This window comes from Pinus tabuliformis, chromosome 5_1, assembly GCF_031772625.1.
Source record: "Pinus tabuliformis cultivar Carrire ecotype Pingquan chromosome 5_1, CPIR1, whole genome shotgun sequence".
In the NCBI taxonomy this organism is placed as follows: domain Eukaryota; kingdom Viridiplantae; phylum Streptophyta; class Pinopsida; order Pinales; family Pinaceae; genus Pinus; species Pinus tabuliformis.
The window spans coordinates 249,836,331-250,413,046 of NC_142305.1; the positions used below are offsets into that span (position 1 = coordinate 249,836,331).

At 39.5% G+C, this 576,716-nt stretch overlaps 1 protein-coding gene and 1 pseudogene across 4 annotated transcripts; both read left to right on the top strand.

The window, feature by feature from the left end:
- The first annotated feature begins 112,539 nt into the window (after window positions 1-112,539).
- Window positions 112,540-422,080, top strand: LOC149164347 (uncharacterized). 4 transcript variants are annotated; one of them, XM_089432068.1, is made up of 14 exons: window positions 112,540-112,729; window positions 147,036-147,206; window positions 147,406-147,573; window positions 159,447-159,534; window positions 236,493-236,592; window positions 236,748-236,821; window positions 237,057-237,125; window positions 251,688-251,765; window positions 312,328-312,455; window positions 349,354-349,426; window positions 349,602-349,663; window positions 349,744-350,121; window positions 421,386-421,497; window positions 421,591-422,080. In XM_089432068.1, exons 3-14 carry the CDS (start codon window positions 147,494-147,496, stop codon window positions 421,786-421,788), a joined length of 1,440 nt encoding a protein of 479 aa, XP_089288194.1. In that variant the 5' UTR covers window positions 112,540-112,729; window positions 147,036-147,206; window positions 147,406-147,493; the 3' UTR covers window positions 421,789-422,080. The 4 variants fall into 4 exon arrangements, with proteins under 4 accessions (XP_089288194.1, XP_089288193.1, XP_089288192.1 ...); XM_089432067.1 differs by having other exon boundaries at window positions 147,494-147,573; XM_089432066.1 differs by having other exon boundaries at window positions 147,053-147,206; window positions 147,494-147,573.
- Window positions 422,081-468,455: 46,375 nt separating this feature from the next.
- On the top strand, window positions 468,456-472,605 carry LOC149164348 (putative pentatricopeptide repeat-containing protein At3g13770, mitochondrial pseudogene; annotated as a pseudogene).
- Window positions 472,606-576,716: the final 104,111 nt, after the last annotated feature.

A 576,716-nucleotide genomic window follows, 5' to 3' on the forward strand; every position in this document is an offset into this window, starting at 1 on the left:
CACTTCCAGAGGCTGTAAGAGATATAAAAAGAGACTGAAAGAGATTTCCACCCACACACAGGCAAAATTTACAGGGTTGGCGCGACTGTTAGCCTGCAACTTGCGCTACCACAGGATTGGCACGAGTTGCTTTTGAGCAACATGCGCCAACTGGCGCGACTGTCAGAGTAATAACCGCGCAAATTAAGCTTGCCGGCTAGAAAAATAAATGATACGACCTCAGGTCGGGTTGACAGTACTCAGATGGGTCAAACAGTAAAGAATAAACTCAAAACTGACTCAGGAAGCTCATTCACTCAAGCAAGCAGAAGAAAAATGACATGCAAGACAAATTCCAAATAGCTAATCCCCAGCGGAGTCGCCAAATTGTTGGGTAGGTAAATCCCCTCTGCGGACAGAGGCGATCCCACTAGCCTAAAAAAGAACTAGCCACAATCAAACCACGCTGCTACGCAAGTTCCTAGTTATGCATCAAAGGTGAATTAAGAAGACCGACCTGGAGTCCAACGCTATGATTGAAGCAGAGTTGATATTCCCGCTCCCTCGTTCCAGTAGATCATAAACGAACACCTGCACATGCAAAGGAAGAGACAGATACCAACATAACATCTACCAAGGCACAACTATATTTCAGTCAGAAAGGAAATAAATCAACACATCACCATAATAGACAATGAGATTGGAACTATAATAGCAGTCGCTCATTAATTAATAATAAACAGGAAAAGCTACAACCATGGTTCTGATGTTGAACCTCTCCTGGCTGGGCGAGTAACTATATGTGTCTTGCAATGCATCTCCTCTCCGGCAGCATAACCTCTCTAGCATTCACTAGCATTCCTCCAAGAACTCAAGAACTCAACATCTAGCACTCCATGACTAGCGACTATCACTAGCTTGTCAAATGCATAAGGACAAGCTTATATAGATGAAGAAGGGAGGAGGATACGATGAACCGGGACACCTATTGTGGATTAACATTATCCCCAAAAGCCATTAAAGATGGAGATAGGATAGAGCTCGACATAAGACTGATTTTTTATCCTCAAAAAGCTCCATGTAATGAAGGAAACAACAGTCGGGCGTGCGTTAAGGCAAAAAGCATGACCAAACTTGGTTGGCGTGACTGTTGCTCTAAGACAGAGCGCCAATGGTCACGCCCTCTTTTGAGGATCTCCATGATTGGCGCAGGTAAGATACTGTGGACTTGCGCCAATGGAAAAAGAGCACTTTTCAGGGATAATCTGTAGGAGGTGTCTTCAGGGAACATGAAGTACATACTCAGGGGAACATAATGCAAGTGTTTTTAGACTTTGTCACTTCTTATAACTCTCGGGATGAGTCCTCCAAGGTACGACAAGAGGAGTAACAGGGATGGTGACAAATTACTGTGTAACACTTGGGGTAGCACAATACCTAACGAAATTCATACCCTCATTTTTAGTAGTAGCAGCACCACTCCATGTCGTAACATCAAGTGCAAGAGTTTCCAATGGGGAAAGGGTTATCAAAGGTCCTTTGAGAAGTTAAAGAAGAATATTAGTCAAGCAATAATTATGGAATTATCGAACTTGTAGCAGCCCTTTGAAGTGGAGAAATATGCAAGTGGGTATGTTATGGTAGCACTCTTGATGTAGGGAGGAAGACTTATATGGTACCATTTTGAAGTATTTCATGGGGTAGTTCTCAACTACCCTACATACATCAAGGAGTTTTATCCCCTAATGAAATCTGTGAAAAATTGGAAACACTATATAAAGGGAAAAGAGACAGTAATCCACATAGATCACCAACCAATACCATACTTGCAAGCCCAGAGTGAACTACAGTAGACCAAGCATTACAAGTGGATGGGGTTTCTATAGTAGTTTCATTTAGTGATCAAGTACAAGAAGAGAAACTCCAAAAAGTTGGTTGACATGCTTTCAAGGCCACCCACATCAAAGATCGAGACTTTTGGAACTCTTATGCACATAGAGCCTTTCACCCATGATATATAGAGAGAGACATACACAAAGGATGAGGACTTCAAGGAGGTGTTTCAATAGTTTCAAATATAGAGTCATGTGCATGATGGTAAAAACACAATTGAATACTTTCTCCGTAATGGGTTGCTCTATAGGTTAGGTATGTTATGTGTTCCTAAAGGTGAGCAAGTGCGGTTGATTAGAGAGGCTTACACTTCCAAGGTTGCATGGCATTTTGGTGTAGGGAAGATAGTGGCAAACTTGTAGAGTTATGTGTATTGGTCCAAGATGTAAGAACAAGTAGCTAGGTTCATAAGAGGATGTATGATTTGTTCTAATAGCAAGCCTGGTAACATGCATTAGGGTTTATATCATCTCTTGCATATACCCACTTTTCCTCCATGGACTTTGTGGGAGTTTTACCAATAACCAAGAAGGGACATGATTACCTATTCATGGTAGTTTATAGGTTCAACAAGATGTATGTCATAATTCCTTGTAAAAATACCATCAATAGGAAAGAAGAAGCAAACATGTTCTTGTTATAGCATCGTTTGCCTCATTTATCATCATACGCATTTATTGGTCAGGGAAATATCCCTTTCCCTTATGCAGACCTAAGTGTATCTTCAAAATCTTATCCCAAATTATATAAACGTTCTACCCACATGAAAGTCTTATATATTCACCACTAATACTAAAGAAAATCACATATGGATTAAACTATATTGAAAAAATATAATAATAAAAAATGCAACTTTTCAGGAAAGGTTTATGGGACACACTAGAAACTCACCTATACGAGCTTTTGGCATAACCACCCAAACCAATTTATGATGGTATAAATACACACCTTGGGTGGCCCTCATAGGCATCGTTAGCATTCATATCTACACTCTGTCAAAGTTTCCGTGGATTAGGTTTACTTTTCCCATGATTTTAGGCACTCCCCTATATCTAGGAAGCCATTGTTTCCATGTCGTGACGTTGAGTCCCTTCTATATCACATCCATATAACTACTATTGGAGGAGGAGACCTTCAGTGGCTCAGGGAGGGAGGATCCATATGAAGGTTTCATTTGGTGCCAGCATCCAGGATCAGGTGATCATGTAACTACCTCTCCGTTGTTGTTATTAATAAAAGAAGCTCATATTTTTCCCCAATTCTCTTGTTAACATTTCATGATTATGAATATGTGATTGTATTGTTTATGGACTAACTTGTCATATATACTTGTACGTGTTGTAGTTTTCTATTATACTCTATGTTTTCTTGTTTGTGTTGCAGGTCTGCATCTCTTGAGCAAGAACAAGGGTTTGGAACCTATGGATTGACATCAAACATAAGACCCGCTTGTGAGTACTCATTCCTTTATTTGTAAATTTTATGCAAGTTATATGATACCCTAAGCATTCATTGTTGATTGTTTGTTTCCTATCTATTAGGGCTACCAACCCTAGCCTCAAGGATTTTTCCCCACAACGATTCTTTAAATGAGACAGGGTGCACTTTGGGATACCGAGGAGCATCATTTCAACACATGAGATTGTTTAATACATTTTGGACTACATTGTGGGAGAATATGGACATGAAGTTGGAAAGGTATACAACATTTCATCCACAAATTGATCCGGGTCCGGGTGTGACAAAGGACCCTTCCAAGACCTTTTACTTTCGTGATGTGTTAAATTGCATTTTTAAAAGAACATAAATGAATACATCTACATGTTGTAAAGAAGAGGAACATGACAATCATCAGCACATGAAAACATAAGCCATTGATAACGGAGTTCGTCCAGGAGGGACTACATCTCCGGGCCCCGGTGTCAAGATGGTGTAGGTCGCTGCATTAAGTGTTGTCAATAGTGATGATGTACATAAGAGGTGACGTCGCTATCATACAAGGAAAATTCCCTCATGCAGGAGTGGCTCCAAGAGATGTTCCGCTACAGGAACTCTCAGTCAAAAAGGACTCCTATCAGTATGACCTAAACTCATGCATGATGATAATGAACATCCCGCCAACATGGCATAAAAGGGATCTCAATGCAAACATACATGGCGACACATGAGTATCCCATCAACATAACAACAAAGGGATCTCAAACAAAACATGATGAATCATGACAAAAAGTACATCCCACAAATGATTCCGCATCACATTAGGTAGGAATCATGAAACAAGTAAGAAAACAAGATCCCATATCAAACATCAAACAGGGATCTGTGCAGTACAATGCATAGAAAAAAAGAAGTACATGAACACACTGCATATACTTCACATCCAGAGGCCATCTGAAGAAAAGGATGTCACATTGCTGAAGTTGGCCGCACCACCAATCTCGCGGCGTCGAATCTCATGGAATGATTGCTCGCATGCTGAATGCTAACACCTGCACTCCACTTAAAAAAGTGGCCAAAAAATAGAATGAGTGTAGTGATTCTAGCTAGGGTACTAGACTAGACTCTATATTTAATATCGACCGGGGTGCGTAAGCTTAGAGGCGTGGTCTAAAATATATAGACATAAAGAATTACCGCCCAGGTGATTATGAGGTAAATTGCAAGGCTTCTTTACGGAAGACCGTGATATGCAGCCTATCCTTCACACACCTAGATTGCCCTACTGATGTACTTGACTACAATGCTGGTTATGAAATGCATCTATCAAAGCAACCCATGAATCTAAGTCCTGTGTATGACTGTGGCAATGATTCTAACCTCCTTACAGAGGTATCACTCAGAAAACCTTTGCTTGGTAAACACACACAGCATGCAAGATATTTACACTATTAAACTATATAAAAAGAGCATAAATGATCTATAAACTGAAACAGAGTTTATGAGCATGCATCTATAAGTCGCACAAGGACCAAATCCCTTACAAGATTCTCGTTCCAGATCTTAATGTTGACCATTCAACATAACAATAAACCCTTCAAATGCGCACACCATATACATGTAATGAAACTCAAAACATAAAGGAATCGAAAGCTTATATGACTGCAACCCGTATGCTATGTGAATCAACAGTTATATAAATCGAAACTATGATGCAACCTGTGTGATACATAAATCGAATTCAATACAACGTTGTGCAAATATATAAATCGAATCTAATACAACGCTGTGCAAATATATAAGGACTGAAATGTAACAAAACGAAGAGCAGTATACCAAACGAAGAACGCAGGGCCCGTCCGCGCCTAAGGGTATACTGACTACCACCGTTCAGCAATTAACCAATGCAAAAGAGTATAAACACGTTGTGACTGTAAATGGTTTTGTGTATTAACTAAAACTCTGTTCCGAGCAAATGTTTCAACAACTGATTAACCTTCAAAACATTGAACTAACTGTATTTACACATGCGTACATACAGCCATGTCATCGATGCAGTGAATGTACATAGTGCTGTTGCCGCGTTTATTACATAGCTTTTTCAAAATGTTTCCATACCATAAGTTTCAAAAAGAACAAAAATCAAAATGAAAATAGAATGATGCTGTTGTTGCTTTTATGCGCCAGAGTACCCTGCTTTGACTGAAGTTGACCGCATGCATAGGAGGCTCGATTTGGATGGGAGATAGGTGTTTGTCCATCCTTGGACATTCCAATTTTCGCCCATGCTTTTCGTTCTCACTCATCCGCTGCGCCACATGTCAAACAGTAAACTCATTACAGGTTGTGGGTACTTCCTGTAGTCATGTCATCAAAAACCTCTAATTCTGGAACATAAAACCCCTAAATTAATTTCTATGCAATTTAATAACTATAGAACAATTAATAATCAATATTCAAGGATTTTGAGGGAAATATGATGAAAATGTATGGAGAAATGATATGTTTTTGGGAAGGAAAAAGGGTCTCAGGATGATACCAACATCTCTCCCCGACTTAAGGACTTAGCATGTCCTCATGCTACCCCAGAAGTACTCCCCTTGAACTCTGTGCCTGCATGGATCTCTGCTGCCTTGAGCAAGGTATCTACATTCTTCTTCACCTGTTGATCCTTCTGTCCCTTGAGCTCCTGCTTTAACTTTTTATATTTTTCTTTAAGAGCCTTCTTCTGGTTGTACCACTTAGTGGCCCAGTTGGAAATCTCAGATTGCTCAGTCTCTAACTCACTGATCCTTTCCTTTAGCTTTTCATTTGTCTTTTGTGTTTCTTTGCTTTGCGCTCTGAGCATTTCATTTTCTCTTTTAATAACCTTTTCCAACATGTTAGCTTCCATGTGCTCTTCTTTCAATTCCTCAATTTGCTTTTCTAACTTCTTCTGTCTTTTGGTAGGAGGTGGTGAACATTTCTCCTATTGGTTATGGCTTTCCACCTCTATGTCAACTTCTGGTGCTGGTGGTGAATGATCACCACTTTCAACATCCAAATGGGCAGGGGCATGAGATTCAAATTGGTCTTCTTGCAGCTGAGTTTTTGGTGTCCTTCTTGATCTTCGGGAGTAGGTGGTGAAGATTTTGTCTTTCTCAGCCCTCTTGACATCCTCTTTTTGCATGTTTCTGGTCCTTATGCTGCCCTCAGGTTGAGGTGCTCTGCTGGCCTTGGACACTGGAATTTCCTCATCTATGTCCTTCATGAACCCAGAATCTTCTTGCACTTCTTCTTTTTCCTCCTCATCTCTGATCTGGTTGACAGCTAGGAATTCTTTCCATGGCTTCCCTCGCTTCTGCAACTCATGTTCAATGAGGATTTTAATCAGGCCAAAATGGTACAGGCTTTTGTCCTCATTCCCTTTTTGTTTCTGGATAGTTTTGGCCATCTTTGTTAAACTTTGCAGCAGAAAATATGGCACACTGATTACACATTGTTTCTTTAAATGGAGGAGTAGCTTGATGTGATAGAGATAAACAATGTTGTATCTACCTTCACATGTTATAAACTTTTGGATAATGTAAACCATTTCATCCCAAGGATGAACTAACCAGCTTCTTGGAACTCCCTTTTTCCAGTTTACTGAGGAAACTCTAGACCTAGACATGAACTGTGTCCATGATTTCTCCTTGAATTGTTTGGTTTTAAAGTACTTTTCTCCCTCAGGGCTGAGTCCAATTTCCTGAGCTATGGTATCCTCTGAGATTCTGAAGGAGAAGGTGCCTATTAGGGCCTTTTCTCCATTGAAGGTAAAGGCAAATTGTTTTGTGACTTCTTCATTACTCCCATGGAATTTTTCCAGAAAAGGTAACCATTGTGCTTCTTGAAGAATCTCAATGCAATCGTTATGGTATTGTGAGCTATCAAATGTACTGGGTTTGACCCTGTTGGTCATGGTGATGGCAGAGGGTTATGCCTCGAACCCTTCCTTGTCTATGCTCTTTAAAATTTAAACACAGAAGTGTCAAGCTGGTTACCTGGCATATATCGCTTCCTTCAGTCTTCAATTTATGGTGCTTAGCTGGTCGATATGACTGCTGTGGGTGTTAGAAGTAGAATGGTGATGCTTCCCTTTTCGGCGCTCACCGGTTTCACTGTGCAAACCAACCCCGAACAGTGATATTCTCCTCTGCGCTCCTTGTTCAAATTTTCACTTTGTAACCCCACTCAAATGGTAACAATCTCCTCGGCGTTCCTTGCTTCACTCTTTTACTTTGTAACTCTACCCGAATGATGACAATCTCCTCGCGTTCCTTGCTTCAAACTTTCACTTTGTAAGTTATGGGAACCGAGGATGTGAAATACCCTGTACTCGCCTTACAATGTAATCATACAATTTAAAAACAGAGGGCTGTACGCTTGTATGCATGTTAGCATAAGAACGCTGAGAGCGTACCCATAGTGCTGAGCTATAATGCTGGGTGGCAATGCTGGGTGGCGAGGTTATGATTCGGGTGTGCGTGTGATGTAAAACATATAGGCCGCTTGTTATGATTCGACTGTATGGAGTAAAGAATATATATAGGCCGCTTCTATCTCATCCTTTATATTTTTTAAAAAACAAACACACAGCTCACCACGTGCCCTTTTCAATTATATTCAGTCATGTAGAGAATGTTGGTATGCCTGGAGGGTACATAACATGGTGAATGTGTTGGCGATGGGTGTTAGGGATAGGTGGATGTAGGGAAATGATGAAACTTGGTGGGATAAAGGGTGATAAGTGGATGTATGAAGGTGTCCTTGAAATTAATTACAACAGCTTATAGTCACCAAAATTACATTAAAAACTAATCTAGGAAATTAAATGTCCAAGAACAGAAATACATTACTCTCTTGTTGATCATTTGACATGCTGAGTTGCTAATCCTTTTGACTGTTCTTTTTGACAGGTCCTTTGAGAAAAGTTTTGAAGATGTAACAGGTCCCTTTGAAAAGTTTGAATGTACAGGTCCCTTCTTGAAGACTGAAAATGTAATAGGTCCCTTGAGAAAACTGAAGATGCAATAGATCCCTTAAGAAGATTTGAAGATACAGGTCTCTTAAGAAAGCTGTAACAGGTCCCTTAAAAACTGAAGATGTTCATGCAGCTCTTTGTATTGTTACAGGTTCACTGAGCTTGCAATTTGCTGAAGTGTTGGTGCCAAATCCTTGTAAAGCTTGGTGGAAGTCTGTTGAAGTAGCCCTTGGTGTCAAGAAATTTTTTTAACAGGTTCCAACTGAAGGTTTTAAACAAGTCCCTACTGCTGGCTGGAATGTCTCAAACAGGTGTCAATTGCTTTAAACAGGTCTCATTGCACTGATGGTGTTGATAGCATAGGTGTCTGAACAAAACAAGTCCCCCTGCAAACTATTTATAACCAGGTCCCTCTGAAAATCATGACAGAACAACTTATTTGTTAAAGTCTAGAATGTTGGTAACAAGCTGCTGTTGGAAATTTACAGTGAAATATAGAATAAGAAATCTGAAGAATTTACAAGGGAGAGATAAAAGTAACAGAACAGATGTCTCCCTCTCCCCGACTGAAAGTTTGACTTGTCCTCAAGTCATGATGCAACTGAGAAATGAAACAATGAGCAACAGAAATAGAATTCATACCCGCCAATAAATTGGTTTTCAGGTAGGAATTCGGGGTTAGATTGTGCCAGATACTGGTTTTCACATCTAACCCATTATTATTTTTTATTTTTTTTGAGTTTTTGTTTTATTTAAATTTTTTCTTTTACTTTTTATTATTTTTGTTTTTTTTTCTTTTTATTTTTTCTTCTTGATTTTGAAATTGAAAGGAAATGAAACTAAGGCAGTGATACTGCAGCTGAGGGCTGCAGTACCTCAACCTCTTCTTGCTGAGATAGTGTATGGAGAAAATCTTGCTTGCTGATGGGCTTGTTGTACAGCTTCAGGCGATGACCATTGACTGTGAAAGAATGACCTTTGCCATCAATAGTTTGGAGTTTTACTGAACCATTGTCATAAGCCTGAACAATTTCATAAGGGCCCATCCAATGGGTGGTGAACTTAGCTTTATGATCCTTGAATTTTGAATCAAAAAGCAGAGCCCAGTCACCTTCTTTGAAGTGCTTCTTCTTAATGTGTGAATCATGCCATTGCTTCCTGTGCTTTTGCATGAGGGTGGTGGTTTGTTCTGCTTGTTGTCTCATCTCATCCAGCTGGTTCAACTGCTGGATTCTCTCTTTCTGTGCTTGATCCAAATCAATTAGTAAATCTGCAGCTAATTTAAAAGTGTGAATTTGGAACTCAATAGGAAGCATGACATCCTTACCGTACACCAACTGGTATGGTGTAAATCCGGTGGTATCTTTCCAAGTAATCCGGTAAGCCCAGAGTGCCTTTCATTGCAACAGTTTTGGTAATGATCCCCTCCAAAGTCTTGTTGGTTGATTCCACCTGCCCATTGGCCTGTGGATGGTAGGGGGTACTTTTCCTATGCTTTATCTGGTACTTGTCTGTGATGTCCTTCATGAGCTTTGAGGTGAATTGGGTACCATGATCAGTGACAATTTCTCTTGGCACTCCATACCTCACAAAGATCTCCTCAAAAAGGAAATTGACTACTGTGTGTTCGGTTGCTCTTACCAGTGCTTTCGCTTCTTGCCCACTTTGTGACATAATCAGTACACACTAAGATGTACTTCTTACCATTAGAGGCTGGGTTGATCGGTCCTATGAAGTCCAGAGCCCACTTATCAAATGGTTCTAAGTGAACTTGGGGCTGAAGGGGCATCTGATCGGTAGCTGTGGGTCTGCCCATCCGTTGGCAGCTGTCACAACTCTTTACATACTTCTTGGCATCCTTGAAAATGGATGGCCAATAGTATCCAAGAGTTAGAACTTTGAAGGCTGTCCGCTTCGCTGCAAAATGCCCACCACACGGTTCATCATGGCAAGATTTTAAAATGTCAATTACCTCATCATTTCGGACACATCTCCTAATGATAATATCAAAACCAGTGTAAAAGAGATCGCCATTAAGCCAAGAATATCTAACACTTTGTTTGATCAGTCTTTTCCTTTCCTTTGCAGTGAAATGTGGAGGTGTCCTACCTGTAGACAAGTAATTAGCTAAATCAGCAAACCAAGGAGTTACTATGGAAATTGCGAATAAGTGCTCATCCGGAAAAGAGTCCTCAACAGGAACATTCTCACCTGGATTTTGCAGTCTAGAGAGGAAATCTGCCACCTGGTTTTCTTTGCCTGGTCTATCTAACACTGTGATGTTAAATTCCTACAGCAATAGTAACCATCTGGTAACTCTGCCACTAGTTATTGGTTTATTCATGAGATGTCGAATGGCAAAGTGATCAGTATGTACAAAGACTTCATAACCAGTTATGTAATGGCGAAATTTATTCACAGCATAAATGATGGCAAGTGTTTCCTTTTCTGTAACTGTATAGTTTAGCTCGGCAGGTGTGAGATTTTTACTAATGAAATAAATTGCATATGTACAAGATTCTTCTTTTTGGCCTAAGCATGCACCTATGGCAGTGTCAGATGCATCGGTAAAAATATGAAATGGTAAACTCCAATTAGGCCCTCTCAGGACTGGTGCAGTAGATAGTTTCTTCTTAAGTTGTTCAAATGCATGTTGGCAGTTCTCAGTCCAATTAAAAAGTATATCTTTGGCAAGAAGTTTAAACAAAGGTAAGGCTATCTTGCTAAAATGTTCAATGAATCTGCGGTAATAGCTAGCATACCCGAGAAAACTTCTTACCTCTCTCTGGTTCTGTGGAATAGGCAAATCGGCAATAATCTGGATCTTGGCTGGGTCAACCTGGATGCCTTGAAAAGAGATATAATGGCCCAACACTATCCCTTCATTTAGCATCATGAAGCACTTTTCGTTGCTGAGGGACAGGTTAGCTTCAATACACCTTTTCAAAACTCTTTCTAGATTTTCTAATGCATGTTCAAAAGAATTGCCATATACTGAAAAATCATCCATATACACTTCAACACAATCATGAATCAAATCAGCAAAGATAGCTAACACAGCTCGCTGAAATGTAGCTGGAGCGTTACAAAGTCCAAATGGCAAAACATTGTAGGCATAGGTGCCCCATGGACAGGTGAAGGTGGTTTTGTCCTGGTCTTCAGAGGCAATCCGGATCTGGTTGTAGCCACTGAAACCGTCAAGAAAGGAAAATGATGATTTGCCGGCTAGGGTGTCTAACACTTGGTCAATGAATGGCAGTGGGAAGTAGTCTTTGAGCGTGGCTTTGTTTAGCTGTCTGTAGTCAACACAGATACGCCACTTGCCATTCTTCTTAGGCACAATAACCAATGGGGATACCCACTGACTGTCAGAAATAGGATATATAAAGTTGACTCTTAAAAGTTTTTGCAACTCCTCTCTGACAATGTCTTGGAGCATGGGGTTCATTCTTCTTTGTGGTTGCCTCACCGGTTTAATGGTGCTGTCAGTGTAAATGTGGTGAGTGCATGTGTCGGGGTGAATCCCATGCATGTCGGTGTAATCCCATGCAAAGGCTTTTTGGTACTTCGTGAAGAGTCTAATCAATCTTTCTTGTTGAGATGAGTCAAGGTGGTTGCCTATGTTCAAAGTTTTGCCCGGACTGATCTCTATGACTTGACTCTGAGTATTGGTGATGGATTGAACTGGAAAGATGTCATGAAATGTAGATTGCAAGGAGTGGATAGTGCATGTTTCTTGAAAGTTTTGAGCTAGAAGTACATCTGCAGCATTATATTGTTCATTCCTCACATTTTCAGATATATTAGGCTGTGAGAGAAATAATTCTACCAAATCAGTATTGTCTTCATGGAAATCATAGATCTGGTCAATGCTAAAAACAGATTGTACCTCCTCTTTGTCATTAAATTTGTCATCAAGCCACAAGTTATGTGTTACTGCAGGTGATTGTGCCGATGGATAGAGGGTGAGTTGTTTCCTTTCGGTCCCTCTAGAGATAATCATGTTACCTGATCGGCATCCAATAAATGCATCAGCAGTCGCTAACCATGGTCTGCCTAGAATGATAGGATGTCCTCCTAGATTGGATTTGGGTTGAAGGACTAGGAAATCCACCGGATACTCCCAAGAGTCCAGTGAAACAATGATATCTTCCAAAATCCCCTCAGGAATGACTTTGGACCTATCAGCTAGTTCAAGAACAATTGTGGTATGTTGCAAATTCACAAGCTGGAGTGTTCTCATAGTTTCAAGGGTCATGACATTGATTGCAGCTCCAAGATCTATCAAAGTGTTTGGGATCCGTATGTTGTTAATAATGGTGGTTACTTTTGGAATGCCTGGATCAACATACTTCTCCATGGAGATGGTATTGGTCATAAGGCCTGCTAAATTTCCTAAAACATGAATGGTCTGAGGATCAATCCTCTTTCTAGTAGGTTTCTTGAGACACATGTCTTTGATGGCTTTGGTGTAAATAGGAATGTCCTTTATAGCTTGCAGCAAAGGGATTTTTATGTAGACATTTTTAAGTTCATCCAAGACATCAAATTGTGGTGGAGGCAATGGTGGTTTTACGTGAACCAAACGGTCCGGAAAAGGTGGTTGCAGTGATTGCATCTGTTTGTCCTTGGTTTCACTGCTTGGTTTTGTTTGAGTGGTCATTTCATTTTCTTTTTATAAGTTTTCTTCTTGCTGATCTGTTATTAGAGAATTCTTCTGGAGCACCCTACCAGACCTCAGATTAATGTTTTGCAAAGGCAGTGTGGAGTAGGAGGTTCCTTCCTCTACATTATAAACTGGCCTTTCTGCTCTATTGTTCGGATTTGGGACAGTTTGAGCAGGTATTTGTGTGGGTCTGGGAGGTTGCGGGTTAGTTGGAAATTGAAGTTGTGGTACATTTATTTGTGGAGGAGCAGGTAAGGTCTGTTGGGAAGGTTTAGACTGATAAACAACCGGCTGAGGGTGCTGCTGATATGACTGTGATTGTGATGGATATGGCTGTTGGTACTGCTGATATGGCTGTGAGTAAGGTGGGTATGATTGAGGATACTGATGGTAGGATTGGGGATACTGTTGAGATGGTCTCCATTGATTTTGTGATTGGTTTCCATGCTGCCATGGCATAGGTATATTCCATGAGTTTTGTGCATACATCTGATCATTCATAGGAAATTGCATATTTTGATTAGGAAACATACCTTGGGGTGCTTGCCTTGGTTGCCATGGTCGCTTTGCACCCATGTAGTACACGTTCTCCATCTCTGTGCTGGCTGCCATGTTACAGTTCTGCACAATTTTAACTTTAGGACAGTTAAACATATCATGATGCTCAGTACAGAAAGCACATACTTGTATGTTGTCTAGAGGACAGTCTTTTAATGCATGCTTCTTGCGACACTTGGGGCAGAAAATAGCCATTATATTGTCTTCTTCCTCTTGTTTCTTTTTGGCTTTTAAGGTATCAATTTGGTTTCCTAGAGTACTCAACAAATCTGTTTTGAACTCTTCTAAAAGATTACCAATTTCAGCCCGGGTGACACTAGCAGAGGCAGTTTTTATGACCCTAGATGACAAGGTCCTCTTTCCCATTTTGGCTTTACTTCTTGAATATTTTTCACACAGTTCATCTATTTCTTCAAAGGGTAGGGCAGAGATATCACCTTTGCCCATTAAGTTGAGATCATCCATGTATTCTTCCCTGATACCTTTCAAAAAGATTGTGCGGACTAGATCAGGAGGCATGGTTCGGTGTTTAGATTTCTGCAAGTTATAGACAAACCGTTCTAGATATTCCTCTAAGGTTTCATCCTCATGCTGGCTCATTCTAAAGATGTCATCTTTAGAGTCTTTGGACCTGCAATAAGGCTGATATTTCCTCAGAAATATTCTCCTCATGCCATCCCAATCCACTATGGCATGCTCACCTAGCCCCATAAACCATTTCAAGGCTGTTGCCTTTAATGTGGCTGGAAACAATCTCAGTCTGTGAGCATCGTCAGTATATCCATAAGTTCGACACACAATATCGAACTCGAATAAGAATGAGTCCGGATCCTCTGATGCCATTCCATAGAAATTGGGTAGCACGGATGGGGGTATATTTTTCATTTTGATCTCTTCATCCTCCTGTGGTTCTTGTATAGGGAATTTAAAAGTGGATTCCTCCTCCTCTTGATGGGGAACTGATCCAGATCCCTCCTCAGCCATTCTACTTGGTTTCTTAGTGTCTCTTGGTGGAAAAGAGAGGAAGGAAAATTGTTTGGTAATGGTGCTACTTTTCCCTTGTGTAGAAGAGTTAGGAAAGGGTGGATGCTGTGGTTTATGTGCAAACAGAGTTTCCCTATCAGCAAGAGTAATGTGTTGTCCTGAATAAAATTTCTCAGCTATTGTTTGAATATCCTCCTCAGTTGGTGTTGTTTTCCCTGGAGAGTCTGCTCCTGATGATGATGGGTTAGTGTTGAGATGGTGGGGGGTTCTCACAAATCTCCCTTGAGTGTCTCTAAGTCTAGGCATATATGAACATGATTCTAACTGTGTTTTTGGTTGTTTTTGTATATTGAAATTTTTTTCTTTTTGTTTGAATTCTTCACGTACGCCTCCCCGGCAACGGCGCCAAAATGTAGTGATTCTAGCTAGGGTACTAGACTAGACTCTATATTTAATATCGACCGGGGTGCGTAAGCTTAGAGGCGTGGTCTAAAATATATAGACATAAAGAATTACCGCCCAGGTGATTATGAGGTAAATTGCAAGGCTTCTTTACGGAAGACCGTGATATGCAGCCTATCCTTCACACACCTAGATTGCCCTACTGATGTACTTGACTACAATGCTGGTTATGAAATGCATCTATCAAAGCAACCCATGAATCTAAGTCCTGTGTATGACTGTGGCAATGATTCTAACCTCCTTACAGAGGTATCACTCAGAAAACCTTTGCTTGGTAAACACACACAGCATGCAAGATATTTACACTATTAAACTATATAAAAAGAGCATAAATGATCTATAAACTGAAACAGAGTTTATGAGCATGCATCTATAAGTCGCACAAGGACCAAATCCCTTACAAGATTCTCGTTCCAGATCTTAATGCTGACCATTCAACATAACAATAAACCCTTCAAATGCGCACACCATATACATGTAATGAAACTCAAAACATAAAGGAATCGAAAGCTTATATGACTGCAACCCGTATGCTATGTGAATCAACAGTTATATAAATCGAAACTATGATGCAACCTGTGTGATACATAAATCGAATTCAATACAACGTTGTGCAAATATATAAATCGAATCTAATACAACGCTGTGCAAATATATAAGGACTGAAATGTAACAAAACGAAGAGTAGTATACCAAACGAAGAACGCAGGGCCCGTCCGCGCCTAAGGGTATACTGACTACCACCGTTCAGCAATTAACCAATGCAAAAGAGTATAAACACGTTGTGACTGTAAATGGTTCTGTGTATTAACTAAAACTCTGTTCCGAGCAAATGTTTCAACAACTGATTAACCTTCAAAACATTGAACTAACTGTATTTACACATGCGTACATACAGCCATGTCATCGATGCAGTGAATGTACATAGTGCTGTTGCCGCATTTATTACATAGCTTTTTCAAAATGTTTCCATACCATAAGTTTCAAAAAGAACAAAAATCAAAATGAAAATAGAATGATGCTGTTGCTGCTTTTATGCGCCAGAGTACCCTGCTTTGACTGAAGTTGACCGCATGCATAGGAGGCTCGATTTGGATGGGAGATAGGTGTTTGTCCATCCTTGGACATTCCAATTTTCGCCCATGCTTTTCGTTCTCGCTCATCCGCTGCGCCACATGTCAAACAGTAAACTCATTACAGGTTGTGGGTACTTCCTGTAGTCATGTCATCAAAAACCTCTAATTCTGGAACATAAAACCCCTAAATTAATTTCTATGCAATTTAATAACTATAGAACAATTAATAATCAATATTCAAGGATTTTGAGGGAAATATGATGAAAATGTATGGAGAAATGATATGTTTTTGGGAAGGAAAAAGGGTCTCAGGATGATACCAACAATGAGCAAATGGAAAATCTGAATACACCATCAAATTTGTGGCGTTGAATAGTGCAAAATCGACTGTCAAATTACTGAATTATGAGGAAATGAAAATTTGGGGCTCAAGGAATCTTTTAGATTCCCCCTAGATTCTTCAAAGATTCCCTCCTCAGGTCCGTTACAAATTGGCTGCTCAGATGAGGAAACTGATTGCACCATCGGGTTCGTGTTGCTAAGAGGTGTAAGATCGACATAAAAGTTGTCCAATTTGGACACTACAAAAATTTCACAATTTCGCTCAATCATGGTTCAACCTGCAACAAATTAATTAAAAAAAAAATCACGTCTCGATTTCCGTGCCCACTCCTAGTTCCTCCATGCTTGGGCACACTAGGAAAATGCTAGGTTTATATAAACTTTTCGGGCAGAGGTATCAATGAATCTGTTTGGTAGATTGGTAAGGCAAACGAATTATGAGGAGGTCGAGTAGTCAAACCCCGACCCCTCCATATTAATCCCCAAATAGTTTTTAATAAACCGCATGTGTACTTTGTTGGGGGTCGGGTCCGCATTGGGCGGCCCGCCCCATAACTTCCGCAACATTTTCTGTTTGGCATATTGAATGGTTGTATGATGGTTTGATGTATTAATTGGTTAGCGCAAGATTTTTTAGTGTTTGGTGGTTGGTTCGTTCATGAGGCCTCCCGGTGGGGGCCAGCCCACGTGGGTCGAGTGGGTTCAATCCCCTTCGGCCTCACATTAATGTTATGTATGGCGTATGGTGAGGTGTGGGGTGGTGGGGGTGGTGGCCCACCACCTCCTTTATATATATATTATAATAAGGCCATTTCGAAAATTTGAAAATTTGATCGTAGGAGTGAAATTAAACAAGCCACAAGTTCGCCTGGAATCTGGCCCAAGTTGGTTGGAATCCAGTGGCCAGATTTTGTCCAAAATGCTGCCTCCTTAAGCCTACCCAGTCAGCGAAAGTCAACCAAAATTTTGACAGGCTTGTTTTCCCTCATACGAGCTTGGATTGACGAACCGTTCGCACCACGACGATCAGGACGACGAGATCTTGGTTCGAAATCATTCTGATCACTTTGATTTTTGAGCTTCCATTAGCCCTCTTTGTCCTGTGTGTGTCCCTGGAGCCACCTGGATCACAAATAGACTAGAAAACAAAAGTAGTCAACAACACTTTGGTGCAACTTTGGGATGCAATAAAAACTCATTTGAATGTTAGGCATAAAAATTTGGTATATATACAGGAGTCTTATAACAAAGCAATCCACAAATATGTTGGTAAGTCCCCATTTGAAACTTGTTTTGGATATTTTCCACCTTCACCTTTGGATATTGCATATTGAAGCAAGGACTAGTGAGGTAGGGGCTTACAAGGGATGCCTTAAGTGAAGAAAAAACTGTTGAGAAGATTAGGTTGATCCATTTAGAGGTACAAGAAAAATTCTTAGGACAAATAGAAGGTTTCCATGATTAGCACAAAACGTAGAGGTTGTTCAAGGTGGGAGACAGAGTATGGTTACAAGTAAACAAGGAGAGGTTATAGGGTCATGGTAAGAAAACCAAGGCTCTCAAAGATGGTCCTTTTGAGATATTAGAAAAGGTGAGAGATGACACTTCTGGACTCAATCTACCCCCATACAGATACATTTAATCAATTGTGAATGTACAAAATCTGAAACTATATAACCTTCCATGCTAGATCAAGAAATGGAATATATCCTACCATCTGTAGAGGACTTGGTAGTCGATGCTCAAGAAGAAGTGACATAGGATACAATTTTGTAGAAGAGGTCCGTGACTGCAAGGTATGGGTGGGATCACCTTTGGAAAATTGAGCTAAAAGAATAGCTTCTAGGAAAAGCTAAATGGTACAACCGAGAGAAGGTGGAGGAAATTTTTCCTCGCCTCTTTCATTAGAATATTTTAGGGACCAAATGCCTGCCAAAATGGGGAGATGTGATTCATATTGGGTCATTATAATATCTTTCATACATCGTGATGCTTTCAAAATGGAAAAGTTGGAGGAATCAGCTTGTAGGACCATTTTCACAGGTGGGTCCCAGTTTGGAAAATTAGGGACTGCAACCTTACAAAAGTAGTTTGAGGCAAAAATTGTTGTATTTTAGGGGTAAAATTTTTATGCTTAATCATAACACCACCTAATGATATTCTACAGACAAATTTGTTTCCAACAATGCAATGATCACCACAATCTAAGTATGTATCCAAAAGTTATGCCGCCTAAAAGATGACCTTCTTGTTTTAACCACCGAGATTCAAGATGATGTCATGCTAACCCCCATTATTCATGAAAAGGGGGCTATCCAATTGATCATGATGAAAATACTCTAAAATACTCCATATTGTAACTCTATTTAAGAGTTGAATGAGTCAAAAATAACCACTAATAGGATATTGAGTTGTGTTATAACCAGGCCACTAGGAGGAAAATTATTTACATTCTATTCAAGTGCATTTTATTCCATAGATGATCAAAGTATCCAAGAGTGGATAGGGAGTGAGAAAAAAATAGGGTATGTGCATTATATAATCCCATGGACCAGAAACCTCACTTCTTTTTACTTTCATCCATTTTCCGTTCAGAGAAAGAGAGTAAAGCAGCCTCATTTTCCAATTGGGTTTTCTCTAGAAAAGGTTTCCTAGGTTATATCTTGTGTTAGCTTGTGGTTTGTGAGTTTTATTTCATTATTCTCTACTTTTTGCATATTTTTTCTATTACATGCATAAGCATAACACAATAATTAATGAATCCAGAAATATAAGGAGAAATTAACCCTCACAATTTAGATTTCAAAATTTAAGTATAATTTCATCAGATCTATTGTGACGAACTATTTAGTGGAATATCAAAAGTATTTTATGGATCATATTGGTATTAGAGTTGGCTTGTTTGGGTATATTATGGGGAGTATACGGGATCTAGATCAACTAAGTTGAAAGACATCAAACCCCAACCATAGCCGATAAATCTATCAATTACCCTCAAGATCTCGCATAGAAGAGGGTTGCATTGTTGGAAACACAAGTTGTAGGTAAAATATCTAATGTGAGCCTCCTCATGGCATCCCTAAAAAATAGGCTTGGGTTATTCGATGAAGATGGAGGTTCTAACATAAAGGTTGACTCAAAGGGGAAACTGGCATATTCAGAAGAACCAGAGAGGGAATCTAAGAAGGAACCTAAAAAAAATCAACCCATTTAGAGTATCATGATAATTCCACATTACTTATTCAAAAAGGAAGTGAAAGTCAACCTAAAGTTGTATCAAAGTGAGATTGATTCTTTGAAGATAAATCACTAGTTGTACCAATTAGACTTTTATTTTAATGTTCATCATATAGAGGAAGAACAAAATATTTCATTTGCTCACATGAAATTAGAAGGCCTCACCCTGACCTGGCAGGAAAGCCACACAGAGACCTATAGGTTGGAGGGATATTCTATAGTGATTAAGTGGGAGGACTTTAAAATCCTCATAATGTCACAATTTTACCTTACCAATAATCTGATTTAGAATATTAGTTTGCAGTGCTAAGATCTTCCTCACATTATAAACAAAATGTTTTCATTGTGCTTAAGGATTCATGATTTTTTACAAGTGAAATGAAAATGCTTTCATTTCACTTGTAAAAAATCATGAATCCTTAAGCACAATGAAAGCGTTTTGTTTATAATCTAAGGAAGATCTTAGCACTGCAAACTAATATTCTAAATCAGATCAATTTGGTATCAAAGCTCTAGGTTTTGTTTTGTGAAAGAATGATTTAATTGTTTGCAAGTTCATGTTGTTCTTACAAGGTTAAAACTCAAAAGAGGTAAAGGAAAGCTGGTTGGAAGCCCTGAAGTAGGGTCAAGGGGAAGAAGAGCAAGGTTGCCATAATATCCAACACCATTTCAGCCTCAAGTTGCAGTTGAGACTCTAGAGATCATGTCTCATGAAGGATAACCTAAAAACATGATAGAAGATGAGAATACATTTAGAAAGGCTTTCTTTGATATGACAGAGATGGTGAAGGTCCTCTATGAAGAGAGGAATAGCAGGTTGCAAGGAGAAAGTTCCAAACCTCCCAAAGGAGAAGGCTCTTCAGGAGGAGGTAATGGAAAAGGAGGTTATTGGAATGGAGATAGACCTCCACCCTCTCCACCATCTTCGTCATCTTCTTCTTCACAAGCATATTTACCCTCTTCCACTAACACAACCCTTACTCATACTCATCATCATTCTTCAAAAGGAACTGGTAAATCACATTTTTTAAAACTTGACGTTCAATTCGAGTTGCCCATGTATAATGGTGAAGTGAATGCAAAGAAGCTTGATAATTGGATTCATCAGTTGGAGGTATATTGCAGGATTCAAAACCTTCAAGAGGATGACATAAAGATTCAGTTAGCTTCCTTGAGAATGGAGGGTGCAGCACTAGTATGGTGGGAATCAAAGACCCAAGAGGAGATTAAAAAACATGGTAAGATCTCAATTTCTTGGAATGATTTCATTGTTGCAATTAAAATACAATTATACCCTCTAGCTTATATGCATAAAGCCATCATGAATTGGCAGAACTTTAGACAGCTTAAAGGTCAAAATGTGCAAGATTACACCCAAGAATTCAGAAAAAGGTCTCTAATGTTAGGTGTAGATTTGCAATCACAGGACACTTTGCTGAAGCACATAGGGGGTTTACACAGTTACATTAGGCATATTATCTTAATGTTTAATCCCAATAATCTAGATGATGTGTGTGTGCAAGCCACTCATCTTGTGGCAAGAGGGAAAAACACCCCAAAAGAAGGTAGTAAAAAGCCATTTAAGAGTAAGGGAAAAGAAAATGCTTTCAAAAGGGAAGGCAAAGAAAAATGCGTCTATCAAAAAAGAAGGAGAGAAAATTACATGTAAACATTATTCCAAAGAGGGTCACAATGAAGCTCATTGTTGGAAGCTTCATCCCTAAATGAGAAAAAAAACAAACAACAACAAGGGAAAACAGAATACAATTGCAACCACTCAATAGGATTTGGGATCTGATTCGGGTAATGAAACTAAAATCAAACCATGGGGTTAAGAGGAAAAGAATCCATTGCCAGCACTAGTTCTTCAGACTCACAAAATGAAACTCCAAATGAAAAGAGGAGAATAGAATTGTTTCACATAAGGGTTGTTAGAGCCTAGATTTGCCTCAGGCTGATAAGGCAAGGTTCCAGGTCCACATCAAACCACGCTCAGCCTCGTAGCTAGCCCTACGAGGACATGAGAGGGCTCTCTCCGGGTCAATCTCAGCGAAAGATAATCAATGGGGCTGGAGATGACTTATTTAGCAACTGATTTTAGGCTAGGTATTAAGTTCAAAGGATTTGATTTGAGTTTTTGAAGGTTTTGTTGGAAAAAAGGGACAGGCAAATTTGGTCTGGGGATGAGGCGCAGTTTCTGCAGAGTTCTAATTGGGGCAAGGAAGGCAATCATTTTGATGCTTAGAAGTGAGTGAATGGATAGATCAGACTAGTGAGGAGCTAAGGAGAGCAAGAGAGTCTCAAGAATTCTCCTTAAACAGATGGAAACATGGAAATTTAAACAAATTCAAAGGCAGAGCATAGCAGTTAATGGATTCTACCATAATCACTCGTTTGTTCAAATTCAGAAGAAGAGACAGGAAAATGATATACATAACACTAATGAACTTACAATTACATAGAGAAGAACACCATCAAAACATAAAGCCACATGGATCCCAAACAATGCTGCAAAACCCTAGTCTTTCCTTAGCCAAAAATGCAGAGATAGAATGTACAATGATATGCCAAAGCAATCCCAAGTGTCCAACCCTGAAAATGACTTAGAATTTACATAATATAGACAAACCAAACCCATCCCCTTGCCTCTAGGGGTCGAGCTAATCATTCTAGTAGTTGTTTCAACCAAATCTAAACAAAGCACTAAAATCTAGGCAATCAAAACAACTTGCCTCTATAAGGTAGGAAACTGATTCATTCATTAAATTTTCACTTTTTAGTGAATGAATCCTCTAGAACAAGTAAATAAGTGCCAAAATTACATCATGTTTATCCAATTACATCAAGATAGATCAAAAATTACATCACAAACCAAAACTAGTCAAACTGGCCGAATTTTTGAGCTGGAAAGTGAAAAATTGAGCAAAAATCCTCTGTGCGTCGCGCCAAATCCTCTATGTGTCACGCCACTTTGAGGCTGAGTTTGAGGCACTTCCTAAAGTCCAAATTGAGCCCAAGTGTGCTTGTTGGAAATCCCTACCTGTCTACTTTCCAACCCAAGTGGAATTTCTGAATTTGGATGTCATTTGCCCCTCCAAAACTTCAATCTCCCAAGACTGCTTCATGTGTGTCAAAATAGGGGCAGTGAGGTCATTTTTTGAGTGTTTTTGACCTCCTGAGAACTCAAAACTTGCCCAAACTTCTTGGCCATGCACCAACAGTCATGATTTTTCATGCCAAATTCAAAAATATAAACTTTTTGCAATTTGGAGCTCCCTAGAAAAAACGTGCGCCGCGCCACGAGAAAAACCCTGTTTTTTGTGCAAAAAATTTCCAAAATGCAAAAATTGCTCCAAATTTCTTGAAATTTGGACTGAAGGTGCCTCATCAAGCATCATGCTCAGCCAAAGAGACTTCGGCCAAGATTCGGAGTCTATCCTCCCTTTTATGGCGTTTTAGTGTCCTCCTGGTGCATGCAGTTTCAGTTGTAAATTCACTGTCTTGGTCATATAATGTATCGGTGCCCGCCTCCATGGTGTTGAAAGTCTATGCCAAGTGTATGTTTTTTTTGTTGAGAATGAGAAATGAGAACTTGGTGCCTTTTTTCAATGCCAAATGTGTGCCAAAGGGAAATGAGGGACTGTGGTGAAAATGGGACAGTGGGAACAATGAAGTCTTGCCAAGTGGTAGTTTGCCCTTTGAGGATTTGACAAACTTTGGAGGAGGGGACAACCACTGAATGTTGGAGTAACTTGGGATTTTACAAATGAGATAGGGAATGATGTGACTTAGGGATAGGGAAAAAAAGGGGCTTAGGAGTGAATGAGGGAGCTTTAGGGATAACAGCTAGGGTTTGAGATAGTGGGAGTTAGGAATATGGGGATAAAACTTGAAAATGAATGTGGGAAACTGTTGAGGGCCTCGAAATCGGGTCAACAACAAGGGGGATACCCACCCGGTCTGGAACCTGGTTGGCGGCTCCTTGCCCGTTTGGTGTAGCGGGTCCGACTGGGGATAATGGGACCAGCTTCCCAATCTAAAGGATGTGTGTGTGTGTGTAGATTTTGATGAAGCTAATTTAGAGGTATTTTTAAGCTAATTTAATTCTAAACTCTAAACTGACTCTATGCTACTGTAATCTAACAAAAAACAGCACATCTAATCTATACTAACTCGGGGTAGAATTCTTTCATTATGCGATCTAAAAAGATTTCAGACAATAACTGGTAATAAAGATCATTCAGCTATCATAAGAATATAAATCAGTTAAGATAAACCATTCTGCATAAGAAGTTAGGCAAAACAGTTGTGAACAGCATATCGCATAACAGTTTATTCATATGTCAAGCACAAATAAATGACTCCACCGTACAAAAGTGCCAAATGGTAACCCACACATTCATACATTAACATATAAACAACTCAGCTGTATATCACTCTAAGAATATAAGCAGAAATTAATCAAGAGATAAAAGTACCATTTATGACTGATTTCACTCACAAACTTCAAGCAATAACGATTTATCTCTACTTACTTCTAACCTACTAAGAGTACAGAAGTGCAACATCAGTAGCAGACATTAAAATGCAAACATAAATAAATCTCGATCCATCCATTCATCAAAAACCCCCTCCGAGGGTGCAAAAGTGCATGCTTTGAGCACAAGTTTTTTGACAAATTTCTGGACCCTTCTCCAAATGCCATGAGAAGGGTTAAATACTACTAACTAACTAATCTTAATTACACAAATTTAGGAAACGGCTTCAAATGACCGCCCTTTTACTAAAACAAATTTATTTCTAAAAATTGAATCTAATTTCTAACCGTTTTTGTATCTGCTCCTTAGTGTTGTAAGCAATGCAAGGTTCGCCTGGAAAGAGTCAGCTGGTTGTCTTTTTCTTTTGTTCGAGCGATAAAAGTAGAAATAACAAAAGCTGGCACCTCTTTCTGACAAACTAGAAGATATTTTCGAAAATCTTCCTCTGGCTGGGTGTATTTGCTGTGTGTATACTTAGTATAACCCAGATTTCTTTCAAACTGATTGTGCTGTTGCTATTTCGGTTTCCGGCCGTGCGAATGACTCAATGAGTTAGGGATTTCGTTGCCTAAACAATCTTCCGTTCTTTGTTCCAGGCTTTTCTGGAGCGTCCTCCCTCTTTAGCGTTTTTCTTTTTGCTTTACCCAGTCTGAGCTTCAGGATCTTTTGCAAACATGCTGCTTTTGTGCGCCTTTGACTCTGAGTCTTGGATAGTCTATTTTCATCAGTGTCTGTTGAGTGATACTCTGGAATCCGTGGCCCTACTGCATGCGGCATCCATTTGCGAAGGCATCTCCTCTCTGTTCTTCTAGTATTGGCGCTTTCCCCTTTTCCTTAGATGTTTCCTGCATATAGATTTATATTAGTTGCTGGCTTACAGTTTACGCAAAGGAAAAGAGAAATGACGAAAAGATTGACATGAAAGCTTTAAGTTCTAATGAATGCATAATCATGACACTCATAATGACTTGACTCTTCGAAAAACGCAACACGATCATCCTTGGATACTCATGCGTGCAATCATTAATTTCCCTTAAGGTGCGCGCTCAATTTTGGGTTTACAGATCATGCCAAGGAAACTTTGCGATGAGTGGTTTCTGCGATTCGCATCGCAGCATCGAGGATTGCGATGTCGAGAGGTGTCATCGCAGCAATTAATAGTCTCATTCATCGCAGATCGCAAATCGCAAGATCGCATTTTGTAAGATCGCAGATCGCAGATCGCAAGGTCGCATTTTTCATTTGATCATTGTGCGCTGCTTATGCGACGTCGCATATGGGCCGTCGGCGATTCCTTAGGTTTTCTTTTAAGGGCGCTTTCAAAATATGCGATGCGATGAATTTCGCATCGCTTCTTTGCAGCTTATTTATGCGCATAGGAAAACGCTTCACTCTCTCTTTGTGATGCGATATAGCTTTTAGGAAGTTAAATACAAAAATTTTGATAAAAATATTTTTTGGATTTTTTGTTAAGGGTCCCCCTTTGCTTGATGTTATTGCTAATACCAAACAAAGAGGGGGGTTGTTGGTGACCACAACAATGGCGATTCACTGTGAAGAACCAGTTATCTCTGCTTTTCTATTGACATTTCCACTTCCGAAACAGAAAAATTTTCATATGTCTAAATTTTGTTATGGACAGATAGAGTAGATTACCCCTTATCCTGTCAATGATACTTTGTCTCAACCTTTCTTTTATTCCAATTGTTTGCTTCCTTAGGCTTAGTTCTTGCATTCATACCAGACATTACTCGGTCCTTTTTAAAGATAAAATAAAGTCTTCTCTGCGTACTGGCTTTAAAATATGCTCATTTTTCGTAGGTAGAGCCTCTGCTGCCCGCAAGCGTCCATAGCCTCGACAGGGTTACCATGTTATCCAGCAATGATCCTTTTTCCTGCTTGAGGTTATTTACAACATTTCAGAGAAAAATCCTTTTTGACACTTTTTCCTTTTTTATTCTCTAAAGAACAATGTCTTGGTTTGGTGGCCAAATTATGACACAGTCATTCACTTGATTTACACTTTTGCTGAACAAGCTGGCTCGTGATGAGACCCCTTGTCTTTTGATTGCAACAATCTTTGAGTCGTTGCCCTGTTTTGATAGACAGTATTGGCAAAGTCAGCAAGTTATAATATATGTGATCATGATAAGCCGGCTCGTGATGAGACATCTTATTCTTTGAGATATAGTGTTTTCTCGGATTGTTTTTCTGAATGCTGCGGTTTCCTTTAGCAGGGAGGAAGTCATTGTTTTTCCTTAAGAAAGCCCTGGACGACAATAATAGAGTTTGAAAACAACAGCTTTACAGAGAATATTTATTTTATTATTGATGATACCTTTCATTGTGCTGACATAAAACAATTTTTTACCAAAGGTTGTTTTCATCAAAGTTTTTTGAGAGGTTGAAACTAATATCAAATCCAGGTTAAAGTTAACTCTATTTGTCAATAATAAAAGTCAGATTTTTCGAAAAGTTTTGCTATTTGTACAAGTGAAATCAAAATCTGATAGAGAGTTGGCGTGCTCTTTCATGAATCCTTTTCAATGATCATTTACAACCGACTTTATTTATAAGAAAGAGAAAAACAAAATAAAAGAAACTAAAACTATCCTACAAAAATAGAAGAATGATCTTCTATGGAAAATACATTTTAAGAATCTGTCCATTCACAGGCAAAGAATCTCTTCTACCTGCCAAATCCTGCAACACAAACGTCGATGGGCCTATGACTTCTACAATCTGAAAAGGACCAAGCCACAGCTTCTGAAATTTCGTATGTTTGCCCTTTTCTTCATGAGCCTTATCCCATTTCAAAACTAAATCTCCCATCTGAAAGGTTTTTCTGGTCATTATGCTTGAGTCAAAAGAGGATTTTATTAGCGCTTGGTGGTGAGCATGGGTTTTCTTAGCTTGTTCTCGTCGTTCTTCTAGTTTGATTATCTCCATTTGTCTCAATTGTAAAGAGGAAGTAGATACTTCATCGATGTGTTGTACTAAAGACAAAGAGGGAATGACTAAGTGAGTTGGAAGAACCACTTCTTTCCCATAAACTAAATTAAAGGGAGAAGTGCCGATTGAAGCTTTCTTCGTGATTCTATCTGCCCATAAAGCATTTACCAGCGCTTTGTGCCAATTCTTTTGGTTTTGGTCGACTGTTCTTTTGATAATCTTGATTAGGTTTTTGTTTGTTGATTCAGCCAACCCATTACCTTGCGGATAGTAGTTGGCTGAATACTTCAGTTTGAACCCTCTTTTAAGTGCAAACTCAGTCATTGTATTTCCAGAAAAGTATGATGCATTATCAAACATTAAGGCCGTTGGCAATCCAAACCTAGTGATGATAAATTGATCTATGAATTCAATAATGTTTTCAGAATTAACTGTCTTGAGAGGAACTGCTTCTACCCATTTAGTAAAATAATCTGTTGCCGTGAGGATATACCTATGCTGCTTAGAAGAGTGAGGAACGATCTCACCTATTATGTCCAAGCCCCTTTGGCTGAATGGTTGCTCGATGTTAACCGGTTGTAGTGGCATGGACGATTTCTTTTGTTTCCCCGCAGCAGTCTGGCAGATTTGGCATTCCCTTACGTAATTGTATGAGTCTTTGAACAGCGTGGGCCAATAATATCCTGCACGTAAGATCTTATGTGCAGTAGCTTCTCCAGCATAGTGTCCACCTACTGGTCCATCGTGGAGTTCCTGCAAAACCTTTTCGGCTTCAGTTTTCTCAAGACACCTAAGAAGTACAGAATCGTAATTCCTTTTAAACAGAACATCATTTATGAGCTGGTATTGTTTAGCTTTCAATCTCAGAGCTCTTTTCTTGGTGTGGTCCAGGTGTGACGGAGCATACCCGTTCTTAAGATAATAAATGGTGTCCGCATATAATGATTCTGCATCGTTTAGGCTTACCTCATACGTGTGTACCTCTTCAGATGAGTTCTCAGGAATTTGCGATGCTCCAGCTAACATCTTGCAGAAGCCTTGACCTCTTACGATGTTTGCTGGCTTGATCTCAAGATCGTATTCTTGTAAAGCGGTAATCCAATTTGCTCTTTTTTCGCCCACATCCTTCTATACCAGAAGGTTTCTTACCGCTGGAAACGGCACTACGACTTTGGTATGGGCTTTAAGTAAGAAAGGTCTGAAATATTTGATCGCTTTGAAAACAGCATATGCCTATTTCTCCACGTCTGAATTATTGAGTTCAGCACCTTGTAAGTTCGAGCTAAAGAATGCGATTGGAGCTTCCCCCTTCTCCTGATTTACTTGAGTTAAAATCGCGGCATAAGATTTCTCTGAGGCAAAAGTGTATAAGATAAAAGATTCTGAAAAATTTGGGGTAGCTAAAGATGGAGCGTTGATGATAGCTTGTTTGATCAAGTTGAATGCTTCGTGCTCATCTTGACCCCATTTAAAATTTGAATTCTTTTTTATCATATTTTTTAAAGGAGAAATAATACGTGAAAAATCTGGAACAAACCTTTTTACAAAATTGATTTGTCCAAGGAAAGATTGCATGGCTTTTTTGTTATGGGGCATGGATATTTCGGAAATTTCTTTGATTCTGTCAGGTTCAATGTGAATACCAGATTTCGACACTATGAATCCAAGCAATTTCCCTTCACTTAATGTGAAAAAAGATTTCTTTGGGTTAAGTGAAATCCCATACCTTAAGCATCTTTGAAAGATTTGTTTCAAATCTTTGAGATGGTCGCTTCGCTTCTTGGAGTACACTGTTATATCATCCAGGTAAATCACTACCGAATTATTGACTAAACCTTTAAACGCGATGTCCATGGCTCTCTGAAAGGTAGCGCCGGCATTGATCAGACCAAATGGCATCTTCCGATATGCGTATGTGCCCCATTTGGTTCGGAATGTGGTTTTCAACTGATCATCGGGATGTACCAGCACTTGATTGTATCCTGAAAATCCATCCAAAAAAGACATTAATTCTGAGCCCGCTACTGCCTGTAGTATTTGCTCCATAGGTGGGAGGGGAAAATTGTCTTTCTGACAGGCTTTGTTGAGGTTCCGGAAATCAATACAGATCCTGATATCTCCGTTTTTCTTTCTAACGGGCACCATATTGGATACCCATTTGGAATGTCTGACGGGGAAAATTATTCTGGCTCTCAACAACTTATTTAGCTCAGTCTTTATCTGATTTTCTAAGTTGGGGTGGATTTTTCTGAGCTTCTGCTGGACAGGTTTTTCATTGTCAATCATAGGGATAGTGTGTTGAATGATAGAAGTGTTGTATGTCTTCAGCTCATCGTAATTCCATGCAAAAACGTTTTTGTATTGTCTCAGAAGACGGATATATGCTGATTTTTCTTCAGGGGCTAGGCTGTGGCCCAGATTAACGTTTTTCGGCTTCTGATCGGTTCCTAGGTTCACTAATTCATAATTCAGAGTTGAACTGTAGAGTTTAGAATTGGCAGACCTTTTAAAACGACTTTTCAAATCATATAAATCTTCTAACTTAACCACCGATTTAGGTATAGCATTATCAGTGCTATTTTGCTGAATTTGGTGATCATGATGGTCTTCGTCAATTATTTGATTTGAGTAGGATCCTTCAGAAGTGAGGAAATTTACAATGTCAGGATCATCGTTGAATACTCTCCAGTTGGTGATGTTGTTAGGGATGGATGGTCTAAAGATTAATTCTATTGAGAACCTATCGGGACTAAAATCTTCGGAGGGAATAAGTCTAGAGGCTACGTTAGCTAACAGGTCTGCGCTCGCATTTTGGAGTCTTGGGATTGACGAAATATTGAATGCTATGAAATGTGAAGTCAGATCTTGTACTAAAGATTGATAGTGCTTTAAATGAATTGACAGGCAGTGTATGGTGTTACGTACCTGTTTGACGACAATTTCAGAATCTCCAAAGACTTGAAGATACTTAACATTCAACCCGATTGCTTTGTATAGGCCTTGCACCAAGGCTTCGTACTCCGCTGTATTGTTTGTGCAATCGAACTCAAGTCTGCATGTAAGCATGATCTTGTTTCCGTCTGGGCTAATCAGAACGCATCCTGCTCCTGCTCCCTCGTTAGATTTAGAGCCATCAAAATATAATTTCCAAAATAAAGATGTATTTACAGAGTTATCTAAAAAATTAAAACACTTTGAATCATCAGTTTGGGAAAAATTTTCAACTTGGGACAAAACTGAATTTTCTAAGTAAGGTGAGGTGTGAGCATTGAAATTGCCGAGGAAAGAATCTACCGAGTAATTGCCTATGATACTGCTGTTGTATGCTATTGCTTCATTCTCTCCTTCCAATTCAGTCACTATGTACTTTTGGTGCAACTCTCGTTCAACCTTTATTTGATTGAGTTTACCGTTGTAGGGTAACCACATGTGCGACCAGTCGGTTGAGAAATATCCGTGGAGTTTTTCGGACCAATCCCTGCTAAGAATTAAACCATAGAATTCAGGGATATCAGCTACTAGAATGTCGATAACCTGACATACTTTCGAGTTAGACGACAATCTTATGGTCACCTGGTTAAGTTCACCAATCACTTCGACTTGAGATCGATCAAGTTGAACTATGCGCACTGCGGATTTCTGTGGCTGAACATTCAATTTGGCACATAGTGATCTGGGTAAAATATTCGTTGAAGCACCAGAATCAACCAAGCAATTGTGCACGTTTTTATTGAAAATTTCATAAGTGAGAAGAAAAGGAGGAGTATGGGATCTTGACCTTCCTCCAATCAAGGCGATGTCATTCGGATCAATCTTATTGATCATGTTGGTTGGAGGTCTTCCCACGTTGTGGGAAGCTACAGCTGTAGGTAAAGATGTAGTAGGCACGGCATGTAATTCTTTCATCATTATTTTCTGTTGATGTTTCAATTTGCTCAATTCGTAAAGAGTGATATTAGCTCTAGTCTTTTTCATGTCATCGATAATGTTATACTCCATTTCATCCGACACTATCAGTGTTCTTGATGGAGGTGCTTGATCTGATTGGACAGGGCTAAATTGTGTCGCTCTAGCAGTTGTTTTCTTTGTTGCGACCTTATCTTTTGTTGCAGGGCTTGCGCCCTTCTGTTTAGGGGTAGTTTGGGGACGATCAAGTTGATTTTTGCTTCGTGTGCTAACCGGAAATGCTTCTTGATCCTCTTCTTGTGGGAGGATGAAATCCCACATTCCTTGTAGTTCCACAACTTCTTCATCATCGGTCTGCCCTTCAGTGGTATTATCTTCTTCTTCTTCTTCTTCAGATTCGACGTTTGAGACAGCATTGGGTGGTTTCACCTCCATGGGAGGATTTCTTTTAAAAGATCTGTAGGGCTTTTTTGAAGAAGTTTCTGCTACTTGTTTTCTTATGTCAATCATCTCATTGGACATGGCCTTTAACACCTTTTGTAATCCTTCCATATCGAAAGGATCTTTCGTTTGCTTCTTCTTGGTGTCTTCTTTGAAAGAGATTTTCTTAGATTTGCGTTCTTCTATTGCAGATCTCTTTTCTAGGGCAACTACGCGTTTTTCTACTGCTAACGCCTCAGTTAAGTTTTCAACTAAGGTCGTCTTGTTTGCCCTATCTACGAAGATAGCCAAGTTTGATGGTAAGGCCGTGATGTACCATTCACATCTTACTTCCTCGCTGGGTTGAGAAGCAGCGGGAATTTTGTTGAGGATCTTATTGAACCGTAAATTGAAATCTTTAATGGGTTCTCTAGCCTCAGCTTTAAGATTAGATAGGTCATTGATCAATGTCGCTGTTGATCTGTCATCGCCAAACTTGGTGAGGAATTGACTTTGAAAAATGTCCCAACTTGTGATGGACCCGGAAGGTAATGAAAAGTACCATGACCCGGCTGTTCCTTGCATAGTATAGGGAAAAAGTCGGACGACAGCATCTTCGTTAGTAACTCCGTTGAGATTAACAGAAAGCATGAAATTATTGATATGCTCTTCAGCTAGCATGCCTCTTTCTGGATTGAATTTAGGTAGCCATTTCTCAGGATGGGCCGGTATTGGGCTCAGGGGTGGAGGCATTAAAACCGCCCCAGGATTGTTCCATGGGGACTGGGCCATCGTTGAGCTGCTAGTTAATGAAAGTGTAGAAGATAGTCCCTGATGCTGAGAAGATGAAGATATTATGATCTTTGATGATTGAAGAGGAAGGGTTGTGGAAGATGGATGAGTGTTCTGGGATGAGGATGTGGGTGGTTGACTTCGCGGTGAGGGGGTTGAAATGGACGAATTAGATGAAAGAGTCTCACGGTCAGACTCTGGTGGTGTTTTCCTTGCTCTTTTCCTAGTAGGGAGAGGGAGTTCACTTGGTTGAATACCGAATTTTTCACTCTTCAATCTGGTCAGGGGATGAGCAGGATTGTACTGCGAAGTCACGCTGCTGTTAGATTTATCAGACCTATGAGAAAAAATAGAGAATCCCTGGAGTTTACGAATCAAAGTTTGAATTTCAGGGGGTTCAATGATGAGTTGGTCTGATATATTAGAGTAGGTAGCAGCGGTGGATACTCGAGCGACTTCTAACTCCGGGTTTAACCGTACTGAAGAAGTCGGGGGAGTTGATGAGGGTGATTTACTCTCAGAATGGCATTTAGATTTTGACTTAGTTGCCATTCATAGTTCGTGCCCTCTTTCTAGCGCCAAATATGGTGAGAGGGCCCCGAAATCGGGTCAACAACAAGGGGGATACCCACCCGGTCCGGAACCTAGTTGGCGGATCCTTGCCCGTTTGGTGTAGTGGGTCCGACTGGGGATAATGGGACCAGCTTCCCAATCTAAAGGATGTGTGTGTGTGTAGATTTTGATGAAGCTAATTTAGAGGTATTTTTAAGCTAATTTAATTCTAAACTCTAAATTGACTCTATGCTACTGTAATCTAACAAAAAACAGCACATCTAATCTATACTAACCCGGGGTAGAATTCTTTCATTATGCGATCTAAAAAGATTTCAGACAATAACTGGTAATAAAGATCATTCAGCTATCATAAGAATATAAATCAATTAAGATAAACCATTATGCATAAGAAGTTAGGCAAAACAGTTGTGAACAGCATATCGCATAACAGTTTATTCATATGTCAAGCACAAATAAATGACTCCACCGTACAAAAGTGCCAAATGGTAACCCACACATTCATACATTAACATATAAACAACTCAGTTGTATATCACTCTAAGAATATAAGCAGAAATTAATCAAGAGATAAAAGTACCATTTATGACTGATTTCACTCACAAACTTCAAGCAATAACGATTTATCTCTACTTACTTCTAACATCTACTAAGAGTACAGAAGTGCAACATCAGTAGCAGACATTAAAATGCAAACATAAATAAATCTCGATCCATCCATTCATCAAAAACCCCCTCCGAGGGTGCAAAAGTGCATGTTCTGAGGACAAGTTTTTTGACAAATTTCCGGACCCTTCTCCAAATGCCATGAGAAGGGTTAAATACTACTAACTAACTAATCTTAATTACACAAATTTAGGAAACGGCTTCAAATGACCGCCCTTTTACTAAAACAAATTTATTTCTAAAAATTGAATCTAATTTCTAACTGTTTCTGTATCTGCTCCTTAGTGCTGTAAGCAATGCAAGGTTCGCCTGGAAAGAGTCAGCTGGTTGTCTTTTTCTTTTGTTCGAGCGATAAAAGTAGAAATAACAAAAGCTGGCACCTCTTTCTGACAAACTAGAAGATATTTTCGAAAATCTTCCTCTGGTTGGTGTATTTGCTGTGTGTATACTTAGTATAACCCAGATTTCTTTCAAACTGATTGTGTTGTTGCTATTCGGTTTCCAGCCGTGCGAATGACTCAATGAGTTAGGGATTTCGTTGCCTGAACAATCTTCCGTTCTTTGTTCCAGGATTTTCTGGAGCGTCCTCCCTCTTTAGCATTTTTCTTTTTGCTTTACCCAGTCTGAGCTTCAGGATCTTTTGCAAACATGCTGCTTTTGTGCGCCTTTGACTCTGAGTCTTGGATAGTCTATTTTCATCAGTGTCTGTTGAGTGATACTCTGGAATCTGCGGCCCTGCTGCATGCGGCATCCATTTGCGAAGGCATCTCCTCTCTGTTCTTCTAGTATTGGCGCTTTCCCCTTTTCCTTAGATGTTTCCTGCATATAGATTTATATTAGTTGCTGGCTTACAGTTTACGCAAAGGAAAAGAGAAATGACGAAAAGATTGACATGAAAGCTTTAAGTTCTAATGAATGCATAATCATGACACTCATAATGACTTGACTCTTCGAAAAATGCAACACGATCATCCTTGGATACTCATGCGTGCAATCATTAATTTCCCTTAAGGTGCGCGCTCAATTTTGGGTTTACAGATCATGCCGAGGAAACTTTGCGATGAGTGGTTTCTGCGATTCGCATCGCAGCATCAAGGATTGCGATGTCGAGAGGTGTCATCGCAGCAATTAATAGTCTCATACATCGCAGATCGCAAATCGCAAGATCGCATTTTGTAAGATCGCAGATCGCAAGGTCGCATTTTTCATTTGATCACTGTGCGCTGCTTATGCGACGTCGCATATGGGCCGTCGGCGATTCCTTAGGTTTTCTTTTAAGGGCGCTTTCAAAATATGCGATGCGATGAATTTCGCATCGCTTCTTTGCAGCTTATTTATGCGCATAGGAAAACGCTTCACTCTCTCTTTGCGATGCGATATAGCTTTTAGGGAGTTAAATACTAAAATTTTGATAAAAATATTTTTTGGATTTTTTGTTAAGGGTCCCCATTTGCTTGATGTTATTGCTAATACCAAACAAAGAGGGGGGTTGTTGGTGACCACAATAGAAACCAAGAGTGTGGAAGTGAGGGAATGGAATTTGGCAACAAAACATCAACTACAAACCCTAAGCACTTTTTTGTGAGCACAAATTGCAAGGTATTAGGGTTTGAATTTTCTTTTACACAACCACCATAAATTGCATGAAAAACTCCTTCACTAGCAAGGAAGAGGGCTTAAATTACTTGCAAACTAGAAGAGTTGAGTGATTTTGGCAATTTGAGGGACTTTTTCAGAGAAATCAGGCTTTTTAACCTAGTGCGCCGTGCCTCCCTAGTGCGCTGCGCCAGTGTAAATTTACACTGGAAATTTTTGCCCAATGCGCTGCGCCTTCCCAGTGCGCCGCGCCTTTTTCCAGACAACTTTTGGAGGCCTTCCCGCTGTCCACATTGGGTGAAGGATAGCTCGTTGGAAAGGTCTTTGAGTCTACTTTCCAACCCAACTGAAACTTTTCAATTTGGAGTTCATTTTCCCTGTCAAAAATCAAATCTCCCAAGACTGGTCAAAATGTGCCAAATGAGGCTGTCTCAAGGCAGAGTGCTGTTGCAGTCAACTTTTGAATGTCTTCCTCAACTCCAAATTGAGCTCATGATAGCTCATTGGAAATATATTTTTGTCTAGTTATCATTTTACGCATCAAGCAAGTCATTTGGCCAACCAAGCTATGAGAAAACTTGATTTTCCCAAGGTCACTTCAGAGGTGCATCAATTCTCCCGAGGCAACTGTATTTTTGACATTTCTCTAAAACCATGACACTTGTGTAAAAATTGAAGGAGATTTTTATTCCTTAGCCTATTATGGACAAAAACCTCTCTCATTTTTCCCAAATTCATCTTTTATTGCTCAGAAACATAATTTTAGTAAAACCTACCCCGATGTGTGGAATAGGGAATTTGTCGAAATGAAGGGGATAAGGGGCTTCTAAATTCTTGAGAAAATTTTGAGAAGTAGGGAGGGATGTTAGGAAGTAGGGGAAAGTGGAATATCAGAAATTGAGTGAGGGGAAGGGGTCCAAAAGGGCAAAACACAGGCCCAACCTAGAAAATTGCCAAGTTGTAGCAAGAAACTAGGGTTTGTGCAAAAATGAGGAATTCGGGGGATCTCAGTGACGGGAAGTGTTTAATAAGGTACATTAAGGATAGGGGAAGGTGTATGAATATCAGGATACAAGTTTTGCTGATGACTTGACCGTCCAAGAGAAATTGCCTTCAAAACCCTAGGAGAGGGAAGTGACCTTACCTAGGCACAACTGAAGCATGAACAAGGTGTAAAATGACTCATTGGAACCTAACATGATGATGAAAACCTTCTAAATGATTGTACACACAGCTAAATGGTGACATGGGCCGACTTTAGGACAACTTTGACAGGAGTAAAAGCAAACCCTAGACCTAATGCCTAGTGACCAAATTTTGCTTGAAGACTCACTAAAATGACAAAATTTGACCTTGACACCTTAAAATCACTTTGTAAGAGCATATTTGATCACTGGAGGAAGGCTGCAAAGACTGACACCAACATTGGCTCCAACGGGGATGGTAGCTCCTTGGAGGTGCCAAGAACGGCAGATCTTTGGGAGAGCAAACGAATTCCTTATCCATTGGGCAATGGAGTCAAAAATTCAAGATGAAATGCATGACTGAAAACTGATGACTTAATGACACAAATTGACTCTCACTCAACTAAATACTGACTCGATACTTAAACACAACCGACAAACTAGAAATGATGCTCAAAGTTGAGCTTATTCATCAAACCTACTCTAACAGTTTCATTCATCACCTGATCAAGTGAAATGAAACAACCAATGCAACCAAGTAAGTATTTCGGCTGCTGTTTGAACTCTCCGCAAGTGCTCGCTTATGAACAACAAGAGAGAACTACTGAAAGGCAACTCCCATGAAAACTTGCAAACAGATCCATTGAATACTATGGATTCTCTATCCGCCTCCAAAAACACTGCATAAGGATCTCGAAATTCATGCACACTGGGACTTAGCTCATCCAATGGATTACTTCTCTTTTCCTCATACCATAAATGCAAACTTTCATCTGTGCTTTGTGACAAGACTCCTGCTAAAAATGACAAAGAAACCGGCTGCCGGATCAAGTTTATATCAAAACACGTCTCAAGCTCATAGGTAGCTAATGGAGAAGGACTTTGACTGCAGACCTCATCCAACACATCGGCTATTGGATCGTGAAAAACTTGAAAAGACTGCTGCAACCCATTTTCTATTGAAACTGTATGACATCCTACTGGCTGTTCATCTTTTTCTTTAGAGATATTACGAAGATTCTACCTTATAAACTGAAATGCTTCGAAACAAAAGGGTAAAAAATCTTCTTGCATCATTAAATCATGTATTTCGGTTGCCACACATTCATCTGTAATCTGACCTTCATCCTCAACATTAAAACCCAGAGATTGTTGATTTCCTACAAGCTGCTCATTTGAAGGTTTACTATGCAATTTACCCTTCAAAAACTGAAATGATTCAAAACAGAAAGGTAGGGAATCTTCTTGTATCATTTGATCATATATGCCAGCTTCCATGTATTCATGTGCAACTTGACAATCAATGGCATTTGGGGGTTGGAAATCTGAATATGAGAAGTCTTGAACAAGGTTTTCATTGCTCTCAAGGTGGTCCAGATCAACACTTGTTGACAATTGATTTCTGAGTGCATGAATGTTGTCTCTAATGAACTGAAACGAAGTAAAACAAAAAGGCAAAGATCCTTCACTTACTTCAAAATTTGTTGCACTTTCCTCGTCATTGTCATAGCTGATATGCATCGGTTGATCACTGTACTCGAGCTGCTGAAAGTGAACTTCCTCCTCCCACAAACTAGCTGCTGATTTGTCTGCAAGATTAGCTTCTGTTTGGAGAACATAATCATCATCATACTGGTCAAACTGAGGCAACTCATCAGTATAAAACACATATCATCAAGCATACATGTCAAATCAACAGATCTCTCTTCTCCAAGATGATCTTTAAAATGATCATTATCAGATCTATGACAACTGGGATAAGAAAGAAGATGTTTTGGATCAGCAACTTGTTCTTCTTCAATCAACAAACCATGGGCTTGAACATCATAATCATTCCTTGTGATGATCCTTTGCATCATCTCTTCTACTGCACTTACCAAAATGTCAAGCTTTACTTCTAGAGATGTCAATTTCTCTGGATCTATGTTTTTCATCTCTTCTTCTTTCAACCTTGCCCTTCGGATCAGCAAGTGAGCCTCTACATTTACTGCATTGTTCTGCATCTCCTCAAGTGTTGCAACATTCCTTTCTCTCAGCTGAAACTCCATTTCCGGATCAAAGGCACCCGGGTAGTGCAAGAGAGCAGATCTAGGAGGAGGTCTTATGTCAACTGGCATCGAATAATAAACTTGGTTAAATCTGGCAGAAAACTGTTGTATTGTCTCCCTGGCAATCTTTTCAGCTGGTTACACTCTTCTATAATCAAGAAAGGGTTTTGTCCGATCACCCACCTGTCGAGGAAAACTTTGACGAACTGCTGGAAATTTGAGATGCTTGCATCAGGCAGGGTTTTGAACAAACTCTTGACTTTGCCTTGCAACGAAAGACCAAAAAGCCTAATACTAACATCTTCTTCATCAACCTCAAAAAGGTCTAGAAAAGACTCAAAATTCTGCACATGTTGCTCAGCGTTGACATTCTTACTTTCACCATCAAACCTAGGCAAGTATAGATCATAGTTTTTGGGGAAAGCATGAAGAATAGAAGGTAAAACAAGAGGTTTATACCTATCCGGGATTTTACAAGTTGTAGGAGTATGCACAGAAGGTATAGAATCAGTCTTGGTCTCTTGAAGCTCATCATTTTGAAGATGGTCATCGCAAGATTCAGAAAAAGGGTCTTGATCAAGCTCAAAAGCATGCAAATCTTTGGTATTCATAATCTTCAAAGGGAAGGAATCAAATGCAGACCTGAGATCTTTTCTCAAGCATAGTATACTTTGCAAAGCCTTGTTAACATTCTTGGGAAAATAGAAGAAATAATTTATGACAAAGAACAAAATGTCTTCGATGAAATTCCAACTTGAATACCTGATCTGTCCATGTTGTCCTTTCATGTTTTTGCTGGTCGGGTTCATCCTCCAGTGGAGTCTTTGGATCTGATCTCAAAAATAATTTGGAATCGCCGGGTGAATGATTTCATCCTTGCTATGTCTGATCGTTGTTCACCATCAACAATTAGATCTGAACTTGATACATGTACTAGGGTGATCGTTTAGATCAGATGTTCAGTTTATAAACTAGATCGGAGATTGACTGAAGTAGTGTTTATCTACTTTCGCTAATGCAAAGCAAGAGCGTTTCGAAGGCTACCTGGCTAACTCCAGGCTCCGTCTGTAGTCTACAAAGCCAAACAATGAAAATAAACTTTCTTCCCCAGTGGATTTGCCACTATGTTAGAGCCTAGATTTGCCTCAGGCTGATAAGGCAAGGTTCCAGGTCCACATCAAACTACGCTCAACCTCGTAGCTAGCCCTACGAGGACAGGAGAGGGTTCTCTCCAGGTCAATCTCAGCTAAAGATAATCAATGGGGCTGGAGATGACTGATTTAGAAACTGATTTTAGGCTAGGTATTAAGTGCAAAGGATTTGATTTGAGTTTTTGAGGGTTTTGTTGGAAAAAAGGGACAGGCAAATTTGGGTCCGGGGATGAGGCACAGTTTCTGCAGAGTTTTGACTGGGGCAAGCAAGGCAATCGTTTTGATGCTTAGAAGTGAGTGAATGGATAGATCAGACTGGTGAGGAGCTAAGGAGAGAAAGAGAGTCTCAAGAATTCTCCTTAAACAAATGAAAACATGGAAATTTAAACAAATTCAAAGGCAGAGCATAGCAGTTAATGGATTCTACCTTAATCACTCATTTACTCAAATTCAGAAGAAGAGACAAGAAAATTATACACATAACACTAATGAACTTACAATTACTTAGAGAAGAACAACATCAAAACATAAAGCCACATGGATCCCAAACAGTGTTGCAAAACCCTGGTCTTTCCTTGGCAAAAAATGCAGAGATAGAATGTACAATGATATGCCAAAGCAATCCCAAGTGTCCAACCCTAAAAATGACTTAGAAATTACATAATATAGACAAGCCAAACCCATTCCCTTGCCTCTAGGGGTTGAGCTCATCATTCTAGGAGTTGTTTCAACCAATTCTAAACAAAGCACTAAAATCTAGGCAATCAAAACAACTTGCCTCTACAAGCTAGGAAACTGATTCATTCATTAAATTTTCACTTTTTAGTGAATGAATCATCTAGAACAAGTAAATAAGTGCCAAAATTACATCATGTTTATCCAATTACATAAATATAGATTAAAAATTACATCACAAATCAAAACTAGTCAAACTGGCCGAATTTCTGAGCTGGAAAGTGAAAAATTGAGCAAAAATCCTCTGTGCGCCGCGCCAAATCCTCTATGCGTTGCGCCCCTTTGAGGCTGAGTTTGAGGCACTTACTAAAGTCCAAATTGAGCCCAAGTGTGCTTGTTGGAAATCCCTGCCTGTCTACTTTCCAACCCAAGTGGAATTTCTGAATTTGGACATCATTTGCCCCTCCAAAACTTCAATCTCCCAAGACTGCTTCCTATGTGTCAAAATAGGGGCAGAGAGGTCATTTTTTGAGTGTTTTTGACCTCCTGAGAACTCAAAACTTGTCCAAAATTCTTGGCCATGCACTAGAAGTCATGATTTTTCATGACAAATCCAAAAATATAAACTTTTTTCAATTTGGAGCTCCCTAGAAAATGCGCGCGCCACGTGGCGCGGGGCATAGGGAGAAAAACCCAGTTTTTTGTGCAAAAAATTTCCAAAATGCAAAAATTGCTCCAAATTTCTTGAAATTTGGACTGAAGGTGCCTCATCAAGCATAATTCTTAGCCAAAGTGGCTTTGGCCAAGATTCGGATTCTATCCTCCCTTTTATGCCGTTTTAGTGTCCTCCTGGTGCATGCAGTTTCAGTTGTAAAGTCACTGTCTTGGTCATATAACGTATCGGTGCCCGCCTCCATGGTGTTGAAAGTCTATGCCAAGTGTATGTTTTGTTTGTTGAGAATGAGAAATGAGAACTTGGTGTCTTGTTTCAATGCCAAATGTGTGCCAAAGGGAAATGAGGGACTGTGGCAAAAATGGGACAGTGGGAACAATGAAGTCTTGCCAAGTGGTAGTTTGCCCTTTGACGATTTGACAAAATTTGGAGGAGGGGACAGCCACTGAATGTTGGAGTAACTTGGGATTTTACAAATGAGATGGGGAAATAGGAATGATAGGGAATGATGTGACTTAGGGATAGGGAAAAAAAGGGGCTTAGGAGTGAATGAGGGAGCTTTAGGGATAACAACTAGGGTTTGAGATAGTGGGAGTTAGGAATATTGGGCTGAAACTAGAAAATGAATGTGGGAAACCAAGAGTGTGGAAGTGAGGGAATGGAATTTGGCAAAAAAGCACCAACTACAAACCCTAAGCACTTGTTTGTGAGCACAAATTGCAAGGTATTAGGGTTTGAATTTTCTTTTACACAACCACCATAAATTGCATGAAAAACTCCTTCACTAGCAAGGAAGAGGGCTTAAATTACTTGCACATTAGAAGAGTTGAGTGATTTTGGAAATTTGAGGGATTTTTTGAGAGAAATCAGGATTTTTAGCCCAGTGCGTTGCGCCAGTGTAAATTTACACTGGAAATTACTGCCTAATGCGTCGCGCCTTCCCAATGCACCGCACCTTTTTCCAGGCGGCTTTTGGAGGCCTTCCCGGTGTCCAAATTGGGTGTAGGATAGCTCGTTGGAAAGGTATTTGAGTCTACTATCCAACCCAATTGATATTTTTCAATTTGGAGTTCATTTTCCCTGTCAAAAATCAAATCTCCCAAGACTAGTCAAAATGTGCCAAATGAGGCTGCCTCAAGGCAGAGTGTTGTTGTAGTCAACTTTTGAATGTCTTCCTCAACTCCAAATTGAGCTCATGATAGCTCATTCGAAATATATTTGTGTCTAGTTATCATTTTACTCATCAAGCAAGTCATTTGGCCAACCAAGATATGAGAAAACTTGATTTTCCCAAGGTCACTTCAGAGGTGCATCAATTCTCCTGTGGCAACTGTATTTTTGACATTTCTCTAAAACCATGACACCTCTGTAAAAAGTGAAGGATTTTTTTCTTTCTTAGCCTATTTTGGACAAAAACCTCTCTCAGTTTTCCCAAATTCATCTTTTATTACTCAGAAATATCATTTTAGTAAAACCTACCCCGATGTGTGGAACAGGGGATTTGTCGAAATGAAGCGAAATGAAGGGGATAAGGGGCTTCTAAATTCTTGAGAAAATTTTTAGAAGTAGGGAGGGATGTTAGGAAGTATGGGAAAGTGGAATCTCAGAAATTGAGTGAGGGGAAGGGGTCCAAAAGGGCAAAACACAGGCCCAACCTAGAAAATTGCCAAGTTGTAGCAAGAAACTAGGGTTTGTGCAAAAATGAGGAATTCGGGGGATCTCAGTGACGGGAATTGTTTAATAAGGTACATTAAGGATAGGGAAGTTGTATGAACATCAGGATACAAGTTTTGTTGATGACTTGAACGTCCAAGAGAAATTGCCTTCAAAACCCTAGAAGAGGGAAGTGACCTTACCTAGGCACAACTGAAGCATGAACAAGGTGTAAAATGACTCATTGGAACCTGACATGATGATGACAACCTTCTAAATGATTGTACACTCAGCTGAATGGTGACATGGGCCGACTTTTGGACAACTTTGACAGGAGTAAAAGCAAACCCTAGACCTAATGCCTAATGACCAAATTTTGCTTGAAGACTCACTGAAATGACAAAATTTGACCTTGACACCTTAAAATCACTTTGTAAGAGCATATTTGATCACTGGAGGAAGGCTGCAAAGACTGAAACTAACAAGGGTGATCTCAAAACATAACAAGATTGATATGTTGTTTGATAGTGGCTCTCAAGTCAATCTTATCTCAGAAAAATTGTCAATAGTTTACATTTGGAAACTATTCCACATCATAAACCGTATCCACTTGGATGGGTATGTGACAATGCGCAATTGCAGGTTACGAGAAAGTGCAAACTGAAATTCGTTATCACTACAAAATTCATAGATGAAGTGGATCTTGATGATGTGTCGTTAGATATCTGTGGCATCGTTTTGGGCAGCCCATACCTTTATGACAAAAAGTTATCTTCCATCGACATGAAAATAAATATCATTTATTCAAAAATGGAGTAGAATATATTGTGAGAGCTCACAGTAAGAAAACAAATATTTCGCTTGTTAATGCAGGGCAGATGAAAAGACTGGTGAATTTGAGCAAGAATTTTGTGCTCTCATTATGAAACCCAAAAACGATGTTGATAATGAAGCTTTTGAAGGTTGTGATTCGAATTTGAAATATGAATTGGTTGACGTATTTAACCAATATGACAAAATGTTTCAGGAACCAAAGGGATTACCTCCCAAGAGAGGAATCCAACACGAGATACAGTTGCAGCAAGATTGTCCTCTTCCTAACATTGGCATGTACAGGATGTCAGTGATGGAAAGTGCGGAAATTAAGACGCAAATCCAAGAGTTGTTGAATAAAGGGACCATCAGACCATGTTCCTAGCCTTTTGGTTCACCTATTATCTTGGTGCCAAAGAAGGATGGAACATGGCGCATGTGTGTGGACTTCTGTGCATTGAACAAAATTATGGTAAAGAATCGTTACCCATTGCCCAGAATAGATGATTTACTTGATCAATTGGAAGATGCAAAGTATTTTACTAAGTTGGAATTAAGAAGTGGCTACCATCGAGTTTGAATAGCTGAAGGAGACATTTGGAAGACAATGTTCAAAACAAAACATGGTTTGTTTGAATGGCTAGTTATGTTGTTTTGTTTATGTAATGCTCCTGCTACATTCATGTGTGTGATCAATAATGTGTTGAGGCCATTTCTTGATGAATTTGTCATAGTCTAGTTATATGACATCTTAATTTTCAGTAAATCCCTCGATGAACATATCATGCATGTAAGAAAAGTACTTGATGTCTTGAAAAAAGAATAGTTGTATCTTAAGATGTCAAAGTGCGAATTTGGAAAGACTTCTTTAGTTTAATTGGGTCATATTGTTGGAGGAGGTGAGTTGAAAATAGATCCCTCCAAGGTTGATGTCATTGTAAATTGGCCAAGGCCCAAGACAGTTACAGAGGTAAGAAGTTTTATGGGATCGTCCCAATATTGGAGGAAATTCATTATTAATTTTTCTCTTATAGCAGCTCCTTTGCATGCGTTGACAAGCGTGAAAAAGGTTTTTCAGTGGGGAGGCAAACAACAAAAGGCCTTTGATGCGTTGAAGGAAAATATCAGTACAACTCCCATACTCGCACTTCCAGACTTGAGACAGTCATTTGAGATTCAGACAGATGCTAGTGACTACGCTATGGGTGCAGTCCTCATGCAGCATGGTAAGCCTATCTGTTTTCATTCGGAAACTTTTAATGGTGCAATGATTAACTATCCTACATATGACAAGGAATTGTATGCATTGGTGCAAAGTGTGAAAAAATGGAAACACTACCTGATGGGTAAGGAAACAGTCATTCACATTGATCATCAACCATTGCAATACTTGCAATCTCAATCAAAGTTGCAGCAATCAAGGCACTTCCAATGGATGGGTTTCCTTCAACAATTCCACTTGGTAATCAAGTATAAGAAAGGTATCTATAATAAAGTTGTTGATATGCTTTCTAGGCTGATTGTTAGTGCAGCTACTTTACTCAAGCATAATTATGTTTTACATGAAAGTTATATTGAGCAATATGCATTAGATAATGACTTTCAATATGTTTATGAAAGCTTGAGTCAAGGTAACCAAGTAGAGGAATTGGATTATCATTTGCATGATAACTTGTTGTACGATCTTGGAAAGCTTTGTATTCCGCAAGGAGAAAGAGTTAACATCATAAGAAAAGCACATACTTCTCTTATCGCTGGTCATTTCAGTGTAAGTAAGACGTTGGCACATCTACAGAGGTATTTTTATTGGCCCCGTATGCTTGAAAGTGTGTCTCGTTTTATTGGAGGATTTTCATTATGTGCAATCAGTAAGCCTAGTAATAGGAAGTTAGGATTGTACACACCACTTCCGGTTCCTTCACGACTATGGGAGAGTGTTTATATGGATTTTGTAGGAGGTCTTCCATTGTCAAAAAGAGGTCATGATTATTTGTATGTAGTTGTGGATAGGTTCAACAAAATGTTTATTTTGATGCCATGTAAAAATCAAGTTACAGATGAACAAACTGCCAAAATTATTCTTTCAGAATGTTTGGGTGCATTTTGGATTGCCCACATCCATTGTTAGTGATTGAGATTCTCGCTTTTGGGGAATTTTTGGTCAAACTTGTGGGGATTCATGGACACCAAATTGAAAAAGAGTACGACCTTTCATCCACAAACAGATGGTCAAACAGAGTTAGTGAACAGAACAATGATACATCTTCTTCGTGGGTATTGCAACAAGAATCCTAAGTTGTGGGATGAACAGTTGCACTATATTCAACATGCTTACAACTAAGCCAATCATTCTTCCACTCAAAATTCACCATTTGAGGCATGCATGGGATACTTGCCTAAATCTCCTTTGGATTTTATTTTTGGCAAAGAGGTTTCTATTGAAGGTCATAGCGACATAAACAAAGATCATTGAACAAATACAATTAGTGCACCAAAAGGTTCAAGAACAACATGAGAAAAGCCAAGGAAAATACAAAGCAAGGCACAACAAGCATTGTCAAGATCACAAGTTCCAAGTTGGTGATGAAGTTTGGCTTCACATTAACAAAGAGAGGCTCCAAGGAGAAGTTAAAAAACTAAAACCAACTATAGATGGTCCATTCAGAATTTTGGAAAATATTGGTAACAATGCCTTCAAGTTGGATTTGCCTTCATATATGCAAATTTATGTTGTTGTTAATGTTGAGAATTTAAGGTTGTATGAGTCTCCTTTGATTGAAGATCAAGGAGAGAATGTTCAAATTCCATCTATTGAAGACTTTTCTCCAGAATTCCTTGATGTGCTTCAACAAGACGCTATACTTTACAGAAGAACAAGGACATCAAAAAGGGGAAGTATTAATTATCTTCAAGTGGGGCTCAAGGGTACAATTCCTTCAAAATCGAAATGGATAAAAGTTGGAAACGTGAGGGAATTGTACCCTCGCCTGCTAAATAATTGAAAGTGATCCTTTTGGGGTCCAAAAGGCTTATAGTGGGGAGGAGGGATCAAGTGCTCAAAATTGGGCTCAAAAATCAAAGTGTCATAATCTTGATAAACTCAGCTTTAGATCAAAGAGCTCGTCATTCTGATTCCAACAGTGTGAATGACACTCAAATCCGAGCTCGTATGCAGAAGTTATAGAAAGTCAAAGTTCAGGTTTGACTTGCTCACATGGCAGGATTGGATGATGTGGCAAGGTCCTTCAGCGAATGAGGAGGCACCAAGTGGAAAGTTGTCATTGGCCCTCGCATATCGCAAATCTCAATCGCAGGTAAGTCGGCGTTAAAAATCGGCCCATGAGCAAGGAGGGTGCAATGTGATAAGGCAGGCAGGAAGGTTTTCAAGAATCAACTGGAGGTGCGATGCGATGGATCACAATCGCAGATTGGCGAAGGTTCAGCATTACAGAATCGGCCCCTTGTAGGTACCGAGTTGCAATGAAATCGCAGCTTGCTGCAAAGTCCCTCATATCCAAGACCCCGGTATTCCACTGATTGTGAAATGATCTTAGACGTGATACATTTATAAGCTCCCGTTAAAAGTTCCATCGGGTCCGTCAAATCGCAATCGCATATCGTCCGCCTAGTTCGCAGTCTATAAGACCGCAAGACTCCGCCGATTCCAATTTGCGATGGACAGTCAGTGCTGATGGATTATGGCCCGCCGCGAGGCAAAATTCTCTCTCGGTTAGCGGATTTTTGGAGCGAAATTGTGGGTTCCTATCGGATGTGGAGTAATTTGTGGAATGAATAGTGGAAGAAATAGGAGAAGTCATAACTTCTTCAGTTTTCCACCAAATTGGATGCAAAAAGAGGTTAGATAGCCATTTTTTAGTATTCTGGACTGATTGGAGTAGGTTTCAGAAGAATTTGAGCATTGTAAACACGAATTTTTACACTTTGAGCATAATAGAGAGGCCCAAGCCATTGGAAGCTAGACCAAGGAGACGTAGCCCAGGAGGGGTGAACTCCTTTATCATGTGCTTGTTTTAATGTGTTTTTGATGATGTTCAGTACATGTTTATGATGTTGTTCAGTTTCTCATTTATGTTAAATTTCTCATAAAATTAACATAAAAAAATCTTCATTTCACTTGTAAAAATTCATGAATCCTTAAGCACAATGAAAGCATTTTGTTTATAATCTGAGGAAGATCTTAGCGTTGCAAACTAATATTCTAAATCAGATCAATCAGGTATGTAGAAGACTAGGAGTACACCATATAATTTAGGAATATGGCCATAATATTGGGTATCTCCCCAAAGAACCCAAACATACTCCTCAAGTATCTAAGGGGGATACACAACCATCTATAGAAGCAAGTGATGTTGTGAAATCCTAGATTAATAAACGAGGCTTGTGTATAGGCACAGAACCCAAAGAACATGGGCCAAAAGAACATTCAATCAAGTGTAGAAAGTAGAAAGATCACTAGGAAGCTTACAAGGAGGGGAAGAAGAAGTGGAAAGGGGGGAAGGAAAAAAATATAACAAACACGGTGCACCAGTGCAAAGAACCCAATAACCATGCAACCATTGTAAAATTGATGTTCATACAGAGGAGAAGTGCTAGAAGTTTCATCCAAATCTCAACCCGAAGAACAAAAATAAAGATAATTAGAAGAAAAATATCATGGCCACATATTCAAATAATCAATTGAAAAGAAGCTTGAACATGGATGAGAATATTTTTTGTACATCAATGCAAAAGGGGGTGAAATTGAGTAGCCTTCAACAAGAGGAAGAGAATGAAAAGACTAAACTCTTCCATACAAATATACATGTCAAGAAGACAAATATTGATGCTACGTTCGACTCAGGATCACAGGGAAATCTCATTACAATAGATCTGGTCAAAAAATTGGGATTGGAAGTTCATGATAATCCAAGCCCATATCCATTAGCATGGGTCAATAAGGATGTGGTAATAAAGGTAACCAAATAGTGCAAAATCAAATTTGCTATCAGTGATGGTTTTATTGATGAAGTAGAACTAGATGTAGTTCCCATTGATGTATGTGGAGTGATGTTTAGAATTTCCTATATGTACATGCAAGATCCAATCTTCATGCAAAGAACCAAAAAGTACCTCCTCATCAAGGATGGAAAATCCTTCACCATAAATGCGCACAAAGACATGTTGAAAATTTCACTAAAGTGCCAACCAAGCCAAGAAACTAATCAATTCTAGAAAGAAGCATGGTTACTATTTTTAAGAGAAAATAAATCCATAGAAGATTCAATCAAGGAAAAATCACCCCTAAAGGGGTGTACTAAGGAACACAAATAGCAAATCAAAGAGTTTCTATAGGAATATGTGGGTTTTTTCTAGGAGCATAAAGGGATACCACCTAAGAGGGAAATGAAACATGTGATCCAACTATTGTCGAACTTGCCATTTCAAAACATTAGGTTGTAGAAGAAGTTTTTATAGAAATAAGAGAGCTTAAGAAATAGTTACATATACTACTAGAACATGGTGTTAGTTGACCAAGTACCTCACCATGTGTTCGCCCATCATCATTGTGCCAAAGAAGGATAGTACTTGGCATATTTGTATTGATTACATGGTGTTAAACAAAATTGCACTCAAGGACGAGTACCCTCTACCTAGGATAGATGATGATATCTTGGATCAATTGTAGTAAACCAAATACTTCACCAAGATATACTTAAATTTAGGATATCACCAAGTTCAAGTTAGAGAAGAAGATACCTAGAAGATGACCTTCAAAACCAGGAAATGTTTCTGTGAGTGGTTAGTCATGTCATTTGGCCTATGCAATGCACTTGCTACGTTTATGAGGTTAATGAAAAATATATTGTGCCCTTTTATAGGTTTAATTTTTATTATCAATTTCAATCATATATTGGTACACACTGCCCCCTGGGAGGAGCACATATCACATTTGATGCAAGTGCTAGAAACATCTAAGTAGGTTGGAAAATATCAAGAAGTGTGAGATTACACAACAATGTTTGGTGTGTCTAGGTTATGTGATAGCTGGAGGAGAGATGAAGATATATCCTAACAAGATGGAGACCATCATGAAGTTGTTGGTGCCTATTAATGATTATGAGGTCAAGTGTTTCATTAGGGTAGCACAAAACATAAGGAATTTCATAACCATGTTTTTAATAGTAGCAACACCACACCACACTGTAATAGTGAGCGGTAAGTGTTTCCAATGGTGAAAGGGTCATCTTTAATCACAAGTTTTGGCATTATTAAACTTGCAACAACCCTTCGAAGTGGAGAAAAATGTGAGTAGGTATGTTATGAGAGCGGTCTTGATGCAAGGAAGAAAGCATGAATGCTACCATTTTGAAGTATTTAGTGGGGTATCTCTCAACTATGCTACCTACAACAAGGAGCTATCCCTTGGAAAAAGTTGTGAAGAAGTGGAAAAACTATTTGATGGGAAAGGATCTAGTAATCCACACATATTGCTAGCCACTATAGTACTTGTAAGCCCGGAGTAAGCTGCAACATACCAAGAATTACAAGTGGATGAGATTTCTATAGGAGTTTCATTTAGTGATCAAGTGCAATAATGGCGTCACTAACAAGTTGTATTCCATCCTTTCAAGGCCACCCACATCAAATATCACATCCTTCGGAACTTTTATGCACATGGATCCTTTCGCCCATGATGCAAATAAAGAGGCATACATAGAGGATGAGGACTTCAAAGAGGTATTTTAGTAGTTGCAAAGCTAGAGTCATGTGCATGATGGTGATAGCACAGTTGATTGCCATCTCCAGAATGGGTTACTCTATAGGTTAGATACGTTATGTGTTCCTAAAGGTGAGCAACTCCAATTGATTAGATAGGCTCACACCTCCAAGGTTGCAGGGAACTTTGGTGTAAGGAATATAGTGGCCAACTTGCATAGGTATGGGTACTGGCCGAGGATGTAAGAAGATGTAGCTAGGTTCATAAGAGGATGCATGCTTTATTTTACCAGCAAGCCTAGTAATAATAAATAGGATTTATATCATCCCTTGCATGTAGCCACTCATCATTAGGAAAGAATTTCCCTGGACTTTATGGGAGGTTTAACAACAAACAAGAAGGGACATGACTAACTATTCCTGATAGTTGATAGATTCAAAAAGATGTATATACTAATAACCTATAACAATACCATAAGTGGGAAAGAAGCAGTGAACTTGTTCTTTAGACAAGTCTCGATGCACTTTGTGATTCCAAAGAGCATCATTTCAAAAAGTGATATAATATTTCTCAGTGCATTTTAGACTACATTGTGGGAGAATATGGACAAGGAGTTGAAAAGTTCTACAACATTCTATCCACAAAGAAATGGGAAAACATAAGTATTCAACAGGAAATTGATGCAACTTTTCAGGGGATACAATCATAATCATCTGAAGACTTAGGACAAAAACCTAGAATATATATGAGACTATTATAATATAGTAGTCCACACTTCTACTAGAAAGTCCCCATTTGAAACTAGTTTTGGATATTTGCCACCTTCACCTTTGGATATTTCATATGGGTAGTAAGGAGGAGTGATGGAGGATCTTACAAGGGATATATTAAGAGTATATATATTTTTTTAGAAGATCGGGCAGATCCATCTTCAGGAACAAGAGACATTGTATAAGTCACAAGAAAAATATAAGGCTAGGCAAGATCAAAACAAAAGCAGAGGTTATTCAAGGTAGGAGATAGATTATGGTTAAAATTGAACAAGGAGAGGCTATAGGGTCTTGGTGAGAAAATAAAGGCTCTGCAATATGGTCCCTTTGAGATATTGTAAAACATGGGAGTTAATGTGTATAGACTTAATATACCCCCATACATGCGCATTTACCCAATGGTGAATTTACATATTCTAAAATTCTCTGAGCCTTCCATGCTAGATCACAAAGAGGAATGAGTTCTACCTTTTGTAGAGGACTTGATGCTCATGTAGGGTTAACAGAGGATATAGTTTTGCAAAAGAGGTCCAAAACTACAATATAGTGTTATCATGACCTTTTTCATATTAGGTTGAAAGGATAGCTTCTAAGAAAAGCTAAATGGTATGCCCGCTTGAAGGTGGGAGAAAAGTTTCCTCACCTCATTCAGTTGAAGCTTTTGGGGACAAAAATCCTCCCAAAATGGGGAGGTGTGATCCATATTGGATAATTATATTATTTTCCATCCATTTTTATGCTTTTAGATTGGAAAAAGTGGAGGAATCAACTGACGAGACCACTTTAATCGCAAGTTACAATTTGGAAAATTGGGGTCTGAAAACTTTTGGAAGCAGCTTGAGAAAACAACATTTTTTGGGGCTAAATTTCTTTTTATTAAGCATCACACCCACTAGCATTAGTATATAAACAAATATCTTTCCAACATAATAAGAATGATGTTGGAAATACTAAGAGGGGGTGTGAATCAACATTTTGTCAATTAATCAATTTTTAACCATCAACAATTAACAACATTGACCATCCAAGATTGAACACATGAACACAAAATATTTATAATTGAGAGAAAATATTTTCTTAACATATAAAAAGTACAACCAATTTTATCAAATCCAACTAAAACTTTTGTATATGCCAACCTACAGGATACACCAATCCCCCAGTTTTAGAACCAACATAGCATAATTCATGGGCACCAACCCATAGGAGACACCAATCTCCTACCTTGGCACCAACTTAGCCTCAAGTTGTTTCTTAGGTCTATCAGCAGCAACTTCTTAAAGACTTAGTGAATTGTCATCCACCATGAAATCCTTAGGTTTGTTGGTTTAAGCTTGATCAGAGACATTGTTCCACACTTTCCTTAATGTAAGCACTAACTTTCATATACACCCATGATCCAATCAATCCATTGTTCGACCAAGCTCAATGTAATTTTTCACTCCTCCATGAAGCTTTACTTACATGTAGACCTCTTCCTTTCTTCTACAACGTTTTCTCTAGTTGTTTGAACATCTTCATAACTAACAACAACTATTTAAATGATGAAAAACCCATCGCACTTCTTAACTTGACAGAATCACTCAGAAAATTTCGCCAGTGACTTTGCTAGACTAAGTACCAAAACTTTTGCTAGGGGTTAGCATAGGAATCCTCACTAGAATGCCTCATAACCTTTGCTCTAGTGACTCAGAAAATTCTCTATGTTTTGCACCAAAACCCTTAAAAAAACCAAATATTTTCCTTGGAAATTTCATCAAAATACACCAAACCCTTCTCCTTTTCTTCATAACCATTTGCAACTTACTTAGAAGACTTTGAAATGGAAAGTCCAAATTGGTCTTTATACAAGTCCAAGCATATTTTTTTTAGCCAACTTGTACATATTTTACGAATATATTTTGTTAATGAAGTATACAACAATCTCCTTAACTGGCATTATTTGATCATGTTCCCACATGTACTGCTTCATCTAGTTTTCCTCATGCTCAGTTCTTATTTGAACACACTGATCATAATTTCCCGTATATAATTTCAAATTTTTATTTTGCATATGAATGATGTTAGTGAAAATTCCAATGAGAAAATCTTCGGAATGTGATGCTACAACAAAAATGTGATCAAAATTTTTAGCATTTACTTGGCCATACACAAGCTTCAAGATAAAAACTTGTAGGATTGATTAATAACACTCGTGCAAGATCTATTTGCATACACCAATCACCAAATAAAAATTTATCAGCTTGCTTTTCTGTTGTTGCAACATCTAAGGATTCTAAACATTCATATATTCGATCTAGTACAACCAGAGCTTCAACTTCTTTCTCGAGTTTTAGCCTTTTTTTTTCATAGTTTATCACGGGATCAGGTGCAGTCCCTTCGCCATACTCCCCAAAACAATTAATTGACATTTTGGAGAAAGTTATCAATGTCTAGCACATTATTCAAATTTTTCCATAATGTCCTCATTGGCATGATTGAAAAAGGGCATATTGTTTACGTTCTACAACAAGTTACTTTTTCTTATAAATCCTTAGGTATTTTATTGTTGTTGGCTATCAATGACAAACCTCTAAAAAATCTCATCCATGCTTGGTTATTGCTTTAACATCAATAACAACACTTAAATAAGTGACCTCAATTAGAGTCCATATGCAAAAGTTACGCCACCCAGAAGTTGACTTTCCTATTTTGATCGCCATGATTTGAGAGGATGCCATGTCATCCCCCATTATTCATGGAAAAGGGGCTAGCCACATGATCATGGTCAAGTCTCTATAAAATTAAAAATTGTAACTCTAGTTAAGAGTTGAATGAGTCAAACTTAACCACTAGTAGGTTATCGATTTGTTTTTATAACCGAACCTCTAGGAGGAAAAGGGATTCCATTCTATTCAAGTGCATTTTGTTCCATATATAAGTAGAGTAACTGAGAGTGGATAACGAGAGAGAAAACAAGAAGGGTTTTTGCACTGTAGTGGTCCACGAGCCACATACCTCACTTCTTTGTCTTACATCCATTTTCCATTCAGAGAAAGAGAGTGAAGTAGACTTACCTTCCAACTGGGTTTTCTCCTGAAAGGATTTTCCATGTTATATCTTGTGTTACTTTGTGGTTTGTGAGTTCTATTTCATCATTCTCTACTTTCTATATATTTTATCTATTGCATGCATAAGCATAACACGATAATTGTGGAACCTGGAAATCTAAGGAGAAAGTAACCCTCATAGTGTAGATTTTGGATTTTAAGTATAATTTCATCAGATATGTTGTGAAAAACTTTCTAATGGAATATCCACAACAATTTATGAATAAATTTCACACCTAAACATCTAATAATTAATGTTTTTTGGGTTCCCATAGCAATGAACAAATACTACAAAGTCTAAATAACCAAGTTCTATGTTTGAACTATAACCTCTAGAGCTTATTTAATCAAATTTGAAGGAAGGGTTAAGATTAGAGCCATTTCTATTTGATCCAGGTGGTTCTTCACAACTAATAAAAAAAAATTTCTCAAATGTTGATTAAAATATCTCCATGACATAGAGCTCATCAAGAGCTTTCCAACAACGCATGAATGAAGTCAAATAGACATTGTATGAGAAAGTTATGGCCCTTTGAAATTTTGGCATAACATCGAAAAAATGTGTAGGTGGGACACATGGCATCACCAGAAGATGACATGTGGTTGTACATATGATGACATGGATGTTGATGTGGCAGTATGGATGCTGACATGGTAATATAGGTCATGATGATGTGGTTATGTGGATGTTGGTGTGGCACTACTAACTAGATTGTATGGATGTTGATGTGGCAATACTAACTAGACCGTATGGATATTAACATGGCAAGATGACTAAGAAGTGATGTGATAGGATGACTTGGCAAGTTTATTATGTAGAAACATAGGCCAATCAAAAGTTGTCATGTGGTAGCCTCCAATTGAATAGGAATGTTCGCTTAGTTGGTGGCAAGAGGCCAATAAGGTAGATTGAAACCCCGACCACGTCAAGAATGATAGAATGACATACCATTGCACCGATGGGAGGTTATTACAAAGCTATCAAAACAAACTATATTTAAAGTTTCACCATTATTAAATGTGTAAAAGTGGTAGCTAGTGGGATTCAACCCCATAACCTCGCACCAAAAACAATGACTCAACCAACATGCCAATGAGATGCTTTATATGGGAAGGCCATTATCCTACATTTAAGTTTATTTCTATCCATAGCCAGAATATGGAGGGTTTTTGGGCTTGAACCCATGACCTCCATGCCATGAAGCCACCATTTTAACCAATGCACCAACTTCATTCTATGTATAACAATGTGAGTATTATACTATTTGAATTATGATATAGCCCGAAGTCTAGAAAATCATAACAATCTGTGGCTTTGAACCTGAGACATTCCATATTTAATTTTAGTGTTTTTACCATTGCACCAATGCGGTTTGAAGTGTTGAAAAGGTCAAATCCAAGCTCTTTTATGGTGTTTTTTTTACTGTGTAATTAGAAAAAATAGTGGTTTTAAGGCCATATTTTGGAAACCTTTTTGGATTACCATAGCCTTTGTAGGAGATTTGAAGATGAGTTTTGTTGCAGGTTGGAGACTTGGTGCATGTAAACATCATTTTTTCATCGCATAATAAGATTAGTTACTCATTAGAAGTTAGCTCAGAGACATAGCCCAAGCTGGGTGAACTTCATTTTCAACCTGCATTTTTTTTTTTTATTTCTCTTTGTTGTTGTTTATTTCTCCAATCCAACCTTTTCATTTGTTTATTAATCTAATTCACACTTGTAATTAATGAAAATCAGTCAACAAATTTCAAATCATGATCTCATAGTGGCCTTATAGTTGATATCAATCATGGAATTTTTCCCATATTAATCCTATCACCAAGCTTTAAGACCAAACCCTTAAGAATGAGCCCCTCAATGTCAATCAAGATGAAATTATCAACTATGGCCAACATAAACCCTTAACCTCAACATATGGGATCCAAGATCTAGAGGGTTTGTTGAAAAGATCATTAATGGACCAAATGCCATCCTTGAAGAGTTGTAAATCCAAAAACCAAGAGGATTTCGCCAATGGCTTCCCTTAGAAATGAACCAAATGTGACCACCAAAGAAAAGTATCATTCATTGAGAAGACAAATTTAAGAGATGCATCCTTCCTAGAAATAAATCTATTTGTGTCTTTTGAAAGCTTCTAAATGCTTTGAAAATCAAAGGTACCAATGATTTTAATGTGAGAATGAGTGAGAGTAAGGGCCTATAGATATATCCCTTACCATCCCCACTTCCAAAGTGACAAACCATGTTGAATTTGATGCCTTAGAAGAACTTTCTAGGATTTCTTTCATTCCACTACTTGAAACACCCACTTTACACACAATGCTTGTGATTGGATCTTAGTTCAAACAATACCCACATAACTAAAATTTATTGTAGTACACAAAGCTCCCATTTAAATCTATGAAACCCTTTCCCTTTAACAATCTTGGCACAAAAAATCTAGGAACTCATTTTTAAGTATGTTGCTTTAGAGGGGACCCAACAAGAAGAGTAGTGTGCATGATCCAGTACTAAGAAGAGTTATATGCATGAGTTGCATCTAATATTTTTTTGTAGATGTATAACTTTGTTGCTAAAGATGAGGGCTTCATGATCCATTTGCCTATCTTTCCCTCCATATATTATGCAATTACTTCCCAAATGTCCATAGGTGACCCATGGAAAGAAAAAGGTATGCGAGGAAAATTTAAATTCTTAGCCTAACAAAATACACAACCAATTTTTAGAAGCTAACCAAGCTAGAGTAGGACATTACCTGTGTCTGCAATACTAAGTTTTGGCCCATTGAATACCTAATCCCAAGGCTAAATATAAGACGTCCAATTGTCCACAATATGATCTAGGGAAGTCTAGTCCTCTAAATTTGTCAAGAAATAAACATCAACAAAATAAACATTAACTAATTGCACAATGCCTATAGCTAGAAGAAGAATTCCTTGAAATACACATGAATTCACCTTAGATATGAATATATATCCAAGAGCTTTAGTTGTCAATACATAGGGAATTAGAGCTAGTGGGTAAGCCTATCAAAGATATCTAAAATTACCAATCTCCTCCAAAAAAAAAAATATTAATACCAAGATAAGGTGAAGCATATGTAACTAGGGTTTCAACTGTTGGAAATGCAACAAGAAAATCTAGTTTTGACTTTGCCTTGGTCAAACTAGATTAAAATTCGAAATTAAATTTTAGTATAATACTTGGAGGTAGTTAACTGAGGTGACATGGCTCTTGTCACTCAATTAACTCAGTAAATTCAAGTTGGAGAAGCTTGGGTAATTTCTACATGATTGATTGCTAATTTGTAGCAATCTACTTTAGTTAATTTGAGTTATTGTCAATTTAACTATTCTAACTATCAAAAGAACTAGTGGAGGTCAATTTGTGGAAGTGGAACTTCAACCACACTCAGTGATCAACCAGTTAACTAATTAATCAGCCCAAAATAATTGTTGCATGCAGAGAATTCTAGTTACCTAGTTGAGATGGAGATTCCAAAGCAGTGTACTATCAATTGTAGCATATTCCCATGTGTAAAGGTGGTGAATACAGTCAGAGGTTGACCTAAGGCTATTATGAAATTCCTTGGTGTGAAATTCCAAAAAAATAGGGGCAATTTCCCAAGGGAGAAACACAAGGAAATAGGAGCTTGGGAAGGCTCAAATTGGCTAAGTGTTAGGCTAGGTTCAATCAGTCAGGCAAAGGGATAGACTATACACTTGCAAGGTGTGCTCAAGCTTAAGAAAGAATTGTAGTTCTTCTTTATTCTTTTATTAATGCAATATAGATAGTAAGGGTTTTTTATCAATTACTTTCCCCTAGATAAATATTTGTTCATGTGTGATGTTTCCTTTTGCATATCTTTGATTCTTGCTTTTGATGGTGAATTAACTTCTGCAGATTAGTAGAGTAGCTTCAAGTCTTGGGATTTAGTAAATTTCATGAGCACTATTGAATCTACACATTAATTTTTGCATGGTATTAGAGCTGGAATCACTGTAGAGCAGAGATTTCAAAGTTTCTATTACAGGAGATTTGAATTTGAAGATCAATGTTGCAGGTTTTCTTTAGGACCGAGAAGATGGATTTCAACCGACTCAGGCTCGAGTATGCCTTGGAAGGCACCTCAAACTTTGTTGCATGGAAGGGCCACATGGAGGCAATACTGGATGATAATGGGATGCTGGAATACATCAAGACATATGTAGCAAAACCTAAAGCATCTGATGCCTGAAATCTTGCTCAGTGGAAGAAGGATGTGGCAAAAGTGAGGAGAATCATATTGGAGAGAGTTCGAGATCATATTGTCTTGAATCTCCATGAAAAGAGACTTCGTTTGTGATGTGTAAATCACTGACATAATTGTTCGAGAACAATAGTGACCATAGGAAGATGGCACTCAAGGATAAGCTTCGAAGTATCAAGATGCAAAAGAATGACACAATTCTGCAGTACTTGAGCAGGTTTACACAGTGTTGTGATGAGCTTGGCGGGGTCAGTGTTAGTGTCCCTGAAGAAGACTTGGTAGCTCTAGCCCTTTTGGGCCTTCTTAATAGTTGGCATAACTATCAAGATTCGGTAAACGGTAGAGAGAAACTACCGAGTTAGGAACAGTTATGGTCTGATCCAGTGCAGGAAGAAATAAGGAGGAACACCAGAGATGTGACCTCATCCAAGGGTGAGGATGAGGAGAATTGTGCCCTGGTTGGAAAGGAAAAGTAATGGAAGGGGAAGAACTCCCAATCTAAAGAAGATTCAAGTCAAGGAGGAAAGAAGAAAGACTTATCGAAAATCAAGTGCTTTCACTGTCAGGAATTCAGGCACTATGCAATGAAGTGTCCACACAAGAAGGAAAGCAAGAAGACCATAGGAGGAGCACCAGGTGAAGCGTTGGCTTCACAATTCAAACTTGATTTTACCCTCATTTCATGCATAGAAAGCATAGTGATGGGTAGTGTGTGGTATCTATATAGCAGTGCCTCATTCCACATGATGGGGAACAAAGAATTTTTCAGTGACTTGGAGGAGAAGGATCTCCAGATGCACATCGAGATGGGAGATGATGGAAGGTATAACATGACCGATATTGGTACAATTACTTTTTAGAGGGAGTTTGGATCCCCTCTCAGGTTCAAGGATGTGTTGTTTGTACCAAGTCTGAAGAAGAATCTAGTTTCCGCAACTATGTTGGAAGACCGTGGCTAGAATGTGATATTCAGCAAAGGGAAGGCTTTCCCGAGACACATCGCCATGGGACAAGTGAATCAGATCATGGTTCAAGTGAAGAACCTCTACAAATTATATGTGGAAGATTATGTTTCATTGAGCACAAAAGCAAAGAAGGTGCAGAGCCCGAGATGTCAGTTAATTATGGCATAGAAGACTTGTCCATTTGCATCATGGCACTTTGAAGATTATGTAGCAGATTTCTACCGGCCTCCCCAAAGGAGCACTAAAGAAATGGTATACATGCAAAGGGTACACATTAGGGAAGTACATAAAATATACCTTCAATTATCATGACAACAAGGCGCATGGAGTCCTTGAAAGGACCCATTTAGATGTCTATGGACCTTTCTTGACAACCTCGACTTCCAAGCATGGGTATTATGTTATATTTGTAGATGATTTCTCATGGAAGTGTTGGATTTACTTTATGCAAAAGAAAGACCAAAATTTCTCCAAAGTTTTTGATATTAAAGCTCTTTTTGATAAAGAAATTGGAAAGAAGGTGAAGGCTCTCATGAGTGATAACAGAGGTGAGTACATGTCAAAGGAGTTGAAAAAATTTTGTGCAAAGGAAGGCATTCAACGGGCGTTGAAAGCACCCCATAACCCACAAAAGAATGGGGTGGCTGAGAGGAAGAACAAAAGTATTATGGGAGCAACAAGGGCGATGTTACATGACCAAATCCTACCTCTGCACTTGTGGGCTGAAGCATGGAACACAACGGTCTATTTTCAAAACAAGAGTCCTCCTATGATTCTTAGCATGAGTACACTGGAGGAATATTTTTTAGGGAAGAAACCAAATGTGTCACGCTTCAGGATCTTTGGATCATCAATTTGCTACCATGTTTCCAAGGAATCAAGGAAAAAGATAGAGCCAACAACAGAGTTTGGCATACTTGTGGGGTACATAGAAACATCTCACAACTATCATGTGTACCTGCCATCCTTCAGGATGATAGTGGTCATAAGGGATGTTAAATTTGATGAGGAGAAGGCAATGAGGTGTTCTCTTGAGAGGAAGCTTCAGTTGCAGCCTGATCAAGAGATTTTGGCTTCAAAGGAAGAACCTTAGGAAGTTGTGGAGTAGCCACAAGCAGAGGAGCAGAGAGTGGAGACATCCACTCAAGCAGAGACATCCAGAGAAGGAAGGAAGCGAACCAGGTAAGCTGAAAGATTATTGTAGGATTCTACAGAGAACGTGGGAGCACCCACATCACAGCGTAGGTAGAGGGGGTCACCGGATCATTACACTGGCTACATGGCTATGATGAGTGATCTTGTAGAGACTGAGCCATCCTCATTCGAGGAAGCTATAGTGCAACCAATATGGGTTAATGCTATAGTAGATGAATATGATTCCATTGTCAGAAAGAGTGTTTGGGAAGTGGTCCCAAGACCAAAAACCAAATCGGTGGTTGGTTTGAGATGGCTTTACAAGGTAAAGCATGCAGCAAACGGAAGCATAGAGAAACATAAGGCCAAATTTGTGGCCAAGGGGTTCTCTCAGGTTGAGGGAATTGACTATGAGGAGACCTTTGCTCCAGTAGCAAGGTACTCATCCATCAGGTCAATTCTAGCACTGGCAGTGCAGATGGGGTGGAAGATCCACCAAATGGATGTGAAGAAAACATTCCTCAATGGAGTTATTGAAGAGGAGGTGTATATTGAGAAGCCAAAGGGGTTTGATACCTTTGACAGAGAGTCGCATGTGTGCATACTCAAGTGAGCATTGTATGGAATCAAGCAAGCACCTTGTGCTTGGTACACCAGGATCGATAGTTATCTCACCTGTTTGGGATTCACAAAAAGTGAAGCGGGTGAAAACCTTTATCTTATTGTGGTTGAAGGTAAATTATTGATTATTGTGTTATATTTTGATGACTTGATCCTTACTGGTCATGAGCAACTAATCAGATCTTGCACGGAGGACCTTATAAGAGAGTTTGAGATGAAGGACATGGGCCTCATGCACTACTTCCTTGGATAGGAGGTATGGAGAAGTGACGGGGAACTATTTGTCTCTCAAAGAAAGTATGCCAATGAGATACTTCAGAAGTTTTGCATGGACAGGTGCAAACCAATGGAGAATCCTCTTGCAGGAAACTGGAGGAAAGAGGATGCTACTTTAGGTGAAGTAGTGGAGGCTACCATTTACAGGCGCCTTGTGGGTTCATTCATGTGTTTAGTGAACACATGACCATACATGTGTTATGCAATTAACCAACTTAGTCAAGCAATGGTTAAGCCAACCAAACTGTATTGGAAGGAAGCAAAGCATGTGTTGAGATACCTCAAAGGCACTACTTAGTTTGGTCTTTGGTACAGACAGGCAGAGGGAGTGAAGCTGCAAGGCTTCAGAGATGTAGATTAGATAGGTAGTATAAGTCATATAGAAAGAGCACATCAAGAGGAATTTTATGTGTTGGGTCATCAACAGTTTCTTGGTACAACATGAAGTAGATATATGTGGCACTCAACTTAGGAGAAGCAGAGTACATGGTTGCAAGTCAAGCAACATGTGAGGTTATCTAAATGAGAAAGATTCTTGTTGGGTTATTTGGTCAAATGATGGATCCTATTGTGATTTACTATGAGAAACAAAGCTGCATCAAACTCTTTGAGAATCCTGCATTTCATGATCGATCAAAGCATATTGATATCTGGTATCACCATCTACGAGATTGTGAGCAGAGGAAGATTATGTTGTTGCAGTATATTTTGGCAAAGGAACAAGATGCAAATATTTTGACAAAGTATTTTCTAAGAGGCAAATTCGAGTTCCACAGGTGTAGGATAGGGGTGGTTGATAATCCCTTTCTTGTTGAGAGGGAGTGTTGAAAATACATCCAAAAAGTATAGTTTTGACTTTACCTTGGTCAAACTAGATTAAAATTTGAATTTTTATTTCAGCAAAAGACTTGGAGGTAGTTAACTGGGGTGACATGGATCTTGTCACTCAATTAACTCAGTAAATTCGAGTTGGAGAAGCTTGAGTTCAATTCTACATGATTGATTGCTAATTTGTAGCAATATTTTTCAGTTGCTTTTGAGTTATTTTCAGTTTAACTAGTTGATCCAGGTGGATATTGGTGGCCACCCGCCTATTCCACCTAGACCTCTAGCCGGTTTCATCAGTTTCTGTAATGTCCCTTAATAATAAATAATAAATAATAAATCCCTTAATAATAAATAATAAATAATTTTAAAAAAATAATACAAGAAAATAAATAATAAACAATGAAAAAATAATAATAAAAATAAAAATAAAAATAAATAATAAATAACCATACTAAAGCTCTAAATAAATATAAATAGAAAGAAAACAAGAAAATAGTGAAAAATCAGTAAAGCTATCAAAAAGAAATAAAACAAGAAAGCAATAAAGTTGCATGTAGACACATGGAGTGTGTGCATGTGGTTCCCCTTCCAATGTTTGCCCTATTTATTAGATGGTGAGGAAGATGGGAGGCATTCCATCATTCCAAGATTCTATCATTCATTCTCTTGGGAGAATAGTGTTCTAAGACAGAGGAGTCACTGGCAGTGGTACGTTGATTGACGGCTCAGGGTTGGCCAGTTGTAGCAAATCCTTGCACAATTGAGCCTACGGTTGGGTGGAGAGTCGTCCCCAAAACCTTGTTGCAATAAGCAGACTTCAACCATATGTAAGTGCTACTCATAGTTTGAACTTGATGTTAATTAGTTGATTAATTGCTTGTTTATTTGCGCTGTTACATATGGGAAAAAGGACAGAGATTCCTTGGGAATATTTGATATTTATTATCTTTATAAATTTATTTGTTTATTTAATTTATTTTATTTTATAATTTATTACTTCATGTTTGCCCGACACCCTCTACTGAACTAGTATAACCAGTGAGCATCGAAAGTTTCACAACACCTGGGAAATCCCAAGGAATTTTTGTCCTTTTTCCCACTTTATGCATATCATATCCATCATGAGTGAATTTTTTTAAAAAAAGCACATTATGTTAATAATTAACATAATAATTAACAGCCCAAAATAAACATGTAATTAATCAAGTAATTTATATTCAACATGTAATTATCAACTAATTAACATCAAAGTTCAAAACTATGAATAGAAACACTTACCTGTGATTTTAGTTGAAGTCGGCTAATCTGCAACAAGGTTTTGGGGACGACTCTCCACCAAACCGTAGGCTCAATTGTACAAGGTCTTGCTACAACTGGCCACCCCCGAGCCCTCAATCAACGTACCACTGCCAGGGAATCCTTTGTCTTAGAACACTATTCTCCCAAGAGAATGAATGATAGAATCTTGGAATGATGGAATGCATCTCATCTTCCTCATCATCTATTAAATAAAGTAAACATTGGAAGGGGAACCACATGCACACACTCCATGTGTCTACATGCAACTTTATTGCTTTCTTGTTTTATTTCTTTTTGATAGCTTTACTGATTTTTTACTGTTTTCTTGTTTTATTTCTATTTATATTTATTTAGAGCTTTAGTATGGTTATTTATTACTATTTTTATTTTTATTATTTTTTATTCGATGTTTATTATTTATTTTCTTGTATTTTTCTTAATATTATTTATGATTTATTATTATTTTTTATTTTCTATTAGGGGATTTATTATTTATTATTTTATTATTTATTGTTTATTATTAAGGGACATTACATACTCTCCCGCTTTAAAGAACTTCGTCCCGAAGTTAAGTTGAATTATTATTATTATTTATTATTTATTACTTCACGTTCGCCCGACACCCTCTGCTAAACTAATATAACCAGCAGGCATCGAAATTTTTCACAACAACCAAGAAAACTCAAGGAATCTCTGTCCTTTTTCCCACTTTCGGAACAAGGCATAAGCCTCCCCTGGTATGTATCCTAGTCCAAGGCTGGCCCCAAGGCTCGCGCCTGACTCAGACCTCATCTGCCCCAAGGCAGGCATCCGGTACAGTACTCAATGACTTTGGGCATCTCGCAAGGCTGGCCCACTCCCTCCACAACTACTAAGGCGCACAACCCCAGGCATCGAATTCCTTACACCCCCACCAGACTTCGGCATCCCAATCCAATAACAAGCGCCTAGCCTAGAACATCAGGCACTTGGCCTCCTCAAGATGGTCTCGTAGCCCTTCAAGAGTTATCCATCGAGAGCTACACAAGACAAAGGAACCATTGGCATATGTAGTGTTGATTGAGTTTGTCCCCAGCCCATATGGTGTTACTTATTCTCCCTCGTGCTTATGGGATCGCACTAGATCATCAAATAAACCGGCCCTCTCGGCCCATGTGAGGAGTCTTGTCAATCATCACACCTAAACATGCAACCAATGCATTAGCTATACCATCATAGTATCATAGAAAATAATCCACATGCCAAGTCTTGCATGTCATCATGAGAACATTCATCATTGTTAACCACAACATTATGAATAATAACGAACTGCATGCTCATGCATGTCATAAATTTGTACGCAACTATCACATGCTTCACCTCATGAAATATCATCATAAGTTAGAACATCAACATATTTGCATCATAGGCATATCATGACTTCACATAATAAATGAACCACATGTAAATAAACCTCCTATTATAGCATCATAATTCCTATGCCACATTATGCATATCATATCCATCATGAGTAAGAAAAATACCTATCACGTAGTAAATGAATATGTCAATATACCTTGACATAACATCATAATGCCTATGCATATCATCATCATCATAACGATACATTATCACTATTGTAACAACTATATAAACCACATGTGCATGATCACCCTCATACCATCATATCATGAAACATCATCAATATGAGAAACATCTCAATACTTATCAAATATAGAATAATACTCTATCATGATTCATCAGAAAAGTTAATTTCATTTACTTTACAACCATTCAACTATGAACTAAGATTATTCAACATCCCTCTAAGATCTATGTTATCTCATCATTGTTATTAGTGTTATGTTTTCATCAAGATACCAATTACCTTTTCAATAATCATTTCCACTTCTTTCACTAGGAAGTTGACCATTTACACCATAGGTATAATCATCTGAGTACATCGTTAAATTTCACATGAGCCTCATCATCTTGAGTCTTAATCTCTCGTCATATATTCTTCCTTCCCCAAGGAAATTCTGGTGAAATTCATTGTTAAGATATTACTAGTTATACAATCATTATTTAAATCATCTATCTCAAAATTAAAATCCCTTGGTTTTACATCCATTTACCCTTTGGCTTACCGATTCCAATACCGCTATATGCAATTGCATATAAACACTAGGTGATCATGATTTAAATTTATATCATGCTTAATTTACTTGCATGAGGGTTTGTTGATCCATGTTGACTTATACATACATCACTTAACAATTATCATTTTCATCCACAAAAATATTTTCTTATCTCATCAAGTTCCTATCTCAATACCACTTGACTGCCTAATCATAAATTCACCCTTCTTCAAGTTAGACAAGAGATTCTTGCTCATTAAATAGTATCTTAATTTTAGATTTTGAAACAGTTGGAAACACTACTACCATCATTGTCCATGAAAAATTTCAATGTGTAGGGTTCTGTGGAAACAATCTCTTTTAACGTTATGGGAACAAAACTTGATAAGTTTCTCTATGTGAAGTCCTACTCATGAAATAATGAGTGCAAATCAGTCAAGTACAACCTCTATTAATTGACTCTCACTTCTTTTGTTAATTATTATGTTAATTGTTTTGGGCTGTTAATTATTATGTTTATTTAATGAGCTAAAACATCGACTAACAACTGCTCCAATATTAAAAGTACCCGACATGGACAAGGACTTTCGTGTATGCACAGATGCATCAGGAGAAGGATTAGGTGCAGTCTTGATGCAAGATGAAGGGGTTATCGCTTATGCTTCACGTAAACTCAAGACCCATGAAATTAATTACGCTACTCATGATTTGGAGTTAGCGGCAGTTGTAATGGCCTTGAGACTATGGAGACATTATCTGATGGGGCGTCAATTTGAATTAAGAACAAATCATAAAAGTCTTGAGTATATCTTCACACAAAAGGACCTTAATGCTCGACAACGACGCTGGAGTGAGCTATTTAGTGATTATGATTTCAAGATATCCTACATCAAGGGAAAAGAGAATAAAGTTCCAGATGCTTTAAGCAGGAGACCTAGACTTCATTCAATATCGTCATTAAAGATAGACTTGAGAAGCTAGATTCTAAACCACCTAGTAGGAGACCCGCAATACCAACAAATAAAATTTGCCTTACAAGAAGGGGTACCTGTGGCAACTAGGTGGGAAGGATACACCTTAGAAAATGATGGATTGCTATGATATAAGGGTAGGATTTATTTCCCAGATGATGATGAACTTCGGAAATTAATAATGAAGGAAGCCCACCAAGCTCCATATGCTGCACATCTAGGAGTCCAGAAAATGTACGCGGACTTAAAACGACTATTTTTCTGGACAGGAATGAAAAAGGATATAACAAATTTTGTGGTCCGATGTTTAGAATGTCAACAGGTTAAAGCTGACCATCGTCGCCCGGTAGGGCTTTTACAACCCCATGATATACCGGAAACTAAGTGGGAAGTTGTTTCGATGGATTTTGTTGGAGGCTTACCTATTACATTCCAGTTAAAACCACCTTTGAAGCATCAGTTATTGCTCAAATTTTCTTAAAAGAAATAATTTGCCTCATGGAGTACCCCGAAAGATAATATCTGACAGAGACGCACATTTTACTTCCAGATTTTGGAAAAGCCTATTACAATATATGGGAACACAACTAAATTTCAGTAAAGCATATCACCCAGAGACAGATGGGCAAATAGAAAGAGTAAACCGAGTGTTAGAGGACATGCTAAGAATGTATGTCATGGATCAACAAAACCAATGGGAGAAATACCTTCCCTTAGTGGAATTTGCATACAACAATAATTATCACAATTCAATATAGGCATCTCCCTTCGAAATCTTGTATGGAAGACCATGTCGTACTCCATTAAGTTGGGATCAGTTAGAGGATCGAGTCATGTTGGGACGTGAAATGCTCCAAGAAATGGAAGAACAAATGGCCACAATTAAACAGAGACTAAAAGAAGCCAGGGATCGCCAGAAAAGTTATGCTGATGCAAAGAGAGTTGATAGAAACTTTGAGGAAGGAAGCCAAGTTTTTATTAGAATCAAACCTTTTAAAAGTCCCTTTAGGATTGGTAAGGGAACAAAGTTATCCCCTAGATTTGTTGGGCCATTCGCGATCCTAGAGAGGATTGGACTAGTTGCTTATAATCTCGAGCTGCCATTCCATCTAAGAAGGATGCATAATGTGTTTCATGTTTCTATGCTTAGAAAATATGTACCCGAACCATCCCATGTTTTGAAATTTGAAAAATTGCAGGTTTCGGAGGAAGGAGTCCTTCAGGTCGAACCATTCTATATACTGGACTGCCAGGTTCGTCAACTCAGGAACCGTGAGTTTGAGCAAGTCAAGTCCAGTGGGACCAATATAGCCCAAGGTTAGCTACCTGGGAAGATGCAGATGTTATTTTTAAAGACTTTCCTTATTTACTTGATTAAAATGTGTGGAAGTGCTTACTTAGCTAAGATAGATACTTTTTATCCAGCAACTAAATCAAGATACATCTAAATTATGATTTCAGTATAAAGGTAGGAGGATAATGATGCACATGTGGTTATTATAGTGATGATGTATCCTTATGATGGTAGTGATATGCATAGCTATTATGATGTTATTTCAAGGTATATTAACATATTCATTTACTACGTGATGATAGGTATTTAATGTTGAATACTCATGATGGATATGATATGCATAACATGGCATAGGAATTATGATGCTATAATATGAGGTTATTGACATGTGGTTCATTTATTATGAGAAGTCATGATATATCTTTGATGCAATATGTTCATGTTATAACCTATGATGGTATTTCATGAGGTGAAGCATGCAATAGTTGCATACAAATTTATGACATGCATGAGCACGCAATTCACAATGATGAATGTTCTCATAATGACATGCAAGACTTGGCATGTGAATTATTTTCTATGATACTATGATGGTATAGCTAATGCATTGTTGCATGTTGAGGTGTGATGATTGACAGGACTCCACAATGGGCCGTGAGGGCCGGTTTATTTGATGATCTCGTGCGAGCCCATACGCACGAGGGAGAATAAGTAACACCATATGGGCTGGGGACAAACTCAATCAACACTACATATGCCAGTGGTTCCTTTGTCTTGTGTAGCTCTTGATGGATAGCACTATTAGGGCTATGGGACCATCTTGAGGAGGCCAAGTGCCTGATGTTCTAGGCTAGGTGCCTGTTATTGGATTGGGATGCCAAAGTGTGGTGGGGGTGTAAGGACTTTGATGCCTGGGGCTGTGAGACTTAATAGTTGTGGAGGGAGTGGGCCAGCCTTGCAAGATGCCCGAAGTCATTGAGTACCGTACGGTATGGCTACCTTGGGACAAATGAGGTCTAAGTCAGGCGCGAGCCTTGGGGCCAGCCTTGGACTAGGATACAGACTGGGTCGGGCTTATGCCTGGTGCCGAAAGTGGGAAAAAGGAAAGAGATTCCTTGGGATTTCCCGGGTGTTGTGAAACTTTCAATGCCTGCTGGTTATACTAGTTCAACATGTTGAAAATGCAACAAGATGATGGAGCTTAGTGAAAAGAAGTCGCCTTCACTAAGTGGGCCCGCAGGCTTTTTTGGGCGCAAAGTCTATTTTTAGACTATGTCTATTTTTAGACATATGGATCATGGTCTATGAGTTACAGGATGCTATTTATGGATGATTGGTCATGTTGGTAAAAATAGATGGACTTCTATTTTTAGACATATGGGCGAAGTCTATTTTTAGACTGCCAGTCTAAAAATAGAACAGTCGAATATTATTAGCTCTTAATAATATTTGGACTATAAACATTATCTTATCCTCTTGCAGCACTTCAGTTCGAGCTACGGATGTGGCACGTGCAACTGCCAGAAGGAAATATGCTTTTCCTATGGGTTAGTTGAGCTATTGCATGATGGACTTCAGTTAGAACTCAAGTGATTGAGTTTGGTGGAGTTGATTGAGGAGTTGATGGAGTTGTGTTCAGTTTGATTTAGTTGAACTAGTTGTATTTAGTCTAACTGCCAAATACACTAGTGATGAGTGATGTGAATTAATTATTAATTAATTCACTAATTATTAACTCATAAATCAACTAAAGAATACATCAGTTAACTCAGTGCATGGACAGTTCAGTGGAGACAAGTGTTAGAGGTGGGTGAAAGGGTGAGACTACTATCAGTTGTGACTATAGTTGTGCATGAAATTTGCACAATCATTGATTGAGATTACCAATGAGGATTGCGTAGTACAGGCCAAGGGAATTCGTTCTTGGATCAGATCTATTCTCAACTTGGATTGCGTAGTAGAGGCAGGCAAACAGTGGAGGAGATTTGAACCTGTGACTTGTTCAGATCTGAGCTAGTTTGTGTGTAGCAGGTGGAGATAGTACTGAGTACTTGTGAGGAGTATTGTACTATGTATTGTTACACATTCTCTATCATTATAATATACAGATAGTTGGGGGTTTTCAACTGTATGCTTTCCCTAGTACATACTGTGTTGATATGTGTGATTGATGTTTCAATGTGCGCATGCGATTGTTTCTTAATTCTGCAAATTGATGATCAATGGTAGAGGAGGTTATGTATTATGCATGCATTCCGCAAATAGTGTATAATCAGGATAATATCTGTGAATAAGTGTTATATTATTCAAAATTTCTACATGGTATCAGAGCTAGATGATTTGTAGAAAAAATTTCTACATGGTATCAGAGCGAAGTTGATCATCAGATCTATTATTCAGAAAGTGATTACATTTTATTTCTTCAGGCAGAGTCTGTAATCGGGCCAGGTAGCCTCTAGATTCATCCTTCTTTTGGAAGGTGAGATATCCGGTAAATACCCATATAGTCAATCTCTGTACGAGAAATACTTTGTTCTCACGAATTTTAGATCAGAAGCGGTTGAGTTTGGAGCTGGTGGAATTCGAATTTGCAACAGTGTTTTCTTGGTGTCGAAGTTGAAATGTCTTTCAACGGATTGCGATTGGAGTATGCCCTTGAAGGCAACTCGAATTATATTGCATGGAAAGACAGGATGGAGGCGATGTTAGATGACAATGGGTTGAAGGAGTTCATAGAGGCTGAGGTCCCAAAGCCTACTGATGCTGCTCAAGTTTAGGCTTGGCAAAAGAAGACAGCAAAGTGTTGAAGGATTCTGTTGGAGGGCGTGAAGGATCACATTGTGTCCATCCTACATGGAAAGGCTTCTCCATACTTGATGTGGAAAGCGTTGACAGATTTATTCCAAAGCAAGAGCGACCAAAGGAAGTTGGCGCTCAAGGATAAACTCAGAAACATTAAGTGTGAGAAAGGAGACAGTATGCCCAAGTATCTCACGAAGTTCACCCAATGTCGGGATGAGCTGGGAAGTGTGGGGTTGACTGTCGATGATGAGGACTTGGTGAGCTTGGCTCTCCTTGGTCTTCCAAAGAGTTGGCATTCCTATCAGGACTCTGTCAATGGTCAGGAGAAATTGCCAGGATGGGAGAGACTTTGGTCTGATCTTGTGCAAGAGGAGATCAGGCGGAATACCAGGGACGGATCTTCATCAAAGGCATCTGATGAAGAAAATTGCGCTTTGGCTGCCAAAGCAAAGAAGGGGAAGAACAAGAAAGCTTCTCATTCCGGTGCGAAAGGCAAGAAGCGGGACATGTCCAAGGTGAAGTGCTTTCACTGTCACCAGCAAGGACATTATGCCACAAATTGTCCGTAGAAGAAGAAAAATAAGCAAGCTGCTGGATCTGCAGCGGGAGAGGCCTTAGCTTCGCAGTTTGAGCTGGATTTTTCGCTGATCGCATGCTTGGTATCATGTGTGATGGGATCGATATGGTTTTTGGATAGTGGTGCGTCTTTTCACATGACAAGAGATCGATATTTGCTTTCTGATCTGGATGAGAAAGATCTTGGAGTGCACATCGAGATGAGCGATGATGGTAGATACAGTGCGACTGGTATCGTTACTATTTCCTTTGAGAGGGAGTCTGGTAAACCCTTCGTATTGAAGGAAGTGATGCATATTCCAAGATTGAAGAAGAATCTTATCTCTGTGGCGATATTAGAAGACAAGGGATATGATGTTGTCTTCAGCGAGGGAAAGGCTTTCCTGTGCAGTAAGACAACTTGGAGAAACCTGGAAGATAGGGGTTCGAGTCAAAAAGCTTTATCAATTGCATGTAGATGGCTGTGTAGCAATGGCATGCAAGGTAGGCAGATTGGTGAGCCAGGATGATGGCGAGCTATGGCACTAGAGATTGGGCCACCTTCACCATGGAGCCTTAAAGATACTGCAACAGATTTCTACTGGGCTTCCTAAAGACACTCTTTCGCAGTCAGATCAGTGCAAGGGGTGTACTTTGGGAAAATTTGTGAAAGCCACCTTTCATGAGAAGGATAGTCACGCCACGACGATCCTTGAGAGAATTCACACAGACATGTGTGGACCTTTCTCAGTAGCTTCGACAGCAAAGCACAAGTACTATGTGATCTTTGTTGATGATTTCTCTCGAAAGTGTTGGATATTCTTCATGCAGAAGAAGAGCGAGACATACTCAAAGTTCTGTGTGTTCAAAGCACTGGTCAAGAAGGAATCGGGGAAGAAGGTGAGGCTCTTAGGAGCGACAATGGTGGTGAATTCATCTCTGGCGAGTTCAAGGACTTCTGCAGCGCAGAAGGGATTCGAAGAGAGCTCATAGCTCCCCATAACCCACAGCAGAACGGGGTTGCTGAGTGGAAGAACAAAACGATCGTGGGTGTTGCACGGGCGATGTTGCATGATCAGGGCCTACCCCTTCACTTGTGGGCGGAGGCATGCAATACTGCAGTATATGTACAGAACCATTGTCCTCACAAGATATTTGGCATGAGTACACCCGAGGAGGCTTATTCTGGTAAGAGGCATAATATTTCCCATTTGAGGATTTTTGGTTCTCCTGTTTACATGCATGTGACGAAGGATGCCAGGAAGAAGCTGGAGCCGACCGCAGAGGTTGGGATATTTGTGGGGTACACTGATACGCCCCACAACTATCGTGTGTATTTGCCAGACAATCACAAGACTATTGTGCGATGGGATATCAAATTTCGGGAGGAGAAAGCCATGAAGTGTTCGCTTGAGAGGGAGCCACACTTGCATGCAGATGAGGAGCTATTAGTTCCTAAGGATGAGCTTCAAGACGTGGATCGGCCACAAGATGAAGTTCATGGAGTGGAAGAGACCACTCATGCAGCGCCAACCATCAGAGGGCGAAAGTGCACTAAAGAAGCTGAGCGACTGGCTCAAGATGCAGAGAAGGTTATAGGACCACCTATAGCCCAACACAGACAAAGACAGTCACCTGATCGGTACACTGGATACATGGCTCTTGTGAGCAAATGTGTCGTGACTGAGCCATCCTCTTTCGAGGAAGCTGTGGAGGATCCCGCATGGGTAGATGCCATGGTGGAAGAGTATGATTCGATTGTCAGAAACAGTGCATGGGAGATTGTCCCAAGACCTGAGGGGAAATCAGTGGTGGGTTCGAGATGGATCTACAAAGTGAAGCAGGCAGCTGACGAGAGTGTGGAGAAGTACAAGGCAAGATTTTTTGCCCGAGGCTTCTCACAGATAGAGGGGATCGATTATGAGGAGACCTTTGCACCTGTCACGAGGTATTCTTCCATACGGGCGATTCTTACTCTCTCAGCGCAGATGGGGTGGCACATTCATCATATGGATGTGAAGACTGCGTTCCTCAACGGAGTCATTGAGGAGGAGGTGTACATAGAGCAGCCCGAAGGTTTCGAGATCTTCATCAACGAGTCGCATGTGTGCAGGCTCAAGAGAGCATTGTATGGGTTGAAACAAGCACCTCGTGCTTGGTACACACGGATAGACAGTTATTTCACCGGACTTGGATTCTCCAAGAGTGAGGCGGATCCTAACCTATACCAGATTGTGGTGGAGGGTAAGTTGCTGATCATTGTACTTTATGTAAATGATTTGATTTTAACGAGAGATGAGCTGTTGATACTTTCATGCAAGGAGGATCTTGCTAGAGAGTTTGAGATGAAGGACTTGGGCCTCCTTCATTATTTCCTGGGATTGGAAATTTGGCAGCGCAGTGATGGACTATTTGTTTCTCAGGGTAAGTATGCCCGGGAGATACTGGAGAAGTTAAACATGCATGGCTGCAAGCCTGTTGATACTCCTCTTCCTGGAGGTTGGACGAAGGAGGATGCTACTTCAGCGGAGGTAGTGGATGCCACTGTTTATCGACAGTTGGTGGGGTCGCTTATGTATCTGGTCAATACACGACCCGATATATGCTATGCTGTTAACCAACTTTCACAAGCTATGGTTAAGCCAACCAAGATCTTCTGGAAGGCAGGCAAGCATGTATTGCGTTATCTCAGAGGCACATCGGGATATGGATTGTGGTACAGACAGGACGATGAGGTGAAGCTATGTGGCTTCACGGATGCAGATTGGGCAGGGAGCCCAAGGGACAGAAAGATCACATCTGGAGAGATCTTCAGTATCGGGTCGACAGTAATTTCTTGGTACAGCAGGAAGCAGAGATCCATGGTGCTCAGTTCAGCAGAGGCCGAGTATATGGCAGCAATTTTGGCTGCATGCGAGGCTATATGAATGAGGAAGATCCTGGTAGGGTTGTTCGGGTCACACATGGAGCCTACTGTGATTTATTCTGATAACTTGCATTAAACTCTCAGCTAATCCAGTATTTCATGATAGATCCAAGCACATCGACATCAGGTACCATCATATCAGAGATTGTGTACAGCGGAGAATCATGTTACTTTCATACATTCCCACGGAGGATCAGGATGCTAATATCTTGACGAAGGCGCTCACCAGGAGCAAATTCGAATACCACAGAGGCAGGATAGGGGTTGCAGATAATCCATATCTTGTTGAGAGGGAGTGTTGAAAATGCAACAAGATGATGGAGCTTAGTGAAAAGAATTCGCCTTCACTAAGTGGGCCCGCAGGCTATTTTTGGCGCAAAGTCTATTTTAGACTATGTCTATTTTTAGACATATGGATCATGGTCTATGAGTTACAGGATGCTATTTATGGATGATTGGTCATGTTGGTAAAAATACATGGACTTCTATTTTTAGACATATGGGCAGAGTCTATTTTTAGACTGCCAGTCTAAAAATAGAACAGTCGAATATTATTAGCTATTAATAATATTTGGACTATAAACATTATCTTATCCTCTTGCAGCACTTCAGTTCGAGCTACGGATGTGGCACATGCAACTGCCAGAAGGAAATACGCTTTTCCTATGGGTTAGTTGAGCTATTGCATGATGGACTTCAGTTAGAACTCAAGTGATTGAGTTTGGTGGAGTTGATTGAGGAGTTGATGGAGTTGTGTTCAGTTTGACTTAGTTGAACTAGTTGTATTTAGTCTAACTGCCAAATACACTAGTGATGAGTGATGTGCATTAATTATTAATTAATTCACTAATTATTAACTCATAAATCAACTAAAGAATACATCAGTTAGCTCAGTGCATGGACAGTTCAGTGGAGACAAGTGTTAGAGGTGGGTGAAAGGGTGAGACTACTATTAGTTGTGACTATAGTTGTGCATGAGATTTGCACAATCACTGATTGAGATTGCCAATGAGGATTGCGCAGTACAGTCCAAGGGAATTCATTCTTGGATCAAATCTATTCTCAACTTGGATTGCGTAGTAGAGGCAGGCAAACAATGGAGGAGATTTGAACCTGTGACTTGTTCAGATCTGAGCTAGTTTGTGTGTAGCAGGTGGAGATAGTACTGAGTACTTGTGAGGAGTATTGTACTATGTATTGTTACATGTTCTCTATCATTATAATATGCAGATAGTTGGGGGTTTTCAGCTGTATGCTTTCCCCAATACATACTGTGTTGATATGTGTGATTGATGTTTCAATGTGCGCATGCGATTGTTTCTTAATTCTGCAAATCAATGATCAATGGTAGAGGAGGTTATGTATTATGCATGCATTCCGCAAATAGTGTATAATCAGGATAATCTCTGTGAATAAGTGTTATATTATTCAAAATTTATACACAATAGAGGGTGTCGGGGAAACATGAAAAAATAAATAAATAAAAATAAAAAATAAAAAATCAACTTAACTTCGGGACGAAGTTCCTTAACGCAGGAGAGTATGTAATGTCCCTTAATAATAAATAATAAATAATAATAATAATATATAATAATAAATCATATTAAAAATAAATAATACAAGAAAATAAATAATAAACAATGAAAAAATAATAATAAAAATAAAAATAGTAATAAATAATAAATAACCATACTAAAGCTCTAAATAAATATAAATAGAAATAAAACAAGAAAACAGTAAAAAATTAGTAAAGCTATCAAAAATAAATAAAACAAGAAAGCAATAAAGTTGCATGTAGACACATGGAGTGTGTGCATGTGGTTCCCCTTCCAATGTTTGCTCTATTTATGAGATGGTGAGCAATATGGGAGGCATTCCATCATTCCAAGATTCTATCATTCATTCTCTTGGGAGAATAGTGTTCTAAGACAGAGGAGTCACTGGCAGTAGTACGTTGATTGAGGGCTCGGGGGTGGCCAGTTGTAGCAAGCCCTTGCACAATTGAGCCTACGGTTGGGTGGAGAGTCGTCCCCTAAACCTTGTTGCAGTGAGCAGACTTCAACCACAGGTAAGTGCTACTCATAGTTTGAACTTGATCTTAATTAGTTGATTAATTACATGTTTATTTGTGATTTTACAGTTTCCTTGTTTATCGCAGCATTTACTACTTTTAGCAGTTTTTTGGGTCCTGAACTTTCAGAGTAGTTTTAACCCCCTAAACGACATTTGTTTGAGGTCTGCAACAGGCCCATAGCCCTTGGCAAGGGCCTATGAAAAACCTTGTATTACTCAGAGATATCTTTCCAACAAGGTATCATACACACCAAACATAGAAAATATGACCAATTTACGACCCCAGGAATTTGGCTACCCAACTAACCCCAACGAGACCCGCAAAATCTTGGTGTTCCATCTCCTAGGGTTAGGGTTTTGGTTGTTTAGGTTTTTCCGTTGTTATTCAATAATAAAAAGGCCCTTCAGCCTCATTGTAACATAGTTTAGAGGCATGTAGCTTCCACATCTCTTCTCAGAGATAATCTACCATTGCCCAAGCTAGTTTATTTCCATTTCTGTATGTAAGAATATTTTGGTTCTTTGATATTAATGAAATGAAGTTTTATTTTTGTGGCATCTCAGTGTTTATGTGTATATCTGTATTTCATTATGTTCCTGCATAAGTCTAGATCAGTGGTATCAGAGCGGTCTTCTCTTTCTTTGTTTTTCTTTGCATGTCCCCAATGAGATCAGAGTATAAGGATTTAGGGCTCGAACTAGTTGAACCTTTGCAAGACTAACCTCGCAAACCTCGACAACCTCCCATGGAAGAAGAAAAGAAAGACGAGGGGGCAAGAGATCCTTTCAAAATATCGCTCGAACAATCCCTCGAGCAACAAAGGAATGCAGTGATGGATAACTTTGCCCAGATCCTTCGGTGACTACCCACAAGCGACGCATCTTCATCCAGCAACCATTTTGGAGGTGCCACACATTTTAAGGTACAAGTTAACTTTGACATTCCCATATTTGAAGGCCAGATAGATGAAGACGTCGTAGATAGATGGTTAAATCTATTGGAAGGATATTTTTCAGTTCATGGCTTTTCCAATCAGGAAAATTTATTTTTGCACTCCTCAAAGCCACCCCACATGTCAAGGATTGGTGGAAACCTACAGTGAACAAAAGGACGAAAGTGAATCCTCATTATTTTCAGTTGCACCCACTTGGAATTATTTCTGAGACACCATCAAGGACCAATATTACCCTATCGGGAGCTATGAATATAAATACATAAAGTGGAACATGCTGTGGTAAGGAAGGGAACAAGATATGTCGAAGTTCACAAATGTTTTCCATACCCTTCACACGAAGATGGGTATCAAGGATTCTGAGTAGAATTTGGTACTCAAGTACCATAGTTGTCTACACAAGTACATCTAATACGAGATGGAGTTCATGTACATCTCCTCAATTGGCATCACCTATCGATACGTTGTCAAGATCAAGCAGAATTTTAAACAGAAGAAGTGATACATTGGATTTGTGAATCCGAAGCAAGGGAAAGGCACCCTAAACCGCAGAACAAAGGACAAATCCAAGGCAAGGTGACTCAGGAAAACTCGTTGAAGCCAAATAACAACACCACGAAGACAAAGAAGGACACAGAGAAATGGTGTGAGTTCCATAAGAGCCCACTCACAACACAAGTGAGTGTCGAGCCAAGCAGTCACTGGTGGCTAAGTTGAAGGCTTCTGAATTAGATGCATTTTTTTACTCTTGAGTCAGAAATCGACAAGGGGAATGACAAAGGGAAGCATATTATCGATGCAGATTCTAGTGTCACCATTGCCACCACCAAGATACAGAAGGATGAGCCTAAAGATCCAGAGGAGGGGGAGCGACTCTTCCACTCACATATGTGGGTGAAGGGTTCTCCACTGCAGTTCATTGTCGACAGTGGGAGCCAAACAAACCTCATTTCAGCAGAGGTCATAAAGCAGTTGGACCTACCAACCACACCACACCCACAGCCATACACCATTGGGTGGCTTCACCAAGGGCGAGATCTCTGCGTCAACCAACAATGTTGTATTCCCTACAACATCAATCCCTTCACAGATGAGGCATTGTGTGATGTTTCTCTTCTTAAAGTTTGTGACATTTTATTAGGCCAACCATTCTTGTAGATGCGACATGTTGTGTATGAGTCTAGGCCTCACATTATTATTATTACTTTGGGCAATAATTTGTATAGGATACTGCAGGTAGCACCACCTACCGCCATTTCTTTGATCACTATGAACCAATGCAGTAAGATCATTTCCCAAATTGAGAAATTTGTTTTCCTTATGATTTTCCCTTATGGAAAGAAGAATATTGTGGCCATGACCTCCAGACAAGGCTCCTTTGCATGCCAGCAGCAGATGGACAAGGTTGTAGAAGAGTAAAAGGACATCTTCACCTCACCTATAGGGTACCTCTACACTGTTAGGTCAAGCACTCCACCGATCTAACCCCGGGCGTGACGCTACCCAATGGACCGATCTATCAACACTCTAATTTGGAGAACGATGAAATCAAGAGGCAAATTCGGGATTTGTTTCAGAAAGGGTACATCAGGCCATGTTCATCACCCAGTGGGAGCCCCATCATGTTGGTACAAAAGAAGGATGGGACGTGGAGACTCTGTATGACTATTGGGCGCTGAACAAGATCACTATCCAAAATAGGTATCTAATCCCATGGATTGATGACCTTCTGGACTAGCTCAAGGGACCACATATTTTAGCAAGATTGACTTGAATTCCAGTTATCTTCAGGTTTCGATCGAACTCTTCGATGTGTGTGTTAGACTCCGTCTTGCTAGTCTGTTGTCTTGGAAAATAGGAGTGCAACAAAATGTGCTTTAAAAGTTGTCTTGAAGATGATACAGAAAAAGACTCTGGTCAAGTAGTGAAGATTATGGAAGTGTAACACCAGATGTTTTCAACTATACAGCTCGTTCTCAAGAAATGAAGAAAAAGATGCAGGAAATGCTCTCTGAGATTAACAGAACTGGACTAATTGGTCAATCAGTGAATCTCTTAGCTTCAGGATCCCCTCTAACCTTGAGAAATAGCTCAAGGCATGGTTTACCTCAGGACACTGAGGAGAAGTATTCTTGCAGAAAAGTTCTTTTCCCGTGTTCCCCAGGTTCCTCAAGCATTGATGGTCTCAAAACTATCTCTGTAGGCTCTTTAGATAAATCAAGTACATTGGATTTTGGATCTTCAATACAACATGATTATGATAAGCATCTTTCTGGCTCCCCAAAATCCTTGGATGTTTCAGGCACTATTTTTCCTCTGCTAGAGTCTGGCTCAGATGTAATAGAATGTCGAGACATGGTTATTCAAGAAGGAGCTAAAATTTCCCAGGAGGATAATCTTCTCAGTTCGGAACCTGCAAGTGAGAAAAATGGAATGACAAAGTTGAGCATTTCTGAAGAGGTGTTGGAAGATTTATCAGCAGAAAGTACTGATGATGTAGACTGTCTACTCCTGAATAAAAACAACTCACCGCAAGGGAAAGGGAAAAAACTTTGTCTTGTAGATGACACATGAGTGCTCGGATTTTTTCAGCTGTCTGCAGGCATGTGAATTATGAATGAATTGACAACTTCAGATATAAGTTGATTCCTCTAACTTTCCGGGTTTTGCTGAAATAATTGTGTATCCTGTAAATCACTGGGTGAAAGCAAAACATGCTTTCCGAAAACTTCATTGTCTATGCCTGTTTTAGAAGCATGTGTTTGAGTCTGAGCTTCAAACTAGCTTTACTTGCACCATAATTATGGTTGAACATGGAAAAAGTACGAAAATTTGGGTCGGCAAATTTTAACCCAGTTTGTGGACAGACACCAGAGGTGCGCGCTACCCATTGGGCAGGCGCGCTACCCACGCAGAGACAGGGGATTTTCTTGGGAAGCTGCTATAGAACGAGGCACAGCAATGGATTTCATTAATTTGATTAGTATCGAAGGAGTTGCTACTTTGCCATACAAAAGGAAATCAGGATTTTTGCAATGTTTTGGAGACCTTTGATGAATCAAGAATGAGGGCGAGACTAAATCTTCTGTTCTACATTCATCTGCGGATGAGGTGAAAGATCAGAGGATCTTGAAAATCTACAATGCAAGGTTGATTTTGCTTGTAAGACAACACCAACATGTCAAACTCAAAATTCTTCGAGCCAACCCACATGCTTGTCGAATAAAAAATGGATAACGATGCTTTGGGGCACTTTGGTAGACTGAACTGTAGACAAGATATGAAGCCATCATATCAGAAATGTGTAGTTGGTAAATGGCTTGATAAACTGCCATCATTATTAGAAATGGTTCGATCTGCTTTTATTTCAGAGGAAGCCGCTGAAGCTCTGCACTAAAAGAGGCACGCGTGGTTGCAAAGGAGCTCGCTGATATCTATGACTTTGTGGCACTCTGTTTTCATCCAAGATATGAAATATTTCAACTTACGGTGCAGCTTTATACTGAGAGATTCATTCAAATGCTTAGGTTGCGAAGTGACAGAGCAAATGAGTTGTTGAACATTGAGATTTTGAAGGTAACAGGATGGGTTGTTGAGTACCAAGACCTCCTTGTAAGTTCGCTTATTCTCTGTGGCTCGCACTTGTAGCTTACACGCACCCTTCTTTGAGACTCGTTAAATTCTCAACGGCCCAGTGACGAATATCATAACTCTATTGCAAAATCTTGTGGCTCATAAACTTCACAGCAGAGAACAAGGTGCGATTGCCTATGTTTATTTTTAGTAATGGGATTGACACCTGTAATGCCACCGCTTCATCAGTTTTCAACAGATTCGAGTAGAAGAAGGAGCGCTTTTCTATTTTCAGAAGAGCTGATTGTTTGTTTTTAGTTTTATTTATTAATAATGATAAAAACAAATTCCTGGTCTTGGGGTCGATTTGTTTTCCCCCAGCGGAGTTTATTTCATATATTAAAAGAAAAAATCGTTTGACGAGGGAGAAGAGAGAGGGGAGAGTATTCTGAGAGGTGTGCATGTAAGAGAGAACAGAGCTTTCATTGTACAGATTTTGACAGAGATTTTAATTAAAAAATAAAGCTCTGACCCCTGAGATTCCTGTGGTATGAAACTTAACATTTGTGTCCTCTTTTGTTTCGTATGTAGCCTGTTATGTGTTCATGTCATTTCAGGATCGTTTCCATTTGAACAAATGAAGTGTTAAGGTAGAATTCATAATTTATATGCTCTGCCTTTAAGTTTGTTCATATTTAATGTTTTCTTCTGTTTGACAAGGATTCATCCTCTATGCCCTTGTCAGCTCCTCAGCAGTCTTGCCATTCCATTTAATCTCTATTTGATGTTAAACTTTCTTGCCTACCTTGCCTCAGGAGATAATCTGTGTTTTTGATTATATTTCTCTGTTCAAGCTATTTCTTTGCCCCATGCAACCCAAAAAAACCCCATCATTTTATTAAAAACCCCTTTTTATCAGTTTACTAGCCTAAAATCAGTGTCCTTTATTGGTCATCTCAGCCCTTTGAAGACCTTTTGCCGAGATAGACCCGGAGAGAGCCCTCTCCTGTCCCCGTAGGGCTAGCTACGAGGCTAAGTGGTTTGATGTTGCCTTGAATTTTGTCTTTTTCAGCCTGAGGCCAAATTCAAGCGCTAACAGTGTGGAAGATTGCCTTCAAATCCAAGGAGGGCCTTTTTGAATGGCTGGTTATGCCTTTTGGGTTGATGAATGCCCCCACAACCATCATGAGGCTGATGGAAAACATCTTGCGACCCTTCACCAACTCATTCGTGGTGGTGTATTGGAATGACATTATGATCTTTAGCCATAGTTGGGAAGAGAACCTCCACCATATTCAACAGGTCCTCCAAACCCTGTAGCAACACAAGTTGTGTGCCAATTTGGAGAAATGCACTTTTGGTATGACCCAGGTTCAATACTTGTGATACATCATTGATGAGTAGAGTGTGCATGTGGATCTAGCCAAAATACAAGTCATTCAAGATTGGCTAGCCCCAACCACTCTAACAGAGCTCCGCAGCTTTTTGGGTCTTGCCAACTTCTACCGCAAGTTCGTGTTGGGGTTCTCTCATATCACTTGTCCTTTGAGTCAAGTCACCAAGGGAGGAGTGAAAGCAAATTTATTTTGGTTTGAATCCCAACAGAAGGAATTTGGTGAGCTAAAGCATCACCTATGCTCTGCACCAGTGCTCACATTACCGGACCTAAAACAACCATTTTTTATCAAGACAGATTCCTCTTACTATGCTATTGGTGCACTTCTTACTTAGCAAGCGCATCCAGTGGCATATCATAGTGAGACACTTTCAAACATAGTCTGAAAGTGTCCAACCTATGACAAAGAGATGTATTCCATTGTGCAAGCCTGCCAACAATGGAAGCATTACATTATGGGGAAGGAAATGGTCATCCACACATACCACCAACCCCTGCAGTTCATACAAACACAAGATAAGTGCAGAACAATCGCCATTAGAAATGGTCCACATACCTGCAACACTTCCATTTGAACATTAAGTAAAATAAGGGCAACACAAACAATGTTGTAGACTGCCTCAATCGACCATTGGTCATGGCGCTGACCAATGTTCTCAACTCTTGTGGGCATGAGATTGCAGGGTGGTCGCATCTTTGCAAGAGCAATCCAGAATCTGGCAACACATACTAGACGCTCCTGGAAGGAAAGCAAGTTCCAAATTTTCACCCCCATGATGCATTGTTATACCACCTAGGACACCTTTGTGTTCCTTCAAGCAAGTATGCCAAGTTGATGTGGGAAGCACACTATAGTCAAGTCGTTGGACATTTCGAGGTAGATAAAATAGTGGCAATGCTGCAAAATTATTTTTATTGGCCAAACCTTCGACAAGATGTTAGGAAGTACATCAGATCCTACACTACCTGCGTCATTTCCAAACTGACCATCAAGAATCAAGACCTATATAATCCTTTGCCTACTCCTAGTCGAACTTGGGAATCAATCTCCATGGATTACATGTCGGGCCTCCCTTCCACTAAGCATGGCAATGACTTTGTTTTCGTGGTCATAGACAGATTCTTTAAGATGGCTATTCTGGAGGCCTGCAAGAAGAGTATCACAGTAGAAGCCACTGCTAAGCTCTTCTTTGAACGAGTGTGGGTACACTTTACAATCCCACATTTTATTAACTCAGATCGAGACAACGAGATCCTACGTACATTTTGTTCAAGTCTCTTGTCGATGTTGGATACCAATCTCACTAACTCCATGACTTTCCACCCCAAAACTGATGGTCAAACAGAGGTTGTCAATAGGATGATCGTACACATTATGTGCATGTACAACTCAAAGCATCCATTCACATGGGATGAAAACCTCCCCTATGTCCAACACAACTATAACATATCTCTCCATAGCTCAACTGGTCACATGCATTTTCAGGTGGGATTGGGATTCCAACCACTATGTCCCATTGATGTGGCCATACCATTTGCAGATACTCAGGCAGATTTGTATCATGTCTAATCTTAAGATAGGGCTAAAAACTTCATTGAGCGCATTCAACACATCCTCTAGTAGGTCCATGACATATTGGATAAATCCAATGCTAAGTACAAGCAGCGATATGATCAACGTCGGGTGCCACAGAAGATCCAAGTGGGCGACAAAGTTTGGCTACATCTGCGAAAGGAACACCTCGCTAGGCCGCATCGCAAGATTTTCTAGCTCTGATATGGGCCATACACCATCACCGAGGTTGTAGGGGACAATGCCTTCGAACTCAAAATTCCACAATTCCTTGGACTGCACCCAGTATTCAATGTGGACCGCTTTCGGCCATACTTTCCACCATTGTTGGACACATTCGACATTCCAAAACAACTCACACCAACAGAGTTAAATCCATATTGCATGGAATAGGCCACAACTGGTCAAATCATGGACACAGAGATCAAGAACACTGGCCAACAGAGGATCTAACTATATTGAGTTGTTAAAGCAGGCCAACGCCTTCACGAGGGCAAGTGGTTCACCAAGGACCAGGTTCAACAGAAATTCCCTCACCTCATGAAGGCTCTGCATGCAATGGGTACCATTGCTTTCTAAGGAGGGAGGAATGATCCAAGTGGATATTAGTGGCCATCCTCCTATTCCACCTAGACCTCCAGTCGGTTTCATCAGTTTCCTTGTTTATAGCAACATTTACTATTTTTAGTAGTTTTTTGGATCATGAACTTCCATATCAGTTTTGACCCCCTAAACGACATTTTTTTGAGATTTGCAGTAGGCTCATGGTCATAGGTAAGGGATTGTGGCAAATTCTGTAGTACTTGGAGAGATATTTCCAACGAGTATCGTAAATGCCAAACGGAGATAATATGACCAAGTTACGTCCCCGGGAAGTTGGATGCCCAACCAACCCCAATGGAGCCCACAAACTCTTGGCGTTCCATCTCCTGGGGTTAGGGTTTTGGTTGTTTATGGTTTTCCCTTGTTGGTAAATAATAAAAAGGCCCTTGCCCCTCATTGTAACACAGTTCAAAGGCATGTAGCCGCCACATCTCTTCTCAGACATAAGCTACCATCGTCTGATCTAGTTTATTTCCATTTCTTTGTGTAAGCATATTTTGGTTCTTTGATATTAATGAAATGAAGTTTTTTTTCTACAACATCTCTATGTTTATGAGTATATCTGTATTTTGTTGCGTTCCTGCATAAGTCTGGATCACTAGTTCTAACTGTCAGAAGAACTAGTGAAGGTCAAGTTGTGGAAGTAGAACTTCAATCACACTTAGTGATTAACCAGTTAACTGATCAATCAACCCAAAATAATTGTTGCATGCAGAGAATTTGAGTTACCCAGTTGAGATCGATATTCTAAGGCAATGTATTATCAGTTGTAGCATATTCCCATTGTACATGTGGTGCATGAAGTTAGATATTGACCTAAATCTATTGCACAATTCCTTGGTGTGAAATTCCTAAAAAATAGGGGCAATTTCCCAAGGGAACAATGCAAGGAAATAGGAGCTTGGGAAGGCTTGAAATTGGCTAAGTGTTGGGCTAGGTCTAGTCAATCAGGCAAAGGGATAAACTATACAATTGCAGGGTGTGCTCAGGCTTGAGAAAGCATTATATTTCTTCTCTATTCTTTGATTACTGCAATATGGACAGTGAGGGGTTTTGAGAAGTTACTTTCCCCTAGATAAATCTCTATGCATGTGTGATGTTTCCTTTTGCATGTCTATGATTCTTGATTTTGATGGTGAATTAACTTCCGTAGAGCAATAAAGTAGCTTCAAGTCTTGTGATTTAGTAAATTTCATGAGCAATATTGAATCTACACATTAATTTCTACGTCAGTGTTATTATTAAAGGATAGACCAGGCCTTAGAGCTTGAATTTATTGGGTAGGTGTTAAATACTTTGCATGACTACCCCAATGCATTGTGTGTTACATTAGGTGTAAAGGGGGGATCACAGAAGAGCAAAAAACCCCCTTGTTCTAGGGGGTTGTAAGGGGGTGAAAGCCCCGTTGCATGGGGTTTTAGGGAAGTGCCCCCAAAAAAAAAATTGGGTGCGATTTTGCGTCTATTTTTGGCGATTTTTCTAAACATGATTTTCACTTTAAGCATTTTTGTGGTGCATGGTGGTTTAGCCTATGGTTTTGTATTTTTTATTAAGGAACTATTATTGTATTATAATATAAAATAAATGGATTGGTTTTTGGGTGTGGAGCATGATTATCTTGTTGATTTAGAGGTCTTATTCTAGGTGGGTTTATACCCTAGGAATATTGTACACACCTCCACGCAGGGGAGTTGTACCCCCCACAAGGGTCTAGGGCCTAACGGGGCCCCGAAGCTAAAAAAAGATGAAAAGTTCCTTGTAAAATGTTGTAATTTCGTAGTCAATTTGGGTCATTCATTAGGCGGATGATCTGGCGGTAGAAGTTATGTTAATTTAGGGTTTTTTGCCCTAGAAGGAAAGCCTCGGTTTATATGAGGGAATTGTATTACAACTATGTATTATGATTCTGAGTGAGAAAGAGAGAGGAGACTATGTGAGAGCGAAGAGGAAATTACAGTGCATCTGTTGTAGGTTGTATATCTTCATTTTGTTGGATAATATAAAAGGAAGGACTAGTTGTTTCTCTTTGGACGTAGCCCAAATTGGGTGAACCATGTATATCTGTGTCTCTCTTGTTTGATATGTTTCTTTGTTTTTGTTTCCACAATATTTTGTGTGTTGCATTACTCGGTGATTTAATTTTCTAATAACTAGTATGAGAGTCGAAGGTTTATTTGGCTAATAAACTCGCAGGAGAGAAGGGTTCCTAGTTCGAGTGGGAGAATGGTAGAAGATGGTAGGATTAGGGTTGAGAAATTCAACGGCCCAAACTACCAACTGTGGAAGACGTAGATGGAATATTATCTATATCAGAAAGATTTGTACCTACCATTGAGTGGAAAAACAAAGAAGCCAACGAGTATGATGGACGCAAAATGAGAGATTCCCAACAAAAAGGCACTAGGAACAATACAGCTGAGTCTGGAAGCGTTAGTGGCATTCAACATTTCAAAGGAAACGACAACAGAAGGTTTAATGATGCATTCGAAAAACTATATGGAAAACCCTCAACCTCAAATAAGGCATTTCTTATGAAGGGTTTATTTAATATGAAGATGTCAGAAGGTGGATTTGTTACTAATCATTTAAATGAATTTAACACGGTTACTAGTCAGTTAAGTTTTGTAGGGGTAAATTTTGATGATGAAGTTAGGGATCTGTTATTTCTGTGCTCATTTTCATAAAGTTGTAATGGCTTAGTTATAGATATTAGTAACTTTGTCTCTAGATGTGGTACTTTAAAGTTTAATGATGTTGTTGGTGCCATCCTTAGTGAGGAAATGCAACGGAAAAGCTTCAGTGAGACATCAGGTAATGCTTTCACTATAGAGACTAGGCGAAGAAAAATGGAAAGAGGAAGGAGCCCAAGAAATTGCAGTAAGTTGAGGAAAGGTAGATCCAAATCCAGATCAGGGATAGTGTGCTGGAAATGTGGGAAGAAAGGAAACTTGAAGAAAGGATGCAAATCTCAGAAGGTAAACGAAGGAGACGGACATTGAGAGAACAATCATGAAGCGAATATGATAGGTGTTGTGTTGCAAGATGCTTTGATTATTTCATTAGATAATATTATTGATGCTTAGGTGGTAGATTTAGGGGCTTCCTTCCATACCACACCTGACAGGAAACATTTTCATGACTATGTTCAAGGAGATTTTGGATAGTTCATTTGAGTGATGATAAACTTTGTAAAATCATTGGAATGGGTAAGGTTTTTATAAAGAAACAAAATGGAAACCAATGGCTATTAAAGGAGGTAAGGCATGTTCTAGATATAAAGAAAAATCTAATATCAACACAGCAGTTGGGAGGTGAAGGTTATGTAACTACATTTACAGACAAAACCTGGAAGGTCACAAAAGGAGCCTTGGTAATAGCAAAGGGAGAAAAGGTTGGTGCATTGTATTTATGTAATGGTATTTCTAATTCCGTTAATGCTTTGACCTCCACAGGAGAAAACAAGACACTCTGGCATCATAGATTTGGGCATATGAGTGAGAAGGGGATGCGAATTCTTCACTCAAAAAATTTGTTTCCAAGTTTAAAGCTTGTTGATTTGGATTTTTGTGAAAATTTTGTTTATGGAAGACGGAAGAGAGTCAGGTTTATTAGAGTTGGGAAGGAAAAGAAGAGAAAAAAATTAGAGCTTGTGCTTATATATGTATGGGGACTTTCTCAGGTATCATCTCTCACTGGCTCTCGCTATTATGTTACTTTCATTGATGACGTAACTAGAAAAACCTAGATTTATTATATTCAGAATAAATCTAATGTATTTGAAAATTTCAAGAAATGGAAAGCTTTGTTTGACAATGAGACAAGAAAGAAGTTGAAGTGTCTCAGATTATAAAATGGAGGTGACTACTACAACAAAGATTTTGATAACTGACATTTAGATAATGGAATTCGTAAAGAGAAGATAGTTCAAGGAACACCACAAGGAAATGGTGTGTCCGAAAGGATGAACAGGACAATCATGGAGCATGCAAGGTGCATGATTGATCTGAATTTGAAACTACTTGAAATTTGTTTGCAAGGTATTCAATTCAGAATTAAACATGTTTAAAAGATTTCCATGTCTTGCAGAAAGAAAACACATGAAATTTTCAGCTGTTCGTGACCCATTTAAGCATAGCAGAGTTATTTCCTTTTACTGTTTAACACATTAAAACGAATTTGATTTGCAAAATAAATCAACCACAAATGCAAAATAAGTTGATAAAGCAGTTCACCCCCTCCAGGGCTACGTCTGCTGGGTCCAAAGCTCCCAACCGGGCTTGTCCTTGTTTTTATTAAATGCTCAAATTGAAAATACAGCTGAATAGAAGCATCTACAAGTGAAATAGATGGAAAAAATGGATTCATAACACTTAATTCTTCAGGATTGACTATTGGATCACCTCCAATGGATACCTGCAACCCTATACAGTCTTCACAAAACTGGGCCCTAGTGGCTCCTAAAACTTTCACGGCTCCAAAAACCTCTGCAAATGACCTCAGATGGCTGTAATACCTACAGAAATGGCTTCAGAAGGTCGAAAATACCCAAAATCAAAAAAAAAATCGTCCAAAACCGGCTTTCCTAGCCAAAGTTATGGCCATTTAAAGTTTCTCCAGTTTGCCCCTAGAAAAACTCCAGCTAACTTTAGTTAACTCCAGATAGCTCCGCCAATTATGGCGGGTCCGCCAAATTTGGCGCTCCTGCCAAAATTCTGCCAACTTAACTGCAGTTACATTTAATGTTTGGTGGTTGCCTCGGATTTCGTGCCAAGCGGAATATTCCTTTTTTAATTTTTTTTTGAAAAATTAAAATTTCTAATGTTATGGACAAATTCTTCTTTTTGCCATAACTTCCTCATACGGCGACCGTTTTTCGAACCGTTTGCGGTGCCGGAATCAGGAAGACGAGCACTTTCCATTCATTCAACTTTGAAATAGTTCTAAGCACTTTAAATTTTGAGCATTTTATGACACTTAGGACATGAGCACCTGATCACGCCTCCCCATTGGGAAGCTTTTGGACCCCAAAAGCCTTCAACTACCTGTTAAAGAGGTGAGGGTACAGCTCCCTCACTCTATCCACCTCCATCCACTTTGCCTTGTTCGGTTTGCTGCCTTTGAAACCAACCCGAACATAATCTACACTGCCCCTCCTTGAAGTGCGTGTCCTTCTGTCAAGGATTGTATCTTCTTTCAGCTCATCTAAGAATTCTGGCGAGAAATCTTCTATAGATGGCAGCTGAACAACATTTTCATGATCAGCAATCAAAGGAGGTTCATACAAACGTAAGTTCTCCACATTGACAACAGAATACATTTGCATGTAGGAAGGCAAATCTAATTGAAAAGCATTATTTCCAACCTTCTTGAGGATTTTGAATGGACCATAACGAATAGGCTTCAACTTTTTACCTTCTCCTTGCATCCTTTCCTTACTAATGTACAGCCATACCTCATCTCCTTCTTGAAACTTGTGATCGACTCTATGCTTGTCGTGTCTTTCCTTGTACTTGCCTTGACTCTTCTCAAGCTGTTCTTGAATTTGCTGATGTATTTGCTGAATTCTTTCAATGAATGAACGAGCTTTGTCAATGTCACTATGTCCCTCAATGGCAACATCTTTCTCAAGAATGAAATCAAGAGGTGATTTTGGCAAGTAACCAAAACAAGCTTCAAACGGTGAGGTGTTTGTGGAAGAGTGCTTGGCACGATTGTAAGCATGTTGTATGTAGTGCAAATGTTCATCCCAAAGCTTGGGATGCTTGCTGCAATAACCTCTGAAGAGGTGCACAATGGTTCTGTTCACAACTTCGGTTTGTCCATCTGTTTGCGGATGGAAAGCAGTATTTTTCTTCAACTTTGTGTCCATCATCTCCCATAGGTTGGACCAAAAATTCCCCACAAATCTGGAATCCTTGTCACTAATAATGGAAGTAGGCAAACCAAAGTGAATCCATACATGATGAAAAAATAATTCAGCAGTTTGTTCAGCAGTTATAGTTTTCTTACAAGGCATAAGTATACACATTTTGCTGAAACGATCAACTACTACATACAAATAATCATGTTGCTTTCGAGATTTTGGCAAACCTCCTACAAAATCCATAGAGATGCTCTCCCATGGTCTAGAAGGTACCGGCAAAGGAGTATACAAACCAAGCTTCCTGTTGCTAGGCTTGCTTGTAGCACATAATGAACAACCTCTTATGAACCTTGAAACAGAATCTACCATGCGAAGCCAATAGCAATACCTCTGTAGATGTGCAATTGTTTTTCTCACACCAAAATGGCCAGCAATAAGAGAAGAATGAGCTTCTCTTATGACATTTATCCTCTCCCCCTGTGGTATACACAACTTGCCCAAATGAAACAGCAAATTGCTATGCATGTGATAGTCATTTTCCTCTACATGATTTCCTTTACTCAAGTTAGCATACACATCTTTAAAGTCTTCATCAAATGCATATTGTTCTATGCAACTATCATGTACAATGGAATCATTCTTAAGTAAAGTAACAGCACCAATAATAGGCCTTGAAAGCATATCAGCAACCTTATTCAAAGTACCTTTCTTATACCTTATTACCAAATGGAACTGTTGCAAGAAGCCCATCCATCTGAAGTGTCGTGACTGTTGTAACTTGCTTTGTGATTGCAAATACTGTAAGGGCTGATGGTTGGTATGTATAACAGTTTCTTTGCCCATCAAATAGTGTTTCCACTTTTTGACGCTTTGTACCAACGCATACAACTCCTTATCATATGTAGGATAATTTACGACAGCACCATTAAAAGTTTCAGAATGAAAAGCAATAGGCTTACCATGCTGTAGAAGAACTGCACCCATAGCATAATCACTAGCATCAGTTTGTATCTCAAATGGCTGTCTCAAATCCGGTAATGCAAGGACTGGAGCTGAACTAATCTTCTCTTTCAAAGATTCGAAAGCTTTTTGTTGCTTGCCTCCCCATTGGAAAGCATGCTTCACACTTGTCACTGCATGCATAGGAGCTGCTATAGAAGAGAAGTTAGAGATAAACTTTCTCCAATATTGAGCTGCACCCAAAAAACTTCTCACCTCTGTTATGGATTTGGGAGTAGGCCACTTCACAATAGCCTCAATCTTAGCAGGATCAATTCTCAAAGCACCTCCTCCTACTATGTGTCCCAAATAAACCAAAGAAGTATTTCCAAATTCACACTTTGACATTTTAAGAAATAACTGATTCTTCTTCAAAACATCAAGTACTTTTCTAACATGCATGACATGATCTTCTCTAGACTTGCTGAAAATTAAGATGTCATCTAAGTAGACAATAACGAAATCATCAAGAAAAGGACGCAAGACATCATCCATTACCCGCATGAAAGTTGCAGGTGCATTGCACAAACCAAACGGCATCACAAGCCACTCAAAGAGTCCTTGTTTGGTTTTAAAGGCTGTCTTCCAAATGTCACTTTCTTCAATTCTTACTTGATGATATCCACTGCGCAAGTCTAGCTTCGTGAAATATCGAGCATCTTTCAGCTGGTCTAGCAAATCATGTATCCTTGGGAGTGGGTAACGATTCTTTACTGTTATCTTGTTCAAGGCCCTGAAATCAACACACATACGCCAAGTGCCATCTTTCTTTGGAATCAATACAATCGGTGACCCACATGGCGAAGTACTTGGCCTTATGAAACCCTTGTCCAACAAGTCCTTGATTTGCTTCTTTATTTCAACATTCTCCATAATAGACATGCGGTACATGCCTATGTTTGGAAGAGGACAATCTGGATGCAAATGGATTTCATGCTGAATCTCCCTCTTAGGAGGCAAACCTGTAGGCTCCTGAAACATCTCATGATATGCATCAACTACATCATATAGATCTGATTTAAGTTTTGGATTACAATTGTCAAATGACTCATGATTCACATCAACCTTGGGCTTAATCATAAGAAGAACAAAATTCTTACTTGAATTGACCAGCCTTTTTACCTGTCCTGCATTCACCATCGCTATATTTGTCTTCTTGCGATGAGCTCTAACAATGAACTCCTTGCCATCTTTGAACAGATGATATTTGTTTTCATGGCGATGAAAGATAGCTTTCCTGTCAAACAAGTAAGGACTTCCCAAAACAATTCCTGCTATATCAAAAGGTACCACATCAAGTTCAACTGTGTCAATAAAATGTGCAGTAATTGCAAAGCGCAATGTGCACTTTCTTGAAACTTGTAAATTTGCATCCTTGCAAATCCATCCAAGTGGATATGGCTTCGGATGTGGAACGGTCTCAAGTTTAAGCTGCTTGACCAAGTCCTCTGATATAAGGTTTGCTTGTGACCCACTATCAAAAAGTGTGTCAATTTTAGTATGTTTTGAAATCACCCTCACATGAAACAGTACAATTCTTTCTTCCTCATTAGGAGCTTGTACATGGCAGTTTGAGGTACTAGTGCTGGCTTGAGTTTCAATTTCTTTTTCCTTCAAGTTTTTCAAACCCATGGCTGTAATTTTGGTTTCATCACCTGAATCTTCCCCTAAATCTTGTGGTGTAGATGTAGTAGCAGCAGTTTTCTGTTTCCCTTTGGATTTGTTAAATTGAGGTCTTTTTTCAGGATATAATTTCCAACAATTTTTCTCCTCATGACCTAGTTTAGAACAGTGTTTACAGATCACTTTCTCACTCTCCTGTTTGGCAGATGCATTCTTTTTTCCCTTTGCCTTGGAGGTTTTCTCTTTGTTTTTCCCCTTGGGGGCTTGTTTCTACCCTCTTCAAATGTGTTTTTTCCCCTTGCCTCTAAATGGGTAGCTTGGACACAAACCTCGTCCAGGCTAGTAGGGTTAAACATCAAGATGGTGTGGCTAAGGTAGCTATGCAAGCCACCGATGTATTTCAGCAAGGTTTCTTGGGTCTGTAAATCTACCCCTAACAAGAGAGCTCTTATCCTGAATTCTTGGGTGTAGTCTTGGACACTCTGACCCTTAAGTTGTCTGAAATTTTGCCAATTCATAATGGCCTTCTGCATGTGAGCAAGAGGATAAAACTCTTTTTTAATGGCTAACAGAAATTCAGGCCATGTTAAGGTAACCTTACCAAATTTTTTGATCTCCTCTTTAGTCTTGGCCTCCCACCAGACCAGTGCTGCTCCATCCATTCTCAAAGAAGCCAACTGAATCTTTGTGGCATCATCATGCATATTTTGGATCCTCAAGTAAACTTCCAACTGCCTAATCCAGTTGTCAAGCTTTTCTGCATTCACTTCACCATTAAACATAGGTAATTCGAATTTTACATCAAGCTTCAAAAAAGGACTTTTTCCAGAGGATCTATGCTTATGAACAGAAGAAGACGAGGATGAAGAGGAAGAAGGTGAAGATGGGGGTGGTGGATCACCATTTCCTCCATGTCCTTTCTTGGAATGATCATCATCCTTCTTACCTCCTGAAGAGCCCTCTCCTTCATGTGGATGTTTAGACCCTTCTCCAGCCAATTTCTCATTTCTTTCTTGGTACAATATCCTCACCATTTCAGTGAGGTCCAAGAAAGCCTTTCTGAAGACTCTTTCTTCTTCTCTTGGATCTGTCTCTATAGGAATTTCTCCTTCATGGTCAGACATCCTTGAAGCTTCTGCTGAGACTCTTGAGGGTGAAATTGAAGGTGGAGGTGATGGCTCTCTGGCCTTCCTTGATTGAGGATTCTCTCGTACTCTAGTCAACTGTCCTTCCCCTCTTTTAAGTTTCAACCTGGTAAGCATCAATACTTTGCAAGACAGTTAGAAGATATTTGCACAAAACCCTGAGCTCTGATACCAACTTGATCTGAATTTGAAACTACTTGAAATTTGTTTGCAAGGTATTCAATTCAGAATTAAACATGTTTAAAAGATTTCCATGTCTTGCAGAAAGAAAACACATGAAATTTTCAGCTGTTCATGACCCATTTAAGCATAGCAGAGTTATTTCCTTTTACTGTTTAACACATTAAAATGAATTTGATCTGCAAAATAAATCAACCACAAATGCAAAAGAAGTTGATAAAGCAGTTAACCCCCTCCAGGGCTACGTCTGCTGGGTCCAAAGCTCCCAACCGGGCTTGTCCTTGTTTTATTAAATGATCAAATTGAAAATACAGCTGAATAGAAGCATCTACAGGTGAAATAGATGGCAAAAATGGATTTGAAACACTTTAATCCTTCAGGATTGACTATTGGATCACCTCCAATGGATACCTGCAACCTTATACAGTCTTCACAAAACTGGGCACTGGTGGCTCCTAGAACTTTCACGGCTCCAAAAACCTCTGCAAATGACCTCAGATGGCTGTAAGACTTGCACTAATGGCTTCAAAAGGTCGAAAATACCCAAAAAAAAAAAAAAAAAAAATTCGTCCAAAACCGACTTTCCTAGCCAAAGTTATGGCCATTTAAAGTTTCTCCAGTTTGCCCCTAGAAAAACTCCAGCTAACTTTAGTTAACTCCAGATAGCTCCGCCAATTATGGCGGGTCCACCAAATTTGGCGCTCCTGCCAAAATTCCGCCAACTTAACTGCAGTTACATTTAATGTTTGGTGGTTGCCTCGGATTTTGTGCCAGGCGGAATATTCCTTTTTTATTTTTATTTTTTGAAAAATTAAAATTTCTAATGTTATGGACAAATTCTTCTTTTTGCCATAACTTCCTCATACGGCGACCGTTTTTCGAACCGTTTGCGGCACCGGAATCAGGAAGACGAGAACTTTTCATTCATTCAACTTTGAACCAGTTCTAAGCACTTTAAATTTTGAGCATTTTACGACACTTAGGACATGAGCACCTGATCAATGATATTGCATGTAGGATTACCCTTACAATTTTGGGCAGATGTTGTAGATATTGTTGTTTATCTAATAAATAAAGGGCCTTCAAGTTCCTTGGATGGTGGTATTCCATATGAGGCATGGACACGTAAAAATTTAAACTACTTATTTTTAAATGCTTTCAATTGAGAAGCCTTTGTCCACATCAATAATTAAAATAGAACAAAACTTGAGAAAAAATCAAAGAAATGTACATTTATTGGATATGTGTAAATGATTTTGGTTATTGCTTATATGATTATGAAAATCAAAAAATCATTAGGAACAAAGATACCATATTCAAGGAAAAGGCCTTGTATAAGGATCAAATTCTGGAAATAAATAGGAAAAGGAAAACAAAGAATACACAATGCTTGATGAGATCACAGAAAAATGTAAAGGTGCCTGACAATCATAATGATTAATAGCCACAACAACAATAGGCGCCTCAAACACCTGAAATCGGTGTTAGAATATCTATCAGGATAAGTAGACCCCTTAAACGATACTCTCCTTCATTATATTATTTAGTTGATTATTTTAGTCAACCAGAAAGATATGAAGAAGCAATGCAGGTAGAAATTAGGAAGAAGTGAGAGAAAGCCATGGAAGAAGAGATGGACTCCTTGATGCATAACTAGAAATGGGACTTAGTCAAGTTTCCTGCAGGTAAAACAACGTTGTAGAGTAAATGGGTTTATAGGTTGAAGGAAGAATATGGAGGTAAACAAAGGTATAAGGCTAGACTTGTGGTGAAGGGGTTTGCACAAAAGAAAGGTATAGACTTTGATGAAATTTTTTCCCCTGTTGTTAAAATGACTTCAATCAGAACTATTTTAAGTCTAGTAGCAGTTTGCATCTTGAGAAGTTAGATGTAAATACATCTTTTCTCCATGGGATTTGGAGGAATAAATATATATGCAGTATCCACAAGGGTATGAGGTCAAAGGGAAGGAGAAATTAGTGTACAGGTTGAAGAAGATCTTGTATGGCCTAAACAGGCTCCAAGGCAATGATATCTAAAATTTGACAGGTTTATGTCTGAACAAGGTTATACTAGATGTGATTCTTATCACTGTGTTTATCTTCAAAAACAAAATCATGGCAGCTATATTATATTGTTATTGTATGTAGATTGCATGCTTGTTGTAGGGTCTAACATGCAAGAAATAAATGTGCTCAAAGGAAAATTCATTTGCAATGAAGGATTTGGGTGCTGCAAAGCAAATTCTTGGTATGAGTGTTATAGGACATTTTGTCACATCCGATCAGTGAGCCTCCTAATGGGATCAATCAACATCCTATTCCCCCTTGTCACCATCTTGCACAAAGCTCTAAGCATGTTCCCTTCATCCCCCTGAATTTTAGCTCTAAACTGCATCATTTGAGCCAGTTTTAGGACCGACGCTCCCTGTATGCCTACTCAGGCGTGATCACCTACAAGTTTCTCCACTTTGGCCTACGTTGGTCACCAGCATGTTTCTCCCCTTTGTACCTTCATTGGTTCTAGAAATCCAGGAGAATGATTGTGATTCTGGAAGCTTTCCCTTCTAGGAGTTTCCATAAATTGTTTTAACTGCTTACTTTCGATAAAACATTCGAATCCTATCCTTCCCTACTTTGGAGTTTTAACCACTTATCCTTTGATCCTATCCCTCCATCAAAGGTGGATCTCAAACCCTAGATTGGTAATTGGATAAGAACTCCCAACTTACCCTACTTCTCTATATATTCTCAACCTTCTATGTGGTTGGGGGTTTGCTCTTGGAGAGTGATTCTACCCTTATGTTGCTCTAGTGAGTAGTCATCATATCATGCATTTAGGGTGATTGGAGGTGCATATTGTGACAAGGAAAGGACAAGTCAACAACTTGGAGGAGCTCTTCTAGAAGATCAACTGCTACTTATGGTTGTAATCTCCTTTCATTCATATTAATGAAAAGAATTCATTGTTTTCCTATATGTGACCTTGTTATTTCGTATATTTCAATACCATGTTGATCTATTGAATGAAGTATTTAGACGATACTGCATAGATCTCGTATTTTCTTGGCTTGTGTTATCTGATTGTGCAGGTTCTAATTTTGGTATTCAGAGCTAGATTTGGAGCTTCCAAGCTAAAGAAGGAGTGAAGTGTGTGAAGGATTCTAGGTAGGCCTCACTCCATCATCTATTTACTTGAGGAAAAGAATTATGTTCCTTCTCTCTCTATTGTTCTAGGTTAGCCACCAACCAAGGGGAGATACTTTTTGTCTGCAATCGTAAATCACGTATAACAAATTGGAGACTCTGTTGTGGAACATAGTATTCCCTTGGTGGTTTCCTTGTCCATTGTATTTGATTACCTCCTTGACAGACCTTTGTTATATCATCCAACCAAGAACAAACCTAGGAAGTGATTTCCTTGAGCCTATTTTGCAATTTTTTTGTCAGAATTCTCTTTCCCAGGCCCAACGCACCCCCTGTGCCTTTGACAAAGCGTTGCATCTCACCTTAGCCCACTTTGTGCCAGCGTTGCAATGCACTGGTGCCCCTTTTGCACCAGTGTTGGCCCCTATTTTTGCATAAATTTTTCCTTGGTTCTTGAGCCTCTCTTTGGTTAACCTACTTCCAGCTAAACTTCCCTAAGTCTTGAGTTTCTTGTGGTCTCTCTAAAGCCTCCATTTGGTTTGCATTTTTGTTGTTTGCCTTTGGTAAGAATAGGTTTTTATTTTTCTTTTTTCTTATCATTTGGTCTCTTACAAACTAATTTCGTTTTATTGTTGAGATGAATTGTTGTTTTAGTCTCATTCTGAAAAGTGCAATTGAATCAGTAATTGAACATTTGCATCTTAGTTTTCTTCATTTCAAAAATTAAGTGTGGTGAAAAGAAAAAAATTAGATTGGAATTTAGGGTTTTTCATGTACATTAGTGGAGGAACAGTTGCATCGAAAAGGGAAATTGCATCTTGCATCTTGTTTGTTGCATATTTTGTGTTGCATATTGATTGTTTCTTCCCTTCCTTAGCTAGATTTTCATTGAAAGAGAAAATATTTCTATTTTCTCATGCTAGATTTGCATTTTAGGATATTTATGTGACATTCATGGTGAGCCTAAAAAATGAACATAATCAAAGATAAACAGTAAAATTGATTGAATCAACCTAAGGAACATTTGTAAAACTAACACAAACATTTAGAGCTCTAGGCTAGAGACGTGTTCCAACGTCGTTAAACATAGGAGTTGTCATTGTTTCCCAGCGTTGCATCTCGAGGGTGAAGTCTCGTTCCATGTATGTGAGTGTATAGGATTGTACTCGACATATCTTTGGGTATATTGGTGGCACTCCATGCACGTAAAGTATATGGGAACACTCTCATCGAACAGTGATGCATTAGACAACACTGCTACGTACTGCACTCCCATGTACCGTTGCATATATATTTGGAGTCCCCAATAGGTTGCTATCCATCCATAGGTAATCGAGTCTACTGCCTTGTATACTATGATAGACCAAACACAACATTCGCGTAGATTGGATCTCGTACATCAAGTCCTTGGTTCACCAAGGTGTATATTACAGTTCATGATTGCTAAGTAATCCTTTATGCCTATATTACCCTCTTTTTATTTATTTCTTTTTATTTAATAAAATTTATTATCCAACATGGAAGAACAAAATCCCCCTCCCTATCGTTCACATAGAATGCAAAATAAGCCTCCTCTTCCTCTAGAGGCTACTTCTAACCGTCCTCTAAAGAATAAGCAAAAAAAACTATCGAATCAGGAACATCAGGAACTACTTCTGACCCTCCTCCCGCTATTGATCAACCAGAATCATCTGTCCTTTTGAGTTCCAATCCCTCGATTACATCCATTCATGTTGGTGACAATGACACAATTTAAACAGAAGTCCCTGAAAATTTGTTACCTAAGATCATTGAATTTGACCTCCCTGAGTCAGAAACTTTGTTTCTTGAGGTTATTGAACCTGAGGAGCCTTATCCATCTTCACCTGATTCTTTGGTACCTTCATCTTCTCTTCCTTTGTCTCAGACAAAACCAATATATCTTGGGAATGACGGTGAACCTCTTCCATACGGACTTGTGGGTATTGAAGAGATCCCTCAGGAAGAGCGTCATCCTTCTAACCCCATTCATTGGGAAGGACTTTATTTTTATCAAACCAATCCTCTTCCGTCTCTTCAACCTCCGACACAATCTCCTTTACCTAATTATTTGGGCCTACCTGCGGATCTCTTACGACAATCTTCATTGGGATTTTTAACCATGACTAGTACTTATTTAAACTCCCAACCAGTGTCCACCAATATGTTTGAGACATCAAGTGTCGATTCCTCATCTAGGTTTGTTACATCACCAGAAACTCATTTGTATGATGGCCCGTCCGCCCTGCCTAGCTATCAGTCATTATTTAATACCTTTTCTAGTGTGGCTTCTAGTCCTTGTACCTCTGCCATGTCATCCAATTCGATAATAATGTCTGGTACTTCTATTATGAATTCCACACATGTTTTCTCCTCTTCCTCCACCTACACCTACAATAGAGAAGCAAGTTTGCCCTTATGTTAGTGGGCAAAGCTACCCTCAACAACCTAACCCTATGTATGTCGGGTACCCTCCATTTGGATCGCAGTTGCCTCCATCATCCCCTCCTCCTATAGAAGGGGGGCAGCCTGTTGTTGGTATACCTCAATATGGTAATCCGCCTAGTTATATTCCTCCTTGTCCTAGAATGGCTACTAGTTTTTGGAAACCTACTTTACCCATTCAACTTGGTTCATTTTGGGATCGATTGTTGAATCCTCAAGCTATACCATCTTCATCACAAATCCTACCTATCCATCAACGCCTAAATAAGCTCAAATACATGTCAACCAAACTTTACCACCTATTCCAACTATGTCTGGTTCTCCGCAAATCCTTGTTAGTCAACATGTACAAGGTCCCTCACCTTCTCAATCTCTTGCATAAGGTACTCCTCAAGTTTCGGTAGGTCAAATTCTTCAAAGTTTGGCACAGTCTCAATCGAACCCATACCAGGGGCAATGAAAACCCCTATTGGGAAACATTATGGATCACATTAAGTGCCTTTTCAAGGCCAACAAATCAAAACCAAACCATTCCAACAACTTCCAACAACTTTATCGCAATCCTAGGGCTGGGAAACAAACTCACTTGTATGTTGGTTATCAGAATCCTCTATATTCTGGTAACTATGTTCCTTATTATCATAACCCTCCTTACCTAGGAATGCAAGTGTCTAGTTCCCAGGCTATCCCTTCATATCCAGGTCATTCACCTTCGTACTTTAATCAGTAGTTACTTTTTGTGGCTACTCTTGAATTGCCCATATTTAACTCGGCTTACTAATGACCCCATTGCTCATTCACCATGGTGGCTGATTATTCCCACTAAGTTTCCTTATGATATCCCAAAATTCAATGGGAATCCTGGATAAGACCTGTTGACGCATCTTATGATGTATCATTTATGGTGTTCATCCAACTCCCTTAATGATGATTCCATTCGACTTTGTCTTTTCCAACGAATGCTTACAGGTACTGCAACTAAATGGTATATTGAGTTACCTAGAGCGTCGTTTCACGACTTCAACAGTTTAGCCACTACCTTCCTCACACATTTCCAGTTGCCCATTAGATATGAAACTGGAACAGAACTATTGACTAACTTCAAAAAATAAGACTCTACTCACATTTCAGATCACATTCATGAGTGGAGACGTCGTCACTTGTTGGTTAAGAATTATGTTCTCGATCAGTTGTTAGTGGAATGGTTTGTCAAATCTCTATTAGCTCCCATACCAAGAGATGTGGCCAAAGGTGAAGTCATGACAAAAGAGAAAGTTATTGCTCGTGCTCAATATTTAGGTCTAGTTTATACCCGTTTGGGCACTCTCTATGATAAAACACAAAATGCTCTGATACCTTCCAATAATGTTCCTCCTCAACCTGGTAAATAATCTCATGCTACCGATGACATTATAAGTTCTTCTAGTTTGTAGTCGGCGAGTAAACCATCTGGTATTGCTCTCACCTCCCTTGCGCAAAACCCTCAATCCCACCCTCCTGCGGCTTCTGCTTTCGAGATAAATTCCATTTCATCTGATAAAGGAAAGTCTCAACAACAACCTGGAAGCAAGAATAAAGGTAAAGGTAAGAAAAAGAAGGATTCCTCACCACAAGATAAACAAACAAATTCGTTTTCAAATGAGAAACGAAATACTCGATACCCATGCTTGATTTGTAATGAGGATCACTTTACATGTGATTGTCTGCATCACACTTAAGTGAATCAGTTTCTTAAGTCATCCACTTATCCCGCTGTGTTGACTGACCCGTTTCCCAATCAGGAGACTAAAATGGTTTCCCGAGACACTTCTTCCTCTAACACAATTTTGATTCTTTCCTCCTCAAAACTGAAATCTGATGTCATGGTGGGCACTCGAAATAAGGACTATGGTAATGTAAATCCACCGAACGGTCAGGATACTGATCAACCTTCCAGTTCGGCACCACCTTCATCTAATCCTATTCCATCACCGGTTCCTACATAATTGACTATCAAGCCTCCAAATGGTGTTATCCATAAGCCTGCTTTCAACCCTTGTTTGAGAGCCGCCAAAAATTACAACGTAGTTGAATACCTAACTCAATCTCCATCAGTTATGTTGACTCTTGAGGTGTTGCAAAATTGTCCCACCCAAAAGAAGGCCTTGTTGTCAGCTATCGGATGTGTGGATCAGTCGGATTCCAACTTAGTGGTTTTCCCTCATGAAAACTATACCCCTCGACTTCCATCTCGGTTAGGTTTTATGATTCAGGTCGTTGTCTATGGTAAGAACATTCATCATTCTATTGTGGACGAGGGAGCCTCGACCTACATCATGTATTTGTCTTGTTGGAAGGCGGTATGTTCATCCCAACTGAGTCAGTCAGACACCACATTAAAAGCTTTTGATAGAAGGACATATAAACCTTGTGGGATTCTCAATTCCCTCCAAGTGGAACTAGGGGGGAAAAGGGTCTTCATTGAAGTAGAATTTATTGACAGACCTCTTGATTATAACATTCTACTAGGACATACATGGGTTTATGCTATGGTTGTCGTCATTTTGACTTACTTACAAATGATCACCTTTCCTCATAAAGGCGGGATCATGGCTGTAGATCAACTCACCTTTTTTGCCTATGATTCTAATGTTACTGGAAGTGTCCCTCTTGTAGGGGAAGCCCTACATTCCTATCAGCATGTCAACATATTCATCGCTTAAGGGAACCTTTTTGCTCCCTCCTCCTCTCCTTCCCAGCTCCTCCCCTTCGATTGCCTATATCAATATGATATCATCCTCTATAATCCTAGCTGATCCATGGATTGTACCTGATGAAACTGACATCAAAATTTTGGCGATTGAATGTTGCTTAGCCCCATTGAGCAAGATTACAAAGCCATCTATTTAGCTTGTGTGACCCATACTTTCTCTTTGATTGATTGGGTAGATCGATCAAGCTGAATACTTTTTCTTTGAATGATTGGGTAGATCGATCACTGGATTATGGCACGCCCTCTAATCCTTTCTCATGTATATTTTATACCGATGAAAGAATCATGGATATCATGATGTCAAACGATGCGCCATGGGATGAACATCATCGTCATTTTCTCCTTCCCATATACCATTGAAGACAATCTCAATGGTGTGTACCTACCTAATTTTGTCGAGCCTTGTATGCATCTCATTGTCGCTGTTGGTCCCTTTGCGAAATGGGGTATCGAATTTATGACATGTAACCCTCACTCGGGCGCATGGATATATCATTATCATTGTTGACTACTTATTAAGTGGGTTGAAGCAATGCCTACATTTAACAACACTGGAAAAATGACTGCATACTTTTTCTTCAATCACGTTATTGCTAGGTTTGGTGTTCCACAAGAAATAATTATGGATCACGGGAAGCATTTTTGGAATCATATGATGACCAAATTAGCTACCAAATTGGGACTTTCACATGAAAATTCCACTCCTTATTATCCTCAGGATAATGGACAAGTTGAGGCTATCAACAAAGTTCTTAAGACTATGCTTCAACATATGATAGGGGTCCATAAATCAGACTAGCACTTTCTTCTCTTTGCTGCCTTGTGGGCATACCGAACCTCAGTTAGGACTGCTACCATATTCACACATTTCTAGTTGGTTTATGGTCTGGAAGTGATCCTTCCCATTGAATGTGAAATTCCATCGTTGAAACTAGCTATCGAACTTCTTCCTGCTACTTCCGCAGAGGAGGAGCGTATTTTACATCTAACTCATTTGGATGAAACCTGACACAATGTTGCTTTAGCCAATGAAGCTCATAAAAGATGCATCAAAGCACAATATGACAAAAGTGTCAAGCCTAGAGTCTTCTCGAAAGGAGATATGGTTCTCTTATATGACCAGGAGGCTGATAAGTTAGGTCCAGGAAAGTTCTAGCCTATGTGGCTAGTCCCATACATTGTCAAATGTGTCCTTGCAAAAGGGGCCTATGAGTTAGTAGACCTTGATGGAGTTCCACTAACATAGCCTAGAAATGGGCTGTACCTCAAAAAATACTATGCTTGATCCCATGCATAGTACACTATGTATATACTATTTATAGGTGTGTTGAGTGTGTTTTTCAGAGTTTCCCTTGGTTTCTGTTGATTATTTTTACTTTTGTATTACAGATGTCAACCTCTCTCGAACTGTATATTGGTTATGTCGATAGTGCTAGCCGTAGTACTCAAAATCTATCCTCCACAGCTTGGGCTATCTTTGCTCCAAATGGCGAGCTAATGAGCATGCAAGGGATTTGCATTGGTCGCTCTACCAACAACATTTTTGAGTATAACACAATGGTTGAGCTACTATCTGATGTTATTTCACATGGTATCCATTGTAAAGTTATCAGGCTTGACTCACAACTCATATATTACAACTCGCTAATATTTATTTAGTGAGAAATCCCTCCATCCTTCGCATGGTTTTGAGAGTGCGTCTTTTGGAAAGACATTTTTATTTCATACGATATGAACATATTTCTAGAAATCTTAACACGTTAGCAGATTCCCTAGCTAATTTTGTTTTAGATAGACATTTACAACAAATGTAGATAACTTTCAATTCACATCACATCATATTGAAAGGAGAATAGGAACTAGGAAACACACACACACACACTCTCTCTCTCTCTCTCTCTCTCTCTCTCTCTCTCTATATATATATATATATTAAGTTTGGTTTTACAAAATTTGTGCCCCGAGACACATATGGCTACATTGGCCATATAAAAACTACATGTAAAACATCTAAGTAGACAAACCAGTGGTGCCCATGATAAAACAATACTGGATGAGTTATCTTCTGCAATAATTGACCAATACGACTAGGCACTCTAATAGTGCGTTGTTGAAGTCGCAATGGACGTTGATCGACCACGGTCTCATCGATCCCGTGTGTCAGACCTTCCATGTGGTGCTCCACCTCTGATAGGATCTCAACTACCTTAAGATCCCGTAGCGCATCTGGTCCTACCGTAGTGACCTGTACTGGTTCCATGCCCTCCTCGTGTGGTTGTCTCTATGTGCGAAAAAGATATGTAGCACCTATTGGTTGAATGGGTCTAATATCGACATGAAAACATCAAATAGTTTAGTCTCGGAAACATCAGAAAAACACAAAAAATCGTAAAAATTTCAAAAACTTAATGGTCAAAGTATCTTACCTAAAGCATCCCATTTCTCACCCTTAGGAAACTCGAGCTCAGGATCATTACGAAAATCCATCCCTGCGTAAGGATAATCATCAATAATGATGAACTGTCTGCATAACCACCCAAAGAAGGCTGGTGAAAAGTTGATCATTGATGGACCTGCATGTCGGCTCATGTGGTCTATCCACCTCCTCATCCGTGGGATACTCGGATCAATGGGCTCGAGTAAAATCCACTGAGGCTACAATAATGGTAGCTGCTCTAGAGAAAAAGAGATTAAGAACACGCCATAGTCGAAGTTCTTCAACTTCCCCTCCTTTTCTTTAGTAAGTTGTTCCTTCAAATTGACCAAGACACCCTCGCTCCAGTTGAATACTGTTGTCTCTAGACACTCTATCCCATACTGCATGTATGATTTGCTCACTACATGTAGTGTTGAGTTGTTTGCCAATCTTGAAATAATGAACAAGATCGTTCTCAAAGGTAATTGGGTCACATCCTTTATGTTAATCTTTCCATCCCTAATAGGAAGGGCTCGAGGTCTACAATAGGTAGCGATATAGTCTTTCACCGTCTCATCACCACTTCTTCCACCTAGAAGAGACATGGGGACACCTCACTTTGAAAATCCTATCAGAAAGTAAATATCCTCTGCTTGTATCTCGAGTAGATTTTCCCCAAACCTGAACGCTTGTGCCTGAATATCCCATGAATAGACAAGGTATTTCAACAACTCTATCTGTTGCCTCATACCAGGAAGCCAGAAGAATTTTAATAACCCACAATTTTTAAGTGCTTGGATGGTGGAAGGGTCATTTTCCGCATTCAAATCTTGTTTCTCATGTTCTCTTTCTCTCCAAATGAATGTCATTTTGTGTAAATGGGTACCTAAAACATCAACAAGAAATCCATTAGGCTCTTTCCCATGTAAAAAAATCTGACAAAATTTGAGGCAAAACTGAAAGGAAACTTGAAGAAATGCACCCAATGCACCCGAGCAGTGCTTTCCAGAGCGTTGCACCTCTGTCTGTAGTGTTTCTCTACCTAGGTGCAATGCCTTTTTCGACACAGGGGGGTGCGTTAGTCCCAAGGCATTTTTTATGAACCCCAGGGGACTCAAAACCTTGAAAATTTTGCATGAAAACACAAAAATTAACCGTGGAAAGATGGAGAAAGGTTTTAGTTCCTACCTAGAAGTGACGACACTTTAAATGGCTCCCTGGATTGGCCGGAATCAACGATATAAGATTGAGGGAAAACGGGTTCCAAATACTCACTATTGAAGGTAAAATGTGAAATAGTGAAAATGAAAAGTCATTGAGTATTTATGGTCATTTTCTCATTATTTTATTCATTTTTGGTATTTTGACCTAGATATGATTTGTTTTTACTATGAAACAGGTATGTTTAATCCTTCTTGTGGTGTTTTGAGCAGGTCGACAGTTGTTAGCAAGTTTTTTTTTTTTTTGAACATGTTACTTTGACCAAAGAGTATACTTTTATCTCTTTTTCGAACTCTATAAACCTACGAAAAAGGAACCCCCATGGAGTCCTCTTTCAGCTCTTTTCAGACTCCCAAAATATGAAAATATTACCGAGCACTTGTCTTTTCGAACTCGTCAAAGTAAATGAAAATACTAGGGTTTGTAGATTTCTGTGGGGTTGATTTTGAATCTGAGATGTCGGAAATTCCACAGTAGTCATTTTTTAATGTCAAGGTTTCGAGTCTATACCAAGACTCATCGTCGGGACAAAGGTCGATGAGTAACAAAAGAGAAATGGAGTAATAAATAGAGAGCAATCAATAGAATGAGTCGACAGAGAGATGAAAGCTAATAATATGTTACCTTAATTTTTTTATTAATACTATAGTATTGTATTATTAAATTATTTTATTTTGATTTGGTTAAATCAAATTATGATTATAATGTTTTTATATACAAATATTGATTCAAATACCTTAACCTATTAAATATATTAATATCTATAAAAAACCATTATAGTATGCTAATGTATTTGATAATTGATTGAATAGATTTGAATTACTATGTCTTATTCAAATCTATTCCATCAATTATTAAATACATTAGCATACTATAATGGTTATTTATAGATAGTAATATATTTAATAGGTTAAGGTATTTGAATCAATATTTGTATATAAAAACATTATAATCATAATTTGATTTAATCAAATCAAAATAAATAAATTAATAATACAATACTATAGCACCCCAAGGGTTAGCTCAATTGGTCGAGTCCCTGTTGTTAAGTATCTCGCCGATAGGGAGGTCACAGGGTCAATTTTTCTCGATGCCCTTGGGGTTAGGCCCTACTAGTCTGGCTGATGGGCTTTAAAAGATCCTCTTTGGGGTTGATCTGCCCAAATTTTCCAATGGGAAAAAAAATACAATACTATAGCATTAATAAAAAATTTAAGGTAACATATTATTAGCTTTCATCTCTTTGTCGACCCATTCTATTGATTGCTCTCTATTTATTATTCTATTTCTCTTTTGCTACTCCTTGACCTTTGTCCTCACGATGAGTCTTGGTATAGACTCGAAACGGTAAATGAAAAGACGTCTACTTAGTATAAGTTTAACCCTTTTCTAGACTGAGATAGACTAACTACGAAAAATGAATACTTTAGTCGAACATAGCTAAGAGGTTCTCTTGGGCATTGTTTTCTACCTTTTCAGACCTAAGGGACTATCTACGAAAGGGGACATCTAGAGTTGTCTTTTTCGCCTCTTTTTCAAACTCTCTAAACATGAAAAAGATGTCAAGTTTTACCTTCGCTGGACTTGTAAAAACATCAAATAGTGATGGACTCATTGATCATGATGAGGCCGAACCACCCCTTCTTAGGGTTCGTTAAACATACTCATATGGATTGATCTAAAGGATGAACTTACAGATAAAGCATATGTTTTCCTCCTCAAGCTTGTTAAAAAATAAAGAGGTACTGACCAGTATGGTTGGGGAAATCGGGAAAACAAGGGATTCCATTTTGTTAATGGCAGCGAGTCTCTCTTGAACATGACACTCTTCCAATTCATCTTTGTGGTTGTTGGGTTGGGTAATCTACTTGCCTTTTGGTTATCATATCGTTTTCAGAGCCTCCATTTCAGTTTTGGGTCAATGTTGCCAGCTCCATTGAGTGTCACCGTGTGTTCAAGAGAAGTCATTCAGTTGATCTTTACTACAATACTCCTAAGCCTTCATTTCATGTCTGCCTTTCCTGATCTAGTTCCATGTCAGCATAATTCTGATCATTTTGTCTCAATCTTGATACCTGTTTCATGTCGTTGATGGAAGATACATCAAGGCCCTTCTGCAACAGGTCGCTTCCTGCTGACATCAACACATCATCTAGGAAGTTGACTTAGAAACACCCATCGGTACGTTGGTGCTTGTATACATCAATGACAAGTTTCCTCGCTCTTGGTGATAGGTTTACATCAATGGCCTTCGACCGAAAGGTTTTGTGTGGTGTTCGACATCAACTCATTCATTCACACCATATGGATTGTACTATAGTACCTTGAGAGCCATTAACATCATCGATGGTTTCTCTCATGTCTATTAACGACTTACATCATTGGTCGGTAATCAGATGGTGTCTACCATGTTCGACTTCAGCTCATTGATTCACATGGTTAAACTCATACATTGGTTAGTCGTGTGAACGAGATAGAAGACCCCAGATCTAGTTTCATCCATCTAGGCTGCGATTTCAGGAGTTATACAAAGATCACAATGTATGATGGTCGTGATCATATAGATAGTCATCCAGTCATGGGTCCACCAATTGCATCTGTGGACGCGTATTTTGATCATTATACATGTTATGTTAACTTATGAGCTGAGTATGGGTATGCCTCCCTCAACAAACAAAGATGTCATGTTGTAAATGTATTGTAATAGATGAAGCTCGTCGGTTGTCCTTGATCTTGACTTGTCACAAGGTAAAGCACTTCATTCATCAGTCATCATCTCTGATTTTGCGCTTTAGGGGGCATTCTGTTATAGGCCAGTTTTTCACATCCAATCAATGGGCCTCTTAATGGGATTAATCAACATCCTATTCCCCCTTATCACCATCTTGCACAAATCCCTAACCATGTTTCCTTCATCCCCCATAATTTCAGACCTAAACTGCATCATCTAAGCCAGTTTTAGGACCAACGATCCCTGTATGTCTACTGGGGTGCAATCACCTACAGGTTGCTCCATTGTGGCCTGTGTTGGTCACCAACAGGTTGCTCCCCTTTGCACCTGCGTTGGTTCCAGAAATCCGTGAGAATAATTGGGATTCCGGGAGCTTTCCCTTTTAGGAGTTTCTAGAAGTTGTTTCAACTACTCACCTTGGATAAAACATTTGAATCCTATCCTTCCCTAATTTGGAGTTTTCACTGCTTATCCTTTGATCCTATCCCTCCATCAAAGGTGGATCTCAAACCCTAGATTAGTAATTGGAAAAGAACTCCCAACTTACCCTACTTCTCTATATATTCCAAGCCTTCTATGTGGTTGGGGGTTGGATTCTGGAGAGTGATTATGTCCTTATGTTGTTGTAGTGAGTAGTCATCATCTCATGCATTTAGGGTGATTGGAGGTGCATATTGTAACAAGGAAAGGACAAGTCAACAACTTGGAGGAGCTCTTCTACAAGATCAACTGCTACTTATGGTTGTAATATCGTTATATTAATGCAAAAACTTCATTGTTTTCCTATATGTGACATTGTTATTTCATATGTTTCAATACCATGTTGATCTATTGAATGGAGTATTTAGATGATACTCCATAGATCTCATAGTTTCTTGGTTTGTGTTATCTGACTGTGCAGGTTCTAATTTTGGCATTCGGAGCTAGAATTGGAGATTCCAAGCTAAAAAGGATTGAAGTGTGTGAATGATTCCATATATGCCTCACTTTGCCATCTATTTACTTTAAGGAAAAGAATTGTGTTCCTTGTCTCTCTGTTGTTCTAAATTAGCCACTGACCTAGGGGAGATAATTTTGTCCGAAATCGTAAATCCCATATAATAAATTGGCGACTCTGCTAGGGAACATAGTATTCTCTTGGTGGTTTCCTTGTCCATTGTGTTTGATTACCTCCTTGACAGACCTTTGTTGTATCATCCAACCAAGAACAAACCTAGGAAGTGATTTCATTGAGCCTTTTTTCCAATTTTTGTGCCGAAATTCTCTTTCCCAGTCCCAATGCATCTCCTGTGCCTTTAATAGAGTGTTTCACCGCACGTTGGCCCACTATGTAGCAACGTTGCAACGCACTGGTGGCTCTTTTGCACCAACGTTGGCCCCTATTTTTGCATAAAATTTTCCTTAGTTCTTGAGCCTCTCTTTGAGCCACTTGAGTATCTCGTGGTCTCTCTAAAGCCTCTGTTTGGCTTGCATTTGTGTTGTTTGCCTTTGGTAAGAATTGGTTTTGATTTGTCTTTGTTCTTACCATTTGGTCTCTTGCAAACTGGTTTCATTTGATTGTTGATCGCTTAGATGAATTGTTGTTTTAGTCCTCATTCTGAAAAGTGTAATTGAATCAGTAATTGAACATTTGCATCTTAGTTTTCTTCATTTCGAAAATTAAGTGCAGTGAAAAGAAAAAAAATTACATTTCCATTTAGGGTTTTGCATGTATATTAGTGTAGGAACAGTTGCATCGAAAAGGGAAATTTCATCTTGCATCTTGTTTGCTGCATATTGTGTGTTGCATCTCGATTATTTTTTCCCTTCCTTAGCTAGATTTTCATTTAAAGAGAAAATATTTCTATTTTCTCATGCTAGATTTGCATTTTAGGATATTCAGGTGACAATGTTGGTGAGCCCCAAAACTGAAACATAATCAAAGATTAACAGTAAAATTTATTGAATCAACATAAGGAGCATTTGTAACATTAACACAAACATTTAGAGGTTTAGGCTAGAGACGTGTTCCAGCGTCGTTAAACGTAGGAGTTGTCATTGTTTGCTAGCGTTGCATCCCGGGGGTGAAATATCATTCCACGTATGTGAGTGTATAGGATCGTACTCCACGTACCTTTGGGTATATTGGTGCGGCTCCATGCATGTAAAGTATATGGGAATGCTCTCATCAAATGATTATGCATTAGATAACCCTACTACAGACCCACCTTACCAACCATTAGTATTATACTAACGTTGACTCAAAATGCGATATTATTTTATTTTATTTTAAGTTTTTAAGACGTAAAAGTTAATGCAAGGTCATATATATATATATATATATATTCTTTACACTACACACTAATTTCTACTAACTAACAAACCCATGGTAATTTTAAGCTTCTCATCAAAGCCGCAGGGTCATGGTTATAAACCAAATATTTCAATATGCATATTAGCTATATATATAATTCCATTAATAATGTCTTTCAAATTCAAACTATGATAGAGATTTATAATTCTTTCACTATTTAATATGAAATTGGCATGTAATAATACTTTTAAAAATATATTAATAATGAAAATAAATATATATATATATATATATATAGATATTTTAAAAATATTAATAACAAAAATAATTCTATATATTATACAAAAATAAGTGAAATTAAAAATTTCTTATAGTTAAAATATTTGATTAATGTGCATTAAAATCTAACATTGATCCATTTCATCTTAACTTCAGATCTACTTAAAAAGAGCAAGAGGAATCAAATATTTTGAGGTGCAAACTTTTCATGGAGATTTACACTAAAAAAACAGAAATTTGATTCCTTTTTGGTAGACCTTGAGTTAAAAATTAAAATATATCTGTGCTCATGTGTGTGTATACATGTAATTACATGTAATTAAAATTAAAATTCAGCATATACATGTAATTACAATTAAAATTGGGCATATACATGTAATTAAAATTAAAATTCAGCATATACATGTAATTACATGTATTATTTTTATTATTATTTTGTTAGGTAATGTGAGTCCTAAGATGACTAGCATGGTTAACCCGTAGCTTGAGTCACACCTAGGAGCTTGAGTCATTGTAACCTAGGAATATCTAAGCTGCCAAAATCACATATTTGGCCACCTTAGCATGAGTATATTTTTTTCCACGAAATTTAGAACTGATGACCTTTTCACCACAGAGTGTCTTAATAGAACATCCTGTCACCATCTATTTTATGCTCACTGAACAATTATTAAAATAATAATAAAATAAAATATATATATATATATATTTTAATTTTAATTTTTAATTTTTTATATAAAAATGTGAATTTATATAAATATAGTTAATATTAATAAGACTTAGCATACATCCATCTTAATGCTAGATTTATTTTACACTAAAAAGAAAATTTGTATTTTAAAATTTGATTTTTTTAGTGTTTGATAAAACGGAAGTTAAATAAATGTATATTAATTTTAAAATATAAAAATATAAATAATTATAAAGAAAAAATTATATATTGTTGTTACAACATAAACTTTTGTAATCCAATTGTTCTTTAGAATCAATGGACTTACAATTTTGATATTACTCAACTTATATAAAATGATTTGTCCTCTAAGGTTAATTGAACTATGTCACTTTGATATGAAATTCTTTACTCATACCAAATACCCTTGAGGTATTGAACTAATAATAACAATTTTGAAATGTCATCTGAAACCGGCAAAACCAAATAAACTCTAATAAAAAAAACTCGCCCCCGAGTGGCCCCCTTGCAAACCAAAAACACCGCAAAATGTAGGCGATAGGCCTTCCTATTGAAACAGAAATGTCAGGTTGACACCTGGCATGCATATTCGACTGGCTTCACTTCCGGGTTTCCGTCCGTATCTGTAGTGATTTCTTTTTATTTGGCCTAATGCCTTTTTATTATCTATCGTACAAAATTCCGCCGTGTATGCTTGGTGCACAGGCGCAAGTTTTTGCATTAGGCCAAATATATACGTTACGGGGCGGAACTCTTCATCGAAGAAATCCCACGTTCACGGCAACGGCTGGAACATAAATTTGCCACAGATTTAGGAAGCAAAGGGAAGGGCTGATTTTTCCTGTTATCAATTTTGGGCCATGGTAAGAGTCTTCCTATTCCCATATTTATTTCGTTTATTTTCGTTTCATGAAGATATCGGTTGTGGATCGAATACCCAGACCTGCATCCTCAGAGATGGATCTCTGATCTGATTTGATAGAAAACGAGTTCATTTTTGTTTTTGTTCCCTTTTTTCTTCTCTGGCTTCACCCTCTTAAATTGAAATCAACCGCAGGTTTGCAAGATACAGGGGAGTTTGCGTTATTTTATCACAAGCCCCTTTTCTAAATATTGAATTCTGCTAATCATTTGATTGCGCTATTAAGTTTGAAGGAAAATTTAATCCCAAAACTCAACAAATGCTTAGTTAAAAGATTCAGAAGACCAAAGTTTTCAGAATATACAGACAAGGCTCTAAATATGGAGTTCTGTTAATCATCTGATTGCGCTATTAAGCCTCAAGGAAAATTTGATCCCAAAAGAATGTGGATATACGGCTCTAAATTTTGACTACTACTAATCATTTGATTGCGCTATTAAGTTTGGAGGAAAATTTGATCCCAGAACTCAACAAATGCTTAGTTAAAAGCTTCAGAAGACCAAAGTTTTGAGTGAGAATATAGAGATAAGGCTTCAAAAAAGAGTGACGGAAATATTTGATCCCAAAACTCAACAAATGGTTAGCTAAAAGCTTCAGAAAACCAAGATTTTGAGTGAGAATACAGAGACAAGGCTTCAAAAGCTGCAAAGAGTGGCGGGAATACGGGAAATTAATGAAATCCCGTTAACTCATTGACCTATTATGGAAACCGGGAATCAAGCAATAATGATATTTTTACATCATGCAGTGGAAGGAATTTGCATTAGACTCGTTTCACATCAGGTGGGCAGTTGTCGTGTTAATGGGAACCTGTCCAGGAGATCCGTTTCTCGTTCCGTTTTCGTTCACATTGCCATTCCCATATTGAGTCTGCATTAGTACATTACTAATCGATTTTATATTCATAATATACACGGGGAAAGATGGAGTGTTCATGCTTCCTCCCCTGAAACCCTATAACGCTGTTTTAGCCCTGTTTGTCGTTCCTTTTCTATTTCATTGTCTGTTAGCCACGAGAGGTGAGCCGGTCGGTGAAAGCGGAGAGTTGCTATGCCCCCCACCGGCTTTATACTAATGAAGGTGGCATGTTTGCCCTTCAACTAGGTCGTTGTTTCTTGTTTCGTGTAACACAGGTTAATTGATATAACTATTGAAGGGGCTTCCTATTGCAGCATGTTCTAGCCTTTGTTAAGGTATGAAATTAATCAAATTCCCATGATATAGCTTGTCTCAAATTGTATCTGAACAAACTTGTATTGATGTATTTAATAAAAGTATCTTTCTTCTAATAATCTGCTATAACAGACAATGCAAGATTGCATTAGGGCCGTTCAGGTTGCTAAATTTAAGAGTGGAATTCAAGCTTCAAGCTATTTAAAGTGGTCACCACTTACATAAAACCTTAAAGAAAACTCTTGGGGTCGTTTAACACTTCCTGATGCAAGAGTAAATTAGAGTAAAACAAACATTGAAGAATGCGTTATAGTAAAAGCAAGATAAAACTGCTTAAAATAGATCATGAGACATTTCAACAACAAACAAACAAATACTCTGATTAATCCGGCGTAAAATCAAAAGAAAAATCTACGTAAAATTATTTCAGTTATCTTTCTCCATGAAATGACAATTAGAAGTTTTGCTTTGAAAAACCCAATGCGGGAAAACCGGTGCAGCATATAACGGGTTTTATTATTAAGCATATTTTGAATACAAGTAGGGTGCCAGAAATGGCTCACCCTTCAGAAAATTTCCTTGGTAGTAGAACCTCTCTCCGAAGACAGATATTCCGCAAATCAGCAGCTGGATGAACAATTCCACAGTGACTCTGATTGTTCCTTGTGTTGGACAGCGAAAGCTGCTGCAAACACTCCTCTTTGGAACTGCATCACCCTCTCTAGGCTAATTTGCTCTCAGTTTGCCCCACAGACTTCCTTAGTGCAACCTCTTCAGCCCAGCGTCAGCCTCTATAGCCCTTTGCGCTATCCGCGTCAGCCTCTGCGGCTTTTTGCGTCAGCTTCTACGTCCTTTGCGCTGGCCTCCTTAGCCTCTGCGTCAGTCGTCCTAGGCTCTGTGCTGCCTCTTCCGGCTCTTTGCTGCCTCTCTGATATGTATTCTTCGGCCTCTTGACGAACTGCCCCTCATTGCAACTGACCACTTGTTCGATTTCCTCAGCTAACCTCGCCCTAGAAAGTCGAACTGACTAATCTCTCTTTTTTGGTGTGTCTCCAACTGACCCTCAAGCATTCTTTTATACTTTTCCTGTTGACGATTCAACGATCGAGATTAAGTCCCTAATCAACGACTGAGATTAGATCTGCCTTGATCCTCGTTATTTAGAACTTTCTCACCTATATTATATTAATACACATTAATATTTTAATTTTCCTAAGTTTAGACTCAGGGTCTCATTAAAAATATTAATTATTTTAATATCTCTTCATCCTGGTGGAATTTCTCCAAATGATTTCTGGGTCTTGGAGATCTCATGCGCTTTAGCCTCTCCACCAATTTTCATGGCTAGAGCACATCCGATGCTACCAAAAATCAACACTCCCTCTTAGTGAGGAATGTGCTCTAGTAATGCTTCACTATAGAAACATCACACTGATCCTCCGCATCGGTACCTATGCTGATGCTTGGCCTGCTGCCTCACATCCACTGCACTGCTGCCCATGACACTAACACTGCCACTGACACGGCTACATCTTTACTGCAGCTCCCTCTCAACATGCTGCCCATAGCACTGCCACTGCTAACTGTTGCACTGCAACTCAGTTACCGAGAAGTAGGTAACTGACTTCCCCCAAATACCGACATCCCGGTCAGTCTGGAAGCCTCGTGATGCTGAAGCTACCTCAACTGCTATCTTGTGCTCCCTTTGCTGCCACTGTGCTGCTGCAAACACTTCTGTGCCTCTCGCATTGCTGCAACCTCCACTGCACTGCTAAAGACTTCTGGACTCTAGCATTGCCTTGCCGCTCCATCACACCTTGCTCCACTCGACATCTGTCATCATGCTACTGTCGTTAAGGGCTCCGTAGCCGCATGTGATCCAAGAGTTTGGGTACCTCAATGATCCTGCCCCTCTTCTGTAGTCCTCTCGACTACAACTCAATATCTCCCCACCTCTTCTCTAGAGGCGCATGAGCACTCATGGCACAATCGTCATCAGTCTCGACATCCCTCTTCGCCTTTGCTAGAGTTGCCTTTGAGTCGGAAGCTTCTCCCTTTCCTTTCTTCCTGGGGCACTGAGAGGCATAATGTCCCAACTCCCCACAGTTGAAGGACTTGACCTTGGAGATATCTTTTTTCTTCCTCTTCCCTTGCTGTCCTGCAGATGCTAGAGATACATCCTCCTCCTCCTCTTTCTTGACTTGAACTCCCTTACCGCTACTCCCTGCCTTGGTCAACCTCCTGATCTCTTCTCGTCGAAGAGCTACCCACATCTCCTCCCAATTGGGGAGAGTTGCTCTGCCCAAAATGCTTTGGACAAACGTCTCCCAATCCTTGGAGACTACATTCAGAGCAGTGCTGACCATAAACTTTGGATCCGGTGTAGACCCCACGGAAGTAAGTTGGTTGCGAATTCCTTGCAATTTGAGGAGGATGTGATCTATCTCCTCCCCTTTCTGCATCTGATATGACCTCAGTTGATTCTCCAATAACATCTTCCGCTGCATGGAAGAGCCTTGGTATAAGGTGGTCAGCGTCTGCCACATTTCATTTGCTGTGGTCTTCTCAGCAATATGTGGTATGACAGGATCTTTGACCTCGTCTAGGATCATGCATTTCGCCTTCGCCATGGCCTCCTCATACTTCTCATTTGCATTTGGGTCAACTAGGACAGCTACGGTTTTCAAGGCATAGTCCTTGATGCGATGTTTATCCAAGATTGCCAGGATCCTGGCCTTCCAGATGACAAAATCAGAAGCCTTGTCCATTCTGTCTTGATCCCTCAATCCATTCACTGCCATCTCTGCTCCTCTTTTAAACTCCCTCTGAGTCTCGACTTCCCTCTCTCCAATCCTTCGACCAACTATCGAATCACTCCTCTGAGCTCTCTAATCCTCTTTTGCCACTGCAACTCGGATCTAGATTTCTTGGCTACAAATCAATCAAGGTAGTGCTTCCCTTTACCTTGGTTCCGTCTCCTTAGACACTGTTTTGCACAGACAGAAACAGTGTCCCACTAGCTCCTCAAATCACAATCTGCCCAGCTCCCTTAGCCTCTGCAATTGAAGAATTTGAGCTCATCTGGCTCTGTGCAATTACAGTGAGAGCTGGATCAGCTCCTCCTGGCTTCAACGTTGATCCTTCCTGACTGAGAAAGATGACCGGGCACTGCGTAGGCCTGATCTGCCCCCCTTCTGCTGGCCTGGACTGCTGACGCAGCTATTGCGTGGGTCCCTCCCAGCTACTGCGTCTTCCCCTCCTGGCTCAGAATGCTGACGCAGGCTCTGCGTGAGCCTTCGCGTCACCGTCTTTGCACTACGTCACTCCTCTTGCCTCTTTAGCTTTGGAACAACGCTGTCTCTCGGGACAGCTGCTTCTCTGCTGCAAATCCTCAGATTTCTTCTGCTGGTGTCTTCAGTCCTGCTTGATCTGCAATCGCTCTGATACCATTCTAAATCTAACACATCAGAAACCCCTACTGCAATATCTAGTTTACTATCTCCTACTTGTTCTTTACATTAACAAGTTATTTATTAACATAAACATTGAAGTAAACGCAATTGCGACCTTCATAAATATACAGATCAACAACTGAAATAAACTGAGACAACATAAGGGACACTCTTATTTTTGGACAATCGTCCCGGAAAAACCCAACGCTGGAAAACTGGTGCAGCATATAGAGGGTTTTATTAGTAAGTAGATTTTGAATACAACTAGGGTGCCAGAAATGTCTCACCCTTTAGAGAATTTCCTTGGTAGTAGAACCTCTCTCCAGAGACAAATATTGCGGCAAATCAGCAACTAGAAAACAACCCCACAGTGACTCTGGCTGTTCCTTGTGCTAGATAACGATCGCTGCTCCAAGCACTCCTCTGGAACTGCGTCACCCTCTCTAGGCTAATCTGCTCTTAGTCTGCCTCGCAGACTTCCTCAGCGCAGCCTTTTTAGCCCAGCGTCAACCTCTATAGCCCTCTACGCTGTCTGCGCCAGCCTCTGCGGCTTTCTACGTCAGCTTCTGCGTCCTCTGTGTTTGCTTCTGCAACTTCTGCATCCTCTGCGCTGGCCTCCTTAGCCTCTACGTTAGTCCTCCTAGGCTCTGCGCTGCCTCTTCCGGCCCTTTGCTGCCTCTCTGATATGTATTCTTCGGCCTTCTGCCGATCTGCCCCTCACTGCAACTGATCACTTGTTCGATTTCCTCAGCGAACCTCTGCCCATAAAATCAAACTGACTAATCTCTTTTTTCTTGTGTGTCTCCAACTAGCCCTCAAACATCCTCTTATACTTTTTCTGTTGACGATTCAACGGCCGAGATTACATCCCTAATCAACGACTAAAATTAGATCTGGCTTCATCCTCGTTATTTAGAACTTTCTTACCCATATTATATTAATACACATTAATATTTTAATTTTCCTAAGTTTAGACTTAGGGTATCATTAAAAATATCAATTATTTTAATATCTTTTCATCTGGGTGGAATTTCTCCAAACGATTTCTGGGTTTTGGAAATCTCATGTGCCTTAACCTCTCCACCAATTTTCATGGCTAGAGCACATCCAATGCTACCAAAAATCAACAGATACAAGATTCTAGAGTTTAGGAATTTTTTCTCAAGAACCAAGGGACACACACATGCTCTCTCAAGTAGACAACCATGTCCTATGTGTGTGTGTATATATATATTGGGGCAGACAAACACATCCACAAAGAAAAGATAGCAACATATTGCAAAAAAGGGCACCATTATGCTACAAGGACTGCTAGAGTAGGAGCGTTTTTTCGTGATTGACATCTTTATGATCTTTTGAGGGGTAGGTCCAGGAGCAGGAGGTTGAAGGGACACCTCAAGCACCAAAGGGTTAATGGACGCTCACTCCCTCTCACACACGCACTGCACTCAAGGAGACAAACACATTCACACACACACACTCAGGTAGACGAACACATCCCATATATATATGCTCCTGGAAACCCTCGAGGACTTCCTCTCATTTTGAGCATGGTACCCAAGGTAAACCCTAAATTCTTCAGGTTACAAGGCCAATCAACAACATAGCTTGAACCATTACAACAATATACACATTATGAGCTTAACATGTCACTTGTGTGAATTAAACTCAGGTGGCGAGGTTAACATCATTCCTCTCAACCACTTGAGATAAACCCAATTGACAAACACATTCACAAAACCAAGATATCACCATATCACAAAAAATGGCGCCATCACGTTACAAGGAGCATCATAGGAGGAACATTTTCATGATTGACATATTTAATACTTTTTGAGGGGCGGGTCCAGGAGCAAGAGGTTGAAGGAACACCTCAGTAGGCATGGGGTCTTTCTTTCCTCTGTGAGCTAAAGAAAGAGGTTTGAGCTTTTTAACCCTTGGCACTCTCATCTGAGCCTACTTCCAACCCTAGTTTTTCTGCTTCCGCTTTTCCTTATTGTTTATGTCCCATGGGATGCCACTAACAGTGGGCATTGCTTTAGTCGCTAATGAAATTTTGTAAATCCCTTGCCCAATTTTGACTGTTTTGGCCTGATTCTGGATCCGCATAGAACAAGTTGCAATGTTTTTGAGAATCTCAATTAAGTAAAATTGTTTTATTGGGCAATCTTTTCACAGTCTGTTCACTTCTCTAATTGTTTGCTACAATTTTTTTTGTTTATTTGGGGCCCATTTCAAAAGCAGTGGCGTTTGTCTGTTCACTTCTCTAATTGTTTTCTACAACAATTTTTGTTTATTTGGGGCCCATTTCAAAAGCAGTGGCGTTGTCTTTTCACTTTTATGATGGATTGCGACAACAGTCTGTATTTTGGGGCTCATTACAAAACTAATAACGTTATCAATCATGGTTATCGAAAAATAAAATCACTGGTATTTTTATTCTCTAAAAATATATATGCAGCGGAATTTAAATCAAATAGATCAATCACACATTGCAAAAATAATTCATCCACAACAATTCTCTGTCATCTATTAATCTAGAAAATATGGGTTTTCAACCCATAGAGATACAAAGAAAAATATAATAATTGGAACTTGTAAGTCGGACCCCACAGGATGAATTCAACCCAAGGAATTTGACCTCCTAGAAATTGGCCTCATAAGCAATTCATCCTGAAAGAAATTGACCCCATTGATCACTAGAAAATTGGCCTTTGTGCCCAACAACTCGTCCCTAACAATTTGGACTCTCCAGCAACTGTGCTTCACTTCAGCAACTTGGCCCTGCAATCTCCACAGCTCGGCCTCCTAGATTCACCCTCAAATTCTCCCGTACTTCTCCTCCTCTGCACTTCAGTCTACTGAGCCACTCACACTAGAGAAAATCGCTCTCTCTTGTTGTGACTCGCTCTCTTGAGTTCTTGTGTGTCTTCACCTCTTCACTAGGATTCTTTTATAATCTTCATTAAGCCCAAATCCCTAACCCTAATCTCCCTTCTAGAAGATCTTGGAGATCAATGGTTGAGATTATTTCTAAGTCACTTAAATAATTAAATTATTTATCTTTAGAAAATGACTTAATAGTCTACAATAATTGACTTTAGTTATTGTACTTTTCTTATGTTAGACTTAGGAAAGAAGGCATAAATCACTTACTCCACCAAGCAAGCACCTAAAGAGGCAATAAATCATCTTCCACATGCTAAGACACCAAGCCTACGCGGAAGACCTTCCGAACCTACCTCAAGCTTCAACATTTGCAACTGCTTTTAAAGTTTTAACTGATCATCGACAGGTTTTAGAGAGATGTTTAATAGTTGACCTGTCCCGTTTATCCACCTTATCAACAAGCTAGAGTTGCTGAAGACCTGCAACTGTTTTACAATTTTTCAAAGCACATTTGAGGAATCTTAGTGCCATAAATTCTGCACTGCTTAAGCCTGCCTTTATCTTGACAATCAATCCAGTTCCTTAGCCTGCATTTATCTTGACAATGTTTTTTATCAGAAAGATGCAGAATACATCTAGCATTATCTTTGTATGTGGACCCTGTGTGGTGCTATCAAAGAATACTACCCAGACCTGCTCTTTCTTTATCTCCAAAAATTTCCACTTTCCTCTCCTTCTACAAAATGACTGGCATCTTATAAGGTATGGACATAGATATGATTTGATGGGAACACTGGAATGGAGGAATAACATTTTCTTCAACAAGATGGGAGTTCCTTGCCAACTGCAATCTGCATCCTGTCCAACGGGTTTTTCCCTCCTTTCCTTTCAATATTTTTAACACATCCAGTTTTTCAAGCATTCCCTGACAGAAGCTCTAGTTCACTCTTAATTTATTCTTGTGATCTGCTTTATGTATGGCCACATCTCCTTTGCAGATGAATACTTTATGAGCAGATGATTAGTAGTTTCTTCTTCTTTCTGCAGAGAATATAAAATGTCGGCCCGTCTTGCTCCTATTTGTATCCTTTCCCAAGTTAAAACCTTGCTTTATATTTCCATCCACAAAAAAATGTGGGTTTTCTTTGGTGCCTTTCATTTTGCATACGAGTTTCTACCACCAATCTGTGATATCTGTCTTAGGAGAAAAAATTGCTTTGTATTTTAGTTTTGGTGAGTAGTATCCTAGTTGTTTGATTTTCGGACCAGGTCACCATGTGTTCTTTAATTCAAACACGAGTTCTATGGAGGTTATCTATATATGCATTCTGCCTATCTGCGTCCTCACCTTCTATCCCCGGTCTGTCTGCTCTTTTCCATCCCTGCTGCCAGAGGTTCGCAGTCTCCTGATCTGCTATTTCATTTAGAGTGAAAATACCTTTTCTTGTATATTTTCCATCAGTCTTCAGGTAGTTTGTGCTGATTTATGTATCCTGCCTATGGCTATACCTCAACCCTCACCTGTTTTCCTGTTCCCACTTGCCAAACCAACCAGTTGCTGATCAAAGGAAAGGCCTTGCACTAAATCATTTCAATGGGTAGACATATTCTTTGTTATTATCCTCTGACTTCTGATCCAATCTATCAGAGAACCTGGCTTGATACTTCTGTGCCATTATCTGTTTCCGTAAGCTATCATGAGTTATTACCCTCCATAAGCTTTTCGCTGCTACAGATTTCCCAAAAAAGAAAATTTTGGAGTTATTAGCCTCCATAAGCTATTCGCTGTTAAAGATTTCCCCAATTTTTTTTCTTTAGATTCCATCCTCCTCCTTCATTTGGACTAGCTACTATTTCCCTTTGACCAACGGTATCCTTTCTGTCTCTTTTTTACCTGTCCATAGGGATATGAACACCTCTTTCTAACCTTTTTCAAAACCCTGTGTGGATAAATGCTAAAATGTGCCAGAAAACAGGATTGATCTCCAGTACTGGCATGACTAAAGTCAGTCTACCCATTACTGATAGCCATTTGTTACACCAATGGTTTATCCTATTTTTTGTTTTCTCTAAAAGCCATTTCCAGTCATTTTTCCCATATCCATTACACTTGAAGGGAATCCCAAATATTCAAATCCAAATTAGAACTCAAGGTGTTTAAGATGAAGAATTTGAAGCAGCTTTCTTTCAAGTTCCGATGCCAGTGCATTAAATGAAACTGCCGATTTTAAGACATTCATTTCCAAACCTGTTGCTTGACAGTAAAGTTTTGTGCTTTTTGGCTTCCCTTATTGACCTATTGGAGAATAATAAGACATCGACAACAAACAGAAGATGTGTTAGAGATAAGTCCCTCTCCAGTGGAACTCCTCGTATTGCCCCTACTTTCTTGTGTCTAGGATTGTCCTCCTCAATCCTTTTGCTCTTATGAGAAATCACAGTAGGGAGAGAAGACACCCTTGTCTCAATCCCCTCGATGGGGTGAAAATCCTGGAAGATGAACCATTTACAACTACAAGGTTGCAAAGGTGACTGATGTGAAACACCCCATTATCCATTTCACAATAGGTAAACTGAAACCAACATGAATAAGAAGCAATCTGATATGTAGCCAACTTTACCTGTCATACACCTTTGTCAAATCTAGTTTCATTACCATACCTGGGCGTTTTTTTGGATATGATAGTGTGCAAAACTTCCTGAGCTGACCCTATTGCATCTCTTATCTGCCTGCCACCCAAAAAACCAAACTACTCCTGTGAAATTGTCTCCGAGAAGATCTTTTTGATTTGAACTACCAATACTGGCAATACTTCAGCCACAGTTTTATATATACAGTTGCATAAGGATATTGGTCTAAAGTTTAAACTCATCAAAACTCTTTGTAATGTCCTTTTTAGGGATTAGGGCTAGAAATGTGGCACTGAATTCCCCAAACAACTTTCCCTGTTTTCCCTATCTTCTCAATCACCCTTAAGAGATCCTCTCCCAGTAAATCATAAAACCCAAGTTAAAATTTCACTGGCCACCCATCTAGGCTAGGGCTTTTGTCTTTTTTAAATGAGGCTAACACAGTCTTTAACTCCTCCTTTGAAATGTCTTCTAACAACATTTGGTTGGTTTCTTCAGAAGCAAACATAGGAAAGAAAGATGTAATTACTAATTATCATTATCTCAACAAAATTAACTCTATGAGGCTCTGAATAAGTAGATTGAGAATATGACACTCCCAAATCTGCCATATCTTTGAACTTCCAAGCCTGCTATATGAGCCTTACTGCCAACCGATGTCTTCACTTCCCAAACTGTGTTTACTATGATTAGCAAATTTATGGAAAAAGGTTATATTTTCATTTCCTTTTTCCAACTTTACGGTTCTGCAGTTTATCCTCTAGACAACCTCTCCATCCAGTAATTTTTGTTAAAAACTCTCCAAATTCTTCAGCCTTTCCATCTATTTTTCCACAAATCCACCTTCTGTGTTCTGAATATATGTATCTGATAGCTTAATTTTCAATTTCCTTATCTGCTTCTTTGAATTATTTTGATGCCTATGCAGTTACAGCCTTCTTGACTTCTTTAATGCCTCAGTAAATTGAAAACTGGCTGATACCCTTGAACTTGCATCATACCCCACCCATTCCTCATTTACAATATTTACACATTCTTCCTCATTTAATCAATCAGGGTTAAATTTAAAGGGGGCTGTTGGCGTTGAATCTTGTTTATCTAACTGCAAGAGTATGGGAGAGTGATCTAATCCACTTCCCACTTCCACACAAGTTCTAATCCTGTCTACTTCCACCAATAGTGTTTCAGAGAACAGGACGTTGTAACCTCTTAGTTACACCTGCATCTCCCACTTATTATTTATCCAGGTGTGTACAATTTTGATATGTTCTATATCTTAGTAACCCCACCTCCTGCATCCTGTTTCTGAAAAAAATCTGACAAAGTGCCCTGCATTGCAATTTTTTCCTAGATCTACCAAGTGTAAATTTCAAGTCACCCACCCATTATGACCTTTTTCTGCCTTAGGCATCCCTGAGCAAATAATTCTTCGCAGAATAGCTTCCTATCCCTTATAAGGCCCATTATAGCTGATCACTAACATGCTTTTCTTTCCTGTTATTAAATCCCCTGAATTTCCATTTACAGATAGAGCTACGAATTTCCAAGCCTTTAGCAATTGGCGTAATGCTTCAATTGCCTTTTTCTTTCATCCGTAGTTTCAACTTTCTTGCCACAAGATAATTTCTGGCCTATGAATCTCCAAAAGTCTGATCAGTGCCACCCTTTTGGACAGGCTTCCCTTTGACATTTAAGGATAGACAAATCATGCGATAATCCTTGAGGGGCTTCCATTTGACATTTAGGGATAGATAAATCATTGGATAATTCTTGAGGGGTTTTGTCCTGCGCTGAGGATCCCTTTGATGGATTTTTATGCCCTTTGTTTTAACTCTTTTAGTGCCTTATCTTGTGTGTGGTGGAGGAATGATTCTCTGCCTGGGATATTGCAGTGAATTTCTTGAACAGAGTCATACCCTAAACCTTTCTCTATGTTGTCTTCATAATTCCTACTTCTACCTTTCCTAGACCTTAATATGCATCTAGGTGTTGGTTGGATACTTGGTGAATATTTCGAATCAGATTTTCGATAGTTTACCCTGTTTTCTCTTCTTTGTTTGAGAGGCAATTTGTATTTTCTTTATGCAGGGTCTTATGGGAATTAACAGGGTTCTCCTAAATTGTCTTGGCTCCAGTGAATTTACACCCCCCTACAGGGCTTCTACAAGCTTCGGTAGGAGTTCCTGTTGCCGCAAACTCTAGCAAGACTTGGAGAGGGGTACCCTACAAGGCTATTACTAGACCAAGGGACAACAATGGGGTAGTGGCCCATTGTCACCACTGCCAAAACCCCTTGCTCTTTACGGATTTTCACTAATGGGAGGAGTCTCGGTATGTGAGAAGATCACCTAATGGATATTCTAGGGTTAGGGTACAAGTGACTCAATGAGACCTTCTACAAAAAAGACACAATTTAGGCTTAGGGTTCCAATTGGAGGCAATTAGCTTTCTTGATAGAGGCCTATTGGATGAGGCACAAGATCTAGGGCTTGATTAGTAGGTTGAGTGTTGGGATGGCCAAAGGTCAAGGCATGGAGAAAGGGTTTCCAACAATGATCTTCAATAAGGATTGTTGCTACACAAACTAGCAGGCCTAGTTTGCAGGCTAAAACTAGAAGGCACAACAACAATTTCGGACAAAGGCTCATTGTCACCACAACCTATGTCCCCTTCTCTTCTCGGATTTTCACTGATGGGAGGAGTCCCAGTATGGAGGAAATCACTTAGGATGATGGATCAATGATGAGGTCTGTAGTGATTTCCAAGGCCCATTCAAAGGAGAGGCTCAATATAAGGCTTTCTTGCTTCAATGAAGCTTAATGGCTCTCCAAGAAAGACCTAAAGGTAGGAAACAAGATCTAGGGGTTTATGATGCTACAGTAAGGTTAGGTATACCTAGAGTCAAGATCTCCCAAATGATATAGGACCTCTCAAATAAGCTCTTTGAAATAAGGAATTGCTTTGGGAAATGTGTTGCCTAAATTGAGAGACCTAGGTTGGGTCCACACAAGACCTAGGGTTTATGGATAATCACGGGAGGAGGCCCTCCAAGGAGCTCACTAGGTCAAGGTGGGTAGAGAAAGGGTTTAGAATGATTTATTCCTGTTGACACCTAATCATAGGGATTGCGTGAACAACTGTAATTAATGTAAATAAATAATAGAAAAGATGGAGAGTAACCGGGAGATGAACTGAACAGTCACTCCTTCTTGTATATAATAATGAACAACCTAAATGAATAACATGATTTGATTTGAGGAGTTACCTCCTGGTCTGACATGGTATCAGAGCCAACTCCATTTTTGGCTTCCCTCTTTAATTTGTAACTCCTATTCTGGCTATTTTGCCTATTTTTCCTATGTTCTGAATCCTATGCAGATTGACATCTCTCTCACTATTATTCTGCTGATTCTGGCTAGCCTGGCAGCTTTGACGCTTCCACTAGTCTGATAGTTTCATCAGCAGAACCATACCTCCCATCCGAGAATACACAGTCGTGGTATAACGCTTCCTGTGTTTGGCAATCCATGGTATCGTTGCTTGGCATTCCATGGTAACGTTGTTTGGCATTCCGTTGCTTCCATACATCTTCGTGAACCTTAATGCCTGCTTGTAGATCTGTTAGGCTGCCGCATGCATTGATTACAGAAATAAAAGCCAATTTGTCAGGCTCTATCCTTGCGCGTTGCATTTCATAATACATCCTCAGCGCTTCCTTGCAGAATCCATTCCTGACATAACCTCTGATCATGTCATTCGATAACAAAACATTATTTTGTTTGTATTTGTGTAAATTCGTTTGAGTACATTGGATTTGGTTGCCATATGCGTTTGCCGCTGCTGAAACTTGTCTCTTCTTCTTCACTTTAATCACCCACTGCTGTTTAACTGCTGCCACAACAGTGAAGGTGGGAGTGGGACGAGGGCCATAAGAATAGAAAGTATAAGAATGAGTACGCAGACGTAAGGGCAGATGCGGAAGCGTGTATTTATTGAACGAAGTTTCATTCGCAGTTGGAGATGAAGATTGGGAAAATGGCGAACAATTCATTGTGAGGAGGCGGCCTACGATCATACCACCATTATTCACTCATTTATCGGCCTCAAGATCATCATCAGCTTGGCATGGTTGATACATTGTTGGTAGCACGCTGCTCCGTCCATCAAGTCTACGAAGGCTCCAAGCCAGCCAAGGCTGCTAAACCAGCTGCCCCAGCAATAATACCTCTAAGTTGAATGTTGTCCATATACATTGTATTATTTCAACGCGTTTCTCTTTTGGTATTATTTCAACTGCGTTTCCATCATAATAACACTGTCTGACATGATATAACACATAATACCTCTATCATAATCAAATTCTTTTTGCAGCGCATAGATTTTACAATGCATTCAATCATATCTATTGTGGGAGTAGTTCTCACTGGCAAGGAGAACTATCCTGAGTGGTCTCGGAAGATAAAACACACCTTCATTTTCAATGAGTTGTGGAAAGGAGTGTGTGTTGGAGATGGAGACAAAGAGCCAGAACAACTTACCTCAGACAAGGAGTTTGCCATTTGGGAAAATAAGAACAACAAGGCCTATGCATTGATTGCAGCATCAGTAAATGAAGAGGTGAGTCGCCATATTTCGCCATTTTCAAATGCTTTCGAAGCCTTACAAAAACTGAAGGAACTCTATGACTCACACTTTGCACTTGAAGTTGTTCAACTCATGATTAAACTCTTCACCCTTGAATTACAAAATAATGATCCTCTTGCTCTTACATCAGAAGTAAAATATATAATGCATGATATCAAAGTCACTAATGTTGAACTGGATATTCCTCTGATAGCTTTTCTCAAGGCACTTTATCCCACTTACTCAAATTATCTTGAGTCATTGCAAGCAAATGGAAACCTCAAAGATATTACCTTTGACTCCCTTGTGAAAAAATTTGCTGAAAGAGAGAAAGCTTTTGGCAAGAAGATAGCTCCTGAGTCTTCTGAAGAAGCTGTGTGCCTTGCTCATAGAGAAAAGAATCTTGCTCAAGATTCTTCCAGAGGAAGAGGTGGTCGAAGAGGAAGAGGAAGAAATTTCAGAGGCAAGGGGGGCAGACACTCTCAAGGAGAAAAGTCAGATTTACACTGCATACACTGCAAAAGAGATGAATCACATGATGCATCTACATGCAAGTTACCTTGGGACAGAATTGAGCAGGAAAGAAACCAACCCAAAGGTAAAACTAATGACAAAGACAAAGGTAAAGCACCTTAATCCGCTCACTATGTTGTGGCACACTATAATATTGGAGTAAATGAAGACTTATTTAATGCTTCACTTGCTTCTTGGAAAAATGATTGGCTACTTGATTCAGGAGCAACTTGCCACATGACTTTTAGAAAAGATTTTTTTGAAGAATTTACTGACAATGTTGATGGGATAGTATACTTTGCAGGCAAATCAAAACTCAAGCCATCAGGGCTTGGCACAATCAGACTTAAATTGCCTAGTGTTCCAGATTTTCTTTTGCATCATGTTCTATATCTCCCACAGCTGAGGAGAAACTTGCTGTCCTTGGTCCACATCCGCCAGCAAGGACACTCCATTTATATGTTTGATGGCAAGCTTGAGGTGAGAAAAGCTTTAGACAACTCACTTGTCATGACGGGGATAGAAGAAGAAAGGCTTCTCAAGCTGCAGGGTACCTCTGCTCGTGCACAAAATTTCTCATATAATTCTCATTATGAAGAAGGTACATTTCCATCAAGTTTATTATGGCATTCTAGATTTGGACACTTGAACTATGACAACCTCCGCTTGTTGAAGAAAAATGGTGTTACTGGTTTGCCTACAATTCCTAGGAAACTTAAGCAATGTGATGTTTGCATTCTAGGAAAGCATAGCAAACAGTCTTTTCATGATTCACATTCAAGAGCACATAGAAAACTTGAACTCATTCATTCAGATTTATGTGGTCCAATGCCCGTTCCTTCTGCAAATGGAAATAAATATATGATGACATTTATCGATGACTACACCAGAATGTGTTGGGTTTATTTATTGAAGAACAAATCTGATGCTTTTCAAACATTCAAGAACTTTCATACATGGATTGAAAATGATGTACAATCTCATATTGGCTCTATTCACATTGATAATGGAAAAGAATACACTTCAAACGAATATGAAAACTATCTTCGCCAACATGGGATCAAACATCAAACAATTGTGCCTTATAATCCCCAACAGAACGGAGTAGCTGAAAGAATGAATAGGACAATCTTAAATATGGTACGCTCCATGATGTTTTTCAAAAATGTAAAATTGATGTTCTGCGCTGATGCAGTTCTATGTGCTGTATATGTAAAGAATAGATGTCCATCTAATGCTATTAGAAACAAGACTCTTTATGAAATGTGGTATGGGCACATTCCTTCGGTAAAGCATCTTAGGGTCTTTGGTTCCACATGTTATACCTTGATACCAAAGGTACATAGAAACAAACTTGGTGCAAGAAGTCGTAAGTGTATCTTCCTGGGGTATTCAAACACCTCCAAAGCATACCGTCTTTATGATAAAGTCAATAAAAAGTTTGTTGTATCTAGAGATGTAATCTTTCTTGAATCATCCAAAACTGACAATGTTGTTGAGCGGCAACTTGATCGCTTGGATAGATTCGCAAATGCAAAATCATTTCATGAATTCGATAATCAGATTCCACATCTTGAAGGGGGGATTCCTATACTAGATCAACATGTGGAATCTTTTTCTGAAGCACTCTCTCCCCCGCATGAAACTCCAACAACGGATGATACTTTGAGTGATGTGATTGACGGAATCAGGAGACTCAATCTTGATTCAGTCCCAACTCAATCAACGGAGCAGCCTGGACCATCTGAGAAAGGTCCCCCAAAGTCGCTGACAAAGACACTTGAAAGTGTTCATTCTGATGAGGTTGGAAAGACAGGAAATAGAAATTCAAATCGGAAAAATGGAGGCGATGTAGATGACTCTGATTCCCCTATTGATATGGATGTTTCTTATGATTGTGAATTGAATTTGTCTATAGATTTTGAACCAACTTCCTTCAAAGAAGCTGCTTCTCATGATGAATGGAAAGAAGCGATGCAAAAGGAGTATGATGCCCTGATAAAGAATGCAACTTGGAAGCTGGTTGATCCTCCATTGGGAACCAAACCGATTGGCTGCAAGTGGGTCTACAAGAACAAGTATAAAGTTGATGGCTCACTTGACAAGCACAAAGCCAGGCTTGTGGCAAAAGGTTTTGCATAGAAGGAAGGGGTCGATTATGAGGAGACTTTTGCCCCCACAACAAAATGGGCTACCATCCGTACACTCTTTGCCCTAGTAGCTCAGAACGGTTGGAAAGTCCATCAAATGAATGTAAAAACTGCTTTCTTGAATGGAGATCTAAAATAGAATGTTTTTATGTCCCATGCCGAAGGATTTGCTGTGAAAGGACATGAACTTAAAGTATGCAAACTTGTGAAATCCTTGTATGGCCTCAGACAAGCACCGCGAGCCTGGTATGAAAAACTAACTGAGCATCTTCTGAAACTCAATTTCAAACATTATGATCTTGATGCAACTTTGTTTGTCAAGAAGGTTGGCAAAACAGTTGTATATCTTGTGGTATATGTAGATGATCTTTTGATGACAGGGAACAATGAAAGCTATATTGCATCTATAAAGAAGGAATTGAGGAAAGGTTTTGAAATGACTGATTTGGGCTATGTTCATTACTATCTTGGTATTGAAGTAACTCAACATCCGAATTCCATATTCCTTTCTTAAAAGAAGTACATTGGAGATCTGTTGAACAAGTTTGGCATGACTGAATGCAATCCTCTGACTACTCCAATGGAACAAAACTTAAAGCTCACATCCATTGAAGGAAAAGAATTCGAGGATGCAACAAACTATAGACAACTTGTAGGAAGTCTCAACTACCTAACTACTACCAGACCAGACATTTCGTTTGCTGTTGGAATCCTCTCCAGGTTTATGCAAAAGCCTTGTGAGGGACATTGGTCTGCTGCAAAAAGAGTTCTAAAGTACTTGAAGGGAACTCAAGACTTTGGAATCAAATATACACAGGTGGGCGACTTCAGCTTGATTGGATACTCTGATTCAGACTTCGATGGAGACAAAGAAACTGGGGTATCTACTTCAGGTTATGCTATGAGTCTTGGATCAGGAGCTGTCTCTTGGAGATCACGCAAACAATCAGTTCCAACAGATTCCACAACAGAGGCAGAATATGTGGCAACAGCTGAGGCAACAAAAGAAATTGTGTGGCTCAGGAAAATTCTTGAAGATTTGCAGGTAAAACAAGTACAATCGACTCCACTCATGATTGACAATACCTCGGCAATAAAGTTGGCCAAGAAACCAAAGTTCCATGATCGAACGAAGCACATCAATACTAAATATCATCTGATTCGACATCATGTTGAGGCCAAAACAATCCATCTCCGCCATTGTTCCACTAATGAGCAAATTGCAGACATCTTCACCAAAGCGCTTGGAAGAGAAAAGCTTGAAAGATTCAGAACGATGCTTGGACTCACCAACATCCCTTCAGATTAAGGGGGGGAATGTTGACACCTAATCATAGGGATTGGGTGAACAATTGTAATTAATGTAAATAAATAATAGAAAAGATGGAGAGTCACCAGGAGATGAACTGAACAGTCACTCCCTCTTGTATATAATAATGAACAACCTGAATGAATAACATGATTTGATTTGAGGAGTTACCTCCTGGTCTGACAATTCCACCGAATACTAAGTGCAAAAAACCCTCAAGGAGACCACTAACCAAGATGTTCAAGATGATTTTCAAAGATATGGCTAGGGCTTGACTTTTCTCCCAATCTGACCGTGGGAATAGGCTCAAATTTGGAGGATCAATAGGGGAAACAACAATGCAATAGCCTATCCAAACGGTTTCCAAAAGTCACCCTTCCAAAGCAACTCACATCAAACCCTAGATAGCCATCTAGGGTTAGGGCCGAAATTTAGAAAGAGGAGAAAAAGAAAAAGAAAAGGAGGGTGATCACCAAGATTTCTCGGATCAGTGCCTTGTCCTTGGGCTATGGAGTCTATGTGATTTGAAATCTAGCCAAAATCGTCTTCAAGGAGGCTAGAAAATGATGCCCTAGCAAGCACTCTCTAGCATTTACCCACCCAAGATTTATGGACTTTCATGGAAAGAAAACAAGTTCTACTCCACTAGGAACATTCATCTACTTGTTATCAATGAGTAACATGCACAAATTTGCAATCTAACAATTATTTACAATGATATTCAATAATTAGGGCACAAAAGGAAAGAGCTAGTTACAAAATTTCCACACATTAGACATTTTTCATGCAAAAATATTTCATAAGATTACTTACAAGACAACAAGAGATATATCCAAATCCAAGATCAAGAAGATGGCTCCAAGAGAACGAAAATTTCAGCTCCAAAGATATTGAAATGCATCAAGAGATCTCCAATAGACAACCAAGAAAAAGTGCGAAATTCTCTTCAAGAGAGCTAATCCAAGTCAAGTGATGATGATCAATTACAAATGAGGCTCTCCTTTATTTATATGAGCCTTTAGAAGTTCAAATTATCCTAATTAGTCTAATTAAGCCCCTAATAATATTTTAATGTGCAAATAACATCTCCTTTGGTGACAGCCCCAAGGGTTAGCTCAACTGGTCAAGTCCCCGTTGTTAAGTGCCTCGCTGATCGGGAGGTCACAGGGTCAATTCTCCTCGATGCCCTTGGGGTTAGGCCTTGCTAGTCTTGCCGAAGGGCTTTAAAAGATTCCCTTCGTGGTTGATCTGCCCAGATTTTCTCGTGGATGTAATGGCCACCCAGTGTCCGTGAACCACAACATAAAAAAAACATCTCCTTTGGTGACAAGCCCACCTAATAGCTCAATAACTGAAAAATAAGTTGTCCAAAGCTAGCCGAAATGATAGAATAATGGTCAAGAGGGCCGTTGGAAGGCCTAGATGAGTCCTCAAAGTGCCATGATGAAGAGGAGGGCCGCAAAAATGATGTGGCCCCTTGATTTCCAAGCAAAACATCCTGTGGTGCTCCAAAGTGGCTCTGGGGCACAATCAATGGTCTCATGGGTCTCCAGTGGCTCAATAACAAGTCGATGCTCCATTAGTGAGGGCTAGAAGATGATACATGCCCTCTCGTGTACCTCCGAATGAAACAAAACCCCATCTGGGCCTAGGATCAACCACCAATTGTTGGGTGCAAATGTGTAGCCGGCTGGGCAACGTGGTCCAAGTGCATCATCAATTATGTAGGGTTGGGGCATGAACAAGCAATGTGTGGTGCTGGAGAATCCCATGATGTGGCAATTAATGCTCTACTGTGGTGGAGGCCCATGGCTCTCAATGCTCACCCTATAAGTGCCATTATGACCCTCTGGAGGGCTTGGATCCTATATAGGGAGGCCAAGTCCAAGATGGAGACCCACTTGCAATCCTGTATAAGATCCAATGCGTCTCCTCACCTTCCAGTACAACTAATCATTAATGCAATTGAGTAAATAAGCTTGCTAATTAGGGGCAAAAGTGGACACTTCATAGTGGCATGCCCTTCCAAATGGGCTTTAGAATGTACAGGTGTTACCTTGCTCGACAAGAGAGGTTAATGAAGGACCCTATTAGGTGGTTTCAAACTCTAAGGGAGTGAACGGTCAATGGTACATCCATCAAATGGTAGGTGTCACGTGAAGTGATGATGGAATGGAGTGGGGTAATAGGGATGGCTCCAAGCCACATGCCATGGTACAAGGAAAGCTGTAATGAGGGAAGCCCACAGCATGAGTAAATGAATGTCGGAGGGAGCAATTGTGGTACATGAGTTACCTCGACCTTTGTTTTTCCACCCTTTTTCATATGCCTTTTTTCTTTTATTGATTTTTCTTCATTTTATTTCTCGGGACTCCAGGGGATGAGAGCATGATGTGTATGATGTAGAGTGATTACCCCTTTAAGGTTGGGTAGTTCATTGCCCCCCAGGGGTTGGGACAATCATGGGTTCCTTAGTGATGGGAGCAATTGTGGTACATGAGTTATCTCGACCTTTGTTTTTCCACCATTCTTCATATGTCTTTTTCCTTTTATTGATTTTTCTTCATTTTACTACTTAAGACTCCAGGGGATGAGAGCATGATGTGTATGATGTAGCAGTGATTACCCCTTTAAGGTTGGGTAGTTCATTGCCCACCAGGGGTTGGGACAATCATGGGTTCTTTAATGATGTATGGGGCACTCATAGGGGCCCTAGGAATCAAGGTGATGGCCATAGTGATACGTGGTAGAGCTCATGTTTGGATTTTGCTAATGCACTAAATTTTTATGTCCTGACCATCTTTTGCATTTTGTGGTACATTTCCTATTGTATGATTTTATCATTCTTTTTAGTTGCATCAACCTTCGGGGCATCATTTCAGGCCCGACACAAAGTGTGGACAAAGGGGAGGGGGAGGCTAAAACCTTGTGGATCCAATGGACAAATGTGGACTTGAATGGAAAAAGTGTGAAAAGGGGTTATAATAGCGGAAGGGGGAGATATATAGTATCAAAAAGTGGGAACAGGCAACCAAAATCAGGGTTTCCCATGAAGTGCCAGTCCTAAAGCTGGTAGCCCATAAAGGAGACCCCACGTGACTAGGATACAAGATTAACCACCAAGTTGGGACAACGGAACAAGAGTACAATCCAAGCCCATTCTTTCGCTGAATCCTCCCACTAATCCATGTCCAAATGTGCTCAAGAAAAGCAAGCATAAACACCCAATTACATAATAAAAGCCATACCTTCAGGGTTGGAAGGCCCACCTTCAAACATAAAATCATAACAGATGGGCAAGGGCACACAACGATTGGCTGAAGTGGCGGAGAATGGTGGCACATTGAGCTATTTGGTGGCTGCAAGGGGCTGCCGAATGAAGACAAATCTAGGGGAAAATTTCTTCTATAGGGGTCACCCATTGGTGGTGGGTAACAAGGACAAGGCGCATGAAACCCTCAAGAAGCCCCCAAGTTAGGTTAAATCCAAACTAGGGTTAGCTTAGGGCTAGTAATTAGGGCAAGGAAATTTATGGACGAAATTGAGGTGAATGCCTACCAAAAGGAGGGACTTTGTGGCAACCACTATCCTCTTGGCATTTAGACTCTCCAACTCCGGAAATTCCTCTTCCCTAGGAATTCACACCAACCCCTAGCTTAGCCGCTTGGTTTTAAAGGGGCCAAATTAGGACAAGAGAAAAGAGACAAAAATATAGATTTGATCATCAACAAGGAAGGCCAGTGCCTAGATCCTTGGGAGAATGGAGTCTATGATTTGATTGATTGACAAAAAAGTTGCTAAAGAGGCTGAATTCTTGATGCCTTAAACATAAAAAACCCTAACAATTACCTATGTAATGGTTCAAGGAGTTTTATGGGAGAGCTAGTTAAAGTTCACGACCAGGAAGTTCATTTATGTGCTATTCATGAATAGTGCATGCAATAAATACCATTTATTGCACAATAATAAATTTAATAAAATTTCAACAAATTAGGGCACAATAACAAACCCTAAATTCAACATATTCCATACATTAGACATAGAGAATAAATATTCAACAATGAGTTTACTTACAAGATAACATGCAAAAGATTCCCTCCATTGATCCAAGACAATAGCTTCAAAGATAAACGATTTGCTCCAAATGTAAAAATGCATTCATAGAAACCAATTACTCCACAAGACAAGAAGGCTGAGTTAAGCTACAGAGGCCAAAAATCCCAAGTGTGTGATGATGATTTGATACAATGAATCATTCCTCTACTCATATGAGGAATTTGAGTTCCAATTTTAGTCTATTGCTCCTAAAATTATAAAATAATGTGCTACTAACAAGTTAAGTCATAGGTCAACCTAGTGGCCAATGAATAAACACACTTTAGCCCACATGTACAAGCCACAAGACAGAGAAAAGATGATGTCATGCATGTGTGAGCCCTTCTAGGGCTAGCTTTGCGGCTCCTTGGTGCCAAGATGTAAGTAGAGGCCCTTTAAAATCATCTCCTAAGGGTTGGCGACTTGGCCCTTAGGTCTTTGTTAGTGCTCCTCTATGGACCCCAATTTTCATCTTAGGGCACAAAAGTGGTCTCATGGGTCTCCAGGTGGTCAAAGCGATTGTCTTTGCTACAACGTTGGAACTTGGGGGCTTCAAGGTGGTGCTGGCCCTCCCATGTATCAAGGTATGAGACCATCCTCCTCTAGGCCTTGGATCAACTGCGAATCCCTCATGAAGTGCTAAGTCGGTTGGGGGGGCATGCTGGGTCTAGGTGCATCATTAGATCATCTCGTAAAAGTCATCAATGTAGGGCAAAGTGTTGGAACATTGTGGGTGCTGGAGGTGTCTATGGCTATGTGTGATGCTTTGATACAACTTGGAGACCCATGGCTTTCAACGCTCCACCTGTGGGTGTCAATATGCTCCTCTGAAAGACTTGGGCCCCAGTGAAGTTGCAAGCCATGGTTGTTGAACCACCTGATCATTACACACAATATCTAGTGCTAGTACATTTAATCATTTTTGCATCTAAGTGAACCAAGCTTGAAAGTAATGGGCAATTTGACACTTCAAATAAAGCTTCCTTTCCAAAATTAAAGCTTTGAATTCGTAATAATGTTACCTCCCTAGGTAGGAGTGGCTAATAGACCATCCTATTAGGTGTTTCAAGCCCCTAAGGGGAAGTGACATGTGCTTGGTCCACCCTTCAATTGACGGGTATCATGTGAATAGTGATGGAACGGAAGGGAGAAGATTCATGGCCAAGTGCCATGGTCAAAGGGACCAGCTATGATGGCTCCTCATCCTGAGTGTATAGATGTGGGGAGAGAGCACTCGTGGATGCATGAGTTACCAACTCGGTCTTTGTTTTTGCACCCCTCTTGTGCACCTTTTACTTTTTTTTTGATTTTTCTTTGTATTACTGCTCATAGCTTAAGGGTTAGAGCTTGCTTTGTATGATATATAGAAGTTCCTGTGATCCCTTTCCTCTAAATCTAAATTTTAATTATTTGAATGATTTGAACTTTCTAATTTATGAGTTTAATTTACCATAAATGTCCTATAGGATATTTGACTTCAGATCTCTCTTTTGACTTTCTTCTGTATTTCATCTTTGGCTTGTAGATAATTGACTGGGACATCTTCACCTGTCATCTCTTGGCCTTGAAAGGATCCCTTTGATATCTTATCAATCTCCTTTTGTATAGCTTTGTTTGAATTTAACTGTCCCATGGCAGAAATTGCTAGTTTCTTCCTCCTCTCTCCATTTATCTAGTCCTTTTTGATTCACCTCCTCTTTTTGTTGGACTTCTTTTTCCTCTGTACCTTCTTACTAAAACAATGAACACAGTTTTCTACTACGGGACCATATGCATGGCACCTTACACATCAGAATGGATTCTCTACATAATCCACAATCTACTGGTAACTGCTGGACCCTATTACCATTTCACTATAATCTGGAAGCCCTTCTCTTAAACCAACTTCAAGTAGGGTTTTTGTTATGGTTCTATGCACATTGGTTTTATATGAGCTATCCAAATCTAGGGTTAAACAATACTTTTCCAGTTCCACTTAAAAATCTTATCCGACTAATATTCTAGTGGGAGCCCAAGTAATTTCAACCTTACAAGTTGCTTTGACATGGGTTCCGAACACAGATCAAAACATGCATTCCACTCTAACAGCTAATATCATTAAACTCCAATGCCACTGCTTTTGATGATTTTGCCTACATCTTCCTCAAAGTAGAAAATAAACCCTACTTGTTGACCTAGGTTGTCATTGATGTCAATATGGCAATATTCTAGATACTAGATGATGATATGAATCCAAGGGGAAACAGAGTAGATCCATGAAGAGACAGGAACAAGGCCATCAGGATAGCCAAGCCCTAATCAAGAGTTTGTTAACAGAGGAGTTAACAAAAGAGGCATATCAAAGCATATTGCAGAATATCAGAGCAAGAGAGGTATATTGCAGAATATCAGAGCAAGAGAGGCATATCGGAAAGGGCAGAAGCCATAAAGGTATGAAGGTATCAGGGAAGGTCTTTGAAAGACATTGCCAAGCCAGAGGAGCCACATTGGAGCAAGAAGAGCCACAATCGGAGCTACAGGAGGAGCCATATACAGAGGAGCAAACAGAGGAGAAAACAGAGCTATCGGAGAGCATAGCGTAGGAGCAAAGAGCAGATAGAGCCATCGAAGGAAGCAAATAGAGCCATTGGAGGAAGCAATCAGAGCTATCGGAGCCATCGAAGGAAGTAGACAGAGCTATCGGAGCAAGAATGCCAAAGAATACACTATCGGGAGCAATATATGCCACGAAAGGGTTATATGCATGCATTAACACTATCAGAGGCCAAAACTCATATATATATATATATATGCATTAACACTATCGGAGGCCAAAACTCACATATATATGCATTTACACTATCAGAGGCGGAAGACTTGGTTGTATTGCAAATACACTATCGGAGGCGGAAATCATAGTTGTATTGGAATACACTATCGGAGCGGAGAAATATATATCGGCATATATATATATATATATATATATATATATATATATATATATCGGAGACTGTGAAATCGGCGGGTTCTACCATGCCATCACCCCAAAACCCTCGATTATGATATATATATGGATATCATATAACTGTGATATGTGCGGACCCGCTGCACATTATGAAACGTTTTATTGTATATAGCATCCGCCCATCGCAATAATGCCCAAAGGGCTGTCCAACACAAAGCGCCGATTGCGATTGCAAGATTGGACCCGATGCAACATTATAGTTGGGCTTAATACGATATCGCATCCGCCATACGCAAGTGTGTAAGGTATTGTTGCGGATCCGATGGAGTTATCAACTACTGCTTAATATAATATCGCGTCCAGTAGAGAATCGACCATCGGCCATCAGCGATGTCATGAGTGCGACTGCCGATTACGATTGCACATCGGATCCGATGCGGTTATAGACTCAGGTGAATTAAATTTGAAGTCTGCCCTTAAGCGGTTCAGTCGTTCTGTTTCATATATTCTTGTGTATTTAAACATTTGTATTGCGCGGGGTTCTTTAGGCTAAAAAGCCTATAATAACGCTCCCGATAGTTCAGGAGGTTGAACTAAAGCCGATTGCGATTGTGATTGGGACGTGGCATGTCCGTTAAACAATACAGTCTCTGTGTATGCCTATTATCATTAAAAAAATGGGGCTTTGTTACAGTTTTAACATACAACGACTGAAAAGCCAGGAAGCTGAATGGAAATCCAACACAGAGGAAGACACAGCAACCGAAGATCAAGCGAGGCAAAGGAAAATACAGAGACCAAGGAGGAAGCCAAAGAGCCAGCAGAAAAGAGGAAACTGACAGTCAGAGGCATTGCGAATGTATACAACAACAAAAGCAGAGAACGGGGAGTGTTGAAGTAGAAGTTGTGTTGTTGAAAAGGTTGGAGGAAACAGAGGCAGCAGTAGGGTCCAGCAGAATAGAAAAGGGCCGAAGGACCAACAGGACAGAAGGCATTCGAAGGGTGAGCTTCTCAGCTAATCGTGTTACCCTGTGAAAGAATTAATCAGGTATACAATGCAGCCTGAAGAATAATTATGTGATGTAATGAATAGAGTTTTATCTAACATTGTTTGAAGGGAGAAGTAGTCAGCAGAGAAGCAGTTATACTGAAGCATTTACTGTAAGAACAGATGCTTGAACAGGAAGTTGGTTCTTATGCAGAGCTTAGTGCAGCTATGAGTAGACTCACTAAAGCTGTGTGGAGACATTATTAGAGGTCATCTATTGGAGACTCTGTGTGGAGAGTATGAAGAATTGTAAAGACTCCTTCATGAGAAGACTGGCTGTCATTGATGCTGTAGCATGGAGACTACAATGAAGCTGTAAACAGACAGAACTTAGTAATGAAGAGTTCTGAGAGCAGAACATTACTATCAAACGTTCCTTGACAAGATTGGGTAAGAACCCTTGGGGCTGGTGCCTCAGAGGCAAGAAGGATTGGAGTCCTTGGGGCTGGTGCCTTAGAAGTAAGAAGGATTGGAGTCCTTGGGTTTGATGCCTCAAAAGTAGGAAGGATAGATGTCTTTGGGATTGGTGTCTCAGGAACTGGAAAGGATTGAAGTCCTTGGGGGTTGGTGCTACTAAGTCCAAGATTGTTGCCTTGGCGAAACAGAGTTGGAGCTTTGGAGGTTGGAGCCTCACAAAAGTCCAAGTTGGTGCTTGGCAACTGATTGAACCACTTATATACTGTATCTATTTTACTGCAAAGATTGTATTAATAAAAGCATTTATTCTTGTTGTTCATCTTGTGTTCTGAATATAAATGTTTTAACTGGCAAAACAATAGTCGAAAAAAAAAGAAATACGGATTCACCCCCTCTCAGTATTTCCAATAATTGGTATCAAAGCCAGTACCTTCATTCAAAGCCTAGCAGCTTGAAGGTTGATCTTCAGAACACAAATGGCGAAGTCAAGGAAGAAAGTCTCCAATCCTCCCAAGGTTGTGTCTCCCTCTACTACTAAGATAGAAGACAATCAATTTGAGGAGGCTCCATGGTTCAATGGGAACTTTAATATATGGGAAGCAAGAATGAGGAATTTCTTACAGACTCAAGGCATTGAAATCTGGAAATCTAGAACCCATCATAGAAGCTGAACATGAGAATGATGATATCAAGGCTAAAGAAGATCTAGAAGATGAAGAGAATGAAAAAGATTTTGTAGAAGATCTCCTCGCTCAACTTATGGCTGCCATGGAAGAGATTAACAATTTGAAAAAGGAAAATGAGGAACTTAAGAAGAGAGCACTAGTTGGTGACCGAGATCAAACAAGGGAGAAAGTTGACCTTGTCAAGCTTCAAGTACAAGAAAGGGATGAAGAGCTTGCCAAGCTTAAGAAGGAACTTCATCAAAGCAAAAGAAAGCATCATGAAGAAGTCATATCCATGACAAATCAATTGGATAAAGCAAAGAAATGGGAAGATACCTTGTCAAGTCAACTTGAACAAAGGCACAAGAGCTTGAACAAACTTGAAGAAGAGATTGGTCAGTACAAGGTAGAGGTCTCCTCTCTCAAATGTCAACTACAAGAAGCAAGGAAACAAGCACAAGGAGCTGAAAAGACCATGGAAGCATTGGAAGTCATAGAATGATAGGTTGATGAAGCAGGAAAGGAAAGAAATATCATGATCTGTCAACTAAAAGCAAAGGATGAAGAAATCTTCAAATTAAAATCTAACATCAAGCTTCTCAAGGCTGAAACATGTAAAGCTACAAGGATCAAGGAAGAAATGGAGAGTAGTCAAGCAAAGAATGAAGAAGTCTTCAAAATGAAGTCAGATATCATCTCCCTTAAAATAGAAGCAGATGAAGCTACTCGTATCAAGGGAGAAACTGAGAAACAACATGCTAAGAAGAATAATGAGTGTGAAAGATTGGAAGAAGAGATTGTCTTCCTCAGAAAAAAGATTGAAGGGATGAACAAAATCTTAAAGAGCTCTCAGGCCTTGGATGACATGCTCAACTATCACAGATGTCCATTTGATAAATCAGGTCTCGGGTATGCAGGTGAATCCTCAAACAAAAATGATAATGCTTCAAACAAAAGGGATGTGAAGAAACCAGAAAGAAATGGTGATGCTCCCAGTTCCAGCAAAGGCAAGGAGAAACATCAAGGCTACAATGGAAGAAATCATGCTCCAAGAAGAAATCCTGCTCCAAGAAGAAATGCGTATGATGTCAAAGATGCGAGAGGTAATGGTTATCATCAAAGGATCTCAAGGCAGAAAGGTTTCAGAAGTACATCAAGGAAATCTCCATCTCCCAGGTACCAAAGTTCATTTTTTGGTTATTGTTATTCTTGTACAAACTTTGGTCACATGGCAAAAGACTGTAAAGCATATCATAAAGATAGATATTATAGTCCCCAACAATCTCCAAGAAACAATTTTCCAGGAAGAAATCATGAATTCTTATTCATGAACAATGTAGAATGCTTCAAGTGTCATAACATTGGTCATATGGCACGTGATTGTAACTTAACTTGGGCTCTTACACAAGCTAGAACCATGCAAAAGAAGAAAGTTACACAAGTATGGAGAAGAAAGCAAATACAATTCGAAAGTTCCTTGAGCTCTCTAGCCAACAACATATGTCATTGGCTTGAATATTGACAATCTAAGCATTAGATGGGAAGACTCTGCCAAAAGAGATGATGCATACAGTTAGGGGGAGCATGTGATTCTTGATCATTATTGCAGAAGCTATTAGTGAAAAGGGTCTTGATGAAATCCTTGTTGAGCTATATTAACAATCATTCTTTGATGAAGATCATTTCTCAGGAGTACTCCATTGAAGAACATGATCCTGTAACCATTCTTTGGACTGTTGTTAAAGATGCTTTCCACTTAATCTCTAAGTAGTATTTGGAACAACAGAGAATGTCATCTAATACTAAAGAAATAGGGCAAACAACTATGGTGCTGTTATCACAGAAGTTTATGTCTTGACTCAGGGATTTAATGTGAGAACAGATAAATTCTGGACACTAATAGAGGCAATCTTCAAACAAACAGATACATCTGGAATCGAGTTTGAAGTAAGAGCAACTGGGATCATATAACAAAACTGAAGCATTGCAAAAAGATGCAAATCAGCAGAATGATTTTTAAAAGATAGTCACAGATTGGATATGCAAATTTGCTGGGGAAATAACTTGCTGAGATATGTACAAGAACACAAGGAAAAGATGGCTCATAGAAAGGAGAATGTGGTGCAGTCAAATATAACTTATGCTAAGACTGGTCACTGAGAAAATATAGCAACAATAAGGCATAACCTCTCACCATTTCATCCAAATGCGGTGATGTTGAATGCGGATGGCAGTGACTGAAGGAGAAGCACAGAGACACAAAGGAACTCGAATCTGAAGAAAGATAACAAGAAAGAAAATTTCAGTGGCATTTTCTCTTTATTCGGACTATGAAGGCCTCTCAATTCTGACTGTGGAGATAACAATATGGATTGAAGCATAAAAACCTGGACTTGGACACTTGGTGTATGGCTATTTGCAATCTGATTGAAAGCATTCAAGTAGAGCATCTTTAAGCATTGTTGAAGCCATGATAAAGTATTTATGAGACATGAAGAGGGAATAATGTGCTAATTGATGATAAAGCATCAATCCTTCTATCTTGAGTAAAAAGAAGAAGAGCACTATGATAGGGGGAGTCATAGACCCATGAAGATCTACCATTCATGAAGAACAGAAGCAATTTGATAGGGGAGTCCCAGAGCACTCCTTTGCCATTGATGTCAAAGGGGGAGAGAAGAAGAATATTGCCATCAATAACAAAGGGGGAGATTGTTGACCTAGGTTGTCATTGATGCCAATATGGTAATATTCTAGATACTAGATGATGATATGAAGCCAAGGGGAAGCAGAGCAAATCCATGAAGAGATAGGAGCAAAGCCATCAAGATAGCCAAGCCATAAGCAAGAGTCTGTTAACGAATGAGTTAACATAGGAGGCATATCAAAGCATATTGCAGAATATCAGAGCAAGAGAGGCATATCGGAAAAGGCAAAAGCCATCAAGGTATGAAGGTATCAGAGAAGATCTTTGAAAGACATTGCCAAGCCAGAGGAGCCACATTGGAGCAAGAGGAGCCACAATCGGAGCTACACGAGGAGCCATATACAGAGGAGCAAACAGAGCTATCGGAGGAGCAAAGAGCAGACAGAGCCATCAGAGGAAGCAAACAGAGCCATTGGAGGAAGCAATCAGAGCTATCGGAGCCATCAGAGGAAGCAGACAGAGCTATTAGAGCAAGAATGCCAAAGAATACACTATCGGGAGCAATATATGCCACAAAATGGTTATATGCATGCATTAACACTATCAGAGGCCAAAACTCATATATATATATATATATATATATATATATATATATATATATATATATGCATTAACACCATCGGAGCCCAAAACTCATATATATATGCATTTACACTATCGGAGGCCAAAACTCACATATATATGCATTTACACTATCGAAGGCGGAAGACTTGGTTGTACTGCAAATACACTATCGGAGGTGGAAATCATAGTTGTATTGGAATACACTATTGGAGCGGAGATATATATATATATATATATATATATATATATATATGGATATCATATAACCGTGATATATGTGGACCCGCTGCACATTATGAAACGTTTTATTGTATATCGGATACGCCCATTGCAATAATGCCCAAAGGGCTGTCCAGCGCCGATTGCGATTGCAAGACCGGCCTCGATGCAACATTATAGTTGGGCTTAATACGATATCGCATCCGCCATATCGCAAGTGTGTAAGGCCTTGCCGCGGATCCGATGGAGTTATCAACTACTGCTTAATATAATATCGCGTCCAGTGGAGAATCGACCATCGGCCATCAACGATGTCATGAGCGCGACTGTCGATTGTGATTGCACATCGGATCCGATGCGGTTATAGACTCAGGTGATTTAAATTTGAAGTCCGCCCATAAGCGGTTCAGTCGTTTTGTTTCATATATTCCTGTGTATTTAAACATTTGTATTGCGCGGGGTTCTTTAGGTCAAAAACCCTATAATAACGCTCCCAATAGTTCAGGAGGCTGAATTAAAGCCAATTGCGATTGCGATTGAGACATGGCATGTCCGTTAAACAATACAGTCTCTGTGTATGCCTATTATCATTAAAAAAACGGGGTTCTGTTATAGTTTTAACATACAGCAACCGAAAAGCCAGGAAGCCGAATGGAAAGCTAGCGCAGAGGAAGACACAACGACCGAAGATCAAGCGAGGCAGAGGAAACTACAGAGACCGAGGAGGAAGCCAAAGAGCCAACGGAAAAGAGGAAACTGACAGTCAGAGGCATCGGGAATGTATACAACAACAAAAGCAGAGAACGGGGAGTGTTGAAGTAGAAGTTGTGTTGTTGAAAAGGTTGGAGGAAATAGAGGCAGCAGTAGGGTCCAGCAGAATAGAAAAGGGCTGAAGGACCAACATGACAGAAGGCATTCGAAGGGTGAGCTTCTCAGCTAATCGTGTTACCCTATGAAAGAATTAATCAGGTATAAATGCAGCCTGAAGAATAATTTTGTGATGTAATGAATAGAGTTTTATCTAACATTGTTTGAAGGGAGAAGTAGTCAGCAGAGAAGCAGTTATACTGAAGCATTCACTGTAAGAACAGATGCTTGAACAGGAAGTTGGTTCTTATGCAGAGCTTAGTGCAACTATGAGTAGACTCACTAAAGCTGTGTGGAAACATTATCAGAGGTCATCTATTGGAGACTCTGTGTGGATAGTATGAAGAATTGTAAAGACTCCTTCATGAGAAGACTGACTGTCATTGATGCTGTAGCATGGAGACTACAGTGAAGCTGCAAATAGACAGAACTTAGTAATGAAGAGTTCTAAGAGCAGAACATTACTATCAAACGTGCCTTGACAAGATTGGGTCAGAACCCTTGGGGCTGGTGCCTTAGAAGCAAGAAGGATTGGAGTCCTTGGGGCTGGTGCCTTAGAAGTAAGAAGGATTGGAGTCCTTGGGCTTGATGCCTTAGAAGTAGGAAGGATAGATGTCTTTGTGACTGGTGTCTCAGGAATTGGAAAGGATTGAAGTCCTTGGGGGTTGGTGCTACTAAGTCCAAGATTGTTGCCTTGGCGAAACATGGTTGGAGCTCTGGTGGTTGGAGCCTCACAAAAGTCCAAGTTGGTGCTTGGAAACTGATTGCAACCACTTATGTACTGTATCTATTTTACTGCAAAGATTATATTAATAAAAACATTTATTCTTGTTGTTCATCTTGTGTTCTGAATATAAATGTTTTAACTGGCAAAACAATAGTCGAAAAAAAAAGAAACACTGATTCACCCCCCCTCTCAGTATTTCCAGCATAACTAGCCCCTTGTCATCATGTGCAATCTGGGAATGTAGCTCAATGCTGTATTTCAATGGGATTCCATCTACTCTCTTAGTGAATCTTCCCCTATTTGTCTACCATGAAACCTGCCTATGATTTCTGTACGCTGGAATTCTAAAATCTGTGTGATATATATGTCCTCATCCACCACCCTCCTTACCAGATCTTTCTGCCTCTTTACATACTTTTGGATTTATTCCTTATGATTGTGCCCTCAGCCCTTTCACCATTTCTTCCAGTGCCCTTACTTTTCTCAGAGCTTCTAACTCAAGGCTTCTTCATCAAAGCCTAGCCTTTTAAACTCATCATTCATCCACTGCTCTGTTGGATCCGTCTTACACAATTATGAGTATATCTTACCAGTGTATCTTTCTGAGAAGTTCTAGAACTTTGGTCCCCACATTCTGGCTTCTGAATTGATTGAATGGAAATGTTAACTCACCTCCCTTGGGGAAGATCTCCCTTAATGGTTGCATTGTATTCATTGTCCTGAAACCTGAGCTTTTCTGACCCGTATTCATTCCACCTGGCAAAGGTGTGCTGGCTGGTTTTATTCCATTCTTGTTCCTCCTCCTTGGAAGTATTTGGAATCTTTACCTTAGCTTCCAGGCTTCACTAGAGGCTTGTTCCTCCACCAGCATATGATTCCCTAGTTGAAACAAAGACTTCAACCCCCTCGAAGGGATCAGGTGTATGGTCTAGGAGTTCCTTGTCAGACCCCCATCTCCTCTCCTTTTTTATCATTTATTATTTGCTATAAATATTGTTTGTACAAATCAAATTATTGGTCTTAGCTATAGTCTCATACTTTTATATTTCACAGGGAAAATGGAAACTTCATGTGCTTTGCTTTAAGAGCTATTAAGGCACATTATGTTATTTACCATTAGCTTCCTTATGTTAATTGAATAGATACAAACAAGCTTGGAAGAAGAAGAATGAGATGTATTTTGGGATTATTTATAACATAGGTATTGTTTGCGAGTCATGATGTTGCCACTTCAAGTGACTTCTACATACTCAGTTACATGTTTGAAATAGGGACACGGACTATAACTGCACTGACATCTTAAGGCGGCATCCGTGGGACACATTCTATTTTCAGTGACGTGCCTCAAAACAGCCACTATGATTTTCCCCAACTTGCTGGAAGGTGATATTTAGAATGGAAAGGATTCTTCAGTCTCCTATGCAGGTAATTCAATTTTGCTTGGTTAAGTCTGCAACTTAATTCTTTTTCCCTGAAATTCTGGCCAAAACCTTATAGATTATTGCAGTTTGTGGCATATTTAGTAGTAACCTTCTGTTTTGTCCTCTTGATTGATAATCATGCAAGTGAATGACAGGTTAGTTGTTACTTTTTTTTAATATATATCTTGACTTTTGTGTAACAGGGAATTCTAAACATTATTGAAAGAAACCTATCAACAAAATGTTTGATTTTGGGCATGAATATCTGAATTCTGTGCATTTGTTGGGCAGATGGCGAGGAAAAGTCACATTTGTGGTAACTGTGAGAATGTAAATCTCCCTTCAGCATGCCCAGCTTGTGTGAATTACGGGTACTCTTTTAATTTATCACCAAGTTTATTCTAGTTTATCTGAAATGTCAAGCTCAGATTACTGTTTCCTGTTAGTTTCGTTATAATTTCTAAGGATAATTCATGTTGTAGTTAATATGTTGTTACCACATCACAGCTTCTTGTGAGTCAATTGTCATTTATGGACACGAAAGTGTCATTGATGCATGTGGTAAGAATTTCAAGGGTGGAAGATCTATCAATTCCAAAAACTTAATCATACAGAAGGTCATTTGGAATAAGAAGTCATAATGTGGGCTTTGATGTTGTTGCCAGAGACCAACCACTGATTCTTTGTCTGAAGCATTTCTGTGATTTTTGTTTTTTAAGAGAAGCTTCATTATTTAAGTTACAATTTTTTTACAGCAAAAGTGTGGTGTATAATGCTTCATCCTAAGTTATTTTGTCTAATCACGCTCTCTTAGGAGTGTATCAAAACAGTGAAAATTGGTTTATGAACAAAGCTGTAGGGTCAAGCATAGGTTGTTGAACTTGAACTTCTATTTGGATGACATCTATGCCCTGTAGGCCATGTACATTCTATCCATCTTTTTTTGTTGTTATGATCTGTAAGTGCCATGAATATTCCACTGGACAATTCATCACAACAGATCTGATAAAAATTTACTGCCCCGTACGCCATATACATTCTATCCATTTTTGTTGTTGTTGTTCTGATCTGTATATGCCATGGATATTCCACTGGACAGTTCATCACAACAGATCTAATAAAAATTTACCAAAATCTGAAATCTATATTATGAGGGTTAATTTTTCCTTAGATTATATATATATTAGTTACTGTTTTTTCTTATGCATGCTATATATAAAAATACAGAAAATAGAGAACAAATAAAGACGATCATTCACAAACCATACTAACACCAAGATATGATTTAGGAAACCCTTTTGGGAGAAAACCCAGTTGGAAGGTAAGGTTTCTCTGCTCTCTTTTTCTTTGAATGGAAATGGTAATACAAAGGAGTGAGACATGTGGCCTGTGGGTTGTTGTAGAGCACAACTGTTAGTTTTTGTAGCATCAGATGGTGTTATAGTTTCGAGACTTTGTGGAGAGGCTAAAACACAAAAGTTCTCCAAAACCCATATTTCTGGGAATTCCACCTGGAGACGAATCAATTAGAAATTTCCTAAGTATAACTTAGGAAAAATGGTTAATTAATAGGAATTAATTGAGAAAGGTGTGAATCATCTAGAAACTCACACAGATCAACTTGGAGATGATTTCAACCATCGATTAAGTTTTAATCGTGGCCGTTGGAGTCCCAACTGGAGATTATAAGAAGAGGTCGATGGATAGATGGAGAACACGCTAGTGTAGATACTCAGTGATTTAGACAGTTCAATTCTCCAGTGCAAATGTTTCAGCGGGAGATATTGAGTTAGAGATCGAGTAGCAAGTGTCAGAGGGGCAAAGACAGTGATCCGGAGGAAGATTTCCAGTTCCGGAGAGGCAACAACAAGTGACTGAAGTATTCCACAATGAAGCTAGCCCAAAATAGCCGCAAGGGTCACACGGAATTTTTTGACGGGTCGTAGTTAGGGTCGTGTGGGTTTTCCTAGCACAACTGTGTGGATTGTCAGCGTCAGAAATGACATGTGTAGGGGTTGGACGACCAGTTTTTAGAGGGAGACAAAGGTGGAGGTTGTTTAACTAGGCTTCCAAAGATTGTACTCAGATTTTCACTGCTACATAATAAAATAAACCCTTAGCTGCTACAACCGGTTTTCCCACATTGGGTTTTTCCGGGGACTTTTGTCCAAAATAATGGTGTCAAAATTTTGTGTGTGCTAGTATTTCTCAGTTCCTGTTTTTGCTTCTGCAGTCTTTAATATGGTGAAGAAATTGCATTGTGAATATTTCGTTATTTTGCTGTAAACAAAATAAACTGCATAATTAAATTTATAGTCAGAAGAAATATTTTTAGTTACTTCATTTCAAGGAAATTTCACATGGTATTAGAGCCTATTTGATGGACAGGAAGCTCAAACATGAAGGGTAAAATTTGCGGCTTAGAGGGAGCTGCAGTATGAATTTTTCGGAGGGCGGCACGAGTTAGCTTAGAACAACTGTGAGAGCTTAGCGAGATTTCTCTGTATAGCCGCGTAAATAGCGTGAGTACAAATTTCACAGTCGCGAGTGTAGCGGAGGGAGCAACAACACAAATTTTCGTTGCGCAGAGTTCTTGTCTGGGCACAAAAGGGTTTTGCAATAGTTTGCTAGAGCATAATCAACGTCGGGTGGAAGCAATGTTTTAAAACTCCGACTCGGGTTCGGAACTGGCCGAGGGTCGTCTCCCACTCTGACTCCAACTTGATATTGACTCCACTGGTTTGATTTCAGTGACTCGGTCATTGTAAAAAATACATCAAATATTTATTTTTTTAATAAAAAAACTTAATTTTAAATATTTTCATTCATGTTTCCAAACACAAAGCATTAGAATATAAAGAGAAGACAACATATGATCAAAGTAGGCTCATGAATATATCCATTATTTCAAAATGGCACCCAGTGCACTGTCCAATACATAATATATACATGACATAGAGATCAAAACAAAAACACATAACCAAGGAGGCTCTAAATGGCCTCTACAACAAAAGTAAATTGTAAAACATCACTAGTCACCAGTACTATGAAAATGCCACTGCCAACAAATTTGTGAACTGTTGTAGCTTATTCTTATGCATGTATCAGTTCATAATTGCAAAGCAGTTTATGAGATTAATCACCCGAGATGCAAAAGAAAGGTATCAATGCCTAATATCCAAAGCTAGCGCTCAAGAACAATGCAAGACACCATTGTTATTCCAGATCATACCACTACACATTTATATCAGTTAGCTGTGGCAAAAATATCAGTCTTAGTAAAGTAACTAGACCTCATAAGATACCACTGGCTGGTTCGGCCGGTTCGGTAACAAACCAGTCACCAGACTAGTTTTTCTGCCAAGCCAGTTCGACCAAGGGTATGGCTCAGTTAGCTCGGCCGTTTTTTAAAACAGTGGGTGGAAGAGAAAGTGCACACACAAAGGGATGAATTTCCAGATTTTCCTAGGGGGTTTCCAGTTCCAGTTTTCCAGAGGAGATCCATAATTTTCCAATTGTAGAAGGCCGTGCAAATTTTCCAGACTAGCCAGTTTGAGTTGCTGAGGTTATAGTTCGCATGCCAGTTTTCCGGAAAAGGACATTCAGAATGGTTGAGCGAGTAGTTCTAGAGAGCAGTTGAAGGTAGAGTGAGGTAGACAGAGCAGTTCTGCGCATTCCAAGATGGAGTGCGAGTTTCAGAACAGGCATTCGAGCAGGAAAACCAGAGGAGATTCCAATTTTGAGCTTTTGCAGATATGGTCACAGTCGGGCTTAAAGATCAAGACAGATTGGACGGTGCCTCCAACTATGTCATTTGGAAGACTAGGATGTCCTTTCTCTTTGATGAGCATGATCTAAAGACCTATGTAGAGAACATTGTGGCAGAACCTACTGATGCAGATCAACTGAAATAATTCAATAAGATGCCAAGATGAAGCGGATGATCATGGATGGAGTCTGGACCATATAGTCTCACACATATCGGCCAAGAATACGACCAAGGAGATGTGGGGTGCTCTCGCAGGGTTATACTAGAATCCTTACGAGAAACAAAAGATGTTCTTGAAAGAGAAGCTGAGGAACATTAAGATGCATAAGGGTGAAGGAATTGATCCCTTTTTCACCAGAATTCAGGAAATCCAGGATCAACTTGCAGCTGTAGGAGAAGTGCCTCAAGATACTGAGCTTGTGCGTTTGACCGTGAATAGTGTCTCAGAGGATTGGGAAATCTTTGTCCAAGGTATTTTGGGACGAGATACATTACCAAGTTGGGACGAGATGTGGTCAGACCTGTAGCAGGAGGAGATGAGGCGAGCATTAGTGAAGACCTCCATCAACGGCAACAACAACAAGGGATTGAAAGGTGTGAAGGAGGAAGATAATGTGGCCCTTGCATCAAAGGGTCCCAGTCAGGGACAAGGTTCGTAGGGGGAGAAAAAGAAAAAGAAGGATCTATCTAAGGTCAAGTGCTTCAGGTTTGTCGAGGTTGGCCATTACAATATTCAGTGTCCTCAAAGGAAGAAGGACAAGAAGGAGAAGTAGGATCAAGCGGTAGCATCCGTAGAGATAGACAAATTGTCCTCCAGGTTGGAGGAAGACTTCGCCATGTTTGTAGCTATATCTCCAGGAGTGAGGTGGGGCGATATGGAGCTTTAGTCCCAGAGCTGCGCAGAGATTTGGGCAGGGTCTAGTGAGGTGAGCATCAAATGGTATTTACATCAGATGGTGTTTCCTCATGGATCATTATCTTGTGACAGGGGCCCACAATATTCATTAACAAGAGGATCAGTGTCAGCTGATGCAGTCAGATTCCAGAGTGACAATTGCAGACTAGTAGTAGTCAAATGCTGAAGAGCGCCGAACAGGATGCTCAGAAGCAGAATCAACAACAACACAGATTTCTCAGTAGACATTGCAAAAGCTAGTAGCAATTAGATGCTCAAGAGATGGTTGCAGCGCAAAGACACAATTGATTCAGTATTTTGGATGCTTCTCAGTAGTTGCAATAACAACAACAACAATTGAGAGGGAGTTGAGTTGCAGTGAAAATGCAGAGTTGGCAATAGTATAGGATGTATAGTGTAGTGTCAGCAGTAGCAGCACAGATGCAACATCGCTCAACTGCAGTCAGTGGCAGATGAATTAGAGTTAGCGCAGTGGTTGGTGGATAGTGGCAGGCAACTACAGTTGTCAGACATCAACAACGTGGTTGGAGGATGTTGCCGAGATAGGGTGTTGTGTAGTTGTGCAACACTAGTTGGAGAGAACACCTTCCTCGCTAAGAGGGAGTGTTAGTTTTTGTAGCATCGGATGGTGTTCTAGTCTCGAGACTTTGTGGAGAGGCTAAAACATAGGAGTTCTCCAAAACTAGAAATTGTTTCTGGAAATTCCACCTAGAGATGGCTCAATTAAATAAATTGACCGTAATTAAAAATTTTCTTAGGAATAGTGATTAATTAATAGGAATTAATTGAGAAAGATTTGAACCATCTAGAAACTCACACGAATCGACTTGGCGATGATATCAACCATCGATTAAGTTTTAATCGTGGCTGTTGGAGTCCCAATTGGAGATTATAGGAAGAGGTCGATGGGTAGATGGAGAACACGCTAGTGCAGATACTCAATGATCTAGACAGTGCAATTCTCCAGTGCAGGTGTTTCAGCAGGAGAGATTGAGTCAGAGATCGAGTAACAAGTGTCAGAGGAGCAAAGACAATGATCTGGAGGAAGATTTCCAGCTCCAAAGAGGCAACAACAAGCTAAGTCACATGACACGAGGACACGAGACATGGAGGACACGTAAATACGAGTATTCAATACGAAACGCAGCGACCTGGAAACAGGACACGGGGGACACGTTTTATATATATTTAATATATATATATATATATATATCTATATATATATATATATATATATATATATATATATATATATATATATATATATATATACCGAAATATAGTTTTTTATCCATATTAAATTGCAGGTTGCAGCTTATCTAATCAAATTAAAATATAATTGCTTCTCAAAGTTCATAGTTCACTTTAAAAAAATAAATAGAATCAAAATTTACTATTTAGAAATTAGAATGTGATATGCTTGGACTTGATTCTTGAATATTCAATGTTCATTGTTCATGTACAACTTACAAGCACATAAGAAAATAACTAAAGTCTAACCCTATTGATTTCCTCTGCCCCTCTTGCGAGAAAATGCCACAGCTTTCCCTTTCCCTCTAGATGTAGATGCTGGTGCTAGTGGAGTTGGCAGTGGAGTTTGCTATGCTCTAAAAGCTGAAGAACTAGAAGTAGGAGCTATAGGAGGTAGACCACGTCCTCTACTGGTGGCAGAGGTAGCCCGGGCAGGAGGTGTCACCTGGAAACATTACAATCTCCCAATCCTGAAATCCTGAAAAACTGACAAGTCTGCTGCATTTTGAATGATATCTAAAATTCTACTTTCTCCATATGAAATCCAATGAGGCCGGAACCACTCTCAAACATCCTGAGTCATTTCATGGTAATGTTAAAAATTTAAGTAAAAGGATGAAAATGAAGATTAAGGAGAATGTCACTTTTACTTTAAGAATTTAACATTACCATGAATAGCATATCAATACTAGGGCCTAGACTTGATCATTAAGCTCCTCCACTAAAAAATTATTTGTTTCTTTCAAAAAAATTGCAGCTTATGCAGGCAACGTTTTCTATCAACGGAATACGCGTTTTCCAGATGCAGGACACGACGAAAACTGGCGAATATGTTTTACATTTTACAAGACACGATGAAAAACGTTTTCGACACGTTTTAGGGCCGTTTTCGTGTTCGACACGTAAAATACGGGACACGGGACCTTGGAGGACGTGTCCTGTGACTTGGACAACAAGTGACTGAAGTATTCCACAGCGAAGCTAGCCTAGAATAGCCGCAAGGGTCACGCAAAATTTTTTGATAGGTCGCACTTAGGGTCACGCAGGTCTTCCCAGTATAGTCGTGAGTATCACGCGGGTTTTCCAAGCACAACCGCGCGGATCGTCAGAAGTAGAAAAGACTTGCGCAGGGGTTGGGTGACCAATTTTTAGAGGGAGACAAAGGTCGGGATTGCTTGTGGAGTGAGAATTTTCTCGTCAGATTCTTGCTAATTGGATAGCCAGCTGAGCTTCCAAAGATTGTACTCAGATTCTCACTACTGCATAATAAAATAAACCCTCAGTTGCTGCAACCGATTTTCCCACATTGGGGTTTTCCAAGGACTTTTGTCGAAAATAAGAGTGTCAAAATTTAGTGTGTGCTATTATTTCTCAGTTCCTATTTTTGCTTTTGCAATATTTAATTTGGTGAAGAAATTGAAGTGTGAATATTTCGTTATTTTGTCGTAAACAAAATAAACTGCATAATTAAATTTACAGTTAGAAGAAATATTTCTAGTTACTGCATTTCAAGGAATATTCACAAAAACCTCTCTATTTTCCCCCCTCTATCCACTCTTAGCTACTCTGCTCAACTATGGAACAAAATGCACTAGAATAAAATTGAACCCCTTTTCCTCCTAGTGGCTTGGTTATATCACAACCAACAAGGGGTTGAATTTGATCCATTCAACCCTTAATATGAGTTGCAACTTGACCCTTCTAGAGTCTTCTTCATAGGGACCAAGTGGCTAGCCCCTTTTCCATGAGTAATGAGAGTTGACGTGGCATCCTCTTGAATTATGGTAGCTAGTCATGATAGCTCAACTCTTGAGAGGCACAACTTTTGCCAATTGACGCGATTCTTGTATCATTGGAAAGATCTTTGAGTGTAGAATAACGCTATGTTGATTTTTCCATGTCACTTCAAAATTAGGTTTATGTCTTAGACACGATAAAAAACACACTAGCCACAACACAAGCACTTTGCACAATGGAAGATGTACAACAATGAATCAATATAGTACACATGAGAATTTTTCAACCTAAAACTTGTTATATTACAACTTTAATACAACAAACATAAGGCTCCAGTACCAGGGATCATGGCCCTCACAATTAGCCTTGATACAAGAATAAATAGGGCTTGATGTCAACAACTTATGACTCTCAAACTGCCCTTGAACAAAGTACACCTAACTTACTTGCTGAAGGAGATTTGAACTCAACCCTTTGCGTCCACGTACCTTGAACACCTGGCAGGTCTTTTTCCACCTCTTCTGCTGCTCACAAGTATTTTTGCATCTTTAGAATAGATTGCATCTTCAACTGATCAATCTACCTCTATCAACCTTCTAGCTATTCTTAGAATGATTGATCATAGGCTCCCAAACTGCCCTCTAGCAATCCTCTTGCTCCTCCAAGATAGCTTGCTCTCAGGGTCTTCAACTTTTTCCCTTTTATCACTGGTTTTCCAACTCAAATCATTGAACTAGGGCATGATCCAAACTGCCCTCTTGACTGACTTCTTTTCAGTTCCAAGACCAGTCCTTAGGGCACACAATTCTACCCTCCCACAGTCCACAACAATGAATGATCTGAGGGCTTTCTTGCATAACCCACACAACAATGAATGATCACCGCATACATTGTACTTAGGGCTACCACTATCATTGTCTTGAAACCAAACTTCAACCACTACATCAACCTAACATTCATTACATAGAAAACTAGTCACATGCCTTTCAAGGCATCTCGTATAATAACCTTGAAGGTCACGGTTTTGTGCACAAAATACTGAGGTTTTCAACCCTCTTTTAGGGCTCCTACAGTACTTCAGGGTTGCCCTAACTTCAACCTCCAAACTTCTCTCCAAAACCTGCGCAAACCTCACAGTTCAACCCTGTAAACCTCTGCGCATAGACTTAAGGGACTCAACCATTGTTCCATCTGTGCCACAAGCATTACGACCCCCTTGTCTAGCAAATCTAAGGGTCTCAACCCTCCTTGGATGCTCAGAAATTCAAATCGATCTGTCACAGAGATTTGTGCTACTCACATGCTTAGAATCCTCCACAAATTCACATCTAGCAGATCTCCTAGTCTCGACCTAACTAGAACATAAGAAATTAGATCAAATCACGTCCTTCCTCACTCCCTAGCTCGCTCCCTTAGGTTTGCAGCTCCTCAGATTAGTTTTCACTTTGATGAATGCACTTGTGATGTGTGAGAATGAGCTTAAATTCATCTTTATTATAGTGATCTATGGTGGTCTCACCCTCCACCAAGGGTCATGTCACATTGGTCAAGCCGACTTGAACCAAACCACAAAAACCCCACTAACATTAAAACTAAATTCCATTTTATTCTCCTTCACCACATCATGATGCCCTAGGTGCCCCTTAGTCCATCAAGGGTGCCTCTCATGCATAAATGAAAAAACCAATCAATTTTTCCGCTTGGTTTCGCACCCACAACTTTGGGTACAAAACCCATTGCTTGGGTACACTGCCCACAAACCACTTTTGTGGGTCAACGGATCACAAACCCAGTACCCCAGGGGTTGTGGGAGTACTTCCTAAGCTACACAAATCAACATGCTAGGGGTGTAGTGCTTGAAAAGCAAAGTTTTACCCCCCAAAAGCATCATTTAAGGCCTCAAATGGGTCCTAGAAGGTTTTTGACCCCAATTTTCCAAACTTGGTTCCGTTGCTAAAATTGCTCATGTAAGTTGATTTCTCTAATTTTTCCACCCTAAAAGCATTAAGATGGATGACAAACAATATAACAATCCCATTCGGATCATGTTCTTTGATACGAGAATAAAAAGCTTTAGTTTTGGTAATAAAAGCGGCTTTCATTGATTCAGGCCGATGTGGGGTCTTTTGTAGTGGGGCTAGTTTCTTTATAATGATAATTCATGTTGTAGTTAATAAATTGTTGCCACAATACTGTTGGACACATGAAAATGGAGGAGAAAGGTAAACATGTAATATATTTCATTAATAAGATATACATAATAAATACAACAATTTACGACTTGTTACCCACCCATGGGGTAACCCCAAGGAGGAAATTTTTCTCCTATTGTTTCAGCTTGCCAGCCAACACCCCTATGATGATCCACATATAGCTAGCCTTAGATACCTCTCATCCATGTTTTGGTTAGTTCTTTATTTCATCTAGCCTGCTCATTCAATGAAGGTGGGTCATCAAACATGAGGTACATTAACCATTTTTGTATTCAAGTGCTTTCATTTAATGTTTAAGGGCATTCAAGCATGGATCACAGGTTGGATTGGATGATAGACTACTTTTTGGTGTACACTTGTTCCCATGCTTTACCTTGGTGGTTATCAGTTTCCCTTGGTCTGATGTGACCTTCCTAGAGGCCTTTCTTTCATTGCCTAGGAGGGGCACAAATAGGGGGCTCTAATTGATGTTGCATGTCCATGGTAATCCATACTTATTCCACACACCTTCCATTTTTCCCTTGTATCCACCTCCATCTTTGGGTTGATTGCTCTCTGCCACCAATATTGTTTCCTTGTTTTCCTTATTCTTGGGTAGGGGCTTGGAAACTTTTCCCTAGGAGGTTGATGCAATAGAAAGAAAGGAAAGAACATGAGCCAAAATGTTAAAATGAAAAATATTTATAGGGATAAATGAAATTGCATGGACAGAAGCCTAGCTTGAGCTCTACCCACGTCACTAGCCGTCACCTAGTTCTTGGCCAATGCATGGGTTGTCTCAGATCTAAATAAAAGGAACATTGATTATCCCAACCTCAATGAGCAATGGAACGCTTATCTCTAAGGGGTCAATGATGAAAAGGGGGTGCACAAGAGGGGTGGTAAAAATAGGTGGAGGAAAGGGGTAACTCGGGCCCCATGATTGCACCCTTTTTACCCCATAACTCCATTGCGCCTTCTTGATGAACATTGCATTATTTCTGAGATGATTTGAGTGTTGATTTTTCTTTGGCACTTCAGAATCAGGTCTATGTCTAAAACACGATCACAAACACACTGAAATACCACAACTCCAAGCACTTTGCACAACGGAAATGTAATAGCAGTGAATCAACAAAGTACACAAGAATTTATGTCAACCCAAAACTTGTTTATATTACAACTTTAATACAACAAACATAGGGCTCCCGTACCAGGGATCATGGCCCTTACAATTAGCCTTGATACAAGGAAAACTAGGGCTTGAGATCAACAACTTATGACTCTCAATCTGCCCAAGAACAAGAACAATCTTGATTTACTTGCTGAAGAAGTGCTTGACCACAACCCTTTCAGTTCACTTGTCTTAAACACCTGGCAGGTCCTTTGCCACCTATACACATAGAGAATATTGCTGCTCCAATACCTCTACCTCAGCTGCTCCAGATTCACCTGCACACTTCAACTCAACAACTTTGCCTTCACACAGTGGCAATGCTCCTCCAAGGTTACTGTTCATGGGCCCAAATATCAGCTCAACAATTCTTCCTTCACGCAATAACCATGCTGCCCCAAAGTCACTGTTCACTTTCTCCAAACAAGGTCTTCAACACAGTGATTTATCCTCCACAAAATCAGTGTACATTAGGCCTTAACCAATCCAACAACTCATAATGGGTAGGCTGCTTCCTTGTTGTTGAAGATGAATAATAAGGAATATAACCAAATTTCGTTTTACTTCATTAGATCCAAAACCCTCAAGGCAGGGTAACACCATACAATAATGTTTTTATGGAAGGTTAAATTCCTGTTACTTTCCTTTTCTAAGGGGCAACCTCCCAATGGGCCAATGCTTTGATATGATAATAATACTTGACATATCCCTATGGAGGAGTCCTTTCTTATTTATGGCTATCTAGAAAACCTTAATCCTAACTACCATTTGCCTCTACATTAATGAATGGGCTATATTACATTATTTCATGATAATGCCTAGTGAGCCTTTTGAAATGGTAACTAACATTGTAACCACATCCACATTATGTTAAATGGCTACCATATGTATACCATTATTAACTCTAACGGGCTCTTCACCCCACATTACATCACTAGGAGGATCCCACCACTTGGATAGTGAATATTATATAAGGTCATGTCAATTGACATTTGCTTTTTAAGCTTTTGCTCGTAATTAGTGTGGTAGAATATAAATATTTTTCTTTAAAATGGAGAAATTTGATAAAGGGTTCTACTATTACTTTATGTTGATTGTTGGATTCTCATTTTGCATTAAATGCACTTCAGTTTATGTTGTTATTGATGCCATTTGTTTTCACTCTTTTTGACATGATTTTTTTAATTAATTTTGTTGATGGACAGGCTAAATGAGAAGTATAAGTTTCTCAATGTGTTGCAATGTGATCGTGATTCATTACTTAAAAGGTTGGATGCGAAGCTAATAGCTAAGGTTTGCACTTTTCTTTCCTAATCCAAAAGGGGTAGAAGAGAGGAGCTGAAAAAATAATTTGTTTTGCCACTTGTTTTAATTATATTACCTAGGAGGAAATGTGTGATGATGATAACTTCTATCTATTTGATAGTAACTTCACTTTTTGCTTATATATGTTATTTATAGCTAATGATTGATTCAAGGATATGGATACACCTTTTTGTTTCCAATAACTATGGAGATAACTCCTTGCCCATCTCTACATCTACCTTTGGTGCAAAGTAATGGATCCTTTTATCTTCTTGCATAATGATGTACTCATCATTAGTTTTTGTTAGGGTTACCCCTTACTATTCATTGTTTTATTTCAATTTTTATCTGTATTTCTTTTTTCATTGTTACCACAAAATCTAGCACTTGAGTGTAAAGCCTCTAAGCATGTTGGATTAAGGAATGATAGCTATCTACTAGTTTCGAAACTGATATCAGGTGAGCTTGTGCCACAACTAGAACTAGAGGCTGTAGCCAGAGCCTAGAGTCAGAGTCAACGAGAGCCAATGTTAGAGCTATAGTTAGAGAAAGACTAATGTTCCATGAGCACAATTTGGCTTGTGGTCCTCCTTAAACCGCCACTCAGTTAAAGGCTTACTGCTTCTGCTAGACAACAGTTTGTGGTCATATTTAGGCCATCATCAGGGAGCACTTCCATTTAGCAGAAGACATCAATTTCTAGCTAGATTCAAAATTGTTCTAGAAATTGCTTCGGGCCAAGTTCCAAAGTTGGTGGTCAACCTTAAACCACCACCGGTTGAAGACTTCAACTTTTGCTATCCTTTTGAGTTGGTGGTCAGCCTTAAACCACCACCAGTAGAAGACTTGAGATTTTGCTACCCATTTGGTTTGTGGTCTTCCTTAAACCACTAGATTCAAAGTGCACAACCAACCATTCACTGACATTTACCTTCATATTTCAATTCTCTTCTTGAAGTCACATACACCCCTTCAAATTAAAGGGGGAAATGTTGGAAACATAATCCTTAGATGTTATGTAAGATTGGAATATTTACTTGAATGGAAGTCAAAAGCCTCAGGTGAAGTTGAAGAGTCATGAGGAGTCTAAGAGACCTTTCAGAAGATGAAACCAAGGGTGTCGTAGCCTGGCTCCTCTCATGTTGATGATCCTATAATCGCTGTGTCCTCACGACAACTGCCTATGTAGGGCCTGATTGTAACTTGTTGGCTGGCCTGGCGATTCTGCTATGTGGTTGTTGGCTTGATTTTCGACCCAAATTTGGTACCCATTGCCTTTTCCATTGGTAGTGGCTCTCTATATTGCATTGCTGCTCACAATGCATGAACTTGTTGCTTGTCGGTAGCTTTGTGCAACTTGGGGGCGACCTGTTCTTGATCTTGTCTCCTTTCGATGGCCATGTGAAGTCCCGACAGTGCTCACAGCTCGACTTGGGCGGCGTGATCTACAACTCATGTGTCTATCTCTTTCTTGGCGTCCATGTGATTCTCAGTGGTATCTTGTTGCGATTGGTCACCTTTGTCACTCGGTTGTGACCCTGTCTGTGCTTTGGCGACAACTTATGCTCCTTGGCCCATTTACAGCTACCCCCTCTTGCGAGCTCCCCGACACCCCTGCGACCACCTCCATGCAATTGCCTAGGTCTCCATTGCTTCTCAATTGATTTGTGTGGCTCGAGGATGACATGATCAATGGTTTGTGACTAACTTGTCGAGCTGCTTGTTGCTACAACTAATAGTTGGTTGGTTGGCCACCTCCGTGCCTTTGATTCTCTTGGCAGGTGGTTAGCTGATGGTTGTAGTTGTTGGCCACCACAATTGCCGACCCTCCCCTTTTATTTATTTTAATTTTATTTCTTAACTTTTTACCTCAACGTCATATAGTTTCAACCTTTTTTTTCCTTCAACAACTGTACAACCATAATGCATCATATGTACGACCTACGATCACAACCCCACAAAAAGATTAAATGTGTCTTGTTTGGTTGTGGCTAAACCTGGCCCTTTTGCCACAACTATATGAACCTAGTAGCTTATGTGATTCTATGATTGATTTCTCAAAGTTTACACTCTAATACCATGTTAATTTCTGAGCCCACAAACTGGCAATTAATTTCGAGTAGATTTATCATAGATCTACTGATTAAAAGTGCAACTGGGTTCTTGACATAAAATAGAAAATTAATATTTAGCGAAAGCACATTAAATTAACCAATCTCACATATGCACATTAGAGACAACCAAAATTTCTGCCCAATCAACAACTCTTCATTTTATTAATCAGAACTTACTTAGTCTCCCTTATCGGGAAAATGGTCCAAACTGAGGAAAATACATGCAACAATCTAGACCTGATCTAGTTGATCAAGTTCTAGACTTGGCTAATCTGGATATCCTTGCTACCCCCTTTGCACCTTCTTTGAACCTAACACACTTGAGTAGAAATTCTCCCCCCACCATTGAAATGCCCCTTTCAATGCCTTGTGCCCCTGTGTGTTCTATCTTCTTCTCCCTTGGCCTAGGCTTTCTTTTATAAGCTTGAGTTATGACCAAATCTACAACCCTAATCTCCAAAGTGATTGATGGATGAGATTGAATCTCGCCTTATTTGAGATCGATGGTTGAGATTCATCTAATTTACTAATGCAAATAACCTTTGCATTAGATTAGATCAAACTCACTTTTCTCTTATAAAACAATTACTTTAATTATCAAAGTAATTACTAAGGTTCAAGGGTCCATTAGGCGGCTTCTGCAAGCCCAAACTCTTAGGCTTGTGTAGAGGTATCTACATGAGCTACAAATTGTTGATTTTTGGGGTTAGTTGCAATTGGTATTCCCAATTACTCTAGTCGACCCTCAAAAGAAATTAAAATGAAGAAATTTAATATTTAAATTTTGAACTTATTTTGCCTCCAAAAGTCAAGCTGACCTAGCCATAAAGACACAACAATTCCGGAACCCTAAACCACTATATTTTGGTACTCGAACTCATCACTTGGAAACCAATTCGGACCATCATATGATCTTTTGATTTTTTATTCACATATGCAAGTTAAAAAGGAGGATTTATGAGTTTGACCGAGTTTTCTTGGCAATCTAATTGAGAGTTTTTTTGGGTAGTTTTGACCGAGTTTTTCTAGGCACTTTGACCGTAGAACAGAGGCCGAATTGACCACAGTCTGACCACATAATAGAGGTCGAGTTGACGACAGTTTGACTGCAGAGCAAAGGCCAAGTTGATTGCAAAACATGGCGACAATCAACTGCAGTTGACAACAAAGGATGCAGGGCCAAACATTGATTGCAGGAAGGACCTTTGACTTGTGTTGATTTCTCTGATTTGACTTAGTTTGATCAAAATTTTTGGGCAGTTGCAGGAGGCCGAATTTCGACCTGTTTGATCAAGTTTGACTTAAGAATATCAGATTGTACTTTTGTTCCATTGAAGAATTTCTCCTAGAAAAGATTGCTAGGTTTTCTCTCAAGGTTGGGTTTCTAGGTGAAAAATTTGTGTCTTTCTTTTGTTCTTGGCAGTTTCTTTATGATCACACTGTCATTAATAATTATTGCATTACTACTGAGATTTTCTATGTATAACTGCTCAATGATACACGTGATATATGTTGAATGGTGTTGTCATTGATGCCAACATTGGTCTTTGAACGCTCTTAATATTCGTCTCGAGGTTGGGTTTCCAGGGGAAAAATTTGTGTCTTTCTTTTGTTCTTTGCTGTCTCTTTATGATCCTACTGTCATTAATAATTATTGCAATACTATTGAGATTTTCTATGTATAATTGCTTAATGGTACACGTGATATATGTTGAATGGTGTTGTCATTGATGCCAACATTGGTCTTTGAACACTCTTAATATTCGTTTATGGATTGCATTGATTGGAAGCTCCACTGGTCAAGAATCCCTGGTTCTTGCGGTGTGGTCATGATGCCCCATTTTTGATAAAAAATTTGGATGAGAAGCTCAATGCAATTGCAACAGAGTCCATCATTAGTTGATAGAGCTCCTTGTTTTGATTCTAATGGTAGGTGGAAGGCCATGTAATTCCTCATGGTTGAGGATATATGCCAAAGTTGAAGCCCTGAAGTTTTGTTAGGGTGCCCCAAAAAATGATTCAAGGCAACCTTATGATTTGATATCCTTTTGGCATTAATTTTTCAAACAATCATATTTAGATTAAGATGACCAAATGGATTATGCTCAAGTTTTTTATTGAGAAAAATATCTCAAATATTTGGAAGTTAAGTCAACCTTAATGGATTATTAGTTTTGGCTCCAAACATTTTTAATTTGAAAATTCAAATTATAAAATTTGAATGGTCGACTCCATAAAAGTAAGGCCATGTTGATGCCTCTAGAAGCCCCTTCCAACTCTATATATATGAACTCGGATTTCTCCTTGGAGATCATCAAATCAATCACGAAAAAACGATTTCTTTGATCTTCTGAGGCCTTTGTATAGTCACGCAGATCAAAGGAGAAGGTTGAGCAATTTGAAGTGTCTTTTTGGTTGTTACTATTTGTATTGTTCTTGCACAAGTATTTTGTTGTAGTGAGATATCTTCAAAGTTTTTATACAAATGAACCTGCCAATAACATCCAAATGTAGAAACAAAAGCGATCTATATTTTCTCATCCCAATCTACTTGTGCTATTGTAAAGAGTCAACTAGCATGGTGTTGATGGAACTACTCTCAGAAAGTTGTGCCAAGTCGAACCCAATGAAGGATAGAAATTAGGGTTTGCTATTAGACCCAAGTTTCATCAAGAATTAGAGGATTTGCATGGCAACCAAATACTAGCAAGTCTCTGTTTTTGTCCTAGGAGAAGTTGGCTTGTACAATGGATTCAAGATTGGACAATCTTGAAAAACAGAGCCCATGGTGTCATTATTTGCACATATCTGCATGTACAACCTTGATTGATGGCTAGACGGATGATCTTCAGCACGTGACAGGATGATTCCCAGGGAGGAGTCTACTCTACTCATAACGTAGTAGTGTTGTTATTAGTTACCGCCAGTCCATATTCCATTGTGAGACAGATGTTGAATTTATGAAGTAGAGCAAGGTTATTGATGTACTTGTGAAAATGGCACGGGTACCCAATGATCTCGTAATCATCCAAGATCGCATGTGCTTTCAGTGATATCTTTGATTTGATGATCAACTGAGTGTGTGAATTCAAGAGCGATTGGCATCAGTGTGTCTAAGCAATCAAAGTTAATAGCTCGTGTTGGAACATCAAGTGCGCAAAGATCAGAGTGGTGATTGTTGTGCGATGGAAAGTATTATGGTATGTTAAAATTGGAAACGAGGGCCAAATTCCACCTTGGGACAACTCATATGATGGAGATGATTATTGCATTGGATTCCTGTTTTCGAGAGGTCCAAGTTTGATATAAAGATCATCTCATTCGGACAAGCAAAAGTGGAATTTTGAATTTATTCTCTCTCATGCACAAATTGTCAAGGTCGACCTCAGTGAAATGTAGGCTCAAGAAGTCCAATGGATGAGTCTCCTCATCCACAACAAATTGTATATATAAGAGTGACCTCTCTCCTCATTTGGACATCACTCACTCACACATCCTTCTCTCTCTCCACATCAGATTGGTTCGTACAACTTGGTATCTTCTCTCTCTCTCTCACACGTGTGGGAAGGAGGCCGAAAGTTTCAGAGACAAAGTGTAGGCCAAAATTCCAGATTGCAGACCAACATTGATCAAGGCTAGTTTGACCGAATTTGACTGCGTTTTCTTTGGAAGAATTCTGATTTCTTGAGGCTGTACTTGCTGGCACAAAAATCGAGGCATTTCAGGCATTTTGACATGTGTTGACCACATGCCTGTTTTACCATAGCATTGACTGAAGTTTGATCGAGTTTGTCTGAGGTTGGGTGACTATTTTGGGTTGACTTTGACCCTTAGAGGACGAGTTGACTACCTTTGAGCGAACTGCAAAGGAGAAGTTTTGTTGCTGATTTGACCAGTGTTGACTTTCTGGTTAGGGATGAAGTTGTCTGTTGATTTTGACAAGGCTGTTTTGACTGTGTATTGGGCAAGTGAATTTGATCTATGTACTCTCTCTCTGTTGAACTATTGAATAATAATAAGAAGATTTCGATAAAGGGTTTTCCCCACATTTGGGTTTTTCCCCGGCATCTGCCAAATCTGGTGTCCTCTTGTCTTGGATTGTTTTTTGCATATGTTTTTTGTTCTATCTGCATTTACTGTCAATGTGATTAAGTTAATGTGATTGCTATTGGAAATAATTGGAAATTGTCATTGGGGTGTTAAAGGAACATTGAAGTAAATTGTGCTAAGCATAGAACATACCATTGTTATCTAAAATTAACATGGTGTCAGAGCTCAGGTGAAGACAAAGCCCAAGCAAGGGTGAGGAAAAGCAATCACTAAGGGAAGTAGTTGGACAAGAACTTGGAACTAGTCTCAATGACGACTACATCTTACTTCAAATCAGAAGACAAGCTGAAGGACAAATTCGACTATCATGCATGGAAGATGTCTCTAGATTTGACTTTGGAAGCAAATGATGCTATGGACTATGTCAAAGGAAGAGTAGTGGAGCCTCCTTCAAATGCATCCACTGTTGCACAAAGAAAGTACAAGAAAGGTGCGGTTAAAGCTAAGAAAATTATTGTTGATTCTATTCACAAGCCTTTGGTTGCCTATATTTCTAATTTGGAAACATCTAAGGAGATATATGATAAGTTGGTTGGGATGTTCAAAGTAAATAATGCAAATCAAGTTCTCTTTCTCAAGAACAAGTTGAAAGACATCAAGATGGATAGAGGAGAATCCATTCAATCCTACTTCATGAGGATTACCGAAATCCAGAATGATATCCTATCTATTGTAGAAGTTATTGGTGATAGGGAGCTCACTCTTATTTCACTTGGAGGCCTTACAAGAGAATGGGGTGTGTTTAACACTACCATCCTCAACAATGACAAGGTTTCAAGATTTGATGAATTATTGGCTAGATGCACTCAAGAAGAAATAAGGATGATGGAAAGAGACAAGCCTTCAAATGGAAACAATCCTACCGCCTTCTTCGCTCATTCTAAAAGGAAAAATAATGCTGGTCCAAGAAGACGAGGTTAAGGGTTCAAGCCGGGATTCAAAGAAGGAAGAAAAGCAATATGCTTCAATTGCAACAGGTTTGGCCACTTTGCTAGAGAGTATCCTCACAAGAAGGATACTCCAAGAGATGATGACAATAATAACAACAGCTTCAAGGGCAATGGCAATCAAAGGAACAACAGGTTCAACAACAAAGGATAGAGGAGAATCCATTCAATCTTGCTTCATGAGGATTACCGAAATCCAAAATGATCTTCTATCTATTGGAGAAGTTATTGGTGATAGGGAGCTCACTCTTATTTCACTTGGAGGCCTTACAAGAGAATGGGATGTGTTTAACACTACCATCCTCAACAATGACATGATTCCGAGATTTGATGAATTATTGGCTAGATGCACTCAAGAAGAAATAAGGATGATGGAAAGAGACAAGCCTTCAAATGGAAACAATCCCACCGCCTTCTTCGCTCATGCTAAAAGGAAAAATAATGCTGGTCCAAGAAGACGATGTTAAGGGTTCAAGTCGGGATTCAAAGAAGGAAGAAAAGCAAGATGCTTCAATTGCAACAGGTTTGGCCACTTTGCTACAAGTATCCTCACAAGAAGGATACTCCAAAAGATGATGACAATAATAACAACAACTTCAAGGGCAATGGCAATCAAAGGAGCAATAGGTTCAACAACAAAGGAAAGAGGAATGCTCCCGCTGCTCGATGTGGAAATGGTCGTCCTCCCAAGAAGTCGAGAAACTCCAAGTATAAAGAAGTTAATGTTGTAGAAAAGCAAAAAGAATTTTATCTTATTTTTGCCCTCACCACCGCCTCTCCTCCAGATACATTGGATCATTGGTTGATTGATAGTGGTGCCTCTAGGCACTTCACTGGGTACAAAGAGGTCCTCTCAAACATGATTGAAAAGAAGACAAATATGGAGATTATACTTGGGGATAATGCCACTATCCTGTGAAAGGAATTGGTATTATTACTCTTCACTTAAATAAAGGTCAAACCCTTCATTTACGAGAAGTGTTGTATGTACTTGATCTGAAAAAGAACCTAGTGTCTTTTTTTGCGATGGAAGATAAAGGTTTCAAGGTGACATTCGTTGATGGGAAGGTTTGTGTTCGGCAAAGGAACCCGAAAGATGCATTCACTCTTGGATTTAGAGTTGAAGGTCTCTATCAGGTTGGAGGAAGCCTGTTGGGAGCAATGAATTGCGATACTTCTCTTCAATCCGAATTATGGCATTGAAGATTTGCTCACCTTCATTATAAAGCCTTACCGATGTAAGGAAGATGGTCACAGGTATGCCTGAATTCAACTTTGATCATGAAGGAGCGTGTCACGATTGTGTAGCTGGAAAACATACAAGGGGGCCATTCCCCTCAAGTCAAAGTCAAACTACCGTTATCCTTCAATTGGCCCATTTTGATCTATCAGGTATGTTGCCTGTAACATTTTTGGGTGGATATTTGTACTATGCAATTTTTGTGAACGACTTCTCTTGCAAAACATGGATCTATTTCTTGAAGAAGAAGGACGAAGTGTTCAAATGGTTCTGCTCTTTCAAAGCCTTCGTCGAGAATCAAACAAGGAAGAAGATCAAAATATTGAGGACCGATAATGGGACCGAATATGAGTCAAATGAATTCGATGACTATTGTAGAGAAGCTGGCATTAAGAGGGAGACCACTACTATATATACTCCTGAGCAAAATGGAGTTTCCGAAAGGAAGAACTGAACTATCATAGAAGCCACCCGTGCCATTCTTCATGACCAAGGCCTACCAAAGTTTTTATGGGGAGAAGCTGCCAACACCATTGTGTATGTTCAAAATAGATGCCCACATCAAGCTTTCGACTTCAAGACACCCAAAGAAGTTTTCACTGGTAAGAAACCTAATGTTTCTCATTTTAAAATTTTTGGTTGTCTCATATATTTTCATGTGCCCAAAGAGAAAAGAAACAAGCTAGATGCATCTGGGAAGAAAGGAATGTTTGTGGGCTACAATGAAACTTCAAAGGCATATAGAATTTATGTGCCTGATCAAAGAGAAGTGGAAATAAGTCATGATGTCACTTTTGATGAAGATTCTGCCCTTGGGAAAGTCCGAGATCTTCCTATCCCTAGGAAGGACAATCATGATGATGCAGGAAAGTAGGATGAACCTCTGATTGATGACTCGATGCCCGATGTTGAAGGTCCAATGGATCCCATTGATCCACCTCCTAGTGATCCTTCTATTTCAAGAAAAAGACCTTTGTGGCTCAAAGATACTTTTGAAGATGTTGAGAGACATATTGCACCAAGGGGGACATTTCGTGAAAGCAAGAAGCCGAACTGGTAGCAAGGGTACTTAGCTGCTATGAGTACCATTGTACAATCTGAGCCATGTACATTCGAAGAAGCCGTGAAACACCAAGTCTGGAAGCATACGATGAACGAGGAATATGAGTCGATCATGAAAAATGATGTTTGGGATGTGGTTCCTAGACCCAAGGACAAGTCAGTGGTCACTTTAAAATGGTTCTACAAAATCAAACATGGAGCTGATGAGAGTGCTGAAAATTTCGAGGCCAGATTCATTGCTCGAGGCTTCTCTCAAAAGGATGGAGTAGACTATGATGATATATTTGCACCGGTTGCTCGATATACCACACCATCCTTTTGATCATAGCCCTTGATGCCTCACAAGGTTGGAGCCTACACCAAATGGATGTCAAAACTGCTTTCTTGCATGACTCGCTTAAAGAGGAAGTCTATGTAGAACAACCCAAGGGGTTCGAAGCTCAAGATCGTAAGACACATGTATGCAGGTTGAAGAAATCCCACTATGGGTTGAAGCAAGCCGCTAGGGCTTGGTATGAGAGGATAGATAGCTACCTTATGAAGCCGGGATTTACAAGGAGCGATGCTGACCCGAACCTATACTTCAAGGTTGAAAAGGACATGCCTCTCTTTCAGGTCCTTTATGTGGATGATCTCTTTCTGACAGGTGATGATCCTCTCATTCATCAATGCAAGAGGGAGTTGGCTTTCAAATTCAAGATGAGGGACCGAGGACTGATGCACTATTTCCTAGGACTGGAGGTCTGGAAAAAACTAGGTGAGATTTTCCTTTCTCAAGGAAAATACATTGTGAAGCTACTTGAGAGATGTGGGATGGTGGATTGCAAGTCCGTATCTACTCCAATGGAACTCAACTTCAAGAAGCTATGTGGAAGTGTTGCTGGGCCTAGATTAGCGAACCCTTTCGAGTATCATCAACATGTGGGGGCCTTGATGTTCTTTGTAAACTCTTGTCTTGACATATGCTTCGCTGTGAACACGTTGAGTCAATTTATGGTCGAGCCTCATCACATTCATTGGATTGCTGCTAAGAATCTCTTGAGATATATCGGGGCACAATCCACTATGGTCTAAGATACACTGTCGGGAATTTGAGTCTACATGGATATGCAAATACTGATTTGGTTGGTAGTGTGGTGGATCGTAAGAGCACGTCTGGTTGCTACTTCTCATTAGGGTTTGCTTGAATATCTTGGATGAGAAAGAAGCAAAAATCAGTTGCTTTAAGCATTGTCGAGGCCAAATACATTGCTGTGAGTATGGCCTGTTGTGAAGTTGTTTAGTTGAGGAAGCTCTTCAGTGAGATATTTGAGCACATGCTAGATACCACCGTGATCTTTTGCGACAACCAGAGTGGAATTCGCCTTTCAGAGAATCCTGTGTTCCACGACCGCTACAAGCACATTGATATCAGGTACCACTTTATTTGGGATATGGTACAACGGGGAGCAATATGGCTTTATGACATCAGGATGGATGAGCAGGTTGCAAACATTCTCATGAAGCCTTTAGGGAGGTCAAATTCTTAACCTTTCGAGAAAGGCTTGGAGTCGTGGAAAGACCCTCCTATGGGGGTCCCGTATGAGTTGGACACTGAGCTTTGGGACTTCCTGGGGGCTTGGGGTACTTCTTGTAGCTATGAGCGACCATAGGGTGAGTGGTTCACCTTCCCCTAGTGGTGCATTATGTAAAGGGTGAGTGGTTCACCTTCCCCTAGTGGTGCGTTATGTAAAGGGTGAGTGGTCCACCTTCCCCTGTGATACCCCATGATGGTTGACATGTGTTGGGTGAGTGGTTCACCTTCTCCCATGGCATGCGAGCAGGATGAGTGGTTCACCTTCTTCTGCCGATGCCCCAACACACATCCTACCCATGGAGTCTGAGTCTCATGGGAAGTACCTCTCATCTGGCCAATGAGTTGGGAAAAGTGGTTAGGGACCATAGCACTACTGATGGACGCATCATGTACTGCCGTACTCCCTATGACTAGGATGCATGGTGTTCAACAACTTGATCTGGGATCAAGGATTGACTTTTGTCAGTGGAGAGTGGTAAGGTCTTGTGACTCACTCTCGATCACTTCTTCTTCATTATTACTTCATGGTTCAGCATAGCAGTGATGACAGAGATGGTACATGATGACATGATGGCATGATGATGACAGATGGATTGGTAGGTGGAATTCTCCCTAGTTGAGAGGGAGTGTTAAAATTGGAAACTAGGGCCAAATTCCACCTTGGGACAACTCATATGGTGGAGATGATTATTGCATTGGGTTCCTCCTTTCGAGAGGTCCAAGTTTGATATAAAGATCATCTCATTCGGACAAGCAGAAGTGGAATTTGGAATTTATTCTCTCTCATTCACAAATTGTCAAGGTCGGCCTCAGTGAAATGTAAGCTCAAGAAGCGCAATGGATGTGTCTCCTTACGCACAATGAATTGTATAAATAGGAGTGACCTCTCTGCTCATTTGGACATCACTAGTCACATCATTCTCTCTCTCCACATCGGATTGGTTCGTACAACTTGGGATCTTCTCTCTCTCTCTCTCACACACGTGTGGCAAGGAGGCTGAAAATTTCAGAGATAGTGCAGGCCGAAATTCCAGATTGCAGACCAACGTTGACCAAGGCTAGTTTGATTGAATTTGACTATGTTTTCTTGGGCAGAATTCCGATTTCTTGAGGCCGTACTTGCTGGCATAGAAATCGAGGCATTTGAGGCAGTTTGACCTGTGTTGACCGCAGCATTGATTGAAGTTTGACCGAGTTTGTCTGAGGCTAGGTGGACTGTTCTGGGTTGACTTTGACCCTTCTTGGAGGACAAGTTTACTACCTTTGACGGAGCCTCAAAGGAGAAGTTTTGTTGTTGATATGACCAACGTTGACTTTCTTGTTAGGGTTGAAGTTGACTGGGATGTTTTGACTGTGTATTGGGCAAGTGAATTTGATCTATGTTCTCTCTCTCTTTGATGAACTATTGAATAATAATAAGAAGATTTCGATCAAAGGGTTTTCCCCACATTAGGGTTTTTCCTTGGCTTTCGTCAAATCTGGTGTCCTCTTGTCTTGGCTTGTTTTCTACATTGTTTTTATGTTCTATCTGCATTTACTATCAATGTGATTAAGTTAATGTGATTGCTACTAGAAATAATTGGAAATTGTCATTGGGCTGCTAAAGGAACATTGAAGTAAATTATGCTAAGCATAGAACATACCTTTGTTATCTAAAATTAACATGGTAATTATCGAAAGTTTATGGATTGATCATTTTGCCTCAATGAATGCATCTATTTTATATTTGGTGCAGTGTGGGTGTCTTCACTTGTTTTATTTACAGTGACCCGATAAGTTAATAAAATTATTTTCTTTGTAATTGTACGTGGAAACAAAATCGATCTGGTGGCTGTGTGTTGTCTCAGTCTTGGTGCGATATCTTTTTGCTTGTACTTCTGAAGGTCTTTTCACCTCTGTTTTGGCACAACAAAATGGTGATTGCATAGCTCTTATGTGTGGTAAGATCAGTTGCAGATTTTTCATTCTGTTCTGGCATTAAAGGTCACATTGTTCTGGTGATCATTAGATCTGAAGTGATCAAGAGTTTGAATCGAGCATGCTGCCAACTCAAGGGGAGCTCTACCATCTATTATCAACCAGAGTTGGATTTGCATTGTCTTGTTGAATGCATTCAATTCAGTTGTTTTGTGTACGATGGCTTAACCTTTAAGTGTAGGAGGCTTGTAACCCTACAATTGAGGAGGACTAAAGTATTAGATCGAATCTATGGCTCTTGGTAGGAGTTGCCTATGAGTTTACTGCTGTGACAAGGTGAATGTTGATTTGTTGAAATAACAAGATTAGTATTGTTCAGGATTGAGAATGAGATGAGGAAGAGCTATTGGTTGAGTATTTTGTTTTGGGGTTTGGAAATTATTAATGTAATAAAGCTTGCTATCTATGAGAGTTGAGCTCGCTATTTTGTTAATTTTTTTTGAGGAAATATTGGATGAGTATATTGTTGATACCATTGTTATCTAAAATTAATATGGTAATTATCATAAGTTTATGGATTGATCATTTTGCCTCAATGAATCTGTTTATTTTATATTTGGTGTGGCGTGGGTGTCTTCACTTGTTTTATTGACAGTGACCCGATAAGTTAATAAAGTATTTTCTTTATAGTTGTACTTGGAAACAAAATCGATCTGGTGGGTGTGTGCTGTCTCAGTCCTGGTGCTATATCATTTTGCTTGTAGTTCTGAAGGTGTTTTCACCTCTGTTCCGGCACAACAAAATGGTGATTGCATAGATCTTATGTGTGGCAAGATCAATTGCAGATTTTTCATTCTGTTCTGGCATTAAAGGTCACGTTGTTCTGGTGATAATTAGATCTAAAGTGATCAAGAGTTTGAATCGAGCATGCTGCCAACGCAAGGGGAGCTCTACCATCTATTATCAACCAGAGTTGGATCTGCATTGTCTTGTTGAATGCATTCAATTCAGTTGTTGTGTGTACGATGGCTTAACCTTTAAGTGTAGGAGGCTTGTAACCCTACAATTGAGGAATACTAAAATACTGGATTGAATATGCGGCTCTTGGTAGGAGTTGCCTATGAGTTTACTGCTGTGACCAGGTGAATGTTGATTTGTTGAAATAACAAGATTAGTATTGTTCAGGATTGAGAATGAGATGAGGAAGAGCTATTGGTTGAGTATTTTGTTTTGGGGTTTGGAAATTATTAATGTAATAAAGTTTGCTATCTATGAGAGTTGAGCTTGCTATTTTGCTAATTTTTTTTGAGGAAATATTGGATGAGCATATTGTTGATCCTGATATATTAGGGTTTGAGTATTATTGTTGCTGTTGGAAGTATCCGAGGTTTTTGCTTACCAGTGACTATTGGACAAAAGTAGTGGCAGTTCAGTTTCATTGTCAACAGTGATTGAATAGTGATTAGATTATCTTGATAATGCTGCTATTACAATGTTGATGTATCCTGTAGAGCTAGGGTTTGTCATTTGACTGTGCAGTGATTGAATACTGGTGAGAAAAGCGCTGGCTGTTGTGCCAGTGGTTTGCAAAGGACCTTTTGAATGATGCTGAATTTGATATGAGTTGTTACTAGGGTTTGATACCTTTATGCTAGAGTTGTATTTGTAGATGTCATCATTAGGCTGATTGTTAATTTGTCTCTATGTATGGTTGGAGCTATTGCTAGGGTTTGTTGGGTAGAGTTGCTATAGACTTCATATATGTTGATGCCATTAGGGTTTGCATATTGAGCAAAGAGGTTTATGTATTTAGCCGAGCAGAGTATATTGTTGATGCATTGAGCAAGATGTTTGAAAACGATATGTGTATAGGGCTTGATCCTTCTGTGGTGGACTAGTCTGAAAATTGTGAAACGTGGTCCACTGTGGTGAATTGAAGGTCAGAGTCTTCAGGGCAAGTGGTGGCTTGCTGAGCAGGGTGGTAGGGTGGTGCAAGGGGAAGAGTGGAGTCTCTTTTAGGTTGGAGCCTGAGAGCACTTTAGGGCGGCATGGTGGTGCTAGGGTAAGTTGGAGCCTCTGCAGGGTGTTGAATCGTCCTTCCAGTTGGCACTTGTAAACTAGGTTGTTGGAGCATCCTTTTAGTCGAAGCTGATAAAACTAGGGCGTTGGAGTGTCCTTCTAGTTGGAGCTAATAAATCAAGGTGTTGGAGCATCCTTTCAGTTGGAGTTGATAAATCAGGGGGTTAGAGTCTCCTTCTAATTGTTGTTGGAGAACCTTGGAAGTTGGAGCTTCTCGTTGATGTAATATTTAAAGACCTATGACGTTTGGTGGTTTTTCTCCTGGAAGGGTTTCCAGCTAGAAATCTCGTGTACTGTCTTTGGTGTTGTGCATTGTTGAATGGTGTTGTTAACTGTTTTGTGATGCAGATTTATGTTTTGATTGGCTCTGAAGATAAAAGTTAACTAATTGAAGTGAAATACTGGTTCACCCCCTCTTAGTATTTCCAACAATATAAGCAACTTGATTAAGAAATCCCTAGAAGTAATTATCAAATTAGAAGATCAGATTTTTCCTTGAAAAAATCAACACAAACCTCAACAGTTCCACTCATCTTCTATAATTCTTTCCAAAAATCTCATGTGAATTTTAGATCAATTTCACTTATTATTATTTTAGGAAAACTATGAAGTCTATGGATTCCCTTCATGAACACTTCTATCACTTAGCTTGTTGTATATGTACTTTTTCTTGTTAATTAGTTTTCTTCCATTAGATCATAAATCAAACATACCAAACATATTAGGCAACATCGTCACTACTGTGGCCTGCCACATGGCCTACCACATGGGAAACGAGACCAACGACAATAGAGGTATTGGATTGGTCTTATGTCTATCAAAGTTTTCGGGGCAAGATCTTGCGTGCTGAGGCTTGTTGGAGCCTGGAGGGTGTCTCCCACACTGAAGATGCCTCTCTATGTGGGCTAGTCGGGCATCCAGGTTGACTAGAATGAGCGCTAGTGTTTTTGAATCCACTAGATGTTGTTGAGGCAGTTCATGATTTCATAGTGATCCTAATGTTTCTCTTTGATGGTGCAGCCCAATAGAGTTTTCATTTGCCAGTGTAGGGTGATGGAATGAAAATACTAGTTCCTACGACCCCTAGTGTGGCTAGGGTCTAGGACCCAGTTAAAGACCACTTGAATTTCTGAATCTGAATGGGCTTGCCAGTCAGTGGTTGCTTAGGCTTCAAGTTGGTGGATTCAGTGTTGATAATATCTGTATCGGCAAAATATCGGCGAGGGTCCAGAAAACATCTTATCGGTAATATCAGCGACAATATCGGCAATGCATAATATATTCATTTTATTTTATTTTATTTTTTATTTCAGATTTTTAAACATATAAAGCAAAAACAACATGAAATAAACACATCAACACATAAATATGAAGAAAGCACTGATATATATGATGTCAAACAGAAATGATACATCAAAGGTGATACCAAATCCTGCTAATCGTTGATAATTGTCCAATCAATGACTCAAATGTGGAGAACCAATACAAAATGACTCACATATATAAAAGTATCTCATCATCATGAGTTATAAACTTATATGTAGCAAAACAAATAAAACGAGCAACTATCTATCTGAGACCAGTGCCCTCTCCCTAGCAACTATCTTTCTGTCTTGTTCAGCAATTGCTTCAACAGATTTTTGTATAACCTCCGCACTAGAAACCGTACAAGGCATTACATCTGCATCATGTGCAGGCAGTCTAGCCAGATGGTATTTCAATTGCGTAACACCTCCTGACATCTTGGTCCCACACAATTTGCATGACAGATATGCCCAATTTGCCCCACCAACAGGCTTCCCATACTCCCAAAATGGGTCCAAGGCTTTTGGCATATTTGACATTTGTAGTGCACTAATTCAAACCTAGGGCACAAAAAAAACAAAAAATTGGCATTAAAGCCCCCAACACAAAAAAAAGTAATAACCACCTCATTTAAAAAAAATTACTACATTATTTGCAATGTGAATGAAAAATGGCAATAAGACGGTGCAGAAGAAAGTTGAAAAAAAATGAAGCTTGTGCTGTCCAAATATGGAGAAAACCCTTGCATTAGCTCATGGGCATGAAAATCATAGCAAATGGAAAAAAACAAAGAAACAAAATGTTGGTAGGCAAAGAGGCAAGTAAGCATAACCCTAAATCTATGAAAAAATCATTAACATCGGGGTTTTTAAGAACATACCTATTAATGGAAGAAATGAAGTTTGTCTCACTGTTCTTCAATCTTTGATCCACAAAAAAGTCTTGGTGGTGATAATCGCTATTTGATCCTTAATCCCTCCTTGACAACCACCACAAAACTCTTCCCCTTCCTTCTCCAACACTCAGAAACAGAAATGAGGAAAAAAAGGCAAATTTCCCTTTTTCTAGTTGTGGCGTAGCCTGCGCAGCGATATTTTATATTCTCGCGCGATATTTTGCCGAGATATCGGCGAAATCTCGGAAATATCGCGATATTTTCTGGGCGATATTTCCGCTCGTCGAAAATATCGCGATATTTCGATATTCGGCGATATCTCGCCGATATTATCATCACTGGGTGGATTTCCTCTTGGACTTCAGGAGTGGTGATAGCAAGATAATTTGTACCCACAGAGTAAGATTAGGACTGGGATTTAGATATGCTCGAGGAGCCTCGACCCCTAGAACTGCGCCTTGGGCGCATTCTTTGCCTCAACATAATGCTAAGTGAGGGTCGGAACCCAACATTAGGGATCACGAGTTGGATGCGAAACAAGGGATGGGCTAGAGGGAGGTTAAAACAGAGCAGGTTAGAGTGTAAGGAACAAAGACTGTGCAGACTAGAAGAGTGGCAACAATAGAAACAAAACTGTTGAAGGCAGTGAGAAGGAGTATTGGGTGTAGGGAAGAGCCAAAAGGATGAGAATGATGGAAATAACAATAGTTTGCTCAGCCTCAATGATACCCCCCAAAAACCTCGACCATAGAATCAAAAACACATAATTGAACAAACAATACTAGTTAGAAGTGGTGGCCAACAGAGAATTTACCAGCGTGCTGAAGGTGTGCTCTTTCCAACAGTTTTCTGCTAAGTCCTGGTGCCAACCCCATCGCTGGAGTTCACTCAATCTCGTCGTATGCACCCCTATTGTTGTGAGGAGGTAATGAGTTGTCTAACCAACGATGTGATGAGAACTAGCCTAGGTCTTCCTTCACTAGACCGTCAAATAACCAAATGCTAAGGGGAAATCCCACCTGGAGCCTAGTGAAATCATAGAGATAGTAGAAAATGGCAGAGTAGTTTTGAGTTGGGCAAGAAAACGTAAAGGTCGTAGGGGTTGCCATATTAATTCGTTGGGTCCTCATTACTTATAGCATGTGTGACTGCATGGGGGGAGTTGGCCATGCCATCCTCCTCTTTAATTCCATGAGAGGTTGGGGGGCAGGGCGACGAACCTTCACCCCCCCTGTGAGCAATGTTTCCATCACTCCCATCAGGGTTGTAAATGTGATTTGAATTCCACAAAAATGTGTATATTTTGTGAGTCTATCAACAACAGGAAAAATGGCATCCTTACCTTCAGATTTTGGTAACCCTGTAATAAAGTCAACCGACATCTCTTTTCACCTTTGGTTAGGTAGGTGTAATGGTTGAAGTAATGATGGAGATTTTATTATCTTTCCTTCATTTCTTTGGCAAACCTAAGATTCCTTTACAAATTTTTTAATATCCTTCTTCATTTATTCCATAAAGATTTTTTTTTGATTGTTTGATATGTTTTAAGGAACCCTGTATGTCCTGCCATCAAAGAGTTAATGGGACTCCCTTAATACTTCTTACTTAAACTTTGATTGAGGGGATACAAATATTCTACACTTTTTCCAAAATATATCTCCCTTCCATTCCCTTTGTTTAATATAGTTCATCCCTTCATTTACATTGTATTTTTTTGTTTAGTATTTTGTCATTTTGCATTCATAATGAGCTTCTTCTAGCCGCACCAAAATAGAAGATGCAATAGAATATAAAATTGAGGCTTTGTCTATTCTAAAAGAGCATCTGCTACTACATCGTCCTTTCCCATTTTGTATATTGCTTCAAGATCAGACCCTTGCATTTTTGCTACCTATTTTTGTTGCTTTTCCTTATGACAATCTTTGCTCCAAAAATTTCTTTAGGCTATCATTGTTTGTCTTGTGCCTCCCAATGAGATATTGCTGCCATTTTTATAGGGTGTAAAATTGCTTCCATTTTTTTTCATATGTAGATTTCACCAAATTGTTTCCTTTGAATTGTTTGTTTCAAAAGTCAATGGTCTCCCTTGTGTCAATATTGTTCCAATTCCTTGTTTTGATGCATCACACTCTATTATGAATGTTTTATAAAAATCAGGTGTTTCCAATAGTGATATAGAGGACATAGCATCCTTTAAGAGAGAGAATGCCAAAGTAGCCTCATCATTCCGTGCACATGAATTCTTCTTCAAGAGAGATGTGAGCGGCCCTATAATTTGTGCATAATTCTTAACAAATTTATGATAATATCGTGTAAGTCACAAAAATTCTCTAAGTCTGTTGATGTTCTTAGGAATAGGCCATTTTGTAATAGCTTGGATTTTGGAGGGTCCACCTTAACTCCTTCTGTTGAATTGTTTGTTTCAAAAGTCAATGGTCTCCCTTCTTATGTCAATATTGTTCCAATTCCTTGTTTTGATGCATCACACTCTATTATGAATGTTTTACCAATATCAGGTGTTGCCAATATTGATGTAGAGGACATAGCATCCTTTAAGAGAGAGAATGCCAAAGTAGCCTCATCATTCCGTGCACATGAATTCTCCTTCAAGAGAGATGTGAGTGGGCCTATAATATGTGCTTAATTCTTGACAAATTTATGATAATATCTTGTAAGTCCCAAAAATGCTCTGAGATTGTTGATGTTCTTAAGAATAGGCCATTTTGTAATAGCTTGGATTTTGGAGTGTCCACCTTAACTACTTCCGTTGAAACGATGATCTAGATACTCTAATCCTTGTTTCCCAAAAGCACATTTGGATCTTTTTACATACAATTTATTTTCTTAAAAATATGTAGAACTTTATCCACATGTTTAACGTGGCTTTCCCATGATTTGCTATGGATAATTATATCATCAAAGTAAGCCAACATATATTTTCTACGTTGGGGTCTGTTGTCGCCGAGATTGTACAGACACCGCGACAACCACTCAGGGCAGGGGTTGTCAGTCTGATCCCCACCCACTCTGTTCTAGCTGTCTCCGAACAACAGGCTATAGGGGTTAGTCCCTATGGAATGAGGTGAAGGAAAACGAGTTGGGAACCAACTCGCTTGTGAGACAAATGAGTGGCCTAGCTACTTGGTAAAATTTTAGCAAGATTAATGATTAAATTAGATTTTCAAGTATGAGACCAGTGCCTTATGGAGTCACAATTCTTGCTTATTATAAATTGAAACCAAGTAATTGGATGGACACCCTGTAATAAAGTCAACCGACATCTCTTTTCACCTTTGGTTAGGTAGGTGTAATGGTTGAAGTAATGATGGAGATTTTATTATCTTTCCTTCATTTCTTTGGCAAACCTAAGATTCCTTTACAAATTTTTTAATATCCTTCTTCATTTATTCCATAAAGAATTTTTTTTAATTGTTTGATATGTTTTAAGGAACCCTGTATGTCCTGCCATCAAAGAGTTAATGGGACTCCCTTAATACTTCTTACTTAAACTTTGATTGAGGGGATACAAATATTCTACACTTTTTCCAAAATATATCTCCCTTCCATTCCCTTTGTTTAATATAGTTCATCCCTTCATTTACATTGTATTTTTTTGTTTAGTATTTTGTCATTTTGCATTCGTAATGAGCTTCTTCTAGCCGCACCAAAATAGAAGATGCAATAGAATATAAAATTGAGGCTTTGTCTATTCTAAAAGAGCATCTGCTACTACATCGTCCTTTCCCATTTTGTATATTGCTTCAAGATCAGACCCTTGCATTTTTGATACCTATTTTTGTTGCTTTTCCTTATGACAATCTTTGCTCCAAAAATTTCTTTAGGCTATCATTGTTTGTCTTGTGCCTCCCAATGAGATATTGCTGCCATTTTTTATAGGGTGTAAAATTGCTTCCATTTTTTTTCATATGTAGATTTCACCAAATTGTTTCCTTTGAATTGTTTGTTTCAAAAGTCAATGGTCTCCCTTGTGTCAATATTGTTCCAATTCCTTGTTTTGATGCATCACACTCTATTATGAATGTTTTATAAAAATCAGGTGTTGCCAATAGTGATATAGAGGACATAGCATCCTTTAAGAGAGAGAATGCCAAAGTAGCCTCATCATTCCGTGCACATGAATTCTTCTTCAAGAGAGATGTGAGCGACCCTATAATTTGTGCATAATTCTTAACAAATTTATGATAATATCGTGTAAGTCACAAAAATTCTCTAAGTCTGTTGATGTTCTTAGGAATAGGCCATTTTGTAATAGCTTGGATTTTGGAGGGTCCACCTTAACTCCTTCTGTTGAATTGTTTGTTTCAAAAGTCAATGGTCTCCCTTCTTATGTCAATATTGTTCCAATTCCTTGTTTTGATGCATCACACTCTATTATGAATGTTTTACCAATATCAGGTGTTGCCAATATTGATGTAGAGGACATAGCATCCTTTAAGAGAGAGAATGCCAAAGTAGCCTCATCATTCCGTGCACATGAATTCTCCTTCAAGAGAGATGTGAGTGGGCCTATAATATGTGCTTAATTCTTGACAAATTTATGATAATATCTTGTAAGTCGCAAAAATGCTCTGAGATTGTTGATGTTCTTAAGAATAGGCCATTTTGTAATAGCTTGGATTTTGGAGTGTCCACCTTAACTACTTTCGTTGAAACGATGATCTAGATACTCTAATCCTTGTTTCCCAAAAGCACATTTGGATCTTTTTACATACAATTTATTTTTTTAAAAATATGTAGAACTTTATCCACATGTTTAACGTGGCTTTCCCATGATTTGCTATGGATAATTATATCATAAAAGTAAGCCAACATAGATTTTCTACGTTGGGGTCTGTTGTCGCCGAGATTGTACAGACATCGCGACAACCACTCAGGGCAGGGGTTGTCAGTCTGATCCCCACCCACTCTGTTCTAGCTGTCTCCCAACAACAGGCTATAGGGGTTAGTCCCTATGGAATGAGGTGAAGGAAAACGAGTTGGGAACCAACTCGCTTGTGAGACAAATGAGTGGCCTAGCTACTTGGTAAAATTTTAGCAAGATTAATGATTAAATTAGATTTTCAAGTATGAGACCAGTGCCTTATGGAGTCACAATTCTTGCTTATTATAAATTGAAACCAAGTAATTGGATGGACACCCGCTACTTAATATGATAGACTATCCTATATGATATGCAATTCCTAAGAGCTAGATGTGATGCAAGGATGTTGGTTATTTTTAACTTAAATGCCTAATCTAAATAGAACCTATACCTTAACTGTTTCGAGAAACAATCCTCAGAGTAGGTTGTGAAATGGAAGGCAATGGGAAGTCGGCAGTGGCTTGATTAACGATACCTCCCCCTGTGTTCCACCCATCCAGTGCCTCCAGCGCTGCAGAGACTGTGGCTCTAGCGACTGCAAAGTCACTGTGTTAACCACTAAAAAGAGTTGAATCCCTCAAGGTAATTGGAAAATGGTTGCCTTAGGAGCCTATCAGCCAAGCTTATGCTTGGAGGTAAATTACTAATGCAAACTAATTCCTAAGATGCTTATGCAAGATAAGTTGAGCGAACTACTTGAGTTCAGATTGTTTATGTCATTTGAGTACTTAGTGTGAATTATCTTATAGCCAAAGTAATTAACAATGATTAGATAACAATCTTAAGACAAAACAGGTGCTTAAGATCTAAGTGCCGATATTCAACAATATTCCAAATAACCAATGTTGAGATACTTATTTAGAGTGATAATCAATAAGACTTAAGATGCCAAGTGCTTAAGATAAACAACCAAGATATTAAAGCCTCTTCAAATTATGATTTTTAACTTAGAGCAATTATCCAATAATTTCTTAACAATGCCTCAATTAGATGTTAAATACAATGATGCCAATTAGATCTCAAAGCTTAAACAAATTAGATCATCAATGAAATTAGAGAGTCTTGAGTGTGTTAATTGTCAAGTTAACAAATTTTAGATTCCAAAATCAACGAGAACAGTTCAGCAATTATTAGTTCCAGGACAGCAGTAAGAAAATCACTTTAAACCAGTGTTGAAAATATCGGTATCGGCAAAATATCGGCGAGGGTCCAGAAAATATCTTATCGGCAATATCGGCGAAAATATCGGCAAAATATCGGCAAATATCGGCAAGCATAAAAAATAATTTTTTCAGATTTTTAAATATAGTCGATATTTTCAAAATATCGCGATATTTTGCCGATATTTTCCGATATTTGCCGATATTTTGAAAATATCGCGATGTTATCAAAACAGAAAATATCGCGATATTTTCTCGGCGATATATCGTTTTGCCGAAAATATCGCGATATTTTCGAATATCGCCGATATTATCAACAGTGCTTTAAACCATGAAATTTGCTAGGTAGAAAATTTCCTAATGCTTAGCCAATGTAGATTTATATTTTTCAGACCTCTTAAGATGTTATACGCAGTGTTGAAAATATCGGTATCGGCAAATATCAGCAAGCATAAAAAATGCATAATATATTCACTTTTTTTTTTCAGATTTCTAAACATATAAAGCAATAACAACATGAACTAAACACATTGGCACATAAATATGAAGAAAGCACTGATATATATGATGTCAAATAGAAATGACACATCAAACTTCAAAGGCGATACCAAATCCTGCTGATCCCTAATAATTGTCCAATCAAGGACTCAAACAAAATAACATCACATATCCCGTTGATCGTTGATAATTGTCCAATCAAGGACTCAAACAAAATAACATCACATATATAAAACTTTAAAAGTATTTCATCATCATGAGTTATAAACTTATATGTAGCGAAAGTTGCAAAACAAATAAAACTAGCAGCGATCTATCTGAGACCATTGGCCTTTCCCTAGCAACATTCTTTCTGTCTTGTTCAGCAATTGCTTCAAGAGCTTTTTGTATAAGCTCCGCACTAGAAACCATACAAGGCATTACATCTGCATCATGTGTAGGGAGTCTAGCTAGATGGTATTTCAATTGTGTAACCCCTCCTGACATCTTGGTCCCACACAATTTGCATGATATATATGCCCGATTTGCCCCACCAACAACCTCCACATACTCCCAAAATGGGTCCAAGGCTTTTGGCATATTTGACATTTGTAGTGAACTAATTCAAACCCAGGGCACAAAAAAAACAAAAAATTGGCATTAAAACCCCCAACACAAAAAATAATAAGTAATAACCACCTCATTTAAAGAAAATTACTACATTATTTGCATTTTGCAATGTGAATGAAAAATGGCAATAAGAGGGTGCATAAGAAAGTTGAAAAAAAAAATTGAAGCTTGCTGTCCAAATATGGAGAAAACCTTGCATTGGCTCATGGACATGAAAATCATAGCAAATGGAAAAAAAACAAAGAAACAAAATGTTGGTAGGCAAAGAGGCAAGCAAGCATAACCCTAAATCTATGAAAAAATCATTAACATTGGGGTTTATAAGAACATACCTGTTAATGGAAGAAATGAAGTTTGTCTCACTGTTCTTCAATCATTGATCCACAAAAAAATCTTAGTTGGTGGTGATAATCATTGTTTGATCCTCAAACCCTCCTTGACAACCACCACAAAACTCTTCCCCTTCCTTCTCCAACACTCAGAAACAGGAATGAAGAAAAAAAACGATTTTCCCTTTTTCTAGGCACGACATAACACACCCTATGATATTTTCTGTCGTCTCGCGATATTTTGCCAAGATATCAGCGATATCTCGGAAATATCGCAATATTTTTAGGAGCCAAAATATCGCGATATTTTCTTGGCGATATTTCAGCTCACCGAAAATATCGCAATATTTCCGATATTCGGCAATATATCGCCGATGTTATCATCGCTGGTTATATGTGACTGTTAGGACAACAGTGAGAAGGTTGTAATAGCAGCAAGGAAAACACCTTAGATTCAATAGATATCAAACCAATAGTGACTAGCAATGATTAGTAAAATGCCCAATAACCTGCCAAAGCGAAATATGAGTTTTAAACCTCTTTAAGATGCAATATTCAGTGCTATATCAGATCTGAAATAAGTTATTACAACAATAAATAAACTAACAGATAAGCAAGCTAATGATACTACGACCAATACACTAAATGCCCAAAAATTGGAAAAATTTACCAAACTTGAAAAGTCAATTTTTTGAGCCTTCTTTGTAGTTTAGAAATCACAGATCTGATTTAGTAATTTATGCAATAAATTATAGCAAGCAAAATTTTAGATCTAAAATGCCCAAGTGGCCAAAATTCATGAAAATTTAAATTTTGTGATTTTAAGTGATTTTGACTAATTCAAAAGTGATTTTAGGGCTATTATATCACTATTATTACTGCTTTAATAAAATAGAGGCAAAATGAGGGTTTAGAGATCAAACCCTAGACCCAAAGGCCTTGAAGATCAACTTACCCAAGTAGCCCAAAACTTCTCTAATGATCTTACCCCTGAACACACAAGCTTTTGAGCAAATTCCTCTTGCAAAACCACCAAAGAATTAGTCTTGAATTTTTTTAGAGATGGAACAAGGGCAAACTAGGGAAAAATAGGCCAAGGAAGGCCAACGCTAGGCCTACCAAGGCTAGCGTTGAGGGCTAAGGAGGCTAGGATGACAGATCAGGGGCCAAAGAGGAAGGAAAAGTCCAAAAAGAGGCAATGCTGGAGGGAGAGAGGCACCAAATGCTGGACGCTGGGGTTTTTAGGGTAATTTAGGGCCTAAAAGGCCACGACTAGCCCAAAGGGCATCCATTAAGGTCAAGGGAGGGTAGCTATGTGGCCTAGGGCCCACGGCTAGGCCTTCTAAGGCCTTAAAGCCCTAACGCTGGGCCTAGAAGGGGAGGCCGAGGCCTCTAAAGGCTATGACCTGCATTAAAAGGGCAGAAAAGGATGACGCAAGGGCAAAAAAGGATGATGCTGGCCAAGAGAAGGAGGACGCTAGATCTGGGCCTGAGAGACTTGAAAAGTGAAATCATGGCTTCAGATTTTTTTTTCTTCTCTAGATTTGAATTTTGCTGCAAAATCTTCCGTGGGTAGCCTTGCAAAATTTTCTAGAGATTAGATCTTAACATCAAGGGCCTAGATCTAACACTACTTCAGCTTGATCTCATGATTTATCATTTAACCTGCAAAAAGAAAATAAAACAACCAAACCCCAAATATATACAAAAATTCGTAAAACCCCAAAATCCTAGTTAGCAAAAATAATTTACAAATCATATTTACAAAATTATTTACAAAATCTACAAATATACAAGGGTTTTGAAAATTTAAATTTTTGAGAAATAATTTTTTATGGCTTTTTTCTTTGATAAATGGCTAAAAATGCTTCAGAAACCCCATGCACACTATAGCCTTAGCGAAGATTTAATCCACCACATAAATATTTAGGATCCAAGGAAAATGATCTTCGCCCACAGTTTGTGAATTTGGAGACCAAGGATTGAAGTACCTGCAAACACTATGTATTTATCTCAAAATAATCATATATTAGCACAACATAGGAAGCCTGTTGTCAGTACATACCACAAATCAACGAACAAGTACTCCTCGAGTTGCACCCAAAAGTCTTTATTATGGTAGAAAAAATAGTTCTAGCGGGACAATAGTTAACACAAATGCTTCAGCAACAATTTCTTAGCCAAAAATTAGATGGCTAGAGATTCAAATAACTCTAATTTATAGATAAATCCTCCAAGTGAAAAGTGACAGTTAGTTTCCTTGATCCTTGTCAAAATAATCATGGCCATCGAAAAATACTTGATCATCTTTTAATCTTAGCAGTTGAATTTTTATTTTTGAGGAGTTTTCGAATTTATCATTTAATTCCATTTTAATTAGCTCAAAATTAATTATTTTGAGCTAATTTCCTTAAAAAATTGACTTTGACTTAACCACCAAGGTCCCAAGGGTTCAATTTTTATTGAAATATTCAATATTCCCTTGGTGGAGGACCTTCGAAAATCAATTCCTTCAAGACTCACAAATTTTTCAATTGGAGAAGTCAATTTTCCTAAGACATTTTAATTTTGACTTTAATTAATTAATTTTCTGGCTTAGGATTTTAATTTAATTTTGCCAGAAAATTTAATTAATTGACACATGAGGGGATTAATTATTTTTTCCACCCCCATTTACATAAGATGTTTACATTTACAACCCTCAAAGGGGGAATACACATTTGGCTTAGACCCTGAAGGCACATACCCAATCTGCGACACAATATGATTTAGTAGACCAAGTGATTTGTAATAAAATAATTTAGCCAACTAGCTTAAATTATTCCCAGATCACTTTTACATAAGACTCGACTAGAACACTAGGACTCACCTAAGACTTTGACAAGGAATTCCACTCTAGCTTTAGGGTGAGGTTGGAGGGAAAAACTTTGTCGACCATCCGTGTTTGGAAACACAAATGAATCAGTGAGATGAAAAACTTCCTAGGATGAAATTATCGCCAAAATAATAGGCTCTTACCTAGGTTGTTACATACATTCACTGTCCTACTAGCATCATTTACATTACATAACTTGTAGAATGGGTTTATAATGACACATGAATTGCTGATAGATGATCTGATCTATTTTTGAAAAAAATTGTACTTTCGCTTCCTTGGAACTTTGACAAAATGTGTGCAACAGGGTCAAATTTTTTTGTAATAAGGCTTTCAATGCTAGTTTGTGTAGCTCAGACAACTGTTCTAGCCTCAAATTGTGTTTATGAGGTTAGGGAACACATTTTCTCCAATACCCAGAAAAGGTTTTGCGAGAAAAAGCCTTTGATTAGAATTAATTAAGAAGTTGATTAATTTTCCTAAGTCTTAGGGAAATAACTTAATTAAATAGTATTAATTAGGGGAAATTGATTTTCCTCTAGATACTTTCGAAAAGTCATGAGAAGTCAAGATGATCTTAGCCATTGATTGTGATTAGATCACGACCATTGATTAATCAATGAGAGATTATAAGAGGAAATCGAAAGGCATTTGGTTAACACATCAAGACACGAATTTGCAGTGATAGCAAGGGCACAGAGGCAACGTGGGGGCATCAACAGAGAGAGACCAACAGTGGTTGGAGATGAGATTATCAGAGAGATTCTTTAGAGTGGTTTCCATAGTTTATTGGAGATCCTTTTTCTGCAGGGAGGCCGATTTTCCAGTGGCGTGAGTTTCTCTAGGTAGGGGTGCGAATTGCCCTTGCAAGTAGTGCGAATTGCTCATTGAGTTCGAAGTGCCAGAGTAAGGAGAATTCACAGGTGAGATCAATCGACAAAGGAGGATTGAACTGCCAGTGGAGGTCGAACTTCTAGAGGGAGGCTGAGTTGTTCCTCAGTAGTGCGAGTTTCTAGTGTGAGGGCCACACGTGTGAGCCAAGCAGAAGCCAAAGGGAGGCCAAATTGCTTAGAGAAGGCCGAGTTGGTTCCTGGAGGTGATATCGACTTACGAAAGTGATCAAAATATTTTTTCGGAGGTTTGCCAAATTATGACAAACGATACTGTAATTTTCTCTATCACAAATTTGCTAAAGAATAATAAAATAACTCATTTGCAGAACTAGTTTTCCCCACACCGGGGTTTTCCAAAGGAGATTTGTCCAAAAATATTGGTGTCCATTATTTGTGTGTGTGTGTGTGTGTGCATAATTTTCTCAGTTCCTATGGTTATTTATTTTTTAGTGAAGTTGCAGTTGTGTTTTATTCAGTATTTGCCGCAAGTATTTTGCGGAAGACAAATAGTCTAAATTGATAGGAGAATAATAACCAGTAATTGCAACAATATTTCACATGGTATTAGAGCAGATCTGAGGGAAAAATGAGGATCTTCGTAGGCACAAGAAGAGAAAAGCCGAGGGTTTTAACTCAGTTCGAATTCTTCATTTATTTCTTCAGTTTATTTGAGTTCGCTACATTTCCAGATTTTCTAGAGATGGCCGCAACAGGTTTGAGAGATTAGGACAGGTTGGATGGAGCCTCCAACTTTGGCATGTGGAAAACCAAAATGCCATTCTTTTTGGTTGAGTATGGACAAAAGGAGTATGCTGAAGCCACCCACAAAAAGGACAATGCCGAAGCGAAGAGGATAATCCTTGATGGAGTCAAGGACCATATTGTTTCATATATCACAGAGATGGTTACAACAAAGCAAATGTGGGATGCCATAGAAAAGCTTTACCAAAATCCTTCAGAGAACAGGAAGATGATTCTCAAAGAGAAGCTAAGGACCATCAAGCAACATAAAGGAGAAGATGTGACTTCCTAACTCACCAGAGTTCGACCCAATAGAGATGAGTTAGCTGCAGTAGTAATGAGGAGCTAGTGTGCATAGCACTAATGGGTTTTCCAAGGAATGGAGTATGTTTGTCAAAGTGATTTCTGGGCGAGATACACTTCCAGGATGGGATTGCCCATGGAGAGAATTTCACTCAGGAGGAGCTTCGACTCGACTTGGTCAATGGCACTAGTAGTAGCGGCAAGACACTGAAGGTGGTGAAGGAACAAGAAAATGTCACTCTAATAGGAAAGGGAAAGGTGAAGAAGGGGTCCAGCAAGGGATCCAACTCAAAAGGAGAGAAGAAGGAACTTTTGTAGGTCAAGTGCTATGGTTGTCACGAGTTTGGCCATTATATTAGTGATTGCCCATAGAGGAAGAAGAAAGGCAAGAAGCAAGTAGCAGCTTCAATAGACGCAAATGAGCAGGATGGAATAGGAATACACATTTATTACTTGTCTGTCTAGCTCAACTTCAGAGGGTGTTTGGTACATTGACAGTGGAGTATCATTCCATATGACAAGAGTTAGAGAGTACTTCTCTAGTTACAAGGAGGAACAAGTCCAAGTGTAGCCTAGTTACAAGAGGGATTGTTTTTCTTCAGAGGGAGAATGGCAAGCAAATACCTATCCATGATGCGTTGCATGTGCTAGGCTTGGGGTTGAATTTGATCTTTATATCCATCCTTCAGGGACAAAGGGTACGATGCTATCTTTAGAGGGGCGAAGGTGTTGCTGAAGCACAAGGATTGGAGGTCACCTATAACGATTGGGGTGAGGAGCGACCGATTGTACAGACTGCAAATGGACACTCTGAAGGCACTAGTTAGCAACAACAGTTTGAGGGACTAGAGGGAGCTATGGCATAGGAGGATGGACCATATTCATCATGGAGCACTTACACTGCTTCGTGAGATGGTGACGAGTATTTTGGAGGTGAGCACAAAGCGCAATGATGTTTGTAGAGAATGTGTGTTGGTGAAGTTTGCAAAAGAAACTTTTCCAAGGAATGATAATAGGTGATAGGGAAGACTTGACCTTGTGCATTCAGATATATGTGGGCCGAGTCAACGAAGTCTCTCGGGAGATACGAGTACTTCGCTACTTTTATCGACGATTTATCTAGGAATACTTGGATCTTTTTTTTGAAGACCAAGGACGAGGTCGTCAGTCGGTTTCAAGAGTTTAAGGCTCTAGTGGAGAATGTGACAGGCAAAAGTTCTAGACTTTTCTGTCTGACAACTGAGGTGAATACGCCAACAAAGAATTCCAAGATTTCTTACCAGGGCAGGTATTAGGAGAGAGTGGAGGATTCCTTACAACTTGCAGTAGAATGGGGTTGTTGAGAGGAAGAACTTGTCAATTTCAGAGACAACACGAGCGATGCAGTATGACCAGGATCTCCCTTTCTATTTATGGGCGAAGGCATGCAATACGACAGTTTATATTTAGAATAGGGTCCTGTTGTCGCCCGGATTGTATAGGCATCGTGACAACGCTCAAGACAGGGGCTGCCACTTTGATCCCCGCCCACTCCGTTCTAGCTGTTTGCCAACAACAGGCTATGGGGGGTAGTCCCTATGGAATGAAGTGAAGGAAAGCAAGTTGAGAATCAACTTACTTGGGAGACACGGATGAGTGGCTTAGCCACTTGGTTGAAATTAAGCAAGATTATTGATTAAATTATATTTTCTTATGAGACCGGTGCCTTAATGGAGTCACAAATTCTTGCTTTTTATAAATTGGAACCAAATGATTGAATGAACACCCGCTGCTTGAATGATTGACTAACCTATATGATATGCAAATCTTAGGACCTATATGAGATGCAGTGATCTTGGTAGATTTTAGTTAAATACCTAGTCTAAGTGTAACCTTCCTTTAACTATTTTGAAGCTGGCTCCAAGGTAGGTTGTGGGAAGGAGGCTAACAAGAAGCAGGCTAGGGCTTGATTAACGATACCTTTTGTTAGGCTTCTATCACCCGATGCCTCTGGTGCTGCAGAGACTGTGGCTCTGATGACTGCAAGGTCACCGTGTTAACCACTGAAGAGTTGTCGAGGCCCCTCAAGCTAGATAGAAGGTTTGTCCTATGTCTCTATCAACCTAACTTATGCTAGGAGGTAATTTTTTAGTGCAAATCTAGATCTAGTATGCTTATGCAAGAGATTATGAGTGAGATTTATTTTGAGTCAAGATTTTCTTAAGTTGTTTAAGTACTTAATTAGATTTTTTTAAGAGTACTTAACAATAGTTAATTGCAATCTTAAACAAGATAAAATGCTTAGAGATACAAGTGCAAATTTCAACTAATTTTTCACAAGATACCAAGTAACCCAAGATGCGAAATGCTAACAATAGTCAGTGAAGATGTTGGTCACAAATTTATGATAGTTATACCAACAATACTACTTCAGAAAAATCAGGTCTTATCAATGTATAACAATAATGCATAAATCACTTCAGATGATGAAACTTGCCCAACACATGAAACATAAAATTTCCAATTTGACCAACAATGTAAATTAACTTCTTTAGCACACTTTATGACAGTGTATTCAGTGATATTTCAGATCTGATTTTAAAATTACAGTAGTGAACAGTTATAAATTAGCAAGTTAAAGATGCCAAAAATAGATGGTCAATATGCCCAAAAATAGTAAAAATGCACTAGAACTCGAAATTCTCAATTTTTAGGGCTTTTAGGATATGTGATTCAGAAATTTCAGAACTGATAAACTTATTACAACAGTAAATTAGTCACAGATCAACAAGCTAAAAATACTGAATATGCTGCCCAAAATGTCTAAAAATAGTAAGTTTTTGGCAAAAATTGAAAATTTCAGTTTTTGGCCCTTATTAAGTGTTTGATTCAGAAATTTCAGATATGTAGAAAATTTCAGTTATGCAGAAAAATCCAGCAAAGCTTAAATGTTAGAACTGGGCCAAAACTCAAATGCCCAAGAGCCCAAATTTTGTGAAAATGAAGATTTTGCAATTTTAAATGATTTTGACCATTTAGTTTATGATTACAATAATTTGCTTGTTGTAATAAAACTACAGAAAACAAAATAAATTCATTACATAAGCTGGAGAGCTGCTGCGCGCGCTATGCAAAAGATAAACCAACCCTAGGGTTTGAAAACTTGCACAAACCCTGACATTACAGGAGGAGTGGTTGAAACGATAGAAAGCTGAAAATAGGAAAAGACATGCAAGCTGCAGATGGGGGGGGGAGATCCCCTCCTACTGGAATGTAACAATTGGAGAGTCAAGTGGGAAAGCCAACAAACAGCCAAGTTCCCAAGAAGCGGCAGGCCCCAATAATGGCCCTGTCCTTGGAGCGAGATGGAAGGCAAGAAGTAGAGGGCAGTGCCTACCATGTGCAACAAAGAAACCCAGATTCGTAATACCTCTTAACAAATTGGAGAGATACCGCAGCTACATGAAGGACCACGTGATGATATGCAAATTCATGGGTGTTTGGCCAACGAAGAAGGACATGACCAAATGGATCCAGTAGAAATGGCAACCAAAAGGCCATGTAGAACTCAAGCTGGGAGCCAGATGTTTTTTCTTTTTCACGATAATCTTCTCAAACCTGCAAGATAAGGAAAGAGTTTTTGAAAACGGTCCATATTTTCATTATAATGTAGGATTGCTCAAGATGAGATACTGGGAAGAATGCTACAACCTTGATAAAGAGAAATTCCTGGCAGTCCCTGTTTGGGTACGACTCTTTGGTCTTCCAATGGATTTTTGGGATCCGGAAATACTGGAAGGAATCGGAAATTCAATAGGAAGATTTGTCAAAATCGCAGAAACCACAAGAAGGGGCCACTATACCTCATATGCTATGATCTGCGTGTATATGAATATTTTAGAGCCCATCCCTGAATCAATAGAACTGGAATATCATGAAGAAATCTGGCAACAGACCTTGGACTATGAGCATATCCCGTTCTAATGCCGATGGTGCCATGAGTATGGCCACTTATTCAAAGAATTCCTGTTGAACCAAGAAGAACGACTGGATCTAAAAGAGAAACAAATAAAACCCCCACAAGAGGCGAATGAGGGGTTGCAAGATGTCAAGCACAAAAGGAAGACCATGAAAGGACAACAAAACCTAGAAAAACAACCAAAAGCAACATACCAGTAAAAATAGATATGAGGTATTGCAAGAAGAGGAAATAGAAAATGAGACAAATAATGGATTATCAGGGAAAAAAAGAAAGCAACCCAAGCAAATAAAAAACAACCCCAAAGAGAAAAACCCAAACAGATCTGACAGAAAAAGAAGAGCAGGAACGAATTGATCTCACCATAATGGAAGTAGATACAGTCAGGGGGATGAGTTAAGTATGGAAGAGGAAGTTCCGAAAAAACTGTTAAATGAGTGGAGGCATTTGGATGAAAGATTCATCCCAAAGGACCAAAAGAAACTGTACAAGGAAACCTTTCAGCAATATAAGGCTAACCAAGGACAGAGACAAGTAGAGATAGCAGAGCAACTGGGCATGCAACAAGAAAATTCACAGGAACAACAAAATAGAAGTAAAGGAGGGAAGAAAAGAGGGAGGAGAAATCTACAGGAGTCAATCCAAATAATGGGAGAGATGTTGGTAAACACTGGAAGGGTAGTACCGCTATCAGTGGTATTCCAACAACTTAATAAAGTTAACCAATGATAGTACTATCATGGAATATAAGGGGCCTTAACAGCCGAGGAAAACAAAGATACCTACAAGATCGGTTGAGAAAGGAAAAGCCTCAAATAGTTCTCCTCCAGGAAACAAAGATAACAGGAGAAAAATTAGAGGAGATCCTACGGAAAATGAAACCAAGATATGAAGTAGTAGCATTGGATGCAAAAGGAAGTGCAGGGGGCATCGCCATCCTATGGAACCCGACAGAGGTAAAGGTAGACTACTGGATAGGAATGCAGAGAATCCTTACAGGTCGCTTTCGGAATATAGGGACTAAAGAATGGATCATAATATCAGTAGTATATGGGCTGCATACTCCTGCAGAGAAGGAAAAATTTATACAAAGCATAAGGACACTAAGCCAAATGCATGATGAAAAACTTTGGTTAATAGCAGGGGATTTCAATTTGATAACCTCTCTGGAGGAAAAAAAAGAGGGATAAGAAGAGAAGAACCTGAAATGGAACAATTTAGGGATCTGCAAGAAGAGCTCCACCTTGTAGATATCCCTACCATTAATGGAACTTACACTTGGAATAACCGAAGAGGAGGAAACCGCCAAATTGCGTCATGGTTAGATAGATTCTTGGCAATTGAAAACTTAATAAGTAGAGATGTATATTATGAAGCGTCAATCCTGCCATGTATGGGATCTGACCACTGGTCGATTAGACTGGAAGTACACTTGAAACAAGGGTAGAACAAGAGACCATTCCGGTTTGAAGCCTTTTGGCTGCGCCATCCAACCTTTTTAGAAAAAATGAAGGAATGGTGGAGATCAAGCACAATACAAGGGAGAAATAAAATGCATACATTCCAAGTACGCCTTAAAGAAATCAAAGTCAAAATAAAAAAATGGAATAAGGAAGAATTTGGTAATATTCAACAAGACCAGGAATTATTACAGGCGAGGATGAAAAGGGTGCAACAACAGATAATAGCAAATGGCCGTTCGGAATCCTTAGTGGAGGAAGAAGGACAACTGCTGAATAGTCTGGAGGAAAGGAGGCAGCAAGAAGAGATCCCGTGGAAACAAAAATCGAGAGTTTAGTGGCTACGGGAGGGAGAAAGGAATACTAGATTCTTCCACAAAGCGATGATACAACATTGACAATATAATAGGATATTTTCTTTATTAGACCAGGAAGGAAATCACCTAATACAAAATGAAGAGATGGATAACTTATTGGTCCATCACTTCCAAAATATAATGACAGAACCAAATCCAGATAGGATAATATTTCACATCCTGAAGATGAACCATTGTTGCTGGTTTGAAACGTCGATCGGAAGGAAATCTAATGCGATGTATCTGGAAGATAATCTACACAAGGACAAAAGATATAAACAAGATAACTAGGTACATCCCTTAGTTGGTCATCTGGGACCAAAACCTAGTACTAATGAGGGCAATAACCATGGATGAGGTGGAAGAGGTAATCAAAGGATTAGCAAAGAATAAAGCACTGGGACCGGATGGCTTCACCACAGAAATTTTCCAGGCAACATGGTCGATTCTAGGAGAAGATATCCTAGAAGTAGTGGAGGAGTCCAAACGAACTAAAAAGATACACTCGGCCCTGAACTCAACCTTCCTAGCTCTTATTCCAAAATCTGACCACTCTGAAGAGCCCCAGGGGTTTAGACCTATAGCTTTATGCAATGTAATATACAAAATTTTGTCAACAATAATGGTCAATCGCCTCAAACCGATCCTCCCAGGTCTAATCTCCCAAGAGCAGACTGGTTTTGTTAAAGGAAGGCAAATTGTGGATGGGATAGTAACTGCTCAAGAGGCAATCCACTCCCTTAAGAATCTCAAAGCCAAAGGAATGATGATAAAACTAGACCTATCGAAAGCATACGATTGGTTAAGCTAGACCTATCTCCAAGGAATCCTGAAAGCCTTTGGATTTGACCCCCGATGGATAAATTGGATCTATTCTTTGATATCGACCCCTGTGTTCTCAATTCTCCTGAATGGAGCACCGACAGAGGCATTCAACGCAACAAGGGGGCTAAGACAAGGAGACTCGATTTCCCCTTTCTTGTTTATATTAGCAGCTGAAGGGCTAGGAAGATATGTTAAAGCAAAGGTGCAAGCAGGACAATTTAAAGGTCTACGCATGTGGGGAAATGACTTGCCATTAACTCATCAACAGTTTGTTGACGACATCATGATGTTCTGTCAAGCTACACTCAAGGAAGCCAGGGCCCTGTTAGATATCTTGCAAGACTTCATGAATGCCTCAGGAATGCAGATCAACAAAGAGAAGTCATATATCTTCTTCTTCAACACAACAACTCAATCCCAAGCATTCCTGGCAAGAATAATGGGCTTTCGCATAGGAACCTTCCCATCGAAATACTTGGGGATTCCGCTAAGTCTTCACCCGATCAGAGTGGAAAATTGGAAGGTACTCCTGGCAAAGATTCAAGGACGGCTACAGAATTGGACATTCAGGACATTAAACATGGCAAGTAGAGTCATACTGCTAAAGGCAGTGCTACAATCAATACCGATCTACCAGCTCTCAAGCCTAGCAGTCCCTAAAACAATATGTAACGAGATGATCAATATCTTCAAGAAATTCCTGTGGCAAGGGCCACAAACAACAAAAAAATGGGCACTATTATCTTGGAACTGGCTAATTAAACCAAACAAAGTGGGGGGGTTGGGCCTCCGAGATCCATATACTCTAAACCAGGTAATGGGGGCTAAGTTATGGTGGAGATGGATACATGGAGGAACAGATCTATGGAAAGAAATATGGGGTAGAAAATATGGGATGCCTAGATCGACAGAAGGATGATTGAGAATCCAAGAAAATATAAAGGGGTCGGCTATATGGAACCTTGCAACAAAAAACAAGGAACTGATAAGAAACCATAGCTTCTGGGAAATCAAGGGAGGAGACAAAGCTAGGTTCTGGCAAGAGGCTTGGCAGCAAAGAGAAAAATTATTCAGTAGGCCAGATCTAGTGGAAATATTCCTAAATACAAACAACCCAACAAATCAGATGGTGAAAAACTTCTGGGAAATAGAGACAGGAGTACAATGGAGAAAATGGAAGAGAAGACAACATTGGCCAGAAGCACCAGACTCTATACGTGGGCGACCTACGGTAAGGAGATGGATTCTAGAAGAATAGTGATTGCGGAAGGACCATACATTATAAGGTGGGGATACAAAATAAAGGTATGTTCACCATCCAAGAAGGATTCATCTGTAAGTAGAACACCAACAACAACAAGGGTTACCCATATGGGAACACATATGGAAGGACAAACTATGGCTGAAAATAACCTTCTTCCTATGGGTGGTCCACCATGGTCGAGCCCTAACATGGGATCAACTACAGGTAAGGGGGATGCAGGGCCCATCGGTTTGCTGCACATGTGAAGGACAAATAGAAACGATGGAACACCTTCTAAATGCTTGCAGTTACAACAAAGTCCTATGGCAGAATCACGAAAAACTATTCGGCCACACGGACAAGGATCAATCAAGCACAAAAACAACAATGGAAAAATGGCAAAAGAAAATATACTAGAGCCCCATCTTGAACTGAGCCTGGAATATCTCCCTAGGATTCCTACTATGGGCGGTGTGGAAGGAGAGGAATCAGAGAATTTTTAAAGGGGAAAAAAGAACAGCAATGGAGTTATGGGAAACGATAGTACAAAACATTAGGGAGACGATTCTAGCAGAGAAATGGTACCCAGATGAATGGGAAACCATGCCGCAGGAATGTCGAATAATGGAAAGGTTAAATCTGAGTCCACGAATGTTGATGCCTAACTCCTGGAAACAGAAACCTACTCCCCAAGAATCCTCAGTCCACTTTGTGTTTCCCCTGGAGGATTTCATAAAACTAAATTTCGATGGTGCAACCAAAGGAAACCGGGTGCAGCAGGCTTAGGAGTGTTCAGAGACCACCAGGGCAACACCATTAGGCTGTTTGCAATGGATTGTGGAATAGCGGGCAACACCATTAGGCTGTTTGCAATGGATTGTGGAATAGCGGGCAACAATGAAGTGGAACTATATACGCTTAAACAAGGGTTAGAAATAACTCAAAGAGAAAATTTCCAGAAAATAGCGGTGGAAGGAGACTCGACACTGGTTATAGACATAGTGAAAAAACTTCAACAAGGAACCCAATGGGAAAAGATAAGCCAAAGTTGGAGAACAACAAGACTAGTACAAGAAATAGGAAACCTGATACAAGGGATAGACTACATCATCCTGACACATGTCCGAAGATCGGGGAACGTGGCAACAGACTACTTAGTAAACTGGGGATGTGGCAAATGTAGGAATTTACAGGGTAAGTTCCTCAGAAAGAATACCAAAAGGACACCGCTCACAACCAGATCTCAAATCAATACACCAGTATTTTTGACGTGGTTAAAACCCTCAGAGTGCAAGGAGGGAAACAGTCCACGGCCTGTCCCAACGTGGGTACAGACAATTTATTAATCAAAGAATGAAAATTTACATAAGCTTCTCTCATGCACGGATTACCCGAACAATGACCCTCCATGCGCTTTAAATAGAACTCATGGACCAATCGGGTGTCAAGCCACGGATCAAGTGTCGGTAATACCGAGGTGAGAGTGAACCGTCGGATCACTACATATCGTGACCGTCGGATTGTAAGTTACAAAATGTACAACGGTAAAGAAACACACTTTACCTAACTCTAACCTAACTCTATACTAGACCAAGTTGAACTTAACTATATCCTATGTGTCGGAATATCCTAACATCCCCCCTTAAGAACAACTTGGGATAGGATTGAAGGATTTACAAATATGACACAATAGGAGAAGGAAGGAGGCACTAGAGCCTATCCCCCCTTAGTGACAACTTCCTGAACTCCAAGCATATATCGAAGTTTAGTGAACTTCGCCTCTGTGAGAGCCTTTGTGAAGATGTCTGCAACCTGATCATCTGTTGGACAATATTGCACTTCAAGAACATGGTCATGAATGAGCTTTCTGATGAAGTGCATGTGTAGTTCAATGTGTTTGCTGCGCTGATGCTGGACTGGATCTTTGCATAGCTGAATGGCACTTTGATTATCACACCAAAGTGTGGTTGGATGCTGCTGCTCAAAGCCAAACTCTGATAGGATCTGACGAAGCCACAAGGCTTCCTTACTAGCTTCCACGGCACCACGATACTCTGCTTCTGCTGACGAAAGAGAAATGGCAGCCTGTTTCTTACAAGCCCATGTAATAGGTCCTGAACCAAGAGTGAAGACATAACCGGCAGTAGACTTCCGATCATCAGGTCACCAGCCCAATCAGAATCAGTGAAACCAACTAACAGAGGAGCTGCTTTGGCACTGTAATGAATCCCAAACTGTACTGTACCTCGAACATAACGAAGTATTCTTTTAGCTGCTTTCCAATGACTTTCACGGGGGTTTTGCATAAAACGAGCAACAAGGCCAACAGCAAAGGAAAGATCAGGACGAGTATGGGTTAAATACAAGAGTTTTCCGACAAGTTGACGGTATAAGGTAGCATCAACTTCAGGAGAAGTACAAGAGACTGAAAGTTTGACTCCAGACTGAAAGGGAGAAGGGGCTGGCTTACAGTCTTCCATGTGAAAATGACGAAGAATATCACAAGCATACTTGGACTGGGAAAGGAAAATACCCTCTTGGGATTGCAAGACTTGAAGACCGAGAAAATAGTGTAAGTGTCCTAAGTCTGTCATTTCAAATTTCTTTTTAAGGCTGGACTTCACATGGTTTATAAGGTTGGGATCACTACCAGTAAGAATAAGATCATCAACATAAAGAACAAGGATGATAAGAGAGTTGCCCACTTTCTTGGTGTAGACAGTATTGTCAGAATGACACCTAGAAAAGCCAGATTCTAAAAGAAAGCTATCCATTTTGGCATACCAAGCCCGAGGAGCTTGCTTGAGGCCATAAAGGGATTTCTTAAGTCGACAAACAAGGCTGGAGTCTGTTTGTATGAAGCCAATGGGTTGTTCCATATAGATTTCTTCCTGCAAGTCCCCATGCAAGAAGGCAGATTTAACATCCATTTGATGGACTTCCCATTTTAAAGAGGCAGCAAGGGAAAGAACAAGGCGGATAGAGTTCATTTTGGCAACAGGAGAGAAGGTTTCAGTGTAGTCAATGCCTTCAACCTGTGAAAAGCCCTTAGCAACTAGACGAGCTTTATGTTTATCAACTTTCCCATCTGGTCCATACTTGGTTCTGTAAACCCATTTACATCTAACAAGTTTGCGTCCCTTTGGTAGAGGAACAAGATCCCATGTATCATTTGTCATCAATGAATGATATTCTTCATTCATAGCTGCTTCCCAATGTGGATGGCCTGAAGCTTCTGCAAAAGTGTCAGGATCATGATTTACTGGAGCTTGAGCCAGTAAAGAAGAGGCTCTTTCAAACTGAGAACGTGTACGTCGCTGATCTGTAGGATCACCGGCAAGATCACCTGCTGCATCCCGAGTGGCACGGACCCATCTTGGAAGTTGAGGATCCTGAGAAGGTGGGGAGGATTATCATCCTCGCTTTCATCATCTGAAGAAGACATGTTTTCAAAGATAGAAGAGATAGGAAGAGGTGGCACATCCGCCGGACTAGGCTCGCAGGCCGATTTATTTTCATCAAATTTTACATCTCTTCTAATGATAACATTTTTGGACTTAAATGGAATAAGTCTATAACCTTTTACATCTTCAGAATATCCAACAAAAGTACATTTCTCACTCTTAGGTTCTAAAGCTTTATGCTTTTCATCTGGAATATGGGCCCATGCTTCACTTCCAAACACACGAAAGTGACTTACATCTGGTTTAATGGAACTCCAAGCTTCTTCTGGAGTGATATTCTCTAGAACCTTAGTAGGAGTGCGATTGATTATATAATTTGCACAATTAATTGCTTCGGCCCAAAAACTAAGACTGAGTCCTTTAGATTGCAGCATACAATTAGCCATTTCCTTTAAGGTGCGATTTTTCCTTTCAGCTACACCATTTTGTTGTGGAGTGTATGGAACAGTATGTTGCATTTGAATTCCATTTTCGGTGCAAAAGTTGATGAATGTGTTTTTAACATATTCTCCACCATTATCAGTTCTTAGCTTAAGAATTTGATGTCCAGATTGTTTTTCAACAAATGCTTTGAAGGCCAAAAAGTGTTAAATACTTCGCTCTTGAGTTTTAAGAAGTATACCCAAGTGCGTCTGGAGAAATCATCAATGAAAGTTAAGAAGTACTTGCAGCCAGAGAATGAAGCAACAGGAAGAGGACCACATAAATCACTGTGCACAAGCTGTAAAGGGGCTGAGGCGTGCCAAGAGGCACGTTTGTCAAAACTGTCCCGATGATGTTTTCCGAGTACACATCCGGAACAAACACCATCTCTGCAAGATACCATAGGAAGACCTGTCACCATATTTTCTTTACATAGATGCTGAAGGGAGCGATAGTTTAAGTGACCAAATCGCTCATGCCAAAGTTTGCTCACTTCATCATTATGAGCAACAAATACTGAGGGAAGATGGGATGACCCAAAGTTGTGAAACTTATACAACCTTTTGGAATCATCAGCAAGACCAGTAGCTAGAATCTGTTTAGGATCTTTTAGATCCTTGATTACAACATCATGAGGTGAAAATTCAACAATTTTACCTTCACCTGAATGAGTTATCTGATAGACAGATAGAAGGTTGCAGGATAAGTTTGGAACACATAATACATCATTAAACTGACCATTGTCTAGATGAACAGTTCCAGTCCCTACAACATTAAGAGATCTATCATCACCAACATATATATTTTTGGTGTTACAATCATTTAAAGAAGAAAACATGGCTTGGTTTTTGGCCATGTGACAAGAGGCTCCAGAATCAATGAGCCACTCATGAGAATGAGAAGAAGAAGAAGATACATTTAATGCATAACCAGACTGAGATGATTGACGATGACATGCAGAAAGTGCCATTCCGGAAGTTGAAGTTGAAGTAGGCTCCACATGGATGTTATGTTTCTTCATTGCGGCTTCCAAGGCTTCCATCTTCTTAAAGCATTTAGATTCTAAGTGGCCATCTCGATTACAAAAGTTACAATGTCTATCAGTCTTCTTCCATTTGTTTTTATTGGTCTTATCATTTTGCTGAAATGATCTTTCATCTTGAGGCTGAGTTGGTTTAGGACCATTCCTTTGAGGATAAGACTTCTTAGGATTCTTTGAATTTGGTTGCTGCTGGGCGGCTAACGCTTTCGTGGAAGAGTTTCCAAGATTAAGAAGACCAAGGTGTAAGAGTTTTTCTTGTTCTCTTATTAAGGAATCACAAAAGGAGTCAAAGGAAGGGGCTTGTAGTCTTTGCCTTGACAAATGAAAGCTTCCCTTGTAGAATGGAAAGTGGAAACAAATACAGAGTAGGCTGGTCCCAACTTAGTAAGGATGGAATAAATAAGGTTACCATCTTCTTTCTTAACTTTAACACCTTCCAAGAGATATCTAAGGGTCTTGAATTTGGACAAGAAATCTTCAATGCAAGAAAAATTATTAGGATCCAAAGTAAGCAACTCATTTTCAAGTTGATGGGCTCTAATTTCATTTTTAATCCCAAAAACTTTAGCAAGTTTTTCTAATGCTTCATGAGGAGTTTCAATTTCTGCAATGTGGAATCTAAGATCAGGAGAAACAGACATTCCTATCAAACCACGTGCTTGATCTTGTCTATTTTCCCATTTTTCGGCCTTGTCTTCATCTTTGGGTTTCTTCTCTTGGTCTGTGGCTATTCTGAAGAGACCTTTACTTCTAAGTAAATCTCCCATGTAGGCTACCCATTGGAAGTAGTTAGTGCTGTCAAGAATGACTTGGCATGGACTTTCCATTTTTTGAAAAAAAACTGAAGCTGAAGATGCTGAAAGTAAGTGGTCCAATGGATAGATCTCGAAAAAATAGGCGGTTTTAAAAAAAACGGCTCTGAAAAAGGCTTCCGGATGAAGAAGTTATGGCTTTTTGAAAAAAAATTGTTGACGTTGCCGGCAAAGTGCGCGAATGTGCGGGAATGAAAAAATCCGCCCCCACAAAATGGAGACTTGAACCCAAGACCTCTACTCTCTTAAAAAGCTTTGAACCAATTGATCTATACAAAAATTTGAGAGAGAGAGAGAGAGAGAGAGGGGGGGGGGGCCTCGATTTGCGTGCTTGCCTTGGGAAAGCTCTTTTCCCTACAAAACACAAAACACAAAACCCAACACGAATATGCAAAGAAAAACGAACCTTACGGCTCGAAGTTAGCTTTAGCCAAAAAACTAGAATTTTTAAAAAAAAATCTCAAAGTTAGCTTTAGCCGAAAAACTAAATATTTTTCTCAATGTTTCTGATTTTCCGAGATCACACTAAGGTGCAGGGAAAAGAGCATACGCATGAGAAAAATCCTTTCTTTCTGTTTCTGATTTGCCCAGATCGCACAGAGTCGCAGGGCAAAGAGCATACGCAGAAATGAAAGGTATAGATCCGGGAAAAAAAAAGGCTAAATAAACCGAAACCGAAATAAGCAGAGAGAAAATAACAGTAAACTGCAAAAAAAACACTGTATACCTCCCGATCTGAAAAATGACGCAGCTAGGGCTACCGGAAACCTTTTCGCGTGAAACGAAAGGGGTTCCTCACTGAAACAGATGCTCCGAACGCAACAGAGCAGTCCTCTCGGCCCGAAAGCAGTCAGAAACAGCAGATCTAGGAAACGACAGCCGCATGCAGTTCTACCGGCTTCAGATTTGGATCACCAACGGACGCGGCCCTCAAATAGCTCTGATACCATGTAGGAATTTACAGGGTAAGTTCCTCAGAAAGAATACCAAAAGGACACCGCTCACAACCAGATCTCAAATCAATACACCAGTATTTTTGACGTGGTTAAAACCCTCAGAGTGCAAGGAGGGAAACAGTCCACGGCCTGTCCCAACGTGGGTACAGACAATTTATTAATCAAAGAATGAAAATTTACATAAGCTTCTCTCATGCACGGATTACCCGAACAATGACCCTCCATGCGCTTTAAATAGAACTCATGGACCAATCGGGTGTCAAGCCACGGATCAAGTGTCGGTAATACCGAGGTGAGAGTGAACCGTCGGATCACTACATATCGTGACCGTCGGATTGTAAGTTACAAAATGTACAACGGTAAAGAAACACACTTTACCTAACTCTAACCTAACTCTATGCTAGACCAAGTTGAACTTAACTATATCCTATGTGTCGGAATATCCTAACAGCAAACCCGGAAGCAACTTAGATATAGCGGGCAAAGAAATAAATCAAACAGAAGGATTGAATAGTCTCATGGAAATTCTGAGAAAGACAAGGAAAAAGGATATAATCCCTGATCGGGGTGCAGAGGGCAATGGATGCTAGAAGGAAGGATGGTAGGACAGACGACAAAGGGAGACGGAAAACAGAAGACGGTAAGGGCAACTAGAAACGGTAAGGCGATGATGGAGGACAATAAATGGATGGGAAGTGGGCGCCTCGACTGAGGACCACACACGAAGGAAGGGGAGGCAGAAATGGAAGCGCGACAAGTGGAGGGTACCTTGGTAATGAGGATAGGTAGGTGGGAGAGCAATTTAGGAAAAAGGGTGGCAAGGCAGTAGGGTAATTGCATGTAGCAAGTTGAGGAAGAACGAGTGGATGGAGTAGCTAGTGAACGTCGAGAGAAGGGGCGCGATGACGAGCAACTAGAATTCGTCTGCAACACTTGGTATGTAATTACAATTCCCCCCTGTGTCGATAGGGTAACAATGTCATGCAAATTGAGAAGAATTTGGAAAATAAGGAGAGAAGTATTGAATGTACTAGGAAAACGTTGGTTCTGTGCCAAAAAAGGGTTTCTGGTCTTTCAGTCGAGAGAAGGAATGAAAAATCCCAAGTGTTCAAGGATAATTGCCTGTTAACCTGGTATGGGTTTGACTTGATAGCTTTCCTGGAAGGGTGGGAGGGAAAAAACGAACCCTGTAAGGGGTCTGCTTGGTCCTGGGGTAGAGCAAGACTCTCCTGACTCATAGATGCTGAAAGTAGTGGTAAATTTCGTGTTTCCCTCTGTAATTGCCTGTGGATAATGTCATGGTATAAAGGGATGGTTCTCCTATATGGGTTGGGGGGTAAAAGGGTATTGCGAGAGGCCTAGGGGGAAAACCGAACCTAGGGAAAAAACAAGAATGCCTGCTAGTAGGAACCGCTGTAGAATTGAGCAGAAGAAAGGCCTGGAGGCCTCTGCGAGCTTTCGGGGAGTTGCTGCCCCCCTGGACTTGGGAGGGGAGAAAGCTAGGCACTAGAATTGGCAAAAAATCCAAGGGAGGATAGCATGGAGTCGGGTGGGAAACTCTCAGCATGGGGATAGAAATATAGAATAGAGGGATAGGAAAGGGCTAACTCCAAACCAAAAGGGTAGTGCAAGGAAGGAGAAAGAGCAACCTGGGAAGTCAGTGGGTAGTGTTGGCATTCTAGGGAAGCCGCAACACAGAAAAGCGAAGAGGGGGTCCGTCTCAGTGGCAGAATGGCTGAAAAAGCTCAGCTCCCTTGAAGACGGTAAGAAAACCTCTAGCCCGCTAGACCATGAGCGAGGAGGGGGTTACCTGGGGAACGAGAATCGGGGGGGGGGGCATAGAGCCGAGGAGCGAGGCTGTAACAGAGTGGCTGCAAACTGGCAGCGATGGGGAGAATGAGAAGAAAATTGGAAGTGATAAGGCCAAAACACAGACCAAAAAGCAAAGGAAGAACATTATGGATAAAATTATTCTTGATTTTAATGTTTTATTACTGGTTCACATTATAGGTAGTATTAATTCCAGTGTTCACCAGGCCCCGAAGCTCTGACAACTGAAATAGGTAAGGCTGCAGGGACTGTAGGAAAAGGAAGCAGAAAAAGATGGTAAAAGAAGGCAGACAACAGGGATGAAAAGGGAGCAGAAGAGCAGGAAAAAAGACAGAATAGAAAATGAAAGGCTCGGAGGCATCAGCGAGCAAACCACAGAGAAAAAGGGGAAGAAAAATTGGACAAGAAAGTATGCATAATTTAATCAATGCTTACTATGTAGGAACCCCGACAGAAGTAAAAGTAGTAATAGCTGAATGGGAAGGGGAGTTAAATGCCAATATAGAAAATGAAGAAATCCCAATAGCAGATTGGGAGCCAATAATTCAGGATCCAGGCCATACTCGAGGTCGCCAAACATTGTTTAGGCAGACCATCCAACAATATTGGGTAATGAAAAACCTTTTGGCCAAAGAAATGATAACCTACAAGGACAAAGAAGAGCCAGAAGTGGGGCAAGAAGAACCAAGCCTAAAAGATCTCTAGAAGGAAATCCAGTCAGTTCAAATGCAACAATATCATCACAATCTTTTCTTGAAGTGAATGGAAGAGCAAATCCAGACACTGTTGCAGAGTGAAGCACACGGGTCAAGTGCGAAAGACCCGACTCCAGTAGAATCATCAAATGATTGAAGCAAAAATCCAAATAGTTAAATTTTGTTGTTATGTCGAATAGCATTTACTTTTCATGTATGAAGTATATAGTTGATATAGCAGCAAATGTACCCTGGATGATAAGAATTAAACTGTTTAAATTTGGATTGCTTTTGATGTGGATCGGTGGCCAACAGACCTGGTTTCCTACGGGCAGGTTGAGGCCACCAAAAGTATTTTGATAGACACATTTTACCTCCTGTTTATGGAAAATTAATAGAAAAATGAAGTACTACCAAGCTTAGACAAAAAAAACTGCAAAAATCAAGGGTTTAGAGGTCAAACCCTAGGCTCAAGGCCTTGAAGATCCCACTGTTGAAAATCATTGAAACTTTGGGATTACTTTTCCACTTGAAAAATAAGAATTTTGAAATCTTAATCCTGCAAAACTACCAAGTATTTAGCCCTAAAAACTTCAACTTAGGGTTTTGGGTTAATTTTGGGGCAAAAGAGGCTAAGAATTGGATAACAAGGTTAAGGGAGACAAATTTGCAGGGATAAATGGGCTGAAATGATATATCTGTTGGAAATAATACTGAGAGGGGGGGGGGTGAATCAGTATTATCAAATTCTTTTCAATATATCTTCCTTATTTATACTTTGAATTATTCTTCAGATATTGATCGTTACTTTGTATGTCAGTACCATAAAATAATGAGCATGAACAAGAAAAACAGATAGTCACACCAAGGAACACCAGATATAAGGTGGAAACCCAATGTGGGTGAAAACCACCTGCTGCAATATGTCTATCTTCTTTCAATTAGAAACTCCTTTTACAATGATTTTGTACTGGTGCAGTCCTTTACCAGTACGCAGGCTGTAACCTGCAGAGAGCTACAACTCTCTCTCGTTTTCTAGTCTCTCCTGGAAGGGAGCTACAACCCCCTACTTCTTTAACTTCTTTAAGGACCACGTTTCATTAATTTTCAGACTGGATCCAAGAACATCAAATAAACATCAAGTACATGTGAATCAACCAATCTCCTTATACAATCAATCCAATGAGCCACCCAAACTTCTCAGAATGCTGTAAACAGAAAACCAATACCAGCAACCTAAACCCAGAACACAGCAGCAAATAGAAAACAGGCAGCCAACAAATATTTCAAAACAGGTTCGCAACTTCACCAATATAAACCTGCGGATACCTGCACTTCTCCTTCATCTGCGCTTCGTATACCCGCACTTCGCCTTCTTCTGTACTGCGTACCTCGCACTGTGCCTTCAGCTGCGCTGCGTATACCCGCACTGTGCCTTCTTCTGTACTGCGTACCCCGCACTGCGCCTTCAGCAGCGTTGCGTATATCCGCACTGCGCCGTCTTCTGTACTGCGTACCCCCGCACTCACGCTGTAGATCGCCTGCGAACCTCTGATTAGGGCCAAATTAACAGTCCTCCAATGTACCACAGACAGTCAGATCCACAGATCTAATCATGCGCCTGAGAGATCGCGACTTAGCAATAGATTCACTTTCAAATTTTACCTTGATTTAGATCTAGCTTTTAAAACCGATAACCCAAAATTCAGATCTTAAGATATTCAAATTTCAAAAGATGTCTCAGCCAAGTGGTCTCCTTCCCTATTTATAGTCAAGCCCTTATTCACACCATGGGACAAAACAATCAATAACCAATACAAGGGATCCAAACCGGGGTTCAATAAATTAGATCCTATACCACGGGCCAAAACCATAGGATCATGAACGACGGGCTAAATACCACGGGCCAAACATAAGAAAACCCCACGTGAGCGCGCTTCTCTGTCTTGAAGTGAGTGAACTGAGGGACCGCACCTTCTGAATGGATAACCTGCGGGTATGACCGCACTCCATGAACGACGAACCTGCAGGTCCGCACCTTTTGTACCATTCTCTTGCAAACCTTGTAATTTTCATCATTTTGAGAGCCTGAACAGAGCTTTGCCACTTGAGTGAGTTGCCATCAAGTACAACACCTGTATCATAGAGCCATACCAGAATCATAATGCCAACAATCTCCCCCTTTGGACTTGATGGCAACCTCAAGATTCTCAACGTCATTCTCCCCCTTTGACATCAAGGGCAAAGGGTTATGCTCCCCCTAAGAACATGCTCCCCTTAACTATAAACCAGATCTGCAAAGGAAAGAAATTTCTTCAAGAAGAACCATAATCCACCAAACACCATGACCATGAAAGAGATAGAGACATATTGCAGCAATATTCAAATCAGCATCCATGACCTCCTTCTGTACTTCCTCCATAATGCCAACAATGCATTATATGCTCCCCCTGAACCTGTGCCATTCCATCTTCGACCAATCCGCAATCCATATGAACCTTGCGTATAACCAACATTCTCTTGAAACAGAAGAGATTCAACAACAAGATGATGCATCAACAACCCCCAGCTTTTGCCTGAGATATTCAAAGGTCTCCCTGGGCAATGGTTTGGTGAGTATATCAGCAACTTGTTCCTTAGAAGGAACATACTCCAACTTGACCTTTTGTTCAAGCACTTGTTCCCGGAGAAAGTGATACTTGATTGGTATGTGCTTGGTCTTTGAATGCATGACTGGGTTCTTTGAAATGCTGATTGCACTTGTATTATCACATAAGATGGAGATAGGTGGTGTACAAGTGATTTGAAAATCCTGCAAGGTCTGCATCATCTAGAGGAGTTGAGTGCAGCAAGATGCAGCAGCCACATATTCCGCTTCAGCTGTAGACAAAGCAATCGAACTCTGTTTCTTGCTGAACCAAGATACTAATCTGGAACCCATAAAGAATGCACCGCCACTTGTGCTCTTCATGTCATCCATGCTTCCGGCCCAATCTGCATCTGTATAATTATGAAGTGTGAGATCTGTATCTCTAGGATACCATAAGACATAGTTTTGAGTCCCTTGAAGGTATTTGAAAATTCTCTTCACTGCGTGAAGATGAGTTTTCTTTGGATTTGCCTGGAATCTTCCAACTATTCCCACTGCATGCATGATGTCTGGTCGGGTATCTGTCAAATAAGGTAGACTCCCAATCATAGATCTGTAGGTTGGTTGATGCACTGCTGCTGATTCATCATTTTCACTGAGGCTACATCCTGTGACCATGGGTGTACATACTGGTTTTGCATCTTCCATGCCATATTTCTTCAAAATTTGCTTGAGATACTTGGTTTGAGACAAGAAGATCCCACCTTCATTTTGTTGGATTTTCAATCCAAGAAAATATGTCAGTTCTCCAAGCAAAGACATTTCAAATTCTTTCTGCATCACCAAGGCAAAGCTTTGACTCATAGCTTCTTCATTGCTGCCAAAGATAATATCATCTACATACACAACAAGTTTTAGCAATTTGTCATTTTCAATTTTTATATAAAGATTGCTATCTGCTGATCCTTTTGAAAAACCTTGTTGATGAAGATATTTGTCCAAACGATAGTGCCAAGCCCTTGGAGCTTGTTTGAGACCATAGAGGGCCTTTTTCAGTCTGCATACAAGATTTGGATCATTTCCAAGAATGAACCCATCTGGCTGCTCAATGTATACTTCTTCTTCTAAGTCTCCATTCAGAAAGGCTGATTTCACGTCCATTTGAAATACTTTGAACTTTTGAAAGCTTGAGAGAGCAAGGAACATTCGGATGGCCTCAAGTCTTGCAACAAGAGCAAAAGTTTCTTCAAAATCTATTCCTTCTTGCTGGGCATACCCTTTACAAACAAGTCTGGCCTTGTTTCTAATTACTTCCCCATTTTCATTCAACTTATTCTAGAAGATCCATTTTGTCCCTATAACATTCTTATCCTTTGGTCTAGGAACCAACTCCCAAGTGTTATTCTTTTCGATCTGCTCAAGTTCTTCATCCATTGCTTTGACCCAACATTCATCTTTGCATGCCTCTCTTACATTTTGTGGTTCAGTGGAGGAGAGTAATGCCAAATAGCTTGAAACTTCTGCAATTGTTCTTCTTGTTTGTACACCTGCTTCTTTCTGCTCCAAAATCTGAGATTCTGGATGATTCTTCTGAACGTACCTGGATGGAGTCTTCTCTTCTATCCTTATCTGTTCCTTTGATGCTTCTTGAGGTTCTTCTTCTTCATCATTCTGTCTTTGAGGGTAGTCTTCATCTTCTTCGATATTTTCATGATTTGCTTGCCTAGGAATGTATCCTTTTTCATCAACCACTACATCAATGCTGTCAACAATTCTTCCAAGTCTTCTATTGTAGCACTTATATGCTTTGCTGTGTGGAGAATAACCAAGAAGAATGCCTTCATCTGCTCTAGGTTCAAGTTTGCCAAGTTGCTCATCAGTATTCTTAATATAGCATTTGCTCCCAAAATTTTTGAAATGCTTTACCGAAGGAGTCTCACCATACCAGAGCTCATGAGGAGTTTGAGTGCTGTTTACTCGGACTTTTGTTTTGTTGAGAATAACAACTGCAGCATATGCAGCTTCACCCCAGAAAGTTGCGGGAATTCCAGACTCATCAAGCATAGCACGAGCCATTTGTTGGACTGTTCTGTTCATCCTTTCCACCGCTCCATTTTGCTGAGGAGTTCTAGCTGTAGAGAATTCTCTTCTTATCCCATGTTCTTCACAGAAATTGAAAAATTCATTTGAGGTAAACTCCCCACCTCTGTCGGACCCGAGGCACTTAATTTTGTAACCTGATTCATTTTCAACCAAGGCTTTGAAGGATTTGAATTTTTCGAATGCTTCGTCTTTGTACTTCAAAAGTCCTAACCAAACAAACCTGGAGAAATCGTCAATGAATAATATCAAGTATTCTTCTCCTCGAGGTGACCTTGTCCTGAAAGGACCACATACATCTGTATGGACTAGTTCAAGAGGCCTGCTGGCTGATCCTTCCTTCTCAGGGAAGTTGGTTCTGGTTTGCTTACCAAACTGACATGATTTGCATATGGTGTTGTCTGGAATTTTGATATCTGGAAGACCACGAACTGCCTGATATTTGCATGCCTTCCTTATTTGTGATTAGATGCCCCAACCTCCGGTGCCATAACCAATGTTCATCATCCTTGCTCAAAAAGCATTGTTGTTGTCCTTCTTCAAATATGTATAGATTATTTGGAGTTCTTCTGCCTTTGATCACTGTTTTCCCTGTATCAAGATCACGAACACTACATCCATTTGATCGAAATATTACTTCGGTTCCTTGATCGCACATCTGACTGACACTTAGTAGATTATGCTTCAAGCCATCAACATACAAAACATTTCCAGCTTTGACCTTTTCTTTCAACTGAGGAGTGCCTTTTCCTTTTATAGCTGCAGGAGTATCATTTCCAAAAGAAACTTTCTTTCCCTTTTCTAAAGCAGAATATGACTCAAGTTTTTCTTTATCACCTGTCATATGCTTTGAACATCCACTGTCGATGTACCATAGATTTTCCTGTCCCTCTGCATAAAAGGCTATCCCACATCTTTCTGTTTGTGGTTCCTTTATTCTCCATGTTTTGGTGCTTGAGGCTTGTTCCTTTGTCTGCTGAAACCTGCTCCTGCATTCAGAATCTTCATGACTGAAGTTATTGCAAATAGAACATTCAATTTCATTTTCAAGAGCTGAAAAGTTGTTATAGGTCCTTTTTGTAATTCCAGTCATACTTCTTTGTTTTTGAGCTTCTCTAGTCATGATTGTTTTATATGCAACACATTGAGCTGCTTTGTGACCAAAGTTATGGCAAGAGAAACATTGTCCATTCAAAAAACTTCTGCGGTTATCAAATCTACCGGCCAAATGATTGTAATTTCTATTGTCATCCATTCTTGAAGCAAATTGAGAAGATTTTACCTGTGGCTGGTTGTAGCTTTTGTACACCCTTATGATGGATTGCCCCTGGTTTACCTGATAGTCTTTGTTTGTTCTTGATGTAATTCGTCCCTGCTTTACCTGGTGATCTCCATTGTGCATTTGCTCATTCCTTCTTGCAGCATCAAGATAACTCTTTGAGGTGGATGCTTGAGATGTTTCTCCATTATACCCTAGACCTGTCTTGTTTAGCGGAGAACACTGTACATTGATGATCTCATCTAGAGTTTCAGATCCTTTGACAAACTTAAGATTAATAGCCTTTGTTTTCTCAATTTCTTTTCTAAGGCCAACAATTTCACATTCTAACTTTTCAAGAAATTTTTCTTTTTCATCAATTTGAAATTGTAGAGTATCAATAATCACATTCTTTTCTTCTATACATGTCTTGAGTCTAGAAATCTCTTCATAAAAGCTATCCACATCTATAGCATCCATGTAATCATCATCTTCAAAGGCCATTAAAAGTTTATAGTCATTACCTCGTTCATCTTCATCATTATTTGATAGACCATCACTGTCTTCATGAGTGTAGTAGCTTTTCTTATTTGCATTCTGTTTCTTGTTCCATCTAACAGGTTCTTTTCCCTTGTCGATCTTATCCTTATGAGGACATTTGGCAGCATAGTGACCTACTCTTCCACAAGCAAAGCATTTGAAGGGCAACTTACCTCTGAACCGTCCAACACCCCGTTGAAGATTTCTGACAAAATTTGATTCTTCTTCTTCTTCTGACCCATGTCCTGATTCATAGTACTCTCCTTTGTCTGAAGCCTTGAAGGCAACTTCTCTCCTGTCAGATGGACCTCCTTTCCTCATTTCATAAGCAGTTAGAATTCCATGCAGTTGTGACATTTTAAGATGTTGTAGATTCTCCTTTTCTTCTATAGCAGAAACTTTAGATTCAAATCTAGGTGACAAAGATCTTAGAACCTTTTCAACCACAACAGCCTCTTTTATTTCTTCACCCAAATTTTTCATACAATTAACAATCTCATCCACACGAAGAAAATAGTTAGCCACACTTTCATCATTATACATCTTGAGATTTTCATACTGAATCCTGAGGGTTTGAAGTTTTGCACGTTTTACCTGATCATCTCCTTCATAGCTCAGAACAATCTTGTCCCATATTTCTTTTGTGGATTTATACTGCATAACTTTCACAAATTCTGATTGAGATAGACATCCTAGAAGAGTATTGACCGCCTTTGCATTTGTTTCATATTTCTTCTTCTCAGCTGGATCTGTAGGAGTAGCTGATGGAAAAGTATACCCTGTTTCTATGATGTCCCAGACTTCTGTACCCAAAGATTGAAGATAGGCAGTAACTCTTACCTTCCAATATACGAAGTTTGTCCCATCAAAAATCGGTGGCCTGATTGATGCTTCCCTCTCGTAGTTGCTCATGATGATAGATCTTCCTTCAAGCGATCAAGCTCCTTCAGAAGGACCTGCTCTGATACCAATTGTTGGAAATAATACTGAGAGGGGGGGTGAATCAGTATTATCAAATTCTTTTCAATATATCTTCCTTATTTATACTTTGAATTATTCTTCAGATATTGATCGTTACTTTGTATGTCAGTACCATAAAATAATGAGCATGAACAAGAAAAACAGATAGTCACACCAAGGAACACCAGATATAAGGTGGAAACCCAATGTGGGTGAAAACCACCTGCTGCAATATGTCTCTATCTTCTTTCAATTAGAAACTCCTTTTACAATGATTTTGTACTGGTGCAGTCCTTTACCAGTACGCAGGCTGCAACCTGCAGAGAGCTACAACTCTCTCTCGTTTTCCAGTCTCTCCTGGAAGGGAGCTACAACCCCCTACTTCTTTAACTTCTTTAAGGACCACGTTTCATTAATTTTCAGACTGGATCCAAGAACATCAAATAAACATCAAGTACATGTGAATCAACCAATCTCCTTATACAATCAATCCAATGAGCCACCCAAACTTCTCAGAATGCTATAAACAGAAAACCAATACCAGCAACCTAAACCCAGAACACAGCAGCAAATAGAAAACAGGCAGCCAACAAATATTTCAAAACAGGTTCGCAACTTCACCAATATAAACCTGCGGATACCCGCACTTCTCCTTCATCTGTGCTGTGTATACCCGCACTTCGCCTTCTTTTGTACTGCGTACCCCGCACTGTGCCTTCAGCTGCGCTGCGTATACCCGCACTGTGCCTTCTTTTGTACTGCGTACCCCGCACTGCGCCTTCAGCAGCGTTGCGTATATCCGCACTGCGCCCTCTTCTGTACTGCGTACCCCCGCACTCACGCTGTAGATCGCCTGCGAACCTCTGATTAGGGCCAAATTAACAGTCCTCCAATGTACCACAGACAGTCAGATCCACAGATCTGATCATGCGCCCAAGAGATCACGACTTAGCAATAGATTCGCCTTTAAATTTTACCTTGATTTAGATCTAGCTTTTAAAACCGATAACCCAAAATTCAGATCTTAAGATATTCAAATTTCAAAAGATGTCTCAGCCAAGTGGTCTCCTTCCCTATTTATAGTCAAACCCTTATTCACACCATGGGACAAAACCATCAATAACCAATACAAGGGATCCAAACCAGGGTTCAATAAATTAGATCCTATACCACAGGCCAAAACCATAGGATTATGAACCATGGGCTAAATATTACGGGCCAAACATAAGAAAACCCCACGTGAGCGCGCTTCTCTGTCTTGAATTGAGTGAACTGAGGGACCGCACCTTCTGAACGGATATCCTGCGGGTATGACCGCACTCCATGAACGACGAACCTGCGGGTCCGCACCTTTTGTACCATTCTCCTGCGAACCTTGTAATTTTCATCATTTTGAGAGCCTGAACAGAGCTTTGCCACTTGAGTGAGTTGCCATCAAGTACAACACCTGTATCATAGAGCCATACCAGAATCATAATGCCAACAATATCGGGGCGGAAATGACAAGAGGCGGCCAAATGTCTCGAAATTTTTTGGATCTGAATTCTGCCGTCAAATCTTCAATAAATTTCCCTGCAAAATTGTCTAGAGACTAGATCTTACCCTCAAGGGCCTAGATCTAGCTCTTCTCTCACTTGATCCTTTGATCCAACTTGTAAAAAATGAAAATAAAAACACCCAAACCCTAAATATATACAAAATACTAAAAATTCCCAAAACCCACAATATTCCCTTGTTGGAGGACCTTTAAAAATTGATTCTTTCAAGACCCGCAAATTTTTCCATTTGGAGAATTTATTTTCCTAGACAATTTAATTGACTCTAATTAATTAATTTTCTGGCTTAGGATTTAATTTTATTTTACCAGAAAAATTAATTAATTTACACACGAGGGGATTAATTATTTTTCTAACCCTCTAATACATATGAATTTTCATTTACAAGACTCAAAGAGGGAATACACATTCGGCTTAGACTCTCAAGACACATAACCCATTTGCGACTCAATGTGATCTAGTAAACCAAGTGATTTGTAATAAACTAATTTAGTCAATTAGCTTAAATTATTCCCAAACCACTTTTACATTAGACTCGACTAAAACACTATGACTCACCTAATAATTCGACAATAAATTTCACCCTATCTTTGGGGGTTTAAGCTGGAGGGAAAAACTCTTTTGAGTAGCCGTTTCGAAAAACATAGGTAATCAGTGAGATTAAAAAAATTCCTAGGATGGAATCCGTCATCAAATTATAGGCTTACCTAGGTTTCTACATAGACTCAAGGTTTTACTAAGATCATTTACAATATATAGCTTGCAGAATGGGATGAATATGACACATGGACTGCTGATATGTGATCCGATCCTTGTTGAAAAAAAGTTGGTACTTCCTCTTCCTCGAAACTTTGACAATTTGAGTGCAACAGGACCCACATAGAGCGCTTGGTAAGATGACACCTGAGGAGGCGTTCGCCTGAAGAAGCCAGATGTCAGTGATTTTAGGATTTTCGGTTGCCTTGCGTATTGTCACATTCTAAGGGACACGAGATTGAAGTTGGATCAAATTGTAGAGCAAGGTTACTCTGTGGGTTACAATTAAACCTCTAAGGCATATAGGATCTTCATCCCACAAGCTAGGAGGATTATAGTCAGGCAAGATGTCAAGTTCATGGAGGGTGAGGTGTACAGGAGGTCCAGAGATTTGCCAGCAGCTGAAGATCATAGTGAGCAGCTAGCAGAGGCTTCTAAAGTTGAGTAGCCTAATTTGGGGCAACAACAGAGCATGAGTATAGTGACCAGTATGAGCACGAGTTTAGGTGTGAGTGTTCTTGAGGCTTCATAGAGCATGGAGCAGCAAATGCTATAGATCAGAGAGATGCTTCAGGAGGACATGGAGGTGGATATTCCTAACTCCACTGTTGGCAGGAGGAACCGAGAGGTTCAACAGACACAAAGATGCTCAAGAGTTTGTGGGGATTCCTAGGACAGGCAAGAGAGAGCAAAGACAAGTAGAGAGGTACATTGGTTGCATGGTGTTGGTCAGTCAGTTGTTAGATAGCGAGCCTTCCAGCTATCAGGAGGTTGCACAACAACAAGTGTGGCGAGATGCTATGGTTGAGGAGTATTCTTCGATCATGTAGAACAATGTGTGGGAGGTTGTACCCAGACTGACAGATAGGGTGGTGGTTGGATCACATTGGATCTATAAGATCAAGCACGATGCAAATGGCAGCATTGAGAAATACAAAGTTAGGTTCGTGGCCAAGGGGTTCTCTTAGAAGGAGGGAATAGATTATGAGGAGACATTTTCTCCTGTGGCCAGGTACATGTCTATACGAGCTGTGATCCCATTAGCAACACAGATGGGATGGCAGATCCATCAGATGGATGTCAAGACAATGTTTATGAATGATGAACTGGAGGAGGTGTACATTGAACAACCAGAGGGCTTTGTGGCACACAATAGAGAGACGCACGTGTGCAGGTTGAAGAGAGCTTTGTATGGCTCAAGCAATCTCCCTAGGAGTGGTATGAGCGCATCAACAAATGCTTACAGGGCATGGGATTTCTGAAGAGTGAGGTGGACACGAACGTTTACTACTTGGTGGTTGGGGGAGATGTTCTCATTCTTGTCTTATATGTGGACGAATTGTTCTTGATAGGTTCACTGGGGCTCATGTACTATTTTCTAGGCATGGAGGCATGGCAAACAGATGGTGAGATTTTCCTTGGTCAAGGGATATACTATATCGAGATCTTGAGGAGATTCAGGATGGAGGATTGTAGAGCCATGTCTACTCCCATGATCACTAATTGGAGGAAGATAGAAACATCTAGGGAGAAGGATGTGGACCCCACCTTGTGCAGGCAATTGGTAGGCTCTCGCATGTATCTATTCAACACCAGGCCAAACATATCCTATGCAGTAAACTTTCTCAGTTAGTTCATGATGGAGCCAAAGAGAGTGCATTGGATGGCAACAAAACATGTGTTGAGATATTTGTGTGGCACAGTAGAGTATGGGATCGGGTATGCTCGAGGTGATGGTGTCAGGTTGGTTGGCTATACTGATGCAGACTAGGCAGGTAACACAATGGATTGGAAAAGCACTTCAGGGTGTTGCTTCAGCATGGGATCAGGAGTTGTTTCTTGGTACAACAGGAAGCAGAAGTTTGTGGCACTGAGTTTTGTAGAGGCAGAGTACATAGCAGTGAGCATGGCTACATGCGAGGCTCTATGGCTTCGTAAGTTGCTATTAGCCTTGTTTGGTCAAGAGGATAGAGACTGCAATGATGCATTGCGACAATCAGAGTTGTATAAGGTTGTCAGAGAATCCGGTGTTTCACGGTAGGTCCAAGCATGTAGAAATCATATACCACTTGACCAGGGATTGTGTACAACACATGATTGTTTAGCTACAATATATACCCACGGATCAACAGATAATAGACATACTGATGAATGCTTTGGGGAAGTCGAGATTCATCTTCTTCAGAGACAAGTTGAGTGTTATCCATAACAACTTCCTTGCTAAGAGGGAGTGTTAGTTTGTGTAGCTTGGACATGTGTTCTAGTATCAGATTGTGTCTATGAGGCTAGGGAACATATTTTCTCCAATACCCAGAAAAGGTTTCGCGAGAAAAGGCCTTGATTAGAATTAATTAAGCAGTTAATTAATTTTCCTGAGTCAAACTTAGGGAAATAACTTAGCTAATTAGTATTAATTAGGGTAAATCAATTTTCCTCTAGAGACTTCTAGGAAAGTCACGAGAAGAAGTCAAGACAATCTTAGCCATTGGTTGTGAATAAATCATGGTCATTGATTCATCAATGAGAGATTATAAGAGGAAATCGAAGGGCATTTGGAGAACACATTGAGACACATATTTGCAGTGATAGCAAGGGTGCAGAGGCAGTGCAGGAGCATCAGTAGAGAGAGATCAACAGTGGTTGGAGACAAGATTATCAGAGAGATTCTTCATAGTGATTTCCAGAGTTTATTGGAGATCGATTTTTCTGCAGAGAGGCTGATTTTCTAGTGGTGCGAGTGTGAAAATTCCTTGTAAAAGCAACAACTGGAAATTTATACTTCCAATTGATTAATTATACAGTTTATTTGTTGCGACAAACAACGAATAAATCACACTGCAATTTCTTCACAATAAAAACGTTGCGGAAAACATAAACAAGAACTAAGAAAATAGAGCGCACACACATACAAATATGACACTGTTATTTTTGGACAAATGTCCCCGAAAAAAACCCAATGTGGGAAAACCGGTGCAACAAATGACGGTTTTATTATTATTATGCAACAATGAATTTTCTAAGTACAATTTGGATGCCAAAATGGTAATCCTCAGCAAATAATCTGGCCAAAATTATTAAGGGAAATTTTCCCTTTTGCACAAGTAATCCAACAATGAATTGCTGCTCATAAATTGGCCCTTGAATATTCCTGCATAGGCTTTCTATGCTGCCTCTGCGCAACTTGTAACTCGCACTGCCCGAAACTGCCTCTAAATCAGACGTTTTGCCTGTTGTTGTTGCTGGAAGTGATCCTCTGGCCCTTTGGAAAATTATCTCGATCTCCGACACCTAAATCGACCTCCGACACCTAAATTGACCTTTGACACCTAAATTGACCTCCTCCCCAGTCAAATCGAATTGCCCTTTGAAGCTACTTGTGCAGTACCTGCGCAACCTCTAGTGGAATAACTCGGCCTCTTTGCTGCTGCCTCTCTGAAACTGGAAATCTCCTCCGGAATCACTGTCTCTGCATCCCTTCTGGCTTGAACTCTTCTTTGCTCCTTTACCTCTACAACTGGATAGTTCGATCTGCCAACAGACTCGACCTCACAAGTGTTTCATCTCCATCCCCATCGAGTTGCTCTTATAATCTCTTGTTGGCAACCAACGACCATGATTAGATCTCCATCAATCCATGTGAGTTTCTAGAGCATTCTCACCTTTCTCAATTAATTCCTGTTAATTAATCACTTTTCCTAAGTTAGACTTAGGAAATCTTTAATTATTGAGCAATTAACTTAATTGAGCCATCTCTAGGTGTTTTCTCCCTAAACCCTTTCTCGGTTTTGGAGATCATATGTTTCTTAGCCTCGCTGACCAAAGTCGAGACTAGAACACCTGTCTGATGCTACAAAAACTGCCACTCTCTCTTAGCGTGGAAGGTGTTCTACTGTCTCATAACATCTACCTATACGCTGCTAATGTCTAGCAACTGTGACAACCTGCCACTACCCACCAACGACTGCGCATACACTGATTCATCTGCCACTCTTTGTAGTCGAGTCACCTTGCATTTGCACTGCTACTGACGATGCACCACTGCCAACTTTGCTTTGTGCTGCAATTGATCTCATGCTGTTGCTGTTGCTACAACTACTGCAACTGAGAAGAAAACTCTGAATCAACTGTGCCTATGGACTGGCTCTGCAACTGTCTTCTGAGTCTCTGATTGCAATTAGCCTTTGGATTGTTTACTGAGTATTTGTCTGCACTGCTGCTACTGTTGCACCCCTCAGCATCTTACTGCAACTGCCTCCGAAGATCTGACTGCACCATCCTGAACACTGATCCATCTGCTACTGAATACTGTGGGCCCCTATAAGAAGAGTAAACTGCGACTGCTGTAGCTCCTCTATGGACCCTGCCCAAATCTCTGCAATTGTGGAGTCTAGAGCTCAATGTCTCCCCACCTTTCTCTTGGAGGTATAGTTGCATGCAAAGCAAATTCATCCTCCAACCTGGAACACAAATTATCGATCTCTGCCAAAGCTGCTGCCTATTCCTGCTTCTCCTTCTTGTCTTTCTTCCTCTTCAGACATTGGGTAGGGTAGTGACCAAACTCACCACATCTGAAGCACTTGACCTTTGGTAGATCCTTCTTCTTTTTTGCTCCCTTTGAGCCTTGTCCCTGACTGGGACCTTTCTTTGCCTTCCCCTTTAATGCAAGGGCTATGTTCTCGTCGTCCTTTGCACCCTTCGGTCCTTTGCTACTGCTACCACTTATATGCACTCAACTAGAGCAAGCCTCATCTCCTCCTTTGTGAAATTTGCCCACAATCGATCCCAACCCAGTAGATTATCTCGTCCAGTGATGCCTTGGACGAAATTCGCCCACTCCGGGGTGAAACTGTTGAGAACTGTACGCACAAGTTCACTCTCTTGGGGTGCTTTTCCAACGGTTGCAAGCTCATCTCAGACAGTCTGAATTCTAGTGAAATAAGAAGTGACTCCTTCACCCTTATGCATCATGGTGGTCCTCAACTTCTCCTTCAAGAACATCTTCGGTTCTCGGAAGGATTTTGGAAAAGCGTAGCAGCTGCATACCACATTTCTTTGGCCATATTCTTGGCCACTAAGCGTGAGACTATATGATCTCGAACTCCATCGAGGATCAACTACTTTACCTTGATCATCTCCTTATTGTAGTTCTCTAGCTGTTGCGGGTCTGTAGGTACAACTACAACTTTCTCTGCATACATCTTCAAACCATGCTCATCCAGTAGGAAAGACATTTTGGCTTTCCAGATACAATAATTTGAGGCACCATCCAGCCTATCTTGATCTTGAAGTCCTATTGAGGCCATTTTTGTAAAACTCAAATTTGAGAAAATAAATAAGAATCTCCTCCCTTTCCATCTCGACTGCCTGCTCAGATACTCGCAGTCCCTCTTGGAATGCACAGTTCTGCATACTGTTGTTGCCTTCAGCTACTAGAAATCATAGATTTCCTCCAGAGAACTGAATCTAGAAACCCTTTGAGAAATTCCTCTGTGTGTGCTTTGCTCTTCCTTGCTTGATGTTGATTATGCTACTGCAAAACTGCTGCAAGAACTACTGCGCCCCAATCTGCTCAACAAAATCTCTGTTCCGCTCACTAGAACTAGTTCCGGGCAATACCACTGCTTGCTGGAACTTCTACTGGAAATTGAACTTTCCTGCCCAGTAATTTGAACTCCCTGGTTGGCCCTTTGCACAAATCTAGAAGAAATTCGCTTAGTCTCCCTCTGAACTATGAAATTTCTCTTTTTTCGCTACTGAGCTCTTGATCTGTCTTCAACACTACTCTAATACCATGTGAAAATTCCTTGAAAAAACAACAACTGGAAATCTATTCTTCGAACTGATTAATTATGCAGTTTATTTGCTACGACAAACAATGAATAAATCACATTGCAATTTCTTCACAATAAAAACATTGTGGAAAATAAAAATAGGAACTGAGAAAATAGAGCACACATAAAAGTATGACACTGTTATTTTTGGACAAATGTCCCCGCAAAAAACCCAATGTGGGAAAACTGGTGCAACAGATGAAGGTTTTATTATTATTAAGCAATAGTAAATTTTTTGAGTACAATTTGGATGCCAAATTGGCAATCCTTAGCAAATAATTTGTCCATAATTATTAAAGGAATTTTCCCCTTCTCCACAAGCAATCCAGCGACCAACTACTGCTAAAAAACTGGCCCCGGAATACCCCTGCGTAGGCTTCTGTGCTGCCTCTGCGAAACCTATAACTCGCACTGCCCAGGACTGCGTCTAAATCAGACGTCCTACTTGTTGCTGCTACTGTAAGTGATCCTCCGACCCTTTGGAAAATTATCCCAGCCTCCGACACTTGAATTGATCTCCTTAGTCAAATCGAATTGCCCTTTGAAGTTGCCTACGCAGCCTCTAGTGGAATAACTCGACCTTTTTGCAGCTGCCTCTCCGGAACTGGAAATCTCCTCCAGAATCACTCTTTTCTCCCTCTCTGTCTCTGTGTTCCTTCTGGCTCAAACTCTTCTTCCTTGCTCGATCTCTACAACTGGATAACTCAATCTTCCAAGGAACTCGACCTCACAAGTGTTTCATCTCTTTCCCCATCGAGTTGCTCTTATAATCTCTTGTTGGTGAACCAATGACCATGATTAGATCTCCATCAACGACTAAGATCATCTCAAACTCAATCCATTTGAGTTTCTAGAGCATTCTCACCTTTCTCAATTAATTTTTGTTAAACTTTTTGACTCAAAAATAATTTTCTTTACATGATACAGAGGCCCAAGAAGGGTCTAATAAATGTGACAATGACTCTTATGACTCAAGAAAAACCCTAGAAGCCTACAATGGAGGCTTTGACCTAATAAATAAATAAAATGAGCATGAAACCCATGCTTCAAAATACTCTTCTTTTTATTCCTTTTCAATTTTACAATAAATACATAATGATAAAATAACAATTATGAAGACAGACCATAGTTACATTTTCAACACATTCACCCCAATAATAGTTAAGCAATTATAGATGGAACAATAAACGATGATGCACAATAGAAGATAGCCAAGCACAATGAAACATAGAGATTTTTGGTCAAAGATTAGGGCAAAACATCACAAGGGGGAAAACCCAAAATCAATTCTTCTTCTTCTTAGTCAATCAATGTTCAAAATGAGATACATAGTCCAATAGTACATACATAAACTAGTCAAAGTCAAAGCTCTGACTTTCCAAGTCAACCAAGTCAAACCAATTCAATGAGAGAGAGAAAGAGTCAAATCTGGTCAACACATATGACTGCAATAGAGCGCCGAATTTCGGCTCGTGGAAGACAATCCACCTCGGTCAATGAACCTCCTAAAATTCTTGGTTAACCGTTATAGTCAAACCCTGTGGTTAACGCAGGTCAAGGAACCACAATTAGTGTAGAACTTCAGTCAAAGATACCACTGAATATTCAACCTCTTTCTTAGTCAAAGATTCAGTCAACCTAATCCAAAACCATCCTGCAATCTTTGGTCAAATGAGAGAGATTTGGCTGTGGTCAAAGTCCAGTCAAACAGTGCAGTCAACCTCAGTCAATGACCCAGAAAAGCAAAGATAAAGATGTGGTCAAAAGAGTCAAAGATTTTGGCATATTCAACTTCCCAAAACAATCCAAATAGCTCAGTGAAAATAGAGTCAAAGTGCCTCGGTCAATGCAAGTCAAAGGAGAGAGAAATTACTAGTCAACGCAAAACATAAATGACTCCTTGCTCCTTCGCACATGTGAACTCCTACAAATTTCGGATCAGATTGTGTGATGATGCCAAGTGGCCTCCAATGATAGTTCTATTTATATGTGGTCGAGGAGGGGTCACTTCCACTTTGGGGCTGACTTTGTCAAGGGTCAAAATGTGACTTTTCTCCATTATTTTATTGATGAAATTTCGATCATTGCTGCCCAATTTTCAACAACAATCACATCAACAACCTTTCTCTAGGTGTTTAGTGGTATTCAACCACAAGGGAGGCTTCTCTAAAAGGATTACCTAAAGGATATTCAATAAGAATGGCTCAAGGTGATGGATTAGGTCTATTGATTGGGATATAGCACTAACAGAGCCGAGATGGCTGATGTAATCTTTGCCAAAGTGTAGACGTTCTATTCCTAGATCAAATAAGTGAATTATAGGGTTGTTATAAGCTAGGGTTTTGTAGATTTTCAATGATAAGGCAAGTGATGTCATATAACAACCGAAAGGAAAAGTATTTCAATGATAAATCAACAAAGAACAAGAATTTCAATTAGATGTTAAGGATCTAGGGTTTACAACTATGGCTGAAACATGTATAAAACAGCAAGGGAATGATGACGTCAAGCCTAAAAACAAGGTTTAGCATGCAAAGAATGCAAGATTTTGTGTTTAGACAAATATTAAGTGCAATTCCTATTTAAAGAGAAATGACTCAAAGAAGATTACTTCTTAGCAATTTTCACATAAACCCTAACCCTAACCCTAAATTTCTAGAGAATAAGAGAAGGAGAAATTTATTAAAGAATAAGGGTTGATCAACACTACCTTGACTAGTGCCTTGTTCTAAATGGGCAAATGGAGTCTTCTAGGGAAACTTCACTGAGAAAAACTTTTTTGAAGTGGGTGAGATGACTAGGGAATCCACTTATAAACCCTAGTGGCTTCAACGTGAGGGGAGATTTTAAATTTAAGAGATGCACACTCAAAGTTCTCTAAAAGGATTTAGGAAAATAATTTTATGTATCAAGAGCAATATTTGTAGATAAATTCAACAATTTTTATTGTGGCACATGTAGAAACCCTACTTCACGAATACAACATGCAAAATATATAAAATGTGTGATAAAATTACAAATTCTCGCAAGAATCACTCCAATCAATGCCAAGAAACCATCTTCAAGCAAAATACCATCTCCAAGAGCAAGTCACACCACAAAGATCACATTTCAGCCAAGTAGAAGAGACAAGGACTAATGCGCACTTTTAAAGAGAGGAGAGTGAGATGAGTGAATGATGATGATAAAATGAAATATGGTTGCTATTTACGTGAGGTCTAACATGGCTTATTATCATAATTTTACAAGCAAAGCCCTAAAACAAATTCATTTAAAGTGTTCAACAAGTCTAAGGTCACAAGCTGATTTTAGGATGGATAAAAAACATAACATAAATGCCAAAAATAGCCCACAAGTGTGGGAAATAATGACCTCCATCATAATGTCATCCTCCATAAATGCTCAAGGTGCATCAAGCAAGTGACAAGCTAAATCATGTGTGCTCCTTGTTGCAAAATATCGTAGGTCTGGTGGAAGGACTCACTCGGTGAGGGGCCAGACCTTATGGCAACAATAAAGGGTTGCCATTGTCACCTCAACTACATTCCTCACGCTGTTTAGTGGGATTTCAACCACAAGGGAGGCCTCTTTATGCCACCTAAAAGCTATTCTAATACTAGTGATCAAGGTGTCTTATTTTGAAGTTCCAAGGATAGGTAGAGGGCTTCGCAGGGGCCAAAAGATGATTAGGATATTCAATGATAAGGTTCAAACTCTCTAAGGTTAGACCGATGGCAAGGCTGCCATAAGATAGAGTTTGAATGATATTCAAATTTAGGGTATACAATGGCATATAACAACCTAAGAAAAACCCTACAAATGATACTTAACAAGAAATGAACAAGGGTTTCCAATAGACGCTAGGGTTAATTCAAGAAAATGTTTTAGGGCTATTAAATGTATAGAAGCAACAATAAATTGAGGTGATGTCAGCCCTTATAGGGCATGTAAGACAACCTAAAATGCTCGATTTTGCTTTTAGAAGGTTATGTAGATTATCTTACACTTTAGAGCCACTTTCATGTAATAGAACAGCTCATGAGATCTCCAAGACCCAGAAATGGTTTGGACAGATTCTAATTGGTTTGAGAGATATTAAAATAATTAATATTTTTAATGGAGTTCCTAAGTCTAAACTTAGGAAAAATAAAATATTAATGGGTATTAATATAAAACTGGTTTCGAAGGTTCCAAAAGTCATGGATCAAGCCAAACCTAATCTTAGCAGTTGAGTACAGATTTAATCTCGGCTGTTGATGGACCAACGAGAAAAGTATAAGAAGAGGCTTGAGGGTCAGTTGGAGAATACACCAGAGTGATTAATCATTCTATTCTCTAGAGCAGGCTTTGCTAAGAGAGATAGAATCAGTGATCAGCAGCGAAGGGCAGTGAATACATAGCAGAGAGACAAAGTTGGTACCCGAGAGAGCGTAGAGCCTGGAGAGGTTGACGCAGAGACAACTGGGTGCTACGCATAGGCAGCCAGGAGCTATGCAGAGCCAGGAGAGGCCAACGTGTGAGACACAGAGGGTCCAAGGGCTGACGCAAAAGCTTTAGATGCTGCGCAGAGGCTAGCAGAGCTGACGCAGGGCCAAGAAGCAGCGTTGGGAGGATTTCGTGGGACAGACTGGGAGCTGGAGAGTTGGGTAGGGTGACGCAGTCCCTATCAGAGTGACGCAGAGCAGTGGGAGCTGTAATTGTTGTTGTGGGATTGTTCATTCGGTGATTAATTAGCCAGAATATTTGTCTCCGAGGAGAGGTACTACTGCCGAGGGCATTCTCTGTTGAGCGAGCCATCTCTGGCACCCTAGTTGTATTATGAAAACTGCATAATAATAAAACCCTCTGAATAGCTGCACTGGTTTTCCCGCATTGCGTTTTTTCGAGGACATTGGTCCAAAAATAACAGTGTCACTTGTGTGCTTGTTTCCTTTCAGTTGATGATTCGTAGATGTTGATACTGTACCTATGTTTATTTTCAGTATTTACATGGTAAATAACTTGTTAAGTAATTAAACAAGTAGGAAGAAATAAAACAAGATAGTAAAGGAATAATTTCTAACGGGTTAAACTTAGAAATTCCAACATGGTATCAGAGTGTGGTTTCAGATCACAGGATAACTAAAGGCATCAACTAGCAGAGTAGTAGCAACAGATTCAGCTGCCCGAGTGAGAGAGCTGATCTGTGTAGAAGGCGACAGAGGAAGGAGTGAGGCAGAGAGATTGCGTCATCATTCTGAGCAAGAGAAAGGCAACGCAGAGGCTAAGGGAGGCAGAATCAGGCTCACACAGAGGCCAGGAGGGCTGACGCAGTTGACTAGGGGAGCTGATTTGCCGGTGCTAGGATTGCGCAGAGCCAAGTGGCTCAATCCTTCAGTTGCTGGGGTATAGGAGGTTGTGGGTAATTTGCGGAGCGAAGCTAGTGGGGTACTGTGGTCAGAACAGTACCTAACAGGGCAAGATCAAGGAGGAGGGATTTCCAAAAGGGAAATCAAGACTCAGAGGGAGTCGAACAGAGGACTTCCAGGAGGGAAGTAGAGAGACTCGGAGGAGTCGAAAGAAGAGCAGCATAATGGCCTTGAATGGATCGAGAGATTAGGATAGGTTGGACGGAGCATCTAACTTCGTGGTCTAGAAGGCCATGATCTTGTCCATTCTAGATAGATATCGCATCAAGGACTTCGCCTTGAAAACAATAGCGATCCCAGTTGACCCAGCTGAAAATGAGAAGTACGAGGAGGCAATGGCTAGGGCGAAGTGCATCATCCTTGATGGGGTCAAGGATCATGTGGTGCCGCATATTGTCGAGAAGGACACAACAAATGAGATGTGGGATGCCTTGAAGAAATTGTACCAGCATACTTTCGTGCAGAAGAAGATGTTACTTGAAAAGCAACTGCGGTCATACCAGATGCAGAAGAGAGAGCAGATAGATGTCTTCCTCGGTCGATTAAAGGAGATCCGCGACCAACTTCCATAGGGGCCACACCGAATCAGGAATTGATGGTGAGGACCGCATTGAACGCAGTCTCAGAGGATTGGGAGGTATTTGTCCAGAGCATACTGGGTAGGACGAGCCTTCTGGATTGGGAGGAACTGTGGGCGGCTCTTCGTCAAGAAGAGATCAAATGGGTGACCAAGGTGGGGAATAGCGGCAAAGGGGTTAGAATCAAGGAGGAGGAAGAAGAGGATGCGACTCTAGCATCTGCAGGAAAGCAGGAGAAGAGAAAGAAGAAGGACCTCTCCAAGGTCAAGTGCTTCCATTGTGGGGAACTGGGTCATTTTGCGAACCAGTGTCCTAGGAAGAAGAGTAAGGGAGAGGCTTCTGAGACCAAGGCAGCACCAACGAGGGCAGAGAAAGAAGTCGAGGAGGATGACGATTGTGCCATGAGTGCTCATGTGCCACTTGAGAAGAAGTGGGGAGACATCGAGCTTTAGTCAGACGGACTACAGGTGATGAGGGGTAGGATCCTTAAGGTACCCAACCTCTTAGATTATACCTTGCTATGGAAGCCCCGAAGAGGAGTAGTAGGACTGGCAGATGTCGGTAGAGACGAATGCTGATGGAGTGGCAGAGAGGGCTACAGTGCAGGAATCCCCGAACAACGCGAGGCTAGCAGGTTTTAACAGTGCAAGAGGGACGAGAGTGTTGCACCAGTGCAGGATGACACAGAGAGGTGTGCAACGGTGCGAGATGTAGGTAGTTGTTGCAACAACGCAGAGGTCAGTAGAGGGAGCACTTGTTAGCGACAGAGGGAGCTTCTACATCGGGAGTGTTTCTAGCCTGATAGGGATGTCAGAAGTTGGGTGGATCAGTTGTTTACTTCTCAGTAACTGAGTTGTAGTGCAGTAGCACGATGCAACATAATGAGAGGGGATGTAGTGTAGATGCAGTGCTGGGAGTAAGGACCAACAACAACACGGATGCAGTGGCAGTGGCAGAGCCACGAGCAGCAGTACAAAGGATGTTGGGCAGGGAGGCCTAGCATCAACACAGGGACCAATGTTGGATAATCAGGGTGATGCTCAGTGTGGAGTATTACAAGAGCACAGTGCTCGCTAAGAGGGAGTGTTGATTGGGGTAGCATCGAATGTGCTCTAGCCATGAAAATTGGTGGAGAGGCTAAAGCACATGAGATCTCCAAGACCCAGAAATGGTTTGGGCAGATTCTAACCGGTTTGGGAGATATTAAAATAATTAATATTTTTAATGGAGTTCCTAAGTCTAAACTTAGGAAAAATAAAATATTAATGGGTATTAATATAAAACTGGGTTAGAAGGTTCGAAATGTCATGGATCATGTTGATTTGGGGTAGCATCAGATGTGCTCTAGCCACGAAATTTGGTGGAGAGGTTGGGGCACATGAGATCTCCAATACCCAGAAAGGGTTTAGGCAGATTCTAAATAGATCAGGAAATATTAAAATAATTAATATTTTTAATGGAGTCCCTGAGTCTAAACTTGGGGAAAATAAACTATTAATGTGTATTAATATGAATTTGTGTTAGAGTGGTCCAAAAGACATGGATCAAGCAAGATCTAATCTTAGCCATTGATTAGGGACTTCATCTCGGCTGTTGAGATGTCAACAGGAAAAGTATAAGAGGAGGCTTGAGGGTCACTTGGAGAACACACCAGATGATCTGTGATTCTATTATCTAGAGCGGGGTTTGCTAAGAGAGATAGAATCAATAATTGGGAGAGTAGCTGAGGGGCATTGAGTACAGAGAAACAAAGAAGGCAAAGATTGTGCTGGGAGAGCAGTGCAGTAGCCAAGGAGGGTGACGCAGAGCCAACAAGGGCTCACACAGGGTCATGCAGAGGCAGCCAAGTGCTGCGCAGAGCACCAGAGGGGCCAGCGCAGCTGATGCAGAGGCTCCCAGAGCTGACGCAGGGCCTCTTGGGGTTGACGCAGGCAAAGAAAGGTTGACGCAGGGCTGGCGTGAGACAGAGAGGGGATGACACAGTCCAAATTGGGCAGATGTTGGGGTTGCAGGGGCAGTTTTGTGCTGAGGAGCTGCCAGAAGGATTTTCCTGGGTTTCAGCCAAGAGATTTCTCTCAAATTGTGAGGTATAGCTGCTAAGGAAATTCTATGTTGGGTAGGCTAGTTAAAACACCCATATTGTAGTCTGATATTGCTTAATAAGAAAACCCTCAGGCACTGCACCGGTTTTCTCGCATTGGGTTTTTACGGGGACATTGGTCCAAAAATAACGGTGTCATGTGGTGTGTTTGTTCTTGTTTCTTTTAGTTGCTGATCTGTAATATGTTGAGCATGCACTGGTGTTTATTTTCAGTATTTACTTTGTAAATAAATTGTTGAAGAAAAATAACAAGTAGCTAGGAATAAATCAGAAAAAGTGCATGAAGGGTTTCTAAACTAAGTAAACTTAGAAACTTCAACATGGTATCAGAGCGTGATTGCAGATCACAGGAGGACTAAGAGACATTAGGCGAGCGGAGCAATAGTAGCAGAAAACAGTTGTCCCGAGGTAACATAAGCTGTTTCTAACAGAGCAGAAGCCAAGAAGTGTGATGGCAAAGCTAGCCAGAGCCACGCAGAAGATGTCGGGAGCTGCGCAGAGCCTCAGAGAGGCCAGCGTTGCTGACGCAGAGGGCCAGAAGGCTGACGCAGGGCATCCCAGGGCTGACGCAGACCCAGCGTGAGGCAGAGAGGGGCTGACGCAATTCACAGAGAGGCAGTTGCTGGAGTCTAGAAGGCTGTAGAGATATTGCAGAGTGGAGTTGGTGAGGTACTGTAGTCAGAACAGTACCTGACAGAGCAGGGCTAGAGGAGTTGTTACCGAGGGTTTCTAGCCGAGGAACCTGGATCAACAATGCAGTTGCACAAGATGATCAGAGTAGGGGGCATCTCGACAAGTGGCAGAAGGATTTCCAGGAGGGAAATCAGGGCTCAGAGAGAGTCCAAAAGAGAACTTCCAGACGGGAAGTAGAGATTCAGAGGAGTCGAACAGAGAACTTCTAGGAGGGAAGTAAAGGAGTGTCATGGCACTACACGGGGTAAGAGACCAGGATAGACTGGACGGAGCATCGAACTTCGCAATCTGGAAGGCCAGAATCTTATCAGTGCTTGACAGGAATCGTGTCAAGAACTTCGCCTTGAAGGTTATAACCATCCTAGTCGACCCCAATGATAACAACAAGTACGAAGAGGCGATGGCGAGGGCCAAGTGCATTATCCTTGACGGGGTCAAGGATCATGTGGTACCACATATATCCGAGAAGGAAACGATAGTTGAGATGTGGGAGGCTCACAAGAACCTGTACCAACGTACTTCTATGTAGAGAAGAATGCTGCTCGAGAACCAGATGAGGTTGTATCAAATGAAGAAGGGTCAATCAATTGACACCTGCCTCGGAGGACTCAATGAGATCTGAGACCAGTTGACTCCTATAGGAGCGACACCGGATCAGGAGCTTATGGTGAGGACAACTCTAAATGCTATTTCAGAAGTTTGGAGTGTTTGTCCAAAGTATCCTGGGCAGAGGGACTCTCCTACCTTGGGACGAGATGTGGGCATCTCTTCGCCAAGAAGAGATCAGACGGTAGTTGAAGACAGGTAGCAACAACGAAGGGATCAAAGTTCAGCAGGAGGAGGATGTGGCCCTAGCATCTGAGGGAAAGCAGGAAAAGCGGAAGTAGAAAGATCTCTCCAAGATCAAGTGCTTCCACTATGGGGACACGGGTCATTATGTGACCCAGTGCCCAAGGAAGAAGAGTAAGGGAGAGTCTTCTGATACTAAGGCAGCGCCAACACGGGCAGAGAAGGAAGTTTTGACAGACGATGACTGTGCCATGAGTGCACACGCGCCACTTGAGAAGAAGTGGGGAGACATCGAGTTGTAGTCAGGTGGACTACAGGCGATGAGGGGCAGGATCCTTGAGGTACCCAACCTCTTGGATTAGACCTTGCTATGGGAGCCCCAAAGAGTAGCAGGACTGGCTGAGTCAGGTAGAGACGGATGCGGATGGAGCGGCAGAGAGAGCTACAGTGCAGGAGTCCCGAGACAACGCAGAGCTAGTAGGTTGCAGCAATGCGAGAGGCACAAGAGTGCTGCACCAGTGCAGGAAGCCACAACGAGGTGTGCAACGGTGCGAGATGCAGGGAATTGTTGCAGTAGCGCAGAGGTCAGAGAGGGAGCACTTGTTAGCGGCAGAGGGAGCTTCAGAATCGGAGGGTGTTTCTAGCCCAACAGGGAGGTCAGTTACTTACTTTTCAGTAACTGAGTTGCAGTGCAACAGTGCGCAACACGATGAAACATGAAGAGAGGAGGTGCAGTGCAGATGCAGTGCTGGGAGGAAGGACCAACAACAACATGGATGCAGAGGGAGCTATCGTACAAATGCAGCAGTGGCAGTGGCAAAACGATGGGCAGCATACAGGATACAACAGTGCAGAGGATGTTGGGCAGGAAGGCCTAGCATCAACACAGGTACTGATGCCGGATGATCAGAGTGATACTCAGTAAGGAGTATTACTAGAGCACAGTCCTCACTAAGAGGGAGTGTTGATTTGGGGTAGCATCGAATGTGCTCTAGCCACAAAATTTGGTGGAGAGGTTGGGGCACATGAGATCTCCAATACCCAGAAAGGATTTGGGTAGATTCTAAACAGATCTGGAGATATTAAAATAATTAATATTTTTAATGGAGTCCCTAAGTCTAAACTTAGGGAAAATAAAATATTAATGTGTATTAATATGAATTTGTGTTAGAATGGTCCAAAAGACATGGATCAAGCCAAATCTAATCTTCGCCGTTGATCAGGGAATTAATCTCGGCCGTTGAGATGTCAACAAGAAAAGTATAAGAGGAGGCTTGAGGGTCACTTGGAGAAGACACAAGATGATCAGTCATTCTATTCTCTAGAGCGGGTTTGCTAAGAGAGATAGAATTAGTGATTGAGAGAGTAGCTGAGGGGCATTGAGTATAAAGGAACAGAGAAGGCAAAGATTGTGTCAGGACAGTAGCGCAACAGCCAAGGAGGGTGACACAGAGCCAGCAAGGGCTCATGCAGGGCCATGCAGAGGCAGCCAAGTGTTGCGCAGAGCACCAGAGGGGTTAGCGTCGCTGACGCAGAGGCTCCCAGAGATGACGCAGGGCCCCCTGGGGCTGATGCAGGCCAAGAAAGGCTAACGCAGGGCCAACGTGAGACAGAGAGGAGCTGACGCAGTCCACATTGGGCAGACTCTGGGGTTTCAGGAGCAATTTTGTGCTGAGGAGTTGCTGGAATGGTTTTTCGGGGTTTTAGCCAAGAGATTTCTCTCAAACTGTGAGGTATAGCTGCTAAGGAAATTCTCTGTCAGGTAGGCTAGTTATGACACCCAGATTGTACTCTGATATTGCTAATAAGAAAACCCTCAGAAACTGCACTGGTTTTCCCGCATTGGGTTTTTACGGGGACATTGGTCCAAAAATAATGATGTCATGTGGTGTGTTTGTTCTTGTTTCTTTTAGTTGCTGATCTGTAATACGTTAAGCATGCACTGGTGTTTATTTTCAGTTTTTACTTTGTAAATAACTTGTTAAAGAAAAATAACAAGTAGGTAGGAATAAATCAGAAAAAATGCATGGAGGGTTTCTAAACTAAGTAAACTTGGAAACTTCAACACCAAGTGCTGTGCAGAGCACCAGAGGGGTCATCGCAGTTGACGTAAAGGCTCCCAGAGCTGACGCAGGGCCTCCTGGAGCTGACGCAGGCCAAGAATGGTTGACGCAGGGCTAGCGTAAGACAAAGAGGGGCTAACGCAATCCATATTGGGCAGACGCTGGGGTTGCAGAGTAGTTTTGTGCTGAGGAACTGCCGGAAGGATTTTCCGGGGTTTCAGCCAGGAGATTTCTCTCAAACTGTGAGGTATAGCTGCTAAGGAAATTCTCTGTTGGGTAGGCCAGTTTTGGTACCCAGATTGTACTCTAATATTGCTTAATAAGAGAACCCTCAGATAGCTGCACTGTTTTTCTCACATTGGGTTTTTCCGGGGACATTGGTCCAAAAATAATGGTGTCATGTGGTGTGTTTGTTCTTGTTTCTTTTAGTTGCTAATCTGTAATATGTTGAGCATGCACTGGTGTTTATTTTCAATATTTACTTTGTAAATAACTTGTTAAAGAAAAATAACAAGTAGGTAGGAATAAATCAGAAAAAGTGCATGAAGGGTTTCTAAACTAAGTAAACTTAGAAACTTCAATAGATCAAGCCAAATCTAATCTTAGCCGTTGATTAGAGATTTAATCTCGACCGTTGATGGACCAACGAGAAAAGTATAAGAGGAGGCTTGAGGGTTAGTTGGAGAATACACCAGAGTGATCAGTCATTCTATTCTCTAGAGCGGGGTTTGCTAAGAGAGTTAGAATCAATGATCAGCAACGAGGGGCAGTGAATACATAGCAGAGAGGCAGAGTTGGTACCATAGAGACAACGCAGAGTCCAGAGAGGTTGACACGGAGGCAGCTAGGTGCTACGCAGAGGCAACCAGGAGCTGTGCAAAGCCAGGAGAGGCCACCGTGTGAGACACAAAGGGTCCAAGGGCTGATGCAAAAGCTTCAGATGCTGCGCAGAGGCTAGCAGAGCTGTCGCAAGGCCAAGAGGCAGCGCTGGGAGGATTTCGTGGGACAGACTGGGAGTTGGTGAGCCGGGTAGGGTGACGCAGTCCCTATCAGAGTGATGTAGAGCAGTGGGAGCTGCAATTGTTGCTGTGGGATTGTTCATCCGGTGATTAATCAGCTGGAATATCTGTCTCCGAGGAGAGGTACTACTGCCGAGGGCATTCTCTATTGGGTGAGCCATTTCTGGCACCCTAGTTGTATTCTGAAAACTGCATAATAATAAAACCCTCTGAATAGCTGCATCGGTTTTCCCGCATTGGGTTTTCCGGGGACATTGGTCCAAAAATAATGGTGTCAGTTGTGTGCTTGTTTCCTTTCAGTTGATGATCCGTAGATGTTGATACTGTACTTGTGTTTATTTTCAGTGTTTACATGGCAAATAACTTGTTAAGTAATTAAACAAGTAGGAAGAAATAAACCAGATAGTACAGGAAGAATTTCTAACGGGTTAAACTTAGAAATTCCAACTTGTTTTTGACCACTTTTACTATAGCATGATTTTAAATGACTTGTTTGAAATATAGAATGTTTTATTTAAAATCTAATTTGAAGAACCTCTTCGTTTACTTTTTGATCTTATTTGTTCTCTCTAATTGAGGGTGTTCCTTTTGAAATAATAAAAAGACTCTGCTATTTTCTTTATAATTTAGCTACGCATATATTAATTAGTATACAAAAATTACATTCTTGCCAGGTTATTTGTCTACCTGATTTGTTCTTGATTAATAATAGTTTTGATTATAATATCAGTGTATATATCTAGATATAACAGTAGGAAGATAATAAAAGCTGTTTTCCAAGTTTTCTACATTTCCGCATACCGCATGTGGAATCTGGAGTGTCTTGTTCCTCTTTCTCCTCATGCTTGAGTTCCCGCCGTGTGGCATCCACTGTGAAGTGTGGAGCTGGAACTCTGAGTTGTTCTTCCCTTATTTGTATTTCCACATTTCCACATTCAGAATGCAGAATGTGGAGAGTCTTGTTATTCTTTCTTTTCATGACTGAGTTTTTGCATTCCTGCATCGCCACCTTAATTGTGGAGTGCAGAGCCGAATTTTCGAGTTGCTCTTCCCTTATCTGCATTTCCAATGCGCGCAGAGTGTGGAATGCAGTCTTGTTGCTTACTGCATCATTACCTGCTCTCTGCATGGTTTGAAGATGTATGCAGAGAGAGTTGTAGCAGTACCTACAGACCTGCAACAGCTAGAGAACTACAATAAGGAAATAACCTTAATTGTTAAATAATTTTGGGAAATTAACTGTGTCCATAGTTTAGTTTTTTTTTTTCCAACGTGTGATACCTTCACCCATCAGTTGGGAACAAGTAAGGTTTTAGGTATCTTACAAATGGGAATATGGTCAACTTACATACCCAAAACCAATTCAACAATTCAAGGAACTGTAAAAGCCTAAAATAACTTAATAATTAGTTGTAAAAGCCTAAAATAAGTTAATAACCTTAGTTGTCATGTAAGTGATGGGCCTGCGACTGACAATATCATTATGAATTATGGATGGGAAACCACCTACTAGTGAAATTGTTATGAATTTTATATATACTTCTGTCTAATTCCCATGGAATTTTTATGTCTTAATGGAGGGTTATTTTTCCGATTTTCCATGTACTTCCACTGTCTCATTCCTGTGAGATTTTCTATAATCCAACTGCCACTTCCTGTTTCTTTCGGTTTCTGTAGCCCCTTTCTGCGTATTGCAGGTTTACATGCTGCGTTAAATTTTGGTTTCGTGTTCACTTAAAAAGAAAATCTACAAGTTCCATTAAATTGCCTTTTGCTATCTATGTGATCATTTAAACTTTCAAAAAGAACTGTTCTGTTTGTGATAAAAATTCTTTCCATTGAGAAGACATTAATGCAGTCCATAATAAAATTGTAGAAATATCACATTTATCATAGGTATTCATGTTTTGCATTAGACAAACTTCTTTTCCTTTAATCTGGGAACTATTCAATAGGACTCACAAGGAATATCAACTTGCAAGCATATTTTTGTGTCGTGGTAAGGTTTCTAAATAGAAGGATAGTGCCTTTGAATCAATAGTACGATTGATATTACTTTCAAGTCTATGTGAATGCTTATTTGATTTAGATTAGATGTGGGCCAGCGTGAATCAGATGAACAGTGGCACTGGCGACTGATTCATGCTGAAAGGATTGCGCAGCTAAAAGAAAGGCTTCATCTGGAGGAGAATCAACTTTTTCAAGGTTTCTTGTTTCGAAAATCCTGTGCTTCCTTTGAATATGCTTTCCTCAAGGTCTAGCAGGAAAGTCATTGGCTTGATCTGCTAGAGTACATCTGTGCGATTTGCTTTTGGGTGAGAGAAATTCTGTATTTAAGAAGTTCATGTTGTCTGTAACAGAAAAGTCTAAGCTTGAGGAGAAAACAAAGGATTTGAATAACAGAAAGAACTTACTTGATCGAGCTTCTGCCGAGGTAGTAAAAAAACTGTACCTTTTCTCCATGCATTTTTGTAATTGTTAGATGTTGTTTCATATCACTTTGGATTTTCTTTTCATTTGATGCATGGATTTGCATGCTGTATTTAAAAAGAATTAACTATCATGATGTTTGCTCCTGTCTAAGAAACAAAACTACATTAATGTGCTGGAATTTTCAGCCCACGTTCTTTATTCTAACTATATTTTACTGGTGATTGTTTTTCTTTCAGTTGGAGAGGAACCGAACGGAACAGTTGAAGTTCTATTCAGATCTAATTTGCACCCAAAGCCTGGGCCTTGTAAGAATTGTTACAAATAAAATTTACCAAAAGAACAGAATTGTTACATATAATGGTGACATTGCGACAGTCTAGTTTATATTCGGGAAATATTTTGTATTCTAACCTAAGGAACGCTATTCTAATTTAACTTTGTTTAAGTTGATGGATTGAATTTTTTATTTGATATTATTACTAAGCTTCGGTGATATATGTGTGGTAGTTTTAGGCTTCCTTGTGTTCATTATTGGTTTATGTATCACATGCATATTTTGAAGGTGTAATAGGTTTGGAATGTGGGTTTGTTAATGCTACATGTTTCTTCTATTTCATTGTGTCTCAGTGACCTTCCAAATTACAGTCTTCATGGTTTTTTCATCACCTTATGCCCTTCTAGGCTTCTACCCTCAGAGTCAACAAAGTAGCTATTTTCTTCTGCCATTTTTCCCAAAAAGTGGGTGGGATAGGAGTATTTTTTCATACTCTGACACTCGTGTTAAGGACCTGTCTTGGTTTACTGTAATATTCCTAACAGGAAATTAACAGTGAATAAGAGAAAAACATGCTCATGAACCACACCCAAAATTTCAAACAATCATAAGTATCATAATTGCATATGTTGGCACCAAAACTGGATCTTTTATTAAAAATTCTGGGCTGAACAAGTACAATAAAATGAGGGACAGAAGATCCTGGGCTTGCTACAGCAAGTGAGGTCAAACCCAGGTCATGAAATTGCTGCCCAAGTGCTGGAGAACTTGCCCACCAAGTCTCTGTGCTAACCCAGAAATTTCTATGACTGCTGCTGGAAGGAATGATGCTATCTGCCTCTTCAGTGCTCGGAATCCCCTGTAATTACAGCTGGTGCCTCTCCTAATTTATCTCCACCAGACCCAAAAAGGAATTGGTCTCAAACCCAACAGCTGAGAAACCCACAAAAAGTGCGAATTTCCTTCTTGACTAGCAATATGCACTCCTGGAGAAATAGCTCTGCAACAAGTGCTAAGCCTCCTGGAAATTCCCCTGAAAGCCACCCCAAAATCCTCCTCTGGAAGGCCACAAAAATCAACTTCAACTCCCTTGCTTTCTCACCCCTCAAGCCCAGCTCCTCCAAGACTTGTGCAGACCCTGTTAGTGACCCTCTGTGCTGCTCCAGAATTGAGAGATTCAACCTGCAATCTCCCTTCAAAATCAACCCCTCAAACTACAGGAAATCTTCAGCAAATTTCAAGGCTCCCCACTCTTGTAATTCCCGTAAACTAGCAAGCAAGAATGCTGCCTCCCCATAGTGCCACGAATTTCTATTCTGCACCCAGCTACATGCAGTAGGAATGATGATGCTCCTGCAATACTCTCTGGAACAGCTCCAAGGTGTAGTGTGAAATATCTCGTAGGGTGACACTCAAGGTTCAGCGAAGGAAGAGTTGAATTTCCACCTGGAAACTCTCTTGTCCTAGCAGCACGTTGTTGACTTGGCTCAACAGCTCAAGCAAACAGTGGTTTAGATTTCAATTTGACAAAAGACCCTAAATGTTGGTCCTCACCTCTTATTTATACTTGTTGCTCTCCTTTTCTCATGTGGGCCCCAAACTCCACTAGTGCGTTTTCCCTCCCTTTTTACTCTCTCCACAATAGTGTGCTACCTAAGGGAGTGCGCATGCCTTGTGGGTGGCCCCACAACCCACCAAAAATCAAATATTTCCCTTTCTCCTAAGTTAAGGACCCAAAATATGATGCTAATGCCAAAAATTTTTGCCAAGTCCAAAATTGCCAAAATTGTGATGCCTTCTCTATAGTTTATAAATTTGGGGTATTACAGTCCCTCCTGCCAAAATTTGCTTGTCCTCAAGCAATTTCAGTGCTGGATGTTGTAGTACTTGTGCCCCTTCCCATGTTGCATCGTCCTCTGGAAGGTCCTCCCATCTGATAAAAAATTCCCTAACAGTCCTGTTTTTGAGCTTCCTTTCATGCACCTCCAGAATGGCTTCTAGTACCAGGTTCAAGTTGGCCCTCATCATCCAATGGTGGCAACTCTGTAGTGGCTGTGATCTGCTGCCCCAGTGCCTTTTTCAGGCATGATACGCGGAAAACATTGTGCACCTTGCTTCTTGGTGAAAGCTTCAACTTGTAGGCCACCTTCCCAACTCTCCTAGTCACCTTGTATGACCCATAGAATCGGGTTTTGAGCTTTTATGCCCCTTTATGCTTGCGTGATGACTGTTAGTACGGTTAGAGGCACAGATAGACCGTGTCACCCACCTCAAACTACCTCTCAACTCTGCCCCGGTTAGCATACTTTTTTTGCTGATTTTGCGCCATCTGCAGATCTAATCTCTAGCCCCCGGTGCCCTAATGTCTCCAAAAATCATGTCAGAAAATGAAAGTGCATCATAACCATAGAGGGCACGAAAATGAGACATACCGATCGACATGTGGTAGGTTGTATTGTAGCAGTACTCTCCCAAGTGCAACCACTTCACCCATGCTGGCTGCTGGCCGGTCACGTAGTTGCGTAGATATCCCTCCAGCCATTTGTTTACAATCTTCATTTGCCCATCTGTTTGGGTTGGTAACTAGTGTTGGGAGTGAGCTCTGTGCCCACCAACCTGAAAAACTCCTGCCAAAAATGCCCCATGAACTTGCTGTCGTGGTCACTAACAATGGTCTTTAGAAGACCATGCAGCTTGAACACCTCCCGAAAGAACAAGTTTGCAATCTGTGAGGTTGAAGATTTGGATGGAATAGTGAAGAAATGGGCGAATTTGGTCAACCTGTCCACCACTACATAGATAAAATCGTGCCCCTGCGCAACCGAGAGGCCAGTGATGAGGTCCATGGACACGCTCTCCCATTTCCTTTCTGGAATAGGGAGAGGTTGTAGTAGACTTGTTGGGTGAGATGCCTCTCCCTTGTTCCTCTAACAAATCACAAACTCCCGCACATGCCTCAACACATCCCCCTTGAGACCCCTCCAAGAGAAACGCTCCCTGATGGCCCTATATGTCTTGAGGAATTTAGGGTGACCTGCCATAGGAGAATTGTGGGCTGCCTGCATAATCCTCTCCCTGAGTTGTGACCCCAACACCAAGTAAATCTTGTCCTTATAGTATATCACGTCATCCATCACTCAGAACCCGTCATCTCCGAAGGTGCCATGCAGTATCTTGCAGGCCTGCCGGTCCTTGGAATACTCCACCAAGAGCTGCACTCTCCAATCCCGTGTAGTATCCATCAGAGATAGAGTCGCGAGCCTCCTAGATAGGGCATCTACCACTATGTTCTACTTGCACTTGAGTCTTGACGTATTCTATCTCAAAGTTGTAAGCTTGGATCTTGCTGACCCACTTCTGCTGCCCCTCCTGAAGTTCCTTATGCTCTAGGAAGAATCAATGACTGTTGTGGTCAGTCTTCACCTTGAACTTGTTGCCCACCAAGTACTGTTGGAACTTAGCTAGCGCATGCATTATGGCTAGCATCTCCTTTGTCATAGATAATGTATAGTTGCTCATAGTCACAGAGTTTCTGACTCTCATAAGCTATGAGATGACCTCCCTGCATCAATATTGCCCCAATGCTCTCACCTAATGCATCACACTCCAGTACAAAGGGTTGAGAGAAATCCGATAATGCCAAGACCAGGGCCCAGGCAAGTACTCATGACCACCTTGAGGCAGTGAAAGGTCTCTTGCACTGTGTTTGATCAACTGAATGCCCCCTTCTTCGTGAGGTCTGTAAGGGGTGCCGCAAGCTGAGAAAATCCCCTCATGAAGCACCTGTAATATGTGCATATGCACAAGAAGCCCCTTAGCTTCTTCACGTTCTTGGGCATAGGCCAATCAAGGATGGCACATATCTTCTTCTGGTGGACTCTAATCCCGTCCTCACTTATCACGTGTCCCCGATAAAGCATCTCAGTCAGCCCAAATTCGCACTTGGACATTTTGGCATAAAACTGCTGCTCCTCCAAGATGCTCAAGACATGTTTTAAGTGCTGCAGGTGTTCCTCCCACGTCCTGCTGTAAATAAGAATGTCGTCGAAAAACACCAGAACAAATCTGCGTAGGTGCTTGCGGAACACGTGGTTCATGCAACATTGAAATGTGGCAGGTTCGTTGGTGATCCCGAAGTGCATCACCAGGAACTCGAAGTGCCCATAATGGCACCTAAATGCGGTCTTCGAAATGTCTTGCTCCCTCACCTGAATTTGGTGGTATCCCGAACTCAAGTCAATCTTAGAGAAGTACTTGGCTCCTCTAAGCTCGTCCATTAGCTCATCAATGCGGGGTATGGGGTACCGGTTCTACAGAGTCTTCTTGTTTAACGCCCTGTAGTCAATGCACATACGAAGGGTCCAATCCTTATTCTTCACCAACACTATTGATGAAGCAAAAGGGCTAGTGCTAGGTCCGATGTGCCCCAATGCCAACAACTCTTGGATGGCCCTCTTGATCTTGTCCCGATAGGCCTTGGGATGCTTGTAGGGAGTGGTGATCACTGCATGTACCCCCTCCAACTCAATGGTGTGCTCGAACCCACAATCCAGTGGCATGCTTGAAGGGATATCCACAAAAACTGCTTGATGTCTCTCCAAGTGTGCTAGGATATCCAGGTGTGGTTGTTATGACTGGGATCCGATCTTTGATATCGAAGCTCTACTGCCCACTCTATTGTTGTTAATATTGAGAGGGGGGTGAATCAATATTTCTTTTCAATTGTTATTTTTACCAGTTAGATCACTTATATTTAGAACACAAAATAAATAATAAGAATAAATGCTTTTATTAATTTCTTCTTTACAATGAATCAAGTACAATATATTTAGGGATCCAACCCTAGATGAAGAAACCGATCTTCAATCTTCCAAGCTCCAACCTATATTTTCCAAACACCAACTTGGACTTCCATGGCTCCAAACTTGTCAATTTTGAGGCACCAACCCCAAGGGCTCCAACCCTATATCTGGTTTAGGCGCCGACTTGCTATCTTGAGGACTCCGATCCTCTAGTGCTCCATCCCTATCTTCCAAGGCACTGACATTGTCTTTTCGAGGCTCCAACCTCTTGGGCTCCAACCCTTAGCTTTACTTTGTCAAGATGTATTTGGTTATACTTCGCGACTCCCAATGTCTTCTTCAATGAGCCCTGTCAATCTTCGTCTTCATTGTAGTCTGCATGTTATGTCATCAATGACAACCTTGATCTCTTCACATGAAGGTGTCTCCACTATCCTTCATGGTACCCAAACAAAATTCTCCAACGTCACCTCATGATGGCTTCAGTGCATCATGGTCCAGAGGATGTCCTTCTTCAAGTATTCTTCAATTGCTCCAAGGATATTCTTAACAATCTTCAACAAGGGTCCTTGATTTGCTTCCAAAAGTCTTTGAAGGAATGGTCTTGAATGCTTCCAAAGTATCTCCACAGTCACCTTATAAAAGGCTTGCTTCAAGGGACCTGAACAACTACAATAATATTACCCCAATATACTGTTTCCATTGTCTTCAAAAATGTGCCATCTAAATGAGCTCAAAACATGCTCAATACAGTCCAGGTTGCCCAACAACAAGGTCTGTAATTGTCTCTATAACAAGCTCAAAGATCTGTGATAACTGAATAAGTCTGAGATTTTTTCAACAAAACTAATATGAGGTCTTCTATACTGGTCTGAGAACTGTCTCCAATAAAAAGAGATCTTTCTCCAACAAACCAAGGTCTCTCTCAACCAAGCCTTATGCCTGCAGCATTGTAACTTGATGTCTGCAATAAGGCCGAAGTCTGCAATAGGAAGAATTCTGAAGAGGTTGAATTTACAGTCTTGTAATAGGCCACAGGTCAGGTTGCAGATAGGTCCGAAATTTCTGAGGTAACACAGGTCTGAGCCTCAGGTCTGCAATTTTATAGGTCCAAAATTTCTACAGAATAATGCTTTAAATGTGTCTCCAGGACTGTTACAATAGATCTAAAAGATTTCTCAAAATATCTCCGTATACCCTTGCTTTGTATTATGTTCTTGTTTACCACAGTTCGAGCTAAAAGAATCACTGTTCAGAGTATGAGATAATACACAATCAATATGTTTAGGGTCCAGTCACACAAGTATCTCCTTTTTCTCAAATATTAAGCCTTCCTCTCTTGAGTTCACGAGTTGTGAACAGCAGCTCGTTCTTCTATCTTGGATGACCGAATTGATTGCAAAAGAATGAGGTCAGAATCCCTATAAATAGTGTTCTTGCAAGGCAAAACGAAAAGACACGTCTAAGTATGGAGGCCGACTAAAGTGTCCAGGTATAGGTCGGCGAGCAGATAGGTATTTTTATCTTAACTTAAAAATTCATTATCTCACCAACCACTGGGAGTTTCAGGGCAAGTAAGGGCTCATTGGAAAGAGGAAAAAGTCCTCTTGAAGATGGTATATGACGCATTGTGGAAAGATGCCTCCAAGGTGTCAAAAATGATTTTTCTTTGTGACCGCCCTTGAATTTTTGTGCATAAAATGTTTGGGACAGCATGAGGTCATTAATGGCTTCTTCATTGTTATGACTCCAACTATGTCTTTATATTATTTTCACGTCATCATGAAGTCCTCTACGTCATCATATGTCACCAAGTGATTCATTATAGTGTCAACATGTAATAGTGCAACGTTCATGTCATCATGTAGTCTCCAACCATGTCATCAAGGGCTTGTATATTAGATACATCATTGGTCTAGATCATCAATCAAGGCACATGATTGGCACTTGGCACTTGGCACTAAGTAAGACTTCTTCATTAGTGGCTTGACATATTAATTGATGGCATCCTTGTCAAACAAGAGTCATGACATCATCATCTAGAACTAGGCATCTCAAGAATATTTTCCATCTCGACCAATGCCATATTGACATCAATGACAACCTTGATTAACATCTATATCCCCATGCCGCAAGTCGACCTCCATTCGATGGGTTGATATTGGCTGTGGTGGATAAGAATGCATGCCCCTCAACACAACCAGTTTCCCATCTGGTATGGTAAATTCCATTTCCAACTTCCTCTAGTTAGTGGTGACTTGCCCCAATGAATACAAGCATTGGACACCCATCACCAGTGACCACATTAGTGTCTGGAATGTCCACCACAAAGAAATGATCAGTCACAGAGTAGTTCCCATTGTCAAGGTCAGGTTGGGGACATATTTCGTGCACTGCATCGTCCTATCCCATGGTACCAACATTGAAAGACCCTCAAATGTCTTTGTGTATGCCTCTCAACTCCACCATCTAGGCATCGATGAAGTTGTGGGTAGCCCCACTATCCACTAGCACTGAAACACGCTGCCCTTGCACTGTGCCCTGGATCCGCAATGTTAGGTACTTCAGAACTCCTCAAAGTAAAGCAATAACTCCTCCAATAGGCAGCAATGGGCCTCCTTGAGGCGGCAGTTGTGGTGGTGGTCCACATCCCATGGACTGGGGTCCTCCATCTCCTGTGTCCATTTCCTGCTCAATGTCATCCTTGGGCTCGTTGTCTGAGTACACCTCAATGTAATGGGATTTGCCCTTGGTACACTTGTGTCCCGGTGACCACGACGTCTGTCACGTAAAACATAACTTCCTCCTCTAGAGGTCCCTCCTAGTCTCATCATCGAGCTAACCGCACCCAACCTCCCAGTGTGTCTGTCTAGTGTCTCCCCCTCCCTTGGAGAGCAGTAGGTTTAGTGGGGAAAGGAGCCTTGGTCTTGGGCACTATGTCAATCATATCTTTGGTCCCAGAGATGGCATCCATCAATGTCGTGGGCTTTCACCTATCCAATTAGTGGGTCAGCTAGCCCCTCTACGAATAACATAATCAACCGGGCCTTCGAAATGTATGTGACCATCACTGCCAGCCTCAGAAACTCTGATATATATGCCTTCGCGTTGCCAATTTGTCTCAGGTACACCAACTCTCTGAAGTGTAACTCGAGGTGCTTCCTATCAAATCTCTCGATCAACTGCCTGGTAAACTCTGTGTAAGAGGTGATGTGGATATGCCCAAGTGTGATTAGGCCATGGTACCACCACTCTTGCGCACCCCGCTCCAAATGAAATGTGGCAAACCTAATGGTGTCTGTCTCACTCTTGGGGTTCAGATGGAAGTAAGTGTCCAACTTCTGAACCCATGCCCTGGCTGAACCCTTGGCTGATCCATGATAGTTGGGAAGTGTGACCTTCTCGACTATCTTCTACACCTCCTGGCTCGACTGCCCTCCTCTGTAAGATGTACCAACTCCAATCTTGCGTCTCTCCTTGAGGTGTATAAACTCCCCAAAGGATATGACTTTCTGAATTCTAGGGTCTGGCCCCTCATACTCATCAATCCCCGTCTCTACAGAGTGCACCAAATATGCAACAGGGTTCGATTCTCTCTCTCTCTCTCTCTCTCTCTCCAGCTCATCCATGAACTGTCACGTAGTGGGATGACTGTTCTGACCACGCACTAGAGTATGCGGCCATTGAAATGCATGCCCCTGCGTGTGGTGGCTCCTGCGTCTTGCTTGGAACCCCCATCTCCATTGTTTTCATGCCCTTGGTTGTTATGGACTTGCAAGCCCATCATTTGCTACATCATGTCCCTCATCAGTTGGCCTTGCCTCAACATATGCTAGTTCACCCTCAACAACTCATCCATAACCTGGGTTTGGCTCTCTTGTCTCGGTTGCTCATCACCCCGTTGGCCCTCCATGCATTCTCTAACGTTGTCCAACTCAGTGTATGAAAAGAGGTCAAGACCCCCTTCTCTACCACGTCCTCTACCTCTACCTCTGCCTTGGCCCCTCTGAAAAACCACGCCCTAGTACCAGGGTGGCATTACCAACTGCTTCCTCCCACACTGGCCAAGAACATGCTCTGATACCACTATAATATTCCTAATAGGAAATTAACAGTGAGTAATAGAAAAACATGCTCATGAACCACACCCAAAATTTCAAACACACATAAATATCATAAATACATATATTGGCACCAAAACTGGATCTTTTATTAAAATTTCCAGACTGAATAAGTACAATAAAATGAGGGACAAAGGAACCTGGGCTTGCTACAACGAGCATGGTCAATCCCAGGTTGTGAAATTGCTGCCTAAGTGCTGGAGAATTTCACCACCAAGGCTTTGTGCTAACCCAAAAATTTCTATGATTGTTGCTGGAAGGAATGATGCTATCTGCCTCCTTAATGCTTGGAATCCCCTGAAATTACAGCTGGTGTCTCTCCTAATTTATCTCCACCAGAGCTAGAAAGGAATTAGTCTCAAAACGAGTAGCTGAGAAACCCACAAAAAGTGTGAATTTCCTCCTTGACTAGCAATACGCACCCCTCAAGAAATAGCTTTGCAACAAGTGCTAAACCTCCTAGAAATTCCCCTGAAAGCCACCCCAAAATCCTCCACTGGAAGGCCACAAAAATCAGCTCCAACTCCCTTGCTTTCTCACCCCTCAAGCCCAACTCCTCCAAGACTTGCGTAGACCTTGCCAGTGAGCCTCTGTGCTGCTCTAGAAATGAGAGATTCAACCTGCAATCTCCCTTCAAAATCAACCCCTCAAACTACAGGAAATCTTCAACAAATTTCAAGGTTCATGATGCTCCTGCAATACTCTCCGAAACAACTCCTGCAAATGATGATGCTCCTGCAATAATCTCTGGAGCAACTCCAAGGTGTAGTGTGAAATCTCTCCTAGGGTGACACTCAAGGTTCAACGGAGGAAGAGTTGATTTTTCGCCTAGAAATTTTCTTGTCCTAGCAGCACGTTGTTGACGTGGCTCAACAACTCAAGCGAACAATGGTTTAGATTTCAATTTGAAAAAAGGCCCTATTATTGCTCAAACTAGCACAGGTCCTAATGGGAATCCTAAAGGGGCAATTGCTAGGACAAGGGCAACAATGGAGATTTACCCCACCGTCACCTCAGCTAAGGCTCCCTACTCTTTATAGACTTTCACTGATGGGAGGAGACCCGGTATGAGGACTCACTTACAAAGAATATATCAATGCAATGGATAAGAAGTGAATCCGATCACCATCTCCAAGGGGAAACTCAAAATTAGGGCTTGCTTGCTTTGTAAGCTAGGTGTAGGGTTTCTCTAGGAAAGGTTGATGAGGATTTGAGGGTTAGGTTTAGGGAGTATGTCATGCAATGGAGCTTCCTATTTTTCAAAATCCTTATGGAACTTGGATTCCTAAGTGATCCTTGAAAAGTTAGCTTTGATAGGAAATGAGACCACATGGGACCAAATGGACCCCAGGTTAGGTCAAGGGGGGAGGGATTAGCAACCAATGACGAGCTTGAACCGATCAGGGAAAAGAAGGGGATCAAAGAAAAAAAAACCAATGAAATATGGTACAATGATCTCTGTGATGTAATTAGCTTAAGGAAAGAATTGGTCTTTGATCTAGGGCTTGCGATATCTCAAGATCCCACTGCCGGAATCTCATGAAATTTGGAGGGCTTCTTAAGGACAGACTAGCGCAGTTGTGGACCAAAAATCGAAGTATTTGGATGGCTAGATTGTGAGATATTCGATGCCCTAGGTGACCTATGGGGCTAGACCTAGAAAGAAGAGGAGAAGGTAAAGAAAAATAAGTTTTACGGTGATCACCTATGGTAGATCAGTGCCTAATCCTTTGGGGAGATTGGAGTCAAGAATGCTTATGTATTCAAATTTGATTTTCTTGGCCAAGGAGGCCTTAAAGCCAGCTTCACTTAGCACTAGGGCAAAGGAGAGCAACTTCAAAGACGTTATACTTCATTTTGCAAAATAGATGTCTTATCAAGGTAAATTTCAACCATGAAATATCCCTAGGAACATTCACTCATCATACATGGCCCATACATGAAGCATCACTATCGAGAAACACAATTTCCACAACTTCGTAATAATAGATGCAACAAATTAGCCCTAGAATAGCGAAATCCTAGCAACAATGTATGTGACAAAAATAGAGCAAAGAATAGCATTAAAATTGCACTTACATGTATTAGAGTATATCCAACCATCAAAAATTTTCCAAACAAGAAGCTCCAAGACAAGAGAAAATGATCCAAACATCAAAATTCATTCCATGCTCCAAAATTTCGTCCACCAAGAAGGATAGCGAAGTTCTCTAAAGAGATACAAGTCCAACCAAGTGATGATGCTAAAATGAATTCACATCACTTGTATTTATACACTTCTAATGAGTTTGATTTAGCTAATTAGGCCTACATTAGCCCCTACAATAAAATAATGTGCAAAATAACTAACTTTTGGTGACAAGCCCACCAAACTAGCTCATAAACAAAAGAATAAGCCTCTCAAGAGGTCGAATAATGAATAGTGCATGTCGTTGGGCCTTGGAGGAGACCTAATGGAGTCCATATGTGCCATAATGTGTAGTTGAACTCCCAAGAGAAATGGATAAGGGATTGCCCCTTGTAATAACTTGTGGTGCTCCAAATGACATGTGGGGGCACACAAGTGTCCTCATGGGTCTTCAAACAAATCGAAGATGTTTGTAGATCGCCTGCAAGGGCTAGAATGATGGTGTAGATGATGCCACATCATTGTGAAAGTCCTGGATCATCTGCCAAGTGTATGGTGCAAGTTTGGGGCTAGCTAGGCATGATGGATTAGGTGCATCTTCCTCGTCCAATAAGTGAACCATGAGCATTCTTTTAATGGCTGTGAGGATCCATGGAGTGTTGTTTGATGCTGTGGAGGCCCATGGCTCTCTACAGACACCCTACATGTGCCAATGTAGCCCTTTGGTGTCAAGACCCCGTATAGGGAGACTAAACCAAAATGGAAACCACTTGCAATCCTGCATAAGATCCAATGCATCCCCGTGCCTTCCAGTACACCAGATCATTAAAAGTGTTTATAAACCATGGATAACAAGTGAGCACTTCATAATGGCATGCCCTTCGATAGTGGGCTTTGGCATTTGCTAATTTCTTCTAGCTCCAAATAGGGTTAACAGGGCATCCTATTAGGTGGTTTTTACCTCTAAAGGGGGTGGTATGTCCGTGGTACATCCTTCATATGGTGGTGGCATCTGGCATAATGATGGAATGGAGTAGGGAATGAAAGGGGGCAACCTGGATCACATGCCATGGTACAAGGGTAACTAATAAAAGGGAAGCCCACACTTGGGTAAATAATGTGTAGGAGGGAGCAATCGTGGTGCATGAGTTACCCTGGCCTTGATTTTCCACCCTTCTTCATATGCCTTTTGCTTTTTTATGATTTTCTTTGGTTAACTGCTCAGGGCTCTAGGTAATGAGAGCAAGATGCGTAAAGTATAGCAGTGGATACCGCCTTATAAGGTGGGGCAGTTCTTCGTCGACCGGGGGTTGGGATAATCATGGGTTCCTAATTGATAAAGGAGGCTCATCAAGGGCCATGTAGGAAGCAGGGTGATGGCCATGGAATGGGATATAGCTCATGTCATTTCTTTTGCCCACGTGTTAAATGCTTTTGTCCCAACGATCTTTTGCATTTTTGGTACAATTTCCTGTTGAATTTGGCCAATTATGTTTTTTCTTTTTCTTTTAGCTCCATCAACCTCCGGCCATCATTCCAGGCCCGGCCCAAGATGTGGGGCAAGGGAAGGGGGTGGCTGACCCTATGTGGACCCAGTTAGGAGGAGAGATGATTGGGGGTGTAATGAGAGGAAGGGGAGTAATATATGCGAATCAGGGAGTGGGACCACGCAACCAAAATTAAGGTTTCCCATGTAGTACCATCCCTAAAACCAATAGGTCAATTAAAAAGATCCCATGGGACTAGGGTGCAAGGTTAACATCCCAAAAGAGACCTAGGGTACAAGAGCACAGACCTAGACCACTCTTTCCGCTGAATCACCCCATTAATACATGCCCAAAGTTTGCATGATAAATAAACTACCAAATAACAATGCCCACCTTCAAATATACGATCATGATAGATGGGTGAGAGACCACATGGCTGGCTCAGGTGGCGGGGAAATGGCACATCGAGCTAGTTGGTGGCTGCGAGGGGCTGCCGGTTGAGGACTATCATGTAGAAATTTTTTCTCCTAGGGATATCACCCACAAAATGGTGGGTAACAGGCCCCAAATGTTGGTCCTCACCTCTTATTTATACTTGCTGCTCTCCTTCTCCCATGGGGGCCCCAAACTCCACTAGTGCGTTTTTTCTCCTTCCCTTTTTCCTCTCTCCACAATAGTGTACTGCCTAAGGGAGTGCGTATGCCTTGTGGGTGGCCCCCACAACCCACCTAAAATCAAATATTTCCCTTTCTCCTAAGTTTAAGGACCCAAAATATGTGATGCTAATGCCAAAAATTATTGCCAAGTCCAAAATTGCCAAAATTGTGATGCCTTCTCTATAGTTTATAAATTTGGGGATATCACATTTACCTTGCAACCACAACTTCAAATGTGTGGTGGCTGATGTTGGCTGAGGAGCTTCCTCCTCTCTCTCCTCATCTGGCCTTGCCTCTGTCTCCAGCATGTCTTGACATTCTTTCTATTTATATGGTTTATTTTTGCACTTATTTTGTACTCCTTTTAGCTTTGTACTTAGTTCTTTTTCTGCTTTTGATAGAGTAACGATAGGCACTGCTTTTGTATTGTCACAGTGTACTGAATTTCTGCTTTTGAAAGAGTAGCAATAGGCACTACTTTTGCTCTGTCACAGTGTAGTAAAACTTGCTGTACTTTTTAGTCATATTGACCTACTGAATGTGGTCATTTCTTGGACTTATCTATCTTATCTTATCTTATCTATCAAGATGACAGGGAAGTTAGAATGCAATGCAACTTATTCATTCTCCATCAACTCTTAGTTATGATGTACTATTTTTGCTTTTTCTCTTTTGCTTTCATCGTTTATAGGAATTGATTTTGCATTACTGCATATATTCACACTGGACACATCTTTTTAGTCCCATTGACCTACTCTTGTGGTCAATTGCTGGACATTAATCAAATTTCCTTATCTTATGTATATAGAGGACTTGGTGATCACTCTTTTTATTGGGAACCTTGAGTGAAGCTATGAAGTATGCTTATCAGCAATCTTTCAAAATGTGACTCAAACACACATGGCTAACAATGTTTGATGTTCCATTCTATTCTCACGTGACTGAACATGTGGTCCTATCTCTTACTAATCTAGGACTCACCAACTCGCCATGTTCATCATCACTTGTTTTTAAATTTTAATAAATAAAAACTTGAAAAGTGATCAGGGGGAATTTATACTGCAGGTGTGATCCCATCAAGAGGTATAACACATTTTAATAAATGTATTTCAAAAGTTGATCCCATTATAAAATATCCTGGATGATGCTATATTGGTAATTATGTACCAAGCATTGATCCCATTGGGAATTTTCATCCGTGACATTCTTTATGAAGAGAAAAGCACTGTCAATTTGTGATCATCAATTGTAAAATCAGAACCAAGGCTTATGAAAATGAAGATTGATATAATTATCGATAAGAGAGATCAGGAGAGAGATTTTCTACTGTGTTTTTTGCGAGTCAAGTTTCTGATTTTACAGTTATCTCTGACAATTGTTTTTGTAATATATATTGCAGACAGCAGTCCGGCTAGTGCTTCTGCAAAATCAATCTGTTGTAATAAAACAACTTTGCAAGATTTTCCCGCTTTGCCGAGTAAGATAAACTATCTCATGTGCACTAGCTCCATGAATCTGTTATCTAAATTTACAAACTATTGAAAAGCCTTAAATAGAGGTGCTTTTTCTTTTCCTAAAAAGTAGAGATTAATTTTTGAGCATGGATGCCTGGTGAATTCTTACACACATCATTTTCGTAAAATGGAGTGTCCACGTAGCTTTGGTCTGCAGCCATGTCCATGTTTTGATGATGGGTTAGGATTCTGAACTTCTATTTCAAGCAAAATGCCAGGATATCTTTTTAGAGATTTTAGAGGTAGAATATCTTTTTTATTGCAACCAGTTGTGGTAATTCACAAAATAAAGTTTGTTCAATACCAAATTCATTTTACAATTTTTGTCAATATAAAAATTACTTCAGACATTCTCTTTAGGATGCAACATATAAAATTTCCAACCAGTGATTGTAATTGTGTTTGTAGATGTGAAGAGAGGAAGTTAAGTGATCAAGTGCAGAACTTTCAATTTTTGTTTTGCAAGTATTTATTGTACTTTGTTTTGGCACTTTATGTGTTGCATGGGTTTTGGTCAAATGATTAATTTTGATTTTGTCTTGTCTACCAGATGATCAAAGTTGACATTGTCAAGAGTAGTTTAGCATATGGAATGCAAATGGTCTCGGTTGAGAATTAGTTGGGGTGTCCATTGCATATGTAAGGACAGTTAGAGGTCCTCGAGGGCTAGAGATTATTGTTGTCATTGTAGTAGTTGTTAATATGGAATAAGACCTAATATTTTTTGAGGTGGAATAGGTGATGGCATTGTGTACTTATGTATAGAGTTATAGTTCCTTGTATTTTTACATACAGACATGGAAGGACAAGCTTCAGTGATGTTTTCTCCCCGCACTTGGGTTTCTTACTATATATTGTTGTGTAATGTGGTTATGATTATTATTATTTTGTGATGGGTATGCTGCTAATCAGAATAAATACATAACTCAGCTATTGATATTTTCATGTTTTCTGTTAATGATAATGGCTACTACCCAATAACATTATTGCAATGGATACCTATGGACAATGATAATGGCTAAGTTGTATTTCTGTTATTGGTGTTGTGTTATCAATCAAATTTGTACGTTAAGACCCATGGGCCATTAGCCTTACTTGGTGGGTTCCTTCGTGTATAGCAGATGTTTTCATCATTGGCACTTGACTAGATGACTTTCTCCCAGTGGTCGACTTCAGCTCATTTTTCAGTGGGAGGAGTGTACTATCAAGACGAGTTGTAGGTTGTAGGTTTTAAGGGATCGTCATTCAATTTTATTGTATTTTTGGTTTCCTCAGTATTTTAAGTAAAATTCTACAGCTTGAGTGGGCCTAATGGCTAGGAGAATGTGTTTCCTCCTAAGAGGTCACAGGTTCAAAACAAGAGCCGGGTAGAGTATGTATGTCTTTGTAGACTTAGCAGTTAAATCGCTGTGCGGAGCTGGGCCCCTTGTCCTACAAACAAGGGGGTCTGATTGGGAGAGACTTTAGGATGATTTCATGAAGGAGGAGCTTAAACTTTGTTCAATCCATATAGGTCAGCAGCAAGGGGTTGATGAGGAAAACGTTACTCTTTCATGAAGGAGGAGCTTAAACTTTGTTCTATCCATATAGGTCAGCAGCAAAGGGTTGATGAGGAAAATGTTACTCTTTCAACAAAGAGCAAGAAAAGATCCAAGAAAGGTCCTAAAGGTGGGGTTAAGTCAAAGGGTGAACCGAAAAAGGACATGAACAAGGTTTAAGTGTTTTGCATGTCATAAGTTGGGGCACTGTGCAGGTCAGTGTAACAAGAAGAAGAAGAAACGGGTTGCAGCTTCAGCTGAAGTGGATCCGTTTTCCATTCAGTTTGAGAAATAGTTTTCTTTGCTTCTTTCCACGAGTGCAACATCTACCAGTGTTTGGTATATAGATATTGGGGCCTCCAGCCATATGATAGGTCAGTGGGAGTACTTTACAAATCTTACAGAGAGTGGTGTGGATCTTAAGGTGGAGTTTGGATCCAATGTGATTGAGTCTTACTGGACCTTGACCCTTCAATGGCAAGAAGTGCTACTGGGGTTAACATTGGCGACTCAAGGGAACAATATCCCTCTACAAGATGTCGGCAACCATTGAATCTCTGTACTCTCAAACTGTGCTGCTGATCAATGAGAAACTAACTGTCAAGAACCATTGAATCTCTGTACTCTCAAACTGTGCTACTGATCAGTGAGAAACTAACTGTCAAGAACCATTGAATCTCTGTACTCTCAAACTGTGCTGCTGATCAATGAGAAACCAACTGTCAATAAGTGTCTATCCACTGGGCTATGGATTCAATTGCTTGGTATCTTTGCTGCTCAACTACAAATATAATTATTATTATTATCCAATTTTAAGGTCATAGCCAAGCCAGACACCAAATTGGTGTATGGGCTTGTTCTCCCTGGAAACAATCGCACGCGCAAACCTATTCCATGGTTTAGAAAAACCATTCAAGGCTAAGAAACTGGGTTCGCTCCCCTGGCCCTACGTGTCCCAAATCGGACGAATCAGACATGATTCGGTGGGACATGTGTCTTCCGGATCGTGTCCGATCGTGTCTTGTTTCTAGGACACGTGTCACGAATTTTTGCCCTCCACGTGGCTATAAAAGTGCGATTTGGCCATTCTAACTTCACCAAAGTCATTGTGGGTTTGCTGTGGGTGTGTGAGAGCTAAGAGCAAAGGCTGTGGGAGCATTTTGGAGGTGATTCAAGCCACAGATATGTGCATTTTCTCTCTATTTTTTGCATTTTTCTTACAGCAGTTAGCATATGCATTTGTTTTATAAATTTGTGCATTTTTTCTTTATTTTTTTACAGCATTCATGGCTCAATCAAGGGCAGCAGGGAAGGGGCAAAGGAAGGGGAAGAATGTCCCCATTGGAGATGCCCCTCCTCTTCCAATTTCATCAGGGTTTGCAAGTGTTCCCTCTATTGCAAGTGGGGTTGCAACAACAACTTCAAATGTTGAAGGAAGACAACAGCCTCAAGATAACAAATATCCCTTGTGGAAATATGTCACAAGAGAGTAAGGGCCAGGCAGCGAGATGAAGGGAGGAGGCAATGTTGCCTGGAAATGCAACTATTGCAAAAAGCATTTCATGAGCACATATTTACGTGCGAAAGCTCATTTGTTGGCTTTACCAAGTTGTGGAATTGCAGCATGTACACAGGTGTCTTTAACTAAAAGGAAGGAAATGGAAAAGAAGCCAATGTTGGTATGGCAAAGGTGGTTGCAACATCTAAAAAAAGCAAGAATGAAGAGCCCCTTCCATTCTTGAGGAAAAGCAACAACAAATTTCCATTTGAGAGTTCTGGTGGGGGACAAGCAGCAAAAAGAAAGGCAGTGGCACATGGTCCAATGGACAAGATTTTTTAGAAAGAGAAACGGGAAGAGCTTGATCTCACCATTGCATTTTTTCCTATCAGAACTTCATATCCTTTAATGTTGCATGCTCACCTTTATTTATTGAGATGTGCCGAGCTCTAACTCAAGGGGCTCCATTGGGGTATGTGCCTCCCGGGTCAGAGAAGCTTAGAACCACATTGTTGACGAAGGCAAAGAAAGAGGTGGACAAAATGCTTGAGTCTATTAAATTAGCATGGCCAACATCTGGGGTTAGCATTGTTTCTGATGGATGAACAAATCCAGCACGAAACCCACTCATCAACTTCATGGTGTCTTCCTTGAATGGTCCAGTTTTCTTAAAATTAGTGGATGCACTTGGACAATACAAGGATGCACAGTATATGGGTGAGTTGTTTATTAAAGTTATTGAAGATGTAGGTGTTGATTATTGTGTGCAAATCATTACAGATAATGCATCTGTTTGCAAGGTTGCTGGCATGATTGTGGAAGCTAAATATCCACAAGTATTTTGGACACCTTGCATTGTACATTATTTGAATTTAGCAATTAAATCTATTGCTTCTGATGTGATTTGGATTGGAAGCATTATTAAGGATGCATGACATATCCGCAACTTCGTACAAAATCATAAAAATGCCCTCATTATCTACAAGGAGTACACCAATCTATCATTGTTGATGATTGTGGATAAACGGTTTGCCTCTTCATTCATCATGTTGAAGAGGTTGAGGGAGGTCAAGACTGCTCTTGGGGCCATGGTTATTTCAAAGTTTTGGCCTTTTTGGAGCAAGACAGATCAAGCAGCCTCAAAAAGAGTGGACACAGTGTTAGATGATGCTTGGTGGGAGAGGGTAGATCTACTTATTCAGATCATGGACCCTTTCATTTATTTGCTTCGATTTGTAGATACAAACCAACCCATCCTAGGAGAGGTTTATGAGGGATGGGATGCCATGATTGAGTCTATGAGGAGCATTATTTTACAGAGTGAGTGCCCTGAGTATGAGACATCATCAGAGACCTTCTTCACAACCATATAGGATATTCTTGTCAACAAATGGGACAAGAATTGTACACCTTTACATTGTTTGGCTCACTCATTGAACCCAAAATGCTGCAACCATGAGTGGCTAAATGGTGGACCTTCCCGCAGATTCTCTCCTCATATGGATGGGGAAATTTCACAGGGGAGGAAAGCTGCATTGAAGCAGATTTTTCAGTATAGAGCATCCCTTGATGAGGTGGAGGATGCCTTTGCAGAGTTTTCCATTGGCACTGGTCGATTTGCAGGATATGATGTGATTAGAGACGGGGGGTAAGAATCCCTATTCTTGGTGGGCAACTCATGGGGCAATAAGCCCTCCTCTACAACAGTTAGCCATGAGCCTCCTTTCTTAGGTGAATTCATCCTCTTGTTGCGAGAGGAATTGGAGCACATATGGGAATTTGTATAGTGTCAAGAAGAGCAGGCTTAAGCAGTCCAGGGCAGAGACAATGGTGTATGTGCGCACCAATCTTCGTCTTATTTATAGGCAGAGGGATGAGTTGTTGAAGGGAAAGACAAAGATGTGTGATGTCTTTCCTAATAATATGGGTTTGGACAACAATGTTGAGTTGGCATTAGCCAACATGGATCTTAATGAGCCAATGTTAGAGCCAAACACTTTTGATGATGGTGATATTGTGGAGGGGTCATCCTCCACACCAGATGTAGAGATGACATTGGATACAGAGGAGGAGGATGCAACAGAGGAGAGCAATGGTGACCATGATGATGAGTACAATGATGTTGATTTTGATTATGAGGATTGATGACTCATGAGCTACCTACTGCCTTTAAGCTTGTAGTTGTTTTGTATTTGCTATTTCTATTTGCCATTGGCATTGCTACTACCTATGTAACACTGTACACATTTTGATTTTGATGACTTAATGAGAAAACTATAGTATCTGGTCTTTCTCCTATTGGATCATTGATGAATATGTATGATGATTTATCATTTATGTCACAATTGTATTTGTATGCATAATGTTACTTTGTAAAACTTACCTCTAGATGAAGATCTATGTTTGAATCAATGAATTTGTATCATTAATGAGAATTTGTGTAAGAAATATCTAATTTTTAATATCTATCTATCTATCTATATATATATATATTTTAACTATATATATATTTATTTATTTATATTTTAACTATATATATATATATATTTTAAGAAAATAATATATAACGTGTCCTAACGTGTCCTGTTTCGAGGGGTCAACGTGTCCGTGTTTGACACTCAAATCCCTGTGTCCTTCGTGTCCCGTGTCCCCATGTCAAGTGACTTAGATTCAAGGCTATTGTAACCAACTCTGATTCCTCCAACTTCTCACCAACAACACCCAACTCATCACGTTCCCGTGACACTCAGGTAAGGTATGATGTAACTGTATTGGTTTTAATCATCTTGGTGTTTCTTAACTTCTCTTTCAACACCATCTTTTTGTTTTGGTTTGAATTCTGGTATAACTTGCATAAAAATTCCCACATCTCACATGCATTCTTCTTACATGTAACATGAGGAATTGCTGAATGGAGATAGAAAAGGAAGGGTTCACCTAAGTTTAGAGATGCACTAAATTTAGCAGAGGGACCCATAGTCCACTACTTGCAGATTTTTATTATTTCCTATGTATTAACTTAGGAAAAATTTATTTTTCCTAAAGTCAATTTATAATTTGTGCCAGCCTAATATTTTAAAGTATTCACAGCCTTGTGAGTGCTTTGTGGGGCCCAGGTCGAGTTATAAAGGGGAGATAAGACAACTGGTGGGAAGTTAGACTTGTGCATCAGATTTGTGCGTGTGTTCTTCTCAGCTATTGCAACCAACTTATTTAGCATTAGGGCATTACGACTAACACATGAGGGCAGAAAGAAAGAGGCCATACGGCCCACAAATTATCCAACTAAGTGATTTCTATAGCCAAGCCGAGTTTCATCTTAGGAAGGCCACACAAAAGACTATATAGATCAATACAGATTCCGTACAGTGCGCACGCTGAGAGAAGGTCACACGCAGGAGGAGAGACCGAGTGGGTTGGGTGCAAAATAGTTTGGGCGTAGTGAGAATTTCAAGGGTTGCTGATAGTGAAGGGAAGTTTTCCTTGTTCATTCTAATTTCCTGAATTAGCAATTTTTTGAGAAGAAATAAATATAACACATGCATTGTAGGTTTTCCCCAGTTGGGGTTTCTTGGGTAAATTTTTGGTGTTGAATATTTTATGTGCTTATGTCTTCAATTTTTATTTTTCGCTGCATTATACAGTTAGAAAAGCTTAGTATGTTTGATGAAAGCCTTTTGAAAGTTTAGTTTCAACTCTTTCTTTGTTGGGTTTTTAGAAACTAATAGGAATTACATGGTCTTTATTGGCATCAAGGATAGTCCTTTTGGCTTTAACATTCTTTTTGTTATATTTGACCAATAGTGTTGCATCCGTAGGAATTGTGATAGGCTTCCCAACTATGTCCCACAACTCATATTCCTCTTGAATCAATACTATCCTCTCTTTCCATGGGCTGAAATTTCCTACCCCCCTCCAATCTATCTTCAAGCCTCAACCCTGTTGTTGTTTCTTTGAAAACCCAAAAATATTTTTTCTTTTCTTTGAGAAGCCAAAACAATTTCGACCTTTCCATGAGAACCCAAAAAAGTTTTGACCTTTCCTTGAGAACCTAGAAAAATTTAGACCTCTCCTTGAGAACCCAAAAAAAAATACCTTTTTCTTGAAAACCTAGAAAGATCTTAGCCTTTTCTCAAAAACCAAGAAAGATCTTAACCTTTTCTCGAAAACCAAGAAAGATCTCAGCCTTTTCTTAAAAACCAAGAAAGTTCTCAACCTTTTCTTGTTTGGTTTCCCATTTCAATATCAATGCTCTAATACCATGCAAATTTTTCTTGACTCAATATGATGGTTTTCAGTTTCAACAAGTTTTGCCAGTTTAATGCTCATTTATTGCTCAACCATAAATGCATTTAAATATGAACTTATGAATGAAAACACATTGAATAATTTACTTCAAATATAGAGCAGAAACTAAGAAAGCAAACCCATAAACATGATAGGTTATTTTGGGCAATTCCCTTGGAAAAACCCCGAAGGGAAAACCAATAGATTAAATCTTTATTATGAACTCACAAAAAAGGATGAGTTTACAACAATAATTTCTAGCATTAAATAATATGTACTTATATCGAAAACCATGCACAAACACCACCTTGAAAATAGTGCCAGTTTGCGCGAAAACTATGCTCGATTTCCTGAACGTCTTGTATAGTTTAAAACATCGATAAATGCCTCGAGATGTGTGCCTGATTTTTCTGCAATAGGTGTACGATTATGTTGGAAAATCAAGTATATTGTATTAGGGTTTGATTCTCCTTTCTTGATAATTACTTGTGAGTGTGTTGGCTTCTTTTACTTCTTTATTATCTTATCTTTCATCAAGCAATTATACATATATGAAGATCACAAAACAAGAGACACAAGATATAGGCACATGTGAGGGCAAAACCCCCCTTGAGGGGAAAACCCAGTCAAGATAATTTTTCCTTTCAATAATATTCTTTGAGACTCTTTACCCTAGATCAAGACCAAACTTTCCCTCCACACCATGTCACCCTCCAAGATCTTCAACCCCTTCCAACAACTTTGACTAGGCAACAACTCCATGAAACAGAGAGAGAGAGGCACCAAAAATTGGATTTTCTTCTTCTCTAGAGACTCCTCCAAACTCACACTTCTTTTGTCCTCCCGACAACAGACTTTGCACTTCTCTAGCTCTTCTTGAGATATCGAACTTGCTTGAGAGTGAGTGCTTCAAATGACTTCGACCTCCTTCAATATATAGGCTTCTAGTGGGTCGAATGGGGGTCCTTAGGCTGACTTGATCTTCCTTAGGCCGACATGATGTGGAGGACACATAATTCATATTTGACTTGATACAAAACCTTTTTACATGATTCGAAAGCCCAAGAAGGGTCTCTTTGAATATACTGTTAAACACACATGGACAGCACAAAAGATATGAAGGATAAATCATTCAGTACATTTTTTATTAACAGAAGATGTACATTTATAATACAATGTTGTGACTCTTGGGTTTTAGATCCCAAGGTCTCTTGGACTGCTTAGTCTTTTCGGCTTCCACACTAACCCTTTAGGATTAGGTGTCCAACAATACAATGACTCTATAAAATCAATATTAATCCCAGGAGTCCATAATGGGGACTTTGACTAATATAATGATGACCCAAGCATGAAACCCATGCTTTAATAAGTCATTGTTCTAATAATAATTCTTTTCTCTTTATTCTTTTGACAAGTACATTACATAATGATCCAAGTACATTATTGAAGACCGAACATAGTTACTTTTTCCAACACTCCCTTTTAACTAGGGAGGTATTCATAATGTACAAATAAAATGGAAGATCTCAAACTATATGAAGACATGAAGGACCTTTAGGCACCGCAATGCCATGGTGTTAATTTTAGGTATTTTCTATGCTTAGAGCAATTTATTTCAATTTTCATAGTTAACTCAATATCTTTTCCAAATTAGCAATCACATCAACATTAAAGTAAATTGTAGATAGAACATAAACATAGATCACAAAAGACAAGCCAAGACATGAGGACACAAGATGTGGCGCTAGCCAAGGACAAACCCAATGTGGGGAAACCCTTGATCAATTCTTCTTATATGTTCTTCAATAGTTCAACAGTGAGAGAGATAGTACATATACAACAGAAGTCAACACTTTGACTTGTCTAAATAAGAGCATAGATTATCTCTAAGTAGATGATACATGAGGTCGCCGAACTCAGTTGAAGACAAGCTACTTCAACTGATTCTCCCAGGTGACTCCATCACCATGTTGCACCTATCATTGTGTTGCTCCTCATCATCATGCTGCAGCTCACCGTGCTGCACCATGCTACACTCATCATCACTATGCTGGACCTCATAACCATGCTGCACACATCATACTGCGACACCTTATGTTGCCACTACTGTCCCACTGTTAGTGACATTGCCATTCCATGTTTGGCATACTGCTGTCCCATTTGCCATGCTATACCTTGTTGCTGTCCTAATGAGTTTGCAACACTATGCTATTGCTATTGTCCCATTGTAGCCTCGCTGCACCATGTCATAGATTGCTGTCCTATTGCTTTCTCCACCAAGTGACCTTGCTGTCCCATGTATCTAGCTACCAACACACGATACAAACGTTGCTCCGAATATACTGCTGTTCGTTGCTGTTTTGGTTAGGGCACTAGGGCAGCCCTAAACTCCTCACACAGTCCTTGAACAACCCTCAGGAAAACTGTGACACACCCTCATGAGACACCTCCCTTAGCACACTGCTGTTCTGGGCATATTTGAGCCCTCAATTCACCCTACACAAGCTCTAACTGTGATGCTATGGCCTGCGGCCTAGCACACAGTACTTCTGTAGCTTACAACCTGCACCATACAAGTATCCTGTCCACAAAACAATGCCCAAACAGATTTGTAGTAGAGGTCTCCAACTTAGACTACCCAGCAAGTAACCTCCTCCTCCCTTTCAGCAACTCGGTGACCACACAACAGTCCCTGATCTCCTTGCTGGCCTGACTTTATTACTGCGGCTAGGGCATGTTGTAACCCTACTTGACTATGGCTAGGTATAGCTTGTTAATACCTCCTCTTATAGCTGCGTCTAGGGCTTGTAGTATCCCTCCTTGACTGTGGCTAGGTACAACCTCTTAAGGCCTCCTCTATAGTGTGATTTATCTATCCTAGGACTACGTCTAGGCTTCTTTAGGCAGCGTATAGAAGTAGGATCTCCTCCCTTGAATTCCTGCTAGTTCATCCTCCTTAGCACTGCGTTAGGGCATCTTCCTTAGGACTGTGTTAGGGCTACTTCCTTGTAGATTTGTCTCACACTAAACCCAAAACAAGTGGAGAGAAATCAAGAAAGAAGTTTGTGTGAAATGACTCTCAAGTCATCTCCTTTTATACTAAAACGTTGAGCACATGTGGGAATTATTTGGTTGCTGTCCGACCTTGACGAATTGTCTTATAACACAAATAAATTCATAACTCCATGAATACTTAGCGGAATCGGATGATCTTTAGATCAATCCTACACCTCTCGATGAGAGGGATTCAAAAAAAATATCAGCTTCCATAAATAAGATGACCCACATGGAGTTTGGCCCTAGTTACCAATTTTAACACTCCCTCTCAACTAGGGAGAACTCCATTCGCTGATCCATCTGCCAGATTGTATTATCTCTGCCATCAGTGCCCTGCACTGCTCTATTCTGCTTTGTTGAACCATGAAGAAGAAGAATTGATCGAGAATGTCTCATACCATTCTCTACTGATCCGAAGTCAGTTCCATATGAAGAGAGTGTGTAATACCACTCTTACTAACCCGAAGTCAATTTCATTGATCCCAGCTCAAGAAAGAAGTGTGTGTGAAATGACTCTCAAGTCATCTCCTTTTATACTAAAATGTTGAGCACATGTGGGAATTATTTGGTTGTTGTCCGACCTTGACGAATTGTCTTATAACACAAATAAATTCATAACTCCATGAATACTTATCGGAATTGTATGATCTTTAGATCAATCCTACACCTCTCGATGAGATGGATTCAAAAAAAATATCAGCTGCCATAAATAAGATGACCCACATGGAGTTTGGCCCTAGTTGCCAATTTTAGCACTCCCTCTCAACTAGGGAGAACTCCATTCGCTGATCCATCTGCCAGATTGTACTATCTCTGCCATCAGTGCCCTGCACTGCTTTGTTCTGCTCTGCTGAACCATGAAGAAGAAGAATTGATCGAGAATGTCTCATACCTTTCTCTACTGATCCGAAGTCAGTTCCATATGAAGAGAGTGTGTAATACCACTCTTATTAACCCGAAGTCAATTTCATTGATCCCAGCTCAATATCACAAGAGTGTCTCAAACCATTCATACCGATCCCATATCAGTTTCATTGATCCCAGATCAATGGAGATCATCCTAGCATAGGGAGTATAGTAGATACGACGATGCGTCCATCGATAGTACTACTATGGTCCCTAACCCCATTTCCCTGCTCATTGGCCATATGAGAGGTACTTCCCATGAGTCCCAGACTGCATGGGTAGCATGCCTCAACAGGATAACCACTCATCCTGTCCATAAGTCGCCACGGGGTATCACAGGGGAAGGCTGAACCATTCACCTTGTACACAACGCTCCATTAGGGGAGGGTGAGTCGCCCTATGGTTGCTTGTTGCTCCAAGAAGTACCCCAAGCCCCCTGGAGCTCCCAGAGCTCAATGCATGCATCATGCAAGACCCTCATGAGAGGGTCTCTCAACAACTCCAAGTCGTTCGGGAAAGTCACAAATTTGACCTTTCCCCGAGGCTTCGACAGAATGTCTGCGACCTGTACATCAGTCTCAATGCGATGGAGCCTTCTCGCTCATCGATGTACCATATCCCAGATAAGGTAGTATCTGATGTCTATATGCTGGAGCAATCATAGAATATGGGATTCCTCAACAATCGAATCCCCCCTGGTTGACACAAAAGATCACGGTGGTATCACTGAAGAGCTTCCACAACCAGGTAGCTTCACACGAGGTCATACTCGTAGCTATGTATTCGGTCTCAGCAGTGCTCAAAGCAACCGTCTTCTGCTTCCTACTCATCCAGGATATCATAGCAGAACCCAAAGAGAACCGACACTCAGAAGTGCTCTTGCGATCTTCCAGACTGTCTGCCCAGTCAACATTCGAATAAGCATACAGCTTCACATTTTTGGCAGTGTATCTCAATCCATGAGAGATTGTGCCCTGAAGATATCTCAGAAGATTCTTGGCACCAATCCAGTGAGGCTCAACCAAGTATGAGCCCAACATGCTAACTGTAAAACATATAGTCGGACAGAAGTTCACCAGAAACTTCAATGCGAATGAGTTTATGAAACTCAAAGGCATTTCCCAAATCAGGTCCAGTATCACTACCACATAACTTCTGAAAGTTAAGCTCCATCGAGGTAGTCACGGGCTTGCAGTTCAACATTCTAATTCCGGAAGCCAACTCCCTCTTACTTTTGTAACTGAGAGGATGTACACCTATCAGAAAGAGGTCGTCCTCAGAAGATGTCGGTATGAGAGGTTTATCATCCACAACCTTCAAGCAATGGTTTGGATCGGCTTCACTCCTAGTGAATCTCAACTTCATCAGACAACTATCTATCCTCTCATATTAAGCTCGGGGTTTTGCTTCAAGCCATATAGGGCTTTCTTCCACTTGCATGCATGAGATTCCCGATCATGAATCTCAAACCCCTCCGGTTGTTCCAAACCTGTGGACCTGCTACATGAGGGGAATGGTCCCCTTGTAAGATTCTCCTTCGGTACATCTCAGACATTTACCTTCATGCTCTTCTTGAATTCCGGCATCCCTCTCACCATCTGACTCACATCGGGTAGGGCCCCATGATAAGTAGACCTCCGGTGTTATAGATGAGATGTGTCGATTGACATGGTTCCCAATGGACCATCTTGCAACTTGATACAAATTGCCAACCCTGAACTCAAAAGCATCTTTGCAAATTCCATTTTCAAACACGTACCTTTCCATCGATGAATGCCACCCTGAAACCTTGACTTCCATGTTCTTCTTGCGATCAGGTACATAAAGAGATTCTTGTAGATGAATCGAGTTACCCTCATTCACTTGAGGGGTAACATTCACTACACCCTTTCCCGGATAGGTGTCATTGACTCCAAGTATAATTCCACGATTGTTTCCATCTCTACCAATTTAGAGAGAGCACCATTATATTCGATGAAGTGCCTTGAAGCACTACAATCAATAATCCAGATTCCCAAAGAGTTTGAAGGAGAGGGCCAATATAAGATAACGCTTCTTTATCTTATAAGAAACAACATTTGATTCTTCATACCTGGGGTTCCTTGCTTTCTCTGAAGAGTCGACTATTTCCTTGATGACCTGCATTACCTGTCATTCCTCCGATCATTGAAGATGTCCCTGGAATGATTGTTATCATCATCAAGTGATGTGTCCCTACCATTCGGACACTCCTTCGCATAATAGTCGAACTTATTATAGACAAGGCATCTGCCTTTCCTTCCACCCTTAGATCCGGACTTCCCATTGAAGTGATCTTTATGTAGGCCATCAGAAGCTTCCGCTGCGCCATACTGATAATGATCTTTGCTTCAACTTCACCCTTGGTGAATTTGAAGAGGGATGAGGAATCCATTGATCCTATTGTCCTTTCCAAACTATCTTCGGTGATTGTTCTTTCACTCTTGCTTGGGCTTTGTCTTCACCTCAGTTCTGATACCATGTTAATTTTAGGTATGTTCTATGCTTAGAGCAATTTATTTCAATTTTCATAGTTAGCTCAATATCTTTTCCAGATTAGCAATCACATCAGCATTAAAGTAAGTTGCAAATAGAACATAAACATAGATTGCAGAAGACAAGCCAAGATAAGAGGACATAAGATGTGGCGCTAGCCAGGGACAAATCCCAATGTGGGGAAACACTTGATCAATTCTTCTTATATGTTCTTCAATAGTTCAGCACAGAGAGAGAGGGATAGTACATATCCAACAGAAGTCAACACTTTGTCTTATTTAAATAAGAGCATAGATCATCTCTAAGTAGATGATATATGAGGTAGCTGAACTTAGTTGAAGACAAGTTGCTTCAACTGATTCTCCCAGGTGGCTCCATCACCATGCTGCACCTATCATTGTTTTGCTCCTCATCATCATGCTGCACCTCACCGTGCTGCACCATGCTGCACTCATCATCACTATGCTGGACCTCATAACCATGCTGCACACATCATACTGCGACACCTTATGCTGCCACTACTGTCCCATGTGGCATACTGCTGTCCCACTGTTAGTGACATTTCCATTCCATGTTTGGCATACTGCTGTCCCATTTGCCATGTTGTATCTTGCTATTGTCCTGATGAGTTTGCAGCACTATGCTATTGCTACTGTCCCATTGTATCCTTGCTGCACCATGTCATAGATTGCTGTCCTATTGCTTTCTCCACCATGTGACCTTGCTGTCCCATGTATCTAGCTGCCAACACACCATACAAACGCTGCTCCGAATATGTTTGTATACTGCTGTTCGTGGCTGTTTTGGTTAGGGCACTAGAGCAGCCCTAAACTCCTCACACAGTCCTTGAACAACCCTAAGGAAAACTGCGGCACACCCTCATGAGACACCTCCCCTAGCACGCTGCTGTTCTGGGCATATTTGAGCCCTCAATTCACCCTACGCAAGCTCTAACTGTGATGCTATGGCCTGCGGCCTAGCACACAATACTTCTGTAGCTTACAACCTGCACCATACAAGTATCCTGTCCACAAAACAGTGCCCAAATAGATTTGTAGTAGAGGTCTCCAACTCGAACTACCCAGCAAGTAACCTCGGCCTCCCTTTCAGCAACTCGGTGCCCACAAAACAATCCCTGATCTCCTTGCTGGCCTGACTTTATTATTGCGGCTAGGGCATGTTGTAACCCTACTTGACTGCGGCTAGGTATAGCTTGTTAAGGCCTCCTCTTATAGCTACGTCTAGGGCTTGTAGTATCCCTCCTTGACTGTGGCTAGGTACAACCTCTTAAGGCCTCCTCTATAGTGTTATTTCTCCATCCTAGGACTACATCTAGGCTCCTTTAGGCAGCGTATAGAAGTAGGATCTCCTCCTTTGGACTGCGTTAGGGCATCCTTGTTAGGATTGCGTTAGGGCTACTTCCTCCTTAGGACTGCGTTAGGGCTACTTCCTCCTAGATTTCTCTCACACTAAAATCCAAAACAAGTGGAGATAAATCAAGAGAGAAGTGTGTGTGAAATGACTCTCAATTCATCTCCTTTTATACTAAAACGTTGAGCACATGTGGGGTTTATTTGGTTGCTTGCCGACCTTGACGAATTGTCTTATAACACAAATAAATTCATAACTCCATGAATACTTATCGGAATTGAATGATCTTTAGATCAATCCTACACCCCTCGATGAGAGGGATCCAAGAAAATATTAGCTACCATAAATAAGATGACCCACATGGAGTTTGGCCCTAGTTGCCAATTTTAACACATGGACTAGATTCCTGACCAGGGCAATCTATCCAAGTGGGACTAAGGTGGACTCAAGCTTTCAGCCCCTCTAGGTACCATCAAGCTTACTTGCTAACTACCAACCCAACCATATAGGTGTGTATCCAAAATAGAGCTCAATAAACAACACCACCTTTTCAATTCCGGGATTCTAGACATCAACACAGATTGCCGGCCTGATGCCAACCCAAGCAATTCTTCACTCGCAAAGCCTCAACAAATCTCTTCCATTCCTTTATCATCAATACAATCACCAATATCTACCAAACCCAATAGGTTCCTTAGATATTCGAACTTCTTATTAGGAAGAGCCTTTGTTAGAATGTCTGCTACCTGTTCATCAGTCGCAACATACTCTAACTTCACGATCCCATCCTGCACGAAGTTCCTAATAAAGTGGAACTTGTTATTGATATGTTTCGTCCTCGAATGAAACACGAGATCTCCAGACATCTTGATACAACTTTGATTATCAAAATTAATCACAATAGGACCCAGAGACTTCTCGAACAAATCTGTCAGAAGCTTCCTTAATCAAACAACCTCTTTGCCTACTTCACATGTATCCAAAATAGAGCTCAATAAACAACACCACCTTTTCAATTCCAGGATTCTAGACATCAACACGGAGTGTCACCCTGATGTCTCCCCAGGCAATGCTTCACTCGCAAAGCCTCAACAAATCTCTTCCATTTCTTTATCATCAATACAATCACCAATATCTACCAAACCCAATAGGTTCCTTAGATATTTGAACTTCTTATTAGGAAAAGCCTTTGTTAGAATGTCTGCTACCTGTTCATTAGTTGGAACATACTCTAACTTCACGATCCCATCCTGCACGAAGTTCCTAATAAAGTGGAACTTGTTATTGATTTGTTTCGTCCTTCGAATGAAACACGAGATCTCTAGACATCTTGATACAATTTTGATTATCACAATTAATCACAATAGGACCCAGAGACTTCTCGAACAAATTTGTTAGAAGCTTCCTTAATCAAACAACCTCTTTTCCTACTTCACATGCATCCACATGTTCTGCCTTGACACTACTCAATGCAACGAGATCTTGCTTCCTACTCATCCATGAGATCATTGCATCTCCCAGACTAAAGCATCCTATGGTAGTGCTCCTTCCATCGGTCTCACTGCCACCCCAATCAGAGTCTGTGAAGCCAATTAGCTTGACTTCCTTACTATCATACTTTAGGCAGTGATGTATAGTGCCATGAAGATTCCTCAATATATGTTTGGCAGCTATCCAATGATCATGACGAGGCTCCAATTGAAACTGACTAAGAATGTTCACTACAAAACATATATCTTTTACCAGATACATCAGGGAACTGACCAATTGACGATACAAGGTAGGATCCACGAGACTAGAGTTGGAGCTCCTCAACTTCTTGAGGTTGGTGATCATAGGAGTAACCATCAACTTGGAGTCCATCATCCCAAATTTCTGCAATAACTTGATGATATACTTTCCTTACCCCAAATATATCTCCCCAGGTCTCTACCATACTTCTAGACCTAGGTAGTAATGCATCAGTCCTAGATCCTTCACCTCAAATTCTTTGCCAACATCTTCTTGCATTCAAATTCTTCATTCTACACCGGTGATGAATAAATCATCCAGATTCAGATCAACATTACTCTTCACGAACCTAATCCTAAGAAGATATGCATCCATTCTTGCATACCATGCCCTTGGTGCTTGCTTCAAACCATATAGAGCCTTCTTGAGTCTGCAAACATGAGAGTCCCTGCGATTAACTTCAAATTCTTCAGGTTGTTCGATGCACACTTCCTCATCAATGGTCCCATTTAGAAATGCGGTCTTAACATCCATTTGATGGATATTCCACCCCATTGTAGCAGCTAGTGAAACCAACGATCTAATGGTAGTGTACCTTGCAATAGGTGCAAATGTTTCTTCATAGTCAATGCCTTCCTTTTGAGAGAAACCCCTTGCAATGAACCTTGCTTTGTACTTGTCTATACTTCCATCAACAACATGTTTGATCTTATAGATCCACTTTGATGTGACAACCAATTTGTCACTAGGTCTAGGAACGATTTCCCAAACCCCATTCTTCTTGATGGATTGATATTATTCCTGCATAGCTTTCTTCCAAACCTCTTCATGCTCAGCTTCCTGGAATGTAGATGGTTCGACTTCAATCAACTTTGTCATATATGCAGCATAACCAGAATACCTTTTCGGTTTCTTACTTTCCTTGGAGGACCCTTTCACAGCTTCATGTCCTTCAACATCTTCTAATGTAGCTTTCAACCAATTTGGCCTCTTCCTTGTGGTTGGGATAACCACCAATTGAATAGGTTCACTTTGTCCTTCTTCTTCATCATTTGCAGTAGAGTTCTCATGAACTTCATCTTCTTCAAATATGGGAACTTCTTCGTCATCAGAATCAATAGGAATATCCTTTGATTTCTTGTAAGCTTGATTCTCGTCAAATATGATATCCCTGCTTACTTCAATGTATCTTCCCTCCTTTATCTAGGTTATATATGCTTTTGAGGAAGGACTATAACCAACGAATATTCCCTTGATGCTTATCGAGTCCAACTTCTTTCGCTTGTCTTTTAGAATATGGACATATGTTGGACTTCCAAATATGCGGAAATGATCCACATTCGTCTTCTTTCCTGTGAATATGTCTTCGGGTGTAGTATTATCAAGACTCTTTTGAGGACTTCTATTTTGAACGTACATGGCTGTCATCGCTACTTCACCCCATAAGAACTTCGGTAGATCTTGATCAAGGAGAATAGTTCGAATTCCTTCTTCAATTGACCTATTCTTTCTTTCGACCAATCCATTTTGTTCGGGATAGCAGGGAACAATGAGCTCCCTCTTAATACCTGCATCTTTACAATATGCAATTAACTCTTTAGAGATGTATTCCCCACCATTGTCAGACCTTAGAGTCTTTATCTTCTTCATGGTTAGGGTTTCTACCTCAGCGTTGAACTCCTTGAACTTATCAAATACTTCATCTTTAGTTTTGAGTAAGTAGAGCCATGTCTTCTTCGAATGGTCATCAATGAATGTTACATAGTAGAGATGATCTCTAATTGTTTTGTCAGACATGGGCCCGCATACATTGGAATGGGTGAGATATAATATTTCTTTAGATCTAGATTCATTATGATGGAATGGCTTTCTAGTATGCTTCCCCATAGAACATTCCTTGCACACACCTTCATGGTCTAACTTCATATCAGGAATACAATGAACGAATTGACTAAGAGTAGGGATGACCCTATAATGAAGATGGCCATACCTTCGATGCCATAGTTCAATGAGACTTATTTCCATATGAACTAGAGCTTGAGGAGATGGAGTGATAACTCGGTAAAGACTTCCTTCACGAACTCCAATAACCCTAGCTTTGTCAATACTAGAGTTCTTTCCCCAAACCAATACTTTTCCATCAACAAAAGAAATCCTTTCCCCTTTATCTTCTAAACAAGAAATAGAAAGTAAATTCTTTTTCAAACCTAGAACATAGAGAATGTTGTTGAGATGCAACTTCGATCCATTGTCCAACTTCAATGATGTAGATCTCATGCCTCTAACAACATAGCTTTTGTTGTCACCCAATTCCGTTGCATGAGAGGATGACTCCTTTGATAGTGTGTAGTTGCCTGCTTTCACCTGTCATGTGTCTCGATGCTCCACTATTAATGATCCATGCATTGTCATCAATAAGAGAACCTGTAAGGGCAGCCAAGAATCCTTGACTCTTGACTTTGTTGAATAGGTAGTAGATGATCTTCTTGATCCATCTTCCAGCAGAGTTGAAACCCAATCTTATGTAGTTCACCATAGAGGGAGAATCCATGCCAACAAAGTGATCTTCGACTTCTCTTGACCTTAGCTCTGATACCATGTTGGAAAATCAAGGATATTATATTAGGGTTTGATTCTCCTTTCTTGATAATTACTTGTGAGTGTGTTGGCTTCTTTTACTTCTTTATTATCTTATCTTTCATCAAGCAATTATACATATATGAAGATCACAAAACAAGAGACACAAGATATAGGCACATGCCAGGGAAAAACCCCCCTCGAGGGGAAAACCCAGTCAAGATAATTCTTCCTTTCAATAGTATTCTTTGAGACTCTTTACCCTAGACCAAGACCAGACTTTCCCTCCACACCATGTCAGCCTCCAAGATCTTCGACCCCTTCCAGCAACTTCGATTAGGTAGCAGCTTCCGACAACATGCAACGTATGGCAACAACGAAATCTTAGGAGACTTAGATCTCCCAAACCAGACCATGAAACAGAGAGAAAGAGACACCAAAAATTTGATTTTCTTCATCTCTAGAGACTCCCCCAAACTCACACTTCTTTCGTCGTCTCGGCAACAAACTTCGCACTTCTCCAGTTCTTCTTGAGATATCGAACTTGCTTGAGAGTGAGTGATTCAAATGACTTCGACCTCCTTCAATATATAGGCTTCTAGTGGGTCGAATGGGGGTCTTTAGGCCGACTTGATCTTCCTTAGGCCGATATGATGTGGAGGACACATAATTCATATTTGATTTGATACAAAACCTCTTTACATGATTCGAAAGCCCAAGAAGGGTCTGGGTCTCTTCGAATATACAATGACTCTATAAACTCAATATTAATCCTAGGAGTCCACAATGGGGACTTTGACTAATATAATGATGACCCAAGCATGAAACCTGTGCTTTAAAAAGTCATTGTTACAATAATAAAAATTATTTTGTTTATTCTTTTGACAAGTACATTACATAATGACTCAAGTACATTATTGAAGACTGAACATAGTTACTTTTTCCAACAGGTTTCATGCTGTTGTCGCTCAAATTGTACACTCGATTGCAACAACGCTTAGGACAGGGGCTGTCACTCTGATCCCTGCCCTTTCCATTTAAGTTGTCTCCTAATTGCAGACTAAGGGGGGTAGTCCCTATGGACGAAGAGATGAACTACTTGTTGGGAACCAACAAATAAAGGAGACACAATTGAATGGCCTAGCAACTTGGTTAAAATTAAAGGCAAGTATGATTATTAAACACCTCTTGATTAGATTTATTGAGATTATTAGTTAGTGACCAGTGCCTTAGAATTATTTACTCGCTCAAATATAACTTAGATTCCAAGTCACCAGATGAACAGTTGTTGCGGGATGCATATCTATCCTAATTGAAGTGCAAACCCTAAGTCTAAGTGAAATCTAGGATCTAGGTAAATTTTAGTTAAATGCCTTATCGAAATGAGTCCTTACCCTCAATTGTTTTGAAGTTAGTCTTGAATGTAGGTTGTAGAGAGAAGCCCACAAGAAGCAAGCTATGGCCTCATTAACGATACCTCTCGTGAGGTTCTAATTACCCAGTGCCTCCGTTCCTACAAGGGATTTCCCACAAGAGAACTGTAAGGTCCCTTGTGTTAACAACAAATGAGGGTCTAAACTTCACAAGTTGGGTGAGAAAGGTGGTCCTATCTTCTTACAACCAAGCTTATGCTTGGAGGTATGTTTTACAAATGCACTTCTAATCCTAGAATGAAAAGGGGTTAATTAATTAGAATTAATTGAGATAAGGTTCGAATCATCTAGAAACTCACACAAATAACTCCGATATTATCTTAGCCTTCAATTAAAATTTAATCTTGGCCATTGGAGTCCCAACGAAAGATTATAAGAAGTTGATGGGTAGATGGAGAACACACACACAGAGATTGAGTTCCTTGGAGAGTTCGATTTTCCAGAGGCAATAGCTGAAAGAGTTCGATCTTCAGAAGGGAAGCAAAGACAAAGGAGCAGGGACAATGAAACCGAAGGAAGTCTTCCAAGTCTGGTGAAGTACATTGCAGAGAGGCAGAGAGAGCCATAGTGAGGCTGATGTAGGGGCTGCGCAGAAGCCTCTAGAGGCAATTCGTTTTTGCTAGAGAGAAGATGGGTTTCATTTCCAGAGTTTGGGAAAGTGTTCCAGAAGGTCGTAGAGGCAATTTCTCAGTCAGTGGTAGACAAGACTGCTTGAGGAGTAGCTGATTCAAGCAGAGCGTGGAAGGGACTGTGCAAGGTGACGCAAGGCTGCGTAGAGCCTATTTGGATGACTTAGTTGGAGCTGCAGTGAGAGCTCGAATTGCTTGTGGGGGTGAGGAAAATTCCTCACAATATTTTTTCCAGTAATTTCTATGCAGGATTGCCATTTTTCGGCATCCAAATTGTGCTTAGATTATTTCACTGCTACTTAATAATAAAAACCTTCAACTGTTGCACGAGTTTTCCCAAGTTGGGTTTTTCCGTGGACATTTGTCCAAAAATAATTGTGTTAATTTTTATATGTGCGCTAGCATATTTCTCAGTTTCCAACGCTATTATTTTCCGCAGTTTTATTTGTGAAGGTTGCAGTATGATTTATTCGGTATTTGCCGTAGCAAATAAATTGTTAAATTAATTAACAATTAGAATAATTAATTCTAGTTGCTGCAATGAGATTTCAAAATTGAAATTTTCACATGGAATCAGAGCGTGGTTGATCAGACGGGGAAGCTCATAAGCGAAGATAGAAAAATTCGCTGTTCAGAGGGAGCATTAGGACGATTTTTCTGGGGGTTGCGCAGAGCCTAAGCCAGATAGATCGAATTGCTTGGGGAAGTTCGATTTTTCAATGTAGGTTCGCAGAAAAATTCGGCTTGCTAGTTGAGTGATTTCGACAGGTAGAGGGAGTAACAACAACTCAGATTTTCACTGAGCAGATTCCTTGTTTGGGCGCAAAAGGGTTTTGTAGCAGTTTACAGTAGCATAATCAACGCCGGGTGGAAGAGAAATAACACACACAAAGGAGGGAAATTTCTCTCAAGGGATTTTGAGTTTTAGAAATCCAATTTTCCTGTTGCAGATTTGTAGAAGCTGTAGGCAGAATTCCTCACTCCAGAAGGGAGTGCGTATAGCAGATCCAACAATTGAGTAGAGGGAAAGAGGGAGATTTTCAACCAAATTTAGAGATGGCCACAACTGGGCTTAGGGAGCCTCCAACTATGTCATCTGGAAGGCTAGGATGTCCTTCTTTATGGATGAATATTGTTGATTTGGGGAAGCATCGTATGTGCTCTAGCCATGAAAATTGCTGGACAGGCTAAAACACATGAGATCTCCAAGGCCAGAAATGGTTTGGGCAGATTCTTCCCGGTTAAGGAGATATTAAAATAATTAATATTTTTAATGGAGTTCCTAAGTCTAAACTTAGGAAAAATAAAATATTAATGGGTATTAATATAAAACTGGGTTTGAAGGTTCCAAATGACATGGATCAAGCCAAATCTAATCTTAGCCGTTGATTAGAGATGTAATCTCGGGCGTTGAAGGACCAACATGAAAAGTATAAGAGGAGGCTTGAGGGCCAGTTGGAGATCACACCAGAGTGATCAGTTGTTCGATTTTCTAGAGCAACGTTTGCTAAGAAAAATCGAATTAGTGATCAGTTTGCAATGAGGGGTAGTGAGTACTGGACAATGAGGCAGAGATAATGCTGAGAGACCAGCGCAAAGGCAAAGAGGGAGACGCAGAAGCCAGAGTAGGCCACATAGAGGCTAGCTGAGACAGCGCAGAGCCAGAAGGGCCTGTGTCATCCATGCAGAGGGCAACATGAGTGACGCAGAAGGCCGTAGAGGCTGCGCAGTGCCTCAGAGGACTAACGCAGAGGGTTTTGAGGCTGACGCAGAGGCCAGGAGCGTTGACGTAGTGCTTCAGTTGTGCTGGAGAGGGTTTCGTGGGGCATATTTTTTGAATATTTACTTCTGAATAGAGAGGTATTATTGCCAGTTATTTTTCTTTGTCGAGTGAGCTAGTTTGGCACCTAGTTGTACTCAAGGATATACTGCATAATAAATAACCCTCAGAATTGCTGCACCGATTTTCCCAAGTTTGGTTTTAACGGGGTCAAGTTGTCCAAAAATAACAGTGTCACTTGTGTGTTTGCTATTTCTATCAGCTGTTGATCTGTAGATGGTTGAGATTGTATTGTGTTTATTTCAATGTTTGTATGTTAAATAACTTGCTGGTAATTAACAAGTAGGAGAAATAAACCAGAAGAATACAGATAAAATTTCTAACGGTTAGAATTAGAAATTTCAACATGGTATCAGAGCGTGGTTGCAGATCACAAGAGAGCTGAAGGCACCAACTGAAGCAGAGCATTTGTAGCAAAAACAACTGTCCCGAGTGACGGATGCTGTTCCTAGCAGAAATTGGCGGAGAAGGATTGATGCAGAGGGACTGCGTCATCAGTTTGAGCCAGAGAGAGGCCAACACAGAGGTTGAGGAGGGCAGAAAAGGCTCACGCAGAGCCACATAGAGACCAGGAGGGTTGACGTAGTTGGCTGGGAGATAATTTTATCCAGTGCCGGGATTGCACAGAGCCTAGAGGCTCAGTCCTTCGGTTGCTGGGGTTTAGGACGCTGTGGGCAGTTTGCAAGAAGTGAAGTTGGTGGGGTGTTGTGGGCAGAACAGTGCCTAACAGGGCAAAACCAAGGTAGAAGGAGTCGCTATCGAGGCATATTTCTAGCCAAGGAATCCAGATCGGTGTCGCTGGTGCACAGGAGATCGAAGAGGTGCGACTCGACGGTTGGTAGGAGGATTTCCAGGAGGGAAATCGAGACTCAGAGGGAGTCTAGCAGAGAAATTCTAGACAGAAAGTAGCGACTCAGAAGGAGTCGAAGAGAAAACTTCCAGAGGGAAGTAGAGACTCGAAGGAGTCGAAAGGAAGAGCAGAGAGATGGCCATGAATGGACTGAGGGATCAGGACAGGCTGCACGGGGCGTCCAACTTTGTGGTCTGGAAGGCCAGGATCCTGTCCATTTTAGACAGACATCGCATCAAGGCCTTCGCCTTGAGAACAGTGGCTATCCCAGTTGACCCGGCTGATAATGAGAAGTCCGAGGAGGCAATGGCCAAGGCAAAATGCATCACATCCTTGATGGTGTCAAGGATCATGTGGTCCAACATATTGCTGAGAAAGAGACGACAAAGGAAATGTGGGACACCTTGAAGATGTTGTACCAACATACTTTCGTGCAGAGGAAGATGTTACTTGAGAATCAACTACGGTCATACCAGATGCAGAAGGGGGAGCAGATGGATCACTTCATCGGGATATTGAAGTAGGTCCGGGACCAACTGACTTCCATAAGGGCCACGCCGGATCAAGAGTTGATGGTGAGGATCGCACTAAACGCAGTCTCCGAGGAGTGGGAGACATTTGTCTAGAGCATATTGGGCAGGGCGAATCTTCTAGATTGGGAAGAATTGTGGGCGGCTCTTAGCCAAGAAAGATCAGACCGCTGAGCAAGACGGGAAGTAGTAGCAAAGGAGTCCGGATCAAGAAGGAAGAGGAAGAGGATGCAGCTCTGGCATCTGTAGGGAAGCAGGGGAAGGGAAAGAAAAAGGACCTCTCCAAGGTTAAGTGCTTCAACTGTGGGGAATTAGGTTATTATGCGAACTAGTGTCCGAGGAAGAAGAACAAGGGAGAGGCATCTGACTCAAAGGCAACGCCAACAAAGGTGGAAAAGGAGGTAGAAGAGGATGACGATTGTGCCACGAGTGCTCATGTACCTCTAGAGAAGGGGTGGGGAGATATCAAGTTGTAGTTAGGAGGACTACAGGCTATGAGGGGCAGGATTCTTGAGGTACCCAACCTCTTGGATTATACCTTGCTACGGGAGCCTCGAAGAGAGAGTAGCAGGACTGGCGGATATTAGTAGAAACGGATGCGGATGAAGTGGCAGAGAGTGCTACAGTGTAGGAGTCTCGGGCAGCGCAGAGTTAGCAGATTGCAACAATAGAGAGGCACAGAGAGGGTTGCAACAGTGCAGGATGGCACAAAGAGGTTTACAATGTTGCGAGATGCAGGGAGTTGTTGCAGCAGTGCAGAGGCACTAAAGGGAGCACTTGATAGCGGTAAAGAGAGCTTCAACATCAGGAGTGTTTCTAGCCTGACAGGGATGTCAATAGTTGCGTGGATCAGTTACTTACTTCTCAGTAACTGAGTTACAATGCAGTAGCAGTTAGCAATAACATGATGCAACATGATGAGAGGGGGTTGCAGTGTAGATGCAGTGTTGGGAGAAAGGACCAGCAGTAGCACGGATGTAGAGGGAGCTGTTGTACGGATGCAACAGTACCACGGATGCAGAGGGAGCTGTTGTACGGATGCAGCAGTGGTAGTGGTAGGGCCGTCGGCATCAGTACAGGATGCAATAGTGCAGAGGATGTTGGGCAGGGAGGCCTAGCATCAGTACAGGTATCGGTGCCGTATAATCAGAGTGATGCTTAGTGTGGAGTATTACTAGAGCACAATCCTCGCTAAGAGGGAGTGTTGATTTGAGGTAGCATCAGATGTGCTCTAGCCATGAAAATTGGTGGAGAGGCTAAAGCACATGAGATCTCCAAGACCCAGAAATGGTCTGGGCAGATTCTACCCGGTTAAAAAGATATTAAAATGATTAATATTTTTAATGGAGTTCCTAAGTCTAAAGTTAGGAAAAATAAAATATTAATGGGTATTAATATAAAACTGGGTTAGAAGGTTCCAAATGACATGGATCAAGCCAAATCTAATCTTATCCGTTGATTAGAGATGTAATCTGGATCGTTGAGGGACCAACAAGAAAAGTATAAGCGGAGGCTTGAGGGTCAGTTGGAGAACACACCAGAGTGATCAATCATTCGATTTCCTAGAGTGGGGTTTGCTAAGAAAAGTCAAATCAGTGATGGCAGTGGGTACTGGACAGAGAGGCAGAGATAGTGTCGAGAGACCAGCACAGAGGCAGAGAGGCAGATGCAGAAGCCAGAGCAGGCCACACAGAGGCTAGCTGAGATAGCGTAGAGCCAGAAGGTCTTGTGCCATCCATGGAGAGGGTAGTAGGAGTGATGTAGAAGGCCATAGAGGCTGCGCAGTGCCTCAAAGGGTTGACGCAGAGGCCAGGAGGGTTGACACAGTGCTTTAGTTGTGTTGGAGAGTGTTTCGTGGGGCAGATTTTCTGAATATCCGCTTCCAAATAGAGATGTATTACTGCCGGTTATTTTTCTCTGTTGGGTGAGCTAGTTTGGCACCCAGTTGTACTCAAGGATATACTGCATAATAAATAACACTCAGAATTGTTGCACCGGTTTTCCCAAGTTGGGGTTTTTCCCGAGACGAGTTGTCCAAAAATAGCGGTGTCACTTGTGTGTTTTCTATTTCTTTCAGCTGTTGATCTGTAGATGGTTGAGACTGTATTGTGTTTATTTCGATGTTTATATGTTTAAGTAACTTGTTGGTAACTAACAAGTAGGAGAAATAAACCAGAAGAATACAGATAAAATTTCTAATGGTTAGATTTGGAAATTTCAACAAATATGGCCTGAAAGCCTATGTGGAAAATGTGGTAGCAGTACCCCAGGATGTCGATCAACTCAAGGAGTACAGAAAAGAAATGGCGAAGGCAAAGCAAATGATTTTGGATGAAGTTCGAGATCATCTAGTCTCACATGTGGCAGACAAAGGTACGACCAAGGAGATGTGGGGTCCTCTCTCTGAGCGATTTCAAAGTACTTTTGAGCAGCGAAAGATGTTTCTCTAGGAGAAGCTATGGAGCATAAGGACGCAGAAGGGCAAAAGCATAGATGGCTTCCTCACCAGGATTCAAGAAGTCCTAGATAGCTTGCAACCGTTGGGGAGGCACCCCAACCCATAGAGCTTGTACGGTTGGCATTGAATAGTGCCTCAGATGACTGACAAGTGTTTGTCCAAACCAATTTTGGCAGAGACACATTGCCTAAATGGGACAGGATGTGGTCTGATCTACAGCAGGAGTTGAGGCAGGCTCTAGTAAAGAGTACCATTAACGACAGTAACAACAAGGGCGTGAAGGGTGAGAAGGAAGAGGAAAATGTGGCCCTAGTATTTAAGGGTCCTAGTCAGGGGAAACGAGAAAAGAAGGACCTGTCAAAGGTCAAGTGCTTCAGATGTGGTGAGTTCGGTCACTATAGTTCTCAGTGTCCTCTCAGGAAGAAGGACAAGTAAGAGAAGGAGGACCGGGCTGCAGTGTCTGCAAGATTGATAAGTTGTCCTCCAAGTTGGAGGAAGAATTCACTATGTTGGCAGCTATACTTTGAGGAGTGAGGTGTGGCGATATGGAGTTATAGTCCCAAAGAAGCACAAACATGGGCAGGGTCCATTGAGGTGTCCTCCTCATTGATCATTACCTTCCTACGGGGGCCCACGGTATTCAGTAGAAGGATGGATCAGTGCCAGTGATGTAGTCAGTTACTTGAGTGACAGTTGTAGACTAGTGGCAGTCAGGTGCCGGGGAGTGCAGATGCAGTGTTTACTACAGAGCAGGAGGCTCAATAGTAGAGTCTGCAACAACACAAATTCTTCAATATATACTATATAGTGCAGAGGCTAGTAGCTGTCAGGACTCAAGAGACAAATGCAACATGAGACATAGTTGATTCAGTATTTAGAATGCTTCTCACTTGTAGTTGTAGCAGGAGTTGTAGTACAGATGCAGAGTTGGTAGCAATATAGCAGTGTTAGCAAAAACACAGGTGCAACATTAGACCTGCGTAGTGGTTGGTGGGCAGTAGCCAGACATCAACAACATGACAAAGGGTGATACAGAGACAGGGTGTTGTAGCAGTGGTGCAGCACTAGAACACCTTCCTCGCTAAGAGGGAGAGTTAGTTTTTGTAGCATTGTAGGTGTTTTAGTCTCAAAACTTTGTGGAGAGGTTTAAAACAGGAGTTCTCCATAACCAAGAAATCGCTTATGGAAATTCCACCTAGAAGTGTCTCAATCAGATTATTAGCCTATTTTTAAATATTTCCCGACTTTAAACTTAGGAAAAGGGGTTAATTAATCAAAATTAATTGAGATAAGATGCCAATCATCTAGAAACTCACACTGATCGACTCCTATGTGATCTTAGGATTTGATTAAGGTTTAATCTTGGCTATTGGAGTCCCAACAAAAGATTATAAGAAGAAGTTGATGGATAGATGGAGAACACACACAGAGAGATCGATTTCCTTGGAGAGTTCGATTTTCCAGAGGCAGTAGCTGAAAAAGTTCGAGTTTTAGAAGGGAAGCAGAGATAGAGAGGGGCATGGACAGTGAAGCTGGAGGAAGTCCTCCAGCTCCAGTGAAGTACATTGCAGAGAGGTAGAAAGAGCCACAGTGAGGCTGACGCATGGTTTGTGGAGTAGGCTCTAGAGGCAGTTCGATTTTGCTGGAGAGAAGCTAGGTTTCAGTTCCAGAGGTGGGGAAAGTGTTCCAGAATGTCAGAGAGACAGTTTCGCAATCAGTGGCAGACAAGATGACTTGAGGGGTAGTTGATTCAAGCAGAGCGTGGAACGGACTGCGCAAGGGTGACGCAAGCCATCGCACAGGCTATTTGGACGACTCACTTGGAGCTGCAGTCAAAGCCCAGATTACTTGTGAGGGTGAGAAAAATTCCTCACAATATTTTTGCCAGTATTTTCTTTGTAGGATTGCTAGTTTTTGACATCCAGATTGTACTTCGATTATTTCATTGTTGCTTAATAATAAAAACCCTCAGCAGTTGCACCGATTTTCCCAAGTTGGGTTTTCCGGGGACATTTGTCCAAAAATAATTGTGTTAATTTTTATGTGTGTGCTAGCATATTTCTCAGTTTGTAGCTTTATTATTTTCTGCAGTTTTATTTGTGAAGCTTGCAGTGTGAGTATTCGGCATTTTCCGTAGCAAATAAATTGCTAAATTAATTAACAATTAGAAGAATTAATTCCAGTTGCTGCTATAGCATTTTAGAATTGAAATCACAATAGCAAGATCTCTTTAATCTTGATATGTTAATTAAAGACACAGACAACAATGGAATTGACCACAATGATTATCGAAGATTCATATTGTTAAAATGTGCAACTAGGGCCAAATTCCACTTTGGACAGCTAATTTGAATAAGATGATTATTGGATTGAATTCCTCTTTCCAAAAGGACCAAAATCAACCTAAAGATCATTGAATTTGGATAAGGAGAAATATATTTTTGAAGTCAAGCCCACACGTGCAATTTGTCAAGGTCGACTTGGGGTCAAGTTGGGCAAACTGATCCCCCTCTATCACATATAAATAGAAGAGACCTCAAACCTCATTTGACACATTCATCACACACGTTCCTTCTCTCTCCTACATTGAATGGTTTGTATAGATTGCAGGGTAGCCTATTATTCTTCACATGTACGAGGGTTTTGTACGCATCTTTGACTCTTTGCAGCAGGACAATTTGACTATGTTTGACCAAGTTTCTCTCCTTGGTTTGACTACGTTTGATCACCAAAAGTTCAATCTTGGAGAGCCGAATTTCTTGGCACAAAAATCAAGGAAATCTGGGCACTTTGACCAACGTTGACTTCAGGGTTGACTATTGTTTTAACCGCAAAAAATTACAACAAACTTTCTCTCTTTTGACCGAGTTTGACTAAACTTTGGAGGACTATTTTGGGCTGACTTTGACCAGCAAGGAAGGTCGAGTTTGACTAAGGTTGACCGAGCTCAAGAAGGCTAGTTTAACTATTGTTGACTTTCTTGTTAGGGCTGTTTGAATGTGTTATGAATAAAATATATTAAATATAAAATTATAATTGTAATAGTGATTAGTTAATTAGTAATTAGGTTGAAGAGGCATGTCTAAATGGGACGTGACTTTCCATGAAGAGGCACCTGCCTAGTATATAAGCAAGCCCCTCATTCTCATTTGTATCATCGCTCTCACTCATACATTTAATATATATTTTTGTATCTCAGTGGAGATCTACATATTCCAAGTCTTCTGGAGTATTTAACTTGAAGGTCGAACTTTGTTCGTTCCATTTGGTATCAGAGTTGTTTGATCCTCTGGCTGCTCCACCACTGCACTGAGCCGCGCTCTTCGAACTAGGCCCTTGGCCATCGAATCTTTGTCAAACTTATTGTTGTTGCAATCCAAGTGTTTCGCTACGGAAGTTCTTGGAGATTCTCCATATTGCCATCACCTTTCGCCATTAAAAAAAAGTCAAAAGTAAAAAAAAGAGAGTCAAAAGTTATTTAAAGAAAAATAAATAAATAAATTTAACTACATTACCAAAAAAAGAAAAAGAAAAAAAGCAAAACAAAAGCAGCAACTAAAGTTGCCACTGGGACTTCTGACACGTCTGATAGTCGATCGACCAACTGACCGCCACACCTGCTCGAAACCACAATCGCCATTGTTGTTGGTACATACAACCATCACTCGAGCGTTTTTCTTGCGTCTGCACAGAGCTTCCATTGCCTCGATGACGTCACCACCACAACACCGCCGCAACGCACAACCATCGCTGACTATCCACTGGCCACCTTCTTGTACGCAGCTCCAGCCGATCTCCCCTGCTCAATCCGCAACCAACCATTAATACGCCCTCGCAACAAATTCCGCCGTCACAGCAAGCACCATGGCCATCGTCGGTCTGCTCCCGTTCTGCAAACACTGCACATTAGTAGCATCCAACTGAGCATTAGTCGTTCCATATTCAGCCACAACCCGAAATTCCTCACACTGTTGACTCTCACAGTTCCCAGGCACTGTTGCCGATTGAATTCAGATGCCACCTGTGCAAACCATACCGCTCCCATTGGCTCTCCTTGTAACCATCATTGTATCTCTCATTACAACGACCCGACCATAAACTAGCCAACTGCACTGAGTCGCAAAACTGTCCAGAGTTGTGGTTGTCTTGCAACTATAGACTCAACTGTTGCAGCAAGTTGTCGACCCTATTGTTGCAACCCACCACCAGACGCTACCACCTCTGCACAATTCGTTTAACTGTAGTACATCAACATATCACCAATTGGAGGGTTGCTACATGCCAATTATCGCATCCTTTCATAAGTGACCATTGACCAAGAATATTTTTCCATTAAAGTTAGCATGTTTGGTATTTAAAATTAAATTGAGGTTAAAATGGATATGGATTGAAGGATTACCATACCAAACAAAGGGTAAAACTATCTTTAGAAAGGGTAATTAATCGAAATTTTTTTATAAGGAAGTTGTTTATATATATATTAAGGTTATATATAAGGGAGACATTTTAAAGGTTCAAGTTGATTAAAAAGTCTTGAGATATATTATTAAAAAGGAGATATATTTAAAAAAAAGAGAGAAGAAGAAGAAATAATTAAAAGTTTTGATATATATATATATATATATATATATATATATTATAAAGTTAAAAAAGGGGATATATAAAGTTGAAAAAAGGGGATCAATTGGAAGTAAAAAGGAAAAAGACTATTATTACAAGGCTTAAAGGGGTTATTATTAAACCTTAAAGCTCATCGAAGAACACAAAAGTAGTTCACTTCTTATATATATATATATATATATATATATATATATATATATGGCATCTAATTCAGAATTAAAGGAAGGAAGATTTTTAGAAACCTTACCCAGCTATGCTAAAGTGCTTTTTAAAATTAAGTGAACTCTCACAAAAATGACGTTACTATTTCTATCTCTCTCGCTGAAAGTAAAAATTATATAAACCCTAAAATTGCAAACCAATTGGTGATTCCCGAGTTAAATATAATCGAAAATTTAGACTTCTTGGACAAAAAGCAATACGAAATAATTGATTTATAGTTAAACATTGGAGGATATATCATAGTTTTAAAATTCGGCCGATTCGAAACGGAAACGGCCGAGTTGATCCATTTCATTGCCCAGAAATATGACTCGGTGGAGGAAACGGTTCGGGAGGCCGAGTCATGGCTGCTGAGACATGGCCAACTCGACCGTTTCCACATCTACTCGGCCGAGTCATTAAATCGGGCCAGTCACCCAAAAAAAAAGGGATTTTTCTAATTTTTTTTTAACTTTTTAACATTTAGCTGATTGTTGGGGACTCCAAGGTGTTTTCTAAATTGGTTAAGTGCTATTTGGGGTCCATTCCCCTCTTCTAGTATTGATATGCTATTCAAATTTCATGGTAATGTTAAATTCTTAAAGTAAAAGTGACATTCTCCTTAATCTTCATTTTCATCCTTTTACTTAAATTATTAACATTACCATGAAATGACTCAGGATGTTTGAGAGTGGTTCCGGCCTCATTGGATTTCATATGGAGAAAGTAGAATTTTAGATTTCATTCAAAATCCAGCAGACTTATCAGTTTTTCAGGATTTCAGGATTGGAGGATTGCAATGTTTCCATTGAATTTTGTCATGTATTAGGGTATGGAACTCGTATTTAATCAAGAGCACCAATTCCTCTATGTACCTTGATGTTAGTGACATTGGTTGTCGAACTCCTCCGGGATTCGCTCCCAAACCAGGAGCTTCTGAAAATGTCACTCCCACTCCCGTTTTCGCTCTCGCTCCCCACTTTCGCTCCTACTCCCAAGTAACACTGAGCCAGATGATGTTGGCAACTCTAGCAGTTGCCAGTAGTACTGGTCACAGACTTTTGTTGTAGAGGCCATTTATAGCCTCCTTGGTTATGTGTTTTTGTTTTGATCTCTATATCAACATCGTGTATGTATTGGACAGTGCACTGGGTGCCATTTTGATATAATGGATATATTCATGAGCCTACTTTGATCATATGTTGTCTTCTATCTATATTCTAATGCTGTGTGTTTGTAAACATGAATGAAAATATTTATAATTATGTGTTTTTATAAAAAATAAATATTTAATGTATTTTTTTACAACGACCGAGTCATTGAAATCGAGCCGGCCAAGTCGATACCGAGTCGGAGTTGGAGTCGACCCTCGGCCGAGTCGAAGTTCTAAAACATTGGAATATATAGTTATATCGCAATTCTCTGTTCAATCCCTATGGAATGATCAAGGTGACATTATTCTGGGATCGCCATGGATGGAAACCCTAGGTTCCTTCATCCTGAATACGAAGAAGAAGTTTTTGACATTTTCTTACAAAAAGAAAAAAATAATGCTACAAGATCTTACAGTGAAGCTGAATTTAGTAATACCAAAGACATACTAGATATCTGTAATGACCCACCTCGAATTATAGGGAGCATAAGATTATTAGTATGCATATGATAGCTACATATGCATGCATTGCATGCACTGCATTAGTATACACTCTAATTAACTATAAATATTCAATAATACAACACGACTTCATTTAGGAGTTACATCATTACTCATCACTACACATATTTGCTCATTACATCATAACTAATAAATGATGCTCTGATCTTATTACAATCTCAATTATAAAAAAACAAACTATAAATAAATACAAATTTTATATACCTAAAATTAAGGGTGATTATAAATATGGGTGAAGTATAAAACAAAACTATATTAAATCACATTGAGGGATATTCTGACTATTATATTAAAAAACTCTTAACTAAAATTAAACTTTTAAACAAATCATTTAAATGAAATTACAATTGATATTATGAATATTTAAAAGGGTGAACTACCTCATAATAATAGTCAATTTTAGGAATAAACTAAGAGCCTATGTTTAACCTCTCATATTACCTCGTTCAATCTCACATATCCCATATTATGAAATAACTTAAAGAATATTATTTGCATATCCATACATAATAAGTATATATAAGTAAAGGTGTATATATTATGCAAAAACTAAACATATTAATGATTATGGATATTTTCAAAGGGGGGTCAATTGATGAGGGCAGCAACCACCTAAAGGGGATTATTTATCTTGAAGGAAGGAAAGTTACGTGTATCATTTTTTTTTGGATATTTTCATGATGCAGAGGGGTGGAAACATAAAATCTTCGCAGAAAACTCATGGAAGGGGAACATGGGTTCTTTTGAAAGGAGAGGAAAGGGAAGGGAAGGGGAAAATTGCTTTGAAGGAGGAGCTGTGTATAATAAGGGATGAGCCTAGGGCTCAAGAGGTGACTGGAAATTGGGAGAATTGGGTGTTGTTCTTGGAGTTTTGGGTACGGGGGCCAGAACACTTCAATTCCGAAGTCTTCTGGATCTGGGAACCGGATAGGTTGATCCCAAATAGGCAGGGAGGTATCAATTGGTTTGGTAGCGGGACCAAGCTCGGAGCAATGTTACCCTGGGGATCGACTTCAAACGGGATATCCCGGTAAGTATCTGCAATTAAATTGGTAAATTAGGTTAATTTGATGGTTTGGTTAATTGTAAAAATCTGGGCATTAAAATATCTCAAAAATAAATTTTCAAGATGGTAAAAAAGTACTACAAAATATGTAAAGAGAAGTTGATAAGATTACCATTGACAAAAATGAAGAAGTTTCTCGGCTCAAAGGCCATAGCGAAAAATTACTAACACAAATCAAGAAGCTTATGAAGGACAAGAAGTCATTAAAAGACAAGTTAGAGCAATTTACTCAACAAGTATCAAAGTCTCCAGTGGCAATAGTCCAGGTTGAAGATAAGGGAACTAAGACCGATCCAGTTAATAACACAACTCAAGAAGAGGACAAACTAGTTAAGTAAAGATGTACTTAGAAGTTGCAGTTCCAGCAACAAAAGATTCAAGTGAAGATCCAGAAATTAACCATTCAACTTCCATAACTAAAGGAAATCAGGTGCTTCAAATAAATCAAGAAAATGACACAAACGAGATAAGGGAAAATTAAATCACTAGAATTCCTTATCGACATTCGAATCACGAGAGTAGACAGCTCAATCAAGCTACGCATTTAGAACAGAAACAACAAACTTATGTTCTGAAGAATATTGAAGTGCGCACAACTCAATCCAGTGATAATAGTTCATCACAAGTTTCCAGTAATCAAAATATTTCACAAAAGATTAATTTAGGATGGTCAGATCCTTCCTCTATGCGACAATTTTATATATCACTCCAAGGATCATATCAACTTGTATTGACAAAGATGACTGTCCCGAGATGAGAATACATTAATAACAGAAAAAGAGATCAAGCTTTTCATCAGTAAGCTTTGAGGAAAAAGTTTTTTGAAGAGGAAAGCAATGTTATGAATAAAATATATTGAATATAAAATGGTAATTGTAATAGTGATTAGTTAACTAGTAATTAGGTTGAAGAGGCATGTCTAAATGGGTCATGACTTTCCATGAAGAGGCACCTGCCTAGTATATAAGCAAGCCCCTCATTCTCATTTGTATCATCATTCTCACTCATACATTTAATATATATTTTTGTATCTCAATGGAGATCTACATATTCCAAGTCTTTTGGAGTATTTAACTTGAAGGTCGAACTTTGTTCATTCTAGACTACTGTTGACTGAGAGCGGAATTGCAGATTTTGATTGGGCTATTGAATCATATATCTGGCAGTCAACTTTGACTTTGATTTTTTATCATTGTACTTTATTGGGCACTCTCTCTCTATGCTGAACATTTGATATATCATAATAAGAAGAATTGATAGAGGGTTTTCCCCATCTTGGGGTTTTTCCCTGGCTTTAGCCAAATTCTTGTGTTCTCTTGTCTTGGCTTGTCTTCTGCAATTTATTGTTTATGTTCTATCTCCAGTGACTGTCAATGTGAATTAATGGTTTATGTGATTTCTATTGGAAATTAAAGTGGAAATTATCATTGAGCTAATAAAAGGACATTGAAGTAATTGTTGCAAGCATAAAAGATACCATTGTTATCTAAAATTAACATGGAATCAGAGCTCAGGTGAGGACAAGCCCAAATAAGAGAAAAAAACAATCACCAAGATATCTATTGGACGAGTCTCCATGGCCTCTTTATCTTACTTCAAGAATGAGGACAAGCTCAAGGACAAGTTTGACTATCATGCATGGAAGATGACTTTGGAAGAGAATGAAGTATTGGGCTATGTGCAAGGAAAAGTGGTGGAGCCTCCTTCCAATGCACCTGTTGCTACTAGAATGAAATATAGAAAATGTGAGGTTAGAGCTAAGAAATCTAAAATTGACTCCATTCAAAAGCATTTGGTTGCCTATATTTCTGATTTGGGAACTTCTAAGGAAATGTATGATAAGTTGGTTCGGATGTTTAAAGTGAACAATGCAAGTCAAATTCTCTTTTTCAAGAACAAGTTGAAGGATATCAAGATGGATAAAGGGGAGTCTATCCAATCCTACTTCATGAGAATAACTCAAATCAAGAATGACCTGCTATCTATTAGAGAAGTTATTGTTGACAGGGAACTCACTCTCATTGCTCTTGGAGGTATTTCAAGAACATGGGATATATTTGTCACCACCATTCTCAATAATGACAGGATACCTGATTTTGATGAGTTATTGGCTAGATGCACTCAAGAGGAAACAAGGATTATGGAGAGAGACAAATCCAACAATGGAAATGAACCTACTGCTTTCTCTACACATGCTAAGAGGAAGAATGATGTTGGTCCAAGGAAATAGGGTCAAGGATCTAAGAATGGATTCAAAGGAAGAGGCAAAGGAAGATATTACAATTGCAACAGGTTTGACCACTATGCTAGAGAGTGTCCTCACAATAAAAATCCTCCAAGGGATGACAATAACAACAACAATTACAAAAGCAACAAACAAAGGAACAATAGGTACAACAACAAAGGAAAGAGAAATGCTCCCTGTTGATTTGGGGTAGCATTGGATGTGCTCTAGGCCTCAACTTTTGCAGGGAGGCTTAGGCACATGCATTCCAAAGAACCCAGAAAGTGTTTTGGGAAATTCCAACCAGAAGTGATTTTATTAAAATATTTAATATTTTTAATGGGGTTTCTAAGTCTAACTTAGGAAAATTAAAATATTAATGGGTATTAATCTAATCAGGGGTGAAAATTTTAGAAAAAGCCATGGATCAAGCCAAAATGATCTGAGCCTTTGATTATGATTTAATCTAGGCCATTGGTTGTCCAACAGGAAGATATAAGAAGGGGCTTGACAATCATTTGGAAAACACACCGAGAGATCAAGGAAATTGATTTTTATGAAGTGAGAAGTTCTCAAAAAGAAAATTGATTGAGGAGATTTCTTGCAGCAGAGGGCAGGGATAGCTTCCGGAGAGAGTGAGATTCTTAGCTGGAGAATCATCAACAAAGAGAGGTAGAGAGTGATCTAGTAACCTTGACGCAGAGGTTGATGCAGGGCCAGAAAGGCCACGCAGAAGCAACGTAGAGGGAGAGAGAGAAAGTAAAAAATCAGAGCAGTGAGTCAGTGTCAACAGACAAAAGCCGGGTTGTGATATCGGGAGGCTGAGAGCAATGACTCTGGGCTACTGATCGATTCCCCAGTTGGGTGACGCTGTGCCTGAGAGGGTTGACGCTGGGACAATGTAGAGGCAGTGCAGGGCTTGCTAGGGGCACTTAATCCAACAACCGGATTAGCCGGGACTTTTTCTCAGTGATTGTGTGAGGTAATCTCACAAATCTTCTGCCAATATTTCTCTCTATAACTGAATAACCCTGTGAGGTATTCAAAGATGTATTCAGAATTTGCTACTAGTTAATAATAATAAAACCCTCAGAGCTGTTGCACTGGTTTTCCCGCATTGGGTTTTTTCGGGGACTATTGTCCAAAAATAATGGATTCCTATGTGTTTATATTTTCCTTGCTCAATCATATTTAATTTGGTGTAGGCTGCTTCAGTAATTTACTTCAATGTTTTAAGAAGAAATCTGAAATAAGCTTGTAATGTAATTTACAATCTAGGTGAAGTAGATTCAGTTGGTTGCAGTAGGATTCTTGAGATTGTTAGATCTAGGAATTTTCACTCCCGTTGCCCAAGAAGGAAATAATTGACCTTCCTAGAGGACACGAAATGCCAGGTATGATGAAAGTAGTGTTGTAGAAAAACAAGATGAATTTTATCTTATTTATGCTCTATCTACTGCCTCTCTTCTAGATACTTTGGATCATTGGTTAATTGATAGTGGAGTTTCAAGGAATTTCACTGGATATAAGGAGGCCCTCTCAAATTTAGTGGAGAAGAAAACTAATATAAAGATTATACTTGGAGATAATGCCACCTACCCCGTGAAGGGGATGGGAAATATCACCCTTCACTTGAATTACGGTCAAACCATACATCGATGTAAAGTGTTGTATGTGCCCGATTTGAAGAAGAACTTGGTGTCTATTTTTGCAATGGAAGACAAAGGCTTCAAGATAACATTCATTGATGTAAAGGTATGTATATGACCAATAAACCCTATAGATGCTTTTACTCTTGGATTTAGGGTTGATGGTCTTTATAAAGTTGGTGGAAGTCCTTTAGGAGCTTTAGCAAGTGATACTTCTCTTCAATGTGAATTATAGCACTAGAGATTTGCCCACTTACATTACAAAGCGTTACCTTGGGTAAGGAAGATGGTCGCAGGGATGCCCGAGTTCAATATGAACCATGAAGGAGTCTATCAGGGATGTGTAGCTGGGAAACATACAAAGGGACCATTCCCTTCTAGTGAAAGCAAGACAACTGATATTCTTCAATTGGTCCATTTTGACCTATCTGGTGCCTTACCTGTAACCTCTTTAGGAGGATACACATACTATGCAATCTTTATGGATGACTTCTCATGCAAAACATGGATTTATTTCTCGAAGGAGGAGGATGAAGTGTTGTAATGGTTCTGTTCTTTCAAAGCATTGGTGGAGAATCAAACATGGAAGAAGATCAAGACGTTAAGGATTGACAATGGGACTAAATATGAATCCAATAAATTTAATGACTTTTGCAGAGAGGTTGACATTAAGAGGAAGACAATTGTTCCATACACTCCAAAGAAAAATGGTGTTGTTGAAAGGAAGAATTGAACAATCATTGAAGCCACCCATGCCATGATCTATGATCAAGTTCTATCGAAGTTCTTGTGGGGAGAAGCTGCTAACACTCTTGTATATGTTCAAAATAGGAGCCCTCATCAAGCCTTGGATTTCAAGACACCTGAGGAAGTTTTCACTGGTAAAAAACCTGATGTTTCTCATTTTAGAATCTTTGGTTGTCCTGTGTATTTTCATGTGCCTAAAGAGAAAAGGAACAAGTTGGAAGGTTCTAGGAAGAAAGGTATATTCATTGGATATAGCGAAAATTCAAAGGCATATAGAATATATGTACCTGGTCAAAGAGATGTAGAAGTAAGTAGAAATGTTGCCTTTGATGAAGACACTGCTCTTGGGAAGGCCAAAGATCTCGCCATCTGAAGGAAGGATGATGATGACACCGCTGAAAAACATGAAAAACCTCCTATTGATGAGCCTATGCCCAATTTTGATGGCCCGATGGATTCTCTTGATCCACCTCTTAGTGATCCCTCTACCTCAAGGAAAAGACCACTATGACTCAAGGATACACTTCAAGACGCTGAAAAGCATACTGCTCCATGAGGAATATTTCGTGAAAGAAAAAAGCCTAACGTGCATCAAGGGTACTTGGCTGCCATGAGTACTATTATTCAATCTGAACCTTGCATATTCGAAGAAGCTGTAAAATACCAAGTATGGAAAGATACGATGAATGAGGAATATGAATCAATCATGAAGAATGATGTCTGGGAAATGGTGCCTAGACCCAAGGATAAGTCTGTGGTCACTTCTCATGGAGCTAATGGAAGTGCTGAAAAGTATAAGGCAAGGTTCGTAATTTGTGGTTTCTCTTGAAAGGAAAGAGTGGACTATGATGAAATATTTGCACTAGTTGCTCGATATACCACTATCCGATCTATAATTGCTCTTGCTGCCAATCAAGGATGGAGCCACATCAAATGGATGTCAAGACCGCTTTCTTGCATGGCTCACTTAAGGAGGAAGTATACTTGGAACAATCGCTGGGATTTGAAGTTCAAGATCGAAGGTCTCATGTATGTAGGTTGAAGAAAGCCCTTTATGGGTTAAAGAAAATCCTTAGGGCTTGGTATGAAAGGATTGATAGCTATTTTTTGAAGCTTTGATTTACAAGGAGCTACGCTGATCCAAACCTATACTTCAAGGTTGAAAAGGACATGCCACTTATTTTGGTTTTGTATGTCGATAATCTGTTTTTGACTGGTGCAGACCCTCTCATTTATTAATGCAAGAGGGATTTGACTTCTGAATTCAAGATGAAGGACCTAGGACTGATGCATTACTTCCTAGGCCTGGAAGTTTAGCAGAAGTGGGCAAGGTTTTCCTTTTTCAAGGGAAATACATTGTGAAGCTGTTAGAAAGATGTGGGATGGTGGAATGCAAGTTTGTCTCTACTCCGATCGAACTAAACTTCAAGAAGCTATGTGGAAGTGTTGTTGGTCCCAAATTGGCAAATCCTTTTGGATATAGACAACATGTGGAGGCCCTGATGTTCTTGGTAAACTCTTGACTAGACATATGCTTCATTGTAAATACTTTGAGTCAATTTATTGTTGAGCCTCATCACATACATTGGGTTGTTGCAAATAATCTCTTAAGATATTTGCTTAGTACTATCAACCAATGTGGAAAAATTCGAAGTCGGGATTAAATCGGCAAGGGTCCAGAAGTTGAAAAAGTCGTTAAAGTCGGGAGTTTTTTGAAAAAGTTGGCAAAATTAAAAAAATAAAAAAATATTCATTTTTAAAAAATCTCCACTTTTTCAATAAAATCCCGATTTTTTCAAAAAAAAAAAAGATCGTTAAAGAAACTACCTCATTCATGATTTTTTGGAAAAGTCCCAATTTAATCCCGACTTTTTCAACTGGGAAAAAATTGCAAAAAAATCGGCCAACCAAAAAAATCGCATTTTGGGGATTTAATCCCGATTTTTTCCCGACTTTTTCCACACTGCCAGTGTCAACTATGCACTAAGATACACTGTCGGGAATTTGAGGCTCCATGGATATTCTGATATTGAATGGGTTGGCGGTGTATTGGATAGAAAACACACGTCTGGATGTTGTTTCTCTTTGGGATCTTCTTCAATTTCTTGGATGAGCAGGAAGCAAAAATTGGTTGCTCTAAGCAATGTCAAGGCCGAATATATTGCAGCTAGTATGGCTTGTTGTGAAGCTATTTGGTTGAGGAAGCTCTTTAGTGAGCTATTTGAGTATGTGTTGGATACCATCGTTATCTATTGCGACTGTCAAAGTGGGATTCACCTTTCAGAGAATCCTGTGTTCCACGACTGCTCCAAGCATATTGATATCATGTACCAGTTTATTCGGGATATGGTACAATGGGGAGCAATAAGGCTTCAACACATCAGGATAGATGAATAGGTTGTGGACATCCACATGAAGCCCTTAGGGAAGGTCAAATCTTAGCCTTCCGAGAGAGACTTGGAGTCGTGGAAAGACCCTCCCATGAGGGTACCGCTTGAGTTGGACATTGAGCTCTGGGAGCTCCTGGGGGCCTGGGGTACTTCTTGGAGCTATGTGCGATCATAGGGTGAGTGGTTCACCTTCACTTGTGATACCCCATGATGATATATGTGAGCATAGGGTGAGTGGTTCACCTTCCCCTGTGGTTGATGATATATGCATAGGATGAGTGGTTCACCTTCTCCTATGGCATATGAGCAGAATGAGTGGTTCACCTTCTCTTGCGGATGCCCCCAGCATACATCCTACACTTGCAGTCCGAGAATCTTGGGAAGTACCTCTCATTTAGCCAATGAGTTGGGAAAAGTGGATAGGGACCATAGTAGTACAAGTGGACGCATCGTGTACTGCCGTACTCCCTATGTCTAGGATGCATGATGTTCAACAACTTGATCACTCAGGATCAAGTCCAATTGGTGTTCTACTCCTAGATATGTGGATTGACTTTGGTCGGTGGAGAATGGTGATCCAAAATGGATCTAACATAGACTTCTAAGTCTATGAATTCTCCTCACAGAGGAAAAATGAAAGTCATTGGATGATTTTGAAAATAGTCTCATTCCGTAGATTGTTTCATTCTGAATCTAACGCAATTTGAACGAGCCAAAACAACCTTTGGACGAAGGAGTTATTGTAAAAAAAAGATTTGCCCAATGTCCTTAGAAAAGGAGGCATCTCTTATTAAATTTGGCCTAAGGGTTAATATTAGCCTTGTGCGCTAAAAACCTTTGTTAAGCGCTAAACCTTTATAAAGCGCATTTTACATTGAAAAACACGTGGGCAGTCTCAGCCAAGCAGATCCAAAGAATTTATATAAAATGAGCTAAAACCTTTTGAGTTCCAGAAGGAAGGCGGTAAACGGTATTTCGGGCAGGCTCCAGGCGGTAAATGGTATTGGAAGGGTTGAACCCGATTCCATTCAGCGACGGACACGTAGCAGCGAGGAGGAGAGAGGAAACTGCTTTTTGGGGCGGTTAATCCCCATGCAAGTTGTGCACCCAAAAAGACTGTCAGCCGTCGGATTAGAGATCGCAGATCAATGGTCAGGATCTGATCAGAGATCGCTGATCGGGAAAGCTTTAGGGCTGCGGACCATGGAAGCAATGACCGCCGATATGTCGAAATAGCGATATAGCGATGAGTCGATAACGCCGATCGGAGCGATCGGAGATCGGGGATCGGGATCGCAACAATACAAAGGGGATCCTGCCTGTTGCGATTGTGATAAGCGATCAGAGGACGGACATGATAGGATTAAAGGGGCGATTGAATTCTGTTTAAAATCCGACTTTGCGGATTTTCATTGGATTTCTTTGTATTTCCCGTGTATTCCATTATTCAGGTTTTGTTCAAGTTTAGCCATACGCAATGTGATTTGCGATACGCCGATAAGCGATATAGCGATAATGCCGATAGCCGATGAGGCGTCGATCGGAGTGATCAGAGGTCAGTAAATCGGATCGCGATGATACAAAGGGGCCAATGCACCATGCGACATGCGATTGCGATATGCGATCGAGGCACGGACCCGATAAGGATTATAAACACGATTTCATATTATTTGAAGTCCGGGCTTAAGGCCCATGATGTGTTTTGCGTGCGTTTTCCTATGTATTTCCGTTATTTGGCTATTTTGGCCAGAGGAAGGCAAAACGATCGGGTGGCCATGCCCGCTGGTTCCTTTCCATTTGTAAACGGATTCTTGTAATGAAACAGTCAGTCTTCAATGATGGAGGCGATTGTAACTGATGTATTACAAAAAGCACAGAGAACTCAATTGACGAGGCTGCTGAATGTTGCTGAGATTCGCTTGGCGGTTGAGCGAACCACTGATAACATAGAGAGGAAGAGTTATGCTCAGGAGAAGCGAAGAGAAGCCCAAGAGGCTCAAAGATTCTTGAATGCTGAGTGTAAGCCCAGAGGAGGGAGTCCGCAGAGTCGGGGTGACTCAGAAGCAGAGGGTCGCTTGGAGGTTGAGCGAAACCAGAAGCTCGGAGAGCCAGAGCCAAGAGCCAGAGTCGAGAGCCAGAGCCAGAGCGAGAGCAAGAGCCGAGAGTCAGAGCCAGAGCGAGAGCCAAGAGCCAGAGCCATAGTCGAGAGCCAGAGCTAGAGCCGAGAGCTAGAGCTAAGAGCCGAGAGTCAGAGAGCCAAATGGCCAGGGATAAAAATGGTATTCTAAGCCCAATGGTTTAGTCGTAACCTATTGGAGTTGAGTGTGGAACTTGTAAAAGAATTCAGCCATAGTCCCAAAGAGCCTAGTAAAGTTGATTAGAGCTCAAGGAGACGTAGCCCAAGATGTCAGGGTGAAGTCCATATTATATTGTTGTCTCTTGTGGTTTGCTTATTTGCTGCTTTATTTACTGTTATATGCATTTAATATCAGTTTAAGCAAATGAACATAAGCACTTAATAGTTAAAGGCAAACAAAAGCATACACCTATTTCAAGTCCTTTAATTCCGCAAATTGTCAATCATAAGCATAGATCTTGGAAACATATAAGCTTTGGAGTGGGAGAGGTTCTTGTAAGTTGACAAGAAGCCTTTAGTGCCCCATTTCAGATCAGGTGGTATCAGAGTTGTTTATATCAAAGCATCAGGGTGAGTAACCCCACCTTCAAAGAAGGTGATATTAGAGCTGGTTATATCAGAGCAAGTTATACCAGAGCAGGTGGTATCATGATGCTTGATTGATCAAAGCAGGATGCTTGATTGACAGAGCAATCTATATGCTTGTTTGACTTGAAAGGTGTTCAAACAGTAGCAAGGATTTTGTTGTTTGATTGTTTGTAAACTGACTGTTGTTTGAGTTTGCAAAGGTTCAGGGAAAGTTGCTGTTAGCTAAGTCCAGGAGAGGACAAGAAGGAAGAAGGGCTGAAGGCATTCTTCTTATCCCAAAGGACCTCAAAGCAATCCTTGAAGCACAAGAGGTTTGTTGCAAAAGGTTGCTTGAATAAGCTCTTTGTTAATCTTGTTTGAAGTTCTTTTGTTCATTCTGATAATGACAACTTCTACAAGTGAGTCCTCAAATTCTTCTTTCTTCACAAGAGTCTTTGATGAAGACAAGAAGCAAGACTTGTTCACCATGATGGATATGGTGAGAGAAATGTATGAGGATGGAAGGAAGAGCATCATACTTAGAGAGTAGTTGAATTCCATGAAGGAAGAGAAATAGTTGCTTTCTGACAAATTGCAGGAAATGGTGAGGCAACTTCATATTGCAAATATGAACCTGGAAAGGGGCATGAGTTGGAGACACAACTCCTTGTTGCCAAAGAAGCCTTGGTCAAGTATCAGCTTGAAGAAGAGGTAAACAATTCCTATTTGTCTTCAAATTCTTCTAAGAATATTTATGTTGGTTCTTTTTAAAAACATACCAGAGGCATAGGGTCCAAGTTAATGTCTAAGATGGGCTATAAAGGAAAAGGCTTGGGCAAACATGCACAGGGTATTGTTGAGCCAATAATGGTTGAGGAAAGGCCTAAGTATTTGGGTCTTGGCTATGGACAAATTTATGGAGAAAGTTCCAAAGCTGCCATGAAGACAATTGAAACAGTTCCAAGGACGAGTTTCAGTTCAGGTCTTCTACCTCAAGAGTGTGAAGATTTTATTCATGGGGAATGCAATAGTTTGAAACATCATTTTCAGGAAGATGTTCATAAGCATGCACTTGAACCAGAGAGTTGTGGAAACTCTGAACCATTGAAGAGGTTGATGGTGTTCCAAAAGGAGCTACTTCTTCATTTGATTCACCTCCTCATGAAGGCAATAAAGGTGAAAGAGAAAGGTATAAATCTGGGTTTGACCATATTCCTTTTGATTATGTTCAACATGATAAATTTCCATATAAGTATGGGGAAAGAATTACATGTTCCTTTTGTAGTGTGGATAACCATAATGTTTCTAAATGTTGGAAGAGAATGGCCACATATAGGAAACTTTTGAAGGAAAGGAAGCAAAAAGCCAAAGGTCCACTAGACAAGGCAAATCATGCTGTCAAGAAGATGCACATGTGTTGCACTTACTGCCATAAGCAAGGACATATTGCTGCAAAATGTTGGACTCTGAATCCAACAATGCTTCCACGAAACTTGAAGAAGGTGGAAAGAGAAAATGGCAGGAATGGAAAGGAAGATTCCATAAATGATGTGTTTCAAGATGATTCACATGTTGCTGTTGATGTGCAGACAAAGGAAGGACCTTTGAAATGGATTGGTAAGAAATGGTTAGAGTTCTTATCCAATTAAAGTTGCATATCTTTTGATGTGAAAAGAAATGTATCACATCTATTTGCATTTCTTTGTTAATGGAATGCAAGTTGCAAGATTTTACCAAGAAGGTGAATGGAAAATTTAAGTAGGAGACTCTATTGCTGCAACATTATATTTCATTTCAGCTTCGAAAATACATTGTATTTAAGCGAAAGTTGAAAGATGAAATGCATGCATGAGAATGATGTGCATGAACATAGGGATGCTGATAATTTCCTTGTATTTGAGCATGTATGTGTGATTAACTTGAAGGGTTGATTGCTTTGTTGTAAACATGCATGTAATGCAATATTGACTTGGAAAAAGTTGATTTGGTCTCCAAGATGGAGATGATGAAGTGTTTCATCTTTGAAAAAGAACTGTAGAATTCTTTTTCCTACATGTTTGACTTGAAGGGTCAATTGTTTTAAAGGCATGTTTTGTTGGCTTGTTATCTAGTCAATCATTTGTATGCAGATGTAAGACATGGAGGTAATTCACAAGATGTGAAATCTGTTTCTTTTGATGAAGCAAGAGTTTAGGCCATCCAGTTGTTGTCTGTAACATAGTTTTAAAAACCGTTTTTAAAAACCGGTTACTGGTATAACTGGCTGGTTAGCAAGCCTGTCGGTCTAAACGACCAAAAATCTGGTTTGAATGCCCATTTCTCCATTTTTTTGCCCTAACCGGTGAAAACTGATCGGTTAAGGATGGAACCGGCCGGTTTTAGGCACGCCCACCGTAAAGTGAAAAAAGCGGACTTCTGATTGTGCTTTAGGGGTTTTGGGGGGAACTAAGGGTGTTTTCCCTCCAAAAACACCCTTTCCAATCCTTTAAGAGGCCCCTCTCACTCTCATTTGTCTCACACCACTGATTTGGAGTGTTTGTGAGTGTTTCTGAGCTGGGAGAGTGTTGAGTTTTTGCTGAAGTAGTCATCTTGGAGTTGGAGTTATTTTGGAGATAGTGTGTAGCTGTCAGTGGAGTTGCCATCTTCAAGAGGAGGCTAAGGAAGCTAGTTTGCATTTCCAGGTAAGGATTTGCACTTGAAAATTCCTCATTTGACTACTGTCCATGAATTATTTTTTTTGTGTTATAAACTTCTCACTTCTATGATCTATCATCTATGCTATGAACTCTCTAGCTCTATGCTATCAAATTTTGTAGCTTGCATGTGCATTTGTTTTGCTACATTTATCTTTGGTTTTCCATGTTGCTTGGCTGCAATTTTTTTTTTTAAATGGCAGATTTCTTTGCAAATTGTTATTATTTCAAGCAAACATGCCTCCAAAAGGAAAGGACAGTGCATGGGCTCATTGTGATGTAATTGATGGAAAAATGATATGCAAATTATGCCATAAATCTATTGGAGGTGGGGGTATTCTTAGGTTGAAACAACACTTGGTTGGGATAACAGGCCAAGTAAAGCCATGTGATGCACCAAATGCACTGTTAGGTCCTATTAGGGCAGAATACATTTCCAAGCTTGAAATTTTTTATGAGGATAAGGCTAGGGAGAAGGCCATCCAAGATGACATTGCAAGGAAGAGGGAATTATTAGAAGTCATGAAAGAGAGTGGGTATGATGATTATGAGATTCAAGACTCCTCTTCTATCCCTTCCACCAATGACCCCTTTCACTATGTTCATCCTTCTTTTGGCCAACCATCAAAAGGAACAAAGAGAACAAACATCCAAAGTTATTTCTCATCTTCTGCCAACATTGCCTCTTCTAATCCCACTTCTTCCCAGCCAAGTTCTCAACCCACTTTGGATCAACATTGGAAAAGACAATGCAAAGAAACTTCTAATCAATACATTGCTAGATGGTGGTATGATTCAGATATCCCATTTAGTGCTGCTCGCTCACCTTATTACCAAGCTATGTGGGACTCTGTTATAGCTGCAAGAAAGGGCTTCAAAGGCCCTAGTATGCATGACTTGAGGGGAGCTCTTTTGCAAAAAGAGATATCTTCCATTGATGAGTATTTGGTTGAGTTTAAAGATTCATGGCTCAAAACAGGTTGTTCCATCATGTCAGATGGTGGACCGATGGAAAGAATCGCACTATCATTAATTTCCTTGTTTCTTGCCCTCAAGGAACCATGTTTTTTGAATCAGTTGATGCATCTGATAAGGTAAAGGATGCAACCCTTCTATTTGAGCTTTTGGATAACATTATTCAGGAAGTTGGGGAGCAGCATGTTGTGCAGGTCATCACTGATAATGCCTCAAACTATGTTCTTGCTGGAAAGATGCTTGAGACCAAATATAAGACCATATTTTGGACTCCATGTGCTGCACATTGCATAGACCTCATGCTTGAGGATATAGGCAAAGTGGAGTGGGTAAAAATCACTGTAGAGCATGCCAAGTGCATTACAAAATACAGTTACAACCACTCATGGGTATTGAGCTTAATGAGGAAACGCACTGGGGGCAAAGAGCTTGTTAGGCCTGCAATTACGAGATTTTCAACTCACTTCCTCACGCTGCAATGTCTCAATGGTCAACATAAAAACTTGCAGAAAATGTTTTCCTCTGAAGAATGGTCTGAATCTCGGTGGGCTCGTAGGCCAGATGGAAAAGACACAAAAAAAAAAGTGTTAGACACTTATTTTTGGAAAAGGTCTCTAAAGCTTGTGAAAATTACCGAGCCCCTTGTTAAGGTGCTAAGGTTGGTGGATGGGGAAAGATTGGCCATGGGCTACATTTATGAGGCTATGGATCAGGCAAAGGAGCAGATACGAGCAGCATACAAGGATAGGTTAGCTAAATATGGCCGTATATGGGAGATCATTGATAACAGATGGAACAATCAACTCCATCGTCCTATACATGCAGCTGGGTATTTTTTGAACCCAAAGTTTCACTATAAAAATCAGCTAGGAGATCTGCATGATGGGGAGGTCAGAGCTGGATTGATTGATTGCTTGGAGCGCATGGTCCCTAGCGATGCAGACAAGTTGAAAATACATAGACAGCTTATTGTTTTCAATATGGCAGGTGGTACTTTTGGCAAAAACTTGGCAAATATGGCAAGAGATGTGGACCAACCAGGTAAGCAATTCCAATTTCCAATTTGTTTTTCTTTTCAAGTTAAAATTGTTTACGTTCTAAACAATTCAAATTATAAACTAAGTTACTAATTAATGTCTTTTTCTTTGCAACACATTGGTGGGAGTCATTTGGTGGCCAGTGTCCTCAATTGCAAAGGTTTGCAATTAGAGTCCTCAGTCAAACTTGCAGTGCTTCAGGTTGTGAGCGCAATTGGTCTGTTTTTGAGCGCATACACACGAAGAAGAGAAACCGTTTGGAACAAAAACGGTTAAATGATCTTGTTTTCATGCAATACAACCTTCGACTGAGGAGGAACCAAATGATGAGCAAAACACCTGATCTAGATCCCATTGTGTTGGACGATATTGATCCAACATCAGAATGGGTGGAGGAGACTGAAGATCCTGTGTTTGAGGCTGATTTTGATATCGACATGGCTTTAGCGGGGGATGAAGCAGATTATGTGGCGGCATCAGAACCAGGATCAGTAGCGGCATCAAGGAAAGGCAAAGAACCAATGGAAGGCACTAGTTGTGCAGGTTGACAAGCTCGTGCTTCCATTAGGTCCACTTCTATTGTCATTGGTGGCATTGATATTGAGGTTGCAGATCAGGCTGAGGCATCCTCAGACTCTGAACCAAATGATGTCTATGTAGCTCCTGATGATGATCCTGTGTCTAGTAGTGGTGATGAACTTGATGATTGATCATGTGTACACTGTAGACTTGTAGTAGGCCAATGGCCTCATAGCATGCAACATTGTTTTTGGACTTTATAGGCAATTTAGAGCCTCATTTTTGTGTATTTTGCTATTTTGTCGATGATATGTATTGCACTTGGTGCCATTTTGATATATTCACCTTTACATGGTATATAAATGAGCAAACTTTGCATATTTTGTCTCTATTGGCTTGGAATCATGGTTTTACATTTTAAAAGTAGTTTTGTTTCATTAAAAATTAATTATTTAATGTATTTTTTAAAAACCGGTTCGTTTAGTCCAAACTAGTCCCGGTTAGACTGGTTCCGGTCGGTAAACCGGTTCATTAGGTGGACCGGTCCGGTTTTAAAAACATTGGTTTGTAATCCTGTTGTTGTTAACAGTTGTTGTTGACAGTATGTCAAATAGGTACGAATGAAAATTTTGTGAAGCAAATGTAACTTCACATTGGTTTGAGGCTTTGAGCCACCTTGGATCAATGATAGAGGTAGAGAAGTTCAAACTACCTTCTGTGACCTTCTCAGCAGGAGTTTTGCAAGAAGTCAAGGAGGAAGACAGTTCTTCCCAGGAAGACAAGCACATCCAGGAAGGGAGTGTTCAAAGGCTTTGGTTCAGAGGCACTATGCAAGGCAAGTGTATGGAGGCTAAAAGAAGAGGGTGAGGTACTCATTTACTATTCAGATCAGTATATCAGTCTTTTGGAGTCCAAAAGCTTTTTAATGGGAAGGCGTGATCCAAAATGGATCTAACATAGACTTCTAAGCCTATGAATTCTCCTCACAGAGGAAAAATGAAAGTCATTGGATGATTTTGAAAATAGTCTCATTTCGTAGATTGTTTCATTCTGAATCCAACACAATTTGAACGGGCCAAAATGGACTCCAGACGAAGGAGTTATTGTAAAAAGAAGATTTGCCCAATGTCCTTAGAAAAGGAGGCATTTCTTATTAAATTTGGCTTAAGGGTTAATATTAGCCTTATGCGCTAAAAAATTTGTTAAGCGCTAAACCTTTATAAAGCGCATTTTACATTGAAAAACACATGGGCAGTCTCGGCTAGGCGGATCTGAAGAATTTATATAAACGAGCTAAAACCTTTTGAGTTCCGGAAGGAAGGCGGTAAACAGTATTTCGGGCAGGCTCCAGGCGGTAAATGGTATTGGAAGGGTTGAACCTGATTCCATTCAGCGGTAGACGCGTAGCAACGAGGAGGAGAGAGGAAACCACTTTTTTGGGCAGTTAATCCCCGTGCAAGTTGTGCACTCGAAAAGACTGTCAGCCGTTGGATTAGAGATCACGGATCAACGATCAGGATCTGATCGGAGATCGCTGATCGGGAAAGCTTAAGGGATGCGGACCATGGAAGCAGCGACCGCCGATATGCCAAAACAACGATATAGCGATGAGCCGATAGCGTCGATCGGAGATCGGGGATTGGGATCGCAGCAATACAAAGGGGATCCTGCATGTTGCGATTGCGATAAGCGATCAAGGACGGACCCGATAGGATTAAAGGGGCGATTGAATTCCGTTTGAAATCTGGCTTTGCGGATTTTCATTGGATTTCTTTGTATTTCTCGTGTATTCCATTATTCAGGTTTTGTTCGGGTTTAGCCATACGCAATGTGATTTGCGATACGCTGATAAGCGATATAGCGATTATGCCGATAGTCGATGAGGCACCGATCGAAGTGATCGGAGGTCGGTAAATCGGATCGTGATGATACAAAGGGGCCGATGCACCATGTGACGTGCGATTGCGATATGCGATCGAGGCACAGACCCGATAAGGATTATAAACACAATTTCATATTATTTGAAGTCTGGGCTTAAGGCCAATGATGTGTTTTGCGTGCGTTTTCCTGTGTATTTCCGTTATTTGGCTATTTTGGCCAGAGGTAGGCAAAACGATCGGGTGGCCATGCCCGCTGGGTCCTTTCCATTTGTAAATGTATTCTTGTAATGAAACAGTCGCTCTTCAATGATGGAGGCGACTGTAACTGATGTATTACAAAAAGCACAGGAAACTCAATTGACGGGGCTGCTGAAGGTTGCTGAGATTCGCTTGGAGGTCGAGCGAACCATTGATAACACAGAGAGGCAGAGTTATGCTCAGGAGAAGCGAAGAGAAGCCCAAGAGGCTTAGAGATGCTTGAATGTTGAGTGTAAGCCCAAAGGAGGCAGTTTGTGGAGTCGGGGTGACTCAGAAGCAGAGGGTCACTTGGGGGTCGAGCGAAACCAGAAGCTCAAAGAGCTAGAGCCAAGAGCCAGAGCCAAGAGCCAGAGCCAGAGCGAAGAGCGAGAGCCAGAGCCAGAGCCAGAGCCAGAGCCGAGAGCCAGAGTGAGAGCGAGAGCTAAGAGCCAGAGCCAGAGCTGAGAGCCAAAGCTAGAGCGAGAGCCAAAGCCGAGAGCGAAAGCGAGAGCTAGAGCCAAGAGCCGAGAGTCAGAGAGCCAAACGGCCAGGGATAAAAATGGTATTCTAAGCCCAATGGTTCAGTCGTAACCTATTGGAGTTGAGTGTGGAACTTGTAAAAGAATTTAGCCATAATCCCAAAGAGTCTAATAAAGTTGATTAGAGCTCAAGGAGACGTAGCCCAAGATATCAGGGTGAACTCCATATTATATTGTTGTCTCCTGTGGTTTGCTTATTTGCTGCTTTATTTACTGTTATATGCATTTCATATCAGTTTAAGCAAATGAACATAAGCACTTAACAGTTAAAGGCAAACAAAAGCATACACCTATTTCAAGTCCTTTAATTCCGCAAATTGTCAATCATAAGCATAGATCTTGGAAATATATAAGCTTTGGAGTGGGAGAGGTTTTTGTAAGTTGACAAGAAGCTTTTAGTGCCCCATTTCAGATCAAGTGGTAAGGTCTTGTGACTCACTCTTGATCGATCCTTCTTATTACCTATATCAATCTTCAAAGGAGACGAGACGAGATGTTGATATAGTACATGATGATCAAGATGGCATGATGATGGATGGAAATTGGCAGGTGGAATTTTCCCTAGTTGAGAGGGAGTGTTAATTGAGCTCAAGAAGGTTATTTTAACTGTTGTTGACTTTCTGCTTAGGGCTGTTTGGCTGCTGTTGATTGAGAGAAAAATTACAAATTTTGATTGGGCTATTGAATCATCTATTTGGCAAGTCAACTTTGACTTTGATTTTGTATCATTGTACATTATTGGATACTCTCTCTTTCTCTCTGCTCAACATTTGATATATGCTAATAAGAAAAATTGATAAAGGGTTTTCCCCATCTTGGGATTTTTCCCTAGCTTGAGCCAAATTCTTGTGATCTCTTGTCTTCTACAGTTTATTGTTTATGTTCTATCTACAATTACTGTCAATGTAAATTAATGGTTTATGTGACTGCTATTGAAAATTAAAGTGGAAATTATCATTGGGCTAATAAAAGGACATTTAAGTAATTTTTTGCAAGCATAGAACATACCATTATCTAAAATTAACACATTTATGCCAATATCACATATCTTACTTAAGAGCTGCCAAATAAAAAGTCAACGAATTTTGTATTGCAAATAAACAGATCACTGTCAAATTAAAAGTCAACAAAGTAATAACTTCTTTAGATTGCTAACAATGATCTTCAAGAGTAGGAAACACCAGTGGAATGCAAGAGGAACGTTATGATGCACTTTTCAATGATTATTGAGATGTAAGGAGACCAGGATCAAGACATTCAAAAATTCCTTTTACCACTTCAAAGATAAACAAGTTTTCATAAGAGCAATCACTTTAACACTTTACCATAATGCTCCCAAGACTTCGAAATGAGTTCTATTGAGTGTTAAGCTTTTGCAATATGTTTTCTTACCACTGTTATCTTATATATCAGACTTTTGCATGCTCATATCAGACCTTAGAATACAATTAGAATGTCATCAATAGAGAAGCATAAATATTTACTTAACCTTATGCAATGTCTTAGATTTGTCTTAAGGCTATTATTGATGATTTTATTGAGATTATTGTTGATTTATGGTAGCATTGGATGTGCTCTAAGCCTCAAATTTTGCAGGTTGGCTTGGGCATGTATTCTAAAGAACCCATAAAGCGTTTTGGGAAATTCCACCCAGAAACAGTTTTATTAAAAGAACGAATTATTTTTAATGGGTCCCAAAGTCTAAACTTAGGAAATTAAAATAACTAATGGGTATTAATATAACTATGGGTGTAACTTCTAGAAGAAGACGAGGATCAAGCAGAAATGATCTTAGCCATTGATTAGCTTCTAATCTGGGCTGATGAATGTCAACGAGAAGATTATTTAAGGAGGCTTGAGGGTCATTTGGAAAACAAACAGAGATTTCAGAAGTTCGATTTTCTGAAGCACAACAGCTGGCAGGAGATTTTCAATAGTGAGATTTTGCAGTGAGGGGAAAGGATTGTTGGGTTGGAGTATCTTCTCCAGGACCCATGATAAACAGTAGAGATAGGTAGAGAGACACCAGAAGGGTCGACGCTGGGCCAGAGAGGCCCACGCAGAGCTTGACGTTGAGCCAGAAGGGCTCATGCAGAGACAACAAAGTCATCTAGAGCAGAAATTTGAGTTTTGCGGAGGATATGACATTTCTGAGTTGGGAGGGCTGTGAACTGCTCAAAAAGGCAAGACGTTTCCTAGTTGAGTTGACGCAAAGCCTTTGGAGGTTGACGCAGGGCCTATGCAGGGCCATCGCAGAGATAGCCGGGGATAGTTGGTTCAGCTGCCGGAACAGCCGGGATTTGCCGAGTAGAGTGAAGTAATCTCACTAAGTTTTTCTGCCAGTTTATTTCCTTTATAATTGGATTTCCGGAAGGGCATCCAGAGTTTTATTTAGAAACTACTGCTTAATAATATAAAACCCTCAGAGCTGCTGCACCAGTTTTCTCGCATTGGGTTTTTCTGGGGATATTTGTCCAAAAAATACTGTGTCACTTGTGTGGATTTTTCTCTATTGTTCTGTTCTTGTTTTGGGCATATAATTTAATTGGTGTAGGCTGCAATGTGTTAGCTTCAATATTTGCTGTTGGAAGCAGTAAATAATTTGTTTCAGTAATTGACAAATAGGAGAAGTTTACTCAGTTGCTGCAGTGGTTGATTTGGGTGGGATTCTCGAATTTTCACAATTATATCACTGTTAAGGGCCACTTTAGAATCTGATTATCAAAACTGAGAGGAAAAGAGAGGACAAGAAACAAACCCTTAGGCCTAGAGGCCTAGTTGAATGGCTAGATGGACTTCCAATGTGTACTAGAGCTTCTTCAAACACCTGCAACACCAATATTAGCTTGATAGAAATTACAAAATGATAGATCAACCCTCCTATGACTGAAGCCAGGGCTTCTAGGGCTAGTGTTGGACTAGTGAGACTTCAAAACCCCTTGAATCCTTCCTCAAACCAATGGTAGGTTTGCAAAACAAATTGTTAGCTTGAAATACAATAGTTCAATGGAAAAAATGATATGCAAACAACTTTAAACCCTTGCCAAGACTTACCATAAGCCTGCAAACACAAAGATTAGTGCCAAAATTAAATGCCAAAGCCAAATAAGAGCCCACAAAGGACTGCACTAAGGAGAAAGAGGCCTAATGAGGCTTGCGTTAAGGAGAAGATGGCCAAATAGGTTTGCGGCCTAGAGTTAGAAGCCCTCTAAGGCCGGCGGCCAGGGGTAACAAGTTAACAAGACCCTTATACTGCCATAGAAATGATTTCCTTGGAATGTGTGTTTGTCTGATCAAACCCTAGTTTGTTGATATTTGTGAAGTTGGGTTTGACTAACACATGATATGAAATGCCTATACATGATGATGAAGTCCTAAATGTATGAGATGACCTGCTTGTCGATGGTCATGGATCCTAGGGTTTGGAACTAAGCCCTAGTCAAAGTTTGTTTTTCTAGGATGATAGTATTTGTGAAATTCTAGGGTTTTGGAGTTGAACCTTAGTAGAAGTAAAAAATCTCTGATGTATGATGACAGTATGATGATTTGAGATTTGTGTCAATATGAGTTTTAGTTGGGATTGGTGTTTGAGAAAATCTAGGGTTTGCAACTAACCCTAGTAGAAGCTGGTCATGTTAATGACTGAGTTGTGATTGGCCTTGATTGATTAATACTCTTGTATGAAACCCTAGTGGAAGTCTAACATATGAATTTCGAAAGTTCTTAGATACTTTGTTGATCTATATTTGTTTGAATTGTTTCTAGGGTTTTCTATGTGTTGTAGTAAGGTATGTCATACTTTTGGAAGAAACATTGAAACCCTAGATATAATGAAAGTTGTTATGAAGTAGTCTAGGGTTTATGACAAAGAACCTAGCAAGATTTTGAAGAGTATGTGTCTCTTGTTTAAGTTTGGGTATCTGATATATGTAAAGTTGAAATGCTTCTGTATTTCTGATATGGCTAATTTCATGCTTCTATAGATTTGGTTGTACTTGCTATCTAAGTTGTGCAGCTACACAATCTTCAATATGGTGAAGATGTTCATTGATGTGGTAAGCATGATGGGGATGATGATAACTCTGATAAAATGGTTGGAAGCCACGAAAGATTCTCCGATGTCGAAGTAAAGAAGTTGATCTCCCTAGATTAAAGAGGGAGCCTAGGAAGCTCCTTGGTTAGGAGGGAGGGCATAGCATAGTTTTGATTGGAGAATGAAGTTTGAAGGATATGTTGCTGTATGTCAAGGCCTACTGTGTTGAGAAGCAACATCAGGAAAACCCTGAAGGTTTGTGTTTATTTATGAATATGTAAAAATATATTATTGATTGGGGTTGTGTTTAAATCTCTCGAAGGTTTTGATAACATGCTGGTTACCAACCAGTTTGATCGGGAGAGATTTGTTGTCCTTGATCTGTTGGATCAAGGATGGGCTTTGTGAGTGAAGCATTGCCTAGGAGGACATTTGGCTGATACTTTGTGTTGATGTCTAGGTCCGAAGTTGGAAAGGTGGTGTTGATTATAAAGCTCTGTTTTTGAATGCACACCTAGATCTTTGGGTTGGTGGTTAGAAAGTAAGCCTGATGGTACCTAGAGAGGCTGAAAGCTTGAGTCCATCTTAGTTCCACCCGAATAGATTGCCCTAGTTAGGAATCTAATCCATGGCATTGTGGTGCCTAAATTGTTGAGAGACCAATGGATAGATTGCCTTGGTTAGGAATCTAGTCCATGGCATTGCAGTGCCTAAAGTTCTTCATGGTTCATATAGTTGAGATCTTCCTTGTACTTGTATATGATGAACACCTCCCTAGTTAAGAGGGAGTGTTGGAAAATGTAACTAGGTTCGGCCTTCATTAAATGTATTTGAGTCATCATGTAATGTACTTGTCAAAAGAATAAAGATTTTATTATTATTATTATTATTGTGACTTATTAAAGCATGGGTTTCATGCTTGCGTCACCATGTTTTAGGTCAAAGTCCCCATTGAGGAATTCTAGGATTTATTTTGAGTCAATAGAGTCATTGTACTTTTAAAGAGACCCTTCTTGGGCTTTTGAATCATCTAAAAAGGTTAAGTATTGAGTCAAATATGAATTATGTTGTCTCCACACCAAGTCGGCTTTAAGATGATCAAGTCGACCTCAAAGGAGGCTATTCGACCTCACCAATTTGAAGCACTCTCTCTCACAAGCAAGTTCGATCTCTCTTGAAGCCAGAAGAAGTGCGAAATTTGAGAAGGAAGTGCGAGTTTGGTCTAGGAGAAGGAGAAAGGGAAAATCAAACCTTTGGTGCAATCTCTCTCTCTCTCGTGCCCTAGTTTGGAAGATCAAAGTTCTCTTATTGATGCCATAGCCAGTTGTCGTATGATGCCGTAACCAGTTGCTGTGTTGACGCCGTAGCCAGTTGCCGTGTAATGCTGTCACCTCAAGAAGCTGTATTGGGCCAAGATCAAAGGTTCTAAGTGAAGATCAACGTTTTTTAGTGAAGATCCAAGTCTCTAAGGCAAGGTCGAAGTTGCTGGGTCGAAGAAAGTGCCGTCGTTGCTACTGCTATTGCTAGGTCAAGAAGGATCATCTGCAAGTAAGGAAGAAGGATGACTTGGTGTGGAGGAAAGTTTGTGTCAAGGTCAAAGTCTTGGAATATCTTTGGAAAACTATTGAAGGAAGAATTACCGACTGGGTTTTCCCTAGAGAGGGATTTTGCCTTGGCTGTGAGCCTACATTTGGTGTCCATTGTTTTATGTGCTATTATTGTGGTAATTGCTTGATGAACTAAAAGAAAGAAGATATAAAGAAACGTAATAACAAATCAAGAACATGACAAATAATTATCAAGAATAAGAAAATCTTTTTGCCTTTCTGATTTTCTAACAGCAGAGAGGCAAAGATAACCACCAAGAGGCTGCACAAGGGTTGCGTAGAAGCCTCTAAGAGGCATTTCGATATTGCTAGGGAGAAGCAAAGTTTCAGTTCCAGGGTTTGGAAAGACGTTCCAAAGGCCAGGAGAGGCGTTTTCCCAGTCAGTAGTAGACTAGATGGCTTGAGGAGCAATTGATTCAGGCAAAGCATGTGCGTAAACGTGATGTAGGCCTACGCAGAGGTTGTTTGAACTTTGGATGACTCACTTGGCGCTGTAGTCAGAGCCCGAATTGTTTGTGGAGGTGAGGAAAATTCCTCACTAGATTGTTGCTAGTATTTTTCTCTGTAGGATTGCTAGATTTCGGCATCCTGTTGTACTCAAAATTTCTCACTGCTGCATAATAATAAAAACCCTTAGCTGCTGCACTAGTTTTCCCAAGTTGGGTTTTTCCGGGTTCTTTTGTCCAAAAATAAGTGTCAATTTTTATGTGTGTGTGCTAGCATATTTCTCAGTTTCCAACACTATTATTTTCCGCAGTTTTATTTGTGAAGGCTGTAGTGTGATTTATTCGATATTTGCCGTCGCAAATAAATTGTTAATTAATTAACAATTAGAAGAATAAATTCTAGTTGCTGCAATAGTATTTCAGACTTGAAATTTTCACATATCTAAAATCCAAAAACACTTTCATTCTACAAATCTGGTTTATATATTAGCTTCACAAAGACAAATTTGTATATTATTAGGGCTTACCCTTGGAAAAGCACCAACCAAAAGTGAGGACAGCCAGTGAGGTGTGAACATATTTGTAATCTTATTAGGGTTTCCCCCTTGGTTGAAAACACACCAACCAGAAGTGAGGAGGATGGCCACTGAGGTGACAGTGGGTAGTGTTCTCAAGTGCCTGTAGGGTTGCGCTTTCTTGTTGGACTTTGAATTTCTTTTGAAGTGCAGGTTTGGGTGGTAACAAGCCCGAAGTGCAGAGGGGTTGTGTGAGATGACAGTCGCACCTCTCCTAGTTACCTTATAACTGGATGGTTTTGAGTATTAAAAAGATGCATGCATGGATTTGCCTCAGGATTTTGACGAAATTTCTGCTGTGGAGAAATTTCTGCCTCAGGATGCATGTACAGATTCTGCAGTCACGGGATGCGCGCCAAGATTCTACTTCTCCCAGAATTTGTTGGCAAGATATTTGACCTATTTCAGCTGGGGAAATCATGCCTGTTATCTTCCACAAAATTCATGCTTTGTATTGAAATTTGTGCAACGCCTCAAAATTTGTGTCATAACTATTTTGTAATCTGTGCCAGCACTTTTGAGTTATTTCCTTGGAAATTTTACTCCAATACGTACCACCTTCCGAAACCTCATATTGTATTATGCAATCTGGGAATGCTCTAGCTGCTTCATGAGTTTCAGATGTGTCCTCTTGACTGCATGGCTCTGATACCATATCAGATATTGCATCACAATATTAGCAATTTCAAACCAGCCATGGACAGAAAATTATTCAATAGTATTCCGAAAAATGAGTCGCTTATGTTGTCTCAGTGAGAATCACTGCTCAACATATTCCTCAACATCATCTATATAGCCGAGTGACTCTCCATTTCATATTCCCCAACATCTAAGTAGTAGATAGGACTTGATTAATATTAAGTCAGAACAAGTTAATATGATAACTTTATGATAGAATGAGGTTCCTAAGATAAACTCGTAAGTTACGAAGTAAGGTCATTACACTTTATCGAAGTCCTTGTTTTTTCGTATGTTTGTGCAAATATTAAAAAATAAAACACATGCATATCTGCTCTTCTAGTCAAAAATAATTTTACATCAAATTACCACTAAATAATGGTGAGAGTTCAGGTGCTCACGGTTATGATAGAAGTGTCGAATGCTTAGATTCAGTAATACAAAAAATTAGCCGATTCTCTTCTGCTCAATTTCCATATTTTCTTTACTAACAAAGAGTAGAATAAGCCTGCAGCAAATATGTTTCAGTCTTTTCTAGCCAAAGAAAAGTTCTTGAATCAACATCCATGTTCATGCATATGGATTTTCATGCTTAATAAGTTAATTGAACTAAATTCTAAAATTAATGTGTTATAGTTGCAAGCAAGTGCAGTTTATTGTTACTACATTTTTGTGCAAGTGATGGTTGAATGCAATAATGTTTATGATCTGGTACTTTTTCCTCTTATTTTGGTTAGCAAGTGTTACAGATTCAATTGTTTTCTGTTCTATATTTGCATGGCTGTTAATTGTTTTGTATATTTCTACCCAGGTGTGCAATGAAGGGGAAAACAAAGATGGATCAAGAAGTGAATACTATGACCAAATTTGTAATGTTCGCTTGCCTCGAGGACTTAATCCACATACTGTTGCACCAGAAGAGCTGGCAGCGTCATTGGGGTAGGGCAGTTTATTCTTGTTTCCTTGTCAACATGTTTCATTTTAACTGAGTTGCTTGAAGCTTCAACAAAGGTCCTGATTCTCACTTCTTATTAGCTGCTTGCAGCAGATGTGTCACTCTTGTTGGGATATCAGTGCCCAAATTGTGTGCTACTGGGCCTACTAGGCTGACCTATGACATAGTCTCTTTCCTTTCCTTATCTAACGATTTTAATAGTGCCCTCTGATCCAGTGTTACACGGGGACTCGCCCCCTCCAGGGGTCTAGTTTCCTCGCTCCCCCACGCTCCGGGGACTTGGGGATGAGTAGGGGGCGTTTCCCCACGCTCCCAAAAATCAGGGTACGCAGGGGGACGTGCCAGGGGGTCGTTTCCCTGTCCTGAGGGGACGTTTCCGAAAAGGGGGACGAGGGGGGTCGTGAGGGGACGAGGGGGGTCGTGAGGGGTCGTGGGGGGACGAGGGGGGACGAGAGGAGATGAGAGCACGCTTTAAAAAAAAAGGTTTAAATTAACAGTTTTAAAACTAAACTAAAGTTAAACTTTAATTAATTTATAACTAAAATTTAATTAATTTAATAGACACGTAGGGTTTTAAGTTATAACGCATAGGACATCTATGCTTGACGTTAGATCGAGATGAGAACTTGGAGAAGAGAGATGCCATCAGCTTGTAAATGATTGAAACTGCTTCCTGGAACACTGGAACTGACTACTGCACTGCTGCTACAAGCTGTGTATGCTGAGAATTTGGTGATTTGAATTTTGGACGACAAAAAGTTCTTTGTTTTATGTCAATGAAGTTAATGAACACTAGAAACCCTAGGACTGTACGCTGGTAAAGCTGTGTTCACCTGTGGGAGCTGAACTGGGCAGAAATCTGCACAAAATAATGAGCGCAATGAAGATATTTTTTGTTGTTGGTTTTATATAGAAAAACATCTGGAGTTTTTGATTGGGCTTGTGAGTCTGAATTGCTGAGCTGTGAAAAACTTTGCGATACTCACCAATTAGATAACCTGCAAGTGCTCGCATGTGTATTTTCTTGCTGGTAAGTTAGACTCACTGTTAGCTAGTCTAGCCTGTAGTTGTTTCATAATGGCTTGTTTCAGCAGCTGGGCCGAATTTGACTCTCGAGTCTGAGCCAAACTTGCCGGGATTTTCTGCTGGTTTGGACCCAATCTACTGTGTTAACTTTTTGCTCCAGAAGACCTTGTTTTTTCTCCAAGCAATATTATCTCTGTTAGATTAGAAATTACTTAGAACTGAATGCTATCTCTTGTGGTTCTTCTGGGTGCAACAGATGACTAATGTGTGATCTATTACTGTGTCTATAGAATATACATCTATGAGCTCCTATGAATTCATATTACTGACTGATTTACATCTTCTTACACAGACACACACTAATACACACATTAGTTACTTCAAATCACACCACAAATAAGTGGAAGAGAAAACTTCAGCTAAAGTCTAGAATAGAAACTTGCCCTTAGGGATCATCACATTGTTGTGTCAAGTTATATTGATAAGTCAAAGCAAATTGGTTGGTATTGAAACCGTATTTTGTGTGGTTCATGGTAAAAGATCTTTGCGGTTAAAGACCTTTCAATCTCATAGTAAATTTCCTCCTTGTTGATCATAAAATTTAATGATATTTGAAGACACATACCCTCAACGTTATATGTTATCTTTAATCTTTAAATTTATGTTATCTTGCATTGAGCTCAGCTGATTCAAACCCAATTGTCATAGTGGACTCAATTAATAAATTATATTTTATATTTATAAGTTTTTAAGACCCTGACGCTCCCCCACGTTTCCTAAAAATTGGTGGGGAGCTTTTGCATAGGCCGCTCCCGCATATCCTCTCTCCCTCGCCCCCTCGTCCCGGAACCTTGGTGGAACATTGCTCTGACCTTGCCTGTCTGAGGGTGGACTGAACTGTTAATTGTGCCCATCTCTGTAGTTCTGATACCATATTAGATCCACAACAGCAAACTGGAAGAGATAATATTTCAAACTAATTGATTCATCTTCCTAAAAGTCCTTTCGCATAGCTTTGTTGATGTTTTGCATAGCTTTGTTGACGTTAGTAGCTCGGGCAGGTACTTCTGCACAGGCCTAATTGTCTAGGAGTTTTGGGAGTCGCCTAGTAGACCCTTGACAGTATTAAAATAATTGACTTTCGTAAGATAAAGTGAGTTAATCTAATGAAATGCACAAATTATTTGCATTAGTGAATTAGATGAATCTCAACACTTGATTTCAAGTGACCATCAAGCACTTTGGAGATTAGGGTCATGGATTTGGTCAATAACTCAAACTTATAAAAGGAAAGCTAGGATAAGGGAGAAGACACACAAGACATCTTGAGCACAAGACACGGTGAGAGTGAGAGATCACAGTTATTGGGTGGAGGAGGACTTGAATGAGTGTGCAGGGGAGGAAGGTGCAAGGGCAGCAACGGAGACCCAGATCAAGGTTGAAGGAAGATCCAGCGATTGATCAGCTGGATCAGTTCCACGTTCTTGTTGTATGTAATTTCCTCAAAGGGCCATTATCCTAGGAAGGGAGTTCACATAAGTTCTGAATTTAATAAATGGCGGACTGATTTGAAGTGCAGAAATTTTGTGCGCATGTGATTGTGAGATTAATATTTAATTTGCTTCTGCTGATTATAACTGTTAAAATTCAAGCCATGTTATTATTCAGTAGATCACAAAATCTTGTGTGCATGTGATTGTGAGATTGTTATTTAATTTGCTTCTGCTGATTATAATTGTTAAAATTCAAGCTGTGTTATTATTTCATTAGATCTGATTTGCTAATAAGTAATTAACCACATGCAAGGGTTAGAAAATTAACAAGCTTCATGCTGGGAGAGGCCATTCACTTCATGTTTCTATATTCAAACATTATAATTGACCAAATCTAAGTTTTCAAGTCATCACAACTTATTACAAAACAGATTTCCTAACTTAATCTCCTAATTTTCAATATATGACCCTTAAATATTTACTTTACAAGGTAATGCTGTTTATTTTGTCTTTTCTGCCAGGTTGAATGTGCATCCCATAATGGCTTTGGTTATTTTGAGTATGTTCTTTTTTGTATTATGTAATATTTCTAATGGAAAATTTAACAGTGCGTACCAAAGTTGCATGAAGCGGGGACGTTTTTTTGGAAGCGGGGACGTGGAAGCTTCTTTTCCCAAAAATCTAGGAAGCGAAGCGTCTCGGAAGGGTCTACTATATATATATATTATATACTTTTTTTGCATTTATATTAAAAAGACATCCCAAATACCAAATTAGTTGTAGAAGACAGGAAAACATGCATATTTTTACATAAATCAAGATAGATATCACATCCATGATTCCATTGTACATCAATGGTTAATTATTCGAGCATCAACCATCTAGATTCTGACAATTACAAACATACATCAAATTTTTAAGCATATCATAAAACATAAAACATTTAGAAGATAAAATCATCAAACATTCAAGTAACTTATCTAGCAAGTGAGCAATTGTCAACATGAGTCATGTCCAAAATTCAAATAATAATGTTTACAAAATAGTCCACTTGGCCACCAACAAGACTCAAGTACACATTGAACTAGGAAGAGTAAGACAAAAAAGTTCAAATTCACAACAAGAGTCTACAAGTCTAATCTATGACAAAAGTTAGTAAACTGTGAATATATCTACTAATCTTTCCTCCTTCCACCACGAACAAGATGTGAGCCTCCACGTGGTGGTAATGAAGAAGATGGTGGCTCTGGAAGTTGTGGCAGTGACTGTGGAACTAATGAAGATGAATCCCTTGCTGTTAGTGTTGAAGCATGAAACCTGGAAACCAAGGGACTGGATGGGGGCGGCATCTGAACTCGTTCATCATCATTCGGGATAAGAGCATCCTCTGATTTCTCTAATTGCAACACTCCATTCTCCAAACTGGGCTCCTATGGATTTCTGTCCCAAACCTTAAGGTCTTTATTAGTCTTTGCATCATCATAGTGATGGGACAACAATCGCAAGTTGTTAGTCTTTGCATCATCACAGTAATGGGACAACAATCGCAAGTTGTAGTGAACATAAACCAAGCTCTCTGCTTGATCTAAATTTAACCTATTCCTTTTAACATTGTGGATGAAAGAATAAGAGCTCCAACACCTCTCTGTAGAAGAAGTGTTTACTACCTGTGATAGCACCCGCAATGCCAAAGTCTGTAGAAGTGGAGTAACACCTCCATCCATGTTCCACCACTCAAGAGAAGAAAAATTCTCTTGATGTCTAATTGCTTGCATGCTCCCAAATGGGCTAGTGCTAAGCGTATAGTTGCTCAATTGTTTCCGTACCATCGAAACCTCCTCCTCCTCAGGGACTAATTTATCCAATGCTCTCATATAACCAGATAGAACCTCTGGATCTAGGTGTGGTTTTCTCTTGCTCCCCCCCAGGTGTTGGTGTTGAAAGCCATGATGGATGATAGTATTTAAGTGTCAGAACATATGCTAAGGCATGCAATGGAACGTTTAGCATATCCCATTGTTTTTCCACCTCTACACGAATATAATTGTACAAGGTGATATCTCTAGGATCAACAATGTCTTTAATCTGCCCCAACATGCTATCCATTTCCTCATACACCTCCGCAATTATTGGCCAATTTGAATCTGCAAACTTGATTATGTAATAAATTGGTTTGGTGAATTGCAAAACATATTTAATATGTGACCAAAAAAACATGTCAAGAATAGTGTCCTTGGCTACATTAGCACCGTCTCTATCAGTGTTAATTTCCTCCCATGATTCAGAGGTCACCATATTAGTTAAAACTTGTCTCACCTTCACTAGCCACCTAAAGGTGAAGTAATAAATAACTTGCAAATCTTTTTTTTGCAAGTTTAAGCAACTGCAACTTGTAGTAAGTTTCATAAAAGTAATTTACCCTTGGGGGCCTTGTATGCTCTGTGATAAATTTAATGAGTTTCTTCCCTCTCTTCTAAAGCTCATTAATCCATCCACATTCTTTATGCTTCACAATATCATGCATCAAAAGGTTCAATGTGTGCACCAAGCATCTAGACCAAAAGATGTGTGGATGACTATGTTCTATAACTTTTTCCTGCTGCCTTACAATTTGCTGCATTATCAGTGATCACTTGAACCACATTATTCGGACCAACATCTTTGATTGATTGCAATAGGGGATCTGCAATGTTTTGGGAAGTTGCATTGACGAAGGAGGAGTCATGACATGTAATAGATACTGCACCACTAGCAGAAACACCAATAACATTTATCAAATGTTGGTGTCTAATATTTGTCCACCCATATGATATAATGGATACCCCACAATCCACCCACTCAATTGTAAAATGTGTCAAATCTCTTTGAATCTTTGTTTTTTCTCTTTCTAATAACACTGTTCTAGCTTTCTCATAGTTGGGGCTCTTGTATCCTTTTGGGGCTTCATTGATGGCCTTAACCATATCATGCCAATAGGAAGAGTGAAGCACATTGAATGGTACACCGCAAGCACAAAGAAATCAGACTATCTTTCCATTCACATCATCCCTCCCAACAACATTAAGGAAATCCCCTTTTGTTCTTCTACTTCCAGAGGTTGCAGAAGTACCATGAGGAGATGAGCTACCAAATCTAGAGGTTGCACTTGATTCGGACAGAGTTTTTTGTTTCATGTTTTTTTGTTGTTCAACCTTCTCTATTTGGATGTATTTTCTTCTTTGTTCAGTTGAAGCATTTGGGTAAATTTGTATCCCCACGACACCCTTTTTGTCATCACTGTCCAACACCCCACAAAGATGCCTCCTCACGCAAGTATTTGAACCACGATATGGTTTTCCTCCATGACAACCATGAGGGCACAAAAACTATAGCTTCCACCACCTTCCCCCTTCAACTTTGGTCACTTAGTTCCACAGGGGTGTCATTGCGTCTTTCCCGTCTAGTGTTTCAATGTTCTTTTCAGGTTCATCCCCTTCCTCTTCAAACCCTTTCTCCTCATCATACATTGGGGTCACTCATATGGGGACCACTATCCTCTTGTTCTTCTTCCCTTCTATTCCTACTCCCCCTTGCCATCATGAAAACCAAATGTGGAATGATACATAAAAGCCAAAAGAACACCATCTTGGAATATGAATATAGGTGGTGGACAACTTGTAATTGAATGAGCAAGAAGAAAGAATGGGGAAGAGTAGGAGAGAGAGGAGCAAAAATACAAAAAACAATGATAGAAAAATGAGGGAGTTTGGGGTTTGCACTTACCTGTTTAGCTCTTGTAGATGGAAGACCTTCTTTACTCCTCCAAGCTCCTCCTCCTTCACTGCTCCTAGCTCCTCCTTCACTCCTCCAATTTCTCCTCAAGTCTCTCTTCTCCAAACTATATTTTCCTCTCTTTCTCCTCTCTTCTCCAAGCTCTTCAAAAATACAAGAGTGAGGAAATGAGAGGAGAAAAGGAGTTTTATTCCCCTCATTATTTTGCCTAACCCAAGCTAAACCCACCCCAAGCACAATTAAGCAAAATAAAAAATAATAAAAAAATGAATTTAGTGGGTAAGTCTCGCTGAATTGGCCGGCGGCCCTCATAACCGCTTGGGATCCACCCGGAGTTGGCGTGTACAGAACCGCAGATTGGGTCAGACGGTTCCCACAGACCAAGAATTTTTTTTTCGGCCCGATCCGCGGTTCCAGGGCTAGATCACCCATGGATTCGTATGGGCCGCGAATTCGACTTTTGATCGGGGGGGGGGGGGATTTCGTGAAAAACTGGTGCATACCAAAACAGTAACTTGGAACAACGAGAAAAATAAACAACATGGCCACAAATCAACACACAAATGACACTAGGAAAATACACTGAACTGCTTTATTAATAATGTGGAATTGGGTACATAGAATGAGATGAAATGATAGAACTTGGGCTTGCCAAGCAAGCTGAGCAAAACCCAAAAAGATGTCTCTGACCCAAGTGAAGAATAACCTTGGAAGAGAAATGCGCACTGCCTAGTGAATAATCCGTTGTTGGCTGCCAATTGAGATGATGATTTCTGCTCTGAATACTGCTTGGATCAGCCTGAAACTCAACCCTTAAACTCCTCTCCAAAAACCCACGAAAACCCAGAAAGGGATTGACTCAAATCCAAGTAGTGTGGAAGATCTTCAACAGGATCATATGGCCCAACTAGCCAACTAGTGAGTACTTCTGCAAGAAATTTGCTTGCTAGAAATAACCCCAACTCTGCCACTGAGAAATGCTTCCCTAATCAAAAAATTAGCCTTTGGAAGGCCTAATTCCTTGGCCCTTGAAGCTCCCTAACAACCTAGCTCCAAGGCCTGTGCAGGCTCTATGTAGTGAGGTCCACACACTACGAAGGACTGGAGAATTCAACCCTTAGGAATGGCCCAAAAGTAACCCTGCAAAATGCCACCAAAATCTCAGCTCCAAGATGTGGAAATTCTCCTGCAATTTTTGCTCAACCAAATCACTGAAGGTGGCTTGGATAAGTTGCTAATTTGAGCTGCCTCTGCGCCTAGGAAGTGCGCACAACTGGTTATGTCTGCTGCAAATATCTCCATGTGGAAGCCCTAGAATGGACTCCCTAAATTCTTAGCTAGGGAGACACTTAAAGTTCTCCGGAATTGGTGTGGATTTTGTTTGAAACCCTTGTGTTCAACAACACTCCAACCCTTGCATCGAACAATTCCAAGAGACGTAAAATCCTGAAGTGTAATAGTCAAAAGATGATCTGGAATGCCTCCCTTTTTGCCTTCATATACTCTTGGCCCATGTGTCCCCTTTGGTGGCCCCCACTTCCCACTAGTTCACACACACTCTCTCTCTAAGGGGTGCATATTGCCTCCTTGTGGCCCTCCTTTGTGAGCATGGGACCCATTTATCCATTTCTCCTAAGTCCAACATTTGCTTACATTTTCCTCCAAACCTTTGCCTCTTTGCCCAAGTGACAAAATTGGGTTGAAGGCTTCCCTTTTAACAAGTTATGTGATGGGGGATATTACAGTTGTCCCTGCCAAAATTTGTTTATTCTCAAGCAACTGCACAACTAGGTGTTGTAGTACTTGCTCTCCCTCCCATGTAGCATCCTCCAAAGGCAAATCCTTCCATTTGGCAAGGAATTCCCTGACACCGCTGTTTTTCAGCTTCCTCTCTTACACCTCCAAGATGGCTTCAGAAACCAACACCAAATGTCCCTCATTATCAAGTGGTAGTAGCTCCAGCATGGCTATCACCTGTTGGCCCAACGCCTTCTTTATGTGGGAGACATGGAATACGTTGTGCACTTTGCTACGAGGGAAAGCCCCAACTCATATGCCACGGTCCACCTACCCTTCTTGCCGGATCACCCTGTAAGGCCCATAAAAGTGAGGCTTGAGCTTCTTGGCCCCCTTTTGTTTGAGTGAATACTGCTGGTAAGGTTGCAAGTGTAGGTACATTAGGTCTCCCACCTCAAATCTCCTCTATGTTCGGTGGTGGTCTACATACAGCTTTTGCTAATTTTGTGTTGTCTGCAAGGTGTCCTTGAGAGCCTTGAGGATCTCTTGGCTCTCCTGAATCCAATCCTTCACCCTTGGGGCTTTGTTGTCCCCAAACACCATGTCAGTGAATGATAGAGCCTCATAACCATAGAGCTCTTTAAAGGGGGTCACCCCAATGGACATGTGGTATGTCGTGTTGTAGCAATACTCCCCCAGATGAAGCCATTTCACTCATGCCCGCTGCTGAATTGCCACATAGTTACGTAGGTAACCCTCTAGCCATTTGTTCACAGTCTCGGTCTGGCCGTCGGTCTGAGGGTGGTAACTAGTGCTAGGTGTGAGGTTGGTTCCCACCAGTCTAAAGAGCTTCTACCAAAACCCCCCTATGAACCTGCTGTCCCTGTCATTGATGATGCTCTTGTGGAGACCATGTAACCTGAACACCTCCCTGAAGAAGAGCTCAATTACCTGCGAAGCTAAGTACCTAGTTGGAATAGTGAAAAGGTGGGCAAACTTGGTCAACATGTTCACCACCACATATATGCAATCTCACCCTTGAACAATTGGGAGTCCGGTGATGAACTCCATGGAGATACTCTCCCACTTCTGTTCTGGAATCGGAAGAGGCTGAAGCAACCCGACCAGATGTGTGTGCTCCACATTGTTCCTTTGACAGGTTCTACACTCCTGCACATACCTCAAGACATTGCCCTTGAGGCCTCTTATGTAAACTGCTCCTTGATCGACCTGTAGGTTTTGAGGAACCCTAGGTTTCCTGTACGAGGAGAATCGTGGGTTGCCTACATGATCTTCTCCCGTAGTGGAGACCTTGGCACCATGTAGATCCTAGTCTTGTAGTAAATCACCTCATCCATCACCCTGTACCTATCATCCCCAAATGTGCCATCCAGAATCTCACAATCCTGTTGATTCTTGGAGTACTCCACCAATAGTTGCATCCTCTAGTGCTGGGTGATGTCCATGAGAGAGAGTGTTGCAGGCCTCCTAGACAGTGTATCAACCACTACATTATGTTTTCCCTTGAGATACTCTCAAATTCATACAACTAGAGCTTCTAGCCCACTTTTGTTGCCTCTAATTGAGTTCCTTTTGGTCTAGGAAGAATTGCAAGCTATTATGATCTGTCTTGACCCTAAAACGGTTCCCCACCAAGTACTATTTGAATTTGGCCAACGCATGCATGATTTTCAACATCTCCTTATCATAGATTGAATACAGTTTTTCGTAGTCACACAACTTCAGGCTTTTGTAAGCAATGAGGTGACCACCCTGCATCAAGATTGCTCCAATGCCCTCCCTTGATGCATCACACTCTAGTACGAAGGGTTGCGAAAAATTTGGCAATGCTAAGATGGGGCGTGGACTCATGACTACCTTGAGGTGCTCAAAGGTTTCCTGTGCCGTGGATGACCACTCAAAACCCCCCTTCTTTGTGAGGTCCGTAAGGGGTGCTGCGAAAATCCCTTCACAAATTGCCTGTAGTAGGTATAGTTGCCCAAAAATCCTCTCAACTCTGTCACGTTCCTGTGAGTTGGCCAATCCAAGATGACCTGAATCTTCTCCTGATGAACCTGTACTGCCTCCTCCCCAATCACGTGGCCCAGGTAAAGCATCTCTTTGAGGCCAAACTCACGCTTGGACATCTTGGCATAGAGTTGCTGCTCCAAAATTCGCAACACCTCCTCCAAGTGCTACAAGTTCTCCCAATTCCTACTATAGATGAAGATGTCATCAAAGAACACCATTACATATTTGTGCAGTTGCTTGCGAAATACATAGTTCATGCAAGACTGGAAGGTGGATGGTGCATTGGTTAGTCCAAAGGGCATAATTAGGGACTCAAAATGCCAATAGTGACACCAAAACGCTGTGTTGATTTGGGGTAGCATCGGATGTGCTCTAGCCATGAAAATTGGTGGAGAGGCTAAAGCACATGAGGTCTCCAAGACCAAGAAATGGTTTGGGCAGAATGTAACCGGTTTGGGAGATATTAAAATAATTAATATTTTTAATGGAGTTCCTAAGTCTAAACTTAGGAAAAATAAAATATTAATGGGTATTAATATAAAACTGAGTTAGAATGGTCCAAAAGTCATGGATCAAGCCAAATCTAATCTTAGTCATTGATTAGAGATTTAATCTCGGCCATTGATGGACCAACGAGAAAAGTATAAGAGGAGGCTTGAGGGTCAGTTGGAGAACACACCAAGAGAGATCAAGAACTCAATTTTCTGGGGCTGGGTTTGCTGAGGAAATTGAGTGAGTGATCTGGGTTGCAGCCGAGGGGCAGCGAATACATAGAAGAGAGGCAGAGATAGTATCAGGAGGATCAACACAGAGTCTAGAGAGGGACACAGAGCCAGCTAGAGGCCACGCAGAGGCAGCCAGGAGCTGCGTAGAGCTAGAGAGGGCCAGCGTGTGAGACGCAGAGGGTCCAGGGGCTGACGCAGAGGCTCCAGAAGTTGATGCAGAGCCCAGAGAGGCTGAAGCTGGGTTAGAGAGGCTGACGGAGGCCCTAGAGGCAGCACTGGGAGAATTTCATGGGACAAACTGGGATCTGGTGTGCCGGATAGGTTGACGCAGTCCCTATCAGAGTGACGCAGAGCAACATAAGCTGTATTGTTGTTGTGGGATCGTTCATCCGGTGATTTAGCTGGAATATTTGTCTCCGCCTGAGAGGTACTACTGCTGAGGGCATTCTCTATTGGGTGAGCCATTTTTGGCACCTAGGTTGTATTTTGAAAACTGCATAATAATAAAACCCTCTGAATAACTACACCGGTTTTCCCGCATTGGGTTTTTTCGGGGACATTAGTCCAAAAACAACAGTGTCAATTGTGTGCTTGTTTACTTTTAGTTGATGATTTATATGTGTTGATACTATACTTGTATTTATTTTCAGTATTTACATGGTAAATAACTTGTTAAGTATTGAACAAGTAGGAAGAAATAAATTAGATAGTACATGAAGAATTTATAATGGGTTAAACTTAGAAATTCCAACATGGTATCGGAGCGTGGTTGTAGATCACAAGATAACTGAAGGCATCAGCCGAGCAGAGCAATAGCAGCAAAAATCGCTGTCCCAAGTGACAAACGCTAATACTAGCGGAAAGAAGCAAGGAAGGGGTGACGCAGAGGGCCTGCATCATTAGTTCGAGCTAGGAGGAGGATCAACGCAGAGGCAGAGAGGAGCAGACCTGACCTACGCAGTGCTCGGTCATCTTTCTCAGTCAGGAAGGATCGACGCTGTGGCCAGGAGGTGCATATTTTGTCGGTGCCGGGATTGTGCAAAGCCTAGAGGCTCAGACCTTCAGATCGCTGGGGCATAGGAGGTTGTGGGTAATTTGCGGAGCGAAGCTAGTGGGGTACTGTGGTCAGAACAATACCTAACAGGGCAAGACCAAGGAGGAGGGATTTCCAGAAGGGAAATTGAGACTCAGAGGGAGTCGAACCAAGGACTTCCGGGAGGGAAGTAAAGAGACTCAGGGGAGTCGGAAGAAGAGAAGCATAATGGCTGTGAATGGACTGATAGATCAGGATAGGTTGGATGGGGCATCCAACTTCGTGGTCTGGACGGCTAAGATCTTGTCCATTCTAGATAGATATCGCATCAAGGACTTTGCCTTAAAAAAATAGCGATCCCAATTGACTCAACTGAAAATGAGAAGTATGAGGAGGCAATGGCCAGGGCGAAGTGCATCATCCTTGATGGGGTCAAGGATCATGTGGTGCTGCATATTGTCGAGAAGGACACGGAAAATGAGATGTGGGATGCCCTAAAGAAATTGTACCAGCATGCTTCCGTGTAGAGGGAGATGTTACTTGAAAATCAGTTGAGGTCATACCAAATGCAGAAGGGAGAGCAGATAGATGTCTTCCTCGGTGGATTGAAGGAGATCCGTGATCAACTAACTTCCATAGGGGCCATGCTGGATCAAGAATTGATGGTGAGGATCGCATTGAACGCAGTCTCAGAGGATTGGGAGGTATTTGTCGAGAGCATACTAGGCAGGTCGAGCTTTCCAGATTGGGAGGAACTGTGGGCTGCTCTTCGTCAAGAAGAGATCAGACAGGTGACCAAGGTGGGGAGTAGCGGAAAAGGGGTCAGAATCAAGAAGGAGGAAGAAGAAGATGCAGCTTTCACATTTGCGGGAAAGCAGGAAAAGAGAAAGAAGAAGGACCTCTCCAAGGTCAAATGCTTCCATTATGGGGAACTAGGTCACTATGCGAACCAGTATCTGAGGAAGAAGAGTAAGGGAGAGGTTTCTGAGACCAAGGTAGCGCCAGCAAGGGCGGAAAAAGAAGTGGAGACAAATGATGACTGTGCCATGAGTGCTCATGCGTCACTTGAGAGGAAGTGGGGACTCGGGAGACATCGAGCTGCAGTCAGACGGACTACAGGCGATGAGGGGTAGGATCCTTGGTGTACCCAACCTCTTGGGTTATACCTAGCAATGGAAGCCCCAAAGAGAAGTAGTAGGATTGGCGGATGTCGGTAGAGACAGATGCGGATGGAGTGACAGAGAGTGCTACAGTGCAGGAGTCCCGGGACAGCGTGAGGCAGTAGTGCGAGATGCATGGAGTTGTTGCAACAGTGCAGAGGTCAGTAGAGGGAGCACTTGTCAGCGACAGAGGGAGCTTCAGCATCGAGAGTGTTTCTAGCCTGACAGAGATGTCAGAGTTGGGAGGATCAATTACTTACTTCTCAGTAATTGAGTTGCAGTGCAACAGTTAGTAGTGGCAGTGCTATAGGCAACACGATGCAGCATGATGAGAGGGGATGCAGTGCAGATGTAGCAATGGCAGTGGCAAGGCCATGGGCAAAAACATAGATGTAGAGGGAGCTGTCGTACGGATGCAGTAGTGGCAGTGGCAGGGCCATGGGTAGCAGTACATGATGCAACAGTGCAAAGAATGCTGGGCAAGGAGGCCTAGCATCAGCACAGGGTTGATGCTGGATGATTAGGGTGATACACGGTGAGGAGTATTACTAGAGCACAGTCCTCAATAAGAGGGAGTGTTGATTTGGGGTAGCATCAGATGTTCTCTAGCCATGAAAATTGGTGGAGAGGCTAAAGCACATGTGGTCTCCAAGACCCAGAAATGGTTCAGGCAGAATCTAACCGGTTTGGGAGATATTAAAATAATTAATATTTTTAATGGAGTTCCTAAGTCTAAACTTAGGACAAATAAAATATTAATGGGTATTACATATAAAACTGAGTTAGAATGGTCTAAAACTCGTGGATCAAGCCAAATCTAATCTTAGCCGTTGATTAGAGATTTAATCTCGGTCGTTGATGGACCAACAAGAAAAGTATAAGAGGAGGCTTGAGGGTCAGTTGGAGAACACACTAAGAGAGATCAAGAACTCGATTTTCTAGGGCAGGGTTTGCTGAGGAAATTGAGTGAATGATCTAAGTTGCAGCTGAGGGGCAGTGAATACATAGCAGAGAGGCAGAGTTAGTACCAGGAGGATCAGTGCAGAGCGGGGAGAGGGACACAAAGCCAGCTAGAGGCCACACAGAGGTAGCCAGGAGCTGTGTAGAGCTAGCGAGGGCCAGCGTGTGAGACGCAGAGGGTCCAGGGGTTGACGCAGAGACTCCAGAAGTTGACGCAGAGCCCAGAGAGGCGACGCTAGGCCATAGAGGCTGACGCAGGCCCTAGAGGCAGCGCTGGGAGAATTTCGTGGGACAGACTGAGAGCTAGAGAGCTGGATAGGGTGACGCAGTCCCTATCAGAGTGACGCAGAGCAGCAGAAGCTATATTGTTGTTGTGGGATCGTTCATCCGGTGATTTAGCCGGAATATCTGTCTCTGATTGAGAGGTACTACTGTTGAGGGCATTCTCTGTTGGGTGAGCCATTTCTGGCACCCAGGTTGTATTCTGAAAACTGCATAATAATAAAACTCTTTGAACAGCTGCATCGGTTTTCCCGCATTGGGTTTTTCTGGGGACAATAGTCCAAAAACAATGGTGTCAATTGTGTGCTTGTTTATTTTCAGTTGATGATCTGTATGTGTTGATACTGTACTTGTATTTATTTTCAATATTTACATGGTAAATAACTTGTTAAGTAATTGAACAAGTAGGAAGAAATAAATTAGATAGTATAGTAAGAATTTCTAATGGGTTAAACTTAGAAATTCCAACATGCTCTCTTCAAGATATCATAGTGACACTAGAATGCTATCTTCAGGATATCTTGGTCTCTCATTCGAATCTCATGGTACCCTAAGCACAAGTTAATTTTGGAGAAGTACTTGGATCCCTTCAACTCGTCCATCCTCGGAATAGGGTACTTGTTCTTCAACGTCCTTTTGTTGAGAGCTCTGTAGTCAATACAGATGTGGACGGTCCTGTCCTTCTTCACCAACACCACAGAAGAAGCAAAAGGACTGGAACTCGGCCTGATGTGGCCCAAGGCTAACAACTCCTGAATAGCCCTCTCTATCTCATATCGGTATGCATTGGGATGTTTTTAGGGGGTGTTGATGACCTCCTGAACCCCTTCTTCCATCTCAATAGTGTGCTCAAACCCTCTATTTGGGGGACACCTAGAGGAATCTCTCCAAAAACTGCATGATGTCTCTGTAGGAGTGTTAAAATGTCTGGATGGGGCTGCCATGCTTGAGTCCCTGTCCTTGTCTCTAAAATCCTGCACTCCATTTGTCATGCTATGTCTCCCTTGCGCAAACATGCCTCCATCATGTTGGCTGTCACAAACTGAGGTGGGTAGAAATGCATTCCCCTCAACACCACCTTCTTCCCATTTGGCCCTATGAATTCCATCTCCATCGTCTTGTAGTCTGTAGTGTAGCGCCCTATAAAATATAGCCACTAAACCCCCAACACCACATTGGTGTCTGGCACGTTCACCACAAAGAAGTCATCGGTGATTATGTACTTTTCCATCGTCAACTTCATCGTAGGGATCATCTTGGTGCACTCCATAGTCTAGTTCTTGGGTATTAGAACTGAGAAGCCCTTAAAAGGCTACATCTCCAAATCCCTCTGGTCTACCAGCTTTGCATATATGAAGTTGTGGGTGGCCTCACTGATCAAAACAATCACTCTCTGATCCTGCATAGTGCCCCTAATTCGTAATGTGTTATATCTCAGAATCCTTGTAAGAGAAGCAATGATGCCCCCCTTGTCACCTTTATAATGCGGCTCCTCCCTTGCATTGTGGTGCTCCTCCTCTCCTCTTGCCTGCTCCTGCTAGCACTCCAGTTCATGCTTACTATTAGAAAACACCTCAATATAGTGGGCCTTCCCCTTAGAACACTTGTGCGTAGGTGCCCAAGGCTCTTGATACGTAAAACACAGTTTCCTCCTCTGGAGGTCCCTCCTGGTCTCATCATCCATCTGCCCACGCCTTGTCCACTTTTTCTGAGGAGGCCTGATGTCCTTACCCTTCTGAGTAAAGGTAGGCTTGGAAGGTTATCTGATGCAGGAGCATCGACCTATCCTCTGAAAAAAATTAGCAAGAACGACTTCTAGAAAGGCGAAATGAGAAAAAGGCATCAAAAGGCAAGGAATTTGTTAAAAAGCTTGACAAATCAGATCTATGAGGGATTATGTTGAGAGCTTTGTGAAAAAGATCATGTTGAGAGCTTTGTGGAGAGGATCATGTTGAGAGCTTTATGGAGACGATCTTGGATCTTGAAATAATCCATGTTAGTGCTTGAATTTGGCCTCACGCTGAAAAAGACAAAAGCCAAGGCAACATCAAACCACTTAGCCTCGTAGCTAGCCCTACGGGGACAGGAGAGGGCTCTCTCCGGGTCTATCTCGGCAAAAGGTCTTTCAAAGGGCGGAGATGACCAATAAAGAACACTGATTTTAGGCTAGTAAACTGATAGGGAAAGTTTGATTTTAAATTTTTAGAGTTTTGTTGGAAAACTGAGCACAACAATTTTGGGTGCGGGGATGAGACACAGTTTTTGCAGAGGTCTTTTTGGGGCAAGGTAGGAGATTGTCTTGATGCCTTTGAATTAAGTGAATGGATAGAAATGACTGGTGAGGAGCTAAAGAGAGCAAGAAACCTTCGAGAGTTCTCCTTAGACAGATGAAAACATAGATATTAAGCAAACTTAAAGGTAGAGCATATAAATTATGAATTCTACCTTAACACTTCATTTACTTAATGTGCAGAAAAGAGGAGTAGGAAAATAATACACATAACAAACTTACAAGTACATGAGAGAAGCACACCATCAACACAAAACACCACAGGAATCCCAAATAGTGCTGCAAAACCCTGGTCTTTCCTTTGCCAAAATTGCAGAGATACAAAGAGTAATACAGTCTAAGCTTATCCCTCAAGAGTCCAACCCTGAAAATGACTAAGAAAGTACATAATATAGGCAAGCTAACACATTGCCTTGCCTCTAGGGGTTGAGCTCATCATCCTAGGAGCTGTTTCAACCAATTCTAAACTGAGCACTATAATCTAGGCAATCAAAACAACTTGCCTCTATAAGCTAGGAAACCAATTCATTCATTAATTTTTTGCCATTTTATGAATGAATCTTCTAGAATAGGTAAATAAGTGTACATCAATTACATCAAGGAGGATGAAAAATCCCACCAAAAAGTCAAAACTGGTCAAATGCTGCGTTTCCTGAGCTGAAGGTGCAAAACTGGCAAATTTCCCTGACGCGTAGCGTGCCATTTCTCAACGTGTAGCGCGCCTTTCAGCCCACTTTTGGGGCACTTCCCGGCATCCAAATGAGGCTCAGGTGGGCTTGTTGGAAAGGTCTGGATGTCTACTTTCCAACCCAAGTGGAATTTCTCAATTTGGTGCCCATTTGCCCCTCCAAAAATCAAATCTCCCAAGACTGCTTCCTATGTGTCCAAAAAGGGGCAGTGAGGTCATTTTTTGCATGTTTTTTGACCTTTTGGGGGCCCAAAACTTGATGAAATGTCTTGGCAGTGGCTGAGCAAGTGTAATTTGTCATGACAAATCCAAAAATGCTGAGTTTTTGTGAAATGGACCTCCCCAACTTAAGGGTAGCGCGCGGCGCGCTACGCGTTGAGCCAAAACCCTGATGCGTAGCGCGCTTGAGCCCTACGCGTAGCGCGACTTTCAGATGCTTTTTGGAGGCCTTCCCGGTGTCCAAATTGGGCGCAGGATAGCTCGTTGGAAAGGTCTCTGAGTCTACTTTTCAACCCAAGTAGAATTTTTCAATTTGGAGTTCATTTTCCTTGTCAAAAATCAAATCTCCCAAGACTGGTCAAAATGTGCCAAATGAGGCTGCCTCAAGGCAGAGTGCTGTTGCAGTCAACTTTTGAATGCCTTCCTCAACTCCAAATTAAGCTCATGATAGCTCATTGGAAAGATCTTTGTGTCTAGTTATCATTTGACTCATCAAGAAAGTCATTTGGCCAACCAAGCTAGGAGAAAACTTGATTTTCCCAAGGTCACTTTAGAGGTGCATCAATTCTCCCAAGGCGATTGTATTTTTGACATTTCTCTAAAACCATGACACCTGTGTAAAAAGTGAAGGAGGTTTTTCTTCTTTGGCATGTTGTGGACAAAAACCTCTCTCAGTTTTCCAAAATTCATCTTTGATTGTTCTGAAACATCTTTTAAGTGAACCTTATCCCGATGTGTGAAACAAGGAACTTTGTCGAAATGAAGCGAAATGAAGGGGATAGGAGGCTTCTGAATTCTTGAGGAAATTTTGGGGAGTAGGGAGGGATGTTAGGAAGTAGGGGAAAGTGGAATCTCAGAGATTGAGTGAGGGGAAGGGGTCCAAAAGGGCAAAACACAGGCCCAACCTAGAAAATTGCCAGGTTGTAGCAAGAAACTAGGGTTTGTGCGAAAGTGAGGAATTTGGGGGATCTCAGTGATGGGAAGCATTTGATAAGGTACATGAAGGATAGGGGAGGGTGTATGAACATCTGGATATAAGTTTTGCTGATGATTTGGCCGTCTAAGAGAAATTGCCTTCAAAACCCTAGGAGAGGGAAATGACCTTGCCTAGGCGCAACTGAAGCATGAACAAGGTGTAAAATGACTCATTAGACACTGACATGATAATGACAACCCTATGAATGATGATAAACTCAGCAAAATGATGACATGGACCGGCATTTGGACAACTTTAGAAGGAGTGAAAGCAAACCCTAGACCTAATGCCTAGTGACCAAATTTTGCTTGAAGACTCTTGAAATGACAAAATTTGACCTTGACACTCTGAGACCACTTTGTAAGAGCATATTTGATCACTGGAGGAAGGCTGGAAAGACTGACACTAACAATCCACAACATTGTAATTTCCTCTATAAATTGTAGCCTTTGGGCATTGAAAAGAGGCGACCATTAGAATGAATATCTGGCGAGCCAAGGCACCATTGGATGCTATGTAATAGTTTAATGGGTTTAATTAATGAAATTTGATTTCTACCTTATGTAATTCTATGTGTGTGCATGGTGATTTAATGCATTGGTTTGATGAATTAATGTTACATGTAGAACACATGGTTCTTCAGTTTGCGGTTGAAGTGAGGATGAGTTGAGTTTGTGGGCTCATAACCCACAGGTCTCAAGATCGAGACCAGTAAAAGGATTGAAAACGACGAGACCCAAAAATTCATTTTCATCAAGTAGGATCAAAGCACAAAAGATTACTGCACGTAGTGTGGAGGAGAAGCAATAGAAGAAGGTACAAGTGATTGAAGATATGGTAAGAGATTTGTTTTCTCTGTGTAGGTGACAATAGAGGAAGGTGCGAAGATTTGCAACAACCTAGAGCAAGGAGTGCTTGAAGGGTTCTAGAGAAGAGAATGTTGATTTTTGGGTAGCCTCGAATGTGATCTAGCTCCAAAATTTTGTGGAGGGGCTAGAACACATGAGATCTCCAAGACCCAGAAATCGTTTGGTGAAATTCCACCCGAATTGTATTTTATTAAGATAATGGGGTTCCTAAGTCTAAACTTAGGAAAAATAAAATATTAATGGGTATTAATGAAAATATGGGCGAGAAGCTTCTAAGAGACGACGATCAAGTCTAATTTAATCTTAGCCGTTGATTAGAGATTAGATCACGACTGTCGATATCTCAATAGGAAAAGTATAAATGAAGACTTGAGAGTCATTTGGAGACGCACCGGGAAAATACTCAGTAACCTGAGGGAAATCGATTGTCAAGAAGTAAGAGTTCGATTTTAGAGGGAGAGTTGCAGGGTGAAGGAAGAGGAGGGTATCAACATTAGTCTGAGACTGAAGAGGAGGGGATGCAGTTCATCAGAGGGACAACACAGAGAGACAACTCAGAGAGGCAGCGCAACAAGGGATGTAGTCCTCACGCAGAGATGATGCAGAAGTGACGCAGTGAAGGTTGGAGGGTCTCTTGGTTGTCAAAATTTCTCCAAAGGGTGGAGGAAAATTATCTCAGGTGTTTTAAGAAAGATTTCTCTATGTTGCAAATCATTCTTTGTAAAGAGATTGTTGCTAAAGAATAATAAATAAACCCTCATATGCTACATCGGTTTTCCCGCATTGGGTTTTTCTGGGGACTATTGTCCAAAAACAACTGTGTTGATGTGATTGATTCTTGTGCTTGTATTTCATTGTTCTTTTCTCTATGCTATTATGTGACAACTGTAGTAGAATTTACTTTGATGTTTACTGAAGGGTTTTGTAAATAACTTATTGTGGAAAATAAGTAGGAGAATTAAATCAGTTACTACAGAAGAATTTCATGTTAGAAATTTTCACAGAGAACTAGGAAGATGCCAAAAGCCCAAACTTAGGAGAAAGTTTGGTGAGGTATTGTGTAGCAAGGTGGAGACTTGTTACTACAGAGGCGAGTTGCAACTCACGAGTTGACGCTGTTACGAGAAGGCTAGACGCATATGACCAGGAGGTCAAAATTTTTGTACTTTGGGAGTATGATGCAAGAGCATTGACCCATAGTCTGAATTTTTTTTAGCAAGAACAACTTTTGGAAGGCAAAAATGAGAAAAATGTGTCAAAAGGAAAGGGATTATAAAAAGCTTGAAAAATCAGATTTGTGAGGTATCTTAGGGATTATGTTGAGAGCTTTGTGAAAAAGATCATGTTTAGAGCATTGTAGAGACGATCATGTTGAGAGCTTTATGGAGAAGATCATGGATCTCGAAATGATCCACAATATTGTAATTTCCTTTATAAATTATAGCCTTTGGGCATTGAAAAGAGGCGACCACTAGAATGAAGATCTGGCTAGCCAAGGCACCAATAGATGCTATGTAATAGTTTAGTGGGTTTGGTTAATGAAATTTGATTTATACTTTATGTAATTCTATGTGTGTGCATGGTGATTTAAAGCATTGGTTTGATGAATTAATGTTACATGTAGAACACAAGGTTGTTCAATTTGCAGTGGAAGTGAGGAGGAGTTGAGTTTGTGGGCTCATAACCCACAGGTCTTAAGATCGAGACCAGTAAAAAGATTAAAAACGAAGAGATCCCAGAAATTATTTTCATCATTATTTGGGCTTAGGAACTGCGACCAACATGTCCCTAGTCTTGGTGATTCCATCATGCAAAGTCACAGGTTTGTAGGCCCTCACCCAACCATGCAATGTGTCTGTTAGCCTACATGTCCCTAGTCTTGGTGATTGCATCATGCAAAGTCATGGGTTTGTAGGCCCTCACCCAACCATGCAATGCGTCCGTGAGCGCCTCAACAAACAACATGACCAATCTCGCCTCCGAGATGTTAAGACACCATCATGACTAACCTCTGGAAATCCACAATATATGCCTTTGCGCTGCCTGCTTGCCTCAAATGTGCCAACTCCTTGAAGTGCAACTCTGGGTCCTTCCTGTCAAATCTCTCTATGAGTCTCCACATGAACTCCGTGTATGAAGTAATGGCAACATGACCTAAAGTGATCAACCCATGATACCACCACTCCTGTGCATCTCCATTCGGGTGCAAGGTGGCAAACTTAATTTCATTTGCCTCCTTTATGGGGTTTAGCTGGAAATAGGTGTCCAACTTCTGCACCCACTCCTTAGCAGAACTCTTGGCTGGTCCATCAAAGACAGAAATGTTATCTTCCCCATTGTCCTCTACAAGTCTTGGTTTTGTTGAACTCCCCATTATGATGATCTAGCTCCACCTTTGTGCTTCTCCTGTTGGAAATATTAAGGGGGGGATGAATCAATATTTCTCAGCAATTAGCACCTTTTGATGTTTTTCAGTGCATTAGTTAATCTTCAGTTATTATTATTGTTCTTCTTCAGATAATCATAAACAATAATCATTAATAGACAACACCATACAACAATGCAGAAAGATAAAACAGTGGACAAAGGTTTAGGTGGAAAACCCCCTCCGGGTCAAAAACCACAGAACACCCTCTGGGTAATACCCTACTGCAACTAGAAGGACGCCCCAACGCCTTGTAAGTCAGGCCACAAACTAACGAGTGCCCCAACTCCCTGTTTACCAACTGCTGTCGGAAAGGATGCTTTGTCACCCTATAATTTATAAGCCCCAATTGAAAGGACATCACAACGCCCTGTGTAGGTTACAACTTGCCCTAGCACCACCTTGGCACGTTGAAGTGTTCTCAGGACACAATTTGAAGGTGACTCCAATCACCTGCCTTGCACCACCTTGCCACCCTGAAGAGCCGGTGGACCACATTTCACAATTTTTAGACTAGATCCCCCTATGTTCTAAATCAATATAGGAAAGATGTAAAGAAGATGTTGTATATTTGTCAAAGCGTTGTAGCCACTGACCACTACACAATCAAACTGATCACTGCATAATGCTGCACATCAAACCCACTGCTCAGATGCACATCACTGTCACTGCTCAACCGCACAATACTGAGTGTCATTGCTCACATAGGCCACTATTCATCATAACTAAACCACTGCATTGCTCATCATCAAGAACTCACAATGATGGCTACCACTGCACGTCAAATGAATAAACATCAAGGCTCATATGCTACTACATTGTACCAAACTACTCATGATGCTGCAACCATTTGGCACTGCTATCCAGTAATGGCACAAACAAAGGTGCCTTAGGTCATCCCTATGACCTGGAACCAATGGTCTCAAGCTCTTCCCTTGGAGAGCTACCAACATGTGTAAACACAGCTGCTCAGCTGGTCAAGCCCCGCTATCCATTCTTATGTGAATATGCTATACAACTGGATGATAATGCCTTCAACTCTTGTTGCCCTGCAATGTTACAATTGTGTCATTATACGCAAACCCTAGGTCATACCATAAGACAAACCCTAGGTCATTACTATCATATTTCTATGTGCTTCAATCTATAGGTCAAGTCAATCAATCATACCAAGGATAAGATGTCAACTCAATCTTAATAGTAATGCAACATTGTCATCTAATGTCTTAGTTAAGTATAGTCAATGTCAAGACACTTTTTCAATCAAACAAAGTGTAAACACATTGTTCCAAGCCATGTGTCATAGTTAAGTCTTATTCAAGGAATTAAGTCAAAGTTAAGATGTCAACTTAAGGTTATGTCAAGGTATTACTATCATGTCACAAATAGTCAAAGTTAAACATCATAGAATGCTCACCAAGTGAATCACGGTTTTTACTTTATAATCACGGTATTGTCATGTTAAGGTATGAAGCAACTGTCAAGGTCGTGTAGGTCAAAGTCAAGATATTGTTGATGTGTCACTTGCTGTAGATAACAACAACTGTCATTTATTTAATAAGTCAAAAACAAAGTGTCAATATACTAGTTATGTCTAGGTCTAAGTATCTTAATTGTGAATGTCAAGTCAAAGTCAAATCTAGGTAACATAGTTAAGTGAGGTCACAATCAAGCATCACTTGTTGTCCATTAAATGTCAACGTTGTTATTGTTAAAGACACAATTAACCAGTTAAGGCAAGAAATTGCTATCAAGGTCTTGTTATAGATTATCTTCTCTTTGTATAAGAAATCACATTCTCATCAAAAGGATAAAGAATACCAACAGTCACAAAACTTGTTTACTACTATCTAGCTGTCCGTGTCTCACTGCTTAGTTATGCCAAGTCAAGTCAAGGTTAGAGGATCATATCAATATCCTTGTCTAGTTGCTGCAATGAAACAATGAGAATCTTGTACATATACTATTACAATCACAAGGTCACTATTAAGGTTAGATTTTAGATCTATAGGTCACTATCCATAGGTCAAGGAACTCGTAATTCTCAAGATCACTATTAAATGTTTGTTGAACACAACTGTCATATCAAGCCAAATCATGCTACTTCTTAGGCTAAGGTCCATTGTCTACCTCAAGGTACTGTGGAAGGCTATAGGGTCAGTACCCTTATCTTAAACATCTCTAACAGTGGTCTCATATATCACTGTGCAAGGTCATTTTTCATTAATATTTCACTGTTTCATAGGTATTGTGTTGGGTCAAAGTCAAGATTAATGCATGCTCTTACATGTTAACAATCCAATGGTTATGTAGTTGTTTCAAACAAGTTGAGGTCAATTTGCGTACAATCCCCTACGTTTGTTGTCATTGTTAAAAAGAGTCAAATCAAGACCAAGCAACTTAACATGTCATGGTGAGGCATTAATGTTAGGCTTGAACCTCTCCAAGTGAAAGGCCGAATAACGACCTTTGTATATCTTCAACAAAAGAATCGCGGAGACAAAGGCATGTAGCCCAACATAACCCTCATAAGCCAAAACCGGTGCAAATCTTTTCTTCGTTTGTATTGAACAAGCATACTAGTGCAGGCCGAGGTCTCTCTACCTTCAAGCCTTCCTCTTTCTGCAATGAAAAATCACTCAAAAGAATCCCAAAACCCTGATGCCCAACGAGCAACCAAAATCCAAGAAAAGCAAACCCTAACTTGTTCCTAAAGGTGTGCCCTAACCATAGGGTTTAAAGTCTGCAACAAAGTTTTATTGGGAGAGCCGAGGGTCTAAAAAAATGCCCAACAAGCATAATCAAAACACAAACTGCTTACTAATATGACATACCTTGGAGGTCGAGAGGAAGAAAGACTTTTTTGTCCAGTCTATAGAAGCTTTGCTGCCTTAGCTTCCTCAGGAGGACCGAATATGGAAACTGCCTCAGAAGATCCTTCACTAGATCAAAAATTTCAGAGATACACATAAGGAATTGTTGTGAGTTGTTATGTCTTTGAGAGTTGATTTTGTGTGTTTTTATAGTGTTAAGGAGGGCTTTTAAAGTCAGAGGTTGGAGGAGTCTTAGTCTTAAGTAATTTCTTAATATGTTAATTTATTTAATAAGTGTTATGAACAGGTTTTCTTATGCCCTAAGGAAAATGTGTGCAACCTTTTATGATGTATAGAATAGGCTTGTAGAAGCCATAGAGTTACATAATGGATTCATGCCATTCACAAGATTATGACTCCATAAGATATGATAGCTAACCCTTTAATAATTAACAAATAATAGTAACGAACCCTTAAGAACCATATTTAAAGTTTGAAATCAGTGATTGGCTTAGTGCGTATGGTCCTACCAAGGTTGTGAAGTCAATGATTGGTTTATTGTCTTTGGTTCTTGAAGTTATTGAACTTCAAGAATTATTGTCATATATCGACAACTGTAGGTGAATTAGCGATAAGGTGTCATGTCACAACCCTTTGGGGTTTTAGCCAAAAAGCTGAGGTCCCTAACTTCAAATGGGAATATCTCTCAAACCAGGAGGAACCACGTGGCGTACCACATACCACGAGAAAGATCTTTGCAAGGAAAATCCAATGATGTGGATCTCCAACCCAACCTTAAAGATTTACCATGTCAAAATCCCTCGACAAATTTAGGGTATGTCCTCAGTCCAGGGAACCCAAGCCCTAGGACCTGGCTTTTCAACCATCCAATAGTGGAGCTGCCAACTTGATGTAATCCAACAATTACTAGGAAGCGTTCAATAACCATTTGACCTTAATGTCTGATGTTTTTAGTCAAAGTCAAACCCAGTCAATTCCATGGGTTGACATTAATGACAACACCATCCAACAATCTCCCCCTTTGTCATTGATGGCAATTCGTACTCCTACGAGTACAACTCCCCCTGACATTATGCTTCATCTCCTTCTCGAGATTTCAATCTCCTTTTCAGGTTTTACTCTCCCACTTTGACATCAATGGCAAAGCGTGACTCCCCCTGACAATCTGCCTACTTCCTGTGGACCTGTTATCTGCTTGTGCTCCCCTTGACGAGAAACCTTCTTGTAATAATTTGTCAATGACAATCCTTGTGGACCTGTAACCTGCATGTGCTCCCCCTGAAGAGAAGCTTTTCTCTGACACTGACAATCCCTGTAGACCTGTAATCCTTTAACTATTCCGTCCCCCTAAACTTGTTATGAATTTGACACATTTGTCTTGAAGTTGCCATTCTGTCCATGCTGTTTGTTTGTCTATGGTAGACCTGTGCCACATATTGCTGTATAGACTCCCCTTCAAAATTCAAGGAGTTGACGAGCCAGATTGTTCAAAACAGTGTATCATCTAACGAACCATCTTGATTCGAGTCATTTACCGAAGCAACTATTGATTCCTTACAACTTGTTACGAACCTTGAAAGCATAACTATTGAGACCTTCTTGCCTTCCTTCTTTTCTTGCTCATCTTGTACCTGTTCATCTTGTCCCTATTTTATATTCCAAACCTTCTTATTCTCGTTGTCAAGCTTTTCATTAATGGTTGATTCCATCTTGTACCTGCAGTGACGAGCTATGTGTCCATAGTTATGTCAGTTATAACATTCCTTATCAGGATTGTACCTGCACTCTCGAGCTATGTGTTCTTAATTATGACATTTGAAGCATTCAATGTCATCCATAGAAGATTCCATTTGGTATTTGCAATCACGAGTGATATGGCCATAGTTATGGCATTTGAAACATTCAATGTTTGGACCATCTGGGATGTAGTCTGTGTTGACAAATTCATCGTGGAACCTGTGTTGTGATCTTGCAAACTTGCTTTGCAGATGATGATGATACCTGCCAAATACTTCACAATCCCTAGCCATATGTCCATTGTTAGTACATAAAAAGCAATAATCATTAAAAGAATGTGTGTACTTGGATGATTCATTCAAAGGTGGTGGTCCTTGATAATTGTACCTTTCAACAACTTTACAATCCCTAGCCATATGTTTAAAGTCAGTACATGAAAAACAATAACCATTAAATTGACGAACGTACCTGGATGATTTATCTTGTCTGGATGGTTCATTCTTCTTAGGTTTAGTCTTCTTCTTAATTTGAATTTGTAAAGATGTGGAGCTTGTACCTTCGTCAACTGGAGCCTTACCTACTCTTTTTGCCTTCATCTTCAACTGAGCCACTTCTTTATCTGTCCTGTCTTGAAATTGTTCTTTTTGCAATTCCTTGAGCTTGTTGATCCCATTAAGAGCTGCATCAAGTTCTCCCTACCTTTGAGCAAGGTCTTCTTGAAACCAACTTTTCAAGATTTGTCTTCTTCTTTCTGCTTCTTCAACTTGTAGCTTTAGAAGAGTGGTCTTTTCCACTTCTCTGTTAAGTACTTGTATCTATTCCTTTTGCTTTTCATTTTCAATCCTGAGCCTGCTTATTTCTATTGAAGAGGTTTCCAATTCCTTTTGCTTATGGTCAACCACAAATATGCATCTTTGGTCAGATTCCTTTAATTGACTTGCCAAATCCTTCTTTTCAATTTTTGCTTCCTACAATTGTTTCTTAAGCTCGCTAATCTCTACAAAGGCTACATCAAGTTCCCGTTGCTTTTGAATGACCTCTTCCTTGAGTGTGTGATTTTCTGTCTCTGTATTTTTCAATTTTGACTTTTCGATCTTTCTGGCTTCTTCCAACTGTACTCTAAGACTGCTAATGATTTTCTCGGATTCTTCATTTTTCTTATTGAGTTCTTCAACATATCCTTTTGTTGTTTCTAATTCTGCTTTTAGAAATTTTGCCTTTTCCCTTTGACTTTTAAGTTTTTTTATCACCTTGATCACATCATTTTGAAATTCGATCTTACTCATTCCTTCAACTTCTTCACTATCATCATTAGGATTTGCATGATTTTCAATATCTATATCTTGACTTGCATGCTTCTTTGAGTAGACATTATGGAGCCTTTCCCAAAGAATTTTCGCTGTTGAACACTGACCAATTTTTGTTTTTTTGGAATTTGGCAGAACATTAAGAATGACATTCATGGCTTTCAAATTGTACCTTTTAGCTTCGTCGGTAGATGTGTCTCCAGAAACAACTGATTGCCATACATCATGAGCTTGCAAATGGACTTCCATTCTAGATTTCCATATTTAGTAATTATCTACATCAAATCTGGGAGTTGGTGCAAAATACTAATTTTCTTCAGATGTTACTGTACCTGTACATTCCTTTGCATCCTTGGAATTCTTAGCAACTTGCTTCTTTGACATTCCCATCTTTATGCTCTGAGATTTTCCTTCTAGCACTTAAGTCGTTACTGAAGGAACCAAGCTTTGATACCAATTGTTGGAAACACTGAGAGGGGGGTGAATCAATATTTCATAGCAATTAGCACTTTTTAATATTTATTTCAGAGCATTAGTTAATCTTCAGTTATTATTATTGTTCTTCATCAAATCATAATAATAATCCACAATAGACAACACCATACAACAATGCATAAAGATAAAACAATGGACACAAAGATTTTTAGCTGGAAATCCCCCTTCGGGTCAAAAACCACCGAATGCTTCTTAGTAATTGTCTTCTCCTCCTATTTAAAAGAAAAGTAATTACATCAAGATTTCAACTACAATTGAGGGAGGTGTCAACTCCCTAATTTATAGGATACAACATGTAGGACGCTACTAAACCCTAATACCCTGCTGCAACCGGAAGGACGGCCCAACGCCCTGTAAGTCAAGCCACAACCTAACGAGTGCCCCAGCTCTCTGTTTACCAGTTGTCGAAAAGGATGCTTCGTCGCCCTTTAGTTTATTAGCCCCAACAGAAAGGACACCACAACTCCTTGTGCAAGTTACAACCTTCCCTAGCACCACCCTGCCACACTGAAGTGTTCTCAGGCCACAACCTAAAGGTGACTCCAATCACTTTCCTTGCACCACCTTGCCTCCTTGAAGAGCTGGCGAACCACGTTTCACAATTTTCAGACTGGATCCCCCTGTGTCCTGAATCAATATAGGAAAGTTGTCAAATATATGTTGTATATCTGTCAAATCCTGGTAGCCATTGACCACTGCACAATCAAACTGATCAATGCACAATGTTGCACATCAAACCCACTGCTCAAATGCACATTACTATCACTGCTCAACTGCACAATACTGAGTGTCACTGCTCGCATAATACATCATAACTGAACCACTGCATTGCTCATCATCAAGAACTCACAATGCTGGCTAACACAACAAGTCAAATGAATAAACATCAAGGCTCATATGCTGTTACACTGTACCAAACTGCTCACGATGCTACAACCATCTAGCACTACTATTTAGTAATGGTACAAAAAAGGTGTCTCAGGTCATCCCTATGACCTGGAACCAATGGTCTCAAGCTCTGTCCTTAGAGACCTACCAACATACGTGCAACTGTTCAATTGGTCAAGCCTTGCTATCCCTTCTTACGTCAATATGCTGTACAACTAGATGATAATGCCTTCAACTCTTGCTTCCCTGTAAAGTTACAATTGTGTCATTGTCACAAACCCTAGGTCATACTATAAGAGAAACCCTAGGTCATTATTGTCATATGTCTATGTGATTCAATCTATAAGTCAAGTCAATCAGTCATACCAAGGATAAGGTGTCAACTCAATCTTAATAGTAATGCACCATTGTCATCTAATGTCCTAGTCAAGTATAGTCAACGTCAAGACACTTTGTTAAACAAAGTGTAAACACATTGTTCCAAGCCATGTGTCATAGTTAAGTCTTATTCAAGGAATTAAGTCAATGTTAAGATGTCAACTTGAGGTTGTGTCAAGGTATTACTATCATGTCACAAATAGTCAAAGTTAAACATCATAGAATGCTCACCAAGTGAATCACGGTTTTTACTTTATAGTCACGGTATTGTCATGTTAAGGTATGAAGCAACTGTCAAGGTCATGTAGGTCAAAGTCAAGATATTGTTAATGTGTACTTGCTGTAGAAAACACCAACCTAGATCCATCTTAACTCCGGATCTATCAAGCGTTGAGAGGGATCAAATTTCTTGAGGTGCAAACCTCTTTTTTGAGTGAAAAACTTGAGGAAATGTTTGCACCTCAAGAGATTTGATCCCTCTCGAAGCTTGATAGATTTGGAGTTAAGATGGATCTAGGTTGGTTTATATATATATACATATAATTTGACTGGGTCCATGCAAAAATGTGATAAAATTAAATTAAAAAATATATACATTTATAACATATTTTGATTGTGAAATGAGAGATGGTTTTTGGGTCTTGGTGTTGGACGGTCTTGATCAAGGGTCATAGGTCTTGGAATTCTTCAATTGAAGATTCTATAAGAAGAAAAGAATTCTTGTGGGTTTTCCTCTCAAATGGAGAGGTTTTGGCGCTGGTTGATCGCCTATATCTTGTGTCCTTTTGTCTCACTGTTCTTTATGATTTGGTAGCTGTTTGATGAAGATAACACAATAATAATTAAGGTGAAAAAGAATCTAATCAAGTTAAACAAAAATACATCACAAACAATTATCAAAGTAAGAGAAATCACACAATCTAGCTGCCCCTAGATTTCTCAACAGAGGGTCTAAAAAAAATGCCCAACAAACATAATCAAAACACAAACCACTTACTAGTATGGCTTACCTTGGAGGCCGAGAGGAAGAAAGGATTTTTCGTCCAGTCAATAGAAGCTTCGCTACCCTAGCTTGCTCGAGAGGACTGAATCTTGAAACTGCCTTAGAAGATCCTTCACTAGATCAAAAATTTCAGAGATACACGCAAGGAATCGTTGTGAGTTGCTATGTCTTGAGGGTTGATTTTGTGTGTTTTTATAGTGTTAAGGAGGGATTTTAAAGTCAGAGGTTGGAGGAGTCTTAGTCCTAAGTAATTTCTCAATATGTTAATTTATTCAACAAGTGTTATGAACATGTTTTTTTATGCCCTAAGGAAAATGTGTGCAACCTTTTATGATGTAAAGAATAGGCTTGTAGAAGTCATAGAGTTACATAACGGATTGATGCCCTTCACAAGATTATGACTCCATAAGATATGATAACTAACCCTTTAATAATTAATAAATAATAGTAACTAACCCTTAAGAACCCTATTTAAAGTTTGAAATCAGTGGTTGGCTTAGTGCATATGGTCCTACCAAGGTTGTGAAGTCAATGATTGGTTTATTGTCTTTGGTTCTTGAAGTTATTCAATTTATATACAATGATATTGCGGCGAGAATTATTGTCATATATCGACAACCATAGGTGAATTAGTGATAAGGTGTCATATCACAACCCTTTGGGGTTTCAGCCCAAAAATTGAGGTCCCTAAATTCAAATGGGATATCTCTTAAACCAGGAGGAACCACGTGGCGTACCACATACCACGAGAAAGATCTTTCTAAGGAAAAACCAATGATGTGGATCTCCAACCCAACTTTAAAGATTTAGCATGTCAAAAACCCTCGACAAATTCGGGGTATGTCCTTAGTCTAGGGAACCCAAACCCTAGGACCTAGATTTAAAACCATCCAATAGTGGAGCTGCCAACCTAATGTAATCCGAAAATTACTAGGAAGCATTCAATAACCATTTGACATCAATCACTGATGTTTTTAGCCAAAGTCAAACCTAGTTAACTCCATGGGTTGACATCAATGACAGCGCCATCCAACATCTCCTTCAAGTGGCTATCTTAATCCTCGGGGCCAAGGCATCATACTCATCAATCCCATCTGCCAAAGACCTCATCAAGGTTACAAACGAATTTGGTTCTCCTGTGGGTCCATCCACGAATTGGGGCATTGTGGGTCAGCTGGAATGGCAAGTTATGTGTGGAATGCCCTGCTAGTTAGTGTGCCCATGTGTGTGGATCCCGCTCTAGAGTGTGGCTCCTCTCTCCAGAGTGGGATCCACCTTCCCCATTGTTATCTTGCTTCCCTTTATTCTGTAAATGAACACTAGCCAACTACGCTAACATGTCCATCATGAGCTTCTGCTGCCTGGCCAACTCTATCAATGTCAACTCCTCTTCCCCCCTTGTTCAGGTCCTTCCACATTCTCCATGGGCTCTTCATCCTAGTTATCACGCTCCCTTGCGTGTTCTACCTTAGTGTCGGAAAAAGGGTCGGGGACCCAACCTCTACCACATCCTCTTCTGCCTCAACGACTTCCTCTCTGCAAGACTACACCACCGAAACAAGGTGGCATCACCAGTTCTTGCTCCCACAATGGGCTAAGAACATGCTCTGATGTGACTGTAATATTCCTAATGGAAAATTTAACAGTGCATACCAAAACAATAACTTGGAACAACGAAAAAAATATACAACACAACCACAAATCAACACAAAAATGACATCAACAAAATACACTGAGACGTTTTATTAATAATGTGGAATTGAGTACATAGAATGAGATGAAATGATATAACTTGGGCTTGCAAATCAAGTTGAGCAAATCCCAAAAATATGTCTCTAACCAAAGTGAAGAATAGCCCCAGAAGAGAAATGCGCACTGCCCAAGGAATAATTTGTTGCTCGCTGCTAATTGAGATGATGATTTTTGCTCTGAATACTGCCCGATCAGTCTGTAACTCAACCTGTAGACTCCTCTACAAAAGCCCACAAAAAACCGAAAAGGGTTTGGCTCAACTCCAAGTAGTGTCGAAGTTGTCCAATAGGTGCGTATGACCCAACTGGCCAATCGGTGCGTGCTTCTGCAAGAAATTCGCCTGCTGGAAATAACCCCAGCTCCACCACTGAGAAATGCTTCCCTAATCAGAAAATTAGTCTCTAGAAGGCCTAATTCCTTGGCCCCTCAAGCTCTCAAACAGCCCAACTCCAAGGCTTGCACATGCTTTTGTTTAGTGAGGTCCATGCACTACCAGAAATTGGAGAATTCAGCCCTCAAGAATAGGTCAAAACTGACCTTGTGAAATGTCACCAAAATCCTGACTCTAAGATGTGGAAATGCTTCTGCAATTTTTTCTCACCCAAATCATAGAAGCTAGCCTAGATAACTGCTAATTCGAACTACCTCTCCGCCTAAGAAATGTGCACAATTGGTTTGATTTGTTGCAAATATCACCTTGTGGAAGCCCCATAATGGATTCCCAAAATTCCCAGCTAGGGAGACACTCGAAGTTCTCTGAAATTGGTGTGGATTTTGCTTGAAACCCTTGTGCTCAACAACACTCCAATCCTTGCGTTGAACAACTCCAAGAGGTAAAATTCTGAAGTGTGTATAGTTGAAAGATGATCTGAAATGCCTCCCTGTTTTCCTTTATATACTCCTAGCCCATGTGTCCACTTTGGTGGCCTCCACTTCCCATTAATACACACACACACTCTCTCTAAGGGGTGTGTATTGCCTCCTTGTGCCCCCCCTTTTTTGAGCGTGGGACCCATTTATCCATATCTCCTAAGTCCAAAATTTGCCAAAATTTCCCCCCAAACCTTTGCCTCTTTGCCCAAGTGACAAAATTGGGTTTGTTACCACAAAATGTAGCAGGCCCTATAGGGGGAAAACCTATAGGAAAAAAAACTAGACTAGTGCTAATGATGGGGCAATGGCCCACTGTTACCACAACCAAGTTCCTTTACTCTTTACGGACTTACATTGATGGGAGGAGTCTCGGTAGGAAGGAGATCATTTAGAATAGATAGGCTAGGTATAGGGCATGAAGGGATCAAGCTAGAGATCATTCGAAAGATAGGCTCAATAGAGGTACAAGGCTTCAAAGAAAAACCCTAGAAAAGAGCACAAAAGACCTAGGGTTTTGAGGTTTTTCGATCATGATTGGTATTCACAAGGTCATGGCCCATGAGTAAAGGCTTCTTATGATATACTTCAACATCTACTAAGCGCATACAACCTTGAAGGAAGTCCTCAAGTTGAGGGAGAAGAACCTAGTGTCTCCCTCTTGGAGCAACACCTAGGGCAAGATATTTTATGGATGAAACTTGAGTGGATGCCCACTAAACATGGAGCATAGGTAGCCTAGAGCCTAAGCTTGATGTCTAGGCTCTTGAATTGTTAAAATGTCTCCCTAAAATTTCGCTGCAAGCCCTAGAGTTCTACCCTAGCCGTAAACGAACTGATTTTAGGGGAGAAAAATATGGAGAAAGTTTTGGGTTGATCACTAATGACTTGGACTAGTGCCTTGTCCTTTAGGCATATGGAGTCAAGGATGAAATAGATAAGCTAAATCCTTTCTAAGGAGGCTAAAAATTGATGCCCTAGGTATCCACTTTTAACATTTACCCACTTCAAAAGAAAATGGAGTTTGATTGAGAGATTAAAGATTTCCTCCACTAGGAACATTCATTACATGTACAATTAATAACATATGCAATACTCAACTAGATAACCTTTCAAAATTAATTTTCAACAATTAGGGCACAAAATAACATAACCTAGAAGCAACAATTCCATACATTAGACAATTTCAAGATAGAAAATCTTCAACAATAAACACTTACAAGACAACAAGTAGCATATCCATCCATTATCCAAAGAAGTAGCTCTGACAATAAAAAATAGCTTCCAAATATCACAATGCATCCAAAAGATCGCCAATAGCCAAAAGAAACAAGTGCACAAGTTCTTCTCAAAAAGTCGAATTCCATGTGTGATGATGATGAGAGACTAAATGAGTTAGTCTCTCATATATAAACATGTCTAATCAAGTCCTATTTTAGCCTAAAGCCCCTCTTAGTTGTTAAATGGAGGTCAAAACTAATAGTGGTTACAACTTACAAGCCAACCATATAGCCGATGAAAAATCATAAAGATAAACCCACAAGCTGGCATTGTCACTGCGTGGGCCCTTTGGAGGCATGCATTGAGCTCTCTTTGTACCAAGGTGAATCAAGAGGGCTCCATAAATCATCTACTAAGGGTTGGCCCCTAGACATCCATGCAAATCACCAAGTGGACACCAGTTTTGTGTTTGGGGTACAAATGGATCTAATGGCTCTCGTGGTGATAGAATACCCTGAATTTGCTCCATTGTTGAAGGCTTAGACAACAGTGTTATCCCTCCCACGTCTCAAAGGGTGAGACAAACCTCATCTAGGCCTCAAATCAACTACCAAACCATGTGTACACTACTAAGCCAATTGGGGCATGCTGGTCCAAGTGCATCATCTCGTGAATAATATGGGGCAAAGTGCAAACCACTGTGGTGTTGTAGGTGTCCATGGAGTGAAATAGTGATGCCCTGCAAATATAAGAGTCCCATGCTTCTCAACGCTTCACCCAGAGGGTGTCATATGCTCCTCTAGTGGACTTAGGCCCTAGATAAGTTGCCCAACCCATGACGAAAGCACCTGCCCCAATCACATATAATGTCCAGTGCTGCATCCTCACCATCAGGTACAATAATTCTTTAGTGCATCTAACTGAACCAAGCTTGTTAATCAAGAGCACATTGAGACTTCAGATGGGACTTCTCTTCCAAATTTGGGGCTTTAATCTTGTAATAGTGTTCCCTCCCTAGGTAGGAGTAGTTAATAGACAACCCTATAAGGTGTTCCCAACCCCTAAAGGGAAAGGCAAGTCCCTGGTACACCCTTCAATTAATAGGTGGCATGTGAGTGATGATGAAATGGTTGGGAAATAGGGGTCTCAAGGCCAGATGCCATGGGTACAAGGATGGCATTAATGAGGAATGTCCACATATTGGGTATATAGATGTAGGAGAGAGCAATCATGGATACATGAGTTACCCCAACCTTTATTTTTCACCCCTCTTTATCTGTCTTTTGCCTTTCCTCGATTTTTTCTTTGTATTACTGCTCGAGGCTCCAGGAAAGCAGTTATTACCCCCTTAAGGTGGGGTAGTTTGTTGCCCACCAGGGTTTGGCACATGCATGGGTTCCTTAATGATGTGAGGGACACTCATGGGCCCTAGGAGCCAGAGTGATGGCCATGATAAGGGTAGAGCTCATGTTTGGCTTTTTCCCACGTGCTATGTTAAATGTCCCAGCCATCTTTTGCATTTTCTAATATTTTTTTCTTTTCTTTCTTGCTTGTGGCTAGGATATGCTTTTAACTTCTTTTAGCTGCATCAACCTTTGGGGCAATGTTTCCAGGTCCAACCCAGATATGTGGACAAGGGGAGGGGGTGTGTTAGTGCCTTGTGGACCCAGTGGTCATGTGGACCTAGAGAAGGAAAATGATGAAATAAGGCTCATAATGTGCGGAGGAGAGTGAAAAGTATGGAACGGGAAAACGGGACCACACTACCAAAATCGGGGTTTCCAAAGTAGTACCCTTCCTAAAGCATAAAGGCCAATACGGGAGATCCCACGGGACTAGGATTGAGGATTAACCCCCCATTTAAGGTGAGGGAACAAAACCACGGTCATAACTCTTCCTTCTTCCAAGTCACCCAATAATCCATGCCGAAAATGCCCAATGATAAACAAGCATAAGCACCCGTTTCTGCAATGAAAAACATACATTTTGGGTCGGATTGCCCACCTTTTGACATACGCTCTCAACAGATGAGCGAGAAAACATATAACTGATGTAGGGAGCGGAGATAAATTGGCACATCATCACATCAGCTATGGGTGGCTCTCAGGGGCTGCTGGCTGCCGGTTGGAAAAAGATGAATAGTAGAAAAGTTCTCCTAGGGGTACCCACTTTTGGTGGGCAACAGGGCTGAAGGCTTCCCTTTTAGCAACCTATGTGAGGGGGATATTACAGATTAGCTAAGATTCTGCTTGACATGGCTAATTTTACGCCAAATAACCCCAGCAACACCACTAGCTATATAAATATATGATGATGTATGGCTTGATTATCTTGGCATGTGGTGCCTGTTATGAATAGGCTTGGTCCTGATCTGCATCCCCACTCTTACATGTGAAGACAACTTTTGTTTTTTGACGTGTATTATCAGCTATCTATTCACTTTTGTGCTGTTTGAATGATGATATACATAAATGTTGATGTTATAAGTTACTCTGATATATTCCCCTCGATTTATCTCTGTTTGTCTGTGTCTGTCTGCCTGCCTCACTCTCCATATAGATATAGATAAGACATCCTGGTGGAATACATCTTCTATAATTGATAGATTTCTTGGAATTTGTCACTTGTTAAGACTATCACAGTAATTATGAAGCCTATTTTATTCTGTTGTATGTAATATATATGTTTTTGATAGATTGAAGTGGCATGCAGGTATATGGTGCAGCTATTGAACCTTGTAGTCCGTTACCTCTATGCCCCACTGCTTCTTAATTCTGGATTTGCAGTAAGTTTTAATGTTTAGTTATTTTAAGTGAAGTATCAAAGATAACAATATTCAATCAAAATAAATGTAAGCGGTGTTACTCTTAACACTAGCTTATATCTGAAAATTACAGTACTTTGCATTCATTTTCCTCCACGTACTTTTACTCTCATGATTGTGGTAAATTTGCTTTCAGGCTTCATGTTCACGCGTATGGCAAAGAGCTTCATACTGGGATGCTCGGCCAGCTTCTCAAAGGTATCAACTTTTATGCAAAGAGTAAGATGATGTCACTTTAATAAAATGAGAAAATAACATTCGTACATGTTTTTCTGCAGTAAGGAGCATCCTCTTTTTATTCCAAGACAAAACTACTCTACTACCAGTGAAGAAAGTTCTTGGTCTGACAATAGTTCAATGGACTTTGGTGTTGCATCTATGGAGTCTCCCAGAATGCCTTATTTAGATAGAGCTGGTAGTAGCAGTTTTGATTATGGCAGCAGCTCTTCCCATTCATCTGTGGTAGACAAGGACCTTCAGAAAGGGATACATCTTTTAAAAAAAAGTGTGGCATGTGTTACAGCATATTGTTTCAATTCGTTTTCAATTCCTTCACCTACTGAGCTGTCCACATTTGAAGCATTTGAAAGAATGTTGACTTTTATGTATTCAAAAGATGCTCGGGCTATACTGTCATCCAAAGATGCTAAGTTAAGGTGAGTATTCTGATCTCTGTGTTTCTGAATTTGTGCTCCACATTCTGTGATCATTTTTTTGTCTTTTTTGGTAGCGGTGTTGTCATAATCTGTTTACATCATATGGTTTGTTGGAAGAGAAAAGGGGATTTTTTTTCTTATGTTGAATATGTAAGGTATAGGATGTTCCTTCTTTTGCCACAAATTTTCCTGCTTTTAGTGGAAAAAAATATCATAAGACACTTCTAGATTAATGCAAACTTGACGCCTTGATACAAGATGGCCTGTAGAATTAAAGTCAAGATGGCTTAATGCTATTGTATAATTGATTTCATATTTTTTCTGCAGTATAGTATATGGAAGTTCAACCTACTAATGTTATGACAATTATGATGTTGTGACACTTGTTGGTATTTGATTTTGTTCACTGTTAATTTTGTCGTTTGAACGACTGTCTTGCCACCTTTAATGGGGGCGTTATTGGGGTTTTGGACCAGTTACCACTCAAACTAGCAGGGGGTCCTAGAGGGGCACTTGCTAGGACAAGAGCAACAATGAAGCTATAGTCCTTTGTCACCATAGCTAAAGCTTCCTACTCTTTACGGACTTTCACCAATGGGAGGAGACCCGATATATAGAGAATCACTTATAAAGGATAGATCAGCTAAGATAGGTGTGAAGTGATCTCGAGGAGCCTTTCCTAGGGGAGGCTCAAGAATGTGACTTGTTTGCTTTTTAAGCAAGGTACAAAGTGTTGAGTTGGGGTAGCATAGGATGTGCTCTAGCCATGAAAATTGGAGGAGAGGCTGAAGCACATGAGATCTCCATGTCCCATAAATGGTTTGGGCAGATTCTACTTGGTTTGGGAGATATTAAAATAATTAATATTTTTAATGGAGTTCCTAAGTTTAAACTTAGGGAAAAAAAATTAATGTGTATTAATATAAAACTGGGTTAGAAGGTTCCAAAAGACATGGATCAAGCCAAATCTAATTTTAGCCATTGATTAGAGATGTAATCTCGGCCGTTGAAGGACCAATATGAAAAGTATAAGAGGAGGCTTGAGAGTCAGTTGGAGAATACACCAGAGTGATTAGTCATTCTATTCTCTAGAGTGGGGTTTGCTAAGAGAAATAGAATCAGTGATCGGAGTTGCAGCTGAGGGGCATTGAGTACAGAGAGACAGAGAGGCAGAGATAGTGCCGGAAGAGCAGTGCAGTAGCCAGAGAGAGTGACGCAGTAGCAACCAGGGCTCACGTAGGGCCACGCAGAGGTAGCCGGGAGCTGCGCAAAGCTTCAAAGAGGCTAGCGTTGCTGACGCAGAGGGCCAGAAGGGTGACACAGGGCCTCCTAAGGCTGACGCAGACCCATTTAGGGTGACGCAGGGCCAGCGCTGGGCAGAGAGGAGCTGACGCAGTCCAGAAAGGGATACGTTGGGGTTTCTGGGGCAGATTGGAGCTGAGGAGATGTCAGAAGGTTTATCTGGGGTTTCAGCTGGGACATTTGTCTCAAATTGAGAGGTACTATTGCCAAGGAAATTCTCTGTTGGGTAAGCCGGGTTTAGCTCCTAGATTGTACTCTGAATTGCTTAATAAGAAAACCCTCAGATAGCTGCACCGGTTTTCTCGCATTGGGTTTTTTCCGTGGACATTGGTCCAAAAATAACAGTGTCATTTTGTGTGCTTGTTTCTGTTTCCTTCAGTTGATGATCTGTAATATGTTGAGCATGCACTAGTGTTTATTTTCAGTATTTACATTGTAAATAACTTGTTAAGTAACGAAACACGTAGGTAGGAATAAATCAGTAAAGTGCATGGAGGGTTTCTAACTGATAGACTTAGAAACTTCAACACAAAGCTTTCTAGGAGAAGGGGATGAGGATTTAGGGCTAGGTTTAAGGAGTGCGCATTGTAAAGGAGCTTCCAAAACCCTAAAATCCTTGTTGAACTTGGTTTCCCAATTAGTTTTTGAAGAGTTGACTTTTCAAAGGTATGGCACCCCATGAGATCAATTGGACCCAAGTTAGGTCAAGGAGTTTGGCAACCAATGATAGACTTGACCTAAACAAGGAGGACAAAGGGATCAAAGAATTGATTTTCAGTTGAAGGTGCAAAATGATCCCTATGAGGAACTAGCCTAGGGAAACTTAGGGCAAAAACCAATCTCGAGGCTATGGCTTGGGATATTTCACAACTCCACCGTCGAAATTTCCTCAAATTTGGAGGAGGCCTAGGAGAGACACTAGCGCAATTGAGACCAAGAGATTGAAGTTTTTCTATGGGGGATTTGTCGGAAAAATGATGCCATAGGAGCCCTAATGCGGCTAGACCTAGAATAAAGGAGAGTTGAAGAAAAATGTTTCTTTAAGTGATCACCTTATGGTAGACCAATGCCTAATCCTTTGGGGAGATTGGAATCAAGAAGAATATGAAGATAGACTTCGTTTCTAGTTCAAGGAGGCTCTAAGATCAACTTCGCTTGTCATTAGGGCAAAGGTGAGTGACCTTAAAATCTTTTATACTTCGTTTTGCAAGGTGAAGTGGCTTATCATGATAAATTTGACCATAGAATTATCCCTAGGAGAGTTCATTCAACATACATGGCCCATACATAGAGATATGCTATATAGAAACATAATTCCACAATTTTGCAGTAAATGCATGCAACAACTAGCCCTAGTATAGCGAAAATCTCATTATCAATGTATGTGACAAAGTAAAAGAATAAATAGCATTAAATTTGTACTTACATGTAAGAGAATATATCCAACCACCAATAAAATTGCCAATCAAGAAAAGAAAAGACAATCCATACATGAAAATTCATCCACGCTCCAAAATTTTGTCCACCAAGAAGGAATAGCGAAAATCTCAAGAGAGATACAAGTCCAAACCAAGTGATGATGAGAAATGAACTCTCATCATTTGTATTTATACACTCCTAATGAGTTCGATTTAGCTACTTGAGCCTACATTAGCCCCTAAAATAAAAATAATGTGCAAATAACTAACTTTTGGTGACAAGCCCACCAAACTAGCTCATAAACAAAATAACAAGCCTCTCAAGAGGTCGAATGATCAATAATACATGTCGTTGGGCCTTCTAAGAAGCCTGATGAAGTCCATAAGTGCCATAATGATGAATAGGACTTCCAAAAGTAATGGACAAGGGGTTGGCCCCTTGTTCTCCACATAATAAACCTGTGGTGCTCCCAATGGGTGTGAGGGCACACAAGTGACCTCATGGGTCTCCAAGTAAGTCGAAGATGCCTGTAGACCATCTGAAAGGCCTCAAAAGATGGTGCAAGTAATGCCCCACCAACATACAAGACTTGGGTCATCTGCCAAGTGCATGGTACAACTGTGGGGCTGGCTGGGCAGAGGTGAACTAGGTGCATCTTCCTCATCCAATAGGTGAATCTCGAGCAATCTATGAACATCTCTGGGGATTGACGGAGTGCTGTCTACTACTATGGAGGCCCATGGCTCTCAACACACACTACATGTGCCAATGTAGCCCTCTGGAGGGTTAGGACTTCGTATAGGGAGACCAAACCCAAAATGGAGACCACCTACAATCCTGAATAAGATACAATGCGTCCCCTATCCTTCTAGTACAACAAGTCATCAAGGAAATTGAGTAACAAAGCTTACAAACCATGGACAATAGGTGGGGACTTCATAATGGCATGCCTTTCCATAGTGGGCTTTAGCATGTGCTAATGTCTTCAAACTCCAAATGGGGTTAACCAAGTATCCTATTAGGTGGTTTCTGCTTCTAAAGAGGATAGTATGTCCAAGGTACATCTTTTAAAGGGTGGTGGCATGTGATAAAGAGATGAATGGAGTAGGGGATGAAAAGGGGTAGCCCTAGGCCACATGCTGGGGTACAAGGGTAGCTAATAAAAGGGAAGCCCACACTTGGGTATATAAAGTATAGGAGGGAGCAATCGTGGTACATGAGGTGCCTCGACCTTGATTTTTCCACTTTCTTTATATGCCTTTTTCCTTTTATGATTTTTCTTTAATTGACTACTTGGGGCTCAAGGGATAAGAGCATGATGTGTGTGATATAGCAGTGGATACCCCCTTTAAGGTAGGGCGGTTCATTTCCCACCAGGGGTTGGGACAATCATGGGTTCCTAAATGATAAAGGAGGCTCATTTAGGGCCTATAGGAACCAAGGTGATGGCCACGATGGGGTAGAGCTCATGTATTGACTTTTGCCCATGTGTTAAATGTGTTTGTCTTGGCCATGTTTTGTTTTTTGTGGTACATCTTCCCGTTGAATGTGGCCAATTATGCTTTTATCTTTGTTTTCAGCTGCATCAACCTCCAGGGCATCATTCTAGGCCTGACCCAAGGTGTGGGCAAGGGGAAGGGGAAGGCTAACCCTATGTGAACCCAGGTGGGAGAAATGATGAATGTGGTTATAATGAGTGGAAGGGAAGTAGTATACGTGGATGAGGGAGCGGGATCGTAGAACCAAAATAAGGGTTTCACATGTAGTACCATCCCTAAAGCCTAAAGATCAGTGAAAGAGATCCCACAGGACTAGGGTTCATGGTTAACATCCAAAAGAGGACTAGGGGACAAGAGCACAAACCTAGCCCACTCTTTTCACCGAATCCCCCCATTAATCCATGCCTATAAGTGTCCATGATAAACAAACTACAATACTCAATTACCAAATGACAAGGCATACCTTTAGGTTCAGGAGGTCCACCTTCAAACATACGATCATAACAGATGGGTGAGGGACCACATGGTTGGCTCAGGTTGCGGAGAAGTGGCCCAACGAGCTAGTTGGTGGCTGTTGGCTGCCGGCTGAGGACCATCTTGGAGAAATTTTTTCTCCTAGGGATATCACCCACAAAATGGTGGGTAATAAGACCTAGGTGCCATAAGACCCGATGATATGTTCAATTATCTGTTTTAGAAAATTTTGACATCGAGTTTCATTTGTTGGTTATGCACTTGCCTATCTTTTTCAGTGCTTGTCTCTAATTTTATTTTCACTTTCTCCCATCCATTTTGAGGTCATAAGGAGGTCTGTCCTTTCCTTGTTTGTGCCTGACTTATGGGATTGCTTCCTCTTTATTTCAATTAAGACAATAAGGATATTAAACGAAGGCCACTCTTGAAAAGATAATGTAGCTAATTTACAAAGGGCCATGTTACCCCTTATGTCAGCGAGGGTACATATACATTTTTGTAGCGTTTCATACTATTGTAAACCCAAGGTCACAAGTCAAAAGTTTTGTAACCACCATGTGAGGCTCTATATTAGGTATCGTAGACCTTGTGTTTGGTCGGGCCAATCTTGCACGAAGCGTGGACGTTTTTTGGAAGCGGGTACGCAAAAGCGTCATTTCCCAAAATCTATGAAGCGAAGCGTCTCAAAAGCATCTACTATATATATATATTATATTTTTTTTTGCATTTATATTAAAAAAACATCCCAAATACCAAATTCGCTCTACATGAGGGAGGAATCGTGGTACATGAGGTGCCTCGACCTTGATTTTTCCACCTTTCTTTATATGCCTTTTTCCTTTTATGATTTTTCTTTAATTGACTACTTGGGGCTCAAGGGATAAGAACAAGATGTGAGTGATGTAGCAGTGGATACCCCCTTTGAGGTAGGGCGGTTCATTTCCCACCAGGGGTTGGGACAATCATGGGTTCCTAAATGATAAAGGAGGCTCATTTAGGGCCTATAGGAACCAAGGTGATGGCCACGATGGGGTAGAGCTCATGTATTGACTTTTGCCCATGTGTTAAATGTGTTTGTCTTGGCCATGTTTTGTTTTTTGTGGTACATCTTCCCGTTGAATGTGGCCAATTATGCTTTTATCTTTGTTTTCAGCTGCATCAACCTCCAGGGCATCATTCTAGGCCTGACCCAAGGTGTGGGCAAGGGGAAGGGGAAGGCTAACCCTATGTGAACCCAGGTGGGAGAAATGATGAATGTGGTTATAATGAGTGGAAGGGAAGTAGTATACGTGGATGAGGGAGCGGACCGTAGAACCAAAATAAGGGTTTCACATGTAGTACCATCCCTAAAGCCTAAAGATCAGTGAAAGAGATCCCACAGGACTAGGGTTCATGGTTAACATCCAAAAGAGGACTAGGGGACAAGAGCACAAACCTAGCCCACTCTTTTCACCGAATCCCCCCATTAATCCATGCCTATAAGTGTCCATGATAAACAAACTACAATACTCAATTACCAAATGACAAAGCATACCTTTAGGTTCAGGAGGTCCACCTTCAAACATACGATCATAACAGATGGGTGAGGGACCACATGGTTGGCTCAGGTTGCGGAGAAGTGGCCCAACGAGCTAGTTGGTGGCTGTTGGGTGCCGACTGAGGACCATCTTGGAGAAATTTTTTCTCCTAGGGATATCACCCACAAAATGGTGGGTAATAAGACCTAGGTGCCATAAGACCCGATGATATGTTCAATTATCTGTTTTAGAAAATTTTGACATCGAGTTTCATTTGTTGGTTATGCACTTGCCTATCTTTTTCAGTGCTTGTCTCTAATTTTATTTTCACTTTCTCCCATCCATTTTGAGGTCATAAGGAGGTCTGTCCTTTCCTTGTTTGTGCCTGACTTATGCGATTGCTTCCTCTTTATTTCAATTAAGACAATAAGGATATTAAACGAAGGCCACTCTTGAAAAGATAATGTAGCTAATTTACAAAGGGCCATGTTACCCCTTATGTCAGCGGGGGTACATATACATTTTTGTAGCGTTTCATACTATTGTAAACCCAAGGTCACAAGTCAAAAGTTTTGTAACCACCATGTGAGGCTCTATATTAGGTATCGTAGACCTTGTGTTTGGTCGGGCCAATCTTGCACGAAGCGTGGACGTTTTTTGGAAGCGGGTACGCAAAAGCGTCATTTCCCAAAATCTATGAAGCGAAGCGTCTCAAGAGCATCTACTATATATATATATTATATTTTTTTTTGCATTTATATTAAAAAACATCCCAAATACCAAATTCGCTGTACATGAGGGAGGAATCGTGGTACATGAGGTGCCTCGACCTTGATTTTTCCACCTTTCTTTATATGCCTTTTTCCTTTTTTGATTTTTCTTTAATTGACTACTTGGGGCTCAAGGGATAAGAGCAAGATGTGAGTGATGTAGCAGTGGATACCCCCTTTGAGGTAGGGCGGTTCATTTCCCACCAGGGGTTGGGACAATCATGGGTTCCTAAATGATAAAGGAGGCTCATTTAGGGCCTATAGGAACCAAGGTGATGGCCACGATGGGGTAGAGCTCATGTATTGACTTTTGCCCATGTGTTAAATGTGTTTGTCTTGGCCATGTTTTGTTTTTTGTGGTACATCTTCCCGTTGAATGTGGCCAATTATGCTTTTATCTTTCTTTTCAGCTGCATCAACCTCCAGGGCATCATTCTAGGCCTGACCCAAGGTGTGGGCAAGGGGAAGGGGAAGGCTAACCCTATGTGAACCCAGGTGGGAGAAATGATGAATGTGGTTATAATGAGTGGAAGGGAAGTAGTATACGTGGATGAGGGAGCGGGACCGTAGAACCAAAATAAGGGTTTCACATGTAGTACCATCCCTAAAGCCTAAAGATCAGTGAAAGAGATCCCACAGGACTAGGGTTCATGGTTAACATCCAAAAGAGGACTAGGGGACAAGAGCACAAACCTAGCCCACTCTTTTCACCGAATCCCCCCATTAATCCATGCCTATAAGTGTCCATGATAAACAAACTACAATACTCAATTACCAAATGACAAGGCATACCTTTAGGTTCAGGAGGTCCACCTTCAAACATACGATCATAACAGATGGGTGAGGGACCACATGGTTGGCTCAGGTTGCGGAGAAGTGGCCCAACGAGCTAGTTGGTGGCTGTTGGCTGCCGGCTGAGGACCATCTTGGAGAAATTTTTTCTCCTAGGGATATCACCCACAAAATGGTGGGTAATAAGACCTAGGTGCCATAAGACCCGATGATATGTTCAATTATTTGTTTTAGAAAATTTTGACATCGAGTTTCATTTGTTGGTTATGCACTTGCCTATCTTTTTCAGTGCTTGTCTCTAATTTTATTTTCACTTTCTCCCATCCATTTTGAGGTCATAAGGAGGTCTGTCCTTTCCTTGTTTGTGCCTGACTTATGGGATTGCTTCCTCTTTATTTCAATTAAGACAATAAGGATATTAAACGAAGGCCACTCTTGAAAAGATAATGTAGCTAATTTACAAAGGGCCATGTTACCCCTTATGTCAGCGGGGGTACATATACATTTTTGTAGCGTTTCATACTATTGTAAACCCAAGGTCACAAGTCAAAAGTTTTGTAACCACCATGTGAGGCTCTATATTAGGTATCGTAGACCTTGTGTTTGGTCGGGCCAATCTTGCACGAAGCGTGGACGTTTTTTGGAAGCGGGTACGCAAAAGCGTCATTTCCCAAAATCTATGAAGCGAAGCGTCTCAAAAGCATCTACTATATATATATATTATATTTTTTTTGCATTTATATTAAAAAAACATCCCAAATACCAAATTCGCTGTACATGAGGGAGGAATCGTGGTACATGAGGTGCCTCGACCTTGATTTTTCCAACTTTCTTTATATGCCTTTTTCCTTTTATGATTTTTCTTTAATTGACTACTTGGGGCTCAAGGGATAAGAGCAAGATGTGAGTGATGTAGCAGTGGATACCCCCTTTGAGGTAGGGCGGTTCATTTCCCACCAGGGGTTGGGACAATCATGGGTTCCTAAATGATAAAGGAGGCTCATTTAGGGCCTATAGGAACCAAGGTGATGGCCACGATGGGGTAGAGCTCATGTATTGACTTTTGCCCATGTGTTAAATGTGTTTGTCTTGGCCATGTTTTTTTTTTGTGGTACATCTTCCCGTTGAATGTGGCCAATTATGCTTTTATCTTTGTTTTCAGCTGCATCAACCTCCAGGGCATCATTCTAGGCCTGACCCAAGGTGTGGGCAAGGGGAAGGGGAAGGCTAACCCTATGTGAACCCAGGTGGGAGAAATGATGAATGTGGTTATAATGAGTGGAAGGGAAGTAGTATACGTGGATGAGGGAGCGGGACCGTAGAACCAAAATAAGGGTTTCACATGTAGTACCATCCCTAAAGCCTAAAGATCAGTGAAAGAGATCCCACAGGACTAGGGTTCATGGTTAACATCCAAAAGAGGACTAGGGGACAAGAGCACAAACCTAGCCCACTCTTTTCACCGAATCCCCCCATTAATCCATGCCTATAAGTGTCCATGATAAACAAACTACAATACTCAATTACCAAATGACAAGGCATACCTTTAGGTTCAGGAGGTCCACCTTCAAACATACGATCATAACAGATGGGTGAGGGACCACATGGTTGGCTCAGGTTGCGGAGAAGTGGCCCAACGAGCTAGTTGGTGGCTGTTGGCTGCCGGCTGAGGACCATCTTGGAGAAATTTTTTTTCCTAGGGATATCACCCACAAAATGGTGGGTAATAAGACCTAGGTGCCATAAGACCCGATGATATGTTCAATTATCTGTTTTAGAAAATTTTGACATCGAGTTTCATTTGTTGGTTATGCACTTGCCTATCTTTTTCAGTGCTTGTCTCAAATTTTATTTTCACTTTCTCCCATCCATTTTGAGGTCATAAGGAGGTCTGTCCTTTCCTTGTTTGTGCCTGACTTATGGGATTGCTTCCTGTTTATTTCAATTAAGACAATAAGGATATTAAACGAAGGCCACTCTTGAAAAGATAATGTAGCTAATTTACAAAGGGCCATGTTACCCCTTATGTCAGCGGGGGTACATATACATTTTTGTAGCGTTTCATACTATTGTAAACCCAAGGTCACAAGTCAAAAGTTTTGTAACCACCATGTGAGGCTCTATATTAGGTATCGTAGACCTTGTGTTTGGTCGGGCCAATCTTGCACGAAGCGTGACGTTTTTTGGAAGCGGGTACGCAAAAGCGTCATTTCCCAAAATCTATGAAGCGAAGCGTCTCAAAAGCATCTACTATATATATATATTATATTTTTTTTTGCATTTATATTAAAAAAACATCCCAAATACCAAATTCGCTGTAGAAGACATGAAAACATGCATATTTTTACATAAATCAAGATAGACATGGCATCCATATTTCGTTGTACATCAATAATTAATTATTCGAGCATCAACCATCTAGATTCTAGCAATTACAAACATACATCAAATTTTTAAGCATATCATAAAACATAAAACATTTAGAAGATAAAATCATCAAACATTCAAGTAACTTATCTAGCAAGTCAGCAACTGTCAACATGAGTCATGTCCAAAATTCAAATAATAATGCTTACAAAATAGGCCACTTCGCCACCACCAAGACTCAAGTACACACTGAACTAGGAAGGGTAAGACAAAAAATTTCAAATTCACAACATGAGTCTACAAGTCTAATCTATGACACAAGTAGTAAACTGTGAATATATCTACTAATATCTCCTTCTACCACGAACAAGACATGAGCCTCCACGTGGTGGCAATGAATAAGATGGTGGCTTTGGAAGTTTTGGCAGTGACTGTGGAACTGACGAAGATGAAGCCCCTGCTGTTAGTGTTGAAGCATGGAACTTGGAAACCAAGGGACCGGATGGGGGTGGCATCTCAACTCGATTGTCATGGATAAGAGCATCTTCTAATTGCTCTAATTGCAACACTCCATCCTCCAAATTGGGCTCCTCTGGATTTCTGTCCCAAACTTAAGGTCTTTATTAGTCTTTGCATCATCATAGTATTGTGACAACAATCACACATTGTAGCGAACATAGACCAAGCTCCCTGCCTGGTCTAAATTTAACCCGTTCCTTTTAACACTGTGGATGAAAGAATAAGAACTCCAACACCTCTCTGTAGGAAAAGTGTTTACCACCTGTGATAGCACCCACAATGCCAAAATATGTAGAAGTGGAGTAGCACCTCCATGCATGTTCCACCACTCAAGAGAAGAAAAATTCTCTCGATCTCTAATTGCATGCAAGCTCCCAAATGGACCAGTGCTAAGCGTATAGTTGCTCAACTGTTTTCATACCATGGCAGCCTCCTCCTCATCGGGGACTAATTTATCCAATGTGTTGACACCTAATCATAGGAATTGGGTGAAAAACTATAAATAGTGTAAATAAATAATAAGAGAAAATGGCGAGTCATCGGGAGATGAAACTCAACAGTGAATCCCTCATGAATATAACTATGAACAACCTATATGAATAATATAATCTCATTTGAGGAGTTACCTCCTGACCTGACATGGTATCAGAGCCAACTCCATTTTTGGCATTGCAGTCTGCCATTGTAACTCCCTTTTGCCATTTTTCAGAAATTTGTCTTGCAGTTTGCCATATTCTTCAGTTCTCTGCCCTCTGTGTGATAACTGGTGTAACGCTTGGTGTAAAGCTTGGTGTACCTCCCCTTGCAACTCCCATACCACTCTGCTTACATTTCTCCTTACTTCGCAACGCACTGTTTTATGAGGCCGCCAACAGTCCTGGTGCGCTATCTGGCCCATAGAAGCATTCTTGCAGCATTTCGAATGTGACTCAGTGTATACGCTGCTATCTCTAGCCTTCACCAACAACTCTCTGCTGTGTAATACGTGTTGTTTCCATACGGCCCTCCTCTCCACGCGTACGCTGCTCCCTCCAGTATGCTGCTCCCTCCAGTACGCTGCTCCCTCCATACTGCAGTTTTTACTAGAACTGCATTCTTGACCAGAATTGCATTTCTTTTCTTCAGAATATTGCTATTACAGTGCAATTTTTTTCATTAACACCAGAAGTGAAAATATTTTATATATTGGCAGCAAAGTATATTTTTTTTACAGTGCACAGTTAAAAAAGAAATGCATTCATTGATATCTATTGTGGGAGTGGTTCTCATCGGCAAGGAGAACTATCTAGAATGGTCACGGAAAATCAAACACACTCTCATTTTTAATGAGCTATGGAAAGGAGTGTGTGTTGGAGACGGAGACAAAGAACTAGAACAACCTACCTTAGACAAGGAATTCACCATTTGGGAAAATAAGAACAACAAGGCTTATGCCTTGATTGCAACATCAGTAAATGAAGAGGTGAGTCACCATATTTCACCATTTCAAATGCTTTCGAAGCCTTACAAAAATTGAAGGAACTCTATGACTCACACTTTGCACTTGAAGTTGTTCAACTCATGATTAAATTGTTCAGCCTTGAATTACAAAATGATGATCCTCTTGCTCTTGCATCAGAAGTAAAATCTATTATGCGTGATATCAAAGTCTCTAATGTTGAATTGGACATTCCTCTGATAGCTTTTGTCAAGGCACTTTATCCCACTTACTCAAATTATCTTGAGTTATTCAAGCAAATGGAAACCTCAAAGAAATTAGCTTTGGCTCCCTTGTGAAAAAATTTGAAGCTTTTGGGAAGAAGACAACTCCTCAGTCTTCTGAAGAGACTGTGTGTCTTGCACATAGAGAGAAGAATCTTGCTCAAGATTCTTCTAGAGGAAGAGGTGGTCGAAGAGGAAGAAGCAATTTCAGAGGCAAGGGGGCAGACACTCTCAAGGAGAAAAGTCAGATTTGCATTGCATATGTTGCAAAAGAGATGGATCACATGATGCATCCACATGTAAGTTGCCTTAGGATAGAATTGAGCAGGAAACAAACCAACCCAAAGGTAAAACTAATGACAAAGAGAAAGGTAAAGCACCTGAATCCGCTCACTATGTTGTGGCACACTGTAATATTGGAGTAAATGAAGACTTATTTAATGCTTCACTTGTTTCTTGGAAAAATGATTAGTTGCTTGATTCAGGAGCAACTTGCCACATGACCTTTAGAAGAGATTTTTTTGAAGAGTTTACTGACAATGTTGATGGAGTAGTATACTTTGCAGACAAATCAAAACTCAAGCCATCAGGGCTTGGCACAATCAGGCTTAAATTGCATGGTCTTCCTGACTTTCTTCTGCATCATGTTTTATATCTTCCACAGCTGCGGAGAAACTTGTTGTCCTTGGTCCACATTCGTCAGCAAAGACACTCCATTCATATGTTTGATGGCAAGGTTGAGGTGAGAAAAGCATCAGATCACTCACTTGTCATGACGGGGATAGAAGAAGAAAGGCTTCTCAAGCTGCAAGGTACCTCTGCTCATGAACAAAATTTCTCATACAATTCTCATTATGAAGAAGGTGCGTTTCCATCAAGTTTATTATGGCATGCTAGATTTGGTCACTTGAACTATGACAGCCTCTGCTTGTTGAAGAAAAATGGTGGTACTGGTTTGCCTACAATTCCTAGGAAACTTAAGCAATGTGATGCTTGCATTCTTGGAAAGCATAGCAAACAATGTTTTCATGATTCACATTCCAGAGCACATAGAAAAATTGAACTCATTCATTCAGATTTATGTGGTCCAATGCCTATTCCCTCTGCAAATAGAAATAAATATATGATGACATTTATTGATAACTACACCAGAATGTGTTGGGTTTATTTATTGAAGAACAAATCTGATGCTTTTCAAACATTCAAGAACTTTCATACATGGATTGAAAATGATGCACAATCTCATATTGGCTCTATTCACACTGATAATGGAAAAGAATACACTTCAAATGAATTTGAAAACTATCTTCGCCAACATGGGATCAAACATCAAACAACTGTGCCTTATAATCCCCAATAGAACGGAGTAGCTGAAAGAATGAATAGGACAATCTTAAATATGGTGTTCTCCATGATGTTTTTCAAGAATGTAAAATTGATGTTTTGGGTTGATGCAATTCTATGTGCTGTATATGTAAAGAATAGATGTCCATCTAATGCTATTAGAAACAAGACTCCTTATGAAATGTGGTATGGGCACATTCCTTTGGTAAAGCATCTTAGGGTCTTTGACATGTTTTGCCTTGATACCAAAGGTACATAGAAACAAACTTGGTGCAAGGAGTCATAAGTGTATCTTCCTGGGGTATTCAAACACCTCCAAAGCATACCGTCTCTATGATGAAGTCAATAAAAAGTTTGTTGTATCTAGAGATGTAATCTTTCTTGAATCATCCAAAACTGACAATGTTGTTGAGCGACAACTTGATCGCTTGGATAGATTCACAAATGCAAAATCATTTCAAGGATTTGGTAATTAGATTCCATATCTTGAAGGGGGGATTCCTATACTAGATCAACTTGTGGAATCTTCTTCTTAAGCACTCTCTCCCCCGCATGAAACTCCAACAACAGATGATACTTTGAGTGATGTGATTGACAGAATTGGGAGACTCAATCTTGATTCAGTCCCAACTCAATCAACTGAGCAGCCTGGACCATCTCAGAAAGGTCCCCCAAAGTGGCTGACAAAGACACTTGAAAGTGTTCATCCTGATGAGGTTGGAAAGACAAGAATTAGAAATTCAACCCGGGTGATGTAGATGACTCTGATTCACCTGTTGATATGGACGTTTCTTATGATTGTGAATTGAATTGTCTACAGATTTTGAACCAACTTCCTTCAAAGAAGCCGCTTCTCATGATGAATGGAAAGAAGCGATGCAAAAGGAATATGATGCCTTGATAAAGAATGGCACTTGGAAGTTGGTTGATCCTCCATTGGGAACCAAACCAATTGGTTGCAAGTGGGTCTACAATAACAAGTATAAAGTTGATGGCTCACTTGACAAGCACAAAGCCAGGCTTGTGGCAAAAGGTTTTGCATAGAAGGAAGGGGTCGATTATGAGGAGACTTTTGCTCCCCCCCAAACAAAATGGGCTACCATCCGGACACTCTTTGCACTAGCAGCTCAGAACGATTGGAAAGTCTATCAAATGGATGTAAAAACTGATTTCTTGAATGGAGATCTAAAAGAGAATGTTTTTATGCCCCAACCTGAAGGATTTGCTGTGAAAGGACGTGAACATAAAGTATGCAAACTTGTGAAATCCTTGAGTGGCCTCAAACAAGCACCGCGAGCTTGGTATGAAAAACTAACTGAGCATCTTCTGAAAGTCAATTTCAAACATTATGATCTTGTGTAGGTTATCTTTCGGATTCATCTCGCATTAGGTTTTTGTTCTGATTGACGTTTCGAACCAACAACGGTGGTTCATCTTCAGGATGTGAATGATTTGTGGAAGACTGGTCTTATTATTTAGTTCAATAAATAGATGTTTGAGATGCATTGTCGACAGATCTTAGGGATTATTAATTTATTAAATTATTGTTTAAATTATGATTTATTGGTGTCATAATTGTTCTAATTATATTTTATTATTTTTTTAATTTATGATTTATTAGGGTCATAATTATTTTAATTATATTTCATTTTAATTGTTTTGTTTCAATTATTTATTAAGATTAATTATAAATATGGTTCTTTAAAATGATATGATGCAACTTTGTTTGTCAAGAAAGTTGGCAAAACAATTGTATATCTTGTGGCATATGTTGATGATCTTTTGATGACAGGGAACAATGAGAGCTACATTGCATCCATAAAGAAGGAATTGAGGAAAGGTTTTGAAATGACTGATTTGGGCTATGTTCATTACTATCTTGGTATTGAAGTAACTCAACATCCGAAGTCCATATTCCTTTCTCAAAAGTAAATTGGAGATCTGTTGAACAGGTTTGGGATGGCTGAATGCAATCCTCTGACTACTCCAATGGAACAAAACTTAAAGTTCACATCCATTGAAGGAAAAGAATTTGAGGATGCAACAAAGTATAGACAGCTTGTAGGAAGTCTCAACTACCTAACTACTACCAGACCAGACATTTCGTTTGTTGTTGGAATCCTCTCCAAGTTTATGAAAAAGCCTTGTGAGGGACATTGGTCTGCTGCAAAAAGAGTTCTAAAGTAATTGAAGGGAACTCAAGACTTTGGACTCAAGTATACACAGGTGGGCGACTTCAGCTTGATTGGATACTCTGATTCAGACTTCGATGGAGACAAAGAAACTGGGGTATCTATTTTTGGTTATGCTATGAGTCTTGGATCAAGAACTGTCTCCTGGAGATCACACAAACAATTAGTTCCAACAGATTCCACAACAGAGGCACAACATGTGGCAGCAGTTGAGGCAACAAAAGAAATTTTGTGGCTCAGGAAAATTCTGGAAGATTTGCAGGTAAAACAAGTACATTCGACTCCCCTCATGATTGACAATACCTCGACAATAAAGCTGGCCAAGAACCCAAAGTTCCATGATCGAACGAAGCACATCAATACAAAATATCATCTGATTCGACATCATGTTAGAGGCCAAAACAATCCATCTTTGCCATTGTTCCACTAATGAGCAGATTGCAGACATCTTCACCAAAGCGCTTGGAAGAGAAAAGCTTGAAAGATTCAGAACGATGCTTGGACTCACCAAAATCCTTTCAGATTAAGGGGCGGAATGTTGACACTTAATCATAGGGATTGGGTGAACAATGTAAATAGTGTAAATAAATAATAAGAGAAAATGGAGAGTCATCGGGAGATGAAACTCAACAGTCACTCCCTCATTTATATAACTATGAACAACCTAAATGAATAATATAATCTCATTTGAGGAGTTACCTGTTGGCTCGACACAATGCTCTCATATAACCAGATAGAACCTCTGGATCTAGGTTTGGTTTTCTCTTGCTACCTCGCCCCAAGGTGCTGGTGTTGAAAGCCATGATGGATGATAGTATTTAGGTGTCAGAACATATGCTAAGGCATGCAATGGAACGTTTAGCATATGCCATCAATTTTCCACCTTTGCATGAATATAATTGTACAAGGTGATATCTCTATGCTCAACAATCTCTTTAATCTGCCCCAACATGCTATCCATTTTCTCATACACCTCCCAATTACTGGCCGATCTGAATTTGCAAGCTTGATCATGTAATAATTTGGTTTGGTGAATTGCAAAACACATTTAATCTGTGACCAAAAGAACATGTCAAGAATAGTGTCTTTGGCTACATTAGCACCATCTCTATCAGTGTTAATTTCCTCCCATGATTCAAAAGTCACCATATTAGTTAAAGTTTGTCTCACTTTCACTAGCCGCCTAAAGGTGAGTTAATAACTTGCAAATCTTATTTTTGCAAGTTTAAGCAACAACAACTTGGAGCAAGTGCCATAAAACTAGTTTACCCTTGTATGCCCTGTGATAAATTTAATGAGTTGCTTCCCTCTCTTTTAAAGCTCATTAATCCATCCACATTCTTTATGCTTCACAATATCATGCATCAAAAGGTTCAATGTGTGCACCAAGTACCCAGACTAAAAGATGTTTAAATTCCAACAAACAAAAACTTAGATCTAGGCTAGATCCTTGATGCCCAAGTGGCCAAAATTTTGGAAAATTCAATTTTTGCTATTTTGAGTTATGTTGACTAATTTAAACGTGATTTTAGGGCCTAATTATCACTGTTATGAAACAAAATATACAGCAGTAGTAAAACAATGAAAAGCTAGGGTTTAGAGAGCAAATATAGGCCCAAGGCTTTGGAGATCTCTTGGTCAAAATTTGCCGAAATTTTGGGATCAAGTTGCCACCTGAAAAATAGATTTTTGTGAAGCCCAAAACCTGCGAAACCACCAAGTTTTCAGTCCAAAAAATTTAGAGATGGGTTTAGGGAAAACTAGGGCCAAAGAGGGCTAGAGGCTAAGAAAGAGCAAGGGAAAGGCCAAAAGGCTAGACGTTGGAGAGAGGAGGCTAATGGAAGAAGAAAAAGCCCTAGAGGGCTTGATGCAAAGAGGAGGAAAGCCCTCTTAGGGCTGTGACTAGGGTTAGGAGCTCTTTTAGGGTTTCCGTGGGCCCCACAAGGGCCACGACCTAAGCAAGGAGGCCGAAAAAAGGGAGGCTGAGGCCTAGAAGGGTTACGACCAGCCTCCAAAAGGCTGAGAAAAGCCAACGCTGGCCCTTAGAGGTTGACGCAGGCTTCAAGGAGCCTCAAAAGGATGACGCAGAGGCTTTTAAGGCTGATGCATAGGGGATAGAAGAGGACATTGGCCTTGGAGAGGCTAGATCTAGGCCCGGGAGGGCTTGAAAGTGAAACCCTTGCTTCATAATTCTTTTTTCTCTTTCAAATCTAAATTCTACTGCAATTTTCCAACAGTTGGCTCTGCAAAATTTCTAGAGACTAGATCATATCTTCAAGGGCCTAGATCGAGCTCTATTCCAATTTTCTTCAATAGATCTCACCTGCACAAATAGAAATAAAACACCCAAAACCCCAAATATATACAAAATCTCAAAACCTAAAACCTAAATTAGCAAAAATAATCTACAAATTAATTTACAAAATTATTTTACAAGTATATAAATATACAAGGGTTTTGTTTTTTTTTGAGAAATATAATTTTTTATGGCTATTTTTTTTTGATAAATGGCTAAGAACACTTTAGAAACCTCCTGCACACTATAACCTAAGCGAAGATTTAATCCAACACATAAATATTTAGATCCCTGTCCATAGTTTGTGAACTTGGATAGCAAGGACTAAAGTACCTGTAAACACTATGTATTTTTCTCAAGGCAATCTGTTAATCATATGGCGAATCGAATCACCTAAGATTAGCCCAAAACTATCAATAACATGATTTTATCTCCATCTAATGAAGAAAAGACCTTACCATTTATCAACACAACATAGGAAAGCTTGTAGTCAGTACATACCACAAATCAATGAACATGGACATCTTGAGTTGCACCCCAAAGCCTTTATTATGATAGAAAAAATAGTTCCAAGCGCGACAATAGTTTACACAAATGCTTCAGCAACAATTTCCTAGCCAAAAATCAAATGGCCAGAGACTCAAATGACTCTCTAATTTATAGATAAATCCTCCAAATGAAAAATAATGGCTAGTTTGCTTGATTCTCGACAAAATAATCTCGGTCATCGAAAAATACTTGGCCATCTTTTAATCCTAGCTGTTGAATTTTTTATTTTTGAGGAATTTTCGAATTTATCATTTAATTTCATTTTAATTAGATAAAAATGAACTATTTTAAGCTAAATTCCTCAAAAATTTGACTTTGACTTAACCACCAAGGTCCAAGGGTCCAATTTTTCTTGAAATATCCAATATTCCCTTGGTGGAGGACCTCCAAAAATTAATTCTTTTAAGACCCACGAATTTCTCACTTGAAGAATTTAATTTTCCTAAGACATTTTAATTTGATTCTAACTAATTAATTTTCTGGCTTAGGATTTAAATATTTTTGTCGGAAAAATTAATTAATTGACACTTGAAGGGATTTAATGTTTTTTCCACCCTCTAATATTTTAACTATGGTGTCTAAGTATGAGGGACCATGCATTAAAATATTTTTTACAGATTTTTTGACAATTCAACCTCAAAGGGGGAATAGCCATTTGGCTTAGACCCTCAAATTACATACCCAATTTGCGACACAATATGATCTAGTAGACCAAGTTATTTGTAATAAAATAATTTAGCCAAGTAGCTTAAATTATTTCCAAATCATTTTTACATAAGACTCGACTAGAACACTAGGCTTCACCTAAGACTTTAATGAATAATTCCACTCTAGCTTTGGGGTGAGGCTGGAGGGAAAAACTCTTCCGACCATCCGTGTTTAGAAACACAAATGAATTAGTGAGACGTAAAACCTCCTAGGATGAAACTTTCGTCAAAATAATAGGGTTACCTAGGTTGTTACATACATTCAAGTTCTTACTAGCATCATTTACATTACATAACTTGCAGAATGGGTTTATAATGACACACAAATTGCTGATTAATTGTCCGATCCTGTTGAAAAAATTGGTGCTTTCGCTTCCTTGGAACTTTGACAAAAGTTGTGCAACATGTCTCATATCACACCTCCTTACTACTTGTGTGTTGTGAAAGAGAAAATTGAACTTGAGAGAGAGAGTTAGAGAGACTTGAAGAAGATTGTGAGGGAGAGACTTGGAGAATAAGAGCAGGACTTGGTGAGCCAAGGTTGATTCAGTTGAAGGAAAGGTTGATTCAATGTTTGCATCTACTGCTGCTACCAATGATCTTTATGTTGTTATTTGTTCAGATTTGGGTGAACTTACTCATTCTCTTGACCTCTCATTGTACTTGGTATCTTTGCTGAACAATTGATATCTAATAGAAGAATAATTTGGTTGGGTTTTTCCCTGGTCATTGGACCTAAAATCTCTGTCTCATTTTGTTCTGGTTGTATTCTATTGTGCATTTGATTTATGTTTTATCTACAATTGCTTAACTGATATTGCAGCAGAAAGAAGTTTTGTAATAAGTAATTGTTACAACATAGAACATCGAAATTTCAACATAATCAAGTAGTTAAATACTTATCTCTAGAGGAAGGTTGACTCCCTCTTAATCTTGGACGTCTATTCATCAAGGCTTGTCTTCACATCACCATGGCATAATACCAGTCATTCGTAAGGACTAGGTTCTTTTCCTTTCACACCCAAACAATCAGTTAGGGTTTGTATTCTAGGGTTTTTCCTTTCATTTCATACTTTGCTAGGGTTTACAAACCATAAATTCCAAGATCTGTTATTTACAAATTATAAGGTTCTACAATCATACAAGAGAGTTAGTTGCAAAACCTTAGATTGTTAAGGTCTTCAAGATTTGCCACAAAAGGAATTGCAAGATCCACCATGCAAAGCTTCTATACGTATGGTGCAAAATTGTAATGATACTCTTTGACATGCCATTTATCCAATTCATTAGATTACAAGATCTAATTTTCATATGTAGCATATCATCAAACTCTTTCATGTTTCCTATTTCTAATATTTATGTAGACCCTTTTCATAAATATTGCCTCTTTCTAATATTTATCACCTTACCTATTCTTCATTATTGCCTCTTTCTTAGATCATTGTTAAGTCTACAATAAGGTTACTGACACAGTCTTCAAGTCATTGTCGTATAGATTACAGTGATATCAACATGGTCACTTTCTCACTATTATATGAATCATTGAATTACTGCCAACCAAGATCATTGTCTTCGACAAGCCATAGGGTAGTATAACGAGCCTTCTAGAAATGTCGACACGATCTATTATCATAGCAATTCTTATTGCTTTGTCAGGTTTTATTGATATGTCGACTTTATTGAATGATTGCTTCTCATAGTATTGTTCACAAACCATCACAAAGACCATTGTCAGGGTTAGTGCTACAACAAAGGTCCATATAATCCATAGAGACATATATATTGTGCAAATTTTTGAATCTACACTTTAGAAATCCTATTGCAATCATTGGTTTGCCATCTCCTACTTGTTTTTACATTCAACAAGTTGTTTAATTATTTAAACATCGATGAAAACACTATTGCAGACTACACATACATACAGATCATGAATTGAAAATAGAACGAGACAAATACACAAGTGACACCGTTATTTTTGGACAATTGTCCCCAGAAAAACCTAATGCGGGAAAATCGTTGCAGCATATAGAGGGTTTGTATTATTAAGTAGATTTCTAAATACAACTAGGGTGCCAAATCTGGCTCACCCAACAAAGAAGAAACCCGGCGAGAAGTACCTCTATCCAGAAATAGATGAACAAACCCCACAGGTGACTGCCTTGTTCCCAGTGCTTGGCAGCGATGGCTGCTCCAAGCTCTGCGCTAGAACTGTGTCACCTCCTCTAGGAGCTGTGTCACTGCGACACTGCGTCACTGCATCAGAGCTCTCCCTCTGTGTCATTGAGTCAGGGATCTCCCTCTGCGTCACTGCGTGTTAAAATTGGCAACTAGGGCCAAACTCCATGTGGGTCATCTTATTTATGGCAGTTGATATTTTTCTTGGATCCCTCTCATCGAGAGGTGTAGGATTGATCTAAAGATCATCCGATTCTGATAAATATTCATGGAGTTACGAATTTATTTGTGTTATAAGACAATTCGTCAAGGTTGGCCAACAACCAAATAAACCCCACATGTGCTCAACGTTTTAGTATAAAAGGAGATGACTTGAGAGTCATTTCTCACACACACTTCTATCTTGATTTCTTTCCACTTGTCTTGGGTTTTAGTGGAAGAGAAATCTAGGAGTGGAAGCCCTAGACATTGGAGGAAAGAAGACTAAGGGAGCTGCCCTAGAGGAGATGCCCTAGCCCTAGACGCTGTCAAAGAAGAAGTCAAAAACATTGTCAAGGAAGCATACCCTAGCTGCAGTCTTGGAGGAATCTTATCACAACAAAGAGAGGCCCTAATGCTGTCCAAAAGGCAGCCCTAAATGCTGTCTAAGAGCAACCCTAAACGTTGTCAAAAGGCAGCGGTAAACGCAGTCAAAAGGCAGCCCTAAACGCAGTCTAAGAGCAGCCTAAACGCTGTCAAAAGGCAGCCCTAAACATAGTCTAAGGGCAGCCCCAAACACTGTCAAAAGGCAGCCCTAGACGCAGTCTAAGAGAAACCCTAAATTCTATCTAAAGTGCAGCCCTAAACGTTGTTTAAAGGCAGCCCTAACGCTAACCTACGGTGCCCTAGATGCAGGCCTAATACGGCTGAAAAAGTGGGCTGTAGGTGACCCTCCAAACAGGAACAACATGAGAGTTTGAAGACTCAAACATGCCCAGGACAACAATGCTAATAAATGGGACAATTGGGCTACATGGTGTTGCTAAGACACATGGGGCAGCAGCAGGTATGACAAGGCTAAGGGGACATCAGCAAGGGAACAACATCAAGGTATAACATGTCTGTTAGGGACAACAAAGGAATGCTAAGGCAAGCATGGCAAGCATGGACAGCATGGTGCTGCAAGCACATGTGACATGTTGTGTGTAACATGGTTCAACATACCACTTGGGACAGCTATGTGGCAACATGATCAGCTTCAGAACAATGATGGGACAGCAACATGTCGGGACAAAACTATGATGGGACAGCAAGAACAATGATGGGACAACAGCATGTTGGGACAAAACTATGATGGGACAACAGTGTGTTGGGACAGAACTATGATGGGACAACAATGACATTGATGGGACAACAGCGTGTTGGGACAGAACTATGATGGGACAACAATGACATTGATGGGACAACAACATGTTGGGACAGAACTATGATGGGACAACAATGACATTGATGGGACAACAACATGTTGGGACAGAACTATGATGGGACAACAATGACATTGTGCAGCAATGGCACAATGGGATAGCAGCAACAACAAGGTGCAACAAGTACATGGTGCAGCGAGGTGCAACAATAGTACTTGGGACAACAATGATGCTTGGTGCAGCAAGTACATGGTATAGTCATGATTGGTGAAGCATGATGAGATGCAACATAGTGATGATGGGTGCAACATGGTGCAGCACGGTGAGGTGCAGCATGATGACGAGATTCAGCACAATGATAGGTGAAGGAGTCACCTTGGAGAATCAGTTGAAGCAGCATGTCTTCAACTGATCTCATGTATCATCTTCTTAGAGATGATCTATGCTCTTATCTAGATAAGTCAAAGTGTTGACTTCTGTTGTAAATGTACTATCTCTCTTTCTCTCTCTGCTGAACTATTGAAGAACATATAAGAAGAATTGATGTTGGGTTTCCCCACATTGGGGTTTGTCCCTAGCTAGTGCCACATCTTGTGTCCTCTTGTCTTTGCTTGTCTTCTGCGATTTATGTTTATGTTCTATTTGCAGTTTATTTTAACGCTGATGTGATTGCTAATTTGGAAAAGGTATTGAGCTAACTATGAAAATTGAAATAAATTGCTCTAAGCATAGAACATACCTAAAATTAACACTGTGACACTACGTCATTGCGTCAAAGCTCTCCCTCTGCGGCACTGCATCACTATGATGTATTCTCGGCCTTGGACTGAAGTTCCTCTGCCGAATTGCCCCTCTCACTGCAACAGATCACTTGTTTGATTTTCTCAGCAAACCTCGCCCCAGAAAAATCGAAATGACTAATCTCTCAAGTGTATCTCCAGCTAATCCTCAAGCCTCCTCTTATACTTTTCCTGTTGATGAATCAACGACCGATATTAAGTCCCTAATCAACGACTAAGATTAAAACAGACTTGGCTCTTGTCACTTAGAAGTTTCTCACCCATATTCTTATTAATACCCATTAATATTTTTATTTTCCTAAGTTTAGACTTAAGAACCCATTAAAAATATTAATTATTTTAATAACTCCTCATCCGGGTGGAATTTCTCCAAACTATTTCTAGGTTCTGGAGATCTCATGTATTCTAGCCCCTCCACAAGATTTCGGAGTTAGAGCACATCCGATGCTACCCAAAATCAACACTCCTTCTTAGCGAGGAATGTGCTTTAGTAACACTTCTCAACAAAAGTACTACATTGATCCATTGCATTGGTCCTCTATGCTGCTGATGCTTGCCCTGATGCCCTTCATCCACTGCACTGCTGCTTCCTGTATTGCTGCCCATGACTCTGCCACTGCCACTGCTACATCTGTACTACAACTCCCTCTCAAAATGTTGCCTCATGCTGCCCATAGCACTGCCACTGCTAACTGCTACACTGCAACTCAGTTACTGAGAAGTAAGTAATTGAAACTTCACCCAAGCACTGACATGTTGGTCAGTTTGGATGCCTCGTGATGTTGAAGCTACCTCTGCTGCTAATCTGTGCTGACCCTCTGCTGCTACTGCGTTGCTGCAAACTACTCTGTGCCTCTCGCACTGCTACAACATCCACTGCGCTGCCTCAGACTTTGGCACTCTAGCAATGCCACTGTCGCTCCATCACACCCAATGTTTTTAAAACCGGAACCGGTGATCAGACCGGTCCACCTAATGAACCAGTTTACCGACCGGAATTGGTCTAACCAGGACTGGTTTGGTCTAAACGAACCAATTTTAGAAAAATACATTAAATAATTAATTTTTAATGAAACAAAACTATTTTTAAGATTTAAAACCATGATTCCAAGCCAATAGAGACAAAATATGCAAAGTTTGCTCATTTATATACCATGTCAAGGTGAATATATCAAAATGGCACCAAGTGCAATACATATCATTGAAAAAATAGCAAAATACATAAGCAATGAGGCTCTAAATGGCATATAAAGTCCAAAAACAATGCTGCAAGCTATGAGGCCATTGGCCTACTACAAGTCTACAATGTATACATGATCAATCATCAAGTTCATCACCACTACTAGCCACAGGATCATCATCAAGAGCTACATAGACATCATCTGGTTCAGACTCTGATGTAGGGCTTCGGATTAGAGTAAATAGTCCAACAGGATGTCACGTAATGGAAGCGATGGGTTACTGGACTTGAATTTTTTAAGATATACTAATCTACTTAATCTGGAACCTATGTCTATGTTGAAGCTATGCTGAGTTTCTCAAGTAGGATGTCCTAATGAAGAGATTTTCTATCCTTAGTTATTTTGTTTATCCTTCTTGATGTGAATAGGAACACTGTTGAAGATATGCACCAATCTATGTTCTGCCATAGTGCTTTTAATGAATCTTCAATAGTGATTATAATTGATTCTTGAACAATTTATTTCATGTGACATTGTTACAGCAGGTTTGTAGCAGGATTTAGGCTATCATGTGATGAAGTTTTTTATTTTTCTTATTTAATTCTAAAATTCAAACCAACAAAAATAATATCTTGATCTATTTTGATCTATGGCAGGTAACCGGTTGGTTAGGACCGGTTAGTCCCAATTTCTCGCCAAGCAACCTCCTTAACCGAGCTTTTGGTCCGGTTCCAACCGGTGGCCCCGCTAACCGGCCGATTAGACTGGTAACCGGTTAGCTAGGCCGGTTTTAAAAACTATGATCACACCTCGCTCCAACCGACACCCATCATTATGCTGCTACGACATCCACTGCGCTGCTGCAAACTGCTCAGTGCCTATCGCACTACTACAACATCCACTGCGCTGCCTCAGACTTTGGCACTCTAGCAATGCCATTGTCGCTCCATCACACCTCGCTCCAACCGACACCCATCATTAGGCTATTGTCGTTAAGGGCTCCCGTAGCCATATGTGATCCAAGAATTTTGGCACCTCAAGGATCCTTCCCCTCATGTAGTTCTCTTGACTACAACTCCATGTCCCCCAACCTCTTCTCCAGAGGCGCATGAGCACTCATGGCACAATCGTCATCCATGCCTTCCCTGTCATCTTTCGTTGGAGCAGCCTTCAATTCATAAGCTTCCTCCTTGCCCTTATTCCGGGGGCATTGAGTTGCATAATGTTCAATTTCCCCACACTTGAAGCATCTGACCTTGGAAATATCCTTCTTCTTCCGCTTCTGCTGCCCTTTCTATCCTGATGATGCGAGAGTTGCATCCTCCTCCTCCTCCTTCTTGACCCAGGCTCCTTTGTCACTACCCTTTGCCTTGGTCAACTTCCTGATCTCTTCTTGTCGAAGAGCTGCCCATATCTCCTCCCAACTAGGGAGAGTCGCTCTACCCAAGATACTTTGGACAAGTGTCTCCTAGTCCTCGGTGACTGCATTCAAGGCAGTCCTTACCATGGACTTAGGATCTGGTGTAGACCCTACGAAAGTCAACTGGTCTCTAATCCCTTGCAACCTGAGGAGGAAGGGATCGATCTCTTCTCCCTTCTGCATCTGGTACTGTCTCAGCTGATTTTCTAATAGCATCTTCCATTGGATGGAAGTGCCCTAGTACAAGGTGGTCAGCGTCTCCCACATCTCCCTTGCTGTGTCCTTCTCAACAATGTGTGGTACTACATGATCTTTGACCCCATCCAAGATCATGCACTTGGCCTTCGCCTGGGCCTTCTCGTATTTCTTTAACGGATCAGCGTCAACCGGAACAACAACTACTTTCAAGGCATAGTCCTTGATGGGATATTTATCTAGGATTGCCAGGATCCTAGCTTCCAAATGACAAAATTGGAGGCTCCATCTAATCTGTCCTGATCCCTCAATCCATTGACCGCCATCTCTGCTTAAAAAATAGGACTGGTTCTCTTCTCCCTCTCTTGCTGCTAATCCAGCAAGACTCAGATCTGGATCTCTTTGGCGCAAGAAACCCTCTAAGGAACAAGCTCCTCTAGACTCCCTCTGAGTCCTAATTTCCTTCACAGAAATCCTCCGACCAAATGTCGAATCACTCCTCTCCAATCCTCCTTCGCCGTTGCAACCTGGATCTAGATTTCTTTGGCTAGAAATCTGTCAAGGCAGTGACTCCCTTTACCTCGACTCTGTCTCCACAGACATTGTTCTTCACCAATAGCAATAGTGTCCCACCAGCTCTTCAAATCGAATGTACTCTGCTCCCCTAGCCTCGACAACTGAAGAATATGAGCTCCTCTTGCTTTGTGCAATCATTGCGTGAGCTAGATCAACTCCTCCTAGCCACTGTGTCACTCCTTCTTGGTCCGGAAAGATGACCTGGCTCTGTGTGAGCCTGATTCACCCCTCTGCTTCTGCGCTGGCCTAGACAGTTGACGCAGTTACTGCATGGGCTCCTCCCAGCTATTGTGTCACCCTCACCTGGCTCAGAATGCTGACGCAGTGATTGCGTCACTCTCCCTCTGCGTCTCTGGCTTTGGAACAACGCTGTCTCTCAGGACAACTGCCTCTCTGTAGCAAATTCTCTGGATCTCCCGGCTGGTGTCTTCGGTCTCTTATGATCTGCAATGCTCTGATACCATGTGAAAATTTCTAAATCTACACATCAGAAATCTTATTGCAATAAACCATCTCCTACTTGTTTTTACATTCAACAAGTTGTTTAATTATTTAAACAAAGATGAACCAACAATTGCAAACTACACATACATACAGATCATGAACTGAAAATAGAACGAGGCAAATACACAAGGGACACCGTTATTTTTGGACAACCATCCCCGGAAAAATTTAATGCGGGATAACCAGTTCAACATATAGAGGATTTGTATTATTAAGTAGATTTCTAAATACAACTAGGGTGCCAAATCTGGCTCACCCAACAGAGAATAAACCTAGCTAGAAGTACCTCTATCCATAGACAGATGAACAAACTCCGCAGATGACTGTGTTGTTCCTAGTGCTGGGCAGCGATGGCTGCTCCAAGTTTTGCGCTGGAACTACGTCACCTCCTCTAGGCGCTGCGTCATTGCATCACTGCGACACTGTGTCAGAGCTCTCCCTCTGTGTCACAACGTCAGAGATCTCCCTCTGCGTCACTGTGTCAAAGCTCTTCCTCTACGTCACTACATCACTGTGATGTATTCTCGGCCTTGGACTGAAGTCCCTCTGCCGAACTGCCCCTCTCACTACAACAGATCACTTGTTCAATTTTCTTGGCAAACCTCGCCCCATAAAAATCGAACTGACTAATCTCTCAAGTGTATCTCCAACTGACCCTTAAGCCTCCTCTTATACTTTTTTTGTTGATGAATCAACGACTGAGATTAAGTCCCTAATCAATGGCTAAGATTAAAACAGACTTGATCGTCCTCACTTAGAAGTTCCTCACCCATATTCTTATTAATACCTATTAATATTTTTATTTTCCTAAGTTTAGACTTAGGAACCCATTAAAAATATTAATCATTTTAATAACTCCTTATCTGGGTGGAATTTCTCCAAACAATTTTTGGGTTCTGGAGATCTCATGTATTCTAGCCCCTCCACAAAATTTTGGAGCTAGAGCACATCCGATGCTACCCAAAATCAACATATATGTTGTGTCACATAGTGAATGCGGATATATAATAAAGTCGAGCCTTGGAGAATAATACAAAAAACGATAAGCGAATCACACATAATTGATCAAAGCCACAAGAGTATAGTATACAGGTTACAGGAATATGATTCGAGCCATAAAAGCGATGCCACAGTGTTAGAGTGTGAGCCATAAAGGTATGTAAATGAGCCATCAAAAATACGAGCCGCAATGTGTGATGTCAAAATGACGCCATTACACAGTTAAGCGATGCACAAAATTCGAGTCATAATAATCTTCATATAGATTCGAGTTGTCGTCGTATATATCCATTTCATTGTTTATAAATGATGTTACTGTAATATATCGAACCCTAACACAGAGTGTATCATACTACAAAGCGTATCATACTACAGACTCACAGAGCGATGCGGGCCATTATAATCATGTCGCTAGAATGCGATGCCATCTCAGAGGAATACAAACTATACAAAATGTGATCATTGTTAAATGTGCGAGTTCATTTTTATATGAATACGAGCCACCATTATATGTTCGAGCCACTGTACAATATAGAGAGCCACAGTCAACATGCGAGCCACATAAGAACGAGAGCCTTAGATACTATGTATGAGCGAGATCCATGTCATTGGTAGATGCTATGCGATGCCTATTGGTCCATTGTAATGTTGTGAGTCAAATAAACCGAGTCACTGTTCAAAGCGTGTTCATGCCACAACAAATCTATGCCAGAGTGAGTATGCAAATGCATTTCAGAGATATAGCGACCACTGAACCATCAAACAAAACGAGCCACAATACTGGTCGATCGAGTTACACTGTGCGATGCCACAGAGTTAAGATGTCATAGAATCACGATTGAGTGATGTCACTTTAATTCAAACGATCCTATAAGAGTATTGCGAGCAATACAAAGTCTTATAATCATTCAAATTTCAGAGATTGAGCCTCAGATGCGAGTGCAAGTCCTCAAAGTAAAATAATGCACAATTGTAGTATAGACAACGAGCCTTAGAATAAGGAATGTGAGCGCAAGGAATGAGAATTGCGAGCTATCGAATATGAATTACACAAATACATGTTACCATAATGAGATCCGAGCAATACATCACCGTAATGCAACCCTGTAATACGTGCCATTGATCACTGTACGACAAGCCTAGGAATATAACTAATCATCCCACAAAGAGTAGACGAGCTCCCTTAGAAATCTGAGATTCATCATGATTCAAATGCCAACAAAGTGATCTTCAAGCCTCCTTCTTCAAACCTTTGCTCTAATACAATGTTGAGAAATCAGGAAGCTTGCAAATCAGGTTAGATTTCTCTTTCATTGATAATTGCTTGTGATAGTTGTTGGCTTCTTATTAATTTTATTACGTTCTTCTTCATCAAACAATTATCAAACGTAAAAACATGAAGATCAAAAGAACACAAAGAACACAAGATATAGGCTCCATGCCAGGGAAAATCCCCTCCAAGGGGAAAACCTAGAAAAATTCTCTTCTTATAGAATCAGATCAAAGTGAGATGTCCAAGACCCATAACCATAAAGGGTCCAACCTTCTAGATGCCAAGTCAAACCCTTCTTCTGCACAACAAATCCATCAACAATAAGAGACCAACAATATGTATAGCATCAGAAATGGATCTTCAACAAGAGATGTATCAAGGTAGAACTTCCACATATTTGAGATGAATATGAACCCTTCTTTCCTTATCAATTCTAGACTTTGGCCCTGTTTCTTCTGCGATATTTCAGAACCAATGATGCAAAAATTGTGTGTCCAAATGAGTTCAATGCTTCTTCTTTTTACACAGTCTTCTGGGGCAAGGTCGATTTGATGGGTAGGCTGACTTGGCTTCTAGAGGTAGTTTTGACCCATATTACAATTCTATTTTTTTTCCTTTTTCTTTACAATAGTCCCTGTTGACCACTCTATGTCAACTACCCTATAACAATACACGTTTTTGCAAAGGAATTCCATCATGTTCGAGCATTCAGATTATCCTAGATTCATCATCATTAGTCGTCAGTTTGTCAAAGTTGTAAACCCATTCTGCATAATTTTAATGTAAATGATGCTAGTGAGACCATATTGTTAGAAAATCAGTAAGGTTGAAAGATTTTCTTATTCTTGATAATTACTTGTGATGTTCTTGATTTGTTATTACGATTCTTTATATCTTCTTTCTTTTAGTTCATCAAGCAATTACCAAAGCAATAACACATAAAACAATGGACACCAGATGTAGGAACTATGTCAGGGCAAAACCCCCCTTGAGGGGAAAACCAAGTCAAAATTCTCTTCCTTTCAATAGTATTCTTCAGTGTTTCGTGAGGTCTCGTCCCCCCACCCGGGGGGTCGAGTTTCCTATCTCCCTCGCGCTTCAGGGACTTGGGGACGAGAGGGGGTCGTTTCCCCATGCTCCCAAAAAATAGGGTACATGAGGAAACTTGAAAGGGGTTGTTTCCTCCATTTTTGGGGTCGTTTCCTAGAGGAAAGGGGTCTTAATGGGTTGTTTCCCCAGAAAGAAAGTGCAATTTTTTTTTATGAAACAAAAAATCGTAATTTTTAATATTTGTTGACCGACCGGGAAGGGTTTACGTTATGTTCATTTCACATTTCATTTTTTGTTTGCTCCTTCGTTGAACTAAACACTGTTGCCATCACCAGGCAACCTTCTGTCTGCTCCTTCATTGAACAGAACGGTGCCGCCATCACCAAGCAGCGTTCTGTTTGCTCATTCGTTGAATGGATTACCTTGAGCAATTATGCTCATTTATCTTTTGATATGTTCTTATGTTATTTTGACTCTATAAAATTAAAAATTTTGACTCTTGATGTATCAGACTTGTCTTTTATAATTTTATTTCAATATTCAATATTCAATGTTCATAGTTGGAAGTGGAACATCAATATGGTTTAAAGTTTAAAAGTTTAAACATTTATAATTTTATAATTTATTTTCATTGTGCATTGTTAGTAAGTTAGTAGACTAGTAGTTACACTGTACAGTTACAAACTTACATGTATGATGTATGATTATAATTTATATGATAATGATATCAATGATCATGCTTTTCGTTTTAAATTTGTTTCAGTTATATGATTCATCGATTTATATTTTATATTTATAAGTTTTTAAGACCCTGGCGTCCCCCCACGTTTCCTAAAAATTGGTGGGGAGCTTTTGCATAGGCCACTCCAGCGTATCCTCGCTCCCTCGCCTCCTTGTCTCGGAAACTTGGTGGAACATTGGTATTCTTTGAGACTTTTCACCCTAGACAAAGACCAAACCTTCCATCTACACCAAGTTAGCCTCCCAGATCTTCGACCTCCTTTCCAGCAACTTTGACTATGTAGCAGCTTCCGGCATCAACAAAACTTGGAAGACTTCGATCTCCCAAACTAGGGCACGAAACAAAGAGAGAGAGACAGTAAACTTTTGTTTTTCTTCTTCTCCTTAGACTCCACCCAACTCACACTTCTTTTGGCTTCCTTAGACCCACTTCGCACTTCTCTGACTTCCTTAGAGATATCGAACTAGCTTGAGATGAGATGCTCCAAATGAATTCGACTTGCTTCTATTTATAGGCTTCAAGGGAGGTCGAATTGATGTCCTTAGGCTGACTTGATCTCTTCTAGGTTGACTTGATGTGGAGGAAACATAAATTATATTTGACTCAATACTAAACCTTTTTACATGATTCAAAAGCCCAAGAAGGGTCTCTTTCAAAGTACAATGACTCTATTGACTCAGAATAAATCCTCAATGGGACTTTGACCTAAAACATGGTGACCCAAGCATGAAACCCATGCTTTAATAAGTCACAATAATAATAATAAAAATTCTTTTCTTTATTCTTTTGGCAAGTACATTACAAGATGACTCAAATACATTTAATGAAGACCGAGCCTAGTTACATTTTCCAACACTTCCTCTTAACTAGGGAGGTATTCATCATATACAAGTACAAGGAAGATCTGAACTATATGAACCATGAAGAACTTTAGGCACTGCAATGCCATGGACTAATTTCCTGACCAGGACAATATATCCATTGGGCTCTCAACAATTTAGGCACCGTAATGCCATGGAGTAGATTCTTAAATAGGGAAATCTATCCATGTAGGAATAAGGTGGATTCAAACTTTCAGCCTCTCTAGGTACTATTAGGCTTACTTGCTAACCACCAACCCAAAGATCTAGGTGTGTATCCAAAAACAAAGCTCTATAATCAACACCACCTTTTCTAACTTCAAGACCTAGACATCAACACAAAGTGCTGGCCAGATGTCCTCCCAGACAATGCTTCATTCACAAAGCCTCAACATTCATAGATCCAGCAGATCAAAGAAAACCAATCTCTCCCAATCAAACTGATTGGTAACCAACATGCTATCAACACCTTCAAGAGATTCACCTGTACAAACACAACCCCAATCAATAATATACTTTCATATGTACATAATCAAATACAAACCTCCGGGGTATTCCAGACAACTTGATGTTGCTTCTCAACTTTTCATAGTAGGACTATCAACTGAATCTCTGACAGAAGATTCCTCAATCATACACTTTCCTTTCCTACTTCCCATGCAACAACATATCCTCCGAAATTCATTCTTCAATCAAAACCAAGCTATGCCCTCCCTCTCAACTAGGGAGCATCTCTTTATCCAGACTCCCTCTTAATCTTAGGGAGACCTATTCTTCTTTTCGTCATCAGAGAATCTTTCATGGCTTCCAACCATTTCATTAGAGTTATAATCATCCTCATCATGCTTATCACATCAACGAACATCTTCACCATTTTGAAGATTGTGTACCTGCACCATAGTTTTAAAAACCGGTCTTGTTAACTGGTTACCGGTCTAACCGGCCGGTTAGCAAGCCCATCGGTCGAAACCGGCCAAAAAACCCAGTTTGATTGCCCATTTCTCCTTTTTTTGCCCTAAACCGATGAAAACCGGCCGGTTTAGGACGGAATCGGCCGGTTTTGTCCTAAACCGGCCGATTTTAGGCACGCCCATTGTAAAGTTAAAAAAGCGTATTTTTTACTGTGTTTTAGGGGTTTTGGGGGGAAACTAAGGGTGTTTCAACCCTAACAATGTTGGGTAGCTTTAACATTACCATGAAATGACTCAGGATATTTGAGAGTGGTTTCGACCTCATTGGATTTCATATGGAGAAACTAGAATTTTAGATTTCACTCAAAATTCAGCAGACTTAATGGTTTTCAGGATTTCATGGTTTGGGGGTAAACAATAAATGCAATCAGAGCTCCGAATGATGAGCAAAACTCCTGATCTAGATCCCATTGTGTTGGATGATATTGATCCAACATCAGAATGGGTGGAGGAGACTGAAGAACCTGTGTTTGAGGCTGATTTTGATATCGACATGGCTTTAGCAGGGGATGAAGCAGATTATGTGGTGGCATTAGAACCAGGATCAGTGGCGTCATCAAGGAAAGGCAAAGAACCAATGGAAGGCACTAGTCATGCAGGTGGACAAACACGTGCTTCCATTAGGTCCACTTCTATTGTCATTGGTGGCATTGATACTGAGGTTGCAGATCAGGCTGAGGCATCCTCAGACTCTGAACCAGATGATGTCTATGTAGCTCTTGATGGTGATCCTGTGTCTAGTGGTGGTGATGAACTTGATGATTGATCATGTGTACACTGTAGACTTGTAGTAGGCCAATGGCCTCATAGCTTACAACATTGTTTTTGGACTTTATAGGCCATTTAGAGCCTCATTTCTTATGTATTTTGCTATTTTGTCGATGATATGTATTTTATGCACTGGACCCAGTGGTCTGTACATAAAATTCATGAAATTGGGCCTGAGATTGTTTCTCGAGAAATGTCCTATTAAGCTATTCTCGACTTGGGATCTTCTCAGGAAACATCATATTTTGCTCATGGAGGTAACAATACTCCCTCGAACAATTAAGGTCATCCTCTTTCTCTTTTACTACTAATGGGGATATCCATAATGGACTTTCAACCTTGTCAAAGTTCATCTCATTCCTCCATTGAGCCAGGCACAGATCTATGTCCATACTCTACTCTCTGATGGCAGAAACTTTGTCGAACTCTTCATGTACATGGGACTGGAGCTCGACCTTGGGGTTGATGGAACCTGTGCATGTTTCCTTGTCGATGGTGTTCTCGGACACTTCATTACCGGTAAAGATGAATGATGAGGTAACACGATCCTAGACTTTTGAGATATCGACATTGTTCTGCATATCTTTATTAACAGAGCTATTGGAATCAAAACCTTTTTCCAAGGCAATATGCTTCTTCTCTTCATCCAAGTTTTCGTTGGAAGCTGTTTGGGCAAATTCTTGTAAGGTGGGCTCTCCAAATTTTTCATGGGCATCTACTGGAGGATGCACACATTCTTGTATGGTTTGCTCTTTAAAATTTTCATGGGTATTTGCAAGAGGATGCACAAACTCTTGTATGGTGCGGTCTTCAAATTTTCCACGGGCATTTACAGGAGGATGCACAAATTCTTGTGTGGCAGGTTCTCTAAAAATTTCACGAGTATCTACGGAAGCATTTTACCATTTTTTAGGAGACCCTTACCAGGTGGAGTAATCACAACATCAACATTTGGATCATCAGTATGCAACTTATCTTCTTCTTCCACTTCACCTTGTTTTGTTTCTTCACTGTCGCTATTATCTTCCTTATTATCGATTTTCTTTCAACATGCTTTAACTTCTGCAGATGATTTTTCTAAACGCTGAAATGCTTCTTGAATTTTACTAAATTGCTCAATGCATTTAGGACGTAAACGTAATGGCTTATTGTGCGGCGAACAACGTTCAAAGACTCGCATGATTATATTGTGTGCCATGGCTCTGATACCACTGAGGCAACGAAATCTGTAGCTTGTTGGCTTGAATGTAAAAATACACAAGAGGTATTTGTAATAATAATTTATTATATATAAAATGTATAAGTGATGATGAATGTTACAATGAGGACCCGCATATATACTAGGCAGGTGCCCTTTCACGATTGGGCATGTCTTTTAGAGATGCCTTTTTAGTTACCTAATGACTATTAAATAATCATCATTTTGATTATTCATTTATTTATATTTATTTTATACAATTTTTATGTTCGTAACATTGTCCTTTCATGATTGGGCATGTCTTTTAGACATGCCTTTTCAGTTAAGTAATGACTATTAAATAATCATCATTTTGATTATTCATTTATTTATATTTATTTATGTTTATTTATTTTATACAATTTTTATGTTCGTAACAGAGGAGTAGATTTATCAAGTGATGAATCACCCAAAATAAGAATCAATATGATTCACTATAGCTAGACACAACAATGTTAGTAATAGATTATCAAATGAATAAACATTTATTATAAAGAAATCAATGTTTTGTAGTTTAAGCTATACCTTTGTTTCTTGACAAACCTTATCTTGGGTGGCTTTCTTCCATACTCCTTGAGGATATAATAGATGTCTTCTTAATCAAGATAATAGAGGGAGAATGGTGATTAGTATTTAATATAACAAAAACTAAATGAGTACATGGAACCAAAAACTAAAAGGAAATGAGATACTTATCTTTGGGAGTTGTTGGGGGCTCTCTCCAAAGCTTGAGGGATACCTATAAATTTATAAAACAAATAAAAAAGTCTTTTCCACAAACATGTTAAAACCTATAAATTCTAAACATCAAAAATATAAAATAAGATATCTAAGGCTACAAGCAAAGGACTTAGTAGTGTAAGTCCCTTATGTCTGATTCTTCGGGTTTGGCTTTCATAGGTCTTCCTCTTCAGCAACATTGGCTTGATCTCTTTGTCTCTTCTTGTTTCTTGGATTGTTGGGACAATCACTCTTGTAGTGACCCTTCTTATGACATTGATAGCATTCTACCTTGGACATGTCAACTTTCTTCTTTGGTCCTTTCGATTTCTTTCCGTTATGTTGAGCAATGTAGGCATTTGAAAAATATTTAGATTTGTCAACTAATGAGATCCTCAATTCTTCCCGACTGCAAGCAATCCATAATGCTTCAAAAGTGGGAGCTTGCTTCCAATTGTTAAGACCTGTAGCAAATGCACCCCAAGTAGGTGGCAATCTTAATAGAGCAGTGATCATGAATTCTTTGTCTGGAACAATTTCATCAATGGCCAAAATATCATCTTTGATTCTTGCTATCTTCACAACGAAGGAGGCCACTGTATCTTCTTTAGTCATCTTTGTGGTCCTTAGTTCATTCTTCAAGCTTACCACTTGACCAATGTTCTTAATCGTGAATAACTTTGACAAGGCTTCATCCATTTCTTGAGCATGATTGATGTTGGCTATAAATGGGACAAGATTGTCCTTTATTCCTTCTACTTTGTCGGCATCATTGAAGTCATTCGTAGGCTTATTAACTTTTCCTTTGACCAAGTCAAGTACTTTGTTCTTTTCAAGGATGAGGTCAATCCTCTTCCAAGATCTATAATTTGAGGCTTCTTCAAGTTTGTTGTCTCCCTTGATTGTGTTAGACATCTCACTTGAATATAGTAGACTCCTTCCCTGAGATAATCCTTTTGAATGGTTTCTTGATCAAGTGCTTGAGACTGCCTTTTTCTTCTTTCTTCACTAAAGCTCTGATACCATGTTAGAAAATCAGAAAGGCAGAAAGATTTTTTTATTCTTTATAATTACTTGTGATGTTGTTGATTTTTTATTACGATTCTTTATATCTTCTTTCTTTTAGTTCATCAAGCAATTACCAAAGCAATAGCACATAAAACAATGCACACCAGATGTAGTCACTATGCCAGGGCAAAATCCCCTTCGAGGGGAAAACCCAGTCAAAATTCTCTTCCTTTCAATAATATTCTTTGAGACTCTTCACCCCAGACAAAGACCAAACCTTCCCTCCACACCAAGTCAGCCTCCCAAATTTTCGACCTCCTTTCTAGCAACTTTGACTATGTAGCAGCTTCCGGCATCAGGCAGCTTCTGTCATCAGTGAAACTTGGAAGACTTCGATCTCCCAAACTAGGGCACGAAACAAAGAGAGAGAGGCACCAAAATTTTGTTTGTCTTCTTCTCCTTAGACTCCACCCAAAGCGCACTTCTTTTGGCTTCCTTAGACCCACTTCTCACTTCTCCGACTTCCTTAGAGATATCGAATTAGCTTGAGATGAGATGCTCCAAATGAATTCGACTTGCTTCTATTTATAGACTTCAAGGGAGGTCGATTTGATGTCCTTAGACTAACTTGATCTCTTCTAGGCTGTCTTGATGTGGAGGATACATAAATTATATTTGACTCAATACTAAACCTCTTTACATGATTCAAAAGCCCAAGAAGGGTCTCTTTAAAAGTACAATGACTCTATTTACTTAGAGTAAATCCTAGAAGTTCTCAATGGGGACTTTGACCTAAAACATGGTGATCCAAGCATGAAACCAATGCTTTAATAAGTCACAATAAAAATAATAAAAATTCTTTTCTTTATTCTTTTGACAAGTACATTACAAGATGACTCAAATACATTTAATGAAGACCAAACTTAGTTACATTTTTCAACACATATTTGTATGTAACAACCTAGGTAAGCATATTATTTTGGTGACGAATTTCATCCTAGGAGGTTTTTCGTCTCACTGATTCAATTGTGTTTCTAAACACAGATGATCGGTAGAGTTTTTTCCTTTAGCCTCACCACAAAGCTAGGGTGGAATTTATCGTCACGATCTTAGGTAAATCCTAGTGTTCTAGTCGAGTTTTTTGTATAAGTGATTTGAAAATAACTTAAACTAATTGGTTAAATTATCTTATTACAAATCACTTGGTCTACTAGATCAGATTGAGTCGTAGAATTGAGTAATAAATTGAGGGTCTATAACAAACGGGTGTTTCCCCTTTGAGGGTTGAAATTGTAATATCTTGATGTAAAAAATATTTTGGTGCATGGTCACTCATATTTAGACACCATGGCTAAAATATTTGAAGGTGGTAAAATTATTAATCCCCTCAAGTGTCAATTAATTAAATTTTCTGGCAAAAAAAAATTAAAATCCTAAGTGTGAAATTTAATTAATTAAAGTCAATTAAAATCCTAGAGAAATTAAATTCTCCAAATGGAAAAATTTGTGGGTCCTAAAGAAATTAATTTTTGGAGGTCCCCCACCAAGGAAATATTGTAAATTTCAAGAAAAATTGGAGCCTTGGGCCTTGGTGGTTAAGTCAAAGTCAAATTTTTGAGGAAATTAGCTCATAAAAAATGGATTAAAAGAGAAATTTGAAAATTCTTCAAAAAATAAAGGTTTTCAATAGTGGAGGTTAAAATATAATCAAATATCTATCAACGGTTGAGATTATTTTGATGGAAATCAAACCGACTAGCCGTTTGGAGAATTTATGTATAAATTAGGAGTCATTTGCTTCTCAAAGATAGATTTTTTTGGAGAAAGCTCTGAGTCAAGCTCTGTAATATTTTTCTAGAATTAATGGAAAAGACGGGGTTATTTATGGTGGCGTTCCTCTTCTGTCTTTTGGTAATATTTTTTTGAATCATGTGTCTAAATGCTCTATTGAATTAAATTTTATAAATTTTTTGTTTCTTTAGCGATCAGTTGGATTATCTATTTGCAAAGGTATCTTGCATTAGGTATTGGGTTTTAGAAAAACGTTCTAATCCAATAGATCTAGTAGGTATTTCTAGTTCTTGAGGGTTTTAACATGCATCTAGCCCCTTTTGAAGCTAAAAATTTAATCTTAAGTGTGCAGAGATATAATCGAGATTTAGATCTTGGACATGAGGGGAAGTCTTCGGTTGGACCAACCAACTCCCAAGTCTATAGGATCAAGAGCTCACTATGTTTTAAATTTTTAAAGTCTATCTGATGATTGTTTTGTAGAGATCTTGATCAAGACCTAAAATTAAAAATCATTATTTTACTCATTTATCTTTAATAATATTGTGCTCATTTAATAAATCTGGCTAATAAAAGCTTGTTTCCACTGATCTGGGAGCAAAGTTGTACTCATACTCTTTAGATCCAATAGATTTGTATATTATTTGTATAGATTTGATTATATTTATAAAATAAATCTTGTAAATTATTTTATTTCCCTAATCTTGGTTTTGCAGTTGGGGTTTTTGGGGTTTGATTTATTTATTTTTTTTAATAATTTTTGTATATATTGGGGTTTTGGGTATTCTTATTTTCATTTGTGCAGGTAAGATCAAGTGGAAAGAGCTAGATCAGAGCGAGATATAGGTTCTTGAGGATAAGATCTATTCTCCAAATTTTTTGCAGGGCCAACCATTGAATATTTTGCAACAAATCTGAAGATTTGAAGAAAAATAATTTTTTTAGAACAAGGGTTTCAAGTTTTGGGGCTCCTAAACCCGTATCTGCCCTCTTCCAGCCCAACGCTAGCCCTATTGGGCCTAGTGCTAACTCTCATTGGTCATAGATTCTCCTTGCTCCATTTCTGATCTGAATATTTAATTTTCTGAAGTTGATGATTGGTGGTTTTTGCAGAAAAATTGGTAAAAAATTGTGTTTCAGGTATTGGAAAATTTTTGGCAACTTGGGTAAGTGATCTTCAAGGCCTAGGGCCTAAGGGTTTGATCTTTAAACCATTTTTTTCCGCACTATTTGCTACAACAGTCATATACCTTTCTAATAGTGGTGAAAAACACATCTAAGTGGTTTGGAATTATCTGAAAAAAAATGCTAAATACATTAATTAGTCACTTATGTTTGATGGCTATCAAAAATTTGGCCTAGATCTACTTTTTTGGGTGACTGTTATCTCTGAATAATTCAGTTTTTGAACTTTGAAATATAACAGTACCAAAATTTCATGTGGGTTAGCGTAAAATCAGTTCCTAAGTTGTCTAATACATTAATGAATTAATTTCTTGAGTTGACATCCATGATTAAGCCTATTTCATGCTTTATTTGCTAACTGTAATAAGTATATCAGATCTGATATAACTCTGGAAATCACATCATAACAAACTGAAAAATTCTGAAGATTCATGTGGGCAAGTTTGGAAAAATTTCGGTAAATTTTTGGCATAAAGATAGCATTGATAGCTCATTGTTTTCATTGTCATTCTACTGTTATCATAACATTTGTTTGTTGTTGTCCTAAAGTTTTTCTTACTGCTGTCCTGAAGTTTTACTGCTCATTAAATGACACATTGGGTATAAATAATTCACTATTAGCTTACTGCTGTCATAAGATGTTCTATTTTCTCGATCATGGAAAGTTGTGCTTACATTTAGTTGCTTATATAACATCGCTTGTCTTGTAAAAATCATAATCTGAATTTACATCTCATAAGCTCGCTCCTTAAAGCACATAATCTAATAATCTTGGTTGCCTAAGTGAATTTATCTAAGTGATTATTGGATATTGATATCTATTGTTTCCATCATTCTAATTGGCATAAGAAAAACCTTGGTGAATAGTGCTTTCATGATTATCTATATGTGAATGGTAATTTTACATTGGCAATAAGAGATCTAAGTGTTCCTGAGTAGAAGACTTGTTAATTTAATTAAATTGGCATTAAACAATATTGATATATCTTTGAAGGCTTCTAATCTAACTGGGCATCTCTTGATAATTGGTGTTAAGCAGTGTTGCGGGGGAGCGCCCCCCCCCCCTCGCTCCCGCTCCCGATCCGCGCTCCGGGCGGGAGCGGGTCGGGAGCGCACTCCCGAAATCGCTCCCGATTTCGGGAGCGCGCTCCCTAAAAAAAAATTCGCTCCCTGCCTTTTCGGGAGCGTTTTCGGGAGCGTTTTGCCTTTTTTGCATTTTTTTTTTTGTAGTAATGTTCGAAATGCAATTTTTTTTGAAAGAAACAAATAGTTTTTGAGTGGGGCAACTTAATGATCAAGTCTAGGCCCTAGTATTGATATGCTATTCATGGTAATGTTAAATTCTTAAAGTAAAAGTGACATTTTCTTTAATTTTCATTTTCATCCTTTTACTTAAATTTTTAACATTACCATGAAATGACTCAGGATGTTTGAGAGTGGTTTCGTCCTCATTGGATTTCATATGGAGAAAGTAGAATTTTAGATTTCATTCAAAATCCAGCAGACTTATCAGTTTTTCAGGATTTCAGGATTGGGGGATTGCAATGTTTCCATTGAATTTTGTCATGTATTAGGGTATGGAACTCATATTTAATCAAGAGTACCAATCCCTCTATGTACCTTGATGTTAGTGACATTGGTTGTCGAACTCCTCTATCATGACCCTTCTAAAAATGTACGCATCACTCAAACAAAATCTTGACTTGACATGCTATGCTTTTTCTATCTTATGTTAATGCTTAGAGGGTGATATTAATGACAAAGATCCCTATACAGATACAAAGGTAATGACAAAGATACCTCTGGATATTAATGCTTGGAGGGTGATATTAATGACAAAGATCCTGATTTTGCAACAAGACTAAAAAATTAGACATTTCTCGTGGTGGCAAGAGGCCCAAGCATAAGAAATAGATAATAGATTTACTTCTCTTCTCTAGTTTCTAGTAGCTTTTATAACTATTGACTCTTTCATATTTATTATGATATTTTTTTAAACAATATATGACAATTTAAGTTTGAAGTTGGCAATTATAACTCATTAGTAATGAATTATGAATATGATGCTTCATGAAAGTTGAAAGTTGTTTCATTTCGTTTCATTTTATAACATTTCATTTCATGTTAGATATTATTTGTTGTAATGGTTACACTTAGCTTACAAGTACAACTTTGGTGATCAATGATGATAAATGTTATATATTGAATTTTGAAAGCTTGAAACTTTAAGATTGATGAATCATGAGACTCAATATGTTGTATGTTACTATGTTACTAACTTGCGGACGTGGTTGATGAAAATTATAACTTCTAGATGATTGTTGTTATATGGTTCAATCTATGCTTTTTTATGTTTTTATATCTAATTCATCATTCTACATGTTTTTGTTGACATATATGTATCAAAAATTAAAAAATATAAAAAAATATATATTTTTAAAAAATCGCTCCGGGATTCGCTCCCAAACGGGAGCTTCTGAAAATGGTCGCTCCCGCTCCCGCTTCCGCTCCCGCTCCCCGCTTCCGCTCCCGCTCCCAAGTAACAGTGGTGTTAAGTAATATCGACATTATTATCTTGAGCATCCAATTGTCTAAGCAAGGTTGCTAATCTTGTATTGAAAATCATTGGCTAATTACAAAGTGGATAAATAATCTCGTTCTCCTTTGCCATCATTGGTTTATGGTTATTGTGAATCCTTGGCATATTAGCATATCTTGTATCGGTTTATGGTTATTGTGAATCCTTGGCATATTAGCATATCTTGTATCTTGTTGGCATTGGATAATTTGGCACATACTCTTGAGGTCAAAGATTGTCTCTTAATCTCTAAGTATGCATTGTCGTAATTGAATATCGATCATGATTAAAGTACTTAAAGTGTAAAACAATCTCACCTTAAGAATCATTCACTAATTTCACCTTGTATATCATCCTAAGCTAGTATTGCATCTTAAAACTTACCTCCAAGCATAAGCTTGGTTGATAGAGAGATAGGTACACCTTTTCATCTTTGCTTGAGAAGTCTAGCTTTTCTAGTATTTAAAACGGCGACCTTGCAGTCGTCAAAGCCACAATCTCTGCAGTTTCTAAGTACCCATTGTCGTAATTGAATATCGATCATGACTAGAGTACTTAAAGTGTAAAACAATCTTACCTTAAGAATTATTCACTAATTTCACCTTGCATATCATCTTAAGCTAATATTGCATCTTAAAACTTACCTCCTAGCATAAACTTGGTTGATAGAGAGGTAGGTACACTTTTTCATCTTTGCTTGAGAAGTCTAGCTTTTCTAGCATTTAAAACAGTGACCTTGCAGTCGTCAGAGCCACAGTCTTTGCAACGTTGGAGGCATCGGGCATGTTAGATTTCAGGGATAGGGATCGTTAATCACACCTTCATGTGCTTTACCTTGAATTCTCTTTGCCACTTACTACAGAGTTTAGGCTCAATATAGATAAAGATCAAAGGTCATACTTAGATTAGGCATTTAATTAAAATTAACCAAGATCTTTGCATTTCACATAAGTCTTAGGAATTGCATTCCATATAGGATAGTAATGCATAAAAACAATAGTTGTCTATTCAGTACTTGGTTTCAAATTTATAAAGCAAGAGCATTGACTCCATAAGGCGCTGGTCTCAAATATCTAAATTCAATCTTATTCTTAAAAATCTTGCTAGATTTAACCAAGTGATAGGCCACTCAACTGTGTCTCTCAGACTAGTTGGTTCCCAACTTGTCTTTCATCATTTCATTTTCATAGGGTCCACCCCCCATAGCCTGTTGTTGGGAGACAACTAGAACAGAGAGGTCGGAGATCAGGGTGATAGCCCTCGACCTGAGTCGATATCGCAGTGCCTGTACAATCTGAGCGACAACATTTTTTGGCGCCATGCCGGGGATAGAGTTTTTTTCTTTTATAACACATAATTTATTCTCTTTTATAATTTTTATTGTGTTATGTTATGTTATTCCCTTTATATATATATATATATATATATATATATATTCTAAACTTTTCAAAAATTTTATTTTCTTTAAACACATTTTTATTTTTTATTTTTAATATATATATATATATATATATATATATATATTGAAGTATAATTTCTCTGAATTTTTTTTTAATATTTTTTTTCTTACATAATTTTTTACTCTTTTTTTTGGCAAAAGGCTTGCTAACGAAATGGAGAATCTCCAGAGATGATATAGTGAAACGCTTCAATCACAACGACAACAAGGTTGACGAATTTCAACGGTCAAAGACCTGGATCGGAGAACGAAGCTCTTGTGCAGCGGTTGAGCGACCAGAGGATCGAACAACTCTGATACCAATGTAATGAACAAGGTTCGTTATGGTAGGTTAAACATTCTAGAAGACTTGGAATATAAAGATCTTCATTGAAGACACAAGAATATATATTAAAATGTATGAATGAGAATGATGATAGAAATGAGAGTGAGGGCCTACTTATACCCTAGGCAGGTACCTCTTCATGGAAGGTCATGTCCTATTTAGACATGTCTTTTCAGTACTAATTACTAATAAACTAATCATTATTACAATTATCATCATTGTTTATATTTATATTATTTTTATATATATTTTATTCATAACATTATGCTTACATCTAGTTGCTTATCTAACATCGCTTGTCTTGTAAAGATCACAATCTGAATTTACATCTCAAGCTCACTCCTTAAAGCACATAATCTAATAATCTTGGTTGCCTAAGTGAATATATCCAAGTGATTATTGGATATTGGTATCTATTGTTTCCATCATTCTAATTGGCATAAGAACCTTGGCGAATAGCGCTTTCATGATTATCTATATGTGAATGGTAATTTTACATTGGCAATAAGAGATCTAAGTGACCCTGAGTAGAAGACTTGTTAATTTAATTAATTTGGTATTAAGCAATATTGATATATCTTTGAAGGCTTCTAATCTAATTGGACATCTCTTGATAATTGGTGTTAAGTAATATCGACATTATTGTGTTGAGCATCCAATTGTCTAAGGAAGGTTGCTAATCTTGTATTGAAAATCATTGGCTAATTACAAAGTGGATAAGTAATCTCGTTCTCCTTTGCTGTCATTGGTTTATGGTTATTGTGAATCCTTGGCATATTAGCATATCTTGTATCTTGTTAGCACTGGATAATTTGACACATACTCTTGAGGTCAAAGATTGTCTCTTAATCACTAAGTACCCATTGTTGTAATTGAATATCGATCATGACTAAAGTACTTAAACTGTAAAACAATCTCACCTTAAGAATCATTCACTAATTTCACCTTGCATAACATCTTAAGCTAGTATTGCATCTTAAAACTTACCTCCAAGCATAAGCTTGGTTGATAGAGAGATAGCTACACCTTTTCATATTTGCTTGAGAAGTCTAGATTTTCTAGTATTTAAAACGGTGACCTTGCAGTCGTCAGAGCCATAGTCTCTGCAACGCTGGACGCATCAGGCATCTTAGATTTCAAGGAGAGGGATCGTTAATCACACCTTCATGTGCTTCACCTTGACTTCTCTCTGCCACTTACTACAGAGTTTAGGCTCAATATAGATAAAGATCAAAGGTCATACTTAGATTAGGCATTTAATTAAAATTAACCAAGATCTTTTCATTTCACATAGGTCTTAGGAATTGCATTCCATATAGGATAGTAACGCATAAAAGCAACAATTGTCCATCTGGTACTTGGTTTCAAATTTATAAAGCAAGAGCGTTGACTCCATAAGGCACTGGTCTCAAATATATAAATTCAATCTAATCCTTAAAATCTTGCTAGATTTAACCAAGTGCTAGGCCACTCAACTGTGTCTCCCAGACTAGTTGGTTCCCAACTTGTCCTTCATCATTTCATTTCCATAGGGTCTACCCCCCATAGCCTGTTGTTGGGAGACAGCTAGAACAGAGAGGTTGGGGATCAGGGTGACAACCCTCAACCTGAGTCGTTGTCGCAGTGCCTGTACAATTTGAGTGACAACAGGTCCGAATAGGGCTTTGACTCTTTGACTCAATAAATCCTAGAAGCATGAAGAACATGCTTATCTAAAATAATAATTTGGCTTGAGCATGAAACCCATGATTGAAAAAAAAATCTTTTTCTTTCTTTTTGCTTTTACATAAAAAATATATATAAATACATAATGACAATGACAATTATGAAGACCGAACCTAGTTACAACTTTCAATAGGAAATGCCTTAGTGATTTAACCAAGGCATAAGCTTGCTTTTCCATAATGGCATAATTAAATTCTGAACACTTGAGCATCTTGCTCATGAATGCAATGGGCTGTTTGTGACCTTCATTCTTTTGAAGAAGCACTCCAACTATGGTATCCTCTAAAGTGAATGAGAAAATGATAAATTCTTTGTTGTTATCGGGGCTAAGTTCTAACCAAGATCAGAGCGTGGGTCATGGCATCCTTAACATGCTGTAATGCTTTCCTACTTGCCTCATCCACTTGAAAATGGCATCTTTCTTCAACAACTTATTCAACGGTTTACTAATTTCAACGATGTTAGGGATAAAGCTCCTGATAATGTCGACCTTGCCAAGAATGATTGAAGTTCCTTTACATTCCTTTGCTGAATTGGTTGAATGGCTTTAACTCTTTTTTGGATCCACCCTAATGCCTTGCTTTGACACTATGTGGCCCAAAAGATTTCCCTTTGTTGCAACCAACATTGTTTTCTTGGGATTTAATGAAATCCTGTATTTTCGGTATCTTTCGAAGACTTCTCTTAAATGGTTCACATGATCTTTCTTGTTCTTCGAAAACACAGTGAGGTCATCTTGGTACACCTCAATGATCTTTTGATGATATCATGGAATGCATAATCCATTGCTTTTTAGGAAGTGGTGCCTGCATTTTGTAACCCAAAAAGCATTCCTATGTATTCAAAGGTGTATGCCAAGGAGTTGTGAATGTTGTGCTTGACCTATCATCTTTCTTGACTAGCACTTGATTATACTCAGAAAATTTGTCAAGAAAGTATATCATCTCGGATCTCGTGATCCATTTCAATAACATTTCGATGTTGGCCAAAGGATAGTTATCCTTGATAGAGGCTACATTCAAGTTTCTAAGGTCTATGCACAAGTGGATCCGTCTTGATCAGTGTGGAAAAAGTCTGGAAAAAATCCCGATTTAATCCTAAAAACACGATTTTTTGAACTAAACGATTTAATCCCTCGACTTTTTGGCGACTTTTTCACAAAGGAAAAAATCCCGATTTTTTCCTTATACTCCCGATTTAATCGGGAGTTGACCCAAAAAGTCTGCCTCCCTTCCCAGGCCGCAGATAAAGAGGCCACAAAGGTGAAAAAACTGTAAATTGAAGCTTCCATCCATGCATTTTCAAGTTATTGCATTGTATTGTTTGTCATACTTCTTGCGAGCATAGCAGTCTCATTTGTAATCTGTTAGTTTTGAGGTTAAGATATGTTTTTGTTTTCCAAGGAAAAACAAATCTTTATACTTCATATTTCTAGTTAGGAAGCAAAGTATACATTGGCTAAGCCTCCAGGCTTTTAATGATCCAGACTCTAACAGCCACTGCCCCTTCAAAAGATTACAAAAGTACCAAAAGGACAGGCATACAACAGTCTTCCGTAGAAAGAACCCCACACCATCAAAAACATTGTTACAGTTGTTGAATGCTTCCAGAAGAAACAACAAAGAGGAGGTCATGAAGATCAAATAGCAACAACCTGTCCAAAAAAAACAAAACCAGTGCCTCAAAAAAGAACCCATTTTTCAGACAGGAACAAAGTACCTGTGAAATCTTGTGACAACAAAGATCCTTCCTGCAATGAGAGCACGTTTTGAAAGGGAATCTTCTTTAGTGGTGAACTCCCTGTAAATGTGGGCAAAGGTTATGTATCAGAAGTGGATTTTACCTCCAAGAGTTTTTGAATAATAGATGCCAAGGCTAGGTTAGTAATCTGACATCTACTGTTTTCTTAGAAAATAAGCAGCTTGGAGTCACCAAGCGTTAATTTTCACATCTACTGTGATACTCACTGTTAATTTTCATTGGACCTACCACCTGACACCTTATTACCCAAGCAGATTACAATCTACTAAATAAATGCATGACTTATTTCTTAATACAATTAGCGGAAACAAAAATTAAAAGGGGAAGAGGATCTCAGTGACTGATTACTTGATGACTTTTAGATGACTCATGATATACATTTATTATATTTTTTGTTGATATTTTGACTCTTGAGAGTTGAGACTCAGACAGGACCCAAAATTCAGGAGTTGATTCACTATTTTGATATGTGATGTAGCATTAGACTTCATATACATATTATATATTAGCTTCCTTTACATGTTTATGTGGAAATGCATTTATTTGATGTTGTGGATACTCTAGATGTTAAAAAAAATAAAATAAAAATGAATAATTTTGTGTTTTTTTAATTTTTCCGACTTTTTCAAAAAACTCCCGACTTTGAAGAGTTTTTCAACTTTTGGACCCTTGCCGAATTAATCCCGACTTCGACTTTTTCCACATTGGTCTTGATATCTTTCTTACTAGCACAAGGTTTGAAATCCAAGTGGTATGTCTAGAGGAAGCAATGATTCCTGCTTTCAACATCTTTTCAAGCTCTTGTTTTACGAGAGTTGCCAATTTTGGGTTGATTTGTCTAAGATTTTGTTTAAAAGATGTGGCACCTTCAACTAAGGGCATTGTGTCCTGGATCACATGGTCTTTATAGGCCTTCAAATCAACATATGACCAGGTGAACACATTCTTGAAGTCCATCACCAGATTCTTAATTCTTTCTTTCTCTTTGGGGGTGATGTGACTTCCCACCATAATAATTTTGGGGTTAGCCTTGGTTCATATATTAATTTGTTCATTCTCATCTGGGTTGATTAATTTGGTTTGACCCTTAACTGCGCCATCTCTATTGAAAGATGCTTCCAAGGGTCAATCTAGAGGGAATCTTATTCAAGGGTGCAAGTTTTCCGGAATGCTCTTTCCTTGGAGAATTTATAATTCTCTCAAACTCCTTTGTGCATTTGAGAAACAAGACTATATGGTCGTCATCCTCAAAAACCTACCAATTCTCAACATTGTCTGGAATAGAAGGTCCGTATAATATTTCTATTCGCTCATCCTTTTGTAATTCTGGGCTAGGCTGCATGATTGGTGCATACACTACAAATGCATCAGCTGTGGCATTCATTGATCTTGGCACTGCTTATAAATCAAATGTGTCCAACACATCTATGGCTCCTATGACTGCCTGCTGAATCATTTAAGTTGTTCATTTTTATAGCATGTAGGTTAGTCCTTTAAAGAAATGGTGTCATCAAAGTACAAAACAAGAATTAAAAGCTTACCAAAGTCGAGTAGTGTCGTATATGACTAGGTCGAAATACCTTTTCCTCAGCAATGATGCCAAAAATGTACTGATCGAATCAAGAGTGTTGCTAAGATCCTGACAACCTGCTGGATAGGAACAAATAGGTCTGAGATCCATCACCTCAGCCCAAGCCCCCACTATTTAGGCCCAACACCTCTTAAAGAGCCAAGGGAGGAGTCCCAAAATATCCCCGGACAAACCCAGTTCAAGACTAGTGCCTTACATGGAGTAAATTGGGTGGATGTGTTCTTGTTGTACTTGTTGCCTAGCTGTAAATTTGTCACTATAGTACCAGAATTTTACACAGTAGATATCAGTTACCAAAATTCAAATAAAATATAGCATATAGCCTATAGATTTTGGTCTACTTAGAAAATTTCAACTAAATATGTTTTTATTATTCAATTTAGGTGCATGGTTAGAAAGATATGGCTCAAATTAAGTTGCTGTCTTGTATAACTGACTGTAAAACCTGTGTAAATCGCAGGACGACAATATGAACTGATTGTTACAGCCACCTTATAAGTGTACAAGCACTCACTCCTAGAGGGTTAGTCTAGGAGATGGATAGGTTAGAGGTTTAATGTAGATGCCTTAGGGGTCTCCCCTCTATTAATGTTTGAAATTTCAATTTCCAGATGGCTAGAAATGGAATTTTATATTTCTCGGTTAATATCTTATTTAATATGCTCAAAGATTCCCAGATTTAGAGTTTACAGTAAAAGCCAATAGGAAAGTAAAATGAAACAACTCTAAATAGAAAAAATATGACTTTGGATTCAATTTAGTGTTTTAAAACAAGTTCTATAGTGAAATGGCTTACCTACAAGCTTGTAAAACTTGCTGTAAGTGGTTGAAACTTGCAGATCCAGTGAGGTACAACCTTGAAAATCTGTAGATCTGTAGCCCTATTGACTAGATACAACTGTAAAATATTGATAAATGGCAACTTGTATCAAGTACTAAAAATATCTAGCAATTTTGGCACTTTTGTCAATATTTTAGCTTGCTGATGAGATAAAAATGTAAAAATTAGCGAGCAAGAAACTTAAACTATTGCAGAAAATAAAAATAGATTTTTAGTATTTTGTAAAAATAAGCTATTGTTGTGATGTACTCATGCCCTTTGGAGTCCCACCTCTTGTCGGAATGTGAAGTTCATATTTTCTTAGGTTGCTATGGATGGTTTCTATCAAAGGGAGTGTGTTAGGCCCCTATAATACTAGTGATTCCCCCATTACTATTGTCATTGTAGCTCTTATTATTATTGTTGTGCCCCTATTGTCCCCATATTGTTATTAGTGTGCCCCATAGAAGCCCACTATTGTTATTGTTGTGCCCTTATATTATTATTGTTATGTTGGCTTTGATTATATTGTGACCCCTTAGACTCTTATATATAGAAAGGAGGTTTTGTCATTTGTATCATCCAAGAATTGTTTATTTGTGTAATGTAAAAGAGGTTGCCCCCTCGAAGAGGCTGATTTTGAAGTTGTTGATTTATCTTTTCTTCTATTTTATGAGCTAGTTGCATAACATTTGGTATCAGAGCTTTGGATTCTAGGGTTTCGCTGCTCCAAACAGGTCATCGTGACATTTTCGCTATAAATTTTTCTATGACGTTTCAGAAGCTGAAATTAAAACCCATTTGAGCCGAAATCTTGATGAACCTCGGGTCTGAATTTCCATTCGTTTCTCGCGATATTTTCGAAGATATGATTCAAGGAAGCTAGGGTTTTTGCAGGTTTCCGAATTACATCCCAAATAGGTGACCTTGGGAAAATCGTCATAACTTTCTCTCTGAGCATCGGATTGAAATTTCGTAAGAAGTTACAGAAAGAGGATGGACTGTAGTTTTATATTTATCGTTTTCAAGTTCGAAGATCTAAACAATGACACATGGCACTTCGTACAAGTTCGCTCTACTGAAAAAGTATATAATCAGGTCATCTTGGGAGGATGAGAATTTTATATAGAAGCATGTAGAACTACTCAAGCGTTGAAGACAACACTTTTTTTGAAGGACAGGCATGTTAGGTCTCTATATTACTAGTGATTCCCCCATTACTATTGTCATTGTAGCCCTTATTATTATTGTTGTACCCCTATTGACCCCATATTGTTATTAGTGTGCCCCATAGAACCCCACTATTCTTACTGTTGTGCCCTTATATTATTATTGTTATGTCGGCTTTGATTATATTGTGACCCCTTAGACTCCTATATATAGAAAGGAGGTTTTGTCATTTGTATCATCCAAGAATTGTTCATTTGTTTAATGTAAAGGAGGTTGCCTCCTCAAAGAGGGTGATTTTGAAGTCGTTGATCTATCTTTTCTTCTATTTTATGAGTTGGTTGCATAACAGAGTGAGATTGGTTCTTGCCAAAGTTTCCCTCACTATTACTTAATCCCTCTTGGCGGTTTTCGAACATTGCTAGGAGCAACCTCTTCTTGTAGTGGCCTCTCCAACCTTCATCCTTCGTGTGCGGAAAAATACAAAATCCTGAAGAAAAATGAAACTTCCTCATGAAACGATTCAAGAGCTTGGATTGATCTCACCTACAAACAAGAAATACAAGTGGGGTTTTTTCCTAATCGTTTTTCTCCACATCACTGTGTAGTTCCTTAATGGAAAAAGATGTTAATCTTGAAATAATTTTACTCAACACCAATTAAAAGTAGAAGTAATATGCTTCAATCACATAGTAAGAGAAAAAAAAAAGCAATAGCCATTCCACCAATTTATGCAAGGGTTTGCAAAAAATGAGCTTTTTATTTTGTAATAGCACTTGTCTCAAACGAATAACAACAATTACAACTAAGGAAAGCCTAACCTTTTATAGACAAATTTCTAATGGCTAGTTAACAACTAATAAGACTCTCCAAATAAAATATTGCTAGTCTTCCATAATCTGGGACTTCGTAGTGTTTTTATTTTTATTTTTATGGAAATTATTACAAAAATATTTGACAATTCCCTAAGAGGGTCATATTTGTTGAAGTCTCCCAAGAAAAGCCACAAAATCCCTTTGAAAATGGTTTGTTGTGGTCAATAGTCAAAGATAGTAACATCCTCTTCCTAACACCTAGCTAGCTTGGTCCTTTTCAAACTGGATTTGGTCCCAAAGAGGTGGTGTGGATTGCTAGATGAACTTGACTTGGTCCTTTAAAGAAAATTTGTTACAAAGACTAGTTTATTGGTCCATCATTCAATTTACCGGTCCAAGGTATGCCTAACGATTAATTTAATTTCTCTTTCAACATCTACTTTTGACCCCAATGGCTAATTCGACGTTTTCACTTGGCCCATAATGGTAGATCTCCAATGCCCTTATCATCCTGGAAAGTCTAAAACCTAGGTTTTTTGTACTGGTGCTAATCTATAGTGGGTATGTATCTGTTTTGCCACATCGGCTAAGATGTTGCCACATCATCAACTTGTCTACCACGTCATACTGCCCCAATGTTGGTTCTCCAATGTCCTTGAGGATCACTGAATTTTGATACTTGGGTATTCTTCGTCTCTCTGAGTTGGCCAATTTTGACATAATGTGTACAAGATTCTGCCCTACGCTCTGCCTGATGACCCCCTACAAACACTTTTTATACAGTTGATTAAGTTTGACCAAGTTGTAATTAGCCACTAGATGGTTGGATTGGGAAAATTCCGTGTGGCATGGAATCCTTTCATCATGCTCTTCAATCTAAGAGTAGGTTGACCTTTTTACCACTCAGACCATTTTGCATTGGGAATCATGAATTGCCTTGGGAAACATGAAAGTTATCAAATGAGACTGCTATGTTATGAAAGCTATCATGAGGTATACTGCACCATGGCCAAGGTCACCTACAAACTCTATAGACACTAGCTATGTGGAATGAGATAGGTGCACCTTGACGTGCCCTGGATTGGTCCATACATTGGTGATCACCCCTACAAAATGCAGGCTCCCATAAATCCATGAGTGCTCATGAGAAGCCTCCCAAGGTCCTCCAATCTGATCAGGGACGAGATCACCCAGGTGAAGCTTTCAAGGGACAGGGCATGGTCCAACCAAACAAAACAGATATAGACTCAAGCTGACAAAACACATGTTTAGGAGACCTAATACAAGGCCATACATGGTTTTTTACAAGGCTTTGACTTGTGACCTTGGGTTTACAATGGTGGTGAATGTTGCATTCTAAAAAATATGTATGTACCCTTGCTGACAAGAGGGATAACATGTTTGTTTTCCTCTCACTTTCCTTTTTATGTTCTCCTTTTTTGTTCTTAAATCTTCCTTTGTTCTAATCTTGATAATTACTATCAATGATTTGTATTCTCAAGTTTTCTTATGTCATTTATACATAGAAAATATCAACTATAATGCAATAATAACCATAGAATCATAAAGAGACAGCTAGACACAAAAGAGACACAAGATTACCCTATGAACACCCAACTGTTGATTTTTGGTAGCATCAGATGTGCTCTAGCCATGAAAATTGGTGGAGAGGCTAAGGCACATAAGATCTCCAAGACCTAGAAATAGTTTGGGGAAATTCGACCCAGATGGAGAGATATTAAAATAATTAATATTCTTAATGAGACCCTAAGTCTAAACTTAGGAAAATTAAAATATTAATGTGTATTAATAAAATGTGGGTGAGAAAGTTCTAAATAACGAGGATCAAGCCAGATCTAATCTTAGCCGTTGATTAGGGACATAATTTCGGTCGTTGAATCGTCAACAGGAAAATTATAAGAGGAGGCTTGAGGGTCAGTTGGAGATACACCAAGTTGATCAAGAATTCGATTTTTTGGGGCAAGGTTTGCTGAGAAATCGAGTTAGTGATCTGTTGCAGCGAGGGGCAGTTCGGCAGAAGGCCGAGAATACATAGCAGAGAGGCAGAGAGAGTGTCGGAGAGACAACGCAGAGCCTTGGAAGGCTGATGCAGAGGCAGCGAGGACTGACGTAAAGGCTGAGGAGGCCAGAGTAGAAGACGCATAGGGCCAAGAGGCTGACGTAGAAGCAGCAGAGGCTAACACATGCAGCGTAGAGGGTTGCAGAGCTTACGCTAGGCTGAAGAGGCAGCATTGAGGAATTTTCGTGGGGCAGACTGAGGGCTGGTTAGTTGATGCAGAGCCGTAGAGAGTGACGCAGTCTCTGGAGGGTGACGTAGCTCCTAAGGGTAGCTTGGAGCAGCTTTCGCTGTCCAACTAAGGGAACAGTCGAAGTCACTGTGAGGCTATTCATCTGGTTGCTGATTAGCCGAAATATCTGTCTCCAAAGAAAGGTACTTGTGCCAAGGAAAATGTCTAAAGGGTGAGCCATTTCTGGCACCCGCATTGGGTTTTCCCGGGACAATTGTCCAAAAATAACGGTGTCCCTTTTGTTATCTTAATTTATTTCAGTTGTTGATCTGTATATGTTCAAAGGCTGCATTTGTGTTTATTTCGGTATTTATATTAATAAATAACTTGTTAATGGAAAGAACAAGTAGGAGATAATAAACTAGATAATGCAGTAGGGATTTTTGATGTGTCAAATTTAGAAATTTCCACATGGTATCAGAACGTTGCAAATCACAAGAGGACTGAAGGCACCAACAAAAATTTGAAATTTGCAGCAGTAGTCGCTGTCCCGAGAGACAACGCTGTTCCAGAGCAGAAGCAGCTAGAGAAGAAGTGACGCAGAGCCTGTGTCATCATTTCGAGCCAAGGGAAAGGCCAGTGCAGAGGCAGAGAGAGTCAGAGAGAGGCAGAAGAGGCTCACGAAGAGCCACTCATTCTACTCATCCAAGTAGGATTGACATAGTTGGCCATAGGGGCAGATTCAGCCTTTGTCGAGATTGCGCAGAGCCTAAGAGGCTCAGTTTCTTCAGTTATCGGGCCTTGAGGAGCTGTGGGCAGATTGTGATTTGCGGAGTTGGTGGGACACTGGATCTGTCGATACAGAACAATGTCTAAGGAGACGGAACCAAGGTAGAGGGAGTCACTACCTCGACGGATTTCTAGCCAAGGAATCCAGATTCGAGTTGCAGTTGCAAGGAGGATTGGAGAGGAGCAATTCGACAGTTGGCCAGAGGATTTCCAGGAGGGAAATTAAGACTTAAAGGGAGATTTCCAGGAGGGGAGTCGAGACTCAAAGGGAGTCCAGAAGAGGAGATGAAATGGCAGTGAATGGACTAAGCGATTAGGACAGGTTGGATAGGGCTTCCAACTTTGTCATCTGGAAGGCCAGGATCCTGGCAGTCCTGGATCGACATTGCATCAAGGACTTTGCCTTGAAAGTAGTGGCTATCCCAGTTGACCCAGCTGAGAATGAGAAGTATGAGGATGCATTGGCGAGGGCGAAGTGCATGATCCTAGACGGGGTCAAAGATCATGTCATACCACATATTGCTGAGAAGAACATGACAAAGGAGATGTGGGACACCCTGACCACCTTATACCAGGGCTCTTCCATGCAACGAAAGATGCTATTGGAGAATCAACTGAGATCATATCAGATGTAGAAGGGAGAGCAGATAGATCCATTCCTTCTCAGGTTGCAGGAGATTCGCGACCAACTTACTTCTGTGGGGTCTACACTGGATCCATAGTTTATGGTAAGGACTGCCCTGAATGCAGTCTCTGAGGAGTGGGAGACATTTGTCCAAAGTATTTTGGGCAGGGCTACTCTTCTCGATTGGGAGGAGATGTGGGTAGCTCTTTGACAGGAAGAGATCAGGAGGATGACTAAGGCGGGGAGTAGTGGTAAGGGAGCTCGAGTCAAGAAAGAGGACGAGGATGCGGCTCTAGCATCCACAGGACAGCAAGGGAAGAGGAAGAAAAAGGACATCTCCAAGGTTAAGTGCTTCGATTTTGGGGAGCTGGGACATTATGCATCCCAGTATCCCAAGAATAAGAATAAGGGAGAGGCTTTCGATTCAAAGGCAGCTCCATCTAAGGCGGAGAAAGAGGTCAAGACTGATGACGATTGTGCCATGAGTGCTCATGCACCTCTAGAGAAGAGGTGGGGAGACATCGAGTTGTAGTCAGGAGGACTACATACTAGGGGCAGGATCTTTGAGGTGCCCAAACTCTTGGATCACATCCAGCTACGAGAGCCTTTAACGATAGTAGCATGATGACAGGTGTCGGGTGGAGCAAAGTGTAGTGGAGCAGCAAGGCAGTGCTTGAGTGCATAAAACTGAGACAACGCAGTGGATGTTGCAGTAGTGCGAGAGGCACATAAGTGTATGCAAGAGCGCAGTGGCCACTGGCAACAGAGGGAGCACGGATTAGCAGCAGAGGTAGCTTCAACATCACGAGGCTTCCAGACTGACCAAGATGTCAGTATTTGGGAGAAGTCAGTTACTTACTTCTCGGTAACTGAGTTGCAGTGCAGCAGTTAGCAGTGGCAGTGCTAGGGACAGCATGGGCAACACGTTGAGAGGGAGTTGCAGTATAGATGTAGTAGTGGCAGTGGCAGTGGCAATGTCATGGGCATCAGTACAGGAAGCAGTAGTGCAGAGAATGTGAGGCAGCAGGCCAAGCATCAACACAGGTACCGATGCGAAAGATTAGTGTGATGTTTCCATGATGAAGCATTGCTAGAGCACATTCCTCGCTAAGAGGGAGTGTTGATTTTTGGTAGCATTGGATGTGCTCTAGCCATGAAAGTTGGTGGAGAGGCTAAGGCACATAACATCTCCAAGACCCAGAAATCGTTTAGGGAAAGTCCACCCGGATGGAGAGATATTAAAATAATTAATATTTTTAACGAGACCCCAAGTCTAAACTTAGGAAAATTAAAATATTAATGTGTATTAATATAATATGGGTGAGAAAGTTCTAAATAATGAGGATCAAGCCAGATCTAATCTTAGCGGTTGATTAGGGACTTAATCTCGGTCGTTGAATCGTCAACAGGAAAAGTATAAGACGAGGCTTGAGGGTCAGTTGGAGATACACCAAGTTGATCAAGAATTCGATTTTCTGGGTCAGGGTTTGCAGAGAAATCAAGATAGTGATCTGTTGCAGCGAGGGGCAGTTCAGTAGAAGGCCGAGAATACATAGCAGAGATGCAGAGAGTGCGGAGAGACAATGCAGAGCCTTGGAAGGCTGATGCAGAGGCAGCCAGGACGGAAGCAGAGGTCGAGGAGGCCAACACAGAAGACGCAGAGGGCCAAGAGGCTGAAGCAGGCAATGCAGAAGGTTGCAGCGCTGATGCTAGGTTGAAGAGGCAATGCTGAGGAATTTTCGTGGGGCAGACTGAGAGCTGGTTAGCTGACGTAGAGCCATAGAGGGTGACGTAGTCTCTGGAGGGTGATGCAATTCCCGAGGGTAGCTTGGAGCAGCTTTCACTGTCCAGCTAAGGGAACAATCGAAGTCACTGTGAGGCTATTCATTTGGTTGCTGATTAGCCGGAATATCTGTCTCTGAAGAAAGGTACTTCTGCCAAGGAAAATCTCTAAAGGGTGAGCCATTTCTGGCACTCTAGTTGTATTCAGAAAACTGCATAATAATAAAACCCTCATATCTGCTGCATCGGTTTTCCCGCATTGGGTTTTTCGGGGACGATTGTCCAAAAATAATGGTGTCCCTTGTGTTGTCTTAGTTTATTTGAGTTGCTGATCTGTATATGTGTGAACACTGCATTTGTGTTTATTTTGGTATTTATATTAATAAATAACTTGTTAATGGAAAGAACAAGTAGGATAATAAACCAGATAATGCGGTAGGGATTTCTGATGTGTCAAATTTAGAAATTTCCATACCAACCTTGGGAAAAAAACCCAGCCAACTTTTCTTCTGAAGAGAATTCAATCTTCAACAAAGTTACAATATAAATTGTCTAGAAATATGTGCCAATTTCCAAGCTTTTAATGGCAGTCAAACCTGGTCAAATGAGAGAGAATATTTGACTTCTGTTTAGCTTAGTAAAATCTGGTCAACAGGCTGAATTTCAGCGTCTGCAACTTCCTCAAAAATTTTATCAAATTGCCGCAGTTGATCTGCGATCAACACTAGTCAAACAGGTTCGGTCAACGCCCAGATTTCTTCTAAAGAGAATTCAATCTTCAACAAAGTTACAATATAAATTGTCTAGAAATCTATGCCAATTTCCAAGCTTTTAATGCTAGTCAAACATGGTCAAATGAGAGAGAATATCTGACTTCTTTTTAGCTTAGTAAAATCTGGTCGACAAGCTTAATTTTGGTCTCTGCAACTTCCTAGGAAAATTCAGTCAAATTGTTGTTAGTTTTTGGTAGCATCAGATGTGCTCTAGCCATGAAAATTGGTGGAGAGGCTAAGGCACATGAGTTCTAAAGAACCCAGAACCGTTTTGTGAAATTCCTCCCGGATTGTATTTTATTAAAATAATTAATATTTTTAATGGGGTTCCTAAGTCTAAACTTAGGAAAATTAAAGTATTAATGGGTATTAATCAAAATATGGGTGAGAATGATCTAGAAGGCAGATCAAGTTAAAATTTAATCTTAGCCGTTGATTAGAGACTTAATCTCAGCTGTTGAAGTTTCAACAAGAAAAGTATAAGAAGGAGGCTTGGGGTTCATTTGAAGACACAGAGAGTTAATCAGTCAGTTCGATTTTCCTAGGGCAGGGTTTGCTAATGAATTCGAACAAGTGATCAAGCAGTGAGGATTAGAGGCAGTACTGGAAGGAAGTGAATATACTTCAAAGCAATGTTGCATTAGTCGTTATCGGGATAATATGGGCGCGAGGAAAAAATCGGAAAAAATCGTAATTATTGGCAAATAATCGGGAAAAAAATCATTTGGTACAAAAATATTCATTTTATTTCAATTTTTTTAATATCTAAACCATCTACAACATAAAATAAATACATTGACACATAAATATGATAAAGGAACTAATATATAAGATGTTTAATATCATTTCTAGTGCTAAAATCACACATAACATTGAATCTTGTCCTGAATAGTAAGTCCCAACTCCTGAGTCCCAACTCAGCCTCAAAATATCAACAAAAAATATAATAATGTATCTCATCATGTCATAATATCATATACAATAAAATGAAGAAAATAACTAAAGTCTAATCCTATTGATTTCCTCTGCCTCTCTTGCGAGAAAATGCCACAGCTTTCCCTTTCCCTCTAGATGTAGATGTTGGTGCTAGTGGAGTTGTCAGTGGAGTTTGTTGTGCTCTAGAAGCTAAAGAACTAGAAGTAGGAGCGATAGGAGGTAGACCACGTCCTCTACTGGTGGCAGGGGTAGCCCGGGCAGGTGGTGTCACTTGGAAACATTACAATCTCCCAATCCTGAAATCTTGAAAACCTGATAAGTTTGCTGGATTTTGAATGAAATCTAAAATTCTACTTTCTCCATATGAAATCCAATGAGGCCGGAACCACTCTCAAACATCCTGAGTCATTTCATGGTAATGTCACTTTTACTTTAAGAATTTAACATTACCATTAATAGCATATCAATACTAGGGCCTAGACTTGATCATTAAGCTGCCCCACTCAAAAATTATTTGTTTCTTTGAAAAAAAATTGCATTTCGAACATTTAGCATCCCTTATAAAATCGCGCTGCCCCGACCCTTGGCGATAAATTGGGAAAAAATCGCGTATAAAAAAAATGCGAGTATTACTCGCGATAATATCGACTTCGGGAAAAAATAGCGATAAAGCGATAATATCATGATTTTAACAACACTGCTTCAGAGAAGACAGTGAAGGATCAAAGAGCCAACGTAGTGCCAAGGAGGGACAACGCATCATTTGGAGAAGGTTGATGCATAATTGTCGGGGGATAGCAGGGATCAGTGCCAGGAATCACTGTAGGTGATTGGCAGGAGAAATCTCGATTTCTCGGTAGCAAAACCAGCAGCAGCTACGGTGACGTAGTCAGAGGGAGTATCCACGTAGAAGCCACGCAATGACTACGTAGGCCCACGCAGAGACTGCGCAGTGGGTCATCCAAGCACTAGGCCTAGTGTAGAATCGTGAGAAAATTCTCACTATTTATCTATCAGTTATCTTCTCTGAGTGGATTGCCATTTTTTTTGGGGCATCCAAGTTGTATTCAGAAATTTACTGCCAATAATAAAAACCCTTTGATCTGCTGCACCGGTTTTCCCGCATTGCGTTTTTCCGGGGACAATTGTCCAAAAACAAGTGTGTCAATGTGATTGTTTATATGCTGGTGTTTCTCTTGCCTATTTAATTTTTTTAGTTCTTAATTTGTGAAGTCTGCAGCTGAATATATCTTGATATTTACTAAAGCATTGGTAAATAACTTATTATTGTAAATAAGTAGGAGAAATAAATCAATCACTGCAGTGAAATGTTCACAATTGCCACAGTTGATCTGTGATCAACACTGGTCAAATAGGTTCGGTCAATGCCCAGATTTCTACTCAGAGATTTGGTCAACGTTTAGTCAAAGATGCCTAGAATATTTGGTTCAATAATCAGTCAAAGATTCCCAGTCAAAGCAGCCCAGAAAATGCCAAAGTCAACGCTAGTCAACAAGTCAAACTTTAGTCCAAAATTCAGTGGTCAACCTTAGACTTCTTTTGCTCCTTCACACGTGTAAAACAGATGACTAATGGCTCTTGAGATCCAAATTGATTTGATGATGAATTGAGGAGGTTGAATGGTCTATTTATAGTGGTCAAGCTGAATGGGTTTTTAGTATTTACCAAGGGCCACACCCATTCACAAGGTGGCCCGACTTGACTTTTGGGGCTTGCATGAAGGCCAGAAATAATAATTTTTATTTTCCATATTTAATATTTTCTTGGGTTGATTTAGGAGGTCAATTTGGCATGCGGGAATACCTCCTCATGCTACAAAAATTAACATGACCAATGTCATGATTTGACATAACTTTCACAAAATTTGTCTTTGACTTGGACTCACAACTTTTGGATATATTTGATTCAATTAAGTTAGCTTTGACTTTACTTTGCTTGTATACTATGGACTTCAATTTCAACTTCAACATTGACTCCTCTTGACTTACATTTAACTCTCTACTTTGACTTGAAATTGTTTGGTTGGACTTGAGTACAATTTTGGGCAAACTCTATTTTTATAACTTTTCTGTACGTCACTTAGTCTCAATTCAACTTTGATCTGAATTGGACTTTCAGTCAACTTGAGTTGAATATCACTATGGTTTTAATTAAAAATGGACCCTTCAACCAATTCGGCAATCTTTGACACAATTACAAAAGAAATACCACAACAAAAATTATGACCAGAATACCTAGTTTGTCTTGAAATTCAAGCATGTTTTTTTTGTTAGGATATTCCGACACATAGGATATAGTTAAGTTCAACTTGGTCTAGTGTAGAGTTAGGTATAGAGTTAGGTAAAGTGTGTTTCTTTACCGTTGTACATTTTGTAACTTACAATCCGACGGTCACGATATGTAGTGATCCGACGGTTCACTCTCTCCTCGGTATTACCGACACTTGATCCGTGGCTTGACACCCGATTGGTCCATGAGTTCTATTTAAAGCGCATGGAGGATCATTGTTCGGGTAATCCGTGCATGAGAGAAGCTTATGTAAATTTTCATTCTTTGATTAATAAATTGCCTGTAGTAGCCACGTTGGCGCAGGCCGTGGACTGTTTCCCTCTTTGAGGGTTTTAACCACGTCAAAAATACTGGTGTATTGATCTGTGATCTGGTTGTGAGCGGTGTCCTTTTGGTGTTCTTTCTGAGGAACTTACCCTGTAAATTCCTACATGGTATCAGAGCTATTTGAGGGCCGCGTCCGTTGGTGATCCAAATCTGAAGCCGGTAGAACTGCATGCGGCTGTCGTTTCCTAGATCTGTTGTTTCTGACTGCTTTCGGGCCGAGAGGACTGCTCTGTTGCGTTCGGAGCATCTGTTCCAGTGAGGAACCCCTTTCGTTTCACGCGAAAAGGTTTCCGGTAGCCCTAGCTGCGTCATTTTTCAGATCGGGAGATATACAGTGTTTTTGCAGTTTACTGTTATTTTCTCTCTGCTTATTTCGGTTTCGGTTTATTTAGCCCTTTTTTTTTAACCGGGTCTATACCTTTCATCTCTGTGTATGCTCTTTGCCCTGCGACTCTGTGCGATCTGGGCAAATCAGAAACAGAAAGGAAGGATTTTTCTCATGCGTATGCTCTTTTCCCTGCACCTTAGTGTGATCTTGGAAAATCAGAAACATTGAGAAAAATATTTAGTTTTTCGGCTAAAGCTAACTTTGAGATTTTTTTTAAAAATATCTAGTTTTTTGGCTAAAGCTAACTTCGAGCCGCAAGGTTCGTTTTTCTTTGCATATTCGTGTTGGGTTTTGTGTTTTGTGTTTTGTAGGGAAAAAGAGCTTTCTCAAGGCAAGCACGCAAACCAAGGCCCCCCCCTCTCTCTCTCTCTCTCTCTCTCTCTCAAATTTTTTGTATAGATCAATTGGTTCAAAGCTATTTTAAGAGAGTAGAGGTCTTGGGTTCAAGTCTCCATTTTGTGGGGGCGGATTTTTTCATTCCCGCACATTCGCGCACTTTGCCGGCAACTTCAACAAATTTTTTCAAAAAGCCATAACTTCTTCATCCGGAAGCCTTTTTCAAAGTCGTTTTTTTTAAAACAGCCTAATTTTTCGAGATCTATCCATTGGAACACTTACTTTCAGCATCTTCAGCTTCAGTTTTTTTTAAAAATGGAAAGTCCATGCCAAGTCATTCTTGACAGCACTAACTACTTCCAATGGATAGCCTACATGGAAGATTTACTTAGAAGTAAAGGTCTCTACAGAATAGCCACAGACCAAGAGAAGAAACCAAAAGATGAAGACAAGGCTGCAAAATGGGAAAATAGACAAGATCAAGCACGTGGTTTGATAGGGATGTCTATTTCTCCTGATCTTAGATTCCATATTGCAGAACTTGAGACTCCTCATGAAGCATTGGAAAAACTCACTAAAGTTTTTGGGATTAAAAATGAAATTAGAGCCCATCAACTTGAAAATGAGTTGCTTACATTGGATCCTAATAATTTTTCTTGCATTGAAGATTTCTTGTCCAAATTCAAGACCCTTAGATATCTTTTGGAAGGTGTTAAGGTTAAGAAAGAAGATAGTAACCTTATTTATTCCATCCTTACTAAGTTGGGACCAGCCTACTCTGTATTTGTTTCCACCTTCCATTCTACAAAGGAAGCTTTCATTTGTCAAGGAAAAGACTACAAGGCCCTTTCCTTTGACTCTTTTTGTGATTCTTTAATAAGAGAACAAGAAAAACTCTTACACCTTGGTCTTCTTAATCTTGGAAACTCTTCCACGAAAGCGTTAGCCGCCCAACAGCAACCAAATTCAAAGAATCCTAAGAAGTCATATCCTCAAAAGAATGGTCCTAAACCAACTCAGCCTCAAAATGAAAGATCATTTCAGCAAAATGATAAGACCAATAAAAACAAATGGAAGAAGACTGATAGACATTGTAACTTTTGTAATCGAGATGGCCACTTAGAATCTAAATGCTTTAAGAAGATGGAAGCCTTGGAAGCCGCAATGAAGAAACATAACATCCATGTGGAGCATACTTCAACTTCAACTTCCGGAATGGCACTTTCTGCATGTCGTTGTCAATCATCTCAGTCTGGTTATGCATTAAATGTATCTTCTTCCTCTCCTTCTCATGAGTGGCTCATTGATTCTGGAGCCTCTTATCACATGGCCAAAAACCAAGCCATGTTTTCTTCTTTAAATGATTGTAACACCAAAAATATATATGTTGGTGATGATAGATCTCTTAATGTTGTCGGGACTGGAACTGTTCATCTAGACAATGGTCAGATTAATGATGTATTATGTGTTCCAACCTTATCCTGCAACCTTCTATCTGTATATCAGATAACTCATTCAGGTGAAGGTAAAATTGTTGAATTTTCACCTCATGATGTTGTAATCAAGGATCTAAGAGATCCTAAACAGATTCTAGCTACTGGTATTGCTGATGATTCCACAAGGTTGTATAAGTTTCACAACTTTGGGTCATCAAATCTTCCCTCAGTATTTGTTGCTCATAATGATGAAGTGAGTAAACTTTGGCATGAGCGATTTGGTCACTTAAACTATCGCTCCCTTCAGCATCTATGTAAAGAAAATATGGTGACAGGTCTTCCTATGGTATCTTGCAGAGATGGTGTTTGTTCCGGATGTGTACTCGGAAAACATCATCGGGACAGTTTTGACAAACGTGCCTCTTGGCACGCCTCAGCCCCTTTACAGCTTGTGCACAGTGACTTATGTGGTCCACTTCCTGTTGCTTCATTCTCTGGCTGCAAGTATTTCTTAACTTTCATTGATGATTTCTCCAGACGCACTTGGGTATACTTCTTAAAACTCAAGAGCGAAGTATTTAACACATTTTTGGCCTTCAAAGCCTTTGTTGAAAAACAATCTGGACATCAAATTCTTAAGCTAAGAACTGATAATGGTGGAGAATATGTTAAAAACACATTCATCAACTTTTGCACCGAAAATGGAATTCAAATGCAACATACTGTTCCATACACTCCACAACAAAATGGTGTAGCTGAAAGAAAAAATCGCACCTTAAAGGAAATGGCTAATTGTATGCTGCAATCTAAAGGACTCAGTCTTAGTTTTTGGGCCGAAGCAATTAATTGTGCAAATTATATAATCAATCGCACTCCTACTAAGGTTCTAGAGAATATCACTCCAGAAGAAGCTTGGAGTTCCATTAAACAGATGTAAGTCACTTTCGTGTTTTTGGAAGTGAAGCATGGGCCCATATTCCAGATGAAAAGCATAAAGCTTTAGAACCTAAGAGTGAGAAATGTACTTTTGTTGGATATTCTGAAGATGTAAAAGGTTATAGACTTATTCCATTTAAGTCCAAAAATGTTATCATTAGAAGAGATGTAAAATTTGATGAAAATAAATCGGCCTGCGAGCCTAGTCCGGCGGATGTGCCACCTCTTCCTATCTCTTCTACTTTTGAAAACATTTCTTCTTCAGATGATGAAAGTGAGGATGATAATCCTCCCCCACCTTCTCAGGATCCTCAACTTCCAAGATGGGTCCGTGCTACTCGGGATGCAGCAGGTGATCTTGCCGGTGATCCTACAGATCAGCGACGTACACGTTCTCAGTTTGAAAGAGCCTCTTCTTTACTGGCTCAAGCTCCAGTAAATCATGATCCTGACACTTTTGCAGAAGCTTCAGGCCATCCACATTGGGAAGCAGCTATGAATGAAGAATATCATTCATTGTTGGCAAATGATACATGGGATCTTGTTCCTCTACCAAAGGGACGCAAACTTGTTAGATGTAAATGGGTTTACAGAACCAAGTATGGACCAGATGGGAAAGTTGATAAACATAAAGCTCGTCTTGTTGCTAAGGGCTTTTCACAGGTTGAAGGCATTGACTACACTGAAACCTTCTCCCCTGTTGCCAAAATGAACTCTATCCGCCTTGTTCTTTCCCTTGCTGCCTCTTTAAAATGGGAAGTCCATCAGATGGATGTTAAATCTGCCTTCTTGCATGGGGACTTGCAGGAAGAAATCTATATGGAACAACCCATTGGCTTCATACAAACAGACTCCAGCCTTGTTTGTCGACTTAAGAAATCCCTTTATGGTCTCAAGCAAGCTCCTCGGGCTTGGTATGCCAAAATGGATAGCTTTCTTTTAGAATCTGGCTTTTCTAGGTGTTATTCTGACAATACTGTCTACACCAAGAAAGTGGGCAACTCTCTTATCATCCTTGTTCTTTATGTTGATGATCTTATTCTTATTGGTAGTGATCCCAACCTTATAAACCATGTGAAGTCCAGCCTTAAAAAGAAATTTGAAATGACAGACTTAGGACACTTACACTATTTTCTCGGTCTTCAAGTCTTGCAATCCAAGGAGGGTATTTTCCTTTCCCAGTCCAAGTATGCTTGTGATATTCTTCGTCATTTTCACATGGAAGACTGTAAGCCAGCCCCTTCTCCCTTTCAGTCTGGAGTCAAACTTTCAGTCTCTTGTACTTCTCCTGAAGTTGATGCTACCTTATACCGTCAACTTGTAGGAAAACTCTTGTATTTAACCCATACTCGTCCTGACCTTTCCTTTGCTGTTGGCCTTGTTGCTCGTTTTATGCAAAACCCCCGTGAAAGTCATTGGAAAGCAGCTAAAAGAATACTTCGTTATGTTCGAGGTACATTACAGTTTGGGATTCATTACAGTGCCAAAGCAGCTCCTCTATTAGTTGGTTTCACTGATTCTGATTGGGCTGGTGACCTTGATGATCGGAAGTCTACTGCCGGTTATGTCTTCACTCTTGGTTCAGGACCTATTACATGGGCTTGTAAGAAACAGGCTGCCATTTCTCTTTCGTCAGCAGAAGCAGAGTATCGTGGTGTCGTGGAAGCTAGTAAGGAAGCCTTGTGGCTTCGTCAGATCCTATCAGAGTTTGGCTTTGAGCAGCAGCATCCAACCACACTTTGGTGTGATAATCAAAGTGCCATTCAGCTATGCAAAGATCCAGTCCAGCATCAGCGCAGCAAACACATTGAACTACACATGCACTTCATCAGAAAGCTCATTCATGACCATGTTCTTGAAGTGCAATATTGTTCAACAGATGATCAGGTTGCAGACATCTTCACAAAGGCTCTCACAAAGGCGAAGTTCACTAAACTTCGATATATGCTTGGAGTTCAGGAAGTTGTCACTAAGGGGGGATAGGCTCTAGTGCCTCCTTCCTTCTCCTATTGTGTCATATTTGTAAATCCTTCAATCCTATCCCAAGTTGTTCTTAAGGGGGGATGTTAGGATATTCCGACACATAGGATATAGTTAAGTTCAACTTGGTCTAGTGTAGAGTTAGGTAAAGTGTGTTTCTTTACCGTTGTACATTTTGTAACTTACAATCCGACGGTCACGATATGTAGTGATCCGACGGTTCACTCTCTCCTCGGTATTACCGACACTTGATCCGTGGCTTGACACCCGATTGGTCCATGAGTTCTATTTAAAGCGCATGGAGGGTCATTGTTCGGGTAATCCGTGCATGAGAGAAGCTTATGTAAATTTTCATTCTTTGATTAATAAATTGCCTGTAGTAGCCACGTTGGCGCAGGCCGTGGACTGTTTCCCTCTTTGAGGGTTTTAACCACGTCAAAAATACTGGTGTATTGATCTGTGATCTGGTTGTGAGCGGTGTCCTTTTGGTGTTCTTTCTGAGGAACTTACCCTGTAAATTCCTACATTTTTTCACACATATCCCTCTCACTTCTTATCATAGACCTCTTTCTGGCCACTCTATTATGATTGATATTCATTATAAAAATGTTCTGGATCTATCTAACTGCTGGATGTGGGATAAATCAAATGCCCAAATAATAAAAAATATGCCTCCCCTTCTTGAATATCGCACTCCAGCGGGCATTTAAGACTGTGTGGTTGCCAGGCCTTCTTCTCTAACTACAAGGTGGGCCTTCTTTTCTGAACGTTGAGCCTTCTCTTTCAGCTGGCATGTTGCTCCTCCTTCTTGACCACAGGGATGCATTGTTACGTTAATCACCATGTGTTTCATCCCCCATTTTTCAATTTTTAAGTGTATTTCTTAGTGGGAATTGTTACTTGAGTTTCCAATATTATCATGATAACCCATGCACACATGCTGTGTTATTATCTTCTGCAACAAATCAACTCTTAATACTAAGGGTTCCTCTTTTTCATCTAGAGTGTTTTGCATCACAAGGAATACCTGCACCTCTTATCAGGATAGTGCTCTAGCGGCAAATATTCTGTGAACTGTGGGGAAGCTACCCGACGTACTCTTGGGGATTCATATTCATGTGGTCAGCACAGATATGAGTATTCTTGGTACTGAAGACCCACATGTGGTGTTTCCATGACTTGCGGAAATGATTCAGGGTGTCATAATTTAATGGATCTGCACACAGGGATTCTCTCTGAAACAGTAGAAAGAGCAGTTTATATGCCAAGATCAGAATAATAGATCTGCCCTTTGATGAAGTAGTATGGATATTTCTTTGAATGTAGATGGCTTTCCAGTGACTCCATAAATACAAGCTTCAAATCATAAACGACACTTCTTATTCTAAATGTGCTTTGCAAATAGCATTCTAAAACAGACAATTTTTATTATTGCAACATTCAAACTAGCAATAACATACTCTCCTTGATATACTTCAACTCACTAACATCATCACCTCATCTTTGCTTCTCGAATCTCCGCACACTTCATTTGTGTAAGAGATCTCTACAGAGTTCACAACCTCAAGAACCATATAGTTTCTGATAACAAATGCTGTCTTTAACATTCAGCAGCAAATCCACTCGAAAATGATAGGACTTTACACTCAATTATTCATTACCTGTGTGTGTTTCAATTTACATTAGGTCCCTTCATATAAAAATAGGTGACCATCGTAATTATGTCATAATTAAATATTGAGAGAAACCATATGCAAATCTATCTCCCATAAACTCTCCATGAATCTCTCAAGATTCAAGGAAATCACCATCCTAAACTTCTCTTATTGTTCTCATCTTTGATTCATACGTAGACATTATGTATGGTTTACATCATAAAATTTATACATAATTCATCACAAGGAGATAATCGTTCAGTTCGAGGGACTTTTCTAATTTGGGTCATGTATACCATATCTACTGTGGCTCTTTTTCTTCGATATACCATGTCACTGATAATGGTCCTTTATTTTCCTGGGTTCTTAATCATATTAAATTCTTTACAGAGTAGGCGATGTGCTTTTGGAAGTTCATTCGCCATCTTGGATCCCAATTTTGTTTGTTTTGGGATCAGTGTTGACTGTGACCTTCCAGGGATCATTTGACTTCGATTTCCTGGGGTTATTTTTGTCTCAGCAGGCCACATCTTTTGGCACATAAACCAAAGTATTTTGTGCACTTTGACTGAAGACCAAAATTACAGGTCGACCGCAGGGTTGACCAAGTTTGACTGCAGATTCTATGATTGGGCTGAATTTGAACGTTGCTGGAGGCCGAATTTGACTAGGGAAGACCGAACTGTTCAGAGGATAATTTATTGCTGTTTTGACCGGTGTTGGCTTTCTGGTTAGGGCTGAAGTTTGACTGCATAAATTGACAGGGCTGTTTTGACTTTGAATTGGGCAAGTCAATTTTACTTTTGTACTCTCTCTCTGCTGAACATTTTGATGTAATAATAAGAAGAATTGATCAAAGTGTTTTCCCCACATTGGGGTTTTTCCCTGGCATCTGCCAAATCTGGTGTTCTTTTGTCTTGGCTTGTCTTCTGCATTTTGTTTCATGTTCTATCTACTTTTACGGTCAATGTGATTAATGGTTAATATGATTGCTTCTGGAAATCTAAATTGGAAATTGCTATTGGGCTGCTTAAGGAACATTGAAGTAATTGTGCTAAGCATTGAACATACCATTGTTAACTAAAATTAACAGTTGAGGATATAGACAATGAGCTGTTGTTGAAATCTGCAGTGTAGCAGCTAGCTTGAAGCTTGAAATCTTTTTTTCTAACTTGTTGCAAACATAGAATGTTTTTTGTTTATTTTTAAATAGTTACTTTTCTTGATGGAGTACCATGGCAAGTGAACAATCCATGAGAGGAAACAGAGTATTAAGAAGGTGGCAAGCATGTAGGTTGGTATGCTTTGAAGTTTGAACTGGCTGTTGACCATATTGTAGAACTGTTTTCACCTTTATCTCTTTTGGTTCTTTGAGAAGCAGAGGGTACATTGAAGAATTTAAAGATCCTTGAGCTTTAGCACGCTTGTATATATTCTTTCTCTTGTCTAGTGCCTTCGTCTATTTAGTACCACTCTTTGCCATTTGTGATCTCACATGTAGGACTGGTATAAGTCTATTTGTAATTATCATATATAATTCTACTGGCACCTAAGTTTCTACTTTGTTAATGTATCTAACAATTTTTGGTGTGGGGATTCCTATCATTTATCATTTATGAGGAATGCAAATTATTAGAAAATTTGTCTCTGTTCATTTTTATGTAATATTTGAAGTTGTACTTTTTCAATTCACTTGTAGTTTTTCCAGTATCTTTTGTGTTCTGGATCTTATGGAACAGTGTTCCATATTATTGGTTCCTGCATTAGGTGATTTGTTTGCCAATAATCTATGTTGCACTGACGGGGGGACAGCAGGGACAGGTGGACGAGTTTCTGGTACGGCTTGAGTGCACCCCCAAATTTTCCAAGGGACGGCAATAATATATATACATATATATAATAAATATTATTATTTTTATTTTAAATTCACCATGTGCATAAAGATAAATAATAAATAATAATATATCATTGCAATATTACAAAACCAAATACATAATCTCAAATCTCAAATTCAAGGCAACATTAGTAGTAGACCAGCCTGGATGATTTGTTGCTAAAATATGAAAATGCGGCTTTCTAGAAATTGTCTATTTAAAAGGCTTGATTCTCTCACACCTTCCCGATCATACTTTTTGTCCCAGCTTTCTTGTTTGGATGTTAGTTTCACATGTACTAAGTTGTTTTTTGTGTTGCAGGTCTAGAAGGCGGATGCGGCAATCTAACAGGACCATGCATGAGTCATCAGTTGCAGATTCTGGAATATCATCAAGCAGTTTAGAGGAGAGCAAACATGCAAACGTTGAAATGGTATGGCTTCTGCTATATTACTGATTCTCCAAAGAGTTGAGAATATTTATATTTATATTTAAGTTTAGTAACACATTACATTTCTTAAAACAGAAGCTTGGTGTGAGAGATGGTCCTAGTCGCATGACAAGTTTCCTTTATACCAATGAAATGTCAGACATGAGAAGAGCAGAAAACCAGTTCGATGGATGGGATATTGTGGAACATCCCACGCTGCCCCCACCGCCTTCACATTCAGAAGATGTTGAACATTGGACTAGAGCAATGATCATTGATGCTAAGAGGAAATGATTATGGACGTATCATGTAAAATCATATCCCACCATTGGAATACCGGGCAATCTTTTCTCACAAATGTTTTTCATCGTCATCCTTTTGTAATTAATCATGTTGCTTCAGTAAGCATAAGATGCATTCGTTTTAATATGAGGCGGTGGAAAGTATGTGTTATTCTTGGTTCAATTCTGTTCCATATCAGCATTTAGTAACGTATTGACTGATACATTTTCAGCCTAAATGGTATCCTGTTTGAAGGATGTGTTATGGATTGGATACTGCATCACCTAATGTGTTCCTTTTATCATATTGCCGATTTGAAATGTGTTCTTGTCCTTGATGCATTTTTCTAGATATTTTTGATTACTAAATATTAATACTTCTATATCATGTTTATAAAATGTCTTTATTATCTGATCCCAGTTATATATGGGACTACTTGTGCTTTGCCGATAGCGATTAAGGACCTTGAAAGGTGCTTGATTATAATCATCATTCTTGATTCAACCTAAGAAAGCAAATATAAGAAAGAAAAACATTCTTCGACAACATAGTGTTTTAAGGGTGCAATTTAGATCCTTAATTTTGACAATGATGCTTGAGGGTGCAAGTTCAATTGGTCAACACTCTCGGCATTATTCCATCCTAGGGAGTTTTGTGAAGTAATCAGGTATGTTATGGGTAAAACGTTGAATATAGGTAATTTAATGTGACTTGGCGTGTAATGTCTTCTTATCCACTCTATTTTCTCTCGAACCTTTTTTTTAGAGGAAAAGTTTAACCTTAACAAATGGGAATGCCTAAGGCAACTATCAAGAAAAGTGCCATTTTCATTGGAAGTGTTCACTCCTCGCTTTAGGCTTGGATATATCAAGCTAAAAGAATCCCTTTGGTGACTCTTAGTGTCTATTATTAAGGTGGGTGGTGCTCTGAGAACTTAGGATTAATGTTAAAATTGGCAACTAGGTCCAAACTCCATGTGGATCACCTTATTTATGGCTTCTGATATCTTTCCTAGATTCCTCTCATCGAGAGGTGTAGGATTGATCTAAAGATCATCCGATTCCAATAAGTATTTATGGAGATATGAATTTATTTTGATTATGGACAAATTGTCAAGGTCGGCCAGCAAACTTATGTAGGCTCAGAAGCCCAACAATCATGTCTATTCAACCTCAACGTTTGCATATAAATACAAAGAGCATTCTCCTCATTTGGACAATTCAATTCACTCATCTCTCTCTCTCTCTCTCTCTCTCTCTCTCTTATGCATAAAAGGAGCCTCTCTCTCTCTCTCACACGTGTGGCTGAAAGGAAGACGTCCTAGGGCAAAGAAGACGCATAAAAGGAACCTAGGGCAGCAGGTCATCTCTTTGACCAACGTTGACCAAGCGTTGACCTTCCAGAAGTGCGGATTGGGTGTGGTTGCCTCTCCTAGGCAAGCCACAATTTTTGGCACGAAAATTGAGGTGATCCGACCTCTGGTTTGACCAGTATTGACTGCCCTAGTTTATGGTTGCAGTTGACTTCAGAAATCTGCAAATTGACTGAACTTTTGGGGTTGTTCAAGCGCTATTTCTTCAGGCTATTTGAGGACAAGTTGACCGGAAATTGACCAAGTATTTAGAAGTCAATTTCAGCTAGTTTGACTTCGCTGATCTAGGGTTTGCTGCTACTGATATAAAATTATAGAATTCAGATTTTGTACTATTTCTCTCTGCTGAACTATTGAAGATAAAAAAAGATTTGATCAAAGGGTTTCCCCGCATTAGGGTTTGTCCCTGGCTAGTCGCCACATCTTGTGTCTCTTGTCTTGGCTTATTTTCTATTGATCATTGAATGTTCTATCTACACTTTACTTAATGTATATGTGATTGCTAATCTGTGGCTAATAAGAAGAAAAATAAGTAAACTACTCTAAGCATAAAACATACCATAATTTAACATGGTATTAGAGCTGAGGTGAAGACAAAGCCCAAGCAAGAGCAAGAGCAATCACCGAAGAGAAGGTTGGCAAGGCTATCTGAAATAAATCATGGGGTCCTCAACACACTTCCCTGTTGAAGACAAACTCCGTGAGAAGTCTGACTATCACGGATGGAAGATGTCTCTCGATCTAACATTAGAAGAACAGGAAGTGTTGGACCATGTGAGGTGGAATTGTTGAGCCTCCATCAAATGCATCCGCTGCTGCTAGGAACAAATGGACCAAGGGAGAAGTCAAAGCAAGGAAGATCATCTGGGCCTCTATCGACAAGCACTTGGTGGCCTATGTTTCCAAGCTGAACACCTCCAAGGAAATCTACGATAGACTGGTGAGTTTATTTAAAGTCAATGATGCAAGTCAAGTCTTGTTTCTTAGAAATAAGCTGAAGGAAATTAAGAAGGAAAAAAAAGATCACCGAGATCAAGAACGATCTCCTATCTATTGCAAAAGTAATTCTTGACAGGGAAATGACACTCACAACTCTTGGAGCACTGCCATCTGAATGGTATATATTCAGGACTACTCTTCTCAACAATAACGTAATTCCTGGATTTGAAGAATTAATGGCCAGATGCATTCAAGAAGAAACGAGGATGGAAGAGCAGGAAATGCCCATACTTAAAGGTCATCCCTCTGCCTTTTCCTCTCATACTAAAAGAAGAAACAATTCCGGGGCTAAATTCGAAGGAAAAGCTAGACCTAAGGGTGGAAGAAAAGGACGATGTTACAATTGCAATAAAACGAGTCACTATGCAAGGGAGTGCCCTGATAAAAGGGACTCACACTGGGACGATGATCAAAATCCCTCTCAAGGCAATCAAAGGAATGGCAGGTCAAATGGCAGAGGTAAAAGAAGTGCTGGAAATCAAGGAAGAGGACAACCATTCAAGAAGGCAAGAAATTCCAGGTATGAATCTAACACTGTTAACAATAAGCAAGATGAATATTATCTACCAACTGCTCTATTTACTACTTCTCCCCCGGACTTGCTGGGAAATTGGCTTATTGATAGTGGTGCCTCAAGGCACTTCACTGGTTACAAAGAAGCTCTCTATAATCTGATAGAGAAGGAAACCAACCTGGAAATTGTTCTTGGAGATAATTCAAAATATCTCGTGAAAGGCATAGAAAATGTCACTCTTCAATTGAATCAGGGTAATACCATTCACTTACAAGATGTATTATGTACCTGATCTCGAAAAGAACTTGGTGTCTATTTCGGCAATGGAAGACAAAGGCTACAAGATGGCTTTCAGCGATGGCAAGGTACGTGTATGGAAAAAGAACTTTAAAGATGCTTTTACTCTTGGGTTTCGAGTTGATTCATTATATCAGGTCAGAGGAAGTCTGCTGGGTGTCATGTCTTGTGACACATCTCTTCAGTCTGAACTATGGCATTGGAGGTTTGCTCACCTTCATTATAAAGCTCTACCCGATGTAAGAAAAATGGTGACCGGGATGCCCGAGTTCAGATTAGAGCAAGAAGGTGTATGTCCAGGATGTGCCGAAGGAAAACTCAAAAGGGGACCATTCCCCTCAAGCCAAAATAAGACCTCTGATATATTGCAGTTGGTTCACTCAGATATATCTGGTATGATGCCTGTGAACTCCTTGGGAGGATATTTATATTACCTCACTTTTACAGATGATTATTCTCGCAAGACTTGGATATACTTCTTGAAAAAGAAGGATGAAGTGTTCTCCTGGTTTTGACACTTCAAAGCCTTGATCGAGAATCAAACCGAAAAGAAAATCAAGACCTTAAGGACTGATAATGGGATTGAATATGAATCCAATGAGTTTCATGACTTTTGTAAAGAGGCTGGCATTAAGAGGGAGACTATTACAGCATATACTCTTGAGCAGAATGGTGCGGCGGAAAGGAAGAATTGTACAATTGTGGAAGCTGTCCGTGCTATGCTCCATGATCAAAGACTTCCGAAGTTTCTATGGGCTGAAGCTGCAAATATCGCTGTATATGTACAAATCGATGCCCTCATCAAGCATTGGGTTCCAAGACTTCCGAAGAAATGTTCACCAGTAAGAAACCCGACGTATCTCATTTTAGAATTTTGGAAGCCTTGTATATTTTCATGTGCCGAAAGAGAAAAGGAATAAATTGGGTGCATCTGAAAAGAAAGGAATCTTTGTGGGCTATAGCGAAAATACTAAGGGCTATAAAATCTATGTAGCTGGTCAAAGAGAGGTCGAAATTAGTCATGATGTCACCTTTGACGAAGATATGGCTCTTAGCAAAGTAGACAATCTTCCTACTTTAAGGGGATCTAAAGAAGCTGACAATGGGGAACCGAAGGAAAAGGAAGATGAGATGATGCTCGATGTGGAAGAACCTATGGATCCTATTGATTCTCCTCCGCAAGAGCCTTCCTCTTCTAGGAAGAGGCCTTCATGGCTTAGGGAGACACTTGATGATGCTGAAGGACACATTGCACCCCAAGGAACCTTCCGTGAAAGTAAGAAGCCGAACAGGTATCAGGGATACCAGACCATCATGAGCACGATCATCCAAAATGAGCCTTCGTCATTCACAGAAGCTGTCAAGCATCAAGTATGCAAGGATGCTATGACCGAGGAATATGAGTCCATTATGAAAGACGATGTTTGGGATGTGATCCCCAAACCCCAAGACAAAGCAGTTGTCACTTCAAAATGGCTTTACAAGATAAAGCATGCAGTTGATGGAAGTGCGGAAAGGTATAAGGCTCGTTTTGTCGCTCGTGGCTTCTCCTAGAAGGAAGGTATAGACTATGACGAGATATTTGCACATGTTGTCCGATATACCACCATCCGCTCGATCATAGCCTTCGCTGCTTCGCAAAGATGGAACCTACATCAGATGGATGTCAAGACTGCATTCTTACATGGTTCGATCAAAGAGGAGGTCTATGTGGGGAAACCCGAAGGATTTGAGATTTATGATTGAGAATCTCATGTGTGCAAGTTGAAGAAGACCCTTTATGGGCTAAAGCAAGCACCCCTAGCATGGTATGAGAGGATCGATAGCTACTTGATGAAGTTGGGATTCACTAGGAGTGAAGCCGACCCTAACCTTTACTCTAAGGTTATACATGACAAGCCTCTCATACTGGTGCTATATGTTGACCTTTTTCTAATAGATGCAAAACCTCTCGTTCACGAATGTAAGAGGGAGCTGGCTTCTGAGTTTGAGATGAAAGACGTAGGACTTATGCACTATTTCCTAGGACTAAAAGTCTGGCAGAAACCAGGGGAGGTTTTCCTATCTCAAGGAAAATATGTGGTGAAGATATTGGAGAGATTCGACATGGTGGATTGCAAGCCTGTAACTACCCTGATGGAGCTTGACTTCAAGAAGTTAAGCTGTAGTGTTGCCAAACCTGTTTTACGAAATGCTACCGAGTATCGTCAACTCGTCGGAGCATTAATGTTCTTGGTGAACTCCTGTCCGAATATATGCTTTGCAGTGAACACATTGAGTCAAATATGGTTGAGCCTCACCACTCACATTGGATTGGTGCCAAGAATCTATTGAGATATCTTCGTGGCACAATCACTCATGGGTTGAGATACACTGCCGGAGATGTGAGACTACTTGGGTATACTGATGTTGATTGGGGAAGCAGTGTGGTGGACCGAAAGAGCACTTCCGGTTGTTGTTTCTCTTTGGGATCTGCCTTGATATCCTGGATGAGCAGGAAGCAGAAGTCGGTGGCTTTGAGCACCGCCAAGGCAGAGTACATTGTTGTTAGCATGGCCTCCTGTGAGGCAGTTTGGTTGCGAAAGCTCTTCAGTGAGCTGTTTGGATTTACATTGGATACCACCATGATTCTGTGTGACAACTAGAGCGGGATCCGTTTATCAGAGAACCTCGTATTTCATGATCCCTCCAAGCATATTGATATCAGGTGCCACTATATTCGAGATATGGTGCAGCGAGGAGCAATAAGGCTCCAACATATTGGTACAGATGAATAGGTCGCCGACATTTTGACAAAGCCCCTAGGAAAGGTCAAATTCCTGACTTTCCAGGAACGACTTGGTGTCGTTTAGAGACCCTCTTATGAGGGTCAAGTATGATGTATTGAGCTCTGGGAGCTCCAGGGGGTGCGGGGTACTTCTTGGAGCGACATGTGACCATAGGGCGACTCACCATCCCCTGGTGGTGCACTATGTACATGGTAAAGGTTCAACCTTCCCCTGTAACACCCTGTGGCGACGTTGGAACAGGGTTATTAGATCTCCTGTGGGCCAGGATGATTCATTCTCCGTGGCGACTGTGGAGCAGGATGATTAGTTCTTCATGGCATCCATTGGATAGGATGATTCATGCTCCTGTGGACAGGATGATTAGTTCTCCTGTCGAGGCATCCTACCCATGCAGTCTGGGACTCATGGGAATTACCTCTTGTTGTCTCACAGATTGTCACGACAACGCTCAAACCGGGGGCTGTCACCCTGATCCCCGATCTCTCCATTTAAGCAGTCTCCCGAGCTAAAGGGGGTAGACCCTATGGGATAAAGGATGACCAACTGTGGACTAGTTGGGTTGGGGGACACAACAAGGCAATTTAACACCTAATTGATTTTGGAAATTAATGTACCAGTGCCTTATGGAGTTAATGATTAAATAATTGTTTATCAAAAGCTGCAGAAATATGAACTTTATAACTCCATGATTAACAATCATTTATCATCAAATATGTTATATACCTAGGGGGGATAATATGGGGTACCAAGGGAGGTACCCAAGGTAATAATAAATAACGTGGTTAACCCATATCATGTAAGGGACCACAAGTAGTTAATAATAATGTAATGGGCCCATGGTATTAGTTGATGGTATGAGGGAACCATGGTAATGACCCATGGTAATGTATGTATGAGGCCTATATAGAGGCTAGAGACTCCAAGTCAAGGAATATAGTGAAGGATTATTGTATGAACAGGCATATGGCTTGTGGAGTGTTCTCCTTCCTTAAGGAGTGAATGTATGGTGTTGCCCTACCTTAATGGTTTGATCAATAAATAAGCATTTCTATCTATTTCTATCTTGTTATTTCTTGGGTTAATTCTATTATCATATATTTTTGGATCAGATCTATAACAAGTGGTATCAGAGCACTTTCTTGGGCACAAAAGTGGAGAATTTTTAAATATATATATATATTTTTTTTTTTTTTTTTTTTTTTTTTTTTCAGGATTTTGGGGGCGGCGAGTTTGCAGATCAGATCTCTATGTTTTGGTGAAAAATCTGCAAAATCTAATTGCAGATCTGTATTCTTTGTGAAAAATAGCCGATTTCAAAAAAAAAAATCGGTTGAATCGGAGTCCGGATGAAGGAGATATCGCTGATCTAAAAATCAGTGGGGTTGCAGACAATTTTTCAGGGCAGCGAGTTTGCGGCGCAAATCTGGACGTCCTGGTGCACGATCTGCAAAATCTAATTGTAGATTTGGATTTTGTGTGAAAAAAACACTCAATTTCAAAAAAACAAACAGTCGAATCGGAGTCCCGATGAGGGAGATATCGCTGATTTAAAATCAGCTCTTTTTGCAAAAAATTTGGTGACGACGGGAGAGTTGCAGCGCAGATCTGAAATTCTAAGTGCCTGGATCAAGATTTCTACCACATGGGCAGATGCAGAATGATTGTTCCATTTCCAAAAACAGGTCATAATAGGGATTCTGAGCAATATTGACTAAACTGTGACAATTTCAAATTTTCGCCAAGTAAGTGATTTTTTTTCAAAACTCTCTTCATGGCTTCTAGCAAGGTTCTTTATTTTACAGGAAAAGATAGTGGTCCTACTATTGAAGAATACATAAAACAAAAGAAGTGGGTATGGAAAAACAAATGGAAATGGTGGGCAGTGGAGGATTTTATAGATGAGGCGGCCACATGGTGGGGATTACTTAACCAAACAAAGTGTTACAACCTGTCTGATGAAGCATTTGAAAAATTCCTTTTAGACAGATGGTCTCATGCTAGAAAACAAGATAAGGAGAAACATATGGGGTTATTTCCTACTGGTATATCTTTATTGCAGGTTCATGGATTGATTCAGAAGGAGAAAATCGTTGTCTATAAATCCTAGTTGCAAGCAAAATCTTATAAGTGTTAATTTGGCAAAAATATTGCAAGTTCCAGCACAACACATTGAAACTGCACAGATTGATAATGAAGATGTTCAAGTGTATAAGGATTTGAAGATTTCTATGAATAAGTATGTGTTGCATGGTGATTTTTATGCTTCAGAGACAGATAATATGGATGTTGTTTTGGGATACCCATGGATGAAATCAGTGGGTACTATAAATATTAATGTGCAGAAGAAATTCCTGAAGCTTTGGTATAAAAAGAAGAAAATTACATTGCAGGATATTTCCATCAATAAACAGGGAGAGTCCACGGAGGTTGACGCAGAAGATGTTCCAGGGAATGACATGTCAGATGATGAGCAGTTGATGGTCGACAATCAAACACAAACAGAGGCTGAAGCCGAAAATGTAATAGGTGCTGACACATCTGATGAGGGTTCAGTGGTTGAAGTCATATTGGAAAAGAAGACACCACAATGGGCACCAAAGCAGGGTGAATTAAAGAAAAAGACACCGTGGGTTAAAACTTCAACATATCATCACCCACATCACCCCGCAAGACAACAACCAACAAAATGGCAACCAATTAGCCACAAGGACAACAACCCCCGTATGACTGATAGCAAGGAGCCACGATCCACCTACTACACACAGAAGCGCTGCCACGGTCAACTTCCATCTCAAGCGAGCGAGGCACCAGCGAGATCGAGGGTTCACCTTTCTCTTGGATGGCTAGATGCACGTGCATGGTATCAGTGGAATACTCTTTTGAGTAGATCTTATTATTTGTGTTCTTCCCATGTTTCGGGGACGAAACATGCTTAGGGGGTGGAATGTTATATACCTAGGGGGGATAATATGGGGTACCAAGGGAAGTACCCAAGGTAATAATGTAATAATGGGATGGGTCATAGTAATAAATGAGGTGGTTAACCCATATCATGTAAGGGACCACAAGTAGTTAATAATAATGTAATGGGCCCATGGTATTAGTTGATGGTATGAGGGAACCATGGTAATGACCCATGGTATTGTATGTATGAGGCCTATATAGAGGCTAGAGACTCCAAGTCAAGGAATATAGTGAAGGATTATGGTATGAACAAGCATATGGCTTGTGGAGTGTTCTCCTTCCTTAAGGAGTGAATGTATGGTGTTGCCCTACCTTAAGGGTTTGATCAATAAATAAACATTTCTATCTATTTCTATCTTGTTATTTCTTGGGTTAATTCTATTATCATATATTTTTGGATCAGATCTATAACAAAATAACCCAAGCAGAATGCAAGATATTCAACAAACGCACAACGCCTTAATAATGATCCAACAATTAAATTTTTAAAGATTAAATGTTTTAAACAACCATACAATTGAATGCTAATCAATTACCACTTTCATATAGCTAACTTGTAAATAAACATTTAAGTGCATTTAACTATAGAAAAGTGGAACATAGATACCACGAAAAACACCAAAAATGAATTTCGGATTTTCAGTTAAGCTTTTTCAATATATATATATATATATATATTATTTTTATAAAATTTTAGACTTAAAAGAAAACAAAAATAAAAAAATAAAATTTAAATCTAAACTAATGTCTAATCTAAATCCTAAAAGGGACCTTTTTTAACTTTTTTTATTTTAATGAAACAAAACTAAACTAAAAAAAATGTCTAAACTAAAATTTATTAAAATGAAACTCAAAATTACTAAACTAAATTAAATAAATACAATCAAATTTAAAACTAAAAATTATTTAAAAAATCTAATTCTAAAAAAAACTAAAATGTAGATTAATCAATTTTTTTTTTTACGATTCTAATCAAAACAAAACTATACAGAAATATACATTACCCTATCTTCCATAAATCAAAACGCAGATAGATCGAAATCGCTAGTTATTGTTTGCTTGTGCGCAGTTTTTCGACGGCGGAGAAGTCTACGAATGGAGGGCGAAGGTGATGGTGTAATGGCAGCTCGACGATAGGTTTGATGGCAACGTGAAGATGAAATGAATGCAGGACAGGAAAAATCACACAAAGGAGGGCACAAATTTGTTGCGTGAGGGTTCGATGGAGCTCGGATCAGATAGAACGCAGGTGAGGAAGACTGCAATATGACTGTAGAGGGAGCTAAAGGAGTACGTGGCTGCGTGGGAGATTTGCGTGGAGAACGCTGGTAGCGTGAGGAGGAAAACACAACAGAGAGAGAGAGAGAGATACGCGTGGGAAATGGAGTAGCATTGGAGCTGCGTTGCGTGGAATGTAAGATGTAATGCAACGTGAAGGAAATATGATATCAGCAAAAACCCTGAATGAAAATAACTTTGCTGGACAATAAACAAAATGGAAGATTGTTGCCAAATAAAACCCCAAAAAATTTCTCTAGATTTGGACACGATCTGATATCCTGGACTGCAAAACGATGCACCTGCAAAAGCTAGTTCTGAGGCCAGATCTTACCCTCCATAGCTTAGATCTGGCTTCAAAATCAAATTTCGACTTCAGATCTGCAACTTGCAACCTGTTCCTGAAAACAATGAAAACAAACAGCCAGAACCTGAAAATGCAAAAGATAAATGAAACCCTAAAAACCCTAAGAAGCAGCTAAATAATTACAGTATCTACAAACTGAAAGCTCTAGGTAGCCAGATTTATCGTTATGCCATAAAAATATTTTCGGAATTTTAGACTTAATGTGAAGTGCTTCATAAAACCCTTCATGCATTTGCAACAATAATTCCAATGATAACCCTGAGATTAAAACTGGCTGGGCTCTTTCAGAAAACTCAATATCGGAGTTCGCTTGTTCAGTCGAGAACTTCCCCTAATGCTCGGTAAACTCAAAATTAATGATATCCTGCACAACTTAAATCAACCATTAATATAGAGGGAGAAAACAACAAAGAAATTCAGATCAAATGAAGATACCTGCCATTATATTTCAGAAATTAAATTATCATTCAAACCCTAGAGATCAGAGAAGATACATGTGCTTAAATCAATCTTCATCAAGCTATCATCAATGGCTGAAAATAAAATTATGAAGAAAAATAAAATATCTTATAGCATTTCCAGAAGAGTAACACCAGCAAGATTTTCAACCAAAGTCTTTCTTTATTGCACAAAAACTGACTACGAGAGAGCTTTCTTTAGCACACGACTCTAAGATCGAATGAATCAAATGACCCCTGACACCCTATTTAAAGGAAAAATCCTCAACGGCTAGTTCGAGTGATCCATGTCAAACTAATCTCGATTGTTGATGATGATCAAAATCCCTTTCAATTTCATCCGTCGAAATTTTAAATGCATTTTAATATATTAAAAATTAAAATTTTGCATTTATTTTCTCAAAACTGTGACTATTATTATTTTATCATTTTATTTTATTTTTTCAAATTTCTATTTATTATTTATTTATTATTTATACATTTTTTATTATTTTTTGATCCTCGAACTTAGCGTTTGGAAAAATCACCTAGGACCTAGGACTTATGAGGGGATTAAAACATTTTCTAACCCTCAAGACATTTTACATCATGACTTTAAAATTTTACATCTCAAGGGGGAAAACCCATTTGACATAGACCCTCATAGACCACCCAGTTCTGCGACACAAATATAATCTAGCAGATCAAGCAAATTGTAATAACCTAACCAAATAGTTAAATTCATTTCCAAATTACTTTTACATAGACTCGAAACACACTAAGATTCTCCTAAGATTCTAATGACAAAATCCATTCCGGCTTTGGAGTTAGGCTGAAGGAAAACTCTACTGATCATGGATCGGTGAGACAAAAAACCTTTCGGAATGTAGATTATCACTAGAAAAATAGATTTGCCTAGGCAATTTACATACATGACTCAGATCTGCTAAGATTATTTACAATTTACATATGCACACTGGGTTTACAACATAACATGATCGGGTTGATGATGATAGTCGAATGGCACAGACACATCGATCAAGCGCTATCCCTTTTGTGAAAAAAAGGGTGTACTGCTATGGGTAGTTGACACATAGTGGTCCACATCTGGCTCTACTTGGGGACACGTTGCTGCACTGTAGGAATGTGAAAATCCAGAATCTGCATCCGCGCAACACACAACAAAACATAAGTAGCGTCCATCCAAAAATCATCATATAACATTAAGCACAAGAAACATATAAGCTCTTCATTTATTAACTATCTAGTAAAAAGTAAATCTAATCCTAAAATAGAAATGAAAATGCTGAAATGACAAGGTGTAGGGTTAGAAATACAATATAGAGGATGTCCCATGGCATCAGATGTGTTCAATATAGTGTATACTGAGCATTTGCTTGCTTTCAGGCAAATCTGTCGGCTGCTTATCGGATGTACCATGTCCAATTCTGCATACTGTAGGACTTTTTCCTATCTGAAAATCAAGCTGCTCGCGACCGTCTGATGCATCAAATCTTTTTCTCATTTTCTTTTTCTTGCGCTTTTTCTTCATGGCAGGCTGTATCACTGATGACGTGGAACATTCTGCTTCAAAACTCTTAGATGAAGTATGTAAGATATGTGTGACATGTCTTTCTTCATTTTGCTTTTGATCTTTATCGTTTTTAATTTTATCTGGATCACTTTCAATTAACCACTTTTCAATCGAACCAATGACCTCCTCATAATAAGATGAGTTTGTTGCAGCAAATAAGGAGGCTTTTGATCTGTCGATGTTTCCTGGTTTCTTTCATCCTCTAAGCATTGTTGAAATTTATGTACATGTATTGTAATAGCATCTATCTGGCTAGAGTGTTCAACTTTCATAGTACTGATTTCCTTGGCATGGTCTTCTTCCATAGTCAATAACTTATTCTGAAGACATATCTGATTAGCTTCCATGGTCGTCATATTTTCCTCTAAGCCTGATAACTTGATTTGCATAAAATTAATTTCCCTGTCATGATTAGTTTTCATGGTCTCAATTTCTTTAATATGCTGACTTTGCATGTCGATTATGTGATCAGAGTGTTTAATTTTCATGATTTTGATCTCCTTATCACGTTTTTCCAGGTGGGTGCATAAAGTTCTCATATCATTGGTGTAATTAGTTACAAATTTTTCTTGATTGATCCCCATATTTTTTACCAGCCGCATTAGTTCTTCTATAACTTGCTTCTGATTTTCCCTTTCATTGTCAACACTGATTTTATAATTTGTCCCTGCTTTTCCACTATCATGGATTTAATCTGCAATGGTACAGAGGGATGGCACATTCTGATATGAAGAATTGTCTTGAAATATTTCATCGACAGCTGGACCTTTTATAAGATTACTTTCATTATGTTGCACAATTTTAGGGGCACAAGGCGAGCTATCTGGATCACCATATCTATCTTTAAAAGCATTGTAAATGTCTTGTAAAGAAGTGAAAGAGTCTTCAGGACAATTATTAAACCAATTCAAAGCATCACCCTCTAAAGAAAGGACAAATAGACGCATTTTGACATCGTCATGATCATATTGAGGAAGTCTACAATACATGAACATTATACAATAAGAACTCCATAAATGCCTTCTAACAACGATTGAACCACCACCCGAGAACAAAGGTAATTTAGAAATGGCCACTTCCGGTCAATCATGGAGATCATCAGTAAAATGACATGGTTTAAACGAATAATCCATGATGGATAACGAGGGACCAAATGGATGACAGAAAGAGATTTCTACTCAAGAAAATCAAGAGATGAAAGAAGTGGAGTCGCCACTTGAACAATGAATCTAATTCTAGGATCTAAAAAGCAACCAACAAGCAGCTATGAAGGAGGCTTCTTGTCTGGGAAAAATAAAAGAAATAAAATGGAGTTGCCACCCAAAAAAGAAACAAACCGGAAAGTAGTTGCTGATATGACGAAAGATAAGGTGATGAAAAGATCCAATGACACCTAAGAATGTTGAATCTGCCAGCTCAAATGAGAGATGAGAAAGATGAAAGAATGACGAGAAATGAGAAGATGAATGTCGTTGAAACGCCGAGAATAAAATATCCCCGGCAACAGCGCCAAAAAATGTTGTCGCACATATTGTCACGACAACGCTTAGACTGGGGGCTGTCACCCTGATCCCTAATCTCTCATTTTAAGCCGCCTCCTGAGGCTAAGGGGGTTAGACCCTATGGGATAAAGGATGACCAACTATGGACCAGTTGGGTTGGGAGACATAGCAAGGGAATTTAGTCCCTGATTGATTTTGGAAATTAATGTACCAGTGCCTTATGGAGTTAATAATTAAATAATTGTTTATCAAAAGCTGCAGAAATATGAACTTTATAATTCCATGATTAACAATCATTTATCATCAAATAACCCAAACAGAATGCATGATATTCAACAAATGCACAACGCCTTAATAATGATCCAGCAATTAAATTTCTAAAGATTGAATGTTTTAAACAACCATACAATTTAAATACTAACCAATTACCACTTTCATATAGCTAATTTGTAAATAAACATTTAAATGCATTTAACTATAGAAAAGTGGAACATAAATACCACGAAAAACACCAAAAATGAATTTCTGATTTTTAGTTAAGCTTTTTCAAAAAATCTTAATATATATATATATATATATATATATATATTATTTTTATAAAATTTTAAACTTAAAATAAAACAAAAATAAAAAAATAAAATTTAAATCTAAACTAATGTATAATCTAAAACCTAATGACGCTTTTTAACTTTTTTATTTTAATGAGACAAAACTAAACTAAAAAAAATTCTAAACTAAAATTTATTAAAATGAAACTCAAAATTACTAAACTAAACTAAATAAATACAATCAAATTTAAAACTAAAAATTATTTAAAAAATCTAATTCTAAAAAAAAACTAAAACTTAGATTAATCAAAACCTAAATCGGATGACACTCGAATTTTTAGTTTCGATTGTTATCAAAAAATTTAAATAAAACAAAGAATTAATTGAAATAAATCTAAAAGATAAAAAAATTAAAAATTTGCGATTCTAATCAAAACAAAACTATACAGAAATATACATTGCCATATCTTCCATAAATCAAAACGCAGACAGATCGAAATCGCTGGTTATTGTTTGCTTGTGCACAGGTTTTCGACGGCAGAGAAGTCTACGAATGGAGGGCAAAGGTGACGGCATAATGGCAGCTCGACAACAGGTTTGATGGCAACGTGAAGATGAAATGAACGCAAGACGGGAAAAATCACGCAAGGAGGGCACAAATTTGTTGCGTGAGGGTTCGATGGAGCTCGGATCAGATAGAACACAGGTGAGAAAGACTGCAATATGACTGTAGAGGGCGCTGAAGGAGTACATGGCTACATTGTAGATTTGCGTGGAGAATGCTGGTAGCGTGAGGAGGAAAACGCAATAGAGAGAGAGAGAGAGAGAGAGATACGCAGGTGGGCAATGGAGCAGCGTTGGAGATGCGTTGTGTGGAATGTAAGATGTGATGCAGCGTGAAGGAAATATGATAGCAGCAAAAACCTTGAATGAAAATAACTTTGCTGGACAGTAAACAAAATGGAAGATTGCTGCCAAATAAAACCCCAAAAAAATTCTCCAGATTTGGACACGATTTGATATTCTGAACTACAAAAAGATGCACCTGAAAAAGCTAGTTTTGAGGCCAGATCTTACCCTTCAGGGCCTAGATCTGGCTTCAAAATCAAATTTCGACTTCAGATCTACAACCTGCAACTACTCCTGAAAACACATAGCCAGAACCTGAAAATGCAAAAGATAAATGAAACCCTAAAAACCCTAAGAAGCAACTAAATAATTACAGTATTTACAAACTGAAGGCTCTAGGTAGCCAGATTTATCGTTATGCCACAAAAATATTTTCGGAATTTTAGACTTAATGTGAGGTGCTTTAGAAAAATCTCCATGCATTTGCAACAAAAATTCTAATGATAAGCCCGGGATTAACACTGGCTGGGCTCTTTCAAAAAACGCAATATGGGAGTTGGTTGGTTCAGCCGAAAACTTCCCCTAACGCTCAGTAAACTCAAAATTAAGAATATCCTGCACAGCTTAAATCAACCATTAACATAAAGGGAGAAAACAACATAGAAATTCAGATCAAATGGAGATACTTGCCATTATATTTCAGAAATTAAACTATCATTCTAACCTCAGAGATCAAACAAGATGCCTGTGCCTAAATCAATCTTCATCAAGTTATCATCAATGGCTGAAAATAAAATTATGCAAAAAAATAAAACATCTTACAGCATTTCCAGAAGAGTAACACCAACAAGATTTTCAACCCCAAAGTCTTTCTTTATTCCACAAAAAATAACTACAAGAGAGCTTTCTTTAGCACACGACTCTAAGATCGAATGAATCAAATGACCCCTGACACCTTATTTAAAGGAAAAATCCCAACGGCTAGTTTGAGTGATCCATGTCAAACTAATCTCGACCGTCAATGAGAATCAAAATCCCTTTCAATTTCATCCGTCGAAGTTTTAAATGCATTCTAATATATTAAAAATTAAAATTTTGCATTTATTTTCTCAAAACTTTGACTTATTATTATTTTATTATTTATTTTATTTTTTCAATTTTTTATTTATTTTATTTTTTATTTCTTTTAATTTTATTTTTTATTTATTTATTTTTTATTTATACCTTTTTTATTATTTTTATTTTTATTTTTGGATCCTCGAATTTAGCCTTTGGAAAAATCACCTAGGACTTAGGACTTATGAGGGGATCAAAACATTTTCTAACCCTCAAGACACTTTACATCATGACTTTTACAATTTTACATCTCAAGGGGGAAAACCCATTTGACATAGACCCTCATAGACCACCTAGTTCTGCAACACAAATATAATCTAGCAGATCAAGCAATTTGTAATAACCTAACCAAATAGTTAGAGTTATTTCCAAATTACTTTTACATAAACTCGAAGCACAGTAGGATTCCCCTAAGATTCTAATGACAAAATCCATTCCAGCTTTGGGGTTAGGCTGAAGGAAAACTCTGCCGATCATGGATCGGTGAGACAAAAAACCTTTCGAAACGTAGATTATCACTAGAAAATTAGGTTTGCCTAGGCAATTTACATACATGACTCAGATTTGCTAAGATTATTTACAATTTACATATGCAGACTGGGTTTACAACATAACATGATCGGGCTGATGATGACAGTGGAACGACACGGACACGTCGATCAAGTGTTATCCCTTTTGCGAAAAAGGGGGTGTACTGCTATGTGTAGTTGACACGTAGTGGTCAACATCTGGCTCTACTTGGGGACACGTTGCTGCACTGTAGGAATGTGAGAATCCAGAATCTGCATCCACGCAACACACAACAAAACATAAGTAGCGTCCATCCAAAAATCATCATATAACATTAAGCACAAGAAAGATATAAACTCTTTATTTATTAACTATCTAGTAAAAAGTAAATCTAATCCTAAAACAGAAATGAAAATGATGAAATGACAAGGTGTAGGGTTAGAAATACAATACAGAAGATGCCCCATGGCATCAGATGTGTTCAATATAGTATATACTGAGCATTTGCCTGCTTTCAGGGAAATCTGTCAGCTGCTTATCGGATGTGCCATGTCCAATTCTACACACTGTAGGACTTTTTCCTATCCGAAAATAAAGCTGCTCGCGACTGTCTGATGCATCGAATCCTTTTCTCATTTTCTTTTTCTTGCGCTTTTTCTTCGTGGCAGGCTGTATCACTGATGATGTGGAACATTCTGCTTCAAAACCCTTAGATGAAGTATGTAAGATATGTGTGACATGTCTTTCTTCGTTTTGCATTTGATCTTTATCGTTTTTATTTTTTTCTGGATCACCTTCAATTAACCACTTTTCAATTGAACCAATGACCTGCTCATAATAAGATGGAGCTTGTTGCAACAAATAAGGAGGCTTCTGATCTGTCGATGTTTCATGGTTTCTTCATCCTCTAAGCGCTATTGAAATTTATGTTCCTGTATTGTAATAACATATATCTGGCTAGAGTGTTCAACTTTCATAGTATTGATTTCCCTGACATGGTCTTCTTCCATAGTCAATAACTTATTCTGAAGACATATCTTATTAGCTTCCATGGTCGTCATATTTTCCTCTAAGCCTGATAACTTTCTTTGCATAAAATAAATTTCCCTGTCATGATTAGTTTTCATGGTCTCAATTTCTTTAGCATGCTGACTTTCCATGTCGGTTACGTGATCAGAGTGTTTAATTTTCATGATTTTGATCTCCTTATCACATTTTTCCAGGTGGGTGCATAAAGTTCTCATATCATTGGTGTAATTAGTGTAGAAATTTTGAATAATATGACACTTATTCACAGAGATTATCCTGATTATACACTATTGCGGAATGCATGCATAATACATAACCTCTTCTACGTTGATCATCAATTTTGCGGAATTAAAAACAATGAAACATCAATCGCATGCGCACATTAACACAGTATGTAACCCAGGGAAAGCATACAACTGAAAACCCCACACTATCTGTATATTATAATGATTGAGAACATGTAACAATACATAGTACAATACTCCTCACAAGTACTCAGTACTATCTCCACCTGTTACACACAAACTAGCTCAGATTTGAATCAATCACAAGTTCAAATCTCCTCCGCTGCTTGCCTACCTCCACTGCACAATCCTGCATGAGAATAGATGAGAATGGTTGATCCAAACTCGTATTTCCCTTGGCTGAACCATGCGATCCTCATTGGCAATACTCAATCCATTGATTGTGCAAATCTCATGCACAACTGTAGTCACAATTGACAGCTGTCTTGCCCTTTCACTCACCTCTAACACTTGTCTCCACTGAACTGTCCATGCACTGAGTTAACTGATGTATTCTTTAGTTGCTTTATGAGTTAATAATTAGTGAATTAATTGACAATTAATTCACATCACTCATCACTAGTGTATTATGTAGTTAGACTAAATACAACTAGTTCAACCTAGTCAAACTGAACACAACTCCATCAACTCCACCAAACTCAAGCACTTGAGTTCTAACTGAAGTCCATCATGCAATAGCTCAACTAACCCATAAGAAAAGCGTATTTCCTTCTGGCAATTGCATGTGCCACATTCGTAGCTCGAACTGAAGTGGTCCAAGAGGATAAGATAATGTTTATAGTCCAAATATTATTAAGAGCTAATAATATTCGACTATTCTATTTTTAGCTTGGCAGTCTAAAAATAGACTCCGCCCATATGTCTAAAAATAGAAGTCCATCTATTTTTACCAACATGATCAATCATCCACAAATAGCATCTTGCAACTCATAGACCATGATCCATATGTCTAAAAATAGACATAGTCTAAAAATAGACTTTGCGCCAAAAATAGCCTGCGGGCCCACTTAGTGAAGGCGACTCCTTTCCACTAAGCTCTATCATCTTGTTGCATTTTCAACACTCCCTCTCAACAAGATATGGATTATCTGCAACCCCTATCCTGCAACTCTGGAATGTTCTGCATGCAACACATTTGCCCGGTCCACTTGTTCCAACAACACTTGGAACAAAAACACTCCCAACTGACCACTCTGTTGGGCTAGGAACATACTTTGATGTTGAAGCTCTACCTGCTGCTGACAAGTGCTCCCTCTCTGACATCTGCGCTACTGCAACATCTCCATGCATCTCGCACCATTGCACACTTCTCTGTGCCACCTAGCACTGTGCAAAACACTTGTGCCTCTCGCATTGCTGTAACCTGCTAGTTATGCGTTGTCCTGGGATTCCCTACACTATCGCTCTCTCTGTCGCTCCATCCGCATCTGTCTCTACCCAATTAGTCAGTTCCTGCTACTCCACATCGGGGCTCCCGTAGCAAGGTCTGTACCTCAAGGATCCTGCCCCTCCTCCTTGGGACGATCAATCCACATCACCCCACCTCCTACCTGGAGGTATGGCTGCATGTGATCCCTCAACCCACCTGGCTCGAAGTTTCCCCTTACTGGAGATCTTTGAATGAGTAAATGTCTCTACTCGATCTCCTCTCAGCTTCCCTTGTTGTGGCTACTCCACAACCTCCTGAAGCTGCTGCACCAATTGTGGCTCCTCCACAATCGTCTGAGACTTCTTCTGGCTCTGCATGTTGAGAGGTAATATACATTCCCTCTCAACCACCAATTCTCCATCAGTTGCCTCGCCGCTCAAGGCTTTGCATGCATCTTGAACCTCAAGAGCATACAGGTTCTTGACCCATGAACCGATCTGCTTCACCTGTCTAGTGATGATGTGTCTAAGGAAAACCTTTCCCTTACTGAAGACTACATCATAGCCTCTGTCTTCCAGCATCGCGATCGACACCAAGTTTCTCTTCAGTCCTGGTACATACTTGACATCGGTCAAGGTAAGGTGAGCTCCATGCTCCCTCTCAAAAATAACCGTGCCTACACCTGAGACACTATACTTCTCATCATTACCCATTGCTATGAGTATCTGGAGATCTTTCTCCTCCAAAGTACTGAATAAACTTTTGTCACCGGTCATGTGGAAAGAAGCTCCACTGTCAAGAAACCAACCACTTCCCACCATGGATGAAACCATGCATGCGAAGAGTGTAAAATCCAACTCAAACTGTGAAGTAAGTGCCTCACCTTCAGATCCTTCCCCGGATCCCTTCTTGGATTTCCTCCGTGGACAATTTGCAACATAATGGCCCACCTCATGACAACGAAAGCATCGCACTTTCAATTTTTCAACCTTCTTCCCATCATTGGAAGAACTGGATTCAGAAAGAGAACCCTTCTCCTTCCCCTTCTTTGCTTTGGCAGCCAAAGCGCAATTTTCTTCATTAGATGTCTTTGATGAAGATCTGTCTCTGGTATTCCGCCTGATCTCCTCTTGCACAAGATCTGACCAAAGTCTCTCCCATCCTGGCAATTTCTCCCGACCATTGACAGAGTCCTGATAGGAATGCAAACTCTTCGGAAGACCAAGTAGAGCCAAGCTCACCAAGTCCTCATCATCGATAGTCACCCCCACACTTCCCAGCTCATCCCGGCATTGGGTGAACTTCATGAGATACTTGGGCATACTGTCTCCATTCTCACACTTAATGTTTCTGAGTTTATCCTTGAGCGCCAACTTCCTCTGGTCGCTCTTGCTTTGGAATAGATTTGTCAACGCTTTCCACATCAAGTATGGAGAAGCCTTTCCATGCAGGCTGGATACAATGTGATCCTTCACGCCCTCCAACAGAATCCTTCGACACTTTGTTGTCTTCTTTTGCCAAACCTCAACGTGAGCAACATCAGTAGGCTTTGGGACCTCAGCCTCTATGAACTCCTTCAACCCATTGTCATCTAACACCGCCTCCATCCTATCTTTCCATGCAATATAATTTGAGTTGCCTTCAAGAGCATACTCCAATCGCAATCCGTTGAAAGACATTTCAACTTTGACACCAAGAAAACACTGCTGCAAATTCGAATTCCATCAGCTCAAAACTCAACCGCTTCTGATCTAAAATTCGTGAGAACAAAGTATTTCTCTTACAGAGATTCACTGTATGGGCTTTTACAAGATATCTCACCTTCCAAAGGAAGGATGAATCCAGAGGCTACCTGGCCCGATTACAGACTCTGCCTGAAGAAATAAAATGTAACCACTTTCTGAATAATAAATCTGATGATCAACTCTGCTCTGATACCATGTAGAAATTTTGAATAATATGACACGCATTCACAGAGATTATCCTGATTATACACTATTCTGGAATGCATGCATAATACATAACCTCCTCTACATTGATCATCAATTTTGGGGAATTAAAAACAATAAAACATCAATCGCATGCGCACATTAACACAGTATGTAACCTGGGGAAAGCATATAGCTGAAAACCCCACACTATCTGTATATTATAATGATTGAGAACATGTAACAATACATAGTACAATACTCCTCACAAGTACTCAGTACTATCTCCACCTGTTACACACAAACTAGCTCAGATTTGAATCAATCACAGGTTCAAATCTCCTCCGCTGCTTGCCTGCCTCCACTGCGCAATCCTGCATGAGAATAGATGAGAATGGTTGATCCAAACTCGTATTTCTCTTCGCTGAACCACGCAATCCTCATTGGCAATACTCAATCCATTGATTGTGCAAATCTCATGCACAACTGTAGTCACAACTAACAGTTGTCTTGCCCTTTCACTCACCTCTAACACTTGTCTCCATTGAACTGTGCATGCAATGAGTTAACTAATGTATTCTTTAGTTGCTTTATGAGTTAATAATTAGTGAATTAATTGAAAATTAATTCTATCACTCATCACTAGTGTATTCTGCGGTTAGACTAAATACAACTAGTTCAACCAAGTCAAACTGAACACAACTCCATCAACTCCTCAATCAACTCCACCAAACTCAACCACTTGAGTTCTAACTGAAGTCCATCATGCAATAGCTCAACTAACCCATAAGAAAAACGTATTTCCTTCTGGCAGTTGCATGTGCCACATCCGTAGCTCGAACTGAAGTGCTCCAAGAGGATAAGATAATGTTTATAGTCCAAATATTATTAAGAGCTAATAATATTCGACTGTTCTATTTTTAGCCTGGCAGTCTAAAAATAGACTTCGCCCATATGTCTAAAAATAGAAGTGCATCTATTTTTACCAACACGACCAATCATCCACAAATAGCATCCTGCAACTCATAGACCATGATCCATATGTCTAAAAATAGACATAGTCTAAAAATAGACTTTGCGCCAAAAATAGCCTGCGTGCCCACTTAGTGAAGGCGACTCCTTTCCACTAAGCTCCATCATCTTGTTGCATTTTCAACAATTAGTTACAATTTTTTCTTGATTGATCCCCATATTTTTTACTAGCCGCATTAGTTCTTCTATAACTTTCTTTTGATTATCCCTTTCATTGTCGACACTGATTTTAAAATTTGTCCCTGCTTTTCCACTATCATGGATTTAATCTGCAATGGTACAGGTGGATGGCACATTCTGATATGAAGAATTGTCTTGAAATCTTTCATCGACAGTTGGACTTTTTATAAGATTACTTTCATTCTGTTGCACAATTTTAGGGGCACAAGGTGAGCTATCTGGATCACCATATCTATCTTTAAGAGCATTGTAAATGTCTTGTAAAGAAGTGAAAGAGTCTTCAGGACAATTATTAAACCAATTCAAAGCATCACCCTCTAAAGAAAGGACAAATAGACGCATTTTGACATCTTCATGATCATATTGAGGAAGTCTACAATACATAAACGTTATACAATAAAAACTCCATAAATGCCTTCTAACAACGATTGAACCACCACCCGAGAACAAAGGTAATTTAGAAATGGCCTCTTCCGGTAAATCATGGAGATCATCAGTAAAATGACATGGTTTAAACGAATAATCCATGATGGATAACGAGGGACCAAATGGATGATAAAAAGAGATCTCTGCTCAAGAAATCAAGAGATGAAAGAAGTGGAGTCGCCACTTGAACAATGAATTTAATTTTAGGATCCAAAAAGCAACCAACAAGCAGATATGAAGGAGGCTTCTTGTCTGGGAAAAATAAAAGAAATAAAATGAAGTCGCCACCAAAACAAGAAACGAACTGAAAAGTAGTTGCTAATATGATGAAAGATAAGGTGATGAAAAGATCTAATGACGCCCAAGAATGTTGAATCTGCTAGCTCAAATGAGAGATGAGAAAAATGAAAGAATGATGAGAAATGAGAAGATGAATGTCGTTGAAATGCCGAGAATAAAATATCCCCGGCAACGGCGCCAAAAAATGTTGTCGCACAGATTGTCACGACAATGCTCAGACCAGGGGCTGTCACCCTGATCCCCAATCTCTTCGTTTAAGCCCTCTCCCGAGGCTAATGGGGGTAGACCCTATGGGATAAAGGATAACCAACTGTGGACCAGTTGGGTTGGAAGACACAGCAAGGCAATTTAGCACCTGATTGATTTTGGAAATTAATGTACCAGTGCCTTATGGAGTTAATGATTAAATGATTGTTTATCAAAAGCTACAGAAATATGAACTTTATAATTCCATGATTAACAATCATTTATCATCAAATAACCCAAGCAGAATGCAAGATATTCAACAAACGCACAACGCCTTAATAATGATCCAGCAATTAAATTTCTAAAGATTGAATGTTTTAAACAACCATACAATTTAAATGCTAACCAATTACCACTTTCATATAGCTAACTTGTAAATAAACATTTAATTGCATTTGACTATAGAAAAGTGGAACATAGATACCACGAAAAACACCAAAAATGAATTTCCGATTTTCAGTTAAGCTTTTTCAAAAAAAATTATATATATATATATATTATTTATATATAAATTTTAAACTTAAAATAAAATAAAAAATAAAAAAAAAAAATTTAAATCTAAACTAAAGTCTAATCTAAAACCTAAAAGGGACCCGTTTTAACTTTTTTATTTTAATGAAACAAAACTAAACTAAAAAATTTTGTCTAAATTAAAATTTATTAAAATGAAACTCAAAATTACTAAACTAAACAAAATAAATACAATGAAATTTAAAACTAAAAATTATTTATAAAATCTAATTCAAAAAGAAAAAACTAAAACTTAGATTAATCAAAACCTAAAGCGGATGACGCTCGAATTTTTAATTTCAATTGTTATCAAAAATTTTGAATAAAACAAAGAATGAATTGAAATAAATCTAAAAGCTAAAAAAAATAAAAATTACGATTCTAATCAAAACAAAACTATACAGAAATATACATTACCCTATCTTCCATAAATCAAAACGTAGACAGATAGAAATCGCTGGTTATTGTTTGCTTGTGCGCAGGTTTTCGATGGCGGAGAAGTCTACGAATGGAGGGCGAAGGTGACGGCGTAATGGCAGCTCGACAGCAGGTTTGATGGCAACATGAAGATGAAATGAACGCAGGACAAGAAAAATCACGCGGAGGAGGGCACAAATTTGCTGCTTGAGGGTTTGATGGAGCTCAGATCAGATAGAATGTAGGTGAGGAAGACTGCAATATGACTGTAGAGGGAGCTGAAGGAGTACGTGGTTGCGTGGGAGATTTGCGTGGAGAATGCTGGTAGCGTGAGGAGGAAAATGCAGCAGAGAGAGAGACAGATACGCAGGTGGAAAATGGAGCAGCGTTGGAGCTGTGTTGTGTGGAATGTAGGATGTGATGCAGCGTGAAGGAAATATGATATCAGCAAAAACCCTGAATGAAAATAACTTTGCTTGATAGTAAACAAAATGGAAGATTGCTCCCAAATAAAACCCCAAAAAATTTCTCCAGATTTGGACACGATCTGATATCCTGGACTGCAAAACAATGCACCTGCAAAAGCTAGTTCTGAGGCCAGATCTTACCCTCCAGGGCCTAGATCTGGCTTCAAAATCAAATTTCGACTTCAAATCTACAACCGGTAACCTGTTCCTGAAAACAATGAAAACAAACAGCTAGAACCTGAAAATGCAAAAGATAAATGAAACCCTAAAAACCCTAAGAAGCAGTTAAATAATTACAGTATTTGCAAACTGAAGGCTCTAGGTAGCCAGATTTATCGTTATGCCACAGAAATATTTTCAGAATTTTAGACTTAATGTGAGGTGCTTCAGAAAACTCTTCATGCATTTGCAACAAAAACTCTAATGATAAGTCCGGGATTAAAACTGACTGGGCTCTTTCAGAAAACGCAATATGGGAGTTGGCTGGTTCAGCCGAGAACTTCCCCTAACGCCCGGTAAACTCAAAATTAAGGATATCCTGCACAGCTTAAATCAACCATTAACATAGAGGGAGAAAACAACAGAGAAATTCAGATCAAATGGAGATACCTGCCATTATATTTTAGAAATTAAACTATTATTCAAACCCTAGAGATCAAACAAGATACCTGTGCCTAAATCTGTGTTCATCAAGCTATCATCAATGGCTGAAAATAAAATTATGCAGAAAAATAAAACATCTTACAGCATTTCCAAAAGAGTAACACCAACAAGATTTTCAACCCCAAAGTCTTTCTTTATTGCACAAAAAATAACTACAAGAGAGCTTTTTTTAGCACACGACTCTAAGATCGAACGAATCAAATGACCCCTGACACCCTATTTAAAGGAAAAATTCCCAACGGCTAGTTCGAGTGATCCATGTCAAACTAATCTCGACCATTGATGAGGATCACAATCCCTTTCAATTTCATCTGTCGAAATTTTAAATGCATTTTAATATATTAAAAATTAAAATTTTGCATTTATTTTCTCAAAACTTTGACTTATTATTATTTTATTTTATTTTTCAATTTTTATTTATTTATTTTTTTTGTTTTCTTTCATTTAATTTTAGAATTAGATAGGTTTAATATTTGATTTTTTTTAAGTTAGTTTTTAGTTTTAGTTTATTTTCTTTTTCATTTAGTTTAGAATTAGATTTTAATAATTTTAAGTTTTATTTACTTTAGTTTTTGCTTAGTTTAATTTTGTTTCTTTTAAAAAATATAAAAATTAAAAAAAAAAATTGAAAAGCTTAACTAAAAAAATTGAAAGTTCATTTTTTGGGGTCTCTTGTGGTATTTATGTTCCATTTCTCTATAGCTAAATGCACTTAAATGTTTATTTAAAGTTGGCTATATGAAAGTGGTAATTTGTTAGCATTTAAATTGTATGGTTGTCTAATGTATTCAATCTTTAGAAATTTAATTGCTCGATGATTATCAAAGCGTTGAGTTTATTGAATAGCTTGTATCGCTTGAGATATTTGATGATAAATGGTTTTTTTACAAGGTTCATATTTCTGCAACATTTAATAAATAATCATTTAATTATTAACTCCATAAGGGACTGGTACATTAATTTCTAAAATCAATCAGGGGATGTGTCTCCCAACCCAAATGGTCCAAAGTTAGTCTTCATTCATCCCATAGGGTCTACCCCCCTTAGCCTTGGGAGATGGCTTAAACAGAGGGATCGGGGATCAGGGTGATAACCCCTAGTCTGAGCGTTGTCACGCTGCCCAGACAATCTGTGCGACAACACCTCCCATCTGATCAATGAGCAGAGAAATGAGGATAAGGACCATAGTAGTACTATCGATGGACGCATCGCTGTATCTACTGTACTCCCTATGCTAGGATGACCTCCATTGATTTGGGATCAATGAGAGTGGTTCACACTCAGAGAATGACTTCGGGTCAGTGGAGGATGGTATGATACATCCTCGATCATTTCTTCTTCTTCATAGTTCAAGCAGAGCAGAGCTAAGCAGAGTAAAGCAGAGCAGAGCAGAGTGGGGTCAAGCTGTACAGGACAGTGCATTTGATGGATGGATAGCAACGACGATCTGACGGATTGAAAATGAAGTTCTCCCTATTTGAGAGGGAGTGTTAAAATTCGCAACTAGGGCCAAAATCCATGTGGATCACCTTATTTATGGCTTCTGATATTTTTCCTAGATTCCTCTCATCGAGAGGTGTAGGATTGATCTAAAGATCATCCGATTTCGATAAATATTTATGGAGATATGAATTTATTTTGATTATGGACAAATTGTCAAGGTCAGACAGCAAAATTATGTAGGCTCAGAAGCCCAACAGTCATGTCTATTCAACCTCAACGTTTGCATATAAATACAAGGAGCATTCTCCTCATTTGGACAATTCAATTCACTCATCTTCTCTCTCTCTCTCTCTCCTACGCATAAAAGGGGCCTCTCTCTCTCTCTCACATGTGTGGCTGAAAGGAAGACGACCCAGGGAAAAGAAGACGTAGAAAGAAGGACGCTAGGGCAGAAGGTCATCTCTTTGACCAACGTTGACCAAGCGTTTACCTTCCAGAAGTGCGGATTGGGTGTGGTTGCCTCTCCTAGGCAGGCCGCAATTTTTGGCACAAAAATCAAGGTGATCTAACCTCTAGTTTGACCGGTATTGACTGCCCTAGTTTAGGGCTGAAATTGACTTCAGAAATCTGCAAATTGACTAAACCTTTGGGGTTGTTCAAGGGTTGTTTCTTTAGGCTGTTCGAGGACAAGTTGATCGAAAATTGACCAAGTATTTTAGAGGTCAATTTCAGCTAGTTTAACCAAGTTTGACTTCGTTGATCTAGGGTTTGCTGCTGCTGATATAAAATTACAGAATTCAGATTTTGTATTATTTCTCTTTGCTGAACTATTGAAGATAAAAGAAGATTTGATCAAAGGGTTTCCCCGCATTGGGGTTTGTCCCTGGCTAGCTGCCACATCTTGTGTCTCTTGTCTTGGCTTGTTTTCTATTGATCATTTAATGTTCTATCTGCACTTTACTTAATGTATATGTGATTGCTAATTTGTGGCTAATAAGAAGAAAAATAAGTAAACTGCTCTAAGCATAGAACATACCATAATTTAACAATTAATTAACTCATTTTTAACCATTCCAAACAATCCACTTGAATGCTCACAATGCTAGCCCATGTTCACTCGATTGATGAATGGTAGTTTTGGAAGCAAGCAATGGTAGAGAACTCTCAATGAAGAGAAGTTGGTAAGATTAGAGATTATACTTGGTTAAAATGTGAATTTAATGCGATGCGATCAATGTCCAAATTAAAGTTATTTGGAACTTAATACAATGACTGTATATCTATTTATTTTGTTAAAATCCAAACTCATGAGACATACATAACATAATCAAGAATAAATTGCTCAAAATTTCAACATAAAACATTATCACAATAAGGTTTGCAATTTTATGTATATAAGATGAGGGATAAGATAAATTGCATGTGTAACACCCCCTATTTTCCCCCTGAACTATTAATGTACATGGGTATTTAGGCTAGTGAGTTGGAGTATATATATATATATATGGTTTGGTCAAGTGGTTGGAGGGCCAAGATTGTAATATGATGTAACTTTTGTACATATATTATATAATAAAATAACCTTGCTACAGAGCCCACTCCATTGAAAAGAGTATGGGGGCAAGGCAACTCCATGGTGACAGACAACATGTTGATGTGTTTAATGTTGGGAGAAAAGGGCTCCTGGGGCCCACATGGCTTCAAGGGGTTCCACATGGTAGAGAGGGGGCCATGCATTTATAAAGGGGTATGTTTTCTTGTAAAAAAGACATTCAAGGCAGTTAACCATCCATTCCTCCATTTAGGCATTTAGTTGGTGTGTGATTCTTGGTTATGAACCAGTTGGTGAGTCTATGAGGGGGTTCTGGAACTGACTGGGGATTTTGGTTGGTGAGTCTTGCACCTGGACTCTAGAACTGACTAGAGTTTTATGAACTTGGTTTGTAGCAACTAGTTGGTGAGCCCTATGCTTGGTTCTGGAACTAGCTGGGAGTTGTTTCAATTCTATGACCAGTTGGTGAACCCTGTGCTTTAGTTCTTGAACTGACTTGAAATGACTTGAAATTGACTCTGTTTATGGCTTAGAACGATGCTTATAATCCTCGGAAGTAGCATGAGCTCTTGGAAACCAAGAGCTGAGATGTTCCTAGTTGGTCATAAGACAACCTGGAAGGTGGGCACCGTTGAGGGACTAACAAGGCATATAGAAGGGGTGTGCCACTTGGGCACAAGTTTGGGGAAGCAAAGCTTGTGGTTTGAGTCATGGTTGTTGGGTTGGTACCTTGGCCATGTATGTTCTGTTATTTTCGGGTTTTCACTGTTTCCTGTGGAGTTGCAGCCCCAACTTGGGGGTGACCTGTGGTTAAGATTTATGAACCATGCGATCTATGGTTGGCGGCAACGTGGAGAACCCGCAACCAGTTGGACATATTATTTAGATAAGTGTCTACTATGTTTGATGTATTTATGTACCTTGCTTATGATTACATGTTTCCTTTCTGAAAACCCTAGTTAGGGCTTACTTTTACAAATATGTATTCCATTGTGCATTGCATTTGTGTGCTATATTTTACTTGTGGTTAGCCAGAGGTTATGGCCATGGTCAACATGTAACTTCAGGAAGAGCGCAAAATGTTGATTTGGGGTTGCATCGGATGTGCTCTAGCCATAAAAAATGGTGGAAAGGCTAAAGCACATGAGATCTCCAAGACCCAGAAATGGTTTGGGCAGATTCTACCCGGTTAAGGAGATATTAAAATAATCAATATTTTTAATGGAGTTCCTAAGTCTAAACTTAGGAAAAATAAAATATTAATGGGTATTAATATAGAACTGGATTAGAAGGTTCAGAATGACATAGATCAAGACAAATCTAATCTTAACCATTGATTAGAGATGTAATCTTGGCTGTTGAAGGACCAACAGGAAAAGTATAAGAAGAGGCTTGAGGGTCAGTTGGAGTACACCAGAGTGATCAGTTATTCAATTTTCTAGAGTAGGGTTTGCTAAGAAAAATTGAATCAGTGATTAGCTTGCAGCGAGGGGCAGTGAGTATTAGACAAAGAGGCAGAGATAGTGCTGAGAGACCAGCGCAGAAGCAGAGAGAGGCAGACGCTGAGTTAAAGGGAGCCACACAGAGCTAGAAGGGATTGTGCAAAGGCCAGAAGGGCAGGAGGAGTGATGCAGAGAGTCGTAAAGGCTGCGCAGTGCCTCAGAGGGCCAACGCGGAGGGTTTGGGTTGACGCTGAGGCCAGGTGGGTTGATGCTGAGCTTTAGAGGTTGCTGGAGAGGGTTTCGTGGGGCAGATTTTCTGAATACCTGCTTCTAAATAGAGAGGTATTATTGCCAGATTATTTTCTCTGTCGGGTGAGCCGGTTTGGCACCCAATTGTACTTAGATAGACTGCATAATAAAATAACCCTCATAATTGTTGCACCGATTTTCCCAAGTTGGGTTTTTCCGGGGACGAGTTGTCCAAAAATAACAGTGTCACTTGTGTGTTTGCTATTTCTTTCAGTTGTTGATCTGTAGATGGTTGAGACTGTATTGTATTTATTTCGATATTTATATGTTGAAATAACTTGTCCGTAATTAATAAGTAAGAGAAATAAACCAAAGAATACACATAAAATTTCTAACGGGTAATACTTAGAAATTTCAACATGGTATCAGAGCGTGGTTGCAAATCACAGGAGAGCTGAAGGCACCAGCTGAAGTAGAGCATTTGCAATAGAGACAGTTGTCCCGAGTGACAAAAGTCGTTCCTAGCATAAAGTAGCAGAGAAGAGTTGACGCTGTGGGACTGCGTCATCAGTTTGGGCCAAAAAGAGGTAAGCGCAGAGGCTGAGGAGGGTAGAAAAGGGCTCATGAAGAGCCACACAGAGACTATGAGGGTTGACGTAGTTGGCTTGGGGAGCATTTCAGCCAGTGTCAGGATTGAGCAGAGCATAAAGGCTCAACCCTTCAGTTGTTGGGGCATAGGAAGCTGTGGGAATATTACGGGGAGTGAAGTTGGTGGGGTGTTGTTGCTGCCGAGTCAGAACAGTACCTAATGGGCAAAACCAAGGTAGAGGGAGTTGCTACCGAGGCAGATTTCTAGCCAAGGAATCTGGATCAGTGTTGCAGGTGCATAGGATATTGGAGAGGTGCGACTTAATGGTTGGCAGGCAGATTTCCAGGAGGGAAATTGAGGCTTGGAGAGAGTCTAGCAGAGAAATTCTAGACGGGAAGTAGTGACTCAGAGGAAGTCAAAGAGAGAACTTCTAGAGGGAAGTAGAGACTCGGAGGAGTCGAAAGGAAGAGCAGAGAGATGGCCATGACTAGACTGAGGGACCAAGACAGGCTGGACGGGGCTTCCAACTTTGTGGTCTGGAAGGCCAAGATCCTGTCCATTCTAGATAGACATCACATAAAGGCGAAGGCCTTGAGAACAGTGGCTATCCCAGTTGACCTGACTGACAATGAAAAGTATGAGGAGGCAATGGCCAAGGTGAAATGCATCATCCTTGATGGAGTCAAGGATCATGTGGTCCAACATATTGCCGAGAAGGGGACGGCAAAGGAAATGTGGGACACTTTGAAGACGTTGTACCAACATACTTCTTTGCAAAGGAAGATGTTACTTGAGAATCAGATGCGGTCATACCAGATGCAGAAGGGGAGCAGATAGATCATTTCCTCGGTAGATTGAAGGAGATCCGGGACCAACTGACTTCCATAGGGGCCATGCCGAATCAGGAGTTGATCGTGAGGACCGCCCTAAACGCAGTCTCCGAGGAGTGGAAGACATTTGTCCAGAGCATTCTGAGCAGGCGAATCTTCCAGATTGGGAAGAATTGTGGGCAGCTCTTCACCAAGAAGAGATCAGACGACTGTCCAAGACGGGAAGTAGCAACAAAGGAGTCCGGATCAAGAAGGAAGAGGAAGAGGATTCAACTCTGGCATCTGAGGGGAAGGAGGAGAAGAGGAAGAAGAAGGACCTCTCCAAGATTAAGTGCTTCAACTGTGGGGAACTGGGGCATTATGCGAACCAGTGTCCGAGAAAGAAGACTAAGAGAGAAGCGTCTGACTCCAAGGCAGCGCCAGCGAAGGCAAAAAAGGAGGTAGAGGAGGATGACGATTGTGCCATGAGTGCTCACGTACCTCTAGAGAAGAGGTGGGGAGACATCGAGATGTAGTCAGGAAGACTACAGGCGATGAGGGGTAAGATCCTTGAGGTACCCAACCTCTTGGATTAGATCCTTGCTACGGGAGCTCCGAAGTGAGAGTAGCAGGATGGCGGATGTTGGTAGGAACGGATGCAAATGAAGCGACAGAGTGATACAATGTAGTAGTCCTGGGAAGCGTAGAGCTAGTAGGCTGCGGCAGTGTGAGAGGCACAGAGGAGGTTGCAACAATGCAAGATGGAACAGAGAGGTTTGCAGCAGTGTGAGAGGTAGGGAGTTGTTGCAGCGACATAGAGGCAGTAGAGGGAGCACTTGATAGCAACAGAGAGAGCTTCAACATTGGGAGTGTTTCTAGCCCGATAGGGATGTCAGTAGTTGGGTGGGTCAGTTACTTACTTCTCAGTAACTGTGTTGTAGTGTAGTAGTAGTTAGTAGTAGCACGATGCAACATAATGAGAGAGAACTGCAGTGCAAATGTAGTGTTGGGTGAAAGGACTAGTAGCAACACAGATGAAGAGGGAGCTATTGTACGGATGTAGCAGTGGAAGTGGTAGGGCCATGGGCAATAGTTCAGGATGCAGTAGTGCAGAGGATGTTAGACAGGTAGGCCTAGCATCAACACAGGTACCGATGCCATATAATCAGGGTGATGGTAAGTGGTGGAGTATTACTAGAGCACAGTCCTCGCTAAGAGGGAGTGTTGATTTGGGGTAGCATTGGATGTGCTTCAGCCATGAAAATTGGTGGAGAAGCTAAAGCACATGAGATCTACAAGACCTAGAAATGGTTTGGGTAGATTCTACCTGGTTAAGGAGATGTTAAAATAATTAATATTTTTAATGGAGTTCCTAAGTCTAAATTTAGGAAAAATAAAATATTAATGGGTATTAATATAAAACTGGGTTAGAAGGTTCCAAATGACATAGATCAAGCCAAATCTAATCTTAGTCATTAATTAGAGATGTAATCTCGGCCGTTGAAGGACCAACAGGAAAAGTATAAGAAGAGGCTTGAGGGTCAGTTGGAGAATACACCAAAGTGATCAGTCATTTGATTTTCTAGAGCGGGGTTTTCTAAGAAAAGTCGAATCAGTGATCAGTTTGCAGAAAGGGGCAGTGAGTACTGGACAGAGAGGCAGAGATAATGCCGAGAGACCAGTGTAGAAGTAGAGAGAGGTAGGCGTTGAGCCAGAGGGAGCCATGCAGAGCTAGAAGGGACTGCGCAAAGGCCAGAAGGGCCTACGTCATCCACGCAGAGGGCAACAGGAGTGGCACAGAGGGTCGTAGAGGCTGTGCATTGCCTCAGAGGGCTAACATAGAGGGTTTTGGGCTGACGCTGAGCTTTAGAGGTTGCTAGAGAGGGTTTCGTGGGGCAGATTTTTTGAATATCTACTTCTGAATAGAGAGGTATTACTACCAGATTATTTTCTCTGTCGGGTGAGCCGGTTTGGCACCCAGTTGTACTCAGATAGACTACATAATAAAATAACCCTCAGAATTGCTGCACTGGTTTTCCCAAGTTGGGTTTTTCTGGGGACGAGTTGTCCAAAAATAACAGTGTCACTTGTGTGTTTGCTATTTCTTTCAGCTGTTGATCTGTAGATGGTTGAGACTGTATTGTGTTTATTTCGATATTTATATGTTTAAATAACTTGTTCGTTTTTAACAAGTAGGAGAAATAAACCAGAGAATACAGATAAAATTTCTAACGGGTAATACTTAGAAATTTCAACACAAAACCATTAGTTTATGGGCTAGGATAATTTATGGGTTCCTCGTTGTTAACATAGAACTCTTTATGGAGCTTGGCTCCTCGTGAATAGTTAGTAACAACACACTGGGACGTTGTGCGCAATTTATAACAACTTCAAAGAAAGGGTGAGATTGGCATTTCCATTTTTTGTAACATTCGAACTGTCACTGCCTTTAAATATTCAACAGTAGTATGTAATTGTAAGGCAATGTGATGTCTAGTCACCAGTGGGAAAGCAAATAACAAGGAGCACTTCTCTTCCAACAATTATATGCACAAGTTCTGCCATAGCTCGACTTATGTAGTGCTTCTTTTTGGATTGGAAAGTGGTGTTAGATCGTGTGACTTGCCAAAGGCTCTACCAAAATTATTATAGAAACATTTCAATTGAAGGAAGCTTCAAATCCTAGATATACCAAAGCAATTTATAAGTTTGGTCTTCTGGAATTGCCAAGGTACATGTTGAAAGAAAATGGAGCGCAATATGCATACATGGCCACTGAGTCATGTTGACATTGAAATAATGGTGAAAAATAAACTGAGTTTGGGCACATAGGTTGGCTGAGCTACGGTAGTGACGTCGCCCCTCCTAGTTGAAGGTCTCCATTCGCTCATCAGTACTATCATGGAGGAGATTATGACTGTGATCCCTACATGGAACACCGATATTTGTTTTCTACAAGAAGAGAATGTGAACTTGACTTCTATGGGTGTCAACACATAAAGGAACTGTCTTTGAGCATAGTAGACGCTGACCAGAGATGTAGTGAGCAAGGAGGAAGGAGCACGTTGTGGAGAAGAGACTGTGTTGTGAAAAAGAGTGCGTAGAGCCAAGATGGTGTTGCATAGGTGCATGTAAGGCAACAAGGATGTTGCATAGGGGTTTCCTCCACAAGACTGCTTAGACACTGAGAATGTGTATGAGTAGGATGGGTGGCTCTTGTGAAGAGCATTGTTGCCCTGATGCACGCAAGGGAAATAACTTGGGCAAAGAAACATGGAGAGCCAATGGATTCCCCTCGTTAGCGACCACACTGTGGAAATGTGATTCTCCCGTAACTTTGACACTTACAACGATGATGCCCAGTGCCATTATTGTTCGGTGGAGGTTAACTTCAACGTGGCATGGGATAGTAAGTAAATATTAGACGTCACAAGCCTAGACCTCATGTCGTCCCATACGAGAAAGGATCTCATCGTCGTTGTATACTGTGTTGCAAAACATAGACGCATAATCCTTATGGAATTTTGACGTGGTTGGGGATTGAGGCTTTGTGTAACCAGAGGGGAGGATACAAAGGTTGGGGTTCTCTGTTAACACATTATAGCTACGCGGTCTTCATTACTTGGTTTGTGAATTGAATATCGAACTCGTTCCAAGTTCCAAGACCTAGAAGCAATTGCTAGCAACAAATGAAAAACTCTAGCAGTTGCTTCAACAATATCAACCATTTGCTGGGCAGTAGAGGAGCAACAGACTTACCAGTGCCATCAGGGAGTACGTAAGCCAACCTAGAAGCTACACAGTAGGGAGGAAGAGGGAGTTGTTTAATAGTTTTCAGAGGATATGGAAACCAGTGGCTTGAGGGATTAGGACAAGTTGGATGGAGCATCCAACTACGTCATTTGGAAGGCTAGAATGTCTTTCCTTCTAGATGAGTATGCCCCCTAGACATACATCGATAACGTCGTAGTTGAACCTGCGGATTCAAATTTGCTGAAGAAGTATAAGGCTGAGATGATGAAGGCCAAGAGGACGATCCTAGATGGAGTCAAGGATCACATGGTGTGCCACATTGCTAGCAGAGCAATTTCTAAGGAGATGTGGGATGCTTGGCCATGTTGTATCAAGGATCTTCCGAGCAGCGAAATATGTACTTGGAACAAAATTTGAGATATGCTTAGATGCAAAAGGGAGAGTGTGTGGATCCATTCCTCACGAAGTTGAAGGAAACCTGTGATGAGTTGTCTGCTGCGGGGCATACACCTCAGGATTAAGAGTTGGTTAGACTAGCCCTTAATTCTGTCTTAGATGAGTGGCAAGTCTTTGTTCAGAGTATCCTAGCAGAGCAACATTGCAGAATTGGGATGAGATGTGGGCAACTCTAAAACAAGAGGAACTAAGGAGAGACATGGTCAAGGTCAAACTTAACGGAAGAAACAACAATAGTGGGTTGAATTCCAAGGAGGAGGAGGAGAATGCAACCCTCACATCGAAGGGGTAGCAAGAACAACAAAGACAAAAGAAGGATGTCTCCAAGGTGAATTGTTTCAGATGTGGCGAGATGGGCCACTATGCATCCCAGTGTCCTTTGAAGAAAAATGACAAGGATGAGAATCACGATCCTAAGGTTGCAGCCACAAAGATTGAACTAGAGGAGGAGTTCTCCATGACAGCCAAGATACCTCCAAGAGGGAGGTGGGTTGGTTTGGAGCTGTAGTTCGAAAGAGCTACAGATGGGCAGGATCCTTGAGGAGTCCACCTCTTGGATTAATACCTTGCTATGAGAGCCCATATCAGAAGTAGCAGGATGGACTAGTATCGGTTGATGCTGAGGAATGTCGGGGAGATAGTTGCAGTAGCTAGAAGTGCCAGAGTCTGAGCAGCGCAAAGTAGAGTTGACAACAGTGCAAATGGCATAGAGCAGAAGTCAACAACAACGCAGTAGATTCAAAGGGTCAGCGCAGAAACTAACAGCAGTTAGTTCCAACATTTGCATGGTGTCATACTAAACACAGTTAGTTCAGTAATTTTGGATGTTTTTCAGTTGCTTCTCTTAGCAACTAAGTTGTGGTGCGGATGCGATGTTAGCAGTGGCAGTGCTAGCAGCATAATAGATGCAACATTTGAGAGGGAGTTGTAGTACAAATGTAGCATTGGCAGTGGCAATGTCAAAGGAAATAGTACAATTACAACAACAATGCAGTAGTTGGTGGACAACATGTCAGACATCAACAACGTAGAGGATGATGCTTCAGAGTCATAGCAGTATGCAACAACAGTATATTTCTAGAGCACATTCCTTGCTAAGAGGGAGTGTTGATTTGGGGTAGCATCGGATGTGATCTAGGCCTCAAATTTTGCAGGGAGGCTTGGGCACATGCATTCCAAAGAACCTAGAAACCGTTTTGAGAAATTACACCCAGGGATGATTATATTAAAATAATTAATATTGTTAATGGATTTCCTAAGTCCAAACTTAGGAAAATTAAAATATTAATGGTATTAATCTAATTGTGGGTGTAACTTCTAGAAAAAGACGGAGATCAAGTCAAAACAATCTGAGCCTTTGATTATGAGTTAATTTAGGCCGTTGGTTGTCCAATAGGAAGATGTAAGAAGGGGCTTGAGGGTCATTTGGAAAACACACCAAGAGAGATCAAGAAATCAATTTTCTGAAGTGAGAAGTTCTCACGAGGAAAATTTGATTGAGGAGATTTCTTGTAGTAGAGGGGCAGGGGTAACTTCCAGAGAGATAGTGCTTTTCTCAGCCGGAGAATCATTAGAAAGAGAGGAAACGAGTAATCTAGCAGTGGCAGTGTTGAGCCAGAGGGGCTGACGCAGAGCCACTCAAAGGCAATACAGAAGCCAGTGAGGAGTCCGAAATTTGTAGAGGGAATTCGAGTTTCAAAAGCCAGGAGTGGGGTGTGAAACTGGGAGGTAGAAATCGAATCTCTTGGGTGGCAAATCGACTATCCAGAGGAGTGACGCAGTCCCCAGAGAGCTTGACGTTGGGGGTGGCGATCAGTCTGGGGCTAGATCAACCAAGATTTCCGGTGATAATGTGAGGTAACCTCACAATTCTTTCTTCCAGTATTTCTCTCTGTAACTGAATAACCCTATGAGGTATTCAAAGATGTATTCAGAATTTGCTATTGCTTAATAATAATAAACCCTCAGAGCTGTTGCACCGGTTTTCCCGCATTGGGTTTTTTCGGGGACTTTTGTCAAAAAATAATGGTGTCATATGTGTTTGTATTTCCTTGCTCAGTTTCTATGTTTTATAATCATATTTAATTTGGTGTAGGCTGCTTCAGTAATTTACTTCAATATTTCAAGAAGAAATTTGAAATAAGTTTGTAATGTAATTTACGATCTAGGTGAAGTAGATTCAGCTGGTTGTAGTAGGATTCCTGAGATTGTTAGATCTACGAATTTTCCTGAGATTCAACTATTCCGCTTGGTGATGATCCTACTTTCTCGCTCCAGCTATCTTTCGTTTCCTTCCTTCACACACCTGAAACAAGCAAACAACAAGAAACAACAAACATAATAGCATACAATATTGTATTCAACCTACTTAACAGGGCAAGAAACATTAAGCCATAAATATGTGAGATGACATTTCATGTAGGAAATCAATCGATAGTTGCATCTATATTAGCTCAAGAAGATATTACAACCGATGTCTTGACGTTGATGTTCTCCTCCGACATATCCGGGTTCCCACACACTTCTGCTAGCATCTCATGGATAGCCTCAACAATGATAGTCTCAAGGCTCTTCCCTTTAGTCTTCACACCAAACCAAACTCACAATTCTTCCTTAAACACAAGCTAGAAATCTACAAACTATGGGTAGCTTGTTGACTACTCCAAAATCAAAACCTCAGCCAAAACTTAATTAGGACTAAAAGCTAACTTGTGGTTGGGAAAAAGAGTGGTTTATATAGCTTGGATGAATGGGATATGGTTCCTCTTCTCATGGGAGAAGGCCTTATCTCTTGGATTAGTTCCATCCTAATAGGGGAAAGGAGCCCAAACTGACCTCCTCGACTCCATCTGGCCTAACCATTTACTAGACTTCTGTTACGAAGCTTCTAAAGCCGAAAGCTTCGGCTCCATATTTAAAAAACTTTCGAAAAGAGGATCAACGCGACTAAGAAAGAGCTCAGTCGATCCGATTAGCGCTAGGGACAGTTGTAAACCCTGCATATCGGCACGAGGAGGACACGGGTCAGTAGCGCCGATCTTTTAAACTGGGATAAACAGAAGAGTTTTGGAAAATGATGCAAAGGGGAATTGTTCTGCTCATGAAGAGGAACACAATGGGAGGTTCTTCATGATGGGAAAGCATGAAGGGTTCACTATAGAGGTCCTCTAGGATCAAGGAACGAGGAGTACAGGGATAGTGACAAAATGTTGTGTAACCGTGGTGCTAGGGCAAGTTGAAGCCTGTGTAGGGTGTTGAAGCATCTTTTCAGTTGGAGTTGATAAAACCAGTGCATTGGAGCGACCTTCCAATTGGAGTTGGTAAATTAGGGTGTTGGAGCATCCTTTCAGTTGGAGCTAATAAATTAGTGGGTTGGAGCCTCCTTCCAGTTATTGTTGGAAAATCTTGGAAGTTGGAGCTTCCCATTGATGTAATCTTGCAAAGACCTATATTAAAACCATTTGGTGGTTTTTCTCCCAGAAGGGTTTCCTCTCCACGTAAAACTCTTTGGTGTATTGCCTTTGATATTGTGCATTGTTGAATGGTGTTGTTAACTGTTTATGTTTGATCAAATATTAATGTTAATTAATGCTCTGAAGATAAAAATAAACTAATTGAATTGAAATACTGATTCACCCCTCAGTATTTCCAACAATTTGTTGGTCGGAGTGAGTAGTGAATCTTCTTGGCTTGTGACTCCAAATAGGTGGTTGAAGTCTCCCAAGTTTTTGGATTGTGGCCTTCCCAATTGTAAGAAAATTTTCATCTTTATTTAGAGTGATATTGATTGAATAATACTCCAAAGATTATTGCTATGATGACAAAAAGGCATCCTTATTATATGCTTTTTACCTTTGTTTTTGGAACACATGTTGTTTGTTACTTATAACAATTTGTTAATTGATGAAACTTCATTATTAGACTTTGATTACTCTGTAAAGGTTTCTTTCTCCATAGTTTGGTCATTCATTGAAATTATGGTTCACTGGTCTTGATTATTTGTGATTTGGTGTTACTTCATTACTCGTAATATTTTATTGTTTGGTTTTGATTTATATATATATATATATATATATATATATATATATATATATATATATATATTTTTTTTTTTTAATTTATTTTTTAATATTTTTTAATTTTTTGAATCGGTTAATGTTTTTTGGTTAAATATTGGAATGCCTATTTTCTTTCATTTTGATTTCTTAACTTCATTAAGTGAGATTTCACATACTTTTTAAATGAACAATTTTCTTATTATCATTTGACATGATTTTGTCAAAAAAAAAAAATTGACAACATGTTTTCTTGTGACTTTTTGGTAACATTCGATTGCAACATTTTGTAGAATTGACATTTGATCTTCAACTTGTAAGTCTCAAATTGTTTTCTTCAAATGTGAAGCCATTTATATGTTATTTTTCTCTTTCAATTTATATTAAAGGCTACGCACTTCCTTATCTTCAAGATCTTTAATTTTTCTCTTTAAGCTTAATTTTTCCTATAATATGATTGAGTATATGGGAGACTAATTAGTTTTCTTCGATAAATCATCTATTTGAGAATCTTTTTTTTAAAGTTGTTTAATTCTTTTTTAAATCACTCACAAATTTCCATAGTTATATAATTGGTACAATGGTTATAGGGTTGTTTTTACTTCTTTGTTCATACTTTGCACTTTTGATATTAATGCATTAATAATATAGGAATTAATTGGACGTAAAAAGTATAAGTCCCTAAATATTCACTTCATCCTTAACACTTTCAAATTGAGGCAATATTATGCAAAAGTTGATGTTAATGATTTAATAAAGCTCTATAACTTTGAATGGGATGTAGGGATTCTCAAATTTTGAAAAAATGCTTAATAATATATATGGTTTCTTTATATCATTCAGATTGTACTTTCTCATTAGCTTAAACACATATACTTTATAATTTTCAAATAATTTATAATCTTCAAATAATTTATAATTTTCAAATAATTTGTGAACTACAGAGGTCTAATTTTTCATAAAACTTCATCCTTAAAGTAATTGGCAATTGACAACTTCTCGAGATTTATGGATATAATAAATTTTTTTAAACCTTACAATATTGTATATGTATATTTCCCTAAATAATGAATATTATGAAACATTTTAATATGGAAACTTTTATTTCTACTTTAATATACAATGAATAATTCAAAAGCCATGATGTTTTTAATTCTAAATAGTGTATGTTTTCTCTCTCCATTTTTTTTTTTTTTTTGCATTTCTGATGAGTGCCTTAGCCCAATCTTTGAAGTTGGGTTACCCTTTTTGACATACCTCCAAATAATAAACTGACATGTTCACATTTAGGTATGACTACTTTAGAATCCAAGAACCTCCCCAATCAGGGGCAAAGGCACATGCATATATTAGTTTTGACCCTACAATCCTATGAGAGTGTTGTGATTAGAGAAGGTTGGTCTAGCTAATCCTCTCTAGGTTGAGGTAGGCCTATTACGACTTCACCTTATGTCATATAATAAGCAGAGGTCTATATATTTTATTGAAAATCAAGTGAATAATACATTCTAACAACAAGGTTAATGAGGTAGCATTATATATGTCAAAGGCCTTGACAAATTCTTATCATGAATTTTAGTAAGGATGATTTTTTTTTTTCATGTCACTCTATTTAATATAGTTGAGGTTTTTCAAAAGGTCATCTTTTATTGGTGGTGTGGATAATAGTGCTAAAGTCAGATACATATGATTCCTTATAACTTATTAAGAGGCTTTGAAAAATAGAAGTCATTGTAATGAAATTCCTATCCCTCCTTGAGTGAATCTTTACTTTTCACTATGGTATTTAGCATTTCTGGTTGACATCACCAACCTCTTCATTGAATTGACGATGTAAGGGACTTTAATTCAATGTGATTTGGTAGCAATGAATGAGATGGATAATTGGTGGATTGCCTCTTTTTGACTTGTCTATGTGTGACAACTATCTAATATTATTCTTCCTTGAAGTATCTGTTGACTTTTCTTTGAAAAGAAAGAATTGGGCCACGAACTGTGATTTTTGTTTGCGTGTTTAACAATTTTAGCCACATGACATTAAGGAATGATAACATAATGACTCTAATTGCATATAAAGCACACTAAAGTGGCACAAAATACACACAAATATAAATTATATTGAAGCACTAAATGATGGATGCTTACATTGAATTAAAATAACATGTATAAATACATGAGTAGTAAGTCACATCCTTTGATAAAGAGGAATGCCTTGTCACATACACAATCATTCATATTTACTATGACATAATGACTTCATTATTTTAGTATGCCATTTATTACATAATGGTAATGCATGTTTAAGTATTTTATATCCAAACATGAGAATAAAAGGTATTTTGAACACCATGTGATGCTTAAAATGGTTGGAGAGGAATCTATATGGTATAGATACCTCCTTGATTTGTGGTGATAATAAGAGATTTCATTACTAACATTTTATATATTCTATTTTCAAGAATAAGACTATATTATATTTTTAATAATAAGACAAAATGCATATGAGAAGACAATCAAAATTAGAGTCGTTGCTATGCAAATAAAAGCTAAATTTCCATGCATAGGAAAAATAAAAATATACTCGTGACTATTTATAAATAATGATGGCCTTGTACATTATTCTTGTGTTTCCCTTTTAAGGCCAAACCATTTGTTGGATTTCTCTTCAAAATATTACTTAGTTGTTCATCTATTTGTAGTACTAGTAACATTTTTAGGAATATATAGCCTTTTAGGATATGAAATTGATGTAGATAAATAAAGTAAAAATGAAAGGAATTTGTGAAGTTGATGGAGCAAGCCTTAAGACATGAAACATAATGAAGAAAAGGATGTTGACAAGAAAAACACGCCCATTCAAAAAGGAAGCCGACAAGAGAAAGCCATCACATAACTAATATGTGACCTAAAGGGAGTGGAGAATTTGTTGGCATAAGAGAAGGAATGGATTACATAAGCAATCGAGGACAAAGCCTTGGAACCAAGGCTATAAATGGATGCATAGAGAATGTTCAAAGTAGAGAAATGCCTCTTTTCCACTTTGATAACCAATTCAATGAGAAATACAAAGCAAGCTATTGGGTAGTGTTAATTGTGGGAAGAGCTTCAACAAACCCATAAGAATAAAAATAATTTTTTAGATGAGTTCTCAAGCTTGGCTCTAATCGGGTAATGATGAGATTGAGAAATATGGGGATTTGAATGTAATGGGTGTCAATTGATTCAAAGCTCCAACAAATGAAAAAATCATTGGCTTGTTATCATTGATAAACTATCCATCTTAAGTTGTAATGGTTCTGCAATATTTATTTTACAAATGGATATCCTTGTGTGATATGGAAACTACAATAAACAATATATAATCTTATTGGGGACAAAACAATGTTTGAAACAAAAACATGTTAACTAATAAAAGTTTGTTAGTACCTATTCTAACAATGTCATCCATACTTCTTAGATTGACTTGTTCATCAAAAGGCCCTATAGAGAAGACAATGATGGCATGGAGATCGAAAGAAATATTGGTTTGCATGTGAAACTATCTTGAAAGTTTGATGCAAATTGATTGAATGAAAATTTGATGCTTTATTGAGAAGGTGAGCCCTAGATTGGTAAATGAACTTTAAATCTCATGGTTTACACAATGATTGATGGAAAATTTGATGCTTTATTGAGAAGGTGAGCCCTAGATTGGTAATTTAACTCTAACTCTCATGGTTTACAAAATACCTTATAACACGACAATTTGCCAATTGAGTTGCCTCCATGTTACTGAGACCATTGTTACCGACATTCAGAATAATATGTGTGTTTTAATCTCTTCCTGATATCTTCAACAAATATATACTTGTATGTGTATTTATTATTATTTCCATATAAGATACATGTCAAACCTTGTGTATGTGTACGAGAGAATAATTACATGCCAAAAACAATAATTGAAAGTCCAGGAAAGTTATATAATTAGAATGTAAATGGTCAATTTGTGTCTTAATTAAACTAGTCTTTACATATTATAAACATGAGTGGTACACTAATTTCAGCCTAACATATTAATTGGTTAAAATTATGTATTATCTAGGATTAAAGGTTAAGTAAATTAAATTTAGGAAGCAAGTTATTCATAAGTTTAGATGACATTACACCTTGGACTTAAGGATGAAATGTCTATGCAATATTTTCCTAGGCAAGTTGAGTCAAGATAAAAGTTAGTAATAATATTTTATTAATTTGATGATAATAAATTTAAACCATATTATTAAGTTAATTGCACAAAGTTAGTTAATGTTGAAGCAATTGGGTATGTTAACACTAGAAGAATGGAATCTTACTCAAATTAGTAAACCATTATTAGATTAAACCAAGGAGATGATCTATGCTTATGACATTATATATTCTTTACATGTTCTCAATCATTTCAATAATTCCAAGAAGTTAAGATGGTAGTTACTTATTATAGATACAATAATTATCATCAACAACATCAGTTAAAATTAGTTCTTGGTTTCTCATTAAAAAAAAGAGTTAAAAATGAATTAATGGAATTTGATTTTATTAAAAATCCTTTTTAAAAATTAGATATAATGACTTTATAAGTAGTCCATCTTGCTAATAAAATTTAGCTAAAAAGTTAAAATGGAAAATATTATATTCTTTAACTTAATTGAATAAGAATTTTAAGTTGAGCATTTAATATTATTCAGCTTAAACTATAATTAAATATATTAAAATTAGTTTAAATTTATCTTTATTTAGAATTTATGAATTATTAAATTTTTTTTTTTTTTTTTTTCACTATGCAAGCTTTTTCTCTTATATTTGTTAAAAGTTTTTTAAATAATTAAAATTTTTAGAACTTCACAGATGACAAATTAAATAAATTAGAATATTAAATTTTATAAATTTATAATTTTTTAATTAATATACAAATATCTTTTGTAAAAGTAAACATCATTATTATTATATAAAAAAAATCTTACTACAATAATTAAATTAAAAAACTCAAAAAAAAATATTTACTCTGAGATATTTAAAATTATTCTTTACACAAATTTAAATTCCTAAATTCAAATAGGAGAAACATATTTATATAATATATACCACCAAGGAAATATGTAAGATCTTAATGCAATTTGATATCTCATATAATTGTTTACATACAGAAAAACTACAGTTGTCCTAAATAATTTTACCTGTTTTATTTTTGACTTCTCATATGCTTACATTCCTCTCATACATTCTCATTATACCATTTCTTGAATTTAAATACATTTTTCCAAATTATATTTCCCACCATCTTTCCTGGGCATATAATGTTCTTAAACTAGGGAACTTCTCTGTAACCATGGACAATTTCAAATCTCCTTTTTATGATTTTAGATACATCCTTCCAAATTATATTTCCCACCATCTTTTTTCTCCACAGTTTGAGTACAATTATGTCCATGTTCTGCTTTTCAAAATTAACACTTTGAAACAAACCAGGATCCATGAGAAGCTTTATATACCTGCTCTGAGTTGCATGTCTGTTGAATAAGTGGCCTGTTTGGTCTTAATAAACCCTTTGGCAATCCCCCTAAACACCAATTTGGTCTTAACAAACCCTTTGGCAATCCACATGAACAACAATTTCTCCACACCAATTAGATTATTGTCTGGATACATAGAACAGTCAAGAAAATTCTGCAAGTTTGGAGTTTTGGACAAGTCATCAGGGGCTCTCATGTTCCGAGCGCATATTCTTCAGCCTTCCAGCGAACCAGACCCGCACCAAGACATCGATTGACACTAGTACGTACCAGACCCCAGATCACTGAGGATCTGTAGGACCTCACCTTGCCACACTAGATCTCAGTAGCAGATCCATCTCAGATCCATACTTGGGAGACGGACTAGGTCCTCCAGCATTCAGCAACGCGCGAACCCCGCAAGAAATGATTTAGTGGACAGTCTGCACTTGCCACCAGCGTTTCTTCGGGCCAATAGAGTTTGTTGAGTTTTTCACTGTTATTCATTCAGCCTAGGATGTTAGGAGAGATGGGTATGATCCTTAGACCTATTAGCTCTGGGATCTTCTCCACTAAGGCCAGAGGTTGATTTATTTCATGCATTGAATCTTTTATAGGAGACCATTTGGTTCTCTAGTTTTGTATACACATCATTGTACTGTCCACTCAACTGTCCTTTGACCTACTTTGTGATCATTAATTAGACATAAATATAATTATCTTATCTAATACAATTAATGGTTAGTCAACACGAGATGTGTATCTGGAAAAGATGGTTCTGCATTTTTCACGAGACAAACAAGAATTCCATCCATCTACTACTACTGTTGTTTTCTCCCTCGTTGCGGCCATTAAGGTTATCGCCGAGGGCGAACCTTTGCACTTGTCTCAGATTTTTCTGGCACGCTCCTTCAAATCCTCTGTAGCATGGCCGCCTTTAAAAGCTACTCTCTCAAACAATGCCCACCCTTCGTCCCTCCACAAGGGTTCTATTTCTATGGAATTTTCTGCCCCTATTAACGCTAAATCTCTGCTGCGTGATACTACTCCGCTACTTTTATAGCTCCCACATGCAGCACCTAAATCTTGGAAATTTAGTGCAGTCCACATCCCGTCCAATATCAAAAGAATTGCATGTTCTTTAGACTTGCAGACAAGTACATTTTCCAGTTATGAATATCAGTTCTTGAGAGGTTTAGATTGATTACCTCGCCAATACAACCCTGCAAGGCCGAACTTTTAAAGTCTGGAGAACTGTTACCCAAATCATAACATAAAAGACATCACTCACCTTGTAGACACCTTGTAGAAGTTGTACACCGGTTTGAGCAAATTGTCCTTCCGGCCCCCGCCATTCTATACACACCAAATCTGAGAAGTTGTGGAGCTTCCGTTAGCCATGTCTGCATCTGCGTTTCGTTTGATTTAATGTCCATTCCCACCAAACTCCACTGGTAGAAAAAATAATTAGACATTAGATATAATATCTTAAACACAAAAATGTTTTTTTTTTTTTTTTTTTAATAATGTGATATCCTCATGACCTGCAACAATTAAAAAAAGCAAACCGTGAACCCTTGTTGGAAGAGCATAAAGTGCTATATTTTTGACGCAACTGTTCCTCTTATAAAATCAATTCTATATTTTCATTACCAAAGACATTTGAAAAGGGCGAACCCTGAACCCTAACGCGGAGAAAGAGTCATAAATAGAATATGAGAGCAGAGACCATTGCACAGCGTTCGAGAACAATCAAACTCGAGGAAATTTTTTTATATATATTCAGATTATAAGAGGGCAGAGTCAAATTGATCAACAGACCAGGCATGGCACGGAAGAAAACCATGGCCTTTTTCACTACTAAACGCAGCTTCAGTTCCAGCCTGACAGTGGTGACTGAAACTAAAACCAAGACAAAACTCAATACCAATTCCATTCTTAGTGCTAAAACCCAAATTAAGGCCAAACCCAAGAACAGTCCCAACTCCAATATCAACCCTCAGCAAAATACCAGTGCCTTTTCCAAAATCAACGTCAAGGCTAGATCTATCGCTCGTGCTGTAACAGAAAAAGAATGGCATGTCAATCCCAATACCAACATCAAGGCTAGATCTGTCGCTCCTGTTGTGACAGAAAAAGAATGTAATGTCAGTCCCAATAGCAACATCGCGGCGGGGTTTGTGGTTCGTCCTGTAATAGTAGAAGGATCCAATGCCAAGGGATCGGTGGCAATATTTGAAAACATGAAAACTATGTGCAAGGAAGGTCAGCTGAGCAAAGCGGTAGGCATGCTGAAAGTAATGGAAGATCAAGGCATTCGAGCAGACGTCTCAACCTATGCCTCTATATTGCAGTGCTGCGTGGACGCCAAAGCTCTAGAAGAAGGAAAAGCAGTGCACAATCATATGATTGAAAATGGGTTCAAACTGGATATGTATTTGAGTACAAAGCTTGTTGTCATGTATTCCAAGTGCGGAAGCCTGGAGGAAGCTCGCAGAGTGCTGGACGAGATGCCGAAGCGAACTCCGGTTTCATGGACTGCAATGATTGCAGGTTATACGAAGCAGGGGTTTCCAGATGAGGCCTTGAAACTGTATTATGAATTGCAGGGAACGGGACTTAGGCCTGATAAGTTCACTTTTGCCAGCATTTTGCCGGCTTGTGCGCGCTTGGCATCGCTGGAACGGGGAAAGAAGGTTCATAAAGACATTAAACGAAGAGGGTTGGAGGGTAATGTGTTTCTAGGGAGTGGGCTTGTGGATATGTATGTTAAATGTGGAAGTATTGAGAATGCCCGCAAAGTGTTTGACAAAATGCCTGAACGGAATGTGGTTTCATGGACTGCTATGGTTGCAGGGTATGCACAGAATGGACAGGTGAATCAAGCCCGAGAGTTGTTTGATAAAATGCCAGAGAGGAATGCTGTGTCGTGGAATGCGATGATTGTAGGATACACACAGAATGGGCTTCTTGATGAGGCTCGGAAGCTGTTTGAGGAAATGCCGGAGCGGACTGTAGTGTCATGGAACTCTATGATTGCTGGGTATTCGCAGGGTGGGAATGTTGATGAGGCTTTGAAGCTTTTTGAAAAAGCACCCAGCAGGGATGTGATATCGTGGAATACAATGATCTCAGCATATGCACAGAATGGGTTTTTTGATGAGGCTTATAGTCTCTACAAAAAAATGCATCAGGCAGGGGTGAAGCCGAATCCTACCACCTTTTCTAGCATTCTTCCTGCATGTGCAAACTCTGCGGCACTTCAACGAGGTAAGTGTATCCATGAAGACATAATCAGGAGTGGGGTTGAGTCTCGTGTCTTTGTGGGGACTGCTCTTGTAGACATGTATGGCAAATGTGGGAGTATACAAGATGCACGCCAAATATTTGACCAGATGCTTGAACGGAATGTTGTCTCATGGACAGCTATGATTGTAGGATATGCCATAAATGGGTATGGCAAGGAGGCGCTCAAACTCTTTCAAAAAATGCAGCAGACTGATGCAAAGCCTAACAATATTACCTTTGTTGGAGTTTTGTCAGCATGTTGCCATGCAGGCCTAGTGGACGATGGTCTACGTTACTTTGATTCTATGAGTCGACATTACAACATCACACCTTCAGTGGATCATTATTGCTGCATTGTCGATTTACTTGGCCGTGCGGGGCGCCTGGATGAGGCGGAAGATTTCATCATGAAAATGCCCGTAAAACCTGACGCTGCTATTTGGGTTTCTTTGCTTGGTGCTTCTAGAGTTCATAAGAATATGAAACTTGGTGAACGCGTGGCAAAACATCTTGTGGACATCGACCCTAACAATTCTTCACATTATGTGCTGCTATCGAACATTTACGCAGAGGCTAACAGATGGGATGACAAAGAAAAAGTTAGAAAATTGATGGCAGAGAGGAAAGTAATAAAGACTCCAGGGCAAAGCTGGATTGAGGTCAATAACAAGGTAAATGTTTTTCTTACAGGGGACAGATCACACCCACAAACACCAAAAATTCATTCTTTGTTGCAAAAATTATCCATGCGAATGAAAGAGTCAGGGTATGTACCCGACAGAGACTTTGTATTGCATGACATTGCGGATGAGAAGAAGGAGCGTTTGCTCTACTACCACAGTGAGAAGCTAGCAATTGCTTTTGGTCTGATCAACACACCCACTGGGACACCTATCCGGATTGTTAAGAACCTTCGAGTGTGTGGTGACTGCCACTCTGCCGCTAAAGTCATCTCTAAGATTGTTGGACGTGAAATAATTGTGCGAGACACGAAACGTTTCCATCATTTCAAGGATGGGCAGTGTTCTTGTGGAGATTATTGGTAAGAGCTATGAATTGGCTCTTTTCCGGTGGCTAAATATAACGGAAATTGAAATTAGTATCTTCGGGCTGAAATCTGACTAAGAATTATTTTGGATTTGATAAAATTACAGATTTCATATGTGAACATGCACAATCTGGTTGCAGCAGGTGTATTTGAAGGTGCTGAACACATGTCTGCATTAAAAACATTAAGTTTACCACAAAATTGCAATTATGGCGAAGATTGCTTGGCCATATTCTAGTAATGAAAAACTGTAAAAGGTTGAAAACCTAGAATGTTTAGCTTTCTTCTTGGTAATGATTCCTGAAACAAACCATAGTCATAATCTCACCTAGTCAATGGCTGGGCATGGTTGTTTCTGGAAAAGCTGAATGATTGGAAATTTAGCATGGGTTTATTGGACTGAGTCACTAGGTGGAAACCATGAAGAATGGATGCATTCACTGTGGATGACATTTTTGTAATAGGGATGACGCTACTGAATGAAAGAAAGAGATATATTACTTTCCACAAATAATGTACATGTTCACAATGGTACTAATAAATAAACCCTGTGTAATATATCTTGGGTGTGCCCAAGGCATCTCCACCTGCGAGTGCAAAAGGAAATATACAGATATTAAAGAATAAAATAGTGTTATAGTGCCTACAATTGCCATGATTATCTCAACAAGTGAACAACAATGTTACAAGTTTTCTAATTTTATAAAATCCTAGAAAATTTTCTATGTCCAAAATATGATTTTTGAAGGCTGTGGACATAGAGATCCTGTGCAATCCATGATGGAACTTGGAAGTTGGGAACATCTCACAATGAAGAATTGAAGAACTTTGGCTATTTTGGACATTTGAAGTTTGAGATCCTGTAGACACCCTCGTCAACAGGTTTCTACAGCACATTAATTCGAGTTGTTCCTTTAAATAGTTTAACGAGCTTGATGGAGCATCATGAGCATAGTTTATGGATTACATTGCGTCTTTATAGCTTATTGATTTTGATGATTTTTATTTCATGACCGTATTGCTCGTCAATCTATAAACATTTACTACTAGAATATTTATATTACGATATCATGTCAACTTGCCATTTTGTTTGAATACAATATAAAACAGAGCAAGAACAGAATGCACTTTTTAATGTAACTTTAAATGGATGTATTTACAACATTCTATAAAAACTCTAACCTTTGACTATGGACAATATTGAGCACAGGCTTGCAATTTTTTCTCTAATACGAGTTCCATCAAAGGTCAAAGGTTAGATTCTAGAAAGGTAGAAATTGTGCAAAACGCTCTAAGAGGCTGATCGTAGGCCCTTTTGACATGATTACTATCAATCAAATTGTTTCCACTTTCTGTTAATATGTTAGTTTGCTATTGTTACATTGAATATTTTGTAAAAGCATAGGTTGTCTAAGGTCTTTCGCTTGGGTGAGAAACTTTCCCCAATAATAGCAGGTACAATTATAGCTTCTCCTTTTGAGTTATGATTGCACTCAACACATTTATATGTTTTATATTTTCTGCTGCTGATGTTGATTAGTGTATTACAAAAAATGTAAGCAACATAGCTTCTATGGGGGTTTATGTTCTCACAATGCGTCATTTGCCTACATTTTGGAGGTTCAAAACTCGGAAGGTGTAGAGCTTTTGCATGTGCAAGAGAGGGAAGGTGCTTCACTGCGCAGACTCGGTTTCCTCTGTAGTGAAAGGGACTTAACACATGTCTAACAGCTAAATCAGTTTAAGTAGAAGTCAATATGATACTTTGTCCTTTTATATATCAAGATACATGTAAATCCAAAGGACAGTAGGAAAAGAGTCCCCTTGCTTAAGCAAGGAGAGCTAGCTCCAACTTGAAGACTATCTAAATCTTTCCTGAGAATGGTAGTCCATTAGTTGGATAGCCAAATCTGATCTAAATGCATAAATTTCCTCTGAATCGATTGAAATGTTGACTGCTTGCAAAGTTGTTCGACGACATTGTTTCCAAAAGAAGTCAATATGATACTTTATCCTTTTATATATCAAGATACATGTAAATCCAAAGAACAACAGGAAAACTTGAAGGCTATCTACAGATCTTTCCTGAGAATGGCAGTCCATGCTCATAGTTGGATAGCCAAATCTGATCTAAATACATAAATTTCCTCCAAATTGATTGAACTGTTCACTGCATGCAAAGTTGTTTGGTGACATTGTTTTTATAAGAAAGAAATCCCTGCTAGTGGGATAACATCCTGCATAGTCCTAACCAGTGTTGAAAATATCGGTATCGGCAAAATATCGGCGAGGGTCCAGAAAATATCTTATCGACAATATCGGTGAAAATATCGGCAAAATATCGACAAATATCGGCAAGCATAAATTTTTTTTTTTTTCAAATTTTTAAATATAGCCGATATTTTGCCGATATTTTCAAAATATCGCGATATTTTGCCGATATTTTCCGATATTTGCCGATATTTTGAAAATATCGCGATATTTTCTCGGCGATATATCGTTTTGCCGAAAATATCGCGATATTTTCGAATATCGCCGATATTATCAACAGTGGTCCTAACTACCTTTTGAATCATGCGTTTGTCTCCAAATACAGCACCTTCCAATGTAGAGGAGACATAAAAATGTTATTCTCGATATCAAGACAAGCCCAATGTTTTCTTAACCTTACAATTCCAAAATATATGCTTAGCCATTCTGGGCTTGTGGCAAACTACCCAACCGTTAATTGTTAGCCCAATGCAATTTGGTTGATCCTTTACTGCCAAACTATTATGAAGAGCCAACCATCCAAGTGCTGCAGTCTTTAAAGGAGAAAGGGACTTCCAGGTATTGTGACACCGTTGGAGACATCTTGATAAAGAATTATCACACTCAGGTATTGCCGGAACAACATTATCAGATAATTCTTACCGTGGAAGTTGGAAATCACAAAAGTTCCAGAGACAAATGTGCCATTGAAACAAGTTAGGCCAGATTTTGCCATAGAATTATTTGGTTTGGTAGTTTGTAAATGGCTTCCCATAAAAGTTAAAACAATTTCCAGTCCTTCCAGATGGTTTATGAATATCTAAATTAGCTTGAACAACCATTGTTCTGAAATCATATGATATTTTGAATTAAACGCAGATCACTTAACTACCCAGAGTCTTGGGGAATTGTAGTCGCTTCCAGAGACAGCGTCGGATTGCTTACAAGCCCCATGCCTGGAACATCTAGATTTTCCTGTATCTCATATGATTCTCAGGAGACTGGGGACATCATATATATTGTGAATGAATATATTGGGGACATCATATATATTGTGAATGATATATATATATATATATATATATATACAACATGGGTTGTTTCATTCATCTAAGGACATAAGTCATGTATTTCTAGTACTCTTTCACATATACAACTCACAGAAATATATGTATAAACTAGTGGAGACCGAGTAGTTCAAGGACCTACACTTTAATCAACTTTGGCAGAGCAATGAAAGAAGAGAAGGAGATAAAATAACTCATCATATAGAGCTTGAAACATCAAGAATTCTACACTTATCTGAGTTAAAGATAGACATAGTGGATGAAAGAGGGTTGGATGCGATGATTCATGGAGCGCAATTTTAAAGATATAATCTCAAAGATCCATACAGACATGTGCATTAACGAGTCAACACAAATGAATTTGTAAGAACATATGAAACATTTGTAGGAGCTACAATTACATGTAATCAGACTGGAAACATGAACATAATGGAATTTGAACAGAGGTAACATACTGTAGTACTCCAAGGTAGGAATCACCACCATTTTATTAATATTCTGAAAGATGCAAATCTTGAAGTCATACAGTCTCAAAAATAACATGTAGTTAATCTTTAGGATTCAGAACCTTTTCTAATTTTTTCTTCCTCCCTTTTATAAGGAGGGAAAACATGGAAACTAGTTACAAAACATCTCAGGCTAGAGCTTTTAGCGGTCGGCATGACTAGCTGTCTTAGCGTGTAGTCTCTGTCTCCTCCAATTAATACAACAGAAATGTACTTTTCTTGGAAATAAAACAAAATAACAATAGCAATCAAAATCAACAAAACAAAATCAAAAAATGAACTGAAATGATGGTCCTGTAAAAATATCTCCATGCCACTCTCTTTGCTAGCCTCTGGTCCAACCACGCTTCTACTACATTATGCCTCAGTGAGTTCCCTGTCGCTTTCGATCTCAACAATTTCACTTCTGCACTTACAGGAACCCGAAAGTGGTTCTGCGTAGTGGCCATGACATATCCTGAACATTGTTGCCAACTCATCTGTCCCTCTAGACTTCCTGCGGAACACTATCGGAGCCATACATGCCCTGTGAAACAGTTATATAGTTGTATCGGAGCTCAGGCTATTCGAGAACTTTAAATTGGACAGGCTTTGTAAAACTGCGAACGCCGATCTCTTTAAGCCCCTTTTGCTTTGATCCATTTTGGTATTTCTTCATCATATGACCGAAGGCTATGACCAGGTGCTTGGCCAAATATCGGAGGTCGGCAAATCGGCGATTTCCTATCAACATCCTTGGTGCATCCTCCTGAAACTTGTGATCGCCAATCATCCTTTGTGCTTAGCCCTTGGTTCCTCGACTCTTTATGTGACTGTGGGCCAACCCCTGTATCAGAGACCCTTTATCGGCGGATTGCAATCGGGGTTTCAACTTTGATGTAACAACATGCCTCATCCTATGAACGTTGATCTCCGATTAGTGACATCATCACTCCACCACGTGTCACTTTCTGAGTGGTGACACGTGTCACTCGGATATGCCCCCTTTGGACCCTTGAAAATGCCAGATCTGCATGCCACGTGTCCTCCGTACTGCCACGTCATGATGATGTCAGATGCCACGTGGATTTATCGGGACCAATAGTATTTCGCCATGTGACCTTCTAGAGGAGAGACAAAAGGCCCGCCTGACCTTGGTTTTTCGCTGACATCCTTCGTAAATCGTTTTTGTCTTTTTCTGACATTTTAACACTAACAACGTTATTGTATATCACACATGGAAATTCCATTAGGATTGACACTTTTGAAAACACCGATTGCCGATATGCGATATGGCCTGGTCACTGACTGCCTATTGCATTGTTTACAGGACCTCGCCGATTGTAGATTTGCGACATGCCTAGCGCTGTTGCGATCACTGATTTCACTGTACCTTGGACCTCTGATATGTGATCGTCGATATCGGCGATCACTGATCACAAGTTTACTTTCACCTCGTCGATATGTGAGCCTGTCGATACAAGACCTCTGATATATCGGGTATCTGGCATGCGATGGGCCGATATGCCACGTTGTTTTGAGTGCGATCGTCGATATGCCAATATACTATGTGCCATGGACCCCCGATCACCGATATGACGATATCGCTCTAGACCTCCGATGTGTGGGACCTTTGATATGTTGGGACTTCTGATTTGTGGGATTGCCGATATGCTAAGACCAGGGTTTTACACTTAGGTATTTTCTCATTGTTTTCTGATTTTCAAAGGTAACCTTCAATCTGCTCTAACTTTTGATTCTAGAGTCCATATGTGGAGTTCTATATACTGTTGGAAAGCTACTTCAAATCATTTTCCAATGGAGAGGGTCTGATTTAGTTTTGAGTGCTTCTGTGCCACTGGAGGTTAGTTCGAAACGTCTCTGTTATTTTTCCCTCTTTGTACAACTGGAACCCTTTTTGTAGAAGGTGACAACATTGGCTCCACCTGGGGACGAGGCATTGGATTGCAATGCGTCAAGAACCTGCATTCTATGAACTTCTCTTTTTTGGGCATGGAGTCTTTTTAAACAAGTGAAAATTTTGTGAAAGTGAAATTTTAAACAGAAAACTGGAAATTTCATATGATAATTACAATGTACACACCGGTATTTACAATGAGTGCAAGATAGGTACCTTTAACTCTGGAAATAGAGTTTGAGGAACTAACCATTTACTGGCAGCTCCAATGATTCACCTTCCATATTTTTGAGTAGGTAAGTATTATTTCCCTTTTCCTCTAAAATCTGGCCGAACCAAAGTGAATCAAATTTTCCGTGTTTACCTTTTTCTTCCCATCGGACGTCCCATCGGAGAACTAAATCTCCTGGTTGAAGAGGTCGATCCTTGGCCTTTTTGTCAAACAAGGATTTCATCTTCTGTTGGTAATTTGCCAATTTAGCCCCCACCTGTTCCCTATTTTCATGAAGCTCAACCAGTTGGTTTATCCTTCGTGTCAAAGCACTTGGATCCTCCTCAACTTCTTGTAGTAACTTCGCCACTGGCATTGCTAATTGGATTGGGAAGACTGCAACCTTACCATACACTAGCTTGAAAGGTGATTTTCCAGTGGAACGTTTAGGAGTCACTCGGTTAGCCCAGAGTGAAAACTTCAATTGGGTGTCCCAATTCCTCTGATTTTCGGTGATGGTCTTCTTTAGCACTCTCACCACAGTTTTGTTTGAGGACTCAGCTAAACCATTTCCTTGAGGATAGTAGGTAGTGGAGTGCCCGATGATGATATTGAATTTATGATAGAAGCTGATGAATTTTGCAGACTTGAAGACTTGAGCATTGTTAGTGATGATTTTGGTAGGGCAACCAAAACACGATAATATGTTTTCCTCCATAAACTTAATTTCCATTGAGTCTGTAGTGTTTCTAGCTGGGATGGCCTCTACCCACTTGGTGGAATAATCTGTGGCCATTAATATCTAGTTATGTTGGCTACTGGCAGGTGGGTTTGTCTCGCATATGAAGTCTAGTCCCCACTATCTGAAGGGTTGTTCCACATGCACTGGGATTAGGGGAAGAGGAGAAAGTTTTTGCCTCTCAGCAAAGAGTTGGCACTTCTGACATGACTTGACTTGTAAATGCACATTTCCAAACAACGTAGGCCAGTAGAATTCTGCCTTGAGGATTTTTTGAGCTGTGGTTTTCTAGCTGTAATGACCTCCACAAACTCCTCCATGAAATTCCTCAATCACTTTATGAGTTTCACCTTCTACCAAACATAACAGCAAAACTCCCACCGGGTCTTTCCAGTAGAGTTGACCATTGGATATGATATACTTTTGAGCTTGCAGTCTCAACGTCTTGTATTTGGATTTATCCAGCCCTAGTGGGTACCTCTGGAATAAAAGATAATGGATGATATTCTTATACCAGGGTGATCCCTCATATTTAGCACAGATATTTTGCTTTGTTGTTTTAATCCCATTAAGTTGAACTTCTGTTCCGCCTTCCTCTGTTATCAAGTTTATTCCCAAAGCTTGGTAGTTAGATTTTGATAAAATCTTAGCCAACCCTTGGCCTTTTATGAGCTTAGTAGGCTTTATGTCTAACTCATATTCCTGTATCTTTGCTATCCACCTACCCCTTTTTCCTTCACTGTCTCCTTGCACAAGGATGTCTTTGACCGCTGTTGTTGGGACAAATGCTATGATTTCTGATTGTAGCACATACACTCGAAATGCCTTCAAAGCTTTGACTAGAGCATAGGCTTGTTTCTCCAGGATGTTATATTTTAGATTAGCGTCCTCAGGACTTGGCTGAAGAAGGCGATGGGTTGTTCATAACCATCTTTATTCTTTTGTAGTAGGATTGCGGCAATAATATGCGGAGAAGCAAAAGAAAAGATATAGAAAGGTGTTGAGTAGTCAGGGTTGACTAGTACTGGTGCTTCAACAAAAGCTTCTTTAATTCTAGTAAAAGAATCTCGAGAGGTAGGGCTCCATTTGACTTCATTTTCCTTTTCTAACATATCTGTAATCATGGGGGCTTCACTGGGGGAGCAATATCATACCACGTGGGTTCATATTGGGGGATATATATTGAGGAAAAAATGACATAATATATTGGGGTATATATAGGGGTAAATGGTTTTTATATTAGTAGGTATAAAAAATGGAGCTCAAATTTAATGCAAAAATATAAAGGGGTATAAAAAATGTTCATGAAAAAATGGATACCTACAATATCTTGTGAAAGTAGGGGTTTTTTAAATTGGAAGGGTGTATCGGGTTCGTATTGGTAGGCGGTTAAATAATGTGATTTTTGAAGGTATTTTCCAATATTTAGTTGAGTTAGGGCTATTGTTTAGTATGCCACAAACACACGTGATATGTTAGAGGTTTATTGAGTGAAGCCCCTCTGTAATACCCTTCACTATTTCTGCATAATTGGGTATGAACCTTTTCAAGAAATTGATTCTCTCCAAAAAGACTTGGACCTCTTTCTTATTTCTGGGTAGAGGAATGTGACTAATAGCTTCGACTCGCTTAGGATCAATTTTCACTCCTTCTTGTGCTACTATGTGTCCTAGTAGCTTCCCCTCACTCAAGGCAAACTGAGACTTCTTGGGATTTAAAGATAGCCCATACCTCTTGCATTTTTCAAAGGTGAGCTTCAAGTGGAGGATGTGTTCTTCATCGGTCTTAGAGAAGACTGTGATATCATCCAAATATACCACTACGAACTTGTCTTGCTCTCCTACAAAAGCTATATCCATAACTCTCTGAAAGGTGGCCCTTGCATTAATAAGACTGAAAGGCATGCGAGCATACATGAAAGTTCCCCAAGGGGTGGTGAAAGCAGTCTTCTTCTGATCATCAAGATGCACTGCCACTTGGTTGTAACCAGAGAACCCATCCATTGTGGACATTCTCACTGATCCAACCACCTTTTGTAATATGTAATCCATCTTGAGTAGTGGGTAATCGTCTTTCAAAGATGCCCTGTTAAGGTTACGAAAATCTACACATAACCTTATTTCTCCATTATTTTTTCGGACTATGACTAGGTTGGCCACCCACTCCGAGTACCTTAAAGGGACTATGCTTTTAGCCTGTAGAAGTTTCCTCACTTATTTTCAATAGAGGGGAGTAATAGTGGATTAATCTGCCCGAGCTTCTGCTTGCATGGTTTTATTCCACTCTTTAAATGAATCTTATGCTGCATGATGTTAGTATCAAATGATTTTAAATCCTCATAAGACCAAGCAAAAACATTCTTATAGATTTTGAAGAGATCTAAATACCCTTGTTTATATTGTGAGGGGATTCCTTTTGATAGTCTGACCATCTGGGATTCATCTTCTGAGCTGATATTGTATTCTTCTACTTGTTCTTCCATCTCCAGAGCCATTGGTTTGGAGGCTACACCATTCTTATTAAATAATATTTCCAGTGGGACTAGCCCACGAGGAATAACATTCCCTTCCAGTTGCAGAATTTTCTGTCTAGCCACTGTGTCTTCCCACGAAGTTGGTTCTTGATCTGCCTCTTTTTCCTCTACTTGATCAATAGTTGAGCTAGTGAACTCCCCAACTACTTCTATAAATCATTTGATCTTATCATCGTCCTTGAATACCTACCAGTGCTTGACATTATTAGGTATAGAGGGTTTGTGTCTGACCTCCACCTCGTACCTAAGAAGCGGATTTTGAGGAGATTTGAAATTGCTTGCTGCTACAACAAGGGAATCAGCCATTTTGTTTCCTTCTCTGGGAAGAAATTGGATATTAAAGGCCAAGAAGAAGTTATCAATTAAATCCCATACTTCATTTCGGTAAGTCCTCAATCTGGGGTGTTTAGCTTGGCACTGATTTCGGATCTGCTTTACAATCAGCTCAGAGTCTCCATGCACAGTTAAGCATTCAATATTCATATTCCTTGTTGTTTGTAGCCCAAGGAGCAATGCTTCATACTCTGCCACGTTGTTGGTTTCCTCAAACTCCAGCTTGAATGAGAGGGGTATCAAGCTGCCCTCAGGAGATACCAACAATACTCCTGCTCCATTTCCCTCTTTGGAATTCGCTCCATCAAAGTATAATTTCCATACTTTGTTTTTATCTGTGTGCTGGTCGTCTAACTGCATCGTTGGATGTACTTGTGTTTCTTCTAAGATGGTCTCATCTTCTTCTAGGAATAGGCAGGAGAGGTCACTTTCTTTTCCATACACAGGAGAATTCTTAGAACCTTCAGCTGGGGTCACAGTTTTTACAAATCTGGACTCTTTGTACAACCTCCTTTCTTCACCTCCAAAAGTGGGAATAGTGGCATAAGTTAGATCTAATTTGATAGATCCCCCACCTTGGAACCTAATACCTAGATAGGAGCATGTCGAATCGAGGGGGAATATTTGCCACTACTATGTCCATCACTATGCTCTTCACAGGGATCTGAGCCAGGTTTACCACCAGATCTTTTATCATTCCCAAGAATTTGACCCTCTTAGAGTCAAAGGAGTATAGGTCCTTGTAGGGTATGTTCATCTGCAAGCCAATTTGTTTCATCACGGCTAAGGGCATGAGGTTATGCGAGGCTCCAAAGTCCAACATACAGTTATGCAATAAGAGGTCATGAATTACTAGGGTCACATAGAAGGGTGCAGTGGAAGAATCAAGTTCTTCAACATGAGGCCCAAAAACAACCATTGGTCTTTCTTCTTGAAGGTTTAAACAATCATGGGTCTGTACTGAGGTGGATGGAAGCATGAACTGGGAGACTTGAGCTTTATAAGTGGGCTGTTTTAGAAGTTCAGTTAGGGGAACAAGGATCTTTACCTTCTCGAGTTCCTTCTAAAGATTGAATGCAAACTAGCCCTTTTCTATGCCTCCCAGCTCTACCTCTCTTTCTTTATCACCGATAGTTTTTATCAGAACAGGTGCCTTCTCTTCTGTGTGTTCCTCAGAGCTATTGCATTCCTTATTTAAGGAGACTTTTACTTTGGATGAGTTAGGGTTCAACTTCCCTTTCCCTTTATTTAACACTGGGGGAATATCTTGGGGAGCAGTTTCCTCTTGTTGTTCAGGTTCCCTCGACCTCTTTTTTGAAGATCTGAGATCATACCTTCGATGTAGCTGTGCTTGCATGAAATCCACAAATTGCTTACAATAATCCCCTATGTCTTCCTCATTTACTGCTGCTTCTCTATCATGGCACATCTCATGGTGAGCCATGTTTTCCTGTTCCTCTTCAGAGAAGGAGGAATACAAGTTTCCCTGCATCTCGTGTGTATCCAGTAGTTGCTCATCTGGATCATCTTCTATATATAGAGGAGGAGGGATTTGATTGAGTTGATCTTTTCTTTCCCTTTGAAGTATCTGCAACGGTGGTCTTCTATATTGTGGGTTATAACCTCGGTTGTTACCTTGAGCATTCTGTTTCAGGAGACTCTTGTTCTCAAGCTCAAGTTTCACCACCTTATGAGATAAACTCTTAATGAGTTTATCCATTTCCTCCCACTTTAGATCTGGTAATTCTTTAGCTTGACCAGAGGAGGAAGTTTCTTCTTTCCCCTTTTTCTTCTCAGTAGGTTCATTCTTTCCTCTTGACTTCCCTACTGAGGTGAAATTTTCTTCCACCTCAAGAGAATCAACTTGGAGTTGATCCAAAGTACGAGACTTCCTCTCCCTTAGGGTAAAGCCAAATTCGGACTCAAAGGCTCCCACAAATACTACACGAGCAGCAGCTTGAGGAGGCTTTATCTTAGCAGGCAAGTTATTATACTACTTATTGATTCATTGAACCTTTTTATGAATTCTGAAATATTTGTGAGGACATACTCATGATCTCTCTTTTCACCTCACTTTTGTGTGAAAGAGTTTTCAAGTTCTTCCCTAGTGGCGATGGATGCATTAGGTAGGGCTTTAAACCATTTTCTGGGTTCTCCATCAAGGGATTGCACAAAGAGTATCAGGACCACATCCAATTGTTCTACATCTAGATTCTCAGCAAAAGCACATAAGGTTTCAATGTGTCTCTATGCAGTCTTTTCGTCTTCCCCGTTGAACCTAGGCAAAAGCTTTAGGTAGTCATGAGGCATAACACTTAGGGGTTGAGGTAAATCAAGAGGGGCATATTTATTTAGTAAGAAACGTGGAACATCCATCTCGATTAATGGAGGGGGATTGAGATTTCTTGGAGGAACTTGGGCCAAAACCACAGTGGTTGGAGTAACTAAACTGAGAGCAATGTGATTGAGTTTATAGTGGATATTGCTATTATTGAAGATAACTTTACCTTTTTCAATCTCAGGAGGAGGAGGAAATGAAACAAAAGGAGTCGTAGCTGGGATTTCTTCCTCTTTGATCTCTTATTTGGGGGCATGATGCTCTAGATCATATTCTGTAGGGTATGTAAGGACCTTAGGAGTAAGATCTGAGCAGTGAATGACACCATGTTGGCAGCTGGATTGGGAAGCTTCAAAGAACGATGAGACAGTAGCATGGGTAGTAGGATTTTTCTTGAAAATTAATTTCTTTGGGTTAGATATAGATGGGGTTTTCTTCTGAGAGGTATCTGAGCGAGTGTGAGGCTTTCTAAAAGCTAGGATGATAAATGATAATGAGAATTGTGGAGTTTCCAAGGTGATGAGGATGCAATCAGAACGTCTTTTCTCACCTACACAAAGAGTGCTTAACTTGTCGTATCCCAGGGGAAAAATCCTTCAATACATTCCCTGACAACGACGCCAAAAGATGTTGTTGCTTCCAGAGACAACCTCACATTGCTTACAAGACCAGTGCCTGGAATATCTAGATTTTTGTGTGTTTCATATGATTCTCAGGAGACTGGAGACATCACATATATTGTGAACCTATATATACACACACACACACACACACACACACACACAATAAACAACATGGGTTGGTTCATTCATTCAAGGACATAAGCCATGTATTTCAGATACTCTTTCACATATACAACTCACATAAATATATGTATAAAATAGTGGAGGCCGAGTAGTTTGAGGACCTATAGTTTAATTATCTTTGACAGAGACATGAAAGAAGAGAAGGAGATAAAATAACTCATCAAATAGAACTTGAAAAATCAAGAATTCTGCACTTATCTGTGTTATAGACATATTTGGGCACTTCAAACCCAATCTTATATGTCGATAAACTGGGGCTCTTCAACCCCTAAAAGTGTTGTTTCATACCTTAAAAGATCATGGTCAACTGATTACATCATTCCCCAAAAGTTCCACATGAAAAATCATCCAGAATTGGCCTAAACTAGACCATACTGACTGCTCCACTGTGAGGGTGTGATGCATACTGACTTCTACACTAGCCAAGTGTGATGCACACCGATGAGGCCTTCTGTAGGGTGTGATGAGCGAGGATGGACAAATTTCTGAAACAAATTGCTAAGTGGATGCTCATGGAATCTTCTAGAAATTTCTCCTATGACACTTGCCTCTCTAAATTCGCCCAGAGATGAGTAAGAGATCCAAGAAATCTCCAAGTGGAACCAAATGTAACAAGTGGAATGACACTAATCAAAACCCAAAGATGACTCACACCCTTGCACACATCTATAAATAGATCCATCATCTAAGAGATCCAGAGGCTGGAATATTGTGAATTGCAAGGAAGTGCTGATAGTTTGTATTTGAGAAAGAGCAACGTATTGTTGGCTGATCTTGCTATTTCATGAGGTGAAGAGGGCTTTGATGCTGGGAGGATGATGCTAGATCAGACAATTGGGTTGTAATTCTCCCTTCTATTTTAATAAATTTCTTCGAGTTTTCTTCCATATAACTGTGCAATTGTGAATGTTATTATTTGTGAATGCCATTATATGTTCATTATATTTCTGATTTTGTAATGATTATGATATAATAGATCAAGATGCTTTGAAATTTCTTTGTTACTGTGTTTCTACAGGTACTCTCCAAGCGGGATAAGTGCGGAGAGGAGTTGCAAGCTCTGTCAAGGGGGAGAGAGATCAAGCAAGGAGTTAAGCGGAAGATCCAGGTTGGTTCCTTTGTCTTTCTCTTATCTATTATACATAGAAGAAATCAAGAATTGCTTTAAACTGTTGTTTCTAGGGTAGCTGCCAAACCTAGAGTGATAGTTGCTCGAAAAGACACTAGTTTTCCCATAAACAAATTGGCGACTCCATCTGAGCACTTGTCACTTCAGGCTCATTAAAAATCGAAAGGGACTAGAGTCATTTTTAGCTTTTTCTCGACTCTTAAAAACTGAAAAAGCAAAGTCGTGTCAAAGCGTCACTAAAATTTATTAAATACGGAATAACATCCATGTTCCTTAGTTGATCTTAGGTTGAAATATATGGCGTCCACCAATCAAGGAATCCCTCTCGAGGGGAATCCTAGTCCTTTTACTTCTTGGGGAAATATTGGTGCTCCTCATATGGCCACATTGTCCCTCTCGAGACTTACCATTGGCCTGCCAGTATGGTTGTTTTCAACCTCTGTGGTTCAAAATAATGTGATTCCTCAACAATCGAATCAACATCCAGTTGATATTGAATTAACCCTTCGCCTTCTTCTTCATTTGTTTCTCCCTCCCCTTCTTCCTCTTCGCTTGCTGAAAATAGTGATGCTAATAACCAAGTAGCTAAGAAGAAGAAGAAAGGTAAGGAGAAGAAGAAGAATCCAATTCAACAAGGGGACAACCAAGCAACCATTGCTTTGGATGTTTCAACTGGTGAAAATCCCCACATTAAAGCTCCTAAACCCAGATTTCCATGCATAATTTGTAGAGGAGACCATTTTCATCGAGATTGTCATTGCTTTTTGCGGATGTTGAGAGAATGGTCCCCCTGTTCACACCACCTGGTGTCATCAACCTCTGCTGATCATGTTGATAATACACCATCAACTAGTGATAGTGAAGTTCATAGACAGAAAGGAAAGGTCAAAGTTCCATGTAGGTTATGTGAAGGGAACCATACCCTTCCCCGTTGTCCTTTTTTGGATGAAGCCAAAAGAGTCTTGGATAACCGTCTTGCTTCACCACAACGACTCCCATCTGGATACAGGAAACTCTCCCCAAGTCCTTTACTAGTTGAAAAACTGACCGACTTCTGAACCGTCGATTGAAACACCTATCACTAAAAGTGAATCTTTTGAGTCTATATCAGACCAAATTCAATAGGTCGAGGTGACAGTTGACCTAGTGTTACCTTCAGAAGATCATACCTTTCCTGAAGAGAGTAAGAACAATAGCGTTCAAATTCTTTGTTACTTCAGAGTCAGATGAACTTGGGGGCAATCCGCCCGTTCCTTCACAATAGGAGGAAAATTCCCCAGTTCCTGCTACTCAAGGGGTTAATTCAACTGTTTATTCAGTACCCCCTCCAAGCATTTTAGTCACTTCCTTTGATTGGAATCGACTAGCAAGATCCCTCCTTCCATATTACGTGCCTTTCCAGATCATAGTACAAGTTTACAAAATGATCGTGTCTGGCACTATCATAGATGAAGGGGCATCAGTGAGTATCCTTTCTTCAACTACTTGGAAAGTGCTTGGTTCGCGATCTCTTATGCCTGTTACACAGAAATTGTCAAGCTTTAACAAAAGAACCAACCGACCATTAGGGATCCTTCCTAAGTTACCGATAACTTTGGGAAGGAAAACCGTTCACCTGAACGTGATGGTAGTCCCAAGACCACTAGATTACAATCTACTCCTTGGACATGATTATTTTTATAACATGGAAGCTATTGTTTCAACACTCTTCCGAATGATGTGTTTCCCGCATGAAAGCAAAATTGTCACCATTGACCAGCTTTCATTTCCCGGTTCAAGCATAGCTCCAAGTCGATCATCATTCCTAAATGGTCCTTGTACATTAGCAGTGTCTCTTCAACCTTTATTCCATCCACCTAATTACCACGAGTAGTCTGGTGAATGTAACGAAGCTTAGGGGGCATGCACCCTTGTCTATTTAGTGGACAAACCCAGTTGAAAAGATAAGTTTCCTTGTAGGTTATGTGATTGGTCTGACACACCATTCACATTTGTCTATTTGGTGGACGAAGTCAAGGAAGTGTTTTGTCTGCTCTGCAGACGAAACCATCCTGCATAACCACAGTAAGTTTCCATATAGCTACTGGAGGCTCTCCTTTTCACCATGTTGGGGGCATGCAAACTTTTCATTTCTTTTTTCATTTTCTAGCTTTTTGAGTTTTGTTGTTTCTAGATTTTTTAGTTTTGAGCTTGTGTAGAAATAGAAACTAGACCGAGCATAGTTTCCGCAAGGTTCAAGCTCACTAAAAAATGAACCCACCTCCAGTACCAAGCATAGTTTCTGCAAGGTTCAAGCTCGCTAAAAAATGAACCCGCCTCTAGTACTGAGCATAGTTTCCGTAAGGTTCAAGTTCATTAAAAAATGAACCTACCTCCAGTAAATAACCTTTGTGATTGCCATGCTATCAGCCTTTTGAGCCTTGGTTGTGTACCGCCCATCACCTCCATCCTTTTGGCCGATCATACACTTCCACTTGGTTGTTTACCATTTTGAGGAACAGCTGCGATGAGTGGTCTTGTTAGCCAACCTCTTCACATCACCATGTTTTGAGAAGTTCCAAACCTACTCGGAACTAGTTTCTACCCTATACACCACTCGTTCCTAAAAAACGAGCCTTCTTTAAACCCTTTTCAAACTCATTAAATATGAAAAGATTGTCGAGCAATTGGCCTTTCCAGCTCATTAAAGTGATGGGAAATGTCATTCCTCCTATATATTTTAATATTTTTCGAACTTGAGGGATTATCTCACGAAACAATTTGAGCACTTGGCTTTTTCGACTCGTTAAAGTGATCAAAAAGTCATCCCTTCTGTATTATTTTAATATTTTTCAGACCGAAGGGATTATGCTACGAAAAAAGAACTTCTGGAGTTTCCTATTCGTCCCTTTTCAAACTCTCGAAACATGAAAAGGACCGAGTTATCCTTGTCGTTAAACTCGTTAAAACAATAGCGACAAACTCGTCCTAGACAAGACAAAGTTTCCTTTATGTCATTTTTCAAACTCTTTAAACATGAAAAATACCGAGTTATCTTTGTCATTAAACTCGTTAAAACAATAGCGACAAACTTGTCCACCCAGAAAGAATGAGTTTCATTGTCACTAGACTCGCTAAAACATAGCAACATGTTTGCCCGAAGGGAAAATTATAGAACAAGCATATGTTATCCTCCTCAAGCTTGACAAAAATAAAGAGGTACTGGTCAGCAGTGACTAGGGAAAAAGGGAAGAAAAATTGAAAACTTTATGGTAGCAGGTTTCTCTTAAACATGACACTTTCACTCCATCACCATGATTGAGTCGGGTTGGGTTATTCCGTTCACAGTCATTTCACCATTGGTCTTTCACACCATCCATTTTTGGGGTTAACGCTACCAATCCATCTCAGTGTTGCCGATATGTTCAGGAGAAGTCATTCAGTCGAGAATTCACCATCCAGTTAATGTCTCATCCACTGCAATACCTTCAACCTCCATTTTTCATGACCGCCATTCCTGAACCTTGTGTCGTCGATCATTTTCACCTCAGAAAAATCATTTGCTTCGTTTCATGTCATAGATGTGGGATACATTAAGGCCCTCCTACGACGGGTCACTTCTTGTCGATATCAAATCATTATCCAAGAAGTTGACTTAGAAACAACCCTTTCAGTACTTTGAAGCTTGCATGCCTCAACGGCAAGTTTTTCACTTCCGGCAATAGGTTGACATCAATGGCCTTCGACCAAAAGATTTTGTGTGGTGTTCGATATCAGATCATATATTCACACCATGTGAATTGCCCTGTAGTACCTTGAGGGTCATTATCATTATCGGTGATTCCTCTTGTGTCTGTTAACAGCTTACATTACTGGCTAGTAATCAGGCGATGCCTTTCCATGTTCAACTTCAGAACATCTTTTCACATGGATCGACTTGTACATCGGGTGAAGATTGAACGAGTTTGAAGACCCCGGATCTAGTTTCATCCATATGAGTTACGATATATTTAGGGATATAAAGACATCAAATGTACACAGAAGCTGCACAGATGGTCATCTAAGCCAGGGAGGATGACTCTACATATGAAGAATCCCCAGTCTGCAACTGCAGACGATTATCTATTTTATGTGCATGAAATGAATTTATAAAGCTGAGCATGGGAATGCCCACCTCAGCTAGATCATGAAAATTATATTATGATGATGTATTGTATTGTATTTTATATAGGTCACCTTCCAGTTTCGAAACCTCGGATTTTCATGTTAAAGAATTTCACCCGACATCAAGATTTACGACTTCATGCTTTAGGGGGCAACTGTTATAGACATATTTGGGCACTTCAACCCCAATCTTATATGTCGATAAACTAGGGCTCTTCAACCCCTAAAAGTGTTGTTTCATACCCTAAAAGATCATGGTCAACTGATTACATCATTCCCCATAAGTTCCACATGAAAAATCATCCAGAATTGGCCTAAAATAGACCATATTGACTGCTCCACTGTCAAGGTGCGATTCATACTGACTTCTACACTAGCCAGGTGTGATGCATACTGATGAGGCCTTCTGTAGGGTGCGATGAGCGAGGATGGAAAAATTTCGAGACAATGTGCTAAGTGGATGCTCATGGAATCTTCTAGAAACTTCTCCTATGACACTTGCCTCTCTGAATTCGCCCAGGGATGAGTAAGAGACCCAAGAAATATCCAAGTGGAACCAAATGTAACAAGTGGAATGACACTAATCAAAACCCAGAGATGACTCACACCCTTTCACACATCTATAAATGGATCCATCATCTAAGAGATCCAGAGATCAGAGATTGGAATATTGTGAATTGCAATGAAGTGCTGATAATTTGTATTTGAGAAAGAGAATTGTACTGTTGGGTGATCTTGCTATTTCATGAGGTGAAGAGGGCTTTGATGCTGGGAGGATGATGCTGGATCAGACAACTGGGTTGTAATTCTCCCTTCTATTTTAATAAATTTCTTCGAGTTTTCTTCCATATAAATGTGCAATTGGGAATGTTATTATTTGTGAATGCCATTATATGTTCATTATATTTCTGATTTCGTAATGATTATGATATAATAGATCAAGATGCTTTGATGGTTCTTTGTTACTGTGTTTCTACAGGTATTCTCCAAGCGGGATAAGTACGGAGAGGAGTTGCAAGCTTTGTCAAGGGGGAGAGAGATCAAGCAAGGAGTTAAGCGGAAGATCCAGGTTGGTTCCTTTGTCTTTCTCTTATCTATTCTAGGGTAGCTGCCAAACCTAGAGGGCTAGTCGCTCGAAAAGACACTAGTTTTCCCAGAAACAATTTGAGTTAAAGATAGACATAACGGATGAAAGAGGATTGGGTGCGATGATTCATGGAGCACAATTTCAAAGATATAATCTCAAATATCCATACAAGCATGTGAATTAACGAGTCAACGCAAATGAATCTATAAGAACACATGAAACATTTCTAGCAACTACAATTACCTGAAATCAGAGAGGAAGCATGAACATAATGGAATTTCAACAAAGAGGTAACATGATGTAGTACTCGAAGGTAGGAATCACCACCATTTCATTAATATTCTGAAAGATGCAAATCTTGAAGTCATACAATCTCAAAAATAACATGTAGTTAATCTTTAGGATTCAAAACCTTTTCTAAGTGTTTCTTCCTCCCTTTTATAAGGAGAGGGAGAACATGGAAATTAGTTACAAAACATCTCAGACCAAAGCTTCTAGCGATCGACATGACTAGCTATCTCGGCGTGTAGTCTCTGTCACCTCCAATTATTACAACATAAAGGTAATTTTCTTGGAAATAAAACATAATAACAATAGCAATCAAAATCAACAAAACATAATTAACAAGTGAACTGAAATGATGGTCCTGTAAAAATATCTCCATGCCACTCTCTTTGCTAGCCTCTGGTCCAACCACGCTTCTGCTACATTATGCCTCATGCTCTCTCGGCCAGTTCCCTGTCGCTTTCGGTCTCAACAGTTTCACTTCTGCACTTACAGGAACCCGAAAGTGGTTCTACGTAGTGGCCATGACATATCCTGAACACTGTTGCCAACTCATCTGTCCCTCTAGACTTCCTGCAAAACACTATCGGAGCCATACATGCCTTGTGAAACAATTATACAGTTGTATCAGAGCTCAGGTTGTTTGGGAACTTTAAACTGGACAGGCTTTGTAAAATTGCGAATGTCGATCTCTTTAAGCCCCTTTTGCTTTGATCCCTTTCAGTATTTCTTCATCATATGACCGGAGGCTATGACCGAGTGCTTGGCCAAATATCGGAGGTCGGAAAATCAGCGATTTCCTATCAACTTCCTTGGTGCATCCTCCTAAAACTTGTGATCACCGATCATCCTTTGTGCTTAGCCCTTGGTTCCTCGACTCTTTATGTGACCGTGGGCTAGCCCCTGTATTGGAGACCCTTTATCGATGGATCACAATTGGGGTTTCAACTTTGATGTAACAACATGCCTCATCCTACGAACGTCGATCTTTGATTAGTGACGTCATCACTCTGCCACGTGTTGCTTTCTGAGTGGTGACACGTGTCACCTAGATATGCCCCCTTTGGACCCTTGAAAATGCCAAATCTGCATGCCACGTGTCCTCTATACTGCCACGTCATGATGATGTCAGATGCCACGTGGATTTATCGGGACGAATAGTATTCCGCCATGTGGCCTTCTAGAGGAGAGAGAAAAGGCCCGCCTGCCCTTGGTTTTTCGCTGAAATCCTTTGTAAATCGTTTTCGACCTTTCCCGACATTTTTACACTAACAAAGTTATTATATATCGCACATTTCAATTCCATTAGGATTGACACTTTTGAAAATGCTGATCGCTGATGTGCGGTACAACCTAGTCATCGACTGTCGATTGCACTATGTACAAGACCTCGTTGATTGTAGATTTGCAACATACCCAGTGCTTTTGCAATCACCGATCGTTGATTTCACACCTTGGACCTCTAATATGTGATCGTCGATATCTGCGATCACTGATCACGAGTTTACTCTGATCTCATCGATATGTGAGCCTGTTGATACAAGACCTTCAATATATCAGGCATCTGACATGTGATGGGCCGATATGCCATGCTGCGTTGAGTGTGATCACCGATATGCCAATATACTATGCGCCATGGACCCCCGTTCGCCGATATGTCGATATTGCTCTAGACCTCCGATGTGTGGGACCTCCAATATGTCGGGACTTCTGATTTGCAGGATCGCCGATATGCCAAGACCCGAGGTTTTACACTTAGGCATTTTCTCCTTGTTTTCTGATTTTCAAAGGTAACCTTCAATCTGCTCTAACTTTTGATTCTGGAGTCCATATGGGGAGTTCTATATACTGTTGGAAAGTTTCTTCAGAGAAATTTCCAATGGAGAGGGTCTGATTTAGTTTTGAGTGCTTCTGTGGCATTGGAGGCTAGCTCCAAACTTCTCTATTCTTTTTCCCTCTTTGTACAACTGGAACTCCTTTTGTAGAAGGTGACAACTTGAATGATTAAGAGCTTGATAAGAAAACTACGTACTTGACTTGCATTCTTCTCCCACAATACATTCGGAAAATGAATACTTTCTTTGCTAGTTCTTTTAATTCGAAGAAGGAATTAGCCAACATTGTCATTATTCTATTTTGAAAGTCCAATTTCATTGTGTAGATAAATTCCAACCTTGTCGATAGTCCACATAACCCCACGAAAACTATGAAGATACCAGAGCTTCCCAAATCTACTTGAAAAGGCATGAACCAATGATCTTAAGGAAGCTATTTACCACATCAAATATATCTTTTAGAGATCCTAAGGGCCATATATACCATTTAGGAATTTAACATTGTGAATGTGATGTTGAATAAAAATATACTAGGGTGCATTGCCACTCATGGCTCTAATTGCCTATTTTGAATCTAGCATCATCCCTTGCCCACGTAACCACTAAAGGAAAGCTCTCCCTCTTCTCTAGATGAAGTGTAGAGGTCATTTTTGTTGAAAATAATAGCAAGAAATAGTTTTGTTGTCGCTGTGACAAACACCCTCCAAAATTTTGTCTACACTTGAATTTTGGAGCCTACTATGGATCTTGTGATCGGTCGTTCCATAGTCACTTTATGGTCGATTGATGCTTTGTTAAGTGTTTGAGTCTTCCCTTAGATTCTAAATGTTAAAGTCACTTTCTTATGCATGCTCAGTTCTTGAAGAATTTACAAGTGCACTTCTCTTGACGCAAGCTTACATAGACGGTGCACTGCTCTTGGAAGTAAGGCTCACACAATCACTAGTGATAGTAATTGTGCAATTCATAAGCACAATGCACTGTGCAATACATATCGATAGTTATTGCAATCTCTCCATTGACAGTCTCCCTCTACACTTGAATTTTGGAGCCTACTGTGGATCTTGTGATCAGTCATTCGATAGTCACTTTATGGTTGATTGATGCTTTGTTAAGTGTCTGAGTCTTCCCTTAGATTCTAAGTGTCAAAGTCACTTGCTTATGCATGCTCAGTTCTTGAAGAATTCACAAGTGCACTTCTCTTGACGCAAGTTTACACAGATGGTGCACTGCTCTTGGAAGTAAAGCTCGCGCAATCACTATTGATAATGACTACACAATTCATAAGCACAATGTACCTTGCAATACATGTTGAAAATTAGTGCGCACTCTCGATTGACAGTCTCCTTCACTTCGATTGCAATTGCACTTTGGTTTCGGTGATTTTTCTCAACTATCACTCTGGCACAACTTTGTTTTCTCAAGTGTCACTTTTGCGCTCACAACTGTCATTTTGCTTGGATTCACTTTGAAAGTATCATTTTCATGTTATCTTTTCTCTCACATGTGTCGCTTCCACTTTCTTTAAGCTTTTTCAAGTGTTTTTTTCACTTTTCACTTACTTTCAAAAGTGTTGTCTTTTGGCATGGGAAGTGTCGCACATTGCAAAAGGTGGAGTTATGATTCATTTCAAGGCGCATTTTTGGTGTCAATGGGTCCTATTTATCATATAGACATGTATTAGATCCATTCCCAAATTTTTATGCATTGTCATACTAGTGTTGTCACTATCATTGCAAAGCGTATCTTAAGTGTTGCACCTAATCGAAGGGAGACAATTGTACATTCTTAAAGGGCAGTTTTGATGCATTCTCCTACATTACTATGTCCTATTCATCATAAAGACATGCATTAGAGATATTCCCCAAGTCTTTAGCGTTGTACTAATGTTGTCATTGTCGTCGTAAAGTGTATCTTAAGTGTCACACTTGGGGGAAAGTGTTGTTTTGTTGTCGCAACAATGGGATCATGTTGACTCTGGGTGTTGAGTGTTCAATGTTGTGTTTTCGATTATTCTGAGTGTGTGATCATGTTTAAGTCTTATCTTGGTTTCATCTCTACCTCATTGATCCCACACTTAGTCAAATTGTGGAAAACTTCTTGCCCGATCAACTTAGACTCACTTAGCCTCCTTGAACTACACATTACATAGTGGCAAGCCTCAAGCATGCATCCCTGCCTCTTGGGGTTGCACAATGCGCAGTTCCTACCTATAAGGATTGCACATTGGTTAGTCACAGTGCTCAAGGATTTCCTCCTTGTCCTCAGAAACTACGAAACCTTGCCTCCCAGCCAATCTCTTGCTGTGCATTACACTATCTTAGTCATCAAGTTGTCTCCTTGTGTCCTTGAATTGCACAACTACACAATCCACTGACTAATCTCCCTCAAGAACTATGCATTGTGAAATCTCAAGGTTTAAACTTGCCTCACTAAGACCCTCAACTGCACAATCTTCCTTCCTAGGCTTCTAGTTTTGCACATTATGTAGTCACAAGAATCAATACTTCACTCCTGGCCTCTGGAACTGCGCACTACCCAATCCCCTAGCCTCTCTCTCTCCTGTGTTGCACATTGGGCAGTCTCAAGGCTCAAGCTTACCTCACTAAGCTCCTCAACTGTGCAACCATCTTTCCCATGCCTCCAAAACTGTGCATTGCATAGTCTCAAGCTTCATTCCATCACTCCTGAGCCCTGAAACTGCACACTGTGCAAACCCTGAGTTTTCGTCTTAGTCCAACACCCAATTTCAGCTCAATCAACATTTTCATGAAGCAAGTTAGACTAGGAGTTTTTCAGACTGATGTCGTCTTGTCATGAGTGATTTCTAGTTGCAGGTACTTTATCTTGACATGACAGGATGATGATCGAAGAGAAGGAGAAGGAGACAATGTTAGAAGACACTTGGGAAGCTATGAAGACAAGATGATCATTGAGTGAGGAGATGAAGGGATACCAGTTTACAACAAAAGACCAAGGATCAGGACCACATGAAAACTCCATACCATTCAGCCCCTTGGAGGGTGAAGATGAAGAACAAAGAAAATATTTCATGAAGATGAAGTACTAAACAAACCTCTCATGAAGATTGAAGATAAAGCAACAAGAGAAACAACTTGGCATTGCCACTTCATCATGAAGTTCATATCAGCATTGTCAAGTTGTGATTTGTACCAGTGCCATCACAATGTCATGTGTGTCCATGTGTCTTGCCACATCATTTGTGGATGTAATGATGTAATTATCAAAAGAAAGGACAAAATGTAATGTGTGGAAGTCCAAGAGTCATATATAGAATATGAAAAGTCACATAATCATATATGGACAAAAGAGTCTTTAGGAAAAGTCTAAAATTCATATAGAAGTCTGAAGGTCGCATTAGAAGTCGAAGAGTCATGAGGGAAGCTCAAAAGTTATGGGGATATGAAAGGTCATTCCTCTTATTATAAATACACCCTCATAACTCAAGAAAAGGGATTTTTGAGGCTTAGCCTTTGGATATCTAGCCTTGGATTCTTTAGCTTAGCATAGGAGAAAAGATCATTCTTTGGAGAAACAAGAAGTGACTTAAAGTTCCACTATTGGAGCTAGTGGCTCACCATTGTAGCTATGTACTTGGATCTTTCACCTAATAGTCAGAAGCTCGTTTGAGCTAGCACACTTTGATGCATATGCCATAAATGTTGTAAGTTGGTTCTTTGAATGTTTGCGATATATGTTGTTTTGATCTATACTAAAGAAATTGAACTATCTTGATGGCTTTGGTGCTTATCCTGTTGAAGGTGCATTGTATTTGCTTGAATTTTTGTTGTGTCTATGTGAACTATTTAACTAGATAACTAACTGTTGACGGTGCTGGACTTGCCAACATGTCAAGGGGATCTCCTCGGTAAGAATTCCCAATTAGACCTAAGACTGTTTGGTGTAGGAGTCCCAACAGTGGGTCGTAAGGTAACGCCTTAACTGCGATGTCACACAGAGGTAAGTATGATAACTCTGTCAGTAGCAAGGGTGTGACTGTTGCAGTGAGTGAAGGAAGATGTATGAGAGGTTCTAACACAAAAGGGGGAGAAAAGGGTGAAGGTGCATTCCAGGTTGAAAGGGATCAGTCCCAACTCGGTTAGGAACACACAACACAAAAGGACATACACAGCTTCTAGCAGAGAAATCCACTCGGATGCGGTAGTCACAACATATAAGGTAAGATAACATGTACAACACTCACGGATCAGTTTGAAAGAGTGCAACGGTTGTTACAGCAAGGTTCATGTGAAAGGTCTATCTGGTGTCTCTGCTGAGAAGTCGACATGGACGGTGACAACATTAACAACATATACAACACATTTGCAACAAGATTCATATAATTGCATGTGAATCAGTTCATACAAAAATACGTAAGTTAAACAACATATATCATTAAGGCAATCGAAGAAGTCCAATTACAATAACAACATATGCATGAAAACGTGTTGGCTCTTATTATATAAAGTGTAAGTTCCAATCATAAAATACATCCATGTAAACCTGCTAGCCCCATCATTGAAACGTTACATCCACATCCACCTGCTCCTCCAAAGAGATGTACTAGCTCCGTGCAGTGGAGAAGCCAAGGCGCATTACAATACTGTCCAAGTTTTCTTCAAGGTAGTCTTAGTAGAAGCTTGGCTGACCAAAAGCCATTACAATGAGCTATGTGGGACTATTTATAGCAAAGGGTGGGGTGACCCTTGACATTCCCTCTGTGACAATTCAACTACCCTCATGACTCTTCACCTACTCTATGAATGTTACATCCAACTTTTGACACTTGACTTACACTTGACTTGACTCAACATTACAATGCACATGTACTCATGTGAGACAACATGGCTTGAGCAAGCCTTGCAAGACATCACTGACACTCGGTCCGCTATGATGAGACCATCTCTTTGACATGCTTGTGATGGTGAAAGTCATGAGCTGACACTAAGCTTGGTCATCCATGATGGTGTGCATTCTCCTCATGGTGACATCTTGCTGAAGCGAACTCTTTCCTCCATTGTAACCGGTGCATTGGTTCGGCCCCTTCATCCAACTTGTTAGTGCTTGAAATTTCACCTCAGGCTGAGAAAGGCAAACCTCAAGGCAACATCAAACCACTTAGCCTCGTAGCTAGCCCTACGGGGCTGGAGAGGGCTCTCTCCGGTCTATCTCGGTGAAATCTTCAATGGATGAGATGACCAATAGGGTAGCACTGATTTTAGGCTAGTAAACTGATCAAAAGGTTGATTTAGGGCTTTTAGGGTTTTTGGTGGCAAATTGAGGGGATGGCAATTTTGGGTGCGGGGATTGGACACAGTTTCTGCAGGGAGTTCTTTGGGGTGAGGTAGGAGACAGTATTGATGCTTTTGATTGAGGTGGATGGTCCAGAATGACAGGTGAGGAGCTAAGGAGAGCAAACAATAACTTTGAATTCTCCTTAAACAGTAGAAAACATTGAAATTAAACAAACTTAAAAGTAGAGCATGACAGTCATGAATTCTTACTTTAACACTTCGTTTGTTTAATGTGCAGAAGGAAAAGAAAGGAAATGATTCACATAACACACTTACAGGTACATAGAGAAACACACTATCAATACATGTAACCACAAGAATCCCAAAAAGGACTGCAAAACCCTGGTCTTCCTTAGCCAAAAATTGTAGAGATACAATGAATAATACAATGATAGCTTATCCCTCAAGAGTCCAACCATGAAAATGAGCAAGAAAGTACATAATATAGATCATCTATCCTCTTTCCCTGCCTCCATGGGTCGAGCTCACTATCCTAGGAGCTGTTTCAACCACTTCTAAACTAAGCACTACAAACTAGGCAGTCAAAACAACTTGCCTCTATAAGTTAGGAAACCAATTCATTCATTTAATTTTCACCCTTTTCATGAATGAATCTTCTAGAAGAGGTACATAAGAGTAAAAGTGTCATAAAAGTACAATAATTACATCAAAGAGCCTAATAATCCATCCCAAAAAGTCAAACAGGGTCAAACTGCGTTTTTCTGGGCTGTACACTGAAATCTGGAGAAGTTTGCCTGACGGGTCGCGCGCCTCTGCCTGACGGGTCGCGCGCCTTTGGGACCACATTTGGGGCACTTCCAGGTGGCCAAACTGAGCAAGCGTAGGCTTGTTGGAAAGGTCTGTGAGTCTAATTTCCAACCCAACTGGAATTTCTGAATTTGGTGGTCATTTTCCCCTCCAAAATTGCAATCTCCCAAGACTGCTTTCTGCAACTCAAAAATGTGGCAGAAAGTCAATTTTTGCTTGTTTTTTGACTTTCTGGAGGCCCAAAACTTCATAAAATCTCAAGTCCATTGATGAGAATATGTAAATTCTCATGAAAAATCTGGAAATGCTGAGTTTTTGCAAAATGGAGTTGCCATGATGTAGGGTCGCGCGGGGGGTGAGACCCGTTAATGAGCAAAAACCTGTAAATTGCCTGAAAAATCAAAATTGACCCAAAATTTTCAAAATTTCTTGGGATTTGTGCTGTGGCTGGGCTATTTAGTGCCTTGGTCCTTCAGTGAGGCCTCAGCCAAGATATGGAGGGGATCAGGAGGGGATTGGGCCTCTTTCTCCCTTTTTGTGCCTTGGCCAACCGCCTTTGGAACATTTTCATCTTTGCCTTGCACACATGCATTCTTGCCCAATAATGGTTTTTCATGTTCCTCAGCAATTTCTTCTCTTGGTTGGCCTTAGCCAACAACCTCTCCAAGTGTGCATTTACCTGAATGAGCATGGACTCTCGCTCAGTGGGCAATAGATCACCGGGTCTTCTCCGGTTCAAATGGCGGTCACTACAAATCCTCCACAGATCATCAAGTGCTTGCTCATCTTCCAACTGTTTGTTGCGCTGCTCGAGGTATGTGATGGTCCATTGTGCCCCCTCTAATCTCCTCTGCAAGGCATTATTTTCAGCTCTGAGATGTTGAATGATCTCCTTTGCCTCGCGGCTAGGAGAACTGACATCAAGATCAATAAGCTCTATATCCGGAACACCTAATGGTCCCTCATCAATCTTAGTCTGTTTGCCCCTCCCTGGTACCTGTGCTGGTGAAGAAAGCGAGACCCCTTCCACCTGATGTGGAGATAACACTCGTTGAGCCGATGAAGAAGGCGAGACCCCTTCCACCTGGTGTGGAGATAATACTCGCCTGGCTGTTGCAAATAAGGCCCTCTGGCCTCTCTGATAAGTAACCACGGGTGAGGAGCTGACATGTCTAGTGAAGGGGATGTCATGCTGCTGTGATGGTCCTCCCTCTTCGTGAACAACCTCAGGGGGTGATGATGGCGCTGTGAAAAACTCACGAGAGATAAACTCCTCCCATGGGATGCCCTGCTGTTTTGACTGTTTGAGATATTGTTTCAAGGGGACAAATAACACAAGGGAGAAGTTAGGGAGGGGGACTTTTGAGGGGACTTAGGGAAAATATATGTAAGAGGGAATTTAGGGAAGAAATTATGACATATAGAACATCACATAATCATAATATGCAAGGGTTTTATGGGAAGTAGGGTTTAGGGTTATGTTATTGATTTTTAGGGGTAGGGGTAGGGTTTTAGGGCTTTTAGTATTTTGGTAGGGAGATTGGGTAAAAATGATAAGGGAGGTGGTAATGGGATGTGGGGAAAAAGTGGGGATGAAAAGGATGACCTTGAGCACAGCAAAACAAAACCCTAGCTTTACTTGCACTTTGACCTTTTTAAGCACAATACACATGAATTTCCCATTTCATCTTGATGGCATTTGACACATCTTCCATGCTCATTTTTTCTTTACCAAGCAAAATCACCATGATTTAGAGGCCTACCTGAAGAAATTTAGGAGAAAGAAGTTGATTTGTGGCTCACTAGAAAATTTCTGTGGAGAAATCCCCAACGGGTCGCGCAGGTGTAATTTTTGCACTGGCAAAGGCAGCCTGACGGGTCGCGCGCTTTTGCAGGCCTTCCCGATGTCAAAATCGGGTGCAGGATAGCTCGTTGGAAAGGTATTTGAGTCTACTTTCCAAAACAACTGGAATTTTTCAATTTGGAGTTCATTTGACTTGTCAAAAATCAAATCTCCCAAGACTGGTCAAAAAGTGCCAAATGAGGCTGCCTCAAGGAAGAGTGCAGTTGCAGTCAACTTTTGAATGCCTTCCTCAACCCCAAATTTAGCTCATGATAGCTCATTGGAAAGATATTTGTGTCTAGTTATCATTTTACCCATCAAGTAAATCATTTGGCCAACCAATCTAGGAGAAAACTTGATTTTCCCAAGGTCACTTCAGAGGTGTCTTTGATTCTCCTGAGGCAACAATATGCTTGACATTTCTCTCAAACGATGACACCGGTGCAAAACGTGAAGGAGGTTTTTCTTCCTTGGCATGTTTTGAACAGAAACCTCTCTCAGTTTCCCAAAATTCATCTTTTATTTCTCTAAAACATCTTTTGAGTGAAACTTATCCCGATGTGTGGAACAGGGGATTTTGCCGAAATGAAGCGGAATGAAGGGGATAAGAGGCTTCTAAATTCTTGGGGAAATTTTTGGAAGTAGGGCGGGATGTTAGGAATCAGGGGAAAGTGGAATCTCAGAGATTGAGTGAGGGGAAGGGGACCAAAAGGGTAAAACACAGGCCCAACCTAGAAAATTGCCAGGTTATAGCTAGAAACTAGGGTTTGTGCAAAAATGAGGAATTTGGGGGATCTCAGTGATGGAAAGTGTTTGATAAGGTACTTTAAGGATAGGGGAAGGTATATGAATATCAAGATACAAGTTTCACTAATGATTTGACTGTCCAAGAGATATTGCCATCAAAACCCTAGGAGAAGGAAATGACCTTGCCTAGGTGCCATTGAAGCATGAACAAAATGTAAAATGACTCATTAGACACTGACATGATAATGACAACCCTATGAATGATGATAGACTCAGCTGAATAGTGACATAGATTGGCATTTGGGAAACTTTTAGAAGGAGTGAAAGCAAACCCTAGACCTAATGCCTAGTGACCAAATTTTGCTTGAAGACTCACTGAAATGACAAAATTTGACTTGACACTTCAAAATCACTTTGTAAGAGCACGTTTGATCACTGGAGGAAGGCTGGAAAGACTGACACTAACACAACTCATCTGCTAACATGTGCATGGTCTTCTTAGTGTGGGTGAACTGGCAACACACTGATGCATAGTGTCTGTGCGGATCTTCAAGTGTGTGCTGGTGGTCATGCGCATCAACTTGCCGAAGTACATGTTCAGCCCTAGTTGGAGTTGCTTCTTGTCTTCCCCTTGGTGAGTGTGTTGAATGGGTTGGATTCCATGCGTGCGCTCAACGACATGTATGTTAGTGAATGATTTGTATGCGATCAACAAAACTGCTCACCATGTGTGCTCTGTGTTAGTTGCTGGGATGGATCATTAACTTGTACGGGTGCAGTTTCATTCGTGAATGCATGTTGCGCCAACTGTTGTTCCTGTTCTAGTTGCAACTCATTCGTCTGTCTGTGGAGCTTCATGTTTTTCCTAAGTTGCTGCTTCAGCACATTCAACTCCTTTGTTCCATCTTCTACCTTCACATGATCTTCATGTCGTGCCATCACTTCATAGTTGGAGTCTCCAAAATTGCTTTTATCATCAGTGGACTTGCTTGAGCTTGCAACCTTGTTTCGCCTCCATGTTGTCAACAATCCTCCTCTTGCATTCGTTGCATTTAGTATGCTGTCTTTAGCTGTTGTTTATGACGCTTCTCGCTCTGATGCTGCTGTTGTCATATTTTGATGTCCTTGTCTACGAACAACTTGATGTTTTCATGGGTAGGCAAGTCCATGGACACTTGATTAAGTGCATCCCCAAGTGTGCTTTGAACAATGTCTTCGTCTCTGCTCTCCTGGAAATCATTGTACCTGTACTGCTGAGAGGCAGATGAAAACCTGGGATACATGGAGACATGGCAACACTCATGGCAAGCAATATGTTAGTCAAAAACCAAATTGAACATGAGAATTGACTTGCAACATACCTGGGTGCATGATCATGAAGGTTGCGCAATTTCGGCTGGGAGGTTGGGAGACCGACTGCCGAGATTGCAAAAGGCACAGTCTGGGCTATTAGGAGACTGGATGATTGTTGGAACTGTGCAATGCACAATCAAGTCTAGTTGTTGACTGCTGGGATTGTGCAATGCACAATTCCAGCTAGGAAGGACTGCTGGCCTAGGGAAAAATTTATGCAATTTCTTGGGCCAAGCAGCCATTGTCCTCTAGAAATGCGCAAAACAGTCCTGGAGGCTAGTGCTGGGAAGGAATGAACAAATATGGAGAGGAAGGTGAGCCTTCCTTCCCTAGATTGTGCAATGCAGCCTTGGTGAAGGCAGAGTCCGGGCCAAGATTGCGTGACTCGCCAACGGGCAACTGAAAACAATTAAGACAGTAAATGCATGGTGACACTAAGTGATAGCAGAAGTGATTGATAGTGCATGAAAAACATGAAAGATTCAACAAACAAATCAACATGCATGTGGGTGAGGGAGTTCGCTAGTTGGGCTAACGTCCATGCAAAACAGTTTCATGCATGTGACAAGAGTGAGATAACAACGAAAACTAAAACAGAGCTAGGAAAAGCTAGTATATATGTAAATGATAGTAAGCGTTCAAAGAAATCAAGAAAACAATAATCCCACAAGCAAAAACACAAAAAGTGACATAAATGAAGCACAAGGCGTGGGAAGCGGGCTTACCCCAAAACAACTGAGTTGAATGTGACAACTGCTCCTAGATGTGATGTGGGATGTCAGAGCTGCAAGGTTGATGTGAGGAATGAGCTCTGCAGTGTACAGTTGATGAGTTTTTATAGCATCGAGGTTGTGACGTGCATGCCACAAATCTAGGGGAAGCGACACTTGGTGGGAAGTTTTGGAATTTCTCCTTGCATGTAACCTCCTGTTGTGGTAAAAACACAACCCCCCATTTTTGACTTGCTCAACTCAAATAATGGGGACCCTTTCTATAAAAATTTTGGCTAAACACCTTTTTGGATTTTTATTTAGTTGATTGCCCTATGCTTTTGTTAATTTTACATTTTCTTTGGATTCTTGTTTTGATTGCTTTGTTAGAATTGATTTTTTACAAGCTTCCCATTGACGCTTGTTTCGCCTCATTTGGTCAACTGGTTTGAAAATGGCACTCCTTTGAAGTCTCATCATTTATCTAGCCTGGGTTAAAAATGCATAAAATGTACAATATTGCATTTTGTAAATAAATTAGTTCAATAAGGCATTCATTTTAAATATTAACCCGTAGCAAGTTTTTACTAACATTTTTCATTTTTAGTTATGCGGCCAAATCATTAAGTATCGAGATTTAAGAAATTTACTCCAATTTCTTAATCAATTATTAATCTCGAAAACCCAAAATTTTCGAAGTGGCTGTAGTTATTTTTTTAAGAGTGGCTGTAGTTTATAAAATAACCCTCCTAAAATAAAATCAAAATCAAAATTGATTGTTAATATTAAATCTCAGATTAATTAAATTAATTATTATTTAAAATATAATTAATTTAATTAAACTAAAATTTAATATATATAAAAATATATATATATCGCATCGGGAGTTTCATATATGGCAAGTTTAAAAACCCCCGATACACACCATACTCCCCGATGCGATATCGGGTCGGAAGTTTTGTTCGCAACAAATTTTAAAAACCCCGATATCCTCTATACCTCCGATTGCCGATGTACGATGGCTCGTTAAGCATTATGCAAAAGTTGAATATCGCATCGGGAAGTCTTTATATGTCGCAAGTTTAAAACATTGATATCCCCTCACTCCCCGATCCGATAAGTCAAACCGTGTTGCATTAAGCAAAGGGGTATTAAGGCATTAACTTGTTTTGGTTTAATATAATTTACAAAATATACTCATACGTATGAGCAATATGGGCTAAGTAATATGGAATGGGCATAAGGCATAAATTTTAAAATTAAAACCCATGTAATATGATTGGTTTGCCTTTAAAGTTTTAAGTCATCACTCATACGTATGAGTGAAACAGGTAAGATAGGAAGGTTAGTTTTAATTTTATATTTAATTTAATATTTAAAATAATTAAATTATTTAATATGTAGAATAGAATTAACTTAATTAAAATATAATTAATTATTGATTAGATTAATTAGTTTATAAATAAATAATTATATTAATTAAATTAGATTAATTTGTTAATTATATTAGTCAATTATAATTGTTAGTTAGATATTAATTAATAAATAGTTTACTAATAATTAGTTTAGTTTATAATTAGCAATTAAATTAGAATTAATTAGAGACTAATTTAGGATTAGTTTTTAATTACAATTTTTTAGCCCAGCAACAGATTTTCCAGATTCATGCCAGATTTGACTCATCAACTTTGGAAGCTCATAGAATGAGTTATACTTGGCCAAATGAGGTTCATGACGGCTCATTGGAAAGATAAAATCAAGGAGAATATTTCTGAGGAGATTTCATTGACAAATTTGATCATTTATTGGGTCAAAAATCAAGCAGAAGATCGAGCTCCGAATTTTGAAAACAAAATCATTTTTCTGAGTTTTATTTTCATTGGTTCAGGCCTCTTCTAATTGCAGATTCACTTGTCAATGATATTTTTGGCCAATTAAATCATCCCAGGCATCAATAGAGAATTTATATTTTATAGAATTTGATTGGATTTGATTTAAATTCCAGCAATGCCATGTTGATTTTATTGGTGCATTTTAATTTATTTTGATTTCTTTTTGTAGGAAAACAATGGAAGAAATATGGAGAAAAGGATCTCAATCAATGAGAATGCTCCAGCAATTGGATTTAGCATATTTTTCTTCACCAAACTTTCTTCTCAAGAATTCCTTCACAGATAGTATAAGTAATAGATTGCAGAATGTAATTAGGGGTTGTTCTCCTCTGCAATGCTAGACTTCTAAAAGCACTACTGTAATAGGAATTTAGAGTTGTAGGAGAGAGGAGTGAAAATCTCAGATCTGGGGATTATTGAGGATTTTTCCTTTGTATCTTGAATTATGTATGAGGGGCAGAGTTTTCACTATTGTGGCTTTAGCTTTGAAGGCAGAAGTTCAAACAATGTAAAGGACTGTTGGAGACCAAGATCAGAGAAATGGATGCAATAAATTGGTATTTTTAATACTACTGTTTCAAATATCAGATTCATTTTTATGGTAACAGGAATGTCTCATTTTATTCATGTTTGTGCACTATTGTCAATATGGGTAATTTGTCTCAATCTTGTTATTAGGTATCTCTGTTCTTATGAATTAAAATCTAATTTCTGAGTAACTATTTACTCAGAAATTTGTCTTATAAAACTGATTTATTGAATGGTAATGTGTTGTGAACTATTTCCACATATCATTATTCAATTATTGGATTTACTGATTTGATAATTAATATCATTTTTATGAACTACTTCTTGAATGTTGTTGGTTTATTATTTCAGTTAAGAGGTCTCAATTGGATGTGTTTTGGTAACTATAATATCAGTTAATTGAACTACTTCATTAACTTGATATTCATTATAAACAAGACATATTTAAATCTCAATACTTTAATTATCTCGCTCTTAGTTGGGTTAGATCTATATCTGCCTAATTAAGATAGGATTTAGATTAGTTTCTTTTGCTTGCATCATAGAATAAGCTTGCATGTAGAGTAAATTCTACATTCTTTTAAGTCCTCTCCTCAAAGAGGCAAAACTTTAGTTGTGGCTTGGCTGAACCCAAATCAGCTTAAGGGTCATTCTCTTGCCTGATCAGCAAGAAGAAGTGATCTGATATCCCTGTCTATTGGTATGTAAAGATACATCATAAACCAATAGCAATAGGGAGAAGGTAACTGGACCTAGTTAAACCAGTCGGAGCCACCACACCAAACGGAAAAGGAGCTGCTTTAAGGTCCAGACCGGGTGGTTATCCCCCAATGTTGTTGCAGCGATTTTCGAGGCATCAACATTTTTGGCGCTAGAAGGAGGGCCTGAGAAATTTGTCTATTGGAGTCTTTTCAATTTTAACATTTTGTTTATGGCTCCTCTTAAGCTTCCAATTTGGAGTTGTATCCATGGACGTGCATCCTCCAATACCCCACCTGAAGTGGTAAGACTCTTGTCTCAGGTAAAATTCAATGGTAAGAGAAATTCTTCTGCTTTTAACCATGTCTTTCAATTTATTCAAAATGTTTCAAATTACGATTTTCAAGGAATTGATGAAGGCATTTTATGCAGAATTTTTACTCTCACATTTGCGGCAAAAGCCAGAAACTGGTGCAAAACTCTTCCAGTTGCCTCAATCCATAGCTGGGATCAATTTGTTACAATTTTCATTTGTAAATTTGACGGCTACGATTATGAACAAGTATGTGAAGAAATTGAATATCTACGAAGGTTTAAAAATGAGTTTGTTAATGATTTTCATATTCGATTTCACTTGAATTGTTTAAGATTTAAGGACGAAGATAAACCTACAGAAGAAGAATCATTAGATTGGTTTAAATATATTTGTTCTCTTCCAACCATTCCCAATCCATATGAAATTGATTCAAGCTTTGTTCCATCCCCTTCCAATATAAATGAGAATCCCAATTTGGATGTGCAAATAAATTGTGATGAAGTGGTTTCACAAAGCTTAGAAGATATTTCTAATCAAATGCAAGAAGACAACAGCAACAATTTTGGAGAAAAAGCCGCCTTGAAATCTGAAAGCTACTTCGATGTAAATTCGGAAAATCAAATAATAAATCAGCAAGTACAAGCAACAATCAAAATGCAAACTGCTGTACAAATTTCTGAATTTCTCCATGATGAGCAAATGCCAAAATCAGAGCAGCAAAGCAGCGTTCTTCAAGAAAGCATTCGCATGCAAAGGAATCATCTGCAATCTGAAATTTACAATAAGCATAATGCACAAGAGCTCTCAAACAGAGACAATTTTGAATGCATTGTTTCAGGTTCACATTTTTCCCTTTATCCTGATATTTTTAATGATAGTAATTTTTCTCCTCTTAGTATCAATGATATTTCAGAAATTACAGAGACTGATCTAAATGAATTACCATTAAGTTTTTATAAAGATAGAGAAGCAATTAATGATCATTCTTTTGCCATTAATGAACATGAAATTCTTGTTCCGCCTTGTTTGGATATATTGGATGAGATAGAAGAGAATTGTAGAGAATATTGTGAAGTCATTTATGATAATTACTCTGACATTGAGGATGTTGATTTCTATTATTTTCAAGAGAATCCTCATGATAAAATTCAAATAACATCTGAAGATGAAGAACGCTTCAATTTAGGAATTATCTCAACTAATCCTCATTTTAGAGCAGCAAATTATCTTCATGATTTCACCATTCAAGAAATCGTTCCAATTTATGATTCATATGAGGATCAAACTCCCATTCCTATTCATAATTATAATTTGTTTTCTATTTCACAAGTTGGAATTCAAAATTATTCAAATTCCATAATTCTGGCCATTCCTTGTGAAAATGAAATCATTTCAAAACGATCCCAAATGTGCTGTAACATTAGTTGTACAAATAGTGATTTCATTTTAGTTTTTCTTTCACAGCTATTTTGTTTAAACTTAGATTTATTTTCTGATTTTATTTTGCAAAATTTTCACACTTTTCGCTGGCATATTGAACACCTTACTATCAAACACTCAATTGATGCATTGCCCGATTGGGAAATTGAAGTTTCATATTATAATCATGAGCATCAAAAGATATCAATATTTCAATTTCAATCAATGCTAATGTTTCATCAAAAGCTTCTATTTTTTCAAAGGCAATGTCAACAAGAGAATGTATTTTTGCAATCTGGCCAGCAATTCAATTCAATTAATAACTTTCCATTTCATTTGAAAGATTTCCATCCATTTTTCATTAATTCATTTGAAAAATATTTGGAAATTTTTCTCTCAAAGGAAATGGTTAATAGCTTAACATTTGTACATAACACTAACAATTTTTTCCAGGCCTTGGAATTTGAAAACTCATATCCACAATTCGGCCTGTTATTTCCTCTTTTGAACGTTTTCCAATCATTAATGGAAATCCATCCAGATTTCTATGATCCAATTGGTATTCAATTGGAAAGGAAATTTCAAGAGAAAGAGATTTTAAATCAGCTACCAACAATAACTGTACATTTTGATTTCATATTTAATTTTCTTAGTTTAATTAGATTTGTATTTTTATTACTAACATTTGAACTGTACATAAACACAGGAATAAAAATGAGAAAATGGCTACACTAGAAATATGACTATACCTAGTCATTTTCATGTATATGGTTAGAATAGGAGTAGAATTAATTTAGTTAGCTTGTTTTAAGTAGTTAATTTATTTGCAATAAAACAAAGCAATCAGCCTTCTCATACATGTTCAGTGGAAACATTTTTCCTTATCAAAAATTTTAATTCTTGCTTTCCTTTTTGAAATTTCTTATAGCGATATCTCTACTCGGCCTATTTTGAATAATGTCTTGATTAAATTCAATTAAAGTTGCACCTGGTATCGATTGCCTCAAAGCCACTTTTCTTCATTTTGGGATTTCCTTCTAACATTTTCTTTTGGAATTTATATGATAAAGGTTGAGGATATAAGAGCTTCATGATCTCATTATCCCATGAAATGTATGAATGACTATGATAAGCTCAATTCTGACTCAATCATTAGTAGTCAGTGTAATCTTTTGCGGTAATCATATGAAGTTCATATTATCTTCCTCGGAATTTGCCAAAAGCTGATCTTAAGGATGCCCATTTTGCCGAATGCACATATTTAAATCTGTTTTGATATTTTTCTACAATTAGTGGCTTAATCTCATTTTAATCTTTAGTTTATTATCTGATGCTGTAAAACGCATCATGTTTATTTACTAAAGGCATTATTGAACAGTCACTATAACAATACAGATTTTTCTCAAGATTAATTCGGGATGAGCAGAGGTAATAAATTGTTACTTCACTTCGAAAGGGAAGCATAGTTTCATATTTATTTCTGGTAAATTTTATATTCCACGGACAACAATAAACAAATTTTATTTAGGCTGATTGCATACTTAGATTTAGAATAAATAATGAGATGATTTTAAATGAAGAAATTTTCTTTTGATAAATCAAAGGAAGAATTTAAAGATTTATGAGGAAAAATCTGCAGACAGTTTCCTTCCAGGTACGCATTTACAAGTTCGTCCTCATCTCTTATTAGTTTCTCTTTTCCTTAGTTTATTTTTGATTCGTGTTATGTTTTATTTACAGGTTTTCATTTGTTTTCAAAAACTTGAAGTAAGCAGTAAACCCATTTCAAATTTGCAATAGGCTCAGGGAAATTTTATTTGTGATGCATTAGAATTTAAGCATTTTTAATTTTGCTTTTATTCACTTAGAAAACACAATTGAAATTTCAAGGAATATCATAAGACCATTCGCATCATAAGATTTCATCGGAAGTAGTTCTTAGCATTTCTTTTGATAACAAATTGTTCATAAAATACCTCCGATGTATTATCTTACTTATATGCCATATCGCATTTCGCATGTCAGAGCTTTGCAGTCAAAGTATACTTCCATTATTGTGAATCACCAATAATCGGCTTTACCGATATTGCGATGAACACATAATCCCGGACCCGATATGAAATTCAAATCAAGTTTAAAAAATATCGCGTCCGTTTAATCGCAATAATGGTAGGAACATAATTTTAAAGGGTCGATGTCTTGGATCCGATATGTTATTAAAATATCATCATAAATCTATCGGGTCCACTCTTCATCGCATATCGGCATATCAAATATTGTTACACCATGTGCTTAAAATTGCCGATCGCCGACTAGCCACGTCATTCATCGCATATCGGCATCGCAAGAATCATATCGTGTTACATCGGGTACCAAAAGTTTGCCAATCGTCGATATCGCAATCGCTTCGTCGCATTGTTATTTATGCTTACATCAAATCTCTGATTCTGCGATGTGCGATGCGCGATGTGGGAAGCACAGTGTAAATATGCCCCGACCCCCGATATAATATTTCTTTAATGATGCGATCGCTCCATCTCATAGCACAACTTCTCATCGCATATTTTCATATCGGCGATTCGCCGTTGCAACCTTTGATGCGAGAACTTCCAATGCATGCCTCTAAGCTGTTAACATTTAATCAATATATGGCATAGCAATAAAAGTGAAGTTTTGCAAATTAAAATTCAAGCATGGTGAAGAAACATGTTGTGTGGATCATCCGATGAGGCGATGTGTTAAAACGAGCTTGGGTAACCACTATGGGAAAAAGACAATTGATGACAAATTTGCAGCATACAAAAATCATTTCAATTTCTCATACATTTTAGTTTTAAATATATAATTCCATAATTAAAAATGGAATTCAAGACCTCTATCTTCATATTTAAATTTTATTATCTTGGATTTGGTCTTGATTCTGAACAATTTATCAAATCATGGAGTTTATATGAAACGTATAATATTATGAGGAATAGTCATTACTGCAAATTCTCATTCTCATCTCTGATGCATTTCTTATAATTTCAATTTCCTTGAATACTAAGCATTCCATTTTTATATTTTACTGTTTGCTTTAGTTTAAATAAAATAAACAATGATTTTGGGTTATAGGATTTTGGTTAGTTTGACTTCTTTATGTTTTTAATGATAATTAAAATAAGAAGTCAGCTAGTTTGGATAAACTGATACCTTTCAGGTAAGATCAAAAGCAATTATCCAATGGTAAGATTCATTTACCCACTTTCATTAATTTCCATTTCGGCAATTTACTCTCATTTTTGTTTTTCTGATATAAAAAATCTGTTTTGCAGTTCTCCATTTGAAGCTTCCAATCCTCCGCCAGATCATATTTTCAAAGTCTTATACTCTTCTCCTGGCTTTATTTCAAGAAGCAGCGATAATCCTCATTGAAACAGCCACACCAGGAAGTTTCTGAACCTTTAGTTTGTTTCTTTAAGAATTTCTTTTTAGAAAATGATTAAGATGATGCCTGGAAACAATAAGATTCATATCAGACAGAAAATATTCATTGTAGCTGAATTTTACAATCACTGTTATTTAAAACCCTAAAGCATTCACAACTCTGCAAGGTATGTTTTTCTAAATCTCGACATAAGAAAAAATGATTACACGATTATTTTCTTTTTCATATTGTTGAGATATTCATATAAACATTCTTGTTTGAGTTTATCTTTCGAAACTTGGATTTTCCTTTCCACTTTAAAAAAAAAAATAAAAAAAATTCTTCATTTTTGTTTTGATTGCTGATTTCTTTTCTCATTTTACCATAAGAATTCTTTTCCTTCGGATTTCAGCTTTGATTCTGCTGACTTTGCCATTATTTATATGGAAGGTCTATTTGTTACCTAACAATGCTCAGGATACGTGGAGAAAAATTGTTAATAGTCACCTATTAGCTTTTTCTTAAATCTGTTAATGAAGTTTGATTTTCTTATTATAGAGGTAGACATACTCAAAGAAGAGATTACCAATCAAGAGAAGTTGGCAAAGTATCATAAAATCTGAGATTTTTTTTTTCATCAAATTGTAATCATTTTGAGATTTCAAAATTTCATTACGATCTTTCAAAGTTCTATTATCAGTCAAGAAAAGTTATTTTTAACCAAGTAAAGACACTTTACAGCAAAGCACCTTTAACTCTGAAATAGTCATTCTTAACTCTTAAGGAGTTAATGATTCTCCCTGTCCCAAAGAGTCTTATTTTCTAGAGTATAATCCAGAAATATATTTAAACTTAAAAGATAAGAGGTCTCATCATGAGCCTGCTTACCATGATCATAAAAATAGGCTGACATTACCAACACTGCTAAACAAACCAGGGTAATGGCTTATGATTGCAAACAATTATAAGAAAAGGGGTCTCATCATGAGCCAGCTTGTTCAGCGAAATTTTAACCAGTGAATGGCATTGTCAACTATCCGGCTACCATACCAGGACAATGGCTTTTAAGATTTATTTAAAAAATAAAAATAACAAAATAAAAGTAATACATATATAAATGGATTTATCTATAGGTCAATAATTCTTAAAGAGATGGGATTCTGAATCATTGATGATTAAAAGGTAACCCTGTCGAGACTATAGATGTTTGCTGGTAGCAGTGGCTCTCCCTGTGGCAAACGAGTATATTTTGAAAGTTGAGCTGTAAAGTGACCCCTGCTTTATCTTTACAACTAATTAAGAACTGATATAGAGTTTTGAAATATTTTAATTTATGAGGAATTTTAAGAAAAATTACAATTAGATGATTCTTGCTTTTATTCAGACTAATGAACTTAGTCAAGCATTTCAAGCATAATTGTCTCTTCTTTAATTATTTTTGCTTTAATTTTAGGAAAATCTCATTCATATCAAACAGAGATAACTGGTTCTTCTCCCGCGTGTCGCCATTGTTGTGGTAAAAACACAACCCCCCATTTTTGACTTGCTCAACTCAAATAATGGGGACCCTTTCTATAAAAATTTTGGCTAAACACCTTTTTGAATTTTTATTTAGTTGATTGCCCTACGCTTTTGTTAATTTTACATTTTCTTTGGATTCTTGTTTTGATTGCTTTGTTAGAATTGATTTTTTACAAGCTTCCCATTGACACTTGTTTCGCCTCATTTGGTCAATTGGTTTGAAAATGGCACTCATTTGAAGTCTCATCATTTATCTAGCCTGGGTTAAAAATGCATAAAATATACAATATTGCATTTTGTAAATAAATTAGTTCAATAAGACATTCATTTTAAATATTAACCCGTAGCAAGTTTTTACTAACATTTTTCATTTTTAGTTATGCAGCCAAATCATTAAGTATCGAGATTTAAGAAATTTACTCCAATTTCTTAATCAATTATTAATCTCAAAAACCCAAAATTTTCGAAGTGACTGTAGTTATTTTTTTAAGAGTGGCTGTAGTTTATAAAATAACCCTCCTAAAATAAAATCAAAATCAAAATTGATTGTTAATATTAAATCTCAGATTAATTAAATTAATTATTATTTAAAATATAATTAATTTAATTAAACTAAAATTTAATATAAAAAAAATATATCGCATCAGGAGTTTCATATATGGCAAGTTTAAAAACCCCCGATACACACCATACTTCCTGATGCGATATCGGGTCGGAAGTTTTGTTCGCAACAAATTTTAAAAACCCCCGATATCCTCTATACCTCTGATTGCCGATGTACGATGGCTCGTTAAGCATTATGCAAAAGTTGAATATCGCATCGAGAAATCTTTATATGTCACAAGTTTAAAACATTGATATCCCCTCACTCCCCGATCCGATAAGTCAAACCGTGTTGCATTAAGCAAAGGGGTATTAAGGCATTAACTTGTTTTGGTTTAATATAATTTACAAAATATACTCATACGTATGAGCAATATGGGCTAAGTAATATGGAATGGGCATAAGGCATAAATTTTAAAATTAAAACCCATGTAATATGATTGGTTTGCCTTTAAAGGTTTAAGTCATCACTCATACGTATGAGTGAAACAGGTAAGGTAGGAAGGTTAGTTTTAATTTTATATTTAAAATAATTAAATTATTTAATATGTAGAATAGAATTAACTTAATTAAAATATAATTAATTATTGATTAGATTAATTAGTTTATAAATAATTAATTATATTAATTAAATTAGATTAATTTGTTAATTATATTAGTCAATTATAATTGTTAGTTAGATATTAATTAATAAATAGTTTACTAATAATTAGTTTAGTTTATAATTAGCAATTAAATTAGAATTAATTAGAGACTAATTTAGGATTAGTTTTTAATTACAATTTTTTAGCCCAGCAACAGAATTTCCAGATTCATGCCAGATTTGACTCATCAACTTTGGAAGCTCATAGAATGAGTTATACTTGGCCAAATGAGGCTCAGGACGGCTCATTGGAAAGATAAAATCAAGGAGAATATTTCTGAGGAGATTTCATTGACAGATTTGGTCATTTATTGGGTCAAAAATCAGGCAGAAGATCAAGCTCCGAATTTTGAAAACAAAATCATTTTTCTGAGTTTTATTTTCATTGGTCCAGGCCTCTTCTAATTGCAGATTCACTCGTCAATGATATTCTTGGCCAATTAAATCATCCCAGGCATCAATAGAGAATTTATATTTTATAGAATTTGATTGGATTTGATTTAAATGCCAGCAATGCCATGTTGATTTTATTGTTGCATTTTAATTTATTTTGATTTCTTTTTGCAGGAAAACAGTGGAAGAAATATGGAGAAAAGGATCTCAATCAATGAGAATGCTCCAGCAATTGGATTTAGCAGATTTCTCTTCACCAAACTTTCCTCTCAAGAATTCCTTCACAGATAGTATAAGTAATAGATTGCAGAATGTAATAAGGGGCTGCTCTCCTCTGCAATGCTAGACTTCTAAAAGCACTACTGTAATAGGAATTTAGAGTTGTAGGAGAGAGGAGAGAAAATCTCAGATCTGGGGATTATTGAGGATTTTTCCTTTGTATCTTGAATTATGTATGAGGGGCAGAGTTTTCACTATTGTGGCTTTAGCTTTGAAGGCAGAAGTTCAAGCAATGTAAAGGACTGTTGGAGACCAAGATCAGAGAAATGGATGCAATAAATTGGTATTTTTAATACTATTGTTTCAAATATCAGTTTCATTTTTATGGTAACAGGAATGTCTCATTTTATTCATGTTTGTGCACTATTGTCAATATGGGTAATTTGTCTCAATCTTGTTATTAGGTATCTCTGTTCTTATGAATTAAAATCTGATTTCTGAGTAACTATTTACTCAGAAATCTGTCTTATAAAACTGATTTATTAAATGGTAATGTGTTGTGAACTATTTCCACATATCATTATTCAATTATTGGATTTACTGATTTGATAATTAATATCATTTTTATGAACTACTTCTTGAATGTTGTTGGTTTATTATTTCAGTTAAGAGGTCTCAATGGGATGTGTTTTGGTAACTATAATATCAGTTAATTGAACTACTTCATTAACTTGATATTCATTATAAACAAGACATATTTAAATCTCAATACTTTAATTATCTCACTCTTAGTTGGGTTAGATCTATATCTGCCTAATTAAGATGGGATTTAGATTAGTTTCTTTTGCTTGCATCATAGAATAATCTTGCATGTAGAGTAAATTCTACATTCTTTTAAGTCCTCTCCTCAAAGAGGCAAAAATTTAGTTGTGGCTTGGCTGAAACCAAATCAGCTTAAGGGCCATTCTCTTGCCTGATCAACAAGGAGAAGTGATTTGATATCCCTGTCTATTGGTATGTAAAGATACATCATAAACCAATAGCAATAGGGAGAAGGTAACTGGACCTAGTTAAACCAGTCAGAGCCACCACACCAAACGACAAAGGAGCTGCTTTAAGGTCCGGACCGGGTGGTTATCCTCCAATGTTGTTGCAGCGATTTTCGAGGCATCAACACCTCCTACTACTAAAAATCGATCCTTGAAACAAGGGATGCCTTTGCATACTACCTTGGGAGAAGCAGCACATGCATGCAACTCTGTTTTGCTCAGTCCCGAAGGGAATCGGTCAACTCAACTGCACATGCAAGAGACTAGTTGACTACTAGAAAAAAATGCGCATTTTTGGCTGGGAGTTGGGTTGGCTACCCAGGAGATTTGCGCAATTTATGGGTAGAGTAGATGACTATTGCCCAGATTTGTGCAAATTCTGGACTGAGCAGCCTTGCTGGGGAAATTTCTGCAAATCCTGCTGGGAGTGTGGGCAGGAAGGATTGCGCAATCCTGGAGCACAACATGCTGCCAGAGAGGATTGTGCAATTTCTGGAGGGAAGGCTGGTTTCCATCTAGAAATGCGCAATTTTCAAGGGGAAGTTGCTCAGCCTACAACTGGACCAAGTTCAGGTGAACAACCTGTGAGGGCAATGGATCAAGTTGTGACTGATAGGCTTCCTTTGTGCAAGAAAGACACTGAAGCTTGTGAACTTGACGAAGTAAGGAAAGCTGTTGTGAAGGTTTGAAGGGAGGCTCCAAAACGAGGCTAAGGAAAAATTTTGGAGGGTGGTTGTAGCCGCTACAACACTTGGTGACACACTGGTAGAACTCTAGCTCTCTAAATGGACCTTGTTCGTGAAAAGCAAGTCTAACACCTCTGGAAATATTGTTTAGTTTTTTTCTCATCTTGGTTTCATACTAACTTGATTGTAAGATGTAGCATCTGGCAAACCCTTGGTCAATTGACACACATTCCAAGTCAAGGTAACACAGTTGTTTCGATTCGGGTTGAGGGGTATATAGGTTCACAAGCAGTATAGTTTTCAAAGTCCTAGTTTCATCTCTGGTGTTGCTCCATTGCCAGCAAGCCTGGAGAGTACCCGGTGGAGTCACATAGGAACACAAGCATGGATCCACTGCCAGCAAGCCTAGTCAGTACCCCGACGGAGTTACTTGCATCACCTCCTTGCACACGAAGCCTTTTTCTTCTTTTGCCTTATTCATTTTTCATTTTGAATTTTTGACTTTTCATTTTTTTCATTTTTCGCTGTGCATAACACTTATTCATTTCAGAGGCGGAAGAGGGATCCCGACTTATTAAGAGCAGAAGAGGTTGTTCCAGCAAAGAAGTAGTTTATTATATCTATGACGTGCCTGTTAAGTTTCCCCCTTACCTTACCCTACTTGATTGAGCTGACAAGGGTTAACCCAAAAATAATCGACTAGAGGAGGTGACACTAGTTAACGTGCAAGCATTGTGTTTACACCAAAGTTCACTTCTAACAGTACGTATTTTCCTTCGACGTATCATGGACTAAAAGTAACAAGCTCATCATACAGAGGAAAGATGACAAATAACCAAGTAGTGATAGTTGTACAAGCCCTATTGTACTTTACCCAGCTCGCTTCAAGAGTCATACATGGTTTCATGCAAAACTAACCTATGAACGAAACAATCGAATGAACTAACAATAAACAAAGAAAAGAAAGAGCAGAAGCAGAAATGAAAGAGAAGCAAGTAAACAAGCAAGCAAACAAACAAACAAGCAAACAAATCATGTAAGCAAACAAACATGCAAACAAACAACTGAAAGCAAACACTACTCCTACCCCTACACTAACGATACATGGGCCTGATCACATGAAGTGATACCTCCAATGCAGCCATCGGTGCATTGGTAGACCCATGTTGGTGAAGGCTTGGTCTGTGAGCAACCCAGTTGTGTGAGCCAACAAGCAAGAAAGATTTAACAATGAAGTTAACCACACTTTGTGATTCAAAGTGCCCACGGGACATAAGTGAGTTCATGTGCATGACGGGAAGTCCGCGGAATTATCGTGGTGCTGTGTGACACTACGTGCAACTTTGAAGCATAAGCACACTCTTGACTATGACATGCAAACAAATGAAAGAAACAAAGATAACTTTTGTAGCCCATGAGTGCTTGAAATGTAAGACTCCTCCAATGCATGAGCAATGGGATCATGTAGTTCGAGTGGAGGAAGTAAAATTTGAGTGTTAGATTAATATTGAGTGCATAAATATGAGTGATGAGGAGCCTTGAGTGTTTGAACGATTTCCTGATTGGAGGAAAAACCAACCTCAGCACAACAAGGGCCTGACATAACCATCAGCTCGGGTTGAAGTGCCTCGATGGTCTGTGGGGTTTCAACTTTGTTGACAGATGTATCTTTGTAGACCAGTGGCTTAGACAGATTAACGAGTGAATCAACATCGTGATCAAATGATGAGGTGAAGATATCATGACATCCAAGATCAGAAAATTCAGGATGTTGGTCGGCATCCTCATGGTTTGATGAATGACACAAAGGGGTAGATGAGGAGGAAGTATGTTCACCCTCTGCATTTCCGGAAAAAGTAGATGAAAGATCAAGTGGATTTCCAATGAATGATTGGTCCTCTTCGTTGTTGGATGATGGGCTAACATACGGTGTGTCCTGCAAAAGATCAACAACGGGTGCATTCGTGGATGAAGACACACATGTGAAATCATGGATGGCAGGTTCACCAGCGTTGTTAGGAAAGAACAGAGGGGGCTCAGATGGAAGGGAGTCATCCTTCACCGAGTGTTGATGCTCAAGCTCCCACTCATACTCTTCATGAATGAAAACGCATGTTGGTTGTGAAACACCAACTCTGTCAGTGGGTTGTTCCTCATTCACAAAAAGTGAAGAGTTCGGAATGGACAAATCCAAGACAACATCATTTGGAGGAACACCCGGGTGCAAAGATGGAGGTCGTAGAAAAAAATATATATACGAGGACTCGAAGGACTCACAACCAAATCTACACAAAAATTGAGTGAAGTGATGTTGGGAGGGTGTGAAGGATGAATAGGTGTGTGAGCATGATCCTCAACATCACTGGGCAGTGGTGGTGCTGTTGAATAAGAGGAAGGTAGATAGCCAGTTGAAATAGTGCCCGCTTCCACATGAGATTGCGCAGCTCCATCAACAAAGAATGTTGAGCAAGTTTTGATCTCAAAATTTCTCTTGGGATGGGAAGATTTCTTAAGGCAGTACTTGAATCGGTCCCAAATATAGGCAAATTTCATCTAGATCCTCGAAGCTTGAAACTACAAGTCACGGAAGTGCTGCCAAAAATCAATAATGGATTCATGTGAAGCCCTCCGTTGTTGTAACAGCTTCCGATCAAGATGATTTGGATCAAAATGATAGAACACGTCTTCTAAGATCACATAAGTGCTCAAGTGAGTGCACGGTGTCAGCCAATAGGCTGAGCACCCAACGAAATGGAGATTCGTGAAGTGTGTATGTAAGCTGAAAACCAACTTGTTCGTCAGAAAACTCATCTTCCTCATGAATAATGGAAAGAAAGTTGTGTAAGTGCTCATGCCAGACCACTTCACCTTCACCATCATACGTGTGAGTGGACAAGAGATCGAAAAGCTTCCCCGAGATGGAGACATCTTCACGATTCAAAAAGCACCTCGGGGGAAGAAGAGTGCAAGACTCCATGAAAGATATGCAAAGGTTCAAAACTGGATGAGAGGACATAGCTTGCCATCAGGCCCTCCTTCTAGCGCCAGAAATGTTGACGGTTCTGGACCTGCCAACATGTCAAGGGGATCTCCTCGGTAAGAAGTCCTAATTAGACCTCAGACCATTTAGTGTAGGAGTCCTAACAATGGTTCTTAAGGTAATGCCTTGACCACGATGTCACACAGAGGCAAGTAGGATAACTCTGTCAGTAGCAAGGGTGTGACTACTGCAGTGAGTCAAGGAAGATGTATGATAGGTTCTAACAGAAAATGGGGAGAAAAGGGTGAAGGTGAATTCTAGGTTGAAAGGGATTAATCCCAACTTGGCTAGGAACACACAACACAAAAGGACATACAGAGCTTCCGATGGAGCAGTCCACTTGGATGCGATAGTCACAACATACAAGGTAAGATAACATGTACAACACTCATGGATCAGTCCGAACGAGTGCAATGGTTGTTACAGCAAGGTTCAAGTGAAAGGTCTGTCTGGTGTTCGACAAAGTAGTTGACACGGACGGTGACAACATTAACAACATATACAACACATTTGCGACATGATTCATATAATTTCATGTGAATCAGTTCATACACAAATACATAAGTTAAACAACATATATCATTAAGGCAATCAGAGCAGTCCAACTACAATAAAAACATATGCATGAAAATGTGTTGGCTCTTATCATATAAAGTGTAAGTTCCAATCATACAATACATCCATGCAAACCTGCTAGCCCCATCAGTGAAACATTACAACCACATCCACCTACTCCTCCAAAGAGATGTACTAGCTCCGTGCAGTGGAGAAGCCAAGGTGCATTACAATATTGTCCAAGCTTTCTTCAAGATAGTCTTAGTAGAAGCTTGGCTAACCAAAAGCCCTTACAATGAGTTATGAGGGACTATTTATAGCAAAGGCTGGGGTGACCCTTGACATTCCCCTTTGTGACAGTTCACCTACCCTCATGACTCTTCACCTACTCTATGACTATTACATCCCACTATTGACACTTGAATTACACTTGACTTGACCCGACATTACAATGCACATGTACTCATGTGAGACAACATGGCTTGAGCAAACCTTGCAAGACATCACTGACACTCAGTCCGCTATGTTGAGTCCAACTCTTTGACATGCTTGTGATGGTGAAAGTGGTGAGCTGATGCCAAGCTTGGTCATCCATGATGGTGTGCATGCTCCTCAGGGTGACATCTTGCTGAAGTGAACTCTTGCCTCCATTGCAACCGGTGCATTGGTTCAACGACTCCATCCAACTCATCTGCTAACATGCACATGGTCTTCTTGGTGTGACTGAACTGGCAACACACTGATGCATAGTGTTCGTGTTGATCTTAAAGTGTGTGTTGGTGGTCATGCGCATCAACTTGCTGAAGTACATGTTCAGCCCTAGTTGGACTTGCTTTTTGTCTTTGCCTTCGTGAGTGTGTTGAATGGGTTGGATTGCATGCGTGCGCTCAAAGACATGTATGCTGCTGAATCCCTTGTATGCGATCAACAACACTGCTAACCATGTCTACATTGTGTCAACTACTGGGATGGATCCTTAACTTGAACGGGCACAATTTCATCCGTGAGTGCATGTTGCACCCACTGCTGTTCCTGTTCATGTTGCAACTCATTCGCCTGTCTGTGCAGCTTCATGTTCTTCTTCAGTTGCTGCTTTAGCACATGCAACTCCTTCTTTGTTCCATCTTCTGCCTTCGCGCGATCTTCATGTTGCGTTTTCACTTCATCGCTAGAGTCTCCAAAGTTGCTTTCATCATCAATGGACCTACTTCAGCTTGCAACCTTGTTCCACCTCCGTGTTGTTAACAACCCTCCTATTACATTTGTTTCATTTGGTCTGCTGTCTTCAATTGTTGATCATGATGCTGCTCGTTGTGATGTTGCTGCTGTCATATCTTGATGTCCTTGTTTACGAACAACTTGATATCTTTGTGGGTAGGCAAATCCTTGGACACTTGATCGACTACATCCCCGAGTGTGCTGTAAACAGTGTCTTCGCCTCTGCTCTCCTAGAAACCATCATACCTATACTACTGAGAGGCAGATGAACACCTGGGATAGCCAGAGACATGGAAACACTCATGGCAAGCAATCTGTCAGTTGAAAACCAAAATGAACATGAGAACTAACTTGCAACATACCTCGGTGCATGGTCATGAAGGTTGCGCAATTTTGGCTGGGAGGTCGGAAGACCGACTGCCAAGATTGCACAAGGCACATTCTAGGCTACTAGGAGACTGGCTGACTATTAGAACTTTGTAATGCACAATCCAGTTTGGCTGTTGATTGCTGGGATTGTGAAATGCACAATTCCAGCTAGAAAGGACTGCTAGCCTAGGGACAAATTTGTGCAATTTCTTGGGCCAAGCAGCGACTGTCCTCCAGAAATGCGTAAAACAGTCATGGAGGCCAGCGCTGGGCAGGAATGCGCAATGCAACCATGGTGAAGGTAGAGCCCGAGCCAAGGTTGGCCTGACTCATCGACGGGCAACTGAAAATAGCTAAGACAATAAATGCATGGCGACAGTAAGTGATAGCAGAAGTGATTGATAGTGCATGCAAAACATGAATGAAATATTCAACAAACAGATCAACATGCATGTGGGTGAGGCAGTTTGTCGGTTGGGTGAATGTCCGTGCAAAACAATTTCATGCATGCGACAGTAGTGAGATAACAATGAAAACTGAAACAGAGCTAGGACAAGCTAGTATATATGTAAATGATAGCAAGCGTTCAAAGAAATCAAGAAAATAGTACTCCCACAAGTGAAAACACAAAAAGCGACAGAAATGCAGCACAAGGCATGGGAAGCAGGCTTACCCCAAAACAACTGAACTAAATTTGCCGACTGCTCCTAGATGTGATGTGGGATGTTAGAGCTGCAAGGTTGATATGAGGAATGATATCTTTAGTGTTTGGTTGATGAGTTTTGATAACATCGAGGTTTGATGCACATGCCACGAATCTAGGGGAAGCGACACTTGGTGGGAGTTTTTGGAATCGCTCCTTGCATGTAACCTCCAACTGCTAAACATAAATCCATGAAACAAGGGATGCCTTTGCATGCTGCCTTGGGATAAGTAGCCCATGCATGCAAGTTTGTTTTGCTTAGTCCTGGAGGGAACTAGTCAACTCAGCTACACATGCAAGAGACTTCTCGACTACAGGAAAAAAAATGCCCATTTCTGGCTGGGAGCTAGGCTGGATGCCTAGGAGATTTGTGTAATTTCTAGGTAGAGCAGCTGATTACTGCCTAGATTTTCACAAATTCTAGGCAGAGCAGCTGATTGCTGCCTAGATTTGCACAAATTTTGGGCTAAACAGGCTTGCTGTGGAAATTTGTGCAAATCCTGCTGGGAGTGTGGGCAAGCAGGATTGCGCAATCCTGGAGCCCAACATGTTGCCAGAGAGGATTGCGCAATTTCTAGAGGGAAGGCTAGTTGCCCTCCAGAAATGTGCAATTTTCAAGGGGAAGCTACTCAACCTACAGCTGGAGCATGTCTGGGTGAATATCTTGTGAGGGGAATGGATCAAGTTGTGGCTGACAGGCTGCCTTTGTGCAAGAAAGACACTGAAGCTTGTGAAATTGACGAAACAAGCCAAGCTGCTAAGAAGTTTGGAAGGGAGGCTTCAAAAATGAGGCTAAGGCAAAATTTTGGAGGGTGGTTGTAGCCACTACAACACTAACAAACCTTTCCTTTCTCTCATGTGTGTCTCGTAGGATAGTACTGTTACTTTCCTTCTAGAGGCTCAATGTTATTCCCTTCTCGTGAAATTCTTCATTTACATATTGCAATTGGTGTTTCACAATGTCAACTTACTTGCTAATCTCAAAGGTTATGTGCACACTCCATTATGTTATTCATTGTAGCTGAGGCAAACCTTTAAGTTATGGTGGTTGGACTGATACTCTAGATGGCGCTCCTACTCCAAACTGTGTGAGGTCTAATTGGGACTTCACATCCAGGAAACCCACTTGGTTGACGGATTTCCAATACCATCAACAACTGGTGCTAGAAGGAGGGTAAGATGAAAATTTGTGCTCGTTGAGTTTGTTTTGAATCTCTTATCTCAAATGTCTCATCCCCAAATCATACTGCCGAGGTTTTTTGCTAATAAATCTAACTGTAAACTTTCAATCCCCGATGAGTCTCTTTATAACTTGTCTCAATTGAAATTTGATGATGAGGGTGAAATATCCATAGCCGAGCACATCTCTAATTTTCTCTATTTTTGTGAATTTTATGAATTTGATTTTGAAGATGATGCTCTTATACTTTTCTTCCTCGTCCTTGAAGGTCGAGTTAACCAATGGTGTCATACCTTACCATCTTCTTCCACCCATTCTTTTGAACACTTTGTCAAGGAGATTTATTTAGCCTTCGATAAGCATGATTATCGGGATGCCCTTAAAAGGATTAACCAACTAAAAATGAATCATGGTGAGTCAATTGAGGATTTTACTAATCGATTCCTTCACCTTTGTTATGAATTTCCTAAAGAAGATATGGATTGAGATTTATTTAAACAAAAGTTTGAGTGATTGGTTCATATCTCTTTACATGGTGAGCCTGAACCCCTTGATGTTTCTGTTGCCCCAAATTTTGGTAAAACATGAGACACTCCTAATTTCAGAGGAGGAACCTACTATTCCTTTTGTTCCTTGTCCTCCTCCTTTTTCAATTCCGATGTGGGTGCCTCCTTACAATGATGTCAAAGTTGGGAAATATGAAAATCAAATGGTTGATCCATCTCTTCAACCTTCATCCATTTCTCATAATCCAGATCTGATGGAGGAAACCTGGGAATGGTTTAAGGAGCCTAAGGTGAAGACTAATACCTCCATTTTGAAAGAAGGCATGAAAAATCATAAATTCAGTCCTAAATCTGATTTGGATACTTGTCATCCTCTATCATCTCTTTCTCATGACCCCTTGTCCCTTGATCTTCCCAATCAATTTCTTATAAATCCAAGCAGTGAATAAGTGTAAGGTAGTCATATTTCACAAGTAGAGGAGAAGGAAGGTGAAGATTCTTTTAGTGTTTCTTCTCTTTTTCAAAGTCCTCCATGTGAAGATGATGTTTCTTCATTCTCAGTTGATCTTGAATCTACTAATTTCAGTATGTTGGGAAAAATACTGAGGGGGGGGGGAGGGTGGGGGGTGAATCAGTATTTTCAAATCAATAACATTTTACATTTCATATTCAAATTTCTATACACGACTTTACTGAAAAGAACCTGCATGTGTACATGACTGTTCTTAAGACAATTAGCATATATCCAGTGAACTTATGATACAATTAATTCATCATATGTTTGTCTTCAACCAGTGCATCAATAATTTATTAAAAATTAGATCAACAGTAACCATGTGCTGCAATAAATAAACCATCACACATAAGAAACACACATGAACACCAATATTTAATGTGGAAACCCAATGCGGGAGAAAACCACTTATTGTTGTCGTCTCTATCTTCTTTTTAATATAAAGAAAAAATTGTTTACAATCTTGTACTGGAACAAACTCATACCAGTCAAGCACCAACATGCAAAAAGATACAAACTTCACTCGTTCTCTAGCTGCTACTGGAAGGGAGCTCCAACCCCCTGATCTAATCACCAAGTACTACTGGCAGGGAGCTTTGACTTCCTCACTGAAGGCTTCAACCCTCAACATCCTCCATGGACCATGTTTCATCAATTTTTCAGACTAGATCCACTTTCTTCAACACATCATAACTTGTCGGCCACGTTTAATCAAATTTTCATACTAGACCCATTATCAACACTTAAGCTCAAGATCAAAATTCAAACTATAACTCATCACTGTAACACCGTCATTTATCTCTGGCACATCTGAATCAATTAATCATTGAAACTTCTGACACAACTGAATCAAACAATCACTGAAACCTATGACACAACTGAATCACCCAATCATCAATTTCTGATACAATTGAATCAACCATTCACTCAAAACCCAATGAACCGATACTTAATCAAAATTCAACCAATCAATTGGAATAGTTATGTCATTGTAACCAGTACATAGAACTAAACTCAGAACACTATAGCAACAACCAGAACCAACTGCAATCTCAAAAATCATATGTAAGAATGTATACGCTACTTCAATGAGGATAACCTGTGTGTATACATTACTTTCTGTAACTCAACCTACGTATACCTCTAAAATACTAAATCATAAAACTTCTGAAACAAAAACTGTACTAACCAAAGACATTCTGAAGATCTATTGTCATATTGAAGAGTTCTAAATAGATAGCAACAAAGATCACTCTTCTTACTCAATCAGTCAGTCAGCCAGACTCAATCTCCTTATACAATTAGATTAACTTCAGATATAATGAATACATCATTGACAAACAATAGTAAAACAATAACACTGATCAGATAGATCAGCCATTTTTGAACAACAAGCCCTTCCTATGCATACGCTACTTGGAAGTGTCGAATCGGCATGTATATGCGCCTTCATCGAAGCGAACCTGTGTATAGATCTGCAAATAATGACTTATAACTTCATAGCTTTTCAAGACTTTATAATACCCATATTATAGCATTTAAAGGATAAAACATGCATTAGTACTCATATCTAGTCTATCCATTATTAGATCATACAATGATAAGTCATTTCAGGTCTCATGATCCCAATCCAGCATTGTATCCAAGGGTGCAAAAGATTATTCAGATCTATATCATAACCATAGCCCTTACAACACAAAATATACTTCAAATAGAAGTATTCATGAAAATCCCTTTCACTTGCACATCTAGACCTTTGATTTTCTCCTCCTTATATACTTAGAGCCTTTGTCAATACCATGGACCAAAACAACACTCAGAACCAATGGTATTCTTGGACGGGATCAAGTAACTGTTATTCCGCTCAATATTATGGGCTAATACCATGGTATGGACCCTTGGTATTCTTTAACCTTAATTTTCCATCCCATACGCGCTTTTCCTTCTGTGAAATTGCATGCATATGTATACACGCCATTTATTTTGTGTACCCGTGTGTATATGCAACTTGGACTAGATTAAACAACGTATACAACTTAAAATATTCTCTTTCCTAAATTTCTTGATTCTGATCTGTAATACTTTGTCTCGTCATTCTGTTCTTCTATTCCATTACTTTGTTACCTCTAAATTGACCTGTTATAATGTGAGTTGCCATCATACATCACTTTATCATTTCTGAATTGATTCCTTTGAACTGCCTTGCGTTTTGTCACATCTGTAAACACAACTGCCATGCATTCTGTCACATCCTGTTTATACCTTTATCAAGTAGTCCATTCATCAAATAGGTTGTCATCAAGGACAACTCATCAGGTAGGTTTCCATCAAGGACAACACCTAATTCATAATGCCAACAATTTCCTGTATCAAGCTTTTGATTCTGATCTGTAAACCTTTGACCCATTATTATGTTCTATCATTCTGTCACCTCTGATGTGAATTTTAGATTCATCTAGTTACCATATACTTGTTCTGTTACAAGTGAGTTTCCATCAAGGACAACACATGCATCATAATGCCAACAATCTCCCCCTTTGGACTTGATGGCAACCATATTGGTGTTGATAACTTCAAGCTATAGAACCTGTTAGAAATATCAAACAACACCGAGATACTATCCCCCTTTGACATCAAGGGAAAAGGGAAGACCAAGATATTCTCCCCCTCAGTACATGCTGAGATGCACTATATTTTCCATGCTCCACCTGAGCACATGCAAATTCTACAGAAATATTTTTCAAAAGAATAACATGACTCTATAACTCAACTATGTGAGTATGACCTTCCTAATGAATCATACATACATCAATCACCCAACCAAGTGGGGATACATATTTGACTCAACCACTCAACCAAGTGGGATTACATATTTGACATGATCTCAAAAGTCCATACATGACTGAATATGACAATTATTACATCATAGGTCTTTTCATGACCTTTACATCACATGAAATTTATAACAAGGACCAAAGACTTAAATAAGATCATGATAGTTATCAACAACTACCACACACCATATATCATTTGCACCATAAACATCTATCAACAACATTAAGAGTCCATCATCAAATCATAAGATAAGACAATGTAACTTTAATACCATCAACCCGTGACTAAGTATGTCGCATATAGATATCAACTCATCCTCTTGGTATTATCAAGATCAACTTGCTCTATTTCCTTAGTAGAAAAAACCTTAACATAGTCTTCCATGAATCAACTAAGCATATGTCAAATATCCAAGCAATGATATAAAAATCATTCATATCATATGATATGTATGCGAAAACACCATAGTCATCATTCATGACCATAACATCATCATCATAAAAAGAACAACATGATCTTTCCACAAGAAACCTCAATATATCAACCATGTATCATCACTAGGGAGTTTTATAACATCCCACATTAAATGATAAACATCAACCATGATAATCAACATATGTGAGTATCAAACCTATCATCATAAAGTAAGAAGTCATCATCATTATGTGACTAAGTAAGCCGTGTCTCCAAATAGACATGTCTTCATGAAACCTGCAATAACTCCATTCTCTTGGCCAATTTTCTTCATAAAAGAGGATTTTTTATACCAACATCAATGATCACAACTTAAGTAATCATCCATGTATCCAACATAGTGATAGAAATATGTATCTAGTTTCTCATCAATGTGAAAGGAAAACCATGAGCTCACAGTCATTTTGTCAAAATTTCTTGATACCATCAAGTGAAACAATCCTCAACCATGTGAGAGCCAAGAAGTATAGGAATCCTCATCCATAACTGCACCATATGAAATTTATGCATCTTTGAAGGCATGATGGAAGCAACATAATAGAAATGAGTGACACTTAACATCATCAAATAATGAAGATGTGTACTCAAGCTTTGTTCTTCTCCTTGAACTTATGAAGATAACCATGTAAGAAACATAACTATATGCATCATCAAAAGAGTCATCCACAAATCTGATCAGAAGCATCAAAACAACTAAGTGGCTCAAGAAAAGTATCATCTGTGATTTCATCATAGGCAATTCATGACCGCAACATATCATGATGCATCATTTAAATACTTCAACAACATAAGCATCCTCACCATTGATAAGAATCATTATGTACCTAAGACTTCTAAACATAATGCCAACAATGCATTATTAGAAGCATAGCATATTCTCCCCTGAACTTGTGCGAACTTTTCATTGTCAGATTTGATTATTTCATATATCAGTAAGAATCATCAAGGCATCATCATCAACCAGTTATACATCAAGTCATCAACAAATTATGAGGGTAAAAAGAACTTATAAATAACATCCACAGATTGTACTCATCAACCATCAAAACAAAAAAGACAATTGATAATTGTTTGAACCATATCATACCATTTTCCTGAATCTGTCCCACTGCTTCTTCATCAAATCAACATATACATGACTGCGCAGTTTCAAACTCACGTATATACGTGAATTTTCTTCATAAGATTTGTGTATGAAAATTGGAACACTGAAATTTCATACTCTCAGTTCTCCCTGAGTCTGTTCTGACTGTACCTTGTCCTAGGAATTTTGCTAAAAAATTAGTTCCAAGAATATCATTATCATTATGGTTCTTCATCAAAGACTCCATTTTACTCTTGTCTCCAGTCATGTGATGAGAACATTCATCTTCATGTTTGAATGAGTAGACAACAAGACCACACCTTATATGATCTTCCTTTTCTTTCCTATTGGTGGATCCATCTTTTTCAGATTTTCTGATATCAATATTTTGATTTGGTTGCTGACCATATTGTCTATGGTGATCCATAGACTTGTTCCTGCATTCTTTTGCTGCATGCCCAAACTTGTTACAAGCATAACATCTTATATGTTTCATATTCCTTCTATAGAAATCAATGGGTTTGTGACCAATCATATTGCAAGAAAAATAATATCCCTTAAAGTACATGGAAGTTGATGATCTTTCTATGAGATGGTTATTAGCTGGAAACATTCTACTTATGCATCTGGCTGCAACATGTCCAAAATTATGACATATAGAACATTGAACATTATTGATCAAAGGAAAGAATCGATTAACACTTCTATAGTTATGAGTAAATGATTTTATTTCAAGACTTTCTTTCCTTGATTGTTGATGGGGTTGATCTCTTATCTTCTTGTTGAGAATTTCAGATTTTGCATTAGAATTCCTTGACTTAGTTTGTGAGCTAGATTCACCTTTAACAATTTCGTTGTTATGAAACTAGCTCACAAAAAGATAGAAAAGATAGATCAATGCCTTAGAATTTAGCCTCTTCGAGGGGGCAACCTCCTTTACGTTACCCAAATGAATGATTCCTTGATTATTCAAATGAAAAAACCTCCTTTCTATATATAGGAGTATAAGGAGTCACAATATAACCCAGCCGACCTAACAATAATAATATAAAGGCACAAAAATAACAATAGAGGGATTCTATGGGGCACAGTAATAACAATATGGGGACAATAGGGGCACAACAATATTATTAAGGGATACAACTACAATAGTAATGGGGTAATCACTAGTATTATAGGGACCTAATATGCCCCTCTCCTTCAAAAAAGTGTTGTCCTCAATGCTTGAGTAGTTCTGGATGCTTCTATATAAAATTCTCATCCTCCCATGTGGAATATTCAATGGATAAGTTCTTCCACTTGATGAGATACTCCGAAATTGATCGATTTCGTAGCTGTCAAGTTCTTGTTTCTATGACTGCTTCCAGTTCCAATATAATTTTTCCTTCCTCATCAAGTTCTGGCAATATTGTTTGAATTGGGAGCTTGTCGCCTATAACCTTCTTTAAACATGAAACATGGAAAACTGGGTGCACTCGAGAAGCTGCAAGAAGCTCTAATTTGTATGCCATAGTACCAATCTTTTGCAACACCTTGTACGGACCATAATACTTTGGTGATAATTTATTATCCTTCCTAGCTTGCTTGAGGGACATTTGTTTATATGGTTGTAGCCATAGGAATACCCAATCACCTACATCAAAACTTCTTTCATTGTGATGTTGATCTGCCTGTTGTTTCATTCTATTTTGCGCCAACATGAGGTTATCCTTTAAGAGTTGGAGGACTTGTTGTTGATGCTCGATGTGATGTTCCACTGCTTGAACCTTAGATTTTTATTTTAAATATGATGTGATGGATGGTGGTTGATATCCATAAAGTGCCATAAATGGGGTCACTTTTGTTGCTGTATGGAGGGACGTGTTATACCACCATTCAGCCAGAGGCAACCATTTGACCCATTGTGTCTGTTTATCAGATACAAAGCAACGAAGATATCCTTCCAAACATTTGTTTACTATCTCAGTTTGCCCATCAGATTGAGGATGATAAGATGAGCTATGAGATAACTGAGTACCGAGACAAGAAAATGATTCTGTCCAAAAATTTCCAGTGAAAATGGGATCTCTGTCACTTACAATAATCTTTGGGTTTCCATGTGGCTTTTGAATTGTTTCCATAAATGCAGTAGAAACTGTACTGGCTTTAAATGATTGTGATAATGCACAAAAGTGTGCATACTTGGTAAGTCTGTCAACTACCACCATGATGACACTCTTTCCCTCAGACTTGGGTAAAATTGTGATAAAATCCATTGAAACCTCCTCCCAACATTGGCTTGGAATGGATAAAGGTTGTAATATACCCGGGGTCTTAATTGTTTCAACTTTATTCTGTTGGCAAACCAAACATTCCGCCACAAACTTTTGAATATCTGATTTAAGGCCATCCCAAAAAATTCTTTATTAACCCTATGGTAAGTTTTTAAAAATCCTGAGTGCCCTCCTAAGGGAGAAGTGTGCAATTCCATAAGAATCTTTTACTTGAGTTGGGAATTCTTATAGAGGTATAAGCGATCTTTGTACCATAACGAATCATTTTGACAGCTAAATGTATCAGATGTACTGGAATCTTGTTGTAACTTTCGAATAAGTGCCCACACTTCTTCATCATTCTTCCATTCCTCCCTTGCTTCGTTTATCCAATCTGGTTGGATAATAGAAATGGCACACAAAAATGCTTCCACATCCTCATCCTTTCTTGAGAGTGCATCTGCCACCACATTTTTCTTCCCTTTTTTGTAGACGATTTCAAAGTCATAAACCAACATCTTTGTGACCCAGTTTTGTTGCTCTTCAGAGGATAATATTTGTTCTAAAAAGTATTTGAGGCTATCATGATCCGTTTTTACCTTGAAGTGTCTTCCCATTAGGTAGGGTCGCCATTTCTTAAGTGCATGTAGTATTGCCAACATTTCCTTCTCATAAATAGCTTTGTGTAAAAACTTTCCCTTGATTGGACGACTTTCAAAAGCAATGGGTCTTTCATATTGCATTAAAACAGCACCAATTCCATTTCCTAAAGCATCACATTCCACAATAAAGGTTTTTGTGAAGTCCGGTGTAGCTAAGACCGGTGCTTGGCACATTACCTCTTTAAGATGTTCGAAGGCCTTTGTTGCTTCTGGAGTCCATGAAAATGCATCTTTCTTCACTAATGTTGTTAGAGGTGCTGCTATTCTCCCATAATTCTTGAGAAACTTGCGATAATACCCTGTCAACCTGAGAAATCCTCGCAGATGCTTTATGGATGTGGGGATTTTCCATTCCTTAATGGCTTTAATTTTGCTAGGGTCTACCTTAACTTCTTCATGAGATACAATATGACCCAGATATTCCACCTCTTGTACTCCAAAGAAACATTTGGATCTTTTTGCATATAATTGTTTCTCCTCCAATAGTTGTAGCACCCTGTCAACATGTTCAACATGATCCTTCCAAGACTTGCTATAGATTAGTATATCATCAAAAAATACTAACACAAATTTTCTAAGGAAGGGTTTGAAAATGGAATTCATCAAATATTGAAATGTAGAAGGTGCATTGGTAAGGCCAAAAGGCATGACCAAAAATTCATAATGACCCTCATGAGTTCTAAATGCTGTTTTCGGAATGTCTTCAGTCTTCATTCTGATTTGATGATATCCTGAATGAAGATCCAACTTGGTGAAGTAAATTGATCCATGCAATTCATCCAGTAATTCATCAATGACAGGAATGGGAAACTTATCTTTAATAGTGAGCTTGTTGAGTTCCCTATAATCCGGAAACATGCACCATGATCCATCCTTCTTATGCACCAATACTACTGGAGCAGAGAAAGAACTTTGACTAGGTTGAATTATACTAGCCTCTAGCATTTCTGCAACCATACATTCAATTTCACTCTTTTGGGCATAGGGATATCTATACGGCCTGATGTTTGGAGGAACACTTCCTGGAATCAGATGAATAGCATGATCATGATCACGAATAGTTGGGAGACCTTTGGGAGTCTCAAATACCTTCGAATGATTGTCCAAGACTTTTTGGAGATCTGGAGAAATAGATGATTTCAATGTGGAAACATCTAGTGAACATAATTGTGCAATTACACCTCTTTGTTCCCTTTTTATAAGCTTTGTCATACCGTTAGAGTTGATTATCTTTCCTGGTTTCCCTGCAATACCCCTTAATTCAACTTCCTTTCCTTCCACAAAACATTTCATGAAAAGTTCTTGAAAATTAAAAGCTATTGTACCCAAGGATGCCATTGGACTCCTAGTACAACATCAGCACCTCCCATTGGAATGGAAAGCATTGGGCTAGTCAATACATATTCTACCATGGATAGCTTGATATTATGGCACTTTCCAGAGCAATTTATTGTTCCTCCATTTGCAACCATCACTTGACACTATGGTGCTGGATATAGGAAGCAATTCAATTCTTTTGCTACCTTACAATGAATAAAATTGTGTGTACTTCCTGAATCAATCAACACTATTACCTTTTTCTTCTTGATTTGTTCTTCTATCTTGATGGTTTGAGGAGTGGTAATTCCAACCAATGCCTTACAAGATATGGTCGGATTCATTTCTTCTTTATCTAGGCTTTGTTCCTGGAGTATATCCTCTTCTTTTGACCTTTCTTGCTCCTTTTCTTCTTCCTCTTCATAATCTATGTAGAATAATTTCTTCTCAGCACACTTATGACCTTTAGTGTATTTGCTATCACAACTGTAACGAAGCCCTTTTGCTCTTTTTTCTTCCAATTGTTGTGGTGTCAACCTTATAGGTTGTGGAAGACTAGGGGAAACAACACTTCCATCTTTATAGTTGTGAGTGGTATGCTTCCTAGTTGCCATAATTTTGCTTTCCATTTTTCTTGCTAACTTGAATGCCTTCTCTAATGAATCAAGTTCCCAAAGGTGAACATCATGTTGGATATTATCCTTTAAAGTCCCTATAAACACATTAATCCTATGCTCCTTTGGAATATTTTTTACCCTTGTGTTCAATTTTTGGAACTCCTCAATGTGCTCCATTATTGAACCCTTTTGTTTGAGACTTATCAATTGGCTAAAAAAAGTGTTGCTTTTTGTATCCTCATAATGTGTTGTCAATTCTTCCATAAAAATTACCCAAGTGATAATTTGTTTACGAGAGAAAATCCATTGATAACATACAAACTGATTTGGTTCCAAATATAAAGTTGCAATACGTACCGTTTGTGTGTTTTGCACATTATTGAGATCGAAAAATTGCTCCATCTGTAATATCCATGTTGCGGGATCCTTGCCATCAAAATTCCTCATATCAATTTTTGGAATATGGTGGGTCTTAAATCCAACATTAGAGTCTATGAAATCATGATTAACATTTCTTTTGTTCACATCATGAGTTTCCTTTACGACCCTTTCACCATTAATAAGTATTTCTTGTAGAAAATTTGTCAAATTTGTCTTTAAATCTGCCATGCATGTCTTCAAATTTGTGTTCAAATCTATCTTCAAATTGTCCATCTTAGCTTCCATGCCATTCATCTTAGCTTACATGCCATTTATCTTAGCTTTTGTGACAGTGACATTTGTTGCACTTGGTCTTGTAATTTTGATTTATCATGTAGCATTTCTTCCTCTTCTTCATGAGTCATGCTAGAGCTTTCAGGTTGCTTACTAGGTTTTTTCATTTTCTTTCCTTGGTGCATCATTTACCAATAATAATGCTCTACTATTCCCTTTGAATTCCTTCAAAATAATTTTTGAAACCAAGCTTAAGTAAGAATTTAAAAAAATCTACACACCTTTTTTCACTTTGTAGGAGCTTGGTATTGCCTCTGATATATCTCTGTAATTTCGAATCATCCAGTTTTGAAATTGTGGTCTGCAGTAGCCCTCTATGTCCTCTTTCCAATGCCACCGGTCTGATCCAAATTGGATTCTCCAAGGAAGCGTTATGCCAAATCTCCCACAATGACATGATTATAGACTAGTTCAGTAGAGCGAACTTGTATGACGTGCCACGTGTCCCTGTTTCAACCTTTGGCTCTGAAAAATATACACAAGAAACTATAGTCCATCCCCTTCCTGTACCTTCTTACGAAATTTCAATCCGATACCCAGAGAGAAAGTTATTACAATTTTTCCCCAGGTCACCTGTTTGGAATGTAATTTAGGAGTCTGCAAAAAGACCAACTTCCTCAGATCATATCTCCGCAAATAAAAGCTCTGAAATTCGGACCCGAGGTTCAGTGCAATTTTGTCTCAAATGGGTTTTTCTTTTCTCTTATGAAACATCGCAGAAAAAAAAATTTATAGCAAAAATACCACGATGACCTATTTGGAGCAGCGAAACCCTAGAATCCAAAAGCTCTGATACCAAATTTTATGAAACCAGCTCACAAAAAGATAGAAAAGATAGATCAATGCCTTAGAATTCAGCCTCTTTGAGGGGGCAACCTCCTTTACATTACCCAAATGAATGATTCCTTGATTATTCAAATGACAAAACCTCCTTTCTATATATAGGAGTCTAAGGAGTCACAATATAACCCAACCGACCTAACAATAATAATATAAAGGCACAAAAATAACAATAGAGGGATTCTATGGGGCACAGTGATAACAATATGGGGACAATAGGGGCACAAAAATATTATTAAGGGATACAACTACAATAGTAATGGGGTAATCACTAGTATTATAGGGACCTAACATTTGTAAAAACCAAGACCAGATTTGATGGTAGGAGACCTTTGACTACTAAGAATATTATCCAAAATCTTAGTACTATCTTGAAATCGTAAAAGTTTATCCTTTTCTTATAATTTACCTTTTAGGATATTTACCTCAACCTGATATTGTTTTTCCTTTTCTAGATACTGCTTCTTCATGATTTCTTCAACTTTTCTTCCTTCTTCCATTTGTTGTTTTAATTTGAGAATCTCATTTTTTTATTCTTCAAATTCTTGAAGTAGTTCTTCATTCTACTTGCTTGATTTTTGAAGATCTTCTTTTAGAGAGACGACCTAAGCTTCAATACCTTCATAGTAACTGGTTCTTTCTTTAAGTTTCTTGGTTGTCGTATCCTTTTCATTCACTTGATTTTTCAATGATGTTACTTCATCCTGCAACCTTTGACATTGATTTTCCTTTTCCTTGTACTGCTTCCTTATTTTGTTTCCTTCCTCCAACTGAGTATTTAACTTGGTAACCTATTCTTTGTAGGTACATTCCCTTTTATCAAATAGATCTTGTTGATCTTTAATTTTATCTATGAGCCTTTTAACTTCTGCCTCTATTATATTTCTCACTTTCACCCATAAGAAAAAATTTAGTTGTTTCACTGTCACATTCATTATCGTCAATATTGCATGAACAGAGAAATGTATCACCATAGGACCAAAAATTAGAACCTGATAATTCTTTTGCTTGTTCATATTCATTCTCAGGTGATTCTGAATCTGCATAATTGCTTCCACCTAGTAACCAATCATCTCTTCCACTGCCACTGTTCCTTTGAGATGTCTTCTTCTTTTGAGGTGCTTTCTTCTTTCGCTTCTTTCCCATTGTTATAATGGATCTCCCTCAAGCGATCAAGCTTCTGCCAAAGCACTAGCTCCGATACCAATTGTTGGGAAAAATACTAAAAAGGGGGGGGTGAATTATTATTTTCAAATCAATAACTTTTTACATTTCATATTTAGATTTCTATACACGACTTTACTGAAAGGAACCTACGTGTGTGTATGATTGTTCTTAAGAGAATTAGTGTATATCCAGTGAACTTATGATACAATTAATTCATCGTATGTTTTTCTTCAACTAGTGCATCAATAATTTATTAAAAATTAGATAAACAGTAACAATGTGTTGTAATAAATAAACCATCACACATAAGAAACACACATGCACACCAAGATTTAATTTGGAAACCTAATGTGGGAGAAAACCACTTGTTGTTGTCGTCTCTATCTTCTTTTTAATATAAAGAAAAAATTGTTTACAATCTTGTACTGGCACAGACGCATACCAATACGCAAGCACCAACCTGCAAAAGACTACAAACTTCACTCATTCTTCAGCTGCTATTGGAAGGGAGCTCCAATCCCCTGATCTAATCATCAAGTACTGCTGGCAGGAAGCTTCGACTTCCTCACTGAAGGCTTCAACCCTCAGCATCCTCCATGGACCATGTTTCATCAAATTTTTAGACTCGATCCACCTGCTTTAACACATCATAACTTGTAGGCCATGTTTCATCAAATTTTCATACTAGACCCATTATCAACACTTAAGCTCAATATCAAAAATCAAACTATAACTCATCACTATAACATCGTCATTTATCTCTAACACATCTGAATTAATCAATCATTGAAACTTCTGACACAACTGAATCAAACAATCACTGAAACCTCTGACACAACTGAATCACTTAATCATCAATTTATGATACAACTGAATCAACCATTCACTCAAAACCCAATCAACTGATACTTAATCAAAATTCAACCAATCAACTAGAATAGTCAGATCATTGTAACTAAGTACATATAATTGAACTTAGAACACTATAGCAACAACCAGAACCAACTACAATATCAAAAATCATATGTCAGAATGTATACGCTACTTCAATGAGGAAAACCTGCATGTATATGTTACTTTCTGTAACTCAACCTACGTATACCTCTAAAGATACTGAATCATAAAACTTTTGAAACAAAAATTGTACTAATCAAAGAAATTCTGAAGATCTATTGTCACATTGAAGAGTTCTAAACAGATAGCAGCAAAGATCACTCTTCTTACTCAATTAGTCAGTCAGCCAGACTCAATCTCCTTATACAATTAGATTAACTTCAGATATAATGAACACATCATTGTCAAACAATAGTAAAACAACAACACTGATTAGATAGATCAGTCATTTCTGAACAACAAGCCCTTCCTCTGCATAGCTACTTGGAAGTTCCGAATCTGCGTGTATACGGGCCTTCACCGAGGTGAACCTGCGTATGGATCTACAAATAATTACTTATAACTTCACAGCTTTTCAAGACTTCAGAATACCCAGATTACAACATTTAAAGGATAAAACATGCATTAGTACTCAGATCTAGTCTATCCATTATTAGATCATACAATGATACGTCATTTCAGGTCTCATGATCCTGATCCAGCATTGTATCCAAGGGTGCAAAAGATGTTTCAGATCTATATCATAACCATAGCCCTTACAACACAAAATATACTTCAAATATAAGTATTCATGAAAATCCCTTTCACTTGCATCTAGACCTTTGATTTTCTCCTCATTATATACCTAGAGCCTTTGTTAATACCATGGACCAAAACAACACTTAGAACCAATGGTATTCTTAGACGAGATGAAGTAACTGTTATTCTGCTCAATATTATGGGCTAATACCATGGTATGGACCCTTGGTATTCTTTAACCTTAATTTTCCATCCCATACGAACTTTTCCTTTTGTGAAACTACATGCATACGTATACACGCCATTTATTCTGTGTACATGTGTGTATACACAACTTGGACTATGTTAAACAACGTATACAACTTAAAATATTCTCTTTCCTCAAATTATTGATTCTGATATGTAATCCTTTGTCCCATCATCCTGTTCTTCTGTGCCATTACTCTGTTATAATGTGATTTGCCATCATACATCACTTTATCATTTTTGAATTGATTCGTATGAACTGCCCTACATTTTTTCACATATGTAAACACAACTGCCATGCATTCTGTCACATCCTATTTATACCTTTATCAAGTAGTCCATTCATCAAATAGGTTGTCACCAAGGACAACCCATCAGGTATGTTTCCATCAAGGACAACACCTATTTCATAATGCCAACAATTTCCCGTATCAAGCTTCTAATTCTGATCCGTAAACCTTTGACCCATTATTTTGTTCCATCATTCTATGACCTCTGATCTGACCTGTAGATTCATCTGGTTACCATATACCTTTTTTGTTACAAGTGAGTTTCCATCAAGGACAACACATGCATCATAATGCATCAGTGTTTCTTCTCTTTTTCAAAGTCTTCCATGTGAAGATGATGTTTCTTAATTATCGGTTGATCTTGAATTTGCTAATCTCGATAGCTAGTCAAATAAAATCAATTTTCGTAATCAATCAAGTAGGGTCTTGGACAACCATCATTCTGATGAAGTTGATTCTGTTGATGTACATGGTGATGAATGCCCAAGTGCACCCACCAATATTTCAATTCTTGAAGCAAATTTTGATTTGAAATATTTAGATTGAGAGTTTTTTTCAGTCAAAGAAGATGTTCTCATGGAAGCTTTGTTGGAAATAATACTGAGGGGGGGGGGGGGGGGGGTGAATCAGTATTATCAGATCAATATGACTTTTCATTTTCCATATTAAGATTCTTAAACCGTGTATAACCAAAATACTTAAGATTCAGTTAATCCATTAAACAATGATCTTTAGTTAGTGCAACAGAACTTCATTAACCATATGAGCAGTAAATAGGAGAAATAAAATAGAACAGATCATCACACACAAGAAGCACACATGAACACCATGATGTAAGATGGAAACCCAATGTGGGTAAAAACCACCTGCTGCAAGTTGTCTCTATCTTCTTTTATTAAGAACTTCCTTTTACAATATTTTGTACTGGTGAAGTCTTATACCAGTACACAGGATTTTACCTACAGAAGGCTTCAACCTTCTCTCGTTCTCCAGACTCTCCTGGAAGGGAGCTACAACCCCCTTAGCTCTTGTACTAGCCGATCCATTTACTAGTACGTAGGTGCAGGCCTACTGAAATGCTCCAACCTTTACTTGTTCTCTTAGCTCTTGTACTAGCTGATATACTAGTACGTAGGTGCCGACCTATAGAAGGCTATGACCTTCTCTTTCTTCCTTCAGGTACCACATTTCATACATTTTTAGACTGGATACTCCTGAAGCACAACACATAATCTGAAAGGCCACATTTCATCCAATTTTCATACTAGACCCATCAATATCATTGAAGCACACAATCAATCAATCTTCTGAATCACCCAATTTCTAGATCATTACATATACAAGGATAATATGTGTGTTAGCAACCAGATCTAGTCCATCAGATCACATAAAGATAAGTCATTAAGAACTTGATCCATTCATTCATCAATACTGAAGCTAAACATAATCATTCAATCAATCACTTCTCAGAATGTTGTTATTAGAACTCAATATCAGTAAGCAGACATCACTTCAAAACCCAGAACACTGCAAAACATATTTCAATAAAAGGTACGCAACTTCACCAATAGAAAACTGCGGGTATCCGTGCATGCTCTTTCTTCTGATCTGCGGGTATCCGCACCTGTGCTTTCTGTTGATCTGTGGGTATCTGCACCTGAACACACTGCTGATCTGCGGGTATCCGCACCTGAACACATTGTTGATCTGCGGGTATCTGCACCTGCTGAGTCTTCTGATCTGCGGGTATCCACACCTGCCCTTTCTGCTGATCTGCAGGTATCCGCACCTGAACACACTATTGAGCTGCCGGTATCCGCACCTGCTGAGTCTTCTGATCTACGAGTATCCGCACCTGAATAGTCTTCTGTCCTGCGGGTATCTGCACTTGCTCTGTGTCGCTCCTACAGACCTAAATTAACAGAGTTATAGATCTGATCTTGTGCCGACTTGCATACCCAAATTATCAGATCTGATCATGCATCAAAGAGACCTCGACTCATCATCTTGTAATGCTTGGGATCCTCCTTGATTTAGATCTAGCTATCACTCACCAACCGATCACCAGAATTTCAGATCTTGCTCTCTTTAAGATATTCAACACATGAGTGCCTAGCCAATTGGTCTCCTTTCCTTTTTATAGGCAAGCCCTTACTCAAACCATGGATCAAAACCATAGAAAGCTAATACAAGGGACCCAAAACCGGGGTTCAATATTTTAGATGCAATACCACGGACCAAAACCATAGGATCAAAAACATCGGACTAAATACCATGGATCACCCGTAAGTTTTCCCACGTGCATGCACTTTTCTTTGCATGAAAGTCTGTGAACTTTAGGTCCACACCTTTTGTTTGGAACACTTGTGAACATGTCCGCACCTTTTGAACGGCGCACCTGCGAACCCAGTCTAAGACCGCATCTTTGTCAACAGGAACCTGTGGGCCTTTCATTTTCTACATTCTTTGTAGTCTAATCATCAACTTTTTGCTACTGCCCTGCTGCACTATGATCTGTCATCTGTGTGAGCTGCGATCAAGGACAATACTTGTTCATAATGCCAACAATCTCCCCCTTTGGACTTGATGGAAAGGCTAACTTGCCATACTGAGAACTTGTTATTTGATTCCTTTGATCTATCCTGCATCCCATGTATTCTGTCACATCTGATATCTCACTTCTGTAGATTCATACAAGTTATATATAAGTGAGATGTTCTTCTATGAGTGGGTTTCCATCAAGTACAACACATGCATCATAATGCCAACAATCTCCCCCTTTGGACTTGATGGCAACAACACCAACTCACTCTCCCCCTTTTACATCAAGGGCAAAGGGCAGACCAAGATATTCTCTTTCCTTGATAAACATTCTGCTGTCCATACTCCCCTTGAGTATCTGCTGAAATCTCTGAATGAGCTCCCCCTTTGTATATGCCAAGGTGTACCAATCTGACCATACTCCCTCTGAGTACTGCTGAAGACTCTGCTCTGCTGAAGAGTGTTGTTCATGCTCCCCCTGACTGTAAGCAAGGTCTGCAAAAAGATGTTCTACAAGAAGAACATGTCTCTATACATCATAAATGACCTTCCTATCACCAAAGATTCATACAAACATCCATCTCCCACCAAAATGGGGATATACCAAACTTGACTCATCCACACAATCAAGTGGGGATACATCAAGGTTTACACATGATAGCACAAGAGTATAGCATCTTCCATCCCAAGCATAGTGGGGAAACCAACATAGGCCATTACATGACCTTGATAATGACTGAAATATTTCATCATCCTTCCTATGCATGGGGGTTCAAATTACATCATATGACCAGAAAATATTCATCAAGTGACTACAATAGATAGAGATACACTATTACATTATGAGACTTGATATGACCTTTACATCGAATGATGACATTTATAGCAGAGACCAAACATCTAAATAAGACCATGAAAGTCATCAGCAACTATCATACATAGTGTATGATTTGCTCTATAAGCAACATCTAGACCAGCAACCTGAATATATCCATTAGTGTAGATGGCATCAACTTGTGACAAGATATGTCATCATCAACTTTATCCAGAATCATTCACATTATATCATATGTGAGAAATACCACAACCATCACATCAACATCAAGATCTGCATGATCCAAGTATCATCACTTGGGAACATCTGCATCAATCAACATATGTAAGTATCAACCCATCATTATATCATCATGACTCCAACAATGCAACTTTGAGTAATTATCCATGTATCCAACACTATGTATCTTGAGCTTAAGATCATGATTTCTTGATATCATCAACAACAACAATCCTCTTCCACATGAGCGCTAAGAACTATAGGAATCCTGCATCATAGCAGCATATGAGTGACTCATCATCAAGCAATGAAGATGTGTATTCAAGCTTTGTACTTCTCCTTATCCTTATGAAGATCACCATGTAAACACCATATATGTATCATCAGAGAATCAACCAAAAATTTGATCAACTATGTGACCCCAAAAATCATATGACAACAATATATAAGCATCATCACCAAGGACCATAATGCCAAAAATGCATTATTAAAAGCATAAACTCACCCTAAACTTGTGCCATCTGTTTACTGTCAGATCATCATCATCATCAAGTTAGGCGCAAAAACACTTCTAAACATCTTACAAGTGTCAATACATTTCCACACATCATCAACAAATTGTAACCATTATCAAACAGAGCAAATAATAAACTGAATCATATCAGACTCTGCTAACATATACGTGACTATGCAGTGACTAACTCGCATATATACGCGTCTTCCCTTTATCAAACTTGCGTATGAGATTTAGGACACTAAAGTTTTACACTTTCAGCTCCCTCTGAGTCTATATATTGTGCTATACCACATCTTTCTGTCTGTACTTCCTTCTTCTTCCATATCTTCAAGTGTGATGATGTTTTCTTCTTTTGGTATGGTGTCCATACTTTGTTCCTGCATTCCTTAGCTATATGTCCAAGCTTGTTACATGCATAACATCTTACATGTCTCATATTCCTTCTATAGCAATCAACAGCTCTGTGACCAAACATATTGCAAGCAAAACAATATCCATTAAAGCACCTAGAATGTGATGATCTTTCTGCATGATGACCTTGACCCATTCTGCATCTGGATGCAACATGTCCAAGATTATGACATACATAGCATTCAACCTTATTCATAGGAGGAGTAAAAGATTTTCTTTGAAGAATTTCTTTCCTTGGTTGATGATGAGATTGACCATTCATCTCAGATTTTGCATTAGAGTCCCTTGTCTTACTAGATTCACCTTTAACAGATTCATGAAAACCAAGACCAGCTTTGATAGCAGGAGACCTTTGATTACTAAGAATATCATCCAAAACATTAGTACTATCTTGAAATCTTAAGTGTTTATCTTTTTCTTCTAGCTTATCTTTTAGCATATTTACCTCAACCTGATGTTGCTCTTCCTTTTCAAGATACCGCTTCTTCATGTTTTCTTCAGCTTTTCTTCCTTCTTCCAACTGATGTCTTAGATTGAGAACTTCATTTTCTTGTTTTTCATGAGCTTGGAGAAGTTCGTTTTTCTACTTCTTTGATTCTTCAAGATCTTCCTTTAGCGAGAGGATCGTAGCTTCAAGACTTTCATAGTAACTGGATCTATCTCTGAGTTTCTTGATTGTTGTGCTCTTCTCATTGACTTCATCTCTTAGTGATGTTACTTCATCTTGCAACTTTTGATATTTGTCCTTGAATAACTTCCTTACCTTGTTTCCTTCCTCTAGTTGAGCTTTTAGTTTGGTAGCTTCTTCTTTGAAGGCACATTCCATTTTGTTCAATAGATCTTGTTGATCTCTAATTTTGTCTGTAAGCCTTTTAAATTCTACCTCTATTTGATATCTTTCTTGCTCACCCATAAGAGAAAATTCAGTTGTTTCGCTATCACTTTCACCTTTTCCAAATGGATAGATACCTGTATCACTAGAGGATAACAAATTCATACTTGATAGATCATTTGCTCGTTCATCTTCATCATGAAGTGATTCTAAATTTGAAGTGCTTCTTCCACATATTCCCCAATCGATACTCCCACTGTCATAGTTCTTCTGAGATGCCTTCTTCTTCTTAGGTGCTTTCTTCTTAAGCTTCTTTCCCATTGTTCTACGGATCTCCTTCAATCGATCAAGCTTCTACCAAAGGACCTGCTCTGATACCAATTGTTGGAAATAATACTGGGGGGGGGGTTGAATCAGTATTATCAGATCAATATGACTTTTCATTTCCCATATTAAGATTCTTAAACCGTGTATAACCAGAATACTTAAGATTCAGTTAATCCATTAAACAATGATCTTTAGTTAGTGCAACAAAACTTCATTAACCATATGAGCAGTAAATAGGAGCAATAAAATAGAACAGATCATCATACACAAGAAGCACACATGAACACCATGATGTAAGGTGGAAAGCCAATGTGGGTGAAAACCACCTGTTGCAAGTCGTCCCTATCTTCTTTTAATAAGAACTTCCTTTTACAATATTTTGTACTAGTGCAGTCTTATACCAGTACATAGGCTTCTACCTACAGAAGGATTCAACCTTCTCTCGTTCTCCAGACTCTCCTGGAAGGGAGCTATAACCCCCTTAGCTCTTGTACTAGCCGATCCATTTACTAGTACGTAGGTGCAGGCCTACTGAAATGCTCCAACCTTTACTTGTTCTCTTAGCTCTTGTACTAGCTGATATACTAGTACGCAGGTGCCGACCTACAGAAGGCTATGACCTTCTCTTTCTTTCTTCAGGTACCACTTTTCATACATTTTCAGACTGGATACTCCTGAAGAACAACACATAATCTGAAAGGCCACGTTTCATCCAATTTTCATACTAGACCCATCAATATCATTGAAGCACACAATCAATCAATCTTCTGAATCATCCAATTTCTAGATCATTATATATACAAGGATAATATGTGTGTTAGCAACCAGATCTAGTCCATCAGATCACATAAAGATAAGTCATTAAGAACTTGATCCATTCATCCATCAATACTGAAGCTAAACATAATCATTCAATCAATCACTTCTCAGAATGCTGTTATCAGAACTCAATAGCAGTAAGCAGACATCACTTCAAAACCCAGAACACTACAAAACATATTTCAATTAAAGGTACGCAACTTCACCAATAGAAAACTGTGGGTATCCGTGCCTGCTCTTTCTTCTGATCTGCGGGTATCCGCACCTGCGCTTTCTGTTGATCTGCGGGTATCTGCACCTGAGAACACTGTTGATCTGCGAGTATCCGCACCTGAACACACTGTTGATCTCCGGGTATCCGCACCTGCTGAGTCTTCTGATCTGCGAGTATCCACACCTGAATATTCTTCTGTCCTGCGGGTATCCGCACTTGCTCTGTGTCGCTCCTACGGACCTAAATTAACAGAGTTATAGATTCGATCTTGTGTCGACTTGCATACCCAAATTATCAGATTTGATCATGTGTCAAAGAGACCTCGACTCATCATCTTGTAATGCTTGGGATCCTCCTTGATTCAGATCCAGCTATCACTCACCAACCGATCACCAGAATTTCAGATCTTGCTCTCTTTAAGATATTCAACACATGAGTGCCTAGCCAATTGGTCTCCTTTCCTTGTTATAGGCAAGCCCTTACTCAAACCATGGATCAGAACCATAGAAAGCCAATACAAGGGACCCAAAATCGGGGTTCAATATTTTAGATGCAATACCACAGACCAAAACCATAGGATCAAAAACTTCAGACTAAATACCATGGATCACCCATAAGTTTTCCCACGTGCGTGCGCTTTTCTTTGCATGAAAGTCTGTGAACTTTAGGTCCGCACCTTTTGAATGGTGCACCTGCGGACCCAGTCTAAGACCGCATCTTTGTAAACAGGAACCTGCGGGCCTTTCATTTTCTACATTCTTTGTAGTCTGATCATCAACTTTTTGCTATTGTCCTGCTGCACTATGATCTGTCATCTGTGTGAGTTGCCATCAAGGACAATACTTGTTCATAATGCCAACAAGATTCTGCTTCAATCCCTCGTTCCTTGTGTCATGTTGTACCTCGAATATAATTCTAGGTTAGGAATTAAGTCAAAGCATCTAAAATATTTTGTTGGTTTTTAAATTGTTTGGATGACCAAAGTTCTAAACTATTTCAAACATGTGTTGAATCTTCATTAATCATGATATAATAGAAGGGTTGGTTCTCCACCTCTTGACATAAATTTGGTTTAAAAAAAATGTGTAAGGCATAAATCAAAGAGACTATGGCCTATAAAAAATCAGACAAATTATTTAATTAACCATATTTAAAAGATGCATGTAACCAATATTTACAACCTAACAAAAATATATTTAAATTGATGAAGAAGTGACAATTTAGATGTAGATGAGTTATTTCAAACAAATAGTCCAATATCTGTAATATATGATAACTTCATAGGGGATTTCAGACAGGCTGATACTCAACCTTATCTCACCCAAATTTCTTCATTCAAAATTAAATATATGCAAAAATTTACAATGTGAAATGAAAACAATGAATAACTCAAAAGAAGACAACTGCTTTGAGTCAAATTCATAATCCTTTCGTTAAAATCAAAGAACTTTAGATGACTACAATTCTACTTGATAGCTTATCCCATGGGTTCAACCCTTTGTACTTCGATATATGAAGTATTTATACAATTTTCATCAAAATATATTGATTTTAATATGAATATTTCACTACAAAATATCTAAAAAACAGTTTACAAAAAAATTACAAGAAAATAGGAAAATTAAACTGTTGAAGCTTTCTGGCACTGATTTCGAGGACTCTGATGATGACTTGGACTAAAAAACTGTGTTTTACTGCTGAGGATTAATAATTGTTTACTCAAGAAGCTGCCATAGTTTATCCCATCTTTCTTCATTTGGGATGGAAAATTTGATTAACTTTCTATAAGTTTCATCCACTTTAGTATATTTCTGGAAAGTGGGTATGACTATAAACAGATGTTTTATTTCATGTTTGATAAATAAGTTGAAATTCAAATATTCCATGAAATCCTTCCCTATAATAGTTCCCTTTATGGTGGAAAATTTGGATTTATCTCTTGCTATGGAATATAACTTTTGTTGATAATTATCCACCTGAACTAATTTATCTCCCATCCCCTTTAAACCGGAAGTCCTTCTTGTTGTAGTCTATTGAACTTTCTGTTAAATTTTTGAATGCTGGCATGTAGATTATGACATTTTTTCTCTAACTGTAGCATTAAATATCTGTTTGTAAGAACTCTTCTTACCTCAAGAATTGTCTCAGTTCTATTTGCAACCTCATATTATTCCAGTTCATTTTTTTTCTTTGAATTTAAAATCCTTATTAAGGCGATAGCTTCACCCGGTTTATGTTCGAAATCCTCCTTTACCTCTTCTATGACTTCTTTTGATTTCCGCACCAACTCTTCTTGCTTGAAAATAATTTCAATTAAACACTAAATTTTTGTCATGGCTTGATTAATATCTACCCAAATGTTCTCTATTGCTTGTGCAATTTTCTATGCCATAGCATATTCATTTTCTAGAAATTCAATCCTCTAAGTTAATCTATGGGTTTTCTGAAGCTCTGGTAGATACACATTATCAATTTTTAACTTTTGTTCTTGGAGATTATTATGATGAGCTTTCAATTTTTCAATCTCTTGCCCTCTGATAGATAAATATTCCATAGCTTTGATTAACTTAGTTGATGAATCTATAGATTGTGTCACCACTGTTGTAGTAGTTGTTGAAGTAGAAGCCCCTGCTATTCATGTACCTGTGATTGGAACTACTGTTAGAGGAATGATTGCTAATTGAATTGATTGTTGTTCTTTTTCCTTCAATAGTTTTTCTATTCCAGTCTCCATTTCTTTAATCTGTCCATTATGTTCAATGGTGATTTTGAACATATCTTCTTTCTCCTTTTCTAGTTGACCAACTTCCTTTGTTTGTGGATCTTTAATAGATGGAAGTTTGAGTTGCTTCTCTAAGGCTACAATATAATAATTTTTTTCTCTCAATGCCATCTCCTCAACAACTTTTACATTACTGGGATGATATCCTAGTTTAATCACCAAATCTTCTAAGGACTTTATCTTGCTATATTTGGCCAATGAAGATATTTTTTTCTAATTTTAATTGAGAGTGAATATTGTTAATTGAAGCTTGGAGTCTAGATGCTGCCATTGCTGAATTTGTCAAATTAGAATATAGCATTTCACCTATCTGTTTATGCAAGTCCATTTTATCAATATGATGGATTTGATCAATGTTAAAAGAGAAAATGAAATTTTTGTATTCATCTGTAGTCTTAGGAAAAGGAACTTCGGCTTTAAGGAAAGCTATTTGCATTTTTCCTTTCTCAGTATAAAAAGCAGAGAGAAGTTTGTGCTGTGATGATGTTGTTTGCTTCCAAAACTGAGAATAGGTTGTAGCTTTCAAAATTTCATTCTTCTTTTTTATTTCCTTATCTCTTGGAAATATACTTGTGCAACCTAATCACGGGTTATTTCTCCTATTTCCAGTGGCTCTTGAGAATATGAAGATGGTGGTGAACCTATAAAAATTTATTCATTTCGAGGGAAAGTAGAAGCATAGAGACCTATTAAGAGTATTTTAGATTGTGTATTCTCTTCCTGCAAAGACTCTTGTGTTGGATTGGTTTTCTGCCTCTCTTTGTATATTTGGAATTCTTTCCCTTGAATTTTTAAGACTAAAGGGGAACACTTTCCCTTGGTATTTTATCCTACTTTTCTTGTGGCACTGGAGTCTATGATGCTGTAGAAGAAAGTACATGTTCCTCTGCCTCCTGCAATTTGTTTTCTTTCCATTCATCTTGATTCATATTTCTCAATGTTAGGTCTAGGAGTGTGAGTATAGGGAGTGGTTTTCTACTCTACTCTCAACTTTGAGATACCTAAAGGATTATATGACCAAGTGTAACTGAGTTTGAATTTCATTTGTTTAGGGAGAAGATCTGCTTCTTTTGTTGTTATCTTGGCATTACAAATGAAAGGCCCAACCTGTGTTTTGATTTTAAACTGGGATTTATTTTTGGCTGACACAAAGTGCAACTCATCCATATTTGTCATTTTACTAATATACTTGAATGCAAAAATTTTTATGGGAACAAATTTAGGCAATTTATATGGAGGCAATTCACATCCATACACTGATCTCAGTGTAATTATGATATAGGTACTAGTCACCTGTCTTTGTCTGTTCACTGAGATGTATAATTCTCTTAATCTCAGGTCCAATTGTAGGTTCAACATCACTATTAAGTAGGAAAGAAACTTTGTACAAAAATTGGTCCACATAATCACTGAATGTGAATTCATTGGTATTCTTCCTTACTAAGGAAGTCCAATGAATCACAGACTATGCATTTCTTTGTTCATCCATTTTCTGTAATGGAAATTGAAATCTATCTACTTGATGAAATAAAAACAAGTAAGCCAAGACTGAAGCATGCTTGAAAACTCCTTCTGTAGAAAATTTAAGAAATTGTTCATGGACGACTTATGCTAATAATTCATTGTAATAAAAAATAATTTAAGGGTTTTCTCCTACTGAGAATACTAATAGAAAACTTATAATTGCTTCATCAACCCATTGATCAATTTGATAGCCCAACAAACAAGAAACTATAGAAATGATTTGTTTTTTCATTTCTGGAAACATTGAGGATAGGTAAGGAGGGTTTATTTTGGGCAATTGGACATTTTTAGGCAAAAATGTCTCAAAATTTTTGTCTCTGTGGGGAAAAGTTAGCTTTTTTTAGAGTTCCATGAGGGAATCTACAGAGAAGGGGTGCAAAGGGGTTGAATTTTGGATATGGAGCATTTGCCATATGGAGTCAAGGGTAATTGTGAACAAGATATCGTTATTCTGGGCAACAATAGCTCTTTGATTGGATATGTACTTGAAATGGCACCATGAGACGAATTCATGGAAATGGTGGGTTTGTGGAAAAATGAATTGAGGTAGGAAAGAGTCCCAAAAACTCAATTTGTCACTGAGCTCAACAAATTTTCGCTTTAACCAATTGTGGAGTTCATAGAGATCAAACTCACAATTGGTTTCAGAAATTTTATAACGTTGATCTACTAAAGGCTGATGGTCTAGGTCAATTATAGGGGGAAGCATAGGGTTTTCCATTGTGACTTTTGATTTACCCTTTGAATACATATTGAAATGAAATGAGACAGAAAACTATAATTACTCGGGGTTGGCTGGTTGAAAATTGTTTGGTTCAATTCTTGGTTGCAGTACCAGGTTCAGTCGCCCAATATCATGGAACAATAGAGAAAATGACAATTGAATGGGGTTTTCCTATATTTTATGGACAAGATCGATTATCGTTGAAGAATGTTTGTTTAATGGAGAAAAGTCATTAATTTGGACAAAAATTACATTCTTGAATGGGTACTTAATGGTAACGTAGTAGGAACGTGACACTTGGGACTGGATTTGCGGGAGCAGGAGTGATAGTTGTTATTAGGCAGGAAGGACGGAAGGCGAATTTCGGGGGGGGGGGCTGAGTTGTAAGTGGTTTAGGCAGAGGGGGGTCCGAAATCACTGAGGGAATGACACGTATATAAAGCAGGATTTGAAGAATCCACTTTTTGTAAACAACCCCCCCCCCCCCTAATTAACTATCAAAGGGGAAAAGGGGGTCCGAAGTCATCGAGAGCCATAGATCTTGGTGGGATAGATCGCGACGCTTGATTGTAGTGCGGTCATTATTACATACCAAAAATAGTCAAGTCAATAATAACTTTATTAACAACTAGCTAATTACATTTAAACTTTGTGATTTAAACTAATTAATTGGCTATTTCAACTAACTAATTCCAATTTATTTAATATCTAATGTGACATTTGAGATAGCTCACACATTTTATTTTTTCTAAGGGTTTTTCATCACTTTTTTTATTTTTTGAATATGTATATCTATTTTTTTTAAATGCCCTTTTCACTTCTTTTTTTCTTTATTTATATAATTTTTTCTTTTTCTTTCTTTCTTTTTATTTTCTTTTTCATTTGTTAGAAAATCATAATAATGTTATAACATCGGCTCCATCTGGGGACCGCGTTTCCTTGTGAGATGTAGAGAACATGCAAATCCATGTGCCTTCTCCTTGGGCTATGGATTCTTTGCTGTGAAAATCACGCTTGCCATGAAAAATAGATAAAAGCCGAAATATACAATGATTTATGGTTGTAACATCTTTTAGTACTGAATATAGTGCTTGAGATACTGTCCATTGATAGGCAATGTAGAGTACCTCCCTTCCATGTTCTATAAAATGAAATTATTGTTTCCTTTGACCTCTGAAATGTTGAATGGCCCCAACCAAAGATTATCAAACTTTCCATGTTTCCCCTTTTGTTCTCTTGAGGCATCCCATTTCAAAACCATATCTCCTTCCCTGAAATCCCTTTCTCTAGCTTTCCTTTCAAACAAAGTTTTCATTTTGTTTTGATATTGACGAAGTCTGAATTGAAATTCATCTCTATTTTCATTCAATTATATAATTTGATTAATTCTCCTAGAAAAATCATCAGGCTCTTCATTTGATTCTTGTAAAAACTTCATGACAAGAAAAGCTAGCTATGTAGGAAGAATGGCTTCAGTGCCATAGACAAGCTGAAAAGGGGATTGACCTGTTGACCTTTTGGGTGAAACTTTGTTGGCCCAAACTGCATACTTAAGATGGGTTTCCCAATTTCTCTTATGGTTTGCAAGTAATTTTTTGATCACCTTTACCAAACTTTTATTAGATGACTCTACCAGTCCATTTCCTTGAGGGTAGTATGGAGTAGAATGATGCAATAGAATCTGATATTTCTGGAAAAATTCTATCATTTTAACACTACTAAATGCATATGCATTATCTGTAACTATTTGTTGAGGACAACCAAATCTAGATAATATATTTTCCTCAATAAATTTAATGACAATGGTATCTATAGAATTCTTGATCGGGATAGCTTCTACCTATTTTGTAAAGTAATTTGTGGCAGTTAAGATCCATTTATGCTGATTGTTGGATGTTGGATGTATATCTCCAATGAAATCAAGTCCCCACTATAAAAAAGGTTTCTGAATCAAAACTGGAAAAAGAGGGAGTGATGACAATCTTTGCTTACTAGCAAAAATTTGACAAGGAATGCAACTTCTAACTTTTGCTCCAACTTGTGAAAACAAATTTGGCAAGTAGAAACTTGCTCTTAAAATATTATGTGATGTTTCTCTCCAAGCATAATGACTTCCACATATTCCTTCATGAAACTAATCAATAACACCTTCTATTTCACTCTCAGTTAATCATAGAAGTAAGATATTTAATGGATCTTTCCAGTAAAGGTTGGCATTAATAATACAATACTTCATAGTCTTCCATTTAAGAGTTCTTCATTGATTTTTGGTGAAACCGGGAGGGTATTTGAAATCACAAAGGAAATGTACAATATCAACATACCATTTAGATAACAAGAACTTTTCCTCAATGTGAAGTGGAAGAGGAGCTGAGTCTGTAGAAGAGGAAGGTTCTTGTGGATTCTTCTTGTTGATCAGTGGTTGTCATTGATGTCAACCCAAGCAGCACCAGGGGCTACCCCGGTCTTGAAAGGGAATTTTGACTTGACAAATTACTCTATTTTGAGTCAAGGATATTCTAGATGGATTCTACTCATCGATATTTTTTCGTTGATATATGGCACGCCAAGTAATTTTCACGGTTTGAGAGATATTCATGTTTGAAGTTAGTAACCCTAGTTAGTGGGCTAAAACCCTATGGGGTTGTGGTATGGCACTCATAATTGGTTGTGGTCATTGAATATTCAATAATTAATAAATCTTTTTTCCCATAAAATCCCTCCAACGTTCACTTGTTGAGAACCCTCTCAACTCAAGACATTCATATAAATAATGACCTTCATATCCTCCTCTAGTAGGGATTTTGTGGCTTCAAACAGGTCATGGTGGAATTTTCGCTTTAGATTTTCGTCTGCGAAGCTTCTAAAGCTAAAATTAAAACTGATTTGAGCTGAAATCTTGATGAACCTCATGACCAAATTTCAGATCTTGGTTCGCTATATTTTCGGAGATATGATCTGAGGAAGTTAGGGTTTTTGGAGGCTCCCTAATTCCATGTCAAACAAGTGACATTTGAAAAATCGTCATAACTTTCTCTCTAAGCATTGGATACAAATTTTGTAAATAGTCACAGAAAGTGGACATAATTTAGTTTGTTGAATAGTGTTTTCAGGGCCGAAGGTTGCAACATTGACACGTGGCACTTCATACAAGTTCGCTTTACTAAACCAGTCTATAATCAGGCCATCGTGGGAGATTGGGCATAACTCTTTCTTGACGAATGCAATATTGATCAGACATGTGGGTTTGTAAAGAGGACTCAAGGGTATAACATAGGAAGAAATGTCAAACCCTAGAGATCCAAAATTACATAGATACAACAGATTCAATATCGAGCTCCTAGAAAGCAAGAAAAAGCATGCATTCAAGGATCACTGCAGTAAGGACCACACATCAACAGTCAAGGGCAAGTATCCTACAACAAGGTATGTATTATTAGTGTTTACATTTGAATTTTGAGTATCATCTCTCACATATGTTTTTTAGGACAACGTAGTATATACAGTGTCTCGGTTATATCTCTAAGTCTCTATATGTCACAATTAGTTTTTTGGATGTCCTATTCTTGATACTACACATTTTATGCTACATATTATTGATGCTACACCAAGTTTGCTAAATCTATATGATGTTGTAAGTTCATGTTACTTGCCTTGTCATATTTGATAGAATGGTCTTTGTTGTTGTACTTAGAACTTGGTCCATCATAAGTCTAGGGTTTGTCATAAGTTTTTATTGTATATATCTTTAGGTTAGTTTTGGATATAGTCTTGCATAGAGTCTAGGACTATATCAAGAGTGGGAGTCTTTGTCTACTGCTACAACAAGTCAACAACAAAAGTGACAAGCACACTTCAGGTATGCATTATAGTTATAATTTGTATTTATTCATTATTATGCACTTACATGTGTTTTGCAGGAAGAGGTAAGTTGAAGAGTATTTTGTTTTTTTTTGGGATTGGTTTCACTGGGAAAATTTTGCATGCAAGTAGAAGAAGATTCAAGTACAACTTAAAGCAAGAATTCAAGAGCAGAAGTATCAAATCAAAGGAAGTGAAGTAGGACATCCTTTGAAGACATGACAACTATCCGTATATTGTGAAGAAGTGTCAAGACCAAGAGTCATCATTGTAAAGTTGTAAAAGAGTCATTTGTGAAAGTGTCATCATTGGAAGAGTCATTATTGTAAAAGATTCAATCTGCCTAGAGTCAAAAAGGAATTATTGGGAGGTATAGGAGTCTTTGTTGGGATGATGTCATGGTTGGGTTGCAGGTCATAGTGTGATTGGGTGTGTGATCAAAATCATTGTAAATCATATTGTTTCATGGATCGTTGACCCTGGTATGGGAATCCACACTCTTGTCTCATTTCAGTCATTATAGGGTGGCAGGGAGGTGCTAGGCTGGTGCATGAAGTCTCCTACAGGTTGGAGCCTGTGAACACTTTAGGGTGGTAGGTTGGTCTAGGATTTTGGGGAATCCATTCAGTTGACTATTGAAGAAACCAGGGTGTTGGGGCGTCCTTCTTGTGGGAGCTGCAGAAGAATGCTTTTCTAAAATTCTAGGAAGTTGTTGATTTCATTTCAATTAGGGCTGAATATTAAAGATTTTATTAGAAAAGCGTTTGGTGGTTTTTGACCCGGAGGGGGTCTTCCACCTAAAATTATTGTGTCTACTGTGTTCTTTTATTTACTGTTATTATTGCATAAACATTAATAATAATTGAAGATTAACTAATGCTCTGAAAAAATTTAAAAGTGCTAATTGCTAAGGAATACTGATTCACCCCCCCTCTCAGTATTTCCAACACTTCTCTGGTAAACTAGAGGAAGGTTCTTATGGGTTCTTCTCTCCTGATATCTGTGTTGTCACTAAATCTTACACCTACAACACACGTATAGTAAGATGAAATGAAATCTCCCCAGAGACAGTCTATGGGTTGATTGTAGACTAGTGCCTAGGACATCTTAAATAGAGGAGGGCTTGTAAGATGGAATAAGAGGGGTTTGTAACACTCCAATTGTCATGAAATGAAGATGGTGGTAGGAGGGTTTGGTTCAACATGCCTTTAATGAGGGAGGTTCAAGCCAACTCATGAATCCAAATGCGGGGGGTATATGGAGCAATCTCAAAGAGAAATGGTTCTTCTTTTGGTGGCCTACACATGGAAATGAGACAACTTGAACTAAAGTTGAAGTGGTGAAGGAGAGGGGGAGGAGAAGGAGGAAATCAGGTGCAAAGGGTTGTAACAAATAGAGTCCTCAACCAATATCTTTTAGAAGAAACACGAGAGAGTAAGAAGGTGGAATGACAACAACAAGGGGTGCTGATGTAAAGCTTTAGGCTACATATTAATGGGTATCAATCTCTGTTTCAACAGTTGAGGTAAGTCCGAGCCACCACAGGTACTATAAGCTATTCACAGACATGAGTAAGTCTGAAGGATGATAGGTACTGCATGCATAAAGATAATAGAAGTAATTATGTGGTCTCGCATAGGTACTCTCTTCTATTTAGTAATGAAGGGAAAAGTTACTACACATCAACCATGTTTGGAATCAGAAGGAGAATTTCCATTAATCTTAAAGGTCAAATAACCAGCCCATACATCCAATAATGAAATTAGTGAAGCCTCCATGAATACGACAATTTGAGCCCAAATTGGCCTCACATAGATCAGCCCTCACGGGTCCGAGAATCTCTGCAACCACCCAGAATCAGAACCCCTACATAATATTTCTTCACCATTTTTATAAGAAGAGAGGGGTACTATCATTATAGTTTACAAAAAAGATTTGAGCCCAAGCCCCAACTATCATACTAGACTAGTTGTCTCGGCTCTGTGACAGGCTTTGCTGCTCCCAAAAAGATTACACCGGGATCAAATCCCTTTCTTGAAGAAATAAAAAAATAAATGGACAAAGAAGGAGAATTGAGAGAGAAAGGAGGTGTCCCCTTGCTGCTTCAGTGGAGGCCTCGAAAGGAGCCACATCCCAGATGTCATAGACTCTTTTTGGCTGTTTTTAAGTGGTTCATTTATACATCAACCAACTTAAGTCAATTATTCCATTAAAATACCTTCATTGCCAACTAATAGAGGCATGTTACAAGCCGTATTTCTTTAAATGTGCCCATAGTCCTCGTAAAATTCCCATCGTTCGACTCATCCGTCTTTCAAAGGCTCTGTGCAGTGTTATCAACGTATTGTGGGATTTTAACCATTTGAACAAGCGAATAGGTGGGTTGTTAAATCATTCAAACAGTTGAGTCGACATGCACTTTCAATTGAGTCCTAGGCCTTCTTTGTTTCAGCCTCTTTTATGAATTTCCCCATAGGAACATAGGTGGAGACTGGGGACTTTTCCTTAAAGTGCTTAAGGCCTCAAATAAATGCGCGGTGAGCCTTTTTCTTTATATCGTAATAAGTTCCTTATCAGTCGTTTTCTCGGACCCAAAATTTTTATAGATTGTCGTTTAAAATATATCATGTCCGAGACCCTTCCTCATCACATCAAAATTGCCGATAAACCCGAGACCCAACACCGACGATCGCCAATAACCTGCTGATGTCATTTTTGATGTCATCACTGCCATGTGTCACCCTGTAAGCAGTGCCACGTGGCACTCAAAAATAGACCTATAGGACCCCTGAAAATGCCAAAAGCGAGTGGCACGTGTCCCCCTGCCATGTCATCATCCATACATGCTAATTCATCGCTGACGTCAACTGTCACATCAGCTCCAAGGACCAATCAAAACTTGCCATGTGCCCCCTTGGAGGAGAGAGAAAAAGGTCGGTCGGGCCTTGGTTTTTCCCTGCTTTTCTTTGTTAATGAATTTATCGGCTCCCCAAAAATATTACATTGTATCACAATCGACCCCTTCGCGCAGTCTTCAGGACTTAAATCTCGTCGATCAGCCGATAAACATGGTGCCCTGACCCGCCGATGTCGATATATGATATTGACGATCGACAGATCACAGTTTCTACAATCACTGATGTTCTTTGCCTCCTGGTCCTCACCGATACCAATATGAGATTGCAATAAACTATCCCAAGTCCTTATTGTGATTTTTCTTCAACACTTATCCATTTTTGGGTTTTCTCAGCTTCTGAAAGGGATTCTTCAACAGGCCTTAACGTCTGATCTAGGAACCCTTTTATGGACTTCTATATACCACTGGAAAGTTATTTCCAGGCACTACACACTGGAGAGGGTCCCATCTAGTTCTGATAGCTTATGTGGCTCAAATTGTGGCATCAAACATCACTTCTATTTTGCTTCTAAAGCCATTGGTGACTGAAAAGGCAGTGAGTGACAACATTAGCTCCTACTAGGGACAATGCCTCACTAGCATGACACTGAGAACCTGTAGACCAACATCCTTCACCATTGGGCATGGAGTCAGTAATATATGTACTTTATAATCAACAAAATCTCCATGGGACCTTTCTTTTTCCATCTACATGCAGAAATAAAAACTCGAACAAATGAAAGTAAATGCTCAATTGGTGAGCTTATTTACGTACAATCCTACATTATGCTTAGTGATTAATCCAGCTAAGTATGTTTAACTCTCCAATAGAACCAAGCCAGCATTAGAGTACTGGACCACATGGCTGAATACTGCTAAAAGAACAAAATCAAAATCAGCATGCACCATGAAAAATCAGCAAATGAAGGACCTGACACATGCTATTGAAATGACCTCTTGTGCTGATTGAAGAATAGGTTTATGTACTCAGCCACAGGGTCATGGAATAGACTAGGAATGTTTGCAGCAACTTTTATTTCACATGTATCTTTCTGACTAATATCCTCTTTCTTAGGGCAACTACAAACACCCTTCAACTCCTCAACTTCAGTGTTTCCAAGAAATATTGGTTGTTGCTCATTAACTGCCCCTTCTTCAATGGGACAACTATCCTGGAAATCTGTAATATTATCTTCATTGTCGGCACTATAAGAGTCATAGGTTAGAGGGTTTGTTGAGAATTCTTGGAAGGAATCTTGTTGCAACAAGAAATAGTAGACTCTGTGTGTTCTTTTAGCTTTGGGTTCTTCTTGAGACACTTTTTTTTGGGAGCTTTCCCCCCACTTGCTGGTAAACAACTCCTTTTTCACCTCCATGACCATTTATCCCTCCCATGAATCATATGAATCGTATATAGGAGGAGGTCCTTGATCTTGTTGTTCATGTGAAAGATATGCATCATGGACTGGATCCCCTTTGCTGACCTCCTAAAGGGCCTCTTCTTCTTGTTTAGCTTCCTATAACTGGGAGTATGGTAGCTCTGCCTCACTAGACTCTCCATTAGAGTAATATTCATCATAAGAATGAGAAACGTTAGAATCAACTGAATAAGCCCTCTAAGATTCTATTTGTAGCTCATTGGTGTTTCCTTCTTCTCTTTCTGGCTCATAGGGTGATTCTTCTTGATGTGAGTAGATGCTTTCTTAGAGAGGATCTCCACCAACATCTTCAGCAAATTCATCAACCTCAGGACTATTTTCATCATTACAAAGTGTGCAACAATCTTCAAGCAGAGAATTCTATGGATAAAATCTCTTATAATATTGATAGAATGTTGTATGGAAACATTTCAAGGAAGATATGTTGCCATGAGGTAGTGTTTTAAACTAGACCCTAGCATCTCCTTCTAAAGACAATTTGAATAACTTCATTTGTACATCTTCAAGAAGAATACCTCATTCCTCCATGCATTCATGAAAGTATTTGAGGTGTTGGTCAGGTCTTTTCTCTAAGTTCTCACTAAATTTAGGAAAATAGGTTTTCCACTCATGATATGGAGCGACATGATTGGGAAAACCAACAATAGAAGAAAAAGCCAATGGTGCAAACTGGTTGACCAGGAATGCAGGAAGGGAAATCTTGAAAACCTCCCTATATGATTAATTTCAACTTCAAAAGCAGGGATACTTTTGTGCTTTTGTAGCATCAAAGTGAGTATGAGGATGTTTAAAAGGTTAGGATGATCAGAACAGAGATATGGGCAATGGATTCTCTAGGTTGTTTACCATAGATTTGACGGTGGAGTTACCAAGGTGAGAGATCTTCAACCCACACTTCCTATGCTCACCTAACAGAGGAAATGAAATGTTTTGTTGTACCCAGGGAAAAATATTCTAATCCGTTCCTCGGCAACGATGCTAGAAAGATGTTGTTGCTAAATCCTGCACCTGCAACACAAGTACAACAAGAGGCAAAGAAAGCTCCCTAGAGACAGCCTATGGTTTGATTGTAAACCAGTGCCTAGGACATCTTAAATAGAGGAGTGCTTGTAAGATGGTATGAGAGGGGTTTGTAGCACTCCAATTGTGATGAAATGAAGATGGTGGTAAGAGGGTTTGGTTCAATATGCCTTTAATGATGGAAATTCAAGCTAAATCATGAATCTGGATGCTGGGGGTATATGGAGCAATATCAAAGAGAAATGGTTTCTTCTTTTGGTGGCCTACACATGGAAATGAGGCAACTTGTACTAAAGTTGAAGTGGTGAAGGAGAGGGGGAGGAGAAGGAGGAAATAAGGTGCAGAGGGTTGTAATAAACATAGTCCTCAGCCACTATATTTCAGCAGAAACATTTGAGATTAAGAAGGTGGAATGACAGAAATAGGGGACTTGATGTAAATCTTCAGGCTACATATTAATGGGTATCAATATCTATTTCAATAGTTGAGGTAAGTTTGAGCCACCACAGGTACTGTAAGCTAGTCACAAACACGAGTAAATCTAAAGGATGACAGGTACTACATGCATAAAGATAACATAAGTAATTTTGTGGTCTCGCACAGGTACTATCTTCTATTTAGTAGTGAATACAAATCCATTTATCAGCCAGAAACATGACCGTTGCCTTAACATTCTTTTAAGGAAGAAACACACAATGAAATCAATTTACAAGAGGGAAAACTTACTTCACATCAACCATGTTTGGAATCAACAAAAGAATTTCCATTAATATTAAAGGTTCAATAATCAGTTTGTACATCCAGTAATGAAATCAATGAAGCCCTCCCATGAATATGACAAATTGAGCCCAAATTAACCATGTAGAGATCAACCCTTGTGGGTCTGAGAATCTTTGCAACCCCCCATAACTAGAAACCCTACATAATATTTCTTCCCCCTTTTTATAAGAAGAGAGGGGTATTGTCATTATAGTTTACAAAAATGATCAGAGCCCAAGCCCCAGCTGTCATATTAGACTAGTTGTCTTGGCTCTATGACAGGCTTTGCTGCCCCCAAAAAAGATTACAATGGGATCAAATCCCTTTCTTGAAGAAATACACAAATAAATGGAAAGAGAAGGAGAATCGAGAGAGAAAGGAGTTATTGCTTTAGTGGAGGCCTGGGAAGGAGCCACGTCCCTGCTGTCATAGACTATTTTCAGTTGTTTTGAGGCAATTCATTTATACATCAACTGACTTAAGTCATTTTTTCCATTAAAATGCCTTCGGTTCCGACTGATAGAGGCATGTTGTAGGTTGTCTTTCATTAAATGTGCCCATAATCCTTGTAAAACTCTTGGAGGCTGACTCATCCGTCTTTTAAAGGCTCTGTGCAGTGTTATCGACATATCACATGCTTTTAACCATTTGAACAAGCAAACAGGCGGGTCGTTAAATCATTCAAACAGGTGAATCGACGAGCACTTTCAATTGAGTCTTAGCACCTCTTTGTTTCAGCCCCTTTTATGAATTTCCACATAGGAGCACAAGCGGAGACTGGGGGCTTTTCCTTAAAGTTCTTAAGGCTTTCAATAAATGTGTAGTGGTCCTTTTTCTTTCCATCACAATAAGTCCCTCATCGGTCGATTTCCTAGACCTGAAAATTTTATAGGTTGTCGTTTAAAATATATTGTATCTGGGACCCTTCTGCACTACATCACAATCTCCAATAAACCTGAGACCCAACACGGTGGATCACTGATTGATGTCATCACTGCCAAGTGTTACCCTGTAAATGGTGCCAGGTGGCACTCGAAAAAAACCCTATAGGATCCCTAAAAATATGAAACATGAGTGACATATGTCCCCCTACCACATCATCATCTGTATGTGCCATGTCATCGCTGACATCAGTCGCCACATCAGCTCCAAGGACCAATCAGAAACTGCCACGTGGCCCCCTAGAGGAGAGAGAAAAAGGCCAGTCGGGCCTTGGTTTTGCCATGCTTTTATTTTCTAATGGTTTTCTCGGCCCCTCGATCATATTACACTGCATCGCAATTGGGCCCTCTGTGTAGTCTTCAAGACTTAAATCCTGCCGATCGGCTAATAAATGTGGTGCCCTAACCCGCTGACGCTGATATATGATATCGGCGATGGATGGATCACAGTTTCTGCAATCACCAATGTTCTTTGCCTCCTGGTCCCTGCCAATACCGATATGCGATTGCAATGAATTGTCCCAAGTCTTGATTGCAATTTTTCTTCAACACTTAGCTATTTTTGGGTTTTCTGAGCTTTCTAAAGGGATTCTTCAATAGGCCCTAAATTTTGATCCAGGAACCCTTTTTTGGACTTCTATATACCACCGAAAATCTCTTTCCGATCACTACACACTAGAGAGGGTCCCATCTAGTTCTGATAGCTTTCGTGGCTCAAAATTTGGCATCAAAAATCACTACTATTTGGCTTCTCAACTAAGAACTTGGCTAAACCTTGTCCTTTTACCAGCTTAGTAGATTTGATGTCTAGATCAAATTCAAGAATTTTAGCTATCCATCTCCCTCTTCTACCATCTGTATCAGGTTGAGTCAAAATGGTTTTGACAACATTATTTGGGACATAGGCAGTAATAGGGGAATGAAGGACATAAGTTATGAAAGCTTTTAGGGCTTGTACAAGGGCATAATCTTGTTTTTCAATGATGTCATATTTAAGCTCTACATCTCTCATAACTTTACTAAAGAAGGCAATTGGTTGTTCATCTTGGTTGTCATTATTTTTCAGTAAAACAACAACTAAAGTGGTGTCAAAGGCAAAAGAGAAAATGATGAAAGGTTTTGAGTAATCAGGGTTGGCTAGTGTTGGGCCTTGAGTAATAGCCTTTTTGATTTGTGTAAATGCATATCTAACCTACACTATCCATTTGAACTTATGATCTTTCTACATGTCAGTAATATCTCTAACAATTTCAACATAGTTTGGTATAAATCTCCTTAGAAATTTATTTTTTCCTAAAAAGGCTTGAATTCCCTTTTTATTTCTAGGGAGACCAATTACGTCAATAGCTGAAACTCATTTTGGATCAATTACCACTCCTTCTTTTGAGATGATGTGGCCAAGAAATTTTCCTTATTTTATTGCAAACATGGATTTCTTTGGGTTGAGGGAAATTCTAATTTTTTTTGCACCTGTTGTTGGGAATGGGATCCCCCAAGGACAGTTTTGGGCCTAAAAACCCATGTTTTGGGTCAAATTTTGTAATAAAGTTGTAAAGTCTCCGCATTTTGTGGTCGTGGAGCACGAAGGTGTCATGAGTCATAAAGGGTTGTCTGCACTAATTTTGTAAAGTAAAGTCGGCTGTAAAAAAGTAAGTAAGCTCTAAGTAGTTTTGACAATCAGGAGTTGAGGATGAAGTCTTGAGGATAAGGAGAAAAGTCTAAGTTTTGGGTCGTAGCATAGGTAGAGGCTCTACAGCTGAGTAAGCAGAGGCCTAGGGTATAAGTCTGCAGCTGAGTGCGTAGACCCCTGCAGCTGTGTGCGCAGGGCAGATAGAGTCTGTAATCACTTGAAGATATCAATAAAGAGAAACATTCTACAAATTTTGTCTTTGTTTCCGGTTAATGCATCTTGTCATATTGTGTATGAATTTAATTTATAATGTTTATGTGACGCACAAATGTATGTAATTACGTTGGATAATTGAACGTAAATGAGGATATTTGTTTACGCGGTGCTAGCTGTGATTGTTTAATAAGATAAGTAAGACACTTAAGCTAGTTTGGGAATTTGCACAATACGCTACCCTAGCAGCGCGAAAGCACCTGAACGACAGGTCAAGGGTGCACGAAGGCTGATTGTACCCCTTCGTAGAGGTACCAAAGGGCGGAGTAAAGGGCTATACAAATAGAGCCGTAGAACTCTATGCCCTGCGCGAAGGCAGGAATAGAAGGAATAAACCGACATCACAACCATCTCAGGGTGTAGAAACTTGGTTCCAACATCCCCCCATACTGCTTCGGGTGAGACTTTAGTCCGTGATCCATGTGCTAATGCCAAAAGGGAAAATATTGTAGTGATTTGTTTTCCTAACTAACACTGAACCTAGGTCAGGCCCCACCAAGCCAACAAATGGTTCCGTTGCTAGGAAACACTTCGTTGCAAAGGAGGCTAAATTTCATTTGGAGTGTGCACGTGAAATGTTCATGGAAGCAAAGAAGAGCTTCGCTGAGGCCTCTACCTCAGGAAGAAAGGATAAGCCTGATCAGGAGATGGACCCTTCTATGCTTACAACCTTCCTAGAGACCTGCATGAAGTTGCTACGTGATAGCAAGGTTGTGAAGGGATTACAGGAGCTTATAAATAGATGTGCCAGAAACACTCCGAGTGAACCGCGCATGGTACGAAAGATTGGTAAGCATAAAACAAGAACAGGATGAGAGATGAGGCTGACCACGTAGATATGAGAGTATGAAATGGATCAGGTTATTTTGGACCTGGGGTGAGACGCGAACATCCTATTGAAGAAAACGTGGGAACGAATGGGGAGACTTGCACTGCAGTGGTCTCCGATTCCGTTAAGGATGGTGAATTAGCAAAAGATCATCCCTATGGGGCGGCTGCAAGGGGTGACTGTAGATATTGAAGGTGCGAGCACGCTGGCTGACTTTGAAGTAATAGAAATTGTGGATGACAACAACCCCTACCCTGCGCTCCTTGGCATTGATTGGGCTACTAATATGAATGGGGTAATCAACCTAAAGAAGTGAAAGATGATATTTGAGAAGAAATCACTCCACATAATAGTACCCCTAGATCTTGTTGAAGGATCATGCTATACTGAACCAGTCCACGATTATGAGAGTGACGACGATCTGGATTGTATCTATAATATAATAGCGCGAAACCAAGATTGGTGAATCGAATGGTGGATGGACGAATTATGTGAGATCACGAGATTTCATGCACCTCGGACTCTGATCAAGAACTAAAGCGATGGAAGAATTGGTTACATGAAGTAACCACACTAAGCTGTAACATGATGACTCGGTCGTTGCGCTGTGTGTTGTCAAATGTAAGAATTCTACCTACTTATGATGGCTTGAATGATGTGGATATATTTTTTGATGCATTTGAGAGGGAGGTACGAGAGAAGCAGCAATTCCAAGCTTTGGACTGGGCACTACGCGCTACGCCAACAAGATGGTGGGGTATGCACAAGGGTAGTTTTGATGATTGGCGCGAATGTAGGAGGATGATGAGAATACACTTTGGGAAGATGAAGGTACGGATGACAGAAAAATATGATGGGCAGGATGATCTGCACACGCACTTGGCCAAATGGGCTCAGGTTTATGGGGAAAAGCCCCAACCTGAATGGGTGCACTTGTTCTGTCACACCCTGGATGTCATTCCGATGAACTGGTAGTTAGAAACGAAGCTTCGACATGGTACAGGTGAATGGGATATTTTGCGCGAAGGATCCATAATGAAATTCGACTTTGAAGACAGGTTTGATTGTATTGACGAAGAGCTACAAGAAGTAAAAGCAACGATCTTTAGGATACCACAGGATCCTTTGGACTTGATTCAACCTGACGGGGCTACTTAGCTGAGTCACGCGTTGGAATACTATAACGTAACCACTAAAGAAGAAGATGAGGATCCACAAAAGATTAACATCCCTGAAACAAAATGTCACGATGATGTTGAAGGACCGCTGATTAAGAATCCTGATATAGCTGCGCCACTGAAAACGAAACAAGTAAATATTGGTATGGAGGCAGAGCCCAAATTCGCGAAGATTGGAGATTACTGGGACGACGCAGTGGTGGATAAGGTCGCTAAATTTCTCTACAAATACTAGGATTTATTCCCTACCAAGTTTACAGATCTAAAAGGGATAATAAAAGACCTGGGTGTTATGAAGATCACGTTGAAGCCCGATGCGAAGCCAGTTAAGCAAAGACCTTACTGTCTCAGTCCAAAGTATAAGGAGAAGTTCTGCTTAGAGTTGGATAAGATGATCACGGCTAGCATCATTGAGCCTGTAGAAGAATCTTATTGGGTAAGCCCAATGGTGGTATAGGAGAAGAAGCAGAAGGATGAAATAAGGATATACGTAGATCTTAGGAAGTTGAATGACGCTTGCGTACATGATCCTTTCCCGACTCCATTCACTGATGAAGTGTTGGACAATGTAGGTGGCCAGGAAGCTTATTCCTTCACTGATGGGTTCTCTAGGTACCATTAGATCAAAATCGCGTTGGAGGATAGGAGCAAGACAACCTTTGCAATTAAGTGGGGGTGTTTTTAGTACACTTTAATGCCTTTTGGATTGAATAATGCGCCTGCGATTTTCTTGCACTTAGTCATTGCTATGTTCAAGGAATTTATTCATAAATTCCTGTAAGTGTATTTTGATGATTTGACTGTGTTTGGGTTGGTGAAACACCATGTAGCAAGCTTGCGCCTGATGTTGGATACCTGTTGAAGATACCAGATTGCGCTCAATCTGAAGAAATTCCTATTTTGTGTTCCTTTTGGGACCCCACTAGGCCATGTGGTTTGTAGATAGGTATTGATGGTAGATCCCGCGAAGATCATGGTGATACTTAACTTGGAAGCGCCAAGGAGTGTGAAACAGTTGTGTGCTACCCTAGGACATACCGGATATTACAGAAAGTTCATCAAAGGTTATGCCCAGATCACCGCGCATATGGAGTTGTTGAAAAAGGATGTCACATTTTGCTGGAATGAGGGCTATAAGAAAATCTTGGATGTATTGAAAGAAAAGACGGTCATCATGCTGATTTTGCTCTTGTTGGATTGGAAGAAGGAGTTTCATGTACATGTCGACGCATCATGTATAGCGCTGGGAGCAGTACTGACACACGCTGTTAGAGGAGACTAGGACCATCCTATAGCGTTCACAAGCAGAAGGTTATCCAAGGCAAAGAAGAACTATTCCACCACCGAGCGCGAAGTGTTAGCCATGGTATACATGTTCCAGAAGTTTAGACACTACTTGTTGGGTGGCCATTTTAAGATGTATACAGATCATTCCGCATTGAAGTACCTGGTCAATAAGCCTGTGTTGGGGGGGATAATCTGCATGTGGTTGTTATTGTTCCAAGAGTATGATTTTGAAGTTATTGTGAAACCTGGATGACTGAACATGGGACCAGACCACCAGTCGTGCATCGAAACAGGGGAGGAGCCCACTAATTTGGAGGAGGGATTGACGTGCAACCTTTTGCAGTGTGCATCATGGATGGTCATTTTGAATATATCCTACACTTCCTAACGATAGGAACTGCCCCACAAGGATACACCGTCCAACAAAAGAAGGAGTTAGTGGTGCAGGCGACAGATTTTTCTATCATTGCTGGACATTTATACAAAATGGGGTTTGATGAAATATTGTGACGATATGTACCAGAGTTTGAAAGGAGAATTATCCTCGCGGATGCACATGGGGGCACCGCAGGAGGACATTATGCGGGGAGAGCGACCACGCAGAATATTCTTCACACAGGGTTGTTGTGGCCAACCCTCCATCAGGATTCAAAAACGTATTGCAAAGCGTGTGATGTGTGTCAAAGGACTGGTAGGCCATCGCAGAGGGATGAGATGCCTTTGAATCCATTGATGACGCTGCAACCCTTTGAAAAATGGGTGATAGATTTTGTGGGACCTATTCAGCCCCAAGGAAAGACAGGAGCAAGGTACATTATCACCGCGACAGAGTATTTGACTCGATGGGTAGAGGCACAACCTGTAAAGGATTGCACAGACATGACTGCTACAAAGTTCCTCTTTGAGTATGTACTGACGCGATTTGGGTGTCCAAAGATTTTGATGAGTGATTCCGGTACACACCTTCTGAATGAAACGATCAGCGCACTGACGAATGAATTTCAGGTCTATCACTAGAAGAGCACGCCTTATCATCCGCAAGCTAATGGGATGGTGGAAGCATTCAATAAAGTGCTGGAGAACGTGCTGACCAAGGTTTGCAACACTTAGTGAAGTGATTGGGACCTACGCATACCCGTGGTACTATGGGCCTATGGGACGACATGCAAGAAGTTGGCTAGAAAAACACCCTTTAGGCTTGTCTATTGTGTTGAAGCAGTGATGCCCATGGAATACATTGTGCCTAGTCTACGCATAGTGGCACTCACGGGTATGATGAATTGCAGAGCCCTAGAAGAAAGTCTAGCGCAGCTGGCTAAGCTTGAGGAAGAAATATTTTTAGTTTGATTTCATCAACATGTCCAAAAGCAGTGCGAAAAAGCATGGCATGATCAGCACATCAAGTTGCGCACCTTTAAGGTAAATGAATTGGTTTTTTATATGATAGCAAGTTTGATAAATTTCCAGGGAAATTCAAAATGCACTTGTTAGGGCCCTATGTCATTAAGGATATTACTAACAGAGTAGTGGTTTAGTTGGTCAAATTGAATGGAGATCCCTTCCCAGGAAAGGTGAATGGAAGTCGCTTGAAGCCATACACTATTGGCCTGACAATGTGACTATATGAAGGTAGCACAATCTTAGCACTCGAGGCAGATGAAAGGAGGCACGGGACTATAAACTACATTGCCTGAGTTGGGGCGCTGCACGATTGGAGGATTGTGTGAAGAAAGGAAGTGTCACAGGGTTCGCGACAACGCGAAGGGAGCTGCGCTACCAAGGAAGAAATTGTGCAGGTCGGCCAGAAAGTGACCATTAAAGTCATTATTCATGATTTGATGGTAGAAATGCGACCAAATGGAGTGGGCGGTTGACATTTAAGATGAAATTTATAGGTCAGATCCTTGAATATATGCCATGAACCCGGCATTAATGAACTGAATTTGAGGGTAATGATTGGATTTGAATTCAAAATTCCCTATAAATTACAAGTGCTTGTCTGCAAAAAAACACTTTGCATTTTAAGAATTGAGTTATTGATCCAGACTTAAATAGGAATGCAACAAATTATAGAGATAACCATATACACAAAGATGCAACGGAAATAATACTTCATTTCATTAATGGAAAATACTGAAATATGCTACAACCAGAAATGGAAATAAACCAGCTAGGGCGATGGTAGCTTATCTCTGAGAAGAGATGTGTGGCTACATGCCTCTGAACTGTGTTACAATGAGGCTCGAAGGCCTATTTATTGTTGAGAAACAATGGAAAACCCTTCACATTCCAAAACCTAACCCTAGAAGATGAAACGCCAAATTGTGGGCCCCGTTTTTGGGTAAGTTGGTACATCAACTTCCCGGGGTCGCGAATTGGTCGTATTATCTCCATTTGAATCGCATGATAGCCTGTTGGAAAGATCTCTCCAAGGACTACGACGAAAAATATGATCTTTAGGTAGAAAAATTGTTGGCAGTAGATTTCCCAAAAAACGTCGTTTAGGGCCTCAAAATGGCTCCGGAAGTTTAGGACTGAAAAACTGCTAAGAATAGTAAACTGTGCTATAATTAAGGAAACTGAAAAAAATGAAAGAAGCACTAGAGGGGATCCAAGTGGAATTAGCGGGTGGCCACCAATATCCACCTGGATCAGTTATTGAGCTCTCAGGTGCAATGAATCGCGAGCACTACAAACTTCTGATAGCCAGTTCAGTATTTGAGACATTGCTGAAGGAGACATAAGAGTTCTTGCAGAACATCATGTCGGTTCCCACAGAAGCTATAGATACCGAAGCAGAGGAGTCAGTGTCAGAAGTTGAGATGGAGGCCGAAGTAGCCACTCCAGAGGTTGTCGAAGTCCCAAAATGACCAAGGACACCGAGACCAAAGCCGACCCCAACCAAGGAGAGCACGAAGGATAAAAAGGGAAAGCAGTCTGCAATACTGGTGTGCGCATCACCGAGAAGAAACCCATCAAAGCCCACCACACGAGAGAATGAAAAAGCCATTAATCTAGAACCAGAGGAGGAAGAAATCGAAGACATCCCGATGGATGATGAGGATGCGGGAGTAGATGTGGAGGAAGTTGAATCCCAGGGTCCTGGCCCTATCACTCGGTTGCCTGAGTACGTCCCTCTGCGCAAGGGTAAGACCAAGGTGTCGAAAGACATTGATGAGAGCAAGGTCCCCTTGCAAACCCCTCTGTTGCCGGATGAAACTGCCTTCGAAGGTCCGCACTTGGTGTGGGTTCCTCTACTAAAACTCGAAGACTTAGACTTGGCTGATCATGAGAAATTCCCACACCTGGCGACCGAGCAGTTGATGTTTCACATTATCGACACAACCATTGGAATGACCACATTGGAGCCGCAGAGGTGGTTCAGAGGAGTAGACAAGGCAAGGTTGCTCAACCTACTTTGGGTGACACAGTACAATCACACCACAGTTACAATATTGGTCATCAAGTAGCTGATATGCTTGGTGCATGATGGGTGTCTATGACTGGAAGAGCCAATACCCATCACTGACAGGCTTATCCACAGGATCGCATGGTCAGCTCACATAGGAGAAAATCCGGCCATGATATTTGGTGGAAAAGGTGGTGAGCAAGCCCTCGTGGAGGCCATGAAAGAGAAGTTCAAGTTGGTAAAGAAGTCAAGTGGGTATGCTATATCCAGCATCGTGACCCTGTTGTAAAGGTAGCTATGCAGATTCTAGCAGGGAAAGTGATGTGGAAGTGTCATGCTGATGAGGTTCCGGCGCCTGTCGTCGTGCTAGTAGCTCAGTGCGCTAAAGGAGTTCAACTCAATTGGGCAGACTATCCTCGCGGTGAGTTCCTTGTGAACTATTTCGAGACACAACAGCTGAGCAAAACGTTCCACTACACGTGGCTCTTGATGTTGATTGTGCTGGTAGCATGAGAGATGCTAGAGGATAGCTAATTCCCTTCGGTCGCATCAGACCTACCAGAAGCAGTGAAGTATGCTACGCTGTGGGCGACCAAGGATGCACAATGAATCAAGGATAACAAGATCTTCTGGATCTTGATGGAGATGAACATCTGCATGGCCATCAATCGCAAACCGTGATTGTTGCCTATGGTGTACGCCAACCTATAGGGCTACGCAAAGTTCAAAGCATATTTTCACCATGTGGCCATTAGGGCATGAAAGGAACTTGTGCAGAAATTGTATGAGTTGCCTTAGTTGGCAATGGATGATTCCATTGATGCAGTACTTGATTGATGGCTGGTAGAATGGCGCTCTACAGTAGACTTGGCAATGGGAGGAAGCAAGTCTGCCACGTAGAGAAAGAAGGAGGAGGCCAAGCTAAAGATGACACAGCTGGCCGAGAAAAGGAAGAAGGAGGTGGCTGAAAAGACCCAAGCAGAGTGTGATGCGCTCAGCAGAGAGAGAAGGAAACTGGGTGGAACAGAGCGAGGCTTTGACAAAGGCATGAGATTGCCTTCACCTAAGACAGAGGAGGAGACGGAGGAGCAGACAAAATAGCATGGTGCAGACCACAGGCGATGTTCGCCCATTTCAAGCATCTAAGGGAGTAGGAGAAAGGAGGGTCCAATCAAAGGCTACTAAGACATCACTGGACCCAATCACGCTAACAGAAGGTGATCTGCATGACATTGGTGACATGGTGTGGGATGTCACCGCGGAGGCCCTACAATAGTTTGAGCAGCAACATAAAATAATCTTGGGGGCTATCCAGACAGGTTTACAGGAGTTGCAAACCCGTGCATCATAGGCTAGCATGGTGTCTACCAGCCTTTCTATCGACACTTCAGAAGCTTCCGAGATGCTGTGTGCAAAGGCCTCCACTGCGATAATTCTACCTGATGGAGCACTGACCATAGAGAATGAAGCTCACAGGCTCATTATCAGTGCTCTAAAGGGAGTAGGGTTGAATCTGGAAGCGTTCCCTGGTGAAGCACTCCACCTCTTGCTGGATGGAGTGATTGCAGAGTTGAGGGTCCATGAGCACTGCGCCTTGGAGGTGATTAGTGAGCAGCAGATTAACAATGAGCAGAAATAACTACAGTGGGACTTTTCCATCACCGCTATGACTAAGTCGACCAATCAGAACAAGTGCATAGTGCATGTCATCGAGGAGGCATGCCGAATGGTCCCAGAGTTGGTGATTCCTGAGGAAGAACCAGTCAAGGTGCTCGTCTGCAAGCTAGCCACGGGGGTGCGTGATGCTCATATAGAAATGGTGAGGGTTCAGTTGGAGTTGAACCTACAGATCACAAAGTTACAGTTGAAGGCCCAACCTTCAACTCCGTTAGAAGTAAAGGAGTAGCGGGTGATCGCTGTCACAGAAGCAGTAGTGGCTGTTGATAGTGTAGTACCAGACTACACGCAACTTTTTGAGCAGTCGTTCGAGGTCCTGGCAAGCTTGCAGGAGGACCCCAATGTACAACGATTGGAGACAGAAGTGTGCGAGCTACAAAAACGCTATGATGAGGTCAAAGGCACAGCGCGAACCGTCGCGTTCACACAGAGACTAGTGAAGCTGCAAGAGGCTAAGCAGCTAAAGGAATAGGTGGATGCAACGCTACACAAGGAAGAAGTGTTGAAGGCATGACTGAAGCCCTGGCTGGATGAGGCTTACATGGTGACAACCTCTATTGAAGGAAAGCTTGCGACTCTGCAAGAAACTCAGCAAAAGCTTCAGGCTGACAGTTCAGGAGCAGTGACCAGTGACCGAGCAGATGGTCAAAGACGCAAAGCATGCAGCTGCATAGTGCACTACCGAGGTTGCGGTCATAAGGGTCGAGTTGGAGGTCTTCGCGCTAAGATCTCCACACCTGTCGAGTGACTCGAGAGTGAGTCATGATGTTTGTGTTGGGGGCCTTTTGGGAACGGGATCCCCCAAGGATAGTTTTGGGGCTAAAATCCCATGTTTTGAGTCGAATTTTGTAATAAAGTTGTAGAGTCTCTGAATTTTGTGGTCATGGAGCATGAAAGTGTCATGAGTCATAAAGGGTTGTCGGCTCTAACTTTGTAAAGTAAAGTCAGCTGTAAAGATCTTCCCATGGTCTGCAGACCATGGGATTGTATAAAAAGAGCTAAGTAAGTAAGATCTAAGTAGTTTTAAGAATCAAGAGTTGTAGATGAAGTCTTGAGGATAAGGAGAAAAGTCTAAGTTTCGGGTCATAGCGTAGGTAGAGGCTCTGCAGCTAAGTGCATAGAGGCCTAGGGTAGAAGTCCATAGCTGAGTGCGCGGACCCCCGCAGCTGTGTGCACAGGGCGGATAGAATCTGTAATCACTTGAAGATATCAATAAAGAGAAACATTCTACAAATTCTGTGTCTTTGTTTCTGGTTAATGCATCTTGTCATATTGTGTATAAATTTCATTTATAATGCTTATGTGATGCGCAAATGTATGTAATTACATTGGATAATTGAATGTAAATGAGGATATCTATTTACGTGGTGCTAACTATGATTGTTTAATAAGATAAGTAGGGCACTTAAGCTAGTTTGGGAATCTGCACGATACGCTGCCCTAGTAGCACAAAAGCACCTAAACCATAGGTCAGGGCTGCGTGAAGGCCAGTCATACCCCTTCGCGGAGGTACCGAAGGGTGGAGTAAAGGGCTAGACAAAAAGAGCCCTAGAACTCTACGACCTACACGAAGGCAAGAATAGAAGGAATAAATCGACTTCACAACCATCTCAGGGTGTGGAAACTTGGTTCCAACATCCCCCCCATACTGCTTTGGGTGAGACTTTGGTCCGCACTCCGCGAACTGATGCCAAAAGGGCCAGTAGTGTGGGGATTTGTTTGGCTAACTAACGCTAAACCTGGGTCAGGCCCCACCAAGCCAACACATGTCAAACATCCAGAGAAACAACAATTTGAAAACACGGTCATATCATCCAGAGAAATAACAATGAACTTATTAATTTTTACAACAAAATCTAAATCCATAGCTCTTTGAAATGTTCCCCTGCATTGGTTAAACCAAATATCATTCTAGCATACATAAAAGTATCCCAGGGAGTTGTAAATGTTGTTTTCTCTCTGCCTTCTAGAGCTACCAAAATTTGGTTATATCCAGAGAAACCATCTAGCATGGAAACTCTATTAGAACCTGAAACTCTTTGTAATATTTGATCCATTTTATGTAATGGATAATCATCCTTTAAGGATGATTTGTTCAGATTCCTAAAATCCACACACAATCTAATTTCACCATTATTTTTTATTACTGGAACTAAATTTTCAATCCATTCAGAAAATCTAAGAGGAACAATAATTTTGGAATCCAACATTTTCTTTAATTCCTTCTCTATGGTTGGAAGAAAAATTGGATTAATTCTTCTTAATTTCTGCTGAAATGGTTTTGCTTCTTTGAAAAAAAAACCTTATGCTCAATGAGATTTGTATCATAAGTTTTGAGCTCATCATAAGACCAGGCCAATACATATTCATAATGTTTCAAGAGATTGATATACTTGTCTTTTACATCGTTGGGTAAGGATGCTGAAATTTTCACATTCCTAATGTCTTGATCAGTTCCAATGTTACAATCTTCTACATCCTCTTGTGGTGTGTTTAATAATGATGTTTTCAAAACATCATTATGATAAAAAATCCTTTCAATTGGGATTAAACCCTCAAGGATGAAATTACTTGGAAATTGAAGGATATTATGATCAACTATCTTGTTATCTAATTGTGAAAATTGATCTTCGTGAGTTAATTTATGATCAAGAACTTATTCATCATCAATTTGCAAGGCTGAGAAATTATCAATTGCATGGAGGAAACTTTTTAATTGTTCATCATCTTCAAACACCTTCCAGTGTTTAATATTATCAAGGATTGAATACCTATACTTTACTTTAATTTGATATTGGAGTTGCATTGGATCAGGAATTTTAAAGGAGCTTGCAGAAACTGCTAAAGAATTTGCATACATGTTTTCATCTCTTGGGATTGATATGAGGTTAAAAGCTCAGAAATATTTTTCTATGGAATCCCATATCTCATTTTAGTAAGATCTGAGCCTAGGATGTTTTGCTTGGCATAGATTTATTACTTGATTGAAAATTAATTCCGAGTCACTGAAAACTCTTAGGTTTTGAACTTTCAGAATTTTAGCAAACTCAAGGCCTAAAAGTAGTGCTTCATATTCTACTACATTATTAGTAACATCAAAGTCTAACTTAAAGGATTGGGTTATGTTTTCTCTATCTGGAGAAATTAATACAATTCCTGCTCCAACTCCATCTTTAGAACAAGCCCCATCAAAGTATAACTTCCACACATCAGTTTTTATACATTTAGGTTTGTTCACAATTTGTTCAATGTTGAGTTGACGATTTTGGAGATCATTTGATGACAGTATGAAGCATCCAAAATCCTGATCAATAGCATAAATAGGGTGATTAATTACTTTATCATCCCTACAAATAGTGTTAATGAATCTTACCTCTCTATATAACCTAAGGTGTTCACCTCCATATACAAGAATAGTAGCATAGGAAATGTCCATTTGTAAATTTCCCCCTAATTTGGCACAAGATCTCGATAACAACATTCAAAATTTGGGAGGGATATCTGTGACTACAATATCTAGTACTACATTTTTTACAGGGATTTGTGCTAGAGTTACAACTAAGTCTTTTATGATTCCAAGACAAGGAACTTTCTTGGAGTCAAAGGTTTACAAATCATGGTAAGGTTTAGTAATTTGCAATTGTAATTGATCCATGATTTCTTTGGGAGTCAAGTTGTGAGAGGATCCAGAGTCTAACATGTAGTTATATAGAAGAAAATCATGAACTTTAAGAGTAATATAGAAGGGAAGAACATTCTCATCAATCATGTCAGAACTAGAACCAAAAACCACTAAAGGTTTTTCATCTTGTAAACTAATCACATCCCTCTTAGCATCTATACTTGAAGATTGGATCCAATTTGATACTTGGTTTTTATATCCTAGTTTTTTAGAGAGTTTAGATAGTGGAATATGGATTTTGATCCTCTCTAACTCATTTTATACATTGAAAATTATTGGAACAATTTTTTCAAAAGTATTATTTTCATTGGGTTGAGCTTAAGGTTGAATTACATTTGTTTGAGTTTGAGCAGTTTTTACTAGAGGCTCATTGATTGTAACATTCTTGGCTGGCCTACCAAGGCTTGGTCTAGGCCTTAAGCCATATCTTCTATTTAATTCAACTATTAGAAATTCCAAGAAGGCTTAATATTTAGAAACTTGTGAAGTTTCTTGATTTTGAATTAAAGCTTGATCATTGAAAACTGGAATAATAACATTATGTCGTGATTGATCATTGAAATAATTTATGTCATTAGAAACTAATGGTCCAGATTCTTTAGGTTCTTGATCATCCATCATCAATGGTGGT

Coding starts and splice junctions, on each gene's coding strand:
- LOC149164347 (XM_089432067.1), top strand. CDS start 147,177: ATGGAAAGGATTCTTCAGTCTCCTATGCAG. Junction 236,593..236,747: donor GGAGAATCAACTTTTTCAAG/GTTTCTTGTTTC, acceptor TGTCTGTAACAG/AAAAGTCTAAGCTTGAGGAG. Junction 350,122..421,385: donor TCCAAAGATGCTAAGTTAAG/GTGAGTATTCTG, acceptor TTTGTGTTGCAG/GTCTAGAAGGCGGATGCGGC.